Below are 576,716 nucleotides of genomic sequence, written 5' to 3' on the forward strand. Positions count from 1 at the left end.
AACCTTCAAACACTGGGACACACATCTGACAAAGGCCACTTGGTTAGTGAACACAAGAGGATCTGCCAATCGAGCTGGCCTGGCTCAGTCAAAATTTCCACATGTTGTGGATGGGGATAGAGTCCCTGTGGTGCGCATGAGGGACCTGCTGGGAAAAATGGTTAGTCCTGCGCTGGGCAAAGGCAAACCCATCCACGGCATTGTTTTTGCTCAAGGACCTGGGTGCACCTGGTGGGTGATGCAAAAGGATGGAGAGGTCCAATGCGTACCACAAGGGAACTTGATTGTGGGTGAAAACACACCGTGAGTTATACTGTGCTTTTGTTAATTTTTCTTTGTCAATGTTAATTGCTAAGTGGCAGCTGGATGTGACGCACGTGGTATAGAATAAAGGGGTGGATTATGTCCTGGTTTAACCAGGATAGGGTTAAGTTTCCCCAGCAGTGGGGGGAAAGCTCTAGTCAGGTTATTCAGATACCATGCGGACGTCACATCCTGGCGCGTCACATTTCCTGGCGCGGGAGCGTGGTGCACTCGTGGTTTTGTACATCTGCTCCTCTCACTGCTGTATTTGGTAGCTATTTTGCTCTGTTCATTGCTATCACTATTACTGTTATTGTTATTGTTGTTGTTTGTTGTGTTGCTATTGCACTGTTGTATTAAACCTTTCCTTATTTCAGTCTTGGGGCTTTGTATTTCATTCCCTTTGTGGGGGAGGGGCAGCAGCCGCATGGTCTCAGACCCCGGCAGGGGCTAAACCATTACAGGGAGATAACTTCCTGACACAGCTGGTGAGTGATCCGACCAGAGAAGGTGCCCTGCTGGACCTCCTCTTTGTGAACAGAGAAGGACTGGTGGATGATGTGGTGGTTGGAGGCCAACTAGGGCACAGCGATCATGAAAAATAGAGTTCTCTATTCTGAGAGAGGCCAGGAGAGGCAGCAGCAGAACTGCTAGCCTGGACTTCCAAAGGGCTGACTTTGACTTGTTTAGGCAACTGCTTGACAGAATCCCTTGGGAGACAGTCCTGAAAGATATAGGGGTACAGGAAGGCTGGGCACTCTTTAAGAAGGAATTGTTAATAGCACAGGAACTGGCTCTCCCCAGGTGCTGTAAGAGAAGCCAGCGGCAGAGAAGACCACCCTGGCTGAACAGGGAGCTTTGGCTGCAATTCAGGGAGAAAAGGAGACTTTACAGCCTTTGGAAGAAGGGGCTAGAGACTCATTATGATTACAAAGATGCTGTGAGGGTATGCAGGGTGGAAATCAGGGGGTCTAAAGCCCAGCTAGAAATTAATCTGGCTTCAGCAGTCAAAGATAACAAGAAATGTTTCTCTAAGTATGTCAACAGCAAAAGAAAGACCAGGGAGAGCCTCCATCCACTGCTAGACACAGGAGAAAACATGGCAATGAGTGCTGAGGAAAAGGCTGAAGTGCTTAATGCCTTCTTCACCTCAGTCTTTAATAACAAGACTAGTTGTACTGAGGGAATCCAGCCTCCTCAGCTAGAAGAAAGAGAACAACCTCCCAACAATCCAGGGGGAGATAGTCAGTGACGTACTGCATCACATAGACATACACAAGTCTATGGGACTGGATGGGATAACCCGAGGGTGCTGAAGGAGCTGGCTGGGGTGCTCACCAAGCCGCTTTCCATCATTTACCAGCAGTCCTGGCTGACCGGGGAGGTCCCGACAGATTGGAAATTGGCCAATGTGACGCCCATATATAAGAAGGGTCGGAAGGATGATCCGGGAAATTACAGGCCTGTCAGCTTGATGTTGGTGCCCAGGAAGCTGATGGAGCAGCTCATCCTGAGTGCCATCACACAACACGTGCAGGAGAACCAGATGATCAGGCCCAGTCAGCATGGGTTTATGAAAGACAGGTCCTGCTTGACAAACCTGTTCTCCTTCTGTGATAGGGCAACCTGCTTATTGGATGAGGGAAAGGCTGTGGATGTTGTCTACCTTGACCTTAGTAAGGCCTTTGACACCATTTCCCACAATATTCTCCTGGCAAAAATGGCTGCTCGGGACTTAGATGGGCACACGTTTTGCTGGGTAAAAAACTGTCTGGATGGCCAGTTGTGGTGTTGTGGTGAGTTGTGGTGAACAGAGTTAAATCCAGTTGGTGGCCGGTCACGAGTGGTGTCCCCCTCCCCAGGGCTCGGTTTTGGGGCCACTCCTGTTTAATATCTTTATTGATGATCTAGATGAGGGGATCGAGTGCACCCTCAGTAAGTTTGCAGATGACACCAAGTTGGGTGGGAGTGTTGATCTGCTCGAGGGTAGGGAGGCTCTGCAGAGAGATCTGGACAGGCTGGAGCAATGGGCTAAGGCCAACTGTATGAGCTTCAATAAGGCCAAATGCCGGGTGCTGCAATTCCTCCACAACAACCCCCAGCAGCGCTACAGGCTTGGGGAGGAGTGGTTGGAGAGCTGCCAGTCAGAGAGAGACCTGGGGGTGTTGATTGACAGCCGGCTGAACATGAGCCAGCAGTGTGCCCAGGTGGCCAAGAAGGCCAATGGTATCCTGGCCTGTATCAGAAATAGCGTGGCCAGCAGGGACAGGGAAGTGATCTTACCCCTGTACTTGGCACTGGTGAGGCTGCACCTCGATTACTGTGTTCAGTTTTGGGCCCCTCACTACAAAAAGGACATTGAATTACTTGAGCGTGTCCAAAGAAGGGCAATGAAGCTGGTGAAGGGTCTGGAGCACATGTCGTACAAGGAGCGGCTGAGGGAACTGGGGTTGTTTAGTCTGGAGAAGAGGAGGCTGAGGGGAGACCTCATCGCCCTCTACAACTACCTGAAAGGAGGTTGCAGAGAGGTGGGGATGAGTCTCTTTAACGAAGTAACAAGCGATAGGACAAGAGGGAATGGCCTCAAGTTGCGCCAGGGAATGTTTAGACTGGATATTAGGAAGTATTTCTTTACAGAACGGGTTGTTAGGCGTTGGAATGGGCTGCCCAGGGCAGTGGTGGAGTCCCCATCCCTGGAGGTGTTGGGTTGACATAGCACTCAGGGATCTGGTGTAGTTGAGAATGGTCATTGTAGGTTGATGGTTGGACTGGATGATCTTCAAGGTCTTTTCCAACCTAGATGATTCTGTGATTCTCTGACTCTGCTGGTCAGTAGAAGTTTCATTACAATTTTCTTCAAGATCTGGATTCAGCTCCCAAGTTTTAATTTGGTTGGTATTCAGCTCCCATCCTCACTGTATGTAGATAAAGTTTTATGCCCATTTGGCAAAGACAAGTATATGCATGATATCTTGACTAATTTTCTATGTAAAGGTGCAAATTTAAAGGAAACAAACTCAGTGTCTGCACCCACAGCTATAATGTTCTTTAAGCAATTAAGATATCTAGTTTGTACTGTCACGTCAGACGAGTTAGAAATATCTCCAAGGAAGGCACATGTTAGATTTCAGTGTGTACTTGCTACTGGGAATCTGAAGGGCTATGTAATTTTACACACCCATAGAATTAAGGTGGGTCTGGCTGACAAACCAGTTCATGAGTTATCAGTATTTATCTAAACATCTACAAGAAAAAGAAGCACAAAACCCCAAATCTGATTGGACAGTGCAAATGGCTTTATCCAAATAAAAGATACTCTCCATGTATATCTACATACTCTTTATTTTGCAATTAACTTTCCTTGTTTTCATCTTTGCCACTAGCCCTCCAGAATTTAAAAATTAGCTGCTCTTTCAGTAAGTATGCAATCTGTGCAGTCTATTTTCAAGTATTTTAAATATTCCAAATGTCCGTTAAAATAACTGTTACAAGATAAGTAATCAGTTACAAGTTTTTCAAAGCAAAATGGAAAACATAAAATAAATGAAATAACATCCCTAATTATTCTTCAGCTCAAGACTTGACGCCTCTATGAAAGATAAGTGTTAGGTAGAGCAGATATTCTTGAAAACCGGACAAGAATAAAGAGCTGTAATTCAAAGATGTGTGTCATGCAAGACATCTAATGGGGCCTTTTGGCCTTGAAAATATGATTCCATGAGTATAAATCTCTGAAACATAGAATGAAATGTTCTCAAGGTGTTAGAAAGCAAAATATTTTGTCACTTTTGCATAATGTCAGCTGCAGCATTTTTCTAGAATATAATTCGCAAAGGAGATACCACTTTATTTGTGGAAAAAAGGTTATAATTTTAGCTGGTTAATGAAGCGTTGTGTTTAGAAGTGTTTCTTTTTGAGTAAACTGTCAATTTGCTTTGCTTAAAGGGTTATAAAAACATTCATCCAGTGTGTGAATTCACGCTTCCAGGTATTTTCAAAATCTGTTTTGCTCATCACTATCTAGGATAAAAAAGAGGAAAGAGAGGGCCTTGGGGACATTGCAGGCATTCTGTGGTATGTTTATTTGAAGTGTGAATGGACCTTGGCATGTCCTGGCCATTCTCATGTATCTCATTTGCCTTTTTGACACTATGAGGCGGGCAAGAATGACAGAAATCTTTGCTGTCAATGTGCATTACTCAGGCAGCCTGAATTCATACTGGAACAATGTGGAGAGATGTAACTAGATTTTGGAAAGAGCTCAGGCTTAGACTGCAGCTGAAATTAAGCAATACACCTAAAAAAGGGATGTGGCCAATTAGGACACAGGTATGACAACAGTACATAAATTCAGGATATATGTAGCTCCAATTTAATGCCATAAGTATTGAGAAGCCCATGAACCCGGAAGTAAGATTTTACTGTAGTGCCTGCCCAAAATATCTTGTATTTCATGCCAGCATTTGTATTTCCAGACATATGTTCCTCTAGTTGAGCCCACTTGTCCTGATCCAATGCTGGGGGAGGTTTTGATATCATCCCAAGAGTGAGATTAAGACACAAATGAGGTCAAATGCTGTACACCCAAAACAGGTTTTATTATTAGAAGTGAAGAGGGGTAGCGATAGGACAGAATGGAAGAAAAAGACAGTAATCAAGCAAGCATACAGAATAGAGGTGCAAGAATAGTCACCACCATGGATCCAGCGGTGTCCTGTTGGTCCCCAATCTTCAGTTCTGATGTGGTGGGTGTACACACAACAAAGTTTTCTGTTGCCTTTTAAGTTCATTGTATCAGCTGATTAGCATATCTGCCCACCTTTAGTTTTTACTCTGTTCCCACAGGTTTTTGCTGACTTCATGCTTCTTGAGCAATCATCCTTCTTCTGGGGCAGAAATGCTCACATCTTATCAGTTCGTTAGCAATGATACATGGTGTCTGGTGAACACAGTAGAGTCACAAATGGCTACACGGTGGAGCCAGTGATAAACATTTGGTTTTGCTCAGTCCATGTCTCCCCCTTTGAGGTTTATCTAAGGAGTCTGACAATGCAACTGCAAGAGAGTGGGGGGTGCATCCTTTGATACACTCCTGCTTCCATGGGTGACGTTCCTTAGACTAATCCAAAGGCTGCAGCTTGTCCTTGAGTTTTGCACAGACACAAGCAAGCTTTGAGACAGTCATTTGACATTTCAGTCTCTCACACCACTTAACCAAGGTCTTTCCCTGGCCAGTGGATTCAGCATTACGATGTGTCAGTCATCCTTTTTTGTGCCCCTGAATCCTATCTGGAGTCTTGTATTTCTCTCTGCAGTGATAGAATTTCATATGGTGTAGGGGGTGACATCGAACCTTGCAGTTTGAAAGGCAAGCAGTGTCACCACCACCAGCTCCTCCTTGGACAGCTGTCTGAGAGAATGGAGCTGGTCATCCCTGCCTGACAAAAGGCTTGGACACATATGTTCAGAAACCTCAGTCAGATGGAAAGCCCAGTCCTTTATGTATGCAGAAGTCTGGGGGAAGGGCAGAATTTCATTGTTGATACTCTCTAAAATTTTTTTCTGACCACCTTAGTCCTCTGCTCTCCTCTTTGCACTGACTGTCACAGTCCTGTTCCCAGCTCGTGTTGCACCTCAGCCTTCATGGTGTCTGCTGTAGAGCTTCTGTGGGGTGACCAGAGCCACAAACCAAATGCAGCCATGGCAATACCCAAGGCCTTAGTCATTTTGTGACCCAAAGTCTTTCTGAGGTTAATCTGAGCACTGCTTGACAGGTATTTTAATGACAGTCAGTTTCGAGAGCACAAGTGTTAAAGGTCTCGGCTTACAATATAGCTGTTTTAAAATATACATTTATGTATTTGTAACATTTAGAGTATATCATACTTAAATTATCAAATACGATATATACCTTATTCTCTAGAAATACTGTCTTTTTAAGAAAATCTTAGTCATTAGAAAATATATTAATATTGTGGGGGGCAGAGTAGAGATAAATATGTATGTGTGCAAAATCCCCCCCACTAAAGCAAGAAGAGTCTGTTCTAGAAAACTACGTGAGAAAATCATGCCAATGTTTGAAACTATAGAGTTTTATTAAAGACAAAAGGAGGTTATACTTTCATCACTGTTAATAATATGCAGAGGTCTTCTAAATCAGAAAAAATAATGAAAATACAAGCCTGAGAATGGACCAGTGCCTTTCTTTTGTCTACCAACAACCTCTGATCTCCAGTATAGGAGGTGGCAGATGTTTCTTCTTAGTGACAAATTATTTAACACCTGTACCTTGTTAATAATAACACTGAGAACAATATTAAGAATAACAGTTCAGTTACCACTGGACAATGGATTTTCTTGTGGTTGAGTGATGGCTTGTAAAAGCCCCTAGGACCTGAAAGCAGGTATTTTTACCGTTTAAAGCAAAAAGGAGACACTAGATCATGTATTTTACCTCAATATGACAGATGGAGAGATACCACTCAGCGGGGCATGCTCTGGGCTGAATGAGGGGTGTTGCTGAACCATATCTTGTTTTTTGAGTCAAACTTGCCATCCAGAGACATCAACAGCTGCAGAATGCACCTTTTACCCTGGTAGTTTCCTTCATTGAATTATCACTGCCAATGTTAGAACACTGCTCATAATTTCTCATTTGAATTTACCTGGTTTCATTTTTTTGCCACTGGACTAGACACTCTTCAGTATATTTCTCCACAAGAACATTTTATACAATACATTCAAAGCCCCTTTCAGTCTACTTTTTTATAAAGTAAACAGGTGGACTTGTTACAGTCTCTCACAGTGAGGCATTTCCTTCCTTTAAATATCTTTATGGCTTGTTTTCTGGATGATTTGTCAATGTTATTTTTTAAAAATAGCGATAAGAAGATGTCATGCCATGTTTCAGTACTAGCCTCAACTGACTATGCAGTCTTATAAATATGCCTTTTTTTGTCATTGTCGAAGAATGTTATGCAAACCACTGAGAATGCATGTAAAATTGCTCATCAAGCACTACTCAGCTGAATCTCAGCTGTCCAGGATATAGTTCTTCATTCTGTAAGTATAGTCTGACTATTTCTAGATTTTTCACTTTTCATTTAGCAGTGTTTAAATGCATTCTGTGAATTTACCAAGCAATACAGGAATGTTTTATGTGATTGTCTTGGTCCACTAATTATCTGAGTTCTTTCTGAATGACTTGCAAAATACATTAGAATCAATACTGTGTTTAATTCTTGATCAATGACAGAAGTGCTGAATAGAGTACTGATCATCATTAAACTAGGATCCAATACTAATATTTATTTATAACCAATTCATAATCTGTTCAACATGCATCTTGCTGATATCATATAGAGCCGTTTAAAAAAAAAAAAAAAGTGTTATGCAGTACAACATTAAACCCCAATGCTCCTGACAGCTTATGTTATACAATTGAGAGGCAGATGGAAATAAAATACTGAATGGAAAAGATCTTTGTCGGGCACTTTGCCTCAAAATGAACAGCTGAGAAATCATGCTGGTTTGACAAGACATACTTTCCAAACAACCATTCTAACTGGCCTTAAGTAAATTCTTATCTTTCAGGGTTTTTTAGTTTATTCCCACACCAGCTTTTCTATTGCTCCTTCACAATATAATAAAATACCTTAAATTAGGTTTATGTGTCTTAAACTAGGATTAAATCCTTGTTAACTTTCTGGAATGTATGGTATACTTTTTGATCCCCATCAGTCACAAAGAAACATGAGATTATTGACAATTTCAGTCATACACCACTGATTTGAAATAGAAGTTTTTAAAAGAAACACTGGAAAAAAATTAGGATTTATATTAAAAGTTTTACTTCCCTTGTAAGAAAAGCTCTTCAGTGCTTTTCAGTTAACTTTTTAAAATTAAGGGGTTTTTTTTGTTGTTTTGTAGATTATTATCAAATGTGTACTGTGGGCTGTGGAAATTCAATTCCCATTGACTACAATGGCCAAAAATGTAGTATTATTGGAGATACTGAATCATTAATGTGGTACTGTATTGGTTTCAAATGGGAAAATACCATACGCTGCTCTCCTCAAGCTGTAGTTTCACAGTACGTCAGCTCAGTGACAATGACAGTTTAAAGCATTCCCAATCCCTTCATCCCTTCAGATGTGTTAACACAAGCTTTCATGAGATTGGGATTTTGGCTGAAACAATGAACCAATGCAGGTCCAAAATACCAGAAAGGAAAAAAAACCCTTATTTTCAAGCCAGGTAAATTCAGTGATCTAGGTGACAGTGCATCCCTACAAAGATTTGTGTCAGCTCAGCTGTGCCTGGAGGTGGTGTGAGAGCACACACACGAGCAGCTGGGACAGGGATGCACGCCGGGAACTTCTTGCTCTTCCAATCTGGGTACTACAAAACTGGTAACATTCAAGCAGTGTAAGTCTTAGTGAGTCAGTTATCAGCCAGCAACATGCCAAATGCCAGCAGGATTTGCCTTAATTTCTGGGAGGAGAATTTGTGTTTAAATTATTATCATAGATGGGCTGCCATGCCTGGGTGCAAAATGTAGAGGTTTGTGTTCAGCTGTGACAGAGCAAAGTAACAGCACATGTCTTTCCATTGACCTGTGTTATTTAAATCATTCAAGTCATATAAAACATCTCAGCCATTCTTCTAAGTTAGTGTCATGCAGTGTAAATTCTAAATTCAGTGGGAATTTGGAGCATTGAATAAATGTAGCTTAAAATGCATATATAAGGAATTTAAGGTCTGATTCCATATCTTTCTAAATTTCTATGTACCTATGAAAGTAAAAGCCCTTAGTTTACCCAAAGAAGTTATTCGTCTTAAAACTACCCCCAAATATATAATTTTTATATAGGCCAGTGTATGTGTATCATGTAATGCATCTCTGACTGTATTGTCTATTTTTGTTAGTTTGTAAGAAGATGGTATAGGTTTCAAAATGTTAAACTCCAGGATCGGAACTCATGTTGGATCATGTCCAAGATATCCACCCCTATTTTAAAGCATCCACATTTTATTTAATGTATTTTCCAATTAGGGAGCTTTTTGAATTCATTTTCAGATTGCAATGATGTAAAATCTTTGTGCAAAAGATGCTGTACTAATTCCACCTAATCAGATTACACATGTATGTGAGGCAAGATATGTTTTTATTCCCTATTGCCATCTAACCAAAGAGATAAAGGATTCATCTAGTAGGTGGCTTAACCTAAGAAGCCACTTTGTAGCTACTAGCTTACAATGCTCCAATTGCCCAATGAATTGCTATGTCAGACTTTTTCTTTTCACTTGCTCAAAACACTTCTATGTGAATTAGCATAAATATACATTTTCCTCTACTTTGCCAGGCTTCATCACATAATTCTTCAGAGTGATGTTAACTACAGTGTCAGAATGATTTATTATAACCAGTCTTCTGCCCCTCTGTTTTAATTTTTATATATTACTATTATGGTGTCCTTTTCCATAACAAAATAATTTTGTCTCACCTTATGTGAATTCAGCCACCTACCCTTCTTTCAATTATGCTGTAAATATTAAAAATAACATTGGAGGTTTGAAACAATTTTTAAGCCATGCATATTGCATTTTTTATGTATAAAATAGAGACACTTCAGTGATAACTGGCAGAGACGTCTAGCATTGAACAAACTTTAGCAACATAGTTTTTTCACTTCATTATGTGACTAGTTTTTCTTCGGTTCAGGTAATTTAATGTCCATTTTCTTCTTGTTGTTTGCCAACCTGTTTGCTTGTGTGAAACACTACAAATACTGTCTCAGCATGTTGCCATAGCAAATGTTTTGTTTTCATGCATGTAATAGAAGTATGATGAAATTATAAAACCTCTATATAAACACTGTTTGAAGGACAAGTGTCTGATATATATGATCAGAAACAAGTAAGGATTTGTGCTTCCTACACTTTCTATGTCGTTTTATTACACTACTGATCCTAATTTTAACCATCTTTAAGCTTAATAATAACTTAAAATCTGTCCATTAGAAGAAACAGAAAGCAGGCTTAATTTCATAATGGGCACTAATGACACATATAATGGTTTAGTTTCTGTTCCTACCCCTAATCAAACCTCTGGCTGAGAGTACAGAATCTGTGGGTTCAAAAATGCCATATGCAAATGACTGAATTCTTCTGCAGAAAGAGCTACATGGGATGGTTGCTGTTTAAAGGTCTGACTGACACTGTATGACTTATGCACATGACAGCTCTGCTGACTTCAAGGCCACTTGAAGTCAGTGGGAATACTCACAGTGTGTAAAGACAAAATGTAAATTCTTGCTCCATCACAAAGTAGTTCAACATGAAGAAAAGGCTGCACAGTCAAATGGAAAACACAAACACTAAAATACTAGTGTTGTGGAAAGAGAGTATCCAAAACCAGAAACTAATCACTTAGTGCAGCCGATCATTATTTTAATAATTTTTCCAAGTGAAAAGAATCTCAGCCAATGGTCAGTATGGAAATCCTAAGAAGGAATGTTAAACTGCCTGCATATTTATCACATGAAATATGTGTATATAATTTTTTTTCATAAAATCATAGAATACCAGGTTGGAAGGGACCTCAAAGACCATCTGGTCCAACTTTTGTCCCAATATGATGTTGGGGGAGTTTCGATATGATCCCAAGAGCGAGATTAAGACACAAATGAGGTCAAATGTTGTATACCCAAAACAGGTTTTTATTACTAAAAAAGTGAAGAGGGGTAGCGATAGGACAGAATGGAAGGAAAAGACAGAAATAAAGCAAGGATGCGGGATAGGGCTGCAAGAATAGTCACCACCATGGATCCAGTGGTGTCCCGTTGGTCCTCAGTCTTCGGTTTTTCAGTGGTGGGTGCACACAGATCCGGCTTCGATGGTAGATGCACACGGAGCAAAGTTTCTTTTGCCTTTTTAAGTTCATCATACCCGCTGATTAGCATATCTGCCCACTTTTTTTTTTTTTTTTCCTGGTCCCACAGGTTTTGTTGCATCCAGCTTCTGGACAGAAATGTTTGCCTCTTATCAGTTCATTAGCAATGCATGCATGGGGTCTGGCGTACACAATAGAGCCACAAATGGCTACACGATGGGGCCAGCTCAGTACAGGTCTGCCCCTTTGAGGCTTGTCTAAGGAGTCCGACAATGCAACCGCAAGGAAGTGGGGGGGTGAATCCTTCAATATACTCCCGCTTCTCTGGGCGACATCCCCCAGACCAATTCACAGGCTGCAGCAGCTTGTCTTGGAGGTTTGCACAGACACAAGCAAGCTTTGAGACACTCATATGACATTTCAGTCTCTTACACTCTAGTTCAGACTAGATGGCTCAGCACCCTGTGCAGCTGAATCTTAAAAGTGTCCAATGTTGGGGAATCCACCACTTCCCTGGGGAGATTATTCCAGTGGCTGATTGTTCTCATATTGAAAAATTTTCCTCTTGTGTCCAGTTGGAATCTCCCCAGGAGTAACTTGTACCCATTACTCCTTGTCTTTTCTGTGTGACTCTTCGTAAAAAGGGAGTCTCCATCCTCTTTGTAGCCACCCTTTAAATACTGGAAGATGGTGATAAGGTCTCCCCTAAGCCTTCTCTTCTCAAGGCTGAACAAACCCAATTCTCTCAGCCTTTCCTCATATGACAGGCTTCCCGGTCCTTTGGTCATCTTTGTGGCCCTTCTCTGGGCCCTCTCCAACCTGTATCCATCTTTTTTGTATAGCAGGTACAAAACCAGAACACAATATTCAAGGTGCAGCCTGACAGGGGCGGAGTAGACTGGAGTAATGACTTCTTCATCTCTGCTGGTGTCACATTCCACTCAGATGAGGAAGACAAGTGACTTAGGTTTGTAAATCCCCAGTGGAGTGGACAATGGTGAGACAAGTCTCAAAGTCCAGACATTTATTAACTTCTCACAATGTACTAACTGAATACATGATAATTGGTTAAGTATATAATGAGTTGCAGCAAGCAATACAGTATGCCTTACATTACTTAATGGTAGCAAAGGAAAAGGGGAAAAAGGAAAGGAGGGAGATGAAGAGAACAGAGAAATAGAGATCACCAGTCTGGGTTCCTGTGTCAATCCCACTAGCGAGGGTTCAAGGAGGCATCTGTTTTCTTCACTTCACTCTCTGAACCACGCCCCTCCTTGTCCCCCCTCAATTTATACACACATTCCTTGGGTCCATCTCCTAGGTTGACCCACATACCTACGTATCCCATGTATAGGGAGGGGTAAGGTGTTTCATGGGATGATGTAATTAGCATGATCTTGTTAATCTTTGTTAGCATATTCAGGGCTGTTAACTTTAATATGCATTTCGTGTATAATGAAGCAAAAGTCATTCACCGGACAGATGGCCCTTGAAATTTGACCAGGTGCACCAGAGCAGAACCGTCCTGTCTCCACAGGGTTCCCTCCTCCAGCTGCATCTTGTGTTATTTGGGCAGCCTTATCAGCTTCAACCTTCACACTATCCACCCCATGACTATAGTTTCATTACTTGTGAGTGTTTGAGACATTCCTTAGCTTGGAGGGCCTCCACTTCCCCTGCTATCCTTTATCTCTTTCTCAGTCTGTTTTTCTCAGTCTTTGTTTCTAGTAGGCCTGTTTCTTTCAGGACCTGTTTTTACAAGTCGTCTCTCACAGCTGGTGATGCCCATGTTGATGCAACCCATCATCCTGTTGGCTTTCTTTGCCACTGCAGCACACTGTTCACTCATATTGAGCTTGTTGTCCACCAGGACCCCCAGGTCCTTTTCCACAGAGCTGCTCCCCAGCCAGGTAGATCCCAGCCTGTGCTGCACTCCTGGATTATGTTTTTTCAAGACCTCACACTTGTCTTTATTGAACTTCATAAGGTTCTTGTTAGCCCACTCTTCCAGCTTATCCAGGTCTTCCTGCAGGGTGGCTCTTCCTTCTAAAGTGTCCACTTCCCCACTCAGTTTGGTATTGTCAGCAAAATTCACCAGGGTACACTTGATCCCATCATTCAGTTCACTAATGAAGATATTAAACAGCCTTGGGCCCAATATCGAACCCTGGTGGACTCCACCTGTGACAGGTTGGCAGTCTGAAAAAGAGCCATTTACCATCACCCTCCGGGTGTGGCCTGTCAGCCAGTTCCCCACCCATGGCACAGACACTTTTCTATATCATAACACATCAGTTTTTCTAGGATGAAGCTGTGGGGAACTGTATCAAAAGCCTTGAAGAAACCCAGGTAGACAATGTCCACCACTTGCCCCTCAGCAACTGAGCAGGTTACATTGTTGTAGAAGGCAATCAGGTTTGTGGAGCATGGTTTGCCCTTGGTGAATCTGTGCTGGTTTTTCCGATTCACGTGCTTCATCTGACTTGTGATAACCCCCAGGAGGATTCATTCCATGACTTTCTCATGGACTGAAGTAAGACTGATGGGCCTATAATTTCCTGGATCCTCCTTTAAGCCCTGTTTGTAGATGGGGGTGACATTAGCCTTCTTCCAGTCTTCTGGGACATCCCCTGATCTTCACGACTTCTCAAACATTATGGAGAGCAGCCAACAATGTCAGCCAGCTCTCTTAACACCCGGGGGTGGTTAATGTCAGGGCCCATCAATCTGTAAGGGTCAAGCTCCTGTAATATTTCACATACCAACCCTGCCTTCACTGACTGTGGGTCTGTGTTTGCACTGACCTGGATTTTTGTTCCTAAGGCCTGTGACCCAACAGTGCTGGTAAAGAAAATGTTGAGAATCTCTGCCTTTTCAGCATTGTGGGAGACTAATTCACCTTTCCTATTTAACAGCGGGCCAATATTTTCCTTCTGTTTCTGCTTATTGTTTACATACCTGAAGAACCTTTTCTTGTATTTTTTGACATCTCTGGCCAATTTCAATTTGAGCTGAGCTTTTACTTTTCTGACTGACTCTCTCCATGCCCTGGTAGTGCCCTTGTAGTTCTCAATAGGTATTAATCTGCTTTTCCATTTCTGGTACGCTTCTCTTTTGGTTTTGAGCACACTCAGAAGCTCACAGTTAAGCCAGGGGGGTCTCTTGCTCCACCTATGTTCCTTACCTTTAAAGGGAATGAACTGTTTTTGTGCTTCAAGGTGAGTGTTCTTGAAAAACTTCCAGCACTTGCTAGCTCCTTTATCCTCCATGGAAGCTTCCCACAGAATCCCTCCCATCTGAATTCTGAGTGAACTGAAGTTTGGTCTCCTAAAATCTAAAACCTTTGTCTTAGTACTAACATTCAACATGCTCAGCAGGATCCCAAACTCCACAATACTGTGATCACTGCAGCCAAAGCTATCACTGAGATTACAAAGCAGATTTTCTTGGTTTGTGTGTAGCAAGTACAGCAGTGCCTCATTCCTGGTTGGCACATCTAACATTTGTATGGGGAAGCAGTCCTCTATGCATTCCAGGAACTTGATGGATAACATGTGAGCTTCTGTATTGTTCTTCCAACAAATGTATGGGTAGTTGAAGTTACCCGTAAGAACCAGGTTCTGTTGACCCGAAGCTTAAGTGACCCAAATATTGCTTCGTTGGCCTTATCATCTTGGTTTGGAGGTTGGTAGCAGATGCCTACTGTAGAGACGACCCCTCTGAACTTGACCCAGAGGTATTCGATAGGGCTTCCACAGTTGCTGTAGTTGACTTCTATACTTTCAAGGTTCTCAACATAGAGCGTGATTTTTTAAATATTATTTTTTTCCTTTTTACATATACTTCATGTAAGTGTTTATGGACGTGGTCATCCTGTTTTCTTATGTAAAAGGAAGCACTAAAACTAAACTCATTTAATGTTTTACCTGTTTGAACATGACCTGTAAGCATTGCTTGACAAGTAATAACAGTGACAAGTAATAACTCCTCATTTTTGTCCCTTCTTTTGCCATCTGATCCCTTCTAAATAGTCGAAGCAGAGGTTTCTAACTTTTTAATTGTGCAAAGCTTCCCAGCAGGATTAAGTAGTATTATGTGAATTTACAGCAATGAGCGAGCAATTCTACTTTCTCTCCTGTTTATTATATTGGTGGTCAGGCAGCTAGAATGGTTGGGGGATTTTGTTTGTCTGCTTGTGTGTTTTTGAGGTTCCTGTCAATGAACCTAACATTTGGGTAAAATGGTAAGGTTAAGAAGCTGACTGTGCAGCAAAGTGGAGACCTGACTGATAGCAATGAGGGCACAGCAGCTAATGCGCTACGTGCTGGAGTTACTTAGCTTCCAGGGAGGCTGGACACATGCCAGAGCTGCTAGAGTTGCAAAATCTTCCTGAAGTTGTTACTGAAACTCAGTAATGCAAGCCAGCAAACACTCAATAGCATGTTTCAAGCAGTTCTTTGCTTTCCCTTGCAGACACATCTAAAGTCAGCCATGGGAGGGACAAGTTAACTTAATATACAGTATTTGGGTCAATGCATAGAAATGTGACAGCCATGAAATTGAGAAGTATGAAAAACAAGAGAAAAGAGATGAACAGCAGCATAGACGCCTGATTATCTCCAGGCATTTTGGTGATCATGCTCACGACAAATTTCAAGAATCTTTCCTCAGCAGTAAAAGCAGAAGCCTTGAGGGAATAACTCTCAAAAGACAGTTTCATAACAGTGAGGAATCGTACAGCAGGAGAGCTTTCTGAATATATGAACCTTGCTGAAAAATACCTCATTGTGAACTGGAAAAGGATGCTTAGGGTTTTTATTGTCTTTCGCTCACTAATGTGACATATCTATGTAAGACATTTACAGAATAAAATGTATTAAAAATCAGAAAACAGGAAATTAACCTCATTCTGCCATTACTTTGAAATGTTTTAAGCTCAGGAAGTGAATCTGGGAAGAAAAAAATGTTCTGATTAAAACTGTTGAGGCTTTGTCCTTTTACCTTTTAACTCTCCAACTTTGCTCAGAGGTCAGCATTTATCAGATTGTATGAAGGCAGCTTTTTATACCTGTTTCATGTAAAAATCAAATTACTTTCAAGATCACATAATAGAGAGTTTTTAACTGATCTCAGCTGTTTACAAAGTTATTGAAAGGGTTAAGTCGCATGCTCTCAGTCATGCATATGAAATTTGGAGTGAGAGGAAGCAAGTGGATTTGAGGTTGTTCTCCTTCAGTTCATTCAAGGTTCACTGAACAGGAAAGTGAATTTTTATTATCACTTCCTGTGAAAGGAGCAGTTGACAGGACCCATCAGGGAACTGCCAGAAACCTCAAGAGTTTTGAGTATGAAGCCCACAGTCCACTGCAAAGTTTCCATGACAACACGCTCATTAAAATAAAAGGAAATTGTGCCTGATATTTACAGCTTTTAGCATACAGTTGAAAGCCTTGCATCTCAGATTTCCCAAGTATTTACACCTGGGACCCAAGAATGCAGGCAGTCAAGAAATAAAGGGTAGTTGTAACATTTAGACTTGAAAGTGGAAAGGCTGTTCACAGGTTAGCTTTCAGCACCCTTCAATTTCTTGAATTGTAGTGAACATTTCTTCTGTCTCTTCCTGTGGTGTGCTAAAGGGTGAAAGGGACTTAATATTGGGTTGGAAACAGTCTTGAGGGAGGCTTTTAGTGAGAGCGGTTTTACTGAAGACAGAGATATTCTTCCAAGAAAAGGGGCTTAGGTCTCAAAATAATCAAATGAAATTTATTTAGTTACTACTATCTAAATTGCAAAAGGTAAATCATAACTGATGCTTCCTCAGGCTTGGTAGCAATCACCTACATTGTGGCGAAGAACTGCAGGCATGAAGAGAGACAGTAATAACAGGTTGTTTACTTGAGTTACTAAAATCCCACTGAGTTCTTTCTTTTAGCGTCCCCCACTCTTTACACTGCCCTTTCCCAGGGAGGTGAGAAGGCTCGAAAAGGGGATAAAATAGCTCAGTAGAAAAGAACAGGGATGCCAGGGTAAGTTCAATAACAGAACTTGAATATTTTGTCTGATCTGGGCCAAGAACGGTTCTTGTTGGCCCTGATTCTTCCATTTCTGCAATCATAAAAGAGGTGAGGCTATATAATTACTGTGGTTTGTTTTGGCCTTAAAATGGGTGAACCTCATACTGTTCAGTGAAAAAAGCTTCAGGTCACCATGTTACATGCCAGGGTAATTAAGTATGTTGCTCTTCATAGTTATCACAGAGTTAAATAAAAATACACCTTACAAAACTACATAAGCACATGTAAATATACTTCAAATTACATAATTGCCCAGCATATTTATTAATTATACGTTATACTGAATTCTTCACCTTCCTTGATTTTACAAGTATCTTTGGGCAGGCTGCTTGCCCAAACAAGTATCAAATTGCACTGCATGTATAATGTCTTAGATGAACAAAAGCATCAGTGAGGAATGTGTGTCAGCTGCTCAGGAGGATATGTTTATGGATGTGATTATGTCAGAATTAGGCTGTTTATAGGTTCTGATTTGGTAAATTGCCTGCGAGGTCAGACTCCTTTCTTTCCCCTGGTCTCAGTGCTTGGGCTTTGACTTCCTTTAGGATGGTCCCAGTACAGCAGCTTCTGTTGTTTCCTTTTTGCATCTGGTCAGATGTACTAAGACAGACCTCAGCAAGCAATCACTGTCCCTGACTCTGGAGTGTCATCAGTTATGTGCCCTCACGGAAAGGGACAACTTTTGATGTCTCCCCAGTTGATCAAATTTAATAATTCCCACAAGCAGTCCTTGAAGGAAGCTTGCAGTTTCTCACTTCCATGCCCACAGCTTGTAGTCTTCCCTTGCTACCTGTGGCTGATTTTGTTCATGTTATACGTGACTGCTTTAATTTCTGTGGTTTTCATATTCAGTCTTCTTTCCCTTGCATACTGCCACAACCTTCTGTCTCCCACAGCTTCCCAGAAATCATAGCTTTAGTGCTTTGGTCATTGGGTTGGTCAAGCTTTTGGAAAATCAGCACAAGTTGTTGTAGTTTAGTTAGAGCACTGTGTTACTTATTGGAAGAAGGTAGAAGTCCTTCTAGTCTCAGGATCACCTTTTTCTCACCTGCATACTGTCTCTGAATGAAATTACTCTGACAGGACCCCTGTACAGGCACAGGCCCCACACAAGCCCCCCACATAAGCCCACAGACTCTTCAGCCTTCCTTGTCAAAGTGAGCTCCAGCACTGTCTCTCTAGCAAGCTCCACAGTTATAGCGTGCTACCTTTCTGTGGGAGGAGGCTAAGCGGGATCAGTGCTCTCCTCCTGTTTTCAACGGGCACTTCATCAGCCTAAGAATACTTGTCCCTGGAGCTTGCACAGGTCTCTGCCTTGGTTTCCTCTGGAGAGAAGCACATTAAAGGTACCTGTAGGATTCAAACGAGTGTCCTTTCAGTTTCACTTCTTAGACAAGTTTTTGCTTGTCCTTGGCAAATGGTAAATCTGCAGTGTACCACCTTATCAGTGTCCTCCAATCTTGGCTGATTTGGAAAAGTAAAAAATGTATAAAGCTTCTTATTGTATGAAGACTGTGCCTTCATTTTCTTCTCTTCCCTAAAACTTGCTTTTACATTTTAAGCCCTTGTTTCACCCCTAAGTTCCTTGGTTTTTACTCTGGCAATTTGCTCTACCCTCTGTATATATATGTAATGTTGGTCAAACTAATTTTCTTGGATTCACCACCTTCTTACCGTTAGAGCACAAACCATATCCACTGTAGCAACCAGCATGTGTGTCACTCTTTCTTCCAGACATACAAGTGTGAATCTCTGGTTCCTCAGACAGGAAATATGAGGTAAGAATACACTAAAAGCTGTTGTGATTGAGAAGAGAGTCAACCAGTTCGTAAAATCCAATTGCAATCCTAAAGTGTCCCACAACTCAGATCTCAAAAATCAGCAAATAACCTTTTCTCAGAGTAGAGATTCTTGACAATGTTCTTCCACTTCTAGGCCCTGTACACAAGAGGTTGTATCTCCGGACTTTCCGTTTCATTTCTGGACTTAGCTGATCTCTAACAAGAGCTTCTGACAATAATTCTTATAGGAGCTAAAAGGACTGTCACCCTTTGCTTGGTGCTGGTTTTTTCCCTCCTGTATTTGAAAAGCAGCATCAACCTTTCCATCCTTCAGTCATAAGAAATATATCCTTGAGATATGCTAGAAAAGAACTGATCTTGGAAAGACTAAAAATGTGATGAAATGTAGAGCAGGAAATGTAGAGCAAGGGGATCTTAATAATTAGTATCCTTTTTATCATTCTGGTTTTATTAAGAATCAGAGGCATATTTAAAAGGAATTAACTGCAATATTTGGTAGGCTGTTTCAAACATTCAAATGGTGTTGAAAATATCAGAAATACTGACAATGTTTCCTTAAATGTTCTTTAAATGCTTTTCAACACAGAAGCCACTGACTGTGTTGAGGGGAGAATAAAACATACAAGAGAATTAGCCCTTATTTAGTGAGAGAAAGAGCACTTTGGTACACGAGGCCTTTCAATACAGTTCAGGCTTTTTAAAAACTATTATTGTCAGGTGAAACCATTAGGTATCCCTTGGAAACTATTTTTGCAAGTAACATCCAGCAGAGCTAGTACTAAAATACCAATATTTTCTTTTTACAGTGATTCCATTGTCTTGATGGTGTAACTCAGTGAAGATTGAGTTTACCCAGCATCATATGTCAGTCTCTTGAAAGCAGATCACACACTGGAAAAAAATTGTTAGAAACCTTTAAAAGATGACAACATAGTGAGGGGATTCACTGGCAGTACCACTGTTGAGTAGGAGAGATGTCAATAGCTCCTTGAGCTCCAGTGCTTAACGTTTGCCATGTACTCTTGACTAGCATCACTCACTCCATGGTGCTGGGGGGAAATTCAGGAATGCACATAGAGTGGTTTAACAGGTTTCTTACAGACTTGAAAGATTAAAAGCTTATAAAGATCTTGGATAAATTCTGTTCCAAGCACTCTCATGGTGCTGGGGAGGTGAATAACTACTGCAAATATTAGCTAATTTGTGGCTATGGACCTGTCATACTGGCTGCCAGCAGACTTATAGGATGAATGTAGTAAGTGTATGCAAAGTCAGGTACCTCTTTGCCAGTTCCTTTGGAAGATTCCCTGTTTTGTCACCCAATACAGTCACCTGAATCCTCTGGGATTTGAGCTTTCTTTTCATCACATGCGTCATGTGCCAACACATAGCCAGTCAGCAGCTTCTAGTTAGCCTCTTCACATACTAAAGACACCCAAATCTCAGAGAGCAACCACAGGCTGCACAGGTCCTGCTCTTGCCTTTGTGTATAGCAGGTTCTAATAAAAACATCTGCTCCTCTTATTCTTTTCTCCCTTCTCTAGCAGAAAGCTGTCCACAGAAGTCTGTGAAGTGATTTGAGTTTGGGATTTAGAATTTTTGGATGATAGAGTGAATAAAAGCATGTGGGGGATGAGATTCAGAGGGGGTCTCATTATGACTGAAGTGAGATGACACACACTTCATGTGCAGAAATCCATCCGTACTGTCTTCAGTTCTCTTCTAGGGTGTGGTGGATGGGTGTCAGCATATTTTCCTAGGATTTATTTTATAGAGTTGTGATTAGGCTGATGGACAAATTATCTTCTTCCTTGGTAAGACCTGCCCATTTTAAACTGTAAATGCATTAGGAATGCCATTCAGATTATGTGGTTAATGCATGATTATAAGATGTAAAAAAATCCTGATGTTACAGGGATATTAGTAAGGCAGACTTCTGCTGGGATTACCAGAGCCTCAGCCCCTTCCCAGGGCTGTCTGTCTGTTTAGGGAGTAGGAGGCTGTGAATGTAGGGAGATGTGTAAGTTCTAGAAATGCTGGGACAGCTTCTCTTTGCTGTCCTCTACCCATAACTAAGCTGTGCTACAGAAACCTTCCCGCTGCCCCCACAACTACACTGCAGTAATTGGTGTTTGATTCAAGTCACTGGAGCAGGAGCAGGTGACCTATCTCCTACATTGCTGAGTCTGAAATTGAGATGATGGTTGCAGGAGGCAGTGTGCTTAGCATCAGTGCCTTGGGAGGGAAATTTTTGGGGTAATATATTGTGTCTAAGTGTTTAACATAAACTTTAAGAACTCTATCTTTGCATGAACTTATTTTTGAGTATATAATGTTCTGGATATGTTTTCAAAAGAGATTTTTGGAACTTTTGATGAAAAAGTGACTGTGTAGAAGAACCTCACAGCACCAGCTGTGCAGTTCTGGCTCACACTGAATGTGGGTCAGTACATCTTGGAAAGAGCACTGTTCGAGGACTCAAAGAGATTGGGAGCTAGATATTAAATTCTAACACACTACTCCAGAAATTCCACCATTAACGTTTTGTATTAAAAATACTAAAGCTACCAATATTGTTTCCTGTTTCTCTGTGTTTTTAAATAAACCCATAGAGATCTGAGCTTTGTTTACTATTCATTTTTTCTTTCTCTATTTAATTTTTTTTGGGTTTTGTGCATGAACTTAACATCTAACTAAACATTTATTCACAGATGGGGACTTGTGCATGTCATTTTCAACACATACCATTGTGCAGGCACTGTGAAGAAAAGTAGTCCCTCTCCTTACATTATTTATGGCTTTCTCATGCAGAGAGGTGAGACACATTAAATGGTTCAATAACTTCTTCTGTTTAATTGTGTCAGCAAGAAGAGTCTATCCTTTCCTGTACTTTCCATACCCTAGTTCTCTGGTTTCCTTCTGGCTGTCTTTGATCTGTAAAGACACAGTCCTGTCTTACTGAAATTGTATCTTCAGCAGGGATAGTAGGTGAATTGGATCAGATAAAATAAAACCTGCTCTGTACACAACCCTAAAACTCAAGCTGAACCAGAATGCAATGGCTCCAGCTGTCACCAGTGGCTCTTTGACCTTCAAGATGAATGCAGTGAAGAAGTTATTAGGTACCTAAATTACAGGGTTGTCATTGTTACTTAAGTACATTTGAAAATATAAACATACACAAAGCAGTTTATTACATTTCCTGCATACTTGGAAGTTCAGAGTAAAACCAGCCATGAAAACGTACTGTGGATGAATCAGAATTCTCACAGGCTAGGGTAAGGTCAACAGGCACAGCAAAAGCATTAAAAATGTCCCATGGTACTTTTGCTACTAGGGCCACAATCCTTAAAAAAATATACAAGAGAAAACATTTCTTTGGTTTTTCCTTACTGAAAGAACCTGTTTCCTGGCCAGCATCTAACTGTAGTAAGTAGCTAACTCCCCACCCTCACCTTCATCATTCAGCAAAGTACTATAATCACTCATTATTATCTTTTATTTGAGACAAAATTATATTTTTCTATGAATAATTCCAGTGCTGTATCAGCTAGGGAAACCAGCTGTAAGCAGTGTGTAACTGCACCCGTTCTACTTTTTGCATCGTGAGGAGGTCCCTGGAGGTGGGTCTGGCAGGTGGTGTGGCCTTCTCTGCTGCCCCACTGATGGGATTCCTCCAGCAGTGTCCATCATAGATGTCCTCACAGCAGGACAAAAGGAGCAAGCTGACAGTGACTCAGTGACTCAGTGACTCAGGCTCCACAGCAGCTGATGTGACTGCAAAAGCTGCTCCAAGCACCAGACGTGCTGGCAGTCACCTGCCTGCTGAACCCCAGGGGTGGCTGGCTGACTCCACAGCCACCCTGGGGCGATGTGTCCAAGGTCTGGCCACTCCCCGGGTGCACTCAGGTATGTGGTCCCATGTGTCCCCAGGGCCTGCTCTGCTACACTGCAGCTGGCTTTACCTACATGCTAATTCACAGCAGGAAGACCAAGTCTACAGGCAGCCTGAGGGCTAATTTTGGCTGCCAGTTTTGTGATAGACTTCTTGTTTGCTTTTCGTAGGCTCGAGCTTAATGGCTGGTGAAAATCATCGTAGAGCCTTGCCATTCAGTAAATCTCCATTCTGCCTATCCTACTCTATTTAACTGTACATCTTGCTTTGTTTCACAAGAAGTGACATATGTACTGCTAAATGTCTCTTTCCAGAAGCCAAAAGCCAAGGCTTTAGCTAAATAAGCTCATCAGTGTGTAGGATGTCTTTTTTTAAATGGAGAATGAATAAGAATACAAGTAATAAAACATACAAATAGTTTGAATAGAAGAAAGTGTGATTTTATATTGCTTCATTTGACAAATATTTTTAAAAAAACATGTTTGTGTTTATAGAACCTGTTAACCAATCTGACACTCATAACAATAATTATAGTAATGATAATAACTATAATCATTGTAGTATGAAATGAACAGCAGGGAAAAAGGCTGTGCTAGCAATAATCACTGGTATAGACAACTACCAGAGCATGTAATCCAACAAATCACTAAAGAAATTACTGTAAAACTATGCTTGGATTAATAACAAATTGTTTGGTACTCACATAAATGAAAGGAATGAGAGCAATTAATGCCATTGTTTCAAATCATTGATCAGCTACTTAAAAGAGGTGTCAAATAATTTTAAAACCTAAAGTGTGCCTTTGTGTCATGGGTCCTTTGAACTTGTAATGAGTCATTAAAATTTGAGGTATATCTTCAGCTGGTTTAAAATAAATATCATTCCATTAAAGTCAATGGCATCATGCTATTTTAGATCTAGGTCTAATTACCTTCAGTTTTGATAGTGAAGTCTAGAAGACACCAAGTGGGTGTTTCATTTCATCTTTGCTGGCAACTGCTGTCTGGATATTGTTTGCCTTATTGGTTAACAGGGTGAGTTGGAAAATTCAGAAAAGCCTCAAATCAGGAAAAAATAGTGCCAAATGGTAGCAACAAAGTGAAAAATAATAGAAAAGAAGTAGCATAACTGAGAGAATGAGGAGGGCATGGGGAAGAGAGAAAGCGCTCACTTAGGGAAAGACTTTCAAAAGCATCTTGGTATATCTACTTACAATAAACAGCAGTGTAATTTTCAAACAGTGTACATCTTATGGGGTGGCCACATTAGTAAAAACACCTAGGTGTCTGAACTCCACACTTGGGCAATGTGTGATAGAGGTTAGGACTGGATGGGCCCTGACAAGTTACTACAAGCCCACTGGCAGGCAGTTTGGAGAGATGATGGTTCTCTTTTCTCACTTTTTGTGGGCAGGACAAAGTTTAATAGCACTTGGCCTGAGAATGTGTCTGGGACTCGGGCAGAATGGGAATGAGGCAGCACCTGGCATTTAAACAGCTGTGAAAATTAAATGCCTTCCAAGTTTCAGCAGCACCTGAGCAGTGGCCTGTGGATTTAAAATCTGGGGTTATGTTCTGAAGTGCTAGCTGGGTGCACAAAGTCCCTTTGTGGATTGTATCCCAAAGGTCTTTGAAAATCCTGCAAAGTGCCTAACTCAGTTCAGCAACATTGTACTTAGGTTTAGTTTGGAGCTTTGAGACCCATATAATAAAAAATAAATGCCTTAGGGGAAGATCATTTACTAACCAGTCCAATATGCTCATGTACATTCTTTGTGCAGGAGTGATATTCATCCAAAATAGTGAAGTGTTTCATTTTAAAGGAGCATGTGGGCTCAAACGTCTTCCACAACTTCAATATTTTCAGCTACTGGCTGTTATATATCTTTAATATAATAATTGATCAGGCCAAATAGGTGAAAAAGTTAAAGTTAAATGGCAAGGGATTCAAGACCACTGATCGGGACAACTGATTTTTAACAAATTTTCACAATGAATGCTCTTGCAAATTATAATCAGTAATATCAGCTACAAATCAGAACCTATTTTTTCCAGTAATTTCTATGATTTTTAGAGTTTCTTAGATCCCATACAAGTATAATCATGCAATGTTCAGTCCTGAATAGCTTTGTCAAGTGCAGCTCCTATTAGCCGGGTTCCCCTGCTATAAGAAATTTGTCACAGTGGGAGGTGGATTAGATCTAAAATGAAAGGGTCTTCCATCTTTGTAAAAAGACACCAAACTCTGTCACTGTTTTTCTGTAATATGGAAGACAGAAGAGGTAGAAGTCAATGGTAATTTTGTATCAGAAGGGACTTACCTATATATACATTACCAAAGTAACAAAATAAAACTGTAGGAGATTCTTTACAGTAATTGCATTAGTTGTGTAATAATAACAACAAAAAATCATTAACAGTATTACAACAGAGCCAAAAGCTTTATTCTTTCTTGCATATTTGGTCCAAATTTTTAGCAGGAGAATGTTTTTTTAGCAGCTTTCATAAACAAACAACATTGTCCAAGACTAGAATGGGAAACAAAGGTAAAATGAGTTGTTCATGATTACAAAACAAATCAGTGGCACAAGCCAGGAGTAAAGCAGCCAGTCTTCTGGCTCACAGACTTTTTTTTCATATTGTCCATCATAATAAAAGCATAAAATAAATAAAAAGAACTAGTAGAATGAAAATTAAGTTAGCATTTGCAGGATCACAATTAGCAAATTATGCATGTATTTTTGTCTAACATTAGCTACTTATTCTAAATGTAAAAAAATGCTTTTCGTCTATTTAATGTTAGAATCTTGATTCTGTGTTATTGGAAGCACTGAAAATAGGAAGACTATGCTAAGGGCAGTTCTCAGCTGGTTAGATCAAAAATCACATTCACAGAACCCTTAGGTATTTATTAAGTAGGATTCTGAACTCTGATGACCACCTCTCACTGCTTTATTAGTAGAATGCACCAGTAAATGAAGGAGAAAAGAAACAGCAGCAATGAAACATTAAGTGACTTGCTGATTTAGGGAGAAATAAATTGTTCTGTGAGCAGTCAACCTAAAGAAGTGTGGTTTCCTATTAATTTGTATCCTTTAAAGTTTCTGCACTGCTACTGAACTACTCCAAATGTTATCCTCTCTTCTTCCTCTTCCTTCCAGGCTCATGTAAAGCTATGCATTAGCTGATTAGGTAGCTGGTTGGTGACAAACAAAATATATGATAAGCAAGTTTCCTTTACCTTTTCCTCAGTGAGAGCTGAAATTGAAGTTTATTTCCTATACTTAGTCAACAATTTTCACAAAATTTGTTGAAGTGTGACTTTGTGACCTTTATCCCCCTGTCAAACTCAACTAAAATTGCCCAGTGGGTTTAAAGTCATTGTAGACAGTTGGACAGATGTCTGCCCAAACAACACAATCACATCAAAATTATTTCTTTAGGAAAACAGAGCAGAAAATAGATTTATCAGATCTTGGTTTATTTTGGCATTTTCACAATTTATTTCTTGCTCTGATTTTGCAAATGTGAATCACAAACGTGTGGTGATTATTATTCTCATGGAAGAGTTTGGTTTCATCTTATTCATGCACTGGGAGATCAATGTGGTTTTGGTTTTGCAAAGTAATATCCGGGGTGATTCAAATCCAGCTGTTATATTATATAAAACACTAAAGTCTATTTAACTCATGATTACTGTAAAAATTATGAAAGAACTAAATAACTTTATTTTCTAGAGACAATGGCTTAACAGTATCATGAACAGTTAAGTAACCAAGAATGAAAGAACAGTTTTTGAGTTCAGTTTTCTGCTTATTATTTAAAAATAAATGTGAAACTTTGCCCAAAATATGGATCAAATATTTTGTTCAGTTCCTTCATTTTCATTCTTTTTTGAAAGTCTGGAACTTATCTCAGGACCAAATGTGCTAAAATAATGAGGGGATGATATTTAACTGGTATTCAAGCCTGAGCCTTTACAAGAACATTGCATGACAGTTCCAGACCAAATTTGCCAAACCGACACAAATTGCTCTCAAGTTCTAAAAAATATATGCTGTTGGCTTCCTGGGGGGTGGAGGAGGAGCATTTAATAGAAGTGGCATTGTGAAATATAACTGCTTTTGGAAAAAAATGGGATTCCACAGAACACTGTAAAATGGGGACTGAGTACAATGTCATATTTACTATCAATAGACCTATTTGGCAAAGAAATACTCTGTCAAGAAGAGTGGTAAAATTAGGCCGGATGAAGCACTGAGGAAAGTATCAGAGGAAACAATACTGTATTAGCAGAAAGGACAAGATGATCTACCCAGTGGACATTTCTAATTGTTACAATTCAGATCAGAGTCTGCTGTAACTGAGAATGTCTGCAGTCATTGTGTTCCTTTAAACAAGACAGAGATGCTGCCAAATATGCCAATTATCCTTTTAAAGTACTATGTTCACTGAAAAATTGTGGGACTTTATTTGATATTCTTGAAGAGTAACACACATGTTTCTCCATGCAAGACTCCATTTATTTTTCAGGTAAAAAAAAGAAAAGAAACAGTGTGGAAAAGAAGCATTTATATTCATGTACACTGTCTCTCTCAAAGGTGGACAGGGCAGGTAGACCCAGGAGAACAAATTCAGAAATAAGGAGTGGAATCTGACATGTACGATCAGTAGCTGATCCTGAACCTTTGTTAAGAGGGTTTAATTCTTGACAAATGTTTTTTTATCATTTAAATGCTTTCACCATTGAAGAACTGAGCCAATCAGGCTCTTAAATGGGAAGTTCAAATAATGATCTAAGAGCTCAATCCCATCTAAAGCCCTGTGCAACTGGCCTTTCTTTTCCCTAATATTGCATTGCAACAAACCCACTGGCATCCCCCTGTCCCCAGCTCCCTAAGGCTTCTGTCCTTATGTTATCACTTGCAGAGCAGATCCTGGCAGGTGTGCGTAGCTTGCACGGTGTGATGGGTTCACAGAAGCTGCTTTCTCACACAACAGATTAACCCATGGTTTTGCTCTGTGATGACTATCCATGCACAAGATCTTGTGATGAGGTACCTGTCACCTAACTTTCTCTGTCCATATGTCAGACATCTGAAGTGAGTCATTCTGGCTGACACTATAATCCCTAGAGATACACATACCAGCAGGGGACAATAAATCTCCTTTGAAAGTAAGTGTTTAAATGGAGTGAACTGGCCTCAGGATGTGAACATCTCCACTCCACTGACTGTAGAAGAAATATCTATATCTGTCTGTCTCCATCTCCATCTCCACCTCTCCATCTCTCCATCTTTCCATCTCTCCAACTTTCCCATCTCTCTCTCCCCCATCTCCCTCCCCCCCCCCCCCAGTCTCCATCTCCATCTTTATTTATCTCTATCTTTACCTCTATCTTTATCATCTCTATAACTGAATTAGATGTTACAAAAAAATTTTGGAAAGGTAAAGCTACCCGAGCTAAATCTAAGCCTCATTCCCATATCCTGCCTTCCATGTAAGATAGTTTGAGATCACTATAACAAGAGATTGGTTAAAATGGGAAATTAGAAATCCTGGTACAGCAGTTTGGAAACCTTGCTTTATTTCTTCTCTGCACCATCTGGGAAAAGGGTTATATACTTTTTTGGTCATATAATATCAGAGGGAGTGGCATATTGGAGAAACTGGACCATTTCCACTGCTTCATGCAACATTCAGTTTTTAGGAACTGCATTGAAAAGACATTCTAACAGACAAAATGGTGGTGAAAAGCAGATTTGCTTTCCCATAATATTATATGGGAAAGAAAATAGGTACTAGCTCCTCTCCCAGAATGTCTCTGCAGGAGAACATGGAGCAGTCGACTGGGAAATGAAAAATGGGAGTACAGAAATTAAATTAGCAGGGTAAAGATATTCTGATCACAAAGGGATCTTTTACTTATAAAGTAAGGGCACTGCTGAAGTCTGAATCAAGGCTAAAGTAAATTTGACCAGTCTCTTGGCCACAGACACACTAATAAAAACCTAAAAGTCTCATGTTAGCAATCAAGAGACTGTAATTTGCAGTACAAAATAAATTCATGAAATCATTATGAAACTTCAAAACAAGATCTCATTCAGAGTCTCCAAATTGCCTTCAGTAACTTTATTTCCTTTACAAGGGATAGAAAACTGTAAGGCATTGAAACAGAATAAAAATGTTGAAGGTTTTTCAATGGACTCATTGTAGGAATAAAGAAAATAAACTATCAAACTGGCCTTTATTGTCAAGGTAAAGAGACATTTCTGTGCTGGACGTTTCTACACTGATTTGTGAGACACGCTGTCTCCATGTAAAGTTTACATCTATATCCTATTCACATTTTGGTCCTGAATGCAGTAAGAAAAAATAGGTTAAAATAACTGAGAATTATTCTCCAAAAAATTATGTCACCATTACCTCAGAGTAAATGTGTCTTTAGGTTTTTGTTGCTCCTTAAATAGCTTTTTTGTGCTGCTAGAGTTTAAGCACTGCTGGAACTCTGTCAATTCTTGACCTTATTTTTTTTTCTTGCCTAAGTAAGGAAAACTCCCAGCTGATTGTGAGAGTGCTCTGTTGCCATCACAAAAGACCCTCTTCTTTGGGAGAAAAGCTGAATTTCCGGTGTGAGATCATCAGGTTCAAGAAAAGGAGAAAAAAATGTTCTTAAAAAAATAACTGAAGCAGACAGCAGAGCAGGAATTGGTGATTATCTGGCACACAGTCAGATCGTCAGTCATGGCGAGGCATGAGGAACACTGGCTCTGCAGCTGCAGGCTGAAAAAAATTGGTGAGACTAAACAGTGAGCATTTATCAACAACTGGAAGCATTTAGACAAAGCAACTAATTTTTCATTGTCCTCCTTTATAATCAGTTTTTTGCTACATTTTTCTCCAGTCAGAAAGGCAATTAGCATAGAGTTCTCATCAGTCCTTCTGAGAGCTTTCTCTCCCTTCCTGGACTGACAAAGTAAAACTGATCACACACAAGCAGTTTTTGGCTTGATTAAAATATTTGGGGGCAAGGCAGATAGTCTGCGTATTTTATTTATTTTTAATGGGATAAAGCAAGCACTGTTCCAAAGGAGCTGGATCCTGGTGAGAATTGCCATTTATGCTCTGTACTCAAAGTACTCTGCCTGTAAAATACTTGAGCCTTCAGAATTTTAGGGCCTTGGCCAAATAGTACTTGGTCCCTTTCAGCTGCTGCAGGCTATACTGCTGCGACAGAGAGAAGCACTGTTCACAGACTGGTCTCTTTTCCATGGAAACTCAGTTTACTGTCATGAGAGACATTACAAATCTGAGAGAGGCAAAAACATGGGACAGATGAGCCCCAGGCTCACTCTTCCCTCTTACTGCTGTGGCTTTTCAGAAAGAGGTGTGCAATGGAGTTGGTAAAAATTGGGGCAGAAAGCAGCACTTAGTACTGAAAAGCAAGTTGTCAGTGGTGGGATGCTGATACTAACGACGAAATGTTTTGCTTTTGCTCTAATCAAGAGTATAAAGTCACAGAGAGGCTTGCACTGTTATCATGGGATATCCTTGTCTTACAAATTTAGGAATGGCTAATGATTTCCTTTGGCATGTGGACAATGCAAGGTACAATCTGTCCTCAGCATGCAATGGAGGGTTTTTTCCTTTCTTTTGTTCATGAATTCAGAGACTGTACATGTAACATGGAGGCAAAACGCTCTGAAAAGTGGTGTACCACTTGCTTACAATACAGAGGGAAAGCTCAACGTACATGTGAGTATATCTTAGGCAAGAAGGTATGTTGATTGGAGGGATAACCATCATTGGCAATATGCCTTCTGAGGCCTTTAAAAGAAGATTAGATAAACACACACAAAAATGTATGGCAGAAAGCAAGTTTTCCCTAAGGGAAAAGGGAATGGATCTCCTAACCATTTTTTTATTATCTCCTGTCAGATACATCAACTGAGGACTTGGCCCTTCATTTCTACAAATTGTATGTAATTCATTGCATGGAGAATTAACTAGGCAGCAGTAATCACTCAATGTACATCATAAACCTTACAGGTTTTCTTGTCAGATTAAAACTGGGGGAAGATGGACAAGTTTCAGCTCTTAAAAGAATATTTTGTCTTCACTACACTTTGCAGCAGCTTATATAGCAGATTTATGGCTAGCACAAAGAAATCATTCATGGATCCTGGTTCATCACTAACTTTGCATATGCACAGAGCTTTTAACTCTATGTGCTATGAAGAGGTGATGAATTTAGAGAATTTTATATTTAATTCCCAAACTGTTAATAGAAAATACATGCTGTGCAGAACATTATCCACTGTTGCTTCATCCTCACTGGTACATCAGTGTTCAGCTATTCTGTACATTATATGGTTCCCACATAGTAATGTATGGGAAGAGAAAACTAGGAAGAAAGATGGGGAGTTCTGATGGAACTGAGAAAGGATAATTAAAAAAAGGATACAAAGATACAGTGTAAACCTTCTGTATGTTGAAACAAGCCTATGTCTCCTAAAAAGCATTTATTATGAAATCACTATAGACATGAAATTTTGCTTCAACCTGTGTCAGTTACAGCAACTTGGAGGACATGAATAAAAATAACACATAAGCTATAAGAGCTTATGCAGTGTGCAGCTCCCAGGAAAGAGGCCCGAGTAGGAACATAACTCTGAAGATCTCACTTCAAAATCTTTTGGTGGAAAGGTAGTTGTTGTCTGATTGCAAAAAATCTAGGGTTTTTTTGTCCCTCAGTCCTAAGCTTCCTCATGAATTTTAGAAGATTGTCTGCAGTTACAGGCATATATGAAAAGGTCACTTGCTTTTAGTTGTATGATTTTTTTTTAGTTTTTCTGAATTTTGAACTCATGTGGTTCAGTCAATATCTGTCTAGTCTGGGACTAGATGTTTTCAAACTTCATGTGTGAGTTCATGCTACAAAGCTCTTACTAGTTCTATGGTGATGCTTAAGAATTTGTAACTTATTGGTATGAAAAAAAAAAAAAGAATACAGTTCACCAGACAGAAAGATGGGCAAACATTCATGTTCCTCTGAAGGAATGTGGAAAAAACTACACTGATATGAGGGCAATGCCTTATATTCATGACCACATATTATATGAATGGAAGGAACTACAAAATGCAGATCTCTGTAGGTCATTAATCATGAAAACTCTCTCTCAAGTAAGTTATGACCATATTATGGTACTGACTATACTCTCTCTGTAATATGAACCCATGAAATTCATTATTGTTTTTGGAAATAAGTGTACTTTTTCTCCGAGTTCAATAGTACAATTCATGATTGGTTGTATCTGTACTAAAGAGTAGGAAGTTGTGCCCAGTCTTGCTGGTAGTGGATTTGACCAAGTTATCTGTGGAATGAACCTCCTCAGAGTTTTGGCTCAGAAACAGAGAAAGAAGATGAAAGAAAATATGTTGACTCTTTGAGCTGGGGAAAAAAATCACTGGCATGCATTGAATGTGGAAGAGATATAACAACCATCAGTAGAAACAGAATACTCACACAATTTGCAGCATGTAAATGCTTTTGATTGATGCTATTAAAGAATCAACTGTGATATCTAAGTAAATACATATTAAAATTATTATTATTCTTGACTAAGGATCCTCTGTGAAATTCACAGTAAAACTCTGGAGTCAAAAGGAAAAGAATCAGAAGTAAAGGCATTTATGAAAGTTCTAAAAACTGAAGGGAAAGGAAATGAAATTGTTAATGTAGCAGATTCTTGAAATAGTGGGTGACTGGGTAGAAATACTTCTGGACTGAAATGTAACAGAGACTCCCACATTACTGTAATGTTGCTTTCCCCCTCTCACATTATACTTGGTTGAGTTCATATCTTTTTTTATTTTTGTCATAACAAGACAATCAGAGACTCTCTTTATTCAAAGATTTTTTTCCTTTTGTTCATACATGTTAGTCACCTATTTTCCTACGGATTATAAATGAAACACTGGTTGTGCTTCACTGATTTTACATGGTAATTAAAAGAACGATCTTTAGATTATTTACCAAGAAATAAAAAAATAAAAAAATAACAAATCTTACTAAATAAATATAAATGTTTAGTGCCAAAGCCTGTTTCACTTATTTATTCAAGGCTCCAAATTATGACAGAATTTAAAAGGATCAGCACAACACCATGGTGGTACAAAACTGGCAGGAAAGAAGTGAATCTCAGCCAGTGTTAAAGGGAAGGGGGAGTAGGACATGAGGGAAAAGTATGCCCCATTCCCTTTGGCATTGCTTTTCAGTTTATGCACCCTGATTTTAGTCCAGGGCTTATCTGTAAAGTATCAGGTGAAATTGGTTTTACCTGCTGTAGACATCAGCATCGTTTTACTGCACACAGTGTAAAGCAATGGAGAAGTTTGCTACAGTGTTTTATCGTATCCCAAATCCTTATCAGTGTGCTACAACGTGTGACATTTTAGGCACTGGTTTTACCACAGTGGAGATATAAAACATATATTTGGAGGACTGGTGACTTTGTTTTATTGCAGGTGTGAGAAGGTCTTGAAATTTGAAAAGATCTTTTGCTCCTTTTTTCTCTGGATTTTGTGTTGTGGTTTGTTTTTTTTTTGTTTTTTTGTTTGTTTTTTTTCTTTACAGCAATAGGTTCAGCATTTAGATTTGGAGTTCTAATTTTCTAAAATGTTGCAGTTTAAGTAATATACTTACCCAGTTGCTCAGTTTATTGTCACCACACAAATGTTTTATGTGCTTAAAGCGAAGCACTGTTCAAAGTATGTCACTGAACAAAAGCATACGTATTATCTCCAACCTTGGAAAAAATCGAATGCCCTTATATTTTTACCTTTGTCCTAATTTTGTTATGAATTTCATATATGCCCTTTAACATATGTTTTCATCTTCCCTTTTTCTTGAGAAATCTCTATGACAGCCTTCCTTCTCTTGTTTAGCAATTGACCGAGATAGTAGAAATGAAGCCAGTGTTTTCTTGTAGGATTTCTTCTTAATCAATCCATCTAATCTTTGTAAAATGGAGAGAATAATGTTGCTTTACTCACGGGGAGCTATATTGCTTAATTATGTTTGAAGTATTTTGAAATTCATAGATTGTCTATGTTGCATAAGTGTTAAGAATTTAAATTTTGATAGATTATTAGAGGGCTTTACCAATGATTGTCTAGTGAATATGGAAGATATCTACTACATTGCTAAAATCTTAAAATCATATTCTAAGTACTCAAAAACTAATCAATTCCTGTTTATATAAGTGCAGGTGTATGATATGTATAACATTATGAGTAATTTTATGTTAAGCTTGATACCTCTTATTTCAGAAAAGTAATAATGAGTTTTGTTAAAAGCATATTGGAACAATTAACTAGACCCTTACCAGAGAGGGAATTCAGGTAGTCTAAATGATCAGTGTAATAGCTGAAAGAATAGAAAGCCAGAAAATTACAAAGGCACCTTGTGATTTCCTTTCTCTCTTTTTTTTTTTTTTTTTTTAGATTATGCTAAATAAGTCTTGTTCATTCAGTCCTCCATTGTGGATCATGGGTTCATTGACTTCTGATCATTTTTGGTTCCCTCAGTTTGGTTCCCTCCTTACTAGTTCTCATGTTTGTAAGAGCAGCCAAGCAAATGCTGATATGGAAAAAAAATCTCCTCTAGATAAAATTACAAAATATATTTCAGTTGGCTAATTATTTCAGTCTCAAGTGGCCAGTGAATCAGTGAGATTGCTTCTGAACATATCTTTCTGCTTCAGTGCTCATGTTGAGGACTCTTCAGATTGTATGGTGCCTTTCACTACGAATAAAAGCACTATATATAACACAGATAAAAGAAATAAAAGAAAGTAACCATGATAGTCTTTCTGCATGATATGTTATTACAAACAAAAATTTTAATAAATATTAGAATTAACGTAGTAATTTGATATAATTTAAGTATTCCAAAATGTCTCTCATGTTACTCTATTACAGTGACAACCCTAAGATATTGCAATAAAAGATCTTATTTCTAGACCTTCCACTAATTGCTATTGTGTATTTTAAGAACATTAGTCAGTTTGTTTTTTTTTTTAATTCTTCAGACTCCCTGCAGAAAAGGATAGAAAATTGGACTAGATTCTGGAGTCACCTCTGTTAGACATTATTCTCTTCTAGATCTAATTTTTAGTATTTTGTTGCTATAGCATTCAGAGATCTCTAGAGGATCACCCGTTTCATATTATGGTCTCCATAACGTCTACAGAATTCTGATGCCAATTTTATTGTCAGGAAATCCTACTGGGGGAGAGAGACACAACAAAACTTAACTTTTCTTCTTGCTGTCTTCTTAATCTAAAATAAATGCTGTTCTGACTGAATGCTGAATACCTCTTGTTCTGGAAAAATATTGTTGAGATTCAAAGCTTCCCCTCTACACTCTATGGCTTACTGCAAGGGTGCAGTATTATGTGAGAAAGGGAATTTGCTGAATCTTGAATTTCAGCTTGCAATGATTTTATGCCTACATTTTCCTTTTTAAGAGCTATTGTTTGTTCATGAGTAACTGATGTTTTGCACTCTTAAGTGAAGTTTCCAAGTTGAAACAGGTAAACCAGTGAAAGCAAATGAAGAAATCACTCAAACCTTCCAACCTTAAAGTCATCCATTTTATGTTTATATCAGTTACTTTGGGGTTTGCTTTGTTTTTAATTCCTTATAATTTAGGACCTTATTACATGATCCTGTATCTTGGAATGGAAACATTTCTGTAAAATGGATTGACATCTTCAGGCCTGCATGGAACAAAATGTACCAGGAAGATTCTAGGATATACTGGATTGTTTTCTTTGGCAGTATTTCCAGATGAATTTTCCAGGCTGATAAAGACTATCACTAAAAAGATATCTAATAATAGATTAAGATATCTAATAATAGATTATTTTGTAGTTTCAGTTTAGCATGAATGGATCTGAAAACAAAGAACTCTTAAACTCAGCTTTCCAAGATACAGCCAACAGATTCATACTCTGCTAAAATTTCACCTGAGTGAATAACAATTTCAGATATATGTATATACAAAATTTTAATGCATTTCTTGAGTACTTATCAACACTTTTCAAGACAAAGAATTGTATGGTCATAAAGCACTCATTCTATTAGAGGTCCGGAAGTTATTCTTTGAAAGAAATAGCTGAATAAGTTAGTATTTATGATTTCTACGGGAGAAGTGATGTTTGAGGAGGGATTTAGAAGAAAAATGGATGAATGCCAGTGGCACTAATTTGGAAATGATTTGCAGTTTATTATTCTGATCTCTCTGAACCAAGATTGTAAATTAATAAGTTACTGAGATTCATATAAATTATATAGAAAATCTCCTAACAACTCCCGCCACATTAAAAAAACCATGAAAGTTAAAAAATGCAATTCTTGAAACAGAAGAATGTCACTACTTTAATTTTATTCCTGTGCAGTGTGTATTACAAAGCAACCTTAAATTATGTGACCAGTCAGTAGTATAGTCACAAGACTTTTAGATTATTTGGTCCAGTGGAGAAGGCTGATAATTTATGTTCTTTATTTTCTCTCTGTGTTGTCTAATCCAGCTTTTGCTCCATCTAATTTACTTATTTGGCTCCATACCACGCTCACCACCTGATTAACTGATTGCTTTCATGTCTCAGGTCACCATCAGTTTGGTTTGATTTCCTTCTGTGTTTACTACTCTTCTGATTTTAGAACCATCTGCAGAAGCAATAACCATTTACTCTACAAGTATTGTAGAGTACAAGACTTTTTACAAGGGCATGTAGCGATAGGACAGGGGATAATGGTTTTAAACTGAAAGAGGGTGGATGTAGATTAGAAGCAAGGAAGAAGTTCTTCGTTGTGAAGGTGGTGAGACACTGGAACAGATTGCCCAGAGAAGCTGTGGCTGCCCCCTCCCTGGGAACGTTCAAGGCCAGGTTGGATGGGGCTTTGAGCAACCTCGTTTGGTGGAAGGTGTCCCTGCCTATGGCAGTGGGGTTGATACTAAATGATCTTTAAGGTTCCTTCCAACCCAAATCATTCTATGATTCTATGATTCTAAGTATGTACACACAAGTCAGCTTTTGAGGTGGTGGTGTGGAAGGAGCCAGGTTTATCTTCATGACTATGTTCAAAAAGCCTAATTATGTCCCTTCTGAAAAATGCAAGCACTAGAAATTTGTCTTTCTTATTATTGATATATACATCATCGTGACCAGAGCCAGTCTGGGAACCAGAAGAGACTATATGAATGAACTGCGAATGGAGAACCATTATCTGGAACTCTTTGGATCAAAAAAACCCAGTCCTGTGTGAACTGTTTCATTAACGAGGAAAAGTTAAGAGAGAGCAAACTCCTTTCCTTAAGCAGCACTGTGTTCAAAAGAGGGCATGGAATGGTGATAGTTTATTGCAGGCATCCACACACCATAGGTGCAAGTCTCTGCTGTCTGTCCTTGAGGAGTGTGGTTTGCTCTCCAGCTGGTTAGCATTTATGCGGCAATCAGCAGGAAGAACTAAGTGGAGCTGAAAAGTGTTCTTGTGTAGCTCAGCAGAAAAATGTTCTCTGCTCTGCATTCCTTTGGGCTGCTCAGATAAATTCTAATCGACAAGCTTCAGCAGCACCGGGCATTACATGTGCACTTACCATTGCACCAGTCAGGAAAAGATTGAGCTGTATGTAATGTTAACAATGAAAAAGGCCAGAAGTGTCTTTGCAGAGAAGGATTATACCATTTCACCTATTTCCATGAGGTATTTAAACGATTTGTTTGTCAGAATAATCAGGAATGATCATAATGGGTTTTTTTGGGGGGGAAAATATAAGGAAATTGTATGGAAGCAACTCTATTAATTATCAAATGTCACATTACTGAATTCATAAAGGACAAGATAACATTACTTTGGGTTTTTTTTGTTTTTTGTTTTTGTTTTTTTTTTCTTGAAATAAAAAATATAATCCTGTTCTGTGATACTATATGAAGTCAACCAACAAGCAAACTTGACACAAGCATCAGGATGATGAAAAGGACAACCCCTTATGTCTTCTGATAAGAAGTGTTTTTAGAAGTAACCTAAACATTTCTAAAAAACTACACTTTCTATGTCCAAAGTTTATGTAGCAGAAACGTCTCTTTTAATGGATGACACAACAGGTTTAGATCAACTGTCTGTAAATCAAAGGTCTTCCAAGTATCTTCATGTGCCTGATGATAGAAATTAAGTAGCATGAAATGGTGCTTATATCTGCCTGTGGGCCACAGAGAAAAAATTAGGAAACCACACTTTGAAAATAAAATATGGAGGTTTTTCATAGACCATGGAATTATAATTGGAATAAATATAAGCTCAATGACAGAAAAAAAAAATGGAAATGTGCACAGCAAAGCAATAGCAGGATTTATAAAACAGAGAAATTAGTTGAAATATAAGCCACAAATTGGACATTTAGACAGAAATAACTACAGTATGAAATAACATTGGAGAGGTGAAGCAATGCATGATATGACGAATTTTCTTTTTGAAATAGAATTCTGCATTTAGGGTGTGTCCAAAACGAACTTTTATAACTCAACAGAACCGCATTGGTAATTGCATTGATTCCTACTTCCATAGCTTGTAAGATCTTTGACAGAGAGAGGTAAATAAGGCTGGGTCACTGACAGCAGCCTGTGGAAAGAGAATCCCTTTCATATATTATAGAATAAATATATCAGAAATGGGGAAAATTATGAGAAATTTTGTGCTGCATGACAGGTGAATAAAGTCCATTTTGTGCTGGGATCCATCACATTTCTTACAGCATTTGTTCTCATTGACCCTTATTTCTTGTGAAGCAAAAAAGAGGGTTTTTTGGGTCAATGGAAGGAATTAACATACATACCTTCTCCAATTCTTCCTAGATCTCACCTCTGCAATGTAAATGTCTGATACAATTCTTTCTTACATTGTGCTTTTTGTGTAGAATATTATATGCAACATTCATTGTCTTCCATATTTCCAATCACTAATTTCTTACTTTATAGTGGCACCGCTTTATTCATTGGATTAGCAGGAAGGAATGGTTTTTAAGCCTTAACATTACCTTGGCTCTCAAAATCTAAGCAGAACCTCACGATAAAAAGGACACACCTGTTACAGCACTAACACAGAAGACTTCCTGTTGACCCCCATAACATATAAAATGAACATACAAACTGCTGAGAAGGGGTGATAATATTCAGTAGCAGTGTGGGGTGGTGAAACACTTAAGGCAACAACACTTCATCCACCACAATGGCAGATGGAGGTGGGAGAGAGTTCATGCTCTCTGACCGTGCCCAGAGACGTAGCTGCATGAACCTCATGGCACCTGGCCTTCAACAGAACAAGTCAGTAACAGAAGAGAACAAGTTTGTAGCAGGATTGGGATCTACCCAGGAAGAATCCTTTGAGTGGTCATCACCACTGCATTGCCTTGTTACTTCAGTCTGTTCATCATGAGACCTTCTGCTCAGTTCTTCCAGAATGCAAAAGCATTTCTGTCTGGCCTACTTGTAACTTCTTAGAATAAATTCTGCATTGAGCATCAAATCATCCATGGTATATTTCTATCCAAATGCAGTGGGTTAATTTGAACTGGGTAATGTTTAGTTTCATGTAATCCCTAGATGATTTGAACTGAAATATTCTAGGGAATGATTACGAGTGGATTATCCAGAGTATCTGAGAGGAAGTAACTGTAATAGAAACCATGCACTTGACAGAATGAAATGCTTGTAAAATGCAGTGATTGTGTCTGTTACACTTGAATACAAGAGACATTTTATTTATTTCCTCTAAATGAAAAAGGAATCTCAATGAAAAATCTTCTTTTGATGTTAATTTGGTTTAGTTGCTAAAAGGCTGGTTTCTTACACTCCCCACTTAATATCTTCCACTCTGCCAAAATACTGTAAATTCTGAAGAATTAACCAGTATCCTGGCACAATAGACTATAAAATTCTTGCCTCACAGTTTCACTTGGCTAATTTTTTACATTTTTTTTTCCTAAGCACCTAAATGATGACATATTTACTCTCAATTTCAAAATAATTCATGCTGACAATTTTGTTTTCTTTCATTTTTTAATTGGTTTATTTTATTCTTGCTGCCAATATTTATTGACTACAGAAAGAAGCATTTATTATTATTGACATTTAAGCTACCTTAACAACGGTGAGAGTTCACAGGAGTTCAGAGTTCATAGATCTAATGGCTTTAAGTGGTTTTCAGTTAGAAGTCTTAAGTGCTAGCTACTCACATTTTTATAATGAGTCTGTAGCTTTGAAAAGGAAAGTAACTAATGATTACCCACACTGTATCAGAGAAGAAAGAGATTTCCCTCTGTGGGAAGAATATTATAGTTGCAGGAAAAAAAATTAAAGGTTTAATAATATTTCTTGTTGAAAGACTATTCTGGAAGCCTGCACTCTGGAATGTAAAAAAAGGCTGCTATAAATATTACAATGTTTGATCTCTAATATGTATAGAAGGGAAACTCTTTCATCCTGCTGTCTGGGCAATTAGACACACCTCCTCAATGTACTCCATAACAGAAATTTTTCGTATTCTCCATTGATTTCTCTGCTAATTCTTATTGTTTTGTACCCTGATAAAGGTCTGCAGTTTTCCCCTTTATTCTTTCAAGAACATATAGAAATTCAGTCTTGTAAACAAACCAAAATAAATTACTCTCACAATCCTATTATATGGAGATATTATATTGTAGAGGTATTTTGCCTGATAGACAAACATTTGCTAGATAGGCAAAATTCCCTTGATGTGTAGGCTAACAAAATCAGAAAGGATGAGGGGTTATTTTCCTATCACTTACTGTGATTTGATTGGTTTTAGATTTAATGTTACTTAAACAAAGACTGGTTTACGTTTAATTCCTAACACTGTTGCTGGCTGTAATTTTTATGATCATGACGCCGTTCAGAGCCCTAGGTACATTATGACCCTGTAGTGCTTTTAAGTGCAGAAACACAGAACAGATAGATTGTCTCTACAGCTCTGTCAGGATCCCTACCTTTACAGTCTACTGCCTGAAACAGAAAAAGAAAGGCAAATACAGGTTAACAGAGAAACAGGTAAACAGTGATTCGCTATTGCCCTTGGCTTATTGGGAGTTTAACAACTATGAGTGTTCTATATGTATTGCAGTTATAGAGAGCTTTTAAGAGAAGAAAAAAGAATATTTGTGGAGGCTTACAGGGAACATGGATAAAGCTCAAAAGTTTACAAATAAGATGGGCAGAATGAGACGGTTGCAGGATCCCACGAAATGAACGGATGGTAGCAAGGACAGGAGGCACTGCAAAGAGCTTTAAGAGCAGAAACAAATATCCCTTCTTCAATGCAACAGAGAATATGTGGAGAATTGGCAATAGGTATGCAGTCTAAGCTGAGGAAGAATATTTTTGATAGCTGCTTTATGGATGGCTATGTGCATGGTAAGATTGCATATATCAGTGACAGAGTAATCAAGATACAAAATAAGGAACAGAGTTTGACAAGTTTAGTTCCATGAAAGGATAGGAAAGAGCCTCCAATGTTCAGCCATAATGAGGAGATGATGACTAGAAAAAGATCTGAACGTAAATTTTTATTCTGCTTATGATCTTCAGTGGCAGTATGCAAAATGAAGTTCTTGCCAGTGATTAAGCAATGAGATAATTATGTTTAGCCATACTTTCTGTAGCAAACTTTTTTCTGTATTTCATTTTTTAAAATAAAAATGCTGGAGATTTATGTTGTTTTATTCTGTCTGACTCAGAAAGCTAGTAAGACAACACTTCAAGAGGTAGTTATGGCGTCCAAAACTACTTTCAGAATACAATTTCACTGCATGCACAAACTTTGTCATTAAAGGAATGGTAACTCAGAATGCATTACTGTGAGATATTAAAAAGGGTTGATATGAAGTACGTACGCTTCTCTCAAGGTTTCATGTGGGAAAATTTTTAACAGTAATAGAATCTCTATTCTACTGTATATTTGGTGTCACAGCTAAAGCTCATAGCCAGAAAAAGATGAATGTCCAGGTTAGGCCGTGCCAGCTTAGTAGCCAGAAAGAACTCAGAAAATATTAAAACTGAGAGTTAAGTCATTGTTTTCTGTTACATATTGAGCTTCACGTACAAGAGAAGAAATCAGAGTGTGAACATTTCTTCTGTTGGTTATTCTGGGATATCAGTGATAAAGAGAGGTTAACAGCTTTCCCTTTGCAAGACATTCGTCAGATGTGCTCTCTGTAGTTACTACCAGTGTCTGGGAGTTTCTTTGTGCTGGCAGGCCTTTCATTCCCAATTTCCACCCTGTTAGACAGTTGTGTAACATACTTCTACTCAAATTTCTTATCAAAAACTCTATAAAATGTAACATATTAAAATTCAACACAAGGGTATGCATGTAGACATTAGGCCTGGCCTGCTAATGTTTTGCTAGTATACCTCTGTAGACTGGAAGAATTGATCTGCTTGTACAGAAGCTGTATTTATGGGTCTTATCTTTTCTTCATGAGAAGGTAATGGGCTCAATTCTGTAAGGTAACAATAACTATTTCTGACTGAAACCCAAATCAATCACCGTAAATGGTGAAGAACTTCTGTGAAAAAAATCTCCTGAGATAAACAGTCAATAGAGAACTCTGAACAGGGTTTTAAGCAAATTCAAATATGTAAATACAAAACTTAGCATTTTGGAATAGTCCAAGAAGGTTGTGAGTTCAGAAATCAATGTATAGATTACACTGGTCTTCAGATGACAGTAATATTGATAACATTCTCCCTGTTACATAAACATTACAGAATATTTTCATGAAGTCAGCAACTTGTTTTCTACTGCATTTCTTAATTGGTAAATCCTCTTTAACAAAATAAACAATTAATCTAAATGAGCAACATCTAGGAGCCCTCAGGAAGGGCAACCATTAATTTTGCTCAAAAAACTGCTAACAGCAATATTTATAAAAGTAATAATGAAACAGAGTAACTTAATGAGTTACTCCGTGGAAGCTTCAGCTGAGCATACATGAACAAGTTATACCATATACAGTGGGGAGAAAAAAATGTGTGTAGCAACTTATCATTCTAACATGCAGCTGAATAAAGAACAACTATGAATGAGATTCACTTTATTTGTATTGCCATTCCTTCAGTCCAGATTTTTCTCTCCAAAAGGTGAAAATGCATATTTACTGCTGCAACCAGTTTATATAATTTCAAACTTTTAATATTCTATTTGTCACGATTAAATGGTGGCTTTCTACCATGGTTTGGGTCCTTTATACACATTATGTGCACATATACATCATAAGTGTGGGATAGAATATTGGGATCATCTATCAGGGACTCCTGGGTGATGTAGGGAATAGGGAAGTAGATTAATCTCTCCTAATTGAGATATTTAAAGAATTCTCTTTATGGTCCATGGAGAGAAATAAGGGCAACCAGTGAATGATTAATTTCTTCTTAAGTCTAAGCCAGATCAAACATACCACCTTCTATGGTGATATGGTGAGAGAAACAGCTTTCTCTCCATTGACTATCATGGGAGTCCAGGATGACTGACTGCTTCTTAAGCACCTAGCATGAGGTGAGAGAAACTCATACCTTGGGACTCGCCCCTACTCAAGCAAATTACCTGATTGGTAGGGTTGTCTTTTCATTTTTTGCCTGCTAAAGAAACTAATTTTCAACTCTGAAATTGGAACCAGCTCTGATCCTTAGACCCATCATTCCTTAAAATGTTTCTCTACAAATCTCAAGAAATTACAGATAGTCAGTGTTGTGCAAGAGAACTAGAATGAGAACTAGGAAGGTAGAGCCAAAAATCAAGTCAGGATGTTCCAGTCTGGATGTGTGGACAACCATATGGGTAAAAACCTGATACCATAACTGGGCTCAAAGGACAGTGGCTACTTGGAGGATGGTAATGAGTAGAATATCTCAAGAGTCTGTCCAGGGCCTGTCATGTTATAGTCTTTATAAGTGACCTGGAGGAAGCATCAGAGTGCACTCTCATCGAGTCTGTAGATGACTCCAGTGGAGATGCTCAAGGCAGGGCCACTCTCCAGAGAGACCTAGATAAGCTGGAGAAATGGACTAAGAGGAATCTTATGAAATTCATAGAGGACACATGCAGATTACTCCTTTGGGAGGAAGAAGCCCTTGCAATGATACAAGCTGAGGACTGAGAGCTGGGGAGAAGCTCTGTGGAAAGGGACCTTGGGGTCTGCTGGACAGCAAGCTGAGAATGAGCCAGTAGTGTCCTGGCAGCAAAAAAGCACAAAAGCTTCTTGGTCTGCATTAACAAGATCAAACCCAGTACACTGAAGGAAGGGATTATCCCCTCTACTTGTCTCTCATCAGATCACATCTAGAGTACTGTATCCAGTTTTAGTGTCCCCAGTACAAGACAGTCATCAGTATTTGGAGTGAATTCAGCAGATGACCACCATGATGGCTCAGGGCTGGAGCACTTGCCCTGTGAGGAGAGGCTGAGGGAGAGGGGTTGTCCACCCTGGAGAATAGATGACTTTGAGAGAACTGAATTGCAGCACCCAGTACCTATGGGGAGGCTATTAAGCAGGTGGAGCCAGGCTTTTCCAGAAGTGTATGGTAAGAGAATGACACAAGAAGGGCATAAATTGAAACAAGAGAGATCCAGATGGATGTAAAGAGAAACTTTTTCCCATGAGGACAGTCAAACATTGGAAGAAGTTACTCAGAGAGATGATTCAGTCTCTCTCCATGAGACCATAGGGTCTTCAAGACCTAACCGGAGGTTATAACCTGAATAAATCTATAAGCAATACCCTTTTCTGAATATATATGGTCAGAAAAAGAGCTATAGGTGGTGGTTAAATTTTTGGTTAGTTAATCCTTTCTTAGGCACATTGTGAATTTATCAAGCATTATAAGTTTAACAGGTTCTACCTGAAACAGTGCTAAAGCTCCTACTAAAAGGCTGCTCCACAACATCTCTACTTTATTAGTTAGAAATCTCTTTCTAATTTGTAGCCTAAATTTATTCATGATTTTGTGCTAATTTAGTGTTTAAGCTTAAGTGACTCTTGTCCCTCCTCCGTATTTACCTGCTTGGTGTATTTATAGGCAGCAGTCATGTTACTTTCAGCTTTCATTTTGTTAGGCTAGAGAAAACAGGCATTTACATAGTCTCCTCAGAAAAAGTGTTCTTCATTCCCTTCTTCATGCTAACTGCTTACTTTGGTACCTGCCCCATTCATTCTTCCTGAACAAGTGTCTGGGACTGGGTGCTCTCTGTTTCTGGGAAGCTTTCAGTGGTACAGCATGGCACATGCTACCTTCTCAGATGGCCAATCTCTCCCTGATTGAACTGTGGCTTACAATTTCATAGAGACATTGCATAGGTGCAACTAATCAGACTTTGGGTCTCCAGACTTGCCTCATCGCTTAGCCTTGTGTGCTGCATTAACAAGGGAGTGCTTGAAATTATATGTGCAGCCTTAGGGCCTATCTCACATCATGAATTTGGACTCACCAATATTTACATATTTCAGCATATGAGCTCACAAAAGAAATAAACCATCTTCTAAATGTGTCATCTCACAACAGAGGAGCAGTCGATACTTTTTATCTGTATTGAATATGTCAGACTTGCTCTAAAGCCAACAGTAGTTGGGAAAGAGAATTACTGATGGCACTCACAAATCAGCAGGCATCCAGATTTTCTGACCTCCTCAGTAAGTTTTGACAATCTGGCATACCTCTGAATAATGAAACACCTATTGTGCAAGCATGACAAGCCCAGTGACCAAAACACTTATGACACAAGTCCCAGTTAGCAATATTTTCTATTGCATTGGCAAAATGCTAACATATAGAGTCCCTTCTCTTAAAACTGTGTAAGAACAAGATGAATTATTCATGTAGAACTCATCTGAATTGCTTCTGATTCAGTTCTTTAAAGTCTGAAAAGCACATCTGGACATGCATCAGTAAATAAACAGGCTAGGCTTCCCTTGAAACAGCTTGTACTTTGGAAATAACCACATAATTTGAGATCAGGATGACCCTGTCATTTAGTTGAATAACATTAAAGCATCCCATCAACAGGAATTAAAAGATCCAAGCTGAGATCAATTTGCTGACCTGGTGAAAACTGGAATTTGCAATGCTGATTTGCTATAATGACAACAGCCTTATCCATTTAATTGCATAAATGAATTTATTGGTTATCCCCTTTAGGATTTCTGTTGGCCTTAAAAATTCTCAAAATTGGGGCATTTGAAAGCCATTCTGGAAAAAAAAATAGCTTGCAGTATTCAGGCAGGTCATCATACCTAGATGTGCATCAGTATGTCCAACAACCTAGGATACAAATGGAAACTGTAATCATTATAATCCTTCAGCACTCATATTAGATATGTTTCATATATGTAAAGCTTAGATTGTTTGCACAATTTTATATTTTATTAAGATAAAATAGAATACAGGTTTGAAGGAAGAAAAAAAAGAAACTGAGGTGACACTAAAAATAACAAGAACTTGCATCTACTTTGAGACATAATCTGAAATTTTCAACATTAACTTACCTAAATTCTTATTTATATGCAAAAGGAGGAAATTAGGAAGTCACCTTATTAATTTTTTCAGGAATAAATATTATCATCTCTTTTAAGAAATAGAGTGTTCTTCTGTGTGCCTTGTTTTTTTCCCCAAATTCTGTACTTTAAGACTATATTAATTTTAAATAAAAATAAAAACTAAAGGCTTAAATATAGTTTAGTTAGTACTGATGGCATTGTACATTAAAGGCCAGTACAGGCCTAAAGTGATGCAGAAACTGTGCATGGGTTGCTAAAATCAGAATCATGGTTCTAGAAGTTCTTGCTTAGTTGTCTTTTTGCTGTGATGATCCTCCTTCTCTAATTTCCTCAGCACTTAATATTGAATTTTCATAGAACAGAAGAGCCTAAATCCTGAAGTACTAGTTCATACCTGAGACTTGGTGGAAAGGATAGACAGGATCCATCCTCATATAACTCTAAAGTCAGTGTTCAGGTGCTGGCTCATGTGTGGCTGGTGTTATCTGAGGTGTTCTGAGATATCCAAGGCATCCATACAGTACTGGGGTCACATTTGTGCCTTTCTGGAACAGTATAGGGAAACTAAGTGGGATGTTGTAGGACATACGAAATGACACTACACACTTTTGTGTAGCATAATGTGTAGATACTAGGTCTTGCTCATATCTTATGGGTGATTTGCACTCTGAAGCAGCAGATGGAAGCCAGTTAGGAGACCTCACATTATCTAACATGGTCTTAAAACCATATGTTTAAACAACAGAATACTGCCCTAATTTCCAAAAGATGGGCATGTAGTGCTATTTACTGTGCCATAGGATGTCTTACCTGGCCTCTATCTGCCACTTGAGAAGTCCATTGAGTTTCCCTGAGTCCTGTGTCACAGTGTTGGGCCAATGAGGCTGTCTTGGACATCCTATTAAATCTCAAATAGCATTAGATGCTTATATTCAGGTAGCTATGTCAAGCCCAAAATATGGACACTGTATGGTTAATGTTCAGTCTGAGGTCAACACTGAACTATATGCTCTATAACTCTATAACCTCTATATGTTAGTGTCAGCCTGTGAGCTGGATGTCTGTTATTGGTCTATAATTGGTCAAAGGAAGTCTGAGTCAATGAGGAAATCTAAAGCATAGAGAGCTATTTGGCTGACCGCAGGTAAGGACTACTCAGCTGCTCATGTAAATGTCTAGAGCCTTTTGAAATGTCCTAGGATATAAGAGACATCTACATGGGGCTGGCAGATTTGACACAGTGTGTACAGGAGATCCACGCCTTTATAGGATAAGCTGAAAACCCCATGGGATATCTTAATGTATTTGGTGTTTCAGTTAGGAGCTGATTCCCATGCTTGAGGACAATGTCCAAGTTGGTGATTTTAAGCTCTTTGCACAGTCAGTGGGGAGAAAGAGAGACTTGTAGGGCCTGATCTGACTATTTTAGGTATCTCCTGAGGCAAGATAAGCTGCGTCCTAAAAGTGACAGTTGGTATGAAAGCACTTTAGACAATTATCTTACTTGTACATATCTGCATTATAGACACGTAAATTTCACCAGATGAATCTCGCAGGTGTTTGAAAAGCTCCATCTGATAGTTCTCAAGCTCTCCTGTGAACTTTTAAGATGGTGGTGGCTTTATCACTCCCACAGCTCCCTTGCCTTCCTCCAAAACCATTCCAGTCTGCTGGATAGAGCGAAGTTCTTAGCCAAGCTTGGCCTGAGGCAATTTGTACCCATAGCTCCTACACCCTGAGCAGATGCTTGCCTTAGCTGTTGAGACACAAGCAATGTAGGCTGGCATGCAGGACTCCTAGGTCCAGCAGAAAAACACATTAACACCACAAATTGTAATCAACTATGGTTCCAAGCACTATAGCCTGGATTGTTCATAGATTTTCTCTAGATTTTTTTTTTTTTGTTGCATAAAACCAGATACCATAGTCAATAAATTGAGGTTATTTCTGTTTGCTAGAATGAACTGATGTATTCATAACTCTATTTTGATACATTCTCTTTCAAACCAGTGAGAGTAAGAGATATTCTCAGAACATATACATCAAGAGCAAGGCAAAATATTTCAACACTGATTTAGAATCATTGAGCTGTGTTTGTGCAAGTTAAAGTGCAATTTTCTTTCTTGTCTCTATTTAGCAATTTATGAGGCTGCCTCAGGACACTAATCAATAGTGGAACAGGCAGTCTTCAGGACCAGCAGTTTAGCTCATTGTACTATGGTCCAGCATATATGTTATATATGTTGTTCAAAATTGAAGGAAGACATTTCGAGAGGGTTGCAAAATCTACAAGATCATAGTCAACTGTTTGATAGACAAATGAATCAATGTTTGCATGTGCTTTACATTTATTAAGTATATTTCCATCAAATCTTTTATTCTCTGAATAATTGCCAGGGTACAGTTAAGGGCAATGCAAGCTTTTGCCTCTCATAAAAGAGTTCTAATGTACATTTTTATGGTATAGTGCTACCATTTTGCAAGTATGCTACTCATTGTTCTTAAGTATTGTAGATATGGCTGTTATAAGATAGGTAGTAAACTATCTTACCTGTTGGAGCAAGGAGTAACACCTTTTAAAATCCTCTCATGTAGTTTTCTTTCATTGCTATTACACATAAATAGTGACTACACTGTTTATATTTTTGAAATGCTGGGAGTTTGTGAGTATTTATAACCAGATGTAATGGAGTGAGGGATTTACTGACCGATAAAGTAGCATTAGGATGCAAGTATTTGTGATATAACATTGCTAGCCCAACAGAATATTTAGCACCCTGTTTTCCTTTTAAATTTGTTTGCATTTCCCCTTTGTTACTACCTGGACTGGGAGCCCAGGGAGTCATAAAGGTTTCATGATCCCTTTGGGTTAAATTAAGGTGAAATGACACCAAATGACCAGTTAAAAATGTTTTACTTGTGGTAGAAACAACTTAAACTTGAAAAAGGATAGTAAGCAATGTGGTCTCTTGTTGATATATCTATAGGAAAGGGAAGGGGAAGGGGAAGGGGAAGGGGAAGGGGAAGGGGGGAAAGGAAAGGAAAGGAAAGGAAAGGAAAGGAAAGGAAAGGAAAGGAAAGGAAAGGAAAGGAAAGGAAAGGAAAGGAAAGGAAAGGAAAGGAAAGGAAAGGAAAGGAAAGGAAAGGAAAGGAAAGGAAAGGAAAGGAAAGGAAAGGAAAGGAAAGGAAAGGAAAGGAAAGGAAAGGAAAGGAAAGGAAAGGAAAGGAAAGGACGATTCAAAGAATCCAGATCACCATCCCAGGTTCCAGTGTTGTCTCAGGTTGGTAATCTCTGGTGGTGGGTGCACACCCAGCAAAGATTTCTGTCACCTTTTTAAGTTCTTCTTATCGGCTGATTTGCATACTAGGCAAGGAGAGGTGGGTTTTCCATGAATTCATTAGCATGAAAGATAAGGAAAGTAGAGCATGGGTTCTGTAGATTCGTTGAGGGGGGATAGGGTGCATTAACCCTTTTGTTGGTGGTCGTGATCTCCCTCTGCTGCCTTTACCTTTCCTCCAATTACTGTTGTTTTTTGCTGACTTCATGCTTCTCAGGCAACCATCCAGACTTTGGCTCCTTCTGGGGCAGATGTTGCCCTTTTATCAGTCTTTTAGCTCTTCTTCAAGGGCATAGCTGGTAGCAAGGCCTGCATCGTTTATACAAAGTATCAGGCGTACAAAATAAAGTCAATATTTAGAGATTGTCCTTAGAAGATCAGTGCAACAAAGTGTTCAATGAATGTTTGAGGCATTAACTCCTTCAGTTCCTCACACACTTCTCTTTTAAAAGCAAAGAGTCTCAACCAGTTGTAGCTATCAAAGACTAGAAGACAGTTTAACAAGTGTAACAGAGTGACTTCCCTCTGAGCTTTTAAGATTTGTCCTCATTCTCATCATCTCTTTACATGTCAGCATTAGACAGACCACCACTGAGCATAATGATTATCAGTGTCTGTAGTTCCTACATTGCTGGAATCCACCCTTAACATTATGTTGCTGTTTACCTTCTAATTAAAAAGAGGAATTATGTTAGAAATATTTGGAAGACATTTGCAAGTTCTCAGACTTTATAACTTGAGTATTCATGGTTCAATGTACACTGTGCTGGGTTGACATTGGCCAGCTGCCAGCTGCCCACCCAGCCACTCTCTCACTCCCCCTCCTTAATAGGCAAGGGGAAGAAAATACCGTTAAAAACCTCATGGGCTGAGATAAACACAGGGAGATCACTTACAAGTTACTGTCATGAGCAAAGCAGACTCAACTCGGGGAAAATTAATTTATTGTCATTTAAATTGATTTGGATAGTGAGAAACAGACAAAAATGAAAACACCTCACCCCCTGCTTCTTCCTAAGTTCAATTTTACTCCTCCACCTCCTTCTTGTCTCACCTTGATATCTGCAGGGCTGTTTCTCACACTTTTTTCCTCACTCCATTCTCAACCATTGTGCAGCATTTTTTACCTTTTCTTAAACACACTTTCCCACAGGTGCTGCCATCTTGGCTGATGGGCTCAGCTGTGTCCCGCAGTAGGTCTGCTGTGGAACTGGCTGGAACCATCTGGAACCAGCTGTGTCCAGCACAGAGCAGCCCCAGCCCCTCCTCACAGAGGTCGTGCTGCAGCTCCTGCGCCAGCGGCTGGGCATGGACACACAATTCATACACAGATAAATATTATGAATTAAAAACATGCTGAAAAAATCATCAGAGGCAGCCTCAGCATAGCTTGCAGCAGACAAAGGTTGGTCTTATTTATGCCACTTTAATCTATCCTCAAAAGATTAATGAAATCTGTTTTGCTCTAGGAAACATTTTTTTTTGCTGGCTGTGCAAGGCCTTTGAAGGAAAACATCTGTTGGCTCTTTACCTTGTGGATTTCCAAACTGGACATGTTCTCAGCAAGGTTTTAGAGGTGTTTGGACTATCATCTGCTTACATACTTCCAGATAGTCATACTGAGGTTCTGAAACCTCTTACCAAAACAAAGCAAGTAGAAGTGGGTGATAAACATTTGAACTGATTCTATTTCCTGTGGAGAGGAAATCAGGTGTGCTGTGCTCAACACACATTTTAAAATGTTTCCTTAAAAGAATCTCACATAATTTCAGCTCTAATCATAAGGAGAGAGTTGATACTTCAGTTCAATTTGCATATCTTAGCTATTATCTCCTAAGTTTTATCTTAATAGTCAAAGGGTTATAAAACCACTCAGAGGTGCTTGGACAGAAATTAGAAGTATCAGCATTCTGGGAAATCTAAATATTTAATCCCTTCAGTTTATAAAGGTCAAAATATAGCATAGTTTATTAAAAATTAATGAACAGTATACATTTGGAAAGCTAGATCTATGGAGCTTAAAACAAGAGAATGTTCAAACATTAAACTGTATCGATATTGCAACATGTTCACACAAATTTTTAGTAAATTGTATGTTCAGACCCTTGGAAAATGTTCTAATGAACTGCTGGATGACAAAAAAGAAGTTTCTGAGTTATATGCAATTTCTCATGACTTTAATATGCCATTAAGACTTATACATACATTTAGAACATTAACATCTGGGCTTTAAAATAATTGGAAACACATGCCATTCATAATACAATAATGATTTTTTTTCATAAGAGCATTTAATTTGATGAGCAAATGCAGTGTTACACAAATGCAAGTTTTGGGGTTGGATCAAACAGCAGCTGTAAACCTTTCCAAGTAGTTGCGGCTCCATTCAGAGCTTAATGGAACATGAGTCACAGCCTGCCATTTGAGCCTCTCCCACAGCAGAGAAGCAAAAGAATAGCCTGGCACTGAAGTCTGAGATAAAAGAAGCATTAAGATAGATATAGAGAGCAATTACACATGTCAGTGAAATTATCTTTTGTACTTCGGATACTTGGGTTCAAAAGTTACAGACAAAATCACTTTATTCTTCCAAACCTCTGCTGAATCTGTGTATAATTATATTTTTCTATATGCAATAGTGTACATATCTACTTAAAACAGGTTGAGGTTTGTTTCAGTGTCCTGCGTAGAGGACTGGCAGGCTCTCATCAACACTGATATGGTTCAAGACTAAGGGATACTGGAGGCATTTCTCAGCACATGCATGAACTACACCTGTTTCCTTAGCTCTGAGTTTATTTGTGTGTGTCTTACATACATTGCTGTTTGTGGCTTCCTACCAAAACTGATATAAAATTGCACAAAATTCTATCAATGTAGAAGTTTCTTCACAATAAATGTTTCTAACAAACATTTGCAAGGTTATCAGAGAACCTCATGGTAGTCATCTCCTAGGCCAGATCTACTCCTCCTAAATCCCACAGAAGCTTATAGTTCACAAAGTACCAGACAACAGTACAGACTGGCTTGATTTCAAGTTTGCCTAACTCTCTTAAGATTTTCCAACAATTTTCCTAAATGCTTAAATTTAGGTGCCCGTACATACTCAGAAACACTCTGTTGCAGGAAGCTAGTTTCCTATCTCCCATATACCTTTGCAATGATACAGATTGAAGTATAACATTGTCTGAAGTCTGCTCAATTATCTTAAAAAAAATGTACTATGTACCTGCTGCCTACCTTTTCTAGAATGTCCTTAATTAGGATACACACTGAGTATGGAAGAGATTATAGAGTCTTCACAGTTTCTTAATCCCTGTGGTATATTCTAGGTCAAAGTTTTCATTTCTTTTGAAGCTTTCTTAATGCTTTTGTTAAAACACTTTAAGGACCTCTCTGCATCTACTAACAGTTGGAGAAGTGGAAATGAGAAACCATGGCCAGACTGCAGTCAAATTACTCATCTTCAGGAAGATAATTTGTAGAACTTGGGGACCTTGGACAGAGGAAACGGGCAGTCCCTCGTTCTAGAAGTGTTTAATGGATGAATACATATACAGTTCAGTATATAAGCTGTGGTAGCATCTGGATTCCCATCTGACACCTTGTAGATAAAAGCCTGCTTCACTCAGAGCTCTTCAGTACCAGCTGCAGGGAGGCCAGCTTCAGTAGTGGGGGTGAAGAATCTCTCCTCTTCTGGAAATCCTTACATCTCTTTGATAGAAACAGTTAGACTGGTTAGGCTAGTATGCAGAAGGTATGTTGCTTCTACATAGAGTCACTGGGAACAGGCTATATCTACTTTAGTAAATAATATAAGCGATTGTGTCTGTAGAATGAAACAGGTGATGCTGAGGTCCCAGTGACCATCCCTGTGTGTTTCAGGATTTCTTACTTAGGCTTAACTCTACCCTATCTCCACCCTCTGGATGCTCATTAGTAGTTGGGTTGCATTAAATTCACTCCAGAATTGATTAAATTCCTCCACATGGAATCCAGGTAGCACTCTTGGTCTGCTCTGCCATGCAACCAGTGTACAGTAAATGTGGATGACCGAGAGATTTTCTGCAAACACTCACTCCTGGTGTAACTAAAATTCTAGTTAATGTAACATCTTAATCACTCCTGAAGAACTAGGATAGGTGGTTTCAGGCCATTGGCCTGGTGTGATTCAGTTGCTTAGGGATGGGCATCTAATGCCATTTAATTTGCCCTAGGATATCCTTTCTGTTTTCCAAATGACTGTCCATTATGGCACAGACCTCTCATAAATCCTGCATCATATTGGTCAGCCACACAGGGGTGTTTCAGATACCACACCGCATTTCAAATGCCAAGAGATATCTGTCCTTAGGCAACTGAATCAAGTCCTGAAACACTTTAAGGTGGCTTGATTGCTCCTCCCCTTTTGTTTTGCAGGCATGGAAGCCACAGTTATGGGCATAACAGCATATGTTAGTCATGATGTATCTCAGACCCTAGTTATAAAGATATTGACCTAAGTGCTGGAGGCTAAGTTCAACATCTTCCTCTGGCTGATTTAGGATATGTACAGGGACCTTGAGTTCACTTTCTTCTGAAAGTTTCCTAACAGATAGGCAATAGAGTCTGCTGTACTCAGGGTAAAGATGCATAGATAAGGTTAAAAAACATAGGAGCAACTGAAAATTTTTCCATCAAGATATGGAAAGATTAAGTTTTTAATCAGAAACAACAATTGCCTATCCTTTCCCACACCCCTCAGGAACTCTGTTAGTGAAATTTTGATTTGTCTGTGGATGAGCAGTAAATATTTTGAAACTTTCTTTTCACCTTGTATAACAACAACAAAAAAATCTTTGCAGTTGTTTTTAATGATGCTGCTGTCAGCCCTCTTCATGGAAAGGAAAGTTTCACACAGCCAAATTAACACAGCCAATGTCTCTTACAAAGCAAAAAAAAAAAAAAATAGTGTGTGTCAATGGCTGCGCCTGCATTTAAAAGAAAGGCATGCAACTTCAATATTTCTTTTCCCCTCAAATACCCAAATCATGCAGGTTTGCAATGATAGGCAATTAGTCCTGTTCTTCAGGCCACAAAAATGAAAGGTAAGAACTACTTACACAGAAATTAGAGCCATAAAATGTGAACATTTGTCATTTTGTCTGACAGTAGTCATGTGCCTTTGTGCTTGCAGCTGCGTTAGGGAATTTACATTCTTTTCAGAGATAATTCTGCTGGTGCCAGACTACAGCTATGGAGGGACAGATGGATTAGCAGAGTATACGCATAAAATATAAAAGCAGCATGGGAGCACACCATGCATTACAAAATCATAAACGTATGACTTTTCCTTTCATTGTTAGATTAGAGCAAAGTTTTGAACTCTTAGGTCATATTATTTCAAAACAGTAAGAGTTAGAAATGTATCCCTTTAGAATTATTTGGAAAACACTATTGTTTTTGTGTATTAGGGCAGGGGCTTTTGTTTTGTTTTGTTTTTTTAACAGAATGTGTAATATTCATTCTCATCACACAGTGAAATATCTCCATGAAAAAAAGATTTTTAAAAAACATGTTCAGGTTTAGCTGAAGTTTCCATTTGTTAGGTGATTATTCCTCTTCAGTGATTTACAGACTAGTTCTACTGAGGGAATCCAGCCTCCTCAGCTAGAAGACAGAGACTGGGAGAACGACCCCCCCGCATTCCAGGAGGAGATAGTCAGTGATGTACTGCATCACATAGATATACACAAGTCTATGGGACTGGATGGGATACACCCGAGGGTGCTGAAGGAGCTACCTGGGGTGCTCGCCAAGCCACTTTCCATCATTTACCAGCAGTCCTGGCTGACCGGGGAGGTCCCAACAGATTGGAAACTGACCAATGTGACGCCCGTATATAAGAAGGGTCGGAAGGATGATCCGGGAAATTACAGGCCTGTCAGCTTGACGTCGGTGCCCGAGAAGCTGATGGAGCAGCTCATCCTGAGTACCATCACACAACACATGCGGGGCAACCAGATGATCAGGTCCAGTCAACATGGGTTTGTGAAAGGCAGGTCCTGCTTGACAAACCTGATCTCCTTCTATGACAGGGTAACCTGCTTATTGGATGAGGGAAAGGCTGTGGATGTTGTCTACCTTGACTTTAGTAAGGCCTTTGACACCATTTCCCACAATATTCTCCTGGCAAAAATGGCTGCTCGGGACTTGGATGGGCACACACTTTGCTGGGTAAAAAACTGTCTGGATGGCCAGTTGTGGTGTTGTGGTGAGTTGTGGTGAACAGAGTTAAATCCAGTTGACGGCTGGTCACAAGTGGTGTCCCCCAGGGCTCAGTTTTGGGGCCACTCCTGTTTAATATCTTTATTGATGATCTAGACGAGGGGATCGAGTGCACCCTCAGTAAGTTTGCAGATGACACCAAGTTGGGTGGGAGTGTTGATCTGCTCGAGGGTAGGGAGGCTCTGCAGAGAGATCTGGACAGGCTGGAGCGATGGGCTAAGGCCAACTGTGTGAGTTTCAATAAGGCCAAATGCCGGGTGCTGCACTTCAGCCACAACCACCCCCAGCAGCGCTACAGGCTTGGGGAGGAGTGGCTGGAGAGCTGCCAGTCAGAGAGGGACCTGGGGGTGTTGATTGACAGCCGGCTGAACATGAGCCAGCAATGTGCCCAGGTGGCCAAGAAGGCCAATGGCATCGTGGCTTGCATCAGAAATAGTGTGGCCAGCAGGGACAGGGAAGTGATCTTACCCCTGTACTTGGCACTGGTGAGGCCGCACCTCGATTCCTGTGTTCAGTTTTGGGCCCCTCACTACAAAAAGGACATTGAATTACTCGAGCATGTCCAAAGAAGGGCAATGAAGCTGGTGAAGGGTCTGGAGCACATGTTGTACGAGGAGTGGCTGAGGGAACTGGGGTTGTTTAGTCTGGAGAAGAGGAGGCTGAGGGGACACCTCATCACCCTCTACAACTACCTGAAAGGAGGTTGCAGAGAGATGGGGATGAGTCTCTTTAACCAAGTAACAAGCGATAGGACAAGAGGGAATGGCCTCAAGTTGCACCAGGGAAGGTTTAGACTGGATATTAGGAAGCATGTCTTTACGGAACAGGTTGTTAGGCATTGGAATGGGCTGCCCAGGGCAGCAGTGGAGTCCCCATCCCTGGAGGTGTTTAAGAGTCGGGTTGACATAACGCTCAGGGATATGGTGTAGTTGAGAATGGTTATTGTAAGGTTGATGATTGGACTAGATGATCTTCAAGGTCTTTTCCAACCTACATGATTCTGTGATTTTGTGATTCTGTGATTATCTTTGAGGAGAAACGTAAAACCTGCATACACATAATATATTAGATCTAGGATAGATAGCTTTTGTGCATAGAGGGAAAACTTCCTTTGCACCTTATGAATTTTACCTTACATTGAACAGTCATGTTCAGTTTGCAAAATGAAGCAGAAAGGGTTGCATTTGCTAGTTCTGAGCTGCAGTGGTCACAACAGATCTTATTGTGAAAAGGTATAGCACACAATTCACGGTTAGAATGGGCAGAGCTGTGCAGAATCACGCTCTTTAAATAGATATATGGAAAGTTCATCTTTATGAATTAATTCAGTGAGGACTGAGCCAAGATAACAAAATTGCTGAGAGCTCTGTAACCCCCTATAATTCCAGGTGTTAATCTCTTTTAAGAGTGATGGTTCTGTCTGTCAAAAGGCCAGTAAATACCAATTTTAATGAAAACTTTTTTTCTCAGATGTGTTTCAGAGATTATAAAACATGTTTACTGCTGTTAAATTTCAAGCATGAAACTTTTTATGATCCTCTAGGAAGTAAATACAGATATTTATTATATTGAAGTTTACTCTTCTATGCAAAACAACACCTAAAACAAGAAAAAAGTTTGGAAAGAGAGGACCTTAATTGTCTAACTTTTTTACATTGTCAGTAGCAGAATGTGGAGTACTGAAAACTTAGAAATTCTTGCAAAAAATCCAGACCAAACCAGAAAAACTCACCCCACTTAATGACACCAGACTATTTACACACAAATTTGCTGTGTTATTTGAAAATAACTTGTCCTTGTGTTCTAGATTTTTATGATAAGTTACAGAGCTGAAAGGAATAGGCTAAAAATCTCCATGTTCATTCCTCAGGTTCCTATTTTTCATTGTAGGACTGTCTGATTGGCTTTCCTGAAGGCCCATAAATTAGCTGTATACCTAAAATAAAAATGCAATTTCTTTCTTTGTGGTGTCTTTGATTTTTTAATCACTTGATTATTGTTATTTTATTTATATAGGTCATTTTTATCTTCTCAGAGTTTAATAAGAACATCAAAGATTTTTCTTTTTACAGAGTGAACAATAAAACTCTTTGTTAAAATAATGTGTTATTTTAAATTTAAAGAGACCATTGTTTGTTTTTTTTTTTTACTGCCTGTTACTTGTAATGGATAGATAATTGTTTCCAGTAGCCTGATGTGAGACCAGAGATCCTTTTGTAGCCTCACATTTCTTTGGAATCCTTCTACAAACAATATATTGAAAGCACAAAATTATGGTTACCAGATGCTTTTGAAAGATTAATTTTTATTAGTGATGTTGTGGCATAGAGAAGTAAGACTTATTGGGTTTTTTTTTTTGTTTTTTGTTTTTTTTTTATTTATTTTTTTTTATTTTTGGGGAGAGTTAGTACATGATCATATTATCTGTCCAATTTTTCAAGAAATAAATAGAACATGGAAAGATTTTTCTGTTTTTCAGAAATAGTATGAATTAGAAACTTTTGTATTAACTAACTACATGTTCAGCCATAGTATTATGGAAATTTTCACTTGTATTAATTACAGTTTTTAGGATTGAGCTACTAATTGGTCATTAGAATCACCAATATGAAATAAAGTAACCAAGGAGGAAATCCTTCTAAATGAAAAATTTGGCTGCTTTTTGCCATGCACTACCTCTATTTTTCTTTGAGGAGCCAAATGGTTCTCCTTAATACTGATGGTGCTTAGGCACAATGCCTTTGCCAAGGGTTGGGATGCATATACTAGTAATCTGTTTTGTGGTCTCTAATATACTAAGAGGAAAATCAAGAACAGTACAAACAATTGTGAATGCTTCCTTACTCCTGCAAAACAGCACAGATCTAAAAGTGGGAAAGAAGGAACAGACAAATAAGTCAAAGACAAATGGGTGATTAATGAACCAAACTATATCAAACCCTAAAATGCTACATATATTAAATTTCAAGAGAGACAGCTTTTTGCTGTCACTTACATTCAGACTCATCAGAGTTTGCAACTGATTGTCTAAGCACTTCAATCAAGTTCTAGTGCCAGTTAGTCCTCTTCTGTGGCAAACACAGAAACCTATGTTCAGGAGAAGAAACAATCGAGAGCTTCTAGCACTACACAAGTATAAATAAACTTTCCAAGATCAGTGTTCTAGTCTAAAATCCTCACAGATTGGGGCTTGCTCAGCCACAGGTGAGGAGGACAATTTAATTTTGTGTTCCGCAGTGTTGTCTCCAGCAGGTGTTTTTTGGGAAGTGAGAAGGATACACTTGGATTTAGAACACAAGGGTAGATGAAAGACCTTCTACAAGGCACCCCACTTACATTATGGAGTGACTTACCATGTAAAATATAACCCACTTCTAAAACAGTTAAGAAAAAGAAGATGTTTGGTTTTGTTATTTACATTTTCCTAGATTTTGCTATCAAACCCAGCAAATTCTCTACTAAGTTTTGCATAATGTATAAGGGCAGATGTGTTCCTCATATACCTCAGTGACAGACATGTTGAAGAACTTAGTCTCAAAGCTCTCAGGAAACAGTGTTAGAGATAGTAGACTCAACAAAAAAGAACAGGGAATTACCAATATATTGGTTTATACTAGGCACCAAATGTCAGAAGGTCCAGCATTTGCAAATGCTGTGTTATTTACCCTAAATAGAGACAGTGAAATAGCAGGTGAGTTCCGTATTCTGAATGAATCCCCTATTAAATGCACTTAGTTTGCCAGTTAAGTTTCTTCCCTAATGCTGATAATAGGTATTCTGCAGGGTGGTTCAGACCTTTGCACTTCTACCATGCCCAGATTATTCCTTAAGAAAAAAAACCCAAGATAAAAGATGGATCTCAGATTGTCCTGTACTGGTGACATCCATGTGGTGGAAAAAACGTAGATGTTCTGTCAGCACTTGTGCTGAACCTGTGGGGTTTGTAGTTAAGGGAAGCTGAAGTATGGTAGAATTGCCTTTTAAGAGGTTGGTTATATTCTGTTTCTGCTATATATAAAAGATGCAAAGAAGCACAAACAAAAAGGAAGAAAGAAGGACAAATTTCCCCATAAAGTAGAGAACTACTCTTTCAGTATATTACAGATGTAAAGGCATTGCAAAACATCAAAGTAATTCACAATAAAATGGTTGTATTAATGTTTTGTTCTTAAATTGAGGGTTTTTTTTCCACTGCCTATGCATTTTAATATAGCCAGTTCAGTAGTAACTCTTATATTACACTGAATTTTCAGTGACGCTACCCAAAGAATATTTGTTTTATAAAAGCCATAAAGAATGATGGCAGATGGTAATCTAAATAGTCTTTAAGATTTTTATATCATTTGATAGTATCTGGAGATTCAATTTATAACTTTAGCAGTTACTTGGAGAATGGGTTTCTACAGGGTGCTGGACCAGGGCTTCATTTTGGTATATTACCTGATCTTTTCCAGTGGCTTTTGCTATAGCCCCAGAGGAAGACATAAGAAACTACCAAATCCACGTTTGAAGGATAATTTGCCATAGTGAAAAGCCCTTTTTCTTTTATTTCCAGTACTTAGGAAGACATGAGAGATATGCTCTTAATCAGAAGAAAGAATGTCCCATATTATTTTTTATCTCATTTAGATGTTCTTGAGACTCAATAAAGCTGACAAACTTGTTTTGAGTTGTATTAACCTCTTGATCTCAATGACTGCTTGTTCAGGAGAACTGTGCTGGCAAATTATGCAATTTGCAATGCAGAGAAATATATTGAGGACTTCTTTTTTTCTTTTTTTTTTTTTTTTTCCATAAAGACAAGTATGAAATAACTCTTTGAATCTCAAGTCTGATTTGACATCCTGGTTCATTAGATATTGCAGTGGTTGCTCATCAAAGTGAGTTGCACTATATTATTTTTAATGTGTTCTAAATTGGTACTTAAAACCTAGATGTTGCTATAATTTTGAACTGAATAAGTAGGGTGTGATTTTTACCTAACTGTTGTGAAATAGAAAACAAATTGGGTTTTATACCAAGAGAAAATGGGGATTGAAACAGCGGAGAAATTCCCTTTGTAATATTTCAGATAATTGGGATTTATGATTAGGAAGATTTAATGAACCAGTAGAAGGACATTTTTATGAAATACAGCTGTAACTTTGTATAGAAATAATAACATTAGCTTCAATATGAATGCCTGACAGCCTCTTGTAATATAAGGAATATCTTTGCAGCATACCCTGTATTTTTATAAATACATATTTGTCAGAGAGACAGGGCTATGAGTTAAGACAAAATAAAAACTTTCTTGAAATGCAAAGCTACACTGTCTTTGAGAATCTCAGTAACCTAGCAATTAAATAAAATTCATAATTCTCATTTTTATTTAGGACAGATGATACCAAGTAATGATCAAGTCTTTTTGGTTAAAACCAGTGGATTAGACAACTTTTTATACAGCCCAAGTTCAATGTTTTCTAAAAACAGAGAGATGGTCAACAAAATCAGATTCAAAGCTGAGACTTAGTGTAGGAGATCTAACTCATCCTTCGCATGAACTGACAGAATAATCCAGTTTGCTTATGCAACCATGATGTACCATGCCAGACTTTTGATGCCTTCAATATATAACTGTCTTTTTGTTAAAAAAATGGGACAATAGCATTTGCAAGTGAGCAAAAGCAAACAGTTTGCAATAGCTGACTGACTTTGTGAACTAAATCCTCTTATACAGTCAATTCAGAATAGCATGATTGGAAAAAAAAATCTATAAATGTACTGGATGAGTCAATAAAATCAAAATAATTGAGCTTTCAATAGATTTCTTCATCAGAGCAACAGGCCTGCAAAAACAATAGCTTCAAAAGGCCCACAAAAACAATATTAGGCTGGTGCTTCCAGTTACAGGTTTCCAAAAACAAGGCCTGATGCTGCTGGTCTCCTGATGGGTGCATTTGGCTTACTCACATGGCAGAAGCAAAGCTGGAGTGTGATTCACAGTACTTCAGGCTCCATGAATGAATCACTCTTGGCAGCTCCAGAGCTTTCCCACCTCCTGCCTCCCTCTCAATGCACCATCGCCACTCTCTGCTAATCTGCAGCCGTGGCTACAGCCATTTCTCTTCTGTCATGTATCGGTACCACAGTCAGGCATGCCTGATTGTGGGCTTGCCAGCAGTAATCCACACTTTCTGTTCTCCAGCTGCTAACAGCCACACTGTCAAAGAAACAGTTCAATAAGCCTATGATGGAAGAACTCCTTTTCAAAGCACTTAAGAGCTTTAATGCTACAAAGTCTATTTCTCACCAGTAATTTATGTCTTCTGACAGTCTTGAAGTTGGAGTTTGCAGTACTGTCATGAAACAGAGAAAAGACAAAATCACTGTGCCTGGAGGAAAGACTACTAAGGATATGCTTGCATAGCCTCTAGTAAAGAGTAAAACTGTGTTAATTAATCAGAAAAAAATGTAATTTACAGATAAAGAAGTATTTTTTCCTGGACACAAAGATTATTCTTTCACTTGAGAAGGTGTGTGTACATCCACATATGTATGAACTAGTCTGTGAGTCTGACCTCAATCTTTAAAGTACATGTCTTGTTGCCAAATGTCACTTAGGATGATGGAGTTTTTGCAAAAAGTTCTACATTTTGCTTCAGTTCTCCAGTGAGACTATATATTTACAGCTCTAATAGCAGAAAACTATAGAAACTCCAGGAAGATGACATGGTGTCCTAATGGTAAGGTCACGGAGAATTAATTTTCAACTTCCAGTATAAAACTGAATTTTCTCTGTGTCTTTTCTAGCTATGCCAATACAGGTGATTTTGATTCTTCCTTGATTGCTGGGAAGAAATGCGTAAGTTATGTATGTCCCCTCGGTGTTTTATTACCAAGAAGACAGTGTTCTTTGGTTTTGGTTTGGTTCTTTTTTTAATTTTTCATGAACAAGCAAAGATGGTGAGGAAGGACTGCCATTCAGGAAATAACACTTAGAAAAGACTTGAGGTTGTCTTCACCAGGAGGAACTATTTCATAGACAGGAAGGCACAAAACAAAACTAGGAAAAAGAATGTTTTCTATCATATACTTTTTCTACTCAGACTGTAGAATTCATTGTTCTTAATGCTTGCACTTTGGGAAGAAATAATTAAGCAGAAAGACCTTTGTATGGAAAAGAGAACCATCCAGAAAGTCAGAACTATTAACAATGGAATATTTTAGAGAGCTTTAAAAACAAGTCAACTATTAGCAACAACTGTCAGGATTCCGAGATAAATAATTGTTTTCTGTTATGAAATTATTTATCTTTTTTTAAACATGGAGCTTTTCTGTTTCCTATGAAGTAAAAATGTTAAATCACAATCATGTCTTGTTATACCTTTTCTATAACTTGAAAATATAAAATTTAAAGGAAATGTAATGAAAATAAATTCATTCCTACTTTAGACAGACCTAGGATACCAAGTTTCAGCCCACTAAAAATTTTTATGACATTGAAAATATAGGTTTATACTGGAATCATTGGCAAACCATTAATTCCAGTGAAGTGACAAAATAATACTCTGAGAAAAGCTAGCAGAGTATCAAACCACAAAAGGAATCAATTTATGAATCACAATGGACAAAATGTAAATATCATGTTTACTTTTCATGTTAAATTTGCAAGTTTTTATTTTCAGAAATATTACATATACATTCATCCATTATATATGAAATTAATATGTTTTTATATATCGTCAATCATCCAGCCAACAAAGGAAATATTTGCCTACAGTATCAGCCAGAAAATGTTTGCAACACTAAATAAGAGTAAATGCTTTTGTTGCTGAATGGGTGAGAAACTGGATGACGGGAGAGCATAATTCTGGTTGCTAAAATAAATTTACTCTTTATTGTTCAGTACCACAAGCCAAATAGCAGAAAAATCATTTGTGTTTGCATTATGTTCATAGAAATGTTAAGGACTTAGCAAGCTTCCTCAAAAGCCTAATTTAGCTCTCCTTTTCTTAACAACATGGAATGTATTAATGTTGAAAGGCCACCAAATATTCAGAAATAATAAGCTCTGAAGCTTCCAAAGTCATCTAACTGATACTCCGCTGAGTTTTAAAGATGGCTAACTAGGCCAATCTTTTTTTGGTAACATAGAGCTAGGGATAAAACTTGGCCAAGCCAGAAGGAAAATGAAAGAGAAGCTTTGTGTGCCCATTTGCACTCCCTCTGCACACCATCCACTAGATTGCTGTGCTGCTTCCAGGTCTACTGAGCCAGGTACTCTGAGACGTCCCTCCCTCCCTGTTCTGCGCCCATTCAATATATTTCCTGACCTCAGGTTGTCCATTTATGATTTCTTCCCAGAAACAGGATGTCACAGTCCAGCTTCTCTGGACTTCCTAATTAAGTCTGTCTGTTCCCTTTTTCTGCCACCTTAAACATACCTTTTCCCAAAACAGTTCTTCAGGGACTTGAGTTTAATGCAAAAATGCACCCATCTGACTGAACACACCAGTCCATATGAAGTGAAAAATGTAGCCAGATCAAATGCTAAACAGAGCTTCATGTGTTTGTGTTCTTCAGATAGACTCCCTGTTCTGGAGCTCTTTGTAGCTGGAGAAAGGTTGTTTCCAGATGTTTAGAAACTCCCCTCACTTTCCTATCCCTTTTTCATAGCTTTCAGCAGTAACATTCAGCTCTGTAAACCCTTGGTTTTTTTGAAGTGCTTTGCATCATGGGTATGAATTTATGCAAGTGCTCTTCACAGATTTCTGTCAGTACCTGTGTTGCAGACTACTAGAGCTTGCTCTGTGATGGCAACTGCCATTGCTATTGCCAGAATGTTTCTAGCATGTTTTAAGGTCTCCAAACTCCATCAAAAGCACAGTTTGACAGATAATGAACAAAGGGACTAGAGAGTCACTGGGGAAATAGATAGATTAGGTGTTGTAAACACCTTCTTTGCTACCTCAAGTCAGTATGATGTGTGTTGATGCATTTATTTATACAGACCAACAGTTGCCGTAACCCTTGTTTCAGCTGACTTTTAACACTGGTTGCAGTTCAAACAACAACCAATTAACTCCTTCCTACTTTCCATTGAAAAGAAGTAATTTGATTTTCTTACAGTTCTTTCAGGTTGCCTCCCCCCAACTATGAAAAAAATTAGTATAAAGAGTACTCATATGTTCCTTGGAAAACTCCAGGAGGTTTTAATGATGTTTGTTACTACACTAGTACCCATCATTATTAAATCAGTGTATAAGTTTCCTCGGGATAAATATTTAAAACACAGCATACGGTTTAGCTACTTAAGCCCTGTTTAAGTCAGTGGGAGTAAAATGTTTAAAGTCTCACATAGCTATTTGAAGATGTAACTGTTTTTGCTAGAATGGGGTGGTATCTTGATTGTTTCAATATCTTTAAAGGGAGAATTTTATGAACAGAAAATTACTGAAAGTATGTTTTCAGTCTTGATTAACTTGATGTTTGCAAAGGCTATCTGGAGATAAAAATATCTCTGTTAAGCGTTTTTGAACAAGTACAAGTCAAAATATATACATGCTATTAAGAGAAAAGTAATATGTGAAGACAGAAAACCATACAAGTACATTGGTTTAACTTTTAGATAACCTGCGTGAGTTCAAATGGAATTTATCTTAACTAAAAACTTGTTAACTAATGAATCCTCTAATCTGAACTCCTGTGAAGGTGTAACCCAACCTCTAGTGTATATGTAGTATGACTGTGAACTGGAAAGGAAACTTGGCAACTTCTAACTGGCGTGAAGTTGGCAATTTAACTCAGTTTGCTTTGTACTGAAGTGGAAAAGAATGGCCTGTACAATCAGAGATAACTGTACATTGGGTTAGGAAACTAACTCATAGTGAAATCCCACAGTGATATAAAACCAGACACTGTAATGTCTTGGACACTACCATAGGAGATGAAGGAAACATTCAATGTGATCATACTCAAAGATTTTTCTGGCTACCGCTGCAACATAGATATGCTGGTCACTCATCATCTAGATTTTAGTAGGTCTTAGTGATGTTAAGGGAGTTACTCCAGATTATTTCTCTTGCAACATAAATCATATTAAAGGGTATTACATAAAACTTTCCCAAAGAGATTTTTTTCCATCAAGCTCATTCGTCTCCACAGTGAACACTAATTCAACACTTTCAGTGTGGCTCACTGAGTGCACTGTGGTTTGCCTTGGAAATCAGTACAATGGTCCACAGTTTTAAAATCAATAAAGTGATTAGTCTTTTTCACTTTATAAAAATACTAATAACATTGTGAAGGTCATTATATGGTCATTCTCAAAGATATGTTTTACTGAGTCCCAAAGCATGATTTTCTGGCATTAACACAGAGGTTTGTCTAAGAAGCAATTTTAGACTAGCCTTACTGAGCAATATGTCCGGTATAACGAGTACAGATGTTATGACCTCAGATTTGGAATGCCAGCACATAATAAGTTTGTCTATACCTGTATCAACAGTGTCAGACATACAGCTGATATCCAAGTGTGACTTATAGAGGACTTTAATTTTAGCTGCCAAGTAATTTCCAGGTCCTTCTACCAGTCCTGCCAGGCTGTCTTTCTCTGCTGAGGTGAGTCAGCACAAGTCAATGCCAAAGCAAAAAGCAACTTCTCAGGAAGTATATTTTTTAGGACAACTGACCCAGTAAGAACAGAATAACAAACACAAGTCATAGTCAAGAGATGGATTTGAGTTAAAAAAAAAACCCAAACCCAAAAAACCCCACATTTTTTCGAAATAGCTAGAAAACAACTGAGGTTTGTTAATTTGCTTAACTATACTGCCATGATTTTGCATCATGGTTGAATGGTAATAACTTCTTTCTAACCAACTAGCAAATCTGAAAACAATTTATATGTTTCAAGCAATCTTCAGACACATATATTAGGAATGATATTGGCTATGTTTAACTTCCTGTTCTTTAGAAGCTTTCCAATATCTATTTTTATTGTTGCTTTTAAAGAAGACTAATATGGAACTATCTTAGCAACCACTCTTTTGTCATAAGATGTCTTTGGCTACCTCTCCTTAGGCAACTGTTCTGGACCAGAGACCCCATCCCAGACAACTAAAGCTCATGCTTGGAAGGATTGTCCCTGGCAGTGACATTTTATGCAGTGGCATCACATTTGATTTTGGAGCTATACTGTCATGGGTGACTGCTGGGCAGTCATCGACCTTGGTTGTGGAGGAACAGCTGGACCATCCAAAGCCAGCTGACCACCCCTTCCTAGGATCACCTGCAATGCTCAGGTCAGCCTTATCATCTTCTACTTCTGAATTACTCTTATTGCTCCTTCTGACCTTTACTGCCCAAGATACGTGGATCTTGGTTATGTGAATGTTACGATATCTGATTTGTACAGTCATTACTATTCTTACTCGTCAAGTCTCTGAATTCCCAGGGGTCAAGCACACCAAAAAAAATCCCACTACAGTCTTTTAGTTCTACACAGATAATGCCGCTCCTAGTCATAGAAAGACAGAATCATAGAATAATTTGGATCAGGAGGGACCTTTAAAAATCATCTAGTCCAACACCCCTGCCATGGGCATGGGCATCTTTCACTTGATCAGGTTGCTCAGAGCCCCATCCAACCTGGCCTTGAACACTTCCAGGGAGGGGACATCCACAACTTCTCTGGGTAACATGTTCCAGTGTCTTACTACCCTCACTGTAAAAAATTTCTTCCTTATATCCCATCTAAATCTAACTTCTTTCAGTTTAAAACCATTGTCCCTTGTCCCATCACTACAGGCCTTGGTAATAAGTCTTTCTCCACTTTTCTTATAAGCCTCCTTTGTATAGTGAAAGGCCACAGTAAAGTCTCCCTAGAGCTGCCTTCTCTTTCCAGGCTGAAAAACCACAACTCTTACAACTTTTCTTCACAGAAGAGGTGTTCCAGCCCCCTGATCATTTTCACGGCCCTCCTCTGGAGCTGCTCTAGCAAGTCCATGATTTTCTTGTACTGGGGACTCCAGAACTGGATGGAGTACTCCAGGTGGGGTCTCATGAGAGCACAGTAGAGGGGGAGAATCACCTCCATTGACCTGCTAACCATTCTTCTTTTTATGCAGCCTGGGATACAGTTGGCTTTCTGGGTTGCAAGTGCACATTGCTGGCTCGTGTCCAATTGTTCCTTCATCAGTATCCCCAAGTCCTTCCCCATAGGGCTGCTCTCAATCCATTCATCCCCCAGTCTGTATTGATATTGGGGATTACCCCAATCCAGGTGCAGGACTTTACACTTGACCTTGTTGAACTTCATGAAGTTCACATAGGCCCACCACTTGAGCCTGTCAAGGTCCCTCTGGATGACATTCCTTCCCTCAAGTGAATTGACTGAAACACTCAGCAGGTGTCATCTGCAAACTCACTGAAGGTGTACTCAGTCCCACTATGTCATTGATAAAGATATGAAGTGCTAAGGCTTGGACAACTGGCCCAAGCCAGAGTTGACCGATAGATGAATCCTGTATATTTTATAACTGATAACCATTGTGCTAGTAGGTATTGTACTAAGTTATAACAACCCACTTATGCTGGTGTAAAAAGTGCTAAAGCATTGAAATACTGAAGCCTGAAAAACAGGCCCCAAGCCAAAGCTGCTAACTTAGTATATAATCATTAACAAAGTATGTAAGCTCACTAGTGAAAGATGCAGCTTAGAATATAATCAGCAGTGAGGATGAAATGCTGAGAGAATGTATCCAACTTCCCTTGTTTAACCTTGTTCAAGGCTGAGAACCCACGTATTTGGCCTTGTTAGAAACTCCCTTGGTCTCCCCTCCCAACTCCTGGCCAGGCTTTGGGTGGAATCCAACGGGAGGATGGAACCAGAAATTTTCCGCTCAAAACAAAGGTGCCAGCTATTCTGGCTTGCTGATCTCTAGTATATAAGGCTGGACCTGCTCACAGCGACTTTGGATGCCTCACCTACGGGTGGATGCACCGCGTAGGATTTCCCACTTGCCGGGACAGGCTCTCCAAATCCTCGCTGTAACTGGGGCTCCCCAGCGACTGCGGATCTGGATGATGATGATATATGCAAGAGGTGATGTATTTCCCTTAATCACTATTCTCTCTCTCATGTAGTAATGATTTGATGCATTACCCTGTATTTTCCTATTTGTTGCTTTAGGTGCATTATTCTGCCTTTTCTTACTGCATGTTTTCTGTATTACTCTGTTACATTACTTGGTTATCACCAGTAAAATACGCCTACTCTTATCACTCTGGTGTCTGAGTTTAATTGGTATCCTTAATCAGTAAAACAAGATATTAAATAGCATTGGTCCCACTATGGTCCCTTGAGGGACATCATTCATTACTGGACACTTGGACATTGAGCCATTGACTGTAACTCTTTGGACATGCCATCCAGCCCATTCCTTACCCATCTAACAGTACATCCATCAAACCCGTATCTCAACAATTTAGAGGTAAGAATGTTGTGGAGGACCGTATCAAAGGCCTTACAGAAGTCTAAGTAGATGACATTTGTAGCTCTTCCCTGTCCAGTGATGCAGTCACTCCATTATAGAAGGCCACTAGATTAGTCAGGCATGGTTTGCCCTTGGTGAAGCCATCTCCATGTCTTCCATATATTTTGACATATCTTCCAGAGAATTCTGTTCCATGATCTTATCAGACATGGAGGTGATGCTGACTGGTTGGTAGTTCCCAGGGTCTTTTTTTATACCCTTTTTAAAGTCCAGTGGCATTGATCAAAGGAAGCTGCTGCTCATCAGTGAGGCCAGCTACAACCCAGGTGTTCAGTTTGTTTACCAGCTGGTTATTAAATAAGTTGAGCCCAGTATGAGTAAATAACTAATTAGGCTTAGACTGATGCTTCAAAGCACAAATATAAAAGCATAATATTTCGTCAATTAAATGATGAATTAAATTAACTCAATATGTACTTCAAATGAGAGAAACTAGTGCTATGTGAGATTTTACCAGACCTTAAGTTTCACTATAGAGGAGCCTGAAATTTGGTTGTTTCACAGGCCCCCAGGGGCAGTGCTTTAACACAGTCCTGTGCCTTGGCCAGGACCTTGTTTCTGTTGGTTCTTCCCCACTCAGAACTAATTTATTCCATTCAGTCAGGGGCTTTATAATACCTGCCATGGACAGTTGATCCGCACTTTGTATTTTCATCTATTTGTTAAAGCCTCAGTTGAGAATATCTCAATTTTGTTTCTTGGTACTGATTTAGTTACCAAAGCATCCTTTGCAAGTAATGCAGCCTTTGTTCCAAGTTAGTTTTTTTTTTTGTTTCTTCACTGGTAACTTCCTGGCCAGGTTGTTTTGGTCTTCCAACACTTTCTGCATAATGATGGCTCTCACTAATTATTTGAAGTATGTTGCAGCTTATGATGTGCTACAGAAGACATTTAGGAGTATGTAGTTACATTGCATCTCTTAATGTCCCTCTATTATCTCCACACCTCCTTTAGTGAAACCCAGCCAGAACCACCATATTTTCCCTCTTTTATTAAACTTTTCATTTCTAGAAATGCAGAAACATATCCTGTACATATCCTCTCTGAAGAAAGTTATGCATAAAACAGAGAAGAAAGGCTCCACAACAATCCAAACAAAAATACTCAAAAATCTTTGAACTGGGAAGCCATGTACTTGTTTTTTTGCTGTATATCTTATCCTGTTAAACTATAAATTTTCTGAAACTTCTTAGGGAAGGGATCTTGGTTTATTATTTTTCTTTTTAAAAAAGGAGTCAATTTAGATTCATAAAACAAACTGCAGGGTTAAGGAAATAATTGGAACAAACAGGATTCCTGCCTACTTTTCCACCTGGTCCCTCAGCAACTATCATCCATTCTATTTCCTTTTGTCCATTTGAAGCTCTTAGCTTCTGGGAATCTGCCATGTCAGGTATTTGGAAAATACCTGGAAAAGTTGACCGCTTCTACATTATCAGAAATAATTAATGATGTGTCTGCATGCTTTGGAACTGTATGAATGATATACAAGCAAATAAAAAAATACAAATGGGCACTACTTTAGCAAGGAATTGCACTCAGCACGTCTATGTTGTATAGTTTTAGTATGACAATACAAAATACCTCTAAAAAAAGGGTTATTAATATCTACTTATATGCTGGGAATGAATATTTCTCTCCCCATTATCAATCTCCTTCCTTCTACTTCATTAAACAGGTCTCTCACTGCTTTTTGTATCTGATCCACTGAAGCAATTTATTGTGTGAATTTGTGCTGGGACTTTAAACAGATTGCTGTGGTAGTGCTTTGAAAGAGAAACAGATGATCTGAACCATAAAAAAATCTATAAGGTCATCAGCCATCTATATAGATGCAGCATGTGACTCAGTTGCTGATTGATTAACTCTATTTGCATCATACTGTGTGCATCATATGTGTGCATCATGTTAATGTTAACTAGCTGTGTTTTTAGATGATACACAATAACTAACAGTCAGTTCTCTACCATGCCTTCTAATAGTTTCCTGAGTGACTATTACATATTTGACTCCATTACTTTGCTTACTGGTTTATTAATTGAGGTTATTCTACATGGAACTGTTATCCCTGGAGATTTCATTTGAAGTTGGATTTATAGCTTTGTTTTCTATAAGCCTTCATTTCTAAGAGCCTAGGGGTTAATTTTCTTGGGAGGATGTAGAGAATAGTTATTCACAGAAGTCTCTCACACACATTACTGTTGATTTTCTAACTCTGTTAGAAATGTTCTTTTTATTTATACGGGCTTTTCCTTATAAACAGTCACAACCTCTCCTGGTTCAGTCTATGCCTGTTGCTTCTTGTTCTCCCACCATGTATGTTTGTGAGAACTCTGGCTCTATCATCCTGATGCCCCCTTCATAGATGTTGGGGGGCAGCTGCTTGTTCTGCCCGAAGCCACCCCTGCTCCAGGCTGAACAAGCCCTTCTCCCTCAGTCTCTCCTCACAGGGTGAGTGCTCCAGCCTCCAGCCATCAAAGTGGCACTGTGCTGAACTTCTTCCAGTTTATCAATATCTTTTTTGTACTGGAGGACCCAAAACTGGGCACAGTGCTCTAGCAGTGGTCTAGGGAGTGCTGAGTAGAGGGGAATAATCATTTCCTTCAGTGTGCTGACTCTACTCCTGCTAACACAGACCAGGAGCCTGCATTAGAAGCTCTTTACTGCCAAGGCACTGCTGACTCATGTTCATCTCACTGCCCACCAGGGCCCCCCCTGCAGAGCTGCTCCCCAGCCAGTCAATCTCCAGCCTGTATCATTGCAAGAGACTCTTTACTCCATGTGCAGAGATTTGCTTTGGCCTTGTTTGAATTTCATTAGGTTCCTCTTGGCCCGTTCCTCTAGCAGATCTAGGTCCCTCTGGATGCCAGCCCTGTCCTCGAGCATATCAACTGCTCCTATCAGTTTAGTGTCATCTGCAAAGAGTGCATTCTAGTGCCTCCTCCAGGTCATGGGTAAGCACGTTAAACAGGACAGGTTGGGTGACAGACCCTTGAGATACTTCACTTGTTACCAGCCTCCAACTAGATTACCCAATTCATTAACAACTACATTTTGAGCCTGATTATCCAAGTGGTTTTTATACCAGCCTGGCTGTTCAAACATCCCATCTATAACCTCCTAACTGGGATCCAAGAATATTGTGGGAGACAGCATCAGAAGCCCTTCTTAAAGAACAGCTTTCCTCTCATCTATGAATGCTGTTGTTTCATTGTAGAAAGCATACAATGGGAAAAGAAAGTCTTTCAATTATTCGGTGATAAAGCTAGAACTGAATATGTGGAAGTTGTGTTTTTCAGACCTCTAAGTTCACTTTTGTTTGGCAAATGACTAGGGTTGCTTCAACATCCAAGAGTAGCTGTTAAGTCCCTAATTCTGTGGCATGTTTCTGTGGGCAGCTCTGTGAGTATGTAAAATCCCTTTGAAACTGGTGGTATTGCCTGCCTCTGCAGAGATCTGTTTGTGTAGAATGAACTCTTTGAACAAGGCCTAAATCTGCCACAGTTTCTGGTTGCTCTATGGGCAACTAATGTAATCTCCTTTCTTTTTCCTTCAGCATTGATTTATGTTTAGATTTGGGACACCTGTCCCCTTGATGATAAAGAGCATTTGCTCATGCTGGGAATAACATGAGTAGTATGACAGGAAGAGTAGCACACTTTTAAAATAAAATCAAGCCGTAACTTGTTACTCTCAAAACTGCTGGTGACACCAGATTTCTTAACCTGGAAATTGTACAGTTTAGTGCAGCCAGTCACTGCTCAATGTAGACATACATTTTAATAGAGCCAGAAAGACTTATTTCTTTGCCATCAGCTATTTTTGTCCAATCTGAGACAGTTGTTTAAACTCTGAGACAGTTGTTTAAACTGTTTCCACTTTCTGAGGTTGGGGTTTGTTTTTTGTTTGTGGTTGTTTTTTTTCTTTTCATTCCACTACATCATGGAAAGAGGAAGATTAATAACATCTAGCAGTCCTCAGAATACTTCACTAGCTTCATCTCTTCCCTTACAATGAATTCAAACTTCTCCACCTCACCTTTCAAGTTCAGCCTAGCCTTTCACTAAAGTATTGTTCTAACTTTTTTTTCTTTTGACCCTCTTTCTTCAGTTCATGATTCACAGATGAAACTTTCCTTTCATATACTTTTTTCACACTTGCCTCTCTGTGGGTTTTCCACCTCCTCTTATTTCTGCCCATGCTCAAAGTAATCTCTTCTTCTTTTAACAAGTTGTTCTTTTGACATAATACACCCAAACTCAGTTACTTATATCATAAGCCTCAGGCTCCAGTACTACAGAATAACTGTATCTCTAAAGCATCTTTATTGATAGAAGTAAAAAAATTTTCCCAGCCTTTAAGATATTTTTATTCAATGGCATTAATACATTCAAACTGCTAGTCAGAAGACCTGTGAAAAATGTACCAAAGAAACTGGAAAAACAAAAGAAATAATAATAATAAAACTGTTTATTAATTTCAATTGTGAAAATAGCCATATTTTAAAAGGTGAAAAGTAAACCACATGCTGGATATCTTATTTTAATAAATATTTCTGAAATCTGCAAAAATGGGTAAATACTAAGCCTTTCATATAGAAGTTTTCCTAAATCTAGTTTTTCTGAAGTTTGGCTTGCAAAATAGAAGTAATGCCCCAGAGAAACCATGAACTTAAGTAACAATTTATATACGAACTACTAACAAGTAAAAAGAGATGAAAAGCTTGAAAAAACTTTAGATGAATTTTGGCCTCTTGGAATTCAGCACATGAACCTGCACATCAAAACCTGAGCTAACATGGCCAAGTTTGGTACGCTGCTATATAACTCAACCATGAACAGCAGACACAACCTCATGGTGGAAGAACAAGTATGTTGTCTAATTAATACACCAACCCTTGGTGTAACACTGCAAGCCATTTCCAGTCCTATTTGTAAAATGTAATGAAATCCTTTCCGTTTTGAAGGAAACTGGATGCTGGTATCAGCAGGAAAGTATCTTCTTCATTGTATTAATTTTCTGTCTATTTTGAATTTGGAAAGAAAATGGTACTTTCAGATGCCCTATCTCTTTTCACCACTTCTGTTACTACACCTAAAACATTTTCCCTTGTACCTTTATTCCTGCATCTTAATTTTAGTTAATTGAAGATGTATGCACTCATACTTGTATCAGTTATTTATTTTGTCAGTGCAAGTGCATGCTAATGGAGGTCAAGCTTCAGGTTTTCTGCAAATATAAGCCAAATATTCTGTTGGAGAATAATATTTGAAACAGCAGCGGCTTTACCAAGCTTTACAGCTGCCTGTTGACAGCACTTACAAGTTATCTGATTCTTTTCCTCCCTTTTCTCCTCAGCTAACTGCAAGATGATTGTGTACAATAATGACAAAGGCATGCTTCTGTCACAGGGTCAGAAAATCTTGAGTCCAATGCATACCATAGGCTACCTTGGCCAAAAATATATCCTACTGGTAATAAGAGCCAGTGATCTGACAGCTTGTCTCCTGGGCCCTTGCAAGGCTACCTGGGCTCTAAGTGCATATACAAAGATGTTTTGTGATTTCACTTTGAAAATTCCCCAGAGAATTTCTTAGGATTTTTCTTGACAGGGTTTGCTTTGGAAATGTGCAAAGAGACACACAAACAGACAAAAAGAAATAATTACTGCAGAAATATGTGAAACATATATTCTGCTCAAAGTTGTTGTATTTCCTGTCCTCACTGGTCAGTATGCACTTTGCAACAAGGAGGATGAACAAACAAAAGAACTAAAATCCAAGGGAATCAAAACAAGGGTACAAACATTCAGGTTACATAAAAGAAGAGCTCATTTGGAGACAACTCACCTCCTGAATTTGATGGCAAAACATTTCAAACTTGGATACCTAATGAGAGACACTAAAGTAGCAGGTGCTAATGAAAAATCATGTGTAGTTGGAGGAGAATTTAAAACTCTGAATAAACAATATCGTTTGCTATAGCTCATTTATTATCATTTCCTTGAAGGGTTTGACTCCCTTGGTATTCAGAAGAATAATTGACAAGAAAAATCCTTCAAAGTACTTAAAAGAATGAATAATAAACTATCATATTTCCACTACACTCTTCAACATTCAGCATTCAGTGTTAGGCATTCTTCAAATGGCCTGGATACTACAGGTTACAGAGGCCTTTTTTGTTTTGCTCACTTTTTCTAATAGCTTTAGGCTCTGAAATCTGACAATACTAGTCACAGCAAGTTATTCCTTATTTTTGTGGGATGTTTAATGTTATTGTCTAAGGCTCTTGCATCTGCCTGCCTGAAAGGTAGGACAGAATTAGGTAAGGTCTGCATGCTGTCATCCACTTGAAGTTTCATTAACTTTTATCAGTTGGTATCAAAAAAAAAGTTTTCTGCATTGACTTTTTTTTTCTTTTTGAATGAGTGCTACATCAACAAAAAAAGGAAGAAGTTGAGGGAATATTTAAATAACCCACTTAAGTGCAAATTTATGTGAGTGGGTTCAGTTTTTTTAAGAAAATTGCAGATACTAGTGTTAGAAATAAGGACACATTTCCCTGAGTCACACCACTCATGTCACATCTTTCCACTTAGCCCATATATAAATAAATGAATTAGATTTATTGATTCTATAATTTCTGATTTAATATCACATTCCTCAACAGGTTTTAAGAAAAAGATCTGATCACATGCATGAATTGAAAATTCCTAAAGGTTTTCATAGTTACACTCCCATCAGATTTTATCTCTACATTTCATTTAGGAGAGGGCTCTCAGTTAGTAGATCCTATAGAAAATGTAAAAGCCGTCTTTCCTCATGCAGAAATCAGACTAGAAGTATAAGCACAATGCTGTCTTTCAGCAGACACATTGGTTAAATCCAGACAAGGATATTTGATTCTACTGGAACACCTCTCCAATAAAGAAAGGTCAAGAGAGTTTTTCAGTCTGAAGACAAGGAGGTGGCTTCCAGAAGACCTTATTGTGGCCTTTGTATATATAAAGGAAACTTACAAGAAAGATGGAGAGAGATTTTTACCAAGGTCTGTACTGACAGGACAAGACACAATGGTTTTAAACTGAAAGAGGATAGATTTAGATGGGATATAAGGTAGAAATGGTGACACACTGGAACAGGTTGCCCAGAGCAGCTGTTTATGCCCCCTCCCTGGATGTGTTCAAGGCTAGGTTGGACGAGGATTTGAGCAACCTGGTCAAGTGAAAGATGTCTGTGCCCATGACAGGGGCCAATGGACTAGATGATATTTAACTGTTCCTTCCAACACAAACCATTCTATGATTTTATGATTCTATATTTCAAAACCATTCTTTTATTTGTGAGGCAGTGTTGCCCTGTGTGATGGGTTGTGTGGTGGGGATTTTGGTAGTGGTGGAGGGGGCCACAATGGTGGTCCCCTGTTAGAAGTTTTTCGAAAGCTCCCCCGTCTCCAAGTTGAATGTTCTTCTGACCAAGGTCGAGCCAATTAGCAATGGTGGCTGTGCCTCTGTGATAACGTATTTAAGAAGGGAAAACTGAGTTGGGGGGAGTTTTTGAGGATGAGTCACAAGTTTTGAGGACACCTATATGAAGACCAAAGTCAGTGGAAGGAAAGGCAGAGGAAATGGGGGAAGTGCACCAGAGCAGAGACCCTCTCTGTATCCCATGGTGAGACAGCAGGGCTGCCCCCCTGACACCCATGGAGGTCACTGGGGGAGCAGAGATCCATCTGTGGCTTGTGGAGGACCCCCAGACCTCTATGGGAAGAGAAAGCCCCTGCTGTTTTAGTTCGGCACTTGGAGAACTACAACATGTGCAGGTGACCCACGCTGGAACATCTCAAGAAGAATGGATCCTGTGGGGAAGACCCACAACAGAGAGAGTTTGTGGAGGACTATCTGCCATGAGAGGGATGCCATGTGGAGCAAGGGAAAGAATGCAGAACAGTTTTCCCCCACCACCACCTTGGAGGAAGAAGCTGTGGACTGACTGCACTCACCATTCCCTGCCCCTGTGCCACTGGGAGAGGAGGTAGAAATATCAGGAACAAAACTGAGCCCAGGAAGAATGGAGGGGTGGGGGGAGGTGTTTTTTAAGATATGGTAATGCTTCTCACTGTCCCATTCTGTCTGTTAGTGTTTGGAATTAAAGTGACATCCTTTTTCTTCCCCTAACGAGCATGTTTTTTGCCTGTGACCAGCAACCCCTCTCTGTCCTTATCTCTATTCCTGAGCCTTTCGATTCATTTTTCTCCTTCCCAGCGCTGGAGAGGGGGAAGGGGTGAATGAAAGGCTGCATGGTGCTTAGTTGCCTTTAAGCTCAAACCACGACATCCTGGTAAAGTATGAAAGCTTTTTAAGCCCTGATGCTGCAATAAATATTAAATAATAATTTTCAGAATCTGGATCATAGCTGCTAAGAAACATTTCACAGTGTCTAATTCTTCCACGCATGTGTGCACACACACAAAAAACCCCAAACCTAAAGTAGCTGACTTGCCCCAAGAAGTGTGAAAGAAGTCTTTTACAACAAGCTACCTATAATACAATAGTTCTATAATTTTTGCATATGTGTCTGTATTTAAATACCCTTATTGTGTACTGGAATAGCTCTTCTTAGCACATCTGATCTTTCATGTAGCTATGCAATTAAGATGTTCTCTATACATAGAAAAAATATTTACAACATTTCTAGAAAAAAAATTGAAAATATAACTTATGTTTACAGTTGTTCCCAGAACTGCTTGGCTGTGGTTTTCAGTATCATTCAAATGGCTCATGAGAGAACTTTTTAATTCAAGAGACAGACAAAGGAACTACCATAATTATAGAAGGCACGAAGAAATATGAATGCTGAGACCATCTCAATGTGCCTTTCTTTCTGTTCTTCATAATACTCAGGAATATTACTGTTTAGGCTGAAAATATTAATGTTTCATTTCAGCCCAAATTCCTATTTTTGAAATTTTAAAGAGAATTCCTTCTTTTTAAGAGTCATGAAGGAGAAGCAGAAAAATAATTATGTCTTCATTCACCTCTGGCTCACTCCCTGTATTTAAATACCTCCATGCATATTTTTTCCTAGTCCACCTGCAAACAACTATTTATGTGTTTAACTCAATTGATGCGAGTTAGTCCACTGAGGCCCCACAGACAGGTAAAGTTTAGTGTGAAACACGTAAAAAGAGAAAACAGAGGGGTGTGTTAGGATCTCTAAGAAAACATGTCATCCTAACCGTGCTCAAAGGCAAGGCTGTGGATGTTGTTTACCTTGACTTCAGTAAGGCCTTTGACACCGTTTCCCACAGCATTCTCCTGGTGAAACTGGCTGCTTGTGGCTTGGATGGGCACACGTTTCACTGGATAAAAAACTGGCTGGATGGCCGGGCCCAAAGAGTTGTGGTGAATGGAGTCAAACCAAGTTGGTGACCAGTCATGAGTGGTGTCCCTCAGGGCTTGGTTTTGGGGCCACTCCTGTTTAACATCTTTATTGATGATCTAGACGAGGGGATCGAGTGCACCCTCAGTAAGTTTGCAGATGACACCAAGTTGGGTGGGAGTGTTGATCTGCTCAAAGGTAGGGAGGCTCTGCAGAGAGATCTGGACAGGCTGGAGCGATGGGCTAAGGCCAACTGTAGGAGTTTCAATAAGGCCAAATGCCGGGTGCTGCACTTTGGCCACAACAACCCCCAGCAGCGCTACAGGCTTGGGGAGGAGTGGCTGGAGAGCTGCCAGTCAGAGAGGGACCTGGGGGTGTTGATTGACAGCCGGCTGAACCTGAGCCAGCAGTGTGCCCAGGTGGCCAAGAAGGCCAACGGCATCGTGGCTTGCATCAGAAATAGTGTGGCCAGCAGGGACAGGGAAGTGATCTTACCCCTGTACTTGGCACTGGTGAGGCCGCACCTCGATTCCTGTGTTCAGTTTTGGGCCCCTCACTACAAAAAGGACATTGAATTACTCGAGCGTGTCCAGAGAAGGGCAACGAATCTGGTGAAGGGTCTGGAGCACATGTCGTACGAGGAGTGGCTGAGGGAACTGGGGTTGTTTAGTCTGGAGAAGAGGAGGCTGAGGGGAGACCTCATCGCCCTCTACAACTACCTGAAAGGAGGTTGCAGAGAGCTGGGGATGAGTCTCTTCAAAGAAGGAACAAATGACAGGACAAGAGGGAATGGCCTCAAGTTGCGCCAGAGAAGGTTCAGACTAGGTATTAGGAAGCATTTCTTTACAGAACAGGTTGCTAGGTGTTTGAATGGGCTGCCCAGGGCAGTGGTGGAGTCCCCATCCCTGGAGGTGTTTAAGAGTCGGGCTGACATAGCACTTAGGGATATGGTGTAGTTGGGAACTGTCAATGTTAGGTTAATGGTTGGACTAGATGATCTTCAAGGTCTTTTCCAACCTACACAATTCTGTGATTCTGTGATTCTGTACCTGAGCATCCTTTACATGCCTGTTTAACATATTCTGAAAAACCTCTAATGAAGTACATCATAAACATTTCAATAATTTATATTATTTTAGAAATCTATGTTGTTTTTTCCAACATTGAGGATGGTGTTACACAATTTTATTTGTTATTCTTGGAACCCAATCATGTCCCTTCATCAGAGTATCCATATTCAAACATCATGAGTCCCCACTGAAATCAAATGAGGTGTTACCTATCTTAAAAAGAAACATAGCAGAACCATGTTTAAATCCAACTATAAATACATTTAAACATTGCTCTGTGTTCTGTATTCGTGAAAGTCTATAGGGGAATCTTGATTGTAGGTCCATGAAAGAGAACTCAGGGAGGACAAAAAACCCACAAAAATCCCAAACTAAAACTGTTGGGAAATTCAAACATGCCATACAAAAGTCTGCATCTCTGGTGAAGTTTTATACTCATTGGTTTACATCTCCAAATAAGAAATGGAATCGAAAAGATTAAAATATAAGAAATATTAGCATATACTTCACTTTATGGAACTTTCTCCCAAAATTATGTATTAAAAATAGAGGTCACTCCATGAGAGTTTCTGAATGCATGCACAGGACAAAGCAATTTCTTTAGGGATGCCCTACCTGTGTGGATACAAAAGAACTGTTGCAAAGTAACCTGAGCCTCAAAGATAAAACACTGCATTCAGCATCTCTTTGTGCATGTAAATGATAACTATCTGTCTGGAGTCATATTTTCTTCAAGTATTCCAGTAGAACACCTTACAGAATGAAGACTTAAGATATTAGAAAAGTCTTGTGTCAGAGGAGAAAGTGAGCCCAAGACTCCTTTATATAGCTATATATTCCTTTGTATATTAAATATATATATCTCCCATCCTCCTGTCTTGCATAATGCCCTTTTTTGTGCCCAACACAAAAAATTACATGCTGACTCAGACTTTTCCTGAGACAGGTCTCACAAAGATTTGTTTGTTTCAATTAATTCAGCAGCTTTCCCTTTCCCTTTTTATTGCTAAAATCCACATACATATTAATTAGGTTTGCCTTGGGTTAGATATCTTGTCTGTCTTAGAAAGAGTGGGGGATGAGCTTGCTTGCCAGGCACAGTTTTTTAAGCTCTTACCGCTCTAATTATTTCTCAGAAATGTTTACCAAAGGGAGCAAAATTTAAAAAGAAAATCACACAGATGGTAAATGCATGGAAGAATGTTTCTAAAAATAGTGTGTGAAAATGATTACAAATTGTATCTTGTTAATCAGTACACAGAAAATTGGATAAATATGTGTGTTGCCATTTTCTCTGGTTAATTCAGTATTTTTCTTGTAGCAGATACTCTTGAATCCTTATGCAAGTTCCAAATATGAATGACCTCAATCCACCAAGGTAGTAATAATAAATACAACTGTGAAAGGATGTACTTATGTCTTTGTTTTATTTAATTGAAGATGCAATTCAGCTAAGCTGTAGCATGATACAAAATTAAGTGTAAATCTGTTTCCAGGATCCTTCATCATTACCACCTAAAGAAAATATTTTTCTAAGTTAATTTAACAATCTCTTTTTACTTAAAAGATACTGAACCCTAACTTCCCCTTGTCTTTCTCCTTTTCACCTTCTTGCTCATAGTACTACAGATAAAGTCAATTTTAAGACCACTGCAAATGGCTACAAATCTCATTAGGCCACTGAAATGTACCCATGCTAATATAAAAAAAAAAAAAAAAAGTTCCACCCATGTCAGTAAAACAAACAGTTGAAAACAGCAACTGGAACCTGATGAGTGCTAACCCAGTGATCTTCTCAGGAAGAGATTTGTTTGACTGCTCAGATTTCTACTGTGACTTCCTGTCAGATGCTCAAGGTGGGACTATTACTTCAGAGGTATTCAGAGGTCACTGGTTTTCCAGTCACATATCAATTAATAATAAACTAGGTAGTGCCATCAAAGAATTTCTTTAATTCATTGACATCCTTGTACTAAATAGCTGAGTGAATGTTTTTAGTTGCCTTTCAGTTCTTTTTCTGTTACATGCATCAGTGGAGTTGGAAAGTTGAATAGATGCTTTAGAAAGATTTCTAGATTAGAGACATGCCAAACTACGTACAAAGAAGTGGCAAAGACAGCAAATCAACACACCTATTGTTTTATGAAACTGCTTCTGGTATATTATTTCTAAAGAGCCAGGATATCTCTACAGAGACCATGCAGTGTAACAGCTGAAAGAGAAGGACTTCAATTCTTGTGCAATTCATCTGGCTCCTTGTGCATTTGTCAATCTAGTTTGCAACAGTGACTGAAAAAAGAGAAAAAAAGATACTGCATCTGAATATTTTTTTACACTTTAATGAGTTTTGCACATGCTTATGGGTGTATATTCTGACCGGGGCCTTTGAAAGGAAATCTGTTAGCACTCCTGTTGAAGACCTTCAGGAGTGAGTTAATCGTACCTCATTTTATATGTCCAAAAATTAGACATCTAAGTTGAAATGAATCATCCCATTACTTGGAAATTCATCTGTCCTATCTTAAACATCTACATTAAGACCAAGCTGCTTGTTCTTTAGACTCACATCTTTCTCTTCACTGATATAAAGAGTCTAGAATGGCAAGCTCAGGGTTTCGATGGTTTTAGTACCTAAATTGGAGCAGCTGGATACAACCTTGAAACTTCATTTCTCCTGAATCTCCTTATTTCACAGATGATTGCCTCAGCTGTAGCTTTTCATTTTCAACAGAACATAGGCAATAACATGTGTGTTTATACAGTCATGTACCTTTACAGGCATGGTGATGCATAGCTTCTGTTATTATAGATAACATATATACATGTATAAGATCTCAATCTTAAAAATAGTTATTGTCTTTCCCATCTTTAATCAGATTCTTATGCACTATAAAATCAGTGAACCTTAAAGAAGTGCTTCTATAGATTTAAGTGTTGACTACATTACGATAGACCTCACCATTTTCAGTGTAGGTGTTGTGACAATAAGGGGAAAAAAAGAAAAGTGGTCTTATCCTTATTTACAGATGAGGAACTGAATATTTTCATAATTCATAGATAATAACACTGATTGCAGACAGACTAAATAACTTGCCTAAGGTCACACAGGAAGTCTGTGGCGGATCTGGAGCAAAACCCAGGTCTTCTTCTGAGATCTATGTCCTGAATTCCAGACACAGGAAAAAATCCCATTGAGATGAGTAGATGATTTGTCTGAATAAGGACACAGGGTTTGCTTCCTAAGAAGGAGGGAAAAGTATTTTTTTAAAATGTTGTTTACTGTGATTAACCAACTGAGATTAGAACTATGGATATAGGCTCATGCTACTTTCTGCATATAAGAAAAAATATTCCTTAATATAGCACTATCATCGCACTGATTTATGGGGCTCATTACACCCCACACATCAGCAGGAACATCTGAATAAATGTGGTTTAAATTTAGCTGGTTTTTGTCTTTCCAATATGTGGCATTTGCTGTAGATTTAATTTTTAAAAGTTGCTACCCACAAATGTTTTAGATCAAAACTGGAAACTTTTAGGGTAATTACTGGGTCACATTACAGACATGAAATGGGTGGTTCTGCTAACCAAAGGCAGAAACATAAAATGCTTATTTCTTTCATTACGAAACTACTAAATGTTTCCATATTTCTGAGATTATCACCATTCAAGGAGAGGCTGGCAATTTCTTTTGTTTGTCACCAGTTATCTTTGCAATTGATTTTGAAAACAACAAATCCAGATCTCATATTTGTATTATCTGGGTACATGTGTTTGAGTATCTGTAGCATATGGGTAAAGGCCATACCTCAGGGAGGAATTCCATATATAATTATGGAAAAAGCAGCCAATCCCTTTAAAGAAAAAAGGGTCAACCAACAGATGTAAGTCTAGTAATAGGTATCACTATTGACACTTAGCACCTGTCTCTGATAAAGACTAAAACTGGAATGCAACCAGATGTACCTTTGAACATTTTCCTAGTACTGTGTAAAATTGCTTTCTTCTCACATTGGTATTGTGTTTAGGACTTTTCAGATGATAGAAAATACCTATTATGATGTTCTGATACTGCAGCTCAAGGACAATCTGATAAAATTTCTCACCTCATTTATTTCTTTTTAAAGTATATGCTGTGAAACCTTTTTTTTTTTTTTTTTTTTCTGTTCGCAAAATTCAGAATATACCTTGAAAGTTCAGGCTGACAATGTCTTTCTTTGAACGAGCTTGCTCCAGTGTCATAACAATCAATCTGTGGATGCACAGAGCTCCTCGGTGCCCTGGAAAACTTGGCCCAGAAGTCAAAAACAAATTTGGAAGTTAGCCTTTGTTGGAATACATTCTTCCATGACTACCTTGCATGCCATAATCAATCACAATGATTTAATCTTGCTTAGATAAGCCCAGGCAAGGTGCAGTTATGTTTTAGAATGGCAAGCAGCTGTATTTCTGTTAAACGTAGTCACAGTGAAACATAAAACATTAATGAATCAGGATATGCCAAAATTAATCTTTTTGAACTTGTTTCTTGAATTTCTAGTACAGGAATTTGTACACTTCAGTGCAATGTAGAACTACTCAGGGAACTACTTAGATCAAGTTCAAGCATCCTAGTCACAGTAAACAAGGAGCTCAGTTTGGGTTTTTCAGCATAGTAAAGAAGTCAGCATTGAACTGAACATCCACCTGGAAATCTTTTAACTGCATGAGTTAGTTCCAGGTTACCTGGAGCATATCTATGCTCCATACGTGTTTTCAGTGTCAATGTGATTATGTTTTATTTTCCCCACAAGTTTCCTGTTTCATGACTACATGTATTTGTTGGTGTAGGACAAGGAACACAGTTCTGTGGAGAAAAGGTTAGGGTAGAACTGATAGATCTGTTAGGAGGAGAGAGGTGTTAGTTTTCTGGCCTTTTCCATGTTCATTTTGCAGTCTTAGTATTTCTTCAAAACACTGAATATGGTAATATTTTTTTTTTTTTCCAAAGAAAAGTAGTAAAACACATCCTTGATATGATCCAGTTCACAGAATCATAGAATCATAGAATGGGTTGGGCTGGAAAGGACCTTAAAGGTCATCTAGTTCCAACCCCCCTGCCATGGGCAGGGACACCCTCCACTAGACCTGATTGTTCAAAGCTCCATCCAAACTGGCCTTGAACACTTCCAGGGAGGGGGCATCCAGAGCTTCTCTGGGCAGCCTGTTCCAGTACCTCGCCATCCTCACAGTGAAGAACTTCTTCCTTACGTCTAATCTAAATTTACCCTCTGTCAGTTTAAAACCATTACCCCTTGTCCTATCACTACAGTCCATGATAAACAGTGCCTCCCCATCTTTCTTGTAGGCCCCCTTTAAGTACTGGAAGGCTGCTATAAGGTCTCCCCTGAGTTTTCTCTCCTTTAGGCTGAACAATCCCAACTCTCTCAGCCTGTCCTCATAGGGGAGGTGCTCCAGTCCCCTGATCATCTTCATGGCTCTCCTCTGGACCTGCTCGAACAGGTCTATGTCCTTCTTATCTTGGGGGCCCCAGAGCTGAACACAGTACTCCAGGTGGGGTCTCACGAGAACAGAGGGGGAGAATCACCTCCCCTGACCTACTGGTCATGCTCCTTTTGATGTAGCCCAGAATAAGGTTGGCCTTCTGGGCTGCAAACTCATGTTTCTGGGTCATGTTGAGCTTCTCTTCAACCAACACCCCCAAGTCCTTCCCCTTGAGGCTTATTCTCCACCCTGCCTGTATTTGTGATTGGGATTGCCCCGACCCACGTGCAGGATCTCACACTTGGCCTTGTTGAACTTCATGAGGTTTGCATGGGCCCACCGCTCAAGCCTGTTAGATGTTGTGCTGCAGTAGAAGGCAGGCTCCATGTAGGAGCTAAATTGCATTCGTCCAGAAACATGGTAGCCAAGAAAAGTACAGCATCTAGAGGATGCCTGGCTTGGTTTGTCCCAGCACCACCAGTTCCAGTTGTAAAATGCATGCACAGGTCAATGAGTTGGTATCCTTTGTACTTAAGCCTTTGAAACGAAAAATCTGTCCAAAGTTACTTTGGAGTATTAACTCTGCTTCCATAAAAGTTTATTTGGAATTTTATTTCAATTTCAAGTCATCTTGCTATATTAGCGTAAGATACATTTTTTTAAAAAAAATCATTCTTATCCCTGGTAGTGAAAACCGGGTCTATTTTCTTTTTCTGCAACACTCTTTCAGCTCAGTGTCTGTAAACCTCATACAGGAGCCTTGGCTGCTCTGTAACACTGCTAAACCATAGGCAATAGCCCATATATTACCAAACCAGTTTCAGGCAGAATGTGTCTGTATAAACAACAAAAATTGTTGTAGTTAAACTGAATTAAATCTTGAAATAATTTTGAGAACCAAAAGACTTGGTTTCATGCTGTCTTCCTTTCCACTCTGGTAACGCAATTGTTCTGCAAGATTTGAACAAGTAACATTTTGGGTTGTTATTAAAAAAAAAAAAAATTAAATAGTAATTAAATCCATGCAATTTGATGATTTTTAAGTACTCAGACTGGCCAGAAAATGAATAGAGAAACCATTTAAAGAAGTTCCCTGAGGCTTAAGGGTGAAATTATAGTCTTTTAGTGAAGCTTCCAATAAATAGACTTGGTGATTGACATGCCCAGGGAAATAGAACCTCTTTGAGCCTGGTAAGTACCTCTTTTAACATGCAACTTTTTTAGATTCTCTATGGCTTAGCGAGCAAGACACAGAGGCATTCCTTATGTTCACTCTTTACATACACTCTTCTTTCTTTTTAAGGGAAAAAGCCTATGATAAGTTTACATATCTTTAAGTAAACTGTAATAATCCTATTGAAAAAGATTTTAATTATAACAGCACTAATCTTAGTTTTACACGATTTTTCTCAAAGCTTCTAGGTTCCTCTTTGCATACAAATTAGTACTCTTGTCCATCCATAGCTATTAAAAGCTGAGGTTTATTATATTTTTTAAGATAAGCTTGGATCAAATTTCTTTGAGATGTTTGTGTACTGTTTTGGAAAAGTCTTCACTCAGTCAGTGCCTAAGTCAATGCATATTTAATGGCTTTTCACATCATTTACTTAGTACTACAAGTCTTGTTTTGTATGTGACCAGCTGTCAAAATGAATTGGTCCTGAATTAGTAAAAAGAATGAATAAACTGAACATTGAATCCAAGCAAAGCCTTTTTCTCCTTTTTCTAACTCCAAGGCCATACAGTTTTAATGGAAAAGCTGAGCCAGTGAAGAAAGAGAATTATTATAGCAATTATTCTAACATATCCTGACTAAATTCTAATTAAATATACTAATAAAATAATTTAATTCCATTAGAAATTCAATGACAGAGTTGTTTTGGGTGGAAAACTGATAATTTGTTCCTCCGTTTAATTATTCATTTAAAAATTCGTTCACAGGTAACACTGCATATGGAAACAGAAGCTTTAACAGATGTTTTTTCCGAAATAAAAAATAAGAAATCCAGACTTTTACAGTTGATTTTATAATACTGTCTTATCTCACCCAAACCCAGGATGTCTTGCCCCAGCAAAAAATAAGTCTTCAAAAGTTTCCTTCCTTCTTTATATTTCATTTTTGTCCAAATAAGCCCAAATATGCTAGAAACTCTACATTTTTTCTAGAATGTTTCCAGAAGAAATGTTTATAATGGGAAATTAAAATGAGAATAAAACTCAGTAATATTCATTACATAAATTTCTATAATCACCTTTCTTAACTTTTTAAAGATGTTTTTTCAAAGACCAGTACATGTAATGTGCAATTTTAATCCTACAGCTAATACCTTTTAGACAGGAACTCTTCATAGTAGGTGCTGCTCTGGTAAAGCTAGAGGAGTTTTTAAATACCTGAAATCCTGCTGTGTACTTGTGGTTGCCTGTAACATATTCCATCTTTAATGGATGTCAGTCAAAACACTTTTGCAGTCATGCATGATCCTGCTTATATTCTTAACAGCTGCAGACTAAACATCTCAATTGACTTTAGTCAGTGTGCCAAATCATGTAAGCACTACTAAATCTGTGTGCACAGACATTTGTTTACAGGTTTTTGTTTGCAAAATCTTTGGCTCTTTCCTTCAAAGAAGTTTTCTCCTTCTGTGAGCCTGAAGCATGGTGTGTAAACGTCACCCCTGCCTTGCAGGAATAGCCCTGCTCAAGGGAACAAGGGTGTTGGCAGTGGCCAGGCATTTGAAGGTTCCTCCTCAGTAAAGAAATTAAGCAACAGATTTCTAGGGGTTGATTCCATTTTCTGAGCCACTCTGAAGGAGAAATCTCCCCTCCTTATCAGTACTTGATCCTTTAGTGATGAGTTTGTGTCAAGTCGTTTGAGCTGTTGGACCCGGTCAGGATAAGTCTTGGAAGAGTGACTTTGCCTCTGGAATGACAGAAGGGTCTCTGCTTCCTTTTTCAGGTTTTCAGAATTTAATGAGAAATTTTAATAAAATTCCATTTGCTTTGTGAAGTATATTTAGGATTTGCTTGCCAGAACTCTGTTTTTGAAAGACAAAAAATAATTCTTAAGACAGACTTCTTTAAAAGAGCTACAAGGGTTACAATAGTCTAAAAATGCTATATTGAATGGGATCTAGCAAACTTTAACTGAGAATCAATCTTTTTACAATAAGTAGCAAGAATCGCTCTTTAAACAGTGTCCAGTGTAAGATATTGATATAAACATGTATTTCATTTATTTGCAGAATGAACTGTCCAACTAAAGAGAAAAAATAGCCTAAAAATATTTCCAAATTACTTTTAAAGATAAATTAGAATGAAGTTTCCTTTCAGTCAAATCAGTGTAAAAGTATCTGCCTCTTCTGGATCTTAAATAAGAATATTGCAAGAAATCCTGGAAAGAACTACAAGTTACAATTCTTTGCTGAGACCTGCAAATTTGAGACTCAAAGATTTGGCTGAAGTAATAATGCTATGGTCTATTACTCTCTCCATAAACTGAAGGCAATTTGCCATTGCCTTACTCTTTTTTTTCAAAGAAGTGAATGGCAGTTTGAAAAAATACCAGCGTGTTCAGTAATACTAATGCTTTGATATGTGCAAATACTAATGTTTTAATATATTCAGTGTTTTGAACTTTAGGAAATGTTAATAACTTTGGCTCATATATTTCACGGTTCTCTTATAAACACATGTAGATAATTATTGTGTTAATAACCTAATTAAAGTATCCCAGTCTGCTGTTGGAATAAGGCAGTTTGTACCATGTCTGAATTGGACATGGCACATAGCCAGCTTTTCCTATCTGCATTGCTGGAATTGCTTCATAAATCCATATATTTTGGGAAATAAGTAATTTGGAGAATACATTTGGGAAACAAATAATTTGGAGAATACAATGATTTGTGTAAGAAGCTCACTAAAGGGAAAAATTCTTAATTCAGGACAGGAATCTACCTTTGTTGGTGGTAAAACCAGATATCCACAGATAGTCACAGCATAGGATCAACTTCAGAGATCCCAAAAGAATGTTGTTTACACAGCACGTTGCATACTAAAATTTAAGTTTGAGATCAACAGTTTATTCTTCATATCTGAAGGCATGGTACACTTCAGTTACACATCTCATTCTAGTCTGTCAGGTACTGAATTAGCTGTCACTTCAAATGCAGTGTACTACAAGCAATCATAAGGGCTCTTGAAGTTTATTTAAATATTTTAGATTTCACCTCTTTGTTGTATATATTCTGTTATTTCTCAAACATCTTTTAATGTACTAACACATCAGTTATTCACAAGAATGTTTCAGGAATAAACATTTTCCAGAAAATACAACATCAGCTACAAAGGTTTGCATTTTCAGAGACACTTGAAGGATTCAGGAACAATGTCCATTAGAATAAGTGGAAAATATGTTGCCTATTATCACCTTTAGAAAGATCACTACAGATGTTGAGAACATGGCTTTTTAATTACATGAGATGAAACCAGGGATATATGCATTAAACTGCTTGATAGACTTTTGGAATTATGTTTGGAAACATCATTGATTGTTGAGAAATACCACATAGCTTTAACAAAACCAAAATAATATCACATAAGAAACTCTTCAATAAACTCCAGTAAACATATGTCTGCCCAAGAAATTGGTGTAGATTAAAAATACAGTTAAGGAGAAACTGTGTTAATTTTTATGGTGCTTGATAGATCAAAAATACATCATCTTCTTTAGAACCATCAAAGGGATGTGATTTTTTTTGTGTGTGTTTGGACATTCTACCTGATGAAAAACACTCTCTTTTAATACACTGCTCATAAACTAATAGACTGGCAAACAATGAGATGGCATAGTCACATTTTTTGTCACCATATAAAAACATAATAGTGAATTAGATGTGCCAATTATGATCACTGCAGGAATAACTTTTTTCTTGGAAGGACTTAAATAGTACCCTTGTGTAATGTTATCAAGCCTTTACTATGCATTCCTCCTGCATGAGAAAAAGATGCATCTTGACTTAATTTTTAGCCATCCAGTATGTGCTAATTGCAACCATTGATAGTCTGTCTGAATTACATTATCTCTAGATGAGCTCAGTGATATTATGCAAAACTTGGCCAAAATTGTTTAAGTTTAAACATGCAGTAAGGAGAGAAGACCAAGAGCTTTGCTAGTGAAGCTGTAGGGTTTTGCTTTGCTTTCTTGTGCCTTTTTTTTTTTTTTTTCACATTTTGGCTTGGATTGCTACATTTTAGTCAAGCAGGCTGAAAGTTACAGCTGCTTTGTTGCATATTTAAAACCTTTCATGTAGCAAAGATTTACATGTGTTCTAAATTTCATACTGTGAATAAAGCCATTATTTCAATGAACCACAAGAACACACATGTAGACAACCATAAGTAAGCACATATATAAAACTTGTATAGAATCAGAACCCATATAAACCCACATTCTGTAAAATTCATGGTCCTCTGTCTAAAGTAACACCTTCATTAGTAGTGCATGATTTACATGATTTCTTTCTTGTAAAGCATGGCTTTTATTACACTTTTTAAACTCAGAGATAAATCATGTTATTGACATTCACCTGAATAAACCATGTTTTTCTTATTCCATTGTAAGGTCGTACAGAATTCTTTCACAGATCAGACAGTGTCTTCTTCTCTCTTCCTCTCTGTAAAAGACATTATAAATGCATTTTTCCTACTCTTTTTTTCTTCTCTTCTTTCTCCTCTACTTTTCCCCTCACTGCCTATTCTACTTCCCCAAACCTCTCTTTCCTATTAAAAGTTAGTTGAAACTCAGCTTCTCACATCGGTGTAAGAAGTCAAATAAGAATGAATCAAATTCACATTTGAAATGTTCTTGAAATTTTTGCTGTATTGATCTTGGCTTGACTGAGAAAAAGGTACTGGAAATGTGTATAAGACTTACATGATGGCTAAGGAATTAAAATGGAAATAAAAATAGGAAGAAAAACCCTTGGAAATTTATCCCAACTTGTTGAAGTAACTTATTTAGATGTATATCTCTTTCAAAAATTGCCCAGAGTTTCAGGCTCAATTGCATGTGATGTTATCCCTCACCCTCACAGTTTCTGGGAGAAACAATCTCTAAATTGTATTGCATCACCATCCGGGCCGCAGTTGATACCTAGAACTTGCACCATTGTTCTGTGTGATAAATACAGCCATTTTCTGCCTGGGGCTGCTCATGATGGAAATTTTCCACCCATAAACAATCTTGTTAGTTTCATAATTGCTTCCCCCTTCTAATGAATGCAGAACATAATGAATGCCAAGCCAATCTTTTGGGTTCAAATCCAGGGATCTTCATCAAGACAATGAATGTGCATTCATTAAGTAGAACCATGTTGAAAGTGCTTTTGCCATAAGTACAGTATAATACATTTTCCTTAATGGGAATGTAGTATTTTAGCACATTACTTAATTAGGGATGAGCAGACAAATGGAGTTAATTCCTTCAGCTTCAGTGAGTGCAGCAGAAGCAGTACATTTTCATTCATTGCTTAGGGAGCCATTCATTACATAGAATCAAAGGCTGAAAAAACCAAAGCATTTAAAATATTATATGTGGTAAAGTATAATTTAATAATTTTAATGCTTACTGAAAGCGTGATGCTGGAGGTGGCATTACAGATCATTCTCTTAAGTTCCATCTCTGGGGAACAAAGATCAAATTTAAGATTATTTTGATGCTCTTAATTCTCTGTTGATTCAAAGCACTAAACAACACTCAGTTTGGGAGAACAGAAATATCCGGAATTGTGCCATTCAGTAATTAAATGCATTTACAAACCTGTGTGGGAAAGTTTGAGCTGTACAAACCAAGACTATATCTGGCAGAGGCTGTTTGTAATAGGCCATCATGCTAGTTAATGTGAAATGTATTCCTAATTTAAAAAGTTAAAAAACTGTATTTAAAGTCAACATTTTAACTGACTGTAAGAAATCCCATGACTATTAAACACGTCCGTGTTAAATTTCTGGGATTCATTTATGCAAGTATCTTGGCCACTGAATATGAGAAACTGTAGCTGAGAGAGTCTCTACTGCTTCCTCTGAAAACAGGATGAGGTCTTACTGTAATAATTTGAATAAAGTGAGCCTTACATGAAGTATAACCTGTAGAAGAACTCTATGCTCTGTGCTCCACAGTACCTAAGGTTGTCCAGTATAATTGTTCCTATAATAGTGCCTTTGGATGTTCTACTATTTAGTCTAGGGGAAAAAGTACATTAAAATGATCTTTCAGGTAAGTTTCATCAAAGATATTGCATATGGTATAACATAATGTTTAACAAAAGTAAAATATTCTGAAAAACATGCTTTAGATTGTTTGACATTATTTTAAAATCAACCCTTACTTGCTAAATATTTTCATTTTGGAAGAAAGGGACTACTGTGGTGAGAGGGTCTGCATTTTGCTAAAAGGTCAGAGCATTTCTGTGCACTGAGAACTTTCCTGATCAAATCCTTCCTCAGGGGATTTGAAGCCATGGTTCCCCACCTCTCCAAGACTGCTCAATTTTCTCTAGGCTGTTGTGGAGAAGCAATGTATTCTACATTTCTCCTGTTGACATCTTCCTACAGCACACAAAGGCCTGAATATCCACTGGGGTCTAACCCTCATCTGCCACGTGCAGGTACAATAACGTCCATGGAGTTTTGCTGTCAATCTCAGTAATTGCTTAAAGTACTGCATTTCAAATGGGATAAATCAAGCTGGATGATTCAGAGTACTTTGTCTCAGAACACCCCATAACTGGCAGTAAGGGAATAGATGACCTTTGTTTAAACTCACAGTACAATCAAACAGAAGGAGCTTTAATTTGGAGCTGTGTCCGCTCTGAAGTGGTCTAGCCTTTAGGATAGAAGACACTCCAAGGAAAGTTTCCTTTCTAGAATGTTCCACTTTCTGTGAACTACTTGAATAATCACTGACATTTATGCCTGTCTCAACACTGGCCTATGTTTTCGGCAGAAAACATCTCAGATTCACCTAAAATTAGTGTGGGTTTGTTCCAGTATAATGAGGTGAATTTGGATTCTGACTTGCTTTAAACTATAGTGTGAATGGATTCCAATATCCGTTGCAGTGGTCACATAAAGTTGGGTGAAACAACATCAGTGGAAGAGACTGAAAACAGCACCCTAACTTACCACAGTGTAAGGCAGCGTAGCTTCAAAGGACTGAAATCAGATGAGAGTTTTGCTCTGTATTTGTTCTTGTTATCCAGATATAATCTGTCATTGTTTCTGCAAAATGGTTCTATGCCAGGTAATTTTTTTGAAAATAGCTTTATTTCTCAGCCAGTTGGATTAAATGCATTCAAGCGATCACACTGAATAAACGTCTCCTCCTGGGGCATAGGAGAGGGCTGCACCAGCTCATGCCACACTTCACTGGATGCTCAGCTATAATAATGTTATAAAATAGAGTAGTAAATCTCTGCACAAATAGAACTCTGAGTGAATTTGTGGTGATATACAAGGATACGATTATTCCTAGCATCACAATTGAGCAATACCTTACCGTGATAATTTATTATTTTTCTATCATTTTAATACCATGTTATTTGACATAAAGATCTGATAGGCAGTGCTGTCCCTCTTGTGTGATATCCTCATTCATAAAGAGGTCTCAATTCCTCCATAAAAGATTTAATATATAAGTATTCAATTAATTGGCTTCATGTCTGTATTGGACTTGTGATGTTTTTTTGTACAGATCATATTAAATTACAATGTTTCACTACTAATAAAAGCCTACTAATGGAAATGCCAGTTCTCTGAGTCATATTATTTTATTTGCAGGAAGAGACAATACAAAGTAGATTGTTTGCTTCCCACAGCTAAATAATACTCTTAACCAAATGAATAGCTCTAAGTAGGAGTTCTACTAACGGCTTTAAAGTTGCCAGGGACTTTGGTGGATAGTGAACCAAGCTGTGTCTCAAGGGGCTGCAACTTGGCTGTGGAAAAGTGTATAAGCAAGGAAAGTGAGAATTTTCTGGTTTGAAATTTACATTATGTATTTGAATTTACGTTCAAATATTTACAAGTTCATTCTGGAGGAATTTTCAATAAAAATGTTGATAATACAGAGATTACATAAGGTAAAATAAAATATAAGACTTGTTTTCCTGTCTTGCATTATGGTTCATCTTACCCTGGATGCTGTAGAATGTCACAGCTCTAACTACAGTTTCAATATTAGATAATGAAGATGCCATTTATCAGTATGAAATGAAATCACAACTGCAAGGGACTGAAAGTTCCCAGTGATAGATCACATTGGTTTACATTGCCATGCCTTTCTTGAATGCTTCACTGTGATATGTATGATAGTTCTGGATGATTAAATATTGAAAATAAACACAAATTGCATCAGCATCAAGATCTATTTAAATGCATGAAAAGAAATTCACTCAATTACTGCTCAGCAACTTAGCTAGTTGAGAAAAGAAATAATTGTTCATTGGGATCACAGAATAAACACTCATTTATCAAAGAGAAGGTTGGAAACTGAGCTTGAAAGACTTTTTTTTTTTTCCTGTTGAGGGTCAACAGACCTCAATGTAGGAATTCAAATATAAGGTGGAAGTGCTATGAAAACAACTATATATTCATTCTAAAAGTTAACTGGATGCAGGGTAGCCCAATACATGTGGAGAAGAGGCTGAATTTGTTTATTTAGACTACTATTTCTGGACTTTTCTAACTTTTAAATACTTGCTTTCTCAACTAGAATATCATTCCCTTCAGATGAAATGTATGTGATTTCACAGAATTGTGAAAACTGAAACTCTTGTTGACACTCACATGATCAGCTAACTGTGCTAAAACCTCTGGATTCACCACTCAGACTTTGCTCCCCAGCTGGTGGATAACTGATTGTCCTGCTGTTGGGGTTTGAACTTGGCCAGTAGCCAATCACCACGTGGCCAATCGTTTACTTCCCCCCCCCCGCCTTCCCGGTGAAATAGGGGAGGGACAAAAAAAAGAAATTCGTAGATTGAATTAAAAAAATTTAGTAATAGTAACAAAACAACAATAACAATAGTAGGTCCAAACGGGTAAAGTACAGCAGTGCCCGGTATGCAGCCCCCCCCAGCAGCGATCTCAACTGCACCGACTGGGAAACTGAAACCAAAACGGGCTGTGAGAGAGCATGCGTCCCCTTATATACTGAGCATGTCGTCACGTGATATGGAATACTCCAGTGATCGATCTGGACCCAGCCCTCTAGCTGTGCTCCCTCTCAGCCCAAGGAAAGTTAACTCTGTCCTGGCCGAAAACAGGACAGTCTCCACCCCTTATTCCATAACATTTACTCTATGCTCAGGTTCTAAATACATTCTAAGGAATCACCACCCCTTTTCCCGGGTCTCACAGATATCATTCTCTTAGTCTATGGGACATCCTTCCAAAATGTCTACTGAGTTCCTTTAGTCCACAACTTTGGGTTCCATCTGTCATGACTATTTAAGGCTGGAGGAATGAGGTGAAGTTGGCTCAGTTGGTGGGGCAGGAGGCTTTGGATGTGGCAGGAGGATGTTGTGAGGCACTAATTGCAATAACGGGGTTTTTTGACAGTTTGATTCATTGGCTATTTTCACCTAAAATCAAATCTCATTAAGGCACAAATCGGACTTCTCTGTCTTTCTGCATTACCCACCAAGTGCATCCAGGTCCTTGGGCAAAAGTAATCCTACACATGACTTTACATTTACCCAATGCAGGAATAACTCAGACTGTGTTCCCCAGCATATTTTTAATGCGTGCTATGGGGGCTTTATCCCCATCTGCACTATGTAGGACGTTTGATTGAGCAGGGCCAGCTTGCTTGGCAGATCCTCTGGTATTGACTAACCAGGTGGCTTTTGCTAAATGCACGTCCCAGTGTTTGAAAGTTCCACCACCCATTGCTCTCAGTGTAGTTTTTAGCAACCCATTGTATCACTCAATTTTCCCAGAGGCTGGTGCATGGTAGAGAATGTGGTATATCCACTCAATACCCTGTTCTTTGGCCCAAGCGTCTATGAGGTTTTTTCAGAAATGTGTCCCATTGTCTGACTCAATCCTTTCTGGCGTGCCATGCCTCCATAAGACTTTCTTCTCAAGACCTAAAATGGTGTTCTGGGCAGTGGTATGGGGCACGGCACAAGTTTCCAACCAACTGGTGGCTGCTTCCACCATTGTAAGCACATAGTGTTTGTCATGCCGAGTTTGAGGGAGCGTGATAAAATCAACCTGCCAGGCCTTCCTATATTTATATTTTAACCATCATCCTCCATGCCAAATAGGCTTTAACTGTTTGACTTGCTTAATTGTAGCACATGTCTCACATTCATGGATTACCTGTGCAATAGCATCCATGGTGAAGTCCACCCCTCGGTCACGAGCCCATCTATATGTTGCATCTCTTCCCTGATGGCCTGAGGAGTCATGGTCCCAGCAAACCATAAATTATTCACCCTTATGTTGCCAGTCTAGGTCTACTTGAGCCACTTTAAATCTTAGCAGCTTGATCTGTCTGTTGGTGGTTCTGATGTTCTTCAGTGGCCTGGCTCTTGGGTACATGAGCATCTACATGGTGTACTTTCACAACAATATTCTCTACCCAAGCAGCAATATCTTGCCATAATTGAGCAGCCCAGATGAGTTTGCCTCTGTGCTGCCAGTTTCTCTATTTCCACTGCTGTAACCACCCCCACAGCGCATTTGCCACCATCCATGAGTCAGTATAGAGGTAGAGCACTGGCCACCTTTCTCACTCAGCGATATCCAAGGCCAACTGGATGACTTTCACCTCTGTGAACGGACTCGATTCACCTTCTCCTTCAGCAGCTTCAGCGAACCGTTGCGTGGGGCTCCACACAGCTGCTTTCCACCTTCAATGTTTCCCCACAATGCGACAGGACCCATCAATAAACAGGGCATATTGCTTCTCATTATCTGGTAGTTTATTATATGGTGGGGCCTTTTCAGCACGTGCTACCTCTTCCTCTGGCGCCATTCCAAAATCTTTGCCTTCTGGCCAATTTGTGATCACTTCCAGTATTCCTGGATGTCTAGGGCTCCCTATTCAAGCCCATTGTGTGATGAATTTAATTAAACCCCATTTACTCCATGTGGCATCAGTTGCATGGTGTGTAGAGGGAACACTCCCTTTGAACATCCAGCCCAGCACTGGCAGTCGGGGTGCCAGGAGGAGCTGTGCTTCAGTCCCAATCACCTCTGAAGCAGCTCGGACCCCTTCATATGCTGCCAATATCTCCTTTTTGGTTGCAGTATTGCAGTCCTTGGATCCTCTGTATCCCTGACTCCAAAACCCCAGGGGTCGACCCCAGGTCTCCCTTGGTGCTCACTGCCAGACACTCCAGGTAGGGCCATTCTTCTCGACTGCAGTGTAGAGCACGTTTTTAACATCTTGCCCTGTCCGAACTGGCCCAAGGGCTACTGCATGAGCTATTTCCTGTTTAATTTGTTCAAAAGCTTGTCATTGCTCTGGGCCCCATATAAAATCATTCTTTTTCTAGGTCACTTGATAGAGAGGGTTGACAATCTGAGTGTAATTTGGAATGTGCCGTCTCCAGAAACCCACAACACCTAAGAAAGCTTGTGTTTCCTTTCTGTTGGTTGGTGGGGACATGGCTGTTATTTTATTAATCACCTGCATTGGAATCTGATGACATCCATCTTGCCATTTTACTCCTAAAACCTGAATCTCTTATGCAGGTCCCTTGACCCAACCACGCTTTATGGCAAAACCGTCTCTCAGAAGGATTTGGATTATTTTCTCCCCTTTCTCAAAAAATTCTTCTGCTTTATTAACCCATGTAATGATGTCATCAATGTACTGAAAGTGTTCTGGGGCTTCACCCTGTTCCAGTGCAGTCTGGATCAGTCCATGGCAAATGGTGGGGCTGTGTTTCCACCCCTGGGGCAGTCGATTCCAGGTGTACCGGACACCCCCTCCAGGTAAAAGCAAACTGTGGCCTGCATTCTGCTGCCAGAGGGATGGAGAAAAATGCATTGGCAATATCAGTCATGGCGTTCCACTTGGCTGCCTTCAACTCCTGTTCGTGTGATGGGCCTGGTTCATCATCACCCTGTACACTATGAGGGGATTTTCTTGTGTATTTCTTCTTCTGTATGGGAGCAACTGACACTGTCATGGATTGGTGCTCTGGTTCAGCTGCAGCGCCTGTCCTGGGGCTTGTAGTGGCTGCAGTTTCTGTTACTCTGTTACAAGATCCAGAGCCCTTCTCTTCTCTTGAGGGTGCTCAGTAAGCGTGGGTTAGTGTTGTGGTTTGAACTCAGCTGGTAGCCAATCGCCACCTGGCCCACACACGCCTCCCCCCCCCCGTGAAATACGGGAGAGACAAAAGAAGAAATTCATAGGTTGAATAAAAAAAAGAATTTAGTAATAGTGACAAAAACAACAGTAACAATAGTAAGTTCAAAATGGGTAAAATGCAGCAGTGACTCACTGAGCGGCGACTGGTACAGAGCCAGGCCCCCCCCAGCAGCGATCCGACCCCACCAGAAAATCCCACCACACCGACCCAGAAACTGAAATGGGGTGTGGGAGAGCCCGCCTCTGCCTATGTACTGAGCATGACGTCCCATGATATGGAATACTGCAATGATAGATCTGGACCCGGCCCTCTAGCTGTGCTCCCTCTCAGCCCAAAGAAATTTAACTCTGTCCTGCCTGAAACCAGGACAGCTATGCCCCAGCTTGTTGCAGTGAGCTGTGCCTCTCTGGAATTACCCAGGTGACAACATATTTTTTCCAAATATTTTACTAGTTCCTCAAGATTCTGCACCTGTGCAGGAATGAAGTTCCAATACACCGGAGGTGCCCACTGTTCTAGGTACTTGTCCATGCTACTCCACACGCCCAGCCACTCATAATTCTCCAACCTTGGGGTAGATTTCCAGGTGATACTCTTAAATAGTTGCTTAACCCTGAACAAAACCTGAACCACATGCAGGAACACACTAGCTCCTAGCAGTAAGACGACCATGTTAATGTCAACATTCCAAGGATATTTGAAATTCCTGAATTCCTCAAACACAATTGTAAATAGCCCCAGGGCTGATGACTGCATCCAGTCATAGATGAGCATCACATAGTAGAGCAAAACCAAAATCTTAACTCAACTCTCAGGGAGCGTGAGCAACAGCATGGGAAATACATATTGCAAATGAGGTGATAAAATCTTAAGAAGCCAAGCAATCAACATTATTATCTGTTCTGTTGTTATCTCAAACCTCAGGCCCCATGTTGGGTGCCACAAGACTGCTGTGGTTTGAACTCAGCTGGCAGCCAATCGCCACGTGGCCCGTCGTTTACTCCCCTCCTGCCCACTTCCTGGTGAATTAAGGGAGGGACAAAAAAAAGAAATTCATCAATTGAATAAAAAAATTTAGTAATAGTAACAAAACATCAGTAACAATAGTAGGTCCAAATGGGTAAAGTACAACAGTGGCTCACTGACCGGCAACCGGTACACATCCTGCACCCCCTGCAGTGATCCGACCGCACCAGAAAATCCCACCATGCCGACCCAGAAACTTAAACAGGGTGTGAGAGAGCCCGCGTCTGCCTATATACTGAGCATGATGTCACATGATAAGGAATACTCCAATGATTAATTTAATGGTTGGACTAGATGATCTTCAAGGTCCTTTCCAACCTAATTGATTCTGTGATTCTGTGATTGATCCAGACCTGGCCCTCTAGCTGTGCTCCCTCTCAGCCCAAGGAATGTTCATTCTATCCCGGTGGCAACCAGGACACCTGCATCAATGGAGCACTCTAACAAAACATCAGGTCCCTCAGGCAACCACTTTTGTACCCATATTATGGGTACCCAGATTATATGCCTAACAAACGCATGAAAAATTCGATGGTTGCAGTTCACTATTGGTAGGAATGAATGTAGGTAAGTGTGTGTGTTTGTAGCACTGGATTGCTCTAGAAGAGACTCCTTTGGTCTCAGGATATATACACATCTGCAGGTCTTAATACCATCTGCAAGTGTTGTGAGGCCACCACTGTGACATTTTGGCTACAGTCTTGGAAAGAGAAAAACTGACTTGTGATCCAAGGCTTATGTGTTGTATTTCAGTTCTGTCTATCACCTGTTGTTCAAGAACTGTGTAACAGAGCAAAAAACCCAAACAAGGAAGCATCTATGGTACTTTCTTAACCATTGAATGCTAGCAATTGCTGTCTGTGAGAATTTCATCCACATCTTCTAGGAGTTTATTTTATTCCTTATTCAGATATGTATTTACACTGAAGGGACTATATACAGAAAGCTGCAGCTAGAGGTAGCACTCCAACCACTCATTGACTCTCTAGTGCTTCTTCCATATTCTTTCATGACACTTCTGCTCCTCTTTCCAATAAGCTTGCAGTCTGTTAAGAAAATATTTCAAAAAAATTCTATTGTCTGGAAGAAACATGGCTTTAGGAAATACAAAATTACCCAGAATAAAAATCTAATTACTGCTGTTCTTCCCTCAGCCTTCTGCCTTAAAGTACTCACATAGAGTGATGTGATGAAATACTGCATACAAAATGATAAAAGTAATTCGTCTTAGTCCTGCCTTTTTAAAATATTATCACACAGTATCAAGTCCATAAAACTGTATATGTCTGAATCATGTTACTTGTTTAAAATTGAGTCTTTCAGATTGTGTATAATAAAACAACTTCTGAAAACTCCAAAGATCAGTGTAGTGCCAGTTCTTTTTTCTATAAATGAAACTCCAGAGCTACATATACACATACTGAGCTTTTAACTTGATGTAACTGAAAATGTATGCCTGGTAAACTGCAGAAGTGACAATATGGCTCTCCTCTTTTCTCTCACAGATTTGTTTTGCTGCATAGCTTATGCTGCCATGAAGGAGAACTGTACGTTACAAATACTATATGATTTTTTAAGTGTTTATTCCTTCACCATGAAATACTATATGATTTTTGAAGTGTTTATTCCTTCACCACGCACTCGATTTTGTCAAGAATTTAGGAACTAGAACTAGTGGAAGTTCTAGTTCATCCTGCTCAGAATCACAATATGTGGATTTTTTTGTGATAGGTGGGAATTTTACTCTGAGTAGCAAAATTAAAATTGATAAAAAAAAGCTATGTCTATTTTATATAAATGTTGTACAAGTCCCTGGATCTCTGCTTTTTATATGAATTTTCCCTTTCTCTTTCACTGATCTTTGTTAAGTAGCTTCCTTTAACAATGCTTTGGATTTTCCCTTGATGTGGACAAAAAGTATATGCATTTTTAATTGGAATTCAATTGAAAGACCTCTTTTACATCATTAATCAAAACCAATTTAGTTTTTAAAACATTATCATTGCATATGATTCCATTATAAAATTACAAAATAAACTTTTAAATATTATTACACTAATGCTTCTGTGTGCTGCTTGAATCTGTTGTATGACAGTGCTTGCTCAGTCAGTCTCTATAGCTTTAAGTTATGCCCTTCAAAATGAAGCACTTCTACAGAAAACGAAACATTCAAAAATAAAGCAAATTCCAACTAGTAGCAATGTTTTCACAGAGAAAATGTGCTTAGAGGTATTTCTGCTATAAAACAAAAACAATGTGGTACATGAATGACTTGTAACTAATAACATAAATGATATCATCTTCATGATGTGGAATGAGGCAATTGAATTTCACTTTAAGAATAACCAATGGCCAGACAATACTTAAGAACTAGACCTTGAAAGTAGTTCAGATTGACAAGAAATATAATTTGCTCTGGCATACCCTATTACAGATGTTCTGTAGTATTGGTATGTTAGATGTAGTAGTATTGAAAGTGCAGCATTATTCAGGGAGCAAAAACTTTTCTCTGTAGCAATGCAATGGTAATTTGTGTTCCATAGCAACTTGAGGATCCATAATCTTGGAACTATTTATAATGTTTCCAAGCCGTGTTATATCTAAATAGAAACATAAATTTTGTTATTGAAGTTTAAAACTCATAAATGCATTAAAATGCTTCAAGACTTAAAGAAACTTGTCAGATAAATTGCAAACGCACAAACATGGAATTACTACTGCATTCGATTACTTATTAATTACAATCAACAATCAATAGTTTTCAATATAATCCTTTTACATCAGGTTAAATCAACAGGTAGATAAAACTTCATTAAACTGTAAATTCAGTAATTAAGGTTTCTCTCTGTTAGTCAGTTACTTGAGAAAACAATCCTCAAAGAAAAAAGCAGAATATTTTTTAGAAATTTTGAATGTCCAGATCTTTAAAGTCAATATTTCTGGTCAGAAAAAAAAACCCAAACCTTCAAAATAATTCAATTACACACTTAAATTGACTTTACATCTCTGCCTTTATCCTACCATCATCTTTGACAGAAAGATGGAGTAATTTTGATCAACAAGACACAAAAACCAAATACAGAAGTAAACAGCTGACAATGAGGAATGTCTGCACAGCATTCCTGAGGGCTGAGACAAGAGGATTTTGTATGCATAAGTGTAGACTACATTAGTGTGATTCCCTGTCATGAGCTGCCTCTTCTATGCAATTTTGCTCTTATGGCTACTGAGTTTGTTGTAGCAGGTGGTGTGTCTATGTTATATCTCAGAGAGCTATCTTAGCTTTTATGTTTGAAGCTTTTAGGTAAATTTTCTAGAACACTTGGAGTAACATCCTGGTGGTTGTCAATTGGATTTTTATGATTGATGTCAGACTGAACAGAGAGAGGCTAGTTTTGAGGGATGACAAAAGTCCTCCTCACTAAAAATTGTCACAATTACTTTGATCAAGATGTGGACATGAGTTAAATGAAGACATAACGGTTTATTTCAACAAATCCAGAAACTCTTAGGTAGCCCATTGCTGTCGAATAATGAGATGTTCTTTTTTTATTTAAATGCTCTGGCATTCTGTAATATTTTTTTGGCATGGTGAATCCATGAAATCAAATAAGACAATGTTGCAAGAGGGAGCTGAGGTGAGTCAAATGCAAAGGGTGGATAAGCATGGGTGTATGACTCCCTTTTGACACAAAATTACTTGCATGCTTCTGTTGCATGTTCAGTTTACCAAGGTAACAACAGCTCATCTCATGCCTTCAGGCTAAAGACTATGGCGCTTTATTTCCTTAGCTTCATTTTGTGTCCAGGAACATGATCATTAGTAAATTGTACCCAAACAGGTGTTCCTTTGGTATGTCCTTGAAACACATCCGTTGTTAACAATGTTTCCTTTATTTCATGATATCCTTGGACTGACATTATTGTACCCCCGTCTCTCCATAAAGTAACTTGTGCTTGACATAAAGATGGCATGTAAAGTGCTTATGAACACATGATTTTCTATCTTCAGCCTTGTCTTTCTATAGCAGACTTCCATGGTTGCTTTGCAGCTGAAATGTAATATTCTGAATCTTGTCTAAATCACGTGATAGCTCATCCAGAATCTGGCATCACGCACTGCCAAAGATAATCTGACACCATTCAGGTCACAGGTACATAGTCAACATGTGTGTTTGGCAAGATTTCAGAAGCAGCTCCAATGAATTCTCTTTATTCATAGTATTGGTGACCACTAGATATATCAGATATTCAGAAACAGACTGAAATTGCCACTAGCATTCCGTATTTCATTTCAGTCCAACACGTGAGGTCAGACAGTGTCACCTGTTTCCATGTGTATGTTGAAGCCTTCTATGAAAACTTGCATTTAGAAATGAAATTAATGAGGACAATTTTTCTTCCCTTTAAACTTTGGCATTCAATGTATTTTATTCTCACAAAGTCGGTGCTATGAAGACAGGCTTTGTCTGCTGAAAACCCTTATTAACTTCACATTTAACCCTTATTCACTTCACTTTCCTTTTTTTCAGCTGTGTTCACATGAGAAATTACAGAAAGCTAAGATCTTGCCAACTGAAGGCTGCAACATCTGATGGAGCCTTCATCATGACCACAATTGCTGTTCTTAATGAAAATTGTTCCCTAATGCAAGAATAGATCAATACCTCACTTGTATATTCTGTTCCATAGAGTAACTATATCCCCTGAAAAAAAAGTATTTTATATTTACAGAAATCTGAGCCATTCAGAAATAAAGAAGTAAAACCAGAATCTTTCAGATATTTGAAAATGAACTTTCAGGACGTAAGAGAGAGGAAATTGGGACCCAAGAAAATTTTCATGCTCAGTCTTTTCACTACTAAAATTCAAAGGACAAGATACAGCTACACAGAGAAGGGAAAATTACATGATCTTGTTATTTCTTTAGTAGATAAGCCACAGAAAATGCTTCTCCAGACTAATCATAGAGCCATAATCTTTTAAAGTGCTTTTTCAGTTCCTCCCTTCATCAATACTGGAATTGTGAATTATACTCTGCAATGTGTGGAACAACGTACTTATAATAACATGTAGTCTATGAAACAGGCTTCCTTGGTATGCCGCCAAATCCACTGAGTCGGTAGTAAAAAACTACCAGAGAGAGAGGAACAAAGATTTCATAAAAATCCCTCTGCTGTTATCCCTCTGTAGAAGTTCTGAGATTGTTTTTTGTGTGTTTGTTTGTTTTTATCTCTTCCTCTGATACTGTTTTGTAGCTGGAGGTAGTAGTCTGAACTGTTTAGTTTCTTTTCACTGTGTCAGAAAAAGACTAACTGCTTTTCTTTCATCCTCCCAGAACCTATCCTGAAGTCAACTGTTTACCTTGGAATTGTTCCTACTCTCAGTTGCTATCTCCAATCGTCACTGACTCTCCATCTACAGTGACTGACCAGAAAAAAAGATAACCTTTGGAAAGATTACAATGTTTGCCATGAAATGCTGGTTTAGATATGCTTATTCTTCACATCTATTTCAGCCCTACCTAAAGAAGGACATAATACGAGGAAGGAAAAACCTGTGTAGAGCACTTAAAAACTCAGAAATTTTTTCACAGTTTAAGAGAAGGCTTTGTATTAGGATAAAGATTGATTTAAGATTTAGATAAAGTTCACATCCATTTTCTTTTATTTGACCACAACATTTGTATGTATGTTAGTTATAATTGTCACAGTCTGCCACTCCACAATGTCTTTTAACTCTTGTTTATCATTCTCCTTCGGCGAAAAGCACTTTGAAGTATTAAGCTTTCATATTAACCCTCTCTACAACTTCCTTTCTAAAGCTAAATATATTTAGATAAAAATGCTGGGTATATCTCATTTTGATGTAAGTCCTCTGAAATATTTGAATATTTGTTCTTTTCACTTCATTCTACTCTGTGTCTAAAGGCTCTTTATCACAAGTATTATATTAAGTCCTTTTTACTTTAAGCTGTAAGCATGACCTTTAGGTTAGTGTTCTTTCTGTCTGGTTAAACGGAACAAACATCACCATGAAAAATGGATTTTTTTGTCCTTTTTAAGAAATTAGCAAACAGCCAATATTCCTAGACACCAGCATAATTTCAACCTATGTGACTCCAACCACATTGTTTATCCCATCAAGACCTTCAAGCAAATTTCCAAAATGTGGCTTTATTTCAATCCATTCATTTATAGACTACACACTTTCTATGTCATCAACTGGCTAAATGTGGTGGAAAATATTACTGAATATGCAAGACCAGTTATGCAGTGTTACAGTGTATTTAGGCACAAGGCTTTCAAAACACCACAGATCCTTTGGGGCTGCAATACTTAGCCGAAATAAGATTTGCTATTCACCTTAGTGGCTAGCATTTATTTAACCAGACGATCCACAGTTAAATATGTTTGGAGTTTTACATCTCACCCATACTAATCATCACAAATCCAAGAATGATAATTTGAGACAGGTTGCTACAGTGTCTTTTAAGATAGGTATGTGGCAGTCTGAACAGACTTAATTTCTGATCCTAGAAAAGAGTAGGCCATCTAAGAAAGAGGTTCTGTTTACAAATTGCATGCCTGGCCTTTCACACTGCCCAATCAATAAACAAGGCCTGCATTTTTCTGCTCATTTAACATTTCTCTGCAAAATCTCTAACAAATCTCTACTCATTTAGCATTTACAAAGAGAGGGATTTTGCTTGAGAACTGTATGAAGGTTTTCTCTGACTTAATATTTATGTGTATAACTCTCATAAGTTGGCATCAAAAAAGGTAGGAAACATTATCTACGTAAAAGGTGAACCTGTTATGATAACATTAACATCAGACACAAACCATTTCCTAAACCATACACTTAGACATATGTCTCTGCAATACAATGTAGTGCTGTGTGAGATACTTCTGCTAACTCTGAAGGTATTTCCTTGTATACTGGAATTACTGTAGCCAATTACAACATCCCACCAGCTCAATTAGCACTGCCAAGAAGTAGGTCATCTGTTTTTCTGATAGCCTTTTTTTTCATTAAAAACAGTTTTTAAAGATTGTTTTTCGAAGTAAACATGTAAACTAGAAACAAACATGATGATGGCCTGTTTAACACCCCTTGAAGTCTATGTACATGTATGTGCACATATGTCTATGTGTACACACACATACACTTTGTGTATCACCTGTATCTGCATACATGTCTAACTAGAGTTTGATATTGTGCTACAAACTTATTTCAAAATGCTATAAGAACTTTGTGACTGGAGATCTAGAAGTAAAAACTGTCCAAGTAATGGATCGCACACAGTGGTTTTTTTATCCAGTGGCCTATATGTTGACCAGTTACTAGAAATTTTTAAAGTTCATTTACTCATAAGAGTGCTTGACCTCATAGAAATTCAGCTTTATATTTGTGTGTTGAAAGAGGGAACCATACTATACTGCTAGGACCTTTGATTTAGGTAAACAGAATCCACACCACTAATACTTTACATGCATTTTTTTATCCTTTTTTTTTTTTTTTTTTTAAATTTAGCTTTTATTGTTTGCAACTTACAGTTAAATCTTCATTTATTTTTCCCTTCTCTTATTCTGTTACTATTGAGCTAACACCATATCACAGCTCTACTCAAAATCAAAGGATTATTGCCTACTTTGAAACAGAAGCTAACATGAGCTCTCTACTTTCTTTCAGTCTTGCCTCAAAACACTTATCTCACTGGCACCAAACTCTTTAGGGGAATTGTTACACTATTATAATTCTTCAAATCATTAGGGAGATCTGCTTCAAAACCAATGACATAGGATTCTGAGAATGACGTGTGACATATCTGAATGCTTCTTGCTCTTCCTAAACTGGCATCACAACAGAGCTGTGTCTTGTGAAAGACTGATCAGCTGTGTTTACATGATGTTTTCAAACACTGGTGGCTGAAACTGTAATGATTCATCTCAGTTTTGCTACCACAGACTCTGATGGGGTACCTCACATTTGAGCTACAGTCTCTTAGCTCCTGTTACAAGTTATGGAGCCTTAGTCAATACTGTCAATAAGGCCTGGACATCTAATTGCCATGGAAACTTAGAGATCTAATTCATTTACAGACATACAAGTTTAAGTTTCTTTATTTGTCAGCTGAATCCCACTGTCAATGTTGGTCAAAATTCCTGGAGCAAGCACAGCGTGTTACTTCAGGATAAAATGTTGCCAAATGATCAGTACAGGATGGTGACTGCTGCTTCAGATTTTAGATTGCAGACATTTGATTACATAGTAATACTCTACATTTAGGGTCAGACCTTACTGTTTAATATTATTGTTAATAATAATTTTGCTGTGCATGTTGAGACATTTCTTCTGATTTCTACTTTAAATGTGATTTAAAACCATCTGCTTTTTACATTCTTCTACTTAAGATCATAGGCACTCATTATTGATCTTGATTTCCTGGAGTACATTCTAGAGTGAAGTAAGAAATACTTCTAGGTTCTTTGCATGAAATATGAGCCTTTATTAACTTTTCTTGATAACTCCAACTGAATGCTTTGATATTTTTATAATTAGTGTTGTTTTACTTTGGTTTTCTATATCAGCTGCTTTTTTTTCTTTTCTCTTAATTTTAATTGTTCTCATCCTGTACTTTGGCTATGGATGTGTGAGAATAAGGATCAGAAAAGCTGATTTCCATTGAGCCCATACATAGCAGGGACATAACAGTTCTTTCTTTACAATGCATGTTACACACTTGGCTGAATCAAAACTATTGTAGATCCTGACAGGTAATATGTTAGTGTGTGTGAAGAACAACATTGTTCATAGGATGCATTAGACAAAAAAAGTAATGGGTGTCTAACATATCCAGTGGTTTTGCTAGCAAGTTAATTTATACATAGGAACATGTAATAAAGTATTACATTTTCTATATAAATGGATTGCTTTCTAGGTTCTGGCTGATCATTCAAAAACTCATGGTTTCCCTTATAGTAGGTCTTTCCATACTCATGTACCTACATATCAATTAATTTTTAAATGTAAATGGGATTCCAGACTTCGCAGAAAGTAAAAATTAAGAAAATCAGAGGTTGAACTCTTGGAATTACAGAATACCCCACTGTTCTCTTTCTAAAAATATTCTGTTGACGGTTTTGATATTGGCTTGTTTTAATTTTTATTAAGGTATTACTATGCCAAAAAGCAACATGTTGAGAATCACGGAAGGAAAGAGAAGAAGAAACCATCGGGTTTTTTTCCAAATATGTCTCATTAGCTGTGCTGTTGATAGATTAAAATTATTATTTCATACCAGAATCTTAGTGATAATGTGATTGTATATCTGATTTTAGGTCCCAAATTATGCATTATATATAAATGATAGTTATAGAGAGATATATATATAAAAAGCAGAAAAATTAGTTTGTATCTTTAAATTAACACAGAAATTTTAGTCATGGATGTATGATTTGATCAGGATGCGCTGACAGTTTTTACCAGGTGCATTCTTGCTGCCTCAGGCTTGTTGACAGCAGATATTTATCTCGTTAAGAATGACACCACAATTGACCCTTCTTTTCGGAGACTAAGCAAAAGGTGAGGACTGAGTAAGGCATGCAACAGAAACCCTTTCCATCCAGGAACTGTCAAGCTGTATCTATGTATCTATGATTTTCAGATCAAATGCAATCTGGTTTCACTGAAGACTACAGGAATTTAGAATAGAGTCCAATGGGGTCAGAAATAATGTCTCAAGAACAGTGAACTTTTATTTTTGAAGAACTTATTAACCCAGAGACATTTTGGTAGAGTAGCACTGGTGAGCTCTGTTGTCTCTGTGTTATTTTGGTTAGTAAAATATCAACACAATGCAAATCAGGTAATAAAAATAGAAAGACTCTGAGATCCATCTTTTGGCACAGATTTCTCCTCCTTTATTTCATCCTACGTATGCTGCGACAGACATTTCTACAGAAGCAGAACGCCTATTATATCTTGAATTCAGAAAACAGAAAACATTTCTCTTTAGTCTTTCAAAATATTCAGATTTTTAAAACTTTGAATCTTCCATAATAGTGTTACAAAAAAGAAAATAATTATATAAAACAGGTAGTTCTTTTTAAAAATATTAGGCAAGTACACAAATAAATATTAAATTTCATTTTGCCTAGTCTCCAATTGTTACAAGTAAATACCATTATGAGGAATAAAAAAGATTAAGAGTGTTCAGGAACTGTAGATATAATTATTTTGTCTTCTTTCTAATTTACATATCTTTTCCTTGTTGTTAGGACTACAACTGTAGTATGATAGTTGGAAAATTTGATAATGGTATTAAAAGCTAGTTAAATGTTCTTTCCTTTCAAATGTTTACTACCCAACTATTTCTAACATAGGTCGATGGAAAAGATTTATACTTGAAGTATGACAACTACCATTATCAGTTCCCAGTCACCCAAGACTACAATGAACAAGCTCCCCAACATGGAGTACATAAATAGTCTTCTATAGCTTCAGAGAATCCTCTAGTTCAATCTGCAAGAATATTCTAAAATTAGTGTGTACTCACAAAGCACGTTCTCTTGGCATGTACATGCAAACCTGCATAATGAATCTGTCCCATCATCTGTTTGCTAGATGTCCTTAGTTTTCTTTATTTTTAATTTAGATACAAAGATGGCATCCTCCTCTTAGTGGTGTTTGCTGTGAAAAGTGTAAAACCTTTCAGTATGCAAATATTGAGCATACACTTCAATGAATATCTAAATCAATAATTGTAGTGTCAAGCTATTTTCAAAGCAAATGAAGACAATTATTCAATCATTGTTAAAAATTAATATAGAAAAGAGTACTAAAGTCTGTTAATTCCCAGACATTTGGATCTCTATATTTTTGTGGGATCTGTCTAGAAGATACTTGTAAATACTCTGGGCAAGTGGAAAAAATTTCAACAGGCAATCAGAAAAATCAAATTGACTTTCAGTCACCTTTCCCATAGGAAAAGAAATCCTTTACCCACAAAATTGATTCTATAATCCTATGCACCTTGAAATGCAACCAACACAGTCCTTGACACATATATGTGCAACATAAGAACAGTCTGGTGGGGCTAGTCTGCAAAGCAAAGCACATTTCTTACTGTAGTATCACATCCCAGTTATTCTACATATTTGATTTCCAGCAAGAAAAGCCTATGGTTGCACTACAACTGAGACTTCTTTTCATTTTTGTAGTGCGTGTTTTCTGAGGGTTTCTTTTGCTGGGCCACAGAAATGCACTCAGTAAAACCATAATAAAAGAAAATGAACAAATTCTACAGAGGTCACTACAGAGCGTCAGCTGGGGTATGAAGTGAGAAGTAGAAGCCAAACTCTCTGTTCTCTGAAGCATTGCCGTGGGGAAAAAATGGGTAAAATCTCTGCAAAAATGTTGGCTTGATAGCAGTACAGTGGAAGATTTTCCATAATTCTATTTTACATTCTGTGTATTTATATCTGCATTTCTTCCTTGAAAGAAAATCTGAGTTAATGAAATATTAAGGGTGGATTTCAGTTCACATGATGTTTTGATGTAAAGTTTAAGTAATCTATACCTCACCTAATCATTGTATAATCCCTCTATGGTCAGTAAAATTAAAGGAGTCCATCAATTTCTTAGGTATTTTCAGTTGTCTTTTTCTCTGGAATTGTCTAACTTTGTCCACTGATGAAGAGACCCTGCAGAAACTAGCCTAGAAACAGACGCCAAACATTTAGGTGCCTAAATTAAGACAGATGAAGTCTACCCTTAAGTACTAACAAACATTTCTGTTGTGTGAGGGCCCCCCATGATATGAAATGACCTTGATTCAATAGAAATAAAGCCAAATACATACATTATTTTTAAGCACTGTTTTGCCTTTTTTTTTTTTTTTTTTCCCTGTAGAAGTTCAGATTTTGCTTTAAGAGAAGATCAGCTTTCTGTATAAATTCTGGAATCTGCCAGTTTAGAATTAAGCATTCTTATGTTTTGAATTTTGGTTTTGTTTTTATAAAACTTAAAAAAAATAATTATTTTAAGCCAAGTTGTTGTTTCAAATGACTTTTATTTTTTTGAAGTTTTTCAACATGTCTCATAGAAATCCTGAAAGAATCTTACTCAGGAACTTTCAACTGAAATTTCACATCCTAAAAAAACAAATGTTCTAACTAGGTAGAAGTGCAACTTACCTGTTTTAACTGACCACTTAAGTTATGAAGTATCTGGGTGGAACTAGCATACAAACAAGGCATATTTTTCCTTAGTCACAATTTCTTTTTCTCTCTGTTCCTCATACTAATTTTATTTTGCTCTTTTAATTTGACATAATTTATTCTACCTCTCTTTTCTTCTATTCCTTCCTTGTCCAAGGTACCTCGGACAAACTTGTCCTAGGATACTTTTCAGTTGGAGGAAAGAGCAGGCAGACAGTATTGTTAGAGTGTGCAGATGTTACTGTGTGATGTGCTATTTCTTGATAAGTAAAGCTGATGTTGCATGCTATGTGGAGCATAAGTTGTCTGCTGTCTTTAAGAGGAAATGTCCATCCTCTACCTGGCACACAGGTACCTTCCTCCTGTCTTGCTTTCCCATATCCTTTCCTGTTTGCACAAAGTCCACCAAATATTTTCTGGATCTCTGGGAAAATATCTTGCTTTCTGTCACTTTTGAGGCTTGTTTTCTTGTTTGTCTCCTGCTTCAGATGAAATCCCAGCTCCTCTTAGGGATCTATGAGGATGAGCTGTTGCCACAGGCTCCCTCCTGTGGCTCTGCCACTGTGTCTCCCCACCCTCCTGACATTTCTGGCAGTCATGCGTGCTTAGCTGTCCTTTGAAAAGACACCATCTCCTTCTGCTTTCAGATGGTTCTCCTTGTTCCACAGGTCTGAAGCCAAGGCATACAGGCCTGCCTTTCTTGGCAGCAGCAGTTTTAACACAAGTCTGGGTGGTGCCCAGAGAGTACCTACAATTAAAAAAAATAAAAATATTGTACCATGCACCATATGCAGTATGAACTAGAGAAGCAGCCGCTGAAGAGCATTTTGTGTTTGGTAGGGTCAGTATGTTTCTGTCCTGTATAAAACCACAATGTTTTATTTGTTTTGTGTAACACTTATTATTGAGCCTTAACTGTTTCAAAATCACACACTCGGTTCTCATAAAAACAGAATTTCTTGTGGATTTTATGGCTTGTCGGGCCTCTGGTTCAAAGCTTGACAGCTAAGGTCTAATGTAGGAGCACATCCTTTCCTCCCTCTCTAGAGCAGGGTGTAGCCAAGGGAGGGGGTGTTCTGTTGACATCTGATGGAAACAATTGGAGAAGATAAATAAGAGGGATTTTTGTTAAAGAGCTTTTAGAATGATAAGGCTTGTAACAATATATGGAAATGTTGGCTAATTAACTCTATGAATATTCCTAAAGTTACTGTTTGCACTAAACTTTGGCAATTGCTTCCAACATCAGGATGCAAAGGCTAGCACCTAGGAAAAGGAAAAAAACAGGAGAGCAAGAGACTTTATGTAAATGTCTTCCACAGTGTGTGATGCCAGAAGCTGCTGAAGGATTTCCTGTGAGCTGAGAGACTCTTCCCCATTAGCAACGTTACATGCATTTTTTTCTAGGATCTGAAACAGAAGTGTTAGCAAAGCTGTGGGAGTTAGATGGAGAGGTAGGGAGTGAGGAGCAGCATGAGACAGAGCTGGTGGGATGAGACGCGGAGCGAGGCAGAGCCAGAGAGGGTGCAGAAGCAGCAGCAGAGGCGGCCTGTGCAACGCTGAGAGCCGAGTGAGCCACAGGTAGCAACTACAGCAGTGAGGCAGCCAGCAGGAACAACATGAACAGCAGGTCGGACTGGCTTAAATCAAACCTTGATGCCTAATGAAAGTTAAAAATGTTAATAAGTGAATGAAAATTACTTCAGTAGAGGCAAACCATTAGTCTCACACAGTAGTCAGAGGAAAAGTCTGTGAGGTTTTATCCTTTGAGCACTGTTTTTACCCTATTTGTTGGAGTTTTCCTTTAAAGTTTCTATTTTGTTGGAATTTTCTTCCTTTAATAAAAATATTACTTGTAAATAAGTTCAATCATGTTTATAAGTGGAGCAAATTAGTTATCTAAGCCCGAGAACATTCACTGTATTTTTCCCAGGTTTCTTCATATAGGTCTGACCTAGTGTTTTTGTTAATACCCCTTTACAATTCTTTTTCATTTTTATTAGTTATTTCATGTGTCTTCTACTGACTTCATAGCCTTTTCATCGTCTACAATTTAAATCTAAATAGATTGTGTTTTCTCTTCTTTATATGACAGGATAGTCCCTGTAAAGATATCTCCCTTCCAAATAAGCTCAGCAACTCAATCCTGGTTCTCTTAATCTTCCTCACTTCTGGAATGAATTCTACTCATTTGAAATCTGTCAGTAAAATTATTTAAGGTACATTTACTTACATTTCATATGACTGAGTTTTAACCGAGGTAATTTAAAATTCATTATTTAGCAGCAGTCTGAAGTCGTGTAAATAGTCCATTGTAATGCATGACTGATTGATTTAGTGATAAATATGGCTTCTTCAAGGAGGAATAGGGGTCAGTATATGTCATCCAAAAGCTATTAGATTGAACTTCACTGCCTCCTTAGGGTGCAGTTTGACAAAATAGGTTCCAGTGAGTTGATAGGTTGTGTAGTGTATCTGTATCTAGAGGCAGGGAACATTATCATCAGTGGAGTCTTTGAAAGTAACATCGGAATGAGTGTAATAAAACCTGAAAATAACAGTCAGCCATGCAGTGCTGGCAGATTACAAAATCTCCCACCATTTTAAATGTCTGTGCTGCAGTCCCCCGAAGAGAAAGAGTGTACCAAGACATGACAAGAATTTATTCTTTTATGGGCTTGGATAGAGACAATGTCCTGCATGTTAATCCAGGAAGGAAAGTGTTAAACACTTACTCTGTGTGTAGCAGTGCTTAGCAGTGAACCTTTACATCCAGTACAATTAATACCCCTTTATGTTTCTTTGATCCTAGTCCTTTTGATTTTAACTCCTCTGATACAGATGTCTAGACGAATCCAAATGCATTTACAATAAATATAATCTGGTTTGAATGACATATGGTTCAACTCTAAGAAGTACTAACAAGAACTGGTGTTTGTAATATAGTCTATCCATCACTTCTAGGTTGAAAAATGCAGAAAATAGCTAATCACCTGAAAATAAAAGTCTCTAAGGATATTTTTTTCTCTGCATCTGTAAGTACATAAAGCAGGTAGATACAAAGCTACTGAAGACTGATTTATACTTTTAATCTAGAGTTCATACTGACATATGTTCACATGACTTAAAACTACTCAGGCTTACAGCAGTGACACTTCTCAGGACCTTTAAACAGCTCCGGAGAACGTTGCTTGATCCTCAGAAGTTCATGGGAGCCTAGAGATCACCTAGGTTGCACAAGCAGTAATCCTCTTTAAAGAAAATATATAGTGCCTGACACATGATAGAGTCTTTGAAAAAGGCAGAATCAATGTGGGAAAATTTTAAGAACTGAAAAGGAATGGCAGAAAGATGCTATTTTGACTGAAAGTCTGGGATTACACTGAAGGACTAAATTGTTCTGGGTTTCTGGGCATCATAAAACCAAGCTAGGATGGTTCCCCCCCCCCAAAAAAAAAAAAAAGGTGTGAGTTGTTAGCAAGTTGGAGTGGTTAAACAGCCAAGTCCACTTCATAACAAGAAATATCCATGTATAAGTTTGGCCATCCTTATTTTTATGTTCAAATTCTTGTTATGGGCAAAAAGTAAATACATCTCTATACAACGCCAAGAGATCATTCTTACTGCAAATGAAATTTAAACCATGTTATCAAAGAAGTATTGTTCAGATCTGTTTGTTGCAGAAAAAGAAAGAAGGAAGAAAAAAGAAAATAAAAAATAGAAACTTGTAAAAAAAGAAAAAGGTGAAAAAAGAAAAAAGTTGAAAAAAGGAAGAAGGACGAGGGAAGAAGGCAGGAGGAAGGTAAAAAATCTGTCTAAATACCAGTTAAATTTATTACATGTGGTTTTACCAGCACCTATCCCTTTCTGTCTGGTGTTACGATCACCCTTCTACTGTCCTCCGGGGTCCGAAGGATCAGTTTCCAGTGATGAGGGTAAGAGCATGTCATCTGTCCCAGGCTCCTTTCAGGGTGGAAGATTATGGTGGTGGTGGTGGGGACCCACACTGGAGCAGACTGTTCCTGAAGGACTGCACCCCATGGAAGGAATCCATGCTGGAGCAGTTTTTGAAGACCTGCAGCACATGGGAAGGAGTCACATTGGAAAAGTTCATGGAGGACTGTCTCCCATGGGAGGGAGCCCATGCTGGAGCAGGGGAAGAGTGTGGGGAGTCCTTCCCCTGTGGAGGAAGGAGCAGCAGAAACAGCATGTGATGAACTGAATTCAAGCCCCATTCTTCATCTCCATGCACTGCTCAGGGGAAAGATGCAGAGAAATTGGGAGTGAAGTTGAGCCTGGGAAGAAGGGAGGGGTGGGGGGAAGGTGTTTTAAGATTTGGTTTTATTTGTGTCGGGGTTTAACCCCAGCTGGCAGCTAAGCACCACACAACCGCTTGCTCATTCCCCCTACATTGGGATGGGGAAGGGAATCGGAAGAGCAAAAGTGAGAAGACTCATGGATTGAGATAAAGACAGGTCAGTAGGTAAAGCAAAAGTTGCATGCACAAGCAAATCAAAACAAGGAATTCATTCACCACTTTGCATCAGCAAGCTGGTGTTCAGCCATCTCCAGGAAAACAGGGCTCCCGTCGCAAGTAACGGTTACCTGGGAAGACAAACACCATCACTCCGAATGTCCACCCTTCTTCCCCAGCTTTGTATGCTGAGCATGACGCTATATGGTAGAGAATATCCTTTTGGTCAGTTGGGGTCAGCTGTCCCAGCTGTGTCCCCTCCCAACTCCTTGTGCACCCCCAGCCTACTTGCTGGTGGAGTGGGGTGAGAGCCAGAAAAGGCCTTGACTCTGTGTAGGCACTGCCTGTGTTATCAACTCTGTTTTCAGCAAAAATCAAAAAAAACATAGCCCCATACTAGCTACTATGAAGAAAGTTAACTCTATCCCAGCCAAAACCAGCACAGTTTCTCATTATCCTACTCTGATTTTGGCTGGTAATAAATTAATTTCCCTGAGTCAAGTCTATTTTGCCTATGACAATAATTGCTGAGTGATCTCCCTGTCCTTATCTTGACCCACTAGCCTTTGTTATAATTTTGTCCAGCTGAGAAGGACACCTGGTATCTAGCCAAGGACAACCCACCACACCCTAAAATTGCATCAGCTGAGTTCCATAGTCCCTAATACTTTACCTAAAAACTAGTGAGTAGTCTATAGCCTTAGATCTCCAGTATCATCCTGTGCTCCTTTTCTGGTCATGCCATGTATGTTCTCCTATAAAGTATGTCTAATGTCCTTGCCTTTTCTCAGGCCAGGCTGATGCTCCTCTACAGCATATCTATCATTCACGAGTATGTGCATTGTTGGAGTCATATACAGGGTAACTACTTGCTACTCTTAAGAACTATGTTAAAACACACAGAGAGAGCAGTGCACATAAAACTCAGTAGGCAGAAATGACCTCCTGGTCATTGGAAAATTTGCTGCTACAGCTAAACAAAGTAAAAATAAGAAGGCCAAAACAAATTCATACATAGCAAGCTGAATAGTCTTCTGTGCTCAGGCACTAACCCAGTTATTTCAAAACTTCTGGCCACTAACTAGTAACAGCAATAGTGTATACACTGAACTACAGGGCTTCCTTATCTTATCCATTTTGGTGTCCTTCTACCTAGAAAACCCCCAATCTTCCTTAGTTTTCGAGTCTACCCCTACAAAGATATGCTAATTCTTCCCAGTTGCTTCACTCATAATTCTTCTCTTCGTGCTATGTCTATATTCTCCTGGCCTCTGCCTTGGCAGAAAGACAAGGCGGCACTTATTTTCCTGTTGTCAGACATAGTAGGAATACTATCTGGTAATATTCATCTCTTCTTGGAGAGGTTTCATTAAAAACTATAAAGATTAAAGACCTGTGGTGAACAACTTGTTGAGGTTAGCCAGTAACTTTGGTCTTACTTACAGCAGTAGAAAAAAAATTACTATTTTGGGTGAGGATTAATTTTTTTCTGCTGAAAAGATGAAACTGGAAATTACAGAGAAATAATGAAAAAAAGCTAGTGTCTTCAGCTGGTGGAAAAACAACATCAGACATTGCCTGTACATTGCCTGTAGTTGATCAGCTATGTTCTAGAGGTTTTATCCCCAGACTCTCATCCTGCCTTTATTCTACCATATCTTACTATTTCATCTGGCTGGAAAACAGGAACAGAACACTGGTCTTGTCTTTATAATCAGTCCTAGCTAAAGTGAACACCTAAATACTTCAGATGATGATGCCTGCATAATGACTGGAAGAACGTCAAGTATTAACGTACTGCCTCTGATGCTGCAAGGTCATCCTGGGCTGCGATGCTTTTCTCAGCACTACTTCCAAGAATAGCTTTTGAACCTTGATTGCAGCCTTGCTTTCCTGAAGTGTCGCCTGGCAACAAAACACAGACCCAGTGATTAGTTTTTTCAACTTAAGCATGTTTTGTGGCTGAGTTTTGCCAAACTTCTCCAAATTGAACATTTTCTGCTTGATTTAAAGGACAGCAAAAGCTTAATCACAATACGCTATTTAAAAAGTATTGAGCTTCGAAATGTCTGTAAAAAGGTACTGCTTTTGATGCATTCCTGCCATACATTTATATTTGCATTATTAGCAGTGAAGATTTCTATGGAAAGAGGTTTTATTTTTTATTCTTCTCTTCTAAGATTTTTGCACATGGAGTGCCTGTGTTTGATCCTTCTGGTAGAAAGAGAAAAGTTGTAAGTTGCACATTTGAATAGAGGCATACGGCTGAATATTAAATGAGTACACAGTTATAGGCAAGCTCAAAAAAGGTCATGTAGAAAATGAAACACTCCCTTTCTAATTGTAGAGCTGGTATACATGGAGTCTTTAGTGAATTAGCACCTTATCCACTCCTGTTGATGTATGCTTTTGTGGTGGCATAAGGACATATATATTCAGAGTGAAAAGGAAGGTTCAGCAGGAGCCAGTGCTATTAAGCTTCATCTTTTCATCTTGACTTTTATATCTTTAATACCTGTGGCAATAACTTTCACCCCACTCTTGTATTTGTAGCTACTCACAATATGTAACGGACAGTTTAACTAAATTCTTCTACTGTTTATACCAGTGTGACACTGGAGCTTTTCTTTTTACATACATCAATGAAAAAGGAAAAAAAAAAAAATCAAAGTACTTATGGTTCAAACGGAAAGAGAACTACTGGGATAAATACTTAGAACATGCCTGGAATTTAGTCCTGGTAGAGGGAGCTGTGGGAATGAGGGCTGGGATCAAGTTGGATTCTGCCCTAACAGGCAGGATGGGGTGGGAGCTGTACCAGGGGAAATACGCCTGCCTCTGAAACATTTGTTGCAGCCTCGCAGAGAAAGGTTATACAGGTAGCAGCATGAAATTGCTTTCTTTCCTCTTCTACACTGCTATTTCCCAGCATGGTTTTCAGGATCACTTCCTCAGCTGTTCCACCTGCTGCAGGTCGACAACTTAGAATCATAGAATCATAGAATCATTTAGGTTGGGAAAGACACATAAGATCATGGAGTCCAACTGCAAACCTAACACTACCAAGCCAACCGCTAAACCATGTCCCTAAGTGTCACATCTACATATCATTAAATACTTCCAGGGATGTTGACTCAGCCACTTCCCTGGGCAGCCTGTTCCAGTGCTTGACAACCCTTTCAGTGAATAAATTTTTCCTATTATACAAACTAAACCTCTCCTGGTGCAACTTGAGACCATTTTGTCTCATCCTAACTTGATAGACTTTTGAAGAAAAGGACAAAACAATGCAAAAGTATCTCTCTCTGGTGCAACTAAAAACATGAGATAGAGCAAGCAACTGATGCCAGCAACAGCAGTTGTGAAAAAGAAAAAGGCATAGATGTTTAATGGCAACAGATTGTGAAGGACGCAGCCTCAGCTTTAGCTTGTGAAGGACACAGCCTCAGCTTTCAGCAAGTAAGGAATAAATGCCACATTTGGCTCAATCTTTCCCATCTCATACAGGCTTTTCCTCTGCTTTTAACATGTGTGAGTAGAATTTGGCACAGTAAAAATGGCATCCTCCTCCTGTCAAGTGGGTTTGCTCCTACAGTGCCTGTGAATAGGCACCATCCAGGATGAATCAGAGTGGAGCCTCCTCCAGATAGACATCAATTGTGCTGCTTTGAATCAGATATGGTATGATTTTTACTTACTGCTGTAAATTGGCTTTGTTTGCATATCTATGTGTCAGTTTTGCCTACATACCAAAATGTTACCTGCCTCCAGATCCTTCAGAAAGGGGAGATGCATGTCTCAACACACAAGGACTATTTATCCAGGGAGCACTCAGGTCAGGGTCTGTTTCGAAGGCACCTCTCTCTACTGGGACTGTTGTAAATCCATATCCTTCAAAAGAGTATTATATGAAGATTGATGACTTCAGTGTGCCACAGCTGCTTAACACACATTAGTGAAAGAAAGTTTGTAGAGGCTTTATAGATGCTTCAAATTTCAGAAGGTGGTAGGAGAGACAAGACACAGGAAACAGTACCGTTTCTGGTCTGGTCAATCACAGGTGGAAGACTTGTGGTTTCAAAGAGTCTTCTTATGCCTTTTTCATCTATCTCACAACCCTCTGAACAGTCCAGTTACAATCTGACCCATGATCTTTGCCAGTATGGAAGGCCCAGTCTCTGATATTAGATGTATTTTTCTATGGATTTTCCTAATAATTTCTCTAAGCATTTAGAAAAGAGGAAAATATTTCCTTATGTATGTTGTGCGTTTGTGCACATCTGTCAGTCTGTTTGGGTGTTCAGGGCTGCCAGTAAAGACTCAGAACTCAGTCTGAAGGTCTCTTCTTGTATTGTCACACTTAAAAATCAGAATGGGAATGCTTTTCAGGCTGGATGTATTGTAGCTTTGAGAAATGTGAAGAGGAGATGAAACATCAAGGGCAACTGCATGCTGCATTTCTGTAATTATTTTATTATCATTTCCAATTTATAGCAGATGGTTGTGAAACAGTTATTAGAAATAATGTTATGTATGTATGTTTGTGAGTGAGAGAAAGAAGGAAAGAGAATACTTATTAGTAATACAGTGCTGCCTTCTGTTTTAAGTACTAGACATACTAAAATGATTGGCATGCCTGGTGACACCTTCCTTAACCTGTGTTCTCTTAAAAGAAGTTGTAGATGTTACTACGTAGAGGGTGTTAGGAGCATCATAAACCAAAATCAAATCAATCTTTAGAATGCATAGGGTACATTTAGAGGGAGACATAGAGGAAAATGATTTATCAGGAAACATCACCAGGCATACAGGACCATTTGTTAAAGATCACAATGTATGTGAATACTTTATCTTTATAGACCTGAGAGGGCTCAAGGGGCCAGTAAGGCATAAATTCAAGATAGGAAAAATGGTAGACTTTTAGTTTGAAGGGGAAAAATTTACCTTTTGGCTGATTTCATGAAAAAAGTTAAAAAGAGGAATCTACACAGCAATCTAGAGATCATGGGATTTTGTTTTTTTCTTTAGTCACTTTGAGTCATGGAAGGGAGATATATGTATTCTGATGTCATGGTATTTATGTTATAAAGCATCAGTGTGATTTTATAACAAAAACTTCTCAATAGAGCAGGACCCTGCTCTGTTTTCTACAGCTGTTTCCCAGTCCTAGATTCACCATTCCCTTCCTTAAACTGTTTTCTCTGTCTTCATTCATGAGAGAGAAACAGTGCTGCAGACACCAAGATCAGTGAAGAAGGAGTGGAAGGAGATGCTCCAGGTGCCAGAGCAGAGATTCCCCTGCAGTCTGCGGAGTCTGTGGTGACACAGGCTGTCCTTCTGCAGCCCATGGACCACCACACTGGAGCAGATATCCACATGCAGCCCATAGAGGACTCCATGCTGCAGCAGATAGAGATGCCCTGAAGGAAGCTGCAGCCTGTGGAAAGCCCACACTGGAGTAGACTCCTGGCAGGAGCTGTAGCCTCTGGAGAGGAGCCCATGCAGGAGCAGGTTTTCTGTCAGGAACTGTGGCTTACAGGGAACCCACGCTGAAGCAGACCGTTACTGAAGGACTGGATCAGTGCTGGAGCAGGTCTTGAAGAACCGCAGCCCATGGGAAGAACTAACGTTGGAGAAGTTTGTGAAAGACTGTATCCTGTGGAAGGGACCCCACGCTGGAGCAGGGGAAGAATGTGAGGAAGGAGTGGCAGAGATGAAGTGTTATGAACTGACCGCAACCCCTTTCCCCATCCCCCTGTTCCCCACTGTGGAACAAGGTAGAAGAGTTAAGAGTGAAGTTAAGCCTGGGAAGAATCCAGTGTAGGGAGAATGTGGTTTTAGTTTTGTTTTGATTTCTCACTGTCCTACTCTGTTATATACGTTAAAGTATTCACATTATTTTCCCCATGTTGAATGTTTTGGCCATGATGGTAATTGGTGAGTGATCTCCCCATTCTTAATTTGATCCATGAGCTTTTCCATTGTATTTTCTACCCCTGTCCTGTTGAGGAGGATGAGTGAGCGAGTGGCTTGGTGGGCACTTGGCAGCCAGACAATGTCAATCCAACAAAATATTTTATGAAGTCGATGTTGTTGATATTGATTAATTCATGACATTAATTTCCTAAATCATGTTTCTCTTACTTAGACTGGGTGAACAGTAGGTGAGAATATTACTGGCTATTCAGCTGTCTTGCCCCAGCTTGGGCTTGAGTTACATGTATACAATTTAGGAATATTGAGAAAGATATTTTAATTTTCCATATCAGAAAATATGTGAAATAAATAGAAAAGCATTTTTTTCAGCAGTTTTTTTCTCACAGTCTCCAAGTATGAGCAAAAATAAACAGTTGCAACCTAACAATGGTAATAATCTCTTCCTCTTCTATGATTGCTTTCTCTTATTTTTTTATTTTTATGTGTCTATATATATAATATCTATGCTCATCAGAATTATTTTTTTAATGTGAACTCTAAATATTTTGAATGGCACAAATGAAGTGCAAACCTAATATGTAAACTCTCTGGCATATACCTGTATGTATGCAACGTTTGATGCTGATAATTTTCATTAACAGTGTGGGAGGAGCATACAGATTTGTAGAATGATGATAATAATGTGAGGCAGGTCATTAAATCTTACTAACAATATTTGTGTTTTCGTATAATAGAATATTATCAGAAGCTTGATTTTTAAATCACTGCTCTTCATTTTAAGGACATTTTTTTTTTTTACTGAGGGTGTGATTAAGCTCCTACAGATGTCAGTAGAAGGAGGACTTGGCTTAAAATAAGCATGTAACTCACATTATCATTATGCTATAGTAATTACATGCATCATCAAAAGCAAATGTGCCCCTAGGTGAGTTCTAATGTAAACTCTAGTGCATACTGTACACACATTCTGTAGCTCATTTTAAAACCTGGGGATAATATTTTTTATGGGAAGACTGCAGATTTGGGAATGCGTTGTCTATCAGGAATGATTATTACCTGCTATAAGTGTGAGCTTCATTGTACTGCAAAAACTTGTGAATGTCCCTCTGAACCTTTATACCAGAGTGTAAAATTGCTGATAAAAGGCCAAAGCGAGCTCAGTTATTCCAGCAGAATGCCAGGTGTGTGGAATGTGTGGATCCTACCTCAGCTCGAAGGTTTAGGTGGTACACTGGGTGTAGTATTCAGGTTGACTTTTGTCTCCATGAATCTGCCTAACTTCTGATTAACCAGGTGTATCATATTGGGGCAATCAAGTTTTCCTTAATAAGATACTTTAAATCTCAGTTCAATATTGAGTTAATGCTTGGATATGGTGTTAGTTTTTTACATACATCATTGATGTATTTTTTTTTTTCACAGTAATGAACAAAGTTACTGCTTTCTGACCTCTCCAATGCTTCATGTAGTACATAAGTCCTTTGCTTTCCTGTAACAGTGTCAGAGATGGTATCACCTGAGTATTTTAGATAACTGTCTGGTTTATGTGATATTTTCTGTCTTGTTGCTTTTCCTCCTGTAATAACCTTCCAGCAGTTCAAAATTTTTGGGTCTGAATCTCTGACTTATCCATCTTCCAAGAGATATAATTTCATAAGATATATAAAAAAAAATATACTTATAATATGAAATCGCATATGTTAATTATGTTCATACTTGCTCAAGTGTCCCTCCAAATTAACAAAACCCAATTTAGCTGACTGACACCCTGACCACAGGTGATGTGCAGCAAGACTAAAAAGTGACTATATGTTATATATAGTCCTGTATCACAGTATTCAAAATAATAAGATGTCCAGCATGTTTTCTCTCCTTTTACTGATATTTCTAAGTGCCATTCCAGGTCAGCTCTCTCTCCACTAATTAAAAAGGATCAAGCGGGTCAAGAAGGTCCAGAGGAGGGCCACGAAGATGATCAGGTGGCTGGAGGACGTCCCCTATGAGGACAGGTGAGACAGTTGGGGTTTTTCAGTCCAGAGAAGAGAAGGCTCCAGGGAGACCTTATAGTCACCTTCCAGTACTTAAAGGGGGCCTACATGAAAGATGGGGAGAGACTCTTTATCAGGGAGTGATAGGATGAGGGGTAATGGTTTTAAATTGAAAGATGGTAGATTTAGATTAGCTATAAGGAAGAAATTATCTACTGAGAGGGTGGTGAGACACTGGAACAGGTTGCCCAGAGAAGTTGTGGATGCCCCCTCCCTGGAAGTGTTTAAGGCCAGGTTGGACGGGGCTTTGAGCAACCTGGTCTAGTGGAAGGTTTCCCTGCCCATGGCAGGGGGGCTGGAACTAGATGATCGTTAAGGTGCCTTCCAACTCAAATCATTCTATGAATCTGTGAAGCGGAGAAACTTAGATAAATAACAGGAAAAATATATAGGAAGGCTCAGTCTTAGTTAGGAACAGTTCTGATTGACTGAAGAAGTGAAGCACTTGACATGTATCTTCACAGGTGTTAATATGGATCTCAGCGTCAGTAACAGTTTGGCACTATGGCTGTCCTCTAAATGACTTCCCAGTGGCCAGTCAACTCAATAACTGCTCATGTCACACCACAAATGCTGAGACACCCAGTTCCTTATTCAGGCAGAAAGCTTCTCAAACCTGTACTCCTCTCTTTATTGCATGAGCATGGTTGGATCCTGTGAGATGCATTCTATATGCAGCATCTGCAAAAACCACGTGGGAAATAAGCAGCAAACCTACTGATGTGTAATACATGCCTAAGTGGAGCCTAACATATAGCTGTATTCAACATTGGTATATATTGAATACATGTAGTCAAATTAATGTTGTGTATTATATGTTGGAAGTAATGACTGTTACATGCCTTAATAGAATAAATATCCCATAAAATCTGAATGGATTAAAAAAGAAAAGAGAAAAGAAGAGAAAAAAAGAAGATAAAAGGAAGAGAAGAGAAAGAAGAGAAGAGAAGAGAAGAGAAGAGAAGAGAAGAGAAGAGAAGAGAAGAGAAGAGAAGAGAAGAGAAGAGAAGAGAAGAGAAGAGAAGAGAAAAGAAAAGAAAAGAAAAGAAAAGAAAAGAAAAGAAAAGAAAAGAAAAGAAAAGAAAAGAAAAGAAAAGAAAAGAAAAGAAAAGAAAAGAAAAGAAAAGAAAAGAAAAGAAAAGAAAAGAAAAGAAAAGAAAAGAAAAGAAAAGAAAAGAAAAGAAAAGAAAAGAAGAAAAAAGAAAAAATCCAGAGCAGATTAAAAGTTTCATTTGTACTTGGAATCAGTTCTATGATACAACTCAGAATGAAACATTTATTTGAAGTTATGGGCTAGATTAACCTCTGATGTAGATAGTTCAAAGTAACTTCAGCTAAAACCAGGATAAATTAAGCTGAATGTGCCATGGTAAATGTTCAGGCTCATCTCTGGAACACAGTTTTGAAGTATTTGGTGTGAATATAAATTTTGCCCTCCACAAAGTGAATACAAGCTCAGCATTCAATATATCATGTGTCTATTTAATGTCACATTGTGTAACTACTGCTAGTTTTAGTGTTATATTTTGCCTGTTTGTAGAGAATTGCTTAGAGGCTTCTTAATAAAATTCATTTGAAAAAATTTGAAGAGCAGAAAGACGGGGTTATGCTGTCCGTTTCTTGAACTCTGAAACACAAAATAGGGCACACAGGTGGTTACATAATTTTCTTTAGTTACAGTGCATAATATTTCAGTTAATGAACTTAATATATTTTGTAAAATCAAAAAAACAGGTAGTAAAACATTAAAAATAACCTTAAAAATGTATTTATTTTTTTTAATATACAAAGCAAATCCAAGAGGACACATAGGCTTAGCTCTCTTATTTCATTTTAATTTCTGTAAATGTCCTCAGAGACATATAGGATTTAATCTATGGTTCTGTGAATCCCACACAGGAAACTATGCTTTTAGGAAACCATTTATAAAGCAAGAACTACCTCAAAATTTTTCTGAACTCAGCATTCTTTTAAAATATATATTGGTGTATTCTCCTTACTAGAATTTTGTGCTTGCAAAATTCCCTGCATTAGTTTTACTGCTCTATTACTTTTAGAAGGTGAGAGAGAAAAAGTACTGCATTTTGAGTGACTAATTGTGTAATCATGTATCTGCAAAAATAAAAAATGAGTAGACCCTACTGAAAAACTAACTAAATGAAATGTCCTGAATTTAATTTAAATAGGTAAAGATCACATTTTATTAAACTAATCTAAAGGTGAAATTTTTCTCATTTAACTTGTAACCATCTAAAATTAGGTACCTAGACTAAATCAGTTGTCTAAGTGCCTTTTATATTCCATAAAGAGTTAGACATCACCAGAGACAGTGAGAATAAATCTGCCTTTGGAAACAGTTATCTTCCTTCACTTACTATGTAGAAGAAGCCTAAACTTAGAGTAGACATCCAATTTTTAGATTATTAAAACTAGATTAACTGAGTCCTATTAAATGCTTTCAAAAGGGGCTACTCATAGACTGAGGTAAGAGTCCCTGTAGGAAGGTTATTACAGTCCCCCTTCCTGTTAAATCCCTTACTTTTCACATCTGATGGACGCTTAGATGACTGAATATCTTCTACTGCAAGATCAGAACTGTTGATTAGCAATAATGTAATACATGGAGACCATAGTTCTTTCATAAGTGAATTCTGTAAGAACTTTACATAACAATTCATTAACAGTGGTAAAATGATCAGGCCTGTGTGTATGAAAAAGAAATGAGTGAAATGGCCATTTGTTGTGAAAACTGTCAAAACATCTCACAGCAAAATAAAGGAAAGTCACAAAACCTATTATAAATCTAATAAAAATAAAGCACAGAAAATAGCAACCAGAACTTTGTTTCTCATTTTCATTCTCTTATGCTGAAAAAAGTTTGGGAGATACAGGGAAACAGTCTGATAGTAAAGCAAAAACATGAGTAGAAAAATTACATCAAGGAATTGTGGAGGTGGAAAGTAGGAACACAACAGAGGTAGAATGATTTAATAAGCATGTAAAATATTAGTTGACAAGGAAAAAAGGCAATAAAATAATTCTTTAAAAAGAGAAGCTGAACTCAAGTGTATTAAGAATTATATTAACAATTATAAATTAAATTTTCATGGATGTTGTATCAGTAATTTATATGCCTACATAGACAGGGATGAGTCTGACCTATTCTGTTTTGTGGACTTATCGAAATTTGACTTCTCATTAATTTAATGAAGGTACAGGACAAGAAAGTTAGTTTCTTGAATATGCTTAAGGATTAAATGTCTTCTTTTCTAGCAAAACTGAACAATGGATAATGTGTTAAAAAGGAAAATATTGAAAAATTAAAAATTTAATTTCTCTTTTTGTATACTTCAGAAATATCCTGTTTGTATCTTGTCAAGGTTTAGAAAATAATTACTGAAAATTTTGCTTTAGCCAGTTTGCAAAACAAATACATTTCAGTTCGTACACTATTATGTTTTTGTAATGAGTGTTATTTTAAAAGACCAAGTTTTAAACATACATACAATTCAATATGGTTAGGGCTAAGCAGAATTTGATTTGCCTCCGATTTGAAATGGAATATATTCTGTTGTACAATATAATATCACATTAATTCCACCTCTCTGCTGGGCTGCCCTTATCTTTTATATCAAGAACAAATACTTGTTTTCACTGTCAAGGATATGTGTGACTGATCAGATCCCTGAATATTAGATCTTATTCATTACTGAAATGTTGACTTTCACATTTGACTAATCAATTATGTCAGATTTTATCTCTCAATTATTGAATTCTGAAAGAACTTTCACGCTTCCTTCCATGCAGCCTCATGTAGAGATGTGCTCCCCATAAACAATTGCCAACTAATATATGATGGAGATCCAAAATACTTCTCATTTCTTTTATGGCTAAAGAAGAGTCTTTAGAGTAATCAAGCTGTTGTAGCACTAAAAACACTGCGTACTGGTCTTTCTGCTGTTGCCTTTGTTTTTGTACGTGCCCATATTTTTTGGGTACAACTCTTTTCCCCCATGTAAACTCTTTGGGAAGAAGGTTGACTTTATTTATCTTTCTAGAGAATCTAAGAGAGTAGGTGTTAGTAGATGCTATTGATCTGATTGATCCTAGGCAGCATGGTAACAGCAGTGCATGAGGAAATCATTATTGAGCTTCTTCAAAGTATGGAGCTAGTTTCTTAACACTAGTATTGCTATGATAATATTACAGTATTTGACATCAGATGAGACACAAAAGGCATAGTTGCACTAGGGCAAGTCAAAGGTTCACCTAGCTCAACAGTCTTCAATGATGAGCAGAAGCAGATACTTAAGGGAAGGGCAGAATAAAAATTTATAAACTACAGTTATTCTGAGTACTCTGCCAGAAACTCTTGTTATTAGAGGCTCAGGAAGTCCCTGAATGAGCTGTTGTTTCTATGTATTTAAGAATCCTCCAAAGATTTCTATTCAATGAACTTGACCAATGTTCACTTGAGAGGATGTAAACTTTTAGTGCCACAAACCCTTTGGCAAGGCATTCCACAGATTAGCTAAATGAAATTATTACAATTAGTGTGATATCAGTCCTAGCAGATGTAATTAATTGGTAGAATTAAAATTAGATGTTTATCATTGTAATACACAGTTGTCAAAGTGTTGGATGATGTGCTTATTCACATACTTGTAGCTTGGCACATATTTCTGTTCCCTTTGATATGCCATCTTTTACACAACATTTCACATCAAGATTCCCTCTCTGTCCTTGGCACTTGCATTGCTGCTTTCAAAGCAAAATAAAAAATACAACTGACAGCATTCCGTGGCTATAATGGCTTAGCTGTAAACTACTTTATGGTACCTAGAATAAGAAAGAAGCAATAGAAAAAGTTTGTTCCCCTCCCAGAACAGATCCAAAGAGAATATCACAAGATCCATCATTTTGATGGAGATGTTAATTATGATATAGGAGCAGATGACTACAGGCTTTAAGGACCTGAATTAACATTTACCCACCATTCTTTCATATCCTAATGACATTGTAACAATGATATTAAAGGATTTACTCTCTTCCTGATATGGCTGTTTTGTCATCATTAAACACAATGGAAGTTTTGGACACATTGAAGTGGAAGATATACTCACCATGTCACAGAAAATCCACAAAAAAACATAATTAGCCACTAAACATGATGCCAAGAGTTCATGTTCAAATTGTCTTCAAGGTTCCAAGTATTTATTTTAAAGGAAAATTTAATGAGAATAAGGAACGGGACTTGCCCATGTTCAATTACCTCCTTGTTATCCTGAAAGGCATGATTTGCCCCTTTCTTTTAAAACTGACCAAGGATTTAAGCCACAGTCATCAAACCCATTCACAGAGGCTCACAAAATTTGTTCAGCTTTGCCACAGTTCTTGACATAAGAATTGCTTTGCAGTCAAGACAGTCCTTGTTCATACAGTCTTCAATGTGCATGGATCAGCTTTGAGGGGAAAAAAGTTTTCTTCTGCGAAATTATTATGAAAATAGTGGGTGATCATAACAGAGCCCAACTGACACGACTCCTAGTGGCTGCCTTTACCAAAAAGGTTCTTCTTTCAACATGGTCTTTGGATAGAGAAAATGGGCTCTCTGAACTTTAGGAAATGGAGGAGTTGTGACAGCAGAGGTGGATGACTCCTCCTTTCTCTATGTAGATGTGAATGTGGGTGGATGTGAAAGGCATGAGTAGGTCCTCAGTCTGTAGGTGTCCAGATTATTATCTTCTCTTTGGTATTGCTAAGTCTATTTAAATACGCTGAAAAATGTGTGTTGGTGGGAGTATTTCCTTCACTCCTCTCACTCATGAAGCAAGAAGAATTCCTGATGTAACTAAGTGTTCTCCCACGCGCACTGACAGCCACCCACTCACAGCAGATATTTAACTGAAAAGAATAAGGGAAAAAGCACAACAAAAATTTGAAAGCAGTCCTCCACAAAGGAGAGAAATACTGCATTCCTGAAAAGAGGGAGCACAAGTACTGTGACTGAAATATCTCCCGATATTCAGTAAGCTCTGGTATGTCTTTTTTCAGTGAGGGCTGAATCTTATCCATACATCAGGATAACCCTTTAAAACACATTAATTAAATTCTGGTCATACACCTGCATCCAGTCTGTCTACACCCTTCCTACTCCCATCCTACCTTTCTTGTTCCCAGTTTACACTCCATTCACACTTTCCACCACTTTGAATAATTATTGACAAAGATGCAGCTCTTTGTTTCTGGAACAGAAACTGCTGGTCTTTCTAGGATTTTAAGGCCAAACCAGAAGTTATCCTAAATGTCATGGTTTGAACTCAGCCAGTAGCCAATCACCACACAGCCAGTTGCTTACTTTCCCCCTGCCCTCCCTGGTGAAATAGGGAGGAACAAAAAAAGGAGAATTCCTTGGTTGAATAACAGTTCAGTAATAGTAACAAAACAACAGTACCAATAGGAAGTCTAAATGGGTAATACACAACGCAGTTGCTCACCACCTGGCGACTGGTATGCAGCCCACACCCAGGAGTGATCCCGACCACATCAAAGATCTTGCCATGCTGACTGGAAAACAGAAATAAGAGAGCACACGTCTCCTTTATATACCGAGCATGACGTCCCATGATATGGAATACTCCAATGACCAATCCGGGCCTGGCCCTCTAGCTGTTCTCCCTCTCAGCCCAAGAAAAGTTAACTCTATCCTGGCTGAAACCAGTATACTCAACTAGAAAAAAGCCTGTCCTGCAATCACTTACTGTTCTTTGTGTAGGACTGTGTAAAATTATGTGGCAGGCCTAGATATCTAACACTTTTGAACTAAAGGAATTAAAATGTGAAATGAAGACCAAATGAATGGAAGAGCCAATAAATATACAGAAACTTGTCTTTCACTTATTAAAATAACTCTTATGAATACCTAAACAAGACTTCTTTTTTTTCTCCTTTATTTACATCTCAAGGTATTATTTAGAGTATGCAAATGTGATGTGTTCCACAAATCAAACCTGGCAACTAATAATCACATCCTGCTGTATATGATTTAATATTCATAGATAATCATTGTCACTGACAAAAGTGTGTGTGTGGGAGAAATGTCTATCATTCTGCTATACAAATTAATCAATAAAAAAGTGTGCTTGAGGGTGCTATGAATAGAAGTGCGTATCAGTAGATTTTCCCTAAGGAAAACAGATAATTCCTTTTCCTTTTCTTTCTCCATGTCTCTAACTTGGACTGTTTCTTTAATGTGTATCTTAAACCTTTATTTGTTTAGTTTTTCTGCCCCTCCAGTTTTCTAAAACAGTATATTTAAATATGACAATATATACTAAATGCACAGTATTTTAGAATATCTTAATCTAATCATTTTCCAGCTGAGTTTCTAAAGGTATGTTGCTCAAATCAAGTAAAAGATCTACAGAGATTTCTAGAATATTTTTATTTTTCTGATAAGGTTTTCATTTGAAGATACTGGAATAAATAAATTTTACTTCTTGAAAGTTGTAATGATTTTCTGGTGTTATGGGGTCATTGTATCTTCTCCAAAGAGTATGGCATTACTTTCTCTTACCAGATTGGACTGTGTGCTTCATAAATCCTAGGAATGCTTTTGTTTCTCAAACAGAACAATTAATGGTGAACTACTTTTCAGATTTGCTCAGTGATCCCAAGGTTCAGTGAACTCAGTAATTTTTTTTTTTTCTTACTTGTCATATATTTGAGAGATCCACTTATCACATGATTCTTTAACTCTTTGTATTTTGTACAGGATTTCATGTGGTTTCAAACATTCTTCAGGTGATCTATCGGTAAATATGTCATATATCCATATGCTGACATACACTTTGGATAACATGCATAAGAACATTTTGCCAAATCTTTAAACACTGTGCAGAATGTAGACAGTGACCTGGGGGTGGGGGAAGAGGGGAAGGGAAGTATGGGAGAGCTTTCATGACAGTAATATTTTTAAGGAAGAAAGTGAGTCATTTACAATAAGCTGTGTGGAGAACTATGTCCTCCTCCTTGACAGAATCTTTCTATCCATCACTTTCTCATGTAAAACCTGTGCCCACCATTTTGATTATAAGGCTAAAGAGTGATGTTTGCTGAGGACATTCACTCACATGCTCAAAGGTCACTGTATAAGTGGAAGAGTAAGTGATCAGTTTACCTTCATAGATTCCTTTTCTGATACAGGAGACAGGTATTCACATTCTATTTATTCAGAGGTTTTCTTCTGTGCTGACAAACTAAGTAGAGTGCTTACTTTTATAAACTAGGTCATGGATAGTATTATGAAAGCCTGTCCTACTAGCCAGTGACTAGTATATTCTAGCCTATTCCATCCATCAACATTAATGGCCTTCAGCATTTGTTTCTGAATTAAGGCTACACTATAAGCTGTTCACCTATAGCTTCTGTCCTTTGTAAGTACTGCAGCTTTGTTTCCTTCAAAAAGAAATGAAATGATTTTTTTTCACGATATTTTAGAGAAGGAATAGTATAGAAATTAAAATACCTTTAAAAATTTGGCTATCAACCTGTTCCAATCTGCTGTTGTACCATGTTCAGATTTTAGTGTGAACACACAAAAAATTTCAGCTTCAGTTCTTCTGGTGATGCTATCCAGATTTGACAGTCATGTGTTTCTAATGAGGTAGTGTTTTGCAAGAACTTAGAATTTCTTGCTTTTGAGATTTTCTGAGGTAGATAGCTTTTTATTAGATGACCATAAATATCTGTTATCCATTCAGAAATAATTATGTGTTGTTCTTCTTTATGCCTAATTAACAAGGTTGTTATATTACCAATTATTTTTTTCTTGGCCTTTCTAGCTAGGAGCCTTCTGGCTGCATTACATAAACAAAAACATTATGAAAAGTGGACTTTAACATTAGTTCTGCATTACATGATTTTTGAAACACAGAACTTTTTGACTGAACTTCAAATCTTTTCTCATAATTCTGCTTGTTGTGTAATGTTTTAATTTCAGCACTGGAAGGACTTTGCACTATTCCACCTCAGGCTTTTTGATTTTGTGTTTATTTTTGTTGGGGGCTGTTGGTTTTTTACAATAATGTTTTCCTTCATCTTTGCAAGCTACTCATAAATGTTTCCCACCTGCATGGTCTTCACATTTTCTCTTTACTTTCTCTGAAATTATTTAATATTTCTTTAATCATCTCAGGATCATAATTTAGAACTCTCCTACATTTATTTATATTACCTACAGTTTTTTATTATGGGTACTTTAATAACATATGTACATTACTAACCAGTCAGAGCAAGTCAGCACTCTTCTGGATGCCGAAGAAATCTGATTTATTGAGGCGATGGAGTGATGGAAGTCATATCAACCTTAGAATACAAAAAAGCATCACAGAACATGACAAATGTGGGAAAGGCATTTCAAGGCATTTCACATTGGATCTGGCTGGGATGGAATTAATTTTCCGCATAGCAGCCCTCAGAGTGTTGTGTTTCGTATTGGTAGCTAGAAAGGTGTTGGCAACATGCCAGTATTTTGACTGCTGCATCAGGGCTGTCTCTCTAGTATTCCCCCGCTGACCAGTAGGCTGCCGGTGGGCAAGATCTTGGGAGGGGACATAGGCAGGACAGTTGATCCAAATTGACCAAAGGGATATTCCACACTATATGATGTCTTCTCAGCAATAAAAGCTAAGAGATAGGAGAAGGAGGTGGGGGGCATTTGTTATTACAGCTATTATCTTCCAGAGCAACCTCTTTACTGAAACCCTACTTCACAGAAAGTGGTTGGACATTGCCTGCTGATGGGAAGTAGAGAATAAATCTTTTGTTTTCCTTTGCTTCTGCAGGCAGCCTTTGCTTTTGCTTTATTAAACTGCCTTTATTTTGACCCACAAGTTTTTTCCATCTTGTTTTCTTCCCCTCCCTGTCTTGCTGAGGAGAGGAGTGATAGAGTGGCTTGCTGGGCCCCTGGTGTCCAGCCAAGGTCAAACCAGCACAACATGTTGTGCATTCTGATCCTCTTGTTCTGAAAGATTTGTCAGTGATTTAGATATCTTTTCTACATAAGTCCCAAGTATCAGGGTAAGTCCAAGAGCAAGTTTAGCTCATGACACATCTTTGTTTCCTGAAGATAACATTCTCCTTACAAATATATAATGAAACATGGAAAACTGCTTTGGTTGGGATCATCTCAAGCTGCCTTCTTAGATGTCTGTTTTCAGGTTTTCAAGATGCAATTGGACAGGGTGCTAGATAATCTCCTCTAGGCTCCCTTTCCCATGAAATGTTGGACCAGATGATCTTTCGAGGTCTCTTCCAAACTGTGTTGTTCTATGATTCTATGAAATTTCCCCATCTTTTATAACAGAAGATGAAATGAATATCCAGAAACCCTTTTAATCTTCACAGTGTGTCTCTGTTATTTAAATTTTCTCTTACATATTTTAACATGTAAATTTTCTTTACTAGTGTTTTCATTTTGAGTGTGTTCTCATCTTGCTCCTAGGCTGCTTATTGCAGTCTTTCTAGAACCTCAGACTATCCTTTTTATTATGGATTTTTTTTTTCTTATTTCTCAAAAATATGGAAAGACCAAACCCTTACATTTGGAGTGTTTTTTTAATTTTATTTTACACATACAGAAAAAACTCTCCCTTTCTGGAAAGTTCTTTCTGCTGTCCTCAGGGGATAGCACAATACTCCTCAGAGAAAGACGAATTAATCAGCAACATATTGTAAGCCTCTTTACTTCATACGCTACACCATATTGACTCCCTTCATTTTTCCCCTAATATTTATGAGGGGCTTTTTAGCTGTAAAATATGCTTATACACTTTGCTTTCTTTATGAATAGATTACCTGGAGAGACTCTGGAATGTCTGACATGCTAGAAAATAATTTGTCAGGAATGGTAGGGATATAATTGAGTCTATCTTGGTCAGAGAAATAAAGAATATGACATTCTGAGGTCTTTCTGTTCAACCCTGGATACTATTTCACTCCCTAATTACTAATTATACTCTTCCATCTCCCCATGAAGCTCTTCTCCCATTCTTTTTTTAATCTTTTGCATATTATTTTATTCATTCTGCATCAAGTCCTGCTGTGGACCCATGAACCAGAGAGTCTTCTTTTCACTATACCTTTCTTCTCATACAGACTTTCTTCCTTCTGAGATTAACCATTCCATTCTCTGTCATTTTGCTGATTATTCACCACTACATCAGACCAAGCCTGGGTTTTTGGCTTGTTTGCCACACAAGATTCTAAATATCTTTTGCAAAATGATCTTTAATTTCCAAAAGATGTTAATTGCTTACTTTAATTTTGGTTTTACGATGTGATGATGGTTTTTTTATATATTACTTGAAAGGAAAATAACCTCAGACTATGTTTTTTATTGTTGCCTAGGAAAGTTTCTAATTAATTTTATACATTCCTTTTCTGTATAGTAGTATGTGCATAGCCTGAGACACCTGAAACTTTATGTCCTCCCCAAGTAAGATCAGAAAACTCTTTAACATTCTTGAGAATCAGCTCCTTTTATGTTTTTTATTATTTCTTGCTTCATGAGTAGCAACTCATTCCTACTCCCAAATAATTTTTGATTTTGTTTTGTAGATCTATGTTTTATGAGAGTTTTTATCCTGATTGAATCTATTCAGTACCAATAATTTTTCAATCTCTTACTCATTTTTGACAGTTAATATTTAAGAAATCTGTCTTAGAGCACTAATTTACCAAAAACCTTTCTAGTATGTTTAATTTCCCACTACAGTGTTCCTGTAATTTAGGACTCTCCCAGACTTTTTTCCTCTGAGTAAAAGGTTGTCAGAAAGTCTCCTTCCATAAAGCATTCACTCCACAAACAAGGTGGAAACTAGAAAGTTAAGGGCATCATCAGTATTTACAGAACACATCTTGTCCTTGTAACTCCAGATACAGACATATGTTTGCTGTGATAACCTCATGTGTGGTCTCCTTTCTCTTTCGTCTAGGCTTTAAGACTGTTAAACATCACACAAAGACAGAAATATATAAGTTATGAGACTTATTTTGTATTTGGCCACTTCATTTCCCTGTCAAAAGCAGAGCCTAATGATTGGTATGATCTCAGTCTCTTCTGCATTTTGTTTTGGAGACAAAGCTTTATTTTTCAAGGCTCAAAGTGTTTTAGACTGATTAAGGTCTTTAGACTTGATATAGGCCAGCTGGGTGAAACTCAGTGGACTGTATTACATATGCCATAATAAATGATCTAACATGGATTTTTGGCTTTACATTTTATGAATGTCTCAAAATGTATTAAAAACTGAGTGCACATCTTGAATCTGAAGTGTTTAAATTTAGGAAAAATTATTCAGCTCCAAATTCTATGATTATATCTACAAAGATGTATAGTTCAACCAGTATGAACCAAGTCACCCATGTCTGAAAGTGATTGACAGTGAGGATTGGTTTATTGGTGACAAGATTTTGAAATGTGTGTGTTTATCTGACAGCAGGTACTCACAGGTCAGAACTCTTGTTTCCTTGGCCAGAACCTTGTGCCTGGACAAGTTGGAGACCAATCACTGCTCAGTGTCTCACTTCATTGCAATCAAGCTAATAATCTCAACTGATTTTTCATCCCAGAATACTCCTACCATACATATTGTACTCAGAGAAATTACCTGTAAACTATTCCATGGAGGGACATAAGTTCTAATGTGAAAAATAAATGGAGAAAATAATGTTGACATAAGGATCCAAATAATCAAGATATTGCTAGAAAAGAGGCAAAAGAAACATCACTGACTAGAATTTTAGATTTAGAGAAAACTAAAACATAATTGCTAATCAGATTATCTTGAGTATTAATGACCAATGAATGACATTGATAAACAATATAAGATTTGACCTTTTTTTTTTAATACATAATGAAGGTTCCACTTCAAATTGGAAATGTCTCCCACCATCTATTTTGTTATTTTATTTTTTTTTTTTTACATCAGCTTGTTAAGAAAAACATAAAGAGATTGAAGTTAGAAAAGGAATAAAAGACAATGAGACTTTAACAAGTTCTGGAAATTTTGTGTACTCTGCAAAATAGGTCTTAAAGATGTCAGCACTGGAAGAAAGATGTTGGCAGAATTAGACATACTTATATTGCATTGTATTTCAGCTGATAGAATTAATCTGTCTTTTCACCATTCAATGACTAAATACAGAAATTTAGAGAAATTAGATATTAGTTGAAGTAGTGGAAGGAAAGTTTCATCAGTATTACATTGTTTATAAGTCTAACTTGTGTGGTTTTTACAGACTGGTAAGAAACAGAAAAGCCCATGAAAATTATAAGATTAACAAAATGTACTTCCAGTTCAGATACTGTTTTAAAAAAGAAATAGGATTGGGCCAGCTTAGTTTATTTGTAGATCTAAACATAGTAGGAAATGCAATTCTTGTCGATATTTCTTCCTAAGTTTTCATATGTTTTATTCAAAAGCTTGACTTAGTAACTTTTGTGCTGTATCAGGGAATGTTACTCAGTAGCTCTGATGAGCCATTTCAGACAAACTCTTCCTAGATCTCTGGCCTTTAGGTTTCCCCATGGTTTTCTTTTTAATTCCTTGCATTAATTCTAGCTACTGGTCCTTACTTTACCTTAAGTATAATACTTCAGAGGGGAAAAAATTATGCAGCTAGCTATTGTTTAAAAGTTAAATGGAATTATTTTATTTTAGTATTATCACCATAATGACTATAACAGCCTCTTTTACATTTGGATTCAGGAAAGTGTCCATCTTCAAGAAAACTCCTAATCAATAATACATAAACACACAGATAATTCTATTCTAATTGAATTACTAAACTGACCATTCTGTTCAATGGGACAATTTATGTGAGCAAAAGCTGAAATACACTACAAAGAACATAATAAAACTACCCTCCTATTTTTTCTGGTCTAAAAATGTGGAGAGTAATGTGAGTTGCACTTTTTGAACACTAGATGAGCATTAAAAATGGCTGGTTTTGCAATAATCACTCTAGGGTCACCTGCTATAAATCTAGTAATTTATAAACTATGAAATGTGAGGCAATCCCTCATCAAAAAAGGGGAACACGTTTGGTATAAAATGGAGATAAAAGACATAAAATAAGTATTTCATGGCTGGATGCCACATTAATTGTCTAAAAAGTAGGGTTTCTTATACTATAAAAATTAATTCTGTTGGCTCGGAGACATGTAACATATGTAGAAAATCCAGGCTATTCCTGGTAAATTCAGCAAATTCTGAATTTCATACATCACAGTGCAACAATGCTCATTAGGTGTTAATAGGTTCTATGTAAATGTGTAAAGACAAAAAGTGGCTTAATGAAGATGAAGATCCTTGCTGTCACTTGTAAAGAGAAGTATTGATGGAGCACGGAGAACATCAGTGTTTTTATTTGGTTCTTTACCAAGTCAGAACTCATGTTAATGATTGATTACTTTTATAAGAATGAAAATCTGTGTCCCTGAATAGTCAGCGTACTGCTCAAGCAAACATAATGGGTCCTGTTAGTTTGTTTTTGTAAAGCAATGAATCCTTCAAAAACAAATGTGGTAGAGAGCGCAACATGCACAGTATACAGAAAACTCAAGGAAAATAAAATGTACTTTCTGTATAATATTAAAATGAGTGACAGGAATTTATTTTTTTTTTTAATGGAGCATGGATGTGATTCTGAAAAATACGAATTAGTTGGAGCAGTGTTAAATATGGAGTAATTCCAGTAACACTCCAATGCTGGTATAAGCTTCAGAGTAGAGCACAGTCAGTGAATTATAATAAAGAAAAGAAGAAAAGTTGACTGCTGTGAAAGTTATTTTAACAGGCTGTCAAAGTAAATTTTCTATTAAATTCTGGTTCTTATGCCACACCATTCTAATTATTGATTCAATCTATCAAAATGTTAGTGCTGACCTCTAGATACTCCTTCACAATTTAAATAACTAAAATTTCACCAAAAGTATCCACTTATTCAGGGACTCCTATATGGATGTTACATTTTTTGTTGTGGATGTGAATAAATAGCATGGAAAGAAATAAATGCCATGCAAACTGTAAACTACTAGAGTGAGTTCTGGTAAGGGAAAGAGACTGTCGAATTTATAAACAGCCAATAGGGATTGTTTTCTGTCTAGGCAAAACATGCATTGGCTGAGATAACATTTCCTAGTGGAGTTTCCTCCTAGTGGTGCTGTTGAGAGAGATTGGGACAAGAATTTGCTCCTTTTGAAATCAGTTAAATGTGATTTTTTCCACTTTAAAAGATATGTTCTATCTTATATATAAACAAGTAATGTTTTAAATTTTGGATATCAGAGATCCTGCACCAGTGCATTTCTCTTCAGTAAATTCAAGACTTAAATTCTCTTGTGAGTCTACTACAATGAAAGAAACAGATCAAGTTGCTTCCAGGGTCTGTGATGTCCATGTATCCCCCTGAATTAATTATGCCTTGCAAATTTGTATCATCACAGAACTGAATTATAACAGTTTCTTAGAAGAAGCAACTGTATTTCCAGGCACCTGGGGAAAAAAAAAAAAAAGCCAAGGTGATGTAAAATGATCAGATCTTCAATAAATATTTGAAAGTTTTATAATTTTAATTTCTAATACCTAGACTAACATTCTCAGATCATACTTAATAGTCCCAGAATTGTATGGAAGGGGAGAGAAAAGAGCAGAGTTTTGCTGCAACACCTATTTTTTTCAGAGCACAGCTTCGTGGTTTGGTGCAGACAACTGCACACATGCAGTTTTTGTGCACTGGTCTGGAACTGCATAATGTCATTAGTATACTATCCAGTGTAAACTGAGCTATCTGTCCTCTTAGTGAGGCTTATTAGCTCAAGCTGAACACTGTTCTGCTGTGGCAGTCCAGCTCACAGCTCAGTCACAGTGGACACATACCTTCTGCACCCAGACATGTAAATTTACCCTCAGGCAAAGTGCCCTAAACATTGGATTCCTAACACTGGGATTTCATATTTCTGTTCTTTGGAAGGAAATGAAATTTTTTTCTTCAGATAAGTTTCCTGTGACATTTATGTCTGGCCAAGCCAGACAAAATGTCTCCTCCATCACTGGAACTCAAGCATCTTCAGCTGCACACAGTCACTAAATTTCAACATCTCATTTTTAGTCTTAATATCCTAACATCTTTGCATGTTCATCAGAAAGAATACAACATCTTGATTCAGTACTTAGGCAGCCTACAATCTGAGGACTAGAAAGTAATGCTGAAACTGTTCTCATGAAAAGGAAAGAGATTATTTCTCCCTCACTAAAAAAATATGATCATTAAGATATGTGGGAAAATGTGCAATATAGGCAATTTACTTATGGTACTTGGCTAATTAAAAATGAAATTAAGATTTGACTAACTAAAGAGTGGTCTGACTTTGAACTTTTAACTCATGGCTTTAGCTGAATCTCAGTATAAAAGGCAATTCCCCTAGAAACAAGGTGCATTTTTCTGTGAGCATATGGCAGGTTCTAGGCACAAGGAAACCAGTACTTGATAAAATTCAGTGGGAACATCTGTTCAAAGAACCTAGTTGGAAAGTAGCCCAGACATTTAGACAAACCTCAGTTCAGAGTCCAGCTGCTGCAGTGCCGAGTAACATAGGAGAAAAAAGGCAGGAGACAGAAGCAAAGCTGGCTAATACATTTCACATCTCCATGGACTCTCAAGCCTATGAATAAGTGGAATTATTTACTAGGGAAGATAACAAACACTTTTAAATGCAGGGAACAGAACCAAGAATCTAACTTTAACTGGGTTGGTTTTCCATTTAGCTAAAAAGCTTTCTGACTCAGTAAAAATCGAGAGAAACGAGAACATAAAATATGATTATGTACTGTGACTTGTCCCAATTTAGATATACATAACTGAAAATGTCACCTTTTGTATCAATTGTCCAACTGTGTCAAAAGAAATTGAGGCCCTTATTTCAGACGAGAGTTAACAACTAAAGGAGAATTTTCGGTGTAGTACACATGGGAAGGATGTGTATGAAAATATTATGATGAACGTAGATTTTAATATTGCACAAAAATAATTTGCAGTGCAACTAAGAAGTTTTGCTTTCATTATGCAAATTACCAAAGCTTTCTTCACAAGTTAAGAGGGAGGAGGTGGTGATGGAGGAGTACATGAAATAAAAATCTCGATAGAGGATTGTTTAGTCACTAGGCTACTGTGTTATATTGTTGCTAAGGAGAAGACAGTTATACACAGAATGCTTTAATTAAAATCTGTTTTCATAGCAGGGCAGGATACTGATTTAGGTTAGGCTGGTATGAAGTGAATCACTGCTAAATTTTTATCATGCCTCAGATACATCTGCTGACTTTCTAAGGTGTTATCTGCCTGAAAGATCATGAGCTGGCCTTTTTTGTTAGAGTTGATTTGTTATAATGATTTGTGGTTTTTTGCACATGAAAACTGTGGTGTATGTGTTTTAGACAGTTCTCTTCTGCTCCCCATCAAGACCTAACATAAAAAGATTAAGTGAGAAAAAGGTAAACATAATTCCTCCACAAATCTGCATTATTGAAAACTCCTTCCTCTGTTTCTGTTCACTACACAGAAGTCCTTATCCACATCATCCCATTCACCCAGTGCCATTACTTTGAAGTCCCAGCCAAAACACCCCATGGAAATGCTGAACCCCTTTGGGCATTAGCCAAGGCGTATGACTGCCCTGCTGTCAGACCTCCAGAGCTATGAAAGGGTCTACCAGATGTGTCTTGACATTTTGTGGTCTTGGAATCAGGAGGATCCTAGTAGCAGGTAAGTGTCTACATTTTGGTTATTTGACTTGTCCTTAAGGAGGTTTTGCATTGTCCTCCCTCCTCATCTCCCACCTCTGGATGGTGGACGACCTCTTGGCTACTATGCTGCTTCCTGAGGCCCTTTCCCAATACTTTTGAGACTAGTTAACTATCTCTTGGACATCATGTATAGGAAAAGGCCTAACAATGAGAAGCATAGTTAAAACAGCTCAGTAGCCTTTAATTTATGTATGCTGTTATTTTGGGGTCCAGAGTTGATAACAGTCAAAATGCAACTCTTTTTTCTTTTCCTTTTCATGGGGCCAAAGAACAAAATTATAAACAGTTAGGTGTGCAAATAATATGTGCTTCTACTATAGCAGCACTTATAACTCCCATCTGTGATTAAGTCTCCCTTTTAGCAAGCCATACCAACACATACTCTGAATCACCCTGCAGAATCTAAAGTTAAAATAAGCTCATACACATGCAACAGACTGCTGGAACTGGTTTTAGCTAAGAAGTCAGGCAACTGAAGAGGAAACAGCAGTGGTTTAATGGTCAGTGGTTCAGGTAAAACTGCATTGATTCAGGTAAAACTGCATTATCCACAGCTGCATAATAAATATATTGGATTTTCTCAATCAGATCATCAGAAATAAATATTATGTTGTGGCCATTTGTTGACAGACCTTACCTTCCTGTGTTTCAAGCTGGCTGTCAAGCCACAGCATGACATCACTGGACCTGAACCAGCCAAAGTGCCCTTCTACAGGACACTTGGATCTGACTGTGTCTTTTGGAGGAGACATATCAAGACTAGTTCTTTGGTTCTTTGTACAGAGGTTACAGGAAACTAAGGTTTCAAATGACCCTTGGAAACACAAAGACTAACAGCCCAAAGTTATCTTATTTGGCCTGCTGTTGCCCAGATCTTATGAAACACATTGAAATTTCTCATGGCTTCCATCTGAAACCATTAAAAAACCCTCTTGAGCACGCAAAATTCAGCCAAGAATGTCCCAAAAACTGAAGAGACCTCAAGAAACACGTTTGCAAACCCACACAAACATCTGGATCATAACAAAAGATGAATCTAACAAATTTATCCAAATGCCAGCTTTTGTTAAAGACATTGGTTGGAACTGTAAACAGAGTTACTTGTTTGATAGACAGCATCTGTTACATTTTCATGAACTTTGAACATAAGTTCCCCACTTCCTGGATGGTTTCACAACTTGATGGCAACCTCCCTTTGGTTTTTATTCTCATTGTCTTGCCATATTTGTATACACAAGATCAGTCTGTTACAGATTCAGAAAAGCAATCTCCTGGGGCATCCAGCAGTAGTCAATTTTGCCATGTATTTGTTCTCCAATTAAGCCTGTAATCCTATGAGTGAATGATTCTAATATAATTAATCAGAATTGCATGCATTCAAATCATTGCTGTGGACAAACAGTAACACAGTTGTGCTAAAGATCATTCACAGAACAGCCAAGTCCAGCTACAGCTGCAGAACTTGTAAAATGTTAAAAATGGGGGGGAAAGGAGATCTGGTTTTTGAGAGGAAACTTTATAAAATCTAAAACTACAGATTGTCTGCTCATTATTAACAGTGTGCTGGGCTGGCACCCAAAACCAGAGAAATGTTTTCAATCACTGTCAGTGAATAGTAAGCAGCTGATAAAGGCCTTTTGATCTATTTCTGCCAAGCCTACTATGTCTTTTGTCCTTCAGCATATATAATTTGAATGTATAAATCCAATACATTTTAAAGATTAGTCATCCTAGAGACAAAGAAAAATTATTATAAAATATTTCTATTACTCTTCTAAAAAACAGTGGAAAAGTTGTATTAGAGGTTTTGCAGGCTGGGATAACGCTTTCTACTCTGCCAGTTGGATGAATGCAAGAGGAAAGGATTATTTTTGTGCTGTACAGGTTAAATGGGGAAAGACAAAGCTTTTAATAATCCAAAGCCTAATTAAAATGAAGCTGTACAATAAGACTTCTAATAGTGCACATAATACATACACCGTATCTCACCACCACAAGCCCCTACACAGAATACATTCTGGATGTTGGGAAGGAACAGACCTGTACCATGCACATACTGTGATATCTAAACTCTTTTTTCTTTGTTCACCAACATCTTTGAATCTCATTCTTCAAATCCAAACTGCATTTTCACAAACAATTTATTCTGAGTAGAAAAATGAACAAGTCTGTTTTCTGAAAGGAATGCATCACTGAGGTGATGGCAACAGCACTACTGGCAACTGATGCTTTGGTTTAGTGAAGCACTGCTGCAACTTAAATACTGCTTTTACTGCTTTGAATAAGGAAGGAGATATGCTAGGAAACACACTGACACTGTTTTCTTCTCATTTGTGTTCATGTGCATAATCTGGGATCATATATTATGTGTATTATGTGGAGACTGTGTTGCATTTCATAGCGTGCATCAACATAAGGAGGTAATTTAATTTATCAGAAACTCTTTGAAAGAGAGGAGAAAATACACCAGCAAAATGTGCAGGTTGGAAAGAGATTTGCTGTTTTACTTTTGTCCCTGTATTTACCCCAGGATTATTCAGTGCGCTTTCATTTTTCTGGATACTACCTTTACAATGACATTACATTATCTATTCCAGCTATCCTGTTTGTGTGACCTGAATTTGCACTTAATGCAAGTGAATTTCAAATCACACTGCAAGAATATGAACAACTGTCCAAGATGTTCAAAACTGCATAGTGATTATGAAAGTTAGTACTGACAGATTTTAAAGAGGTCCGACTCCTAAAGAGTGGACCCTTCCTAGTGTGGGATTGGTACTTTAGGTGCCTATAACTAACCCAAATTGCAAAGCAAGATGGAAAGATTCGAAATCTGCTCAAGAAAATGATGAAAAGAAACAACATTTTTCCTACTTTCTTCTATTAAAGGTAACTAGATTGTTAAAAATAGACCAAGTAGTCAGTTCTTGAAGAGATAGTTCACTGATATCAGTCACATTTCTAAAATCTGAGTCAAAAATGTTGACTTTAATGATGTTGTCTCTAATGTTCAGACTTAACAACTACTCTGGGCTAGGTACATGCCTGAGAACCAAGGCAAGCTGTTTGTTTAGCATTAGTAAGAGTTACTAGCACATTTGAATTATTGAGAGCTATCTGTTAGAAAGTGAGAGCAGCCACCTTTGGCAAGTAATAACTTTTAGTGACTGCCAAAATAGATTAAGGAGGTAAGAAATTGTGTCAGAATCTTTCCCAATGGACCTTATGGAAATACAGACAAATACCTTATTTACCAAAATGTATTTAATATCTAACAGTTTTCATTGAAAAATAACTTTTCTGTCTTTGTGTCTAGGAACCTACTGATAGCTGCTGTGTCCAAATACCATGATTAAGGTGCCTGAGCTGTTTTCAGTCTAGTAGCACATTTGGTCTGACTAGTGCATATATATGTGGATATTTACTTGTCATCCTGTTAAAGTCCACCCACAGACATAGAGTAAAGAGGTGGTTTAAATGACTCCTAGTGGATGACTTCTCTTGGATAGTACTCACATCCAAAATGCAGAATAAGAACATTTACATGGTAGATGGTAATATATTTGATAGGTTAAATTATTTATTTTTCTGTGTTTCTAACTGACTTAGACCTGCCAGAATGGAATTATTGAAGTTGATATAAGCATTTACATAAGAACTGTCATAAAAGATTCTGAGACTTGCTAAATTAATCTATAAGAACTTTAAAAATGTTACGATGTATGAATGTTGTATGCATGAACTTTGAAAATTTTGTGAATTGTATGTACTTTTTCTTGTGTAGAAAGGTCTAATAATAATAATAATAATAATTTGAACACACTTTATCTGTTTTTAAACAGAAGGCAATAAAAAGGCTTCATATATTTTGTTATTCCTAGTTAAAGAAGTTTATATTCAGAGCAAAATAAGAATCCAGATGACAAGCTTGCATGAGGACAGTCCTGCTTCTTAAAATTTTGTATACTGTTGTCTCAGTTTTACTATACACACATTAATTCCTGCATTGTTCTCAAGTGATACTGCCAAGAGAAAACACCATTTATACCTGTCACACCACTTGTCTCTTCATCAGTTTAGTCCTACCCACTTGTTGTGCATTGTTTTGCTGGTATAATGGTGGTGGGAGAGAAGGAAGTAATCAATGACAGTATTGAAACTGCTCATAGAGAGTGCTAGAAGCTTGTGCTGGTGGACAGTATGATCATGTAGCCAGCACCTGTGCTGTCTTTTGATTTAAAGCTTAAGTCATAACACAGAAGAGAAAGGAAACATATTTCTCTCACTGACTGTAAATGTAAAATGCCAGAGGGACTGTTTGATAAGCTGATATATACACAGTATGCAGGTTTTAAACAGCTTAGGAGGCTTTTAGGCGTTTTGTTGTGGTTTTTTTTTTTCTCCTAATTAAGTTTAGAGGTTTTAATATCCTCTAAAGCATATCTGTATAAAGCCTGTTAAGGTGTGTTTAGATTTTCAGGTTTTAAAATGTTTCAAAGAAATCTCTTGGAGTTACCAGTAATTTGAAAATACTATGCAGAAGCAAATTTTCCAGAAAGAAAGGAAAATTCCCAAATAAACACCAAGTTCATCTGATAATTAATTGGATATTCGTGTTCTGTCTGAATTTTCCCAGTTCTCTATTCCAACTCTAATTCGAGAGTAATGAAGAATATTATAAACATAGATTTTCTCTTCCTTTGAATAATATTTGGTCTAAAGCAGTATGAATAAAACAGAACAGAAGCCATAGAAGTCCTGCAATATGTGCAGGATTTTCAGATGGGTTAAAGCATGTTGAGCCTCCAGATTGTAAGTTAAACGCTTGGCAAAGAGTGTGTCTAGCATCTCCTACTCCTTTTCGGTTGCTAATATAGCTTACAGAAGCCAAACTCAAATAGCAGAAGTGACTTTACTCCATGAAGGGAGTAAATGAATAACATTCACAAGACATTTTGTTTATACTGTGGACCTCTGAATATCAAAATCTAAAGCTAAGAGGAGAGTTAGAAGTGAAATCATGCTGCACTTTGACACATGGTAAAACCAGTTATTCCATAGCATTATTATCTATGATGTTTACAATTTATATAGGCTTCTTGGTGTCTGATACTAGTGCTGTTGAAGATAATTGTTTAAGTGGGAGAATATACAATTCATTGTAAAACTGATTGCTGCCCCATTCACCATGGATGTTTTGGTTCAGTTAGAAAAAAAGTCCTTGTAGTGCGGTCTTCAACAATTCATATTCGATTCCAACAGTTACATGCAGGGGAACTACTTAGATGCTGTGAGGGGCCTTGTCAAAACAAATGACTCACATGGTATGTTTTTTACTCATGAACATTTAAGTCTATAGGAAAACCTAGCCTCACATCAGATGTTTTCTGCAATATAAATGCAGCTGTATATTAGGAAGACTAGATGGAAGTGAGAAAAGAAGCATGTATTTCTTTCTGACACCAGATGATTTGATTAAGTTAACTGCTGATCTGGTCAATAAGAGTTTTACTTTAACAATTTCAAGATCTAGTTTTTAGCAAAATCTACTTAATAAAGAGTATCTGGAATCAATCACTTCCTTTGTTTTCTACACACATACTAGGCAAGTCGAATGAGATACAAGCCTGAACAAAGAACTGAAGGATTTAGCTTAATTAAAATTAAACCTGAGGAAAGTTAATAAGAGTAATAGCAACATTTCTTTAATATTCCCCAATTTATCATATAACCCTGAAACTCTTAAAGCAATCCTTTTATATTCTCTTTCCTTCTGCTCATGTGATATATTTAACCTTCTTCATTTTCCCTTCAATATGTTATTTTCTTCCTCCTCATGTTTAGCTTCTAGACTGTATTCTCTCACTCCGCCTTTTCCCACCTTCTTCCCAGCTTTCATGCAGTGGATCCTGTTTTTCTTTCTGTGTTACCATGCTGTCTGCTACTCTTTCTTTTCTCATACAACTGTTGCCTCTTTTATTACCTTCACTCTAATGTGATGTTTTCTGACATGCCTCTCAGCAGCCTGGTAAAAGTCTGGTCACTGAGACTTGTCCTTATATCTTTGTGCTGTAGGTACAGTTTTTAAGGTCCTTTCCCTAAATGGAAAGTAAATGTAGAAAAGACAGGCAATTTTCCTCAGGACAAAATTATTTAGATAAATATTAAAATATTTAAAAATAAATTGGATACAGATTGTTAGTTTGGGGCTTCTTAGGCTGAATATGATTAGGTATTCAACTTTTTTTATTGTGTGATTTTCTGAGAAAAATATATTTTGCTCTCACTGTATTTGTATCTATTATATCATATCATAGCTGGTTTAATATTACTACACTGTATGATTCTGCAAGCTTATACCAATAAGGCTGGCAAATTATGTAGTATACATTATATTAGTAATGATTTGGTAAAAACTCTGGAGACAATTCAGTTATCCAAACACAAGCATGTAATACCAGTTTTGGATATGCCAAGGATTCTTGCCAACACCCTACCTGTTGATCCAGAAAGCTGCAGGTCTCATACCACCTAGAGTACCTCAGATAACATTATGAAACACATATGTCTAATTCAGACAGCTGAATTCTACTCTACATCTCAGTTATTAATCTGAATTAATGTTGTCTTAATTTGGAGCTGAATCCCATCCTTAGATTCACTATACATATTGTTCTAGTATTAGAGTTCTCTCTGGATCTGTGTTTCAGATGGGACATAAAATAGGGGTCCTAATAACATCTGGCTACCAGTGATTACCTGATGTTTACAATTTTAGCTACTTTAACTAGGGCTATGCGGAAATTCCAGATTTCCTGTTTAACATTTCCATTTATTATGGTTGAGTTGATAAAAGAATTCAAAGTCTCTGGAAGGTATATTATTATTACTACTTATTACATCTCAGCTACATGTATATGTGTGTGCATACAAGCATGCATGATCTATCTTTTTAATCAAAAGGAATTCATGAATTAATGTTGGAAAGCAGAATTGCTCTATATAATTGAATATTTTGTTCACAGTTGAGGGAATAATAATTTTGAGGTTTGTAGCTGCTACATGCATGTGAAAAGTCTCAAGAATAATATATGCCATAGCAGTATATGTATTTATTCCCTTCAATTCTTTACTCCCAGAAGACAGCAGAGATGTAAAAATGTTGGTAAATCAGGACAGTGGCAGTGTGGAGAACTGCAGCAAGATTACTGTGTTTAGATGTGGAGCATGATTTAGTACATGTAAGATAAAAATTGAGAGGTGACATCTGCAGTTACCTGTTGGTGCTATCTAGGGCATGTATTGGTTTCTGGTCCTCCACATAGCTGGATCTCAGAAGTGGTTGGTGGAGCTTACTGTAGTTCCTACATTATTGGTGTATCTAAGTTCCTTGTGTATGTAACCCCGTGTGTTCTGCCTGTATACAGAATAGAAATGCATTAAGGTGTGCTGCCAGACTGCATGAAAAAATATTTCTGTTTTCTGTGGTCTAGGTGTAGACAAAACAGCTTAAAACAAACAGTCTGAAAGTGTGTCCTATGACAAAATAATATATTTGGCATCTATCTTGATCTTATCTGAAGATTACCTCATGTTTCATGCTCTCCTTAGTCCGTGCCCAACATAGAAAGTGAATTTCCGACTGGCTCATGACATGATTTATTTATTTTTCCAGTGTTATTTCTAGGTTAAGCCTTATTTGTAAGTCACTTCAATGCATGGTGGTTCATGCCAAGGGTCAAACAGGCTGGTCAAATCAGTCCATTGCCCTGAAAATGTAGTTGCAAATAGTGAAGAATCAAATGCTGAAGATCTAATTAATGCCTGAATCCACAAGTAAAGAGTTAAAAAAAAAAAAAAAAAAAAAAAGAGAAAAAAGAAATTTATTGTAGAAAATAGAAAGCTGGCATTGATTCCTTCTGGCTCAGATGAGAGGATCAGCCTAACTTCTCTTTGCTAGTGGGACACTCACTCTCCTTTGATCATGCTGCTAGAGAGACTGTGCTCTGTGGTTTGCTGAAACTGGCTATTATTCAGTAGAACTGAGCTAAAACCCTTAAATTCCCTTTAAGTGCTCCTCAGTCAAAGCTTTACCTCAGATCACCAGCTATGGATTTAAAAAAAAAAAAAAAAAAGGAAAAGATAGGATAAAATCACCACCAAATCTGCTGTCAGATTATTTTAAGACACTCAGTTCCAGTCAGTTAACTGACTCAAAAACATGCTGATATAAAAACAGTATAGTGGAAATGAACTTAGTGAACTCAAAAGAAAAACAATAGCATCAGACAATGTAGACTGCTTCCCTGAGCTTCCTGTCATACAGTTAGTCCCTAAATCCCAACAGAGCCAGTGAAGACAAACAACATTTTATAAAGCAAACACAGAAGTCTGGGTCTTTCCTGTTTTTCATAATGAGGTCACCTGAAAAATGAGCTAGATATATCTCAGGTGTTTGTTTTCTGTTGTCTCCTGCAGCTGTTATGAAGAGAAAGGAAGAGTTTTCTTTCCTGTTATTTGTTTTTTTAACAGATCCTGTGAGTGTTAACACTGAAGAAAGAAAGAAAGCATGGACTATGCAAACAATTTCTCCTTATACAGGTCACTGATGCTATGAGTCAGAAGAGGAAAATGGAATTCAGGATGCTGGGCAAACATTAAAATTACTCACTAATGAGTTGTAAATTGCCTTGTTAAAAAGGTAACAACAAGTTTGTATGAGATGTTTGAATGGCACAATATTATTCAGGAACTGCTTACTGTTGAATGTTGTAACTACAATAACATAACCTCATGCATTGTTCAAAAGCAAAGGGAAGTCCCAACAAAGTACTTTATAATAGTTATTATGAAATAGTAAATTAAATAACAAATTCTGGAACCACATAAAACTTGTTTAGCATTGAACTTTTCCATTTCATCAGTGTCATTTATGGAAAGTTCTTACTCGGGCAAAATGTCCATTGGATCCATCTATATTTTCCAGGCACTAGAATTTGACAGTCTTCGACTGAGAAAAATTTCTTGCTGCTATCCATGTGAGTGATTATGTTGCACACGTAACACTGATCCAGGCATCAAATGGTCACCTGAAATAGGATACATTATCCAGAAGCAATTACAAAATGGTATGACTGTTAAAGTAGCCAAGGCAAAATGACTGAAAGCTGATCCATAAAAAAGGAGAAAACAAACAGCTAGAGACCTAACATAAAACTGTAACAGGGCAAAAAGGAAAACTAGTTTTTAACGTTTATCTTAACTGCACTGGTTTTGCATCAGCATAATCATTAACTTCAAAGTGGCTACTTCTTTTGTTCATCCATGGGAGCTGGGTCAGATTTGAGCCTACAGTACCCCTCTGAACGCATTAGCAGTCTGAGTATTAAAGATGACTTATTTTAATAGTTCCTAAATCTGGTCTTTAGGTATGTGAAACCCTCAGTGACTAAGTCCACCAATGGGTAGGTACATAGCAAATCAATGTTTACCTTTAAATGATGTGCATGACTTCACCTAGAACATAGTAAGAACTTCTTTCTGGGTAGAAGCTTCAACGTTGAAAAGCAAGTGGTGTGGGGTTTTTTTTCCATACTGTGAGCTTCTGAGGTGGGATTTGTGAGTGAAGACATTTCTTTATGTAACTGTTCGTGAAAGTGACATTTGGTAACAGTAAAATAATCTCACACAAATAATTTTTATGAAACTCCAAGAAAGACACTATCTTTCATTTCTGCAGCCTGAAAGGAGAAAAAATTGGAGTAATTTTTATTTAATTTCATATAGTTACTACGTCTTTTTACTGTACTAAAAAAAAAACAAGACCCCAAAACACATCAAAGGTGATCATGTTCATTAAATTTTAAATCACAGATATATGCAGACATTTACTGCCTGATTGGATTCTAAAAGATTAACTTAGTATAGGAGCCCCAAGTTCAGTTAGATGGCTCAAGTGGCTAACATGTGGCTGATTTATTGTTCTCTGGGGACAAAGGGAATTGAAATTTGACAGACAGGGTATGCTGTACCCATTTACTGGCAGAACATTAATTCCCAGCAGTCAGAATGTATGCATTACAAGCAATGCATCTTTTAATTTTGATTTGTTTTTCAAGCAGTATACATCTGAAAGTAGCACAGACAATGCCTGAATACCTAAGTAACTCCTACATAGTGAACCGGTGCACAGGAAAAGGAAGTGTGGCTGTCCAAGAAGCACTTCAAGGAAGCCTTGCAGGCATACTTGATTTAATGCAACATACTAGCCAAATCTTTTGAGCTCTTATGCAGCACAGGTCTCCTGAGCAGCAGAAGCAACAGCAGCATGCTTTTCTGGGAAGAAAGCATAGTTTTTCTTCTACATACATAGAATCACATCCTTTAAAATTAAATGTCTTTCTAAATCTGCTCCAAATGTTTTAGCTGAAAATTTTCTTGCCATAGAGTGCTGTAATGCCCAAAATAAAGCTTTTTATGGGACCAGATGCTTTTTTTGACAGTATGACACTAGTAATTCTAAACAAATTAGATTGACTTTATTATCATTGAGTAAAATCTAATAAGATCCATGTATTACGTAGCACCTTTGGAAAATAAAGTGTGCTTACATAGTTAAGTATACTCAATGTGCACACCCTCATGGAGAGTAGAGACCACAATGGATAACAATACAAATTTCAAAATCATTTGGAGGCTTTTCTGGTCACTATTACAACACTTTCTCAAAGTCAGGTGATTAAATGTTTTAGAATTAATTATACTTACAGGAAAGCTATTATCGACAGAATCAGAGCTCTTAGTTTTCTGTTCTCCACTCTTGCTCAGGTTAGTTATGAGTGCAACATCACACCTAGCACTCAGTGAACAAAACGAGGCACCCCAGTTGGGAGTTTTCACTGCTATGTCTTCAACCGCTTTTCCTGCAACTACTTCCTTTTTTTCTTCTCTCACAGGCTATTAATGCTTGCACAATACTTCATCTGTGTTTTGCCCTGAAGGTGGAGCGTTTGTCATAGGTATACTTATTTCTGGAGTTTTTCCATCTGTGGGGTGTTGGGTTTAGAGATCCATTTCAGCTACAAACACAGCTTACACTCTGTGAAAGCATAAAATGTTCTGACTAGATAGCTAATGATTTATTGTTGCCAACAGTGGTTTTCTAATTCCATTACCATAATTTCCACTGAAAATTCCATTTACAACACTCTATGTTTAGACTCCAGGTAAATGAAAGTTAGTAATTTAGTGCTGTGAATGTGCTTCACTATTCTAATTAGCATGTTACTCGGTACAAGCCGTCTTCCTTTCTTTCTAGAAAAAAAGATTCCATAGAAATAATTGCCCCACATTTTTATGAAGAAAACAGATGAGGGGACTTCAAGTGTTATACTAAATATATCACGTAACTTATCCTCTATTCTTAATGCAAACTGTGCACTGTAATTTAAAGCCAACATGCAGTTACCTATTTTCCATTGCTGCTGAACTGGATTACCACCTGCCTTGACTCCATCCTTTGGGAGGCTGCCAGCATTGTTACAATTTAATGCTATATCCCACTGTGTCAGGAAAGACATGCCTCCTCAGTCTCACTGTCAAATGAGTGCTTGTCAACATCCTTAATTATTGCTATTATTAGGAATGAAGGTTAAATATATGTGCTTTGTAAATGGCAATGTCTATTGTCTGTTTTAGTTTTGTTAGGTTCAGTTGTACTACCAGGAAATAAAATAAAGATTTAATTGAAAGATGATTTTAGTCAGGTCTCTGAGTTTATTTGTCATTGTTTGTAGCAAATTTTGTTCAAGTTGTGTTAGCAATTACATTCCAAAATGCTGGTAAAAGAAGAGAGAATGCATGTTCAGCAAACTAGGAAAAATATCACTCTCAGTAATTATAAAATAAAACTCAAGTTCCCAGGACACTATACAGACTCAGAAGAATACAAGCAACACTTTCCTCCTGGATAGGATGAGGACTATGAGAAAGTTGGAAAGTGGGCCCAGTTCCCATACCTGATGACTTGTTTTGTACCCAGGCGAATGGTTACTTCTACGAACTGTGGCCTTGCAACTGGCTGACAAAAGACGATAGGTCAGAGAGTTTTTTATGTTAGTGGAAATAAGTAAATTCTTGCAAAATTTTATAAGATATGGTCAAGTTGCCCTTCAAATTATTGCTCATGTCGTATTTGTTTCCAATATATATGTGGCCTATATATGCTGGTCTTTGAGGAAGACAAAATTTTTATTTTCATTGTCATGACATGCCCCTAAGAAGGTATTATAATTACCTCCGTATCAGGCAAGACACTGGCTCTTGGAGCAGGTATGTTACTGTTGCTGACATAGCAGCTCACTGCAGAACTTTTCAACTCCTTACTGTTTCCAGCCTCTCTTCTAGCAGTGTAGCTCCTCTTTATGTAGTTCCAACTTCTTTCTGGTTCTGGTGCTCATTAGACACATTTTTTTTCTGCTGCATTAGCTTTCTCCTCCATTCATGAGTTCAGCTGGCCCATGGAGGGAGCTGTAAGTGACAGCCAGTGCAGGAGAGAAAAGAAAGAGTTTAGTCAGGAACAAGGAGGGAAAAAACTCTGTTAAATTTGCTCAAGCTATCTTTCTAACAAACTGTCTGGCTAACTTCAGCCACATTCAGCATAAGCACAGTTTAGGTCAGAGTGAACTTCCCCCTCCACCCCTGGCTCTTCACCTTTCTCTGTTCATCTCATCATCACTACATCTTCCCTTGCATCATATTTTTAAGTCTGTAGTATATGTAAACTCAAGGTACTGATTGAACTGATTAATATCAGTACAAAATAATACTGCTTTCCAGTTGTACCAGGTTAAGTTGACTGTGTGATTACAGAACCTTCTGATCTGACAAGACAGGAGTAGAGGGTGTGTTGCAGTATCTTAATCAAAGATTGCTATGGGACCTGTCCCTACAACCACAGCCTGAAGCTGGCTGTGCCACCGATGGGTTACAACACCTGACAAATATGTGCTGCTCCGACCAGCGTGATCCACTGCCCTCCACATTCCTATGGCACAGTCAGTGGTGCCACCAACAACCTGACTTTTTGCATACATAAATTAGGATAAACTCAAGCATTCTATTTTAGCAGGGAGGCAAAAAGAAACAATGCTTTAAACTATGTCCCAGTGGATTAGAAGAGCTTCTTTCACCAGTCCAGACTGGAATACAGAAATAATAGAAGTATTTTAAGTAGCTGTTTTATTCTTGTCTTCAACTGGAGTTTACTGGACTATCTGGCTTATTCTCTTGCCTCTACGAGAGCTGTTGCAAGATCACTCTAGGGAGTTGGCCTTCGCATATTCAGAGTTTCTCAGCTTTTGCCAAGCAGGCTAGAAGGGACATCGAGTCAATGTTAGGATTTTTAGAAGTTTGTGTGGTTTACTGGTTAGAATAAAGCAAGGACATGACTACAAATATAGTTAGTTAGGTGCAAGTTATTTCTAAAAGACAATACAGTATATTGAGTGGGGATCTACTCATGCATACACAATAACTGATGACAGGCACAGGGGAATCATCTCAGCTTCTGCTTGCCTGAAGTTCATATGCCTGATTAAGAGCTGTACACTGGTCATTTCCATCTAACTTGAGTATCAGAAGCAACAATCATCTTGTGCGTTTAGTTTTTGACCTGAAAATAAGTTTGAACTTAAAATGCAGCCTGAGAAGGAATTGGAAATAGTGCCAAACTTTTCCATAGTAATCAGGTGTTCAATCTACTAATCCAGAAACAGGAAGATCTAAATTCAATGTCTTTCCCAATTAAGTGGTTCAAACTTCTATTTCTCTCTTCCTAGGATGGTAGCATGCATGTTTCTTAACAAACATACTTTGCAATCTTAAATTAAAGTTCTAGTTGAATACAGACATCTCACCATCCAGGCAGCATGTGAGAGGAGACTTCCTGTACTTAAAAGCTTAAATTCCTTCTAAATGCTTTCTTAGGTCCTAAAGCATATGGTCCTAATTTTTGCCCCCAAATATTTGCTTTGGTTTACAGGGAAGACCAGATCAGGGAAGTTAACCCTAGTTTCCCACATAGTTGTTTTCCTGCTTGACAAACCTGATCTCCTTCTACGACAGGGCGACCCACTTATTGGATGAGGGAAAGGCTGTGGATGTTGTCTACCTTGACTTCAGTAAGGCCTTTGACACCATTTCCCACAGCATTCTCCTGGCAAAAATGGCTGCTCGAGGCTTGGATGTTCGCACATTTTGCTGGGTAAAAAACTGGCTGGATGGCCGGGCCCAAAGAGTTGTGGTGAATGGAGTTAAATCCGGTTGGAGGCCGGTCACGAGTGGTGTCCCCCAGGGCTCGGTTTTGGGCCACTCCTGTTTAACATCTTTATTGATGATCTAGACGAGGGGATTGAGTGCACCCTCAGTAAATTTGCAGATGACACCGAGTTGGGTGGGAGTGTTGATCTGCTCGAGGGTAGGGAGGCTCTGCAGAGAGACCTGGACAGGCTGGAGCAATGGGCTAAGGCCAACTGTAAGAGTTTCAATAAGGCCAAATGCCGGGTGCTGCACTTGGGCCACAACAATCCCCAGCAGCGCTACAGGCTTGGGGAGGAGTGGCTGGAGAGCTGCCAGTCAGAGAGGGACCTGGGGGTGTTGATTGACAGCCGGCTGAACATGAGCCAGCAGTGTGCCCAGGTGGCCAAGAATGCCAATGGCATCCTGGCTTGTATCAGAAATAGCATGGCCAGCAGGGACAGGGAAGTGATCTTACCCCTGTACTCGGCACTGGTGAGGCTGCACCTCGATTCCTGTGTTCAGTTTTGGGCCCCTCACTACAAAAAGGACATTGAATTACTCGAGCGTGTCCAGAGAAGGGCAACGAATCTGGTGAAGGGTCTGGAGCACATGTCGTACAAGGAACAGCTGAGGGAACTGGGGTTGTTTAGTCTGGAGAAGAGGAGGCTGAGGGGAGACCTCATCGTCCTCTACAACTACCTGAAAGGAGGTTTCAGAGAACTGGGGATGAGTCTCTTTAACCAAGTAATAAGTGATAGGACAAGAGGGAATGGCCTCAAGTTGCACCAGGGAAGGTTTAGACTGGATATTAGGAAGCATTTCTTTACAGAACGAGTTGTTAGGCGTTGGAATGGGCTGCCCAGGGCAGTGGTGGAGTCCCCATCCCTGGAGGTGTTCAAGAGGCGGGTTGACATGGCGCTTGGGGATATGGTGTAGTTGGGATCTGTCAGTGCTAGGTTAACGGTTGGACTAGATGATCTTCAAGGTCCTTTCCAACTTTGATGATTCTGTGATTCTGTGATTCTGTTTTAGTGGCTATTGACTTCACTTTCTGTGTTGTTTCTCTACAGTAATATGGAAGGAAAATGGCAAATCCAAATCCATCCAAAACATTTCAGGAATTTAAAAAGAAAGTAACAAGTCTTTTACAGTAATTATCTTTAAGGTTTATCATGAAACAAGCCATAACATTATTATTATTATTTTTTAATCAGGAATGTGTAGCAGACTAGACAGGGGTTACTTTGAAGGATATAGTTTGAAGGTCATTTCATAGATTGTGAATACACAGCATGTAGAATAGATGAAGTAGGGAAAACAAACTGGAAGTATTCAGTATTTTGTTAGTTGGTGTCCCTGAAGAATGACACATGTATGCATGTTACCATATTTTGAAAACAGTACCTGCTTGTTCTGATAAACTACCCCTTACAAATCTGAACAGTAAAACATCTCTAGAATTTTGGGATTTTCTGTAAATATTAAAAAATATTTATCTTTGAATACTAATTAATTCAAGAATTATGGCTAATATTCTGAATCCTTTTTTATCTAGACAACATATTTTTCTCTTGCAGAAAACAAATATTTATTATTTTGATGTGTTAACTCCAGTAGCCTATTAGTACATTCTCTAAAATCAAGTTTAAAATATGAGTTTCAATTAAAAAGAAAGCTCTATCCTGGAAGCACTCATTTTCTTTCTTTCATTGAGGTGTAATCCAGCAGTTGATACTATTAATACCCCTTTCTTACTTACTCAATACCAGTGATGTTTCTTTCATCCCTTGTGCCACTAAGCCTACTGTGGTAATACAGAATATTTTCTTTTTAGTATGTATTAAATACAGAACCATCAGTAACTCACCCACACATTTGGTAAACCACTGAGAGTCATATGCATAGTGACTTTGAACATCACCAAGGTGAGAGATGGTTTACAGCTGCAGGTGTTGCAAGCTATTCACTTTAGCTTCTGCCTCTCACTCCTCACCGTCCCTTAAAAAAGAACTATGTTCCTTCTTTGAAATTTTTTTTTTAAACAGATGATGCTGAATTTGTCAAGGTGAGAAAGTATTTGTGCCTGGATTGGACCATTTGTTACCTTTCTTAGTAAGATTTCATCTATGCTCAGTTATTTCCCTGCCCTTTGAGAAACAAAGTTCCAGAACTCCTCTCCCATCTCAGCAGTTCTGTCTGGAATCCTGCTTAACTTCAAACACCCCACCTTCCTGGGCACAACTTTCACATGTCTGTTGAGACAGAGTTCTTAAATACCACCATGAAGCAAGCCTTTTAGGATGTTAAATGTACATTGTCTGGTCTTTTCTCTAAAAATACAATATTTACAATTTGTGATTGAAAGTAAACTGTTTATTGCTATGTTCTCTAAGCAAATGTCTCATTAAATTGTCTTTTCTTTCTCCACCTCCCACTTTTCTTGGCTTCTTTCTAATATTTGAAACTCTACTTGGCAGATTTTTTCCTGGGTTTCTGAGACCTGTAAGCAGATCACCTGCTTATTGAATACGGGCCAGAGATCACTCGTCCTTTCAATATTGAGGAAAAATAAAATTTTAATGAAAAATATCAAATTTTTTGTCCTGTAGGACATCTACTTTATTGCTTGATGTCACCGCCACTCATCTGTGCCATTTGTCTTTTAAGTTATTCTGTTGTTAAGGTTTTGTCTTCTGTTTAGATTTTCTAGGCAAGATTTCCATAAATCACTGAAGAAAGGGTCCTAAACCTCTTAATTGCAACTTATAAGTGTAAATTTAGGTATCCATTTTTAAAACTCCGCTCATTCAATTATAACACAGAGAATTAATACATTAATTCTACATTAATATATCATCTAATCTTAGAAGTAGATTCAAGTTTCACATTTTGGATAGGTAACAACTACCTAAAGCATTTAGATAAAAAAAATTTTGCTCTATTTTTAAATATAGCTACAAATCAAGATAATTTTTAAATTCAAAAGATAGTCTAATTCCTCTGTCTGAAGCATATGCATTTGTGCAGGAAGGAGAAAGAAAAGAGAGTGAAGAGGGTTTCATCACCAGGTCTTGATTTGAGTTGAACTACAGTGATGTCCTAACAGCGTTTTGAACTTCAAAAACACTAAACATACACTAGGGTGATAACCTGATTACGTTGGATTGAGTCCTGAGTAACCCTGATGTCTACTTTAGCACAAATAATGTAAGGAAATGAAGTAACTTAAAGAAAATGAAGACTTAGAGATACCGACAGCAGAGCTACAGGCAGCACTAGTATGGATGAAACATGTGCTTTTCTTGACCTGCTTCCCCCATTATATGACCCAGAGAACATGCAATGCCTGGGAGCACAGGCTACAGCCTCAATAACTCTTTAATAAACATACCTTTTCCATCTAGGGATTTTCTTATAGGGGTAAAGAGAATCCAGATAACATACAGAACTTTTAAAGAAAAGAAGACAAAAAAACCCCCACCCTCAGTACAGTATATATATAGTGTATAACAGACTATTTGTTAGATATTCTTCCTTCTTCTTGACCATACAGCTGTTACCATGTCATGGGATTCCATTGTCTTCAGAATAGGTAATTTGACCATCTCTCATAAGTATAGTTTTCTGAGTTACAAATTTTACCATCCACATCTGCTTAGAGGACTGTTTAATGCTCGATTATACTTCTGCTTGCATCTGTGGGGCTGGGCTCAGAAGGTGTTTTTTGTTATGATAAGAGTGACAGAAAGAATGTATGTGCTGGTATTTCTTATCAACCTTCTTTCATGTAGTTGTGTTTTGAAATACAATGTCCCCCACTGAAGTCCACCTAAAGCCAAATTAGCTGTGAACAGATCAGAGTAATTATAGTTTGCATTACTCAGGCCACTCCTAAATTTAAACCCACCGTACCTTTTCATTGGCAGCATTGTATTCTTCACTCATGGTCAGACCATCGCAGACTATAACCTACCATTCATCTGTTTCCAACTAGGTCAGTGATTTCCTCTATGTTCATTTATGGACTGATCCTGAGAGACACAAAGAACCTGCATCTGCAATGAAGTTCATTACACTTCCTGACAGGATCTGACACTTGATTATTTCTTCCTCCTTTACACATAGTGCATGTGTCTATGTTGGCTCTCATTTCATTCCAGTGGTTTTCTGTAATAATTATTGCCCCTGTTCCTGACTTCTATGTTTAGCATACTGTCTGATTTGTCATTTGCAGTTTAAAATGAAAATCTTGAATGAGACTGAATGTAAAATGGCCTCTAGTATCAAGACTTCCTTCTGATGATAACATCCTGGTTATGCTTTGTGATTAACTTTCTAGCCAAGTATCTTGTTAAATGTACAGTGTTCCTATTACACTTGCATCCACAGTGTAAATGGAAAATACATGATATGTGATATCTTTCCGTCTACTATCTTCACAGGACATTTCAAACTGTAGTTTTCCTAAAACCAATCCAGTCTTATTTTCAATGCCTTACACGCATTGCAATTTCTCAACATTCATATAAGTGATTAAGCCTAAGGCGTATCACTCTTTTGAAAATATTTTCCCTTAAAATTTTATATTACCATTCATCCAAATATTTATTTTCTCCTATATCTCCAAACATTTGGAACCATGCAGTGTTATGACTCTGCTTATTGAATATATGCCTGAATGGTGAAAGTGCAGAAATGACACTACACCAAGGAAGCTGTGTGAGCAGGATGCTCTGTGAGGGATGTGGAGCTGGGAGCCAAGGGTGACCCAGTCCCACGGGGGCTGGCCACAGCATGCAGAACTGGTCACAGGTATCAGGGTTCATTAACAGCCCCAGAAGAGGCAAGTGGCAAGCCAGGTCCAGGGGCCATCCAGGCAGCTGAGTTGGGAGCAAAGCAGATGGAGTCAGGGATAGGGCTGGAGACCAGCATCCTACAGCAACACCAGGGCAGGAACCAACAGCTCTGGGATGGGCTGAAGTGTAGTCCTGGCCAATCAGCAGGGATAGTAAAGCTTAATGGTGCTCCCAGGGCTCTAAGAGCAGCCTGGTGCTTAACGTTTACCTCATCTTTGTATTGCAATAGTCCCACTATGCAATATATAATACAAGTTATGTATGGGAATGATATGAAACTATGTGTTTCCACATTCTCTCTGATTTTATTTTTGTGGTAGGTATATGACACATTGAGCACAATTTTCATATGATTTTTTGTAGTCATATTTTTTTAATATTTATCTGCAATATCTTTCCTTTCTCTGCTACATTAGCGATGAATAGGAGACTATATGAAAATAGCATTTCTTGCTGACACTGTTTCAAGTTCATGGACCTTTATATCAAATGAGATGTTTAGAGAAACCATTGTGATTCGTGAGTTAAGCATTCAAATAACTGTAAACAAAATGTCAACTGCAAGCATGGTAGACATCTCTAGCAATGCAGCTGTTTGGGCCTCAAGTCCTCACATTTATTGTGCTACTAATTTGCACATTTTATTGTAAAGCATGATCAAATTTCACTAGTAACTAATTTTAAGTAGCTGAAATAGCTCTGCTTAGGTGTAAAATCTCAATGAATATGTCACCTTAAAACTTTAATATTTAGACATGAAAACCACTTTTTTGGTTCTCAGTATCATACAAATAAATTTCCACAATTTCTGTTTTTTGTTGAAAAAACAAGGGTTTTTTTGGGAATGGTAAGATTAACAAATTTGAGTGCTACATCCCCTTTGTGACAATTATCCAACTACACCACATCCTGCTGGGATACTGAGTGGAAGCTCTCTGCATCCCCTATGACGGTGCTGGAAGCTGTTCACTCTCTGATGCCTAGCCCTCACCTAACCTCAATGTCTTTTTCTTCATTGAAATATACTGTATTAGTGGAGCTCCTATGAAGGCTTTGTGGACAGGTGTGAGGTGACTGTCTGCACTGATGAGAACAAAGATCATAAAATGGTAATAGGTAGTCTTTTGGCTGCACCTCAGTAACTAATCACCCCATTTTAGCACACAGAATGGAAAGAACATCTTTTTTAAAAAAAAAATCACGGTTCATTTCTAATGAAACATGGAATTATCTGTGTATTTGTGGTTATCTTTCACTCTTTTCATTGTTACTTTTGCCCCCTTTTTATAAATACTTCATATTTAAACACCTCTTATAAAGAACAGCAAGCAAAAGTAGAAATTGATCTAAACTTGGGCTTTGAGGCAACTGCTGAGTGCTGTAGCACATTCTCTCCTATTACTATTTTCTTTCTTCAGAACTAGATCCAAATATCATTGGTGTGCTTGGTGTTCCTGTATCAGTCACTTCGCAATTCATACTAAATGAAAAAACAAAGTTTAAAAACATTTTCATTGTTTTATCTCTTTGTTTTATTGTGCAATCCATTTAGGTAGCTTAATTTAATTTTAATTTAAGTTTAATAACTAAGCTACCTTTTACATCCTTTTCTTACGTGTGTGGAAGACCTGAAGAAGACTTATGCAACTTAAGAATTTTTACAATGATTCAGCAGGTAGATTGATTTTAGAATGTGTAATGGTATTAAAAAATGATAAAATTCAAGTTCAGCAGGTCTTAATAGCATATTGGCTTGCACAGTATTGCATTCTGATGGTAGTATAATGGAATATAGGATGAACAGCAAATTTTGACATGTGGAAGTTTGTGATTTGATGCATTACAATTTAATACACATCTATGTTTTCCTCACAATTTTTTTCAAAATGTAAAAGACCATCACTATCCAGCTTTGAATATTAACTTTATTTGTGAATATATCCACCTCTCTAGCAGAATGTAGAAGCACCTGCTGGTGATACTGACTGCTCTTACATTAAAAAAATGTTTCAGGTAAGCACTGGGAAGACTTGATAAATTAGTGTCTTGGAATACTTTGTATGTTCAGGGTTTTCTCAGCATTTAAAACTACTTATTTATTCAATGTCTTAATCTACAAATCCGCAGCTCGTTTTTAAATTCAGGAAGTTCAAAGCTTAGTGTTTTTATTATGACAGCTTCTGTTTCATCATGAAGCTTGTTCTGTGACTTTGGTAAGCTGGGTACAGTATTTTACAGTTAAACTTGTAAATCTTTATTATTACTATTATTATTACAGATGGTCTAACTACCTAAGCTAAGACAAATGTTGGTGTTCTGCAGAGACAGAACCACAGACTCTGCTGTAATAAAGAGCATACAATTTCAGGCTCAGTCCCATTAACATTCATTGATATCTGCAGGCTCTAACTGAATTTGAGGATGGAGTCTAAATAGACTGACAAAGAAAATGCTGGAGAAAGGTGGTCTGATAGTCTACTGGACAATTACTTCCATTTAGTCAGCTGTGTCTGGAGAATCAGAAAACTCTGGATGTTGTAATAATCATTTCATACTTCAGTGGAATTCTGAATAAATGATTGTCTGCAAGACTCAAGAATTATCTCTTAACAGACATTTTGTATTTCTACAAATGTACTTGCTTTTCATTTAAAAGAAACAATGTCACTCTCATTTCTAAGGCCTATTTTTATCAGTGTTCTTACAAACGGAAGGAAAAAATATGAATGCCACTTAGCCTATGATTGAGACTATTAGACCCAAAGTAATCTGAATTCCTTTGGCATTAAAAAGACTGAAATTTTCTCATTCTTTGCAAGAGAGCAATTATATTTCTCTGCATGTGTCTTACACAACTAACACTGGATGAAATGGACATATGGCTGCCATGAACACAGTAAGAGTTGCTGTATCAGTCATTAAGATAACTAGTGGAGCTAAAAGTCAACTCAGGTATGATGCAGCATTGCTGTAGTTATTACAGGATGTGGTGATGGAGTATTTAATTTAGGTTTTTTATTTATTTATATAACCACCTACATGGGTAATTATGAATAGATTTTTTTTGTCTCCTCACAAGTGAGGTAAGCTCTTTTCCACTTTCAAAAGAATGATTTGCACAGAAAAATGCCCTTAATAGGGCAAAACTTTAAAACCTATAAGGGTCTGTGTCTCCAGTTTTATTACTTAATGCTTAGGATTTTCTTCACCGCTTTGAACACTTGGTGAGCATATCAGTTACTGGAACAAATTCTGCTCTCAATTACACCATCATTAGCAACACAGGTTGCTAACTCCTAATGATGTACTTGGTTCAGCACAATGAAAACTTGGGAACTTTTGTTCTAAAGTGAAGAATATTTTAGAGTCAGGGTGTATTTTATATTCTGCTGGTTCTAAAGTGAAGAATATTTTAGAGTCAGGGTGTATTTTATATCCTGCCCATAATGCACCCTATCCAAAGACTCTATATGTCTTTCTGTAACAAAGCCTTCATTCTGGGATAGGTTTTCTGTTCAAGGTGGTTGACATGACAGACGATACACACATACACTCTCTCAGCGTGAAGACTTCACTTTTTTTTCTCTTGCTGCTATTAAGACTACAGGAAGCTATACAGGCTGCAAATACATGGAGGTTCCCCAAACATGGAAACAGTGTAACTGGTCCTTCTCACTCTCGCTAGATGGTGCTGCAGAGTAGTTTTCTAAAAAATAAATAAATAACCATAAATACAAAGCAAACCGTCCCCAGAAATTTGTAGTTTACATTTCGCTTTTATATTTTGTAAAATAATGGAACAGGTATTTAGAGGGAAAAAAAATCGTAGGCAATGTAAATATAATGAAATTAGGATTCACAAATAGTCCAGATCTCTAAAGTCAAGTTCTTTACAGATTTTATATGTCAATTTGATTGTAAATTAGGGGATTAAAATACTAGGATTGTAATAAGAATGTTTCAGCACAAATTTTTCATTGTGTCTTACAGTGTTCTGCAGTAAGAAATTTTTCATTCTTTCTTTATATACCCAAGCTATTATCATTGTAGCAGAGCTCAACAGCATGGTATCTTCCCAAGTTAACTATTTGGGATTCTATTTGGGATTCACAGTTAGGCTTTCCTGTAAGTAGACTTTAAGATGTCTCTCTGAAATTCTCTGACAGGTCCCATCTAATGCTCAGTAACCACAAGAACACAAAACATTTTCATTCAGAAACACAGGAGGAGAATGTATCCTCTGTAACATAATAGCTAAAAGGCTGGGACAGATTTCCAGCAACTGGGAGGCTAAGATATCCGATCTTCAGCCTGATGGGGTGCAAGTGGGCACAGACCATCTCCATACAGGTGCTATAGGCTGTGGGAGGGAAAAGGGGAAGGGATGAGAGCACTCATCCCATTGCTGGGGTCACATCAGTGTACAGAGAAGAAAGGACTTGTGAGATGTGGAAGATTGGGCACAAAATACAGCTTCATGTTGTAGCTTATTGACGAGAGTATTCACTGGGAAGAAGTTTGAGGAAAATAAGAATAACTTTTGTTTCTGATCCAAACATTGCTTATGCCAATTTTTATGTCTTAGGTAAGATATAGAAGATGCTGAGGACAAGGTCAAAAGTTCAGGCTTTCTGGAGGATCATCTCGCCACTGATGTACAGACTCAGGCTCCTTCCTGTTCTCTCACTTGTGTTCTCTTCCTCACCTTGCAGTTGCATCCTAAGAGCAAATAGTTGATTTCTGCCTTTTCCAATAGGGATGTGAAAGGAAAGGAGGGCCTTTGGGCTTACATTTCAATTTCTATAGACCTATGTAATCTAGGGCTACAGGTAGATAGATGGGGGAAATCTGAGATACACATCTTTTTCTTTAGCATTTCTAATTACTACGTCCCCTGTTTAGTATGCTGTGCATGTGCATCCCATTCTGAAGCACCTGATATACTATATAGGGAATACAGGTATTTCACTCACATCCCATTCCAGTAACTGGAAACCTATCAAGAAAAATAACTGAACTGGTATGAAATGCTGATGAGGAAATTTTAGTTGAAACAACAGAAGAAATTCTGGCTGTAAATTATATTTATCTATAAATAATATTACAAAAAGAAAAAATCCTTCTACTGGATCTCCTTCCCAGACAACTTTTAAATGAAATGTGTCAAACCCATCAGACTAGTACTGTTTAATTTTTTTTCTGACTTTTGTTAACTCCTGACTATTCTGAGTACAACTCAGGTGTGACTCTTTTTTTGTGCTTGTGTTGTTAGGTTTTTTCCTTTAGAAACATAGGATTAAATATTAATAAGCTATATAGCTTATCTATTCAGTAGCAATCTGTCTATATTGAAATCAGGGTTAAAGTCAGTTTAAGAAAAATTGACAGTATGACCTAATATTTGTGGGAGGCTAAGTGTTAGGAAATATATTGCGTATTCTTGAATGGGCACAAGGGGAAAACGATACATCCTTGTACATACAGGACCAATACAAATGCACACACAATGCAGGCATATGTAAAGCAGACGCACATATGTCTGGTGTAAGAATGACTACACAGAAACTGATTTCACCCCATTGCCTGTCTTAAATCTGATTCCATTAATTGCCAGCTGGCTGTGAGCTGGAAGAAGGCTGTCAATGAAAATAGGAAAAACAGATTCATCCTTTGATTTAATAAGGATGGTTCAGTACACATCATCTGCACTATGCATTTATTCATGCCCTTTTCTAATTGGTCTGTTCAAATTTTAGAAGATTACATAATTTTAGTTAAATTATATGAGATGAAGAGAGAGACCAAATAAGAGAGAGAGAGAGGGAGAAAATTATTCATTTATATTTAATTTTAATTCACCTAAATGTAGTTAGGTATTTTGAAATGTTTAAAGTTAAAATGAAAGACAAAGGAGAAATGTTTTGATTTGTTTGTATCTTAATTCCAAACAGCTATCACCCACTGGAGTCTGGAGCATAAAGCAAGCTATTTCATGTGTAAACTAAGACAGACAAAGGGCATGCTGACATAAAAAGAATAAAAGGAACAGTATGTTAAAAATCTAAGGCTTACCAAAAAAAAAGATTAGAATTTCAACTGGCTCAGTGAAGGACTTGCACATTCACACAAAACTATAACACCAGTTGTATTTTATGTGAAACCAAAAAAGGTCATAAGTATTACGTCTTCCAGAATTCCACCCCAAAAAATCCACTCAGATATTAAAGTCTTGAGGACTGAGGTCATGCATCAGTGACTATATGTTTAAAGGCACATTTAATCCTACTGCAAAACTGTTTGGTGAGACTCTAAGTCTTGGGTCCTGAGCAGGACATCTGGATGATGTTTTATGTAAAAGATCCCTGACTTAAGCTGCAGACAGATCCTGATTCATGTGACGAAAGCTAAGTCAGACCTGCCTTGCTCAGCCCTCTAATATAGTTAAAAACATAACATACTTAACCTGCATATATGGAGGGAAAGAAGAACGTCATTAGGAGTGTCAGTTGTGCCCATGTGAGAAAACAAGGTACCAATGCCATGCCTGACCATAAAGGCTAACTTTTTTCACTTTGATCTGTTTCTTCATTTGTATATTTTTTCTCTTTCTTGTAAATTTTGAAGGTGTGTAGAAGTGAAGCTTTGTTTAGAATACATATATTGTACAGCTACTAGTTTGGAAAATTTTTCCCATGTGAGAAAAAACTTTCTGTTCCATGGTGTGTTACCACTTTATGCAAGATGTCCTTCCACATTAGTAGGAAGCAGTACTGTACTACAGCTGGTCTTCAAAATATGTGACAAAGTTAAAAATTTCCAAGATACTTTACAGCTAAAGTAAAAAACAAAATTAGTTAAATTCAAAATCTGAAGAACTGACCGCATTATGCAACTGTGAAGTGTTTATTCAAAGTGTATGTTTAACCTTCCCAGTGAACCACAGGGATTTAAAGTGCTGAAAGTATAACTTCAGAGGTAGTAAAGTCTTTGAGGAAATGCAGGAGATTTTCAACTACTTGTTAATAAAAAACCTATGATATTTAAGAATATTTAATAAACAGTTGAGATTTTAATATCCAGAAGACAAGGTTTTGCATATCATTTTTGGGTTTGGATGGCATTTTCCTTCACTTTTATAGGTGAAAAAGAAAAGTGATTTAAAATATCAGGTTTGAAATGCCTCATCCCCATATTCTTGGCATGCCTATAAAATTTTTCGCCTCTCTAGTATTTGGCTGTTGCTATGTTCAGAGATGATTAATAAATATAGCAGAGTAACATGTCTTCTAAAACGAAATGAAGAATTCTGACAATTTCATTGTCACCGATACATTTCAAACATACAGTTGCACCTTCTCTGAACCATTCACAGATCTATGCCTTGCCTCACTTTTATCTACACAAGCATAAGAGACATATTTTTTATTTTAAATGAAGTTTCACAATTACATGGCTACTTAAAAATGCCCATTTTTACAGCTACAAAATTGCAATACATAAAATACTCTGGTAATAGATTGATTAACTTAATGTAATTCCAATGTTAATATAGTTTTTATTTTATCTGAAAACATCACTCAAATAGTTCAGGCTTGGCAGAATGGAAAGCCAGAAATGAGAATTTTGCTTTGCTGTGCAGGATGCAGGCTTTGGTACAAACACTGTGGTTTTTTTACATATCCTTCTTGCACACAGCAGGGTTTGACACCACTGATGTGTATGGCTTGTTTCAACAGGTCTTGATGTCATCAGGAGCTTTTCCGTGTACTTAAATGGATATAGGAAGAGAGGACTGGTTACATGTTTACTGAATATATCCTGTTAAACGACCCAAAGAATGGTTTAACAGCTGTTTTTGCAGGATGTTGGCCCTTTTAATTAAATTATTTATTTTTCCTCAGTGTCACAGCTTAGGACAATTACCTAATAGAGTCTGCTGCAGTGCCTGCAGGCCATAGTACACTCTACAGGATTCCCCTATATACATTCTACACTACATAGTTGGGCTGTAGTGATGTCTTGCTACAACACATTACTCAGAGAAAGTGTTCAGCTTTCTATACCCACCTTTGAGAGTAAAATGTCTCTCAAGAGAGACCAAAAGACTGTGTAAAGGCACCAAGAACTTTTAATTTTATTTTCACAGTTGACTGTAAGAAACCAAAAATTCCAGCTCATGAGTTCACTACAGAACTTTTGCCAGAACAGGTATATTGACTTTAGAGAAGGTATTATGGGATTGAACTGCATCTAACCCCTGGGGAGGGCAGTCCTGCCAGGTCAGACCTAGTATGAGTTTGGATCTGTCTCCCTATACTTATCTGCATATAGATTTTAAAAAGGCTGCCTTCCATAGTTGTGAGAGTCCATTAAGTCAAAAAACCAGCATTTATTTGGGAAAAACACACTTGGGAAGGGAAACTGCAAGTAAATATTTGATGGCAAAGCGCAAATCTGAAAACCTTTGAAACCCTATTAAACTAGTGATGAACAGGAGTGGAAAGTCTAATAGTCCTAATGTGAGCAGGGTTTGTCACTCAAGTCTCTCTGTGACTCTTACAAAATAGCAATGCCTCATTTCTCATTGAAGTGTATCCTGTTGGTTCATGTGTCTCAAAATATCAATTTAATGATTCCAAAACTGCCATGGGCATTGACTACAGCTTTTGGAAGAGCTGTAGCAATCATGGTAGCTTGGGATAAAATGCATTAATTGCACTTCACCATTGCCTGATAATACTGCCATTTACACACGTCCAAAATGTAGTTTGGTCTTTCATCAGTGAAAGGAAGAAAGTAGAAAAAGAAACAGAGAAAAGCTTGATCAGTGGTATGAAGTGTCATTTTTCTTTCACATCCTTACTGCATTTATCCAAGAAGCAGCTCTCAACCCTGAAAACAATGTTTCCCGAACAAGCTGGTCATTGGTGTATGATTATGAATTAACACAAATTGCTAGTGTATCAGGAACTGAAATCCTTTTTCCTGTTTTTCAGAGTTTGTAAAGGACAAAATACTGGAGTCTGATGTTTTCCCAAGTGAGACACATATCATCCTTCCGGAAGCAGACAGACTTGTTTTCTGTCATTAAAATGGTCTGGAGAGAAAAAATTTAATTGTTCCTGTCTCTTCAGGTTTAAAATAGATATCTGAAGCTGTTGTCATAACCTGCTGCACCTCTGTATCTTTTACTGTCAAAAGAACTTTACTTTCTGGAGCAAAGTTCAAGTTAGAGAACATTATATTTAGAAAGAAAAAGGGTAAAAGTATAAACTTTTTCTCCCTTGTTATTGTATCTTGAACTGACTGGAATTTTACTGTGTTTTAACAGCTCCACAGATACTAGCTTGTTTATTATAACACCCTAGAAAAATGAGATACTAATGTCAGAAAAACATGGAAATCTTTGCTTTGTTGGTCTTCTGTTTTTGTTGACTTTTGGTGCCTTAGCTATTCTGTTTATTGTCTACTGTTCTGTTTGAAATAAATAGAGGAGTTGTTTTTTTTTTTTTTAATTGCACATGCATGCCTTTTAAATACTCCTTTTTATTTGTTGTTCAGTTATTTTTACAGTCCCCTGACAAGGAGAGGACTTGCCAGTCTCCTTGACTCCTACTAATGTGAAGGAGATCCCCAAAATGTCCACTCAGCCTCCTCACTGATGAAGAGGTGACAACTGCAGTCCCCTGATTATTAAGAGACCACTTAGAATGATGGGGATAGATGTGACATCAAAGAGGACAGACACCATAAGGATGTCACTGAGCCTTAGGACCCTCTTTGTAGTTACAGAGTAAGGTTAGCTGAGGTAGTGGCTAAGCAAAGATTCTGAGTTGACTTTTACCTGCTTTGGCCGCTTTTGAGTCAAAGCCATGGAAAGGTCAACTGTACTTAAGGAATTTGGTGCAAGAATTCTGCTCAAGAAATTGTATTTTATAGTTGAAAACCTACTATTTGATAACTGAGGTAAGAGGTCTGTGGCAGACAACTTTGTGAGGGTCCAGAACCCCTAATGTCTTATGACGCCTGTCCATCAGTATTCAGGAAGGTGTGAAATGGAAACTACATCATAGGTAATGCTAAAAATAAATTCTTGGTAGTGGATAAAGACAAAAAATCTGTCTCTTATTTACTCTAAAGCCCCCTTACTTGTCCTGGTAGTGTGTATATTTCTCAAAGTGAAATAAAACTGAGTTTGCTTTCATTTTATAACTGTTTAAATTACTACAACCTTGAAGGGAGGATGTGATGTAAACAAGAACTAGGTCCAAAAGGAGAGATCCATAGAAGATATGTAGGTTTAAGAACATTTCATTTCACTATATTTGACTTCCACATGATGACTTGCCAGAATTTATAACCTAGGATTGTAATTCATGTTCCCAGTGCACTACAGTCAAAGAGTGAAGTTGAGTGGGATCTGTTGAGACCAATATACCAAACAGAGCAGCTGCCTAACCTGTATCTCACATCTCTAGTGGGGTATGCCTGTAACATTCAGCAGGATATCTATATAACGTTGGGTTCAGTTCCTTCTCCTTTCATCTTAAGCATTTATGTTACATGTTTAAATTTAGATGATCAGCTCACTTAAATGTTTTCCTCATCCATCCTGTCCTCTATAAAACACAAATATCAGTCTGGCAGCTGAAGAACGTGATCAGGAAATTGAAGACCTTGGTTCCCTCTCTGCCTGAGCACTGATAAAATGCATGGACATTGTGTGATAAAATGCATGGACATTGTTCACAAGGGAACAGAATTTCCCCTTGCTAGATGAATGTTTCTGTCACTGACCCAGAAGACTGACACTGTCTCAAGTACATTCTCTTTCTTTGGATACCATTCATTTTAATATTCTTTCTTCATTGTAGTAGTATCAGCTAGAGAGAAGACAATAATGTTAAATAAGTCACTTCAAGCCTGATCTTTAGGATAATGGAAAGGCTGAGGATAGTCCAGACAGATCAGACTGAGGACTTGAATTACATATAACTTCACACTCCTTGAGTGAACTGATCAACTACTAATTTTATTTTATGAAACATGGACTGTCGTTCTCTAGATGTGCTTTTCAATGAAATTTTCTATGTATGTATACATAGTAGACAAATTCTGGAAATCCTGTCAAGCTAGGACTTTCATAGAACATAAATGAAGTAACATCTGGTTCAAAAGTGAGATTCATATCATGTAACTTTAGGTGCTACAATACAGGTCTTTATTAAGCTAGTTGTCTAGCATTGATGAAGATGGAGTCACTACAATCAGTGGAGAATACAGAGCAAGCTATTTAATCTTGAAATTTGACACAAGCATTTAAGGAATTGTGCTAGTGAAATCTTACCTTCTTCCGTGGCTGAGCAAAGCTCTTGTGGAATACTAATCTTTCACTTTGGAAGCTGAATATCACCTAGCAAATTTTAGAGGACTATCAGATTTCTAACCAGAGTGTGCAGTTGACATTTAGCAAACCAATCTTAGAATTCAAAAAGGTAAATGTCTACTTTGTGCTGGTTATTTGGACTCCTACTGTCAGTGGAAAACAGAAGGAGTTTACAGGATTACCTATCAACAGTTCAAACACACATCTGTTACAGTTTGGGTTCACAGGCATTCTGGAGTTTCTCCCTTTCCATTCCCTTTAGACATCATAGATAACTAGCTTGCAAAATACACATTTTTTATGGTAGAAATTGATTGCAATGAATCTTCTATCAGTGCCATCTTCAAACCAATAATCTGGGAGCTAAATCTAACCTGAAAGTCACATTGCAGTGGTTGCCATGCCAAAGTGCTCAAAATTTTAAATTCTGCTGAGTGGCAAAGTTTATTAGCTTGGACTTGGTGCCACACTGACACAAATATCTGGCCACCTCAGAAGGCAGGAAGGCAATGTCTGGATATGCCTTCAGAAGGCCTTACTGACATACTTTTATAAGTGTTAATGGGAAGGCATGGGTAACAGTGTCTTTAGTTCTACATCACTGGAGTTAAGGCTGTGGAAAAAAACATCCAAGTGATTGAAAGTGATTGGCCTTAGAGAAGTGGGAAATTGCTGACCTTCAGTTCATGACATAATGTAGACAACAGAAAGCTATTACTAGAATTAATGTATTGCATATTTCCTAATCCAAGATAGGTCACTATTGAGTGTGATCCTTTGCAATTTGGAGTGTTCATGGATGCCATAATCACTGTAGGAGTACTTTTCCATTTACTGCTGTCAGGGTACTGCATCTCTTTCGTACACAGTCCTTGCTATCAGTCACCCACATTTCTATTACTTTGAGATAACTTTAATGTACATAACTCTGTGTAGAACTGCCTCTTTCAAAATAAAGATGAGGCAGAAGGTGGATGATGTTTATTATTTGGTGCATGATTCAAGCATCCCATCTTTACTCTAGAGGTACAAAATACAATACATGATATATTATATGACAATATATATGCTATAATATAGCATGTCATGAAGAGAGGCATTTTAATTTTTGGAAATTTTTGGACCTGAATAAACATTATTTTACTGAAGATAGGTATTACAGGTTCTTATGAATGGCATACTACATTTTTTTGTCGTATGTAAATTGATAGGTATGTACAAATTGTTATCTTCTATGTCACCTATTTTAAAGTACTTCAGAATAGATGCTTAATAAATCAAATATAACAGTAAGTGCATTTTAAATATATGAATGTAGGGTTTGCATAAACCCCCACCATAAAGCAATATATAATATATCAAATTCCTTTTCAGGTATACTAGTAATTTATCAAAACCAAATTAAGTTGCTTTAATGCAGTCAATAAGTGCAACCGAATTGTGGAAGGAGTTTCTTAACAGTGCACTAAGGTCAAATAACTTCCAGGACAAGAACATTTAAATCTGTTTCATTAATTCCTAATCTTGAGTTTGTATCCCCAGCTATGGATTTAAACTTTGTTGTCAACGCACTTAACAACTTGAAAGCTAGTCACCTAGTGACTTTCAACTAGTCACAAATAAATGTTTATGAAAACCTATTCACTGTTATGTCTTTACCTGTCTATAAACCTTATCTATATCATCTCTTCAGTCATTTAATTTTTCTTAAGTTTTCATTTCTTTAAATTCCTTCTAATTCTACAAATTTAAAATGCAAATACAGAGGTCATATCAAAATCACTGTTTATCTCACATTAGTGGAAGGTACTTTTATTATATAAAATACAGATATTTATTCTGTATGCTTCATATGTGTCTGATATATTCCTGGGCTGACTTAGAGCTTCATCATTTATCGTGTGCAATCAATGAGAGAATCTGCAATTAATCTTAATTTTATTAGATTTTCACTGAATGTATTCAGTAAGTTTTTTTGATATGACTAATCTAAACTTGTGTCAGTATTTTATTTCTCAGTGCTTTTAGCAGAATATTATTCCATACAAAATAGTATAAAAAACACTTGTATAAAAACACTTTCAGTAATGAAATGAAGTCTGTTCAACCATATTGATAGGGAAAAAGGAAATCTCTTTACTGACTTGATGAAATCATAAGTAAACTGTGATACTTTAAAATCATAAGTACAGAGACATTTTCTGAAGGGTAAACTAAAGGTGGAAGGTTAAATTGCTTAAAGACACATATTCAGTAATAGGAGGAGTCAGAAATCTCAACTCAGGCTTCTGCTTGAACCACTAGACACAGTTCCACCTGAAGTTTAACTTTCTGTCAAGCCTCGTGTCTGTAATTAATCTTTTATTTAACACAAAAGAAACTCCCTATAGACACTTATGATTTATTTCTTGGAAACCCACCTTCTGACCCTTTCCTGGAGGTCCTCTGCAACTTGAAATAATTTCACTTCATACACCAAAGACATCATTGCATTCCTTACTGATGAGATGTCATATACTTACAGGCAGTAGTAATTTCCTACATGGCATGGCTCAATAGACCTAGCAACGTGAAAAAAAGTCAGGAAATCTATTTTCCAGTCTTCAGCAAGCTGGTAGACAAAGGCATCTCAGTATATAAAATCAACCTTATAAATATGCATAAACCTATAAAACTTGTAGTGTCTCCTTTGACATCATAGTGTTAACATTTTGCAAGGTAAAGCATGACTTTAATATTAACAGTATGTGCATATTTAAACCCGTGTTTGGTGCTGTGCACCTGCTTATGATCCTGAGTGAAAGCTGATGGCTAAATTGAGGAGTCTGGGGAGTATATGGGGTGTGTATTAGGAAATCTGAAAGCTTCAGACAGGTCATCCAAACTTGTATGAATGTCAGGCTGTTCATAGCAAAGGACCAGGTTCTGCTAATGCAGGGTCTAAAATGCTCATGCAGAGGTTAGTTTTTCCAAATCAGTCTTCAACTTGCTGGCAGGGCAATTATGGGGAACTCCTTTGCAGCTGCTAGTACCAGATTTGGACTGTAGTATATGGCTGAATAAAGGACTACAGTTTTCACTGCAGCTTTCAGAAACTTCACTAAGAAAGAATTATTTATAATGCACTAAAGACTATTTAGTTTATGTGGTGCTGTTCCTGATTCCAAAATCTTCATCACAAAAATGAATGCAACCATTCATAATAAAGTACACTGTAGAAAGTAGTAGTAATTTTCTACCAAGCATGAAATCTTAAAAATATCTTCTTATGTACAAGATAATCTAACAAAACCAGAACAAAACCAAACTTGCTTTAAACTGCTCTATATTTGTCTGAAGTGTAGCATAGTAACAGATCCACCTTACTGCTATGAAGTGTTTGATTAAATCTGAAGATCAGCGTTATCTTACATGTCAGATCAACAGAAGAATAGATAATTTCCATAATAATGAACATTTTTGTCAAATATAGTTCAAAGAAAATCAGAAGGGAGAAGGTTTTAACAGGGATCATTCCAGAGGATGCTGGCAACATGATCCATGATCCCAGAAACAAATTTATAAAACTTTAAAGTAAGGAATTAGTACAGTGAGATGAAGTTTTATTTTGCACAATTCCTAAAATCTATTTGTTGATGGCCTTATGCTCTCATTTTACTTCTTGTTGCTGAAGATACAAACTGAGTGATGGATTAGAGAGGATATACATTTCTCATTCTGTTTAAGAGTCAAAACCATTCACTATTCATGCATTCTCAATTCATTAACCTATCTGGATAGTGATTTGCATGCTTTGTTCAAGGGAGAAAATCTAGTTGGTGGTATGTCATTGTTTTTCTAAAGGTGCATGAATAATTTGTGGTGATTGAATTCCTTCAACAAATTAGATTTTTTTTTTGTCTGTTACTAAATGTCAAGACAAAGTCACAGTTTTAGATGCAATTCCCAATAAAAATATTAGCTTAATTATTTCTCCATCAGTAGTTCCTCTAATATTCAATAGTCAAATTTTGTTGGAGGTACTTGATCAAAGAAAAGGTCATAAAGTTCTGTTTTCTCTTCATAAATGAGCTTTCTTGAGAAACTGTATTCTGCCTGTCATGTCTCTTCCTCTTATGTGACAGATTTGTGGAGATGTAAGGTGTGTGCTGTCACGTTTTTGAAGACAATATTTTTGTTCTGATCCTATTGACTAAAAGAGGAAGAGCAGAAGCAGAAAACAAAGACCAGTTTCCAAGGATTCAAATGGTTTTCCCCATGCAAATAAAGACTACTCATTCCATAATACTGGATTTTCAGATCACGCTTATCCTGAACAGTCTTAAAACCCCTTGAAATGTAGACAGTTTATTTGAAGATTGTTGTAGAGATCATTCAGATTAATGAATATTTTCCTAGCAGTAATACCATGAATTTATTTTATAGGGGAAATTTGTGAGAGTAACACAAAATCTCCATCCCCAGAAAAACCACAACTACTTTCAAAAAGTCAGTTTTGCAATGAAAAATACTTTTCATGAAATAAACTGGTGCGTATTCCTGCCAGATCTTTTCAATGTAACTTTCAATACCACTTAAGTTGTGGCTCTGTTTTATCTCACTAAATAAATTTGCAAACCACGCAAAATGGGGGTGTGGGGGGTGTGTGTGTGGAGATGAAAAGGGAATTTAGGCTACCAGCACCTCTTTCCATATGGCTACTGGGATCTTTTGGAAGTTAAAAAAAAAAAAAAAAAAAAGTATAAGGAAAGATTTCTCAAAGACTAGCTAACTTTCTGGTAAAGTTTTGAGTTGTTAAGCAGCTAGTTAATTCAAGACTCGTGTAAATGAGTTTCTCAGAGTTTTATAGCTGATCATTCCCTAGAGACAAAGCTGGTCTTCTTAACCAAATACATGGATGTGATTTTGCAACTTTATTATGGAAATGGCTGTAGCTCCCACTGTAATTAGTGCTTGGTCTTTTATAGACATTGCTTCCAGAATGTTTTATAGTAAGCTGCTTCATCATGCACTGTGTAAGGAAATTACACTTTTCTTTATGTGTTCCCATGTTCTCAATTTGGCAATTACTTTCAGTTCATGGGGATTATAAGGTGTCAAACATGTTATTTTTTTACAAAAGAAAGAAAAAAAAGAAAAAGGCACAGATCTACTGATATACCCTTGTCATTAAATGCTCACATTACCTTTCATGGCCTCTTAGTGCATTGAGCTAAAACCAAATTTTTTTTGCTACTCTTTGTGAAACTCTCTTGGCCTTTTTAAATACCTGCTCCCTTAACTAGACTTCCCTATGATTCTAGGCTTCAAAGTTTAGTTTTATGAGGAAACCACACTGTCTCCCTGTCTTGGTGTGCAATCTTTCCTGTCACCCACTCTGGGGGCCTGCTAAGCATGGCTTGCTGCACACAGATTGTTTGTGAAGCTGCCAAGCGGAAGCCAGCAGCTCAGTTCAGCTGAAAGAGATAAAAACAACATTATTTCATAGCTATAAAAGAACACAATAGACTTGTAAATGGTGCCTTGTACAAACAGGGCTTTTCTTCAAGAAAAGAATAGCTCCTTCAAGGGAGATTGGGACATCTGTATTGTTCATTCACCTCTTGAGCAATGAGTTGCTATTAATAGCTCTGCATTAGAAAATCTTGCTATAAATAACATCTGAAATCTACTCCCATAATACCCTTTGTCCTTGATATGCCTTCATTAGGACATTTGTATATTTACCCTGAACAAGAGAACAAAACAACTTTGAATAAAAAAGGCTATGACTATATTCAGTGATTCAGTTCCTGGGATGGCTTTGATTTGGTGGGGGGAGGAGAAGGGAGAAGAAAGATATAAACAATAAACATCTCTCTGACTTTTCTCCAATATTCTAGCTAGACTAACAGGCAAACACACACAGCTTGACAGACAGATGATTGTCTTATCAACTGTAACCATCTTGGAAAGAGTATATCCAATTCTCCTAAAATAGCTAATTAATCAGGAACTAGTCCCTCTGTTCTCTTGATATGGGAACTTTTCACAGCAGATGGTCTGTTCCATGATACAAACTGTATATTAGATTTCACATCTTCCTGAAATGGAAGACATACTAACAAGCTCTTCCAAATGAATGGTTCCAGTAGGAAAAGGCTGATGGTTTATCTCAGCAGATAAAGATTTGACAAGGTGTTTTACAAATTTCACTTGAGTCTTTTAGTTTGCATAATGGGTTTGCAGTATATCTTTTGCTATTTGTTTTCATCCTTGACTATGAGGAATATACAATTTGCTCTTTGGTTTTATTGACAGTGATGGTTATTGCAACAGTGAATCTAAAGGGGCCAGATTTTAAACAAACATTTTCCTTAGTTGTGTCCATTAGTGTTGTTAATCAGAAAGCAAAAATGCTGTAAATAGCTGTCTGTCAATGAACTTCTTAAGTTTTCAGGCTCTTGTTTCTTGCTGAATTTTAACTTCATTGTACCTTCTCTACTGTATGTCTCAAAACAGGTTAGATTTTTTTTTTTAAATGTAGAATTAAAACTGAACACGCAAAGAGATATGACTACTGTTCTTCATGTCCTCAAAAGAAAGGACAAGAAGAAAACAGTTTAATGTGAAATAGGGAAGATTGTCTTCTGTCTTCTTAATTCAGTTTTTCCTTCATTCACACACAATGTTTAGTTCACCTTTCATTTCTGGATTAATCCTGCATTTACAGGCTTTAGTTGAAGTCTCTCTGAAGAGGCTCTCCACAGAATCAACACTAACTTGTGCTGCAGCTGTTTGTCACAGCTGTTTCATTTTCATGGAAGAAAATACTCTTCTCATTCTGCTTCCTTCCTTTCAGCTGGTTTCCTACTTCCAGGTTCATAAAATATTTTACCCTTTTTAATTACTCCAGTGGTTTGGTACCTCATCATGGTTCCCCCAGGTGTCTCTGCTGTGCACCTAGAGGAAGCATGTCATTGTACAAGAGTAAGAAATTTGAGAAAGATGATACTTCCTGAGCATGCCTCATTTTTTTCTTATATGTTTTGAAAAAGAAATCAGCTGGGTATCAAATCCCACAATGGTACAGCAATGCAATACTGCAGTTACATCCTAGGCTTTTATACCTGCTTTGTAAGAGGTCCCACTTGCAGAGGCATGATAGCAAGACAGTGTAGTAGGGACAATATATGTCATTTTATCTCTTCAAGTGATTCAGCCTGCAAGTGTCATATTTCTGTACAAGCATTTCTTTTCCAGATATTCTGTAGTGTGTGTGTGTGCATACAAGTGCTTGTGAAAATATGTTTTTTCAACGTCTCAGTCTGCACTACAACTCCATGGTACCAAGACCATCTACAACTCAAGTAGGTTAAGAAATCATGATTCCTTCTTTTCATATCTTCATCAGTCACCTAAGGCGTATGTAGCCAAAAATGGCAGTCTTTAATTTAGTAGTTCAATGTTATTTGTGCAACTGTTCAAATACGTAGTCATCTTTAGGCAATAGATACATCTGATGGGTTGAATATGAATAAGAAGTAGCTGCATGAAAAGAGAACCCACCAACAACATTTTGCCCAACAGAGACAATCAGTTGTTAAATGAAGGCATTCAGCTAAATCATGTGAGGTGTTACACAGACCTTCAGATATGAGTATATGCTAAATGGAAGCTTTGGTCCTTTAATTATTGGCTACTAGTGATGTGGAGTTTGGGTCTAAAAGCTACATTTGCTCTTGCTTAATTTAAAGTAGGCAACTGGCAATATTAAACAGCCTTTGGCCAGATCTACCATTAACAAAGATAATTCATAATTATTGTAATGATATACAAGAGTTTTCTAGCAATAGAATATAATTTGCCATGCTGTGCGTGACAGCAGACTGAGATGTTCAAATTTAAAGGGTATTTAGAAAATTTATTAATATCTCAATTCTTGAAATAATTACTAAATTATGAGAAATTTTGAACAGAAAGATACAAAAAAATGTATTTTTCCCCGTTATCCTAAGAAAGCCCTGCTCTGAAGGAAGAAAATTGTTTCATTTCAGATAAGTAATTTTCATCACAGTAATTTCTATGCTGAACAAACTGTTCACTTGAAACAGATACTGTTGCACTGCTATAAGTGATCTTCCTAATTTTTGTGAATCTACACCTGAATAATGCTGATTTCACATTATAAATTTGAATTGTGAATTGCAGTTTTCTTTAAACACTTGGATTGATGGAATCAAAGGTAATCAATTCAAAATTCATATTTTAGCAAATAATACCAACTCTGTGATAGGATCCTATGCCTGCTGACCTTGTGATAGACATTTACATTGGTAAAGCATGAAAACATGATTCTGGGCCACTAGAAATAGATGTTTGTGGATATTGTAAGTAGCTAGGATCAATAAAAGGATTTCCAAAGTAGACAGCTTGTCTCTGTTTGTTTAAACAGAATAGAAAAATATTTCCATAAGAAATCAAGCAGTGATGGTAAACTAATATTACAAAGTTTTATTTATTATCATCAGCCAAAATTCAGTAGAAATTTGTTTTCATGGGAACTAAAATCTATTAAAGACCTTGAAGAAGAACTCTTCAGTGAAGCATTCTGCTTTTTCCGAGACTGTGGGTGATACTAAACATTGAAATCAACATAAAAAATGAAAGTATATGGAATATAAATAGAAGGTTTTTTATTGCATGAGATAAATACTTACTGGAATGAGTTCAGGAGTATGTGTTATTCATGAATGGTAGTCCACATTAAGTAAATATTTGTAAACTTATTTCTGTTGCAAGTTGTAACTAAATAAAACGAAAAAGCTACTTTTGAAGAATATAAAGAATCACTTTTGAGGATTATTTTTACATCTCATATTGAGAGAATGGATGCATTTGTTGTCATGAATCCATACTTCTAGGGATCTGAAGAAACCATAACCTCCTAAATTGATATAAGGAAGGTTTATGCTGGATTTTAAATGTCACGTTTTAACATGCCTTAATGTTATGTAACTGCGATGTGTCCCTACAACATCCAAATCCTGAGACATGTTAGAAGATGCTGGAGCTCTTTTTAAATCTATGTGCCTAAATTTATTTCTTAGCAAAACCAGAGGAAATAAGAAGGATGATTGGTAAGAATCCAGCTCTTGCCTCTACATCATGTCCATGACTATGTAATCTGCACATGCTTCTCACAGTTCTGTGGTTCATATATTCCAGGAAAAGATCCTTTCCTCAAGTTTCAAATCTCTTGTTTCTCTTCCATGGCAATATATATATATATTTATTTATTTATTTTGAGCTTTGCTATTAGTGATCATGATAGATACAAAACCAGTCACTGTGTGAGATACTCTGGCAGGTGGTCCTCTACTAGAAATTCCCCAAAATTTCAGGAATGGCAAATTGGAAAAGTTACTGAGGGGGTGGAGAGGAGAAGTGAAATCTTATAAACCACCTGGAATACTCCAGGAATCAGAAAGCAAATAAAAAATAAAAGACCATTACAGTCTTGGAATTTTAAAGACAGTTTTGTGATTTGTCAGAGCCTTACTAATGACTTTTTGAACAATTGCGTTTGACAATACTTTCCCTCTCTCTGTTTGGCATAGCTTTTTGTATCTGAACCCACTTCCTGTAAAATATTTGGATAAACCAAAAGTGTATTAACTTCCAGGATATCTGAAATTATCAGTATACATATCTTGAAGCCTCATTTACTGTGCAGAGTATTTGTGCTGCAACGTAACAACTAGTAAGTGATGTGGAAAAAATGAGAAATTGAGATACTTCTGTTAGTATCTTTTGATCTTATGGCTCTGTGTTAAGGCCATGGATGAATAATGAAACGAAATCTAATGAAAAAGGTTATCTGTAGGTAGTGGTAACTATCTGATTTATAGAAGAAAGTTTTAGATACTAACCTGTTACAGTGTTAGTATCTAGCTTATCAGCTGAGGTAATGTTACCTTTTTACATAATCAAGTAATTGGAAGCACTGTGAAACCACATGAGAGATTTTATGTGTTTAAATCAAAACTAAACAATATGAAGAAAATAGTAAGATAATAGTGCTTATGTTGTGCATTAACTCTGAATGATAATGCTTAAATAAGGGCAGGATATTATTTCATTTTGTCATACCAATTCCTTTCTCTTTCAGTGAGGAAACTGTTAATCCTTGAAATACAGACTTTCATTTTGGTTTAGGACAATCTTTATGTCAACAGTAGTACAGTACAAAAGTATAAGAAAAAAAAAAGTTTGGAAATTGTAATTAAAGCTGTTTCACATTGATGTATGAAAGTAGTAATATGGAAATACCAAAACATAGTTTTTTCTTTGGATTTCTCCGCCTTCCCTTGAAGAAGTAAGATTAGTCAACTTGATGTCCTGTAAGTGTCTTGGTGGTTGAGAACATGATCGGCTAAATCAGAAACATAATATTACTTATGGATCTGCACTGTGTACACTATATTTTAAATCGTGTCTGTAAATGAATGAAATAAGACATTATACGATAATATCCTAAAATCTGTCCATAATTTTGAAACCAGCTAAATCTTGGATTAGTATCCCAAATTAAGCACTTAGATAACAGAAAGATTTTTAGGAATCAGTAGTCAAATGTTTTGAAATAAATGAAACCTAGAATGTTGAGTCTTTAAATAGTTGAATTGTTATTTAAATACTAAAATAAATGGACCCACTACAGAATATTTTGGAAAATGTTTGCTGTCATAACATTCCATTATTTAGTATAATATGGAAGAATAGAATGGCTTCATCTGTGTATAACAGACAGATTCTACACATTGAAAAAAAAAAAAAATTACTTGTAGATTTCTGCTTAAAATACGGAAGAGACTTTTCCTTTGGCTGTCTGCTCCAGATGTGCAGATGTGAACACTGCAAGGTGCCTGGGCCCATAGATCAATCTAAGATTTCACCTGATGTTCCACACTGGTGGAGTGGGATGAGGGCCATCCTCCGATAGCCCACTGGTTGGACTTGATACTGATCTCATATTCCAATCTGTCTGTCATAATATGGTTCTAATTACCTCCAGTGTCTCACTGATTAAGATATAAATTAAAAGTTAAGGAGAATGAAGGTTTTTTTCTTCTGTTTTCTGGTCTGTTTGAGGGAAGGAAGGCTCTACAGAGGGATCTGGACAGGCTGGATTAATGGACCAAAGACAATTGCATGATATTCAACAAGGGTAAGTGCCAGGCCCTGCATTTGGGTCATAACAACCCCATGCAATGCTACAGACTTGGGGATGAGTTTTTGGAAAGCTGCCTGATGAAAAAGGACCTGGGGGGTGTTGGTTGACAACCACCTGAATATGAGACAGCAGTGTGCCCAGGTGGCCAAGAAGGCCAATAACATCCTGGCTTGTATAAGAAATAATGTGGTCAGCAGGACTAAGGAAGTGATGGTCACCCTGTACTCACCACTGGTGAGGCCACACCTCGAATACTGTGTTCAGTTTTGGGTCCGTCACTACAAGAAAGACATTGAGGTGCTGGAGCATCTCCAAAGAAAGGCAATGAAGGGTCCAGAGCACAAGTCTTAGGAGTGGCTGAAGGAACCAGGTTGTTTAATCTAGAGAAAAGGAGGCTGATAGGAGACCTTATTGCTGTCTACATCTACATGAAAGGAGGTTGTAGTGAGGTGGGAGTGCTGGTCTCTTCTCCCAAGTAGCAAGTTATAGGACAAGAGGAAATGGCCTCAAGTAGCACCAGGGGAGGTTTATATTGGGTATCAGGAAATATTTCTTCACTGAAAGGGTTATCAAGTGTTGGAACAGGCTTCCCATGGAAGTGGTTGAGTCACCATCCCTGGAGGTGTTTAAAGATGCGTAGATGTGGTGCTTAGGGATATGGTTTAGTGGTGGACTTGGCAGTGTTAGGTTTATGGTTGAACTCGATGATCTTACGTGTCTTTCCCAACCTATGAATCTAATTACTAGTACTTATTTTGAGGCCAGATATGTGCAAAAATTATGTGCAGAATTCATAAAAAGGCCTGATGTAATGAGACACTAATTATACATTATGGGACACAATCCATGTTGTGCATCTCCACTGGTCTTTAGAAGAACAGTACTCTGCATATGCAGGAATTTGACACCCTCCTGAAATGTGAAGCTGGGCAAATTTGGTGCTGTTCTGAACTGGTTGGTGAACACAAGCTAGAAGTAGTACTTGGAGGCTTGGACTATGTTGCTACTGCTACTGTGATCTGATAATGTTTTAGAGAAAAAATGGAAGCAGCAGTGCCAGCAGCCTCAGCGTAGTGGTAGATAATGATAGGAAGAGGAAAGAAGGGAAGAGAAGTGAAGGAAGACAGGGAAGGCAGAGGAAGAAATTGTTATCTCAGATTTTTCTCTTTGTTTTTGTATCTCCTATTAACTTCTTTCCTAGTTCTCAACTGTTTGGTTTTTTTTTTTTTGTTTGGTTTTTTTTTTTTTTTTGCTTGCTGCAATTACCCCTGTCATTCCTCTTCACTTGCTCTGTTTCCCTATTTCCCACCTTCCTCAGTGCTTCATGTCCTAGCTCCTGAAGGCAGCTGCAGAGAAAAAGAGTGAGATTTTGAAAAGCTGGAAGGACTGTTACTCCAATTGCCTATTTTTTGTGTTGTTTTTTATAAAGCTTTTAGGATTTATGCCTCATCAGGATTTATTTATGCACATTTGCACATATTCTTTTATTTATGCACACACGTGAACATATGAATATCCCATTTATAAATATGGTTTCAGTTGGTTTTAGAATGCTCTATAATGTCACAAAATGGTAAGAAGCAAATATCTCATGAAATAAAATGTGGAATTTGTTCTCATTTTCTTCTTGAAGTAGTTTCCTTGCAACCTCCTGTATTTTTACAAATATTTGTTTACTCCTATAAGTGTTGTCTTCATATAACTTTGAGAATAATTTTTATTAGCAGTTTCAGTTCAATATCTAGGCAAGTTATATTGAAGATTGCTTTTTCAACTTATGTTTTGTTTCATTTTGTTTGTAAGGTTTTATACAACTCCAGTACAACAACATGTGCTATCACATATTCGTGTCCCAAAATTAATGATGTTTTTTGCACTTCCCAGGGTTGCCTTAAGTTTTGGAGATGCCTTGACACAGAACATGCTACATGTAAGAGCTACAGACAGAGCTACATATCAAACACACAGTGACTTCAGACAGCACAACCCAGTAATCCCAGCCATTTCATTAGATGTGTAGTCCCTGTGAAATCAAAGCTCTGAACTGTGCCAAATTTCTATGCTTTCTGATTTCTCTCAGTGCAAATCCTTGACAACCCTACTACCACCAAACTGCATTGATCATGTCTTACTTTCTTATTATTACAGAAGGCTCTGAAAACATTTGCACAGTAAAAAACAATAATTGTAAATTGAACTCTTATTGCTGAGAAAAAAAAAAGTTGTTTTATATAAAGGGTTATATTCATTTCAGCTTTTACAAGATTTATAAGCCCAACCCCCTCAAAATTCATCAGAAGAAAATGTAAGGGTGATGCTTAAACCAACTACTAATTTCTTTCTAATGAATTCACATATATTATGTGGGTGGGCCAAGATAAAGACCTTGTGTATATCTATGCGGTTGATCAATTCAATCTTAGGTTTATAAGTGCATGCTCTTATAAGTGTAGGCTTAAGAAATTTTTCACTCTGTGCTGGCCACCAACTACTATTGTAATGTGTTGCATGTTCTTGAAGATTCTTAGTCTGGTCAAAGAAAATGTGTGTGGGTTTTGTATTATTTTAGAGTTCTTTTCTAGACCACAAGATAGAAATGGCAGAAGACAGCACTTCTAGACACTCCTTGAAACTTTCTATTGAGTTTATAGCCCAGACTCTTGTTCATTCACTGCAGAGATGTACATTGGTGAATCACTGAATCGGTGCTCAATGGCATGAATAAGAATCCTATAATTTGACCCCTTATGTATCTGTATGGTTCCTGTTGATGATGACAGATGACAGATGTTTAACACAACAAAGAACGTCCAGTTGCAAGACAATTATAGTAGATAATTATTTAAACTCTTTTGAAATTCTCCAAAGACATATTCCTCACTGTAAAGGTAAGCAATTATCTTTCAAAGAATAAAGGGCATTATTTTGTACTGAAAATTTTATACAAAACTGGAAAGTAAATTTGTCCCTTAAGACAAAATTGATCTGTGATAAAGGCCTTCTCAGTTTAAAAGTATTTAAAAAACTTTAAGCATCTTTACATTGTTGTTCTTTCTTCTGCTTCCATTGCTCTACTTAGATACTAGTCTTGTGGCTCTGAAAAACAGTAAGGTCTATGTGGTGTCTTGGAAATCCAATGGAGGAGAAGCTAGAGACATAACTACTTAAATGTCTTTTATATGCATAAACATCAGAAAGGAACCGGTCAGCTCCTTCGTCCATAAATATTAGACCAATATCACTGCCCTAAGAAACAATTTGGCCTTATAAAGTGATTGTAATCAGACAAAATTCCCAGTCCTCTCTGCCCCAAGCCCTGATATAGCCAAAAACTAATACCAATTCCGGTACTTGTTCCAGCGCTGTAAACTTCCTTGAACATCAGGGGAAAAGGAATGAATGAGAATAGAAAGCAAAATGCACTTGTACTGTATGTCTGAGGCCCTCTTAATATGGTCTTGACTGGAATCTGGAGCCTGTTGTTCAAGGTGCTTAACAAATAGTAGGAGACAGTCCTTGTATTAGTTCAGAGGCATACAAGTAACCCATTAGCCTACACATGACACTTGACAATTTCACTGCCTCTTTTACAAAGAATATTCTTAATGAAATGAAGCATTAAGACCAGTGCATGAGTCTGAACTGTATATAGCACACTACCTAGCACTGCATTTTAGAGCATGAGAAATGTGAACATGTTCAGGCATCTGTGAACAGAAATTGCAAGTTGTGGAAAATAAACCCCTTTGTCCTAAAGAGCTTTCAAGCAATAATTCACTCTTATAGAAAGGTCTTTGCTAAGGTCATTCTACCTTTATTTCATAATCCCAGAACACAGCAAGGAAGTGCATCTGGACATGACCTCTTTCAACTCCTGTTCATCAGAGCAGATGATACAAACAACACAGGCCTATCACTGCAAGGCCTGTGAACAAGCTTGAAATCACAGCACAATCTAGCCAACAAGAGAAATCTATTGAAATGGAAGAAGCATAGTTTATTAACTTGCATTTTTGTTGAAGTTATCTTTATCCAGAATGAGCTACTGTATCATTTTGATCAAAAAACTGGAATCAGATAAAGCATACTCTAATTAACATGTTTCTCCACTTAATTGATAATTCACATTATAGGTCTTTTAGTTTAGTTGTCTGTTTCTACCTAGCTCCATTATTTCAGTGAGGCTAATCCTATTTCACAATGAATAGCATCGGAAGCAGGCCATGGAGCTCTAGGGAAGCCAAAATCTTCCTTTCTGTTTATATATAAACAGACTGAGTCAGTTCTTGTTTCAAAAAAGCAGAGAGTGTTTACAGGCAGACAACCAAGATAACCAAAAGAGATTTAGGTAACAACTAATGTGATCTCCAGGCAGGTAGAGCCTGTAGTGTATTCAGGCACACTTTGTGTTAATTCAGTGTCTGTTTTCTGTGTATGGTAAACCAATGAACATCTTTCAGACTACTGCATTAGATTCCATACACTGTAAGAAGGGTCAGCTCAAGTCAATAGTTTGACTTTTTAGATGGCAAGTGTCCATCTTTCACTGTAAATCACTGCGATGAGAAGGTGGCTGAAGGGCAGAGCAAAACTAGAAAGCAGGTAAGATTACTTTCAGTTTATTCCTGAAAAGTGGTGATAGAAATATGAAGCACTTTTAGGTAAACTTAAGAAGTGATCTTATGTATGAAAGAATGAATTTCTTACCTGTTTCAATTTGCTGTAGTTTAGAACCACTGTTATGGTAAAACACACAGGACGTATTGATTTCTACAGTGTAAAATTATAGAAAATTCCTGAATACAGAAAGCACGCCAGAGTAAAGTTTGCACTGGTACAGGTCAGATACCACTTCTTTTTTTCTTCTTGGAAAATGCCACAATGATCCTGTGCATCATGCAGCGATTCTCAAAGTCTTCTCACACTCTGTGGGAAAACATGTAAGCTGCTGGTTTACCCCAGCTGCATTAAGGAGCATAGTGCCAACTGCTGTGGTTTAGCACCAGTCTGAGCTAGCACAGTCATTCAATGCACTGCAATGCCAGGAGAAGGTACTAGATCACTCACCATAGCATTGCTTTGGACTAAACCTTAGAGAGTCTCTCTGGGAAACTTATCTGGGCCACACTGTATCTTTAATCTCAAGGTAAGGCAAGCTCTGCTCGTTTGACCATTTCTGAACTCTGTGTTATCACACTGAATGGATAGGACAGGACAGGACAGGACAGGACAGGACAGGATAGGACAGGATGACAGTTCGCTCTCCTTCACCTTGAACTGCCTAAAGAGACAAAGACCTGGCAGATCTTCTGATATATCTTTTGAGCATTTGCAATATTTTCTATATACAGTTTTTGAAATATGGTGTATGAAATTCTAGAAGATATGGCCTAGGGAGAAGATTGACTTTTCATTTGAAGACAGGCATCATTAGAACCCAGCCTAACAAAACTTTCAGTATGTTCTTTTTCCTGTTTGTATAGTAAATTATTGCTAAATGCAGATGCAGCTATATTACTGGTTACTAGATAGATTTTGGGGGGGTTTGTGTTGGGTTTTGTTGTTGTTGTTGGGGTTTTTTTCAGATACTTAAACACAGGCATCTAGTGTAATATAAGCTCTAGTTCTGTGCAATATATGTCAACCCCACACAGATGTCTAGGACACTCTAGAGAATTGCAAATGAGCTTGTTACCCTTGTTTAAATACTTTCTACTCATTAGGTAGATTCACTGACTGTAAGGATGGAAAGCATGCTTCCTTTCTCCTTGTAATCTGATCTTTACTCAGACCTTTAATCTGTTGTTTAACATAAAGTACTTCCCCTGGAGGGAAATGTTTGAGTTAAGATTTAAGTCAAGGAGAATGCTTGATTCCAGAAAACTTCATGGAGAGATCCCCAAAATTTTACTAACTGCAAGACACCTCTGTGAATTTTGCTTCTCCATCTGTTCTGCAGCGTATCTGGTGGACTTTTTTACACGTGCAAAATGGATAATCAGCTTTTTCCATTAGTCTGAGCAATTAATTACCCCTTTATGTACAGATTTCATGCATCCATAATGTAGATGACAGGTTATAATGTAAGTATTCTATTAATTATTCGCATTCAATCAGATGCATGTTTCAATCACAATTCTGTGAATAAGAAGCTACACATAATGTCTGCCCCATGCTCTCAGATTCTAGGAGTAGAATCATTTTGCCACCCTCTGCCTCCAGGGAATGTCAAAAATATCAGGAAAAAATAAACAAAAATGCTAACTCATTTTATTGTAGTTTTGTTGCATTATTCATATTTAAGTACAGATTATTAAAGAAAAAATGGAGATTAACTGTATAAATGGTGTGTTTTTCTTAAAAAAGAGTTCTGCTTTAAAATGTGAAGAGAATGCGCATGTCTAAACACTCAAATAATGGTGTTTAAAACAGGAAAATTGGTCTTACTTCTCACTATTTTTTCCTTTAAATATTTTAGGTTTATATAATACTTATTCATAGCAAAGATGTATTTGCAATGATGGATTTATCTGTTCTTTAAAGCAGACAGTGGATCTGTTTTAGGCCAGACGTCCCTTAAGTCAATTAAGTTTCACCTTATTCTAAAGACAGAAATTATTTAAATGAGTAGAAAATTACCTACCCAACAAAAATGCACTGGCATTATTTTCTAATTGCTGCAGTCATGTTGCACATGCTTACTGGCACCAGAGCTGATAGCTCAAATTGAAGAAGAGATTAGTTTCATTGCACTGTCGAGAACAGTGATAATGGTGCTCTGAGACATATGTAAGCAATGTCATAGCATTATAGGGTGTTACACCAATGAAATGGAGAAAGTGCTGGAACATATCAGCAAGTAGCTGTGATGAACAACTAGTGCAAAATTGAAGGATTTCATCATGTGGATGACTTTTCGCCCATGTTCCAGTGAGAGATTGCTGAGTTGTATAAAATGGCCTTCATCATGTAGGTGGGAAAACTAATTGATGGAGCCGCCAGCAACTTACTGTTAGATTGGCAATTCTGTAATTATCCATCTATCAATTTTTCAGTTTGTAGAAAAGTGGTAGGTTCTGTTAACAAGGCAGAGGAACTGGAATTTCTTTCTTCTGAGAAGAAACCCAGTTGGTAAAATTAGAGATAACTCACATGATTGAAATGTCTTCTTACAATCAGTGTGGAAAAAAGTTAAAGGAATTCTGCAGCAATGGATAAAATTCTCTAATAAACACATTATTACACATGCACCTGTATTGTGGCAAATAACTGTAAGTGAACTAATTAATTTGTGTAAAAATTAAAAATGGGCAAATGTATCTATTTAGTTTTTCGAGTTGCCAGCAGAAGGAGGTAAAGCTCTGTGCCTAAATTTGTACTGAACTCCCTTAATCTGCATTTATTCTTATCCACACACTTCTACATCTGTAAAGCTGTTGCTAGAGACAGAAAAGGGATGGAGAGAATTAACACCATGGACAAACCACAGAATCATAGAATGTTTTGGGTTGGAAAGGATCTTTAAAGGTCAACTAGTCCAACCCTTCTGCGATGACCAGGGACATCTTCAACTAAATCAGGTTGCTCAGAGCCCCGTCCAATCTGACCTTGAACGTTTCCAGGGATGGGGCATCTACCACCTCTCCGGGTAACCTGTTCCAGCATTTCACCACCCTTATCATAAAAAAATTATTTCTTATATCTAGTTTAAATCTACCTTCTTTTAGTTTAAAGCCATTACGTCCTAAAAAGCCTATCCCTATCTTTCTCATAAGCCCCCTTTAAGTATTGAAAGGAAAATGGGGGTAGTCAGTTTGGGGTTAAGAGTGATGTAAGTATTGGAATAAAATGCATTTTTTTTCTCACAGATTGACAGAAATGCAGGTAAATTATACTTAATATAGGTAAACTATATTTAATAAGATCCAGTCAGAAGGCATTTTAATCTCACCTCAGACTTGAATCACAATGTATTGAGATGAAAACTGCAAGATAATGTGAAAAGTCTATTTTGGTTTTTGTCCATCTGGTTTTCACTGACACATTCTACACACTTCTATGCAACCAGTTCATTGTTAGTGTTGCAGACTTTAAGAGCAGAGCAGCATTTATTTAATGGATATAATGTGTGTGGGGGTGGTCCTATCACCACCCAGTAACCACCAAAGCTGCAGTTCAAAAGAGATGTGTGAGGGTGACAAATCTACAGAGATGATACTGTAGCAAAAATTAAAGAAATGGACAAACATAGATTCAGGTCTCCAGTTTCACTGCTGGGTTGAACTGAATTTGGACTACTTTGTCACCAAAAAGAGTGGTTATTTTCCCAGTTCATTCTTGAAGATCATTCCCCATGACACATTTCTTTCCTTTGACACACCAAGGAGTTGTTGGAGTCTGTGGTGGACTGGATTAGCTTGCTGATTTTGCTGGAAACTAACCTGCCAAAATATAATTAGTTTTATGATGAATGCATGGGCAGATTCCACTCAGCATGGAGAACAGGAACCCATGGCTATGGGTAAATGGTAGGAATTGCACTAGCTCAGCTTAATCCAGCCATGAAACCATCTTTGCTGCAGATGGGGGTCAGGGTGTTGAGCAACAGTGTAATGATAACATTATCATTTAACATGGGGTGCTTTCCACCAGATTAGAAAGAACAGAGAGGAACCAAAACCTCACATTTTCTTTCTAACTATATAAACAAACAAACAAACATTGCCCCCCCCCCCAAACAATTTACAAAAGTATATTGTATATATTCATTTATTTACTTACTTATTTTTCTGCATGAGGGAACTCTCAGCCTGAAAAACACGTGAGTTTCCTGGGTAAGAAGTTTTCACGTTGTCATGGGTCTGAAGACCACATAGCAATGACAGACAGTGAGGTAGCATCAGTGAGGAAGGTGCTGCAGATGTCAGAGGGCACCTGAACTTGTGAGTGTGATGTTGCGTGAAGATCAATGAACAAGCAAAAGAACAAAGAGGGAAGGGTTTTTTTCTCAGTTTTCTTCCAGCCCCTCCTAATTCTTCTGAGAACCTTGTGTTCTGGGACTGCATGAGCCTCCAACAATAAATTTTGAGGAGAATATAGGAGAGAGGTGTTTGTTGTGGCTGTATCATGACAACTTATTGATATGTTCTCTCCCTTTTTAATAAAACTTCATTTGTTTCAAACAGAAAAAGGGATTGCATTGCCTGAGACAGGTTGATGCCAGTATAAGATTTTTGGTCTTGCATAGGCCAACTTTGTGTTGCAACAGTGAGAGGTACTGCTGTTAAAACTCAGTCTTTTTTGTGTTTAATAATGCATGACATATAAATAATTTTTTGATTTGTTTTGGGATTTTAAAAGTTAGATTCCTGAAAACAAGTCTCAGAAAGGGACTCTGGTAGAATCCACTAGGTAGTATCTAGTTAATTATTGAAGATGTTCTGGCTCTCTAGTTGTTGAGGCACAGTGTGAACCTGGACGTAATGCAGCTGTTGGTGGAGGTAAGTGTCCAATGTTATTTTTTTAAGGTAACCAACTTTTGGTGAAGTTGGTACTTGACAAATTCCTGCCATGAAGAATGAGATTCAGATGACTGCTTGAATTTGGGAATGTGTTTCCTCTAAAATAAACATAGCTTTGCAAGACATTAAAATTAAAGAGGAAAGTACAGAAAGAACTCCTAAACACCTTTTCTGTTTATAAAACCAGGTCATTTAGTCACAGGAGACTGTAGCTGGGGCAATAGTTAGGTTGCAAAAATTAAGTCAATTTCTAAAAATAAATTTTTACTGCTCTAAAATAAAAGGTACTACTACTCTTGCCATATTGTAGCTTTACAGGACATAATTATTTTCAGAACAAATCTTGACAGATAAAATGAAATAACCACCTACTGGACTAAATTTGACTATTTCCTAGGTACTAGTGTATATGACCTGATTACTGAGGACTTTCCATCTGTAATAATGCTAGATCTCTGAGAGCACTTCTATACAACATACACTAAAAGGGAAAGTCCAGTCAAATGAAAATGTTTTATATTAACAAGGGGAATTATTTGAAAAAACAGCTAAAAATGTCAAGACCTCATAATCATGAAAAAGAACAAACTGTTGCAAACTCATCTGAACCAGGAGCAAGGAGAAGGAATCAATTAGATACAAGAAAGCAATTTACTGCTAACAGAAAGAAAAGGAAATAACAGTGGAGATAAATGAGAAATTCAAATGTGTGGAATTAAAATGGGAAGGTATCAGAGAAGTTAATGATACAACAGTAAAAATAATAAAATCTGTGGCGGCTAAGAAACATCAAGTTGTTTTTAGTGGTATGGACTCCTTCACTGCAATCCTGGTAAACAGTATTAGACAGCAAAATTGTAAAAAATTAACCTAAAAAGGCAGTGTTGTTCAACAGACACATATTTAATTTGGGAAAATGCAAGCATAACAGTGTATTTTGTAACAGAGCGCTAGATGCACTAGTCTATAAATGATGACTATTAAGCAACAGCTTCTAGTGATTAATATATTTTTATGAATACAACTACATAATATATCCCTATGAATCTTGGATGATCTGAACAAAAGGATCTTTTAGCCTGTTGATAGTTTTTACCACATTTAACAGTGTTGCAGAAGTACTAAAGGAACAGGAAAATGTAAATATTATGACAAAATTTAAAAGGATGAATATAACCTGAACAGGTGTAGGTGGAAGGCTGGTTCCAACACAGGGCACTACTATTAACAGGCTCTTAAAAAAATCCAGTTTCAATAAAATTATATTAAACCTCAGCCAAAGAGAACATTTTACATCTCAACTCTATTCTAAAGACACAGATAAAGGATGTGGGACTTATAGTTCATTGGTTTTCTAATGATTTTCATGTTCATTCCAGCTACAGAAAATCTGAACCCTTTGGTCTTCTCTGTCTGAAGGGATTTAAATTCATGTCCCACTTTCAGGAAGAGTGCTGTATCTTTGTTATCCTGTGGCTCCACAGAAAATGCAAATGTAAGCTTGGGGACAAAATTCATGGTTCCCCAATCAGCTAAGTGCCCCCAACATTAAGCTAGAGCACTGTGCTCCCTCTTACATTTTCTTGACCTAACAGTTCTTGAATTCTTGCAGGATGGCATCACTACTTCAACATGAGGTCAGAGTATTAAGGTCAAGTTTAAAGGCTGCTGGTAAACCACAGGTCAGATCAAATGAAGGTGTGATTCCTTCTGGCTGTAAGCATTCTTTGCCTCTTAAATCTGGATGTCATTACTGAGGCAAAGCTTATCTCTAGTTTACTTGGTAAATTTTCCACCAACCTCACACAGATATTGATAAAACAGGTGATAAGACTGTCCCATAGAACAGATTTATCAGGACAAGGAAGGCCATTTCCTGAAAGTATGCTCTAGCATATCTCAAAGAAGAGTAGTACCAATGAGACATCCAGTCCAATTCTGTGAGTCAACACCAGCAAGTCACACAGATCTGTCCATATAAAAGCAGGACAGAGATTCATAGGGTTAATATATCATATTAATCTACTCCAGAAGGTAGCCGATCAACACTATCCTTTCACTTTCTTCACCATATGTTCAAATTGGGTTAATGATGCTAAAGAAATACTCAACTACATGTATTGATAAGCATAAGAATTTGTATTGTTTTTGGGGAATGGTGAGTCCTGTGTTGTGGCAAGGAATTTAAACTCTCAGATGTCAGGAGACACAGAGTATGAATTGAAAATCAAATTTATCTCTTTCTGCATTTATACGTTAATATGTGTTCCCCATTATTCTCTTTCAAAGCTGACTGAAGCTAAGGAAAAGTCCTTAAATAAGCATTGGATCAATGTTTTGCTGATTAAGAATACCAATTAAACTCGGACACTAGAGTGAAAAGAGTAGGCGTATTTTACTGGTGATAACCAAATAATGTAACAGAATACAGAAAACATGCAGTAAGAAAAAAGCAGAATAGTGCACTTAAAGCAGCAAAGAGGAAAATACAGGGTAATTCATCAAATCATTACTACATGAGAGGAAGAATAGTGATTAAGAGAGATACATCACCACTTGCATATATCATCATCATCATCCAGATCCGCAGTCGCTGGGGAGCCCCGGTTACAGCGAGGATTTGGAGAGCCTGTCCCAGCAAGTGGGAAATCCTACGTGGTGCGTCCACCCATAGGTGAGGCATCCAAAGTCGCTGCAAACGGGCCCAGCCTTGTATACCAGAGATCGACAAGCCAGAATAGCTGGCACCTTTGTTTTGAGCAGAAAATTTCTGGTTTCATTCTCCTGTTGGATTCCACCCAAAGCCTGGCCAGGGCCCGGGAGGGGAACCAAGGGAGTTTCTAACAAGGCCAAACACTTGGGTTCTCAGACTTGAACAAGGCTAAACAAGGGAAGTTGAATACATTCTCTCCTCACTACAGATTATATTTTGTCTTTCACTAGTGAGTTTACATATTTTATTAGTGACTACATGCTAAGTTAGCAGCTTCAGCTTGTGGCCTGTTTTTCAGGCTGCAGTATTACAATGTTTTAGCACTTTTTACATCGGCATAAGTGGGTTGTTATAACTTAGTACAATACCTACTAGCACAATGGTTATCAGTTATAAAATATACAGCATTCATCTATAGGTCAACTCTGGCTTGGGCCTGTTGTCCAAGCCTTAGCACTTCAATCAACTAATATTAAGACCAATGATACTGATTAAGCAATTAATATAAGGATTTATCAGTGATACAATATCTAGAGTAGTGTATACACTATTGTCTTTCATATTAAAAATAAATATATATTGTATACTAACAGACTGATGGCAAGTTACACAGAATTCTGGGAAAAAGCCTGTTTTGTTCCAGTTCAGGTTTAGTTCATGATGAAGTTTCATTAAAAACTATGCTTCCTGTAGCTGCACGCTCTAGAGAAAACCTTGAAAAACTCAGAAATCTAATTTGAAGTTTATACAATTTGAAATCTATTGAAAGCTTGAAGTTGGTTTGGATGCTTTTAGCCATTTTTCATCACACTTCCATTCTGCTTACATAGCTACAAATAACATCAAAAAAGTAAATATATATAATTAAATAACAATGAGATAGAGGCTTTGAGTTTTCCTCACAGCTAATGCATTATAACTTTGGAGTTGTATAGAAATTCATAGAATTTTGCTAGCAGGAATTTATTGTGAGATGAGAAACAAAACTTGACTGTACTACAGTATTTATCCATGGCTCATTTACAAAAAAATGGCTGATGACCTTCAGATTATAAATTAAAATAAAATTTCGTAATAATTATTCACAGATATCTTAAAATTCTTACTTTTTGGATGAGTATAACATTTGTGTCTTACAACTACCATGGTGATCTCTCACCAACATGAATATCAGATTATATGCATAAAGATAAAAAATCATTACAATTATTGCTAGAGATATTTTCAGACTGAAAAAAACCCCAGTAAATAAATTTTTGTGTTCTGCAAAATTTTTGACAACATTGTTTGTATATCAAGCAGAAGTCACTGTAACTATTCTACAGATATCCAATAGTTATCAAACTGAAAAAGGAAATCTGCACCTGTGATTCTTTTGATTTAAACATTTCTAACTGTCAGCACTGTAAATGTGGTAACTTCTCAGTAAATTTTCTTTATTTCTGTGCTTAGTGAATGGAGTTCTGAAACATGGTGATCTGCTGTTAATGTAAGTATTGCTCAGTTCTGATGAAAAAGTAAAATACTCATGCCCACACCTCTCCTTTGAATGATGTAATTAATTTGATTCTTAAAATAATTTCTCGTGCCACGTGTTGTGTGTCTCTTCACTGCAGAAAAAATTATCTGCATCAAAAGAAAGAATCCCACAACATTTCAATTTTTCTACTTGAACATATTTTCACTATGTGTCCTTTGGGTCATTGTCACACACTACATTTTCAGACCCTTGCATATTCAGAGAGATGCACAGACTTACTTATTACATGATGTGATTTCACAATATGCATTCTAGAAAGTATCAAATACAGATAACTGGCTATCAAGTTGTGGGCAATTATTTCTTTTTTGGGTCTTTTTGCTTTTGTTATGAAGTCTATTTTCCTGAGATGAAAAATGTTAAGATTATATTTCCTTTTCTTTCTATGCATAAAAATGTCCCTCCCTTTTTTTAGCTCTTCGAAACCTATGATTTGATAAGTACTCTTTACAAGGTGCAGTAAAATTAGTACCATTAGCTGCAGTCTACACAATATCTGACCTTTCAGAAAGAGACTGGAGCCCTTTTTTAATTGCCAGCCTCCCTAATTACCCTTCTTTTCACAAGGGTTGTTGCAGTTAGGAAGCATTTCAGCCTGCTAGCCTCTCCAGGCTATTTGCTTCAATAAACTTAATGTCCTTTTTCTATAAACTGGGAGACAGATAATCATGTTGGCAAGTCACATTATATAGTTGTTAAACATACAATCCCTTTTTTATCTCAGCTTAAAATACATCTCACTCTAACAGTAAGAATGCAGTATTTTTAACAGGTACAAGTATACATCATAGGCAATCGCAAAAGGAAGAAAAAGCTGTTCCTTGAACAAACATTCCTGGACGATTTCCTTTACTGGAATACTGTGTTTGAGGAGTTATATGGCTTCTTATATACAAAAGACACTTGATTATTAAATTCACATTATGAAATGAAATTAAAAGATTAAAATCTCAATAACCCTTTTTATGGACAATGTCTTGATGTCTCACTAGTTGAACAATCTGGGGTTTTTCTGTATATTCTCATGCTGTTTCATGCAGCTATTCAGAACTAAAAGACTCTTGTCATAGAAGGAAGTGACACAGGGATAAAATGCATAATGACTACTTGTCCATTATGGCAAGTAGAAAAAAAGGGGGAAAAAAAGGAGTCTGAATAGAGACACAAGTGAAATATTTAATGAAACTCCTCATCTATTCTGAACCTGTACCTTACCCATCCACAGCTCTTCCACCTAGTCCCACATCTAAGAAAGTCTTTGTGCTGGTTCTTTGTCGGACTAATGAGGACAGGCACAGGGCGTGGGAAGGCAGAATCACTTCTCTTCAGAGCCAGGACTGAAATGTCAGTTCATCTGTCCATGTACCCCACATTCTGGGGGCAATGACTGGGATCTGCATGCTAAAGAATACACCAAGCACAACTTTTGTCTTCTGTGTCCATGCTAACTTCACAGTTTCCCCGATATCACCTTTTACTGACTTGGTGATATTACCCTCAAGCCATAGACAGAGAAATCCTGTGTCCTGAGGGGATGAGAGCAGAATTTGGCTTTTTTACACACTGTAGGGGAAAGAGCACTGCTAATAATTATGCTAAAAAATAAAATACATTTGTGTATTTTATTAATTTCCCATAATTTAATGCTACCTCACAAAATTCTGTTCAGTCAGGCAAGCAATTTTTTCTTTTGACAGGCCAGTAAGATATCATTAATTTTTCATTCTCATCAATCACCATGGTAAAGGCCGTCTGAGAAGGTTTTGTGCTTTGGCTGGTAATTTGTCATGACAATTTTGCAAGGCTGTTTTAATGCCTTCTCTTAGCTGATTGAAAATGTCTTATTTACTTCAATTAGTTTTGCCAGTGAGACACTGTGGTTTTATACAAAATGAATTGTTAATTGCTCCCCAAAGCCTAGGTAGACACCTGCTTTGCTATTAAAACACAGATCAAACTGCATATGTGGTAAGGGCTAAAATTAACTCAATTGTACAGGCAAGGCAGAGGGATTTAGGGCCTTCTAATCTGTAATACAATTAATGCTATTTGTAACATAAAATAATTTCTGATTTTCAGTTAAGTTTTATTTTTGCAATATATGAAAAATAAAACAAGTAGGACCTTGCTGTTTTTACTTTCTTGGTAGATACTACTATATTAAATATAAAATTATGTATATATCTGTATTGCCCTAAGTGGTAGGTGCTTCATAAATTCTTTGTAAAGCTGGTGAAATAAACAACCTTTCAATGACAATCTTTTAAGCTTAACTACTCAACTCTTTATAACCTATTTAATACTGACAGATGATAGAGAAAGCAGTAAAGAAGATTTAAACATCTACATTAAACATCTTCAAGGCACCATGGTCCAGTGTCTAATCATGCAGCAGTATTTGTTTTCTGTACATACTGTATGCAATTCTCATAATGACATTAATATTTCCACATGGCGAGGTCGTACCACCATAGTATGGAAAAGAATTGTCCACAGCTGATTTCACTAGGTCACCAACACATTCTGCAGCTGGTATGAGACCATAATTAGTGAAATTAATTAGCCTTAGGAAACTAAGCCATGTGACATATACTTTAATACACATACTCGTTGCTATGGTAGCCCAAATAAGAGTATCTCTCAAGCTGTTAGGGCCCCAGGTTTCCTTTCATAATGAACAGCTACAGGGTGTGGAGCTGTAAATAAAGTAGATCCATTTGTTGGACATGGTGAACTGCAACAAATAATAAATGAAGTGACACTGGTACCTGAAGGCATCATTTGATAGAAATTGCATTTAAGCTTTGCGGTGAAAAGCTTGACTATTTCTAAACTTCAGACATTGTCAAAATTTTATGGCACTGGTCAGAAAGAGTGGAGGCAAAGTATGTCATGGTGATTTTTTTTCTTCACTGTATTGATTTCTTTGCTTATATTCTAAATCCTTCTAAATCCAAACAAATGAAAGCTTTGGGCACATTTAGCAGAAAGACCTTTTTAATTTTGGATTTATACTTTTTAAAATTTCCTGCCATTTTCAGACCATTCCCATATACTCTTCTCCTTATCTCCTTTCATTTCTCTACAAAATCATATTTACGTACTGATCTCCAAAATCTCTGTTACAAAAACTTGTTAAATCAATGATAAAATGTCAGCAGGAGATGCATTCTCATATTCTAAATAATTTAATAATTTTTTCAATAATATGACATGGCAGCATTTTTCCAGATGCATGTTCAAAGACATATTTATTTGGAAAAATTAAAAAGAAAAAACCTAGGGACATAAGGCATTCATGTAACATCTTTGACTTTAGGAAGACTTCATTTTAAAATAAAATCCCAAGAGAATTTTGCATTCTTTTTATGTTTTGTGCAAAGTTTGTGTTGGCTGACACAGAATTTCCTGATGTTGGGATTTAGAGCATTATTTTCTGCATTATTTTGACAACTGTGACCCTAAACTTTATTAGTCAACTTCAGTAGTTTAAGAATCTTTTAAAGAAGACATAGATGAAAGAAATTTTTGTTATAATAATTATAGTGATGCATGGGCTGAGAAGATGAAAATAATTCTGGGAGATAGCTTGAGGTCTCATGAATCACAATTGTTGGAATACTCTTTATATACTTAGTCAAATTTAACTGTGGGCTATATTTGGGTCCTGTGGTATAGAGCAGAGTAGTTCCTCAAAGACTCACTGAGGCAGATAGTTCAGTTTCTATCAATAGCTTACATAATGTCTACATTTCAATGAAGGGGTTTATCTGCTTTCTGAAAGGAAAGGTGGCTCAGGTACCCACCCTCCTCATGGAGGTTTAATGTCAATACTGTAAAAAAAAAAAAAAGAAAAAGAAGATTGTAAATAAATTGTTCCTGAGTACTGCAAATAACTGCATGGGAAGAAGTTCTTTAATGGTTCATGAAGAATTTTGAATAACTGGAAAATGATTGGAAATTAAGAAAACACACCCATAATTTTACACATTCCTTACACAAATGTAAATTCGATTGAATTTATGAAAAATATATCCAAACTTAAACTTTGGTGATAGTGAAATGGGAAGGATTAATTTCTAATCCAGAACAGCACAATGGATCTTGACCATCTGTACTGGGTCCAGGTGCCCAGTGCCCAGGTGCTGGCAGCGGGGCTGCTGGGGGGCCTCTGTGAGGAGAGGCCAGGGCTGCCCCGTGCCGGACACAGCCAGTTCCATCCAGCTCCAACCGACCCACCGCAGGGCACAACTGAGTCCCTTGGCCATGACGGTGCTGAAAATGTATTTAAGAAATGGCAAAAGAAATACCACAAAGACAGAGGAAGAGGAAAAAAGTGTGAAAAATGGCCCTGCAGACACCAAGGTCAGAGAAGAAGGAGGGGTATGAGGTGCTCCAGGTGCCAGAGCAGAGATCCTTCTGCAGCCCCTGGAGGAGACCATGGTGGAGAAGGTAGATATTTCCTGAAGGAACTGAGGCCTATGGAGAGACCACACTAGAGCAGGATTATCTTAAAGCACTGTAGTCCATGGAAGGGTCCATGCTAGAGCAGGGAAAAAGCATCAGCAGAGATGAAGTATTATGGACTGACCACAACCCCCACTCCCCACTCCCCTGCATTGCTCAGCGTGTACAGAGGAGTCAGGAGTGAAAGAGTGAAGCTGAGCTTGGGAGATGGGAGAAAGGTGTTGTTTTGATGTTTGCCTTTGTTTCTTACTACCCAGATCTATTTCAATAAATTAAGCTGATTTTCCCTAAGTCAAGTCTGTTTTGCTTGTGGTGGTAATTGGTAGGTACTGTCCCTGTCTTTATCCTGATCCATGAGCTTTGACATCCTGTGTCTTCCCTCCGCTCCTCTGAGGAGGGGGAGTGAATGAGCAGCTGAGTGGTGGTTTGGCTGTTGGACAAGGCTAACCTACTATAGTATCTTAAAGACTTGGGATGGTGTTCCAACTTGAAGCAACTCTGATGCAAACTATTATCCAAATAGTATGTATCTCCCTCACATAGAATCATAGAATCATAGAATGGTTTGGGTTGGAAGTGACCTTAAGGATCATCCAGTTCCAACCCCCTTGTCATGGGTCGATACCTTCCACTAGACCAGATTGCTCAAAGCCCCATCCAACCTGGCCTTGAACACTTCCAAGGAAGGGACATCCACATCTTCTCTGGGCAACCTGTTCCAGTGTCTCACCACCCTCACAGTAAAGAATTTATTCCTTACATCTAATTTAAATCTACCCTCTTTCAGTTTAAAACCATTATCCCTTGTCTTATCACTACACGCCCTTATAAAAACATGTAAGAACCTATTACAGATGCCAAAGAATCTTCTTTCTAGTGATAGCAGTTCTCATTTACATGACAATATATAAATTCAAACTCAGTCTATAAATAGTATTATATTATAAAACTATGATATTTAATTTTGTGAATGTGTGTGCTTGAGGGAAGGTTCTTCTGCATCTTATAGCAGTGAAATTAGATCTGAAGTTTTGCCTTCAGGTACAACAAAGATGCAACAAAACTAGCTAACATACCAGGCCTGACACTGATTTCACACTGATCTGTACCAGGAGTAAATCCAACTCATCTTATACACGTAGTGAGAGGTCAGAATATCAGAAATTTTATTTATTTCTTTTTGACAGGGTAGGTAAATTAAATCATTGGCAAAACTTGCTAATCATGGCCAGGTTTTCACCCTCTATGTTTATCACATCACAGTTGCTAAGGATAAAACAATGAAGAACAAAATAGAATACAGCCCATCACTGGTTTTCTGAAGGAAAATGTGAATTTTAAAAAAGTTTAAAAGACAGGGCATTGAAATCTAATCATGCAGAAGATTATCCTGTGTAAACATGAGTTTAATGTTTAAGGAATTAAAGAATAATAATTTCTGAAACACTTTTTGGAAGATGCGTTTTGATAAACATTAAGAAGATAAAAGAAGACTGTGATGAATGAGAAACTGAAGAGCATATAGGGGGCAAAAGGAAGCTCAGAAAGAGAAGGAAAGGAAAATAAAGGAATTAAAAGAAGTGAGCTTTTTGAGTTGAAAAAGAAGAGAAGGCAAAAGTGGGAGATGCATAGGAGAAGTATTATGATGATGAGTATGTCAGATGAAATTGATGGGAAAAGCTGTCACTACAAGTCAAACAAAAAAGACGAAGTTTTGTTTTAAACTTCAATAAATCTAGCTATAAATGGATTCAAAGTTCTACAAAATTAAGTAGATATCATTCATTCTCTATGGATCAGTAAACTATGCTCAGACATTGCCTTTATCTACAATATTGTGAAAAAATAATATCCTATATACAAATGGTTAAAAACAGAGGATGGGATATATCTGTCTTGCACCCAGAATTAAATATACTGAAAAAAAAATAGTAAACATGTCATAAAAATGAGCTCTATTGCAAATTTCTATTGATAAAAACTTACAGTATTCTTTCAAAAACATAACAATACTCTAATGAAATAGTAATGCAGCAGACTTAAAATAATTAACCAAATACAACTGGTACCATTAAAAAAATAATAACATAAAAGACAATACCCACCTTTAATAATTCTGAAAAAAAAGATACTTATCTAACAGTATTATCTGAAGTTATTCTTGGGTCATCTGACTTCCTTTTTCTGCTTTCATAAGACACTTCAGTATCCTTAATCACATCACTTGAACTTCCAGAGACTTCCAGAGACTCAGCCTGTCTTTTTAAAAAATATGGTCTAAAAAATATGGTCTAATATGAGACCATATTTTTTAAAATATGCTAAGCATAAACTTGCTAAACAAGTCTATGCCTCTGTTTCCCATCTGACTCATTCTCTTATCTGATGAGATAAATTCTCTAGGGTGGGGATTTTCCTTCACTGTGTGTAAGTACACCAGTTATGTCACTGCTAGGCAGTGACACAAATAGTAATGAACATATTATAATAATATTGATGTTGTGGTTTTAATTTGTTGGTGATTGTTGTCCGCAGTGCACGTTGTTATACAAGATTAATGTTTCCACTTTCCAGAAAGAGAAGGAGAAAACAAGACACAGGCGAGAAAGAAGACTATTGATCTGGCAAACTCTACATAAGAAGTTTATGACAGAGCAGAGAGCAGTATAAAGAAGTGTCTTGGCTTCCCAAACTGAGTCTTAATTATGAAAGCATCATTTCTACTCTTTACGAATGAAGGTGTGTAATAACATCAATAGCTTTAGTATTTAAAAAATGAATAATTGATTTAGTGTAAACAATGCCATTAAGGAAGGGTGACAATACTGAGATAATTCCTACTTTTTGTCTGTAGTAAGTGTTTTCTGGAAAACTTGTTAAAAGAAAGAGATCAAGATTTACTTCAAATGATTTTAGTTAGTAGAAGAGTGTGGTATTGTGGCAGATGAAACATCACCATTAGCTTCTTCCTTGACCTTATTGCATATATCATGTCCACATACAGAGAGAGGTAATCTTTTTTTAATTTGATTTGAAAGGTGCTTTTTGAACTTTATTTAAATTGTCTTTAGAATTTTTAGTTAACACCTCAGGAACAAAATTATATGTTTAAGTCAAAATACTCAGAAATGTTATATTACAATTCTTGTTAATCTTACAATGAAAATTTAAATGACATTAAAATGAAATTTAAACTCTAAATAAAATTCATTGAATACATGGTTGTACTAACAGAATTCAATACATAAAGGAGACTGAAAGACATTGCAAGATGTTATTTTGTACATCCACTTCCACCAAGACAGATTCACACTACTCTGTGCCATTTTTCAGAGGTACTTTTTTAGCGTATTATTTAAAAATCTCAAATGGCATTTTACATTTTTCCTCGAGTATTTATTTCAATGTTGATATATCTTCACCATCAGATGTCTGACCTACTCCTTCCTTGCCTCTCCAGGCCCTAAAAGGTGAGTACTAGCAATCTGAAGCATGTACATTATTTTGAACTAGTAACTAGAGAAACTAATTAATAAGTAAGTTTGTAAAAACTGATCCATCTTCCTTCCTCTTCCTCTCAGGAATGTAGAGAATCATCTCTATCCCCACCGGAAATCTTTCTGTTGGGTTGTTTGATTAAAGGCTCATCTCCATGAACACAAAGGAGCCCAGAGGAACAACGACACATGGGGGAAACCCAAGAACCTTATCATGAGCCCCCAACCTGGCTCCTCCCTGAGAGGGTGATCAGTCCCATGGCCCAGGGGTGACACTTGCCAGTTCAAGTCAAAGGGAGAGGCTTTCCCTAGGGAAAATCTTACAGACTAGAAATGGGGCTACTACATACAAGGGTATGGGCCTTATTATGGGATGCAGTGGAAGAGCATTTTGCATAAGACATGGCATATTTGGAGAAGCAATCCAGCTATGGAGAGACTCATTTACATGTGTTTGTCTGTGCAAGAGGCTATAGGGAAATCCAAGGGCCAGGGACTGGATAGTCTGGGTGTCCACCCAGGCAAGTTACTGGAGAGATTGATCATGTGTCTGTCTGTGTGCTGCACAACAGAGGCTCTCAGTATCAGCAACTGGATTAGGGCTGTGGCCTCAGGGGTTCATATGTCCAGGTGTCAGCAATGGGGAGACCTGGGATGCAGTGGCAGCTGCTACAAAGACTGAGTTTCTGAGCCCAGCTACTGGAGGGATCCAAGCAGTGTACACATGTCTATATAGGTATACCTGTTCTACTAATTGGCCTTCATCCTAACTAGTCAGAGATGGGAACAGGGTAAGGATGTTGACTCTGTTTGTGTGAGTGCATTTTCTGTCCATGCTGTGCTCAGTGTGACCAACTGTGTGTAAATATATATATACACACATTTGGCATATGTATATATGCATGTGTGTGCCTATTGGGAAATCAAGACTTGGCCTCACTACTGGTTGGATCTGCAAATGTGGAGCCATGGCAGTCTTTTCTCCATTTGGTTAGTGGATTAGGCAACTCCTAACACTTTTTCCTACAAATAATTATCTACTTTTCTTTCAGTATGACTCCTTTTCCAAATAATGATTATGATACTGTCATAGTCAGTGTGAAAAGATCTTAAACAGGAAAAGAAGCAGCTAACCATTTGCTCTTGTATGTCTCTACAATTTGTAATTGTATATATATGTTTAATGTATATATTGTTTAATTCAGGAATAATACTAAAAAGGTCTACAGGGGTTAGATGCTGAAGTAACAACTTACTGAAAAAGGGAGAGAAGGTAAGAATTTTTGCCATGCACTTCTATTGCTAACCCTGAATATTACTTCATGCAGCAATGTTATTTCACTGTGTTTTGACAAAATTAAAACCAAATCTTGGCTTGTCTAACCATATAAAAACACTTACCTGCATCTCAATGCTAACATTGCACTATCACAATCCTGTCAATATATTTGAAGAAAATTAGTTTTTCATCTGAGGTACATTTTTTAGATAAACCACCCTGACATACGGCTGAATAAAAATGCACCTGCAAAAACTACTATTTTTAGAATAAAGACAAAAGTGTTCCTAAAAATGCATCAGCCACTAACCCTCAGCCTCAAGGCTTCAAAAATATAGCTAGGAATATTTTCACTTTAAGGAAATTCCATTGCTTTGAATAGCAACTTTGCCTGTATAAGGAATATGGAGATAGTACTTAAAGCGCAGTGAGGTTGTCATGCTCAACAATCATTTTGTCCTGCAGGGCCAAGGTTTAGACTGTTGTTTCTCTTTTGAAGTCAATAGCTGGTTTTAATGTCTAGTTTTCTCTTGCCAAATCACAAGCTGCTTTAAACTATTCAAGACCCATCTTCCACTTCTCATCTCATATGTACAAGTGAAAGAAGAGGAATGGGTGAACAGAGGTCAAGTGATTAGCAGGGGCAAATCAAGCATTTCAAAGTTAGCAGGTCAGTGTAAATGCTTGACTAGAAGAGTGTCACCAAGTTTTATTAAAGTAAATGTGACTACATGGGTGCTTAAATGCTGATAACTAGGGATGTGTATTATGGTCATTTGTTGAGCTCACAGGATCAAATGATTAATAATTCTAGCATCAATAGAGTTCTCTTCATATCTGAAATGTTTCCCAAACACTGTCTAATTAGAGAAACCTAATGTCAATTTAATTAGTCAGTCCACCCTGTGTGATTAATAAGTGTTTTATAAATAATTCTTGTGCTGAAAAAAGGCACAGGGACATCAATATTGGGACTAGAACTCAAGATAAGACTCAGCAGCCTCCCTCCCTGTCCTGCATCCCTTCTATGAGTATAACAAGAAGTTAAATGCAACCCATTTAGAAATTAAACTGAGCTGCTTCTGAGCCTGGAATAGTCCAACATAACCATCAGGCACTTCTTGGCAACTCTCCAATATGTCCTATCAACCACCCCTAAAATCTGTTATTGGATTAAACTGATGTGTCTGGCTCCACATTTAGAGCTCTTCAGTAGCTTCCTAAAGACATCTGTCATGATTGTAACTGGCTATACTTGCCTGTAACCTACCTCTAGCTGCATCTTCACCTCTTTATCCTTGTCAAGCATTTTACCTACTACCATTACTTAATAACATATGGGACTTCAGCAGTAGTCTGGCATCGCATTGCATGAGCCATTCCATAGGTTTGTGCTAGGCTACTCTCTGCAATAAACAGAATAGAAAAAATTAAAATTCTTTGTCAGCATATGTGCAGACCCTGATATAGTGATTCCTAGTTCTATTCAGAATGTTATTACCACATTCTAAAAGATTAATAACAAGGAAAAAAAGTGTCTATTAAGTAAAAAAAAAAAAAAAAAAAAAGATACTACACCAAAAAACCCAACCCCAAATCCCAAAAGCAAATAGGCACAAAGTGTTGCCAAGCTATCGAGAAAAAAATCCCTGTGTATTATCATCTAGATTTATGAGAAAGCTAGCAAAAAGAAAATGGCATCTGTTTCAACATGTGCAGAGGAGAAGAAGAGGTACACACTGTTTTTTTAATACCCTGAGATTGTACTAAAATGGTTAAATCGAGAGAACACTGAGTGCTTGCAGGGACAGCCATTGGGGCAACAGGTGCTACAGGTGATGTTCTTAGTTCTTGGCCCTCCATTCACAGAAACCACTGTAAAGCAAAATTTTTTAGTATTTTGTATAACATGAACTAAGCTTCAGGTCAGCTTCCCATTTGGGCTCTAGAGGAAGTAAGATTTGAAATAGGCTTTGGAACATTGCTGTGCCTTTCAAAGCTCAACTGGCACTGCAAGCTGGCTCATTTGAAGTAAATCTTGAAGGCAAGGTAAAAAAAGTGTTACAGTTAGGGTATACTTTGAAATTTGCAGGTATTAGGAAGGCTTATACAAATAGACACATGGAAATTAATCTGCAAATTTTTCCTCTCTGAAGGGTAAGAGGATGCAGAGTGACAGAGATGTGCTGGAAATGGCTAAGTCAATTGTTCAGTATTTTGTGGCCTACAAAGAAGGAATAGCTTCTTTGACAGCATCTGGGTAGAAAAGCTATGGCTCCTAATTGATGAACATTATGCTGCTTCAGACCCCACATCAGAGGTATAAGATGGTGTTAATGAGAGATGACATTAAATATTAGACTTTATGTCCACAAATATATGGTACTTCAAACATAGCTAGGGCAGCTTTCATATTTTCTTGCTACATTTACAGAATACAATGTCCAGACAAGTTGTATATACTTAGATTGAATGAAACAACTCATTGTACATGAACCAGCACAGCTCTGGGAGAAGCAGAGCAGTACTATGACACTCTGCCCTAGCAGGCTCATCCCACACTTACAAAGCTATACTGATTCTGATTTGAGAAACAGTCTGCTATTTCTTCAGCAAGATCAAGTTTATACAGTAGAGTTACCAAAGCAAACCAAAAGCTGACCTGAACTGAGATATAAGCAAATAATACTAAAACTGTCTGGATTTCTTTTCTCTTTTTTAATTTAAAAGGTGAAGACAGGACAGGATGCAGCTATTCTCATTAAGCTTCTCTAAAACAATAGCTATTGCTAAGAGCCTCTAACTCTAATTTTTCTTCGCTCAGGCTTGAACCATAGATTGGGAAATCTTATGTATTCAGTGGGAGCAAATTCCTGTCTTCCTATGGGTTTCCCTGTAAAGTACTCAGTTAATTGGGTTATTTATGATGGGTAAAAGTGCATATTTCTTGGAAACACTTTGCTTTGTTTCCAAATGTATTGTGACATTCTAGATTGAATAAGGTCTGAGTTATTTTATCTGGGGCTCATTATAAAATTCAGCACATGTTTGTCATCACCCAGGACCAAAATAGAAAATGGCTTGGAAAATAATTTCTTATTCCTAAGAAATATTAAGATGTTAGGTGTGATATTTATTAAGTTTCCTGATGTAGAGGAAATAATAACAATGATGTTTTTGTTGGGGGGCGGAGAATGGCAGGAATGATGAAGCTGTACAAAAAACATAATCTCTTACTGGAATGTAGCTTTGGACGGTGCTAGGAATTGCTTACTCATGCTGAGCTGCCCCTGGGAGTCATACAAGACTTTTGTTGTGGTCACATGCTTGCAATCACCATGGTGTAGTACCTTTATCAAAGTCACTAGGGAAATAAAAGCACTGTGCTTTTTAAAGAAGGCTTGTGGTATGAAATATGGTTGCTTCATTTTCTGCAGAATAATGAGCTCACAGAAACTATTATCAATATTCATTTGAATATGGTCATCACCTTCCTTACAGTGCCTTATTTTGTACTTTAAAAGGCCCAATTACAATGTGACTATGCTTACTAAATAAAATATTTAAAGCCACCTTTAAAAATATAGATGTCTTATCTATCTAGTTTTTTATTTTCTTTGGAGGTTAAAATTGAGAATACATTTATTGCATCATATTGTACAATATATGAAAAATTACTCAGATGAGTCTAACATGAGGACAGGGACTCTTTCCTTATGGAAATAAATTTCACCCTATATATTAAATTATTCTGTGTGCCAAAAGCTCATAGCAAGATATTTACATCCACCAAAACAGAGTTGAGCCTAATGTCACTTCTGAGGGTGCAATCAGGACTTTTGGTAAAAAGTAGAGAATCCTAGAGATAAATTTTCAGTGACTACATCATTTCAGAATGCTTGTGGAGGTGAAGACAAATCTTTCTCTGTCAGTTACAAATTGCTTGTATAAACTTAGACACAATTACACCTCATGCTGTGTACAGAGACCTGAATGAAAATCCTACATGTAAACATTCCTGAATCCTTTTGCTACAAGAAGCCTCATGTTAGAATTAACTTAACAAAAATTGGTAGATATTCAGCAGCAGCAAAGTTTGACCTGGTACTGTGTGACCTCATTTAAAAGATGTGAAATACTGTGTTGCATCCTGTAAAATCTTTTCTCACTTGAATAACTCATCAATTTTACAATGTAGTTCTTAACCCTAAGGAGGCATTGGAAAGGTAGTTCATACTGAAGACTGGCGAATGGACCAGTGCAGGACTAGCTATGTGTTATCCCAGTTGGATTGTTACTAATATTTAATAGCTTGAATATCTCTACATGGAATTACTCCATTACAGACATATTCTGAAACCAAAACAGTAGTATGAGAAGAGTCAACCAACTGCCAATGTAACACTTTCTTATGTGAATAAAGATATGAAGAAAATCTGATAAATGCTCATGGATCTCTCTGCAATATTTCTGGAACACAGAAATAGAGGTGAGTGTTTACAGATGTTTGTGTAAATTCAAAAATAAGAAGTGAAAGAGTGTATTATCAAATTAGACCCCCAATGCCAGAGCTGTAACTAGGGAGTCATCTTTCTGGTTCAGAACTCTCTGCAGCTGTTTTGTCAGACACCCATACATGTCCTTTTAGCACAATCAGTGTGCAAGAGATTTAAAGTGATGAAATTTGTTATCAGTATTGAGAAGAAGGTGTAAGAAAAGGAAATTAAAATAGATCTCATCCTACTTTAGCTTACCTCCTTTTACTCCTTGACACAGCATTTTCTCAAATTCTAGCTCTTACAGATCTGTAGATAGACTGCAAGTAGACCTAAAAAAGAGAGATTTTTCAGCATCACTTTAAAGGTGGCTCAGGATAAATATTAGTATCAAAAGGCATAGAATAACTGCAACATTTCTAATCATATATTTCAAAGACATAAGTATTAGTTCCTGAAAAGAAATATACTCACTAATAAAGGAATGATGATTAAGATAAAACCATACCTTTCTTATTGATTAGAGACTGCTCTCAATGTTAGAATAATAGGATGAATTAGTGCTGCAACATCATAAAGTCAGAGCTTGCCAAATGCAAGTGGGTGTACTTCTGGCGCCATCTCTGATAGCCATGTCTGCCTGAAGGCTATCAGATAAATACGTAATTAAATAAATATGGTTCCTGACTGATCTGACTTTTTTTTGTTAAAGAATGAAAAATATGGAATGAGTATAGCTCTTAGATCAAAGAGAAAGGTTTCTGCCTGAAGCAGAATTTATGTTTTATGGACTGATTGTTCACAGTTGTTTCAAACAGTCTGAATTTTGTTCCATCTCAATCCATGTGCAGCTGGATTAAGTATTCTTTGGTGCAGGACATGCAATTAAAATGATAAAAGAAAGTAGTCACTGGGTATTGTGATTGGTTGCTAGAAATTTCAAACCATAGCATGTTCCTGGCATAAGATCAAGTGTCACATATTGGATGCTCATCACATGTAAACTACCAGGATGCCAACTGCTTTTCATTTAACCAAGCAATGCATTGGCCCTCTCCCAGCAGCTGGCTGGTACCCATTCAAAATTCACAGGTTGGTGGGACTGTGATCTCAGCAATCTTTTCTTCCTCATTTTGCTTCATTTTTTGCTCATGGCTTTCCCCCCTTTCCCTTCTTGTATCACTGATGATAACTAGTTTTCTTTTTTCTTTTGTGTGTGTGTGCCTTCTACCCTCCTGTACTCCAAAATCCCCTCTTTCTTCCTTTTTTCTTTCCTTTTCTTTTTTCCCTCTCTTTTCCTTTTTAAATTTATTATGTTTTTTTCTTCCTTGTTCCTTTCCCTCTCTTTCAATTTCTCTTAAATTTTTCTGTCTCATTCCTTCAATTTCTCTTCCTTTGAAAATCAATCCAATCCAATAAACACAAAATATATTAAACATATATTGTCATATATTGTCAATACATGTACAACATACATGTAATCTGGATAGAGTGCTGTGATATGTTGTGGTTTAAAATGAACTACTTTAAACATCTTTCACTTTGGGGGTTTAATCTTTCTAGCCATTGGTCTTTGTTCTTCTCGTAAGAGTGAACTGCCAAATTGTAGAGTGCAATCACTGATGACTTGTCCCTATTCCGTAGGGTTATGTGCTAGTTTTCTAAAATTCTTTCTTAAAGAAAAATCTTATACTACTTATATATACTTATACATCTCAACATTGATGAATTTGATATAATTTCACATAAAGTTCAATTCAAAGCTAATCCACATTCACATGGAATCTGTTTTCAACACAGATGGGAGTTATGCAATAATTTATGCCAGCAGATTTATTCAAAAATCCAATTTAAAAAATTTATACTGTGTATAAATAATTTTTAATATAATAGATAAAAATATAGAATGTATAAATATAAAATGTTTATATATAAATATAACATAAATACTATAATAAAAATGTTAACATTATATTAAAAGATATTATATGAAATATGTAATTGTATATAAAATCTATAGTGTTCTATATAACTTGACTTCTTGTATTATTTCCATAGGAAAACCCCCCTCAAACCCAATCAAATACATGTGAATACCATACTTCAGTATGTCTTTCCCACTTTAAGCTCCTAGGAGAAGTCCAGAAGTGCTTCAAGTTTCACATACTCTGTTTCAATTGGTGTAGCTGCAGTTTTGTTACCTGCCTACAGGAAAAAACTCCTGTCTTCTCCAGTCCTAGGAGGTCATAAAATGACTGTACTGCCCCTATTATGCAATTACACACACCATTTTAACAGTATAGTTATGAGATACCTACCATATTCCTCACAGGATTTGCTTTTAGACCATTATATTATAAATATTCTCAGTAAGTTCTCTTTGCATTATTCAATAAATATTGACTGCTTGAAGCTGTGTGATTAATGAGTGAAGCAATGCTATATTAGGAATGGGGCTGATCACTGAGGTGTCATATCTCATAATTTCCTGCCTGAAGTTGAACAAATCCATTGGGGGTTCTTAGTAAAATCTTATTCATATGAGCTTTATAGAACTAATGCTGTGAAACCTAAATTTTCTGAGGGCCATTATCCACTATTCTTGCAATCATGAGAAGCCATAATTAGTCAGTTAAGAAATATCATCATTGAGCTCTCAACAGTAATCAAGTTTCTGGAAGCCTGAGAATTAACAAGCTACAAGCGAGATGAGATGTTTGCTTCAGAGAATGGATGGTATTTGAGAGAGTACATTTCTAGAATTCTCCTGAATTTGGAAACAGCTCTATTTAGGTGAAGGAGACTGGGCCAACAGGCCCTCCTTGGACTCATATAGAACACGAACCTTTTATTATTACTTTTTTAACAAAGACTGTCATCCATTTTTGTGAGTGCCCTCTTGAGTAGCCATGATTTACCTTACAATGTAGTTTAACATGAGGTCATTTCTACCCTGGACCTTCTGTGTATTTAGTGGCAGTATGTTTTACCAGCTGATACACTCTGAACAGCTAAGTACATCTGCACATTGCCTGTGTTGTATTGTAAGGAGAAAGTTATAGCAAATTGGCTGTTCAGAGCCCATTTCATTCTACTTCTCAAAGCCTGAATATTGTATGGAAATATCCAAGGTAATGAGATTTTCAAAATAATAACATTAATAGTCTTCAAACTAAGGTCTTTGGAGAAGTTCTTGGAGAAACAGAGATAAAAAATTTTGACCTAAATTACATCTTTCTTTCCTATGGCATTATCCTTTGGTCATAGCCAATGTGGTAACAAATTGGGGATAATAAACATCAACAATTACCCCACACCTCAGAAAAACATTAATCTCATCTACTGTTACCATCAAAGCCTTCAGGAAGGCCAGTCTGGATGAGCATTTTGTTCAGAAGTAATCTGTAAATCTACTGTTGCCTCCTGCTATTGCCTCTTACCTGATGATTGCCTTTCAGCCCTAACAAATTAAATGAGGGATTAAATATGGAGTAAAATTTCTCAAAAGACCTTTTCTCCTGCTTCTACTTCACCTGCAAGTGATTCATGTGTGTTCAAAATTGTCCTGACCTCAAGTAGAATGTCTTCTAAACCTCCTTGATATAATCTGTGACTGAAGCAAATAACTTCTACTTAATCATGAAGGTTTTAAAAAAGAGAAGGTGGTATCTGTGAAAGAGTTGACTCCACTATTCCTCTCCTGTATGAACAGTGGGAGAAATAAGAGGGGAAAAAAAAGAAAGTAGTAAATGTTGTAAAGGATTGTCTTAAAAATGCTTCATATATGAATAAGCAGAAGGAGTACAAGATCAGTAGTATAAAAAAGTCAGTAGAAAAAAAATAAAAGTATGTTAACCACTTATTTTTAACATCTACAAAGTAGATGGCTGTATCTGAATTAGTCATCTTTGTCTCCCTTTATAGTCACTCACTGGAGAAAAATAGGAACTTCTAAATTGTGATTCATGTGATCTATTTTTAGGTCTCTGCATAAGGATGACAGAAAATCCCTATTTTTATCTTTCAACTATAAAGGAAGTCCTGACAGCCACATTTCAGATGATTATGTCTATACTATAAATGTCTAATATCATGTGGTATCAGTACATAATAGTGGAAGAGGTGGAACAGTACATAAATGGCAACTTTCTTGGAATAAGAGGATAATTAAGGTAAGGGGGGGCGGGGGGGATATAAAAAAATACTGAAAAAACATTCCTGCAGACACAGACATACAGAAGCACTTGAGCAGATGGTGGTGGAAGATCTGACAGAACTCCATGTACCTACATTGCCAAACAAATGTGCAGATCAATCCTCCTTCCTTTTCCTGAACCAAAGTATTGAATTGGAGCAGAACTATCATTCAGTTAATGAATTAATAGATCTACTGTTAAAAAAAAAAGAAACCAAAACAAACCCCAAAAAACTATTGTCAGACTTTCTCATCCCTTTACTGATCACAGGTCATAAAAAAATTCTGATTCTTCTAGCTCAAGGACTGCAAGTAAAGATCTGTAAGGAGTTGAATGCATTGTCTTGCAAGGAATTATATACTAATCAAATTAAAGCCTGTAGTATTCCCAGCATATTGAACTTGCAGTTATTTGAATTTAAGCAAAATGCTTGCCAGCAAGAAATTGTGCATCTGATACTGAAATAGTCACAGAAATAAAGAACACTAATGCAACAATTACAGGAACAGAAAAAGAATCAAACCATTTTCTGCTCTAAGAAATGTTTTGGTAGTTAATATGGCAGTCCTACGCAGACATCTTTTCTTGCTAGATTCAAGCAAAACTATTCATAAATTGCAAAACTGCAACCCACTAAAATGTGCCAAATTTTGTACAGTATACCAATATTTTCTTGCTATTTTCACAGCAAATTTTAATTTGTAAACCAAAGTACTCTACCCTGCTGCAGCTGAACCCTTATGTATTTGTGTGGCTAAATATTAATTCATTAAAATTTTTAAAGTTGTATATTTTCCTATGAATGATGTTAATGAGGTCAGGTGAGGCTGCTTCCTCAATATCCATAATTAACATTATTTCCTTAAACCAAGAAGAAATGGACAAAAGCAAGTGTAATGAGGACACAACTGAGGAAGAGAATACTGGAAGGGGAGTAGAGTGAAAGAGGAAAGGGTGATGCAAGACAGAGTCGGGTAGATGAAGACAAATACCTTATTCATTCTTACACTCAAGGCAGACAGAATCATAGAATCATAGAATGATTTGTGTTGGAAGGGACCTTAAAGATCACCTAGTTCCAACCCCCTGCCATGGGCAGAGACACCTTCCATTAGACCAGGTTGTTCAAAGCCCCATCCAACCTGGTCTTGAACACTTCTAGGGAGGGGACTTGAAGATCTTAACCAAAGGTATCATTATATTTTAAAGATCTCTCTAGTTTTCAGGATAACACATCGTCTGGTTACGCACCCAAGTCCCATTGTTTCACAGTGTTTTGTTGTGAACACTACTGGTGCTCTATCCCTGCAGATAAGAAAATGTCATCCAATCTACTTACCAGAACGGCCTACTTTAATTTATGAAATCTCAGTATTATTAAGTCTATTCTTGCTTTGTTGCTGGCTTTTATGTGGTATGCTCTTTCACTTACCCCAAAGGGTTGTTTATCTTCCATAAGTAGTGACAAGAATGACAAAAGTAATATGAAAGTGTCATTGAAAGAGAAGTACAGAAATGCTGATTTGGACTATAAATACACTGAGTTCAGCTCCCAAATATCTAAAATCCTGTTAAAGCATGTTATTTCAAAATAGAGAAATACATGAGCTAGAGGTAAGATTAGCTATCTTCTCACCTTGAAGGTCAATTATTGCAACTATTCTAGACCCAGTTTCCCTTTCTAAAGAAAAATTCACCATCTGAAATCCAATCTCATTCTCTTTTAGCAGAGCATATATAATTCATATGCTCAGTGTACTATATGTGATCATTGACTGTGTTAAATGGATGAAGGAATACGTGAATAACTTATGCACTCAATAAAAAGGTAGTGCATAATATACAATGCAATGACAAATCATTTATTTCAGAAAACAAGCAGACAGAAATAGTATAAAAACTATTAAACTCACAAAAAGCATAAACATATGGTTTTTGGGGTAGATATGATATTTGTGTAGAGTGTTTACTGGAAAATATAAGCTCTTATATTTAAAGTCTTAGAGTTACATTTCAGTTCATATCAGAACAGGGATAAAACTTGAGGATGGTTATAAATTCTGCAAATAAATCTTTGTCCAGTTTCTTCCGGACATGGATATGTACTTTACTACACATTTTCAAAATTACTTCAGAATGTCTTTTTTTCTTGATTTCCTTCTTTCTCTTATTTAAAGGAAATCAGCTATTGTATTACATTCTTTTCCATAGATAGTTCTTAGCCATCTAAATCTGCTGATCTGTCTTTTCTGTAGTATTTTCTTGACACTACTTACAATATGGGTTCTGAGGAATTTTCTGGTATACAGCATACACTAATTACTTTTTCCAGAAACTCAAATGCACTTTCTACCAGCTTTAATGTTCTCTGTCAAATAAAACTGATGGTTTCTAATTGGAATGCATTCACAAATTATCACTGTGTTTGGCACTAATTGACACTTCTGTTCACATCATCAGCTGAGAGGTTAAGGACAGTTTGAAGACTGAAACAATCCTTTCTTTTCTGTAAGATGTTTACCTACATGTCAGAGTTCAAGTGCATGAGTAGAGTAAGACAGGGATTTAGCTGATAAATAGAGAACTTAAGACTCTGAGTTTTTCAAGTAATTTTGCAAAAATTATTTGGTAACCCCTCCTTTCCCCCAGAAAGAAAACCCTTTTGTCCCCCCACAAACTCTTAAATGTTCTAGTTTTCTGCAGGAGGTGAAGATATGTCATGGAAAATTAAATGATGTAAGGTTCACTTTATTTCTATTAAATTACCTTTTTTAAAAAAATATTTTTATAATATACCCACTGATGGCTATCTTCTGGTTTTGAGCTGCTTGAACCCTGAGAATCATACATGCAGTGGCCAAAATATTTTATTCTGGCCAAGAAAAAATCAAAACTTCCAATGTGAAGTATGACATATATACAGAAGTTAAAATACAGAGGTCTTTTTTCTTTTAAAATTATCTTCTTCCATCCATGGAGATCTTATTTTTAAATAATTGAGCTGTTGTAAGATGTTATGAAAAACATGAATTTGCAATTTAACAATGCAGTATAAATCTCCGTTTGAGTCCTGTGGGGTTTCATCTAATGATCCACAATTCATGAGCCATTTGTTTCAGTAAATCTCCTTGATATATCAGTTCATAACTACCAAGATGTGCCATTGTAAAACATTGTCAAAGGTTTGTGGAAACACCCATACAAATGGCAAAGAATCCGGTTATCCTTAAGGGTTCAAAGACCCCTACTTGTGCTCTTGCCCTGTATACTTTTCATTAGTTTTTCACAGTCCAATGTTCTATTACATACAACACTGTATTTCATTGGGTGGCTATTTTTCAAGGAAGGATGCAGATATTGCCATTATATAGTATTTTTTTTCCACAGTAAAAGTAATTAACACAGAATTATGTGTGAGAATATAGAGCTAGATGATACTAGAAAAGGTGACAAAACAGATGAAGAATGTTCAACTCAAGCAGGAGAAAATACAAGTTTCATATTCAAAATCACATATACCCAAAAGAAGACCACATATCTCCCATGCAAAGGAGAAGCAGAAGGCATAAACAAACACTAGAAAGATGATGTTGAATTTGTCACTACTGATGTTTGTTTTTGTAATGGAGACAAAGAGAGAATTAGGAATAAATGAATTATAAAAGACATTCTCCAAGGAAATTACCAGGTCTATAAAGAAGGAATAACTCTGGAAATTTAAAATGGCCACATGATATGAAAGACATCATGGTTTAAAAGTAACAATGATTGATAAATTTCATAAGAAGAAAAAACAACCTTACTACATGCCAGGAGAGTTCAATCTACCTATTTCTTTTTCTAGTTTACTAGACTCTTTACGTTTGTTGTGTTATTTTGTGGCTGCTTTACATTTTTCTTATGTTTCATTTGCATTAGATTTCTTTTAAAGAAAGTGTCAGATGTGGCAGTTTAGGTTTTACAGGCCTTTTTATATATGATAAGAGTAAACTCATATCTTGCTGTCGGTTGTGTACTCACTGACAAATCAGCTGACCCAAGTTTATTTGTTATCATCCACCATGATGTAAGACCAGAAAGTTTAGATTTACTGTGTAGTAGGTAAGTTGAAGTTCCTTTAGTTTAACTGTCCCAAGATATGCTCCAGAATGCTTCTTTCCTGATTCAAAAGTAAGCCTGTTGTCAGAAAAGCCATAAACTAGATCTGGTTTTGGTTGTTGGCAGCAGCAGTAATTTCATGATGGATATCCATACTTAAAATTGCATCTTTTATATTGCATTGTCTCCCTTAACATCCCCATTGACAAACAGATAAATGGCCAGTGAGGTGGATTGAAAACTGGCTGAATTGCCAGGCCCAAAGAGCTGTGATAGGAGGCATGAAGTCCAGTTGGAAGCCCATCACCAGTGACATACCCCAGGAATCAATAATGGGGCCAGTATTGATTAAAAACTTCATTAATGACCTCAATAATTTGGCAGAGAGCACCCTCAGGAAGTTTGCAGAAGATACAAAACTGTGAGAAATGGTTGGTACACCACAGGGCTGTGCTGCCATTCAGAGGGTCCTTGAAAGGCTGGAGAAATGGACCAACAGGTATCTCATGACATTCAGCAAATAGGAAACGCCAAGTCCTGTACCTGGGGAGGAACAACCCCTTGAACTGGTACAGGGTAGGGACTGACTGTGTTTGTAGAAGAGGACTGGGGGTTCTGGTGGATAGCAAGTTGCAAATGAGCCAGCAATGTGCCACTGCAACACAGAAGGCTAGTGGTATCCTGTGCTGCATTAAGACAAACGTTGCCAGCAGGTCAATGTTGATGAGACATATCTGGAGTATTGTGTCCAGAACAAAGGACTTGTTGGGTGATGTGATGATTGGAGGCAGTCTTGGGCATAGATATCACAAAATGATAGAGTTTTTGATTCTTGGAGAAGTAAAGACGGGGGTCAGCAGAACTGTTACCTTGGACTTCCAGACTTTGGCCTGTTTAGGAGTCTGGTTGACAGAGTCCCTTGTGAGTCAGTCCTGAAGGGCAAAGGAGTCCAGAAAGGCTGGACATTCTTCAAGAAGAAAATCTTAAAGATACAGGAGCAGGCTGTCTCCATGTGCCAAAAGATGAGCTGGCAGGGAAGAGACCAGCCTGACTGAACAGAGAGCTTTGGCTGGAAGTGAGGAAAAAATGAAAGTTTATGACCTTTGGAAGAAGGAGCAGGGAATTCAGGAGAACTGCAAGGTTGTTGTAAGGTTATGCAGGGAGAAAATTAGAAGGTCCAAAGCCCTGCTAGGACTTAATCTCGATACTGTCATCAACAACAATAAAAAAATGTTTCTATAAATACATTAGCAACAAGAGGAGGGCAAAGGAAAATCTCTACCCTTTATGGGATGTGGAGGGAAACATAGTGACAAAGGATGAGGAAAAGGCTGACATACTTAATGCCTTCTTTGCTTCAGTCTTTAATAGTAAGACCAGTTGTTCTTGGGGTACTCTGTCCCCTGAGCTGAAGACAGTGACAGGGAATAAAATGAAGACCCCAAAATCCAAGGGGAAATAGCTAGTGACCTGCTACACCACTTAAACAGACACAAGTCTATGGGGCCAGATGGGATCCACCCAAGGGTACTGAGGGAGATGGTGAAAGTGCTCACCAAACCACTTTCAATCATTTATTAGCAGTCTTCTCTTCCATTGAGAAAGTCTTAATTGACTGGAGGTTAGCAAATGTGATGCCCATCTACAAGAAGGGCCAGCAGGAGGACCCAGGGAACTACAGGCCTGTCAGTCTGACCTCAGTGCCAGGGGAGGTTATGGAGCAGATAATCCTGAATGTCATCACAAGGCATGTGCAGGACAACAAGGTGATCAGACCCAGTCAGCATGGGTTTATGAAAGGCAGGTCCTGCTTGATTAACTTGATTTCTTTCTATGACAAGGTGACCCACATAGTGGATGAGGGAAAGGCTGTGGGTGGTGTTAACCTGGATTTTAATAAAGTCTTTGACACCATTTTCCACAACATTTTCCTGGAGAAACTGGTTGCTCATGGCTTGGAAATAAGTACTCTTCGTTGAATGAAAAACTGGCTGGATGACCGGACCCAGAGTGGTGGTGAATGGAGTTGAATCCAGTTTGTGGCCAGCCACAAGTGCTGGGCCAGGTCTTTTCATATATGTATCAATGATAAAGATATCACTGACCACCCTCAGTAAGTTTGCAGATGACACCAAGTTGGGCAAGACTATTGATCTGCTTGGAAGTAGGAAGGCTCCACAGAGGGATCTGGACAGGCTGGATCTATGGGCCAAGGAAAATTGTATGATTTAACAAGTTTAAGTGCCAGGCCCTGCATTTGGGTCACAAGAACCCCATGCAATGCTACAGACTTGGGGAGGAGTGGCTGGAAAGATGCCCAGTGGAAAGGACCTGAGGGTGTTGGTTGACAGCCACCTGAATATGAGACAGCAGTGTGCCCAGGTGGCTACGAAGACAAATAGCATCCTGGCTTTATCAAAAATAATGTGGCCAGCATGACTATGGAAGTGATGGTCACCCTGTACTCACCACTGGTGAGGCCACACCTCAAATACTGTGTTCAATTTGGGTCCCTCACTACAAGAAAGACATTGAGGTGCTGGACCATCTCAAAAGAAGGGCAATGAAGCTGGTGAAGGGTCCAGAGCACAAGTCTTAGGAGTGGCTGAAGGAACCAGGTTGTTTAATCTAGAGAAAAGGAGGCTGATAGGAGACCTTATTGCTGTCTATATCTACCTGAAAGGAGGTTGTAGTGAGGTGGGAGTGCTGGTCTCTTCTCCCAAGTAGCAAGTTATAGGACAAGAGGAAATGGCCTTAAGTAGCATCAGGGGAGGTTTAGATTGGATATTAGGAAAAATTTCTCCACCAAAAGGGTTGTCAAGCATTGGAACAGGCTGCCCAGGAAAGTGATTAAGTCACCATACTGGAGGTATTTAAAAGATGTGTAGATGTGGCACTTCAGAACATGGTTTAGTGTGGGCTTGGCAGTGCTAAGTTAATGGTTGGTCTCAAAGATCTTAAAGGTATTTTCCAACCTAAACAATTCTATGATTCTATGAAAGGGCCACTAAGATTTTTAAAAGACAGGAGCATCTCTCCCATGCAGGAAGTCTGAGAGAGCTGGGACTGTTTAGACTAGAGAAGAGAAGGCTGGAGGCAGAGTGGGATCTCAACGATGTTTTGAGTGTACAGTAAAGAAGATGAAGCCAGGTTTTTGGGTTTTTTTTTTAATTGGTGTCTGGTGACAGGGCAAGAGGCAATGAGCACCAGTTGAAATACAAAAAACTCCATTTAAACAGAAAGATCATACTTGCAATGTGTTTAGTCTAGGGGGAAGATTCTGTGCATGGATGGCAATGCTGTTGGGACTAAGTACTACATAGGGGCTGTAATGAGTTGACCTTGGCTGAACACCAGATGCCCACGAAGCCACTCTCCCATTCGCCTTAGCAGGACAGAGGGAGAAAATACAATGGAAAACTTGTGGTTCAAGATAAGGACAGGGAGATCTTTCACCAATTTCTGTGATGGGTAAAACAGACTCAACTTGGGGAAAATTAGTTTAATTTATTGCCTATTAATAGCAGAGTAGGGTGGTGAGAAATAAAAAAAACAAAACCTTAAAACCACCATCCCCTCACCCGCCTTTCTTCTCAGGCTCAACTTCACTCCTGACTCTTCTACCTCCTCCTCCCTGAGCAGTGCAGGACAGTGGGGAATGGGGGTTGCAGTCAGTACATAACTGTTGGTCTCTTGTCACTCCTTCCCCCTCAGACTTTTCCCATGCTCCATCGTGGGGTCCCTCCCATGGGATACAGTCCTTACTGAACTGTTTCAATGTGGGTCCTTCCCACAGGTGGCAGTTCTTCACGACCTGCTCCAGCATGTGTCCTTTCTGTGAGTTAAAACTCATCAGGAATGGACAGCTCCAGCAGGCCACAGTTCCCCACAGGCCATATTTCCTACTAGAAAACCTGCTCTAGTGTGGACTCTCCACAGGCTGCAGCTTCCTTCAGGGCATCTCCACCTGCTCTGGCATGCGGTCTTCCTTGGGCTGTAGTGTGGGTATCTGCTTTGATGTGGTCCTCTGTGGGCTGCAGGGCTTCAACCTGTGTCACCATGATCTTCTCCATGGGCTGCAGGAGAATCTCTGCTCTGGTGCTTGGAACATGTCCTCCCACTCCTTCTCTGACCTTGGTGTCTGCACAGTAGTTTCACTCTCATTTTCTCACTCTCCTCTCGCAGCTGTCGTACAGTGGTTTTCATCCTTTCTTAAACATCGTATCACAGAGGAGCAACCAACATCACTGATGGGATCAGCTTTGGCCAGCAGTGGATTCGTCTTGGAACTGGCTGGAAGTGGATCTGTTGGACATGGGGGCAGCTCCTGGTGTCTTCTCACAGAAGCCACCCCTGCAGCCCTCCCACTACCAAAGCCTTGTCATGTAAATGCAATACAGGGGCACTGACAATTCTTTAGTGACAACATGCTCTAATATTGATCTGCCCATATCAGAAGAGAGGGTTGGCCCATGAAACCTTCTGTTTAGCAACATCAAGCCATACCACAGCACTGCATCTGCAATTCAACAGCTCCTTCCTTCTTCATTTCAACTCTCAATACATGTAAGCCATTTCAAGAGTCATATCATATTTGTTTGTACATTCCTTATTCTATGGCAAACAAAAGTTTTTGTTGGGACACTTAGGCTGACTGGCTCTCTGGCTCCCCCAGACCAGTGAGTCTCCCACTTGCCCAGACAGTATGTCCAGTCTGACTGGCTACCAGATGGTATGTGTTCACAAAATGAACTGATGCATTTTTTACACCATCAAGACACTGCTATCTTGTGCAGATCTGCACTAATTTACTTTATTAACACACATCCTATTTCAAGTGTCTTATCTCTCTTGTCCAGCAATGTACTTAAACATGTATAACTTTAAGACCAGGAATAACTGAGTTCCCTAAATAGGACTATTCATATTTTAAAACATACACATATGCTTGAATCAGGGTCCAAATGTTTCAGCTATTCCTCCTTAGATTGTTTTTGGATTGGATCAAATTATGTTCTCATGAGCCTCATGAGTAATCAGATAATCATGAATCATGCATTCAACAAAACAGGACAAATCATCAGCCTTATTTGTTACGCAGAGAGATCATCTGACTAGCTCTAGACGTTTCTGAATGAATAATTGATTCTTGCCCACTAGCTGGTGTTGTTACCTCGTCCACTTTTTTTGCCTCTATAGTCCTCTTTTAACTGGACTATAAAGGCCATTCTACCTGATCAGGTCTTATGGATAAAACTATATCTTTTAAAATAACCAGAGACTTTATGCTCCTTGCATTTAAACCACTGGAAAAAAAAAATTACAGAAAATAGCAATGACACATGAGTTTTGGCAGATGGGGACATTATAGAAGGATGCCTCCTTTTCTGAGACTTCACAGAATTTCTCTCTCACTTTTTACAGTGAGTCAAAGCTCTGCTTCTGTGGGAGAAACTGTTGCATATAGTATTCTGATTTAAAAATGTCACAGATGTCAGCAAAGAAATCAATACAGCTTTGTGCAGCTTTTTCTCTGGCTCTGCATTTGCACCAACCCTGTGCTTACTCCTCAGAGAGCTGGTAACTCCCAGACTCAATTTGATTTGTGATCTTGTGAGTCCAGCAATAGTACCTTTTACTTTTATAAACATATTTCCTCAAATCTGTCCTCCTTGGGTTTCTTATCAGAGTTTTCAGGTCACCGCTTTACATTTTGAGCTTGAAGGGCATCCTTTGGCCCAGGTGTTGTTTTCCACATCCTCAGATGTATCATCCTCAATGGATGGGTTGAGGGTTCCTTTGTAAACTGCATTATTTCCTCTAATAATTTGAAAGCTTGTTTAAAATGATCATTTTTTATTTATAGATATATCTTTATTCTAGATTTTACCCATCTTCAAAAGCCATAGCAACAATTCCACACAAAAGAATAACCAAAAGAGGCCATGCTGTATGCAGAGCAACCCTTTTTTCTGTTCAGTGCTATGTGAACAGCTAAACCAGTATGAAACACTGACTACTGAGAGAACACTGTAGAAAAGGTCAGTGCTTTTTTTTTTCCTCAGTGCTTCTTTTTTTTCCTTCATGTTCCATTTACCTTTGACCAGCAGAGTCTGACAGTTTGGATTTATCAGAGGCACTCAGAGTAGCATAGTTCTGTGTCACTGTGTCTTCCTGCTATCAAAGGAGCTGGGCGTAGAAGAAAACACAGTTTCCAGGGCATTGTGACCATATTTGAGGCTGGCAGAGTGCCAGCAGAGAGCAAAACTAACAGGTATTTTATTACAAATGCTGTATAACAGTGAAGAGCTATCCTTCTTTATGAAACAGCATATCTGCTGATATACTGTGCCACTGCTGCATAAATAATTTAAAATCATAAAAATTAAATATGAAATTGTCCCAACAAATCCTTTCTTTCTGTATAGCTGTTAATTATTGATTGTCAGTTGCCCTCATTTATAAAGAAATAAAATGAATAATTTGACCCACTTGCAGGTGTTTCACCTTCAGCCTCAGAAAAAATATGCATACTGTCATCTCCTCTTACCCTGTCCATGACAAAGGTTGCTCTTGTGGTAAATGTCTCTCCAGTGTGACTGGCTGTACTTTGCTAATTTACAGTGAATCAGTTTATTACACTTTCAATTGTATAAGCTCTGAGGCACTGTCAGACTACAGCAGTCAGTAGGTACAAGTTAAGCAGAAACGGTGTCTCATAGCATGTAGGGGGAGCGCTTAGGCTTAAGATACTAATTTTTTTGAAATGTTAGCTGCTGACTCAGAGGCTAACAGCACCAACACAGTTTCATTTTTCACAGCTTTACAATTCCCTCTCTGGCACACGTGCATTTTTTTAAAGAGCAAAATTATTTTTTCATCAAGTGTATTGCTCACAATAATATGCTTATGCTTCACTACCACTTCTTAAGACAGTAATTTTTTATTAAACTGTTAATCAAAATATTAATACATGGAAAATTTATGCAATTCAGCTGCTCAGAAGGATGCTGTGATGGATTGTGAAATAATAAATATGTAGGTGAAAATAGTGATGAATGACAAATACTGTATTTAACTTTGGTGTGTCACCTATACTGAGTATTGCAAATAATTCATAGATTATCAAGTATCTCGTATACCTGGAGTGTTATTTTTCATGCATGGTGTATTTAACTTTGAACTACACTGTGTCAGTCAGCCTAATGCAGATATAACAAGGAGGAGGACACCCCTGAGAACATGTGGCTTTGTTCATTTTGACACTGCAGGGGAGGGAGCAGGGTCTGGGTACAGTGTCGATCAGTGCCTACCAGGCAAAGAAGCATCATGTCAGCCAAAGAACTGCAGAACTGTGGAATGGTTTGGATTATAATGGACCTCTGATGGTTATCTGGTCCAACCTGAAGCTTAAGCCAAGACCAGCACAGATCAAGTTACTCAGGGACTTGTCCAGATGAGTGTTAGACCTCTCCAAGGACAGAGGTTTAGAAATTTCACAGCCTCCCCTATTTGACTACTCTCATGGGGAAAACTTTTTCCTAATATCTAATTGAAATTTCCTGTGTTACAGCTTGTGACTACTGCCTTTCATCCTAACACCATGCACCTCTGAGAAGAGTCTGGCTCCATCTTCTCTATAGACTCTCAACAGGCTGTTGAAGACAGCAATGAGATCATGTTAATCTTTTCTTTTTAGGATTCCCCTTAGCCTCATACTTTGTGAACAAATCCAATTTTCCTAACCTCTCCCAAGTTTGCTATGTGGTGCAGCCCCTGACTATATTGATGGCCCTGCGCTAGACTCACTCCAATGTGTCCATATCTTTCTTGTACTGGGGATCCCAAAGTGGACACACCAGTCCAGGGTTCAAAGGCTGAATATGGAAACATCATTGATTTTAGCTCAAGATATGCAGTCAGAGACAATGATCCATATTGTCAAGCCTGCAGAAGGTAAAAATGGTAAACAGCAATATCCACAGTACTTTTTAAGTTTCATATTGCACACTAAAGCTAGTTATCTGACTTTGCTGATAATTCTGTAGGCAAAGATGGCTACCACTGGATATTTTTTTCACCTATGGTATGTCAAATGGTCCTAAAGAATCTTAAGGATGCAGATAGTGTGTATTGACACTTACAGTCTCTTCCTCTAACTCCTCACATCTCAAGTCAGAACATATTTACATGAGTGGACACACTATGGGAACCACAATCAGATTAGAACAAATAATAAAGTTTTGATATCTCTGATTACTTAGCTGGAGGTAAGAAAGGAAACTTTTTAAAATAAATCCATGTTTAGAGTTGTAAGAGACTGATTTCTGAAAAACTGAAATTCTGGCATTACATGGCCAAATTAATGATTTTACTCATGCAATAGCAATTAAAAATCCAGTTTAATAATACAATGTCTGCAAAGAATTTGTGCAACACAAGCAATTTTGGCTGGAAAAGGGCCAATAGTAGAAACTGTATTTCAACTGGGTCAAGTGCAAGTGACTTTGGAGATTGCTAGAAAGTATTTCTGTATGCAGTTAGTTGTTTCTACTGGAAGATGTTCAAAGACTGCATTGTAGGACTTTATCTCAACAGGAAGGAAGGAACTGTAGTACTATTCAAAAAGGACTAAGGCTCAGGAAACTATGGTTAGTGACTGTTAGCAGCATAAAGTTTGTTTGGTGGCGAGAGTCCTTTGTGGTCATTTACAAAAAAAGGATTTTCTAGTAGCCTTCCTCATCTCTTCATAACAAAACCATAGCAACCCCCACGCAAAGTATGTGAATGAATGTGCTACTGAATGCCTGTTTTGTAGGGGAATGGCTGGCAGTTTTGGAGCTGTGGCCCTGGCAACAATGATGCCTGGGTGTTTTTCTGTAAATACTGGAGTTGTCTCATAGACTCTTGGGATTGAAGAAACAGAAAGGACTGTTCTAATAATTTACCCTGACTGCCAGCATATCCCAGACCATAGAACTTCGCTCATTCCTTGCCTGGTTTAAGCCTTTAAATTGTGTTTGATCTAGAAAGCTGATGCTTTTTGGTATTTATGGTACTGCTGTGAAAACATGTTTGAGAGAAATAGAGACTCATCTTGAGAATTCCGTATCAGTTAGAAAAGCCTGTGACCAAGCTATTAAGACACTTGACTACCTTCTGTTAAAAGACAACCAAGCAACAAATAAACAAAATAAAAATAAAGCTAAGAAAAATTCTGTAGGAAATAATGGGACAAATACACCTACCACCTATTAGAAATATACCCACACCTACAGAATACTAAAAAAGGTAGAGTTGTAAGATATTAATGGTTGCTGTTGTCATAGATTAAAAAACTGAACATGAAGTTGTGAACCAGAATCCTTAAACAACAAACAAGAGAGCTAATAACTCAGTGGGATCTAAAAAGGAGCATAAGATTAAGAACATGGGATTTCTCAGGTTTTTCCACTTATCTGGATCAGAAATTAAATTGTTGAATGGAGTTAGCTGAAATAGGTGAAAAATCCTTAAATAATTTGTGAAACGAGTATCTGTTACTTTGTAAGATATACCTGTGTGACTCTATGTCTGCACATGAAGGTGATTGACTGTGACTAATTATTGACATGATCATTTCTTACTCTCTGGGCAGATAATTTTTTTCTTAAGACACAAGGGACTTGTTTTATAACTAATGGCACTGTCAATATATAGGTATCATTTTTTACAAAACCAACCAACCAAATAAATGCCCTTAGTGTCTCTAGTCTTCATGCAGAAGATTTGGAAAGAAATTTTGCTGAATTCCAAAGGAGGACAGGACTACAATGCAAGACTGAAAGAAGGAGTTATTTTTATCCTCAGCTTCTTCTAAACTTTGAACTAGAGAATGTTTTGAACTAGCATGACATGACTTTCAGAGGCTAGATGCTTACAGTGACCACCATCTTAGTGGATCTGGGATGATTTAAGGTGTTTAAGAGTAGGGTTGAGATAGCGCTTAGGGATATGGTGTAGTTGGGAACTGTCAGTGTTAGGTTAATGGTTGGACTGGATGGTCTTTTCCAACCTTGATGATTCTGTGATTTTGTGATTCTTTTTTAAATAATCCTTTGTACTGTTCAGATGTCAATTTTTGAAATTTCCTTATGCCTGGACACTTCACCAAAGTCAACTCCCTTAGGGAATAGAAGTTGTAGCATGGATTCTATATACCTTTTGAGGATTTATCTTTAAATGAGCATGAAACAAGATGGTCTTTTCTACATAGGAAGCAGTAATAGCTGTGAACTTAACTCCCCAAAGATTTTATTTCTCCTTCATGTATCTCAATACATGATGACTATGTACATGGCCTATGCAGGTGCCTATATACCCATCACTTGAAATGTGAAATGGATTACAGTGCATGGCATTTGTCCAGAATAGAATTTAGTGTGATTTTTTTCCTCTTTGCTCCTGGGAACACCTCTAGGCAGTTATACCCTTTATCACATGACTATGGTTATGATTGTCTCTCACTTTTTGACATTATGGGGATGCCTTTTTTCACTTGGATTAGGACAAACACAAATGACATAAATCAGTTTGGCTTGCTCACCATCTTGGTCTGACTCCACAGTCTCCTTTGGCTGTGTTTCATTTGTGGTGATGTGCTGATTTTCTCATTCTGCTCTCTATATGATTGGATCCATGTAAATATATTATACTTTTCAATAAAAATAAAAAAAGATATGAAACTTAAACTAATATTGGTTTATGTGAGATGCTACACGTAAAGTTCAAAGGTCTGGTAAGTACAGATGGCTCTTCTGCCTTTAATGCCTATGGCTTTGATGTTCATCAGCCACTGAGAGCCATTTATTGCCTTGTAAACTTGGAGGCAATTACCTTCCTGCTATTATAGCAATTGTCACATATAACGGTTCTCCTTGACTCTTTCTTTCTCTCTGTGTCTCTTCTCAGGGTTATAATAATTTGACAGAAATGTCTTTCACTCTTGGGATGTCTACATTTCCAATGTTGCTGTGTGGAATATCTTCTTTTAGCAAAGCAATTAGAAAATAAATTAGAATTAGAGACAGAAAACAAAATCAGAATTTCTGGACAAAAAGAATCACTAGTTAGTTAAGATTTTTGTTTATGGAAAAATGCCAATAATGTTCACTTAGAAAGGCATTTAGTTAACCTAATAGAATTAAACACAGTGACATTCATTCTCAGCAACAGATCAGTCAAGCTCTCCTGTAACAGATAGGTTATTTTGACTAAAACTAAATAGTATCAAAAGGGAAAAGTGGAGTAAATATGCAGATTATGTGATGAAATCAAGTAGGACAGATCCTCTGCTTGTATCTGGTTGTAACTAACATGTTTTACCCATGCTGAGGATGCCTTGACGGGTCTGTTTGGGTTACAAGAACATCAATGAAGGGAGAATTCAGTCCACTAACGAGAACTATGCTTCCTAAATGTATAGTCAGTGAGCATTTTTTCAAATTGCTCCTTTGGAGTGCACTCAAGGGTTTATAAAAGAACAAAGTAGTGACAAATGTGTTCTCTTGTCACTTGCTTGGAAAATTGAGTTTTGTTCAGTGTTGTGAAGACAGAACAGAAAGAACACAGTGTGAACAAGAACATCAAGACCTGAAAATCTGACTTTGATCTCTTTCTTAAGAACTAACCGGGAGCACTGTGACATTCTGTAAGGAGGCTAGATATTTTAAAAGCTGTAGTTGTATATGATGATGGCTTTTACTAACAATAGGAAAGTAATCTCATTTGAAGCTCACAGCACTTTTTTTCCTCTGTTACTATACAGTGTGCATCCCCTTTTCTTTGCCAAGATGCTGCTGGGCCTCATAAACTAGGTCTACTGACAAGATCCTTTTACTTCTCTTTTCTTTTCAAACACTAACTATGTGAATTAAGCTCTGAATATATCTCTAGTAATCTACAAGCTGTGTGTCAGGCCCTCTTCTAACCCCAAATTTTATTTCTATTATCTAACCCCTTCATGCTGAGTCTGTCCTGTTCAATGGTGGTCACCCTCTGCAATCTGCAGGAAGGAGAGTGAAAAAGGTTAGAAAAAACAGTGGAGGCTCTCATATGTGGGAGCCAGTAGATAATATATATCCTGACACTGTAAGAATGGAGCACGGTAGGGAAAATGGGTGACATGAACAGTTCTGTCTGTAAAGACGAACAAAGTCAGTAGACTTTAAATTATACCAGCTGGATTATATACCACAGTATATTTCTAAATGCTTGAGCCCAGAAAAGGAAATAAATTGTGAATTGGAGTTATTTTTAAGAACCACTAATTTATGGTATTTCTTAAAGTCTTAGAAAATATTTTGAAGTGTTTTTTCCTTCAATCATTTTTTCTCCATGTCTATTTTAAATATCCTTTTGATCTCTGAATTGTTCTCTATCTAAAAGGAATTTCTGTGGTAGATTATTTGCATAATATTTTCATAAATGTATTGTAAGTTAAGTTTTTTTAAAGGATTTGCACTTAAACCAAAGATAAAAGTGAGCTATACTGAAATTACATCAAACAAAGCAAGCTAGGCTTATCTTGGGAAACAATCTGTCATTATGGGCAGATTTAATTTGAATTATTGAAGTAGAATTGTTAGATATTAAAAGGACTCAAAGTGAACGAGTCTTGCTCATTATCCTTTAACTGGATTTTCCAGATGTTACTCTATTTTCACATGACATAAAGGTCTAGTTCCAATATTTTATTGCTAACTTGGATTTATCCACTCTGCAAGAAATTACATTTCAGATTAGCTTGAACTTTATTATGCTTTTTATCATATTTTTTCCAAATGTGTAATACAAAGTGAAGCATTAGGTCTGCTTAGTCAAGGATATTAGACAGCTTTCCTGGAAAATTCCTGCATAACTAAATTCCATTAAACATTTTACTTTATGTGGGCTTTGAAATACCCTATAGAACTTCACTATAGAGTGTAGAATTGCATGAATAATTATATAAAACTTTACAAAAAGTATTATTGTCTGTTAAGTTCCTTGAGTCTTGGTCCTTACAATCTGGCAAGGCATCATCAAAGTCTGAAAGACTCAGTTCTGACTGCAGGAGAATTCACTCTTCTTAGGTAGACAACTTGATATGAATCAAGTAGATGGGTAGTCTATGCCGTCTTCCAAAATCCTCTGTGAATAGAGTGTGACAAAATTATCCTGCCATCTAGGGAGTGGGACAATCAAGATGAATACATCTGGAATAATGCCACACTAAACAGATTCTCTAAGAATACTATCAGTAGGCTAGTCATAATTTGAATATGCTTCAGGTTTTGCAAATTAAAGAAGGACATACCTCGGCTTCCAGGCAACCAATACTGTATATTGAAGCCACAGTGCACAGTCAAACTTGCAGTAACTTTCTCAGTTCCTCATTGTACCTCTTCTTGGTGAGGACCATAATAATGTCTTGCACACTTTTAGTATAATTGTAACAGAACTTTTGCAAATTGTCTCTTTAGGTGCTTTCTGTAGTACATATAAAGAATTCAAAATGAATGAATTTTAATTATGATCCATGTATCTTTTTAAAAATATCTGTGCTGTCAATTGCTCACTGTTCAAAGAGAAGTTAAACTAGAAAGCAATTGATAGAGTTTATATCAAAATTCTGTTGACAGCTACTATTAAAAAAAACCCAAAACAATTACAATTCCTCCCCTGCCTCAAATATGCCCTAGTACTTGGTCTATCCAAGGAGCCCCAGTTCTTTAAAGAAAAGAATGCATGTCTCGACTTTTAATTATTTGTGCTTTTGTCATTGTGAAATTGGGTTATTAAATTGAATTGTTCATAATCTGCTTCTTGAAAACGTTTTGGACTTTGAAAAAGTACTGAATGTGCCTGCCAAATTAATGAACGGAGACTCCTAAAGGAGCATATTATTTCTGTGGCTGGTGTTCTGTGTTTGGAGACAAAACACTTTCAGAAGTTGAAGGTTTGCTTTTGCCTTTTAAAGCATTAAATCTTTTGGATTCTGTTCATACCAAGAAAACATCTATCCTGCCCATCCCCTGCCATGATACAGCAACAGCTTCTATTACATGTGGGGCTTATGATGACAGCATTTGGGAGGAGACATCCTTACTGAAGTTTTTGGAAGGAGGCATTAATGTGAACAGGATATGTAACATGTATGGCCAAATTACAAGGCAGCCCATGCAGTGATACAGGACATTAGAAGGGAAGAAGTAAACATGTTAAAAGGCAGATGAGGACAGAGTAGAATGATCCTGGCAAACTTGGTTCCACTCTTCCACTTCTTTGCCATAACACATCTGTAGTGCAATTTGTAGTGGAATTAATTTCAGAGCCATTTACTCCCACTTCACATACAGGGTGATTAAGAAATTATATATAACACACTGAGACAATTAATTGTTACTATTTTAAATCGTATGATTATTTGACTTAATTTTTAGATAAGAGAGAGTCTACAAGAAAAATGAACCAAATTAAACCCTTTTTCTTTTCTCAATAATTATTCAAATACCTTGAACAAATACATTCAAAGCTAATAAAAAATCACACTGGCACAGCAAGGGAGTGTCCAGAGCATGACTTACTATGACTTAGAATACTATTTTTCTGCTTCTTAGTGAATGACCCTTCCAAATTTCAGAAACATTTTGTCAATTGAAATGACAAAAAAAACCTGACTCGGGAATGAGCTTCTACCTGGTTTAAGAAAATACAAATGCCTCATTTTTTTCTCATTCTTTTTCTCATTCCAAACTGGTTTAGGTAGTTGCAAGGTCTTATAAGACAAAGTACAACACAGAATCACAGAACCATCTAGGTTGGAAAAGACCTTGAAGATCATCTAGTCCAACCATTAACCATCTAGTCCAACCAGCACCTAGAATTAATTAGAAATATTATCTTCTCAGGAAGTTTAGCATTTCAGTTCTGATACATTAGAACCCTCTGTTTTCAATGACTTCACATTGATTTACATTGTCTAAAGATCTAGCCCAGACTCCAGAAGCAGTCAAGACTTAGGTAGCAATATAGGAATACTAGTCCAACTTAGTAGTGACACTAAATCCATATACTGGGCCTATATAAATTAGTAAGCCTTGTCTATTTTTCAAAGATATGCACATTTCTATTACCTGTATTAGTGATAGCATAAAAATTTTGAATTACAGTAACATCCAGGGGTGAGGCCTCTTTATGCTGAAAACTACAAAAGGCGTAAGAGAACAAGTGGGCTTATATTAAGGAAGAAGAAAAGCTAGATTCCAATGCAGCCTTTAATTAAAAGCTACTTGTATATAATCTCAAAAAATCTGTTGCATTTGTAACATAAACTAATAATACTGATTAATGCATTTATGTTATTATTATTTTGCCAATTGTACTGCTTTGATAGATGTACTATGAAAGTACTATGTACTATTGAAAGTAATATGTACTGTTGAAGTAGCATAGATATTCAGCTCTTCACCAACCTGACTTTAGTTTGGACTTTCATACTGCGATAACAGTTCTAATTTATATTATCCTGTATTCCATTTCTCTCGGTAAACAGTACCGTTCAGAATTAATACCTCTTGCTCTGTCTCCTTCCATGGGAGAAGGGGATGCCAGCTTCCACAGTCGACCTTGTGCGTGTTTCTAAAAAGACATCTAGCCAGATTCCTATCAGCTTTGAGCACAGACACAGTGGCAGGGGTCTTTATGAGGGAGAGGAAAAAACATTGGGGATGTTTCCTTTGCTTTTATCTTCTCACTATCTCTAAGCTGCTGCTTTTCTTTATCATTCTATGTCTTTCTGAATGCAGGAGGGATAATCATAATCATGTTCACTTAATGAAAGCAGTGTATGGTTCACTTAGAACTATAGTTCACTTAGAATATCCTTTTCTATTATATGGAAACCTGAAAGAGTTGACTTAGGGACTCATCTCTGGAAATAATCTAGAAACCCTTAGAAGAGGTGTGAAAAAACAAACATATTAGGAGATGAGACAATGAAAGTGTTCTTGAATTTAAAGTGTTCCCTACTGGATGGATTGAGAGTGATGTTAAGTTTTCACTGATCTTAGTGAAACCCACTTTTTGTAATAAGAGCTCATGCTAGGCTGATTTCTGCAAAGTGTTGAGAACCTTTAACTCCCACTGAAGCAAATTTGATCTTAGAGCTTTTGGAGATTTGCAGAATCATTAAGAAAAGTCAATGACCCAAATACTTAGAGGTTCTTAGCAACTTTAGGTGTCTAAATTAAGGAAAATTCCATTATGAAGCATTTATTTATTTATCATTATGAAACATTATAAGTTAAGAGTATATGCGTTAAACTGGCACTGCGTTCCACAAAAACTCAGTAAAGAATATTCTCTGTTCTGAAAGGTTTAGCTTCAGTAGCTGAAAAAGAGTTACAAGGAGTGTTTTCTTTTAACTGAATCCACTATAGTGGGTACTGATGTCTTTTGTAAAACATTTTTTGGAAAAATCCCACATGTATCTCCAGCTGTATGTTCCAAACACTATAGTGGGTATGGCAAAGAGGCACTGTTCATGAATTTCAAATAATTTTATGTATTTTTTCCAGCATTTTTTTCTTATTGGAACTATTGGAAAGAAATGCAGATTATTTATTACTTAAACTGCAACAGTTTATGATGGAATTATTTTACCATTATCTGAATCCATTACATTTAACCAAGAAAGAAAACTCTTCAAAACTCTTGTTTTCAAAATTATCAATACATTTCTTGTCATACTAATAATAGGAATTATTGACTAATAGTAAACTACTTTTCAATCATGAACATCTGTTTAAAAAGCTAAGAAATCATGCACAAGTAATCTATACATTTCTTAATCACAGAATTTTCAGCACTGCTTTCCTGTGCCTTTTATATACATGTGTACATAGTCATGATTAGTTTTTGGCTGCCTTGCTTCTGTTTCTAGTATGCAAAACATTAAGTTGGAGTCAGTTGGCATTTCTCATTTCAGTTTCTCCAGAAGTAACTTGTTTTCTCCCAGCAATTCCGAAGAACTTCGTGATTGTTCTTAGCAACTGACAAATGGATGAGGATTTGTGAAAGAGTGCCAAGGGATGTTAGACACCAATTGTCATTTTTGAGAAACAGTTCAGCAGAAAGTTTAGATGATCTACAAAATATGGAAAAAGTGTGAATTGTCCACTTAATCCTAATCTTAGAACATTGACAATATTCAGATGTAATAGAATGAGCAAACAGACCTTGGAGGTAAGTAACATCTTCTGCAAACCATTATATTTCTGGTATATTAGTAGTACACTGCCAGTGAAATCTAAAGGCAAAGTTGTTGTAAATCCTGGTCAACAAGTGAGAGACATTTTTTTGGAAAGACAGTAAAAATTGTAATCAAGTAGCATGATCCACTCTTCTATAAAATAATACTCTTAGTAGTCCTAGAGTCACTTCTATCTGTGGTGTGGACCATTGCACAGTGATATTCCTTGTAACACTGCAAGAAATGCAAAACTTCTCTGAGGTCATAAGTCATTAAATGTATTGTCTGTGAAATTTTTTGAAGGCTATTAACGGTGAAGCTGTAGCTCACAACACTGATGTTATGTTTCAAATAGAAAATTGCTTTTTGAAAGAGAAGTTTTCTATTCTGAAAATTTTTAGCACACTCATAGCATCATTTTCTAGTGATCCCCGTAAATAGCCTGTACTATAATATTTCCAATACCAAGTCCTCCTATTTTCAAGACATATATTATGGATATCAGGATATGCAACAGAAATTTTCAAGCTGCACTCAGCATAATGAGTAGTAACAATAAATCATGTTCCCACTACTACTGGCACTTGTATAGTCTGTAGCAGCAGAACTGGTAATGAGACATAAATTACAAACATGATCTACACATAAAGATACCATTCTAGCTGACCTTATGCATGTATTTTCATTTATCCTGATTGACACTTAGATTGGTAGATATTAAACAAGCTATATGTCTGTTTCAGTGATATGTGGACTTAAAAATGTATGAGTTACATCTAAAACTGAAAATAAATTGAGGTATTGTACTTGTAATTCTAGACACCATAGTTATAATGCAGTCTCATTCTAATCGTATGGCTTAAACAGACATATTTATTACATAAATGTTGCATACAAGTCACCAGAAGTAGAGATATCACAACTGAAGATCGCTGTGTGTACATATCTTTGGACTGAAATTCCCTGAGATAACAAGAGAAATTTTGAATTATAATGATGTTTTCTATTTTAATGTTTAAAGATATTAACATTCATTTTTCTGGGTATCATGTGGGGAAGGGAACAAAAGATTTTCAAAGATGTTTTACACCTTTTTTCAGAGGCACATCAGTTGTAATTCATATTCAACCTTAATGAAGTTCCAGATAACCTAATACAGTCAGTGTGGATACCCTGAATTTTCAGTGATCAAAAGATCTTTAATGAATGTTGGTCATTCAATTGCAATTCATAACCCAGAACATCAGTTGGTTCTTGGCAGATTCATATTCCTCACAGGCATTGGAAAATACACTGAAGATTTTGAACTTAACTCTCACTATCACTTAAGTCTATAGACTTACCATGTGGTAGTTTGAAGATGTTTTTTGAGAGCAATATTTTTAATTGAAAAAAGAGTCAGAAGTTCCTGAAAAATTATGATTACATTTTACCAATTCTTTGAGTTCTAGAATGTCAAAGACTGGCCATTCTAAAAGTTTTAAAAGAATTTGCAAATATATTCTACAATGTCAAGTCCACGTTCTTTAAATTATGGAAACACATTTTGCAAATGTTTCAGAATTAATTTTTAGCTTCTGTTTTGGTTTTGTTGTTTGTTTGTTTGTTTTTTTGTTTTTTTTTTTTTTTTTCCCCCCAGTTGACTGCAGTCATTTGATGATGTCATGATAGTGTTTTTCAACAGAAAATAAATCTATTTTCCAAACCTGGAAAGACTATGTTAGTGAAAAAAAAAAGAGGTAAGATTACCCAGATTTTTCACTACAATTTTTTGTTGGTTCATTTCAACTTTTTTCTTTGTTTTGCTTGACATGGACTCTTTTGTCATGATGTGTGATAATCTTCATTCTAATGCAAATCTTTTTATGGGTGACAAATTAATGAAATACAATATATCATAAAAATTTGTACTATTAAAACTTATAATGATAGTAAATGTGCATAATTCTTTCATGTTGTTTTGCCATTTATTGTGGATATTTTGCTTTCTCTTCTGGGTGATTGCATGAGACCATATTAGTGCTTCAAATGTTGGGATGACAGAGCTATGCCTTTTCACTTTAATTAAAGGATTTTTGTGTTATAATTACTGCTTCTTAACTCATGATATGTAATTCCTTGAAACTGGTGGACATAGGTCTACTGACTTCATTGAGCTGTGTGTGGCCTAAGGGCCAGGTTCTGATATACTTGCTCATCATCAGTAGTATGTCAGCGTGTAAGCCAATTCTTTTAATTAACGTCTCTAACAATTAAAATCAATTTTATTATCGATATAATAAGGAGTCAGATTTTCACATTCAATCTTCAGTTATGAAAAGTTGTGAAAAAAACACTTCCTTTATAGAGTAATTTAGAATCAGCAATTTTCATGTGTTTTCTGTTATAAAAAAACAAATCCACAAATAAACAAACAAACAAACAAACCCCACAAAAAACAGATTAGGGAAGCTGAAACCTGAGTTAAAGCTTTGCAGAAGGATTAAACAGTGAATATGGTTCCTAATTTTCATTTCCATAGAAACACAGAAATGGCACTCCAATTGTTCAGAAATAGAACTTCTAACTTACACATTTCAAGTGTTGAACCATCCCTTTGACATCTTTAATACTAATGTACATTATGCAAAAAGAAACAATGAAAACCTTGCTTTTGTCCACCAGTTCTTAAATAGGCAGAGGATGATGAATACACTAAATATTTTGTCTGGCCCATCTTACATAGAGGGAAGTTCAAAACAGACAAGATTAACTGGTGTGAGCTCTGTGTTTGTCACAGAAGAAAGAAGAATAAGAATAGCAAAAAGAAATGCACAATTGTAATATTGGGCTGAACAATATTTTTTTAAAGCAAATGTATTTAATTCTCATATCATTCAGGCAGTTTATGAAAACAGTAAAAATTAAAAATGTCATTGTTTTATAAATATTCAAACTTGTATAACTGGAAAAATTCCATCTACACCTAATGAAAACTCTGTCCTACGTTGCTCATTCAGCCACTGCTTTTTCATATGTGGGGGAAATTTTTCCTGAGTAAGAACAAGAGGTCTGGACACAAATGTAGTATTTAAGCTGGAAAGTTTAAATACAATCTGACCCTGTGTGCTTCACAAGAATAAAATGGATCAGACAAAAGAATGTTATGTGTATTCAGGTTCAAACACCCAATCAATCATTTCAAATGACATAAATTGATTACAGACAATCTAAAGGCACAAGTCTCCCTGAACTACTGGATTTGATTGTCCCACTTATTTAAAGCCTAGCTAAGTGCCTAGTAGTATGTCTGAAGGTGTCTGCCGCTTTCAATAGTAAATGGAAATCATAGATACTCTTCCCTGAGATACCATTCCACATTTACTATTACTGACAGCAATTGCCTTTGTCAGGATTTGATTTGAAGACTAGGAGATTCTCCTTTAGCTGTAAAAAATCAAAGCAGAGAGCACTGAATTTAATGGGCCTGTGAATGGTGAATAGTGAAAAATGTCCAGTTTTGAGTTAATAAATTCACCCATACAAAAACTGAAACACAAATTACACTAGACAGCACATACCCAGGAAAATCTGTTATTCATAGCATACACCATAACTTGGAAACAAGAATTAGGGGGGAAAAGACTCTTCATACTAAAAAACTTGGGGTTGTTTTGTATATCCTGGGACTTGTGGAGGTACTACAAAAATGTGACTTCTTTACAGACTAGCAGATGGCTGATTCCCAGCTCTGGACACCAAAAGATGGGGAAGTAAGGATTTATTCTACTTCTGAAAATCCAGGCTTCCTTGTTCAAAAGTATCACAAACTTCTCTGGGAACTGTGCCTGTGGGACATGGGCCGATGGTCACAGAACATAGCCTGAATGTTATCTGCCCAGATAGTTAGACACTGGTAATCAGAAACAGTTATGTAGAAACAATAGGATAGCCACACTCCCCCCATTCCCTTCCGTGACCCACACATCATACATTTGTTGTGCATTTTCTCTCATTCCCTTGGCAGAAGAACAAACTACAGCTTTGGAGTGGTTCTTTTAGTTTCTGTTGATCAGCTGCCATATGGAGCTCAGAAGTGGGTCTATCAACCTATAAGTTCATGGTATTATTTTCCTTCTGGCTGGAAACAGGAAAAGATCTGTAGATATTGTTTTGGGGTCCCCAATGAAAGTCTGTGAAGCTGACTCTGGGGATAAAACTTTGGCTGCAATTATATTGCCGCAGTATTACATTTCCAACTCCCAATCCCTGTTATACCATGCTTGTTCTTCATAAGAGAGCCACAGAGGAAAAGAAGATATAAATCTAGTGAGAAGAGACTGCATATTATCTTTTTGAAGATATGACATGAACAGTTTTACATGAATTCTTGAGAAAACTGTAAAATGGGGAAGTCACTTTAAATAAATATATATGCTAATTACAGTAAGTAATAAAAATATTAATAACATTATATTAAAAAGAGGGGGAAAGGAAATGATTTAATCCCTTTTGTTACCTTCTGATGACTCAGTGCCCAACTGTATGAAATGAGAGGTAGGTAAACATTAGCAGAGAGGAAGGATAAGGTCATCCTAGGCAGGGTTAGACAAAAGGCAGGACACCCAGGGCAGCCACTTTGGATGCTGCAGATAGTTATCTTCAACAATAGGAAAAGAATGAAGTAGCCAGAAGAACTCTCAAGGGCCAAGTGTGCATTGTATGGGCTAATTACCCAGCAGTGACAAACTAGATAAATGCTGGAACACCCAAACAAAATCCTTATTGTTAAATATAACCTTAATACTGAGTTTTTGTCCTATCTTTTCATGACATCTATCTCAAATCATAGTTTAAGTAAACACCATTCTATCCTTAAATTTAACTTTGAGATAAGATTACTCATGGGTAATCTGACAAATGAAGGAACATTGTATCCTTGTGGGTGTGCCAGTCGTTAAAAGCAGGACACAGTACAGAACTCCTCATCAATACTGGTGTATTTATTCAGGATATCTGAAGAATATCAAGGCACATCCTTACTGCAATTTAGACTTTCTGAAGAAGAAATCTGTGATCAACCTCTGACAATCTTCTGACACTTTTTAGGATCGTCTAAGGAAGATTCTTGGAAGACCTCAGGATACTGGAGAAAATATATGAACAGAAAGGTCTCAGGGAAGTTTTATCAGATACCAACACTAACAAATCATTGATGAGTCTTACAGTATCTACTATCACTTTCACAAGATCTATCCAATGTGAAATCATCTATAACGAAGCACTGACTTAGTCCTTTAGAAACACATCATACCTTTCTTTACATATAAAATGCTTCTGCTTTACGTATTTGTGTTTGTGGGTCGAAGAGTCTTGTAGTAAAAGTATATGATGCCGAAATCTTTGTAAGGCAAGAGATGAAGGAAAGGGTGAATGAAAAGATGAACAGAAAAAAAAAAAAAATATTGAAGGGGTAGAGATAAGTTCAGCAGAGATTTTTAGAGTTGAGTACTAATATCAAGAAAGATGCTTCTAGCTGGAGTGAGTGGATAAGTAATGTGGCTGTGAAGTGCATGTAACCTATACAGAAACTCGAACTTTTCAGAGTGGTGAGAAAAAAAGATTGGAAGAAAGGAGAAAAAATGTAACCTAGACCCATTTGGTCTGAATCTTTGAAAATGAAAATCAACCATAAACACTAGAAGATGCAACTTTCTAGCAAGTATCCCTATATATTAAAGACACATTAATTTAAAGTATATATGCTATAAACACATATAACAATTCCATTTTACATTTATGGACATCTAGTTACCAATAAAGACACACTTGTAAGTTACTCAACTATTTGTTTATTAAAAACCCAGGAGAATTTGTTTCATTTACTTAACTAGCCCTATCTCTTAGATTATATGGTAGTTTGCCATTTCACTGTTTGCTCGTCCAGTGCTATTAAAGAGAAAGTGCTGTACAAAAGCAGAGTTCTGTTTGCAAAGAACAGAATCCTCTTGTGTTAATTTAGATAAGGCAGACTGTGGGGGAGCACATAACCATATTGCAACAAATGAGAGATCGTAAGATTAGGTGGCACATTAAAAAGTTTCCATTGTTTATTCAGAACTGTTGTAGCAAGGTGCAAGTGCTTGGTTGTTGTTTAATATGTTATTAAAAATAGAGCTAAGAAAGTATAAATATTGTTAAGAAAACTCCAATCAGGTTCCAAAATACTGGAAAAGCATGTTGGAGTGAAAGGGTCAGGAATCTGAGAACAAGTCTTTCCAGTTCTACTATGACTGACTCATGGTATGGGTTTTTTGCAGATTTTTCTTTTCCTGGACAGGATGCTCTGCTTGTTGAGGTCTTTAAATTAAAAGCATATATATTTGTGAAAATGAGCCATGGGTTCAGAGAGAAGGTAACCTTGACGTGAAATTTCTTGGATAGAGCAAAGAAACAGAAAGTGGCATTGCTTTGAGGCCAGGCCATGTGAACAAGGAGGTAAATAATTATGTGTTTTGTACCATGCCGCTACCTACCTTGCCATTGGACAACCACATTCATAACAAACAACATTCTTCCGTCATGTCCAAAGAAGAACGAGGCTTTAGACACTCTGCTTTTTTACATAGGTTATTTCCCATTTTGTGTCTTTGCAGAATCTGCTGTTAAGACAAAGTAACAAGTTTCAATGAAACAAAGAGGTGAGAATTTTGCAAATATGAGAACAATAGTATCTAAGCAGAAATTTGAGGATATGGTGGCACTGACCGACTGATACTGCTTTTAATGCCCATTAGTTTGAATGTGGATCCTTATCCTACCTAGGTCTAGGAGACCTAGACTCAACTCTTGTGTGGATAGTTCTGTGTGATGGAGATATAGGTGTAGGATTTCTCTCTACTAACCTATACTTTTATGTTTGCTATATTTGCCAAGCTCCCTTTATAGCCTAAGCAGAAAAATAAGCATTAGCAGAAAATTATCTATTCCACCTGCTTTCTTAACTACCTTCCAGTGGGATGACTTGCTTTCTGAAAGGTACCAGTTTCTTTCACTGGAGTGCATGAAGTTAGCTTTGATTTAGAACAATATTGTCAATGTAGTTATGGCTTGCTGAGGTGACACACACTAGGACATGTGTGATGGAGGGACCGGTAGAGGGTATATTCCTGGGACTCTGTGAGAGTCTGTCCTGCTACCGTAATGACAAAGCACACAAATAAGACAAATACATTCTGGGAAGCTGCAGTTTTAGGATACTGCAGGTCTGGGGTAAACCATTTGTGAAGTAAAATTTGCATGTTTTGCAGTAATGGACACTGCATGGTTTGCTGTAGCAAAACCTCTAAGGGAAGCCTTATTCATCAAATTGACTCCTTATGTAGATCATGTGGCCAGAAATCAAAAAACAGATGTATCGCATGAATTTTTCCCACAACCATGCCTGCAAAGTGCCAGAACATGCATTAGAAGTGTTGAAGATATGCTGACTAGTTAGGGGTACAAAGCAGAGCTTCTGATTTGCAGGAAGTGTCAAGGTTTTATGTTTGGATTTGGACTATTCCAAACCACTTAATAATGTTAAAAAACCAAAATGTTAAAAAATAATAGAAAAAATGAGAGCTGAACAGCCTCTGCAGCTGCTCTTTGAAACTGACTTTCATGTTAGCCTGTGTATATGAGGAGCAAAATGGACAAGAATATTAATTACATCAAGCAGTGACTAGGACGCCTTGGGCACCTGGCTGTTGGGCAGCAACCAGGCCAGGGGAAGGCAATCTGCAGTTCCCAGACTCTGCAGCCTCAGGGCAGCCTTTCTGGAGTTCAGGCCTCAGATTTGATGAAAGTTAATCAAATCTGCAGTGTTTCAGACAAAACATTTGGGGCTCATATATCAGTGTTTTTCAATGAAAATACATTTCATAATAATATATCAGATCAATGGTATTGCCAAGAGCAGTTCTCTTTTTCTTCCTTTGCTTCCCCTTTGCTTTTACTCTCCTTGAACTCCTTGTCCTCTTCTATTTTATTACATCTTTTCTAGCCTTCCCTTCTTCCTGTGTTTTTTTAATCTACTTAAAGCATTCTTTATATCTCCCCAATCTCAAACCCTATCTAATTCTGGTCATTTTGCCCTCAAACCCTGTATCTCCTCAGTGAGACTAAGCAGTCTCCTACTTGTCAAGCAATCTCTCGTTTTTGTAACACAGAGGGAAAACATGGGTCAATTCCATGAATTCATTCAATTTTATTGTTGATTCTGCAGCTAAAATAGTAACAATTTCCATGTGAAAATGTCTCCCTTATTTATTGTGTAACCAAAGTTCTGATTGATGAAAATTTTTGAAGGAATTTGTCTCAAGAGAAAATAGCAGTAATTTAATCTTACAGTCCAAATATGCAAAAGGTATTTAAGGAGAATGCCAGTAGTTTTGAGATCAGTTCCCTAACAGTAAGAAGCTTAATGTTATAAGGTCAGCGAAGAAGGAATAGGAGCAATAATATATTCCGGGTGCTTCAACCTTCCTAGATCTTTAGAAACAAAGAAAGATCTAAGAGAAAGATAATTTTTTTCCTAACATCAACGACTTCTTTGCATGTTGTGTAATCGATAAGTGATAATACAGGACCTTGAAGTTACATTGCTTCAGAAATAATTTTGTCACTGAAGTACATCAGATATCTGGAACATTTACTAAAAAAGATTTTGTATTGTATTACTCTCCAAGAACAGAGTAAAAACAAACTGAAATTTACATCAGGAAACTGGAGCCCTTTTGTGCAGAATGTTTCCCACAAAACTTTTTAGATTTTTGATATTATTTTCAAGTTTAAAAATGCTTCATTCAGCCACTTTAAAGTATTGACTTGCTTTTGGCTTCTTCCCATTTAGTTTAGGACATTACTTTTGTTACAGCTGTGGTTACCTGTAACAAGACAGAAATAGTTAGCTGTAACAAAACAGTGTGACAGTGAGCCACAGTGGTGGGTATGTGAGGTACCTTTCTCCTAGGTACCACATTCTTTATCAACCACAGAATAGGAGGATCTGGGGTGTGCAGCCAGCTGTAATTGCAGTATGTTGAAACTGAGTAATATACAAGTGGGACTTTTCTAATTGGCAATATGCCTTGCCACTGTACACACTGTAACAGAAAGTAGTGGATGACTAGTGTCCTTACAGAGCTGAATTAGAAAACTGGAAGACTAATTTGTAGTAAATTGCGATGTCTTTCTTGCACTGAGTTCTTCATGATAATGTGTATAATAGTTTTCCAATATCTCAGAATACCTGATAGTATATTGGGGTAAAAGCAGGAGAAGGGAGGAAGGTTTAAAACAAGATGGCAGTAAAATGAAGATGAAGGTTTGTTTATCAAAGTAATCCTTTATAACCTTCAGAATTATGAAAGCTTTTTATGTTTAAAATTTACCAATCACTAAACCAGTAAATTACCCACCTTAATGACATGAAGTCAAGAATTTTTAATAGTCATTTAACTCCTTTGTAATTTATTGTACATGAATGAAAAAGACTATCAATAAATGTGGAGCATAATCTTCATTACTAGTTTACCTTGTAAAACTGTTCAGTTATTTAGGTGAAATCAGATCATAGTTTCATTTCATGTTTTAGTGAATAAATGTCCACATAGAAGACAATCATAGTGAAAATGGTTGGGAAACTAAGAATGTTGTCATCCAGGTCTATAAAAATGTCTAGACAGAGGTTTCCATGCTCAGAGAAGATTTTGGCATCTTACATGGAAGCATCAGGAAGTAGAAACTCAGTTTCCAGCACTTTTATGACGATATCAGCAAAATTCCGGAAGTAGGTTCATAAAAGCTACTTTATAGTTATAGCTATAAAGCCTGTTCATAAGAGAATAAACATGACTAAACCCAAGAAATTCAAATTGATAAAAAGGAACCTTCAGAAATAGCAGCTGTAGTAGTATACAGCTGTGTTTCATTTTAAAATATATTTTTTGACAGCATTGGGTTGTTTGCATCATATATCAATACTGTAAAGGCAGCATGCAATGTTTCAAGTCTAGTGAAATAATATGCTCATGGTTCACTCCACTCCACATTTGCACACACAACCTTTCTACTACAAGTTACAGTATAATAATCGTCTTTTGCAAACAATGAGAATATAAATGCTGGCAAATTTCTAGTAACTATAATACAAATAAAAATAAATGTTAATTTGAATGCAAATGGTTAATATTTCACCTAAAAGTGTATTTGAAAAGAAATAGCTGTACAAAACTAAAGTTGAATTCCTTTCTTCTTGGCGTAGTAGATAATTTTTATTCTTTTCTCACATTAGCCATTATGAATTTTATTTCATAAATTCAATAAACTAGTTCAATATTTATTCTGGTCCAACAAAAAGAAGCTCAGAGTTAAAAAACAGACACAGATCTGCAACATCAATTAGCAGTGTTTTATTTAGTAACAGTACTGGGACTGTGCAAGAGCCAGGATCTGTTCAAGAAAGCAATACCTGCATAACAGAACAGGATATAGTAAGAGACATGTTGTTTTAAATCAATTGGCAGTTCTACAAAGATGAAACGTGAGAACCTCAGATTTTCCACCTTCAGCTCACATACTGATGAACTTATTACAGTGGATCTAGAGCCCAGAACTGACAAAGGATGTACAGGCAATTGCCCTGTGCCTTCTTCCGAAGTACATTGAGCAAGGTGGTGTCTGGCTAGGGAAGCATGGAACAAATCTGACAGAACTCTCGCCACAGTGAAAGGAACTGCCAGAAATTAGTTACAGTAAAGATTTGTTTCATTAATCCCATCCCACCTGTGTTTATCTTGCTACCCTTCTGAAAGAGACACCACTGAACATGTCACAAGGAGTGACAGAGACACAGTCACCTGAAAATTTGTTCATTTACTAGCCTCGCTGAAGGCAGGGTGCATCGAGATTCTCCTGTGACATTAGAGAAGTCTGTTTCTCCGTATGTGTTAGATGAATCACAACCTTTGCTAGGGTATTTTAAGACTTTTCCAACATTTTGTTACTAGTAGCCCCTTTTCTTTCATGCTCTAGAAGGTTTGATAAAACTTGTCTATGGCATCTATAGTTAGATGCTTTGGGACAACAGACAGATGTCATGGCTGCACAACTCTAAATTAAATTTTACATAACTTGTTGGTTGTCCAGAACAAAACAACCCACAGCAGAGATTTTCTGCAACTTTTCAAACTTCTCAGCAGTTTTGAAGACTTCTCCAAACCTGCAGGCTCTTAATCCCTTTCAGGGCTTTACTTACTGGGCCTATTCCCCTAGTTGAAATATTAATATATATACCTTTGCAGGAATAGTAGGAATTAGTTGTATGGAAAGTGATGTGATTTGTTGTTTAATGGGTTTTAGTATACTGCAGCTTTTAGAAAACTATTGGCTAGCCACTCAGCTGGTGTCAAAAAAAGTAAATGATGTTATACCAATTTGCATTAAGTGTCTGTATTTTGATTGGTTTCCCATAATTTATTGTCTGTGTATTGATTGTTGATAAAAATGTGATTGTTTCTGAGTTGTTTTGACATCTTTCAATACATTGTTTAACATAACATGCTGGCACAGCTTGGCTGGGCAGCATCCCAACAATACGTCATTCTCAGAAAACGACAGAGAAAATGTCAATAGTACTGCAAGACAGGGTTTTTAAAAATACACTTATTGAGAGTAATATCATTAGAAAGCAGTAAGTAATTGTCAAACTAAAAGATCACAAATCCTGTATAACATGAAAAAAAACCCAGTTTTCTGAACTTCACAAAATAATAAAGGAAAAATATTATCACCTAAAGAGTGAGGGGAGGGGCTTTTTTGAGAGAGGTCTATACAAGGATCTACTACTGCAGCCACACTATTAAAGAAGTAAGCTACAGTGTGTACAAAGAGAATGATGAAGATGCTGCACATTGTGTTAGCACTTGCAGAAGCTTCTCTATTGCCTCTGTTTTAAATTAAATATAGTAACTTGACAGATACTGTAGATTAGAATTTTCTAAAAATACATCTGAAACCCCAGAGGGGTTGTCTGACAGATTTTGGCATGTATAAAAACAATTGAGATTGTAACTCCTCATGTATTTGTGTTGTATAAGCAGCCTTATCATTGGCTGGCAGAGCAGACAACTACTTAAAACCACTCCTTAACTGCCTTGATGAACTTAGTGAAGAAGTGTAAAAGGAGATCTGGCCTTTACTAACTTTCTGACTTGTGATCAGTCCACCAGCTATGGTTATACTATCATTGCTCATAAATATAGCCATATAGTAGTGTCATTCATCATTTATGTCTGAATGAGACTTTGTGTTCTGAAGTTGTGAAATCAGTTCAAACCAAGTGACACTGGGAGTGCCAAAGCTCCAGACTGAGACTAAAAGCAATGATAAAGATGTTGTGAAAGCAACCAGAAAGTGTGTTTCTTTAATATTAAGAAATAACTTTAGTTTATATTTAGTTTAATGATTTCAAAAGGGATTGTCCAGAAAATTCTCTGGTTATGGACAGAGTTGGTGCAGCAGAAGCTGTGACAGAGTAAGATTTCTCACAGTTTTGGTTCTACAAGTACCTGGAATAGATGTGAGACCTATCTTATTGCAATTGTCTTTTTACAGAAACCTATCCTTCTATCTATTTGCAATGACTAAACTGATGTATATATTTTTCCTTTATCATTTAGGATATGCTATCAAAAACTTGAGTGAAATCAGTTCATTCCACATGGGCCACTTTAAGGGCACTATGACCTTCACTGCTAAACCAGAGTAGATATAAATCATGATGGAAAGTGAAGAGATTTCTTCCATTTTGTTGAAAAATATCAGGCCACACATGTTATTATTTTGTGCTTTTTTAATACAGAAACTTATAGCGACAGTGGTGGCTTAACCAAAATTTCAAATATTCTTTAGACTGAGAAGATGTAAACATATGGGGAAAAAAGGAGGTACTCCTCCTTGAACAGCCTCCCAGAGCAAATTGTTGCAGGATATTCTCATCCTGTGGTATTAAAATATTAAACTTAGGGCTCTCAAGGGATTTTATTTTATATTGCTATTGTTATTTTATTTTATTTTATTTATTTTATTTTATTATTTACTTTTTGTCTGTAACAACCAGTCTACTGTCCTTTCAAGTCTTTGACTATGGTGGGGTTTTTTTCATATTTCATAACATATTTTGCCCATCACTGATTTTTTCTTCTTTTGTATTTTAATTGTAATGTTGTTGAAATGGTGATGATCTAAGGATTTGGACTAGGTAAGATTGTTAGGAAGACGTGATAGCTTCTGTTAGACTGAATCATTTGACTGGAAAAAAGACAAGTCTGGGGGCATGTAAGCACTTTTAAGGTCTTAAATATAAAAACTTTTATTTTTCTCAAGATATCTGGACTTTCTCGTATCATCACAGCTAAAATATTACTGTCACAAGAGCCAACATATGAGAAAGTCAAGCTGTTTTACTCTCAAGGTGTTTTATGTATAATGTATAACTTGAGGGAAGATCCAAAACGAGACTTAAATGTGTTGTTGATACTTCAGTTCCAAAATTACAATTCAGTTTCATACGTATACGACATATATATACACAGCTAGAAATGCCTAAATTTAATGAATAACCTGCTTTCTTGATCTGACAATTCACTGGGTGCCTATGAAAACTATCTTAACCTGAGCAACTGCTTTCCACTCTTACATTTTTAAGAAAAAACACTCTCCTGACATGTTTACCCTGTAATTTATTACATAAGGGAGAGCAAGCACACAGCAGTAGATCTTTTAACTGACTCTTAAGTCTAAATGACTATAAGGGACTTATGGTGCTATTGAATCTAATCCATGGAGTTACAATTATAAAGACAGCTTTTCTGTGTTGTTGTTTAGTGTTTTTTTTGTAAATAAAAACATATTGCAACTGGAGAAGACTTCTCAAGATCAGTGAATATTAGAATCTTATTTTGTATGATAGTTGTGACTGACATAGGAGTGATAATAGGCAAAAAATTAAGACATTCCTGCCAAACTCAACATGGAGAATTGTTGTTCTGTTCTCAAGTCCAATGCTCTTACAAAAAATGTCTTATAATAGCACTTGCTCTGCTCATTAATCAGGATGTAAATATATTGGAGTATTTATTGTGCAGGAAATGGGAACAGTGATGGCTTTTGTTGGTAACGAAATGGTGTCCAGACTGACTATATTTCAACAAATTAAGTCAACTGCACTAACATCAATTTTGCACAAAATACAAGGTTACACTTTTGGAAGGTGCTTCAATGATAACACAAATCTAAATAAATGTATACTATGAGGAACTAGCTAATTATATTTTCATATAAATTATTATATATCAGAACATAGACTGTTACACTATTGTAGGTAAAAAGTGGCTAACCAGCTTTTTTGGTGTTTCACGTTTTTACTTTTAGCTAAGGTATGTTCATGCCATTTATCAAAATAATTCCTCAATTAGCAAAACAAGTGTTAATTCATCCACAGCAGTGCTGTTTTCTCTTGGGAAAGATATTGCTCCCTCCATGAAATCAAATAACATATTTCATCCTATCAAATGAAGACATAATGCAGTCTAAGCTATGGGCCCATTTAGAGATTGTGATATCTATTTTTATTGCATCATTTTTATTGCAATAGCAGCAACAAGTGTTTATGAAGGCATCACAAACAGTGATAGAAATCTCAGTGCTGATGTGACTGCTATTAATTACAAGCGAAATGTTACACTGTTGCACACCCTATCTTTGCCTGTTCCTGTCTTCCCTTTTCTCTTTATTATTCCCATGTTCACTGCTCTCATTTATCTCTCAAGGTAAGAATGATGTTTAAAAGCATGACTATACTGGAACAGATTGGATGCCTATCTATCCTGTACCTTGGCTCCAACAATATCTAGTAGCAAACACTGTATTTATTCCTGCTTCCAAGAATCTATGGCTCACATACTTTTGGAGCCAGAGGTGGCTTGTGTTTAGGAGTCCCAATGGATTTTCTCTCTGATTAACTTATCTAATCACCTTCTAGATCCATGTAAGCTTCTCCCATCTATAACTTCCCCAAAGAAGGAGTTCCACAACTGAATTCTTTGTCAGGCAAAAGGAAAAAAATAATTTTTTATTTTGGCCCTGCCAGCTGATGTCTCCTGTTCTATATACAAGGTATGTAATTTGCTTTGTGATCTCTAAGCTATTTCGTATCCCACTAGAGCAAAACAAAGTGAGACTTCAATGAAAGAAATACGAACACAAGACAAAATGAACCTTCCACTACACTGTAATGGGGAAGTAACAACCAGGTGTCTTCCCTCACTTAGGTTATTGACAAAGCATTATTTATCCAGAAGCTAGTGTTTAAGAACCACTACAGCTAACCGTTTACTAAATTAACTTGTTGTACATTTCTTTTTTTTGCCTAAAGAATTTTCATATTTTTTCACATTACTTTTGATAGAATACCATTTGATATCCAGACATGTTTGGAAAGAAAAATCACAGAATATTCATGAAAATGTACAAGAATCCTCTAAGCTTACCTAATTTAGGAACAAGTGATTAGTATTTGAAAACATGCAGTCAAACTAAGCTATTTGTCGTTCATTATTCCTGACTGATCTCCATTATTCCTTATTCCAAACTTTTCAGTCAGTCAGAAAAAAAGAAACAACACCTGACTCAGGTTCTCAGCTAAGTAATATGAATATTAAATCATTAAAAGCAAATAATAAAAAGTTTGGTAAACAAAAACTGTCACAGCAAAACTATGCAATAGACATGATAGAATGTTCAAAAATCTGACTTATCACTTTGTGGCAAAAAATCAAATAATAAATTACTATCTTTTTTTTTTTTTTTTCAAAGTTACTTGTTATGTTTCACATTTTTTGCTTATTACTTTGCTCCAATTCTTATTTAGTTAAAACATGCTTGACACTTATAATCTCTTTTAATAAATCAAATTGCTATTTTTTCTTTAGGGGCCTGTATGTATTATTGTACTGAACCACCTATCTTGTTTTCTTTTTTGGAAAATAGATAGATAGATAGATAGATAGATAGATAGATAGATAGATAGATAGATAGATAGGTTTTTTACCTAATCATAAACTCTGTTTTTTAGAAATACAACAAAATGTAACTTACAAGAGGTTGAACATAGAAAATCACCTGTCATAACTTCATCATTACTAGACCCCAGAGAATTAATGCCTTAAAGTCAATAACAGAGTCTTCTAATTAAAAGCATAAAGCACCATCATGACAGTGTATGGGGGAACGTTTGTAAAGAGCTCTCCATTCTCTGGTGTGATCCTGATATGGCTAATTGCATTGTGACTTGCCTTTATGTGCTTATGTAAATAGCACTGGCTTCTGAAGCAGAGCTTTCAGGCTGCTTTTGTCAGTAGGAGAGTCGTTTCCCCAAGGACTTTTTCTTTGTGAAACACCAGCTGGTGGGAGTTTTGCATTGTTAACCCTTATCGCCAGTGGCAAAGAGGGGGAAAAAATAATCAGGAAAAAGAAAAACTGCCTGATTTTATCTTTTTTATTTTAATAGAGCCTTTTTCCTTGTGCCCTTCTTTCCCCAAACTGAAGCTTTAGGGGCCTACAGCAGACTCCATTTATCTTTTATTAGTATACATAAAGATAAGGTTCTAGCTCTGAGTCTTTCTGCAGCATGTAGTGCTCTATTTGCTGGCACTTTGTAAATGTATTCAATTGAAAATTTTACATTTAAACATTGCTCTTTACACTTTTACCTCTTTTTAAACCCCAGCACTTAATCCAAGCACTTTCTGTTTTCTGCTAGTTACAATGCAAAGGAAAAACTGATAAAAAGAAAACATTTAAATAAATTCAGGAAATTCCTCTGCTTCAGAAGCACACGAGCAAACGTTAATATGGCGTGAAAAGTACACTTATGAAATGTTAAGATTACTGTTAATAAGCTAGACAAGAAAATGTAATTACATATGATAACATCCTGGTTATTGTGAAATAAAAAAATCATTCAACTTGATTCTTTGTAAGATTACAGATATTCCTTATGGTCTCTGTATTGGACAGTCATAGAAAAAAAGACTGCTAAAAAGGGATCACAGATATATATATTTTCTTCAAAATCTCATTGATTATATTTCTGCTATACCATTCTCCATATGCTTCAAGCCCAAAGTGGCAAACCCATACTATGCAGTTGTCAATGTGGATTTCCTCCTTACAAGACTTTTAGTCACGTTGCACCAAGACCTGAGCTATTTAAGCCATACTATGAAAGAGAACTACTTCAAATGAACACAGTTATTATTTTTAAAAGTTCCTTGATTTAAGGTTATTTTGTTAAAGCCAGTGATGAAAATAACAATGAAAGGACAAAGGTTATACATTAAGACTCAACTGCTCATGCACTGGAAGAATGACAAAACCAGTATTTGTTGAAATACCAAATAGAATAAAAAAGCAAGATGGGGAAAAAAGATTGTTAATTTTTCTACCATAAATATTTTTATTTTTTTCTGTCCAGATGTCTTCTGCATTCTGTGTTGTGCACAGGGATTTACATGGTCACATTCTGTAGAACTGTTTATTGTAGCACAGAAGAATCTGGCTGTTCACATGTCATTATTTTCACACTTTACTCTGGTCTCTGTAAACCTACTTCAGAATTAACCTCAAAAAAGTAATTTTGCTAAGAAAAGAGAAAGATAGCAAAATTAATTCCAGGAGAACAGAGCCAAGTATTTACATGAGGTAAACTGGCATCACTTCATCAAAATGGCAATATGCCAGATGCACCATTTCAATGATTGACCTAGGAATAATAGTTCCACAATATGAACCTGCATATATTTACTACAGAAATATTTGCATTTGCTACTCTAATTATTCAGTGACAGACTTTAAATGGTTTGTCAAAAAGAGAAAAGTGTGTATGCAGTTTGTTCTCAATTTAAATGAGTAGCCTTGGGAAGATTTTTGAAGATGATAATGGTATCCATGATCCACAAGGTATCCATGATTCTACTGTGATTTTTATTTTTCATTTATATTTGTTCTTCAGCTTCTCTGTATTTTAGTTTATAACAGGGATCTATAACCTTTGAGACTGAGACATACAGGTCACCTTACTTTCATACTGTTAAGCACAGAAGAGCAACAAGACTCAGTGTGACATGACATCATATTTCTACTTAAATTTTTTCATTTTGCAGTTCAGATGGACTTTTTCAACTATTCAAAATGTTCATGCTTAAGCAATAAAATTAAATACATAAACCAGAACTGTTTTTCACTCTATAAGGGACAGGTTCCTGAGTAAGACTCTTTTCAGGAGCATTACATGTAAAAAACAATGAATCAGAAGAAAACATTGTGATTTGTTATTGCTTTGTTTAATAGAGAAATAAGCCTGAAAAACCTCTCCAAATGAACTGCAAAACCTGTAGTCACTTTTCAGAAAGTGTTGTCCACATTTTGTTTCCTTTCTTTAGCAATCCAGTAGCTGATACCCAAACAAACACACTGGTTAATTATGCCCTATCCTGTAGCTGGAAAAAGAAAATACAATATTTTTAAGGGTTTTCAAAAAAGTCTGTATTTGTTTCTCCAGACACTTGAGCATTCTTAGTGAAATTTTTTTAAAAAGAGATCATGGAACTGGAGACGAATAAAAACAAATATTAGGCCATTCTTATTTGTTTTCTAGGTTTTGAATCTTCAAAATTAATGTTTTCTACCTTTGCCCTACAATCACAAGATTTACTTTATAAATAAATGCTGAACCTTTTTTACAAGTCACCAATCTGCAGTGATTAAATAACACACTGATTCTTTAATCAATGTCAGTTAATAAGGGATTTAAACTCTGCAAAATTATTGGTACTTATTTTATTCAGAAAAGGATAAGCACACAGCACTATTTCTGTCCAAGTTCAAGCAGAGAGCAGAATATGGTAACAGTGGAGTTTTTTGCTGGTTTTGCACTGTCTTCAAGAGAACAGATCATATCTAAAAGATTAACTGGTTATAAAGTTTGTCAGGAAAGTTATCCTCCAGATTTTATTTTTTTTTTAATAATTACACTTTAAAGTATGTTTGCACAACTCAGTGGGCTTCATTGCGTAACAATAGCATTTTTTATAAGGTGACATGTACTTCAAAAATGCACTTTGCACCTTATAAAACCATGGTTAGAATCTCTTTGTTTTACTTAACTGTTAACATGTTCCAATAATGAAATTCAATTCAACAGCTAAATATGGAAAAATAGCTTGCTGGCTTCCTAATGTTGAAACACCATATTTAGTAAGCAGTCCACCAGAACCCAAATTGTTGGTGATACTAGATCACACTTATTAGGGCCCAATTAGTGATATGCAACTTCAGAGAATTCAACCAACCAATAGGGTATTTTCTTGATCTTTTCTTTTTGTGTTTGCTTTCTGTTGTGGGGAGTTATGAAATGGAAAATGCAGTAAAATATTATATAACTTATGGGAGAGACAAATAATAGACTTTTCTATGGTAGTGGGTGATAAAAGTGTATTGGTCACTAAAGTTATAATTTAATCATTCTTTTCATAGTACAAGGCAATAATCCTGTCGTTGGATGAAAACCAAAGTGCAGGTATTTATACAAGAAAGCTCCTAAATCAAAGGTCTTGAAATTTATTAGACTCAATGTTAGTTCACAACAATCCTGAATTAGAAATAATAATCCCCTTGTCAGTATTTTTATACTGAGATTTTTAATTAAACAGTCACATTTCATTATGATGAAAAATGTTGAAATATTATGCAGACTGTTAATAACTTCAAAGTGAATTGTTTACAACATATATTTAAATAACCTTGACCTTCTTTGCTCTTATTCACACTGCTCATCTTTCTGCAGTCTGACCTTGGACTATTCTGACTTTTCCTTTAGGAGAATATTTGGCTCTTTCCTTCCGAATAAATGTGTCTTTGTAATGTCTCTTTGAGAATCAAAGAAAGGAGTAGAATTTGGCCCAGTTAAGCAAACTGTGCAAATATAAATAAAGAGCAAAGAACAAAAGTTTTATTGTAGAAAATGCAGGAAAAATAATCCTGGATTCTCTCTGACCGATTATAGCTGTCAACCACTCAAAAGAGTTTGAATGTATATGTAGTGAAAAATAAACATATATAAGACTATTTTTCAATCATGGGTACCTAACACACACATTCAGTCTTATTTAGTAAATAACCTCATTTTCAAAGTTCTTGATAACTGTATCATGTACTTGCATCCCTATCTTTAGCTGGAGAGACATGGCTTTTGTCACTTACATTTGAAAGCTGGATACAGATATCCATAGTCAGCAAAAATTACTGAAAAGAATGAGAAATATCTAGTTATAAATCAATAACAATGCAGTGTCCCAGAACACTAATTGGATCAGATATTCCATTGTGCTATAACTTGAATAATTGTTTGACATACTGCCCTCACAGGTAGAAATGTGTGATATGGATATTTAATTATTAATCATTAAACATGAAAATTATCACTCTCTAGAAAAAAGAACTAATTTAATACAAATTAAATTCTGAAATCCTGTGAATATCTTCTGGGCACAATTTTCTTGACTTGAAAGTTCCTTCTAGCACATACTGTAATTTTCAGTTCTCCCATCATAGATACATAAGGATAATGCTCACAGGGCTTTGTGCAGTCACAATTGGAACAAGCTTGTTTTCCATGTCTGTTTTTAGGGACATGTCAGGTGATAATATTGGAAGGGAGGTAGGCAGGAAAGAAGCTGTAGTCCTACAATGTGATCTGGAATTAGTGCTCTATACTGAGTGATAGCAGAGGAGGGAACTCAGCAATTTAGTTGTCCCAAACTGTTTTTTCACAAACAAATTTTAGACTGAATGTACCCACCATACTTATCTGTGATTTTTGCTTAAACCTTTCTCTATTTTTAAAAACAACATTTTTACAAGATCTACTTGTGTTGGGTTTGTGTGTGTGGTAGGGTTTTTGGTAACAGGGGAGGGGGCTACAGTGGTGGTCCCCTGTAAGAAGCTTCTTGAAGCTCCCCTGGCTCCAAGTCAGCCCCATCTCTGGCCAAGGCAGAGCCAATTAGCATTGCTGGCCACACTTCTGTGATAATGCATTTAAGAAGGGGAACCTGGGAGAAGGAGTGGGAGTTGTGAGGAGAAGTTGCAAAGAGGACACCAATGCATACATTGTCAGTGGAAGGTCAGTGGAAGACAGAAGGAGGAGAAGGGGGTGATGGTGCGCCAGAGCAGAGATTCCCCTACAGCCTGTGGTGAGAGGGCAGGCTGTTCCCCTGCAGCCCATGGAAGTCCACGGTGGAGCAGATGCCCACTTGCAGTCCATGAAGGACCCCAAATGGGAGCGGGTGGCTGCACATGAAAAAGGCCTGGACTCTGTGGGAAGCCTCCGTTGTTGTAGTTCAGTGCTGGGAGGACTGCAACAGCAGGAGGGACCCATGCTGGAGAAGCTTGGGAAGGGCTGTGGCCCCTGGGAAGGACTCACGTCAGAGAAAGTTCAAGAAGACTGTCTCTTGTGACAGGGCCCCCATGCTGGAACAGGGAAAGAGTGTGAGGAGTCCTCCACCTGAGGAAGAAGGAGCTGCAGAGACAATGGGTGAGAGACTGACCATAATCCCCATTCCCTCCCCCCACCCTTCCCCCCGGCTGGGTGGGGAGGAGGTAGAGAAATTGAGAGCAAATCTGAGCCTGGGAAGAAGGGACAGCTGAGGAGAAGGTGTTTTTTTTAAATGTGGTAATGCTTCCTGCTGTCCTACTCTGTTTGTTAAGTGGTGGTGGTGTTTGAATTAAATTGATGTTCTTTTTCTTCCCCTAAGGAGTTCATCTTTTGCCCATGACCATAATGGGTAAGATACCCCTATCTGTTCTTATCTCGATTCCTGAGCATTTTGTTTTATTTTCACCTTCCCATTCTTGAGGGGGAAGGGGTGAGTGAGTGGCTATGTGGTGCTCAGTTTCCCTCTGGACTCAAACCATGACAGTCTTTACAAAGCTATTGTTCCAAACCATGATTGTAACATCTGTCTCCCCAGCACTGAAGTATTTGTCTTCACAAGGCTGTGAAATTATAGATGTACATGTACAAAAAGACTCACATTTTTCATACTAAGTATAAAACCCAACATCCAAACTCCCTGGGAGACTAAGCACCTAAATGCAGTGGCTGCAACCCTCAAAAACACATCTCAGCTACTGGGAAGCAATGAGGACAGTACGCAGTTTTCTTCAAGTTTGATCTCCCTTGATATGAAAATTTCTACCAGTGAGGTTTTATATAATGTTAAACTACTAGTATTGTAGAACTGCACAGAGACTGAGTGCAGTTTTCTTCACATATGTAATTGACAAAGGATAATTTAAAAGGTACCTATTGAATATATGTTATTAACATGTTTAAAGAGCAAAACAGGCAAAAATTATTATTAAAAAACCTGCTTATGATACTCACATGTTCACCTGAGATAACACTTGTCATTTATATTTGCTCTTGACCAAATAACAAGATTTGCAGCAAGCTTGCTGTCTAAATCTGATATGGAAGCATATGTCTCTCCCTGTGGGAACAGCTGTATGGATTCCACCACATCAGAATTCTTGTAAGTTATGGGTTGCAACAACATACCTAGAGCTCATGTGTAGGTGTAGCCCTAAGTCACTTGCTCAAAGTCATGCCAAATTTGTAGCAGAGCAAGAAAACCAATCCATATTGCAATGCCCTAAATACTCTGTCCACGAATAGTCCATATAGTCTTCCTGCTAACTTCTTCCCCAAACAAGCAGTAAGATAAAACAAAAATCCCAAGTCTATTTCTCACAACTTTATCTAAAATTAGGGTCGTGATGGTGGATAGCATTTACATGTTCAGGCATAGAACCTCAATTTGTGTCATTTTCATCTCTAGTAAATTAAATACTCCACACACACAAAAAGCACACAATATAAACATCTCAAAGTCTATGTCTTCTAAGCAGCAAGACTAAGTGTCCTAGCAGCTCTGACAAACCCATAACTATGCTTTTATTCTCAGTATGGCCATGTAACTCAAGCTTCTATCTATAAAGTGAAGCTGAATAAACTAATCTTTAGAGATACTCAGTTCTTTTATTTTAATGAAGTATTAGTTGACTTAATTTAGCTAATATCAATACCTTAAAATATGAATCTTCTTTTCCCTTCATGTCATACTAATCAGAGCTTTTCAGGGGCTCGCACAATCACAAATCAAAGGATCATTTGGGCTTCTATATTTGAAATTTTAAAAGTCAGTTAGATTATGGAAGTCAGAAAGTATAGTTTTGGGGGTGAAATAGCATCTTGCGGACCAGTAAGCATCCTAGGGGAGCTGCACTGGTAATTTATAGCTGTCAAGGAAAAAAAGCTCCTGAGTAGTGTGAAATTTTAGCTATTTTGTTAACGCATGATTTTAACTTTAGGGACTATTGGCAAGAAGCCCAGACACTGGACTGCTTCTGGCAAGCCCTGTCAAATGCTCTCCTGTTTATTTTCTTTGTCCTATAGACAGTTTTGTTACAGAAAAGGAATTACCTCTTTTTTGAGAACTTTGCTATTCAGAGCCTTTGATTTTATTTTCACTAATATTGGGAGAAGTAGAAAGTAGGGGCTTTTAAATGGGCTTTGCTGAAGTAAAAAGGGAAATGCTTTGTGCTGAGGATGTGTGAATTGTTGAATTATCAAATAATAAAATTACAGGCAACAGAATTATCACAAAGACATATTTAGGCTGTTGATTTGCCTCCAATTTTTATTGGTTTTCTCTATGTATTTTTATGCCTGTCAGGAAAGAGGTTCTTTACTAACTGTAATTCAAAGAATAATTGCACTGGAGAGGCATTATAGCAGAGATGTTGGACAAGTCCAGTAGTGTGTGCAATACTCAATTTAGCATTTGGCAGTAGTGTCAGCTATATTAAAATTAATGAAAGCCTTGCCTGTTGATTTACTTCTTGAGGGATTGACCTTGCAAATTGTAGCTATTTGTGAGAAGAACTCCAAGAAGTATTTCATTATTTGTTCTCATTACCAGGTAAGAATCACAGGAATTTAATCCCACCTACATCTGTAACTTCCTAGGGAGTGAGTTAGTCCTGTTTACATAGATCAATGTTACAGTCTTAATCTCTTTTCTTCCACAATAAACTTCAAAGGAGAAAAAGTCATGATATAATACAGAGAAATTATATTAATTCTATAATTTACTTATCAAACTATTCTGAAGTACTCCCTTAAATTTACCTCAGCCTACACAAACAAATATAGAGATGGAGATATGTATACAACAACTTTGCGATTGTCAACAAGGAAACAGAAATGTCTTGATGTGAAGCCTACACATCTGGTCCTAGGTTTATAGAAGTGCCATGTTTAACATGCTTTTTTCCATCCCTGCATATATAAACAATTTTAAATGGTTCTTTTTTTCTGGGGTTTTTTGCTGTCTTAACCAGCTATTTTGCTCTGGGTTTGCATGGTTTTTTCAGTTCTAGATTTAAAGAAAACCAGCCATATTTTAATGTTTGTGATGGGTGTGCTTCTGTATATGTGTGTTTGATGGCAGGAATCTGATTTGCACTTGGTTCTCTTGGAAATATGCCGTGTTGGGAACTTGCTTGGATCCTGTTTTTCCCATTTAATGCTTATGAAGTCTTTACAGAATGCATAGCTATGCACTTTCTACAAACCTACTTTCTTCTTTTTTTTTTTTTCATGAATGAATGTGTTTTCAGTAAAATATCTATTCATCCACTACCGGGATTTCAGTAAAATATCTTCCACCTATTCATATGGGCTGAGATTTCTCTCCAGAGAATACAAACTGTATTCCCAAGAGTAGTTTTGCTTTGAGGGTATGAGAAGATCCGACAAGGATCTTTCAGTTGTAAGTGCAGGGTTTTTGCACCACATTTCTCAAAACTGAGTTAGAGGACAATCTCTCCAAACCTTTTATAACCATTAGTGTTTAATTACCATCATGTTTACTCTTGACCGAGAACTAATGTTAGCTCCATACAGCAACAGTATGCATATGGCCCTATAAAACATGCTCATCAATTTGCATGCTTGTGTGAAATATAAAAATTAATATATGAAAGAAAAAGTCACAATCTATTTTAAACAATATCTAAACTGATAAAAAAGGGTGTGTTTTTCATCATATTGGATAAAAAATTTTTTTATAATTTAGTTGAGTCTCAAGTTGTTAAATGATTTATCACAAGGAAATAGGAAAACTCTTCCCTTATTAAGGAAACCACATTTCCACAGAGGTGTAAGCTATTAACAGTCCATAGGCAGGGTGACATAACAGCTTTCTAAATGGCTTAATGATTGAGAATTCTTGAGGAAAGGTTTGAGTGTAAAGGAATGCACTAGAGGACTGGATATAAAAGGAAATCTTTATCTTTTTAAAAATTATGTACAGTACACTGTACTCTCACAGCAACTAAGTTCCTAATCTCATGGCTTTCAGCTCTGATATTTGGATAATAAAATATGATCAACATCTCTTACATTTTGTTGAAAATATAGTTAGATAAATTATTATATTTTAGTCATGGTTATGTGCCTTTCTAATCTTTGTAAGTGGATTGTTTCTATTTAGAGTTAGCAAAGATATATTCTTCTTTTTTTACTTTTCACTTGTTTGTATTAAAGTAGTTTGTAAGGACAACTGACAAACAGCAACGCATTCTAGCCCTTTAGAAGCAACAATTTTATTTTAATGGACATCACCCCAATACAATTCTCTAGAGTATACAGGGTATAATAGGATGCCACTCCAATTCATTGCCTACAACATTCTAGGCATTAGTATTAGGTAGAGCTGCACAGAAGAATCATAGAATTACAGAATCATTGGATAATTCAGATTATAAATCTATGGGACTGGATGGGATACACCCAAGAGTGCTGAAGGAGCTACCTGGGGTGCTCGCCAAGCCGCTTTCCATCATTTACCAGCAGTCCTGGCTGTCCGGGGAGGTCCCGACAGATTGGAAACTGGCCAATGTGACGCCCATATATAAGAAGGGTCGGAAGGATGATCCAGGAAATTACAGGCCTGTCAGCTTGACTTCGGTACCCGGGAAATTGATGGAGCAGCTCATCCAGAGTACCCATCTTACAACACATGCAGGACAACCAGGGGATCAGGCCCAGTCAACATGGGTTTATGAAAGGCAGGTCATGCTTGACAAACCTGATCTCCTTCTACGACAGAGTTACCTGCTTATTGGATGAGGGAAAGGCTGTGGATGTAGTTTACCTTGACTTTAGCAAGGCCTTTGACACCGTTTCCCACAGCATTCTCCTGGCAAAAATGGCTGCTCGAGGCTTAGATGATCGCACGCTTTGCTGGGTAAAAAACTGTCTGGATGGCCGGGCCCAAAGAGTTGTGGTGAACGGAGTTAAATCCAGTTGGAGGCCGGTCACGAGTGGTGTCCCCCAGGGCTCAGTTTTGGGGCCTCTCTTGTTTAACATCTTTATTGATGATCTAGACGAGGGGATCGAGTGCACCCTCAGTAAGTTTGCAGATGACACCAAGTTGGGTGGGAGTGTTGATCTGCTCGAGGGTAGGGAGGCTCTGCAGAGAGATCTGGACAGGCTGGAGCGATGGGCTAAAGCCAACTGTATGAGCTTCAATAAGGCCAAATGCCGGGTGCTGCACTTGGGTCACAACAACCCCCAGCAGCGCTACAGGCTTGGGGAGGAGTGGCTGGAGAGCTGCCAGTCAGAGAGGGACCTGGGGGTGTTGATTGACAGCCGGCTGAACATGAGCCAGCAGTGTGCCCAGGTGGCCAAGAAGGCCAATGGCATCCTGGCTTGTATCAGAAATAGCGTGGCCAGCAGGGATGGGGAAGTGATCTTACCCCTGTACTCGGCACTGGTGAGGCTGCACCTCGATTACTGTGTTCAGTTTTGGGCCCCTCACTACAAAAAGGACATTGAATTACTTGAGCGTGTCCAGAAAAGGGCAATGAAGCTGGTGAAGGGTCTGGAGCACATGTTGTACGAGGAGCGAGCGGCTGAGGGAACTGGGGTTGTTTAGTCTGGAGAAGAGGAGGCTGAGGGGAGACCTCATTGCCCTCTACAGCTGTCTGAAAGGAGGTTGCAGAGAGCTGGGGATGAGTCTCTTCAACCAGGTAATAAGCGATAGGACAAGAGGGAATGGCCTCAAGTTGCACCAGGGAAGGTTTAGACTAGATATCAGGAAGTATTTCTTTACAGAACGGGTTATTAGGCAGTGGAATGGATTGCCCAGGGAGGTGGTGGAGTCCCCATCCCTGGAGGTGTTTAAGAGTAGGGTCGACATAGCGCTGAGGGATATGGTGTAGATGGGAACTGGCAGTGTTAGGTTAATGTTTGGACTAGATGATCTTCAAGGTCCTTTCCAACCTAGTTGATTCTGTGATTCTGTAACTGAACTCAGAAAGTTACCTGGTCCAACCCTTTGTTCAAAGCAGGTCCAACTGTTCCAGGTTGCTCAGGGCCTTGCCCAGGTGAGTTTTGGGTGTCTGCAAGGACAAATATTCCACAGTCTACCTGGGCCCAAGTTCCTAACCTTGATCACCCTCATGTTGAAAGGATTATTCTTCATCTTTAGTTAGAATTTCCTGTGTTCCAAATCGTGTCCATTGCATCTTGTCCTATCACCGTGTACCTCTGAGAAGAGTCTGTCTCTGCCTTCTCTATCAAGTAAAAAGATTAGATATTAGGATTAGAAAGATTAGACACCATTAGTTAATTGAAAACAACAATAAACTCTTACCATTGCCTTTTCAAAACTTAATGAACCTAATTCCTTTAGCCTCTTTTTGGACCTCATGTCCTGCAGCCTCCTGACCAACCTGGTGGCCATCTGCTGGAGTTGCTACATTTTGTCACTCTTTTTCTTGTACTGGGAATACAAAAACAGGATGCAGTGCTCCGAATGAGGTCTCACAAGTGCTGAATAGAAGGGGATAATCACTTCCCTCAACCTGATGACTGCATGTATTAAGTGTGGCCCAAGATGCGGATAGCTTTCTACGCTACAAAGGCAAACTGTAGTCATATGTTCAGCTTGTTTTCCACCTTTCTGCAGAGCTGTTTCTAACCAATTGGAGCCCAGCCTTTATTGTTACTTGAGGATATTACACCACAGATTCAGGAGTTTGCATTACCTTTTCTTGAACTTTCATAAAATTCCTGTTGGCCTATTCCTCAATCCTCTTCAGACCTCTCTGAAAAACAGTCCCACCCTCCATCTTACTGACTGCTTCACACAGTTTCTTGTCATCCTCAGTCTTGTGGGGAGTATACCTTACTCCATTGTCCAGGTTGTTAATAAACATATTAAATGGTGTTGGCCCCAATTTGGACCCCTGAGTGACACCATTAATAACCAGCAGCCAGCTGGACTTTGTTTCACTAACCACCACCCTTTTAGGTTGATGGTCCAGAAAACTTTCCAGCCACCAACATAGACCATATCTTACCAGTTTGACCAGAAGGATTCTATAGGTAATCATGAAGAAGACCCTGGTAAACAGATAAACAACATCCGTTATTTTCCCCTCATCCTCAGAGACAGTCATCTCTTCATAAAAGACAACCTAGTGATAAGGCATGATTTGGTCTTTAGCTGGCTGTTCCAAGTCATCTTCTTGCCCTTCTTGTGTTTGTAAATGGCTTTGAAGAGTCATTATGGTCCATAATTGTTCCAGAGACTGAGGTTAACCTGAGCAGTCTGTGAGTTGCCAGATTCTCCTTTTCTCCTCTTTGCCCTCCCAGGCAGTCTCCCACAGTACCCTGCCAAGCAGATCCTTGAACAAGACAAAATATGTTTCCTTGAAGCCTAGGGTTGTGATTCTTGTAGTTGTCTTACTTCTCTCAGGATTCTAAACTCCACAAACTCATGATTGCTTCAGTGAAGGATCCACATCCCTGATTGATTAGTCCTTGTTTGTGAGAAACAAGTCCAGATGAGTATCTCTCCTGGTTAGATCATCAGTCACCTGTATCAGGAAATTGTTATCAATGCACTCTAGAAATCTCCTAGTTTCCTTGTGCCAGTATAATTTCCAGATGTCAGGATAGTTAAAGTTTCTAAAGTACCAGGCTCTGTGAACATGGGGTTATCTCCAATTGCTTAAAAATCACCATGTCTATTTTCTCTTCTTGATTATTCAGTTTGTAGTTAGACTTCTCTTGTCTTGGTATGTTCTCTTATCCTCACCCAAAAGTTTTCTCCTGGCTCATAACCCATTTCAAGACAAAACTCCATGCATCCAGGTTCCTCCTTTGTATGGACTGCAACTGCTTCCCCATTTCAATATCTAGAAGTAGACAGGAAAGTTGCTTGTCATGCTCAGGACACTGGGGAGAGTGCCAACAGTTTCAAGAAATTTTTAAACAAGTGTCTTTAGTTTTCTGATCCCAAGAAACTTCAGGTTTTGTCTGCTTTTCTCTTGCAAATGTTCTACCACTGTCTATTTCTGTTCCTGTTGAGAAAACACTAACCATGATTGCAATACCAGCCCAAATCACATTCAGCACTGAATCACCTTCAAATTTTTTAAATGATTACAGAGTGTCTCTTCAAAATACTTTTTGGACAGACATTCTGACACATTTTTATAATAGATTCTTATCAACCTAAATATTTCAGTCCCCTAAATGTTCTCTGACTAAAAATGAATTAGTCTATTGAATTGGAATTGGTTTATGGCATGCTCTGAAGACATTACTGTAAGTGAGGGGCAAACATTTGTTCATATAACACATGGACATTTACAGAATCACCAGCTTTTAGGAAAAAAAAATCACACTTATCCTTTCATACTAAGGCTCCAAGAAACATGATGCTCCTGTACTGCCTCTTATTGGAGAAGAGAAAGGCGAGGGGCAATCTCATCACAGTCTACAACTTCCTCAAGGGGGGCACTGGAGGGGGAGGTGATGCTCTCCTCTGGGGACCAGTGACAGGACACAAGGAAATGGAATGAAGCTGTGTCAAGGGAAGTTCAGTTTAGACATTAAGAACAGGCTTTCCAGGGAAGTAGTCACAGCACTAAGCCTGTCAGAGTTCAAGGAGCATTCAGATGACGTTCTTAGTCAAATAGTTTAGTTTTAGGTAGTCCTGCAAGGAGCTGGGATTTGGACTCTTCTAACTTGAGATATTCTATGCTTCTATGATTATTAATGTAATTATGTAAGGAATGGACACTACAGCTTTTTTCATTCAACTTTTTGTAACAAGTTTATTGCTAGCATTTTCAAATTCTTTTTCTAATAAAAATGTAAAAATACAACAGTTCTATTCTCTAGAGTAGTCTAGAACTTAGGTGAGTTATAAGTTTTGGGCACCTCCACAGACCTTCCAAAGTCATGTGGCATAACTTGCCTGCTTTGCAGGCAAGGGAGCAGCTCACAGAACCAAGTTTCTGGTGCATTAGGAAATCACATCCTAATGTACAGGTGCATTAGGAAATCACATCCTAATGTACAGATGCATTAGGAAATCACACCCAAGATAGCCCTTCAAAACCCAGTTTGTACCTTCTCCACTCTGTGCACATGAAGTCCTAGAAAGGATGATTGTTCTCTCAGGTATTGTCTTCTGGGTTACTGCCTAAGTCTTCAACAGTATAACCATAATTTTTCACCTGTATATCTAACCCAAACTTACACAGCTTACTTCTTTTCTGTTCAAACAGTATTTAGGGTAGGAAAATGTACCTGTTAAGAATTCTGTACACTTAGTATTGAGAAGCTTATCCTACGTTATGAAGATGTCACATGAGCATCAAATAAAAATCACTAACAAATCTGGTCTAAAAGACACTAATTTGTTCATTTCCTCTAAAAAAGAACCTACATAGCGTAACACAGGAATCATCACCTTCTGCCACGGAATAGTTCACAGATGTGAATAGTTTTCTACTAATGCCATTTAAATCTCATAGTTAAATGTAAAAAAAATATCCCTTTCTAACACTCATAACTGACTTTTATATTAACGTTCCTCAAATTGTTGTGTAGCTACTCTTCTTAGAGTTTTGGAAACACTGTGTTATGGTTGTTTTTATTATCTCTGGTTATAGAATTACTGAAAGCTATTTAAATATAAAACCCTACTGACAAAAGACATCCTTAGCATCCAGAGTAATCTCATGATCTCCACCTGTTTCTACACTTCCTTTTCTGCCTCTTAAGTTTTATCTCTAATCATTTCCACCGTTCAGTCATGTTATCACCTCTTATTTTTTCCTGAGGTTGATGAGACACACTGGAGCAACATAAAATAATAAAATAGGAGAAAAAAAATCCTATTTCAATATAGTTAATTTTTAACACTACTTTTAAAGTGGCTTGTTTGCAAAAGCCTAGGTACAGCATTTATTAGAATTCTTCCAGCATGCTGACTTGTGTATATCCATACATACACATATTCATATGCAGATCTTCTGAATTACTGGTTTTAGTTTTCCTTTAGGTGTTGGTTTTTTTTTTTTTTTTAAATTGTCTTTTAATCCAAGAAACAATATAGCATTATTTACATAGAGAGTAGCAATAGCTTGTGGACATGGAGTTTCTCAATCTTTCATATTAGCCAGTGTTATGAAGGCAACTTGCTAATTTTTTTCCTTCATAAATGAATGAATAAATAAGGGTGAACATTAATAATGAAGAAAAAAAAATCCCTGTGGCAACTCTGGAGCCAAAGTTGGCACATGTCTATTCAGGCACCATTGTTAAACACTGCATCTATGCCAATGTGCTGTAGCTTGCCAATCTGAGAAAAACAGTGATACTGTTGAAACACACCAAGGGCCCATTGTCTTATTTCCCTCTTTTCCTCCCATTCCTTTAATGACTGAATAGTTCAAAGACCACAGGCCACTGCAGAACAAGTATACATTATCAGAAAGTGACATAATCTGTGCCCATATAATTCTAATTCAAACAATTTAATACCTATCCATGGGAATCCCGTTATCCCATCCTCTGCTCAGTCAGAGGATGAAGAGCATCACAACTGGCTCAAACTCATACCAAAATGGATGGATTGATTGGTTCAGATAAAATAAGAAATTTACCTTTTCCTGCTGTTCCAAAGTTATCACCTATGTCTATAGCAGCAATCATGTAGTTCTCTGGTCCCACTTTGTATACATGAGAAACATAGGTAGTTTAGATGGACTATTTAGGTAAAAACAGCAGCTACCAGTAATTATAGCTAGTGTGAACAGACAACTGAATTTTCTCTCATAAGGTATTAGGGTTGGTATTTGTTAATTGAGAATATAGCTGCAATGGTCATTTCAGAACACTGATAGAAAGAGAATAACCTTTGTGTGCTGTAGTATCAGAATATTGGTTGTATAGGAATGGCAAATAGCTTACACTAGTGAAAGATGACATTACATTTTACAGAGAACATAAACTAAGATATGGCAAATAAATAACTGCATCTGAAAGTATGTAGCTTTTTTTTCTATGAACTGAAGACTTACAGATGCTAGAAGGGTCAAAGGAGGAGCTTGGGTTGATAAGAGCATAGCTTAAGCCTTACATGAATTATTTGCATTGGGATTCACTATGGAAATGACAATTTCTAAAAATTCAACTTATCTTTATGGCCCTGAGGGTATCTTTTAAAGTGTCAAAGAAGGTATTGTAAACAAATTTGTAAAATGAAGTGTAAAATCTTACTATGACTAGCTAGTGTTCATTTAAAATTTCCAAGCTCAGATATGATATTATGGACATATTGACTTAATATATGAAACATCACTTACTGTTGTCTCAGTGCCAGAAGTACAGAAGAAAACAGGTATTTAATAATTAAATTATTATTTCTCAAAAAAATGTCTTTTTAGGAGAACCTGGAAAACTGCAGACTGTAGACTTTGATTTCCATACTGTGACAATAGAAAAAAAAAAAAAAAAGAGTTAAGGGGCACAGGTAAATTATATATTGGGGAAGACTGAGTGCGGCTTTTTTAGAAAAAATGGTTATAGCTATTACAAAAGGAGTTTTTTGATTCTGTAATTCAGTGTAAAAGACACATACAGCAGGATTAATTTGCATAAACATGGTCATCTGGTCTAATTTTTGGTACAGTGGGACATTTCACTTAGGCTCTTGTTGCTACTTCTGGGCTTCTCACAAATTCTGTCTCATACTTGCTAGCCTTATACAGTTATCTGGGATACCTTAAGAAATCTCTAATGGCCTTGGCTGCATTTATACAGTTGCATCCAGCCTTTACTGCTCAGAGGAACTTAAAGTGGAATAAGACATACATTCAATATAAGGTAGGGAAGGCAGTGTAGCACACAATCCATTCCCTTCAAAATATTCTTTTGCCTTATTGACACTGTACGCCTTCCACATAATTTTTAAAGTGTGTAACCTGGTGCTTTTTAAGAAACATTTTTGAGGAGTGATTAGTGTAATTGTACCTACCTGTATCTCCAGCATTGTTATGGTGACACAAGGTAAAGCAAGGATGATTTAGAAGAGGAGAAGCATAAAACCTTAGTCACAAATCCTGTGAATGTTATTTGGTCCACCTGATGGGCAAGCAAAGGAATCTATTAACATTACTTTTATAGATATGAAGACTGCTGATCAAATAGTTGATTGCAAATCATCCTCTTTTGAAAGCTATATTCATTCTAGCTTTAAAAATTGGGAGATTAAAAAGATTGTTTACACCATATTTTAGAGACAAAATAGAAACCATATATTCATATGACAAAAAGGTAGAGGATATTTATGGACTGTTAGCCCTGCAGACTGTTAGTCTGAAATAAGCTTTCAGACAGACCTTCACATCTTAACAACATTCTATTTTCTTTGTTTAAATTGGTGAAATCAACAAACTCTTGTTAAATAAAATTAAAATTCAGCTTTTTTCTCAGAGAAACATTTAGGACATGCTAACTGGTTATTCTAGAAAGTCAGGTTTCAAGCATATACACCTGCCCATGTGTTAGTGACAACCATTGTTTAAACCTGTCATTTTTACTTGGTCAAAGAAGAGAAAACTAAATCCAAAGGAGACTGAGGACTTTTGTCTCCAGTTATATATGTTATATAATCGTTTGTAACTGTGCAAGGTTAAAGGAGATTCTGATGGTGTTTTAAATTCATTTTGCATTCATCTAGCTTTTGTGTATATGAATACAAAAGAGACTCAGCCCTCAGCATCCTTGTGGTTTTCCTCTCCCTTCTGCTGCTCTGACTTCCTTTTCCATTTTTTTTAGTAATGTGTAGAATTTGAAAGGGTTTTGTGAAAATTTTACTTGTTTTTATTGCAGCAAAGTGGTAATGAAAACAACCCCATATGCAAGCTAATGGAACAATTTGGGGGAAAATTTCTTCAGGTGTGGAGTGTCTGACCTCAGGAGCCTGACAGATATCGCTACAGCATTATTAGCAGTCACTCAGGCCTCCAGGTGGAATTCAGGAGGCAGTGATGGCCACGCATTTCAATCTGTGCAGTTAACCTACTTAGATTAGAATCTATTATTTATGGTGATTATCAGCTACTGCAGCTCTTGTAAATGGCAGTAGGTTAGTGCTTTGATAATAATTAAGGTATTCATTATAGGATAAAAATGGAGGTCAGCTTCACTGCCCTCTTTTGAAACAGAATTGAACATAAGGAATTGCACGACTGAAGAAATTACTGCTAGAAAGAAATGACATAGATTTGTTTTTCATCTTCTTTATTCTGAAGCTGTGTTTTCACAGCCTTCTATATTCATTGTAGCACTAAAACTAAAAGGTCCCTAATGCCTTCTTTTAAGGAGTTCATTAGAAAACCATTAGTGAAGTTTTGTGTTTTTTTATTACTACTGCACTCCAGAATGAGACACAAAATACCTACAGGAGTCTGAAATATGGGAGAAAATCATACATGCAAAGCATATAAACTTTGTATGGTTTGCTGTCTTTTTTTATTGCATTGCATGATAAAGCCCCTGTTGTTTGAGCATATGCACTACTTTATTCTTTAATAATGCAACTTAAATGTCATGGATGTCTTACAAAGCTTGTGTTTATAAAATTTATTAGACAGAGATATGTTAAATGACTCCCAGGGGATTTGGATATTGCTGAACATTAGAAAACCAATGAAACATAGGTAAGACTAGCAGATTTCCTGCTATTTACCCACTGAACTAAATCTGCCTGTAGGTGTACCATATTTAGAGATTAAAAAGAAGAAGAAGCAATGTTTGTTCTTTACTGCATAAAATGCCTGTTACGAATTAAAAATTTTGTTAAAGTTGTTAGGAAACTGTCAGATTTTAATGGAATTAATTTTAGTCAGTGCCAGTGTCTTTCCATCATAATATCTAGCCATCAAACAATACTCAAGCACATAGATCAGAGAAGTATCAAAACCTACCAGTACAGTAACAGTAGGTAACATTAATATATATTAATATTATGAAAGAATAAGTAAAAAAAAGTTGTATCATGTACCTATGTTTCATTCTTTCTTTATTCTTTGGTACTATAATCATACTGGTTTATGAGAGGTAAGTTTTAATTTGGACAAAATTTGTGAGTATGAGAGGCACAGCTCAGTTTAACCCATATGCAAAAAAATTATCTAACTCTCCCTATCTATCCATAACATCCTTCCTAGACTTCTAGTGGTAAGGAAATGTGGAAAATATATGCTAACTTCTTGCATTTCCTTACAAACCTACAGCAATGGAGCCTGAGTAGAGAAGAATGGGAAATAGAGAAAAAAGCAGCAAGCTCGCCACAGTCTTGCACATAACCCTGGGAAGGTGAAATTGGTACTGATCAAGGTTATTGGCCAGAATCAAATTATTCCAATTTTAGAAAAGCATTCTTTTCATGGGATGTAAGATGGTCTCACCCATCTGTGCTGCACGTTAATGTCCTTTAAAGACCGGATGTAGGCCTTTGGTTACGATCTGGGTGTGAAGCATTCTGTGTGAAGGCAAGAACTTACTGATTGTATAACAACCTCTAAAAAATAAGTCATCTGGGAAATATCTTGGAAATTAATACAAATATATTGTATTTCTATTTGATTTCTAGAACTTTCACAATTCTTTTGGATAAAATTCCTGCCTTAACCCCATTCTAAAACTCAGAAAACATGAAAACCCAACATATTTTGGAAGCAGATGGCTTTAGGACTGAGCTAGAATTTAGGGGTAAAAAAAGAAAAAGAGATAAGCTGGTAGATTTCTTGATTTGAAAATGTGGACAGAAAATGTAGAGGGAGGGAGGGAGGGAGGGAAGCAAAAAAGTGTGTCACCATTACAAACCTTAATCAAAAGACAGTCCACAGAAGTGTTTGAATAATATAAGCAATGAAATCTCTTTGCACAAGTCAGAGTTTCCTACATGTTAGTAATAATTTATCAAGTTGATGTTGAGGTAGTGTTTTCCGGTAATGCTGCATGACTTCTAAATGAATTCTCTACTGATTCTGATTTGCCATTACCAGAAAACACTGATTCACTGTCAGTGTAGCATCAGACTCTGAAAATGACTAAAACAAATAGTTTGGCATGATGAATAAGAATAGACAAGAGTTAATGATATGTTCAATTTAAATGAAGTTCCTAGGAAACTGTGTGTAGTCTGAGATCACCATTCATTTTAAATGGAGTTGCTATTATTATTTTTTTCAAAAAAAATAGTATTTGAGAAAGGTAAGCTTAAAAAACAACCCATCACAGAAAGTGCACTCCTAGTCAATACCATCATGGACAGGTTTCCTTATCCCTTCTCTTTTGAAAGCTTAAAATGATTCTCATTTGAGTCATTAATCAGTCAACATTTGTCTTCAATCTTCCATTTGTTCATAGTTAGATTTAAAAATCAGTTATTTGGTTCAAAAAACTATTCTATAAAGCCTTTAACACTCTATATGTAATAAATAGAAGGAATGGGCATGGTTCACTGTCTGTCTTTCCCAAAACGTTCTATCTCATTACAGTCTCTTTCCATCTCACTTTTACTGTTTTTGAACTAGGTTAAAGTTTCCTAAAGAGTCAGAATAGAAGACAAAATATTATGAAGCCTATATACTGATTTTATGTTTTATTAATCTTGTTTGACTTTGGCTATAAGCTCTCTGAAATGGCAAAATTGGCTTCAAATATTCCCAAACTTTTAAAGTAACACAAACACTGGGGACTAGTTAAAGAGGAAAATAAATTCTAAAAGAGAATTTGACAAGCTTCTATTCAAACACTCTCTTTGTACTGTATGCTTACTTCTACTCCTTGATGTTAATTTCCGTAATGTTAAGAGGAGCAAGTGGAACATTGTATTTCTGTTGAAAGGGTTCCCAAAAACCCATTCTGGTTGTTCCCCATGTCACAAAACTACAAGAGTAGATTTTTTTTTTTTTTTTTTTTTTTTTCATAGCAACATGATTCCCACCTGGAGACTGGGATACAGGGCTAAATTTCCTATTCAGTTTTACTTGTATTTGAGGTTCATGCAAAAGAATCTGAAGGAATTTATAAACCTTCAAAAATTCAGTTAGATTCAGATCCCAGCTTTGGATTATCACAGAATTGCTGAGGTTGGCAGGGACCAGTGAAGATCATCTAGTCAATCCCCTGCTTAAACAGAGTCAGCTAGAGCAGGTTGCTCAGAGCATGTCTAGTCATATTTTGAACATCTCCAACACTGGAGACTCCACAAACATTCTGGGAAAGCTACTCCAGTGTTCAACCTCCCTTGCGAAGAAAGTTATTTCTTCTGTTTAAATGGAATTTCCCGTATGTCAGTTTGTGCTCATTGCCTCTTTTCCTGTTACTAGATACCACCAAGAAGAGTCTGGCTCCATCTTTACTCCCTCCCATTGAGTATTTTTTCATAAGATCCTCCCTGAGACTTCTCCAGTCTGTACGGTCACAACTCTCTCAGCCTCTCCATGTAGCTCAAATGCTCCAATCCCTTAATCTTCTTCACAACCCTTCACTGAACTTGCTCCAGTATGTCCGTGTCTCTCTTGTATGTGAGAGTCCAGCACTGGACACAGAACCCCAGATATATCTTGTCAGTGCTGAGTCAAGGAGAAGACTCATGCCCTTGACATGTTTGGCAGAGCCCAGGAGGCTGGTGACGTTCTGTTATTTGATCTGTTTGATCCCCTTCCCTAAGCTGTCTTCAGTGTTTCACCAAGACACCCTCCCATTCTGTTGCTTCACTTCCCTGTATCTACCTTTTCCTCTGCTGTCTTTCTACTGCGTCACTCCTCCTGCTTTTGTATTTCTATGAAGTGTAACATGGAACACCCACTGTAAGGACAGACGGACAAAGTACATTTTTCTATTGATTATGGCTCAGGCATTGTATTCAAGAACCACATGGTGTTACTCCATCAGCCCTGTCTCCCTGTGCTCTGCCTGGGCTGGGACCTGGGAAGAGACCCACTTGGAGCTGTATATGACAACCCAATGCAATGCCTACAGGAGAGGAATTCTTTGCCAAGCTCAGCCTGCCTCACATCCAAGTTTAAGGACATGGGAATCATTATACTTTTACATTTATGCCAAAATGAATCAGTCAATTAGTCACATTTTATATAGAGTGGAATTCAAGTAAATCTTCCCAAAAGTCAGCAGAATAGAGTTGTGCTGCAACTACCAGTATGCAATGTCATGTTATAAATATTATGAAATAAGCTAAAACTATGAGATTTAAAAACAATACATGTAGAGATTTATTCAGTTTTGTTTGGTTTTTTTAATTGATTTTCCCTACTACTCCTAAAAATTCATTTTTGTGTTTTTTTAAATTTACCTCTGAGGACTAGAAACAGGCTATTTTTATTTTTAAAGTATAGACTCTGTTATATTCAAGTAACTGCAGTGTCCAGTCTTTCAAAAGGACTCTGAATATCATGAGGTTTGGCAATTTTGCCCCAAGACTTCATTCCTTTGGGTATCCTGACAGGCTGAAAGTAAAGCATAAAACCAATACTTATTAAATCTCTAGTAGCCCGTATTTCTTTTTCTATATTGTCTCCCTGAACTGCTATTTTGCTGTCCTTAACTTTGACCACGTTACCATAAGAGTACAATAGTGGCATGCCTTTTTTTGTCCACCCCCAAAGCTGATCCAACATGAATAATGGGAACGAAAACCACTCGCTTTTGTTAACGAGCCAGGCTAGCAGCAGGGGAATATTTTAGAAATGTTCACAAATGTCAGTTGCTTCATTTGATCCTAATTCTAACAAGAATTCCATATGAAAATACGAACCTCTAGTGGATATATCTAATTTTGTAGAATGAATGATTTGTTGGTCTCCTGACAGTATCAGTGTTCCACAAAGTTATTTGTTACCTAATGGTCATCTACTTCATTGACAGTTAGGTGCCCAAATATTTTTTTAAAATCTGTTTCTGTGTTTTCTCCCACTGTGTTTGTACCTGCACTGGTGAAGTACAAACTCTCAACTACTTTTACAATTTTTAAGATAGCTCTTGTTGAAAATGACATGCCACTGTCCTGTAACTAATAATGACCCTAATGTTTTCAAGGCATTTAATCTCAGATGCTTGGAAAAGGTTAAGAAAATTTAACTTTATAAACCCTGGAAAATCATTCTTCTGTATGTTTTCAAACCAATACGGACTCTGATCATGTTATCCTGGTTCCTAGGACTTGTATTGAACACTGAAGAGGAAATAAAGGTGAATAAAACAACACTCCTACACGAACAAAATAGAAAGAGAAGATTCTTTTGTCGCTTGGCAAATTGAACACTGAAGTGTGGTCTCTGGGTCAAAGTCAGCTCTTGAGAAAAATCAATACCATTTACTTCCCAGGGTTTTCTCTTCTTTACTAGGCCCTAGTCTCCAATGGCAGCCAAAATCCAAGTCTGTGCTGGCTCTTCACTATGAGGAATACCCTGATACAAAAGAAAATGTTGACATTTCTTCTGTTTAACCTGACAAATCATCATTCAAACTGTGTCGTTAAACAATGAAAATCAGAGAAGGACAAGTGAAAGCTTTAGTCAGTGCATGATCTCACCTATACAATTAAAAGGAAAAACAGTCTCCTGCCTTTTTTGGTTTTTTTTGGGTTTGTTTTTTTTTTTTTTTTAACTCTAAAGCAAATATTCTACAGATTTTCTAAGAAATTAGCCAGTAGCTGTTTCATTTAGATTTTGGCCTTTATAAGGACTTATATTGTCTTTTCACATCTTGCTGGGAAAATTTTAAAAAGGGAAATTCAGGAAAACATATAAAATCCAATGTACAATAAAAAGTATATAATGTCCTGAATTTAAAGCATTCTGAGGAATCTCTATACCCTTAGATTCTCCTTGTAGTAATTTATATCTGCTGTTGATCACAAGATTTTCACAATAATTCTAAAGCTACCTGGAGGTAGGCTGTGGGAATGTGTACTTCCCTATGCAGAAAGATAAAGGAAGTATCTTCTGCATAGGTTACTTGAACATTGAGGCTATGCACTCGCAATAAAGATGACTGTAATATATGTTTATTCCCCCACTCCACCCCCCACTGCATAAGAAACAGAAAGTAAAAGAGAAGAAAATCATCAGAACTAACAGTCCACCCTATAAAACATTAGTCATCAGCTTTGAAATGGTACATGAGAACTGGTAATTTGCAGTGGTTTAAAATATCTGGAGCAAGTGAGGTGGCATGCTATGAGCCAGATACTTTTTCCTGGCCAATACAGACACTGATTTGTGATTTGATCTGTATGAATAATTGCATAATATACTCACAGCAGAATGTATTTTTGACTCAGTCGGGTTCCAAATCCTCTCTTTCCCAAAGTTATACCCATATAACAATCATATTAGAATTCAATTATTATTAAAGTTTACTAGAATTAGTTTAAGAATTTAAAGTAGACCAGAAAAATATAATGCATAACTGATTTGAACTAAAGGACATGTCACTCCATTGTGTTTTAATTTTCAGTCTCCATTTATACAGACTGATTAATGGCTGCTGTGATGTCACAGAACAGCCAATATTATTCACAGGAGGCAGCCTGTGCACATCCATGAAAACAGAACATTTCTCCAGTATCCTATATGCTCTAGTGTGCACAGAGAAAATGCAGTAATATGTATCATATGCTTATAAAAAATGATATTTCCTAGCAAATCTAGAAAGACAGTATATTTTAAAAGCTTACTGTTTTATTATGTTGTATCTTCATAGAGATTATAAAAATGTAAAAAAGGAAAATAAATTTATGGAGTTGGGCTTGGAGTTGTATCTGCCTTTATTTTTTTATTATTTCCTTGGTGACCTATTAAAAGAAGTTGGATCTATTTCTTTCTTTTATATTCACAACTGCCTTTATTCACAAAGTGGAAAGCAAGAATGATGGAAGTGTAGTACTTGTGATCAAAAGCTGTATTCAAATTGATATCCCTGTATTGCTAACTATGGAGATCAGTTTTGTCTGTAAAACTGAAAAGGTTGAACGAGGAATGGGGTCGTGTACACACATTCCAAAAAATATCACTGAAGGAGTAATTTCTCCTTGGACTCATCTACAGTGAAGAAAGAAACCTCAGAACTGCCTGGGAAAAAGCAAACCCTTCAGTGTCCTGAATTTCATTTTTATTAGAAAGAACATTTCTAAACTTGTGGGACCAAAAAAAAAAAAAAAAAAAAAAAAAAGAGAAAAGAAAAAGAAGGAAAACAAACCCCTTACATTTTCAGAGTGAGGCCTAAATATCTCTAATGTAAAATGCAATGGACGTGAATTACAAAGAAGACCTCATAATCTTGTGATTATAATTTTTGGGGGAAGTGGGAAAGGCATGACATTAATGCCCAATTTTTTGAGTTATTTGATTTGGCAATACTGAACACTGACATAAAAGGCCAAAATGTTCATTAGAAAAGTATCATACGGTAAGAATGTATGAAGGAGAAGCATACTACTTTAGGAAAGACATAAAGAAAGTAGTATGTCTTTTGTACAGGAGGATGAAATTTAACAATAGGAATTAGGTTAAATTGGTGCAGGTTTTCTGCATACACAGGCAAGTTACAGACATGGACTTTTCTTTGGATTTAAAAATACTCTGCTGATTAAAGAACAAATTCTTGTGTTTGGAAATTCTTTACTGATATTCTAACAATATCATTATAGGTAAATTATGCCTAAAAATCAACTGCAGCAACAATGGAAACTAATCTTCATGAAACTGTTTTGTCCAAGAGTAAAACCATAAATCAGAAGGTCAAGGATAGATGTTAAGATTTAGTTAGCTGGCACATGAAAGAATGGATTTATCTCTTACTGAATATCTGTAATTACTTGTAGCTTTATTCAATGGCTGTTTTGATCATATGAACAGTTCTTGTTCTCAGAGGCTCTGCTGTGAAGTTGTCTCTTCAGCTGCTAAAATGAATATGCCACTTTCAAATTCTGGCAGATCTTACTAATGTCTGTGTAAAAGCAGTTAAAATTGGACTTTGTTATAGAAAAAAAGAAGAAAAAAGTTTGTTAAAATCCTTTTTGGACTTGGTTAAATTTTCTGCATTCCTTTAAGATTATGCCATGTCATCTTAGCTTACATCACAAGACCTATTTTCTCACTGGTTGCAGTCATTTGGGTAAGAGATTCATTTGATTAATTTTAAGTGTCTCTGGTGTAGACATCTGTGGGGAGATATTCACCTTAGCTGTTCTCTATAGTCAGAGAAGATTACACAAATACAGTCAATGGAGTCTTGGTCACAAGCCTTTTTTTTATTAGAACATAAACCTCAAATAAACAAAAATCCTATTTCTTTCCAATCTCTATAAAGAGATCTGAGGATGGCTATCTCAGATGTAGACATCTACCAGTTGCCATCTAAGAATCTGATGAGATACATACTATATTTTTATTAGTAATACTCATAACTATCTGTAATAATTGTAAAAACAATTAAAATAGTAATTTTGACATTCTTTCTCATAATATCTTAGGTTTTCCTAGTATATTGCTTATGTACAACAAATTCAGTGTTAACTTGTTTTTCTCAGATTTGTTAGATATTTATATATAAGTTTCATTCACAGCTTCCTATAGTATGTTCTTATATGTGTTTGGAGGTATGCAATGTTTTCTCAGGATAATAATATATGAAGAAGGAAGTCATGCTTTGTATTTCTGTTCTACAGCAAAAGACTGTACTACAACAGATTGGATGTGGTGGGAACTGAGACATCCAATAGAAGAACTATTGGTTTGTGATAGTACATGGGAAGAACTGTTTGTCCAACAGGGAGGAGCTTGAAAGGAGGAGCTATATGAGTAGAAATGGAAAAGTAATAACTATAGAAATTATACTCCAGAAAGCAGAGGACTGAGTGAGAAGAGCAGGTCAAAGGTAGTAGGTAATGTTTATGAAGAGACTTGGAGACAAACCAGAATTGGAAGTGAATGGCACATGTATGAACAGGCAGAAGTTTATTTGAGTATTGTAAATGACCTATGACAAAAGAATCAAGTTACACTCAGAAAAGTATGTATCTTACTTCATTTGTAGTTTTAGGTTGCTTTTTTGGTGAGGTCACATAAAGTGTTATTGTCACACAGATAGTTTTGTATTTCTGTGAAAGACACTATTACAAGAGTACTTGGAAAGTTACATGTTGTTCCTTATTAAAAGAGGTATTTCACTGTAATGAGAAAGATGCTTTTCTTATAAGGCCTCTGTGGGAAATTTTAACAAGCATTAGCTAATGTTCAATAAAAACAGGGATTGTAAAAGGAAATACATATAACAGATATGTACCTTGTAGATCAGCAAATGTGGAGTTGCCGTTGCTCATAGCAGATCACTGGCTGTGTGCCAAGCTAACAGCACAAACATCAAGACCCGTCAGGCTTTGTCAGGACTGCTCTTGGACTGTCAAGAAATTTGTTTTAGCTTGTAACAGCAACTATGTAATGACCAGATAACTCTTACTTATGCTGTACTAGCTTTTTGTTTTCTTTGCACAATGGTGCATGTAACACTTCTTGTTATATGTATGTATATTTCTAAGGGATACTAATATCAAGAGGTCTTTCTGTGCAGAATGAACTGTCTTTGACCCTAAATTAAAATGCAGCTGTGGTAGGCTGAGGAGGAAGGGTGTGGGGTGATGTCAAAGACACTGAAGCACAGGCACAGGTTGATACTGGAGGCCCAAGGTTGTAAACAATTCACCAGTGGTCATTTACTGGTCATCAAAAGCATGAACCTAGGGACCAGATATAAGCAGCTTTAGAGATAACAAAGAACAAATTACAGATAAACAAGACATTTTAAACACATCTTATAAAGTAAAGTTGAATGTAAAATTAATTTACAGACAAATAAAAAAAAGGAACAAGGTGTAGAGCAAGTCAGCTGACAGATGAAAGTGACTCCAAACAGATCCTAGAGAGAAGAAAACTACCAACATCAGCACCATACTCCTCCAGGCAAAGATGCTGACAACTAAATATGTGGCATGTCCCCTGGCTGAAGCCATTGGCCTTACAAGAGCGAATATAAAATCAGAGAAATGGGTAGACCCTAGAAAGTGTGTGTATGCATCATTTTAACTATGTACAATCTGAACTATCTTAGTATCATTGCAGCTGGACTAATGACAATTATTTGATTAGACTGTTAATACTTCAGTTAGACTAACAGTAAATGATTGGCTTTGTATACATGTAGTGTGTTTCTTTTGGCCATAACGTTTTGAGTACAAAAAACTGATGTGAATACAAACAGTAAGTTCTGTAACTTGGGTACAACAAATTTGTAGCAGATATTAATCATATTGTCAGTAGTTCACCTTTGTAAAACTGTAAATGCCATACAGTTCATGGTGTTATTCATTTGAAAAAAATCTAATCTTTTCTGATTTTAAGTAAATCTCAAATTTCAGTTGATGTTATAGCTGTGAATCATTCACTTAGTCATTATTTTAAAACATTGCATTTGGCCAAGAAAACATAAATACAGACAGATATTTTCCATCAGTCTTTAGGAGAATTTTATTTCTAAATAATTTTTACAATTAATACTTCTTAGAACATGTCTATAGTAGTTAGAAAACTTGCATTCCAATGACACTCAGCAAGAAGAAACTTTTACACTACATGGACAAGTTAGTTTAACAGCAAGAGACTTTTTCACTTTCCATGCTCTTGTACTGACACTATCCCTTCATAAAAGGTATGCAATAGAGTATGACCTAGAGGTTTATAAAATAACAAACACCATAGAAGAGGTGAATAGGAAGTCATTATTTGCTATTTCTCACAATAGAGAATCTAGGGACCCTCATCAAATATCATGTCTCAGTGTATAATTAAATCGTGGTACTTATTTGCACATAACCTTAAACCAAAAGTACAAAATTTTGCATCAGTTCTAAAAGCTATTGGATTAATTAATTGAAAAAAAATCTGTCAAGGACTCTCAAATTCTAAAATACCATTTCTGACTCATGAAAGTACTTGTAATATGTATTAACAGCAGAAGCTACTGGAGTATATTTTCAAAACAGAGTGACAAAATCATTGTGTATTTGCTCAGTTCTTGGGTTTGGCCATGGATGCTATCAGATGCAGCTACTTTGCTAAATAGTTCTTCCATTTAAATCTTCTTATGCTATATTATAAGATAAGGTTTACTTTGAAAACGTCAAGTGTTGTTCTGGCATTCCCCAACACATTCTGATTTTCACACACAGATTTGAAATAATTTTGTTATACATAATTTGTTACATTAATTATTGTATGTAATTATTACTAAAATTATTACTGCAAAGCACCATGGACCAAATAGTCTCAGATATTATTTTAATTATTTATTTTTAATAGATTGGGGTCTGAGATCTGTATTATTTTGATTTTAAAATTTAATATATTTTTATTTGGTTCTGTTGCATGTGTGTTGTACAACTTTTGAACCTGCTCACTGATTATACCAAATCTTGACAGATGGACAGAGGTCTGAATAATGTTAAGTTCTTAGATAAAGTTAAGTAACTCTATTAGTACCTCCAATTAAGAAGTCGCTCTCGGAACTCTTTATTAGACACTTGAGAATATACAAGGCAGCATGAGGTACTCAATTTTTCAAATGCTGGAAAAACTTTGATCAGAATTCCTGATTTATTTACAGGAGAATGCAGCCAAGCAGTATAAATTCATAGGAAGTCAGGCTTTATCAGTTCCATTGTTTCCAGATGAGCCTTTCCTTGCTTCAGCTGAGTCACCCCAAACTGGATTGTCTCTTTTCTACCATTTCCTGCTCACCAGTCTTCCACGGTACAGATTCAAGTTTTCATGGGGTTTTGTTAGTGGCTTTTTCCCCCACTTAATAACTTCAGCATTGCAAACTTCATAAAAGCTCCATTTTCAGTCACTGAAGAAGCAAGCAAAGGAATAATTACCAAGAAAAATATTTTCTTCTTCCTTTCTGGAAAACAAAGCAAAATAACATATTGCAGCAGCAAACTACACAGTTTTCTTGGGCAGTGTGCTGGTTCTTACTACCCCAAATATTTTAGTGCCACAGTGGGTTTTTAGTCATCATTTTGCAAAGTTATTTTCTTCATTCTGTTTTTAATTAAATGATTTTACCAATGTAGGGTAAGCATAACTCATGACAACATTTATGTCTACATTCATTCAAGTTGTTCAGATACCTGCTTCTAACACTATGGGATTATTTTCTGAACAGTATACTAGGTAAAACCTTTTCATACTTACAGACTATATTTTTGTTTATATTTGAAAGAAAATACATGTCTCCCCAGTTTATGCTAGTGGAACATCTGATGAGGCCAAATACTTTTGCTTACACCTTGAGCAGCTGGTTCTTCTGATGTGATGGGAAAGACTCAGAATGATCCATGTGACTTCCAGGGCTGTGAGTCCCTCAAGTCTAAGTATCTTCCTCCAACTCAAGATGGAAATCTTTCAATTTAATTAGTTATCCTATAGATATTTCTCTATAAACCCTCCTCTGCTAAATCCCTCCTGACATCTGCAAACAAAACCTCACTGCCTTGGAATGAACCAAAACCGATTGCCTGTGACTGATCTCACCAATAAGCTTGTTGTTAACAAAGGCCTTTAGATCTGACAGCGGGTCTGTGCCATGGGGCCTGAGGGTAAGTGCAGTTCCCAGGTCAGGGTCCTCTGCAGTGTGCAGATGCTTCAACTAGCACTGTCTGTTTAATTAATTTCAGTCTGCTTCACCTATTTAAGCTTTTCACTTGCCTGCTGTTTTCCCTATCAATAAATATAAGTAACAGATTATAAAAAGAGAAATTCTGTGTAGAGCAGGATGAATCATTTATGCTAACATGATTAATCTCTTTCTGTCATTACACTTACAGGTTTTGTATGTAACCCGTCAAAAAAATATTTGAGTACATTGTATTCCTCATATAGATGAGGTTTTCATATATAAGCAATACGTATGTTTGTAAATATAAAATGTTAGCATATACCCATCTATATACACACAGCTCATAACTAGATAGTTATAATTTTTCCTGATTTTATTTAAGCATGTTACAAAATTCAGCTTTATTAGAATTTGTTAGAATTTGTTTGTATTAGTTGTATTTCTAGTTTCAGGCAGACCTGGAACTCCATTGGATAAAATGCTACACAAACAAGTAAGTCTATTAAGCTGTATTGGTGGAGCTATACTGACTTAACTGTGTCAGCAAAGCATTTGAGTGCAAACCTTGACCTTATATAAACTATGTTTTTCTAGGACAGTTGAGCTACCCTTTCCAAATCCATATCAGTATTAGGACTTTAGCTGTTCAGCATAAATAGTCTTGTCTGTATAACTGTCCTGTAAGTGAAGGTATGGTTTTATAAGATGGGGAGAACAGGCAGTTAGCAACTCACCGTCACTGGTAGAGAAGGTCTTGATCTCATCTGCTCCCTGATATTGGATGATCTTCCCAGTCATCTGGGAAAACAGTTCTTGTTGGACCTCCCAAAGAACTGGTGTAACTCATTGACCAGAAGAAACTGTTTAGTTTTCTGCCTGGTTAGTTGAATAGTCCCACACGAGACTGGGAAGAGCACTAGAGCTGACACAAGGGATAAGGGAAAACTGTAAGACCACAAGTACACGCAGAAGGGGAGAGGCCAAGGCAAGGAGGAACAAGAAATGATGACATCAGCGCAGCTGCATGTGGAAGCATAGCTCAGGTATTTTGTATGATCACAACCCAGCAAGTGGGTACAGGAGACATAGCAGGACATTGAAGAGTGACAGTGTCCAGAAGACATGGTGACAATAATTAGGTGAAGGAATGTTGGCAATTTTTGAATCAGCCCTTTTCAGTTTACTTTTTGTCTGACTTCAAAAATGCAAATATATCAATAATAGTCACAATAGCCTATCACCCCTTTTTGAGGCAATAATGCTGCTTTCTTTGTTGTGGAACTTATAACCACTAAATTTTCACCAACAGTCTTGTGAATGTGATGAAATAGTTTCAAAAAATGACAACAGGAAAAGCATTTGTGCTACTAAAATATCAAAGTGTGGGAAGTTGTAAGAAAGCTACTTTTCATTACTTCGTCACAGTGTTGCAAGATGTGAGAAAGCAATGCAGCTTTCTGTGAATATCTGTGAATATCAGATTTCTATGTTAGAAAAATGATGTTCCTCAAGTATGAAGTGGGACACAGCTCTTGAAAATGACACCCAAGGCTAAAGACAGGAAGAAAGTGAGTAAATGGACCTGTGACTAAGGGAGTTTAAGAGTCTTTTTTTCCACTCAAGACATCAAACTTTCAGGAAAGGGACACTTTTTATAACTCAGAGTGTAAGAGAATAATACTTTTTTTTTTTTTTATCTACAAAAGATAGCAAATTAAAACATTCCTTTAGTAAGTATGATGAATTTTGGTCTTCCAAATGGAGGAAAACATTTATAAATAATTGTACATCTGTCTTCTTTTGTCTCTGAATATCAGACTGTTAATTCCTCCTTTCAGTTTTTATCTGCAATATGGAGGAAATTTACTTTAAGGTCCAGATATAAAAAAATGTAGTTTCTAAATATTGATAACACCTTTTAAAAAGAAATGGCTCCACAGTGAAAATGTGACATGTTAGGTATCTCAGTAACAAAAAAATAAGGTTTAAAAATGAGCACTGACACTTAGCTCTAAACCAGTTTTCCTCAAACAATAGTGAGTTAAAATGATCAAATTTAATTGTCATTTAATAGTTTTTATTTAATAAAATTTTGGCAGACAAACCATATTTTAATTAACTTTCTTGTTAATATTTACCAACATTTTTAGCATACATGGTTCATCACGTTCTTATCACTTTTCACTGTTTGTAAGCCCAAAGCAGCTGACCTCGCTCTGCAGAAAAAGCTACTCATAGCAAGCAAGCTGCTCTTTGGGAGTCTAATACTTTTTTTCAGCTGTTGGCTATATAAGCACAATTTTACTCTAATTTGTCAGAGCTAATTTGGAAGAATCCCAATTATCCAAGTGATTGAAGGAATATGCAATAAACTACTTTGTTATTTGCATATTCTAAATATGCTGCCATATTTCTGTGAAAGGTTTTTTCAAATTAATAAAACATTGTAGCATGACAGGTACATTCATCTACAGTTGATGGATAGTGATGAGATGACAAGCAGCAGTGAAATAGTTAAAAATGTTGGCATTTAAATTAATCTTCAAAGTTAACTCCTCCAATTAAGATGAGTGGAGGATGTCTAGAATTATATGAGTGCTATTGTTTCAACCGTTCTATACTCATGAAGACAAAAGAACATGCATTTATGATATTAAGGCTATCTTTTAATCCAAATGTAATTAAAATGAATAAAGAAACATTGGATCTTGGAATACTGGATGAGGAAAGGTTTAAGACTTTTTTCCAGTAATAGATTTTTGCAGTCCAGTAAAATATTTTGCCATGACAACTTTCCAGCTCTTCACCACTTATATGTAACTCTTAAAAGGTTTATATTTGGATAAATACCCACAACTTTTCAGCTGGAGAAAATGATCTATAATTTTAAAATTAACTATACCTTACCTAGTATAATAGATAAAGAGAATTGTTTCAGTCCCATTGCATGAAGTTTCTGCAATGCAGCCTGTATGTGACTCTCTTAAGTCTTAGAAATTCACACAGCTAGTGCGGAATTTGGAAGCTTGGTAGCTGGATGGTACGTGTTTCTGGGAATGTCTGGCATTTCTCACTGCCTCCTGAATTAATATGGGATGCTACATAAGGTCCTGACTTTTAAAGGCCTGCAGTGCCCTGGCACGGACTGGTATGAGAGGCTGCTTGTCACCCAGACGGCCAGGGAGGTTTCTCAGCTGGTGTCCAGCTTGCACAAAGGGAAGGTCTACCTGGGTCTCTGCTCTGCTCATCCTTCTCCTACATTAAGAAGCTGGCAATGTGTTTTTGTTCTGGTTTTGTTTTTTTCTGAGGTGAGTGCTAGACTGATAGGAAGCCAAAAGAATTAGATATGATCTGAATTCTGTATTTATTCATCATGTGCTCTCTAAGGGTGCGTCTTTCCTGGATTCAGGGACTGGGACCCAGCTTGTATTTCTCTACAGTCGCACCAGAGACAGATTTAGCTCACTCTGGAGAGGAACTTAGATCTAAATTAACACATACACAGTTGTAGGACTCTAACACTAAATGAGTGTTAATAACAATGTGACAGTACAGACAAACTGCAAGAACTTTATTTATCTTGCAGATCCCAGTATCTCCATTGTGCTGGGTGAAGCACAGTACAAAAGAGAAACAATTCAAATTTGTATAGCAATTCCCGGATGAAGGCCTCATAGAAGCACTAAAATCAGAGGAAGCACTAGTGACCACCTAGAGCAAGGAATATTTTCTTTCATAATAAATGTATATGAATGCAAAGTAAAGAACCCTGAAAAAAAATTACTCTTGGGGTAACTGAAATATGCTCTCAAAACAAACACTTAACATTAAGCCTACTCAGTAAAAGATTCCACCTCTTGCCTTAGAGGTGTCTGCGCTTTATCCCACCTTGACCACCTAAGCGGGATTTGCTGTATGCTAGACGTTGAAAACTGTTCAGATTGTCAATGGAGCAAGATAGCCACCTCAACTTGGGCATGCTCTCCTCAGAGGAGATATATCTCCTTTGGGAGGTATAATCCCTCACTGTACAAAGCAAGGAGCCTGTATAGCTAGCTTACCTCAGTAGCTTATCAGCTAGATAGCTGGATCTAGCTGAGTTGAGTCCCACCCTAAACTGGTGTGCAACTCCTCTTCCTTGGCCCTACACGTTTCGGGAGAAGCTGCAGCTGTGCATTTATTTATTCTTTCTTCAGTCTTGGTGGGATCTTGACTCCATACAATCTTCCAGCAGGTCTACTGAACACAGCTGAGTCAAGGGGGAAAGGAAGGGAGGAGGTTGTAATTTCTTCTGCTATTGGACCAAAGTAAGTCTGCTATCTCCTCTTTCCACAGCAATGAATTTGGAGGTATATATGTGCATCACATCACCTTTGTGGATGACTCAGGACTCAGCCTAAAATCACAACATATGCCTTACGCAGAAACCATTTCTAAAAATATTTTTACACTTTTTTCTTATTCCTCAGTTTTCCGTGGTGAAGGATATTTTTATCTTAATTCTTCTTTGTCTGCACTTTATTTGAGAGGTAGTCTGCAAAGCTTTCGGCCTTTCTCCATGCTGCTGAACCAGGAACAAATTTTTCATGTTGGCTGTACTCATTGTTCCATTTCTCCTAGTAAGAAGAAAATACCTCCTCACAAAAGCAAACTGTTGTTTTGTCATCTAATTGTCTCTGTTTCTCTTATTAAAATAAGAATTTATTTATACTATATTTAATTATGATCTCTGTATGACTCTTCAGTGTTTCACAAGGCTCAGAAGATTAAAAATTTTATTGCATTTCTGTTTGTCTATTTTCCATCTGCTACTCCAATTAGTTAGTATCCTCAAGTTTAAAACAAAATATTGTATTTACTTCAATTACTATCAGAGAATTTTTTAGTCACCATTTTCTAATCTTTCTGTGATGTTCCATCAATGACTTAGATATCTTCATCACAGAAACAATATTTCATCATCATTATTTCTTCTGTTAGATTTCCTTCCACTGTATTGGGAACTTTTTTCTCTGCCAACGATTATTAGCTGTAGCAGAAGACTTTGCTCTTTCCTGTGGTTTGACATTGTAACAACTTGTTTCCCCACTAACTTATTTTTCCCTTTCATTTTGTGGATTGGAGGAAAATAGGAGGGTTAAAGTTTTATTCTTTCTCTTTAAGGATGTAATGTCAGAGTGCAGTGCCATGATTATTTCATGCCTTTCTTCTACTCCATTTAAAATTGTTAAGAGAAGGAGCCATATCCAGTTGTTAAGCAGCAGGAATTATGGGTGAGGCAATGGGTATTCAATGCCTCTCTCTGGCATGAAGTTTCTAAGTAGGCACAAGCAGGCTGCAACAGCACTTACATGAATGATGAACTAGTAGAGACATGTTTGAGAGGTAGATGTAAAACAAAAAATATATCAGTTTGGTTCAAGCACAGTTGCCCATTATAATTATATTTCCATATAACATCATAAAAAGTGTCCATGACTCAGTAATACAAAATGACATGGAATTATTTGCAAGAATTTTATTTCTTCTTTCTATAAAATCTACATGTTTCTTAAAAGACTTTTCTCCCCAAGGAATACATGAAATAGAGATAGACATTTTTGACAGTGATAGTTGCTATGCATAGAAGTGAACTTTTTCACCTTTTTCCCTTAATTCCTGGAGAATAAAAAAAAAGATTTACTTCTGTTATCAGTCTGAAGTGGTTGCTGCCAAGTAAAGCTAATTTCATAAGTGCTTCTGTTGAGGACATTTTATGCTCTCAACTAGAGGAAAAAAATCAAAGCATTTTAGTATAAAAGGTGTATTATTTTATTTTCCCTCTTCTCCTTGTTCTCTTCATAGACATTAACAGTATAAGGTCAGTAGGGATCATTAGATCATCTCATCTGACCTCTACATTTACTAGTCAACCCTTGGGTTCCTCCCAGCAGCAGTATCGACTAAAGTACATCTTGACAAATTTACTCCATGCCTCATTCACAATCATCACTTTGTTCTCATCATAGCACACAGTTTCTGGAGGAAGAGTTTCTTTATCTCTCAAATTTTTTCAGTAATTCATCCAATTTTATAACATTCTTTTAAAATGTGGACACTATATCTACCCCTCCTACCATATAGCTATCACAGGGACAAAGGAAGCTCTGTGAAAGGTTTCATTGACACCTGCAACTCAGATGGTCAGGATCCCTTTACAGACAACTGAAACAGGCACTTTCAGAGCATGATTCATTTATCCTATTTTAAATGCCTATGTTAGGACAATATGAATCATATCTCAATAATGTAAAGAGAGCCTGCAGAAGTTTTTCAAATGTTGGGTGTTTTCTACTCATTACTTCCCTGTTTATGCATTCCAACTGTATTATGGTTTTTTTGACCACTAGTACTAATGAGGGCTCTTGTTGAGTTACTTAACTAAAGTGCATCCTAAATGCTTACAGAAACCCTAATTTCCAAGAAATTATTTCCATTTCTGTAGCTATGGCTAAGTTCCTTGTACCAAAATGCATTCAGTGACGGTTCCTCTTTGACTGATATTTGTTTATACTACAATAGAACCTTGAAAGCTTAAACTCCTGTTTGACTAGGTCAAATCTAAGCAGGAAGAATTATAACCTCTGTCCTGACTGGGTAACAGCTTAAATGTATTAGGAAAGGAGAGTAAAAAGGAAAGGAAGACTAATTTTAGGGGAAAAAACATTATCCCCATGAAGTACCTAGTAGCTTATCAACAATGTGAACCATATTTTCTAGACTTCATTTGTTTTATATCTTTTTTACAAAATAATAATTTCATAGAACAAGTTAAAGCACAGCTAAATGTTGGAAATTTCAGAATAAAAATTATTAGAAATATTCCTGATTTTTCATTTTTCAGCAGAAATATGCTTGCAACATTCTTCTCTAACACAAATCAATCCTATTTTTAAAAAGTTTTTGGCACATACATTCCAAAGTATGTACGAGATGGCATCGAAAGTTATCTAGCTTGTCCCTTTAACACCATCTGTTGTGCATCAGTATAAAAAAGGATAATATTATAAACAGAAATTTAATCAAAATTATAAGATATTTAACAAAACTTAATTTTAGAGTATTCAATAGTGACAAAAAATACTCTAATTTCTGGGATATCATTCAAGATTCCATACTAATACCTGTTAGAGAAATTGAGTAACACTTAGAAGACAGCAAAGAGCTTTGAATGGAAAAAAAAAAAATGTTTAAAGGACAGAAAAGGATTGATTGTAGGTTAGCCATTTTCCACAATGAAGGAAGGTCACCCCTGCAGTACATCAGAGATCTCTACTGGGACCAATGTTGTTTAACATATTCATAAATAATCTACATGAATGAATTTAAAATATTTGTTAATTGTCTTAGTTTGTGCAAGCAGTATGAAGAAGAGAGCTGCCTGAAAGAATTGCAGGCAAATTTGGTAACTGGGTTTGACCAGTTAGAATTTACTCCAAGTGAACATGAAATGAAACTCAGGAAAAAATAACCTTAACCTGATGACCTGGAACAGGGTCTTGAATCTGCAGTAGACTATTTTAGGAAAAAGTCAGATCAGTCCTATATGAAGACCAATAAAGCAAGTAGCAGGCTACTGAGACAGGATAAAGGACTAAATGGGAAAGGTCATTATACCTCCATACATTGACCCATTGGAGGACTGATTAAATAAACAAAGACTTCTAGTTGGAAAGGGGCAGATCTGTCATGTGTCTGAGAAACTGTAGGTGACAATGATAAGTTTAATAAAGCTCATCTGTTCTCTCTCTCTTCTATTAGAACAACTAGGAGATGAAGATCACAAGGAGGTTTTCTAAAGAAAAGAGAAAGATACTTCATCTCAAGCTATGTATTGATCATGCAAAACTCCCCAGTGAAGAAAACTGTGGATGTTAAAAGCTTGCATGTTTTCAAGAGTAGACTGGACAAATTAATGGAAGAGAAATAAGTCAAGGGCTTTACAATGACTTTGTCTTATAGTATCAATAAATTATCACCAGAAACAGGGAAAGTAGTCAGAAAAATATTACTATTTGTTCTGCCTGTTCTCATATTTTCTCCTAGGCCTCCAGGTACAGCCACAACCAGGTGCTGTGTTTGATAGAACTTGTTCTGATCCCTCAGTCCTCAGGAAATGGATATAAACCCTCAGAATTCTATAAAAATATTCTTAAAAACATATGGCATTTTATAATATGATTAAATCATTGCATTTTTAAAGAGACATTTTAAGAAATTATGAAAGAATAAGTAGAAAAAGTACCATAAATATTTTAATAGCAAAAAGAGGAATCTAGTTATATTGTATCTCATTGAAACTGAGGTGGTTTTTAACATCCTTAGCACAAGGACTGTGTTGTAATCTACCGACTGTAGTTCCATATAGTCCATAATATAAATAAATTACAATAGTTAAAATAGTGTACAACAGAAATAAAAATAATAGGAAAATGAAACATATAGTAGAAAGCTCTGTAGAAACATTTGATGTACAATGTAAATGACTGCTGGAGTTGTTAACATTCAAATTGGAAAAGCATGTAAAGCCAATGTCTATATATAAAATGTGAATCAACAATGAAGTTTAATTATAATTATATATGTACATTGAAATCCCCTGCACTAGATAAACTAGTGTGTTTGTTATAATTCAAGTAATTTAAATAGTAGAGACAGCAAAGATGACATAGGGAAAAAAATGGTGCTGTGTTTGATGCCGAGATCCTGCGCTGTTTCTTCATACATAATATGGTAGTAAAAAGGTCCATATGTAGATGATGAGGGTGGGTGGGTCAGCCTATGGAAATGCAGCAGCACAATGGGACATAAATGCAGATTCAGAACAAAAATAGTCTGAGGACAAGAACAGCTAATTAACATAGCATTCTTCTCCTGAGTGAGTGTCTGTTATGTGTCATGACTGTTTTGCTGATATTTTGTAGTCAGGAGACCTCTCATAGTTAATTTGACATCTCTGCATTCTGAGATTGCTACCCAAAGACTGTTTGACGTGTCGTAATGAATAAGTGTTTGCTTTCTGTTCCAAGTATTATGAAAGGAAACCACTGCTCCATTCTGTCTCTACTGGAAGTTCTTCATACCTGTTACTTTGTTGTCTAATGATAATTTTCACAGTTACTTACTTGTGGCAACTCTGAATATTCTAGGTGTAATTAAACAGTTTAAGAATCTTTTTGTTCAGAGAGAAAAATATACTTTAATTTCTAATCCTTATTAAAATATGCACAAATAAAAATATCATTATGATTACAAATATAGAGAGAGGTTAAATACATAGAAGATATGGGGAAATTAGATAACCATCTTTCACTGGCATTCAGTGAGAACTGTGTGCTTAACTTTGGTTTATGTCACCTCACCAAGCCTATGTTAAGGCTAGTCATGAGGAAAAGCTTTCTAATGATACAGACAGTGAAACACTGCAAAAGGCTGCAGGACAGCTGGAGTAGACTGCTGACCTTTATTGTTGGCAATTGCACAAACATCTGTCTCCATGACCTAAGATGATCCTGTACTGAGGCAGAAGGATAGATTAAATGAACTTCCACTGTCCCTGCCAACTGTACAAATGTGTAATTTTATTTGTTGAATTATTTTTGTTTAACTCAAGATTTTAAGGTTCATGGGCTGGGGAAGAAACTCATATTGAAGAAAGTAAAGGTAACACATTGCAGAGTTGATAAACAAGAATGATTTTACAACATAAAGTACAGAAGAAAAGAATACTGACAGTGAAATTTGTTGAGATAGTCAGTTCAACATGTGTCCTGGTTTTGGCTGGCATAAAGTTAATTTTCTTCCTAGTAGCTGGTATAGTGCTGTGTTTTGGATTCAGTATGAGAATAATGTTAATAACACTCTGATGGGTTTCGTGTTTTCTAGGAAGCGTTTATATTAAGTCAAGGAGTTTTCAGCTTCTCATGCCCTGCCAGCAAGAAGGCTGGAGGGGCATAAGATGTTGGAAGGGAACACAGCCAGGACAGGTGACCTGAACTGGTCAGAGGAATATTCCATACCGTATGATGTCATGCCCAGTATATAAACTGGGGGAAATTGGCCGGTGAGGGTGGGTGGCTGCTGGGGGACTGGCTGAGCATTGGTCAGTGGGCAGTGAGCAATTGTATTGTGCATCACTTGTCTTTCTTGGATTTTGTTTCACTCTCTTTTTGTTATCTTCCTTTTCATTACTATTGTTGTTGTTATTATATTTTACTTTTTATTACAATTATTAAACTGTTCTTATCTCAACCCATGTGTTTTACTTGATTTTGGTTCTCACCCCCATCCAACCAGGAAGTGGGGAGGAGGAAGCTAGCAGCTGTGTGGTGTTTAGTTGCTGGCTGGGGTTAAACGATGACAGCATGTTAATTTTTGATCAGTAGGATTATTCTAGATTTCGATAAAATAGCAGAATGCTACCCTAGCTAGTTGCTACATCAGCTTATGCCAGTGAAAAACATGGGGTGATATCTCTCCAGATATTCAGTTCTCCCAAATGAATGAATGAATGAATGAAATCTGAATGAGGCCCCAGAAGTCTTTTAACTGAAGGTGAAGAGGTTGAGAGAAATACTTAAAACAATCATACTGAAGAAATAAACATCTGTATTTAGGTTTTCTTTTGTCTTTGTTTAGAATCAGGACTTCAGAGTATAAAAATGACATCATTGTTGAACTTAATGATGTTTTCATTCCACATTTTACCTAGAAAATGCCACCTGATGAATATTTCCTGGTACATTTCCTTTGGTGAAAGCTGTGAAAATCAGAGACTGTTATCTCATATCTTTCTTCGCTAGAGAAGATGGATGGTTAAGAAAGTATCTTCACAGCTATCTTCCATTACTGAAATAGCTAAAAACAGCCACATATATATGAGTGCTAAATGAATTATGTTTATCTGACATTAACATTTGAATGGATCTGGACAATGAGAATGATAATAATGCCTGGATGATTCATAATCAATGTCCTTTCCCCTTTTAAATTTATAGAGAATTAGTGGAACACTCAGCAAAGAGAGATTCAAAAAAGCAGGTACGTCAAGAAGGCCAAAAAATATAATAAAAGCAAACTATCAATGGAAAAAGTAATCTGTGTGATTCATGGTAAGAAAATCTTAGTATAAAACACTTTATGACAGTGTTTCAATGCATTCACTTCAAAAACATTTTCAGGAATGCTCGAGAATATTTACTGAAGTTAAAATAACTTTTTCGCAGCTCCTTAGATATGGTTTCACATGGAAAATATGAACATCTGAAAATTGATAGACTCAGATTACATCTATTTAGGGGTAATAATGGAATCCAGTAATAGTGAGTTACTGCCAAATACTCTTTAAAAATAAAGGACACACATCCGTTGCAGGCAGGCAAGAAAGAGAGAGAGAGGGGAAAGAAAAGAGAGAGACAGAGAACATAAAGAAAGGAAGGAAGATTGGGGGGGTGGAGAGAGAGCGAGAGAGAGGGAAAAAGAGAAAACATAACAAGGGAGAAAGTAAAAACTTGTAAAATCACAGATATTGTGAAGTACTGATCAGAATCTGGTGAGCACTAGTTTCTGAAAAAAATACCCCTTTAATACTGAAACTGTATTTAGATTTCATATTAACTTGTATCAACAATATAAAGAAAAGAGACTAGATATTGAAGTATAATAATAATAAGAAATATGAAATTGCTTAGTAGAGTTTCATAGTTTTAACATTTATTGTTACTTAGAATGAAGCTACATTGTCTGTTCTTCACAGACTTCCAGATTTAACTCTATTCCCTTTATTCCTAGAAGTCATTACAGTTAAGAATGCTTTATACCTTTTACCTCCCAGAGTTTGTTGATAGATCACAGGCTGGATTTGTTTTGTTAGCCATTTATACTTTCCAGAAAACAAATAGTTTTGTGAGAAGTGCTCCTGTTGGTGACTCCTTGCAGTCTTCAGACCCCTGGGACACAGGCTGTCACATCTGCAATAATTATATGTAATTTTATAAAAAGTGCCTAACCTCTTGACTCCTCTTTTTCTTTTCTTTTTTTTTTTTTTTTTTTTTTTTATTGCAATGGAAATAACCTAAGTAAAGTCATGTAAAGCACTTATAACAACTGAAGAAGAGCATTTCAGAGGTAATGTGAAACTTCAGTAATTAATTGTTTGTAACAGGTCTAATCAGAAGGTCCTGATGAAAGCTATTGTTTTTTCCACTTATTCTTAGTAGGGTTATTTAATAGTATAGCTAATGCATTCATGGGGAAATGCTCCAGAAACATAAGCCATTCTTGTATTACTGTGTCCAACAACAGTAGAATTAGAGTCCTGAACTCTGGAAGTCTAGCAGTCTGTAATCATCTTCAGAAGAGTCAAAATCAATGTAAATCACCTCTGAAACTTTTAAGAAAGCCAAGGACGAGATGCTCTGATGACTCTCTTACAGCTTGGAACTGAGAAATTCTTGGCTCAGAAAGCTGACTTTTAGCCAAGGTACTGTACAGTAGGTTTACTTTTTGGCATGTTATAATCACCTCAGAGAAAGTACAAGGTGATCATAGAGAAAAGGTTAAGGTAAAACAAGGGCAGTAAAAATAAACAGTTATGACTGAGAAAAAAATCTCTAGCGTTCTAGCTGTAGCGAACATTTTATTCTTAGATGAAGGTACTTTATGCTAGAAAAACCTTTCTTCTATCAACATTACAGATTGTTCTTTGTGACAGACCTCAGTTCTATGTTTTGCAGCTGTCTGAGTAAGAATAGACATAGTTGCCAGGATTTGTATTAAAATGATGTTGGTTTTTGGAACTATACTTCAGCAAGTTTTAGTTCTTTGATGCCACAACGCCAGTGGACATCAATGGACATCTACTCTGCTCTCATGAGACCCCACCTGGAGTGCTGTCCAGTTCTAGAGCCCTCAGCACAGGAAAGACACGGGCTTGTTGGAATTGGTTCAGAGGAGAGCCACAAAAATGATCAGAGGGAAGGAACACCTCTCTTATGTAGAAAGGCTGAGAGAGCTGGGGTTGTTCAGCCTGGAGAAGAGAAGGCTCTGGAAGACATTATTCCAGCCTTTCAGTACTTAAAGCGGGCTCATAAGAAAGATGGGGACAGACTTTTTTGTAGGTCCTGTAACGATAGCACAAGAGGTAATGGATTTAAACTAAAAGATTTAGACTAGATATAAGGAAGACATTTTTTACAATGAGGGTGGTGAAACACTGGAACAGGTTGTCCAGAGAGGTAGTAGATGCCCCATCCTTGGAAGCGTTCAAGGTCAGGTTGGACAGGGCTCTGAGTTACCTGGTCTAGCGGAAGATGAGCTGGAGATGCTCATTGCAGGGAAACTTGGATTAGATGTCCTTTAAAGGTCCCTTCCAACCCAAGCTATTCTATTATTCTATGACTAACCCCTAAAATATAAATATATATATATATGATGAGATAGAGATGTGATCATTATTTCTTTTTTTGTTATTTTTCAGTGGGTTTCCATTTGACACTCACAAGTATCATTAATAAAGGACAGCATAGTACTAACACTGCCAAAGTGGACATATAATCTTATCTAAAACTGGCTTTAATTACAACAGTAATTGATTAAAAGACTGGCCTTACTGCATACAGCATGCTTGTTAAAAACAGGCAGGTTATTGGCCTGACTTGTTCAAACATGCATCTACAGATAACCTCATCAGTGTTCTCTCCTCATCTTTCACAATGTGCCTGATGTGTACACAAATGTAGAGAGCTGGCTAAAATATGAGAAGGAGAAGCCTCTCCTGTTAGCTTGGATGGAGGAAGCTGCATTCCAGCAGATGTTTAAAAGCAATGGTACTACGTTCTTTGCATGTCATCACAAAAGTGTTGTCAAACATAAACAGAAAGGCAGGGACTATGAATTTCATAGTCTGTGTTGCACCTCCCCCAGGCAACAGGAGAACAAGGGTTCAGTTGAGCTTTGGGAAGGTAATTATAACCTTTGATACATCAGAGGCAATGCAGCTTGCCTCCTTTTCTTGGCCCATCGCAGAAGACCTGAGTTGTTTGCTGTGTTCTCTGAGTTAGTTGAATGAATTGTTTTCTCTAATGTTTGCCCAAGGTTAGTGTGTATCTTCACTGGTATGACTGGGCCATGCCACTGTGCCTCAGACTAGTGGAGATGAACAAAATTAAGATCTGTTTCCAAGTCTTCTGTGTGGATGTTGAAATGAGACAAAGTTGTTCAAGGAAAGAAGAAAGAACATACTTTATGTAGTATGCAGAACAATGAACAAATATAGTTCAGCACTGGATGACTGTCTTGTACCGTGTTTGTATCTCCCAAAATTTTTTGGTCTATATACCATAGTCCCTGTGACATGTTAAGAAGATACACATAATAAATATGGATCACATCAGCAGACAAACTCTTAATGACCTAGGATTAAATTATTACTTATGCATTTCTTCTATTTCTTCTCCAACTCAATGAGTGTTGGTTCTGGGTGCTGAAATTAAATAGAATTATGGGAAGAGAATTATGTCTTTTGTCTGAAATATACAAACTGGTGTATCCGACATCTAGACTCAACCTTTCTTTTCAGCAGACACTGAAGAAATATTGTTATTTATCTCTTCCATTATGCACAAATTTCTTACTAAAATCAAAGCAAAGACTTAAAAACCTACTATGCAGATCAGAGAGAGTGACAGAATTTAGCCCCACGTTTGTAAATACGTGTGATTTTTTATAGGCAGAAGTTAACAAAATTTACTGTTTTAATCAGTCATTTGACAACACAGGGCTCAGAAAAGCAATTAACAACATATGAAGCATAGAAAAAGCACACACAATTAGGAAGACAACAGAATAAAGACTATCTCCTCTGGAGAAAAGTAAGCTGTAATTTCCCTGACACCTGAATTTGGCTCATTACTGAAGAGAGTGCTAAAGATCTCCCTAATGACAGAAAATCATCAGACCATAAGGAAAATATATAATACTACATCTGCTCCATTAAGAATGGCAGATATAATTCTTTTAAACATAAAGATTTAGCTTGAATCAAATAACTTACTTTCAGTCTATCTAGAAGTCATAATCCTATGACTTCTTAAATGTCTGTGTGATCTTTAGCAGCCTAAACCCACTTTAGTTCAGTAATGCTTTAGAAAGACCAAATCAAAGTTAAAAGAGGGAATTCAAAATCATAGGATGAAAGTAATTTCTTAAATTATGTTTTCTAAAATTTATTCCATCACAAGTTGGAGTCTAATCCAGATTGCTTTGTAGAGAGTTCCTATTCAGTTCAGTAAAATTTGGATCAGATCCTTCTGACATAACACTACCGCAGTATCAATATGTTTAGGTGTGCACCTCTACTTATCATTTCGTCTGATTATACCAATTCTGTATATTCTAATGGAGCAAAACATTTTTTACAGTGTACAAATCCCAGATCTGTGGCCAACAGACTGTCTTTAAGACTGGTAGATTCTGTGATAGATTCTGCAAACATTGCTCTTTCTTTTTAAGCATTGCTTGTGAGGAGCAACACCTCTGATATTTGCTACAGGTCTCCTAATAGACTATGAAGTATTGACTGAGTTCCTATTCCTGACCAAATAATTTAGACCCGAAGTATTACTCTCCTGCTCACTTCCTCTGCTGCCTGACACCATGAACTAACTCATTAAAGTTAGCAAGGTTACTTGTACAATGAAGAAAACAATATAATCTTCAGTAGTAATGAGCTGATCCTACAACAGTTTTCAGATAAGGAAATTCCACTTGAATTAGGAATGAAGGTTCCTTGTGCTAAGTTTCAGTACAGGTCACATTCATACCAGCACTAGAAATGTCTCTTATAAAAATGGAATTTTAAAACAAGTTCTTGTACTATGAATATGCTGTAACAATAACATGACCTACATTTTTATAATCTTTAAAATATTTTCTCATTACTCAACCAGTTAAAAACTTTCTTAAAATGTTTATAGAAGAGGATTGTTTTATTTTGTTGTCCTTTTTTTTTTTTTTCCCTAAAGAATAGATCCATCTTGAAAGTTCATCTCAGATGTTGGGTTTTATCCTTTTTAATTAGAGGACCTAAACAATCGCCTTTGTAGTCTAGTAGCTCTTTGAACTGCCTTTGAATCAAGATCAGAGACTACAATAAAAGAACTTCCTACTGTACAGTTTTATACCATTCTATATGAGATGCTTAACATGTTGAAAAACTTAATATTATTTAATATTTGCAGCACTCTAAAAAGAGACAAATGTGGGGTTTTGGCTGTCATTTCTCCTCATGTACTTTGCTGGCGAAAAAATATAATTTCAGTAGCAAACTTCATTTACTAAAAATAATGTTTTGCAGAAGGGAAACTATTTATTTTAATTTTTCTTGCCATTGTTCAAAGCAAATAATATATCTTTATTAAAAAAAAAAAAAAAAAAAAAGGAAAACATGTATCTGAAGATATCCCCAGTCCCCAAATAATCAGAAAAATAGTAAAATTAAAGACAAATGAAATTTTTTACTACCAGTCAATGTTTAGGACACCACTACTTTTGCAGATGGTCATTTTCCTTCTCAGCAGCCTAAATATTTTGAGCTCTCAGGACTGTTCATCCTTTGCATATTTTTTCCTTGTGGTTTTAATTTGCAGGGAGCTGGGCTGCTAATGCAATTGCAAGCGAGCCCAGGCTGGTGTGGGCAGGAGATGAAAGACGCAGCCGTGCCTCCCATGGGGTGCTTGCTGTGACCCACTTCCAGGGCAGCCAGACATAACACGGGAACCACGTGCTCCCACCCCGCCGTCAAAACAAACCATTAAAAGCAGCAGCTTAAGACTGATTTAGGACCCTCTGCTCTTTAAGTGGTGTCTGACTTTTTTGATCTACTAACTGATCACAGGTGGATGAAAGGGGATCTCTGAGACAATTAACTGTGAATTTGACAGGTTCACTGTTACAGAGGGGGACAGCTAGAGTTTCACCTAGGAGAGCATAAAAAAAAGAAGCATTCGATGATTGCCATGGCAAAGACATGAATGAAAAACAGAGGATGAAAACACATTCTGTTTAATACCCCTGCAAATATTCTGCCCTAAGTGTCACATCCTCCTGATTAAATTCTCAGTTCTACCCTCAGTAATGTTGCATTTCAACATCATCAAATATTCTATGACAAATGCAGGCACAGCTAAAAATGTCTGGGAAAAACACCATGCATAAAAAACCCTAGAAATAGCTGGGAACATCATCATTTTCAGTAAATGTCTATATCTTGCTCAATAAGCTTATTGTTTTTACAAAAAGTATTCCAAACTGGCTAGGTTATTATTTAAGGTTATTACTTCTTTCATGACTTCCACCTGATTTGACCATACTTAGTGAAGGCTGAGTAGAGACACTGAGGCAGTGTACCTATGGCTTTCAGATGTAGCTAGCTGAAGTTTCTTGCAATGGAATTACAAAATAACTTATTTATTATCCATCTATTATTATTTTGATAAATGTTATTGTTAATTTTGAATAACATAATTTCAGCCCAACAGCCACAAAGATACACAAATTCCTTATTCCACATGAAAAAATGGATGAGAATCACATTTTTTTTTTTCATTGACTGTATTTTTGCTTTCTTGAAATGGAAAGTTGGTACATGAAGTCATCAGACTATAAAAATCCATCCTTATTGTATGCTTACCCACTGAACAATATGTCTTTTTAAAACTCCTTCATATGAGTCTTGATAGGTTTGGGTGAATAGATGACTGTTGCTACCTGCGGTGGGCAGTAATATATTGGCAATTTGTGAGAAATTGTAAAGAAATGTTGTAAAACATTTCATTTCATGCTTTTTTTTTTTTTAATATATATATAGCTAAACTAACAAGAAAAAAAACCTATTTTCTGGTTTTAAGAATTAAGAATGCATAACAGTGCACTAAAAATAATAGGGAAAAAAGTACATCAGACACCACAAACCCTCACCTTTTCCATAGAAACAGAAAATCCCTCCCTCTTCCCTGTCTTAAAATCCAGTCCTTAGAGATGTAATTAAGTGTGGCATTGAAGGGGCCACATGTCAGCTGATGTTCTACAATTGCTGACATATTTGCACCAGTCCCCTGACACACCTAAGTATATGCTATTTTGGCTCGTTGTAGGAGAAGTGATTCTCAAAGACAAGGTAAAGAGAGATGGATAAACTAGCAATTGAACCCGATCACAAACCTAGGCAGCTCCACCAGGTATCACCTGGCTTGGCAAATTGCAGCTCAGTAGCAAGAGGAGCCCATCACTATGGTGCAGTTGGCCCTACAGTGTCTTGTTCCACACTGGGCTGTTTCTGAGTGTGTGTCTGCTTTTTTTAGTCTTTCCAACATGTCATGAACTCTAGACCTCCCATGATGCAATATCATGTCTTTGGGCATGGTAAACTCTCAGAATAAAGAAATAGCAGAGCTAGTAGGATACCTTTAATTTTCTAAATATCTGTATTTACACCAGTTTCACTTCTTAGGATGCACCACAGATGTAGCCTGATGTCATGGTGTGAACTCGACTGGCAGCCAATCACCACGCAACTGGTTGCTCACCATTTTCCCCACCTGCTAAAATAGGGGAGGGTCAAAAAGGCGAAACTTGTAGGTTGAAATAAAAAAGTTTAGTGATGGTAACAAAACAATAATAATAACAATAGGAAGCCCAAACGGGTAATGCACAATGTGTTTGCTCACCACCCGCCAACTGATACCCACCCCACCCCTGGCCAACGATCGTGACAGAACAAAGGTCCCGCCGCTGACCGGAAGTGAGAGAAAACTGCCTCCTTTATATCCTGACCATAACGTCGCATGATATGGAATACTCCAATGGCCAGCTCTGGCCCGGCGCTCCAGCTGTGCCCCCTCCCAGCTCAAGGAAAGTTAACTCTATTCTGGCCAAAATCTGGGTTGGGTGCTCTGGCTGTGCTCTCTCCCAGCTCAAGAAATTTAACTCTATCCCAGCTGAAATCAGGACATCTGAGCACATCTGGGACCTCCTGCTCACATGTTAATTGCAGCAGGGAACAACCCAGAATCTTCCACTTTGGGCAGTATTCATCTTTTTCATATTAGAATCCTAGAAATTAAGCTTTTAGTCTAACTCTTCTTACTGTCAACAGAGAGAGACAGTGACTTTCATAAAACAAATATAGCTGTCTAAGAGATGCTTAGGAGGTAGAACACCTTCTAGAAATATGCATCCTTCTCTGCAAAGGACATCACTTACTTGCAAATTTTCCTCCACTGACAACAGGAAAAAACAAAAGCAGAAACTGCTATCCATCAATCTTACAAGAAAAATAATCTCTTGTTTCTTCTCACCTTTCTGGGCAAGGACCCCAAACTAATTTTAAGAGTAAAATTAACTCTTTAATGGGTTTGGGCATTGCTATTTCATCTGAAATTCTCCATGTCACCTTTGTTAGAAGTTGTCCTTCTACAACTTAAAAATCCTGATATAGCTTACATATTTTGTAAGGACATTTCAAAACCAAACCCCCATTATTTTCTTTTGTGATAACTTTTTTTTTTTTTTTTTTTACAGTGTCCCTCAATTTTTATTGAAAGAGAAGAACAAACCTTGACTTCTTGATACTTATTTTGGTTTTTGAATTATATTTTCTTTAAGTTGAATTAAGATTTATTTCTTAATTTTTCAAAGTTCCAATGAATAATTCTATTTCTTTAAACACCTGCATTTATATAGTTACATAAATATGTTACATATAAAAATCTGAAGCTAACTGGGACCATATGCTCAAAAACTTTGAATTTTGAGAAGATTTAGGTCTTTTAAACTGCAAAATGATTGAGGGAGGTGAGGGGGGTAATGTTAATAGATTCCTCCACTGCAGAGCTGAGGTATTTCCCTGATCTGTGCTTGTCTTGTTTGGGTTCGGGTTTAGGGTTCTTTTTTTTAATATTACCATCACTTTCAAGTCTTATATTTGATACAATCTTAGTAATATAGGAGAGTAATTACAACATATATATTCTTTAAGAAGGCCCAGAACATTTTTAAAATACAAATGAAGACATAAATTATCAAAATCTATTGAACCAGTGGATTTTTTTGAATACACCTTCCCCACAGAATAAGGGAGGGAATGAGGGAATTTCTGTGCTGTTGGAGGTAACCATTGCTTGTAAAACACTCTTTCAGTCTTCTTAATCTGTGCCAGTCCTTCATATTATTGATTGGATTAAAAATGGTAAATCTCCCCAAAACTTTTTTGTTATTTCAGTTAACTAAATGCTAAGCTGTTTTCATATGGTCTCTGCTTAAGTTGCTTTCACCCCTGTCCCTGTATTTTGCCAAACCTCACAGCAACGTCCTTTTCTGCATTTACGTTTCCTTCAGAAGAAGATCAGGGATGCACCAGTAGAGCCCTGGTGCTTTCTGAGAGTCCCTCCAATCTGGATAGACTGAATCAAGCACTGGACTGCCTCTACCTTGAAAAACAGCCATGGTCAAATTGCCCTCTAATGTAGGACCAGTGAAGACACTGATTCCCTCTTTTGATATTGACATCGGTTTTGACTGTTGATTGCTCCTTTCTTTCAGAAGATTCTATTCATAAAATGTTGAACCTGGAATGGCCCCTAAGCCATTAACCTTTCCTTATTTCAGTGCCTTCTCCAGAGCTGCTTCTGCCACAATTCATTCAAGAGAATGATAATGTTTAATGGCTAAGAACTAGGAAAACAGAGGAAATGTCATGCTTCTTTAATTTATGGAATGTAAAAGATCAGACAAAAATACAAATATGATTCATATTTACCAGTACGAGAAGCTAATGATCATTTTAACAGATACATTTTTGCAGTATGCAGCTTACCCTTGAATAACCAGTTTACATAGCAACCTCTTCTATTTGAGGCACAGTGACCTCTAAAATTGTTTGTTCATGTGAAATGGTTCCCAGTTGAGATTACTCTACTTGTGCTTTGCTGAAACATACTTATTACTACAAGAATAAAAAATATTATTTTATTCACTGTGATTATCATACGCTATAACATTATTGTTCTAAAATCTATGTTCTTTTAGTATTTTGAGTTGATCACTTGTACTTTCAAGTTGTCTTTTAAAAAACATGTTGGCATTAAAAAGAAGCATTTATTGCATTTGCTCTTCTAAATTCTTTTTTCTAAGATGATTGTACCACATAGAAGACTTTGAAATGTTGTCAATTTTCTCAGAGTGAAAAAAAACCCAAGCTTGCAGCTTGTCATTTTAATTTCTTAGCAGTCTTTTTGCTACTTAACAGAAAGCGAGATTTATTTCAGCTTTTTGCTTGGTTTGATTTTTTAAAATTTAATATTGTATAATTATTTTTCTTTCATTTGCCTATATAATGTAATAGATGTTATAAAGAGTAATTCAGTTACATTCATTATAGAGAAAGCCTTGAACGGTTTCTTAGTCCCTGTTTGTTTTGGGAAATGGATATCTATTTATTAACGTTATTTATCCAGTTGGTCTGTTAACATATAAAATTTCTACAAGAATGTTCTCTTGGTGATGCATGTACAATAACTGAAAGAAAAAAAAGCCTAATAAAATCAGATTAAATAAAAGTAGTGAAAATTGCACCATTGGTCTTTCATACTGATCTCTTCAAGTTTTTCTTTTCTTATAAACATCTCTTGGACTACTCTCTTTTTTACTTCTGGGACTCTTTTCAAGTCCAAGTATAGTTCCAAGGAAAATAACTAAAGGAGTCAGTTAAGTTTCCATCATACCTGGCAAGTGAAAATTCTGCAGAACTGGAGGCCTGAACCAGAACAACAGCTGACTCACTCTGTTTTCTCTTTTCCTTAGAATATAATTTATATTTCAATGACATAAACAGAAAACTCAAGAAATTAAGTGCAGTAGCTGTTGGTTTTGTTTCTTTTCTTTGTATTTTTAAGAAACAGCTTCATGATGAGATATTAATGAATATTTCCATAAGATTTCACTACTTCTCAAAGAAAGGTAAGGTCATGGACCAGTAAAACTATGAAACTAGCTAAGGTCTCTTGAAGTCTTTAAACAAGTGGCAGCCCTGCACAAAATGGGGTGTCTCACAGGACTACTGAGAAATATTCTTGTTTCCTCTTTTTTCCCCCATGTACTTTTATATATATATACACATAAAAAACTGTGAGTAGCTTAAATGTTAATAATAATGAAGATACATGCTTTTAGTAAGAAATATTAAGCATAATGAGAAGAGTTATAAATGAGATACACAGATTGATTTTGCTATGCTGGTCACTGTTAAGATTAATTTTCAAAACATTTATCTTTCTTGCACTGTGACTAATCAGACATGATTTCTGGATAAATTGAGAGAAATGGTGATTTAACAATCTAAGTATGTTTTGAATGAACTCAATAATTTTATTGTAATTGCTGTTAAGTGTGTGTTAATAAATTGTTTAGACTGCATCTCACTTTCTGTGAAGCTGTATTCCAACACAGTGAACACAACAAAAAAACCTCAACAGCCCTTAAGTATATTTATGGCATGTGGAAGACCTTAGAGATGTGAGCTTTTATCTTTTATTGTCATATTTTGTAGCAGAGTCCTCGATTGCCTTATGTCTTGACTATGCCAACCACCCTGCCCCTCATCTGACTTTCCTCATGTTATTATGATGGAATGTGAACCCAGACTTCCTTGTTTTACTGCTTTTAAGTACCAGTCTCAGACACTAATATCTGCCTCTGTTGTTCTAGCCTTTAATTTAGTCTACTGTCCAGGAAGTGGCCTATTTAATGCCCTCTCCCTTTTAGTTAACTAAACCTAGCTTGAAATTTCTAAAAGGAAACAGCTGCACTTTGGTAAAACACCAAAATCACTGGATACACTTCTCTCTCTTTCCTGGGACTGAGGGGGAGGATAGATTGCTAAAAAGAAACAGACATTTTGTGTGCTAGCAGGTGGCTATGTAACCTTTCTTCCACACAATATCCAGATTTCACCTTCACCAAAGATTTGGTCTTATTCATGAAAGACAAAACCCCGGCACAATGAACCCCACAAGTTGAAGTCCTTTAAGTTTCTGAAAAAGGAGTTTAAAATTGAACTGAAAGGCCATAAAATGTAGTCCAGATTTTGATTCTCCAGTAGGCTTCTCCCTGGCTTGCCCAGAACACATAATATACTATCCAGAAAAATTTGTTCTCATCTTCCTTGACAGCCAAGCTGAGTAACAAAAAACTGTGGCAGTGTAAAAGCAAGCTAACAGGCCCGGTACCTCTAATGTTTATTGAGAGAGTAGAACATTTGGCAGCACCTACTGACCTCTCTTATATTATTTCTTAACTTTGTTATTGGGAATGCCAACTGCAGTCAGGTCAGGTATTCTTAGACATTTTGTTGATGATTTTATTCAATACCATCACAACTCTCCAGTGTAATTATCAGAATAGTGAGCAGTTCTTGCCACTGAGGATTCAGGGAGGGTGAAAGTTCCCTCTTGGCTCCAGCAACATGACCCAATGCAGAAAGTGTTTTTGAGAGACCATGTTACAGGGACGAAAAGACTTCCTGTGCTGCCCCTTCATCTATGGTTTGCGACTGCGTTGGGTAGTACTTACAGCCAAGTCTTTCTTTGCATTGAGCTGTGCATTCATTAAGATTTCTTTTAAAGGCTGGACTCGTATTACACCAGCATTTATAACTCTGGTTTGTTAAAATAGTTCTAGTTCTATATCTAGAATATCCTTCTGAGGCTTTTACAAAATGTGGCCGTGTTTCTGTCAAACAATATTAGCTGAAATAAAAGGTATTAGTTTTCTAGGAAGTATGTTGGCGTCTTGCCTATCCATTATCACCAACAAAGCATGCCACAGTTTGTTTCTTGGCTATCTGAGACCTTCTCTCTCCCAGCAAGTGTTGCTGTGGCAGCTAAAATGAGTCAGTATTTCAGTACCTAGATACAATATCTGAGACTGGTAGCAAGATGCTTCTTATTAATGAAATTGCATATCTAGGGTATTTTCAACTTTGATCATATTTTGACAAATGATAATAATATCCTCATATGCAGGATGAATTTTTTCATTTCAAACCTAACATCAGCATCAAATTTCATACAAGCTAGAATCCAGGGAAGTAAGTTCTCTCTACCTATTACTGTAATTCTCAGTCAGCTGTTGAAAATTCACTAAGAAGGATAATAAGAAAAGTTTACTATGTAAATCCAGAGATATGCATTGAATGATCATATCCGATTGTACTTTACTCTTGGATTGTATGTTAATACCTGCTTCCTTGCTTGGCATGTTGATGGTGTGGTCTGCTGGGCAGTGAGTAGGAAGGAGACCATATCCCTTATCACTCCACAGCTTTCTCTAGCACTTCTGCCACTGGCCTGCAGAGTTGAAGAGATGTGTTGCAATGGCAAGGCAGGAGTTCCCTACACTCCTTTAAGTAGGTGGAAAATGGGATATCGGTGAGGTAAATTCCCCTGGACCCTGCAGTAAATCTCAAACTCTGGATGAATAAGTACCAGCTTCTCTTCTATCACTGTCTTTTTCCCAAACAGGCCATCACAATTCACTAAAAGACCTTTAGCTCTTGCCTTTTACTGTCTTACTAAAGAAATGGAAAGTCACTTTCTTAGCAGTGGTTGGTGAAAATGTATGACTTTTTATTTTAAACCTTGAACAGGTTAAAGGTTTTTTTTCATTATTGTTGAAATTAGATCATCAGTGAGACTGCAACACGTAGATATTTAGAGGAACACTTGGAATAAATTCATTCCAGGGAACAGAAATGATAAAAGGTAAACATAGCAGGCAATATGGAAATTTTACAGAGAATATCACTAGATACTTCATAACTGCCCGGCTACTGAGGTTTTGCTTGTGCTTTTCAGTATGAAGTAACTTTTCCCAAGGTAGGTTTACCTTGGTATAGGTCCTTGTGTACAACTACAATACGTTGAATGCCATTGAAATTTTGTGCTGGATTATTATTAACTATAATTTTCCAATGGTGACATTTTTGGTACTGGATTCTTGGACCTTTCTATGATGAATTATTAATACAGATGAAATATCTATCCACTATACATAGCATGTCTATCTTGTTTGGATGTTTTGGACACTTCAGAAATGTTGATAACTGGTAGCAACCTCTCACCAAAGACAGAGCAGAGTATTTAGTCATTAAACATTTAAAAAAAAAGAGTAACAGAAAGATATGGGGAGCATTCATAATGCTCAACTTCAGAGATCTTATTCAGCCAGATCAACTTGCCAGAAGTCTACACCTACTGTAGGAAACGAAATAGGGAGAAAGAAAAGACTCAACATAAAGATTCATAAAACTCCATTGTTTAATTCTTAGTTCATGCCTGGTATGGTTTAGACCCATTATCCCAGGTGACAGAGCAGAAACCATTCCTGTAGGCATTCTCATTATAGCTTCAGGCTATAATGTCCCACTCTGATAGGCTTCAACATAGCCTTCTTAGTATTGCAGGCTTATTAAAGTGAGAAAAATACTCACAAACAACAATTATTTTATAGTAATATCTATTTTAATTATATCTATTAATGATGGTAATAACTGTCCTCCAAGGGACCATTTGCTGCCCAGACAAGGCCCAGGGCCAAACATTATTTAGTGTGGATGTAAGCAGCCGTGACAGCTTAGTCTCTGAACCATCTATCAGTTCCCAGCCTTGTTTTGTTTAGCTGTTTAGGTGTATCCATAGTCTTCCTTTATTTCTTTTAATGTCTGTGTAGACACATAGGGTCCTCCAGAGAGTGACTCAGGTGACTTAAAATAGACTCACTTTCAACTGTCCAATTGAGAAGGCTTGTTTCTGTTGGCTGAGAAAACTAACCAAGGAAGATATTGCAGTAAATAAGTAGCTTTAGACTGGGAGGTCTCACTGCTCACTGTGGATGCAGAAGCTTGTCGGCAAATCTAGTCGTTTTGCTAGTTTTAGCTAGTTTTGACAAACATAAAAGCAGGATGTTTTAACTTGATTTTTGGGCTTATTTACTTTTCTGCTTACTTTAAAAAAATGGAAGTGAAATTGGAGGAACTCACAATTTTTATATTTCTCTTTGAGATACACATTTTTTTTTTTTTAATCAAATTAATTTGTCATTTATGGCTTCACTGTAACTTTGGACTGGAAAGGTGCCATAGGTAATCAGAAAAATGAAAACTAATTTAATATAGTTTCTTTTCCTTCTTACCTGCGAAAGTTCAATAGACAAATTTTGCACTATGCAAAGTATCTAATAACAGGCAATTACAAGGACTTTAGGGATATCTATATACTTTGGTGTGTTTGTGTAAAACAGAAAAAAAGTGCTTACAGGCAGCCCAAGTCAATAGCCAAAACTTTAAAGTGAAATTATGAATAACCATAGCTATAATACAATTAAAAACAGGGTTGTCAGATAATTTCTTGTTGCTTGAATGTTTTCTCACTAGTAATCATGTAAGGACTCCTGAGCTTCTTACTGACAAAGGACACAGGAAGGATGCTTTGCATGGCTGAAAGAAAGGTGTGCAAATCTTGTGCCATAATCTTACTGCAGATATGGAGGGAAGTTACACCCTGAGGTATTAATTAATTGGTTGTTAGAAAACCTTATTCACAGCTTTATCAAAGCATTGTTTCCAGCAATTTTAGATCAGGCCTGCACTGATTTTAGTACACGAATTTTATCCCTTATTTTGGTCTCTGTATACAGTATTGACCTAATACTCCGAGTGCATTTGATACAAAATAATTTTGTAATAAAACTATTGCTAGATGCTTTCACAGGCAGTCCAGGTATTAGAAAGAACATTTTCTTCTTCTTAACGATTCATTCCTAGTAGTGTTTCAGCAAGAATATATTCAGGCAGCTATACAATGTGAGAGATAATACACACCAACAGATAATTACTTCAGATAGTTCCATGTTTCAAATATATTTTTCCACTCAAATTGTGGGAATAAAGTATTTACATACTTATTTTGAATATCAATATGAAGTTTTCAGAGGTTCTGCTCTCCTTCTTTCCCTCACCACCAAGACACAGTATATCTGACCTTAAAAGACTACAAATTTATTCTATATACATGTTAGAATTCACATGGGGATCCTTACTGTGATTGGCAATACATGAACTGGAAATCTAACTTTCATGTTACCTAGAACCCAAACAATTTAAAACTACTCATTTGATCAACAAAAATACCTGTTATCAGAAGCAACCTGTGTGAGTGACATACGTACAACATAGCACCTATTATTTTTATTTTTGTTGCTGTTTTGGAGTTCATTTCTCAACAAATATTGCATCATGCCTCCAAAGTAGAGTTTAAGTGTTTGCTGAACCATTTGTGAATATGATATCAAAATGTAATCTTGATCTTAGAGGAAAATTTAATGAGCTGTATTTACACACAGCAGTTTGGAGCTGCTGAAACAAATAACAAGATGTTAATCAGTTCAGTTGGGTGGGCATTCCAACATGATAGTGTGTAGGGCAGTCTTAAAAAGAACTGAAGTTCAAATTGAACCAAACTGTTTATGCTCTAACTTAAAGCTATTATGAAAAAATATTCTTCCCCCACATGTAAATAACCAACATTGTATTCAGTGGTTCTCAAAGCTGATCAAGGAATACATCACCACTAACACAATAGCCGAAACACAATTGTTTGTCTTCAGGGTGGGCAGAAAGTTGTGCACAGCAGCTGGAGCTTTAGAGAAACTGACAAGTTACATTTTTATGACTTGCTTAAAACAATCTGTTTCGACATTTCAGGAATTACCACAGCTTCTGGGAAAAGCCAAGCATGCAGTCTGAGCCCAACAAGCCAGTACTCTGCGTTGAAGTTTAATTAAGCCACCTACTGAGAAAACTACCATAGGGGAAGCTCTTCTCTGAGCATAGGATTTTCAAACCAATGGAGAGCATCCAGGGAAACAGAAGTTTTGACACCCAATATATATGCCCTAGTTCTTATGAATTACACGCCCTACTTCTTATGAATTATGCATATTGAAAGATCAGTTAGGACTAATGTTCACAAATTTGTTGATTATAAAGCTGCAATAGTGAGTGTACCTATCCATAAATAAAGTATGTGTTTCACCCACCCTACTATTTCAGTTTTGTAATTGAGTGATATAGTTAGACTTTAATTAGTTTACAGATTGTTCTCACCACAATATATTCACTTTTTAAGCTTCTTCTGATTAAGTTTTAATCCATCAATATCAATGAATTTTCAGAAAGCTTGGCGACATGCTGCAGTACGTCATTTGTAGCCTTAGATAGCATGACAGAGGAATTAAAACAAGCACCATGTCAGAGAAAAATGGCCATTAGATGGAATTAAAGAATTTGCATGTAATAGTTGTCAGTTTGTGCTAAATTAGAAAATGAGCTACTCTTAACCATAATTTATTTTCAAACTTTTCAGTTATATTTTCGAAGAATTGTTCTTTACATTTTTGATATAATACATAATGAAGAAATTGCCAATGATTTTTTGAATAAACATTGCATTGATGTCAGTGAGAGAGTTCCTGAAAGTTAAACTTCCTAAAGCTGGGGGCGAGATATGAAGTTTATCTGAGGTTTTTTAAGTGTAAGTACAGCTCGATGCTCATTGGAGTTTGCTAAGATTAGATTTTAGATCATGAAAAGAAGAGAAACAGGACTACGTTCCTCTCTCTTCTTGCCTCTTCATCTTTCTCCCCACATATTACTGTCTTCAGAATTGGTCCACGTTCTACCTGGCACATGGAAACTGTTGGGGTTTTTTTTAAATTTTGAATGGCAATCCAGTAATATTAGTATTTTTGAGACACCTCTTTAAAAATGTCTTCCCCAACACATTTCTGTTTTATTGTTTCATCTACTTTGTTCTATGCAGCACTTTAAAAGGTACATTGGGTATCTATTTGTTACAGACAGTGCCTTATTTTATGTGAAAAGGAAATAAGTGTTTTATTCAGGAAAGCATGCAATTGCAGATATTTGGATTAGTGTCAAACTGTAACATTTTAGTCTTGCTTTTACTAATCAACCATTTTCTAAAAGGGAGGAAAAGATGGGATTTCTATATTGATCTTGGGCTTAATCTTATCCTAACAAACATCCCAGAGATGTTAGAGAACTATATTTTCACACAGAGATTAAATAAATACTTAGAGGCCATCTTTCACTAACCTATGTAGTTCACCCTTATCATCTGTCTACTGGGGAAGATGGAATTTTTGAAAAACTGAAATGTCATATATGGAAGGTATAAAACAGATATGCTTTCCATAGATGAGTTCTGCTACTTGCCAGTCAAAAGTAATGACATATTCAGCTTTGAAAATTTATCAATTTGTGCAGAATACATGAAGAGGGGTTGTGGGATTGTTCAGTTTACTGGAAATACACTGGTAGGAAGTTTTAAGTATGAAGAAATTCAATGGCCTGGGAGCTGTTTTCTCTGACAGCTTCACTGCTTTGAAGATTGTAATGATATTTCTCTATTTTTTCACTTCAAAAGCTAGATTTAACCTCCACTAAAATCACAGGGAAAAATTCTACTGGCTTCCTTGAAATTTAAAATTACCTTTTGCTTGTTTGTCTGCCACTGAAATATTCCAGTATTCTCTAGCTCTTCTAAACCACAACTTCAGAGAATCTTTATTTAAGCCATTGAGTACTTCCCAGAAGTGTCTCCATTAAAAAAAAAAAAAAAAGCAAAAAAATTCAGCAAGCACAGCAGAAGGATTAAAACCCTTGAAAATTACTTTCATAGAATCATAGAATGGTTTGGGTTGGAAGGGACCTTAAAGATCATCTGATTCCAACCCCCCTGCCATGGGCAGGGACACCTTCCACTAGGCCAGGTTCCTCAAAGCCCCATCCAACTTGCCCGTGGAAGGGGGATTGGAACTAGATGGTCTTTAATGTCCCTTTCAACCCAAACCATCCTATGATTCTATGATTTATAAATCTAGATTTATAAATATGATGAAGAAAATACTTGTTCTTCATAGTCAAATTTTAAAAGCATTTAGTAAAAAGACATGAAATAAATGCACAAATGATACATACAGTATGTGCAAATGGTAGATTTTAAAATGACGTGATTATAATTCACTTGTAATTTGGAGATGTTAGGAGAGTATTAGAATGAGATATCAGCTTTATAAATGTAAACAAACACTTTTATCATTAAAGGCTTTCTTGTATTTAAAATTTCATGGTTTCATAAAAAAAATGTTTATACATACACAAAATGCTCCCACTGTACATATATGTATATATGTCAAAATAGTTAAAAAAATAACTAGAACTAATAAGATTAAGATCCTGAAGAACAGAGTATATGAGCAAAAGATTCCCAGATTAGTTTGGTCAGGCACGCAGAGGTTCTTAAAAGAAGCTGCCTATAAGCTTAGAAGCCTGAGCATCTGAGAGTTAGAACAGGGAAAACAACATAAGACATGAGATTGCTGGTCTCTAAGTCACATGCAAACACCCAGATGAGGCAGACTGCAGGGATCAGAGCAGGGCAAAGGGAGCAGCTATGGCACAGTTGATGTTCAAAGGGCGTTCTTCCTGGTTGCACAGTGTGTTGTGGCTTGTTGCCACAAAAAAATGAAACAAATAAACTAGGTGAGGAATGACAATGGAAGCTCCACTGTAGAATGTGAATTCCAGTCTGGAAGCGCTGCAGCCTCCCAGGAGGAACATTTCAAACAACAGCAAAGGGATGGGCTTCACCAAAGAGGGAACCTACTGAGTCAGCATCTGAGTCTGACCAATACTGCTTCTGCTACTTTGAGCTGAGCAGAAATAGTGAATCACAGTATCCATATACAATAACAGGAAGTAAATCAGTGACCCAGTTTTAGTTGTTGTTTTGATTTAGCGTATAGATGCTTCTTTAGAGGGCTGCTAGAACAAGATGAGTTCCAGTCACCTGACTATGATCATCTGTATGAGAACATTGATTGGATTAATTACTTCAAGATTTCTTACACATAAACCTGGCAAACTTTAAGAAATACTCTTTATCCAGTTATAGATTTTGTTACCAATAATACTAATAACTAGGAATATTCTCTTCAAATTTTACGAATTTATGCTGAAGGTGCTATAAATGTAATTTATGATCATGTTAAAAATTAAAATCATAATAGCTACTTACATTTCAGTTGAATTAGAGGAGAAAGCATGCTCAGGCTTTTTGGTTTTGTTTTTGCCATGTACAATATTAGGGCAGACTCTTAGGTAACTTGGATTAGTGTCCTTGTGTAGTCTGCAAATAGGATATCTATAAATAACCTTAAATCTTGGTTTAGTTTGTATTTTCATCTGTTCCAGGATTATGAGAACAGGACCAGAGTGAGAGTATGAGGAGAGCATGAGGTAAACTTGTATATGAGGCAAGAAGAATCACCTGGGGTTGTTTCAGTTGACTTCAGTTCAAGGCTACCTTTTATTCCATAGTTTTGCTCAGGTATTTTTATTCCAGTTGACCAGTATCTTATTCCTGGAGCACACTCTGTCTGAATTTAGAAAATGAAAATATAGATAAATTCACATATCAAAGAAGAGAAGGTATAATGACAACTGACAGGTATATCAGATTACTCATTTGTCATAACATCAAAAGAGCTTCAGCTGAGAGTACAGAAGAGTGGGAAGGTTAAGGAGCGTGCACTGTAGGGACTGTTTTGAGATGACAGCATGAATGTTTGCATGTTCAATGAGTTATGACCTTTAAAATGCTATAGGAATAAAGAAATAAAAATGTTAAGATAAAGCCTTTCCTCAGAAGACTATCAATACCAAGAATGGTTACCGTTGATTGAATTCTAGTGGAGAAAGGAGGAGGACAGGTGTCATCTAGATGATCTGACTTTCCTGATTTTATTGAAATATTTTCTTTTTTAAATCAAAATTTAATATTTCTTGAAAAAAGTTTTCTTCATACAGAAGGAATTGCCTCAGTAATCTGTAAATCTGATTTTGGATTCCAGAACTCTCTCTCTCCACCTCAGAAAAGTGCAGTAGGAAAACACCATGAAATCGTAACTACAGATGTGCTCACTGGGACATGCAGCACTTCAGTCTGTGAACTACTGATGTGAAATATCTGAGTATCAAACTTTTAACTAGTCCTGTATACATTTTATATTTTATAAAATTTACTGGTTAATATGCTTTCAAATGAAAAGTTCAATACTTTTCAGTACTATGCAAAAACATAAAACTATTATTTCTGTCAGTTATAAATAATAAAAATAAATAAATATGTTTTAGCTAAAAGTAAATGCATTTTTGTCTCTGATTTTCCACTGGTTAACTTTTCACTTGTTAATTCTTTAGAGATGGATGGCGTTTATTGACAGTCTCACAGAAGAAAGCTGAAGGAAGAAGAGTAGAAGTCAAATGTTAAAAATGGTAGGGGGAGGGAAAGTGAAGAAGAGGAAGAACAAAGTCTGAAAGTTATACAGAAATCTCTTTACTGTATTACAACTAACTTTGAAAAGCTCTGATCTCAGCTCTTCACACTGCTTTATTTTTCAGTCCCAAGCAAGTGACTAATCTTTTTGTGCTCTATTTCCAGAACCAAAATGCTGTTCAGAAATTGTAGATAGTGAGGGACGATTTGGATGCTGTGGATAAAACTGTACTGGTGATGTGTGCACAGTGTGGGACTAGGCACCCAGTGACAGTGTTGCAGGACAAACATGCAAATTAATTTCTCTGTAGCAAAGGTGGTAAGACTGCAGCCTATATGTAATATACATACAATATGTAATATTTCTCTAACAGCTTATATGAGTGGTAACAAAAGTAGACCTGAAGTGACAGTTCAAGGCCTTATCTCATGGGAAATTGTCCTGGGCACTATTTCCTACGAACTAGTCTCTGCAATGAAAATTTCCAGGGGGATTTAGCAACATCAGAAGAAATACTCTTAATCTGAGGGTACAAGGATGCAAATACTGACTTGATCATAGTGTTTGTTAAATGGAAAATATGGGGGGGGGGAAATAACTGCAGTTAAATCAGGCAAGGACTGAGAGAAGATCTAGCCAAAAACCACTTTTACTGTGTGATAAAATGTTTTTTGTCTGTGCTGGCTTTTAATTTTGAAAAATGCACTTGAAGAAGACAAGCTGATATTCAAATTATAGTATATGATTCCAAGAACCGGCATAGCTTTGTTCATTTGTAGTGTTTAGAGATGCCATGAAGATAATAAATCTGCTTTAGTGAAGTATTGGCTTTTATGTATACTCTCTTCCTGATTTGCTAAAAAGTTTTGCTTCTCACCCTGCTTCTTGTTGTTGTTTGAGTTACTCAAGGTTATTTGAAGTCTCATGTTGCAAGCAGTTTCATAAAGCTACAAGGTCTGAATAAATAGGTCACTTAAATTCAGGGTCAGTATACGTTCATTTGTACATTCCCGAATCCAGCTGTCACTAAATGAGAGCTCATAGGCAGTAACTTACAAAGGAAAAAAATAATTTCTGGCAACTCTCTGTGGCTTAGTGAGTTAGCAAACAGGATTGAGTAAAAATAGGACAGTTAATCATCTGTAGTACAGACAGCAAAGCTGTTTGTGGGTGGGACTAGGTCACTTGGTGCTCTATCATTTCTCAGTTACTGTTTGTTGTGTCCATCTCAGAGCAACAATGAAGCTATGGCACCACTGGTAAAGCCAGGCAAGCGTTCCTCTTCTGCATGACAAACCCTCCAGACTCTCCTGTCCCTGACAAATCAAGAACTGCTTCATCCTTTCTCCCTGAAGCAGCATGTACAAATGCAGAATTGGTGTGTGTATATCCAAAACCAAACAGTGTGGCTAATCAGAAGTGCAATTTAGATGAAATGTCTGTAAAGATACAAACAGACTTTTATGGACACAGCCATTATCTTAGTCACCTCTCTCTCAGCCCCCAAGACAGGTACAGAGAGAGAAAGACAAGGAAGCAGCTACAAAGTTTGGGGATTCTTTACCTTTGAAAAAAGATGATCAGAATCATAAGTTTCTGCAAAGTAGAAAAGATGCCCAGCATTTTAGATGCTGTGAGTTATCTTCTTGAACTAGTTTGTTTTCAGCTGTTTGTTTAGGGCCTTATTCTGCCTTGCCTGCCTTACACTGAGCAGCATTTTAGGGAGAATGCTGTGTGCAGGATGGGACATAGGGAATTTATTTTGAGATGAACATTGCACTGTGGACACAGCCCTGTGCTAAAGCCTCAGTGCAACTAATGAGTCTCAGAGACATGAAGTATAGTTCTCTCTCCAGAAAGCGGGGCGTTAACATTGTATAGTAGTTACCTGCCTTTCAACCATGCAACAGATAGTTTCACAGATTTCTGTATGTACTTTGGTAAATGCAGGCAAACGTTAGATGTGCCTCCCTCGGGGTACAGGAGGTGCACTTTATCAAGATGATGGAAGAACTGTAATCTTGAAACTATCTTACTCTTGTTTGTGTCAGAGGGGGCCTTTGAAGCAAGGATCATGCTTGTGCACCATCCCCCACCATCATCTTCCATGGAGTAGTCTGTGTTTTCTTTCTTTCCCTATATCACTGGCTGCATGGATCATACCACAGATCCCATTTTACTGCTCCTTCCAAGTCAGTGGTGTCTCTGTCTATCTTTAGGAGGCTTAGCTTGCTAAGGCTCAGTTCACTTCACTGAATGCTCATTCAGCAAACGCAGGTCACTTGTGAAAATGAAAACAAGACATTGCTCAAATCCAACCGTAAATGTTAAAAATTAACAAATATTAACAAAAATATATATCCTAATTTCAAAACATCTCCTCTGACTTCTGATGACATTCAGTAGGATGCAGTTTTTGTGTTTTTTGTAAGCAAGAACAGTCTTTATAACGCAAGAGGATTATAACCAGTATGGTACCCAAATATGACTGCAAATGTTGCAATTTCACTATTTGTTCTCCAGAGCTTATGCTTCCATCATTTAGAAGCCCAGAACAATAACCTTCACTCCCTAAAATCAGCATTAAAAAGTGCAGTAAACTGTACTATAACAAATATTAAAGATGTTTCCATTTCCACTGACTGTGAGACCTCACATGTTTACTATGGTCACTGGTACATTCTTTCCTTCCTGTGAGATAATCCATTTCATGTTTTGAAGTGGATATTTACTACATCACTTCTAGGCCTTGGTCAAGCAGGTTTTTTTTATTTTTCCTTCCTGTCACAATAAAAACTACAGTGAAAAATGCAGAGGTACTAAATTATAACTATTATGTGTCTTAGTCATTTTCATCATTGTCACTTGGCCTATTCTTCAGTAGAAGATATTTTATCCTCCAGTAAATTTTCAAAGATTTTGGATACTAAACAAGGAATAAAAAATGATTGTGATTTTTTTTGTTTTTTGTCAATATGAAGAATAGTCCTGGGAACTGCAGGAGAAATCCATGTATGCAAATCCTAGCCAATAATTGCAGATCAAGGAGGTCTTGCAGGCCCATTTTTGAAAAATGTTCAAAAGCTTTTTTAAGAGACCCACACGTTTCTGTATATAACCAACAGAAATAAAGCTTTGCAATGTCTGCAGCGTATTTATGTGTTAGCTATTAAACAGATTGCTTTAATAGCAATTTTCTTTGTGATAGTCCCACTATGGTAGACTTATTAAAAATAAGTCTATTAGACTTATTAAATTTATTAGAATCTGAGTTTCTAATGGTTCTACATCTTTTACAATCCACTGTCTTGATTCTAAAGCAAAATTCTGGGTCTTTACCTTGTAGTTTTGGGATAGGACCACATGTACAGCTCAGATCCTTCCAAAATCCAAAATCTCAGCTATATTTTAAATACAAGATGACTGTGAGCTTGGTCACAATCTTTTGGAATGATTGCTATTCAGATCTTCAAGAGGCCCATAAACTGAAGCTGAATGGATAGTCAGTCAGTATAGAAATAGTCTGTATTGAGAAAGTGTAGTAGATCTAATTCATGCATGAAAGTGACCTGATGGCTCATAAAAGATGAGCTATGGTTGGGCTAATTTTCTTTCAAGTACATTACAAATGAGACCTTATAAATGTCTAGTTAATAAATCCTTGTTAAAATTATTAACCTGATTAATTTCTCAAGTGAGGTAGATAATTCCAATTAAGAATCTGCAAATATGTTACAGGAAAAATTAATATCACAACTTGTAAAAACAGCATTCATTTATTGAGTTATTCCTTAACAACCCAGAGTTCATAAAGAAGCAGTAATTGTTGTGGGAGAATATTGGACTTGTACAACTCTATGAGAGTTATATCAAGCAAAGCCGTTTATTTTTCAAATAGTACATACTTATGCTCTTGCAAAGCTCTTACTTCATAATTAGCAAATCAGCAATTAGAGAGTTATCAACCTTTTCGCCTTTCAGCATAAGACTACTCTAACACGCGCTGTGCAGACCAATCAACTTCTCCTTCACGCGCTGTTCATGCGGCGGTAACTTCTCACAGTTCAGTACTTTTCCACAGTTCAGTGTTGCAGCTGTCCGTTGTTTTTCCCTGCCACCTTGGCACAACTCAGCAGTTTCTTATCTTTCTTCCAAGGCCTGTTTCTCATCAAAGCCTAGCTGCTTCTCAGAGGCTGTGCAGGGCTGACAGGCCAATGTCTCCCACATCTCCCCCTTCTTTGTTTTACAGCTGCACCTGCAAGACTTGTTTCAGAGCTTTACCAATTAAGGTTTGGACAAACTTCAAAAAAAACCCCACAGTATACATAAAAAAATTCTACAAAAGCCTAAAAATAATACAGCAGTTACAGTTACTAGTTGAAAAGAGTAGGAGAGTCTTTTTCACCATCACATTTCCAGGACATTGGGATACACTGGGTTGACTGAGGACCACAGCTGATTTCATTTACCCAGCATGTTCTTATATGTCACAGTTCAGCACTTTCATCAGACCCATCCTCGCAGTCTGGATCCCCATCACAATGCCATCTGTTAGGCACACACTGACCACTGATGCACACAAAATCAGATTCAGCACGCGTCTTCTTCACACAAACACTCTCATCACTGCCATAAAGCATATGACTAAGTGTTACAAAATAAGGAAGATACAGAATAGTACACTTACATAATGGGGTACTAACATTCAGATCTGCAATTGCTGGGGAACCCTGGATGCAGTGAGGATTTAGAGTACCCTTCCTCGCAAACCGGAAGTCCTACACGATGCATCCATCTGTAGTTGAGGCATCCAAAATCACTGCAATCAGGTCCAACCTCTAAATCAACAGGCCAAAATAACTGGCAATTTTCTTTGAGTGGAAACATCTGATTTCATCCTCCTGTTGGGTTCTACACAGAGCCTGGCCACCGTTCAAGGGGGAAAACCAAGGAAGTTTCTAATAAGGTTAAACACTTGAGTTCTTAATTCTTAATATTGTTAAACAAAGAAAGTTGAATACACACATTCTTATAGCATTTCATCCTTGTTAATAACTACATTTCGTCTAAGCTACATCTTTGACTAGTGACTAGTAAGCCTATATGTTTCATTAAGGAGTTGCAACTACTGTTAGCATTTTCTCTTAAAAGAGCTGGCAACTGTAGTGTGATTAAGGACAGAGATAGTGTATTTTGTCCTATTGCAGTAGCAAGCATTACCCGTACATTCTGCTTAAATGATCACTCAAAGAGACTGCAAACTGTCGGCACAGGGACACCCACAGCACCCACAGCTGGCTCCTGAGTGTCCACCGAAAGCTGCTTCTCACGCCTCAGGTGTGGTCGCACACACCTTGCCGGTAACCACTGGGGACTGTGACCTGTGGAAACACAAGCATAACCTCTTCCCCAGGTTATTAAAGGATATGGTCCTTTCCAGTTACCACTTTCCAGATTTTTTGCTAACACTTGAGCCTTGCCCTGGACTTCTTGTTGATCTGGTATCTGCGACAAGAAGTGACGCAATATTGGTGGCACCTGTGAGACAGGGGAAATGTTTAAAAAGTTCATGACATATAATGCCTTATTTAGCCTTTTGTGAGGTGTAGATAGATATCCTCCATCTCCCCCTTTTTGTTGTTGTAATAGATGCTTTAGCGTGCCAAGCGTATGCTCCACAATGGCCTGTCCGGTCGGTGAGTGGGGAATGCCGGTCAGATGCTTGATTCCCAACTGTATGGCAGGACGCAAACACTGCTCCAGAAAAGGTATCAACAGACACATGTACATATTTTAACATTCCAAATGCAGCGAAGTGAGTGACGTCAGATTGCCAAATTCTAAGGAAGTGAGTCCCCGAGGATTGACACCACTAGCTGTTGAAGAGAGGGAGTCCTTCTGGCATTCAGGGCAAGTTGCAATGATGTCTTTGGCCTGATGCCTTGATAAAGAAAACTGTTTTTGTATTGCCCTGGTGTTTTGGTGGAAAAAATGCATGTGAAAGCCGTGCTTGCTCAAAGACATTAGGTACCACCTGAGCCGCCAGAGTCAATGCATCTGCTTGTTGATTGCCTTCAACCAGAGGTCCAGGTAGTGCAGTAAGCGCTCAGATATGTACAATAAAATAAGAAGTCTTGCAATTATTTAATAATCGTAAAAGGGTGTACATTAATAACAGTGGATTATTAATGTCCTTCAAACATGAATTCTCCATATGCTGTACAAGATTGGCAACATAAGCAGAATCAGTAACAATGTTAATTGAGGTGTCCCAGCGTTGATATACACGCACTACTGCAGCTAGCTCAATGATTTGTGGTGATCCCGGGGATTGGGTAATGTCTGATTGCCAAATTTGAGTAGGCGGGTCTTGCCATACTGTGACTGACTTTCGTTTTTTTCCAGATCCCTCAGTAAACACAGTTAAGGCTTACAATGGTACATCACTGTGCTTTAGCATGGCATATAATAAAAAATTTTGCTGTAATAATTTATGTGACGGGCTGTGTACTAAAAGCTGTCTGGGGTAGTCACAGGTCACTGTCTGGAATTCTAAAGACATTTGTATTAGCCACTGTAACATGTGCATAGTAACCGGAACAATGATACACACAGGTTCCTGATCAGCAAGTAATAGTAGGTGCTGCCTACCTTTCATGATCAGTTTGGCAAACATTTCTGGACGAGTAGTGACCATCTTGTGCATTTGATGTGACAAAAAAAGCCATTCAATAATAACAAGAGGGTCACTAAGTGTTTCATCCCATTGAAACAGCAGAGCATATGGCTGCCCTGGAGGATTAAATAATACCAGTTGATATGGAATGCCAAGCGCACATTGCGATGTTTGTCTTTCTGAGATGGTGTTAGCTACATGGTGGAGATCTTGTTTTGCTTTTTCTGTAAGTACTCTGGGTGATGTCAGTGAAGGATCTCCTCGCAAAATATCAAACAAGCTATGCAGATCATCATTAGTTAGGCCCAACAAGGGCCGTATCCAATTTATGGCTCCCAACAGTTTCTGTAAATCATTTAAAGTTTTAACATGAGTTTTAAGTTTAACCTGTTGCGGGACAATGGTTTGTTCACAAATTCTCCACCCTAGGTACTGCCACGGTGATGATCGCTGTACCTTTTCAGGTGCTATTTGCAACCCCATTTGAGATACTGAGTCTCTGGTTAAAGCAAGAGCCTTTTCCATGATCTCCTGTGTTTCTGCTGCTATAAGGATGTCAACCATATAATGATATATAACAGCCTGGGAGACCTGCATTGTAATAGGGCTCAAAGCATTTGGAACAAACCGCTGACACATCGTGGGACTTTTTCATGCCTTGTGGCAAAACAATCCAGTGGTACCGTCTTGCAGGTTCACTAATATTAATACTGGGAACAGAAAAGGCAAATTTAGGTGCATCATCCAGATGCAAGGGAATGGTAATTCCCCAATATTTTAGATCAATTTTTACAAGATGCCAGTTTCGGGGAATCATTGTTGGGGAGGGCATTCCTGGCTGTAACGTACTCATATCCTCCATGGCATCATTAATGTATTGGAGATCATGTAAAAGTCACCATTTACCACTTTTCTTTAAAATAACAAACAGCGAGGAGTTCCGAGGACTGGTGGTAGGTATGATACGTCCTGCACTTAACTGTTCCTGAACTAAATCAATAAGGTGTTGCAACTTTTCCATTGGCAAGGACCACTGATCCACCCACACAGGTGATTCTGTTTTCCAGGTTAGTTTCAGGGTGGGTTTAGGGGTGGGTTGCGCTGCAGTGGCCCTTAAGACAAATTTGATCAAATTTGAGTTCCCCATTGAGCTATACAGTCACAACCCCATAATGTAATAGGGGTTTCCAATATAAATGGACGAATATTTGATACCCGTTTTTTTGGGCCCCTTACATGAATGAGATCTTTGATTTGAAATGTTACAGCATGACCACCAACCCCGAAAAGCGCTTGAGTTACCCGAGCTAACGGCCAATCTGCTCGCAGATATTACGATCACATCCACGCCAGTATCTAAAATGCCTGTCAGTTCAACAGATTCTTCTGCTTTAGTGAGGGCACATTTTACCAGAGGTCGACCTTGTGTCACTGTCTGAGCCCAAAATATTTGAGGAGTACCTGTTGATCCAAATCCTGAGTCACCCCGGCTTCTCAGCATACTATTAGGGGGAGTCACAGTAAGATAAACAAGCTGAGCAATTTTTGACCCTTTTGTTACTGAACACGGGGGGCCAGGGGTCCAGGCCATAATTCTGATTTCCCATTCATAATCAGCATCTGTGACCCCTGGTAAAATGAACAACCCCTCTAAGGTTGTAGATGATCTTCCCAGTAATAATGCACTTCTTCCATTTCCCAACGGTCCATATACTCCTGTTGGTATCAAGGATACTGTGGTATCTAATAATGTTACTGACTCGGAGGCTGCCAGGTCCACACCTGATCGATATTGACTAAATTATTATAAACCACAACTGATTGCAATATTTTATTAATGTCTTTTTATTCACACTTGCACCTGGAGGTCCCCCTATCTTCTTCCAGCATTTTAAAATACAGCCTAGGGGATTCTTTTTGACTATTCCCCCACTCTGGCTGCTTCCCATCTCATCTACTTTACCTTAAAACACTACCCAAGTAAGCTGACAATTTCCCCCTCAGGCAGATGGTACAAAGGTGCACTCTCCCCACAGAGTATGCACCTAAATTCAAGACAACAATTAACACAGAATTACTGCCTCCCGCTAGAGGAGATATTTCATCTGTGACACTTAAGACACTTAGCCCGAACAAACAGGCAGCACCAGTGACCCAGCGGGTGGGCACTAGGGCGCTCTGTACTAAGGAATGTTAACTGGTCCTGCACTACCCCGCCACTGGTACAGAGTCTGCCCTCCACTTTGTTCCTCTCCAGCCTCTTCCCTCGCGGGATAATGGAACTGCGGGTCAGAGAACTCCATACTCTGCAGCTGCAGCCGGGCTGCGTCTCACACACGCAAAACAATCACACAACCACACAAAGAGGCCTCTTACACTTATTACTCACACAACATAAAATGACAAATACTACAAACATCAAAACACCATTAACAATATATAAAGTCATTGCTTGTTGATTATGTGGTGTATCCAGAAAATTCCCCCTTCTTTGTTTTAGAATCAGGGCCTTTAGAGTACTGACCATCAGAAAGATTTAAAGTGTCTTTTTAGAATGAACAAGGGATGCCGCATCACAGTGTCAGCACCTTCTGTAAAATCTGCTGCTTTTGGTGTTCGGGGGAGGTGGGACAGACGATCGCGTGCCGGGGGCGCGGTGCCAGACTGGGCTGCAGGCTGTTGCTCCACGGTGGGGCGGGGCTCGGGGAGGCCCAGGGCCGCTGACGCCAACTCCGCGCTTCCAGGTGGGCGGGGTGCGAATGCTGAGTACAGCCATGAGCGATTGCCTCCAGTATACTGTTGTAAATGAGTTTTTAAGTCTGTCCTCATTAATGCTTTTCTGTAGTTCTTTAATAACAGAAAAATGCAGTCCTTCCCAATGTGACTGATGTCCCGGTAATTGGCCACCTATTTCAGCCCATTTTGCTGGTTCAAAGGCTGTGGGGGCATTGGCAGGATAGCCGTAGTTTCTGTACCATTTAAGTAACCTCCCTACAGAAGTTTCGTTATAACTTATCCCTCTCTTAGAGAGTATATGCAGCAGGAGTCTGACAATGGCCGTATCTTCTGCAGACATGTTCTGCCCCATGCTGCCCCTGATTGCTCACCTCTCAGGGTGTTTTTCCGTCGATCGACTTTTTTCCATCTTCCCTGTCACAGTCCCGCTGTAGACAGTACCTCCGATCGGGGATCCTCCCACGGTGTCTTCTGCTCTCTGTCCTGGGACATTGGGATCACCATTTGTTGCAGAACAATATTGGACTTGTACAACTCTATGAGAGTTATATCAAGCAAAGCCATTTATTTTTCAAATAGTACATACTTATGCTCTCGCCAAAGCTCTTACTTCATAATTAGCAAATCAGCAATTAGACAGCTATCAACCTTTTCTCCTATCAGCATAAGACCATTCTAACACGTGCTGTACAGACCAATCAACTTCTCGTTCACGCGCTGTTCACGTGACGGCAGCTTCTCACAGTTCAATACTTTTCCACAGTTCAGTGTTGCCGCTGCCCGTTGTTTTTCCCTGCCACCTTGGCACAACTCAGCAGTTTCTTATCTTTCTTCCAAGGCCTGTTTCTCATCAAAGCCTAGCTGCTTCTCAGAGGCTGTGCAGGGCTGACAGGCTGATGTCTCCCACAAGTAATTATATATTTTGCCTTTAAATATACTTATGCAGATTTGTGAGGCATTCATCCCGCAGATTAAAGGGTCCACCCTGTTACATTTATATGGTCATAGGAAAAACTAACAGTGAGAGTGTGCACCTTCCTAACAGTCGTGGTTTGAACTTGACTGGCAGCCACACACCACGCAGTTGGTCACTTACCCTTCTCCACGCCCAGTGAATGAGGGAGTAAACTGAAGGAACATAAGGGAAAAAACTCATGGGTTGAGATGAAAAAACAGTTTAGTGATTATAATAAACCAAAACAATAAGGATAATGGAAAGTACAAACAGGTAATACACAATGCGATTGCTCACCACCCGCCGACCGATACGCAGCCCACTCCCGGTCAGTGATCCCAACAGAACAAAGATCTCACCGTTGCAGACTGGAAGCAAGAGAGAACCTGCCTCCTTTATATCCTGAGCATAACATCATATGATATGGAATACTCCAATGGACAATCCGGGCCTGGCGCTCTGGGTGTGCTCCCTCTCAGCTCAAAAAAATTAATTCTATCCCAGCTGAAACCAGGACACTACGCAAGATCAGGAACTGACACTTCTTGCTGTTAAAGGTAAATCACATCTTTTAATCTTTTCTACTTTTTTGGTAGTTTATGTTTAACTCTTCAAGGAATGCCATGTTTTGAAAAAAGAAAGTTGTTGACACTAGATTGCTCTCCAAGGAAAGAGTAAATTTATGCTCTTGGCAATTAGCGGTATTCCATGTTCCCACCCTACCAAGACCAATTACAGGAGAAGAATAAAAAAGCTTTAATTAGCTATGGTGTGGTAGGTGCTCCGTCCCTGGATCTGTCTCAAGATAAGGTCAACGCTGAAGGATGCATTTTCTTTATGTTATTAATTACATACTAGGACTCTTATAAACACAAGCTGGACTGTATTCACAATACCATCTGAAAAAATATTCACTATTTGTAGTCGCTCTTGGTAGAGAAGGTTGTGGTAGACTGATTATATTCATGCAGTAAATTCCCTGAAAAACAGCTTCAAAGAGAATTCATGTTATTTCAGAGGCAGTTGATTACTTGAATGCATGACTATCCTTCCTCTCTATGATTTACAAGGTCCTTCCACTGAAATCACTGGAATTACATGCAGAAAAATGAGGAAAGGCTGAAAGAATTGGGTTTGTTCAGCCTTGAGAAGATTTAGGGGAGACCTTTGAAGGGTGGCTACAAAGAAAATAGACACTCCTTCTTTACGAGGAGTCACATGAAAAAGACAAGGGGTAATGGGTACAACTTACTCCTGGGGAGATTCCAACTGGACAAAAGAGGAAAATTTTTCACAATGAGAACAATCAGCCACTGGAATAATCTCCCCAGGGAAGTGGTGGATTCCCCAACACTCGACACTTTTAAGATTCAGCTGGACAGCGTGTTGGGCCACCTTGTCCTGATCATGTTTTTGCCAAGAAAGGTTGGACCAGGTGATCCTTGAAGTCCCTTCCAACCTGGTATTCTATGATTCTATGCTTGAAAATCAGTGTGAAATAATCAGGTTTGTAGACTGTATTTGCACTTCAAATACTGAGATGCTGGGGCCTTTTGGCCATTTTACCATCTTGGTACCTGTTCTACCTGCAAATTGGTCATACTAATAATTTCCTTGCCCTTGCAGTTTATATGCTTGACTTTTTATTTTTTTTTCTTGATTGAATGAAATGCAGCATTCCTAGATATTATGAAAAAGATCTGAATATCAGAGAAGAAGGTTTATTTTTGTTCTCTGACACAGCCCCTTAATAAAAGGTCCCATTGCAGTTCTCTTATTCAGACTAACTAGTTCTTCTTTCCTCAAGAAAAGTAATGCTTTCATTATGATGGTACTATTCAAGGTACTATTTAACATAATGATATCACTATTTATCTAGCCTATGTATGCTGTTCATTTGCAGTTCTTTGTGTAAAAAATCTGTATTAATCTGTTGTAAATATAATTTAAAAGAGTTAGAAATTATGCAAAATCAAGGGTAAAAATACAACATTTTATGGCTCCGATTCCCCTGTTAATAACTTTACACTAGTAAATGGAGTAAATCCTTATTTACATGGGCCTAGTTTGAATATAAATGAGTTGTTCTCGGTGTCGGAAAAGGTGACCACACTTCTGCTCCCATTTTCCTCTGAATATCTTTATTCAGATGAATTGTGATGAGTTTAATGCCAGAATTGTATGAGAAACAAACAGAATATCAGACATGCAGCTATCTAGAGCAGTCGTGACAGTCATTTGTGTGAATTATTCAAGCCACCGATGGTGTGTCACAGTGCCTGTTGCTACTGAAGTGGAAACAAAATCAATTGTGTACAATATGTATAGTAATATGTACAGTGTGAAGGGAAAGCAGATGGCAGGGATGCATAAAACTTTAATGTCCTCCAATCTGTTTACTTATTTTAATCAGCTATCATAATCATCACCCACTGTGTGCTTTGTTTACATGGGGAAGTGCTGGTGTGATCAAGCAGAAGAAAATCCCAAGAAATGTGCTAGTTCCAAAACCTGCTAATTAGAATTAGAAAGCTACTGTATGTTACAAAGGATTAGGACAGACTAGAAGATACCATCAAGAGTTGCCTTCCATTTAGGACTGCATTCACTCACAACAATACTGAGGTGAAATCTGTGCCAGCACAGATTTAGCAGATGACATGTATGGAGAGATGCTATATAAGCACTGGCCTATATGGCTCACATTTGCACATCCCTTGAAGTGATAACAGCATCTTCTTTTCTAGATGGAGCACATGTTTTCCTCAGTTCTTATCTCCTTCATAAAGTACTTGGAGATTTTTACCTAAAAAATGCAAGATGTTGTCCGCGATATTATTTCTACGGTGAAAATGTGACTTGGATTGAGAATGTGGGTTTTTTTCCACGTTCTTTTGACATACACAAGATGGAATGAGCAACTCATATTTCAGATGAAAACTTCTGTCTTCCAATGCTGAAGGACAAAGAAAAATCCTAAATATTAAGCCCTTCTGAGATTTAAAATATTCATTTTTGCACAAGCTTTTAAAACTCCAGTATGGACTTCAGGAGTGCGTTTACAAATGTCTTACCCTGGAGGAATGCTCATGATGACTAGGATGGAGGAAGCCTGCAAATAGATTATAGAACATAACAACTGAATGAATTTGTGAATGGCACACTCATTTTAAATTGTGCTCTGATTCTAAACTCTTTGTTATGTTGCTGTAAGGATTTCTACTATCTCAGACTTGCTGTAGAAGACTTTGCCCAAACAAACAAATTACAGTGGAGGTGGGAAAGAGAATTATTGTTCAATAAATAATAATGTTTTTGTGACAGATGTAATTTTGTATCCAGTTTAAAAAAAAAAGGAAGGGAGGATGACAGAGATTAGTTGTTAATATTTTAATATGTGGCACAGAAATTGTTTTTATATATTAAACATATGTTACAAACTGAACCTATGACACCTAATAATAGGCATGCATAGAAAAACTCTCCCTCTAAGGGGAAGGAAGTGGTGTAAGGGAAAAAATTGGTGTCGATCAAGTTAATCATGGCCCCACAAATTCAATTCCATGTCCAAAGTCAATGGAAGATTCTTCTTCTTCAGTAAGTGGAAGGAAATGTCTCTGCTAGGTACTTTGACCCAGATTTTCTCATTCTTGAGTTAGGGAGATCCTAGTCTGTAATTAAAGTGAAGCAGCTAATAAGCTACAAAGGGTATAATCTCACTATAGGAAGGATCACTTATGGAGATATGACTGCTGACCTGCAATCTACTGTTCTGTGGGCTGCAAAAATCCTGATGGGAATGAGGATATACACCCAGGGAAGAACCCAGTGGCAAAACTAATCTTTAAAAGTCATTCTGGGAGGGATATTCCAATTTTCCTCCTACACAGATTCTTTCAGGAACCATGTCTATGTCATTATGTCCTCCTCTGTAAAGCAGGCAAAACAATAATAACCTTTGAAAACTAATTCCTATTAGTAATAATGTTGACAATACCTGCAAGGTACCTACGTAATAAAGATATTTATTCAAGAAATGAATATTAATGCCTTGAACTTACTTGAACAAGGGACTAAAAGTCTGTGGAGTAACAAAAAAGTCAATGACTGTGGCTGGATCCTAGCTCTCAATGTGGAGTTTTGATCCAAGCTGGGGCACAGTTCTGCCTGACAGAAACTCTCAGCAGCAAAAGGGCAGTGAATAAAAGACCTGGAATTATTTTCCTCGGTTGTCCTGTGTTCATTGTCTAGAATGACTGACCTCACCTAAAATGCATCAAATTGTTCCTCTTCCCTGAAACTGTAGATTGGAGATAGGGAATGACGACAGTGGCTCACTAGGCTGCTTCTGTGATGGAATAGTTCTGTGCCTCTTTTTAATGAAGTCCTTTTTATTTTTTTTTAATTTTTTTGATTGTCTGAAGGATAGTATTATAATTTTGTGTAGTCTTTATAAAGAATTCCATGGAGGAAAGAGATTAACGCCTCCAGTATGTGAAGGTATCTTCTCATCCTCAGATGACTAATGTCGAAGAGCCAGGTAGAAAATGTCGGTTGGAAAGACAAAAAGTCTTTTAATCTTTGATAGCATTACAACAAATTCAGTTATACTACCATTCAGATACAACTCCTATAAATAAGGTATTTCACTTTCCTCTAATTGCCAGGTATCTACGTGTTCTTTTATGTTTCAGTTATGGCTCTCCACATTAACACTGACACTTATGACAAATTATATTTGAAAGGCTTTTTGTTTATCATTAACTTAGAGGCTCATTCTGGATCCAACAGAGTGTACCTAAGTTGCAGGTCAGTTGAGGTAACTGCCATGGGTCTTATCTTAGCAAACATAGTTGAAGAATGAAACAGAGGACTTGAAAGCCAACCATAGACCCTTAGGACCGGAGTGATTAGTTCAGATCATGTATGCTGTGACATGCATGCAAACAGATGGAAAGAACCTTCTCAGATGAACATCAACTAATATGATGGAGTAGGAGAAATACAAAACCTGACCTGCCCAGTGTCAGCTCAGTAATGGCTACCAGGTTTGATACAGTCCTCTATAAAGCACAGATAAGGCTTACAAATTCCTCACTCAAAATGAAAGAAAAAAATCTTAATGTTTGGGTTACACCAACTGACCTGTCCTGACACTCAACAAACCAAACAAGCCTTAGGAAGTGACTGAAGAACATCAGTTTGTTTAAATGAAGCTTCCTTGATTAACAGAATTTTATTCTATCCTTACTTGACTTCTTACTTAAGTATCAAGCTGCATCTCTTCACTTCTGTCAACTTTATATGTTTAGAAATTTTTCAAAGATTGAATCACAAAGCATTTTAATCACATACACTCAAATAAAAACCTAATACTGACCTGCCATGACAGTCATGCATAGTTTAAAATCAACTTACAGGGAGACAAGGTTATGTTTAGTTTGGGGAGTTTTTACATATACTTTATATAAACTAACAAAGCTGTTAAGTGTGAATGGAAATTACATGAGAGGAAAGTAAGAGGTCATGTCAGGCAAAGCTGATGTTTTTTTCTCTTTTCTTTCTTTTTTAATTAAAACAAAGGCATTTAACTATTTAAATACAAGTCTGTGGATGTAGACATAATTATATCCATCTCAGTTGAGTAGAAGGTTTAACTTAGACAGAAAAATCTTGTTTTCTTTGATTTCTCCTCCTTAAGTTTGATTGGGACCTCTGCCCAGTGCCTTGGTACTAACCACATGACCAAAAGTAAGATATTTAAAATCTTGTAATACTATATCTTGACACAACAAAATAAAGAATAAATTCAGAAATACCTGTGTTAGAACTATGAGTTGATACAGCTCCCACATATAGTACAACACTGCTATATTCCAGAGGCAAAATAAGACATGTAAAACAATGACATGAAAAGACTTATAATGTATTCAAGAACTTGTTTTATAATGATAATGAATGCCATGTGTCAGTCTGTTTTGAAAAAAAAAAGTCTGTTGAAACTGAAATAAGTAGGTTATTACACAGGCATTTTATAAGAAATTTGATCACCACTGCTACGTACAGTTGAAGTACATGATGCAAACTTTAAAGCAGGAAAAATATGTGCATAAAACAATACGCTTTTGCTGTGTTCAGCAGGAATGTGATGGATTTATGTGAAGCTGCAGCAGTCACCCTTTGCTTCATTCCCCCCGTGACGTCAATTTTATGGTACAGATGGAAGAGAGGTCACAAATACACTTATCCCCAAATCCCAGCCTTCAGTTTCTATTTTCCACCAAAGTAGAGTAAAATTGTTAAAAGAGACAGAACAAGAAAAGAAGAAGTGAGCTCAGATTTTGTAGAAAATCAAACTGACAGAAAAGACAGGGACTGAAACCTCATCAGATGGGTATTTCTTTGTATTTAACAATCTATTTATCTATCAACTGTTGTTTACACATAATGCACAAATATACAGAAACTCTTAGGCAACACATGGAAAAGCCCAGTGTTACATTATTTATATTAAAACAGTAAAATCATGCATTTGAAGACTAGGAAATGCTGGAGGAGGGTTACCGGTGTACTATCAGTTCAGCAGTCTTTTCTGAAGGCTTCTGATTTGTATGAATTACAGTGCAATTTTAATGATTTTTTTTTTTTTCTTTTTTCAGGGGACCTCTGTTTCATTCAGAATACAGAGTGGATGATGTTTACTTAATGAGCAGCTGCTCAATACTTTGTTTTTGTTTCATTGTTCAGCATGTGTGGTCCCATTTGTTATTTACTGGACACTAACAATCCAAATTTCTATTGAGAACTATTCATTTCCTCACAGACTTTTTTTTTCTGATTTCACTATCATATAAGAATACATCACAGAAGCCTTCTCATGTGATACCAGGGATGATGTTAATTCCCATCAGAGATGGAGATTTGATATGTGAAGGGATTCAAGTCCAATATCTCTATTGCATGACCAGCTTCAGACAACTGTGAATTCTTTATTTGTAGACTAAATTTAGCTTTGTATGTTAGCTCTATCTGTTCAAATATATCTCCCACCAACTTCTACTAAAACTGAAATAGTCAACAGAGTAAAGCACAGGAAATCTGGTTAGGCAACCAGAAAATGAAGGGCTGACCTAAGTTTGGTTTAAGCGTCTTGAAAAACATCACACAGCAACTTTTTGACTGTGATAGAATATGCATTCCTCTGGGGCAGCGTTCAACTCCCATAAATATGAGACAGCTTTTCTTTTCTAGCACTCCCTTACACCATTGTCTGCCCTCTGCTTAACCTCTGTAGGACTTTCGTGATGAGCAGCTTCCATTGCCTCTATGGTCTATGGTGATTCAAATACTTGTACTGTGCAAAAAAATACGGAGACATGTCATGAACAGTTAACATAATATACACTGACAGTGGGGAGGGTAAATTCAGATTGCATCAACAATATTAATTCTGATGTGTTGACATCTACCTCCTCAATTTTATAACCCTCATGAAATTCCTTTACCATACCTTTCATATATGGCTAAAAAGGCAGAAATCTTAAAGCAGAATCTTTCTGACTCCTTATCATGTCTGCATCTGTGCATTGTAATAAATCTTTGCCCCTTTAAGAGTGACAGATAACAAAAACTCTTATCCTTTTTGTGGTTTTTTTCTTTTAGTTCCCAATTCAAGCCTCCTTGCCCAGCTGTTGAGGGTGAGTCAGAGTAAATGACAACCCATAGTTGAGCTGGGTACTGGGATTTATTTAAGAACCATCAAGAATAGCGCTTTTACCCTATTTGAGTATCTTACTCACTTGCTTCCCCACAGTGCTATGCTCACTTGGTCTCCACTTCTTTGCTGGGAGGTCCCTGCTGGCCCTGGAAGTTTGTGCAGAAAGCTGAGCTGTTTCATGCTGTGCAGGCTGCTTGCAGCTACCCATCCCAGATGCTACCTTACAAAGTCCCTGGATATTTCCCAGCATTGTCTCAGGTCTCAGTTTTCCAGAATCCTCCATGACTTGTATGATATTTCCTCCAGTCAGGATCATCACCTTTTCCTTTCCAGGCCTCCTTTTTCTTTCTGGAACTGTTTCTCAGGAACCCTTCTATTTAGCATCCATCTCTTCTTTCAAGAACTTAGTTTTCCCACCTAAATAATGTATGTACAAAAGCACAACATCTTCATCCACTTCTTAATTGGTGGATCCATCTTGGTTTTTTATTAATTGGAGGATTCAGAATGTGCCACTTTTGTTTAGTCCAGGTGTTACCAAAATTTTCAGCCAGCTGGTAGTAGTTGCATCCAACAGGTAGCAGATTTCTACTTTAGAGTCCAGAAGTTCAGTTTCAGGCATTCACCCCCTCACACACAGATGTATTCAATTGTGTGCCACCTGTTAGCATTCACAGTTTAAGCTATTTTTGCCTACAATACTAGTCTGTACTAGTTTTGTTCCTTTTTCTAGTTTCTGGTACCATCAAGCTCCCTGTTTCAAGCTACTTTTTCTTTTGTTTCAGGACTCTTGCTCAAAAAAGATTACTTTCTATTTCTCATTCTCCAAAGCCAGACAGAGGCTGCTGAAGAAAAGGAGACCTCAGTCTGGAAAATCTGAGATCAGCCACCATGGGGAAGGTCTGTCCTAACATGAATTATTCTGAGTACATGGCATATTTGAAACTAGGTGATACTGGAAACTGTGAGAAACTTGTCCATATTCAGTGATGATGAAGTCAGACATGATTTTCCTAAGACATAAAAGTTTCTGACTTGCACTTATGGACCACAGTTTTTCACATGATTTTAATTTGACTTCATAGGGAGTAATTTCTGCAAGTGATGTCAAGTCACATTCCCAACATGGAAGACATTCTTTTCCTTTACTGAGGCCCTTATTTTACCTTTTTACAGAAAAGACCATTCATCAGTTTTGGGGTATGATGGATTATTTTTTTCTCCCCACTGGCCAAACTAAATGTTTTCCTTCAGCTTCATTTCCTTAAACATTTGAATCAAATTGTCTTGTGATGATAATAATTGTCCTTGACATTCCCACTTGTATATGTCTTCAGTTCAAATTTAAATTTTAAGATGTTAGATGCAAGTTTTCTTGCTGAAAAAATATGAATTATTGTCCATGCATCAGGCTAGCAGATGTTCCCATTATTATTTTAAAGCACAGACTATAGACTCTATGTGCTGTGCTAGGGATTGAACATTTTGCTTAAAGAAGATGAACTCAGTCACAGATTTTTAGTGGTTTTCTAGGGGAAGAAAAACTTAGCCAAATAATTGTTTCAGTTCAGTTTTGTCATTCAGTCATAGTGTTAGATATTTCTATTTTATTTCTAAATTACACCATGACACCATTTTTGGAATGAGTGCAGCTCAGCGTGCATGGTATTGAGCCTGTATATAATTAATAGAATATGTTATGTACTGCATTCTCTTCTTATTCTAAACAGTACATTTGAATGTCCAGCCATTATCTGGTTCCTAAATACCATACTGCAAGCAAAAGAAATTATGCATTTTATGGAACTGGGAGGGAAGATTGTACCACCTTGATATGTTCTGATTCAGTTGCATGCTCAGAGTTTTATAGGGGTGATTGAGGACCTGAAGTGTACATAACACAGTAAACCTGTAAATTTATGTATCATTGACCTCAGTATAGTGTCTCTATATCCAAAATAATTTAAAAAACCAAATTTGGATCTGATTATAAGGAAGTGAAAGAACATTATATTAATGACTAGCATGGCAATACTGAATTCTTATATATGCTAACATGTTCTCATTAAGAATTCAAAAAATTGCTTGGCTTAAATGGTCAAAAATTTAAGACAGAATCTCTACAAGCAATGAGATGAGCTGCTGAGGTTCATTTTGTAGTAGAGGGCTATGTGCAGATGTTTGTTTATTGTTCACTGAAAGCATAAGCTAGAGGTTTCCCATTTGTACCTGCAGTGTCTCCAGCAAATCAAAAAGTGAAGGGACTGAAACATGGAAATCCACCTTAAAAATGTTACAGACATGCCCATGTTAATTACAAATTGCTCACTAGGAAAAAAAAAAAAAAAAAAAAAAAAGCAAGGTCTCTAAATATGACTACCTGACTACTGACTATTCCAGCACTATTTTTTAACTGATTAGAGGATCACATAGGTGAAAGGGAAGCCACTCCTAAGCCAGGCTCCATTAATATTATTTTCAAGGGTAATACACTTCTTGTGTTCTGTCCTGTAATGTTGAGACATGCAAGGGGAACAAAGAGAGTGTCTTATCCTCTCTTTAATGCTATATGCTGACTGGGCAAATTGTTAGAAAGAGAAAAAAAAGATGTATCAGGGAGAGAGAAAGAAAAAAATTCTGTTTCCTAGCAACAATGCAGGCAAAATGGCAGCCCAGATGTTTTCCTTCAGGGTCTCAAATTTAAACATCTAATCCCCTAAATTTACCCATTCCCTATTGATAAGTCAGCCAGCAGAAACAGGGTGTGAGTAAGATATCATTTGCCTCTGCCAGTACTATGATGTGCTTTTGTCCTGTTCTTTCCTGAATGGACATCATAGGCTCTGGTTGGACTACTGGGATCAAGAAATGCAAAGAAAGGACATCTGGTTGCTTTGTGTATGAACCAATGTATTTTAACGTTGCATTTCAACTATTGTCTCTGATCTGGCCTAGTAGTAGACTTCAGACTTCAGAATAAATTAAATCAATTTAAATAGGGTAATTCTGTGATAACTTAATTAAATAAATTGGCATAGATACCTGGAAACCTTATCACTGGTTTTTAGCAGATTAACTTCAGTGTTAAATAAGGGTCACATGAGAGAAGTACCAGTGAAAGCTAGGTTTACTATGCTAGTATTGGCTACTGAGATGTAACTAATGTAGTTCAGCTGAGGTAAGAGGCAGAAGCACTGACCTAGAGAATCCCTTAAATATTTCAACACATACATACACAAAAGAACAGAAAGAAAAGAGCAAACTTAGCATTGCTAAAGCTTTTATTTAGGCAGAAGATTGTGAGATTGTGTTTAAAACATATCACATCTTTATAGATGCAATAAATATTTTATTTTCAAATATTTTTAAAACACGAAATCTAGCTGCCACTAAAATGATGTTTGCCAACCATAAGAATGCAGCCACCATATGGACTTTTATATCAACTGTGGTTATGATAATATTGCATATCACAGTTTATGAAAGAATCAAATATTGACTTCTTAATGGTTATCAGTTAAAAATATTTAAAAGATATGAAAAGTAGACATTTGTCATCTTCACTTTTTGCATTTTATACTTCTTATTTAAATAACAGAAGATAAAAACTGTAAAAAATTTTAAAACACAAAGAGAACTACTTTTACTTTTAACCTATGAAACACACAAACAAAAATAAAAGAAACAAAACCATGAAAATGCAAAAAATAAAAATGGAATAAATTTAAACAAAATAATAAGTTTTGTTCTGCAATGTGTGTGTATTGTTCCTATATTTCTGTCTAGGAAATACAGCTACAAATTGCTAATTTGTGGAAAAATATTTATAAAAATGCATTGTAGAAGTAATGAATACATCTTCATTAAAAACTTCATGCACTAGAAAGCTTCTTGGTGCAATTTTGCCTTACATTTAAACTTGGAACCTTGCAGTATATATTAAGCACACCAGTGTTGCTCTCCCTGAAGGTTCCCTCCCGGTTGAAGTAGCCATCTAGAGTGTCCCATTTGCAGTACAGACACAAGGTATCTTTCTCAGTAGAAAAACACATCTTATCCATGTTTGTCCACCAGCTTGCTCTCTATCCATGAGCTGATTTCTGTTTGTAATGACAAGGCTATTCATACAGAAATGTGATTTCCATTGCCTAGGTACAGAACTGTGGTACATCCTTAGGTACAACTCATGTGAACTTTATTGACGGTCAAGACAGAATGCAGAGATATGATACTAAACCATAACAAATTCTAGTCCTTCCCTCCTTGGACTTCATCAGCTGCTAGTGTAGAAGTACCAAACTGATCCAAAATTTTGAGCAGGTTGTGGACACCCTGAATGATTGACACAAATTTACAGTGAATTCTCAATATGTCTGTGAGTTCTGGATGAATTAGATCTTCTACATGTGTTCATATTGAAAGTAAATCTGATTTCTGGCATGCGTATAACCCTCTACTGTGTGCTTACATAGTAGATGTGATGCATCCAGAACAAATCAGTGACCCTTCATATTGCACCAACATATGTAACAACACACATATAGGAAATTAATTCTTAGTGATCATTTACCAAGGTACTTTGGTGTCTAACAGTCTCGTGTAACTTGGTTATCAGCTGTTCAAGACACTAACTAGAAACACTTTGGATGTTGGTTGCTGATGCTCTGAACTTTCTGCCTGTTCCTCTGTTTTCCCTGCTTTGCACCTATCAGGGAACTGTACCACAAGTTGAACAGGAATTACACACTAATAACAGCCCAAATGCTTACTGTACAACTTTGGACTAGTTACTTTTAGGTCAAGCTCTATAAAAAGATTGGAATTACTTTGCTTGTCCACAATCAGGTATAAGTCTGTACTAATTGTTTTGTAGACTGTTCCACTAGTTCTTCTAGTCAATGATGAACTCTTTTCATACAGGTTTTCTTTCTTTTTCCCAAGAGTAGATCCTTTTCTACAAAAGATCTGGTTGGTTGGTTGGTTGGGGGGTTTGGGAGATGTTTGTTTTACTTAGTTTTTCCTGTTCTAAACCTGGTAGTTCACTGTCAGTTACTGAAATACACAATCACAAATTATGAACCCTGGCTTCTTACACGATGTACATTGCAACCTAAGAAAGATTTTGTTTTCAGGGGAAAAAAAAAAAAAACACCTGGAGAAAGAGGTGTGTCTTTTACCCAACAATCCATTGATTAAAATCCATAATAAAGGTGAGGGTAAGTATTACATGAAGTTGTGACATTGCCCAACAGTGAGAGATTAACAAAGAATGTAATAAGAGGTCAAGCATACAGTGACATTGTCCTAGAAGACTTCATCATTCAGGGACTTTGTAATATATATATCTATCTGATTAATAGTCCTTGTCAGATTTTGTTTTCTTGACCATATATCAGATAAAAGTATTCTTGTTCAGGGAAGGATTTGAAATTACATCGCACAACTGTGTCTTAACAGGAAGGCTCAGGGTAGTTAGTGTCCATCAGATGTTCTTAGTTTTTCTTTGAAGGATTGATATGTATTTTGCAGTAATTTTTCATCAGATGAAGTACAGCAACAGTCCAGGGAGAAGATGTAGGAATTCAGGATGCTTTTCACTAAGGTGAAAGTTCAGCTAGACAACCTAGGTTCTCTTTGGTGCTCTCCTTCTAGTGTCCAGAATCTTTAATTAGTTTCTTGACAGTAGTCCAGCTTCACAGGAAGAACAGGAAATGCTTTCTCTACCCATTACAAAGCTATATTATAGTGCAGTTAAGATATATGGTGTTTGAACCTGTCAGGCTGAGTGCTTTGAACCTGTGACTTCACCAGTGTGAATTAATGTTTTGACAAGTGTCTGTGTATATACATACATACATATATATAAAACATGGTTACACCATAGGGTCAGATCTCTATAAACTGGAATAAGATCAAGCACCCTCCCTAAATCTTACTATACATTCTTTTTCTTACTCTATTTCCCAGTTCAAAAGCAGGGCAGTTTCTCACTTCTTCATGGTATGTCTCAGTTTCATAGCCAGTCATTTAACAGTATATAAGTTTGACAACTGCCAGATCTGTCAGTTTGGATCTAAGTTAGAAAGAAACATAGAGCCAGTAGCAACAAACCGAGTGATTTCAGTTATTGCTTTTGAGTATTTTTAACTCATTATGAAGATTTATCAAAGTGGAGTGGAGACCATTCAGTTCATGCAAAATAAATACAATTCAGTATTGGTAATATTTTAAATTCAGTATTGGTACTATTCTAACACACTGTTGGCATTCTAATATTTGCTATCATATATTGAAATGAAGTGTGTTTGAAATGATGGTGTAATTCATTTATGACAAACAAAAAGAAAAAAGTATCTCTTCTGATATACTGTAGGTGTTGTCGCAATCCCTTAAGCCTTTCATTGCCTTCAAACCCACTTACAAAGAAAATAAACTTTCTAGGAAATAGAAGCATTAGTAAAGTGTTAATCTATTTTAAGCCTCAAGCTGTTTGAAAAATCACAGATTTGCCATGTGTCTACAGAGCTAAGAATGAAACTAGAACAGTGCTGAAAATCCCATTTTGTGCACTGCTGGCAAAAAGAGCAGAAAACACGACTGTGCAGATTTGCTATAAAACATAACAGTGTGCTGTTTTCTTACCTCCAGCCCAATTTTTTTCATAAATACTTATTTTGTCAGCAGGAAATTGTTAAACTTTTTTATAAATAATAGTTATAGGAAAAAACATAGGTCATGACAGTTTATAAATATAAATTCAACAGATACATATGCATAGGAACATATGTGCATGCGCATATAAAGAAATGTTCAGGTGACATATTACTGTAAGAGCTATTGCAACATTAAAAATTCCAATTAATGTCAGACTGATGGTGGTCAACATAGAAACAGCTTGTCCAGAAAGTCTGTGAAGTCTCCATCTTTGGATATATTCAGATCTTGCCTGGACAAGATTATAACCAAACTGATCTAGCTGGTTTTGAGTGGGGAGTAGGAGTGGATTATCTCCAGGGGTAAATTACAGCCTAAATATTCTATGGTTCTACTGTTCATTAAAATTATCACCAAAATGAGTAGCTGCTAATATCCCCCAAGATAAATTAGAAAATACATTTTACAGAATTTTATTCTTACAGAAGTGATAGAAACCTCCCCTTAGAAGGATGTTTCATGTTTTCAGTCAACTGTCAAGCCATAACACTGCTGGGTGAAAGTATAAATTTAATATAAAGTATAAATTTAATCTCTTACATTCTTCTTTTACAGGCTGGAGCGATGGGCTAAGGTCAACTGTATGAGGTTCAATAAGGCCAAATGCCGGGTGCTGCACTTGGGTCACAACAACCCCCAGGAGCGCTACAGGCTTGGGGAGGAGTGGCTGGAGAGCTGCCAGTCAGAGAGGGACCTGGGGGTGTTGATTGACAGCTGGCTGAACATGAGCCAGCAGTGTGCCCAGGTGGCCAAGAAGGCCAATGGTATTCTGGCTTGTATCAGAAATAGCGTGGCCAGCAGGGACAGGGAAGTGATCTTACCCCTGTACTCGGCACTGGTGAGGCCGCACCTCGATTACTGTGTTCAGTTTTGGGCCCCTCACTACAAAAAGGACATTGAATTACTCGAGAGTGTCCAGAGAAGGGCAACGAAGCTGGTGAAGGGTCTGGAGCACATGGCGGCTGAGGGAACTGGGGTTGTTTAGTCTGGAGAAGAGGAGGCTGAGGGGAGACCTCATCGCCCTCTACAGCTGTCTGAAAGGAGGTTGTAGAGAGCTAAGCGATAGGACAAGAGGGAATGGCCTCAAGTTGCGCCAGGGAAGGTTTAGACTAGATGTCAGGAAGTATTTCTTTACAGAACGGGTTATTAGGCAGTGGAATGGATTGCCCAGGGAGGTGGTGGAGTCCCCATCCCTGGAGGTGTTTAAGAGTAGGGTCGACATAGCGCTGAGGGATATGGTGTAGATGGGAACTGGCAGTGTTAGGTTAATGTTTGGACTAGATGATCTTCAAGGTCCTTTTCAACCTAGTTGATTCTGTGATTCTGTGATTCATGTTCTATTTTATTTACTGCATGACAATTTTTCTGTTTTGAAAGGTGAGGCCAAACAGCCACATGGCTAGAAGGCCTCTTCAGAAATGAACCTCTTGGGTAAGACTGGCTGAGAGGAAAGACAGAATGAGGAGACACTACCAGTGAGGTACTGCTAACTGATAATGCAGAAATGAAGTACTGCTTTCTTTTTTTTCCACCTCCACCCTAAGAAAGTGTCAATTTTCAGCTGAAAAAAATTTTTTTTAATTGATACAAAATTCAGCTTCTCAGGTAATGAAAACCACTGTTTAAACCCTCAGAGAGTTAAAACTATTTTTCTCTTTTATGAGAATTTTTGGTCAGTCTTATGTTAATGTCATTGAGTGTTCTTTAAAACATTCACTTATATTACATCAAAAGGGAGAATCTACTGAAGCATACATTTTTTCATAAAATGATGTTACTAGTCTATTGCCCCACAGCTCTATACATGTCCTTTTCTCCTTTCTTTTCTAGTTCTTCTTCTGTCAAGGGACTATTTTTCCTTTGGTTGATAATTAACAGTAAATTCTTTCATGTCTTTCTTCTTCTAGCTTTTTTTTGGTTATTAACGAGGTGCAACTTCACAGGATTGTCTTCCAAAAGCAAACTAGCTGGCCTGTCATTTAATACATTTTTCTCAAATTGTGACATTTTCACAACAATTTTAACACATTTCTGATATTGATCTTAAAGATTTCTTGCTGCCTTGATGGCTCATCTCTTGTGGCAGTATTAACTGAAGTTTCTCATTTTGGAGGTGGAATGAATGAAGATGTGATCTAAAAATAGCCAAGAAAAAGACTAATTTTGTAGCAGCCTTAATGTACCACTTCAGCCCATTTTGTCACTGTGATTATTTTTTTCTCACGTTCATGGAGAATTATGGCATAATCAGTTAATATAGTTTTTACTCTAGTGTTTCTATGCAAGGTAGTGTGTAGCAGTGAGCCAGTCCAATACACTTTTAAACTTTCAAAAGAAATTAGATGAAAAATGAATCTTTGGCTCTTGGCCAAAGGCAGTGATTTGGGCACATAAATATTTTTTAATTATGTCAGTGATTTTGGGCTACAGATAACCCAAATTCTGTATGGCAAAACAGTTTTAGTTGAAAGGAAAAACAATGTTTAATTATTTTTAAAATATTTTTTAATTCTAACTGAAAACCATACTGTCAGAATATTTTCTTGTGAAATAACATTATTTAGGAAAAAAAGGAATAATTGTCAGGGAGTACACCTATGTATGAAGCATCAGATATAGAGCTAAACAAAGCTGTAAGTCATCCTATTTTTCACCATGTCTGAAACCTGACTACCATTTTTTTAACAAAGCCTGAATGCAGCAAACTGGAAACGGACAAGTTCAGGTCAGAATAATTCTGCACTAAAACTTGTCAAACTATACATTATATCTGATGGGACATGGGAAGGGCAACAAGTGTGGAACCATGCAAAAATAGTAGCTTTGTGCCTTTTTTTCCCCTTTTGAACTATTCAAGCACTAATCCCTGTTGCCATCAGAAAGTGTTTCTGGGTACTTAATGTTAGAATTGATTTGACACATAAATAGACTCCACCTCAGTCTTGCACAGTTGTCCAGGTCCTGCTATGACAGCAGCAAATCCTCCCTTGTTGAAGACACTTGGAAGCATTTGTATTGTTGCAATGAGTTTAGGATGATATGTTGAAGTAAGCAGATATAAATACTAATGACAATCAACACTACAAGAAATGAGTTCTCCATTGAACATAGACTCAGTCAAAACATTTCAGCCTTCACGTTGCAGACTCTTGTAACAGAGATCTAGTCTTGTTTGCCTTAAATTGTTAACTCAACAGTATAAGAGATATCAAAAAAGGGTTAGTAAAATAAATGTCCACACCAACATTTTTCAGGGATTAAAAAACCCCCAAACTTCTCTAAATATGTATCGTTAAATCTGTCCTCAGACTGCTCTTAGGCAAAGCTAAGGAAAATCCCATTTGTAACAGAGTTACTGTGTTTCTATCACCAAGCCAAACTGTTAATTTATACCATGATTTTTCTCTAAGGGACAAGTACATGAACCTAAAATATTTCATTTCACTTTCTATAAAATTTGTGTTAAGGAAGTAAAAAAACCTATGAATCAATGTCTTATTTGTCTTATTTTTAGATTCTGAAAAGATCTTTGTTAATGCCTGGAAAGCAATTACATCTGAAATACAATGAACATCTTTGACTTCTGTTGTTGTATTCTAAGCAATTGTTGTATTTTTTTGTAAGCTGGAGGAGCTTCAAAAGTTTGGGAAATTTAGGTCAGTTGAATACATAAATAGGAATGATTTTCCCTGATCTTAATCAAAATGTTTTGATCTGTAAAACTAGGTTGAACTATCACAAGAACTGCTTACGGGGGAATTTATGTTGCCTCTGTTTCTGTTTAGCTGTAAAAATTACAACCGCAGGCTACAGAGAGCAAGTACAGCACTTCTGGCTTGTCAGTAGAGAGGAAATAGAGAACTGTCATGCCCAGAACTAGTGTTTCATTTATTATTCTGTCTCTGTTTCTTTCATTGAATTTACTTTCCTTTATATTCCTATCACAAAGTCTTCAACTAAAATCAGACATTTTAAAGGATAATATAGTTACGTTGCCATATAAATCTTTATCGATCCCATACAGTTGTGGAGAAGGCCAAGGCATAGGGTATACCATATTAATGGACCATGCCCAGGAAATGATGGTGCTAATTGTCATGACAGGTACCTCACTAAAATACTAACTTTTAGCACAGTTCTGGAAGAGAATCTGCTGCAGGAAGAGCTAGAAAGCCTTATCCTTATTTGGTTCTAATATAACATTAATCTTTTCTCCCATGTTGTGAACAAGGCTAAGTATCCAGAAGACAACAAGATTCCCAATGCAATGCATCATTTTCTCTGCTGTTCTTCTGGGGTGCAAAACTCTTAATTCTAGAAATTGATTTCAATGGGATTATTTAGCCCAGAGTCCTCTGATTACAGGGGAAAAAACAGAGCAGCTGTCAGTCATGGAAAAACTTTTGGTTTTGCAAATCACATTGTCAGTTTTGTACATTAAAAGGTAACTGATCTGGGTGAAATGCTTTAAGTGAGGATTGCAGTGATTTTCCAGAAATAATGAAAATAATATTGTCTCTATTATATAGCACTATTCACTCCAATAGCTTCCACACAGTTTTAGAGCTAAATGTACACAGTACTACCGAAATGCCATTACCAATGAACTGGAAAGCTCAACCATCCAATATGTAACACAACAGTGAAAACTCAGAATGTTCCAGCCAAAGGATTTTACTGAGTTCTGGGAAAATTTTTAAGGAAAAGTCACAGAGCAAACCAGACCCTGTTTTTAGAAACTGTTCTGAAAGATCTGCTTATAACAAGTGCATTCTGTTCAGAAGAACAGAAGGACCTGTCCTGAGTCATGTGTTTAACTCTTGTAATTTGGGACTCCTGATATTTTGAACACTAAACAACATCGTGAGAAATCACTAACTGGCAGAGCAGAGTATTATGAACAGTGTTCAGCCAATGAGCCAGCTCTTTATGTTTATTGTACAAAACATATGCACTTCTGAAGGTAATAGTTGCAATGATCCGCAATTAGCTTGCAGTGTCCAACTCCTGGTTACTTTTGGCCCATCACACAGAAACATTCTTTCTGTGAACAAAATTAAAGCAGAAATTTGTTAAAAATGAAGGTTCTTTGTGGGACATCTGAGGAAACCATGCAGCAAAACATGCAGCACACCCTTGAATGCCAAGTCTTTTTTACCAATAAGTGTACCTTATTGGCAGATAGATAATTCCATTAATACAATGAGACAGTGTAGCTTGCCCTGTGAAAGCTAGCTTGGGTTTGGTACAGTTGTTAATATATTATTAAACAACTTCAGTCAAATAAAGCTAATTTTACTATATTATGTAGTTGTAATCATATCAGACTCAACCCAGTTTAATAACCTGTGTTCACTAGAAATTGGCTCCACATACAAAGGATGGCTCTTCATGTTTCCAGAAATGCTGGACCTCAAACATAGATACCTGGGAAATGAAGTCAGAGTTCAAAAAATTATTTGTCCTTGAAGCAGATTTGCCAGAAACCTTAATGACCAAGCCACACCAGGAAAAATAGCACAGTGTTGCAGCAAGGGCTGGTGTCCTGCTTGGAGCCTAGCAGGACCCTGTTGTAGTGATATTTGCATTAATTGTACAAACTGTTCTCTATTTCCCCAGAAAACAGAGAGCTGATTATAATCTACTAAACAGAATTTATAATGTTTCTATCTCAAATCTTTAAAGCCCTTATGCTTTCAGACAATGAGAAAGTACATCTTAAAGCATTATTCACCACTTCCTCCTACATGTTCAATTGTTCCGTGCTGCAAACTATTAAACGTTTCAGAAACAAACCACACAATTAGAAATGAATGAGTATTTCAGAATTACAGCAGCGCATATTCTGTTATCCTAAATTAGCACTTTAAAATGTTTGATTTTACCCTACTGACATTAATTAAGCCTACCATGTGCTCATATATGACAAATTAAGGGAATTATTTTTTTTAAAAAGAGCTCATCTAGCTTTAATTACAACATACTGTACATTACACAGAAAATACTGCTCCAAACTACTGCTTTCAATTCACATCTGATATATTCAAATTAATTAATGGCTATAATTTAAAATGATTAACAAAGAAACAAAGATAGTTAAATCAGATAGTTTAAATTACTGTATGTCCAGCTACTTGAAATTGAGATAATTATTGTCTCACAACACTCATGGGAGACAGAAAAAATCATTGACTAAATTAATGTGGCATAAGCTAATTTTATATTTCCACACTGTCTGAATAATTCTTTTTCAAATCTGACAAAGTCTTGCGTGGTATATCCGGTCCTATCATCTTAATTCATGTAGAGTATGTAACTGTTTGCTTAATAGAATGGGAAACTGCATTCCTTTTTTCCTTTCATTTGTATACCTTGTTCTCTTTAAATTAGTTGAAAATAATTTAAACATGAACTTCAATCCCATTTACTTCAGAGCTTTCATTCTGAAAGGCAGTTAAGTAAGACTACTTTCCTGAATCAGGGCCCATTTCACTCTAATCTTTCATTCAGAGTCAGTGAGGACTTTATTTCTTCTATAGACAGTGTTTAACAAAAACCGGTGCAAAGACTAGTTAGGCCTTCTTGGATACCTTAATTACTAAAGCTCAACTAGTCTGGTGGTCCATACAGTTAATAAATTACAGTCATGGGAACTAGTTTAGGATCTCTACCCAGCCCTGCATTTGCCATTCACATGTGAGGAAGAAGTTTTGTGGATCACTTATTTGTTAGATAACTAATAACTGTGACCTTACTGTATTCTCCTGATGAAAACAAAAAAAACCGAAAGCAAACCTAAAACATTTTCTGAAGTATACCTTGAAAATTTTGCATTTTGAGGAAAGTAATTATTTTTTGAGACTAATTCCATTGTATCCATTTCTAACTGGTAAATATCCAATCAAAAATAACTGAAATTCAGAAGAATGAAAAAGACAACCTTCCCTTCCCCCTCAAAAAACCCCAAACAGCCTAACCACAAAACAACAAACAAAGAAACAAAAAAATAAGAAAGAATTGAGGTACGTGACTTAAGTTGTCCAGGATTTCCCTTCAGAGACCAAGTGCCTGATATCTCGGTTTCACAGAATTAACTTAAATATGTCAAGCAAGCAACCTGGATCTTGCTCAGAGTCAATATACAGAGAAATCACTATATAAAGTCAATAAATACAGTCTCTTATTTGATGATGAAGAATAGAGAACAACTCAGATAAATATCAAATCAGAAGAGAAGATAAAAATATAAAGGAAGATACATAAAAATGTAAACAAAAAGATTTATCATAAAGCATTTCATGAATTAGCTAGGTTAGGGAAGAGACTGAACATGCTGATGAGGGTTGAAACCTCAAAACGTAGTATGCATGCAAAGCAGACATTTCATTAATAAGACAGCAATAATAAAATAGTGACTTTTAAGCTAAGGGAAGTCAAATAGGCCATATTATCCCACCAATTAAATGCAGTAAACTTGGCATGCAAATAAGAAGCCTTACTTCTTGTACTTACCTCAAAACACTTCAATACTTCAGATATTCCATGCTCTGAAGTTCTTAAAAAAAAATCTCTAGAAATGACAGGCTGTTCCCAGGCTGTTTTTCAGATAAAGAAATAATAACAGATAAAGAAATGTAAGCACCAATAGCAAGTCTGAAACAAAGGTAAATCTCCAGGACCTGTGGATATCTCCTGTGAATTTTATTGGATATTTAAGGAGGTCCCTTGGAGGAACCTTTAATTCTGTTATAATCTTCTTTTCTGTAAAGATCTGATCTTATGATTTTACAGGTCCAATCACCTGTGAATCATAAGAAAAAAATTAGAAATATAATAGCAGCCCAAATAAATTACACATTTTCTTTTCACTTAAACACAGTTCATAGTAGATTCATAAAGTACAAAACACACTGTAAGTCATACAAGAATTGTTTATGGTGCCAGATCAAAAGTAAATCAATTTCTACTGTTTTTGCTGAGTTTAAACACACCTGTAAAAGAATAGGACAGAAATTCCTATTTAAAATCCCATCCCATAAAGACACTTCCTTTCCTGCTTCCTGGTACCTAGATGGGTTGTTTATTTAAGGCTGAAACCAGCTGCCTAAATCAATGGGGTTAAATCACTCTTGTTTGAATTGCAGAGAGGAGTGAGGCACAACCATTGTCTCTTTTGCTGTTGGCACTGACCACAGAACATTTTACAAAGAGTGTAGGACCCCATGAATCCATCATAGGGATCCTACTTGGAAGAACATAGCAGAAGATGACCTTATATGGTGATGATGTCATGTTATTTTTATCTAACCTGAACAGCTGCTTAAAATAAATACATAAAGCAATCTGTGATTTCAGGAAAGTGTCTGGCTATAAAATAAAAAATGCCTAATATAAAGTGCCAACTAAATCTGCCACAAAAGAATTTATTTCATCTGAAAACACTTGGATTCTATAACTTAATCAGAAATTAAAATTTAATGAAAACAAGAAGATTTCAGTAAAAATTAAATGCCAAAACACTGATCTATCAAACAAACAAACAACATCTGAAGTGCTGCAGAGAAACACTATTCCTTAGTCTGTGGTTTTGTGTGTGGGAGAACCAATCATAGTTAAGTGAAGTTTTGTCCAAGTTATCCTTATTTCAATTTTACCTAATAATTCACCCAGATAAAGCTTTAATAGTTCCAGAGAAATTTATGTAGAATCCAAAAAGATTGGGAAGAGCAAAGTTTGTATAAGAAACAAGGCAATTATTTGTCCTAATGTTACATACTGCTATCAAGGGAGTAAGTTCAATGTGTAAGAGGAATCTACATTTGAAGAAGAGAAACCTGTATTTGAAAAGAACATCACTTAGTCTTTGTTAGCAAGAAATGCTGCAAGAGACAGAATTTACCTCAGATTTTCTTTTCATCTTCAGTTTTGCCCCACTTTTAGGAACAAAACAAATTCATGAATGGTTAGACATCATTACAATCTTTATTTCACTCTCTTCTTTAACACAGGATAACACAGAGCTTTCTGAAGTAATTTTAATTTGAACTAGATTGCATATTGAACAAGCAAACCAGATGGACCTTAAAACCATCAGTGAATCCATTAAAAGTCTGGATAAGTTATTCACATGACTAATTGTCCTGTTAAATATGTACACGTCACTCTTAGCCTGAACTTATCTGTCATCCTCCTCCAGTCACTGGGCATAAAACTTCAGCAGCATCCCACACTGGGAAAATGGAGAGGAAATAAAGGTTCACCTGATATTCTTCAGTTTATATATCTGAAGATCACATCTGACACCTTAATCTTTACTACTCTACTCCTTATGCTAGCCATTCTCATGTTTGTAGTACATTTGTAGAACATTTCTTCTTATGGAAACACATTAGATAAATGGTAGGTCAGTGGTTCCTATGTTACTATCATCACCCACTCTGCACTGAGGAAGCAGTTGGCAACATCACACTTTAACCTGGATGAGTGCCTAAATGTGTTTTTTCTACTTCCTGTGGCAGTGAACAATATCAGAATATCAAACATTTTGCCTGTAGCCATGAGTAGAAGACCTCTGTTTTAATGCTTATGTGTCCATGTTTGTCTATTTGCAGAATTCAAACACTGCTTTTGAGAATTAGTGTATCCAGAGCAACGTATAGGAGGACTGTGTTAGCATGTCAACATGTTCAGCATAAGAATCTATTTTTCTGCAAAGACCTTCACTTCACAGTTTGTTTTTCGGAAATAAATATATTTTAGATTATTGTGGGACTCATAACATTAGGAAATTGAAGAATTCTTTAAGAGACTTCCTTATTCTTCAGAGAAAGAACTATCATCTTTTCATTTCAGATTATTCTTTTTTTTTAAAGTGCGAGTCATGCCATGCAAAACTGCTCTTAATAAAATAAAATATTTAGGGAATTAAATTCCATCTTAAAACTATTTAATAAAATTTTTAAATATAGACAATGATACTTATAATAGGGAAATCAGAGAAAATCAAAGAAATACTTTTCTTTAAGTGGGACCATTTTCTGCTCCTGACTTTTTATATTCTCTTTCAACCTTTTGAATCTTTAATAGAATCTTGAATTAAATGAAAAGAAGATACTTCAAGATCTCCCACTTTCTAGGCATCCTCCTTTTATTTCCCTTTCAGGTGGGCAATAGGGGGGATTCTCACAACTTTTCTTCAAATGTGTCTGTGCTTCTGATTAGTGAGAAATTCATATTAAATGGGCACATCTTCTCTTCAGATCATACTTCTTCCTGAAAAGAAAGGTATGTTTAAAAAAAATTTTGCTAGTACTTTAGCAGGCTTTTCACTGTCATCTTTCCCCACCCAAGAGATTCATTTCATGAAGAACAAGGTTTATGCTTTTAGTAAACATTTACTAGACCTTCTCTATTCTAATCTTCCATCATAACCTTATAAAGCCCTCGTCTCTGGGGTTTTTTTTAATAAAGAAAATTTTAATGAACTATTAGCTGCAACATTTTGATTCCACTATAAATAATAAAATTTGTTATGACTCAGACTGCATCTGACTTTGAAGAGTTTAAATTGCATGTACTTTGGCTGTTATTTTTTGCCTTGTTTAACTAAATAATAGTCATTAGCACTTTTTACAACTTGGTTTCTACCCAGAATGATCTGTCACTGCTGAGATTACCAAGGTTGTTCTACAATACAACCTCAACATTTCTTCATAAGTTCCAAAAGTGTTCTGGTCAGCACAATTAAATATTATCTAGCACATATAAATTTTTAGTAACTTGTAAGATTTGTGTCTCTTGCTATTTCCTTGAATGTGAAATTCTGCTATTATCATGGTCTATTATCCTTTGATAATAAGGTATTAGTAGCATTAATCAAACATGAAGGTATTTCTTATTTTATGTACGGAGTTCTATACATGCTTCACTTCCTATACGGTGTCATTAATTTTTCTCCTTTTAAAAAAGATTATGTATTATATATCTATTCCAGTGACGGTCTTTTCTAGGCCTTTTCCTTTAGCTTGCTTTTGTCTTTCTTTGATATGTCTGTACAGTCCATTCCTCCAGTGCGCCACAGAAGTTATACAATAATTTATCACTTTCTTTTTTCTGGGCATGCTTTCAATATATTTAATAAGATCATAAACCTTAAAGTGTTATAATTTCATTATAGTGCCATGCTTTTTTTCCTTCTCTAATTTCTGGGATACAATAATATAAAACTAAGCTTTTATTTCCCACTTTCATAATGATGCATTCATTATCATTCATACCATTTTTTTTCTCCTAATTTGCACAGGTTGCTTCGTTCTATTTCTGTAAACCTTGTTTCTCCTTAAAAAATTTTTTTTGCCATTCTGTTTCTTTTAAACCATTTGTTAAATCGATTCACTTTTTTTTTTTTTTTTTTTCCATTTCAAAATACTCAGTTATATCTAAATTTTTGTCTATTAAGTTATAGGGTAAAATGTGAATAACTTTCAACTTCTCTCACTTTCATAGCTGAAATGTATAGCTTGAAATTAAAAAAAAAAAAAAAAAAAAAATATTAGGCACCGTAAAAGAAACAAACAACTGAATAAACAGTGCCATCTCCTCAATAACTCTATATCGCTTGTTTCCTGTTTCCTTTTACCAATACTCCTGAAATGAGTGCAAAATATGAAAATTTATTTCTCACATCTTCTTTTGTTATCTATACAGTGAGCTAAAAAGAAATTCAAACTTTTTACACTTCATGGTTTTTACCGGATTTTGGGCAATTTGACAATAGGAAGCTTAGAAGTCATTCATAGAATCATAGAATATCCTGATTTGGAAGGGATTCAAGAGAATCATCGAGTCCAACTCCTGTCTCCACGTAATGCAACCTAAAAGTTAAACCATATGTCGAAGAGCGTTGTCCAAACTCTTCTTGAACACCAACAGGCTTGAGGCCGTGACCACATCCTTGGGGAGCGTGAACCAGTGTTTGACAACCCTCTCAGTAAATAACTTTTTCATAATATCCCATCTGAACTTCCGCTGATGCAGCTTTTTAATCCATTCCCTTACATCCTTTCAATAGACAATAGAAAGAAGAGATCAGCACCTCCTTCTCTGCTTCCCCTCATGAGGAAGTTGCAGGCAGCAATGAGGTCACCCATCAGTCTCTTTTTCTCCAAGCTGAACAAACCTAGTATCCTTAGATGCACCTCATAAGTCTTGCCCTCTAGTCTTTCCACCATCTTCATTGCCCTCCTTTGGACACATTCTAGCATTATAATATCCTTCTTATGTTATTATATGTGTGTCTATATATGCTGTATGCATATTGTTCATATATATGTTTTATATGTATTATTTTTTCAAGTCAGGATATGAAAATGTGGTTTTTGAATCACAGTGTTCCTAGAAAGAAACTTCAGTCCATCTCCTCATCAGTTCTTTACATTTTTATAATTTTTGTATGTACAGCCAAACCTGCAATGAAAATCAGTGTCTACAAGCAAACACAAAATAGCTGTTTTGACTTTTAATAATAAATGAAGTAAAATTTTAGTTTCTGGCACTAACAATTGTTCAACTAAACTTATTTTTCTTATAGAATAAAATCAAGTAAAATGTACATGACCTAATTTTAAATTACCAAGGTTATTAATCTTACAATGAGACCTCTTCTCTTTGCTCCATATATATGAAACAATGTAACATTTTTGGTTAATAACTAAATTAACCAGTTCAGTGGTAACTGAATTTTATTCCTGTATCTGGCAATTCTATGTATCTGGTGCTGTGGTTTGAACTCAGCCGGTAGCCAATCGTCATGTTGCCAGTTGTTTACTTTTCCACCCCCCCTCCATGGTGAAATAGGGGAGGGACAAAAGAAGAAATTCATAGGCTGAATAAAAAAATTTAGTAATAGTAACAAAAACAACAGGAACAATAGTAAGTCCAAAATGGATAAAACACAGCAGAGGCTTACTGAGCGCAGTGACAGGTACACAGCCCACTCCCCTGCAGCAGTGATCCGACTGCACCAGAAAATCCCACCACGCTGACCTGGAAACTGAAACGGGGCGTGAGAGAGCACGTGTCTGCCTATGTACTGAGCATGACGTCATGTGATATGGAATACTCCACTGATCGATCCAGACCCGGCCCTCTAGCTGTGCTCCCTCTCAGCCCAAGGAAAGTTAACTCTATCCTGGTCGAAACCAGGACAGTCTCCACCCCTTATTCCATAACATTTACTCTATGCTCAGGTTCTAAATACATTCTGAGGAATCACCACCCCTTTTCCCGGGTCTCACAGATATCATTCCCTTAGTCTATGGGCCATCCTTCCAAAATGTCTATTGAGTTTCTTTAGTCCATAACTTTGGGTTCCATCTGTCATGACAGTCTTAAGGCTGGAAGAATGAGGTGGAGTTGGCTCGGTCGGTGGAGCAGGAGGCTTTGGATGTGGCAGGAGGATGTTGTGAGGCACTAACTGCAATAACAGGGTTATTTGACAGTTCAGTTCATTGGCTATTTTCACCTAAAATCAAATCTCATTGAGGCATGCATCAGACTTCTCCATCCTTCTGCATTACCCACCAAGTGCACCCAGGTCCTTGGGCAAAAGTAATCCCATGCATGGGTTTACCTTTACCCAATGCAGGAGTAACCCAGACGATCCTCCCCAGCATATTTTTAATGTGCACTATGGGGGCTTTATCCCCATCTACAGTATGTGGTAAGTTTGATTGAGCAGGGCCAGCTTGCTTGGCAGATCCTCTGGTATTGACTAACCAGGTGGCTTTTGCTAAATGCATGTCCCAGTGTTTGAAAGTTCCACCACCCATTGCTCTCAGTGTAGTTTTTAGCAATCCATTGTATCGCTCAATTTTCCCAGAGGCTGGTGCACGGTAGGGAATGTGGTATATCCACTCAATGCCATGTTGTTTGGCCCAGGCGTCTATGAGGTTTTTTCGGAAATGCGTCCCATTGTCTGACTCAATCCTTTCTGGCATGCCATGCCTCCATAAGACTTTCTCCTCAAGACCTAAAATGGTGTTCTGGGCAGTGGCATGGGGCACGGCATAAGTTTCCAACCAACTGGTGGCTGCTTCCACCATTGTAAGCACATAGTGTTTGCCATGCCGAGTTTGTGGCAGCGTGATATAATCAATCTGCTAGGCCTCCCCATATTTATTTTTTGACCATCATCCTCCATACCAAATGAGCTTTAACTGTTTGACTTGCATGACTGTAGCACATGTCTCACATGCATGGATTACCTGTGCAATAGCATCCATGGTGAAGTCCACCCCTCGGTCACAAGCCCATCTATATGTTGCATCTCTTCCCTGATGGCCTGAGGAGTCATGGGCCCAGTGAGCCATAAATTGTTCACCCTTATGTTGCCAGTCCAGATCTACTTGAGCCACCTTAAATCTTAGCAGCTTGATCCACCTGTTAGTTGTTCTGATGTTCTTCAGTAGCCTGGCTCTTGGGTAAGCGTCTACATGGTGTACTTTCACAACCAGATTCTCTACCCAAGCAGCAATATCTTGCCATAATTCAGCAGCCCAGATGAGTTTGCCTCTGTGCTACCAGTTGCTCCGTTTCCACTGCTGTAACCACCCCCACAGCGCATTTGCCACCATCCATGAGTCAGTATAGAGGTAGAGCACCAGCCACTTTTCTCGCTCAGCGATATCCAAGGCCAGCTGGATGGCTTTCACCTCTGTGAACTGACTTGATTCACCTTCTCCTTCAGAAGCTTCAGCGACCCGTGGTGTGAGGCTTTACACAGCTGCCTTCCACCTTTGATGTTTCCCTACAATGCGACAGGACCCGTCGGTAAACAGGGCACCTCGCTTCTCATTATCTGGTAGTTTATTATATGGTGGGGCCTTTTCAGCACGTGCTACCTCTTCCTCTGGTGTCATTCCAAAATCTTTGCCTTCTGGCCAATTTGTGATCAGTTCCAGTATTCCTGGATGTCTGGGGTTCCCTATTCGAGCCCATTGTGTGATTAATGCAATCCATTTACTCCATGTGGCATCGGTTGCATGGTGTGTAGAGAGGACACTCCCTTTGAACATCCAGCCCAGCACTGACAGTCGGGGTGCCAGGAGGAGCTGTGCTTCAGTCCCAATCACCTCTGAAACAGCTCAGACCCCTTCATATGCTGTCAGTATCTCCTTTTTGGGCGGAGTATAGCGGTCCTCGGATCCTCTGTATCCCCGACTTCAAAACCCCAGGGGTCGACCCCAGATCTCCCCTGGTGCTCTCTGCCAGACACTCCAGGTAGGGCCATTCTTCTCGACTGCAGTGTAGAGCACATTTTTAACATCTTGTCCTGTACGAACTGGCCCAAGGGGTACTGCATGAACTGTTTCCTGCTTAATTTGTTCAAAAGCTTGTCGTTGCTGCGGGCCCCACATAAAATCATTCTTTTTCTAGGTCACTTGATAGAAAGGGCTGACAATCTGACTGTAATTTGGAATGTGCCGTCTCCAGAAAACCACAACACCCAAGAAAGCTTGTGTCTCTTTTCTATTAGTCAGTGGGAATACGGCTGTTATTTTATTAATCACCTCCATTGGAATCTGATGACATCCATCTTGCCATTTTACTCCTAAAAACTGAATCTCTTGTGCAGGTCCCTTGACCCTACCATGCTTTATGGCAAAACCAGCTCTCAGAAGGATTTGGATTATTCTCAAAAACTTCTGCTGCTGTATTACCCCATACAATGATGTCATCAATGTACTGTAAGTGTTCCGGGGCTTCACCCTGTTCCAGTGCAGTCTGGATCAGTCCGTGGCAAATGGTGGGGCTGTGTTTCCACCCCTGGGGCAGTCGATTCCAGGTGTATTGGACACCCCTCTAGGTAAAAGCAAACTGTGGCCTGCATTCTGCTGCCAGAGGGACGGAGAAAAATTGGCAATGTCAAGCGTGGCATACAACTTGGCTGCCTTCAACTCTAGTTCATACTGAAGTTCTCACATGTCTGGCACGGCAGCACTCAGCGGTGGTATGACTTCCTTCAGGCCACAATAGTCCATCTCCACTCTCCCATTAGACTTTCGCACTGGCCATATGGGGCTCTTAAAGGGGGACCGCTTCTTGGTAATGACTCCTTGACTTCTAGCCAATGAATCAGTTTATGGATAGGGATTACAGAGTCTTGACTGGTGCGATATTGCCGTCAGTGCACTGTTGTGGTGGCAGTTGGCACCTGTTGTTCTTCGACCCTCAACAATCCCACAACAGAAGGATCCTCTCAGAGACCAGGTAACACAGAGAGCTTTTAATTTCTTCTGTTGCCAAGGCAGCTATACCAAAAGCCCACCGATACCCTTTTGGGTCCTTAAAATACCCTCTCCTAAGATAATCTATACCAAGAATACATGGATCTTCTGGGCCAGTCAAAATGGGGTGTTTTTACCACTCTTTTCCAGTTAGGCTCACCTCGGCCTCCAATAGAGTCAACTCTTAAGACCCCCCTGTCGCTCCTGAAATACAAATGCATTCTGCCCCTTTAAAATTTGACGACATTAGAGTGCATTGAGCACCAGTGTTCACTAAAGCCTTATACTGCTGGGGCTCAGATGTGCCAGGCCATCGAATCCACATGGGCCAATAAATTCGATTGTCCTCATCCTCTGCCTGGCTGGAGGCAGGGCCCCTCTAATGTTGGTCATAATACCCCCTAATGACAAATGGGTTTGTGTGGTGTGCACGGGTTTCAGTCTCGTCTTGATCACTCACTTCTCATAAATACAAATCAGAAGTTCTTCTCATAGGATCAGGAAAAAAGCTGACCTTTCTGCTCCATTTGGGCACTTGATTACTGGAAAGTGGAGCAGCATTTCTCCTAAAAGAACCCAGTTTTGTAGCTGTTCTTCCTTTCAACTCATATACCCGCTCTTCTAGGAGGTAGGTAGGTTTTCCAGCCCATTTCTTCATGTCTTCTCCATAGTCACGCAGGAGATGCCACAGCTTCCCTCATGGTGTGTACCAGTTCTCTTGAGTAGAGAAACAACTGCTCCTAATAGCTGAGATTCTAGTCCATGAAGGTGGGGAGTAGGACATGTCCTCTTTAAATTGCTGGAATTCTTGAGACAATTTCTCCACAACCGCGATGAGGGGTGAAGAGAGACTTTCTTCATATTGCTGGAGTTGGTGAGCCAATTCATCCACTGTTGGTCCGTCTTCGCCTCTCCAGTCCATTAGTGCTAATGCATTGGCATATGATGATGGTGTGCTCTGTACAAACTCCTGCCACATGGGCCAGGTGCATTGGACTTCATCTGGATCTGTGGGTAGCTGTGCATTATCTGGGTCATAGTAAACCATCTCCCGCACAGCTAGCTCCCTCAAGTATTGAATACCTCCCTCCATAGTGGTCCACTTACTTGGATGACATACAAAATCTTCCTTGAAGGGATACCTCTCCCTCACCCTTGACAGAAGTCGCCTCCAGAGACTGAGATTTTGTGTCTTCTTTCCAATGGCTTTGCTGATGCCCCCTTCCCTAGACAGGGATCCTAGCTCCCTGGCCTCCCTACCCTCTAGTTCCATGCTACTGGCCCCGCTATCCCAGCATTGGAGCAGCCAGGTAACGAGTTGCTCACCTGGATGGTGGCTGAAATCTTTTTGCATGTCTCGCAACACACTCAGGGATAAGGATCGGGTGACTATCACTGGCTCTGCCTCCTCCTCCTGTTCTTGTGATGGGCCTGGTTCATCATCACCCTGTACACTGCAAGGGGATTTTCTTGTGTATTTCTTCTTATGTATGGGAGCAACTGACACCCGTCATGGGTTGGTGCTCTGGTTCAGCTGCAGCACCTGTCCTCGGGGTTGTATTGGCTGCAGTTTCTGTTACTTAGTTACCAGATCCAGAGCCCTTCTCTTCCTCTTGAGGGTGTTGAACAGTGTTTAATAGCACTTGGTATGCGTGGGCTATGTCCCAGCATGTTGCAGTGAGCTGTGCCTCTCTGGAATTACCTGGGTGACAACATACTTTTCCAAATATTTTACTAGTTCCTCAGGATTCTGCACCTGTGCAAGAGTGAAGTTCCAATACACCGGAGGTGCCCACTGTTCTAGGTACTTGCCCATGCTACTCCACATGCTCAGCCACTCATAATTGTCCAACCTTGGGGTAGATTAACAGGTGATACTCTTAAATAGTTGCTTAACCCTGAACAAAACCTGAACCACATGCAGGAACACACTAGCTCCTAGCAGTAAGACGACCATGTTAATGTCAACATTCCAAGGATATTTGAAATTCCTGAATTTCTCGAACACAATTGTAAATAGCCCCAGGGCCAATGACTGCACCCTATCATAAATGTGTGATGCTCATTTTGTGTAAGCAAAACCAAAATCTTAACCCAGCTCTCAGGGAGGGTGAGCAACAGCATGGGAAACACATTGCAAATGAGGTGATAAAATCTTAAGGAGCCAAGCAATCAACATTATTACCCATTTTGTCGTTATCTCAAAACCTCAGGCCCCACGTTGGGCGCCAAAAACTGTTGGGGTTTGAACTCAGCCGGTAGTCAATCGTCACGTGGGCAGTTGTTTACTTCCCCCCACCCCGCCACCACCACCCTCCCCGGGGAAATAGGGGAGGGATAAAAGAAGAAATTCATAGGTTGAATAAAAAAATTTAGTAACAGTAACAAAACCAACAGTAACAATAGTAAGTCCAAACCAGGTAAAACACAGCAGTGGTTTACCAAGTGCAGCAACAGGTACACAGCCTGAAACTGAAATGGGGTGTGAGAGAGCACGTGTCTGCCTATATAAGCATGACGTCATGTGATATGGAATACTCCAATGATGGATCCAGATCCTGCCCTCTAGCTGTGCTCCCTCTCAGCCCAAGGAAAGTTAACTCTATCCTGGCCAAAACCAGGACATCTGGCAATAGCAAGATGTCAATGGATGAATTCTGGACTTATATATACTCATGTAAATGAAAGCAGAAGGGATATATTATTACAAATTACCACTGCCAACATGCACTTAACAACTCTAAATATTTTTTTTCTTGCATCCCTGATATTGCCTTTGAGAAATTCTTGGGTAGTGGCTTTTTGTAGAATGAAAAGTTGCTGTAGAATCTATTCTCCGTCTAGACTAAAGAACCCTTAATGTCAATCATATCAGTAAAGCTCCTTCAAGACAGTTCAACTTTTTCAAAAGAGTAGTTAACTTTCAAAAGCTTTAGGCAGTCTTACAACCAAAGAAATGTTTACGTTTTCAAAATCAGATGTTACAGATCATTAGTTCATGATGTGAATTCTTGCCTTTCGGGTATTTTGAGAAAATCTGTTATTTCATTAAAGTTATGAAAGAGTTCTACTGTTCATGCTCTGTAACTTCCTATCATCAAGAAGTCATAAGGGATTTCAATACAAAGAGTCAATGTCTGTGTATTGCTGCTGTTTGTGCTTAAAACGCCTAATGGGCTTAAGAGACTTTGAGCTATAGACTAAAAAAATCCTGCAGCAGATACTGACATAATAGGCCTTAATGGCTTTCATTGACTCAGCTAACTACATGAACTAGCAAGGAGTGTCTATATAGATTTTCGTGCTGAGACATTCATAAAGAAATTTTCATTATTATCCAGGCCAGCAATTCAGTCTTGCAATGTCTCTAGGTACAGTGGATACTCTGAACAACAAAAGAGCCACTTTAGTCCATTCAGTCAAATTTCATGCACTTCTTTGAGGATTTAAGTAGAATACTCTATTTCTAATTAGGTAAAATTCTCTATCTACATACACAACTCAAAAAAAAAAAAAAAAAAAAAAAAAAAGCTAGCCTTCCAAATTACTTTTGCATCTGGGCAAAATGAATTGAAAAAAACAGAAATTATCTGTGAAGAGTTTACTGAAGAACTTTTTAAAGCAAGGATAGAATATGCCAGGACAGATAGGAAGGAATATCAGAAAAAAAAGAAAAAAAAAAATTGATAGGAGTTCCTGAGAATAAGCTTGCTTGTATTTTTTGTTGGTTGTCCTATATATTATAATATCTATTATACTTGCAATCATTTAATTTTTAGCATCTCTGTCTCATGCATCTCTAAAATAAATCTGTCAGGAATCGCAAAAACTGAATCTTGGTCTAAGATAACTGATAAATAATATTTTGTAGGAAATGGAACCCATATTTAACCTTGATCTTCTTATTTGTGGCATGATGCACCTTTGCATAATGGATTAGAGAAAGTACACACAAAGTAAAAACCTGACAAAATCTTGAATTTACAAAATCTTCTAGGAACAAATAGATGTAAATGTCTAGTAAATACCCACACCCCCACAAACTGTAAAACAAATCATTACCAGAAGAAGGGGGAGGAAACCCAGAAATGTCACTGAAGATTCTGCAAAGTTTCTCTTACATTAGTCTACAGATTTCTTTTCAAAAATTTTTTTTAAATAATTTACGACATACTGTCTGTAATACTTCTGAAAGACCTGAGAAATACCAACAAGCAAGAAAAAGACACTAAAGCATGAACGTTTGCTAAAAGTGTCATGCACTTACCACAGTTATTTGTATTCTAAGCAACTGAGAATTAAAGTACCCTAAAGATTCTTGATTATCCTCTTTTAATAGTTGATTTCAAAGTTCTTTGTATTAGACTGTGAAGTGCTATTTTATGAAAAGTGTATCAAACTCTATCTTTTAAGTTATTAATTGAGTAACTACTGTTAAGAATGAGTTACAGGTCATGGAGGAAGTCTGATATACCTAACACTGTCCATGGATGCACCTTGAATTTGGCAAATTCTTTTTAAATGCTACTCTATAGTGTGGAGTGCTAGATGTTGGTAATGTATGAATGATACGTTTTCAAAGGATTTTCAAAACTGCATTTCCATTCTCTTGGAAATTCAAACATGTTTTAATTCTAAGACATTTCATACATTGAAAAACATAAATGTTGAGAAATAGATATCAAGATATGGTTCATAGGGCTGTCAGGCTCCTAGTTGTGCACAGGGGAATTAGGAGACCTAGAATCAGTAGCTTTCAGGATTTATAAGTTCTGTTCCCCTAGCATGTTGCCTAAACTTTCAAATCTTCTGATGTGGAGTCCTTGGTGCATGCAGCATAATGGGACTAGTCTTGGACACTCCAGTTCCTCAGCAGCTACTGAGGAAAAAAGGGGGAATTCAGCAATAATCTGACAGAAACAGGTATGTGCTTTGGCACAAGTTACCTGAAACAAAGTCATTCCTGAAATATCTGGGTTTGGCAACATGGATATTTTTGCTTCTCCTACCCCTTCCAAGGTGGAAAATTCCTCACCAGTGCATCAGTGTTCCTCTAATTAATTAGAAATCTCTCCTCAGAACAGCAGCATGTTTTAGTCCCACATGTCTTGGGTTGGCACAAAATAAGCACATAGATATTTTCCAATTTACTACTAAATTGGTTTCTACTAAGAACTCTGATTTCAGGTAAAAACAAACACCATACCACACTGTGGTGGTTTGACCTCGGCTAAATGCCAGGTACCCACCAAGTCGCTCTATCACTTCCCCCCCCTTCCCCTTTTTTTCTCAATAGGGCAAAGAAGGGAAAGAAAATAAGATAGGAAAACAAAACAACCCTTGTGGGTAAAACAACAGCAGTTTTAATATAAGCAAAGCGAAGCAAAGGTCCGCGCGCGGAAGCAAAAAAAAGAAAACAGATTTATTCTCTACTTCCCATTAACAGGCGATGTCGGGCCTTCTCAGGAAGCAGGGCTCTGATATGCGTAGCGGTTGCCTCGGAGGACCAAGGGTGACCCCACCCCCTTCCTCCTTTCTCCCAGCTTTATACTGAGCAGACGTCATATGGTATGGAATATCCCTTTGGTCAGTTCGGGTCAGCTGTCCTGGTTGTGTCCCCTCCCAAGATCTTGCCCACCCCGTCCCACTGTGGGGAGGAAATGTCAGAAAGAGCCTTGGTGCTGTATAAGCACTACTCAGCAGTAGCCACAACACCAGTGTGCTATCAACACCCTGCCAGCTCCCAGCATAAAACACAGCACCATGAGGGCTGCTACAGGGGAAAACCAATTCTGGCTCAGCCAGACCCGATACAGTCTCCACCCCTTATTCCATACCATTTACGTCATGCCCAGGTCCCACATAACACTCATTTATTCATTCCGTAAGCTTTCTTCACTCCTCTAGATGTTCAGTGACTTGGCTGCCATCTGTCAAGGTGGATGTTCAGGACAGGAGCAGTATGTTTGACTGTTGGACTCCAGCACCGGCTAGGTTTGGGTCATCATCGCATGTATCTGGTTCACTCTTCGTCGTTCCTACTTCCTCCATCACTTCCTGCAACATACAACTCAGCTCACAGATTATTTCCCCCCCAAGGTTAAATCTCCTTGAGGCACACACTGAGTAGCCCCATTCTCCCGCATTACCCACCAAGTACATCCAGGTCCCTGAGCAAAAACAATCCCACGAGTGGGCTTGCCTTTTCCCAAGGGAGGAGCAATCCATACTGCCTTCCCCAGCCATTTCCCTGTGTGTACTACAGGGACCTTATCTCCTCCCACAGTATGAAGGGGTTTTGTTTGGGCAGGACCAGGACGGTTAACAGATCCTCTGGTATTAATTAGCCAAGTGGCTTCTGCTAAATTTATATCCCAGTGTTTCCATCCCCCATTGTCCAATGCTCTCAACATAGTCTTCAACAGTCCATTGTATCTTTCAATCTTTCCAGACGCTTGTGGGTAATAAGGGATGTGATACACCCACTCAATGCCATGTTTCTTTGCCCAGGAGTTTATGAGATTATTTCGAAAATGGGTTCCATTGTCTGATTCGATTCTTTCAGGAGTACCATGTCGCCATAAAATTTGCCTTTCAAGACCTAAGATGGTATTTCGGGCAGTGGCATGATTTACAGGGTACGTCTCAAGCCAACCAGTAGTTGCTTCCACCATAGTGAGTATGTAGCGCTTACCTTGGCGTGTTCGTGGCAATGGTCCAATATAGTCAATTTGCCAGGCCTCACCATATCGAAAACTCAGCCATCGCCCTCTGTTCCAGGGAGACTTTACTCGTGTGGCTCGCTTGATTGCAGCACATGTTTCGCATTCATGAGTGACCTGTGAGATGGCCTCCATGGTCAGGTCCACCCCTCGATCACGAGCCCATCTGTACGTTGCATCTCTCCCGAGATGCCCGGATGTTTCATGGGCCCATCGAGCTACAAATAGCTCACCCTTGCGCTCCCAGTCCAGGTCCAGCTGAGCTACTTCAATTTTAGCAGCCTTGTCTACTTGCTCATTGTTTTGATGTTCTTCGGTGGCACGGCTTTTGGGCACGTGGGCATCTACATGACGTACCTTTAGAGCCACGTTTTCCACTCGGGCAGCGATGTCCTGCCACAGTGCAGCAGCCCAGATGGGTTTACCTCTGCGCTGCCAATTGGTCTTCTTCCACTCCTGTAGCCACCCCCACAGGGCATTAGCCACCATCCAGGAGTCAGTGTAGAGATACAGTACTGGCCACTTTTCTCGTTCAGCAATCTTTAGGGCTAGTTGGATCGCTTTTACTTCTGCAAACTGACTTGACTCGCCCTCTCCTTCAGTGGCCTCAACGACTTGTCTTGTGGGGCTCCACACAGCAGCTTTCCACTTTCGATGGTTTCCTACCACACGACAGGATCCATCAGTAAACAAAGCATACCGCCTTTCATCTTCTGGTAATTCGTTATATGGTGGTGCTTCTTGGGCACGAGCCACCTCCTCAGGCAGTGCTCCAAAATCTCTACCTTCTGGCCAGTCCATGATCTCTTCCAGGATTCCTGGACGGTTGGGTTTTCCCAGTCGAGCTCGTTGCGTGATTAACGCTACCCATTTACTCCAGGTAGCACTGGTTGCATGGTGTGTAGAAGGGATGTTTCCTTTGAACATCCAATGTAGTACAGGCAATCGCGGTGCCAAGAGGAGCTGTGCTTCTGTACCAACAACTTTGGAAGCGGCTCGAATCCCCTCATATGCTGCCAGAATCTCCTTTTCAGTTGGAGTGTAGTGGGCTTCTGATCCTCGATATCCCCGGCTCCAAAATCCTAGTGGTCGACCCCGAGTTTCACCTGCTACCTTCTGCCAGAGGCTCCATGTGAGGCCATGCTCCCCAGTTGATGTGTAAAGTACATTTTGCACATCTGGTCCTGTCCGAACAGGCCCAAGAGCTACCGCCCGAGCTATCTCCTGTTTGATGTGCTCAAAGGCTTGTTGTTGCTCAAGACCCCACTCAAAATTGTTCTTCTTTCGGGTTACTTGATAGAGAGGGCTCACCAGCTGACTGTAACCTGGAATGTGCATCCTCCAAAATCCCACAAGTCCTAAGAAAGCTTGTGTTTCCTTCTTGTTGGTCGGTGGAGACATAGCTGCTATCTTGTTGACAACCTCCATAGGCACATGGCGGCGTCCATCTTGCCATTTTATTCCCAAGAACTGAATCTCCTGTGCTGGTCCCTTGACCTTGCTTTTCTTTATGGCAAACCCAGCTCTCAGAAGAATCTCAATTACTTTTTGTCCTTTCTTGAACACTTCTTCTGCCTTGTTGCCCCACACAATGATGTCATCGATGTACTGTAGATGTTCAGGGGCATCACCCTTTTCCAGTGCAGTTTGAATTAGTCCATGACAAATAGTGGGGCTGTGCTTCCACCCCTGGGGTAGTCGATTCCAGGTATATTGGACACCCCTCCACGTGAAAGCAAACTGTGGCCTGCACTCTTCTGCCAAAGGAATTGAAAAGAATGCATTGGCGATGTCGATTGTGGCGTACCACTTGGCTGCCTTTGACTCTAGCTCATACTGGAGCTCTAACATATCTGGTACAGCAGCACTCAGTGGTGGCGTCACTTCGTTCAGGCCACGATAGTCTACTGTCAACCTCCACCCTCCGTCAGACTTTCGCACTGGCCATATTGGGCTATTAAAAGGCGAATGTGTCTTACTGATGACACCTTGGGTCTCCAGTTGACGGATCAGTTCTTGGATGGGAGCCAGAGAGTCTCGGTTCGTGCGATACTGCCGTCGGTGCACGGTCCTCATGGCAATTGGCACCTGTTGTTCTTTAACTCGCAACAGTCCTACAACAAAAGGATCTCCTGAGAGGCCAGGCAGATTAGACAACTGTTTGACCTTCTCTGTGTTCACACTGGCCACACCAAAAGCCCATCGGTATCCTTTTGGGTCTTTGAAATACCCCCTCTTGAGGTAGTCAATGCCCAAGATACAAGGGGCTTCTGGGCCAGTTACAATGGGATGTTTTTCCCACTTATCCCCGGTCAAGCTAACCTCGGCCTCCAGTACTGACAGTTCTTGACATCCGCCTGTCACTCCTGAGATCCAGATAGGTTCTGCCCCTCTATAACTTGATGGCATTAATGTACACTGTGCCCCGGTATCGATTAAAGCCTGGTACTTCTGTGGATTTGATGTGCCAGGCCATCGAATCCACACTGTCCAATACACCCGATCATCCCTTTCCTCCTCCTGGCTGGAGGCAGGGGCCCTCTATTCCTGTTCTTGGTCAGAGTATTCACTGTCTGACCCTTGCTGTGCCAGGCCGGAAACTCCTTCATCAGGGCCAAGGGAGGTGATCTCATTCTTCCTGTATCTGGGAGATCGCTGATTACTTTCTTGTGGTTTCACGCCAGCTACATTAACAACCTTCTTGGATGTTGTCTTCTTGGCAGGGGTCTTTCCTCGCAATTCATGTACACGAGCTTCCAATTTGAAGGTGGGTTGACCATCCCACTTCCTCATGTCCTCCCCCTGGTCACGCAGGAAGAACCAAAGTTCGCCACGTGTCATGCGCCTAGGTTTCCCTTTCCCTCTGACTGGGGTGGAAGAGAACCGATTTCTTGGGGTGCTCCTGACATCTAAGGCACTCGCCCGTAGAGATGAGGAGGTTCCAAGACTCTCTTCAAAGTTCTGAAGCCAGGAAGAGACTGCCTCCACAGTTGGCGTACATCTTAATCCTTCTCCCATATCCATTTCTGGATAGTACATCGCAGCCAAGCCCGCAGAATACGAGGATGGTGCACCTTTAATCACCTTCCTCCACATGGCCCGTGTGCACAGGACATCCTCTGGATTTTTAGGGGCTTCATCATTATTTGGATCACTATAGATGACTTCCAGCACTGCTAGTTCTCTCAGGTACTGGACACCTTCATCCGCAGTAGCCCACTTCCCTGGGGAGTTATCCGTAAGATCTTCCTTGAAAGGATATCTTGCTTTAACACTTGAAAGGAGCCGTCTCCACAGACTGCAAATTCCTGTTTCTTTTCCAATTCCCCTTTCAATTCCTCGATCTCTAGCAAGGGAACCCAGCTGTTGGGCTTCCTTACCTTCCAGCTGCTGAGCATCAGCCCCATTATCCCAGCATCGAAGCAGCCAGGCAGCAATCCGCTCACCCGGCTGGCGGCTATAGTCTTTCCGCAGATCTCGCAGTTCTGATGATGTCAGGGACCGGGTAGTTTCTGCCTCCTGTTTGAGTTCTGTTATTCCCTCTTCTGACCCCTTTGCTGAAGGACCCGCTTCTTCCTCCTCTTTTTCGTCCCTTATTAATCGAGGGTATGGACCTGTTGTTCTCCTTGTCCACTGTTTCTTTTTTACTACTGGGGCAATCTCTGCTGTTATTGTTTTTGTTTGAGTTCCCGTTTCCACCACAGTCCTTTGAGAGCACTGAACTGCAGCTCGATAAGCATAGGCCAGGCCCCAGTACAGCGCTAGGAGTTGCTGATTTTCATCGGGATAGACAAGGCACCCTTCTATCAGGTGTTGTGTCAGTTTTGCGGGGTTGCTTGCCTGTTCAGGGGTAAGATCCCAGGCTACAGGAGGTGATAACCGTCCTAGGAATCTGCCCAAATCCTTCCACTCCCCCTGCCACCCAGGGACAGGCCGCCTCAGGGCACATTTTGGTATTCTCTCACCCAAAATTTGCTTTCTCTTACACCAAAAACCTAACGAGCTCCACACAGCCCACAATAGGCGAATAGCATTAATGAACAGTATCAAAGAGCTAACATAAGGATTAATAAGTACTTCGGGAGCTTGCAGAATAAAACCACTCATGATGTTCCCAATTTCTTCCAGCATGTTCCCGAGCTTAGCAAAATAAAGATAAGCAGAGCAATAAACAAACCCGTGACCAGCACAAGAGCTTGTCGCTTACTAACTGCTATAGCTATAGCACAATTAATATAAAACTGCCGTTGTCCCGCCCCACGTTGGGCGCCAAAATAGACTGTGGTGGTTTGACCTTGGCTAAATGCCAGGTACCCACCAAGTCGCTCTATCACTTCCCCCCCCTTCCCCTTTTTTTCTCAATAGGGCAAAGAAGGGAAAGAAAATAAGATAGGAAAACAAAACAACCCTTGTGGGTAAAACAACAGCAGTTTTAATATAAGCAAAGCGAAGCAAAGGTCCGCGCGCGGAAGCAAAAAAAAGAAAACAGATTTATTCTCTACTTCCCATTAACAGGCGATGTCGGGCCTTCTCAGGAAGCAGGGCTCTGATATGCGTAGCGGTTGCCTCGGAGGACCAAGGGTGACCCCACCCCCTTCCTCCTTTCTCCCAGCTTTATACTGAGCAGACGTCATATGGTATGGAATATCCCTTTGGTCAGTTCGGGTCAGCTGTCCTGGTTGTGTCCCCTCCCAAGATCTTGCCCACCCCGTCCCACTGTGGGGAGGAAATGTCAGAAAGAGCCTTGGTGCTGTATAAGCACTACTCAGCAGTAGCCACAACACCAGTGTGCTATCAACACCCTGCCAGCTCCCAGCATAAAACACAGCACCATGAGGGCTGCTACAGGGGAAAACCAATTCTGGCTCAGCCAGACCCGATACACACACACACCCCCAATCCATTTTGATGAGTAGGATTAATGGTTTTCTTTATCTTTCTGGTAAAGATTCTTCACAGTATCTCCTAAAATATCCTTTAAATTGTCTATGGGGTTTCTTTACTGAAGCACTAGCCCACAGTTGAATCTGATGTTGTTATATTTTACTAAGAAAAAAACCCATAGTTAGAAAAAATTGTAATATATTGCTGAAGCTATAGCAAATATTCTGGTAGTCATAGTAAGTATTTCAAGTGCCTGTATCTAATGAAAATACATAGCAGTTTGATAAATATTTGTGTTATTAAAATAGGAAGGTACAGCCAACAATAAAGATGTTGATAAGAAACTCCTTGAAATTTGAGAATTTGAAACTTACTTCATTTTCTTCAAATGTAATTGCTTACTGTGAAACTAGGGAAAGAAACGTGCATCCATTTGTTGCAATTTTGAATGCTATTTTTTTCCACAGTTCTGTCTCTAGACTTTGCTTTATATTATTAGAATTAGTTTTAAAAGCTGTCTCTGTATTTTCACTAGCAGAAATGAAAATAAATTTGCTTTTTCAGATTTACATGAAGGATTACTGCTTTGCTGATTTTTCTATTTCTTCAAATATACCAGAACAGATGTGATTCCAATTTTAAAAGCTGTAATGTTATGTTCCCATCTCCACCGCATTTTTTTTTTTTTTTAAAAAAGAAACATATAATTTGAGTAAATGAAACTACATACTTACACCCCTTGGGAAGTAGAAAAATATTACTTGCCACTATTACTCATTAGTTGGGTTAGGAGGTAATTTTGCATAAATACTTGCTTCTATCTTCCATTTGGATCAACAAAATATGGATTTTATTATCTTACTGCTAGATCTTCAACTATTTGAATGTGTTTACTTTTAGTAACTTCTAGAATCTCAAAGTATTTAAGCAGGAGGTGAAATTAGAAAAGAGAAAAGATATTTAGGAAAGAAACAATATTTTTTAACTTAGTAAGTATCTCTTATTTCTGAAATCAGTAGAATATATACACAGAGGAAGACACCAATTATCAGACCTAAGTTTCTAGCTTGATGAGAGTTCTTGCTAAATTTTTTTATTATTATTATTTAGAACAGTTACACAGATTAACAACTTCCTAAATAAAACCAATTTTTGTAAGCCTTTCTTGGCACTCATAATAGACGCCAACATGGGTTGTTTTCAAGACGGCTCATTACGCACACTTTTTCCAGGATTTTGAGTGTGCTGGAATTGCTAATTGTTGCTGAATTTTAGAGTACTTCTTTATAAAAGATTATGAACCAGATCTCAAAAACATTATAGGCTGAAAATGGACAGGGTTTAAGTTCATGACTTTGGTTTAATAGCCTATGGGAGCATGGTACAAAGTGAGGAAATGTGAGAGTGGGACTGGAGTTAGATCACACTCATCCCATTATTCTTTTTAAGCTTCGAGAGTTAACAGTTGAAAAGGAACTTTGATGCTTGTTTTAGATGTTCCCTTTCACACTGTGCCCTGAGAACATGATCCAGGCCACAAGCCTGAGACATTTCCCAGTTGAATGGTAGTCATGAAAAAGAGCTGATAAAGCAAAATATATCATAGAGTGAAACTGATTTAGGGTTTTATTAGTAAAATGAATACTTACCCATAATCTACATCTACTTTTAGGCAGTCTTTAATTATTCAATATTAGCTTAAACCAAAAGCTAAAGCACTAAATATTATTAGCCAAAGTTATACTCTGAAGAGTATATAGACAAATTATAATAATAAAAAAACCTCATCAAAAAATCTATTAATGCTCAGATTTGAAATACTAAAAATCAAGAAAAACAAGATGTGAAGAGCTGAAACTATCAGTACAATTCAAGCAACACCATCAAAGCATTGCACTCATGGTTTATTTTCCTGGAGGTTACATACTCAAAATAATACATTTTATGATTTCCTAATAAAGATTTTTGGCATTTATTTTAACATTGATTTCTTCATATTCTATCAGTAAAGCAAATCATTTCCTGAAGCTCATGCAAAGAATTAATTAATTCCTCTACCATTAGCTCTTAAAAACAACATTCGTTATACAGAACTAGAAAAGAACCATTAAGAATTATCTGTCATTTTCATATGTTACATAATATTCTGAAAAAGACAAACCCCAAAATGTATAGCACCACAAAAAGAGGAAAGCCAAAACCCCATCTATTTAATATAGTCTTTGACTAGGTAGGATACCTACACTCTGTTCTCCATGCAAATTAACATTTAAACTTTCTGTGGACCCCACCTACTGCCAAAAATACTTCAACCCCAGATTAATTTTATGTATCTACAATGACTAAGCTAGGCGCACAATAGAAATAAGATTTTTTTTCCATATAGTACATGTCTAAAGTTGGACTTGAAGTAACTGTACTTCCATGAACCCACTGCTAATAGCGATTTCAGATACCAACCACCATTTGCATTGCACTGGATACAGAGTAATTCACAGATGAGAGGCATTTAAAGAAACTATAACCTTTCGCCTATGATATACCATTTTCTGGCTGAGAAACTAGCAGCTGATCATATAAGAACTTTTCTATTTTTAAAGAGTGATCTGGGCAGCAAGAATAGGAGAGGAATTCTTCACCACAGTATGAGTACTGCCCAGCTTTTAACAGTCAGAGGCAAAATTATCAGAGATAAGCACCAAATAGTGCAGATTTTAAAACAAGCAATTACCATGTTAGTCCATTGAAACCTGTTTCCCTGAAGGCAAAGAAAGAAACTTCAAGCGAGTTTTTTGTACTGTACTTCAAGCACATTGTACAGCTCTCTCAGCTCAGGTGGAGGGAAGCTCACAAAGGCTGTCTCTGGTCTCCTAGTCCTTCTGGGCTGGTTAGTGGCCCAGAATAGCTCTGTCTGAAATTCTGTTGGTTAATTCATGTCTCAGTCCAATCTTTTCAATTGAAGACCCAGGAGCCTGAGCTCCATATTCAGGTTAGCAAACACTGACATCCAGTTTTTTGACTTTGTAAGTTCCCCTCTGTCTAAACTTCGGGCTTTTAGATGGTTTTATGGCACTCAAATTTTCTTACTAAGAGTTACAGGGACTGCAGAAAGCATGTAAACTTCATGTCCTCACTGTAAATCAAATGATAGTAGGACATACCAGACATTGCAAAATAGTAAGTGAATGCTTGTGAGTCAGGGAAGACAATAATGCAAGGTTGCTTAAGGTATTGCTCTGTCATGTTAGTGTGACAAACCAGTTGTAACGTCTTTCTACTCGAACTACACAAGAGTATGATACTATATTTTTCACAGAACAGTCAGTATACAGTCATATGTGGCCATCACATTGTGCCCCCACACTTGAATAAATCTTAATCTTTTTTACTGTAAGTACTCCTGTTTTGATAGTTCAGATGGAGATATTGGGGGTGGAAAATATCTTTCAGAATACTACACATGACAGCATTTTGTATTGTTTGATTTCACAGTGTTTAGAATCAATATTCACTTGATTTGGTATTGACAAACATGGCAGTTAATTAATCGTTCCTTGATGTCCTTATACAAGAGATGTGGTTTAACAAGTTTCTTTTAAAAAACCTCCTAACCAAGATGCTAGACTTTATACAGTTAGAATTACAATACATGTTTCAGGGTTAATCTTGTCACAAAGAAACATCCATTGATTTCACCAACAATTGAAATGGCAGACTAAATTTTCTGTGCATAATTTTCAGTCTTTTAATCACTAAGTACATTATATCTGTCTTCTTATTTTAATATTTAAAATTTGTAAACATATTTGTAACTTTGAAGAGTATTATAACCTGATACCATGACAGCTGCTCCTAGAAACAACAAATATTTCTGGCAAATGAAATCCATTTAGAATTAAATGCATTCAGTAGACTAGTGAACCAAGAAGTATGTCTGCAGCTTCTATCAGGGTAAGTCTCTCCACATCTGAACTTAGCCCAGCAGCTTGATAGTCTTTGAATTGTAGCCACTGTGTGATGAAGTTATGATTCCAGAATACCTACATAAAATGAATGTAAGTAATTAGCTGAAACCTAACTAGATCGTTGGCAAAGGACAGTAAACAAGAGTGATCTTGTTAAATGAGTCATTTCCGGTGGAAGTAGACAGCATGTCTGTACTTAAGAAAGATGAGGCAGGAAAGGAAGCCACATCAACCATTATGCAGGTTGCTACTAATCACAGTTTAAGACTAACAAGCATTTTATATCAAGTGTACTGTTGTACTTCTCTGACTAACATCAAGTCAAAGTGCAATTTCTCACTGCTTGCTGGAATATTAGATTTTTTCTATTTTTTCAGCATTTGGAGAGAAACACCAAGAGGATCTAACTCTGTTACACTGATGCAACAGACTTTGAGTTGTCATGTTGTATAAAGCCATTGCCAGGACAGTGCTACTTCAGGCTTTACTGAGAGCCATTCTCATGGGTTCTCTAGTCCTCCACAGAGGAGTTCTATATTTTCAAGGAAAATTTATGTAAATTAATACTTTAAATTATGTCAAAAGATATGACATATAAATTAAAAACAAACGAAGGATATGTTTTTCAGAAGAGGCAACCTTGTTCCAACTCCTATGAACTGCTGTAGGGACTGGATCAAGCTTCTTGGATGGTTTTGCTGAAATAATGGTGCGTTTTAATTAGAGTCAAGGAAAAACTGCATTAATACTTTGATTATTTAATACATTAAAACTTTGATGATCTTGTCATTCTGAGTGATATTTATTTCTATAAAAATGAATGCAATGTTGTTAAAAAAATAAGGTATTATCAGGCATCAGGAAGATTCCACATTTGTGGAAGATGAATTATTGATGACTACTGTGTTCCATTGTATTTATGGTGAAATATTCCAAGCTGGCCTAAGAACAGGAAAACAGAAAAGCTTTGACACAAGCACAGTTACAAGGCAGACACCAACACTGGTGATTTCTCTGGAAAAGCCCAGGGTCAGAAATTACAGGAAGGTTATTCTAGTTTGTAGCCAACTTAGGTATATGGTGCTTTTGTTCTGGTACTAAACACAGACACATTAAAGCTAGTGCTCTGAAGATACCACACAAAGTACAATCAAAATGTCAGTGGAATAAGAGACATTCAAACTAAGTTAATTCCTGTGCAATGGAAGAGTCAGTTTTGAACTGATTATGAAAGAATTAAAATATTCTCAGAGAAAGATTTGAATTTCCAAGAACAAGCATCCCAATTCTTCATCAACAAATTATAGGTTGTTATCATTGAAATAAAAGCATTTGTCAGTATCTATCAGCTGATCAGAAGGAAAAGGAGAAATTTTTTTGTCTCCCAATTCTTTCTATGCCATGAGAAAACAAGTCTGAGGCATCTGTATGGCATCACAGTCTCAAATATGCTGACAAAACTGATCTGCAGCACGTACTTAAAAAGTAAAGGGAGGTCCTTGAAGTAGATAATCTGAAGGTTCTAACTTCACATCTTCTTTTAAGGAAATAGTATGACCTAGAAAGTAGAATGTGGTAGAGAGAACCAAAAAAATACATTTTGGTTAGGTTTTACTAGTGGTAGTGTAATTTTGCCTTCCTTCTATTTGTTTCTATTTCACATGGGAATTGTATAGGTGTTCATTATATGATGCTTTGTGATTTTAGCATAAACATAGGTGTGTTAAAACTAGGAACTACTACTTCCCTAATTTAAAGATACTTCTCTTGTAATTTGTTTTCCCACATTTCTAGCTAATTTGTTTTCCCCATATTTCTAGCTATTTCAGATAGTTAAAAATGTTCATGATTTGATTTCCAGCTTACACCACAATATTTCACTTCACACTTGTTTTATCTTCAGTCTAGAACTTCTTTCAGTCTTTAATTTCCTGGTAGCTTTCATATTAATGGTTTCACATATGAAGAAATTGAATTTAGTCCAGATTGGATTTTCCATCAGTGTATGATTTTTACAAATATTGTTACCTGCCACTATGTGCAATAATGCCCTTGAGAGGTGCTTGGAGCCAAGCTGATGCCCTGAAAAGGTGCTAAATAGGGGTAATGCGGAAGAAGGAAAGAAAGTAGACAGAACATTTTCCTTCTCTATTCCTACCACAAGGGTGCTGAAACAATGGGTGTAGTGATACCATGATAATGTCTATTTTTGGAATTGTTCATATTTCTGACGCAATTTGAAAAAAGAAAACAGGGTTGGGTGTTGTTTTCCTCAGTTGTTACTATTAAAGGTCATACTCTTCATGGAAAGAGTTCATAATGACTTTTAAAATTTGAGGAGATAGTGGAAATAAATTATCTATACAGTCAACACTGTTTGCAGTCTCAGAAATAGGTCTAACACTTTGTCATTCAAAAATGATCTTCTGCACAGATTCACAGCCATTGCATCAACAGACAAAAAGACTAAGATACTTGCAGAAAGAAATTTTCAGCCTAAAGGAAAACAAATATAAATATGAAAAGAGGCAATCTTAAAGCTACTGGTCCTACTGCCTCCCAAAGTGAACAAAAATCTCTTATCATCTGGTCATAGAACAAAGCAAATGAACGAGTTACTGAATCAAAATGGTTTGAGATATAGTGTCTACTGTGAAAAACTGGGCAGACTCAGTTCCTGTGTAAAATTAATGAAACAATGAAAAAAAAGTAGACATGTTTTTATATTTTAAAGAATAAAAGAACAGACTACATAGAATTTAGTCTTTGGAGTTCACTGAAGTTGTTGAGATGAGTTCCAACTACCTTACAGACTTTGGAAGAGATGCAGTCAGTGCAGAAGTCTTGTTGCTGTATCAAAAAACATTCTCGGATTAGTAATAGTAATGGTAATAGTAATAATTCTGACACAGTTTTTTACTGAGAAGCCAAAAACAAAATACAGGTTGTTGTCATGTAATTCATTTACTCTGGCCTGATCTGATTGCAACAACTAAAGAAATAAAATCAATGAAGATGTGGGGGTGGGAGTGTTGGGGGGGTGTCTAAGCCACAAACAAGATTCCTCGAACAGCCACAATTGGACCTGCTGGCAGCTGTTTACCTTCCCGTCCGAAGCTCTCACCTTTACTATAGAGACTAACTGAACACAGGGCAAGAGCTGAACATTGTATTTTGAAGCCTGTGTCCTGGTTTAGCTAGGATAAAGTTAAGTTTCCCCAGCAGTGTGGGGTAAGCTCTAGCCGGGTTATTCAATACCATACTGATGTCACCTCCTGGCGCCCAAGCGTGGGAGTGCAGGAGAATCGGTGAACGGGTGAACGCGTGTGTTATATGATTTCTCTGCTCTCACTGCTGTATTGATATATATCTTGCCTGTTCATTTTTATTACTTGTTGTTGTTATTGTTATTGTTGTTTGTTTTGTTGCTGTTGCACTGTTGTATTAAACCTTTCCTTATCTCAGCCCCGGGGCATTGTATTTCACTCCCTTTGTGGGGGAGGGGCAGTGGCCGCGTGGTCTTAGACCCCGGCAGGGACTAAACCACCACAGCCTGGTATAGTAACCTGAACTGGACCTCATTGCCCTCTACAACTACCTGAAAGGAGGTTGTTGAGAGCTGGGGATGAGTCTCTTTAAACAACTAACAAGCGATAGGACAAGAGGGAATGGCCTCAAGTTGCACCAGGGAAGGTTTAGACTGGATATTAGGAAACATTTCTTTACAGAACGGGTTGTTAGGCATTGGAATGGGCTGCCCAGGGAGGTGGTGGAGTCCCCATCCCTGGAGGTGTTTAAGAGTAAAGATGACTTAGCGCTGAGGGATATGGTGTAGTTGGGAACTGTCAGTGTTAGGTCAATAGTTGGACTAGATGATCTTCAAGGTCTTTTCCAACCTAGACGATTCTGTGATACTGTGATTCCGTGATTCTGTGGTATTTGGTTTGATTTTCCTTATTATGCTAGGTTAAATAGCTGTTACATGAGCAGCAAGACTCCCCTGAAAGAGAGGCATAGTTGGCACTAGGTAGCAGGAACTTCTACAGCTGTCTCCAGGCTGACTATCTTCATTACTCAAAACCAAACTGGATTGACTTTACATCTCAGTGATGCAGAGTGATTAATAACAGTGGTGGTGATTCTCCCAACACTGGTCCTCTGATCTAAAAGCAGATGAGTTTCATTGGTTAATAAAGTCATAAAAGCTGATGACCCCACTCTGTTTATAAGAATTCAGATATAAAAACTAACTTTTTTGTGGTAGAGGAGAAATTATCCACTCAGGTTTTGATAAAGTTTAGCTGCTTCCCTCTTATGTTAAGCAAGCTCATCTTTTGTCTTGATAAGGCTCACCAATCCTTATACTGATTTCTCTCTTACTAAGATTTAGGAGATTATTCTTAATCACTAATTGCCAAATAAAGTACAATTGCAACATAAATCAAAAAGACATTTCTGTTCTGTAATATATTTCCAAGTTGGGAGTTTATCAGAACCTCTCTCTCTAAAAAAAAGAACCTCTCAGCGTGCCTGGAATAAACTCTAACTCAAACCCAAAAAGTCTGACCCAGATGTTGACATTATTCATACCAAATATTTCACCGGCATAATCTAAAAAGACTTTAACGTCTTGTTTCAAGTATTATTGAATGCAAATACTGCAGGCCAAGCTCTTTCTTTCAAAATAAACCAGCAGTTGCAGAACAATAAAACAGTTGAGGCGTTTATACTAAGACATGAAAAGCGGGATGCCAAGGCGGGTTTCTAAACCACATTCCAAGCATTTTAAATGCCTTTTGATTGTTACCACAAATCCACCGATTGTTGTGAAAAGGGTATGTGTCATCAAGCCACAGGCAAGGCCTTCAATACATCTGGCTCAGAGTTTGTGACATTGATGTTAAAACACTGCACAGTCACTGTTATGCAGCAACTATTGCCAGTCCCGCATCACCACCCTTTTGCAGGACCATGTCTGCCTCTCTGTTAATGGCATAAATTTATTCAGAAGATCAGGATGGGCTATATATATATTGCATTCTTCTCTACATGAAACACATTTATAATTTTAAAGCTACACCACACAGTGAAACTGCATTCTTTCATCAGCCACTACTTTCTCTGTTCTCTTAAGCTCCAAATCCCCCTAGAATTTTTCTGTCTATTCCTTTCTCTTTGATACAGCATGGAGGTATGCTGTTTCCCCATATTTTAAGATGCTGTTATGCCACTCGAAGTACCAAAATAAGATTGCAAGTAGCTTAAACTGAAACACTTCCTGTATAAATTGCTGTCACTCTCCAAACTAGTAATGGTGACAATAGCAGGCTTACTGGGGGGGGTGGGGTGGGTGGTGAATCTCATAGGTAGGACTTCTTTAATCTATTTTTCCCCAGATATGTTTTTTTTCTCCACCACAAAATTTTATTTGGGTGGGAAGTGTAAAATTTTTCTAGGGTTTTGGTCAAGCACAAGTCTGTTTGAAGAAAATTCTCAGTAAATAGCTGCTGCACACACACATTGTGCATTTGATCTTTAGTATACAAGAGTAGAGGATCTGATACCTCCTGTGTTCAATGGCCTCATGGTCTGGAGAGTCTATCAGTGTATATGTTTAGAAACACATATCACTGGTCCACTGCATCGTCAGTTCATCAAGACTAGTATAGCCTTAAATCTCTTCAGAATTTTCTGGATCAAAATATACAGGAAATCAAAGAAATCATGGTGTTTAAGTTAATCATTGTAGATCTGAACCAGGAGAAAAGCAGCAGAATGAGAAGGCATTTGCTGCTTTAGAAATAACATTAAATTATGCAGTAAAGCAGCAAAAGATCATAACATATTTTGTTTTCCCATATGAGTGCAAAAGATGGGGAAACTGAATGCCAGCTGCAGGCATTCACCTCTAGATAACAATACTTCTGTGATGCAGATACTGCCTTTATCTTGCAGAAAGGCTTTCTCAACATTACATGACAGAGATGAGATTAGACTTCAGGCAGTTGATTCTCTGTCGTCTCTACAGACATCACTTGGCTTTAAGAAGTAATAGAAGAAAATCTTTAATTTAAAATAGTATTGGATGGGCTTCAAATGATCCAGTGAGCCTTGATATTTATCTGTTACTGTTTGATGAAATGTCTGGAGGAATTTCCTGCTTCTGCTGTGATTGAAAATACTGAGACACTATCCAGAGTGGTTTCATAACTTTTCACTTCTGATGCTGCTTATAACAAGGAAGAACACTCTTTGAAAATCAGGGGAACTCCCTCATTAAAAATTCCAGGAATTTTTGGAGCTTCCTGGAAATTCAATATTTGGCTCAGTCAGCATTAACAAGGTCTTGAGTCATATCTTTTTTTTTTTTTTTTCTGACGTGTCAGATCTTGCCTGTGTTTTCTTCACAAATAATGAAAGGGCAGAGGGAGAAATTAAGAGACTAGAAACAAGACAGATGTCTCATCGTGGGCTTAGAAGTTCAACTTTAGTCTTCTTTCAGTAGCCTCACTTGACAAGATAGAACAAGTGTGTGCTATCCAACAAGTAGAGAAAAGGGGATGGAAGTGTAAGGGGTGGGGGGTGGGGGGTGGGGATATTATTTATAAATCTGTTTAATAATATGCCCATGTTGTTTAGGGGAATTATTTTCCTTTAAAGTAATCGTTTCTGCTTAATAAAAATATACTTCTATGGAATGTGCAAATGTGGAATTCAAATGGACATGGAGCTTTTGTTTTCCATAGAACACCTGCTTTTGTTCTAAACTCTATGCACTTCAGTGAGACCAGACACGTAATGTCGTGACCATAAATCATTCTTGTGTTTTCAAAACCACTGCTTTTAAATTAGTATTATTCTTATTATCATTTATTGAAATATCACATACTAGGTTTAATAGACTCAACCTGATGTATCCATTAGGGTAAGGACAAGGTCTAGAATTATATCGACAATATTAATGACAGAATCACAGAATCACAGCATCATCGAGGCTGGAAAGGACCTTGAAAATCATCCAGTCCAACCATCAACCTAACATCGACAGTTCCCAACTACATCATATCCCTAAGCACCATGTCAACCCGACTCTTAAATACCTCCAGGGATGGGGACTCCACCACCTCCCTGGGCAGCCCATTCCAACGCCTAACAACCCGTTCCGTAAAAAAATGCTTCCTAATACCTAGTCTAAACCTTCCCTGGTGCAACTTGAGGCCATTCCCTCTTGTCCTATCGCTTGTTGCTTGGTTAAAGAGACTCATCCCCAGCTCTCTGCAACCTCCTTTCAGGTAGTTGTAGAGGGCGATGAGGTCTCCCCTCAGCCTCCTCTTCTCCAGACTAAACAACCCCAGTTCCCTCAGCTGCTCCTCGTGTGACATGTGCTCCAGACCCTTCACCAGCTTCGTTGCCCTTCTTTGGACATGCTCAAGTAATTCAATGTCCTTTTTGTAGTGAGGGGCCCAAAACTGAACACAGGAATCGAGGTGTGGCCTCACCAGTGCCGAGTACAGGGGTAAGATCACTTCCCTGTCCCTGCTGGCCATGCTATTTCTGACACAAGCCAGGATGCCATTGACCTGCTTGGCCACCTGGGCACACTGCTGGCTCATGTTCAGCTGGCTGTCAATCAACACGCCCAGGTCCCTCTCTGACTGGCAGCTCTCCAGCCACTCCTCCCCAAGCCTGTAGCACTGCTAGGGGTTGTGGCCGAAGTGCAGCACCTGGCATTTGGCCTTATTGAAACTCCTACAGTTGGCCTTAGCTGGATTTAGCTCCATTGACCACCACTCTCTGGGACCGTCCATCCAGCCAGTGCTTGATCCAGCAGACTGTTTGCTCATCCAGGCCATGGGCAGCCAGTTTTTCTGTGAGAATCCTATGGGGAATTTTGTTGAATGCTTTTTGAAAATCCAGGTAGATAATATCAACAGCTTTTCCTTCATCCAATAGTCAGGTCAGCTTGTCATAGAAGGAGAGCAGGTTTGTCAGGCAGGACCTGCCTTTCATAAACCCATGCTGACTAGGCTTGATCCCCTGGTTGTCCATTATAGGACTTTTAATGGCACCCGAGATGACCTGCTCCATGACCTTCCCTGGCACTGAGGTCAGACTGACAGGTCTATAGTTTCCTGGATCCTCCTTCCTGCCTTTCTTGTAGATGGGTGTCACATTTGCCACCCTCCAGTCCAATGGGACCTCCCCAGTTAGCCATAATTTCAGGTAAATCATGGACAGCGGCTTGGCGAGCACATCTGCCAACTCTTTCAGCACCCTTGGGTGTAACCCATCCGGTCCCACAGACTTGTATACATCCAAGTGGTGTAGCAGGTCTCTGACCACCTCCTCTTCAACTGTGCTGACCTCAATCTGCTTCCCCTCCCCATCTCCCAGCTGATGAGGCTGGGTGTCCAGGGAGCAGCCAGTTCCACTGCTAAAGACTGAGGCAAAGTAGGTGTTGAGCACCTCAGCCTTTTCCTCATCCTTAGTTACCATGTTTCCCTCTCCATCCAGTAAAGGAGGGAGATTTTTCCCTAATCCTCCTTTTGCTGTTAACAAATTTATAGAAACATTTTTTATTATCCTTAACAGCTCTAGCCAAGTTGAGCTCTAGCTGTGCTTTGGCTCTCCTGATGCTCTCCCTGCATAACTTCACTACATCTTTATAGTCTTCATGAGAGACTTGGCCCCTCTTCCAAAGGCAATAGATTCTCCTTTTGTTCTTGAGATCCAGCCAAAGGTCCCTGTTTAGCCAGGCCAGTCTCCTTCCCTGCCGCTTGTTTTTCGGCACACAGGAACAGCCTGTTCCTGTGCCTTTAATGTTTCTGTTCTCAAATCCTTTGCAGGAAGTTTGTAAACCGGAGCAGGTAAAAGCTGCTATTGAATGCTTCAACACATGCAAGCAATTAATAAGCCAAGAAAAGTGCTACCAGAACTGGAATTTGATTTCTTACCCAGGCAGTGTAAATGCTATCTATATGACAGCAACAGAATGAAGGGAGGAATGTTAACTGTAGAGAAAACAAAAGAAATCTACGGAACAAATAAAGTTTTAAAAACTACTTTTGCAGGCAAGGTGAATAAAGATACCACTGCATATCACTGAGACTATACGATACAAGAGAAAATAGAAAACATGCCAATTTTTTTTGGTCTGAATTAATACGTTAGCAGCTTAATTGGAGTTTTGGAACTCCTAGTATTTTTACTTATTGAGGAGTTCACACTCAATGTGTGGCTGGAAAAGATAGTAAGACTGAAGAAAAAAAAAAAAGAAAACTGTATAATAGAATAGTCTGGAAAGAACAGGACAGAGGGGTCAAACTCAGAATGTCTGGGCCAAGGAACGGAAGCCAACAGGACAGTTTTTCCTGAACCTTCTGTTTGCAGCAAACATTCTTACAGAGGATGACCAGTTACTATTGTTATCAGAGATTAGTCCATATGCTAGCAGTTGGATTCGCAAATTTAATGAATTCACCCATACAAAGGACAAAAGAGGCCGTCAATATTTTGTCACCGAGTAGATTTTTTGTTGGACAGAAACTACTTTGGGGATTGGCATATCTGTGTTTTTTTCTAACCTGCAATATTAGACAGCTATTTTAAAACATAGCCAAGTATAATTATGCTATTTCAAAAGACTGTAAACTAAGATTAAGAAACACTAAAATTATGTTTTTATGAGCAATCTGAATTAATCTATTTTGTGTGTATGCACTTGTTGACAGTCTTTAATTATATCAGTCTTTGACCTCATTCAATGTTCAGGTTGGCTATAGAGGTGAACCAGGGCTGAAGGGTGAGCAGTGAAAGGACCTGCAACCTTCTTCATTGAAGAAACTTCTTTGTTCATTGCTTGCTAAATAAAACACAATATGAGTGGAAGATCTGGGACTGTCTTCAATTAAATTAGGAGAATCTTGGGGACTCCAAGCCTGCAACAAATCTGATGTTGTACAAGCCTCTAACAGACCTGACTAATTTGATACTTTCCATTTTTCAGGTACCTGCCATAACATCCCTGTGCCAGATTTGTAGAAATACTGAGCATTAACACCTCCCTCCTGAGTTACATTGAGCTGTATGTTGACATTTTAAGTGTTTAACAATGCTAATTTATCTGGAAAAAAACAAGTCCTAGACTCTTTAATGAGGAACCCTAAATTAGTGAAGATGTTTGACCCATATTTAACCTTGTGATATGCAGACCAATGAATTTATGCAATAGAAATATCATCCTCCTCTCTTTGTTGAAACAGTTCCAAGATTATTTCCTCAATTTGTGAAACATTCATATATAATAGTGATAAATATGGTTGAACTCATGAGAAAATTAATATTCTGGTTTTGGAGCAATGTTTGAATAATGTGCATGAAGTAGTACACTGGGCCACCCACTGAACAATAAAACAAAATATGAAATAGTTTCTCATTTAGAAAAAACAATTTATCCTTTGCACTTATTGAGTCAGACTCCCCATGAGGGGAAAAATTTATATAATCATGTAATTGAAAACTGCTAAAACCAGTTCTTTAGTGTACCAGGAAATGCAATAAGATTTCAATCTTAATCCTCCACTTTTCTAAACACTTGAATGCTTCTCTCTTAATAGTATTTCTCCTTTTTAGTTCTTTTTATATATGATTTTGTATTTTGGTCAAAGAAATTTTCCTGGAACCACTTTTAAATGTAAATTCTGCCCTTGTTAAACACTTTTTCTCTTCCTGGTGTCACAACTTGTATTGACATAAATAGCTATGTCAAAATGACTTGTCAATATGTTTTTCTGTTGTTCACTCTCAGATTATTGCAATCTTCTGTTTATGTCACCAAATCACTCACATTGCATAAGACTGCAAAGTCTTTAGAGGATTATGGTTTTTTAGTTTACACAAGCTAGGGTTAGTAAAGGAGAGAACGAGATGAGCTATAGGAGTATTAATTAATTTGCCCATTTCTCTGCACAGAGGAAAAGGTTGGATGCACGCTTCTGTCTTGATGCAATAAGGACATGACAGGCACTTATGAAGTAGTTGCTTCAAGCTGCTTTGTCAGGGTCTGTAGGGGTATATTCACTTCAGTGCTTCCTTGCCACTTGAAGGAAAACCAGCTTCTTGGAAGCACATGGACTCAGTAACCCAAAAGTTAATATGGTAGAAAACTGTCTGATATTTTGCAGAGCCTTCCCAGTAAAGTGCTTGGTGATCCTGTCTGGAAAATTCCTCTTGAATAGACATATGTAACGAAGCCATGGACAGCCATTGTGTGACCCCTCTTCAAACCAGCAACACAACATGGGTTCCATGTGTGCAAGCATAAAAAGTAAGTGAAAAATAAAAGTCAGCACTTTGACACAATTAGTAAACTGAAACACCTGGAACGTGAAGGGCATTTAAACCTTCCTGCAAAAGGTCAGGGCCAGACTGAGAATAGGGTCACGAAATATGTAGCTGAGCCAGCTACATACCCCTTAACTCACTCTTCATTCACTCTTTCTAAGCCCTTAAGAGATATTTACAAGCTTAGTATGGGGCAATATCAACTGACAGGGTTCCTACCAGTGAGGCAAATTCAACAAGCAAACTGCTCCATTTATTTTTAATGGTAATGAATTTTCATAGAAAGACAGCTGTTTGTGAACTGCACGACTGGCAATTTAAGCCTCTTCTCCTATATGTCGGCCAGGTTTCATACCAGTATAGGATATCAGCAAAGCAGAATAGCAAGTAGCCATTTCTCAGATGCACAGTAGGGTCAAGAGCCAAAGCTGTGTGCATTTGTAATTCTAATGACCACTAAAGATCAGAGTGCTATGCACATTGCATTGCATTTACCTTTGCAATTTACAGCAAGCTAATCAGATAACAATTTTAAAGTTCAAACAGAGAAGGAAATGTTTCCAGTAGATAACATTTTTATAGCTATTCTCAGAGCAAAACAATGCAAGCTCTGGAATGTTTCCAGCTCAGAGGAATGTGAATGACTTCTGAAGATATCTCCAGCAATTATGATGACTATCATAAAAGCATTAGAAGCATTGTGATAAGTTATATATTGACAAAAGTGACTACAGCAGCAAATAAAATTCACCCATGACAAAACAAACAAAAGACTGAACTGTGTCATGCTTTGGAAATGGAGCAAGGTTTGACAAGTGGGTTCCTATTTAATTTTGTACATCTTTGTTTCTCTCTAATGGTGGTTGCACGATGTAAGACAGACCAGGACATGGTAGCTAGAAGTTTACACTCGACACTGACAGACTCTTCAGACAACCCACTCTAATTTCAGTCTGAGGATTGCACCAGGTACCCTTTCCTAATGTTATCCATTTATTCCTCTGACAATAAAGCTGCATTCCAAATTAGACTTTAAATACTATCAGAACAGAAAGTATATAGCAATATGTTTGTGGCATGCTCTGTATTCACATTGTAAGTGCTACTACTGTATCAAAAGTAATCAAAGTATTATTTTCCCCAGTTGTTACCCATACCTGTTGATTTTCAGTTCAAAACTTCATGGTCAGAGGAAATAAAAAATCTGTAAATCCAAGAAGCCACGTTTGGCTTCTCCTCTGGTTTATATCATATAAAAAGGCTGATGTAAGGTATATGTGTGTGAAAAATTGTGAATAGTAACAATAGTTTGTTACATAACTTAGAGAGCAAATCTATACTGTCTTAGCTTTCAAAAGAATTCTGTGTAATTCAACATTATCTCAATGTTTTTTGAAAGATACGGATGTCAGTCAGAGCTATCTTAACACCATTAAACTGCCGTCTGATAGCAAGGAGGTTGCTAGAGGGCACTTGAGGCCATTAAAGGAAGCAAGTTTTGCTTTCACATTCCAGACAATTCTGCAGAACTGTTAAAACCTACTGAGGCTACTTTGACAATACCACTCAAACACTCCATAGCTCTCAGCATTCGAACTGTGCACTAGTTTAGGATTTTTCATTATATTGCAAAAAAGTAATCACACACAGAGAAGTATTATAGTTATTATTTATCATCAGTTAGATGAGGCGTGTACCTATGAGTGTGTTTAAAAACAAAAATAATATTATAATTCCACACAGTGGGAATACTCCAGAAGGGAAAGTTTGAATTGTTTTTCTCCCCTAAAAATTCATATTATCAAACACTCTGTAAAACAGCTGTATGTATGTAAACCCTTTTTTCTGTTGTTTCCAGATTGCCTTAGATCATATTCTGCACTCCTATCCTGCTCACAGTACTTCTGGCACACACAGGAAACAATTTAAAACTGTTAAGGGACCTATTCCTGGAAGGAACCCTTGTGTACAGCCTTAACATTGTTCAGACTGCTTCCACTGAAATCATGCAACTGTGTAGGTATGAGGCAGAGGCAGATGCCTTTGCAGGAAAGGAGTAGTTTATCATTTATTTGCTAAAAGCAAAAGAATAAATGCTTCCCACAAAGAACTAATACAAGTATGTTTGCCAAGAGACATCTCCTCACTCCCTGCTTATGGTTCTGAGGAAGTGTTTTGTTTAAATAAGAAAACAAATGATCGTATTTTCATGTTCTAAGAAAGGTTATCATGCTTGAAGTAAAAATGAGGTTTGTGGAAGGCCTTGGTTAAAGTATTTCCTACATGTCTCTCAGGCATACAGGTGTGAGGGAACATCAAGGTAAACTCTCAATTAACTCAATGTTAAATCACTGTCATACAGAAAGTGGGACATCCCTTCCTCAGAGCTCTTCCAGAAATCAGAAGAAACAAGACAAATTTTTCAAACGATTTCTGGAAGCTTTTGATCAGGCCTTTAATCTTTGCAAATTTCAGCTCATGCTCTGTAGATTTTATCTTGGAAGTAGACTTTCCCCACTTTTTCACTCTGCAATCTTCACTCCCATCCCTCACAGGTTGTCTTGCTCTCTTTGCGGTGTTTACTTTTGAAAGCCAAACTTTTAGCACATTTTCTCTGTCCAGGATGTATTGCAATGTCTCCACCTCCCTCTTTCCCCAGGAACCGAGCTGACAAAGCCCAGGGAGTGACAAGCTTGGATACACAAGCAGAAACAAGTAACTACCAACAGAAGGTGGGGAAGGACAGGAAATGAAATTATTTAGGAGTGCCTTAAGAAGATATTGTTGCCTAATAACAAGCTTCATCCCAATTATCTTTGTACTGATATGCTTGAGGTGAGTTCAAGTTAGTTGAGTATGTGAATAAAACCTCTGCCCCATTTTTAAAAAGAATATCTGCATCTGTGACTGAGGAAACTCTGGGACACAGAAGGAGTTGAATTGGTAGTCATTTACACTTGAAAGTTAAGTTCGATTTGGCTTTTCACAAAATTTAGCCTGAGTTCAGAACTGACTCATGGAGACAAAGCATAAGTGTTTACATCCTAGTGCTTGGGTATTCTTGACAGCAAATGCGGCACCCTATGTTTTTTTGTAAACACTTAAATTTGCTAGTTCTTGTTTCACTGCTTAGTCAGGTAAATTATGCACTTGGGTAAGCAAAATGACATAAGATGACCTAAGTAAATAATCAATAGACTCAAATGGGTAAATTTCAAAGATCATGTATCACCTGTTCACTGACTATTAGCAGCCCAGTTATTTTCTGAAAACACCTAAAAATAATGCCGTATAACAACGTTGAATTTCATAATCTCTCCATAGAGCACTGGTAGATATATTTTTTTAGTGATAAAAAGGTTTTGAAGTATGTTCTTATTAATCAAATAGACATATTCCAATTAAGGCTGCATGATTACTTTATTTCAAAATACAGACTAGAATTTACATAGATTATGTACTATGCATACCATGCTTTATGCATTATGACTGTCAAAACCAAAGTACACCACATTCAAGGCTAAATCACTTCCAGGTTAATTTTATATAATGTTCCTAGCAGATACTTTGAATTTTAGGTTATATCAGTAGCACAATATCAGATTACATCAGTATACATTATATTTACATCATGAACAAACTATTAAACTACATTGGACAGTGACCATAATCTGTTCTTATCCATGTCTGGTTAGTCTTGGCTAATGAGCCCTAAATTAATGAGCAAATACAGCTCTCACCAGCATAGTTCTGAGTAATCCCATTGAGAACAAAATTTGCATGCTGACAGGCACTGAGGTGAAACACTGTAGAAAATAAGGCTGAACATTCATTCAGCAGAAATCATTTGCATACATCTGTACTGGGAAAATATGGGGAATTTTGCGGGGGGGGGCTGTATGGTAGAACAGGTTACTCGTAAGAACAAATATGAAATGTTAGCAAAAGGAAGCACATTTTCAAGAAAACTTACAACCTTGTTCAGCTTGACATCAATAAAATCATGGTATTTTAGCAGCACATAGTCTACTATACAATGCTCAACTAAGGCATTTTATTTTGTTTAAGTCAATACAATGATCTGCACTGTGGCTAAATAATCAAATAGGAATCTTCATCAAGAATTTTCTGAGCATATCTATACTTCTTTAGTTTCTCCAGTTGTTGATCAGCCAAATGGAAAGCAAGGTTTTCTCCCACCTATCAAGAAGATCATCCTGTCTCATTTATTTAAAAGAGAAACTCACCCAGAATAAAGCTCCCATGTCATGATTATACATAAGAAAAGAGAGAGATTCAGAGGTGTTCTGTATTTTTGCATGCAGCTCATTGCTGTGGAAAGGATTAGAAGTGAGTGAGGAGAAGAAGGATTATGTGGAATTCAGAGGTTTCATGTCTACTGTTCCCAAAACATCACTACTTCTTCATATAGTGACATAAATTCTCCCTATGATATACAATTATCCTGTGCACCATAGTAATGCTAAACCAGTTTGGCTTCAGTAAATCTTGTTACTTTCTGCTATGCTTCAATGAGAGGAACAGAATAGTGCAATTATATGATTATTACTGGACACTAACATTGCAGTAATTATATCTGTTAAAAAAGACAATATGTTAAAAATTTATACTGACATAATATTGTTAATGGAACCACTTGTCTAGGTATTTTAGCACCCATGATGTCTTATGTTTATGACCTAGTAAATGCCTAATGCTCACTTTTTTCCCTAAGGGCAGAAGTTTGCATGTGTGTGTGTGTGTAGATAGTTTAAAAATAACTATTAATTTTGACAGTCCATTCCTTTCCAAGCTGACAGGAATTCCATAAATCTCAGGAAAGGATGTTCAAATATCCACTATTATGTGCCTGCGACTTCAGGCAGGCTAGGGTTTACTTCCATTGCCTAAACATAACCTCTGAAGTGCACGCTGAGATGCCCAAAGGTTTGTGAAACATTCATGTGAACTTTCATGTGAAACATTCATTATGACAAAGGACCTTCAGGTGACTCATGGTCTTCTGTAGTGGCAGCTGTAGGCCAGACAGGGTACCCTAGAGAATCTCAGAAGAACTAGACAACACTGTCTTGGCAATGGTATCTAATCTCATATACAGTCAATGGAGTCTAGTTGATACAGTGGCATCCATAGAGGTATTCAAAGTACTCTATAATAAACATATATTTGGTCAACTGATGTTTAAATTAACTGATTAATTATGTAGGTTTCAATAACTGTATAAATTTCATAAATTTCTGTTGGCTATAAAGAAAGTCTAGACTATAAGGACACTATAATGTCTATAAAGTAGACATATACATTTAAGCACCCTAATCTGTGAGCTGAATCCCATTCTATAGTCTCCAGAAGGGTTTGAGTGTCCTGTGTGTCCCATGTCTTATCTTGAAACCTCAAGTGAACTTGCTGGAACTCCTGGGACGTCATAGGGCTCAGAGGGCCACTACTGTCTCTGTGGACAAATTAATCAAACCCTGGATGTCTAAAGTCATGTGAGGTAGATCCCTTCCTCATCCTCTAAAACATATCAGAAATGTTTACCTGGGACTTGTCCTCATACTTTGGTATTAGTAAGGAGTCAGAGACATTTTATTTAAAAAATTTTATACAGTCAGATCAAGTAGTATGTAATCAATAGGAAAAAGGCAGACTAAACCTTCCAGGATGCCAAAACAAAACTTAAATTCTAATTCTAGTTTTGGACACATCTTTTAGTGGCTGTTTTGCCCAATAGAATTAACTGATACAATAGAGATTTGAATAACTATCTGATTGTTTAAATCGTTAAGGTTTTAACTGAATTTGTCAAATGTCAATTTAAAGAACATTTGGGTATCTTGTAAGAAGCTATAGCTGTCTTAGATGACTTATTCTACCTTAGACTATGAATAATAATATGCATCCTAGAAATAAAACCAGCTTTTTGACACAAGAATGTGTTTTTGGAGGCTTATTCAGTCATTCAAGTGATCTTTTCTAAGAGATATATTCTGTTAAAAAGTCCTGAAGTTGAAGGAACAATTAAGTGAAAAATAGCATCAATATTCTAATGACTTATCTGACTTGGATGACTTAAAAGCAAACATATAATATGACCCCTCTAATTGTTATCTGCAGAGGGCAAAAAAAAGCTTTTCAAAGAGGTTTCATAAAAAATACATCTACAGGGTAGCCTACAGAGTGTTGTCTGTTGGAAAGTGTGCGTATTAAGATCAATAATTTAAAATTAATGTACAGAACTTTATCTAAATAACTAAATTTGTAAGTTAATTACATAGCACTTTATATCACAGGTCTCACGCTTTATAGAGTTTTGGTGTGATTTCCCTCTCTGTCAGGTAGGTACACTTAAGTACAAAATGGAGAAATGACATGTTCAAGGCTTTTAGTGTCTTGTGGTACACCTAATTGTCTCAAAACCAAACCTAAGACCTATCCACTACATAATACAGTAGCATTTTATTTAAAGAAACTGTTATATTCCAGTTAGAATGACATAAATGATAGTTAAGTTATAACTGTCAAATAACATATTAGCCCAATGATATTAAAGATAATGAACAAGCTAAAAAAAAAAAATCCCCAAACCATTATCTGACTGATACAGTGGTGTTTTTATACACAAGGTTCCTCTGAAAGTTGCATCAAGGAAACTCAAATATGAAAGCAAATTTTAAAAGTACGTTCTAAAACAAAGATGACGTTGGAAGCACATAGGCATGTGATTCCATGCATGTGTGTAGCCCTACTGAAAATAATGAAACTGCTAAATGGTCTCATAAAAATCCTGTTCAAAAACCTTGAAATGCTTCCATAGACTTAAATGGATCTTATCAGGTCCCATCCATGTGTATTTTCAGGGTCAGAGCCTGTGTTCTCATGACCATGTTTTGGAGCTGTACCAACCTGTCCGTCTGTGTAGCTGTGATTACAAATTTTTTTCTAATCTAAATTCCCTGTGCTCACTATGACAGAATTTATTACTCATTACTTAAAATATCCATATATGGACTTTAAATTCTTCTATGCGTATTGTAGCTATTTCATTCATTTTCACATACCACTATGTGGCTGAACATATTGAAAGTTATTTTAGATCTAAAACATATTAGTGAATCCCTAGATTATATACCCTATTGGCACTGGACAGTTTATTTTTAATAACATGGATTAGAACAAGAGTGTTGTCTTACCAGCTCTAAGGCATAAATGGCTGGCTGAAGATTCCCTTTAGGTAGAAGACTATTGGGTTTTAGATACCTGAATTACAACATTTGAAATGAAAAGGCTTGGAATGGACTCTTATCCTAAAATGATAAAGGAAAACATAATTGTATTTGTGTTTACATTGTGCCATACCGCCACATAGTGTGCCTCCTTCTGCCCCTTAACACTTTTACTGAGACTGTAAATTCCGCAGGGCAGAGGTTTTCTTTTCGTTCTTTGTTTCAACATTACCTGACAAGTGGGTTTCTAAGCAGAAATAACAAATAAAAATACATACACACTGAGAGCCTAATATAACTTTTTTACTGCTTATTTACTTTTATTTTTATTTTACCTTATTTACTGCTAACATGAAGTAAAATCAAAGCTAGCATACAGGTCTCTGCACCAAGCTCCACACAATGTGACATACAGATACAAGCTTAATTCTTTTTTTAGTGAGATGGAAGCCTAAATTTAGGCACTTAGTTGCTTAAATCTCCTCAAGTAGTCAGCAGAAAGGGAGACATTCCTCCAGAGAGATCTTAAGCAGGGTCTCCACTGAGTGTGTAAGGAAGCCCAGGCATGCTAACCTCCTAATGGAGGTACCTAAAATAAGATGCCAGCTTAACTTCCCACAGTCCACATAAAATGTAGTGTATAACCCTTTATTCATTACTCCTTACTGCAAATTTAACCCTAATGATCACTGCAGAGATGAACAGCAGGGGTGTGTTGCCCTCTCCTGTGCGCCTTGTAAGCTTAGATGTAAAAGATCTGAGAGTTATTGTCCTCATAGGCCAAGGCAAAAAGATATGAGGAACATTTCTTGGATAACTTTACTCCACTAAGCAGGCATGTGAAGGATCTTGCTATGAACAAAGGCAGTCAAGGGCATCATGATCCAGACTGAAACATATAATATAGTAATACTAAAAAAGACACAGAGATTTTAAACTCAACCGTCTGATGAAAGCCCGTGCAACATATGTATGTTTAGAGACTTATATTTCCAATGACATCTGTTCTGTTTAGCACTCTTGTCTCCATGTGTAGACCACAGATGGACTGGCAGGCAACTAAACATCATCTGCACATAGAGGATTTATTTTTGATATATTGTAATGATATATAGGGATGATGCACACATTTCTGGAAAACATCAATTGCCAATAAAAATGGTGTTTTAACGTATTTCAGCTAACTCTCTCCCTGTCAATCTGCACCAAGGAGGAAGACTAGCATGTTTTTGGTAGAGGTGTTGAAAGGAAGGACAGACAAAGCATTGGAGTGGAACTTAAAAGAAGAGGACACCTGGCTCTGGCACAGGCTTCCTGCATGATTTTGACCGTGATGCCCATTAAGCCTCAGGAATCCATCAGCAAAATGTGGTAACATGTCTTGCACAGCAAAGTTGCAAGGAACAACAGCATGAGATTATGAAGTTTGAAGAGACTTGTATGGAAAACAGTCTTGTCCCCTGTCTCCATGCTATTGACAAGCTTGGAATTATACAGTGTGTGCAGCAGTCAACCTTCTTCCTACCCAACATTAAGTTTGAATCATTAATATTTTTTAAGTTTTCAGATGCTTTCCTGATGACTGATGAAGGAAATACTTGTATAAAGAAAATACATAATCCTTTAACACTAATGGGACTTAACACTATTTCTGGACTAGTACATACTATGAATTAGAATCAGTGCTCTAGATCTGCAGCCAGCTGAAAAAGCATAGTTCATAGTGATAATGTCTAATCTTGCTTACTTTCCAAACTCTTTTAAATGATCCCTGGTCTGTGCAAAATCTACTGCTGTACCTAGGAATTGCTGTGAATTAACAAGAATCATTAACAAGCAGGGGTCCTAGCAACTTAGTGCCCTGATCCTTAAGCTGCCTTCCAGCTTGGTAGGACTGTGAAAAAAACCTGACTGAGGATAAAAGACACTACTTGTAACACAAGAAAGGAAATTATGGAATAACTGCATTTTCAGAAGCCCCTCCAAAAGAATTTTGACACAAACTCCTTTCCCCTGTAATGTCAAGCTTCACTGTTTCCAGTGGTTGGCTTGGGCTTTACCCATTAGAAAGAGTCAGCTTGAAACTGTCAAGTATGCCAAAGGAAGTGCTCTTGATCAGAAGAGTTGGTGTTAGCTAATCCATGGCATAACCTGCTTTAAGAACAGAGCTTTTAAACAGCCATTTTATCCATCTTAATGATTCTCCCACCTTACAAATAAATGACAGCAATTTGCTTTTACCTGTAAAATTTTGCTCATAAAGTGTTTTGTTTCATCAAAATACATTAAGGAGCTATGGGGGAGGAACAAAGCTTTGTTTTCTTTGTTTTTTCTTAAACAAGCAAAAGCTTCCAGTAGTTATTTTAATATAATTTGTGTGCATAATTTTTGGTAAGTAAAGTCTTTTGACTAATTAACTTTATTGACCACTCATTTTAATCAACAAAGGAGTAAAAGTGAATGTCTGTGTGCTCTCACTTCAGAAAGGTCGATTTTTTCTTCCTATTCTCTTTTTCTCTCTCTCCCTCTGGATGTGAATATATGCCACATCATCACTGGCTGGATGACAAACATCAGTCTCTGGGGCTGTGGCTGCCTGATTCATTGCTCCAGCATGACTCCTCTTGTTCTATGCATTTAGTTGGATGCAGTAGCTCTTAGGCACTGTATTTACATTCCTCAGCATTTTCCAAGCCATTTTATTTGAGACAGTAAATATTAATTAATAGTCTTGGAATTTGTCCAATAAGTTGCCAGTGAGATATCTCAGGTGCTCAGTATTACTGTAACACATAGACTGTGCAGTATGTGACATTTTGAACTCCACTATCATGCAAATATATATATATCTTAAAAAGCTAAAACCCATATTCAGAGAACAGTATGTGGTGTGCTATTACTTTCCAAGTCTTTCTCCTTTTTACTCCTTTCCTAGTAATTATCCCTATAGAAAATTCATCAACAATTTTTACTTGATATTTTTAAGGATATTCACATTTCAGACATTTCAGTCAGCTACCATTTAGAGATATCTATCAACCAAATTCTAATTAAACAATGGACCTGTATACCAAAAATACATTGATACTTGGTAGGAAAAAATCATGGTACAGACACGCTTAAAGTTTAATCAGTAACTTTCCAGAAGTCAGACTGACAGTATAATACAATGTGAAACCTGACACAGGTTGTGTTACCACATACTTCCATGAACAAGACAAAGGCAAGTGTTAAACCACCAGTAACCGTACCTCCAGGAACCTTCTCCAGTTGTCATAAAAGACCCATCATGTTGATTTTCTGTACACAGATATGTTAACAATCTTTTGAGAACTACTATATGTACTTAGTAAATTGACATGGAAGCCAGCATGTCAGTGGATCTCAAATTTCTAAAAACATTGTCTTAAGAGCCAAGGATGTATTTTAGATACTTATAGTAATTATAAAATCTGTTTTAAAACTTGTAGACCATTACTTTTTTCCCAGAAAAGAATAACATCACTATTTGTATCTTCTGACGTTTACCCTGTGTCATTACAGTTTAGGGGACTAAACAAATGTTTGTTCAAAACATCTCACTTCTCTAATGATGCTGACAAGGCACCTATACTCTACAGAAATTCAGTCTCCTCCTTTAATAGTCATGATATACAGTTCTGACGGTAAAGCATGGCTCCTGAAACACATTTTCTAGAGTAGTCTGATTTCCATTGACATAGTTTAGCAATATTTGCTTCACTTTTCTAGAAACAGACATAATATATTTTTTTAAGAAATGTTACCAGTAGTACTTTACTTCTTATAATATGATTAGCATTAGATTTTGATTCTGTTTTCTTACTTGCCTGCATCACAAAGCAACACAGTTCTTCAAGTTCGACATTTTCTTTACTTACTGTATTCTAATCAAGATTGGAACTGCCTATACAACTTTTAACTAGTATCTCTTTTGTCACACATTTTTAATCTAGTGTTTCACTGAAAACTGCCACAATCATTACAGAGAATTGCTTATCCTTTACAATGAAATTAATTAGGAGAGGAGTTTCTGTGATTCATTACCAGTTTAGTCCATTTCCCATCCATTTGACTTGAGACCAGAGGCTGGTGGTGCCTTTGCATTTACAGTAGAAAATATTCAATTTTTTTCATACCCATTTCAGTGAGCTGGCACCAGGTGTTTCTCCTTGCTCACCTTAATCCGTGTGAGATTGGTAGTGCATAGAGATTCAAGAAAGTTATCTTTCCAGATAAACTCAGGAGTATTACATTAATCTCTGCAGTTTTACCAAATTTGACCTGTATTAAAGTGCAACTTTTCCTTATAAAATACCTTGTATTAGTTCTCTGTCTGGCTAGTCTGATGTAGATGAAATCATTCCTAATTCCTACTTTTACATGAACTAATGTTTCCACATAGGCATAATCCATATTCTATTGACGCATCATGATACCATCTGAGCACCTCACACTCACTAATGAACCTTAGCATCACAATAGTCCTGTTTCTAAAGATGATACACTGATGTACAATAAAAGATTAGTCCAAGGTCATCATGGGAATGTCTGCACTACATACTGCAGTACAGAATAGAAACACTCAGGGTAGCCCTACCATTCTCAGCAGGATAAACATCCTGCATTATTTGCCTCTGGCCTTATCTGTATTGTTTAAATATTTAGGTGAGGTAATTTGGATATCTCTAGGCTTTTCTGCAAACTTATTTTTAGATTCAGTCTCATATAGAGTTATTCAGAAATAGCTGCTGCAAAAAAAGCTACTCCTTAGTAATCTGTTTGGATTCTACCCAGGAGCAAAAGAAGCTTCAAAAAATGTTAAAATTAAGTTTTAAAATCCAGCTTATTTTACAAGTGCATGTAAATCTTTAAAAGAATGCAGAAAGGCAAGCAATAAAATAAAATAAATTTTAATAAAGGAAGAAAAGCATCTTCAAATCCTGAAAGGCCTGATGTCTTACCTCCTTTTAAAATATACTTACTCCACATACTTTAAAGGTGTATGTGCTGTTAATGCGTGAAATGATTATCACGTAGGGTATGAAGACAGGTAAATGCTGACAGCTTGAGGCTATATATAGCTCTGTTTGTAATAGAATTTCAAATTTCTGGGTACAAATAGTAATATGTAGAGGGAAGCTTCACGACACATAGGATCAAAGTCTTGACTTAAAAAGTAAAAATCTGTTTCGCCTCTATGGCAAAATTTATTGAACAAACCAGAATAGTTGTTGGATGCTCTGATGATCAGATGTTCTCTTCCTGCCCTCTGATGACCTGGACAAGGATACTCAGTCTTTTTAGAATTTTGCCACTCTCTATACATGTGTCTCAGATGTTTCTTCCAAATCTAATTAAAATATATCCATTCAATCACAGAGACTTTTCAGAATACAATATCTGGGATTCTATTGCAGAAGAAACAGCTTTGCTCTGGGAATCCAAATTTGAATATCAATGTTACCTGAGACTTACAGATGCCCTTTGACACATCAGTCTGAACATGAATTGCAAAACCGGTTATTACTTCCCAAAGTTCAAATTTACAATTTCAAAAATTTACAATTTTGGTGTTTACTGTTAAGCTCTAGAAAGATGTTTCTAAACAGTTAAGGGGCTGTACTTCAAATGGAAGAAGTGGGTTGGAATGGGTTGGTTAGTTTTAAGTAATGCTAGAGATTAAGTTACCTTCTCTTTCCTGTTATTCATTTTTCTATTCTTTTTCCTATTATTTTCCTCTGTCTTCCATTTACTTCTTCCAATCAACAGTCTTTATAATTTTAAATTCTAATAAGAATTCAAATGGCAGATGGAGTTGCTCAGAACCTCTGAAAATCCAGCACTTGGTACTCTGTGTTGGGACAAAAGCTCTTGGAAGTTTTGGTCTTTGATCACTTTGCCTGCCCTTTAAGTCCAGTATGAAACAAATATATATGGCTTGATCCTCAGCAGGAGCAGTGCCATGTGACAAAACTAGAGAAAAGAGGAAGATTTGATGTTTAGAAGAGATATGGCTCACTCAGTGCGTCCCATAGTATGATACTTGGAAAGACTGAAAATTTTAATACTGTTTGTAATGTTTTGAGAGAAAAGGAACCTCTTCCTTGTTTGTAATGTTTTGAGAGAAAAGGAACCTGTTCCTTCCTTTTTTTTCATGAAGATGCCGTGTGCATGCTTGTTTGCATATAATTGGTACATGGTGAATATAACACAGCTGCTGTAAATAACACAGCTCCACTGACTTCAGGATATACAATCTGTGGATCACTCCATGATGTCTACTATCTACATCATTGTGCTGTGAGTTTGAAATGAGGACAGATACTAAAGTCCTTTGTAATTTTTGCATGAAAGAGTTTAAAACACTTCTCCCTCTCCACACTGCACCCTGATGCTAAATAAACTCAGCAAAGTGACTAAAGGAAAAAACCCCTCACCTTGCAATCAAGTTGTTTATCTGCTTCGGTGGAAAGAAATGTGTACATTAAATGTGTATGCATTTATGCATATTATATAAATATACACACATATTAAGTAGCATCTTCTTTCCTCATTAACACTTATGTGTTTTGGCAGGCACTACAAAACAAACAGGTGGTCTGTTATGAACTGATAGTGTTGTCAACGTCTGAAGAGCTGAGGGAAAAAAGTCACGGCTTGCATTGAGCCAAACTCAGCATAATTGTTATTGGCACTTATTGCAATGAAACCTGTCAGGAATGTAAAGAAAGATATGTCACTGTGTCTGGCCAAACACAGGAGGGAAGAGAACAGAAATGTTTATAACTCATTTGTATTTAAAGTTCTTCCTGGTGGAAAGCCCATCTCCTTATTCTTCCATGTTTGTTTTGTAAGGCATTCATACTTTATGAATTTTAATAGAACCTAGCCTTACAATAATGTATGAACATCTGATGAAAAACTCTAACTGCCAGACACCACATGTTGTGTCTGGATGCTTTCTCTAGTCCTGTAACCTCCTAATATTAAATCCCAGATGCTTCCAGGAAAGATGTGATCCTTGAAATGTGCCTACTGGAATACTTCTATATACGGGAGAAATTTCCATCCTGATTCAACTTGTTCAAGCTGTGCCCTGAAACATCTAGATAAGTAGTACCTGTAGCAGCCACTATTTTCCCATTTCTCATTATGATACATTTAAATGCATTTTTTTGTGAATAAGAATTGAAGTCTCGGAGGGGAAATATTAGTCTTCGCAGTAACTTATCACAGACTTCATGTGTTAATTATATGGTGAGTAAACTAATGACTCCCTTTATAATACTTTATAATTTCATTGAACACACAAAGACTTACACCTTCTTAAGACATCACACCACAGTGCAGTGAGTGTGCCAACTACTAACATCACAGGAGGCAGCGTATCACAGACAGTCTGTGCACAGTCTTGATCATGCCAGTGAAAAGGAGGGGACAGAATGGAGTCAGTACTTGGAAAAATCTGATTTACATTTTCTCAGCATGACAAATGATGGATCTCAACCAATAACCTCAGAAAAAATAAACTGCAAAGACTTTAGACTGAATGTCGTATATCCCCTTTCCTTTGCAGTGGGCAGGCCTCAGGATTGAATCTGAGAGCTATACTTTTCCTAGAAAACACCATTCACACAGTCTTGTTAGCTGATAAATTGGTAAGATTTGAACATATCCCTTCATGTGTCATTCTGCCACAGAGTAGTCCACAAAGAGTGCATTTTTTACTCTTTCCATAAATTAACATGTTCTTATTCACAGAGTATCAGGATCATGGTTGGAGCTTGACTTTCCTTTCTATACCGTGCAGACATTTGTCAAGAAATTAAGAGCTGCATATTTTCACTTTGGACTCCGTACTGACATTTTTTAACATATGTTTATGTCTAGCGTATCTAGTGTTAGTCTGCAAAACAGCATGATGAGTGCTAAATTGCCAAGAACTCCTGCTTCAGTTACATATGTATACATGCAACTCCCATGTACATATAAGAACTCCACTCAATCCAGCCCTCTAGGAAAACAAGACAAGAACCTCAGATAATTAATTGTTTCAGTTAAAATTTCATATATGTGTATACCACCAAAGCAGGGTGTTTCAATCTTTGAGCACAGGGACAGGCCTTGTTATGAATTTCCTGACAGAGAGATCCCACAGCAATAAATATACAAGAAATCTTCTCAAATAGAATCATGAATGCTGTTACATAGATGTTTTCACACTTAATCTGACCAACTTTAATGTAATACTAGTTTATTAGTACAGTGGAAAATAAATTACAAACTTTAAAAAATGTGCAGATACTGCACTATTAAACATTTCATCTCACTAAATCTGTTATTCTTTGTACCCACCCTTCCTTTTGTTCTCTTCTAAAAATATGTCAGGAAAAAAATCAAAATACAACATGTCTGGTGGACTAAAACTGTGTCGAATTTTCAAGTAAATAAGTGCAGAATGGGTAAAACTAGTGCTGCAAAATGTTGGAAAAAAAATATTGACATATTTTGTTTACAGAAAACCTGTGTTTGGGAGATGTTTGAAAGTGACAACCTTTTAAGGGGGAAAAGAAACAGAAACAAACCTCCACAGCTTTACATGGAGTATTTCCAGGTTATATTTCTACCTTGCTGGTTTGGCTAGCTTTTCTTGTGGGTGATGATACAGGTGAATCTAGTGCGTAATGCTGTTTATGTGCTTCTATCCAGCCAAGAGCTTTCCCAGACTTTGATCCTGTCCCTCTCCTCCAGTAAGAGACCCATAAAAGACTTAGAAGAAAGGAAGAAGAGAAAAAGGATAAATGATGAAGGTTTTAATTTGTAGAGGATTGCAATTTATGGTCTATCTTTTTAGGAGTTAAGGTACAAATACTGTAACTGCTGAAGTGCCTTTGAGCTGTCACTGATTCTTGTGTGAGCAAAAAAAGGTTCTGTTATGAACGCAGGAGATAGCCTAGCACAGGCATCTTTACAGAGGTACTCTGCTGCTTGTAATGCAGTTCAGAAACAGAGTGCTATCCCTGGCCCTCTGAACCCCATGAGAGACAGAAAAGTTAGTGTTCACAAATACACTGGCTGGTTTATAAAATACTCTGTGCAAACATAAACAGTAATTTTGTTCTAACTTAGGGAATGTGCACAAGGTAGCAATCTCTGGCACATTTTTGTGCAATGAAAACTGAATAATCATGAAAAGGAAAAGTTCTCCATGCAAAAACTATGTACATATAATTCCAAAACATGATTATGGACAAGGCCAGTCTTGAGCCTCAGCTGAAGTTCAGAGTAGCGTGTCCTGCTTTTATCAAAAGGGAATCGTACATTCATGGGGATGCAAGGCCCATTTGTTAACCAAATGCCAGTTGCATAGAAACGCTTGGGGAAAAGGAATTCTGGTGAACTGGGAAGAAATTGGAGAATCTGCATCAGTGAACTAAATTTCAATGAATTAACAAGCTAGAAAATGGATACTGGATGGTATGTTTTTTATAAATGTTAATTTAAAATCCAGTATGAGCCTCTCAAACCCAGCTGCTCTAATCACTAAGATATAGAAGTTACACCCACCTTAGCTTTGTAGTTGAGGTCAGGGGCATGCTCTTGAAGTGAACCTCCCAATCATCCTCACCCTACTTTTGTGCACATTGTGAAACTCTCTCAAAGTACACAATCTGGATTCTTTCAGATGAAACTAGACTGTACGTAAAGCGCCAGGAGCATACCCATAACATTGCTGCCACTAATGAGCACTCAGCACCCAGGGCCAGGCACCAGTCAGGCCAAAGTAAACCCCTGAAACATGTTTAACATAGTTGCAAGGGCTTCGGCAACAGCTGTTTCCCCATCCAGATCCACTGCAATGTACTAGTTGCTCATGTTGACACAGTCTGAGTGAACCTCTTCTTTGTCTGACCAAGTACGGTGAGAAAGGGCTGGCTTTGGTTCCTAACTCAGGCAAAAAAAATTAAAAATCTGTGAATGTTGAGTGGAGAGAGGCATTTCCCTGCACTTCAGGCTTAGAGGTATCTTTGTGGCTAGAGGATTAAGATGCTCCCTTCACCGTAGGTTAGGCAGCTGTCTTAATGTCCTGAATTTTATGGCTCCCATTTTGAAGTAATGAATTGACCATACACATGATATAAATAGCTGAAGTACTTGATTCAGCACTGGGGATGCCACAAAATGCTAAGTATCTAAAACTTGTTATTTTAGCTAGAATTTAGTACTTCTGAGTACCAACAACAGAACAAGGTACACTCTAGTGTTTTCAGATGGCACTCACGAAGTTTTCTTCTAAGAAGACTAGGCAGATCCTGGGACTTTATTTAAAGTACTTAAAGAAATTAGATGACATCACTTGTACTACCTTGCATTTGCCAGAGAGTAAGAGCTTATTTATAAACATTGACTGTAAGTCAGCTGATACTCTTGTTACCTTATGTTTACTTGCTTGTATGTCTGTATGTTTACAGAGGTATTCATATTAGACAGCTGTGGTTACAATGTTTTGCTGCCCCTTATCACTGGTTGTTTTGCTGCAGGAGACATTTGTAAAACAATAACAGATGAGACAAAAGCCACAAAAGCTAAAGACTAACACAAGCTCATGCTTTTGCTACTGGACTAGTACACACTAGCTAACTGATTTTTAAGTATATGGAGCAGTCAGTCTGGTCTGAATTCAAAGCCATCATCCCATAAACACTCAGAGATGCAGCAGGTTTTCAGTGCTAAACTTGATGTAGATTCCCCTGGGCTACAGCAGTCCATGAAATAACCACGTAGTTTCTCCTTCCACAGAGAGAAGATAGTTTAAAACCAAGATATATTTTCTCTACTTTAAATTAAGAAGTTGAAGTAGGAAAATCATCACCCAGCTGAATGACAAAATGGGATCAATTTGTTTCCTTCTGTGTCTGAGTCCTGAGAAGCAGACCATGTGCAGGATAGGAAGGATAGGGATTTAGATTCAGTGAGATTGGGGTAGAAGGACGAGTTGGGGCAAAAATCCTCTTCTGGCCTGAAAGCCCTCTCAAAGCTGGAATCCTCTAATTTGCTGGCAGAAGTGCTCCGATGATATCTCAGCTGGCTTTGGAGAATCTGAGAGCTGCTACCTCGAACACTTCTCCTTTTCTAAGGCAGTCACATAGCACTCAAACACCCTAGAATATGCCTAGCACCCAGGTATATGCCTTGCAGCACGGACAAGGTGGACACTGATACAGGTAATAATGACCCCATTCTCAGAGCTTGAGTTCTCTTCCCTTCCTCTGTGATACTCATTTAAAAATCACTGTTTTTATTTTCTACAAAAAGCAGCAGTGGGAAAAGTGATCACACAAATCCATCTTAATCTTCACAAATGCTATTGACTCCTTCACTGAACATTTCTGAGCCACCATCTTCCTAGACAGGAGTTAGGTTGCCTTCCATCAGTGTTCACAGTCTGCTCTTCATCAACAAAACTCTAAACACCAAATATGAAATTGCAGCATCTCTTTCTACTGTTGAGAATTATGCTAGAACATGTAGAGCTATCCCACAGAGCATTGACTTACTGTTAGGTCATCTATTGCTCTGACAAGATGATTTAGGGGTGATTACAGACAGACAGAGGAAGGGTGATTTAGAGGTCAGAGTGTGCTGTCAGCAAGAGAGGCCAGAACTGAAATTTGATGGGCTGAATGCATGTTCAGAAATGCCGTGCTTTACTGCTTTTATTAATTTGTAGACATAGTTGTTCAAATCTATAATGTAGAGACTGGTAGGTGAACCTCAAATCAAATGATTGCAGCATCTTCCTTTATAATGTGACTTGGCTTTTTGCTCATTTTTTGTATGCTGAATTTAAGAAGCCACATAAACCCTGATTTTTCTTCTTTGGTTTCTTTTACTGTGTCCTGCTTTTGAAGTCAGATACTCAAAATCAACATCAGTTCTATAAAGATACACACACACACGCAGAAAAGAAAAAGAGAGAAAAGAACTAGGCAGTGGAGTCTGGAATGTCTTCAACCAAGCTATAAATTTACATTGTTAAGAAGAGCCAAACCACAGTCACTGCTGATTTAAAGGAACTCTTGTACTTAGTGATCATCTTCATGAAGCAGAATGCATGGAAAACAAACATTAAGGTTTATAAACAGAAAGTAAATAAATGGTGCCCAGTGTTGGTCACCACCAATTCATTTATAGACTGCTTCACTCAAACCATCTGCCATTAGAACAAAAAAGCATAGAAGTCCTTTGAAACTGTAACTTTTATTACAGAGTATGAAAATATCCCAGACAAGCTGAAATTGAGACCCCTTGTATTTATGTGTATGTGTGTGCATGCATATGTGCTTTCTTGTTGACATGTATTATTATAGAGGTGAGCTTTCTGCAGACATTGGACTACTCCTTTACACCAGCTATTTTGAGATCTAGAGTAAACCAAACAACAGTTTGCAAAAATTGTCTCATTCTTACACAGAACGTCAGCATGAACATCCAGTCCTCTAAAGAGCACTTGAATTTAAGTGGTGCATATGACTTGTGCCTGACCTTAACAGTTCACTCTTACTCCTGTAGGTGCTCTTCAGTTCTAAAAAAAATTCTCTGAAGACTGGAAAACAATGAAAATAGTAATCACATCAGGGTGTCTGTGATCCTGGTGAGAGGACGTTATTGCAAGGTGTCACTGGGTAGAGTTAACATCTGTCACTAATTCTATACACTTGCCTTTATAGAGTAGAATAGGGCATGATTTTGCAATAAAATGTATTATCAGTCCTATTGAAAATGTAGCATAATGTATTTAATTGTTGGTTTACTATATTTTAGTGAACAACATGAAGAAAAAAAGTGTAAGTATTAAAGATAAAATCAGAAAATGTATATACCAAGTATCTTTGAATTTATTTGAGTCTCCTGCAGCAGGTTTTCAGTCAGAAATGATAACAAAAAATATCTATTGACTTCAGAATAGCATTATGAAAGCTCCTGTACCTAGTAGATTTGGCCAAAATATGAATTCTGGGAGAATTCTTAAAATGTATATTTAAAATTTCTCTTATTGTTTTAAGTTAATAATAATTACTCTCTGAATAACTAAAATGTGTGTTATTCCTCATGTAATACCTCTTCAGCTAAAAATAATTTCTATTATTTTCCCTTTTTCTCCTATGATTTACCAGCTCCAATAATAATGTGGCTTTTCTTGTAACTTCCTGTCCTTTATTTACATCCTAAACAAGGATGGTATTGATTTAAAATGTTATGTGATAAAAATAGGTCCTGTTCATTTATAAAGAGATGCATTTGTTTGGTGCAATTTGGGGAAAAGGGGGCACCTATCTGCGATAATGTTTAATTGAAGCAGAAACGTAATGTGAGACTCTCGCAAGAGCACATAGAGCAGTTCAGAAGTTTGATGGTTAACCGTCACCCAATTTATCCCTTCCTATAGGGACGTTCTTAGCAGAAAGAACTGTGATTCTCCCAAGGGGTTTCTTCAGTGCTGTTCACTTGGATAAAGGATTTCTTTTCCCCCCAAAACATGGTTCTTAAACTCCACAGGGGCTGTAATATCAGCTACAGCCCTGGAGAATGTGAATGCATGAGCAGTTCACTAAAGATGCTGTGCCATAATATTGTAAACTGAGGGTGTCCACCTTCTCATACAGAAAATTCAGAGTTGTCTCTTCTAGGTTAGAGGAGGATTTCCCCTAGAACAAAATTATGCATAAGGAAAGCAACAAACCACTTTTTTCTGTGGAAGAAGGAAAACACCTGCTAATAGCGGTGAAGTTAATAATAATAGACCATGGCAAGATACAACCCACTGAGTAAACAGCAACTTGATAACACAGCAAAAGTTCATAGAAAAAAACCACAGTGACTCATTCCAACATTAATTTATCTGTTGATTGTCATTTAAGATGTAGAGAAGGAAGAAAATCTGGTCTCACAGTGTACAGTGTCCTCTGATAATGAGGGGCTAGAAGAGCATACTATATGCACAGTGAAAAATATTAACACTACACAATGAAAAATACCTAGGAACCTCTTCAGATAAAAATAGCAATATTTTTCTAAAAAGACACTTTGTCACAATTTAAAACCTAAGAATTATTCTTTGAAATTATCTAATAAATATTGTATAAGACATACACATATGAGGAGCATGCTGTTCGTGATCAACTGAAAATCAAAAAGGGAAGGACCTTAACAAATTCGTTATTGCTGCAAATTATTTCAGATACAGTTTTGATGTTATAATTTTTTAAGACCTTTTAACTAAATCAAAATCTCTTCACTGTTCTTTTGGTTTAAATTGTATTCAAATTAGTTTAAGGACAAATTTTTAAAAAAATCTGTTAAAGATCATCAGCAATGTAAAAACTGAATATATATAGAAACATAATTTCTTTCATAAGATCTCCCTCTTAAACCTTAGCTAGATTTTTGCAGAGTATTGTGGCATAACTTCAATAGTCTAGAAAAATCTTTGAAAAGTCAAAGCCCAAGGAAACGTTATACTGTAATATTGTCTGTTGAGTAGCTAAATAGCAAGGTACAGAGAAAACATCTACTTCTCTTTGGCTAGGTATTCAGCTGAATATATCTCTATTTACTCTTCTTTCTCCTTTGAAAGGTGTTGCATTGCAGAAAAAAAACCGTAAATGTCAGCAAAGCGAAATCCTACAGGCTAATCTGCAAAGACCACTTTATATTTTGAAAACTGAGCTCTAATAAGCAATGTTAGTGGTCTACTAAAAAACCCCAAACCCTCAAGAACTCACTTTAAGAAAAAAACCCCACAGTGTTGGATGATTCTTGTACATCTCCAACAAACCACAACATAGCTCATGAAAATCAACCAAAAGGTTTTAATTTGCTATCCTGGGCTCAGATAGAGTCCTTCATCCTTAATAGATTGTGATGAAAAATAAAAGAAAATAAAGAAGAGGGGAAATGATTTCTGACTTCATATTAATTTAAACTCTCCAATAAGCCCTCTCCATTGGAAGGGGTATGCAATAAGGCTGTCAGCAACTGTCTGCTGAGTTCCTGCACTTCAGGCTCATGAAGAATCTATCATGAGAATGAGGCTTTCTCTGTTACTATAAATACTGATCATATTGTTCTCTCTCCCTGACTCTGTACCCAGATGAGAGTCAGGCTCCCATGAGAGTACTACTTGTTAAAGAGACAACCTGACCAAGAGCACAGGAGACCTGTGTGTGAAATGGAGAGCAGAAGTTCCCTCTATTTCCATAGCTACTCAGGAGTTAAGACACAGAGGATTTTAACCCCTGATCATTTTGTTCAGCAGGGCAAACCACAGCCACCAGGCAATGCTGCAGTGAAAGACACAGGCCCATCTGCTCCAAGTCAGTTCTGCTTTTGGGGAGCTTGGCCCCTTGAGTTAAGTGAATAATGAATTGTAAACAGAATATTTGTGTCTGTGGGTGTTTCCACAAATAACTAGAGACACTATAAAAATTTATTAGGTGCCAATGGAAAAGGCAGGTGATTAAATTATACTGCTGCAGCAGTAACTCTAAGAGTTACTGTTTGTTTCCAGCATGTACCTGAACTTATTCCAAGTACTTTTATGCTAACTGTATACAGTTCAAATATTTAGAAGCAAAGATTGGTTTTAGTCAGTAATAATATGATTCTGGGGTGGTAAAATGGTGTCCTAGGGAGGATTTTTCTCAGAAAAAATAATCTTATGACTGAGCTAGTACTCCACAGCTTTTAATGACACAGCCTATGATTTTGGGCTCTGTGTTTGTGTCTAAACTGTAGCTTGATTCCCTGCAGGAATGGGCTGGGGGACCCACTGGAATGCACTAGAGTTTTCTTCCTGACCACACTCCAGATCTCTAAAGAAAGGCGGGGCACACAGGAGAATGGGGCATACCCTTACCTCAACCCTGAATGACACTGGGACTTCACAGGGGTTGGTACCTAGTCCTGGGCATCTGGAAAGTCTTCACAATTGATCTATTTAGGAAGGGTCAGTCTTGTAGCTGTGAATGTTTGGGGAGTTGACATTTCGGTTTTATGACAGTAGTCACTTCAGCTTGTACTAGAAAGCCAAGTGCTGCTGTCCCACAGAACCTGAGGCATGGAATAACCCCACCAGTTTGGGGCCTGTACCAAAATAGAGAACACCTGCTACATTCACCTGGAAAAAGTAATCATTCAGAATTTGTGAAATTTTATACACCAATCAGTTAGGACTTCATAAAGTAAAAAAATCACACAGAATTCTACTCTAATTTGGGCCTCCAGTGAGGCCCAGTCTTTGCCTGATAGGTGAAAAACCACAGGAATGTTTGGCTGCATATTTCAACCTGTGATAGCTAGTTGCAGCCTATTAGGGGAATGTTGAAGATTGCTGACTTGCTGGAACAAGTGAGATCCACCCTGCGTATAAGGGATATGAAAGCAGCCATAGGGAAGACAAAGTTAGTGTCTGGAACAAATACTGTGGGAAAAAGCCTGTTGAGTAAGTTTTCAGTACAGTCACAGTATTTTGAATTATGCTTCTTCATGGTAAAGCCAAATTCCAAACATGGTGACTTATTACCTCATTACAATGAGTGTCAGGGTGGAGATTCCTTTGGCTAACCCTATTCTGTTAACATTACCATATTCAGTTGGGAATGGAAGAAGAAATATAAGCTTGTAAGAAAAAAAAAGGAAAAAAATAAAAAGAAGAAAAAATACTATGTTTGTAGAATTTACAGCATAGACTTAAGCCAGAAAACACTGGAAGATTCATAGGAACTGTTGTTTGCATGAGGTCTCTAGCATGATTTCCATGACTCTGGCTGAGTTTATTTGAATACTAATCCAAATCAGGTCTGCAAACCTTTTGTTAAATGCCTCTGTGATTATAAATCTGATCAGAATGCTATATCTATCACTTAAATATTCGTTGCTAGCATTCAGTAATTGTATGCTACATGAAAGAAGATGGACAGTGGCCAAAATGGTGAGTGGCTGGATTCCTATCCAGTCATCAGCAGAAGCCTAATAAGATGCGGATTTTTCTGCAAAACCTGACACCAGCTTAAGAGTTGAAATCTGTTCCAGAAGTGGAGTTCTGAAAACATTCATTTTCAAATCAGGTTTTCCTTCTTGTTCCTTAGAAACTTTGTCCCTCACCCTGTAATTATCTCACCACTAAAAATCTCTTAAGAGAAAATGGATTGATATCTTCTCTCCTGTGATACTGAAGCATTGTTCCAGAGCAACAATATGAAGTCTTAATAAACAAACACTATTATTCATGTCATTGCCTTGAGCTGGTCACAAGCCATGGAAAGAGGAGTTCAATTTATTGGTCTGTGAAATAGCTTGGTGAAAGGAATGTATGCATTTAGAGCCTATCCCAGAAAAAAACACTGCTGTTAAATACCTCCTAGGGTGGGAACAAAATCCAATGAAGTTCCATTAATCTGTCCCAGGGCCGGAGATAGCATCATCCCAAATCCTAAATCACTTCTGCAAGCCGTCAGCACAAGAATTCCTTCTGTGTTGAAACTGCTAGATAGTCTGGGGACTTCCAAATGTCATTTTGCCCCAAATGTCATCCATTATACATCTGTTGTATCAGGAGAACTGAATTATAGATAGCCCAACACAAAACATACAGAAAATCACATAACTTTTTCATCGTTGTTTTAGGTGAGTTTTTGGATAGAACCCAGAGTCCTACATCAGGACACAGATTGTTATTCTTGTACAAGTATACTATGCACTACTCAGAAGTGGTCTATTCTTAAACCCATTATGCTTATTTTACTCTAATGTAAATAGCAACAGATACAAGAGTTTACAAAGGAGACTTTGCTCCCATGTCCCTGTCAATGTCTTGCCAACTTCCTGGAGGGAAACTCAGTGATGCAGGCTTTTATTCACTGGAAGTCCTGTGTATTTATTTGCAAACAAAACATTTGCATGTGATCCAAAGCCTATGATTTGCCTACAGTATGTTGTCATCCCAACCATGTTTGTTAACACCAGAATGAACAAATCGGAGGGAGTACAATTGTCAAAAGTTCAATGGCAGATTGAAAGCCTGGGTGTGTCTAAAGCATTCACTATTGTTTATCAACAAAGTCACATATAATAGCATGACATCCTTTGTGCCTATACAGCAAATGAAGATGGAGGATAAATGATAATTGCTCTACTTATATATGGTGAGCTTATTAAGAGTCTAGGGCAAATCATTGCTTTATTTTCCTCTGTAATAAGAGAAGCTCTTGAAATAGATTTTCTGATTTATTTGAATGCTTGTGTTCTACTAAAACTTTATATTGTGAACTTGCTCCTTTTCCAGGATTTAAGATTTTCTTCTCTTTCAACCTATGAAGAACTGGCAGAATCACATTGCCCAAAGGGTCTTACGGATAAAAGCTTTAGTTTGCTAAGCCACTTTACCTGCTTTCTTCTTTCATTTTGGGGCCCTGAAGACTACTGTCAGTTAAGTTGTTCTAATTCAGGGTCAGTAGACTAGATCAAGGCACTAACGATGCTCTGGCAGGGATCATGTGTGGAACATGTAACTATGGTTAACACCTAACTAGGTCTCCAGGTTTCTTGGATGAAGGACTTCATCGATGAGCCAACAGAAGACATTGACTACAGTTGGATTTCAGGCAGGATTTGTGAAGCACCACTCTTGGAATTAGTTTAACCCACAACTGGAAATAATACAGCTGTATCAAGTAAGCACTCAGCCTAAAATAATCTTCCCAGCTATTTAGCTGTTGTAAGAAAATTCATGCAGCACAGCACTACACTAACATAGCTATATTGTTCCTGGGACCCTCTGCAGAGAGCTGTACTGTGTCATAAAGACATGACAACTACTTTAAAGTAGCTCATGTATCTCATGCGCTTATGCCTTCTGAGGCATAGAGATTCCCAGACTGAAGACTCTGTGGATGATCCATGCCACAGTGGGATTTCTGGAAGTAAGGAGATAAAGATAGTTAGAGCTCTATAGTGAAGAAAACAACTTCAAAACCATCTTTTAAGTCTGAAATGTCTTAGCAGCTTCAGCTCAGTAGCACACAGATATATTGTGATTGCAGAAACACCCTGTTTCTGTTCCTACATTTAGGTCAGAGTACTGATAAGCAAAGTAACAGCTATGTTCAGAACCCCACATATTCTGTAGACTTTGAATTTTGAATTTTCTTCCTTTACCAATCTTTTGCTGAAGCATCACACTGCAGTATAGAAACCTGTAACTCATCAGTAAGAGCCATTCAAGAAGAGAAAATAGGAAGAAAAGATGAACCTGAGAGGAGCATGTCTTCCCAAACCTCCTGTTCTGTACCATCCTTCTTATCAGATCTAACCTAACTAAACCTAACGAAAGGAGCAGGTTTTAAAGGTGGGTTCCACAAGGAGTGAAGTTTTTCTATCTGTGCTGTTGCATTACTTAAACTTACATTTTGCATTGCAACATTACCCAACAGAGGATGGAGGGCATTGAGTTTCTGTTGTATTTATACACAGTAAAACAAAGGTTTTGACTGTGTCTTTAGACACAGCTGAGTAACAAGTGAGAATTTCAGAAGCCTGCAGTAAAAGTAATTACAAGGATAAATACAAAAAGGAACAAAACCTAGTGAAACAGGAACATGTAATCACCTGTATCTTAGGCTAAGATTTTCATTACACAGCTAATCTAAAGAAAAGGGATTGCCAGGGTATCACCCTACCACCTTCTCTAGCCAGAAGAATCCAGATGCTACAACTGCATGTTCGGTATTACTTTGACTGTTGAGATGTTACTGTTCTAGCAATAGATGTGTCTGATCTGGCCCTACTTGATCTGAACTCTTTACCACAGAAATACTATCATATTTTGGTGCAAAGCAGGAGCTAAACTTAGTTTTGTCCTTGCCAGTAGCATTGTCATAATAGCTTGGCCCTTTACATTTAAAAAATATGTAAGATATTTATGGAGTTTAGGTACACGTGGTGAGCTAGAAAATTAATAAGGAATTTCAGGACTGCCATTTGAATTTGAGAGACTATTTCACTATTCTGCCCTTGAAGCTTTTAGCTTACTCTCCTTATATTGGACCTGGACTCACATCTTTGGATTTCTCTTCAACTTGTTTCTGCTAATATGTTTTTATATTGTTTCTTGCTCCCTGTTTCCTGATCACCGTTTCTCTCCCTCCTCCTTTATTAAGTTTTCCACTGACAGAATAATTTTCAGGCCTTGCAGCCTGGAAGAGGTTTCTGAGGACTTGAAAAGATTCACCTTCAATTTTGCTAGGCAATGAAACTATAGAGACACCCGTGGAAAAGTGTTAGAGCCTCTTTTATCCTCTTGCCAAGAAGTCAATTTGTATAGGTCGGTTAGATCCTTTAGTAAATTATTGCTATACTACGTGTCCAAATAGAAGTAAATTTCATCCTGTATATTCAGACAGGTTCTTCTGACAGGACATCCTTTTATCTAGGCTGCCTATTTTAAAACAATTATAATTGCCTGGAAATTAATGTACCTTTCTTATGAAGTTATTATTCTTAATATTTCCAGAATGAAAAACATATCTACTCTAAGTTCTACTGCTGTACTTGGCACATTTCAGATTCAGATCAAATCAAAGGCAAGTCTAAGAATGAATTGAAAAACCTCTACATGTGTTTTTTGTTTGGATGAAATATGTAATAAATTCTCATGAAGTCTACTTTAGCTTCTACTGTTAGATCCATTGAGTGAAAAAAGAAAAGGGGAGAAAAACAGGCGCATAGTTTTGATTTTTCAGTTTATGTATCTAATTTCACTAAAGATAGAGATAAAATTAAATCATAAATGCTATAAACATTTGGCAAGCTTGGGAAATCTGTAGTCTGAAGAAAAAAATCATGTATTAATAGAGATCTAGCAAAGCAAGCAAGCTACTAATCTCTTGTCAGCATTGGGCTACTGCAGCTGTCCAACATCAGTAGTGCGACAGTCTTTAGATCATGCAGAGATTGTATCCGGAGAACATCAGCTGGTGTCGCTCTCATCATTTTTTCCTACCTGAAATAGAACAAACATGAAGGGAAAGGGAAATGAAGAACACTTGTAGGTAGACACTGAGTTTAAGCTACTAAACCAGGAATGTCTCCACATTCCTGCGGGTAGGTCGTTGGCCAGACTATATTCTTATTCTCTACCAAGAAAGGCACAGCTATGTACCATACTCGTTTTCTTATTCCTATTCAAGAGGGATTCATGCAGCAGACACTGGAAATGCCAGCCTACTCTAATAGTTCCTTCTTTGGAATTGTAAGGGGAAGGCAATGTGATACATGTAATATTTGCCTTTAGAGCTATCTGTTTAATGTCTTGTAACTGGTATTGCAATACAAATGATGTAATGCAAATAAATGAAAATCAAGGGGAAATCTAAAATAAAGTTTTTATTTGCCATGAAACCATAAAGTTAACCAGCAGCTGACTCACAAGGTATGCGTACATTACTGAGTCATGTAGTACAAACAGGGAAGAAGTGGGGTTCCATTCATTGCAATCTGTTGCAGTTCTAGGACCATTATGTCCACTTCATGTCTTTGCTGGCATTGAAGTTTCTGCCAGTTGGTGGTACTAGGTTCTCACCTTCCATGCAAAGAACTGCAAAAGACCTTGCATCCATAGCAAGGGTGGTACTCACTCTAAATGCTATCCTACTCTGTCTCTGAAACACTGGATCCAAAATGGAGTAAAGTACTTTAAGCATGACAATGGTGTTCTCAGGGACACATCTCAAGATCTGATGTACAGACATAAAGCAAATATGGACCAAAAAGAAGAACCCCTCCTGTGCACTGAGCAGCTAATAAATGTACATCCACTATATCCATCACCTACAACAGGCACTGTTTGCTCTGCACATGCAGAGAGACTACAGTCTAGTGTTGGATGGAGATGCTGTCAGAAGGTATATTCACCGTACTGTGGGCATGACCTAGAGATGTTATATGTGGTGGGCGTTGAGTGTTACAGAAAAAAATGTTTAGGTCTTTCTAGAGACTACAACTTCTAACTTATTTGTGGTTTTAAGAGGTCAGAAAGAAAAAGCTGTTGGGTTGGTCTAAATATAGTTGCAGATTAAGGGGTTTGGACTTGCTGATGTCTTGAGACTCAGTGATAGATCTAGCATCAATTCTCTGAAAACCTCAACTGCAGTATGAATACATTCTGTCAGTCTCTATGTCCCCCAGTGAAAATTAGACATCAAACTGTTCCTGTAGTTGTCCTTCACTGAAATTTCTCTCACAGAGTTCTTTTGAGGCTTGGTGTAATAAGATGCTCATTAGAATCAATTCTCCTTCCCTCCTGGCTGACCAATTTTCAATCATACCAGAGCTATCCTTCCTGTATTTTCTGTGCCAGTTTTATCTCATCATTCTATAAATTAAACTCTTTTTTTAACCAATATCAAATGTTCTTCTACCCCCCAAACACAAAAGTCTTTCTTGACATTTTTCTGCTCCCAGGAAGCTCCAAGTTATTCTCAGCACTTTTGCAGGGTGATGAAATTTGAAGCCTGTAGAAAACAAACTGCCACGGGGCTCACACCATAACTGCATCTTTTGGTCCTCAGAAACCAAGATCATCTCAGACCTTATACATTTCACTGCAATATGTAACAAATTTCATTTTTCATTTTGTTAACATTTAAACTATATCTGGGTGCAAAGGAATCAATAATTCCCTAATTAACTTATCTGATGAAAGTTGGCACAGCCTAATTGAGACTTCTCAGATTCATTGCTGTTTTTTTCTTTTTTTTCTTTATTTTTTTTCCCTATGTCATTGGGATTACTTGTTGAATGCAGTAATATGTTCTGTGAATAACGGTGATGTGATCAGGCCGTCGTGGATGGAATATTTATGTCAGAGACCTATGATGATGCCAAATGTCACATAGATTTGTCTTTTAATCTGCTACAACACCAATGACATCAGAAGGACCACACCTGCACAAGCACAAAGGAAGGGTTCCATCCTAAATTCTTATGGTTGAAGTAAATTATATTTTTATGATTTTACTCTTGATAAGAAAAAGACTACAGGGGACTAAGTTTTTGGTGTACATTGAACAACAAAATTAAAGTCTAATGAAGAACAATTAACCCATTTCATAGTATAAAGTAGCTCTTTAACTCTGAATTTGGCAATGTTAGCTCACAGAGGTGGCAGACACCAACAGTGTAAAGGGAAACATAACCTCCCATATGATTGAAAAGTTTAATATCTCATGTTCATTCTTTATATATCAAAATGAACTCCACTTAGAAAGGGGATTTGTAACAAAACACCGCCATAAGTCTGGGTTACACAAATAAACAGTTGCAGAAAGCAATTTTTGCAGAGAGATCAGTTATACTGATCTTGGTAGTGAACCCACCTAGTGAAAAATTAAATAAAAAATAAACTACTGTGACGTATGAACTATACAAACATTTCTTTAAATTGAAAAATCCACACTTCAGGTGTCTAAACATGCTTTGCTCAGAGCAATTTTTCACTTATCTGGAACTCAATCTTTTTCCTACATTTCTTGTGCATCACACATGAACATGGAAAATCCCTATTATTATTCTCATTTCTCCTTTAACAAGAGCATCTTCCATTGGAAATCTGACACTTGGAGCAGTAGAGAGAGTTAATTAACAAGTGAGAGTAATTACAGGAGGAGAAAATGTTATTACACATACTACTAAATGTAGAGACACCACTATAAGACATCCTTGTAACAATGCAGAGGTTAATGCATCTTGAAAATAGCCACCCAAATACTTCTCACTCTTTGACCCAGTTTAATTACCCTGAAAATGAGTACAGAATAAAGAATTTTGATACTCAGTTTTCAGAGGCATTCATGAAAACCTATATTCTCCCTTCCAATTGAAGTTCCATTTCCTGCCAGATGAACCATGAAGTGGTAACAGCTTGGGGCAACATTTTTGATATGAGAGCTCTCCTAGAAACAAGGCTTTGAGAGAGAGTGAGAACCAGAGAGACCAAAAGAGAGGAGTATACAATAAGAATTGATAAAATAAAGGACATATTTTGTTAGAAGATTTAAAAAAATATTTAAAAGGAGTTAATATATTACACAAATAAAGCTGATTGATTGCATTTGCAGTGCAGTTAAGCAATTTGAAGAGTGCCAGATCAGTATTCTCATTCTATAATGGCCATGATAACTCATCATATTTGCTTTCGTACTTGTAATCATATTTTATTTTCTTTACCAGAATTCTACAAGTAATTGCTGGTGGCATATAGACTAAGTCACAGATGTTAGAACAAAAGATAAAACAAGTACACTGAATGTACATTTCATATTTACACCCAACAAAGGTTGTCAGCTGTTCCTTCCTTGCAGCTGCTTAAAGGTCTTGCTGTCCTCTCCCACTGGAACAACTATCTGTTGAGAGACTGAAATGCAACAATGCTCTTGTTAATTATTTCATTCTGTTTAATTGTAGTTAACATCAAGCATAACAATCAGAAAATATGTGATATTAACTGTATGAAGTATTTTTTCCAAGTGCAGTTTTCATGAGGCTGGCAAAAGACTTCTACATTGAAAAACTAGTCTGACAAATGTCTGTCACATCAACCCATCAGAATCTACAGGAGGATGACTAGTTTATCCAAGTGGTCATAAAGGCTAAGTGGAGCCTTTCCTTCCCATCTGTACCAAAAATGGATCAAAGAGGCAATTTCTAATGCTATTTTAATGTTTTGAAATGTCACTAAGCAGATATATTTAAACATAAATTACTTCATTGATAGTCAGGAAACAATCCAGAATAGATGTTCCCAGGACATTCACTGCCAGTCATTAATCATCAAAACATCGTCTTTTACTTAATAGGCACTGAGTTCAACAGAAACGCTTCAATGCATCTCCCTGTCACTTTCTACAGCAGTTGTCCCTCCCAGCAGAGCTCCCACTGACTGCACCCAAGCCAGTATTTCTGTCCCAGTGGATCAGCTGTGGAGAAGGCCCTGTGTAAAGACGTTCAAGCAGCATGAGAGAGTTGTCTCCAAACCTACATGACAGGTCCATATCCTTGCTGTTCTGGCCTGGCTGAAGTCATCCAAGAAACACCATAGCCAACAGCTAAGCATCTCTGGCAAATAAGATACCGATGTGATGTGTGGAGACAAGATTGTGGCTGTGTTAGTAACTTCACCATCTCATTCATGGTATATACACACTGGTTCAATCAGGATTCTGTCTTGCAGGTGAATTCAGATTTCCACAATTCAGAGGTAGCTCTGGACTCCCCAGCAGTGCTTCAGCATGCCAGGCACATCTGGTTGCCTTGTCTAGTACAATTTTCCTCTGGGATTAGTAATTAGCAAAGCACCTTCTAGAAAAAGAAGTATATTCAGTGGTGAATCATGCCTCACTTTGCATTCGGGAATGAAGTGACAACTAGAATTGTGTCTTCAGTCGTGGCACTGCAGAATTCCATTTAAAATAAGTCAACAGGAGATTTAACTATGGCAGAACCTCAGGGCTGGACCCATAAAGTATATGACAAGCAATTTAGAAATCAATCTTAGTTTACCCCTGAAACTGCCACTTTAAAATCAACAGTCTTGAGTGAAGCATAGGTTTTTAAATCCAAAGTTTTTATTAAAATTTCATAATAAAACATTAGACAGCTAGGCAGCAATGGACATTGATTTACAGTTTAATGTGTCATTATGCATCATAATCAGAATACTGAACTAAACCCCCTTATACAATAGTCAATAATTTAACTGAGAATAGACCAGCAGTAGAAAAGAGCTGACCTGATTATGTGAGGTCCAAGATTGTTTCTACTGTGACAGAAAGCCTGTAAATACATTTGCAGAGCCCTAAACTAGGAAATTCAAGGTTTCCCTGATCCTTGATACGAACTTCAATAGTAGCAAGTTCCCAAGCTCTTTTTCAGTTACTCATTGACTCCTGCTGCAATATGAAGTACATACTGATTGATGAGGTTTGCAGTGAAATCATATGGTGTCAAAAGAGGGAAAAAACACATCTACACTAGAATGGAATACTGAATAACTGATTTTCAGCCGGATACTGATAGTGTGACACAAATTACATTAACTTTTTTCATTCATAGATAAGGTATGAAGAAGACTGCAGGACTTTAGATATCCAATCCTTCTTAAAAGAACATTAGAGTTGCACGATTAGTGCCTCATTCTGAGTCATCATTTTCTTTGGGGGTTTTCTTTGCATTTCAGGGTTTTTTTAGCCCTACAGAATTTCAGTAACTTCCAGATTATATGTGCATATTAATTTGTATGATGTTGTAAATTCTTTTCATACGGTATTTGCCAGAATGTATGAAGGGAAAAAATAGTTATCCATTTTAAAAGTCTCTAGAGTGATTTTATATTTTGTCAGGCACTTTCCACCCATTTTTCCACTGGCATATTCTTCATGCACATATTTAGAAATTCAGTGTGTTGCTGTTGTTGCTGTTGTTTTTCATTGTTTGACAAATATGTTGCTTGAACACATTTCAGCATTTTGGTATTCAGAAATTATTTTCAGCTCACATGTTTGTCAGCTACTGTATGTGCAACATGTTAAATGCATTAATAAGACATTTAATATGAATGAGAAACACTGGTTTAAGACACATATATGCTTAATTGTCAGGTAAATTCAAGTGAATACAGTATATCTGGCTATAAATAGTTGGCAGACAGGCTGTGGCCTAACTACCTTGGAATTTCAGTCTGTGTAAAATACATAACCTATCTAAAATATTTTGTTCCTAAAAATATGGGGTGAGTTAACCTGGCCCAGCTGCCAGACACCAACCTAGCTGCTCACTCACTCCCCCTGCTCAACAGGACAGGGGAAGAAAAAGCTTGTGGTTTGGGGTGAAGACAGAAAGATCACTCATCAACTACCATGATGGTCAAAACAGACTAGACTTGGGGAAAACTTAATTTAATTTATCGCCAATTAATAACAGAGTTGGATAGTGAGAAAACAAAGACAAAAACTAAACCACATTCCTCCCCACATTCCCCTTCTTCCCAAGATCAAGTTCACTCCTTCATTCCCAACTCGTCTACCTCCTCCCCCTTGAGTGGTGGAGGGCAGATGAGGAATGGGGGTTTGTAGTCAATCTATAACAGGTCCTCTCTGCTGCTCCTTCCTTCTCACACTTTCCCCCTGCTCCAGTACAGGTCTTCTCCCTGCACAGAATATCTGCCTGCTCTGATGTGGGGTCCTCCATGGGCTACAGGGAAATATCTAGTCCACAATGGTATCTCCACAGGCTGCAGGGGAATGTCTGCTCCAGGACTTCGAGCACTTCTTTCCCCTCCTTTTCTGACCTTGGTGCTTGCAGGGCTGTTTCTCACACTCTTCTTCCTCACTTCTCTCTGCTGTGCAGAGGTTGGAACTGACTGTGTCCAGCATGGGGCAACCCTGGTCTCTCCTCATAAAGGCCACCCCTGCAGCTCCACGCTACCAAAACTTTGCCATGGACATCCAATAAAAAATAATACTCGTGTTCAGGATGAACTCACCCAATATTTAGTCTGAGGATCTGGAGAATAGAGTCTGTAGAGTCTTTGTAGTGCTAGTCTTCCTCAGGAGAACAGAAGGGCATGCTAAAAGATGTCAGGGAAAACTAGCACTATGTGAGGTTAAGATGTTGTTACATGTTCCCTATAAAGTCAATAGGATAAGATACTTTGGAAAACAACTGATGTAACCTAGATCTTCATGGCTGGTATAATAATGAACTCTGCCACATTTTTATTCTTACAAAGGGTAACAGTCACACCATAAGAAGCCAGGCTAACAGAGGAAGGGAAAAAAACCCTTAAGTGACTAAAAGCCTTGTACCCTTCAGACCATTTGTCCAAAAGAAGTGTCTCTTTTTTTTTTTTCATTTGTCCAAAATAACTTGTCTCTTTATCGACTCATCTAAAATGTACATATGGAACAGAGCAGGTTTTGATACAATTCATAGCTCTTTGCTGGATTTGTTTGCTTTTCTACCTGACTACTGTGTTCCTCTTAAAATACATTTTCTAGTAGACTACTTGAATTCTAGGAAGTTTCATCTTCTCTTACAAGTTAGACTCAGAGACATGGTTGGCTAGTCTGCATAAAAGACCACAAACTATTTAAGTGAACACTAGCTGAAACTGTCTCATTCTTGCATGTGGCCATCCCAGTCTCCAGGCACTCTGACCAAGATCCTTCTGGGTGCTTGGGAAGGTACTCAGAGATAATTTAGACCACCTGTGAAGTCTCCACAGGGCTGAGGTGGCAGATGATAGACAAATGACGGTAGACTATGTGCCATAGCTTATCTATTCCTGTCTTGTCTACAAATCAAGTAGAAGCAGACTGGGCTCTGGACTAAAGGGCAAAGTAACACCAAACTTTCTTTTCCTGAGATTAGATTTATATCAAGTCAGCTGAATGCCAAAACTTAAAATGCAGCATAAGTGTAGCTAGGAAACTATTTAGACACTGGTTTGGATGCTTTAGTAAAGGGTGCAGACTGAAGAGATGTCTCCCACTAACCGTGTTGTTTACAGGGCTGATGAACACCTGGCTGATGCTTGATGACCGTGAACAAGAACTCACTTCAGAGGATGAAGGCAACTGTGAGAATGATGATTTAGATGCATGGCTGCTTCTTTTTTAATTTTTCACTGCCTGATCAGATAACTGTAACTCCAGTAAGGAAGTGGTTGTTATCAAGTCAAGAAAAAGATGGAACCACTGCATGACATTGGGAAGGATTTGTCCATCTGAAAATGCTAGAACAATTTTAACTTCTTCCTTTCCAAGACAGTTGAGGCAGATATTCCTGAAGCAACACTATCAGAGAGGAAAAAAAAAAAAAAAAAATATTGTAATAAACTGAGCTACATTATGTACATTAGAGCCTGGTCTCTAGACTGAGAATTTGGGGAACATATTCTACCACTGCAATGATGGTTATGCTGGTGCATAACAGAAGGAACATCAGTACAGACACAGGACAACTTGAGTCTGCTGTGTGCTTAAGCCAGAGTAGATTTCAGGAGCAATCCAAACATGTTCATTGTTTGCCAAACCTAGTTGTACAAATTTGTTGTTACTGCTGCTGGTAGAACATAATAAACTGCATTACCTATATTTTTTGAAATGCTGCTTTATTCACTTCAAGTGCATTTCTGTTAATCATGAAAACATTTATTCTAGTCTGGAAACCCATATCCATGAGCAATATTAATAAAAAGAAACAAAGAAAATAATTTCCACAGAAAACTCATGTTAAGGAAATTAAAATAATGTTATTGAAACAAATCAAAGTTTTTTAACATGCAACTATTTTTTTCACTTTATTCTCAGTTGTACACTGTGTCAAAATTATTTTGCATTAAACTGCTCTGTTTAGATTTGTTTCTCACACAGTTTCTCCTCACTCCTCACTGCCATGCAGCGTTTTGCCCTTTCCTAAATATGCTTTCTCAGAGCTGCCACCACCATGGCCGAGGGGCTCAGCCGTGCCCTGTGGTGGGTCAGCTGGAGCCGGCTGGAACTGGCCATGTCTGGCAGGGGGCAGCCCCGGCCTCTCCTCACAGAGGTTGCCGGGCAGCCCCCGCTGCCAGCGCCTGGGCATGGACACCCAGCACAGCAATGCAGGGACACCAAAGCACCAGAAGGCAACTACTGCCTGGCTGGTGGCTTCCCTGGTGATTTCTGCAGTTGTGAGAGAAAGCTCACTTGTGGAGACTGGGCAGTGCCGCCCCAGTTATGATGAATTTCTGAACATGCTGGTCCAGCACCAGATACCCATACTACAACTAGGGCTCACATTTATTGCAGTCTCACCACCAAAGCAGGATGCCTCTATTTTACTGATTTATCTTTGGGTAGGATGTTGCACATATATGGTGGGGTATTTATTACTTTTTATCCCACCAAGTGCTTTCTTCTGTCAGAAGAGGGTAGTACTGATGAGAAGCTCATATCAACTCCAGACATGTGAAAGCACCTTTTCTGATGATGATATATTAATCAGATGATTTAATATGACAGAACGGGGGCATCTTATCTGACTGATAAAAGACTGATTATATCTGCTTCAGACTCTTCCTACTGAAAAATTGGAAGATGAGATTTTAGATAAACCTATATATGAAAAATCATTTACTTGTCTGTTTTAATGGAAAGTGAGCATGAGGCATTAATTACTCCTGGTAATACAGAAATGTGTTACTCTTTGAAGAATCTGCATTGACCCTCCCTTTCCCCTCTTCTAATTAATTAATAGTGTAATTTCTTAGTATTTATATTACTATCAAGTCACACTTTTTTCCAGTAGCATCTCAATATTTAGAAATAAGTGTCATAACAGAATAAAGGCTTGAAGGTTGTTTAAAAGGTGAATATTTTATTTCCTTTTTCATGCTCATAGTTATTACAGAAAACAACCAAAACAATTCTTGTTGTTTAACACAAAGCATGATAGCCCTGAATAAATAAACTAGATAAAATATAGCACTCAAAACATGAGGAGGTAATGTTTGTGTTAAATTGCCAGGACCTTCTTTAAAACTGAGGAAAAAAAATTATCTTGGAACTCTTGGGTCCTCAATTTTCTTACTTCTCAGACCCTCACAAGCTTTGTCTTGGGCCTCCATTTGGGAAAACATTTAAACACTTCCTTTGCACTTAATATTTTTATCATTTTTAACCCACAAAAGACAACAGATCTAAAGCAAATACTACGAGGTGAGAGAGTACCTAGCTATTCTCTGGAGTACCTGATCAGCAACATTCATAAAAGAAAAGGCAAAAGTAAAGAGAATCTGGACTTTCTGCTCATTAAGCCTAGACACCATCAGTTTCAGATACCATTGAATGACAGTCCCTGTCATACGTGTGTCAATCTCCATTTTACAAGCAGCAAGGCTATGTAACTCAATGACTGCACCTGAGAACTGCTTTGGGAATTCTCTGTTCTCCAACATCTAGGATTGTTTCCTTAATTTCCACCACTAAAAAGGGCAGAGAGAGAAAGCACTCAGGAATTATTTTGTATGGTTAGTAAATATACAAAGAAGGTATTTATTTTAGTTGCTCTCTAAATGACAGCTGAATTACAAAAACAAGCCCACTAAATATATATATATTAGAAAGACAATTTCCTCACCAGTCTCTTTCTCCTCTGACCATCATTTTCTGTCTCGTTTATTTGAATTCTTTTATAAATGACAGAGAGTCATGAGAAATCTCAGAAATAAAAATTTATTTGTCTCCAAAAGGAAGGAATTCTCTTTGTCACTCCCTGCGTCATACCACTCTTCCCCAATCCCCAAGAAGATATCCGTCTTTTCCACTCAATCAAAATTAAGACATCAACTTGTCTATTAGGAGAAAGAGATAATTTTCTTGGATATCTTTATTACAGAGCTCACGACTGGGTATTTAGTCAAGTTACAAAGACACCACTAGTGAAAAATGGCAGGGAGAATACAAATAATCATCTGGAGAAAGCACAATTACAGAGTCCAAAATCAGTGGGGAAATATGTATATATGTATCACAACACATATCATGGAAATATATATCCCAAAGCAATAATAGAAAAACTTTGGAGGATGGGAAGTTCTTCCTACTTATTCTAGACAACTGTAATGTTTTCTGGCTTTCTGTCCTCTTCACAGATGACTGTGAAAGGGAAGGCAGATTTGCCCCAAACTCAGACTGTTTGGATAGACCTGTATTGATCGGAAAGCTCAGTCTCCAAACTAAGCATACATGGCAAGCACTGTACCTTGCTCCCCCAAGCTGTCAGAGATCCTGCAGACTGTCTGCTGGCAATCTGCTAGGGTGTGACCCATGGCATGCCAACTGCTCTCCACATCCTACCAGTCTCGCTTTTAGGGTAGCCTTGGGGTCACTGTCAGCAAGCAATTTGTACATTTCCTAGGCAAGCTATGAAACGTCTTTTGAGGAACCAGATGAAAAAACATTGAAACACAAGTGGTAATTAATAAGGGCACAGGGACCTGGGTAAACCTTCAATTTCAGACAATTTCAAAACAGTTGTATCTCCAAGCCTAAGTGTTCAGGAGGAAGCTGTAGCCAAATACATAGTTCATCACTAAGGAAAGAGGGAGGCACTCCTCCCATTTCCTCCCTCTCTGCAAGCTTCTGCTCCTTACACTAAACTCATCTGATCACACTATAAGCTAATTCAACTATAGTTAACAGGCAGGGCAGGGACATGAACTGACTCATGTGCAACCACATGAGAGTCTGAGCTGGCATGAAGGAAGGAATATGTGGCTGAAAGCAGAGGCAGTAGAAAGGAAGTACAGTGGAGGATGAGGGCAGGGGAAAACGGAGGACTATATGGGAGAAGAGCGCCTGCTAAGTGTTCAAATAGTTCAGCTGTCTCATAAAAACATGTCTATACAGTGATTCTTATAGTATGTTTCACTGCATCTTGGGTATGTTACTTTCAGACCTGTGGTAGTTTTAGACCACAGGTATGTTTTAAAGCCCAGACATTTATCAGTATTTAGCAACATTTCTTTATTCTTTTGTTTTGTAAATGAAACCTAGAAGGTGAAGAGCATTACTTTTACATTGCTTCACAATTTTGTCTAAACATTTTTTCTTCCAAGCCTGATGGATTTTGTTGCAGTACCCAGTGGCAAAGAGCCATATGCCATGTAAATTTAATCTGGTGTTTACTTGCTTGATAGCATCCTGTTACTTCCTCCCTGAGCTACCAGGCACTTTGACTTGAAACACCAGCAGAGGTCAGGGCCATAAGTTTCTACCCTCTTGAACTGTAGTGTCTTCAAACCTGCCTTTCCTATGATCCTGATGTCTGCAAAGAACCCAGAAAAAGTAAATCTTTGGGGCTGGCAAAAAGAATACAAACTGAACATTTCCCATTTTCCTTCTCCCTAACTTAGATTTGCATTGCTTCTTTTTCTTCACTTTCCTCCTGATTTGTCCCGTTCTTTATGTTTATTTGCATTCCATGTATGAAAACACTGGCATAGAAAAAAGCTTACTTGGTTCCAGCATTTTCTTCAACCTATCTTCAACCTACATTAATACAGATGTAAACATGATTTTTCCCTGTTGGACCATTGGGAATCTGGATGGATGATTTTGTTGTTTGTAGGAGATGGAATTCTTTCCCTATACAGAAAAGCTAATGAAAACATAAAATATTCATATTGCATCCCTAATTGTATAATAAAGCGAAATGTGCAGTTATAGTTGAAAACCTCCAGTCTAATTAGCAGTAGCCTAATAAATGCTTAAGTGAAACATAGAATGTTTAGTGCTACCCAGCTAAATCTTTGTTTCCTCATTCACTTGTATTAATAATGACACTAATAAGATAATGTTAAAAAAGTACAAAACATACATGCAAATATATATTCTTATTGTAAATACCTAATATCAGCTAAGGGGTACCTTCGGGGCTTGGTAACAAAGATTGGCTTCTTACATTATTATTTCTACTATGCATTCTTTCATGGTGGTGTTTACTTGTGGCTTTGTTTTTTGGGCTTTGTTTTTTTCTTGCTTTTAAGTGCTGCTGTTTAATTTATCATCAGCCAGTACTGTTTTCTGTATTATGGAAACATGGTAAAGAATACAGTTAGAAAAGTCTATTTCAGCTTTTAATTTACTCTGTAGCCCCAGAAAAATAATCCCAAATTTATCCTGTGATTCTAATCAAATAATCTTTAAACAAAGAAATCACAAACATCATGAAGTTTTTTTCCTTTTCTTTTTCAAAAATGTCTGCTGAAACATCAGTATCTGGTTTCCGGGAAAGACTTCTGTGAGAGCTAGGAAGGCAAGGAACAAAGTGACTCTCTGTTAGCAACAGCTTCTGTGGAAGAACCAGCAGTGTAAAACTAAAAACATGCTTATCCATTTTCTCTAAGTTTACACATGGTTTCAGATTAAGAAAAAAATCTAGTAGCAACAATGCAAAGAGACTCATACCTTTTAAATATGATAAATATGAAAGAATGTGTTTGAATAACCAAAACACCCCCAAACTAAATAAACAAAATAGATACACATTTTTTTGGTTCTTTTTTTTTTCCATTGACTATTTTAACCACTGTTGGAGCAAAGATAGCATAAAAAATTGCCCTTTGGCCAGGGTTTTCTACAAGTGCTTGTTACAGTGATTTCTTTCTCTTTCTCAAAAGTTGCTGATATCAACCCCTGAGATGTGATTCCAAACAAAATGGATCTGATGTAATAGACAATAATATTACTTCTTTTCCTTGTAATGTTTCAATGTATATGCTTCATAAATATACAACCTAATTGCCTCCATTGCTTATCATTAAAACTAAAAATAATACTGACAATATGATGTTGTAGAGGTAGTATTTTCTTTTCTGTCATTCTGGGACACTTTTTTGGTTCATTTTGAATGTTTTATGTACAATTGTAACAAGTCAAATGTTAGCACACTTTGGAACTGTTGACATTTCCCTTCCCTTTCTGCTCTCATACAAACTGCAAACTTTAATTATGCAATCAGAGTAAGTTGATTGAAATTTAATATTGTCAATTTATTGACATTCCTTTCCAATATGTTTCCCTTTTTCATGCACTGTGGACAACTGTATCTCAGTGTTGAATTATTTATTTGTAATCAGTAGTTGTTTGACATGGAAACGGTGTTTCACTTTATCTAAATGTACAAAGAACAGATTGATGAGGAAGTACATTTACGTAATGAACATTTAATCTTTACCTCTGAGAAATATTTTAGGATTTTTGTACCTAAAAATCACAGTGAGCATGACAGTCACTTTTTTTTTTTTTTTTTTTTTTTTCCATTGCTCTAAAGTCTGGGTTAAATTGTGCATCAGTTGCACACTAAATTGAAAAGAAAATATTGACTTTTCTCTCTCTAGAATTTCCAAAGGTGCTTTCCTACCTCTTCATCAGACAAAACCTACATGTATATTAGATTTGGAGCTTTATATACCGTAGATAAACACTGAATTCCACTCTACAGGATAAAGTACTGAATTCAATACACATAAAATCCTCTGCAGGACAACTGTTTTATGACAGGTTGTTAACAAAGGTCATATTTCATTGAAGTGCCTTTTCAGTTAGTTTCAGAATGAATAACAATGTTCGGGGATTGTTAGTCTGTTTAGTCTTAATTTTTTGCACATTTATTCAATGATGATATCCCATAACAAAGAAAAAAAGATGATAAAAAGAAGCTACCACACAATAATCAAGTTGAAGCTACTAGGAGTGTTCTACTGAAAGCCAAAGATAATATTCCTGTTATAATCCAAATTCATACCAACTTCAGTGGCAGTTTTACCTCTGAGGTTTAATCAGATTAGAAGGTCATGAATGAGCCATATGACAAAGGGCCCTTAGACATTTAATTGTTTAAAGGATCCCTACTCTATTTGAAGATAATGTTCATTGCAGATGAACAGGAAGAAGAAAGTTATAAGACAGGCACTATAAAAATGTGTTTAAAATGTAGCTGGGGATTTACTGTATGCTTCACTGAGTCCTCCACTGGTCCCTGCAGACCAGTCTATGGGACTCTCAGAGGCCAGGAAAACCTCAGTAAGAAGCAGCTACCCTCATCTGTGACTGCTCTGCACCATGGTGACAGCAGTACTGGACAGGGAAACAAGAGAGGATTCTCTAAAAGGAGCATTAGCAGGACGTTTAGAACACCAATCTGGTATGTGGCTGAGCCAAGGTGATGCCTGCCTCAGTCAGGTGTAAAGGGTATTAAGACTGTGAGAGACATGTTCTAGGTAAAACCAGTGGTCAAGGTCTCTCTGTTCCTTTCTGTGGGGCTCAACTCTTTCTAAATACAGATCTAAAATAGGGCAAATCTATTTCGTGGTCAAAGTGACTATCTTCCTCTACTGGCTATAAAATTGCCCTAATGTGATGACCTCAGGTTCAGGTGTAGACATTGTAGACTTCTACACATGGTATTATAAAACCCACAGAAGGTCTTAATAAATCTGAATCTTCCCAAGGGGAAAAAAATATGAAAGAATATTGAACAGTTACTGTGTAGTTCAAGTCAGTCAGGGTTGTTCCTTATGTTCTTCATATCTTCATGACTGTGAAGAGCAGTCACTCCACTTCTGGTAGTGGAACTATTTTAATCTCACAAGGAAATATCTCACCTCATGAATCCAAAAGTCACAGCTGCCTACAATATCTTTAATCTAACTTTCTATCACCTACTATCATGACTGGGCCCCTCTTTTTCACCATTTCCAGATGATAGGACCCAAAATGATCATAAAAATATTACTGATAGCTATTGTTAACTGTAATCTCAATACTGCTTTTCTAGCCCTAAAGTTCATCTATTTTTTAAGCTGCTCTCAGATTTATGTCATCAATAGCACAGTCTTACTTGTGAGCTGAAGAATTGACAGCTGCAATCACATGGCACTCTTCATCTATGTGCATGAAGGCACATATACCCCAAACCTATTATCAAACCATATGTGTTTGGAAAAAAGACATATCTAGAAAATAATTCCTTCAGAAGGCTGTCTCCTTTACACTACTCACTGTAGGAAAACATATGCTTTTCTCTTCAGTCTAACTGTCTTTGCTTTATCCAAGAGGATCCAGTCAGATTGCAACTCACAGTTTCAGTTAATGGGTACATATTAATTCCTTGACTTCTCAGTTCTTACAATAAGTTTTACAATTAGTCTAGCAAATGCCTAAAGAAGCACTTAAGGAGAAAATAACCACTACCAGTTCTTCTACCTAGTAATGTTCTACTTTGAACAACAAATTTTACAGCAAAATGAAGCACATATACTTCAAAAGTTAATTATAGCATCATATGTTAATCCCACATAAATTCATTTTTCTATGCAAGAAACAGTAAAATATGAGTAATACTGTGTATTTTCACATGATGTTTGTCCAGCTGCTAACTGGGCATAAACATTATTTTAAATATAAATTTTTAAATAAGTGATAAACATCTAATATGTACTTACACATGTTAATAAATTACTATTTTAGACGACTGAAGAATTTGACAGGTAACTATCATTTGTAGCCATAGACAGCAAGTGAATAGAATACATTTTACTGAGGTGTTTATAATCATCCATGGCACATACCATATACACCTGTAACACACTTGAAATTTTTATTAATAATTAAGGAACCCTAAATAAATTATGTATAAATTTACCTTTAGTGTGAAGTACAACCCTGAGGCTGATGATAACCATGAAGAATCAAGTTTAAATCCTGCAACAGAGGTTCCTCTGTTAATCCAAATTTCCTATTAAGAAAATGGCTATTTTAATTGCAAGTTAGGTATAACAATTGTAAGCCTTTATTATTTCGACAATGTCTCCTTCAGGACTTGAAGATAATGATGAGATTCTCATTTGCAACCAGCTGCTTCCCTGAGATTGCTGTAGTAGAAAATTTGCTTCTTTATGCAGGTGAGCATTTGTAAGCAACAATAACAGTCTGTAGGTGCCATACTGAGCTCAAACAATTCTGAACATCAATGTTTAGGAATCAGAGCTTCATATTTTTATCATTTATCCAGTAAAAGAATAGCAAAGCAGATTGTTGTGATTGACACTACTTCATTGAAAAAGGCTGTTCAAGGTTCTTTATCAAAGTTTTCTGTTTCATGTCAAAAAATAAATCATGGGTACCTTAAATAGTGCTTTATTTACTCCCTTCAATGACTGTTATCACTTGTCTTGAGGACCTGACTGTCCTCCGGACTCAGTTTCTGATGTTTGGCTTTACAGGCCCACCTGGTACCCCACACCTCATCCATTTTAAGAAATGAGACACCTTGGTGGTACCTACATCTTCATATTAAACCAGGGTTCAGGCCAATTTAGAACTCTTTTTCCCTAATATTCTTGTGTACCTAAATTACAAAAGGTTTCTCAGGTTCTCCCTACACAGTCCTAAACCACAGAAGAATAATGGTATTCATCTAGAATCACCCTCGAGGCTTTTACCATGGTGATGGAAACCAGCTGTTCGACTCCGGAGTCTCTAGAGGCAAGCATACTTATTTATTTAAAAGGTATCTTGATTGCAGAAGAGTCAGAAAGGCTGTTATAGCTGATCAAATAAAGCAAAAATGATTTGCTGAATAATTTATTTGACAAATATGGGCAAAATCTGGCAAATACATTGTTCATCAAATAGTGCTTGCACAACTGAATTGAAAAAAAATCTTAACAGTCATATGCCAACATATATAAAAATCTGTTTCTGGGTCAAATTGAAAAGGACTTAAAGGAATTTCCTTGAAGAGACCAAGGGACAGGTTCACATGATTTAAGCATTTAAGTTTATCAGTGTTATCCTCAAATTTTTTCTCAAAACCTCTAGATAGGGAAAGTCCATAAATATCCTAGCTTTCGTCAGTATATTCCCTAAACAACTAACCTTCTTCTTCTACATTTGTCCAGAACTAATTCACTTTTATCAGATTTAAACAGCTTTGTATATATTTCACATCTAGGAACCACAGACCATGTTTTCCATGCTTATTCATGTTGAGGAGCCTGCTCTTAGGACATACTTATGAATCCCTGTACGGACAGAGTCCAAATATCTTGAGGGCCTCCACTTTTATTCAAAGCTCAAGGGAACAAAAGGTGACCCCTTTTACACAATAACCTCATAGTTTAAGGGTACAGGAGAGAGAACCTCAGTTCTTTCTTTCTGGGGAGTTAAAGCACTTATATCTTACTTCCTAGTAAAGGGTCTTTAACTACTCTTGACTTTGCCACATTGGCAATGAAATAAATGACAATAAATGTGTACAATAATTAAAATCACTCCTTAGTCTTAGCTTCCCTCATTGTGAATAGGCTGAAAAACTACCCTATAAATGTTCAGACAGCGCCAGGTGCTGCTGTGATCTGAGAAAGGGGCAGAAAGCAGTGTGACATGACTGTGACGTAGAAACTCAAGCAGTAGCCACTTTGCTTACATTTGTCTCTCCCTCTTTCCTTCCACACTGTTCTCCTCCCTCCCAAGTAAATCTATGACTGTTTAAGGTGGCTTCTTTGCCAGAACAGGTAAAACCAGTCTAGCTTTTCACTTGTGGTGAAATTACATACTTTCTGCTGACAATTCATCTTGAAAGTTGAAATATATAGCTGAAAAACCTGTGTGTTTGTTAGGACAATGTTTGTTAGCACTGGACTGGGTGTCTCGGGTGTCTGATGGGGGGACATTAAAAGCTATGAGTTTTTTTCATCCAAAAGTCAATAAAATGATAACCCTGTTCTTACAGTTCATTGCTTCAGATAGGGAAGGCCATTGTCTTCTGGCTTGGCCATGAGGGGCACTTCAAATATTACAGGGAAAGAAGGACTGGGTTTCCTTTTGTGGTTCATGTGCTTTTTTCTGGGAACCATTTTGTGGAACATAATCTTGCCTCAGGTTACTTCTGGTGATATATATGGGAGTGTCAGGCAGCACTGCACTTTTCTGTGTTTGCTGACTCCTTGATCTTAAAGAAGTAAAAGTTCTTTTGTAGCTGTGGTACATAGCTATGTAATTAAGACCAGGACAACAAAATGAGTCCATAAAATAGTCTGTCTGATGCATCAGTCTTATTTGAAAGGGAGATTGACTTTTGTTTCAAGCAGCATGCCAGCAGTAAAGTTCTCCCTTTTTGCCATCAGTTCAGATACATGTGTTACAACTCCACAGGGCTGAGTTTCAAGACCTATGTAGTGTAAATTGCTGTATGTAACTGGGATTAATATCTCAGATTATTTAAAGGAATAAATGACACAATAGTTTACATTCAGCACAGGACTTTTTTACCATAAGCAGTGTAAGAAAGGGAGCAAGGAGACTTGGAGCTACCTACCTCAGAGCAAACATCTGTACAGTCATCAGGAGGGAGAGTTTTCCATACTTATGGATGCATCTGGTAGCAGATTTTCTTATAAAGGAATATATATCAGGCAATGACAGATCACTTGCTGAAAGTAACCTCCTGAGCAACGTTTGGCTTTTCGAAACCTGTGTTTAGATGAGGAGTCCAGCCGAAGATAGTTACATCTGCAGTCACTAGAGGCTGAAAACTGGGATTAAATGATTAATAGCTTTCTTTTATTACTCAACTAGGTTATTCATATTAATTGAACTAATGCATATTTGCATACAGTCCAAGTTTACATAATCATTTGATAAAGGTATAGCGAGTATTTTCTTTAAGGGAGGATTGCAGCAAGTGTAGCTGTGTATTCTCTCCTTTCTTTCCTTCTTCCTATTATATTCTTCTCTCCATCCTTCCACACACATGCTGTATTTTTCTACTTCCTATCTTTGTAAGCTTGTATGAATGCTTAGAAAATATACACTTCCAAAACAGGATCCCAGAATCTCCAGCATCTGCTGCATTACTATTAACTATTCACTTCAATACCTAATGAGACATGGACCAAGGTCAGGAGAAAGGGAAGAGAGTGAATAGTATTGGCAGAGACAGTCAATTATTCATTGTGAATAATTAATCCAATGAATTTGTTCAAATAAATTATTTGCATTTTTTCATTATGCCACAAACTCCTAGCACCACGCATGAAATATTAAAACATGGCAGGAAATCTACCATATAAAGCTATAAAAAGCAAAACCATAGATAAACACTTAAAGAGATCCCATAGCCCAGTCCAAAAAAAGGAAAACATTTCTTAGGAAACACCAGAAGAAAAATCATCAGCTTACTCTCCCTTTAACCAAACAGAGCTTTCTGCCCTGGCCTCAGGATTGAAGATAACTCTGTTTATACTATTTTGAGCACTGGTAAAAGCAGTAATTTCTGCTAGGTCTAGTGAAAAGAGTCATATGCTTAATTGTTATTCATATTTGAAGTTCTTTTTAGTCAGAATCAGGAATTTTGCCTACAGAGGTCACAAATGCATTTCAAATACTTGATCACACCAGTTAGTCTGTATGCATCTCTTCACCTAACAGTCTTCCTGTATACCTTTCGATGTGAGACCATTACTCTGATGTACCAAAACTGAGGACCAGATTCAAGTTCTCCTACGGTTTTCCTTTGTCTGATCTCTTACCTTAGAAAAAAATATGTCCAACTAGCCTTTATCTGTGTCTGTGTAGTAGATTGCAGATAGTTGAAAACAGTAAATGTGACAAGAGCCATAGCAGCATCAGTGTATTGCTTATCCTGAAATAATATACCCTGAGAAGATCCAGAGATATGTGCTTATGCTGCTGCAGTAAAATGGCTACATGATTTTTGGATTGATGTCACACTGCCCAGGTCCTGCTGGCTCAGAGCCTGCATAAAATGAGATTCTGTCCCATGCAGATATGCCCTTTGACTGACTTTTTCCCTAGACTAACTTCAGTGTAATTTCCTCTATTACAGACTTCAGTGGGCTGGAGTTTTCAGAGTATCTGTTACCCTTTGTTCCTAGATCCTCTAAAATCTGATTATGGTGTCAGCTATTCTGACATACCAGAGACTTGTCTACTCCTGGTTTACCACTTTTAATTCCTATACAAATATTATTAAAAGAAAGTAAATTTTAGTCATGGCACTCCTTATGTGACATATGTAGCCTCCATATGTATCCTAAAAATGGATTGTTTTGATTAAAGTATGTGTGTTCACACAACTATCACATGCCATTTTTACCTACAAAGCATAGCTCTTATAGCATGTCATACATCTTTCCATCTTTCCTGAGTAATCAGTGCAAACTGTGGAAGTGATTCAGGACATGGGATGGGAATCTGTGCTCATTCAGGCTGCTCATGCCTATCAAGAGAGCTTACAATGGAGTTCTCTTTTTTCAGTAACTGAAGCACTCCAGCATTATTAACTTCCTTGATATTTAGGCTGTTTTCAGGCTTCCAAAGTTCTCTTGTTTCCTGAATCGTTACCATCTCTCTTACCTTCAGCAGACACATACATGAGGGGCATTGAATAAAACTGAATTTCTCTCTCAGTGAGGATACCTCACATGTCTGTTTCAGTCTGTTTCATTTTATGGCCATGCAGCAGAGGGAAAAAAAAGGAACCATCTATTATCAAATATCTTACCTACGAATATCAACACTGCCAAGTGCTTTCTGTAAGCTTATGCAATGTGATCTAGTTTCTAATGTTTTGGGTTTGGTTTTTTTTTCTGGTATTATTTAGTTTTGCCTAATTTATGAAAACTGTACCAGAAAAAAAAAAAAGCATCAAGAGATTTTAAAATATTCAAACTAGTAATATCAACCCAAGTGGCAAAAACTAATTCATAACAGGTTAGAGATTTTACTTGTGTTAATATGCTGAGTTCTTTATTTCAATCTATTTCACATTTTTGGGACATAAAAGTTACCCAATCCCATAATATCTCATGGAAACAGGAGATAAATGTAAAGTCACTAATTTTATAATTCATTTAAACATAGAGCATGAACAGCTATCTGCCAGATGAAGCTACCTGATAAAACAAAGTATGCTGTGTTTACTCAGGACATTAATTTTTCAGATCCTGCCATAGAAGAAAGTTCAAAAAGTCATATTTGCATCAAGGACTTCAATACCTTTATACAAAGCTATAGAGAAGAGTGTGATGACCTATTGGGTTCCAGATTGTGTTAGTCCTGTGTACATAATTCTGAGTCCCTCTGGCTGTCACAAAATCTACAGTTGGGATGTGTTGTTTGCCCTGCGGTTCCTTTCTGTGGAAACCAAGAAATTGGTATGGGAATTGCTTAATTTCCAGATCTTCCCCTGACATGAAACTGACATGTTTTTGCTGTTGCAACATACATATCATCTGTTTGCATTTCCTTCCTACCATTTTGTGTATGAGTTTGGGGTTCATCTTCATTATGCGTTTCTTACCACAGACACTGATTACTATCACTTTATTTTAAATATTTGTACAGGGACACTTACAATGGAATTTTTTATATTAGAAATTAAAACACTAACAGATTTTATTGCTGGAGTTACATCTGTGGACTGGAGTCTGTTTCCAGAAAATTGACGATATATTGATAGGTCAACACTATTGTTATGACTAAAGACTATTAGTTTAGGAGACACTCAGGAATAAATTAAGTATATATAACTGGAGACAACATTACAGATGAATAATTGTTCTTGAAAATGGTACTAAAATATTTTCATCTCTCACACTTTATTCATAGATTTTTAAAAAACTCTCAGTTTCTGTGCAAGGACCTTATTAAAGTAGTCATCTATTCCAAAGTGCTCAGCATCCCACAGCTTGCAAAGAGAATACTTCTGAAATCTTCACACTTCATTTAGATGCCTAAATGGAATCTGAGCACTTAGGAAAATCTAGATACTATTCAGGTGTTTAAACAGTTTATAGACGATAAACATTTTGGAAAAACTAGATGTTAAGTGTACCAGTGATAGATTATCCAACAATTCTTACCATGTAATCTTGAACTACTATAATAATATTTGTCCAAAACGCATAATAGACTTTTTTACAGCTCATTTACTATCTGTATTACATACTGAAAGACCCTGAAAACATCCTTGGAAATACTATGATGTAACAGTGGAAGTTTGATCCTCTCAAGCTTGCACTTCTGGTTTATAAAAGTTGACAACACAAATACAAACCATTGTAGCTTTTCACAGGCTTTGTAAACATTTCAATCAGAGTAATATTATTTATGTTTCAGTAAAACAGTGAGTTTCATCCCTCATTTCTTTGTATTCTGCTTTTCCAGGTTATCAAACACTACAGAGAAGTGTTATTTTAGATCAGAGATGCTTAATTAGGAGGATCAAACTCCCCTTGTGAACACCACAAACAAATCCATTTGTTTTTTTTTTTTCCAAATGCTTAGCAAAGAGAAGAGTATGCACAGGACCCTGGTGAAGGATAGTGGTTGTCCTGGTGGGATAAAGGAGGAAGGATCAGTAGGATCAGTCCCTAAAAGCAGTTGATAATTACAGAAAAATATCTTAAACCACACGGTAGAATGGTGGGGTTTTGTTTGTATGTGTAAGAAAGGACACTTGTTTCGGAGGAAAGACAAGTCTAAAAGACAAAACCAGCATAACTACTCTTTTTCTGCAGGCCAAATAATATCAGAAGGCTTTCCTGAATTGTTTTCTCTGAGTTAGGTGATACAGAAATAGTTGGTCATTACAGTGAACTTATGTGAGTGCATAAAGGAATGACATCCACAAAGATCTTTTAAAATATTCCTTTCTGACAAAGGGGAATACTGTCAAAGTGAAGGAATGCTGCAAAAAGAAGGAATGTGCAAAGGAACACCACTAAAGTGAAGGAGTCTTTTTGCAAAAATTTAGCATACCAGTGGACATTGGAGTACTTACTGAGGTAGGTAGGTTCATTCAGGACAGTTTGACGGTGTTTATTTTCTCAGGTGTACTTCCTGGCATACTTATGCAATCAATTTCTTCACTGGTAAAGTCCCTCCCTGCCCTCCCTGACAGCAGGACAGTCTTGCACAGAACAAGTTTGACACAAATCAACTTGTGTTACTCTGAGCATTTATGGGCCAAAATCATTAACTTACTCTTGACTCTAAAACACCTCTAAAAAATCCCAGAAACCAAGTAAATAAATCAGCTCACGTCATCCAGGTCAGTATAGAACTGTGTAGAGTTGTCTCTGGTAGAATAGAATGATTTCTTAAAATAGCCTTGCCAAGGATGGAAACACTTTCTATAAATAATTCCTAAGGGTGAAATTACACAAGACAGATAAGTCAATCGCTACCAAAAGAAAAGGTTCTGTTCCTCCTCTCTTGTCATCTTCTTTCTGGTCTTTTTTTTTTTTTTTTTTTTGTTTAGCCAATTCAACTCAATAATACAGCAGCGATATGCTTTTTTCAGGGACTAAGAAGAGGGATTTTTTTTTTCACTGTTTTCATGACAAATCCACTCATCATTGAGCTCAGGAGACCACATAAGTGAAGAGGAATAGTAGACTGCTTAAAGCAGAGGTGAAGATACCTGCCCTACATTTCATATAACTGCACCCTAGGTATCTCTGTGGATATCACAGGCATCTCTTTGCAGTACTGTATGGACTTGACTCCTTATATGCAATAGACCTTTGAATCCACTTCCCTGAACAACCAATTACAAACACCTCTACTCTTCACCACATCACACTTCTAGAACACCTGAATGTCACCAGTGTCATCCTTCTGTATTTTCCTTTTAGTGAGAAAAAGAGTCTGATCCCCTCATTATATCGTTTGCTTTGATCAAAGATATGAAAATATATCCTTCATTATGATCTCAGCCTGTGTTAGTCACAGGCATCTTCTTGACTCCTCCTTAAGGATATACACCACTTAAACAATTAGTCATGCTAGGGAAGGGAAAAAGGATGGTGCTTTGGTTGAAGATTACTAATATGCCAGACAAGTGCAGTTCTTTAATGGTAAGATAGAGCAGAATGAAGAGCTCTGGCGCTCTCTCAAAAGGTTTTACACACATTTTCTCTGAAATTACAGTAATATGCTTTTGAAATTCATTTGTGTAAAATAATGTTGCTTTTTTCCATAGGTTGATAAAACCACCTAAAGCTTGACCTGACTCTCATGCAAAACCATGATTAACTTTAATTGGTGATGGAAACTGATTATAGATTTTACCTCAGTGTTGACACATTCAATTGTTTTTAGAAGCGACAGGCTTTATAGATCCCTGAGTCTGAATTTTGTTTACAGCTGATGGGAAACAGAAGTCTGAGAGAGTCCTATTCTTACAAGGGGTTGAAGAGTTAAAACTGGCAAGGATGTACGGGCAGCCACAGCCATTTCAAGAAGATGGGAGAGAGGAAAGAAAATATACTCCCAGGGTGTGGTTTAATAATTGAATTAAGTAGTTATAAAACTGGACTGCTGCCACAAATAATGTTCCTTCTCCCTTATTGAGCTCTCGCACTTGTACAGCTACCAAGTCAGATCAGCTCTCTGACTCAGGTAAAATCCCTGAAGGGATTTATTTATCTGCAGTCAGCTCTCTGACACTTTGACTCACTGAGAAGCCACACAAACCCAGTGACGATTGTGAAAACTACCCTAAGGGAATATGATCGAGTTTCAGAGGTCAGAAACTCTTGATATTATTGTCCAATGCAAAGAAGTAGCTTGGTCCCTCCTCTCAGGAAAGTACTGGTTTGTTTCTCTAAGGAGGTTTATAGCCTCATCTAACTCATTATAGCGATTTGAATTTATTTGCACCGTTTTGAAAAATCTGGATTGTGGTATGTTTTAATAACAAGTTTATATATCATAATTATGATTCTTAAGGATTTTGTTGTTTCCCACCTGCTGTGCATAGTATAACAATTCTGGATAATCCAGAAGCCACTAAATTAGCAATCTGAGATATTTATTTAGCCCCATACCTTCCTTTATTGAGCTCTGGATTCTGTGATGTACTGTACCACATTTGTATCAGTTGGTAAGTGTCATTCAGCAGGACATGGAGTAATTTTCCCAGCCTAGAGGAACCATGTGCAGGAGAAAGATACCATACATATTGTTTTACTACTGACCTTCACAGTGCCAGGACAACACTTTTGAGAACCTTTGAGACTTCCCAATGTATCAATGCCCAGGAACTGTAACAACATGGAAATTCCTTAATGGCCAGATTAAATAAAAAATAACCTTATAATTACATTAATTACCAATTGTGCCCAGGCTTCTGGCAGCTTTAATTAATTATGCATGCCAATAAGTTCCATGAGCTATTATGGATGTCAATGGCTAGCCTAGTTGAAGAATGGGCCTGTGAATGTTTGCCTATTTTTTCTTTTTTAATTTGGCCACCATCTTCATTCTGTCCTCCACAAAGAATTTGTGATGAAAAGGTTTTGATAAAAGCATTTACCATTAGCTATAGGCTCCTGCTTAGATACTAGCTTACATATGCAAGGAAATGGAATGATTCAGTGCTAATGCCACAGGGTAATGATAGAGAAAGTAAACTGAATAAATTTCCCAGTTAACTAGTCATGGAAGATGATGGCTCAAAGCTACCTTCACATCAATGGAGAAAGCTCACTCAACCCAGAGTCTGTCAAGCTACTATCTTGAAGGCTCTTTATTGACTAAGATAGCCTTAATATCATTAACATTACAAATACTGCTATTGCTTTTCTCTATGTAATATGCTGTTAGCCTTTCAAATTTGTTTCTTACTACAGCTTTACTTACTTTTCCCTCATATGTTTTTATTCAAGAAATTCTTCAGCTTCCTTCTGTCTATCTGAGATTATGAAGAGGTTTAAAGTCTGGCTAGAACTTTTGGGTTAACATAAATTAATAGTTATGTTTCACTGCTGTTGTGATTTGGAAAACCAAGAGGATCAGACTCCAAAGGTGCACTCACAGTTCGGTTTTGTTGATAATTCATTTGTCTGAAGTTTTCTCATCTCTGAACTCTTTTTGATCTGGTAGTGTCTTAAATCTTGAGGCAGTCACATAAGTATGGATACTTCAAGTCCTACTGTGCCTATATAGGCACAGTCACTTCTGCTATTCCCAACTTGCCTTAGTCTTGGCCTTAGTATCCAATAGAAAATCACACTGATCTAGACACTTAGAGGCAATTCCTTGCCACTGTGCCCCTAGGCCTTCTACTGCTATTTTGTTTTCCCCTCTAAGTGTGTCTCAGTGTATTTTCTCCCAGTCCCAACTAATTTGTGATCTGGAAAGACTACAGGAAATTTATTTTTTAATATGAGAATGAGTTTACAAAGTAGATTTTATTTGTCACTATAGAAACAAGCAGTTCTTTAACAGAGGCTGTGAAGCAGTTGTTATTTCATAGTTGATTAGTTGTGAACTATTCGAAACAGAAGAACAAGAAGCTCCAGTACAGCTTAAGAATATACTATCTCATTCCATTTATTAGCACAGAGTGATGCCAAAAAACTGGCATCTCAAGGTAGTGTTACCCTTCCAAGTGCATAGCTGCAGAACAACAGTATGCAAATAATAATGGAAAAATAGGTTGGTTTTAATTAGCACAACATGGGCTGCAAATATCATTAATGAACTATGTTTAATTTCCTAATTCAAACTTCCAGCATGACAGGAACTTATTTCAAATTCTTAACTGAATTCCCAAGCACCTACCACTAGGCCAGAGAGAAAAAGAAAAGTTTTTCTCTGCTTCTAGTGCAGCCATTTCAGGATAAAATCAGTGGACAATCTGAGTGTTTTGTCCCCTTGATTCACCCCTTCCATTTCAACTCATTGAAGGCCTATGCTGAGGAATTGCCTTGCCTCAACATGTAACTATCCCAATGGAAGGTTTCTAAGGAAAATGTAATGATATGAGGCAACTGATATAGATAAACCCTGAATGACCACACAATGTAACATCATGTAGACATATTTTAGGTCATTCCAGATGACCAGGCATGGTTCTTTGGCACAGGGTAGTGCCATGAAAAGGTAGGTCCAAAAGCAGTAGAAACTTATCATTGTGATGCTGTAGCTGAGCTAAATAGCATGGACCTTCATTTGTCTCTGCCTAGAAGTCCTCATGCAACCATAAGAAGACCTTCAAAAGAGAAGGAAAATAAATTAGATTTGTCCAGTTGGAGAAGATAAAACTATAAGAAAAATAAGTTGTTCTGAGTACACCAAAATGAATAAAAACTAGTTTCCTACCGATTTGTGTCTCACAGTTTGCAGTGATCTGATTGGAGATCTTTTCCCATGGGTGGGAAAAATCTGAGTCTCTCTCACACCCTGATGTTCAGTCATATGTTACAAATGGAGAGCTGTAGGAAAAAATCTACAGACTGTCTTTCCTTTACTCAGCTATTTAGTCGATATTTGCAAGCACAGAGTTGTCTTCCAAGACTCCTACCATTCTGTCAGATTTATTTAAATCTGTTATCCTTTAAAGGGGTTTTGTCTGAATTTTTGCTTTTTCTGGTCATGGGGAGAAGAAAGATAGACAGACATTTGCTTACAGAGGGTATTTCCATAAGCTGCATTTTCTTAGGACTTAGGACATAGCTTCATTTTCTGAAAAATGTGCCTTCTGCTCTGAATGTTCATGACAGTTTTAAGGTACTGAGCATGTCATTGGTGCATGCAAGCAACTGAGAAGTCAGAAAGTCACATCTAAACATTAAGACACATCTGAAATGCATAGTTATTACAATAATAAGTTCAAATGGATCAGTATAGGCAAATAAACATAAGCAGACATGATAGTATGAGCTTAAGCTGAGCTGTTCAAAGATTATGGATCTGTAACACCAGAGGAAAGATGTTACAGACTGGCATTCACACCAGAACCAAGGAAAAACAGAAAATTTATGTCAATCAGTGTGGTGGTTTGACCTTGGCTAAATGCCAGGTACCCACCAAGTCGCTCTATCACTGCCCCCCCCTTCCCCTTTTTTTTCTCAACAGGGCAAAGAGGAGAAAGAAAATAAGATAGGAAAAAAAAAACAACCAACCCTTGTGGGTAAAACAACAGCAGTTTTAATATAAGCAAAGCGAAGCGCGGAAGCAAAAAAAAAGAAAACAGATTTATTCTCTACTTCCCATGAACAGGCGATGTCGGGCCTTCTCAGGAAGCAGGGCTCTGATACCCGTAGTGGTTGCCTCGGAGGACCAAGGGTGACCCCACCCCCTTCCTCCTTTCTCCCAGCTTTATACTGAGCAGACGTCATATGGTATGGAATATCCCTTTGGTCAGTTCGGGTCAGCTGTCCTGGTTGTGTCCCCTCCCAAGATCTTGCCCACCCTGTCCCACTGGGGGGGAAATGTCAGAAAGAGCCTTGGTGCTGTGTAAGCACTACTCAGCAGTAGCCACAACACCAGTGTGCCATCAACACCCTGCCAGCTCCGAACATAAAACACAGCACCATGAGGGCTGCTACAGGGGAAAACCAATTCTGGCTCAGCCAGATCTGGTACAATCAGAAAACTAATCAGAACTGAAGCAGGCAAAAACTTGATAAAATTTGAGTTAAATTCTGGTCTCATTTAATGTAGGAGACCCACTTAGTTTGATACTGCAATACCAGTGCAGTCCTTTGATAATCCTTAGAAGTTTTATTTATGGGTATGAAATGTATAAACAATAATAACTGTCTATGATGTTCAGTCATCTTAATGAAGCAGATAATTCAGTCCACCTACTTTTTGTTGGTTTTTTTTTTTTTTTTTCCTTCTGCTTGTGCCCTGAGATAAAACCAGAAAAACATTTGAGAAAATCTTCATTCAGAGGTCTGGTCTTAGTCCCTCTGACAGTAGGTCCCTGAGACTTTTTAAGCAAATAAAGCAATTCCCAAAGGCTGTATCTTATTTTCAGGGTATCTAGAGCCCTTAAGCATCTTAGGTTTATGAATGTGTTTAAGGACTCTCCAGAGTCTTATGGATCCTCAGACATTAGAGATTCCTGAGTTGTGAGACGCAACACTTAAACACCTTTGTGTGTCTTGCAGTTCTTTTAGGACTTTAATCTACACCACTGAAAATAATGGGAAATTCACAGATTTTATTGTCTGTTTATATTTATTAATGCACACTGGTGGGTTTTATTTATGTTACAGTAGAATTTCTCTTCAGATACTTATAGTATTAAATACTGCAGCCAAGACAGACTGTTAGGCTAAAATTGGAAACTGGATGAAGAAACAATTTGTGTGGAACCAATACGGAAAATCTTTTGCATCTTCTGGCAAAATACAAAACTAAAATGTTCTTGCAAAATAATTTATTTGACGTGAACCTGACAATTAAATCTCATTTGTATATTCCATTTATTAAATTAATTTATGTTAATTACAAGGCCAAAAAAAATCCCAAAAAGCATTTGGTATAAACATATGATAAACTTTCAAAATTAAGTGCTTAGTTTAAAAATATGGAAATTAAATTTCTAGTCTTATATGGAAATATAGGCACTCACTTTCTTAAAGTAACTGGTCAGGAGTCTTTCACAAAGATTACACATTGTACATTAAAAAGACAAGGCTGCAAGATCCTTGTCAGAAAAAAAGGGAGATTTCCTGGACCTTCCTGACAGAATAATCTAGAGATGTTTTGCAGATAGACCAAACCTCAATTCACCCATGAATCTTAAAAACATAAGGAAGATATATAGGACTAGGTATCATCTAGCAAAGGTCCTTTCCACCATTCACTTCAGTCTGTACTAAAATCTATCAGTTATTGCAGGTATTTTACCTTCCTTTTAACCACACTTTTTTATGTGTTTGTGTGTGATAAGGTAGAACTTTGCTCTCCACAAAAAACTGCTGCAAAGTATAAGCTCTGCCAAGACAAATAACTGATTGTCTTCTAGCATAGAAGGCAAAGTGGTAAAAGTAGTGGCCAAAGATCTGCTTCATTATCTTAGTGTCACCTCTGTAGCCTTGGGCATGCTGATGACCACTAAATAAAATTAATTATTTAAAATGTATTGTTAACAAACTGTATATTTGTTTAAGGAGCTCACCGATGATAGTAGAATGAGAGTTAAATTAAATCTATGCTAAGACAACTGTTACACCAAAAGAAAAATGCATTAAGTTTATTAATATAGAACCTAGGACCATGGCAACCTGATGTGGGCAAGGCCTCAGAAGACAATTGCAAAACAAATAACAACTGCCATAATTATCAAGTCATTTATCTGGGATTCCTGAAAACAATTAATGGATTCCATACCCACAAAAGGCAATTTAGCACTTACATATAAGATCAGTTTATGTGACTGGTTACATCATGATATTCTTGCTTCATTCCACAGTTAAACTTGTCACAAACATTCTTACTTTCCCACTATACATCCTGATTGGAACTATGGCAGCGTTTCAGTTATTACTAATGATGAGTAATAAACTACAGCTTATTTTCCTGGGTAATTTACCTCTTTTGATGAAGAACTTTAATTTTGTCATTGTCATTACCAAGATTTCAACAACAACAACAAAAGCACAGTAAGAAACTTGCCTGTATAATCAATCTGATATTTTAATATGCCTTGGTTGGCACATTTGACTCAAACATATAACCCTGAAATAAAAACAAAGCTGTATTGTATAGGCTTGAAATATCCCAGTCTAATGAAGGCTGAAGATCTGAGATTTTTTTATATTCCTGAAAGTGTATAACAGATATCCTAAAACTAAACATCATAAATTATTTTTAAGAGTAACAAATTTATTTAAGAAATGTTTTAATGGCTAGTAAAAATAAGCAAAATCTGCAACACTGTTTAGGTGGCTAGCCCTAACATAAGCATTTAAGACCAGGCTATGGGGCCTGATGGGATTCATCCCAGGGTACTGAGAGAGTTGGCCAATGTTACTGCAATACCTCTCTCAGTTGTTTACCAAAGGTATTGGGAATTTGGAGAGGTCCCAGTCAACAGGAAGCTAGCATATGTTATTCCAAATTTCAAGAAGGGCAAGAAAGAAGACCCTAGTAATTACAGGCCTGTCAGTCTTACTTTGGTGCCTGGTAAAATTATAGTGAAGATTATTCTGGGAGTTCCTGAAAAACACTTGAAAGACAAGGAAGTCATCAGTCAAAGCCAACATGGGTTCATGAAGGGAAAGTCATACCTTACTAACTGAGTATCCTTTTATGATAAGGTTACCCACCAAGTGGATGGAGGAAAGGCAGCAGATGTGGGGTTTTGGGGATTTTAGAAAAGCTTTTGATACTGGCTTTCACGGTATCCTCCTGGACAAAATGTCCAATATACAGCTAAACATGTACACATTACATTGGGTGAACAATTGGTTGAAGGGTTGGGCTTAAAGAGATTTTAGCAAATAGAGTAATATCTGACTGGTGGCCAGTCACTAGTGGGATTGCACAGAGCTCAATTTTAGGGCCCTTTAGTTCTCTTAAATGTTTTTATCAATGACCTGGATGTAGGACTTGAGTGTACACTATGTAAGTTTGCCAACAATACTAAATTAGGAGGAGCTGTTGATTCCCTTGAAGGTAGAGGCCTTACAGAGAGATCTTGATGGATTAGAGCACTGGGCAATCACCAGCTATATGAAATTTAACAAGGACATGTTCTGGATTCTGCACCTGAAACAGTGTAATCCTGAATGTATGTATAGAATGGGCAGCAAGAGGCTAGAGTGCAGCCTTACAGAAAGGGATATGGGGTTTTTGGTTGATGGTAAACTCAATATGAGTCAACAATGTGCCCTGGCAGCCAAAAGGGCCAACCGTATCCTGGAGTTCATTAAGTACAGTATAGCTAGCTAGTGTAAAGACATGATTGTCCCATGATACTCAACATTGGGGCAGCTTCAATTCAAGTACTGTGTGCAGTTTTGGGATCCACAATGTAAGAAAGATATAGAAGTTAGAATGTGTCCAAAGGAGGGCAGCAAAAATGGTGAAAGGACTAGAGGGCAAGACTTATGAGGCTGAGGATACTTAGTTTGTTCAGCTTAGAAAAGTGGAGACTGAAGTATGACCTCATTGCTGTCTACAACTTCATAACAAGTGGGAGTAGAGAGGGAGGTGCTAATCTTTTATCTCTCGTGTCCATTGATAGGACACAAGGGAATGGCTTAAAAAACTGCATCACAAGAAGTTCAGATTGGATATTCAGATAAAGTTCTTCACTGAGAGGGTGGTCAATCATTGGAATGATGTCCCCAGGGAAGAGTGTGTGGCCCAAAGCCTGTTGGTGTTCAAGGCACATTTGTACAATTCTCTTAGATATATGGTTTAACTTTTAGGTTGCCCTGTGTGGAATCAGGACTTGGACTTAATGGTCTTCTTGGATCCCTTTCAAATCAGGACATTCTATGATTTTAATTGGAGTCCACACATTTCAGGGGTTTGAAGCCAGCAATATTTAACTCTGACTTTTCTTCTCAAATTTTGTTTTCTGGGATGCTGTTGATGTGGGAAAGACTCGATAGATTTTCTGACTCTTCTAGGGAAGAAAATCTTCCTGTAAATATGCCGTCCTAATGAAAGGAGAATTGTGACACAGGAAGAAATGCAAAAGACCAAGATCTTGATCTGGAAAGGGGATGTGTTTTCTTTCTACCAGGCAGATAGAGAACAACTTCTTTGTCTGGTGAAGGCAGCATCAAACATATGGAAATAGGAAAGAGCTGAATCTAGTTTGCAACTCCTTCTGGCAGGTGATTTGGATTTCTCCTGTTTCATTTACAGGATTATCAGGTACCTAGAGGGATTAAACTCTTCCCACATGATGAACAAGCTTTTAATGGAACAAGGAAAGTTTATTGATGTATCACTAAGAACTGATATTTTTTTATGTTCTGTTCCAGAGTCACAGATTATTCAGTCAGTAACCACAGGAATCTGGAAAACTCTTGCTCAGCTTCTGGTAATGGACATTCAAAAACCACCAGATTTATCTAGTCCAGGTAGTCAGCAGTATGGTATATTAAATACTCCAGTAATTTGTTCAGTCAACATTTAAATGTAAGAGAGACACAAAATGTCCCCGACTTCTCTCTCAAGGGACAGTTTCACACTCTGATAGGTAACAGGTACTTGGAAGACACATTTTAAAACAGAAGACTTCTGATATGTACGCAACTCCATACTGTAGCTCTCCAGAATTTTGCTTGTAATTTTTACTTTAGTTCAGGCCCATTTATCATTGTTATAAAGCCTTCTTTATGTTAAATAATCTGTATTTTGTTATGGTGTTTGCATCATTTAAATATTAGCAAACTCCTTCCATGTTCTGTCTTGATTATGATTTAAACATGCTAAATATATTATTTACTTCTTTAAATCTTTTCCTTCTAGCTTTTTTATCACTTGTGTAACTTTTTTTGAGTTTCCTTCCAATTTGTCAATATTCCTCATCAATGGAGAGCCAGAATCAATTGTGGCTTAGGTCTGTGTTCTAAACAGTTACATATTGAATTATTAACTCATTGATCTAGCTGCAATGATGTTTGTCAGGAAAGGATGACGCAGTGGTTCACATGCTAGCCTGGGCCTCAAAAGATTTGGACTCATTTATTCAAAAAAACAGAGATATCCTCTGTAATTTTAGGCAAATCCTTTAGGGCTAAGTGCAAACGAGGTCCTTAAGGCAGACCTGCACTGTGCATTGCTGGGCAGGGCAGTGAACACTGAGCAGCCCATAGGGCTACAGGTCCCTCTCCACAGCAGCATGCAGAGTCCCGTGTTTGGGTCCTAGATTGGGATAAATTTTGTATTAAGCCTACTTAACTATGTTTCTATGTTTCTAACTCCCCTAACTATGTTTCTACATTTCTAACTCGCCTACATCAGGTGAATTAGCACAGCCACTGCACTGTACTAAGACAGCTATTTGCTTGGTTGGTTCTTCACCAGAAGGTCCAAGGCCATACTCAGTTAGCATGTTACTCATGTATTTTAGAGTTATTGCAGTCTCATTACACCTGCGTTAATCTAATGGCTCAGTGTTCATGTGGTTTCAGAAATTAAGATGGGAATCTGATCTCCAATTAGATGCAAAGGTAATGGTCTATTTCTGGCACCAGCTCTGGGATCTCTACAACACAGTGCTGTGAATAACACAAACATGATCCGTCTTAAAAGGTTGCTGCTACAAGGTTCAGGTACTTAATGAATATCACTCTTGGGCCTTGGTCCCCTATTCTCTGGGCATGCAGTTTACCACGATCAATTCCCTGTTGGATGTGCATCAGGGGGATACGCTGCCATTCAAGAGGAAATACAAAGCATAATGCATATCTGAAATCATGTTCCTCTCTCGGACTGACATTGATTTCAGGAAATACCACCTCATTCTACCTAGAATCCACAGTCCTGAATGCTTCTTCTTTTTGTAGATATCTACAAAAATTCTTTTAAAGAAATGTCTTTTCATAATAACAGCCAAGTAGTTATACCACTTAGGAAAAGAGAAACACAAGAAATGGACCGTAACAGCATTCAACTTTAGGCATTTAAGTATGACTAAGATATAAGGCCAGTCACCTTAAGCTTCCTCTATAATTATTGCAAAAAGACAGGCTCCTCCAGGGGATTATTCAGAGCAGGAATTTAACTTTGAGAGACAAGTAAATTATATGCCTAAAGTTAGGAGGATTGAATAACCCTGATTAACCTTGAATAGTGGATGCAATTGCTTGGTTTGAAGAATTCCTAGTCAACAGTCAGGCAAATGTTTAATGTGAGCCCAAGACCTCCTTCAGCCCCTTAAATAAACACTATTCAATTCAGTCATAAGTGAAAGAGTACTGGTGGAGGTCATAAAACTATGTGACATGAAAACAGAGTCCAAGACTTAGACTCATACAGGAGAGCAGAAATTAAGGCAATGTGGTACATAAGCATCTCAGCTAAATTCTGAATCCATTTTTCACACTGTAACATAGTTCTGAACTCTCTTTGACACTGAATCTGATGTGGATAATGGTCTCCCATTATTAAAGATGGACAAATGTATTATGACGTTTAACTTTGTAACATCACCTATGTGATGATGAGAGTGTTAACACTGATCTCCATAAAATAGTTGAGATTAGGACCTTTCCTCTTGTGCAGAAGCAGTCTTGTACTGGAGATATCTATAAGGTATTAGATCAGTTCTCTTTTTTTTTTTCCTGCAGATTTCTGTCAATATTTACAGCAGAATGAGTATTCTTCTTCAAAACATAAGTGCTAGAGCAAGTAAGCACATCAGTACCAAAGGTTATAACATTTTGGATCTCAGACCACAGTTGATTTCATTTATGGATACCTCTAAAGACTGTCAGCAGAAATCATGAGTTTTATAGAATGTATGTATAACTAATAGAAAGAAATAAGGAAATAGCTATGAATGTGAAGGAACAAGCTTAATAGGAACAAAAGATAAAGATCCTTTAAGCTCACATAATTTCTGTTCTCCAGGAAAATCCATCACAGGTATGAACTTCCTTCTTGAAGGAAGAAAAAAGAAGGAGGAAAGGATTATTAATCTCAAAGAATTCGTATCCAGAGAGAGCCACTGATGGCATTAATATATGCAGACTAAAAAAACTTCAAGAGTATATGAGGCCATGCTTCTACAATCAGTAATGGACAAACATTACTAGATCAGAAAAGAATATGAATCTGATCTGGATTTGGTCTCAGTGACCAGACTATAATTCTGTAAAAATGAAAAAGAGTGCACTATACAGAGTTCATACTTTTATACCAGCTCAAGGAGGACAACATTACATCAATGTTACAGTGTCACAGACAGACGACTTTCTGATCTGGCCTAAAACCTGCTTATCCAAACAAAGGTATGTGACTTTTCTAAACAAGTTGGAAACAGCAAAGTGAGTCTACACTGAAACAGTTTTGCATCACATATTAAAAGAATTTGAAGTCTAGGAGCCTTAGAAATGGATGAACAGTGTAGTTAAAGGCAGAGTTCTGGTAGGTGAAGGAGGGAGGTCACCAAGACCTCGGGAACTTTAAAACTAATCGTGAAAGTAACACATTTTTAGGTCCGTGCTGCTACGTTTACAGTTTTGGGAGATGATTCCATTCTTAGAGATTCTTGATTAAAGCAGTTAAGCAGTTGTAAATGTAGCTGGCTGTTAAGTTTATTTAGAATTATATTTTATTTCAATACTCAATGTAATGGAGAATGTTTGTTTCTGGAATCAAATACATTTTACATGTTGTACTCCCTATATTCAATCCCACAATCTTTCTTTGTTCTCTTTCTCCTCTATCTTTTTTTTGGCCAGTAAGTTTGAACTCCCTCCAGTAGCTGTGGCAAAGACTAGATTTTAGTACTAGTTAAAGCACTCAGTTAGGAAGTTCTGTCTACACAGAGGTGATTGAAACATGGTTTCCTTGCCAGTGAAAATGTTCCCACAATTAAGTTAGTGCACCCTAGAAGAGAGACAGGGTAGGAAGCAGAGCTGATGCCTTGCATTAATTCCTTATAATCACTTCAGGTTAAGTGAGTATCTTTTTTAACATAGTTACTACTAGGAAAGTCCTCTATTGGTTCTAGTTACTAATCTTCTTGTATCTGATTTCCTATCTATAAGATAAAAATACTAGTATCTTCAAATAATTGTCTTAAAAAGATTTTCCTTGCAGAGCTATCACATGGTCAAATGTTCTGATTTTGAGACGTCCGCGTATTATGGCATGACGGACAATTGAGACCCCTCAAGAGAAGGGTTCCTTCAAGGAAGCCTAAACCTCCATGGTTTTCTGTGTTGCTCTCTCTTAGACCTGAGGTAATTTACTTTCCCTTATTGGTTTTCAATATTACTCCTTCACATTCCTCTCTCATTTTATGTATATGCATAATATATATGTGTGTACATGTACAAACTCACTTTTATCTCTCTGTGAGGAAGCATAATTTCCTTAATGGCTTTTTGTCTTTCTAGCTTACATTTCCATGTTATCCCATCCCATTATTTTATATATGCATATATCTCTCTCTCTGAAACAGCTCAACAGATATTCATTTGTGATTTTCATTAACATGCCATTAACCTCCTTTCCAGATCATTAACAAAGATGTTAACTACTGCAGGACTTAACATTGATTCCTTTCCATACTATTATTTGCTTCCTCCCATTCAATACAATGCCAGTTACCACTAATATCCATTAACAGACCTTCGAACCTCTTCTTTAACCCACATTTTTAATATAGGCTGTTTAGAATTAAATTTAGAATAAGGAGCTTGTACTTGTTTGCTTCTTCCTTATGAGATACTGAACACTTGCCTAACATCAAAGCCTATCTCACACATTACATTTGCTCTATCTCATATTTGTCCCCCTTAGGGTCAATGGTACAAAAGATGGCTATAGCAGATCACAGAATCACAGCATAGTTGAGGTTGGGAGGGACCTCTGAAGGTCATCGTGTCCAATCCCGCTGCCACCTACAGCAGTTGCCCAGGACCATGTCCAGATGGATTTTTAATATCTCCAAGGATAGAGACTCTACAACTTCTCTGGGAAGTCTGTGCCAGTGCTTGATCACCCTCACAGCAAAAATGTGTTTCCTTATGTTCAGACAGAATCTCTTATGTCTCAATTTGTGCCCATTGCCTCTTGTCCTATCACTGGACACCACTGAAAAGATCCTGGCTCCATCTTCTTTACCTCCGTTCAGGTATTTATATACACTGGTAAGATCTCCCTGAGCCTTCTGTTCTTCAGGCTGAACAGTCCCAGTTCCCTCAGCCTTTCCTCATATGAGAGATGCTCCAGTCTCTTCATCATCTTAATGGCCCTCCACTGGACTCTCTCTGGTATCTCCATGTCTCTCTTGCACTGGGTGGCCCAGAACTGAACACAGTACTCCAGTTGTGGCCTGACCAGAGCTGAATAAAGGGTAAGGAACATGCTCCTCAACTTGCTGGCAACACTCCTCCTAATGTAGCCAAGGATACTGTTACCCTTCTCTGTGTCAAGGACACATTGCTGGCTTATGTTCAACTTGGTGTCCACCAGGACACCCAGGTCCTTTTCTGTAAAGCTGCTTCCTATACTGTTGGCCCCGGTATGTACTTCTCCAGTCTGTTGAGGTCCCTCTGGATGGCAACACAACCTTCTGGCTGTATCTGCCACTCCTCCCAGCAAACTTGCTGAAGGCACACTGCCCCATGATCCGTATTATTAATGATGTTGTTGAACAGTGTTGGTACAAGTATTGACCTCTGGATTACACCACTAATTATTGGCCTCCAAGTAGACTTTGTGCCACCAGTCATCACACTCTGGGCCCAGTTATTCACTCACTTTTCAATACACCTCACTGCCTGCTCATCCATCCCCCAATTCTCTTGTTCTTTCTATGAGGATGTTATGGAAGACAGTGTCAAAAGCCTTTCTGAAGTCTAGCTAGGCAATGCCCACTGACCTCCCCTCATCTACCAAGCCAATCAGTTCATCATAGAAGGTTATCTTGTTGATCAAGCATGACTTTTCCTTTTTAAACCCATGCTGACTACTCCAAATCACCTGTTGTTCCTCATGTGCCTGGAAATCGTTTCCAGGCATTAGTTGCTCCATCATCTTCACAGGGATTGAGGTAGGCTGACTGGACTGTAGTTCTGTGGATCCTCCTTCTTGCTTTTTTTGAAGATAGAAGTGACATTTGCTTTCCTCCAGTCCTCAGGCACCTCCCATAATTACCATGATTGTTCAAAGATTATTGAGAGTGGCCTAAAAATTACATCATCCAGTTCCCTCAGCACTCATGGGTAAAATCCCATCAGGGCCTATGGATTTAAGTATGTCTAGTTTGCTTAAATATTCTTAACCTGATGGTCTTCCACCAAAAGTCTTTGTTACTCCAGACTATCCCCCTGGTCTCTGGGGCCTGGGATTCCTAAAGGCTGATCTTGCTAGAAAAGACTGAGGTGAAGAAGGCGTTCAGTACCCCAGTCATCTTCATGTCTCCAGGTCCCCTGCCCCCTTCAGCAGTGAGCCCACATTTTTCCTAGTCTTGTTTTTGCCATTTATGCACTTACAGAAACCCTTCTTGTTGCCTTTGATGTCCCTTGCCAGATTCAGTGTCAGGTGGACTTTGGCTTTCCTAAACACATCTCTGCATGCTCAGACAGGGTCTCTATATTCCTCCCAAGTTACTGCTCCCACTTTCTCTATACATCCTGCTCATTTTGAGTTTTGCCAGAAGCAGCTTGATCATGATATATAGCAATATCTTATAACTAAAAAATAATTATTTTTAAAAATCTGTTTGATATAAATAGAGACTAGTTTCTGTTGACACATTTCCCTTTTGAAGTTTTTAAAGGTTTGGGTAATATTTCTGTAAGAGAAACTAGCCATTATAATGAATTTCCAGTAGATGTTGATCCATATCCTGATTTCAAGTGTAGGCTTACCATTGTTCTGTAATACATGTTTGATAACTGCTACATGATGTATCTAATAGAGAGTGAACAAGTGAAATGATATAGCCTACATTCTACCACAGATTGGTGCATGACAACCCTCGATTCCAGCTGAAGAATTGTTCTTAAACGAGTCTGTTTAGATTTAATATTTAAATTCTGAGAACAAATTTAGACCTACCTTGTGTTAAGAAAAATATCAGTAGTAGTAAATCTTTTTCACTGTCTTTCATTACCGTTTTTCACGTTTTGAGCAATCTTTAACATAATACAGTGACACTGTTTGATTTATGCAGCCCTCACAGCTGAGTGAACAGCTAACTACTGCTTCTAGCAAAGCATTATAACTAAAATAGGTGATGTCTTTGATGAAGTCTCACAAAACAACATTTTTATTACATGTAGAACTAATCTTTTGTACTAAATTGTTTTACAGAATTTTGTGAACTACTCAGATTATTCTGTGTGCTTCTGGTAAGCTTTAATTTACCTGACACTTGAAGGAAATATGCAAAAAAGGGAATATTATTTGTGTTTAGTTTTGTGTGTATGCACATATAAATTGTGTGGAAAGTAAAGCATAAAAGGTGACAATCAAAGTGGACTAATACTTTAACACAATTGTATACAGCAAAAAGAAACAGGAGAATAAATAGAAAAAAATTTAAAGCTGAAAAAAACTCTTTTTTTACAAGCTCCTATACACAGTGGAGCTTGTAAATAGGCTTACTTCCTCTGTCAAGTCTCTTTCAGCATTACTGTAGTTTCAAAGGTCTGTGGTGTCATGGTGTAGAGCTTCTCTAAAGGCACGTTTCTGCTATAGCCATTTCATCAGCTGGCAGTTTGTGTCACCACCTCAAGCTTGCTTTAAATAAATGAAACCTTAGTGCCATGGAGCTACACTGTTACCAGTGCTGAGCTAACCAGCTTGGCCATGGGTACCCATGTTGTAGTTACAATGGAGCTTGCATTTTGGGTATTTCCCCACAATGGGAGATCCAGTAACTTTGAAGGGCTGGATATGGTTCCTCTTGCTCAGCCAATTGGCTGCAGCTCGTGACTTTATTACAGCATAAACTTACCCTCAGGAGATGAACATACTGGGTAAAAGCAAAAACAGCTCCCCCATCTAGTATTGGAAGACTGGAAGCTGAAACCAAGCAAATTTGATTTCAAATTAAAGCATGTGTGTAAACAGTGATGGATGGTGATCAGTTACTGCAGCAGAGTACCAAGGATGCATAGTCCACATCTGGGTATGTCAATACCTAATGGTAGTGGATGCCTGTCTACAAAGTATGCGGTATCCAGAAGTAAATGAGTGACACCGAAGACAGAAAATATATTAGGATTGAAACAAGATGCTCTGATGGCTTCTCATGATATGAATGCAAGCAAGAGTCTGCTAGAACTCAAAGCTCTGTATTAGCTGTTCTGACTGAATAATCTCTGAGTAATTTGAAATAGTTGCTTATAAATGTTACAGCAGTTAGATTTCCAGAAGAATGTCAGTCTACTCCTGCAAAGATGCAGGGAGCTATTCTTCTGCATAAAAGACAGTCCACTTTTAAATGCAATCTCACCTCCCTGCTGTGTCATGCTATACCCGACAGTGACTCTCTTTTCATAAAGATGTCTAGACAACTGCTAATGTTCATTGCTTTGATGACAACTTATTCCATATGTGTCCTGTCTCAAAGAAATTACACTGCCTGAAACTCTGGCATTTGTTCAGGTTTCTATCTTTCAGATTGTGTATGGTTTTATTTTGAACCTAAGTATCCCACTCCTTACTCCTGACCTGTGAACAGTATGAAATTCAGAAGACCAATTGTGCATAAACTTGCCCATTATAATGCTTTAATTCCATTTTCACCTGCACCTCTCTCACACCTGTTTCAGCTAGAGGACATTGCAGCTAGAGGTAGATTTTTGACAACCCTTTCCTTCTGTCTCTGATGCCTTTCTCTGTTGCCCTCCCACATTACTGCCTTATTTCCTGCCCTTCCGGCTCTCTTTCCTTTACTCGTCGTCTCTGTGTACCAGACCTCTCCCCACCATTTTTGGTTTACTCCCTGCTTTGAAATGGGAGGGGAGGCTGACAAGGTGGGTGTTTCAGAGCAGGGTATCTGTGAGGCTGCAAATCCTCCTCTCACGTGCTGAGCAGCAGATGCTGCCTCCAGAGGAGCTGCTTGGATGTGACAGTGAGAGGACCTGATCCTCTTGCCACTTGCACTTGTTTTACTCTGGTGCCCTGAATGTCTGTGAAAGAACAGCTAGGGCCAAGAGGGAGAAATATCCAGGAGATGTAGCCCTTGGTTTGCTAGGGTACATTGGGGCAGCCTGAAAACAGCAGCATGTTTCCAGATTACACCTCCACCCTCATCTGCAGCTTTCTCTGTTGACTCTATTTTCAAACAGTGCAGGCCAGGAGTTACTAAACTTCAACTCTCCCCTTCCCTCCACCACAACAAGTCAAACAAGCTTGCCTACTGAGTTTATTTATAAGTCAACCATTTTATAGAGGGATCTGTGTTTGTGCAGTGACAGCAAAGATGTAAAGTGAACAACTGCTCCAAAAAGGTTTCAGTGGAAGCTTCTCAGCATTGTTTGATGCCCTGGAGAGGTTTCTAGTGCTAACGTGACTCCAGCTTTCTGAGTAATTCTTTCCTTAACAATATTGCCAAGTGTTAATTAAAAAAGAAACAAGAGGTAGCTCTTTGACCTGGTTGTAGATCTGCATTAGGATTGTGTTTGCCAAGTCATTTTGAATTTTAAAGAAAAATAAGAGCAAGAAGGGGAAAAACTCTTGTGTTTTAAAAGCACACTGTAATTTTATACATTATGTATCATGCCCTGAAAATGTCTTGAAAAGAGAAAAAGAGATAAAAGGATGGGTATAATGGCTGTGTCAATTAATACTTTTCACTGCATATTAATTTGTGGACATTAGCCCCTTTTCATTGGCCTTTAGACATATGATTAGACAGACAGTAAGCTCTGCTGACCAGTGCATATATAATTAGCAAATAGCAAGGTGAAGTAGAACTGTTTAATCTCATTTCATCCCTGAGACTTTATCACCATTTGGCCTAGTTCCCTTTATCCATCCAGAGATAACAACAGCTTTATTTGGCAGTGAGTTAAAGAACCAAGTAGCTTTGCATTGTAATATAGGTCAAACAAAACCAGCACATTTGGTGTTGGGCTGCTTGACAAGCTAATGCCTGGAGATTGTTGCTGGATGGGGGTGAAGCAGTTGCAAAGGACTCAAGAAGATTTTCAGTCTGTAAAAAGTGCAAAAGATTGGAAAGATTTTAATTGGAGACAGCCAAATAGTCTATGACAGTTCATTCTACCATCGATCAGGAGATCAAAGTTTAAATTCCAAACCAGTGGGCAAGGAGTTGGAGCAATGTGAAGACAGGATGTTTGGGCACTGTCTGGGAGGTTTCCCCTCATGATAATTTTAAATAATGCCTCCAATTTGACTCAGGAACAAAAAACTGGATAAGAAAGAAAGTGAACCTTGTTTCACCTCCTTCTGTTTCCACATGAGAAGTAGCACTGGTGACAGTCATGTGACCAAAATAGATTATATCAGAGATCCTCTCCCCCTCCTCAAATGATCTTTTCAACAGAAACAGCCTGTTTTCTCACCTTCTAAAAGTATCTAAGCATTAAGTTATTAGATACTTACTGGTCACCCTGATTTGCCAGCAAATTTATTCAGTAAGCAGCCCAGAATTGTTTGAATAACTTCCATGATTTTCAAGATTCATAAAGTCATCTCTCCCTGTGGGCTACAACTGTACTAACTCATATGATGTTGCACTTTTTTAGGACATACTCCATCACATGAAACTAAAAATGTCCCAGTGCTTCATAAAGCATTTAGCAGGTTTTATTAGAATTTTGAGGTATATGATTTCTTTAAAAGTAGGTGGGTGCAAGTATGATTCATGAGTAGCAGATAAGGGACAGTCCCACTAATATAAACTCTTGCAGTCTGCCTTTCACTAGTGACTGTACTCCGCTGTCTTCCCCAGACAAGAGTGCTGCAAGTGACATTTGGGCTTTCTAAATATGACATGCTGTTTACATGCTGATCTGCAAAAGTGTGTCAGAAAAATAGGGAAGGAGTGACTGTGGATAAAGTAGATTTGGAGGTCTTTTTCTTTTAATTTGATTGTTAGCATAAATAAAAATAGATTTCTTTCTGGGATGGGAAGGCAAGGAAAGGGAAATAACAGTATATTATCTTTGATCTATTGCTGGGACAATCTTATTAGTGAGACTTGTATCAATGATGGTTAAAGAGAACTCTCTCTTACTCAATGAGAAAACACTCTTTGCCTCTCCTTTTCTCAAAGAACTTCTTGGAAAGAAATCTTCAACTTCATAGATAAGGGGCTGATCGCTGACCCAGAGCTTTGCTAGGGAGATATTGCATCTTGGACATATGGCTCTTTGGAGATTAGTCCTTTACTGACTGACAGCCAGAAAATTACCTTGTGACCTTAGCTGGAGGGGATGCACTGAGCCCTTCACAGTCTCAAATGCTGTCTGGCACTCAGTGCTTCATGTGTGTATATGGATACAAAGCATAAACGTAGGCTGAAATTAAAAGCACTAGCCATAATGGTGATTCTGAGATCATGTGGGGAAAACACTGACTTTCTGCACATCCACATGCCCTAAAGGAAGTGATACCAACTTCCTAAATTACACCTGAACAGCTAAATACTCACACCTGTGCTATGTCTGCACAAGCACAATTGATTATATAGATGGAAATTAGTGGGGCTGGAGGCTCTGTCTGTAACACTGTTGAAGGAACTGTGTAATGGAGTAGATAGACAACTTTCTTTAGATACACCATGCATTATAAGGAGGCAGCTTGCTGATAAATTGAAATCCATTTAGACCAATTTGGCAGAAAAAAAAAAAAAGAGGGGAGTAATTAAATCTGCCTTCATGCATCTATGCATGCTTTTAATAGAGAACTAGGCTACAAAAAGCTAACAGCAAAGGAACAACAGAAACAATTTTAGGATAGAACTTTAATTTGTAATCATACTACTGAGATTGCAAAACAAAAAAAAAAAAAAAGAAAATATAGACAGCTATGAGATGAACTCTAGTCAGACAGGAGTAGTAATGCCATTTTTGGAATTCACGGAAAGTCAGTTATTTTGATTGATTTTCCTATTTCAATAAATTATGATGTTTAATTTGGACAAGTCTGATATCTTGACAACCTCTGATATTTTAGTGTAATCTTTGCTCCCATATATATTAAACAAAAACCTTTTTGGAATATATGGAGAAAGATTTTTAAAATTATTTTGTCAGGAATCTAAATCTACAATAATGCCAATAAAGCACCTGTTCTTTCAGATTTTACTTCTACTGATGTTTCTGAGAACTGGAGAGCAAAGGAGTGTGTATAAGGAGTTTAGTACCTGTTAGCGTCTGAGAAGTTGTTAATCATTGTACCACTAGATTTCAGAATTAGGTTCTTCAAGCAGATAGATTTATGCTGATGATTTTGATACCACACACACATTATGCAAGGAGTTTATGGAGCTTCTTACATTGCTGTGTGCAAATACAGTACAAATAGCACTCAGCAAACAGCACATGTTTAGAAAGATGACACATGCACATGGTAGTAATAGATCCTAATGTTCTTCTCCAACAAAGTGGTACATTTCTGGTTTATATGAAAATGTCATATGTAGATAAATTTAGGATATTGAAATCCTCAGCGACTAAAGAGAATCAAAACAAATTACAGTACCATCAAACTTGTCTTAAAAAACTAAGTGTGTCCAATAATCTGAATTTCTGGGTTCTTTCTCTTGGACTGTATCAGATAACATGAATGGAAGTGCTGTATCAACTCACAAAAAAAGTAGAATTTGAAATATGATTCTAAGAAGAAAAGTAAACAGAAAGAGATTAATTACACAAATATGTAGTCATTAGGGAAAGAAATAATTGATGCTTCCAAACATATCTCCAATTTTTAATTTAAAATCACTTTGGACAAATTTTTATCACTCCCTTTTGTTAACATTCAAGTAAACTAATGACATTTCCATGAATGTTTCCAGGAAAATAATATTGGGCCTGTAGATTTTAATCATAGAACAAAATATATTTCAGAATATGAGAATTGTCTAACTTTAGGGACAGGGCCCAACTTCCGGATTAAGAGACATAGAACATAGCAATAGACATCTTAGATCTTTTGAGATGCCTTACAGTCTCACACTACACTTCCAGGTTCTAGTTCTGTAAGTCCTACAAGAAATAGATGATGAAGCTAGTTCTTGAAGTTCATTTACAAGATGACATTGCTTTTAAAATGCACCAGTTTTAAAGATTACTTCCACAGGAAAAGTTGGCTACTTCTGTTTATCCTCTCTTTATATGATTGGTAAGTGTATGTTTTAGCCTCTATATATATGATTTAGCCTCTTGTTATTGTACAGCATGGGATGTAGCACATCTATCCTTCTGAATCCAGCTTTTGGTCCTGTAAATCTGCTCACAGTGTGGGTCTGTAGCTTCACACTCTAGTCCACATAGTCAGCCACCCTGCAGGGACACACAGCCCCAGTCCAGTGAGACACTCTGTTGTCCATGGTCTGCCTCCTGGCTTAGCTCCTCACTCCTAAAACTGAAGCTCTGAACTGTCAGCAAATAAGGTTGGGTCTCAGTAGTGCAATTTAGACCTACATTTTTTTCCCAAAAATTGTCCATACAGATCTATTTGTTATGAATCTGTCTCAAAACAAAATAAGTTTCTACATAATTGTTCATATGACTCAATAGAAAGCTTATTTTATTAGGAAACAGACGTGCATGTTTAACTGGACATGTTAAGGTGGTTAAAGCCTAGAATTTTAGAAATGGCTGGTAATTTTGCATGTCGTCTTTTTGGTGTTCAGCTACTAAATCTTAAACTGGGCTCTGGAAAATCCTCAGTATTTTCAAAACTATATGCAAAAGAGTATTCTCAATATTTCTTTAGCCCATGCAATGCCCCAAATTGTCCCTATATGTGCTCTACACTAGCACTTCACAGATGGTCAAAATGTGTCTACTCTACTCATGTATTTTCATTGCAGGATGAATGTGTGTCATTGTAGGATTTCTAGATTCTACATCCATTTCTGCAAATGCTTAATTCAAATCTTGTTAGGTACAAAATACAAATGAAAAAAAAAAGTTTTTTTTTGTTTTCTAAGCAATCTCAGAAAAACATCACCAAAAACAAAAAAAAAAAAGAGGAGCTGAGAGTTTTGAATTTGCAGTCTCAGAGGAAGGAAAATTGGTTTAGGTGTATGGTCATGTCAAATCTGTGATGTACTCTCATTGTTGAGTGGCTCTTCCCACTAGCATTAAGTTGATTAAGACCTGTGAATGGCATTATTGTTCATGCTACTCATACATATATTAAAAAAAAAAAAAAGGAAAAAATAAAGAAAGCAAAAGGTTAAACAATAATATAATGCATAAATAGAACAGTCAGCTTTGTAGAAAAGAAGATAATCATTGACCTGAGTAGTCAATGTTGCTTATTTTTTCCAGGTAAGCCTCTGCCATGTGCCATCTTTTTGATTATAAAGTTCACTGATTCCAACAACCACTCTTGGAGCCAGTGCTGCACTCTGAAATATGTCACATCATTTGAAGATGTTCAGCATAGATAATTAGCAGATGACCTTTAAAGTTATCTCTAAAACTGTTCTAATTTATTTTAAAAGGAAAAAGTAATACCGCATGGGTAAGTCATCCATGCATCAAAACCAATCATCTAAAGTAAATTCCAGTTCACCTTTAAGTATCAAAAGATTTAAGCCTATTTACAGCTTGGATTTACTAATATTTAGAGAAAAAATATAGTTTAGCAAATCCTGTCTGAAGTTACAAATCACATAATAGAATGTTTGCCTTCTAAATGTCATATTGAAGGAAGCTTCTCCAGCAGAGCAGAGCGTAGTACGGTGGCTGAATCCAATTTCTTAAGAATCCTTGGGAACCAAGATAGAGAAAGAGGTGCAGCACATTCATTCCCATGTTTAAAGCACACATTTCTGTAAATGCATGTTTGCCTTCCCTTTAACCACAACTTTTTACATGACTAAATGCCCTGAAGGATTATTTATTTGGATTGCACTGCACATGTCCTCTTCATTATTTGAGATCCACAACATGCTGAGGAAATTTGCTTTGATTACGTGTTTTTCAATCAGTGTTTTAATTATATATATTTTCCACTTCAGTAAACTCTACTAAAAGTACAAAAGTGAATGTAATAACCAGGTAGTTCCTTTTAAAAAACAAAAATTAAAAAAATCATTGCATCAGGCTGTTCCTTCTCTTTTCCTCTCATACATACTGAAACAGTCACCATACAGATATGAATAGTCAAAGACATGGGCTCCTTTTTATAAACCCTAAACAGCTCAGCAAACAGTTCCATTTATTATGCCTGCTTCTGAATTATTAAAGACGCAAAGTGAGCTTGAATGTTTTAGGCTGGAAGACATACTTTTTCATGTAAGACAGTTTACATACTTTAAAACTAGAGAAGATATGAGATGTTGTAAATCAACATGTGTTTGCTGATAAAGGTGTTTTATGAAGGTGGTTCCTGTGCCAGAGAACAACAAAGAAAATTAAATTGTCCATGCCCCTTGTTAATGTCACCTGAATCTAACATCTTCTGTTTCCTTCACACTACCTGGATCTCAGGTAAGAAGCTGAAGCAGTTCTGTACAGTTGTGGTACAAAAAGTAGATGGCAGAAAAAAACATAGCTTAGTGAGACTGTGTAATTTTATAATCTATTAATTTTTTCTAGTTCATATCATATTCAGCTATGATATATACTGGGATGCATAAGAGAGTAAGAGTCAAGTTAGTAATTTGTATTGTATAGCTATTAACATTCTTCAAGCATTTTTAATTTTAAGTGATTAAAAATGCATGGAAAACTATTAAATATAAGACTAAACTGTAGCATGCATGACATACATACACTCAATTGAATATGGCATGGGGATGGATTGGTTAACACTTAGAATGTATGCACCTATTGTTAATATGATTCTATGCAGTCCTGATCAAAAGCCCTAAGGAATGAACTGTTGACTCTGGGAGATGGGATCAGTCCTTACAGTGACCATGGTGGGTCCTGAGCATTCTCAGGCACTGCTCTGCAAAGGGCATCCCCTCAGGGCTGGAAATTAGTGCTTTGCATAACCTGCACTGTACAGCCTGGGCTGGGCATTTCACACATGCTTAACTTTGATCTGAACAGCAACAGGATTACTCATTTGCTCTGAAGGTAAGCAGACTCAAAGCTCTTTGCTTGGATCTCCCCTGTGGCTGCATACCGGAAGGTCAGTTTAAATTTAGTCAGGATCTCCTTGTTTATCCACTTTTGCTTGATTTCCTGTGTGAATACGGAGAATTCTTGAGCTTGGAGGAAGTGATCTTCCAGTTGTCCTGGAGCCCATGTATCCCACAGGATTCTTCCACACAGATCCATGAACAGGCAAATGTCTGCTCTCCTAAAGTCACATATCAAAGAGAGTCATTGCAGTGGATAACAAACTTTCTTTTTAAAAAATTATACACTGTCATTTCTATGAGGATGGACCCATAACTGAAGCTTGTATAGACTCAAAACTACTTTAAGCTGTTCTGGCTGCTAATGGAGACACAATGGCTTGTGTTATTTGGGCAAAAGCAGCAAGTTCCTAGGTTACAGGGAAGGCCTCTTTTCCATAGTAAACACCTGTTTTGGTTTTTGATTTCTTCAACCCTCTTCATTCTGAAAGGCAGCTGATGACACGGTTAAAATATGATCTGTGTATGATGCGAAGCACTTGCTTCACAAGCACTGGAAGTCCTGATGATTTGGGGAAAATATGAGCATATGGTAACTTATGAGAACAGCTATACTGTCAGAGTACATGTGTAGAGCTGTTTTTCTACAGTTTTCTCACAAAATGTAGAGAATGAAGATAATTCTTTCTGTATTATTATTATTAGTGATATCTTGAGATATATATATACCATAGATAAAATTACATATCACTATTATTTTTTATCATAGTTATCATCATGCCTTATTGACCTGTTTGATAGGAGACATCCAGAAAAAAGACATTTCCTGGTCCTACTAGCAACTAATAATGTGCTAGTTGAACATGCAATATTCCTAAACACTAACAAGGTGTCTGCTGTTACGTCTTGAACTGCTGTGCTTACTTTACACACTGGGCTTTACTAAATACTTAGGAAAAAGTATGTGTTGTACTTAGAGCTGATGTTTGAATGTTTAGTATTCACTAAATTATACATATCACTTCAGTATCTTAGCCTTTCAGTATGCCACAGATGCAGTATAAACTTGTGCAAAATAAGAAAAAATATTTCAACACGGTGCTCTAAGATTTAGGTAAAGTATATTCAAATGTTTCTTCCTTAGACCTTTCCTCCCACTACCCCAGTGATGCCAGCTTTAATTTCCTTTGAGAGAACCAACATTTCTGGTTCATGAAGTGTCAAACACATTTTCAGTCCTAAACAAGGTCTAAAATGCATGACACCAATGTAAGCAGTAAGAATAATACCCGTAAAAACAAATGAGAAGGATTTTAATGAAACCTCTGCATACATTTCAGCATCTAAGAGCCTTCTTAGGAATTAAATTTGCAAAACAAATTCTCTAGTCTCAGCTTTCAGAAGAGGTAATTATCAACTAGCAGACCAATGTCTCACCATATGCAAAATGCTAGGGAAAGTTAGAAAACAACTTTTATGATTTAGATTAAATATCATAGATCATGATAATATGGTTATATTCTGTAGAAGTAACAATTTACAATGCTCTTTTTTGGCTATATAAATATCAGCTGCATTTTTGGGTTTGGGTGTTTCTCTGTTTATCAAAAAGAACAAAATTTATCACAGCAATTCAGAAAGATATTTGTATTTTACTCCATGCTGTATATTTTCAACGTAAGACCTCAAGAACAGTTGGACCAGCTAAAACCAGAGGGCTGTTAAGTATAGGATCTTCTATCTCTAAGGTAGGCTAATAATGGGTACTCAAAAGAAACATATACACAACAGCCCAAGTACAAAGAAAGAGTCTATTCTTTTTATATTCCAGTCGACAATGGTTTAAGGGCTTCCTGAGCTGGTGATTGCTTGCAGACCATCATCTTCAACTGAAACCAGTGAATCTGTTACCATGAATTTGTCTAATTTTTTCTGAATCCCTTGCATTTTTCACCCTATAAACATTCTGTGGCAAGAAAACTTATAATTTCATTATGAATTGGATGAAGAAAATCTTTTCAATGTATTAAAATTTTCACCCTGATGATATTATTAGATGCACTTAAAACAAAAATGGTAAATGCTTATTTCCTATTCATTCTTTAATTTTATAGTCTCAGTCACCTTTCTCCAAGTTGAAAAACTCTAGTTTATTTGTCCTTCATAAGGAAGATTCTCATGTATTTGAAAAAGAGGTTGGTTGTTTTTAGTTCACCAAGTTGCTAGTCAAAATAATTTCAGCCTGACTTCCTAATATATTACATCTAATTTGCCAATGTTTCTTCTTCTTTCATTACTTTTTAAATACTGACGCAATTTATAATTTCTAAACAGTGTCCTTGTTTTTAGTAGTATCTGTTTGTTTCCTGTTAAACTCCACTGATTTTTGTGTCTGTTTCTTTATATTTTGGTGTTTTAATTTTTTTCAGTCCGGGATATGCATGAATGCTGAACCACTGATGTGTTAACTGTAAGCAGTCTAAGTTTCACTCTTTTAGATGCTACTTTTAATGCTTTTGTAATTAGCAGTCTTGTTTTAGTATAACTCACTTTTTTTGAAGATAAACAATACTATGTGCATTTTTATATGGCTCTTTCATGCAACTAAGATGATGAATTTTACACTATGACAGAACGGTTCTTTAATGGCTGCATCTAGAACTGTGCCCCTGCACTGCCTGGAATAAAATCAGGGATTACTTCTGTTCTTATAAATTTTCTCCAAGTAAAGACTGGTATTTTCTCTAAGTAGCAACTGGTTTTTGTTATTCAAAAACATAGTCTCTGTACTATGCCTCTAAATGACATTTATCTTGTTTACTTGGGTAAATGACCAACCTAAAGGACCAAATTTACTATTGCTGTTCCTTTACACCTTTGCTAATCCCCCTTCACAGTTTGCAGTCATAACTGCTATCTGAGTCAGACTGCCAGTTTAATTCTCTGAACACTTCCTACTTGGGCATGGAAGTTCAATTAATTTAAAATGGATGGTAAACTTTGACACCATTAACCTATTTACTTTAATTACATTATCCTTTTTTGACTATATATTATTCTCTAGAATTATATAAACAAGATTTAGATATATGTTCATTTCACCTGTAAGGGGCAATCCCAGCCTGGATTGCAGCATGCATAGTTACCTCAGAGACCATCCTTCTAATGCCTCTCCAGACAGAGCTACCTTCTGGTGCTTAAGGAACCTGGAAAGGGTAAGTCTTATGCTTCACTTCCCCACCTAATGAACTTCCCATAGGAGATTGTTCAAAGGCCAGTACAAGTAGAATTAGTTCTTCAGCTGTGATGTCTGGGAGACAACATGCAGATTGTTGGGTCTCTAAAGCACCAGCCATGACACACTGAGTATGCATCTGGTATTACAAGGGGTTTGGGTCTTCTGTCTTTATTTAATATATTGCAAAATAGCAAAATTAGGACATGAAAAGATCAAACATACACTTTTGATATTCCACACAGTCATTTGGAGTACATTTATAAACAGAGGGTCCAGACATGTTTTCTCCTCTGTGCATACAGAAAAGCACACTTCATCCTGTCTTACAATCTACATTAAAAGTTTACAAAATGCAGAAGCTCGTTGCTTTATGGGAAACAGAAACAGGAATTGTTTGGTCATAGGGCAAAACAGAAACTAAATATTGTGTCTAGTATATTTCATTTCTTCCTTTGTAATTTTTCAGACCCGTGGAGTAATTTCTAGCATTTTTTTTCTTTTTTTTCTTCCCCTCTTTCTTTAAAGAATTTGACCTACAGTGCTGTAATGGAAGAAAAGGAAAAGAGTAATGTGTCACCAAAACAAATCTGGTGGTCAATAATATGTTACAGCAAAAACATATTCTAAGACAATGAAGCCAAAGCAATCTGCTTTCTGAATGTTCTTCCTTCTCCATAACCCAACATTTGGAATTATGTTGAAAAACCTGGACCTTCCCAACTCATGGATGCCAGTTTTCAGACACATCCATGGGTTTCTAAAGTCTCATTTGTATGCTAGTCAAATTACCTGATTTAAGCTAATCATGTGCAACTTTCGATGTTGTTCAGGGTGCCAGACTGAATCTGGAGTCACCCAAAGCTAAATCATTGTAAATGACTCAAGAAGAGGATCAAGTGATTCTCACTTAAATGAAGCGAGAACACATAATCTCTAATTCATCTGTAATGTGCATAATTATAAGCATTTTGGAAGACCAGGTTTTTTTCTATTTGCATTTTAATGTAGAGAAAAAATGGAATGCAGTTCTATATATTGTTTGCAATTGCATGCAATAATTTTAATAGTATCCATATATATATTTCAGCAGGATTTTTCATTATTATCATTTGGTTTACTTCTTTTACTGTCTCTTTTTGTGAGGTTCTGCATCACTCCTGGCTAGGCTAAAGCATACAAATTAGATTGCACACTTGGTTTTCAGACTCATTTTTTAAATTGTTTGTATAGTTTCTGTTCCTCACTGACTAAGTTTTGCTCATACTTTCGAAAACCAGCAGCTGCCCAGTATTGCAAAGGCCTAATTTCAAAGTAGAGGCATGCGGGCTGAGCACTGGAATGCTGGCGTGGCCGGTTGGTGCTCCAGCCAGAATTCTAACTATTTACTGACAGCTGAGGTGACTACGAGTCCGCCCCACATGAAAGGGGTCTTCTCATATTTCTTAGAGAAGAGAATTTAGCACGTATGTGCACATCTTTAGTGATTCTGTTCTGGAAAAAAAAAAAAAAAGAGAGCTTATGTTGGGTCAGACGACAGTGTGCAGACTACACAAATGTATTATTTATGAGCAGAGCTCAGGACAGCCTTTGAGAAACACACAGGCAAACATGTTCCAGGCCCTTAGGAGCTTACATGCCTAATAGCAGACCTGACAAAGCCAGCAGGAACTGCAAACAATAGATGGAGAAATGAGAAGACAGACAGATGTAGTTTTCAAGATCAAAGGTAAATTAGGTAGTTTGTCATATGTGTCCTTCCAAAATATTTTCTCACTCTGCTAAGTAATCCACTCCAAGCCAGTGGAATTTTCTCACATGGCAAAACCCCTCTGAACTACTTTCACAAACATCTTGTCCTTTTTAGTCTCCAACTTGTACCATGTCTAAGCCCTCCCATACATGCCTTTCCCCACTCCCCACCCCACCTTGAATTTCACATCCCATGAACCAAACGCTCCATGGCTTCCTAGTTCTCCCTATGGCTAACATCCTATGAGTAAAAGAAAAGATACCACTCTGAAGAATGTCCATATCTGATCACAGTGAATTTGGATGTCTGAATTCCTCCTTCTATATTAAGATATGTCAAGAGACCCAATGACTTCAACTGAAGAGTAACGAGGTTATAGCACTTTGTTGCCATGTTGAAAGTTTGGGATGGCTGAACATTCAAGGCTCTTATTCTTGCTAGAATTAGTTCAAGGCTCTTATTCTTACTAGAATTAATAATACTTACAACTTAACCTAAACCTGATCATTCAATGGCAAAATTGTATAGATGTTTAATACACTTTTAAAATGTGTAGACATGGGCTAGATACAGTAGAATACAGAATTCTTACTATTGTTTCCATAGTGAAGAGGTAATATTTTATGGAAAATTATATCTAATATTAACCCTAATGATAAATCTTCAGATGTCAGTGACCAATCAGAAGGCTTATAATATCATTTGTATTATTATTATTTTTTTATTATTATTATTTATTTGTATTATTATTATTAGTAGTAGTAGTAGTATTTGTATTATTGTGTCCATTTTGGGGCATCTCAGTATGAGAGAGATATCGAGGTGCTGGAGCGAGTGCAGAGGAGGGCCTGGAGAACAAATCCTGTGAGGAGAGATTGAAGGAGCTGGGACTGTTCAGTTTGAGGAAGAGAAGGCTGAGGGGAGGCCTCATCACTCTCTACAACTACCTGAATGGACATTGTAGAGAGGTTGGTGCTGGTCTCTTCTCACAGGTGATTAGTGACAGAACAAGGGGGAACGGTTTTAAACTCCAACAGGGGAGATTTAGACTGGGCATTAGGAAAAAATTTTTCCCAGAAAGAGTGGTTAGACAGTGGAATAGGCTGCCCAGGGAGGTGGTGGAGTCACCATCCCTGGATGTGTTTAAGGGTCATTTAGATGAGATGCTGGGGGATATGGTGTAGGGGAGAACTTTGTAGAGTAGGGCTGATGGTTGGACTCGATGATCCCAAGGGTCTTTTCCAACCGGAATGATTCTATGATTCTATGATCATTGAAGCCCTGTTAATAAATCTGCGGTAAAAATGCAATGACTGTTAAGCTCCACAGAACATCTGGAAGACAAGGACGCTTCCCTTAATAGTTTATCCACAGCTGCAAGAATAGACATTAGGCACTAGAATTCAGCTACTGATTTCTATTAAAGTAACTAAACAGCAACATCCAAAAACTGTTCTTCATCTTACTCTCACTTTTGGTGCAACACAAATTATTTGTGTTTTTAAAATTTAGGCCTCAATAAGACTTCTATAGACATTCCACAGAAAACAATGCACAAAACACAGCTGTCTCTGCTGTGTCTTCTGAGCAATACTGTGATGGAGAAAATGGCTATTGGTTTTGTGCTGACAGATTATTGATCATACCTGTCTTCTGAATCACTTGATACTATAGATTTTTGCTGAGACCATTAAGGGACCAGCCTCAAGCCCTCTGTGCCCTGTATATATTGACAACATTCTCACATTCCAATTTATGTGCATGTCAATAATGGCCACGAGGAGAAAACAAAAGTGTAAAAAGACATTTTTGAAGCAGGTGGTTTAAACACAGGAAATTAGAGAAGGATAAAAAGTGCTTATAAATATGCAAATGTGTAGCTAGTCATTCAAACAGAGAGCATGAAATGAGTGCCCAGAATGTACAGAGTATTTTCAAGCAGATAACTTATGATTTAGGCCAAGTGAAAAACAAAGCAGTGCTACTAACATATCTTTTTATTTCATTGGAAAGATGTTAATTTTCAAACTCTTCTTCTTTATGGACAGAAATAGTTTGCAGCTGTGTCAACACTAAAGCATTGGACAGGTGGATTCTTAATCACCCTCTCCTAAGGCTCAGGTCAGAAAAAACAGAGAACCAATTCTAATTTTTGTTCTTGTCCCACTGCGATCCCTGGACTGCCAGTCAGCACAGAAAGAAAGTAATTGGCTGTACCACAGGTTCTTCTACCCCTAAGGTTCTTAAGATAAAACCACTGATATTCTGATTGCTGTCTGAGCAGGTATATGAGAGAGGGACTCTCTTCACTTTCTCCTTCAATTTCCCAGTCGAACAATAGCTGCTAAAATTTAGCTTATGGTTCATAAAATAGAACAATACCATGTTTTGAACTGTCATCTTGTATAAATGTTGAGTGTGAGTCTTCCTATTATGAAGCCCCATTTTCAGTTGCTTATAACCTTGCCAAATTTTGACTGTTTATGCTGAACGTTTCAGTGATGGGAAATTTTACCAAAAATATGCCAGTTATTTCTCACAGTAACATTCAAGAAAGAAAGTGCTGCCAGTTTCTCCTAGAGAGTAAAGCAAGATCTGAGGCTTAGCTGAGGAGAGGCAGCTGTGGGATTCAGGTAGAAGGAAGCCAATGTAAAATAAATTTTGTTGCTACCCTGTTTATTGCCTGCTAAGCAGTTATCAATGTTTATTTATTTCCAGAGAGAAACAATCACTTAACATGTGAGAGACAGACACTTTGCACTTTTGACCTCTGTGCAAGAATATACTCAAATGTACCCAACTTTGCATCTTTTGAAAGTCTCAGTTCATACAAACTCAATATCTTCTTGCTCGTAAAACTCTCAGAACAGTCTGTCTTTGTGAACTTGAAGGACTAAAATGAATGGGGAGAACACCATCAGCAACTAACCTATGGGAAACTCTTGGTTCTGCTTCCAAGACCTCATTTCTTCTCTCCCTTCAGTGTTCTGCCCTGCCGATCTAGAAAATCACCACAAAAACATTTGACTAAAATAAAATACAATCAAAAGAAAGGGAGGATTTTCAGGTACAGGGAGGGATGTTGGAGACTGACCTGGAGATAGGATGAGTGAGTTAAATGCATTGTGCAGAAAGTTGAGTGATGGGAACAGGAAAAGAACAATATGTGGGAGGGTCAAAAGAAGATGTTAGAATGGAAATGGCATGACGTACAGAAGCTGGGGTCACAGCAGAAACAGAAAGGAAAAGGTCAGGAGTAGAGGGGACTAGGAACCTACCACAAGTGAATCCTGTTCTATAGCATCTGTAGGAGTTTGATATCCTTCTCCAGCAAATCACCTAGCTAACAGGAGAGAGGAGGTGCACAGCAGAGACCTCATGATGGATGACAGTTTGTGGAATTGGAGAGTAACAGAATTAAGTTCACCAGAAATCTTATTTGGTTATATGAGTATATTTGTTATGACTCAAAGTTCAAAAATTGTATATTTTCTGCAAGATTTTTGCCTTATTTAGTCTTCTGTTTGCCTTTTTTCTTTTCAATTCTTTACTGTGTTATGTTAATTTTATTTTTTTGAGAAGAGTATAACGTATTCTTCGTTTTCTTCTGTCATGTGCCCTCCCTTCTTTGAAGAGTTCTTTTCATTAACTGCTTATGATGAGATCTCAAATGGTTAAAACTGGCTAAAACGGTTTAACATGGATATGATTAAAGCTTTTTGTAAACCTACCCTGTTTACAAAGTTTCTTGGAGACTTGCACATTGCTGTTGAAATTTGGTGAGTATTGAGAGTTATTTTGGGTAAAATTTTACTCTCTCATGATATTATTAAATTAGGAATTGACTTCAAAATCAATGAAATGATATTGCATGTACAAGATGACAAGCCTTGAGTAGAAATAGTTGTGTAAGAGGTTCTTTTTTAAATGTGAATGTGCTAGTCTCACCCCACCGAAACTACAGAGTACTGGATAATTCTTTGTTAAATTATGCAACACCCTTTCAAAATACAGACATTTGGGAATCAGTTCTCATACAGAAGTCTTAAGCAAATACTTGTGACATCATCCTGCAAAAGGAAAATATAAAAAATACTTAAAATCCATATACTGTATAAGGAAACTGGGCATATTCTTCTATCTTTTACTAAAATGTAGGATATATAAATGTGGTGTTAAGGTGCATGTGCCCTTCACATACTGGAAGCTTTAAGAAGGTCTGAAGGTATTTACAATTTCTAACTTTGGGGCCCTATTTTAATGCCAGTTCCTTTAGCTTTTGTTCTGATTCCCAGGTTTTATAGACTTTCAGAAAGAGAGCAGACTACCTACGTGTTAGAGATTTTAGATAAGGCCGCAACTGTCTTCATTCTTTGCATTTTTTTGTCTGTATTTCCTGCTAATGTGATTTGAATAAGTCAATTACATTGAAATCTGATCCATCATCATGCAAATAAGTTCATGAGTGTGGATGTCTCTGTATTCTGTGAAATTGCATGGGGAGTAAAACTGGTCTACAATTTGGTTGTACAAGGGGTCTGCTTTGTGTGCATTTCTGAGGTTCCATTTGCACTACATTGGAGGAAGATTTCAGGCAGATAGAACATTTAAAGAAAATAAAGTCCTTTAAAAGTACTGAAATGCTAAAAATATAGGCTGAATTTTGTTTTCTAGGTGCAGGCTGCAAACATGCAGTTTAAGCATGTAGTTTAAATATGAGATCATCTAAAAAATAAAGCCTGGGAAAATATCACTTGAAACTTGATGAAAATATCCCCAAATGTCCATTGTGTACTGTTTAAAACTGATTAAAAGTGCTATTATAAGAAGTGTTTTATTTAAGTGTTAAATCTCTTTATCAATGAGAGCATATGCACAATTAAACTTGATTCACACTAACCAGGAACTCAAGAAAAAATTACTTATTTTTCAAAGTCATGGGAGACTTTGATGCTCTTTAAGTGCTAGTGGCCTTAAGAGAGGATAATTTTTTCAGCTGCCACTTCTTTACACACTGGCATTGATGACAGTTTAACTTCCTGGCCTCCAATTTCTTCACTGCTCTGTAGGGATACCATATCAGGTCTAACAATTGGGATTTCTTCAGGAAACTATAGGCCAGGCAAAGAACAGCAATTCCTGTTCTACTTGAAGGAGACATTCCTGAGACAGCAACTCCATAGGGCTCTTTGTGCAGGGTGACTCTCACAACTGCTGAATTCCACAATTAGTCTGTAAACGATGGAGATGTGGGTTAAATGGAGAGACTTGCCAAATTTGCTGAGGTAAGGGTTGCTGGAAGCAAACAGGAGTAAATATAAATGCCTTGGTATGTGAACACCTACAACAATTATCCACTCCCTCACAAGTTTAGCAGGTTGAGTTCCCACATTATAATGCTCTTAGTTTTGGGAGAAAGCCAGGTATCAAATTCTGTTCTAGGGAGGAAAGAAAAAGACCAAACCACTTAGTGTCTGAGATCCTGCATCAAAAAAGGTCCAATGTCATTTTATCTAAAGATACGCAAGCAAATCCTACACGGCACAAACTTGATCTCAGCTTCCTTTTCTTTTAAAGGTAAAGCATACAACTGCAACTGCCTACATAGACATGCAAGCTGTTGGAATGAACAGCTTTGGGAGTGAAATCATGGCCACATTGAAGCAAATATGAATTTTATTTTAAAAAAATCTCTTGAAGATAATACAAATCATCATTATACTATAAAATTTTAGAAATAATATATATACCAGGAAAATACTTTTTTAAAAGTACAGTTACTTGACATTCAGTTATTTTATCAGATCTAAATGGCCATAATAATACACCCAAAATAAGAATGACTGTAAAATGACCTTTATGGCACTGTCACAAAACCAATTCTTCCCCCATACACTGTAATATTAAGAAATCAGAGGGAAACAAGCATAAATAAACTTGCAGTACTCAATTGTAATCCTTTACAAATATGAATGTCATTTTCCTTTATTTCTAAATTAAAACAGACTCTTTCTAAGATTCCAACCTTGATGCAGGTTCTTTTCAAATTTCTTTTTTGGTAGTTATGAAGCACTCTAGAAAATCTGTGATTACCAAACAAGCCTCTTTTACACAGGAGGTGTTCTGACACCATAGTGACAGCAATAACACAAAACCTCAAGATAAGTAGATCATTGTTTGCTTTCTCCCTCAGCTTCCTATCCGTGTTCCTTGTGGGAATTTTATGTCATTAAAAGCAGAGCAAAGCATAACAAGCATAAGAACACTAGTGGGAATTTTTATTTCATATCCTTATCAATAAATCTGAAAATTATTTTTGCCTAAAGAGTTTTTTCCCTAAATATCTACTTTATATTTCTCTTCTGTCCAGTGCCTCTTTTTTCTGAATGCTTAATTTTCAGTCTCTTGCACACATGTTTTGTGATAGCAAAATGTCAAGTTTTCCAAGAGATCCAAACCCAGTGTCTGAACCATTGCACACAGAGCCTGAGACTCCTGGTGTGTGTTCACAGTGATCATATATGAATGCATGTCAGGAGTCCTTCCAGCAAAATTTGTGTGCATCCAAAAGATAACTGTGACAAACAACACTAGCCTTTGAATCAGGACTCCACTTTCAGTTAAGTATATTTTAGTGTGGTAGGAACAGTGGCTCTGTATGGTCTCAAGATCTTAGAAAAAAAATGGTACTGTACATGGATCTCACAAGGAGATCAAGACCAAAGACAATGACATTTGATATTACACATACTTTTCCCAAAGTTTCCATTGTCTTCTGCTGCAGGAAATACTCATATTCACATCAACAGGACTTCACACATGCTTGAAGACAAGCATGTGCACAATGGCTTTCTGAGCTTGAGGTCATCCTTTAAATTTTTATTAAATAAGAGAAGCTTGTAATCCGATGCTAAAAAGCAGGACAGACCTTAAGAACTACTCAGCTTTTACTCAGTCAATGCAACTCTGTTTGATTGATGACCTCAGGGTTTAGCAAGCCTGATTTTTGTGAAAAAAACTTCCTGTACAGTATGTCAAAGCTCGTATGTCCACTAGTTCTGCTAAGAACACAGATGATGGCCCTGCAGGCAAGAGCAGTAAATCAGTTGCAGATTAGAGCCAGGTTCACTTATGTGGCACACAAAACCTGTTCCTAATATAAATGGCTGGGAAAAATGTATACAAGTACGACAGAACTAAATAACAAAAGTTCTTCCTCAGTGACAATGGCTACAACACAGTTTATCAGTAATGCAGGGTAGTCAATACACTCACCGGATTACAATTCAACTTTAAACATTCTTACATTATAACTTGTAAAATGACTACACATGATATTAATTTCTTTTCTTTCTTTTTCTGATTAATGCAATGTTTTTGGTTTGGTTTTTTTTTAAATGGTGATAAATTTTTTTCCAATAAGCAACTTGTTACTCATGTTTATGAATTGAAGACATGCTTAATTAAAGTCAATGTCAAGAATAACTGATGTTCATTAGTAATATAAGTCTATCAAGATATGAAATATACAATTATTTGTGTAAATATTTTATAAGCCAGTTTGTGCTCCCACCCACCTTTTTACCTCTCTGCTGCTGATAGTTTCAAAATCAATTTAAAGTACTTTTTGCATGAGAATAAATTGCCTCAGAACTGTCACTTGAATAATGTATAAATTCCTACTGAAACTAAAAATATTTAATTAAATCATGTAATGAAAAAAATAATTTAAAGTGGGTAGGGGCTGTCCTGCAAATTGCTGGAACAAATTTCTTGCCCTGTCTATGTTTCGATACTTTGGTCAATACCTTAATCTGGCAGCACCATATGAACATCTCAGCCCTCCCAGGCCCCTACTTCTTGCAGCCTCTCTGGAATGGGGACACTTGCTCTGCTCAGGCATACTCCAGGTTCAATTTGTTCTCCAGCTCACTTCCATACGAACAAATGAGACTCTATTTTACAACACTCCTTACAACCCACGTGCACTTTGGGTGCCTGTCTCATTCACTGAAGCAAACAGATAATGACAGCACGTAACAACACACTTCATTTGGACATAGTCATTCCAAAACCTTAGGCTGGCCAGGCTGTGAGAAGGGGAAGTAGTAGAGAAAGGAAATGAGTATTGCATTTGTTCAGGTTAAATTTCTGGACTCTGACAGGAGTGTGAGGGCAAGTGGAAACCAAAAGAAACAGGCTTCTATTGAGGAGTGTTTCTTCTTGCTCACATACAGAAAACTGCAGCTCTGTGTTAGGGCAGCAGAGAGATACCACAGCATGGACGTTCAAATCAAGAGCTTAGAAAAGAAATCTCAATTTCTTGTGCTAAAAAAACCAACCAGCCAAACCTCCCCCACCTTTGTCCAAACCTTGCTACATATCATTCATTACTAGATCCAACCCCTTGGATATCCCCTTTTCATCCCTTTTCTCCCTGCTCCCCATGGGGACTCAGTGCCTGGGGACCTCTCACTTCTGCAGCTGATCTGGCAGGCTTACATGGGGAAAGTAATAGGATACAGGAACACCAGAAACAGGTGCTTTCTCTGAAAATTTGAATAGACCCTGTGAGTCTTATTTCCCCATGAGCAAATTGCAATCAGATCTGTGTTTTATAATCCAAATAACAGCTTACATAACAACCATGCAGTCCGTGGTCGTTGACTGAGATCTTACAGTAAGGGGACATATAACATGTTATCTCATCAAGAGATTAGCACAGAGATTTCTTCCCCTGCCCCCACCCTTTATTTGCAGTAAAGCCTCCAACTATCAAAACCTTTCCATTTTTATAACTTCAAGCAACACAATCACTTCACATTTCTTAATTAACAAACTGCACCCACCTCTTTACTTTTCTCTCCCCCTTCTTGGACGTACAATGACATCAGGAGATTATGTTTAGTTTAAACAGCTCAGGGAGATACAAACATACCTGAAAATATATTCATTCCTTCCTGCTCAACAGATTAATAGCATTCGATTTGACATGACTGTAAGTTTAGACACTTTAGAGTGTTTCAAGGGATACCTTCTAAAAAAGGAAAGAATAAAAAAAATGTTCTTGTATATTCTGCATGACTAAGTGATGCACTGTTTTTTTCAGTACTCAAATCTGTTTTCATGCCTTGGTGCTAACAGTTGTGAACAAAAATCAACTCTAGTATCGTGGCATTAATGTGGAACAGTCTGGCCTCCACCTAACCCTGAAGATAATTATGCTAAAACAATAGTGATGAACATTCAGCTAACTAGCTCTAACAAGGAAAGACTGCTGCTGCCATTCATCAAAAAAGCCATTTGGATAATGAGGAGAGATGGCTACTGACATATTTCAGCAGGAGAGGCCATCCTGCTGGGAGCTTCTTTCAAAATGCCAACTTCTATCAATTTAAAAAGCAAACATCACACTGTCTTTGGTTTGTCTGGTGATCTGGGGAGCAGACGCATAAGTCGTATAGTACTGCCCAAGTTGGAATAAAGAGCTGGAAGAGATACCTAAGGATAAAAAAATGCTGTACCGTACATATCATTGTAATCTTCAGTCTCCTGAAATGACTAATCTTAATTATGAGCTACATGACTGCTGTCAGTCAGGGAGAGCAAATCCCTTGCTTTTTGTAAGAAGCTACTAATCTGATTATTGATTTACAGTTCTGGTGATTAGTTAAAGGGTGTGCATCTCAAGGAATCTGCACATCCCAACTAGACAAACAAAAACCCAGTCATTTAGAAGAAAAGCTTTGCTTCAAATAAATGTACAGTTTCAAAGCACATTTGGACTAGAAAATATTGTGTGCTAGAATAAAATGAAAGAAATGTTACCAATATCTTCTGCTTTTGTAGGTAGTGTCTAATATGACAGCCACTTTATCACAACAGACATCACATCAGAGCTGATAACAGTAATACGGAAATTGTCATGATGGTGAGGAAATGTATTTTAATTCTTCTGTGGAAAATATGTTAAAGAAGATGTCTTTTCATAGGAAAAGGAGACAAAGGAAGTAGATGTAGCAGTTTCCAGTGACTTGCTATTGCAAGCAGCAAAGTTGCAGATGCCTCCTATGCTGTAAACAGTCTTGACTGGTAAGACTACCGTAGGTTTTCACATATTTATCTTTGTCACCAACAAGTATGCTTTTACTGATTATAGAAAAAATGCCATTGTGAACAGAGGTGTTTTCCACACTAACTAGCAAGAACTGCATTCAAGATTTCTCCAACAACACCCATTGTCAGCTGCTGAAGACAGTGGAAATCACAAGCAGCACAGCTTCAGCTCCTCTGCTACCAGGAACTCAGGGGCTTCTCTCTCTTCTGACTTACAACACAAGAGGGAATATGTGGACTGTCTTAAAAAAACTCACTAACAAATCCAGGACAAAGAAGATGATAAGATAATAGGTGAAACAGAAAAACACCTGGAAGAGCAGGAAATTCAGTGGGACATTTATAAAAGCAAACATGAACTCAGTGATACTAATCTCCATAGGTTTCTTCTACAGTCCACAGAGGGTGTGAAGTTCCTTCATGAAGTTATTCAGAGCAGGAGCTTGGGAACTGTTCCTGGAAGAACCTATCTTTCTCCACAGACTCTATAAGAGACCTACAGAAATTAGCTTCAGTAGGCTAAAATTAATCTCTTAGCATACTCTGTACAATGAGCCCACACACAAATGGCTATGTTAAGAAGGCAGCTATTCTCTTCTATATCCAAAGGGTCAATTTCAGAGAAGTATTTTGGGATGCTAGAACTTATAGCTGATAATTGGAAAACCTTCTGAGGACAAAAAATCTGTTTGCATTGTGCTGGTGTCAAAAAGGGTGCTGGTGCTAATATCAAAACAGGTGTGTATTCCTCACCTAGAATTCAAATAAGTACATGTTTTTTCAGTACTGATTTTAAAGCAAGTCTGTGAGGCTTTTAAGGTTTCAGTCATTACACTGTCTAGAAATAGAGTATAACATGTAAACTTAAGGAGCTGTTAATGATTTTAAAATCTAAAAACTTATCATGCATGTACCTATTTTTAGTTACATTAATTGGACTCTACCACAGAACTGTGTATTTCTACTGAACCTTCTCTGCTCGTGCTGAAGTCATTGGAAGAGGCTGATAATAATGTATTTGGTTTCCTTGACATGTTTGAAGGCAGGAGAGAACTCCCCAGCTTACTGAGTGCCATTAGGCAGCAGATAACTAATGTTATACCTCGCGTAAAAACTGTTAATTGAAACCAGTTACAAACTCAGTGAATTCTTTTGGCTCAACATGGTTTTTGCTATGTGCATTTCTAAGTTGATGATCTCTGTGAAAGATAAGCTGTTAACAGTGTTTATATTGTATATTCCTAGTAGTGATCTTTCTTAGTGCTATGTGAAAAATGAAGAAATAGAAAAAGAAAGATTATTTGCCTTTACCTTGTGTCATGTGTGATCATGACTAATTTGGTACTAGAATCGGAATCAAAGGAGCCTAGTAAAAGGTCCATATCTAATGCTTTCCCACGTTCAGTCTTACCTTAATCTCTGAAATTCTTTAATTCTCTCCTTAGGGCATGAATACTTGGTATTACAAAATTTACATGTCTGTATTCTTGTAGGAAAGGCAAATTAAGCCAAAAATTCACAACAAACTTCCATAGTGAAGATAGATTATTTCATATTTCTAGCCATGTTGAATTATGGGGAAATCAAACTCACTGCAGCTATGTATAAATGGCCACAGAAATACATCTTGGCACAAAACCCAGGCATGCAGAGTAGTTTTACCTTAATAAAGATAACTGTCTCTAATATTTGGAGCCAGTAACAAAAACTTTTACTGAAAGCATGGCCTTTTGGACTATATAACATTCAAAACCAAAACAAACAAAACCCTCACATTTCTCTCTATGCTAATGATAAAACAAAAGAACAGGGTAGTGCCATGTTGGCAGCACCTCCAGATTGCACCAATCATTTCTGGCAAATAATGAATCAACTTGGCCCCTCTAAAGACTTCATGTGAGGTTGGAGATATGCTATTATTGTAGAGCTAAAAAATACTGCTGTGGTGTTTACAGAAAGCACTCGCTCAGATTATTCTATTTGAAGTCAATTAGAAGGATCCTCTGATCTTACTGGCATAGGTTCTCACAGCAAACAGTAGACAGTTATCGCTAACCCAGGAGAATGCAGCTATCCCAGGAGAATGCAAAGGCCAGTTTAAAGAGCTATTCACTATCTGTGTTGATACTTATGGCTTATATGTCTGTTTTGCAAAGTCAGATCGAAATGATTGCCTCTAACCACTATGCAGACAAGAAAACGTTGTCAAGTACCTGCCAGTTTTCACAGTACGATTCACCTATCTTCTGGGCTTTGTGGTTCCACACAGTGTTATTCATTTCCAGTTTATTTTCTGAAACATTACCAGTATCCAACACACTGCTGCTTTGAAGAAAGCAGCAACTCAAACACAGAAGGAGAATGTGGGTCAATATGATATTTTCTCATTAATTTTTAACTTGGTTTTTTTTGCTTGTTTTCATTGCTCAACAAACTCAGTTATGAACTGCTTCCTGTCCACTTTGGTGATATTGAAAACCAATTATCTTTAAAACTTTCACTTATACTAGTCTTCCACATCAAAACCAGGTTGCATGCATGTGTCTGTATTTCTCTATGTCACTTATGTGAACACAGTAAAATATAATACACAAAGTCACCACATCTGCCACATGCTTGATAGACAGAAAAGGACAGTCTTAAGATCGCCTATACTAGGTTGAAAGCACTAAAATATGTGTGCAAGGGAAATCTGAAAATATTCTGAAGGGCCCAAAGAGTTGTGGTGAATGGAGTTAAATCCAGTTCATCACGGGTGGTGTCCCCCAGGGCTCGGTTTTGGGCCACTCCTGTTTAACATCTTTATTGATGATCTCAATGAGGGGATCGAGTGCACCCTCAGTAAGTTTGCAGATGACACCAAGTTGGGTGGGAGTGTTGATCTTCTCGAGGGTAGGGAGGCTCTGCAGAGAGATCTGGACAGGCTGGAGCGATGGGCTAAGGCCAACTGTGTGAGCTTCAATAAGGCCAAATGCCAGGTGCTGCACTTCAGCCACAACAACCCCCAGCAGCGCTACAGGCTTGGGGAGGAGTGGCTGGAGAGCTGCCAGTCAGAGAGGGACCTGGGGGTGTTGATTGACAGCCGGCTGAACATGAGCCAGCAGTGTGGCCAGGTGGCCAAGAAGGCCAATGGCATCCTGGCTTGCGTCAGAAATAGCGTGGCCAGCAGGGACAGGGAAGGGATCTTACCCCTGTACTTGGCACTGGTGAGGCCGCACCTCGATTACTGTGTTCAGTTTTGGGCCCCTCACTACAAAAAGGACATTGAATTACTCGAGCGTGTCCAGAGAAGGGCAACGAAGCTGGTGAAGGGTCTGGAGCACATGTCGTACGAGGAGTGGCTGAGGGAACTGGGGTTGTTTAGTCTGGAGAAGAGGAGGCTGAGGGGAAACCTCATCGCCCTCTACAACTACCTGAAAGGACGTTGCAGAGAGCTGGGGATGAGTCTCTTTAACCAAGTAACAAGTGATAGGACAAGAGGGAATGGCCTCAAGTTGCGCCTGGGCAGGTTTAGTCTAGATATTAGGAAGTATTTCTTTACAGAAACGGGTTGTTAGGCATTGGAATGGGCTGCCCAGGGCAGTGGTGGAGTCCCCATCCCTGGAGGTGTTTAAGAGTCACGTTGACATAGCGCTGAGGGATATGGTGTAGTTGGGAACTGTCAGTGTTAGGTTAATGGTTGGACTGGATGATCTTCAAGGTCTTTTCCAACCTAGATGATTCTGTGATCCTGTGACTCTGTGAAAGGTGATGTCCTTTGTTTTGATCCTTCTACATAATTTGTTATGTGAGTTTTCTTAGTCATGCTGCTTCTTTTCAAAGTATTTCTCATCAAATGCTAAAGCCCACCTTGCCTGCTCAAGGGAATGTCTCTAGCTACAAGGCATCAACAGGAGATGGCACATCTGCTGTCACCTCTGTTACTTCTGAAAACATATCTAACGTCAGATCAGGTTTGTATTCATTTTCTCATGTGCACGGACATTAATCTAAGCACATCATTATCCATCTCAGACATCCTTATTACCTTAAATTACAAAAGGAATAATATTGGCAAGAAACTTTCAATATGGTAAGATTAATACTGCTTTAATGTTGTCATGCAACAATAAGAAATAAAAGTTTTTTAAAGACAAAAATTAAATAAAGAGGGAAATATTTTAGGGGGAGAAAGAAGTTAACCTTAAGGCTGAAAGGGCATTTAAGGGGCCACTGACAGACTTTAGCAATCTTGTAAATTACAGCATCTTCCTTGTACATTTATTATGTTGCTTTGCTTTTCATATCAGGAGCTCTGTTGAATACGACCCTTTCTGTCTGCAGTTCTGCCTACTGTTCACAAACTCAGGAGAGACTTCAGAGGGCAGCTTCATCCTTATGTGTTGGCGTCCCTGCTTTGAAGGCATTTTGCAAAATATAAAGGTCAAGATCAGAGGGAGAGGAGAGAAGGATTTTCAGGTTTCATAAGCTAGATATTGGACTCTTACAGCTGCCAAGTTTGCAGCATATGCATTCTGATTTTGGACCCACACGAAAAACACAAGTTGATTTCAGTCTTAATTTGATATTTCCTTTTCTAAGCCTAAGATTTATATTCATGCTGTTTTCTTTCTCTGACTTTTTAAGAACATGTTATTATGCTTCTGATACAGAAAACCTCTTTCCTAAGTCACTGTGTTCTGAGAGCTCTAATAGTGCACCATCATGTACAGTTCTTTCTACACACCAACAGACATCTCTGAGGAATAACACTGAGACATCCGCCTGGAGTTTGAATGTAAACACAGAAGCAATAAAGTTAGTAATAAATCCTGTTAGGTATAGTACAGTACAATTTTGCAGAGCCAACACTTTTTCATTGATTTTTTACAAGCCAACAAACACGTACAATTCAATGTGTCTCAGCTACACATGCACACACACGTGCAGACATCTAGCATACAATTTATTATTTCAGATAAAGCATTTATAAAATAAAATTTTATCTACTATGAGGTCAAAGTCTCAACATCCAGTGTGATTACTGACAGACAAATGACTTGCTTCATTGGTCCCCCGTTGGATATACTGAGCTGACTTTTTTTAATTCCAGAAAATGTTGTGTGTCTGCTTTCTGAAATGATCTCTCAGCCCAAGTTTCCAATATCACTGGTGATTTCTGGGAATTTACGTCAGTATTATCATATGTATTATGAAGCCAGGATAGACATTTTGAAACTGATCTAACATTTTCTTATTTAGCAAATATGAATCATAGTTTTAAACATCTTGCTATTAACAATGAAAAACTTTTCACTTGTAGACTACATGATCTACTTGCTAAAGTATTATGTTCAGACAGACATCTGTTCACCTGGCTCTGGAGATTTGAATAAGCAGTGAGATACTTATACAGACTTGTTTAGTTGGAGCATTAATTCACCAGGAAAAAAAATCTTTTTATCTTGCAGTGGATTATTTTAACTGTTGACTAAAAATTTAAAGCACTGATGTTTTTAAGATTAATGATGGGTTTGCTTTCCCATGTATTTATGCTTCTGATTGCTGTTAAACTTACTATATAATTAACCTAAAATAATCACCAATAAAAAACAAATATTGACTTTATACTTCTATTCATCATTATAAAGGAAGTAGAGTATGGGTACAACATACCACAAGCTTCAGAAATTTATATCAACACAATTGGATAAAACTTCTCCTCCTATCCAGAGCACATAACTTATTTGATAAATAAGAATATGTTAAACTTTACAAGACAATCTTGTGAATTCATAAGGCAATCTGTTCAATGCTCCTGACCAGACTGTGTATAACAAATAAATACTGTATTCCCAAAATTTGAATTGAAAATACTCACTTACTTTTACCCTCAGCTACCATCTCTTCTGTTCTTGCTGAAAAAAGAATATGTCCTTTGATTTCAAGTCTACGAAAAATGTTTCTTCACCTATTACTCCTTTTGCAGATATTTCATATATTTGGGAACATGAGGATTTAAAAAAAATCTTTCTTTTAAACTAAAATCCTAACTGAACAAACCAAATTTAGTCAGACCACTGACTGCAAGCAGACTGAAATGAAGTTCTGGGGAACTTTGGTCACTGAATTAACTTTGGAGCTTAGTAATGGTGATTTAAATGCCTCTACTGATAATTATTTCACTAATTATTCTAGCAGAAAGAAAAAGAAGGAAAAAAAAGACAATTAATGTGCTTATTCTACAATTCCCAACTACTTGTATTGCTTTCTTTGTTGACAGAAGCCAAAAAACTTCTTTCCTGATGGCTAATTTCAAAGCATTTATCAAGTCATAATGTCATAGCTAACACATATTTCTGTGGCTGCACTGATGCTCCCAGGTCTGCATAGACCTTATGCATCCATCTATGAAGCTGAAAAAGTGAGACCAACCCTTGTGGGGGTTTTGGAAGTCTTTCCTTTTCACTAATTACACTAGGATTTACATCGGGCAGGATGCGCATGTTTATTTGGGGACAGTCTACAGTCTGGCGTGCTGTAAACTGAACATACCATCAGAGAATATGTTCTCCTTTTCTCTGGACATCACATTAAACAACTTGAAGATCCTGCTGATTTGAACTTTTTGGTTGGTGCTTTGCTTTTCTCTTTTTATTCAATTCAGTAAAAACAGAGAACTTTGTCACAGAAACCAAGGCAGCATTTTGACTGTGGAATGCACAGGGTCCCTCACACCCCACTGAGATGCCTGCCTGCTCAATATTTGCACTGATTTGTATTCAGCAAGACATATAACCAACTTAACTAGTTAGTTCCTCTGCTGAGACTGTTTGTCAGGGAAGACAGAAGTAAATCATAAGAGACAGTAAGAAAAATATTACAAATAAATAAAAGAATTAGGTATGGTTATAGAGAATATAAAAGAGAGTAGTTAAAGCCAAGTTGAAAAACAACTTATAGAATGGCATCCTTTCTAATTGCTTAAATATTTTTAATCTTTAAATTGGTGTGGATTCCACCGAGGAGTGAAAGAAATCTTAGTTTAACTCCTCCATTGCTGTATAAATATATGAAACCAACCACAAAATAACTGGAATTTGTTCTTTATTTGATGTGATTCTTTCAAATTCCCATCATATTCCTAAGGACAGCATTTATTATTTATACACAGATAAAGAATGTCATAAGGTTCCTATTAATAATGGGGAAAATGGGTACAAAACAAGTGACTCATTAATCTTCAAACTATTCTTCTAAAACAGATAATATTTGTTATATATTATTATATATATTATGTGGTTATTATTACACTTATTAAAATATAAATGTACTATTAAACTATTGCAAAACTGGCATTAATTGCTAATTCTGTGTCTGTGATCTGTCAAGAGTTGAGCTGTTTCAGGATACAAAATCAAACATTTCTTTGCCAGTCCTACGTGCAAAACTCCATGTTGGGAGTATTGGTGGGGCAAACTTTCCAGATTAAGCTGTGGCAAAGATGCTAGGGATGCTGCTGCTGGCAAACTCCCTTCAGTTTAGCAGAACAGAGTATAGTGTGTAGGAAATCATATCCCATTCATCCCCTTGCCAAAGGGGATTCGAATTCCTATCCTACATGAATTGTATGAGATTGATGTTTTGGCTTTGGGAAGCCACTTCATTGACATTTGAAAACTGAAGTATTGCATATACACAAGGATAATAATAACTTAGTATTACCTTATATATGTCTTTATACTCAGTAGTTCAAAAAGTTCTTTTTAAAGATGTTACTTTCACATATTGTTGGACTAAGGAACACAGCTATGCCGAGGACACTTTTCTAGCCAGTATCAGGTTCAGAAGTAACATCCCACTTTCCTGTCCTCAACCAGTATAAGGAAGTTAGACACACAGCCCTGTGAGAAACAGACCTCTCTGAACTGTGTGATGTGAACCCCAGCATTGCCTTTATTGCCTATGAATAAGGACCACTCTATTAGCAGGTTGTAGGGAGTCATCCCTCAATGCTCTAAGGACACCTCTCCCTATCAGCTTGTGCAAGGTCTCTGTGGTGCTCTGTTGGTGATTTCACTGTGCCCTACACTTTCTGGACTTGTGGTTTCCGAAAGAAGAGGCTATGGAAAGAAAAATTTGAAATAGCACACAGAAGGGACTGAACAAGTTGCTTTTGTCCTGCTGTTTCCCATGTCATTTACCCTGCTACTTGCCTAGACTGTCTATGAAGAGCTGACTACCATCTTAGAGTCTACATCACTAAATGGGTGAAAAATAGATCCTATTCTGTATAAAAATCATAGAATCATAGAATGGTTTGGGTTGGAAAGGACCTTAAATATCATCTAGTTCCAATCACTGCCATGATCAGGGACAATTTCCACTAGACCAAATTGCTCAAAGCCCCGTCCAACCTGGCCTTGAACATTTCCAGGGAGGGGGCATCCACAGCTTCTCTGGGCAACCTGTTCCAGTGTCTCACCACCCTCACAGTAAAAACTTTCTTCCTTATATCTACTCTGAGTCTATCCTCTTTCAGTTTAAAACCATTACCCCTCGTCCTATCACTACACTCCCTGATAAAGAGTCCCTCCCCATCTTTCCTGTAGCCCCCTTTAAGTACTGGAAGGCCACTATAAGGTCTCCCTGGAGCCTTCTCTTCCCTAGGCTGAACAACTCCAACTCTCTCAGCCTGTCCTCATAGGAGAGATGCTCCAACCCCCTGATCATCTTCATGGCCCTCCTCTGGACCTGCTGAAGCAGATCCATGTCCTTCTTATGTTGGGGGCCCCACAGCTGGACAGTCTGTTTATAATGTGTTAAGAAATTACAAATAACTTATTTCAGAGGCTACAGTGTAGAGAGCTGAAGACATTAGATAACGAGTAATCAAAAGTTTTTAATGAGAGTAGTGAAGACTGGAAATTCTGGTTTACGTTAGACTTCTGAGTTTCAACATTTGTTTTCAAAATCTCTATTTTGAGTCTTTCAAAATATTTCATTTTACTAATGTTTAACATTTTCTTTTGATTTTGAGAATTTTAAAGTATATTGTTGCTGTTGTGCAATGTTTTCTTAATAGAAACCTGTAGTTTCCTTAAATAGAGAAAATAAATCTTTGTTTGAAGAAGCTTGAAATGGAAATAATTTTATAGCCTGTGCTTGTCCACTTCTAGTTCTCAACTGAGCTACAAAAAAAGACAATGCCTTATTAAAATTCAGTTTATAGTGCTAAATTTTTGCCATTGCAAACACAAGCAGGAATCCTATTGTAGACAATAAGTGAGATTTGCAAAGCCATCTGAGGGATGTAGCTCTCCAAATTTCATTAAATTTAATAGAACTCATGTAGCAAAATAGTTATAGAGAGGTTTGAGCATTTCAAGCAATGTGTGTATTTTTAAAAGCCAGAATTTGCCCCACTGAGTTTAACTAAGGAATGGGCAGGTGACCCTGGGTACTGAATGATACTGATAAAGCAAAGAGACAGAGTTGTCAAGGGTGACAGACAGTAGGAAGGCTACTTCAGATCCTATTTTAAAATAGGTCTACAATGATCTGATTCTTCAGATCTTCTTCAATGATCCAAAGAAGAACTTAAAGAAACCTTTCTAATCTCTCTTGACAGTCAGAAAATGAACAAAACAAAAACTCTCCTCCTCAACCTCCAATAAATACATTAGCAATGACCTTTTAAGATCAAATGGTAAAAGTGAAAAAGTATGAGATGCTCTTGAGAAAAATGATTATATAATCAAAACATCACAGAGTGCCACTCCTTTTTCCTTCTGGAAGAATTGAGTTAACAATCTTCTCTGACCTTGTTTGTGTGTTTTTCTCTAGAGTTATGCCAAATTATCTGAAGGTCTTTTATACAGTCAGAGAGCCTGAATAGTTGTTAGTTCAGAGATGCTGCAGATCTGGCTCAATATTCACTGCTACAAACAGATCTTGTCAAGCTGCATCACACCACCCTGGATCCTCCATCTCCAGCAGTGTATGAAAAGCACATGAAATGAGAAACTCTGCTTTCCACACTATAATAGACCATTTTTTATCATGTCTACATTCATGCCTTTAGTTCTGTCCAATGTAAATTTTGCAAAGTCATCATGTACAATAGGACCAAGTGTTTTTTACTGTCTAAATAATGTCCTTTTGGAGGTAAAATTTTGTTCATTATTATAAAGGCAGAGCCATAACATTACTGGTTGTTCATAAATCTCATTAGAGTTCTAAGCAGACAAATGCTCTGACAAATACCTCTACCAGGTATGATGGTCTGTATGCTATTCTCTCCCAAGTATCTCTGCAGGTACATTACTGAGTCAGTAAACTGAACAAGAGGAAAAGATTTTTAAATGGTTCCTATCTACACAAAAGTCTAATACATCTTAAAGAGCCACACAAAACAGCAACTGGTAAACAAAAGCTCTCTTCAAAGGCTAGTGTTTGCATAGCAGGTCATTGCATTTAAGTAGAATTCTCACATCTCTGACGTGCATGCAGTCAGTGAAAGAAGTTCCCATAACAGATTATGGCAGGAAAAATCTCATTCATGTATGCAATTGTTTGTTATCAATAGACACCATGTACTCTAATTTATTTTGACTTGTTGGATTTGATTCATTGCTTTTGCATTTTTTTTTTTTTTAAACTGGATAATCAAACCTGGCTGTGTATGAGCCAAACTTCCTGCCTCCATAAAAATATGTATTGAGCATTCAGTGGCACTTCTCCAAAGGGAAGTGCACAGCCTTTCTCAGCAATGTGACCCTTCCACTTACTTTCCCTTTCTCAGAATAACAGACAGAAATTTTCTTTGGAAGGCTCAGAAAGTAAGACACCCTTCTCTAGTCAGACTAGAGAAAACAATAAAGTATTTATTAACATTTTTTCCTCTTTGCCTAAGGAAACAAAGTGTATGTAATCACATTCAGTGTGTATCTCTCCCTATCTAGAAGGAAGATAAAGTTAGTGATACAGTTTAATAGGTAAAAGTCTGAAGGACAATGAATTTCTTCCAACAATGAAGATAAATGGGTAGGGGAGACTAAATGTATCGGAACTTCCCATAAATAACCATGCTTGAGGAAAATGCTGAGGTGCATGACTAATACTATATACAGTAAAATCTTCGTAAACATCCTAATTGAGGTGTCTGTCCCAGCTGTCAAAGCTGGTAGTCAGCAAGTCAGACTTTTGTAAGAAACCAAGTTTCATTGCTGCCAGTCCTCACAGAATCATCAGGAGCTACTGGTTTGGTAACAGTCGTAGAAGTACAGTCTTATTTGTGGATTGCAAAAAACTGGTCCCTAGGAGGGTGCTCAGCATCCTACTGGTAATAGTGTAACAAACTTCTCCTTTTGGCATCCCAATGCAGGAAAAGTGGTCGCAGAGGACAAGGTCTGGTCTCTACAAATTGACTGATTCAAAATATGCCTTCTTGAAGGCTATTTATCTTCTGACGCTTTTTCAGGAGACATTGAGAAAATATCCTGCCTGCATTCTTTCTGGGGTTCTAGCTGAAGGGTAACAAGCAAACATAGTCTCTATAAAGGCAAACTTAGTATTTAGGATGGAGTTAGCAGCAAAACCCTCTAAGCTGGTTCTGTAATCACGTTACAGGAACTGTACGGCAGTGACTCAACCTGCTGCGTTGGGGGCAGAGACTTCCTACCTGTTTCTGTGGGCCAGCTTTATATTTGCCTTGCCCTGTCACGGTGTGAAGTGCACAGATTAAACAAACGACCAGCTGCGGGCCCAGGTGTCACTCAGGGGGTCTCTGATGTGAGACTGTCACAAGGCACAGGGCATGCAACCTAGGCATTAAGCTTCCCAGAGGGGCAGCACTGGCTGGTTAACTGCAAACATGCAGAGAGGCTATCGTGCTGGCTGTGCTACTGGTTCACGCTCACTTTAGCAAGACACCTTGTCTCACTTTCCCTTCTCTGTAAAACAGGAATATTGGTAAAGGCTCCTATATACCTCACAGGACTATCATTAGAACTAGTTAAATTCAGATACCAAAGTGCACTGCAGATTTAACGAATGGGGTATAATTTTAAACCTATTTTTGTGTTTTAAGTTACATACATACATGGCACCATTACTGAGTATGTACATCTGCTTACTAACAAATCAGATCTAGTAAACATGTATTAATATACTCTGGACAATACAACAGTGCTCATAAGCCCCATGGAGATAGCAGCTGCAGAAATTCCATCAGAAGATGCTTCTATGTTTTGAAATATCAACTTCATCTTCTAAAGCTGGAAAAAATATATGAAATGTAGAATTCCATTATTTTCTGTTACTACACATTCACTGAAATAAGAATATTTAGAATTCCGTTCCTGGAATAAATGTATATGCTACAAATAAATGCTTCTTTATTATCCTTTATTATTCTTGCTTATCTTTTGCAACAAGTCTTAAGGATTTTGTTGCTGTTGTTTTATTATTTTTTAACTAGTTTGATTAATTAAGGAACATATTAGTTGGGTTTTCTTTCTGACAGACAGTCCTCATTATGAAAGTAAGTAGGTGAACTATGGATAATTAATACCTTCTATTTAGAAAGTACTTTTCATCAATAGTGTGGTGGTTTGACCTTGGCTAAATGCCAGGTACCCACCAAGTCGCTCTATCACTTCCCCCCCCCTTCCCCTTTTTTTTCTCAACAGGGCAAAGAGGGGAAAGAAACTAAGATAGGAAAAAAACCCCAACCCTTGTGGGTAAAACAAAAGCAGTTTTAATATAAGCAAAGTGAAGCAAAGGTCCGCGCGTGGAAGCAAAAAAAAAGAAAACAGATTTATTCTCTACTTCCCATGAACAGGCGATGTCGGGCCTTCTCAGGAAGCAGGGCTCTGATACCCGTAGTGGTTGCCTTGGAGGACCAAGGGTGACCCCACCCACTTCCTCCTTTCTCCCAGCTTTATACTGAGCAGACGTCATATGGTATGGAATATCCCTTTGGTCAGTTCGGGTCAGCTGTCCTGGTTGTGTCCCTTCCCAAGATCTTGCCCACCCCGTCCCACTGGGCGGGGGGGGGGGGGAAATGTTGGAAAGAGCCTTGGTGCTGTGTAAGCACTACTCAGCAGTAGCCACAACACCAGTGTGCTATCAACACCCTGCCAGCTCCCAACATAAAACACAGCACCATGAGGGCTGCTACAGGGGAAAACCAATTCTGGCTCAGCCAGACCCAGTACAGTCTCCACCCCTTATTCCATACCGTTTACGTCATGCCCAGGTCCCACATAACACTCATTTATTCATTCCGTAAACTTTCTTCACTCCTCCAGATATTCAGTGACTTGGCTGCCATCTGTCAAGATGGATGTTCAGGACAGGAGCAGTATGTTTGACTGTTGGACTCCAGCACCGGCTAGGTTTGGGTCATCATCGCACGTATCTGGTTCACTCTTCGTCGTTCCTACTTCCTCCATCACTTCCTGCAACATACAACTCAGCCCACAGATTATTTTCCCCCCAAGGTTAAATCTCCTTGAGGCACACACTGAGTAGCCCCATTCTCCCGCATTACCCACCAAGTACATCCAGGTCCCTGAGCAAAAACAATCCCACGAGTGGGCTTGCCTTTTCCCAAGGGAGGAGCAATCCACACTGCCTTCCCCAGCCATTTCCCTGTGTGTACTACAGGGACCTTATCTCCTCCCACAGTATGAAGGGGTTTTGTTTGGGCAGGACCAGGACGGTTAACAGATCCTCTGGTGTTAATTAGCCAAGTGGCTTCTGCTAATTTTATATCCCAGTGCTTCCATCCCCCATTGTCCAATGCTCTTAACATAGTCTTCAACAGTCCATTGTATCTTTCTATCTTTCCAGACGCTTGTGGGTAATAAGGGATGTGATACACCCACTCAATGCCGTGTTTCTTTGCCCAGGAGTTTATAAGATTATTTCGAAAATGGGTCCCATTGTCTGATTCGATTCTTTCAGGAGTACCATGTCGCCATAAAATTTGCCTTTCAAGACCTAAGATGGTATATCGGGCAGTGACATGATTTACAGGGTACGTTTCAAGCCAACCAGTAGTTGCTTCCACCATGGTGAGTATGTAGCGCTTGCCTTGGCGTGTTCGTGGCAATGGTCCAATATAGTCAATTTGCCAGGCCTCACCATATTGAAAACTCAGCCATCGCCCTCTGTTCCAGGGAGACTTTACTCGTGTGGCTCGCTTGATTGCAGCACATGTTTCACATTCGTGAGTGACCTGTGAGATGGCCTCCATGGTCAGGTCCACCCCTCGATCACGAGCCCATCTGTACGTTGCATCTCTCCCAAGGTGCCCAGATGTTTCATGGGCCCATCGAGCTACAAATAGCTCACCATTGCGCTCCCAGTCCAGGTCCAGCCAAGCTACTTCAATTTTGGCAGCCTTGTCTACTTGTTCATTGTTTTGATGTTCTTTGGTGGCACGGCTTTTGGGCACATGAGCATCTACATGATGTACCTTTAGAGCCACGTTTTCCACTCGGGCAGCGATGTCCTGCCACAATGTAGCAGCCCAGATGGGTTTACCTCTGCGCTGTCAATTGATCTTCTTCCACTCCTGTAGTCACCCCCACAGGGCATTAGCCACCATCCAGGAGTCAGTGTAGAGATACAGTACTGGCCACTTTTCTCATTCAGCAATCTTTAGGGCTAGTTGGATTGCTTTTACTTCTGCAAACTGACTTGACTCGCCCTCTCCTTCAGTGGCCTCAATGACTTGTCTAGTGGGACTCCACACAGCAGCTTTCCACTTTCGATGGTTTCCTACCACACGACAAGATCCATCAGTAAACAGAGCATACCGCCTTTCATCTTCTGGCAACTCGTTATATGGCGGTGCCTCTTGGGCACGAGCCACCTCCTCAGGCAGTGCTCCGAAATCCCTACCTTCTGGCCAGTCCATGATCTCTTCCAGAATTCCTGGACGGTTGGGTTTTCCCAGTCGAGCTCATTGCGTGATTAACGCTACCCGTTTACTCCAGGTAGCACTGGTTGCATGGTGTGTAGAAGGGATGTTTCCTTTGAACATCCAATGTAGTACAGGCAATCGCGGTGCCAAGAGGAGCTGTGCTTCTGTACCAACAACTTCTGAAGTGGCTCGAATCTCCTCATATGCTGCTAGTATCTCCTTTTCAGTTGGAGTGTAGTGGGCTTCTGATCCTCGATATCCCCGGCTCCAAAATCCTAATGGTCGACCTCGAGTTTCACCTGGTATCTTCTGCCAGAGGCTCCATGTGAGGCCATGCTCCCCAGTTGACGTGTAAAGTACATTTTGCACAGTTGGTCCTGTCTGAACAGGCCCAAGAGCTACCGCCCGAGCTATCTCCTGTTTGATGTGCTCAAAGGCTTGTTGTTGCTCAAGACCCCACTCAAAATTGTTCTTCTTTCGGGTTACTTGATAGAGAGGACTCACCAGCTGACAGTAACCTGGAATGTGCATCCTCCAAAATCCCACAAGTCCTAAGAAAGCTTGCATTTCCTTCTTGTTGGTTGGTGGAGACATTGTTGCTATCTTGTTGACAACATCCATAGGCACATGACAGCGTGCATCTTGCCATTTTATTCCCAAGAACTGAATCTCCTGTGCTGGTCCCTTAACCTTGCTTTTCTTTATGGCAAACCCAGCTTTCAGAAGAATCTCAATTACTTTTTGTCCCTTCTTGAACACTTCTTCTGCCTTGTTGCCCCACAAAATGATGTCATCAATGTACTGTAGATGTTTAGGGGCAACACCCTTTTCCAGGGCAGTTTGAATTTGTTCATGACAAATAGTGGGGCTGTGCTTCCACCCCTGGGGCAGTCGATTCCAGGTATACTGGACACCCCTCCACGTGAAAGCAAACTGTGGCCTGCACTCTTCTGCCAAAGGAATTGAAAAGAATGCATTGGTAATGTCGATTGTGGCGTACCACTTGGCTGCCTTTGACTCCAGTTCATACTGGAGCTCTAACATATCTGGTACAGCAGCACTCAGTGGTGGCGTCACTTCATTCAGGCCACGATAGTCTACTGTTAACCTCCACCCTCCGTCAGACTTTCGCACTGGCCTTATTGGGCTATTAAAAGGTGAATGTGTCTTACTGATGACACCTTGGGTCTCCAGTTGATGGATCAGTTCTTGGATGGGAGCCAGAGAGTCTCGGTTCATGCGATACTGCCGTCGGTGCACAGTCCTCGTAGCAATTGGCACCTGTTGTTCTTCAACTCGCAACAGTCCTACAACAAAAGGAACTTCCGAGAGGCCAGGCAGATTAGACAACTGCTTGACCTTCTCTGTGTTCACACTGGCCACACCATCGGTATCCTTTTGGGTCTTTGAAATACTCCCTCTTGAGGTAGTCAATGCCCAAGATACAAGGGGCTTCTGGGCCAGTTACAATGGGATGTTTTTCCCATTTGTCCCCGGTCAAGCTAACCTCGGCCTCCAGTACTGACAGTTCTTGACATCCCCCTGTCACTCCTGAGATCCAGATAGGTTCTGCCCCTCTATAACTTGATGGCATTAATGTACACTGTGCCCCGGTGTCAATTAAAGCCTGGTACTTCTGTGGATTTGATGTGCCAGGCCATCGAATCCACACTGTCCAATACACCTGATCATCCCTTTCCTCCTCCTGGCTGGAGGCAGGGGCCCTCTATTCCTGTTCTTGGTCAGAGTATTCACTGTCTGACCCTTGCTGTGCCAGGCTGGAGACTCCTTCATCAGGGCCAAGGGAGGTGATCTCAGTCTTCCTGTATCTGGGAGATCGTTGATTACTTTCTTGTGGTTTCACACCAGCTACATTAACAACCTTCTTGGATGTCTTCTTCTTGGCAGGGGTCTTTCCTTGCAATTCATGTACACGAGCTTCCAACTTGAAGGTGGGTTGACCATCCCACTTCCTCATGTCCTCCCCCTGGTCACGCGGGAAGAACCAAAGTTCGCCATGTGTCATGCACCTAGGTTTCCCTTTCCCTCTGACTGGGGTGGAAGAGAACTGATTTCTTGGGGTGCGCCTGACATCTAAGGCACTCACCCGTAGAGATGAGGAGGTACCAAGGCTCTCTTCAAAGTTCTGAAGCCAGGAAGAGACTGCCTCCACAGTTGGTGTACATCTTGGTCCTTCTCCCACATCCATTTCTGGATAGTACATCGCAGCCAAGCCAGCAGAATACGAGGATGGTGCACCTTTAATCACCTTCCTCCACATGGCCCGTGTGCACAGGACATCCTCTGGATTTTTAGGGGCTTCATCATTGTCTGGATCACTATAGATGACTTCCAGCACTGCTAATTCTCTCAGGTACTGGACACCTTCATCTGCAGTAGTCCACTTCCCTGAGGAGTTGTCCGTAAGATCTTCCTTGAAAGGATATCTTGCTTTAACACTTGAAAGGAGCCGTCTCCACAGACTGCAAATTCCTGTTTCTTTTCCAATTCCCCTTTCAATTCCTTGATCTCTAGCAAGGGAACCCAGCTGTTGGGCTTCCTTACCTTCCAGCTGCTGAGCATCAGCCCCATTATCCCAGCATCGAAGCAGTCAGGCAGCAATCCGCTCACCTGGCTGGCGGCTATAGTCTTTCCGCAGATCTCGCAGTTCTGATGATGTCAGGGACCGGGTAGTTTCTGCCTCCTGATTGAGTTCTGTTATTCCCTCTTCTGACCCCTTTGCTGAAGGACGTGCTTCTTCCTCTTCTTTCTCCTCCCTTATTAATCAAGGGTATGGACCTGTTGTTCTCCTTGTCCACTGTTTCTTTTTTACTACTGGGGCAATCTCTGCTGTTGTTGTTTTTGTTTGAGTTCCCATCTCCACCACAGTCCTTTGAGAGCACTGAACTGCAGCTCGATAAGCATAGGCCAGGCCCCAGTACAGCGCTAGGAGTTGCTGATTTTCATTGGGATAGGCAAGGCACCCTTCTATCAGGTGTTCTGTCAATTTTGCGGGGTTCCTTGCCTGTTCAGGGGTAAGATCCCAGGCTACAGGAGGTGATAACCGTCCTAGGAATCTGCCCAAATCCTTCCACTCCCCCCCTGCCAATTCTCTCACCCCAAATTTGCCTTCTCTTACACCGAGCTCCACACAGCCCACAATAGGCGAATAGCATTAATGAACAGTATCAAAGAGCTAACATAAGGATTAATAAGTACTTCGGGAGCCTGCAGAATAAAACCACTCATGATGTTCCCAATTCCTTCCAGCATGTTCCCGAGCTTAGCAAAATAAAGATAAGCAGAGCAATAAACAAACCCATGACCAGCACAAGAGCTTGTCGCTTAATAACTGCTATAGCTATAGCACAATTAATATAAAACTGCCGTTGTCTCACCCCACGTTGGGCACCAAAAAGACTGTGGTGGTTTGACCTTGGCTAAATGCCAGGTACCCACCAAGTCGCTCTATCACTTCCCCCCCTTCCCCTTTTTTTTCTCAACAGGGCAAAGAGGAGAAAGAAAATAAGACAGGAAAAAAAACCCAACCCTTGTGGGTAAAACAAAAGCAGTTTTAATATAAGCAAAGTGAAGCAAAGGTCCGCGCGTGGAAGCAAAAAAAAAGAAAACAGATTTATTCTCTACTTCCCATGAACAGGCGATGTCGGGCCTTCTCAGGAAGCAGGGCTCTGATACCCGTAGTGGTTGCCTTGGAGGACCAAGGGTGACCCCACCCACTTCCTCCTTTCTCCCAGCTTTATACTGAGCAGACGTCATATGGTATGGAATATCCCTTTGGTCAGTTCGGGTCAGCTGTCCTGGTTGTGTCCCTTCCCAAGATCTTGCCCACCCCGTCCCACTGGGCGGGGGGGGGGGGGAAATGTTGGAAAGAGCCTTGGTGCTGTGTAAGCACTACTCAGCAGTAGCCACAACACCAGTGTGCTATCAACACCCTGCCAGCTCCCAACATAAAACACAGCACCATGAGGGCTGCTACAGGGGAAAACCAATTCTGGCTCAGCCAGACCCAGTACAAATAGATATTCTGGTTCTTTCCAGACAAATTCTCCATGGTCTCCATTTTACAGATGAAATAACTGAAATATTTCTGAAGGCTAAATGTAGGAAGATGAATAAATACTCTGTATCTTAAGTGTCCTGCAGAAGTGTAAGCAAATGAAGAAAAAAAACAGTCAAGAAACCACACTATAGTTATTGTTCACTATTTCATTGACTGTCTCATGTATGTTCCTCTGCAAGGGCTCCCTGCTGGCTGTCTACACCGTCACTTACGCAACAGGAACACCCATTTTTCAGTTTCATGCATTTCTTTAGACAACATGGTCTTGTCAGGTGGCAGTGGGGTTTGGCTCCTGTGTATACAGCTCTTTTTACTATGCAGAGTAGTTGAATGCTTACTCCACCCATTTGTTTAATGAAACCTGTAATCAGCTTCAATTCAAATAGGTTATTAACACCTCTTCCACAGCAATACGAAGCCAAAATTGGGCAGGTTTGTTATGTCTGTTACAGCACGCAGTGGAGATACTTTCTGCAGGTTTTAAAATGTCTTTATTATAATTCATGTTCATAATAACTACAGTGAGCCATCCTCCTTGCTACAGCAGCAAGAAAAATGAATAGCTCCTCTTGTCTTTTTTTCTGTATGATTATGCCTTGAAATGTATATCATTCTCCTAACCTCTGAATTTAATTTCATAAATATATCAACCAAATAAAAGCACTACTGTGAATGGTTCCTAATTTTTTGTTTCCTCACAAAAGAAAGATGCCAAGGACTAATAAATATATAGGAACTACATCTAGCTTAGAATGTCTCCACTTAGTAACTGGTGGAATAAAAGGTGTTGTAAGTGTTTATTCTTGTAATCATCTGCCAATATCTGCTTTTGTCCTTTTTCAGGACAAAATACTGGACTGTATGGCTCTTGTATGTCCTTTCTCCTGTTCTTAAAAGATGGGAAATAGTTGTTACTTCAACACCTGAATTCTACCTGCTAAATGCACCTTGCTACAGCATGTAACACCAGGGAGCTAGTGTTTTCAAAGAAGAGAGTTGATATGTGAATGACACACACCTTTCATTTTTTGTTATGGTTTTTTTTTTTTTTCCTTTCTGGGAATGAACGTGAGACTATTAGCATGATATCTGACTATGCCTGAGACAAAAGAGGAGGAGCATGATAGATACAAGAGGGCAGGATGTGGAGGAAGAGAAAGTATATATTCCATAAGGGGATCTGTTCAGTAAACTGGGCAATGACTGCTTCTTTACACTGTAGAGACCCTGATGCAGAAAAGTAACATTTAGTTTTAGAATATTTTCATTAACTTCAGCATGTCTAAGTGTTTGTCTGTGAACTGTTGCTGTAGTATAGAGGGTTGTACAGATAGAGTCTATAAGCAAGGGTGAGTATTAGCAAGTGCTTTGAATTTAGCAATGGGCAGAGAAACAGTACTGTATGCTCAAAACCCAGCCCCCTGCCCAGGACTCCTCTCTTCCCCGTATGTTGCACCTCTGTATTTTACTGGTATGGTTATACAATATCTGTATGCATCTATTCTCTGAAAGTGAATAAGATCTATAAATAAAGGATAAGAATGGTCTCTCTTTCAGTGGATTTTCATCCTGATTTGATACCTATACATTTGCACAATCTGGAATTGGAGCTGAGAGAGCTGGACCCCACCAGAAAAGTGAGCTGATTTTCAGCCACTGAATATCTGGCTCTTTTCCCTTAAGAAAAAAAAAAAAAAGAAAAAAAAAAAAAGAAAGAAAAAAAAAAAAAGCAAGTAAATATTAATATGACATAGGTGTTTTAAAAAGAGGGATAACAGAAGACATCATTATGCAAAATTTTTCTAATTTTGTTGGGTTTTAGGGTGCAGAACAAGAATGCAAATGTTCAGTCCAATTATGGTTTGGGAATTGCCAATATGACAAAATTTAGCATTAAGTTTGTTCCTTATTTCAGATACCTTACTGAAAAGGTCAAGAACAGAAAGTACATGAAGATGGAGCTCCACCTCTTAGTCCAGAAATCTCCCCTCTGTCACACCTTAGCTAGTCTTCTGGGAATGTACAGCACACATGGAATTCTCTGGCTAAGTCTGTAATACCTAGGATTTCAGTTTCCATTGCTCTCATCCTAACTCCTTTCCCAAGCTCTACACTTATTTTAAAGCATGGACAAAGAATTCTGCCTGAAAGTATAAAGAGAAAAGTAGGTCAAGATATAGACTTACCTTGATGCTCTCTCTTTAGCACTATTGTGTAGTTGTAATTGAAGTGTCCTTTTTAAAAGTATGTCTTGTATTTTTTTTGCCACAGGTCAGCTTGGAAATAAAATGTAGTAACCCATTGCATATTTCTGTAGCTTTGCAACTGTAATTATTTTATTGCACTTTAGGTTCTTTAAATCCCATAATGTAAGGTATATGGGGCATTCACGGGTATCTGATGTGGAAGTATATTGGGTAGAGTTCACATAAATTCTGTTATATACATTGGAAAGACCTATATAGACTTCAAGGCAATCATATAGCTAATTTTCACTTATAAACATAAAATTGCTTCCCCAGTGGTAGCAGGTAGTCTTTTGTATGGTCCTCATATACAAAAGCAAGCAGCTAAATTGATAAAAATTATGGATTTGGAAAAACTGTAAGCTAACAGGGGCTGAGAAGTCTTTCATGATGTTTGCATCTGCAGATTCTAGAACAATGGTTTATAATTTTGGCTGAGGCTTATAGACATTGTCACAATCAGTAAATATAATAAAAAAATGTCATCAGTAGAGTATCCATATCACCTGTAACATTCTTTGCTTCCTTCTTGTAGACCTAGGTCTGTTTCATGGAATGCTTTTAATTAGGGAAAAAAGTTATTTAGCAAATTAATTTGTTAATGCCAGAATTAGATAAAAAGAGAACATTGTGTTTGTATTTTCATCATGGGATGTTGGACACAATTTGTTGTTTCACAATGCTAGCTCTTCCCTCAAGGTTGGAGACAGTACTTCAGACAGAAAAGTCTGAGCCTTGAGTTTGATACTTCAGCTGCCACAAGAATAAGTGTAGGTTATGTGACTCAAAAAGAAGATGTACTTTTGAAACAATGCAGATGCTTGTTACACGGTTTAAAATATCTTATTGGCAGGACTATACCCGTTTAACCATACAGAGTGGCAAAGGCCTAAAAATACTAATCAGCAAAGGCAGAAAATTTACTTGTTGGGTGTAGATGGCTTGGGTTTACATGATGCTGCCAAGCTATTTTTATCTTTGTAGTCCAGGCCTTGGCCAAAAGTTAGGAACAAAATCTAAGCACTTCAAAGATCTTTTACATTTGAGCTAAACCCAAACTCTGTTGACATTTCCATGTTTGAGTTCAGAAGCTATCAATTTTATGGCATTTTAAAACCTTTGCATAAGTTTGTCTGTAAATAGCACAAGAAACAAAAGAATAAACAAGGCAGAAGCCCAAAGTGACGCACTAGGCTTTAGGGTAGTTCTAAGGGCAATCTTAAGAGATTTTTTTCTGTTGTTATATTTCCAATAACAGAAAAAGTATAACCATATAGTTAGTTTATACCATTATTAATAAATAACAAGGATCTTGTCCTAATTTCAGTGGAATAAATATAAAATTTATATGAAATGAAGATCTCTTTTATTTTAAAACTGCACTTAGAAATACACTGGTGGTTAGCAGGGAAGCATTGTCTTGGTTTATAACAATGTGATATTGAAAGTAATCTATCCATTCACAACTGATAATTCTGTTTGACTGCTAACTTACATTATGTCTGTATGAATTGGTATCAGGCTATAAATTGCATTTGAATATTGGGTTTGCTTGTTTGATGTGATATCAATTTAACTTCATCTTGAACTGAAAATATGAAGGATTGGGGACAGGGCTAATGAGAAAACTTAAATTTTTGTGGTCCTCTATGACACAGAAGTCCCTGAAAAAAGAGTGGTCAACTGGTCATGACCTGTGCTTTGTTTCAAGGCTGAACTGTGGTGGGGAGGAAGCTAAGCCATAGAACACTGACACTGATACCTCAGTAGGGCTGGTCAGGGACTATGCCCTGACAGAACTGTATGCAGTTTTTAACAGAGAAGGCTGTTTTGTGAGAGAGAGAAGAAATGCAGTGCAAGAAATAGTGCTTCTGTACAAGCTCTTTGTAAATGCCCAATTAAAAGCAGTTGGACTAGATGATCATTGTATGCCCCTTCCAACTGAAATATTCTATTAAGCAACCAAAATCTGATTGTGACCCATTGTGTACATTCATTCTAACTGTCAACACATGAACATATGTTTCTTCTATATACATGCAATTTAGTGAATGAGTAAAGTGAAAATATGAACAGATTTCTGGACATATAATAGCAAACATGGTTTATAAAAGCAAGAAATAGAAAGCTGAAAACTTTTCCTTCATATGCATAAGTTAGAGAGTCTTGTGTGATGCTTATGAATATACAGTATGCATAAATTATAGGTTAAGATCCAGATTCTACTAAAGAATTCGGCAATTTATTCAGACTACTTTTTATCTCCTAACAGCACCTTATTACATGAATAGGTGCTGGAATCACTAGGATTACTCTAGTCTTTAATGATTTTATACTATATGATAATGAAACTACTAGCATGTTTCGCAGTAGTATTTTCATCACATGTTTATTAACTGTATAGCATAGAATCATGGAATCATAGAATGGTTTGAGTTGGAAGGGACCTTTAAGTATCAGCTAGTTCCAATCACTCTGCCATGATCAGAGACAACTTCCATTAGATCAAATTGCTCAAAGCCCCATCCGACCTGGCCTTGAACACTTCCAGGGAGGGGGCATCCACAACTTCTCTGAGCAACCTGTTCCAGTGTCTCACCACCCTCACAGTAAAAAATTTCTTCCTTGCATCTAATATAATAAATATAATAAATATAATAAATATAATAAATATAATATAACATAACATAACATAACATAACATAACATAGCATAACATAACATAACATAACATAATAATAATATAATATAATATAATATAATATAATATAATATAATATAATATAATGTAATGTAATATAATATAATATAATATAATATAATATAATATAATATAATATAATATAATATAATATAATATAATATAATATAATATAATATAAATCTACCCTCTTTCAGTTTAAAACCATTACCCCTCGTCCTATCACTACACTCCCTGATAAAGAGTCCCTCCCCATCTTTCCTGTAGGCTCCCTTTAAGTACTGAAAGGACACTATAAGGTCTCCTTGGAGCCTTCTCTTCCTTAGGCTGAACAACCCCAACTCTCTCAGCCCGTCCTCATAAGGGAGGTGCTCCAACCCCCTGACCATCTTCATGACCCTCCTTGGGACCCACTCCAACACATCCATGTCCTTCTTAAATTGGGGACCCTAGAGCTGGACACAGTACTCCAGGTGGAGTCTCATGAGAGTGGACTAGAGGAGGAGAATCACCTCCCTCGACCTGCTGGCCACACTTCTCTTGATGTAGCCCAGGATATGGTTGGCTTTCTGGTCCGCGAGCGCACGTTGCTGGCTTATATTCAGTTTTCCATCCACTACTATTCCCAAGTCCTTCTTCTTGGGGCTGCTCTCAAGCCACTCATTGCCCGGCCTATATTTGTGTTTGGGATTGCCTCAACCCATGTGCAGGACCTTGCACTTGGCCTTGTTGAACTTCATGAGGTTTGCACGGGCCCACCTCTCCAGACTGCCAATGTCCTTCTGGATGGCATCCCTTCCCTCCAGCGTGTCATCTGCACCACACAGTTTGGTGTCATCAGCAAACTTGCTGAGGGTGCACTCAATCCCACTGTCCATGTTGCCAATGAAGATGTTAAACAGCGCTGGCACCAACATCGACCCCTGAGAAATGTCACTTGTCACTAGTCTCCAGCTGGACATCAGACCGTTGACGGCAACCCTTTGAGTGCACCCACCCCGCCAATTCCTTATCCACTGAGTGGTCTATCCATCAAAAACATGTCTCTCCAATTTAGAGACAAGAGTACAAGAGTGTCGTGTGGGACAGTGTCAAATGCTTTGCACAAGTCCATGCAGACAATGTCAGTTGCTCTTCCCTTATCCACCAATACGGTAGCCTCATCATAGAAGGCCACCAAATTTGTCAGGCACACTTTGCCCTTAGTGAAGCCATGTTGGCTGTCACCAATCACCTCCTTATTTTCCGTGTGCCTTAGCATAGTTTCCAGGAGGATCCACTCCATGATTTTGCCAGGCACAGAGGTGAGACTGACTGGCCTGTAGTTCCCTAGATCTTCTTTTTTTCCCCTTTTTCAAAATGGGCATTATGTTTTCCCTTTTTCAGTCAGCAGGAACTTCACCAGACTGCCATGACTTCTCAAATGTGAAGGATAGTGGCTTAGTCACTTCATCCACCAGTTCCCTCAGGACCCACGGATGCATCTCACCATGTCCCATGGACTTGTGCAGCTTCAGGTTCCTTAGATGGTGTCAAACCTAATCCCCTACAGTGGGCATTTCTTCATTCTCCCAGTCTCTCCTTTTGCTTTCTGCAACTTGGGTGGTGTGGCTGCACCACTTGCTGGTGAAGACTGACTCAAGAAAGTCATTGAGTACCTCAGTCTTCTCCATATCCCACATAAGCAGGTCTCCCGTATCCTTCTAGAGAGGGCTCACATTTTCCCTAGTCTTCCTTTTATCACTGATGTACCTATAGAAGCTTTTCTTGTTGCCCTTGACATCCTTGGCCAGATTTATTATATGTTTTTGCCCAGTACAAAGATATCAAGTTTTGCCCTTTTGGAGTACTCTTTTTAAACTGATGAGACATTTACAGAGGAAAAAGACAACTCACTTTGAATTAAGATAATAGAATGTGACTCTCTTTATAGGAATAACCTCTTTAATCCTTCTTGTGATCTCCCCAAGGGTACAGTGTTTATGATAGGGGAGGGAACGCATAAAGATTTCACTCATGTGGGAGAAACACAGCACAAAATGTCGAAAGACCATCTCTAAATAGTGCTTCAGTATCCCTATAGAGAAAGAACAGCTCATTCAAAATGCAAATCTAACAGACATAAAGCTCAGTACAGCCACTTGTGTGAGAATGGAGCATAAGTGTTTATTTTTTTTTTCTCTACTCTGAGGAGTAATTTATAACAACAATATTCATTCTGTCTAAGCAGTCTCTGGCACCAGAGTATGCATATCAGCAATTGTAATACAGTCATTCACTATTGGCACTTCAGGCCAATAAAGTTTATTTCACTTGGAGTGCTGACATGGCTGTCTGCAAACAAGACTCTGAGAACTAAGACAGCTGGAACGTCATTAAAGAATATTGACTTTCTCTCTTCTTTTTTATCTTTTCCCTTTGGTGGAACTTTAGTGCATTTAAGAATGCTAGTCACCTCCCAAAACATGAAAGCAAAACTGGCAAAATCTATTTTTATATTTTCCTCCATGTATATCCCAAGTAACATAAAACAGTGTAGAAGATCAAACCATGCAACAGATTTGGGGAAGAGAAAAAAGGTTTTGTACCTTGTCCAGATGGTTATATCAGGGATTTCATAAAGGCTTTTTGTAAGTTTAAAGCTGGCTGTGTAGGGAGAGGTTGATTATTAATAATTTAGTACCTTTGGCAGGATCAATATGACTAATTTGTTATGTCTGCAGAGCTAATTCCTATTCCATTGTGAACTGAAGACTTGAAAAATTGAATTAACAATTTAAAAGGAAAAGCGTTTATAGGGATTAAGGGGAATTGATTGATTCTGTTTTAAATTTAAGAAGAATTGATAATCTAAGAATAAATTTAGGCAGTTCTTTTACAGTTGTAGCATGTGCAACTTGAAGACCTTTCTACTTCACTTTTTTACTACTAGACATGGTTTCTGAAAATTGGACTTCACAACTGATGCATATTTGAGTTATTTTAAAAAAATACCCTTGTAGTAAAAGTACCCCTCTAGTCTGATTCTGTGACACCCTGTAGGAGTCCTAAGCTGTCCCTGCTGTGAAGTTACATGACTTAATACAGACTAGAGGAACGTGGGAAACTGAGTTTCAGCCAAAGGTGAGGGAGTTTGAAAGAAACCAGTCTTCCTCTCCCTTTCTTTTCTGAACTATTCAAGTCACTGAGCAACGTTTATCCCAGAGTAATAATGTATGTCCTTCTTAGAGGTTTCTGCACTGGCTCAGACTCAATAGGAAGACCCCTGAAGAGCAAATGTCAGAGATAAAGATTTGCAAGTGTAGAAAGCAGCCACACCCTCTCATTTAGTGAAAGGTGAAGGACCAAGTACAAATATATGGCATGGAAATACCAGGCACTGCTATCAGTAGTATTCTTATCCATCTGCTCCATCCACCACCTAAAGCACCCTCATATGCTCAGCTCACTATCTCTGGTGTGAACCTTCCCCAGATGACAGACCCTTCCATCAGCAGTCCTCTCTCTTTCTCTGATGGCAGTCATCACTGTTACAGGGCAGGACTGGTTTCCTGGTCTTTCTCATTGATCTGCATTTTCATGATCTTTACATTAGCATTTCATGCCTTCAGGTCATTCCTTGTGGGACAGAATGCATGTCTCTGCTGTTGTGGACACATTGTCTGCTATGTAATGATGGGAAAGCACCTCTCTGCAGCATGGATTAAAAGGAAAGACAGAAATAGCATGTTTTATGCAGAAGGAGAACAAAACCCCCAAAAATCACATAGAACAATTGGATCACACTCAAGAGGAAGTTTCCAATAGAAATTGATGGTGAAATTGTTCTCTTGTAATGTTTACTGCTATTAAATAAAGAACATAATCTTACATTTCACTATAGCAAATACAAAAAGCATTATTATCTTAATGTCAGCTTGTAGAGTGTCCTAGAGTGGGTTCCATTTCATACAAAGGGGAAACAAAGCTGAAGAATTTTTGCAAAATGTTTAAATAATTCAGTTTAAATAACTATACTGTACAATGCAGGGGAATTTCAAATTGCAGAACACAGCTTGAAGAAATGTCAACATGGGCTGGCAGTACTTGGTGCAAAGAAATGTATTATGCTGTAATTACAATACACATGTAAGATTTTAGTCCTCAGTCACTGACAAAGGGCTGTGAAGCACAAATTATTTCAATGTTCTATTAACACCTGAATCCTGGAAAGAAAGTTACACTAAGAGTAGTCCCTATTAACATATTCAACCAGTTTCTCAAATTTTTTTTACAGAAAGTTGGTTGCTGGGTTTTTTTGGTTGTTTGTTGTTTTGTTTTAATAATTGGCAGATTTGTAGGGAGGAGTGGGCATTCAGACTCTTTTCTAAATCTTTATACACTTTATTTGCTTGCAAGTACATAACTAGCACAAACATTTGTATATACATGTCCTTAAAAACAGTAAAGTCTGTTGTAGCTCAACATCTGGTTGTTTTGTCTTGTAAAGTGCGTAGAATAGCACTTGAGATTGGGACAGTTATGTTCTTTTTCATGCAAAAGAAGTAAGTAAATAATTTATTAGAAGAACTGGAATAGCCACTGCAAAATAAAGCTATTTTCATTGTTTATGAAGCAATTTCATTTCTAATTACAGTGATATTGTGTTTAATAGATTTCCTAAATAAAAGAAACTCAATGAAAAGAATTCTTTATAATGGTGCAAAAAGATCTGGTTTTATACAAGGATAACTATGATCCTTGGAACATTAACAACAAGTAATCTTCATGAACATGTACTTACTTAATTTACTCCTTTGTATATAGGTGTAAGATGTGCAAGCATTCTGCTTTTCACATATACCTTGAAATTATATAAACAATAACACTGTGCAAGACAACAGAGAATCTAGGCCCCATATGAACAGTGAGGAACAATGATTTCTAGTTTAGGATAAGGCTAAATGTGAAGCCTTTCTTCAACAGAAGTAATGGAAAGAATGCTGATGGAGAATCCTGCCCAATGTAATCTGCTAATGAATAAATGGCAACTATCAGAAATACTAATTATAATGGAACTATCTTTTTGTCGACATTACTTTGTGGTTTTTATTTTATACTCCCAGAATATTCCTGTGCCAATCACTGGTGACTTCACGTATTTTGGGCGTTATATTGCATTATTTTTGTTAAAAAACATTAAATGATTTATTAAATGATTAAAGAGATTTCCAGGAAAACTGGCAGCCTCTTAGTCAGGGTTAAAATTCAGAACTAATTTTACACAAACCACTTATGCTACAGTATTGCTCTTATATTTCAGAGAGTTAATGTAATTCCAAAGTTGCAACACACTTCCACAGTGTTCCTACACTTTCTTCTGTACTCCATGGCAAAACACTAATGTATAATATCTTCAATCTTCAAAACATTTGCCTAACATTATTCTTAGGTCTTGAAGAAACAAATTAGGACTATGACTGCCAGGCTAACTAAAAAGACAAATTCCATGCTGGGTTCTTCTTCTCAACAGTACTCTGTTAACAATTTTTTGTTAATTAAAGGGCCTCAGCTAACCTAGTACTTCAGCAACTACACTATGGAGATTTTTAAACTTTTAGAAAACTGAATTACAGCTTGATTATGAACAGAAGATACCACCATCCCAAAGTCCTTGTGTTCCAAATAGAGAAAAATAAAAGGCTGAAATAAACCTTCTGGTGAAAATATTTCTGGCTACATCTCAAATAAAATGCAACTTTCAGAGTGGTGACAAGGTTGTAACAAAATCCTGTTCAAGATTTTCTTATGGCTGCTGTTTGTCAATAGCAAAAAAACCCCAACTGCAAGTTGTCTTAAATCCCTAGTCAATCCAGAAAATGTTGACTTTTATATTACTCTGGCTTTTGTTTGTTTGCTGCATTAAATATAATGGCAAAACCTCTGGATTGCGGTATTTCTAGAAACTTTGTTTTAACTGATGCAGACTACAGATATTATTATGAAAATCAAGGTGAGTCAGTGTTATTTTTATCCAGTATATTGAAAATGGTCGTAATCAAATTACAAAAACTGCTGAAAAATTTGTATGTGCCTCAACACTCACAAAGGGACCTGTTGAAAATAATTATTTTCTTCCTGGAAAATATATTACTATTTTAGATGGTTCAGGATTTTTTTCAATGTTCCTTCCAAGGAAAATTACTGGACAAAGAGGAGGTATGATGGCTTGAAAATGAGCCATGAAACGCACATTTTATAAGTGCAAGTTCAGTATGACTTCATCATATTGTGGTTCTCTTTTGGCATGTTGTTCATATCCTTTAAATACCAAGCAGTATATCCCAAGTCTGTATATAACTTGAGGACAGACAAAGTGCTTCCCTCATGCTTATACCACACAATGTGACAGAGACAGGTGCAGGTGGTGGTGGGTGGTCTGAAAGAAACAGGAGAGGCAGGACTCTACCGCCTGGACATTGAGCAACAAGGACGTTGCAGAACTGGCATATTCTCTTACCTATGAACTATTTCTGGGGGTCCCCCTTCTCTTTGTTGTGTGTGGATATACCTCATGTGTCTCAGCCATGTGAAGATTTTCCTGTGTAGCTCACAGGGCAAGTAAAGTTGCATAATCCTCCTTGAAAGAATCTCCTTGTAACCCCAAATTGTTTTTAAGTTATGATTCATTTCACCTCTTAGGAAAGGCCAACAGTAGCCTGTTAGCCAATTTTGCTTTGTACTATGCTGTGTGAGTAATTATGCTGAGGCACATTGTATTTATCCTGGTAGAGAAAAGAAATTACTAATTACCAGAAAGATTTAATTGCACTTCTTTTTAATCAATATAAAATATTTAAACTATTTCTATTATCTCTACCTCACAGAATTCTTTAACTTTCAGTCTGTTTTCTTAGCTTTTTCAATTAGTTTAGCAGAGCTAATCAATAGATCAGTTTCCATATATAGAATCAGCAAAGCAGGGCCTTCTAAATTACACTACTAACTGAAGTACAGCCCTTTTCAGCTCATTAGACTCATTATAGAAAATTGTACGTGATTCACAGGCTTTATAAAATTTTTCTCAGATGACAGAATTTTCTGCTCTATCAAATTTAACTTAATAGTAGGTTATTTAGAGATAAGTAAGGAAACCACCTCCAGCTTTCCACCAGAGACTGATAAGCTAATTTGTTTCACTTAGCTCTGAGTGTGCTGAGAATGGCTTCACACTTTCTAAGGACATGGACTGTGCCATGTAAGCATAGTCCTATGCTGAGCAAAACTCCAGCACTGAGCCGTGAGGGAGCACAGAAAATACACTACATGCAACTGTAAAGAGAGATATGGAGCAGTTCCTCTAATCATTGACCCTTCTTTCTGTTTCTAGATTCATTGTCTCCTGATAAGGAAGGAAGCTAATTACTTTTTTCAGGAATACTGGGCAGTCTTTGTCCATTCATTCCTTGTCCTGTACATCTGGGTAAGGAGTAAGAAGATGCTAGTCTTACACACTACAGTTATTTTTGCTTTTTCTCCATTGTAGTTTTATTGCCTTAGTAACCTGCAAATCATTTCATGTCCTACAGCTATCCCACACGGTATGGTATGTACACATTCACGAGGCAAGAACATTTTTCACTATAAAATGATTGTTCCTGATAAAAATCTCCATTTGTAAAAATACCAAGCTCAGGGAGGATACATAATTTGCCAAAGAAGGAAGACTTTTTCAGTAATAGAACCTCAGAAAATGGCTCTAATTCTCTTGAAGGCAGGTCATTTCATTTAACTGTTACTGCAGAGCTGTAGAAAAGCAAGTATTTCTGGGTAACTTGACCAGAAGGAAAACAATTACGCTACATTACTGAGCTGTAGTAATATGTTTTCTTGGCAGCAGACATGCTTCTGTGGTTACCACCACGTATAATCTACCCTCTTTAAAGACTAGAGGCTGGAAAAACAAACAGTTCAGAGGTGTACAGTACTGAGTCCCACGCATTGGGTATGTGTTAGAAAACTGTATTTCAGTTGTGGGTTCATAAACTTGTTTTACTTCATTTCACACATACTCAGACCTGCTGGTTCAGATACTCTATTTTAGATTAAGAGAGAATATGGTTCATTTTTCAAAGACCAGTTAAATCATTACTGAATTCATTGGCAAAATAATAGAAAGAGAAGCAGCAAGGAAGCATGACAAAAAGACTAGTGAAGAAAACAGGTATGAATATACAAGGCACACACTCTCATAGCTTATAAAACCTCTTCTATGCCTAAATGCACATGCAATGCTGTTAGAACTTTATTAAGACTGAAACATCCATTGCTCAAAGTTTAGAAAAAACACCTTGAAGATTACCTATGCAACTCTAATTCAGCTTTCTTGTATATTTACATTAGGACATTAATGTTAACTACATGACTATGTATTCTTGTTTTTAAAGGCCCTTTATTGATTAATGAAAATGATAGAAGATGATTACTCATTTGAGAAACTGTTTAAAATTGTCAGTGAAATTATCAGTGAAAAAGCCCAGTGTCCCAGGCTTTATCTATGTCCAAGAATCCCTACTCTACACATAGGCAGAATATTAATTTTAAGGTGAATACTTCTTAAGCTGTTTGATACTAGAGATTAATACTTGATCTCATCACAAACATTCCTGAATTTGTTTCTGCAACACCCTTATTAATCAAGGGCATTGTAATCTCCAATTCGCAAAGAGGACAGCAGGGTAGAAGAGAAGGGTTAGATGTTCAAAGGTCAGAGTATCAGGGTATTTTAAGGTGCTGCTTGGGATATTTATTTAATTTTCCTGAGAAGCTGATGTTATACAGTTATTCATGTTTTTCAAGTTCAGGTTACAGTAAGGTCAGTTGCAGTTCTGAGAGGAGAGAGTTTGTCATACGTCCTTATGTCTCATGCTGGACATGTAGGACATGAGCACATGCAATTAGCGATGACCTCAGAAAAGTCTGGTTTGCATGACTTGCTTAGCATCACACAGATGGGAAGATGGAGGGAAGAAATTAAATACCTCAGAACCAGATTCAAAGATCTCAACAAGGAAATCCTCCCTTTTCTTTCTGATGTCTTATTTTAGTTACAAACAACCTTTTAATAATAAGACCAATGCACTCTTTGACTATGCCTCTTATGCACTGAATGCACAAAGATTCTTGTGGAAATGATCTCATCACTAAAGACTATATCATAATGCATATGTATAAGGAGGCTGAATTAATACCACCATAATATTTTTATCCTGGAGTTTTGTAAGTTCTGAGTTTTGCATTTGTTTTCTTTCTTATATATAGGTATGCATCTATGTACATGTTTTGTGTGTAGAATCATGCAATCATAGAATGGTTTGAGTTGGAAGGGACCTTTAAGTATCAGCTAGTTCCAATCACTCTGCCATGATCAGAGACACCTTCCACTAGATCAGGTTGCTCAAAGCCCCGTCCAACCTGGCCTTGAACACTTCCAGGGAGGGGGCATCCACAACTTCTCTGGGCAACCTGTTCTACTGTCTCACCACCCTCACAGTAAAAAATTTCTTCCTTGCATCTAATATAATCTAAATCTACCCTCTTTCAGTTTAAAACCATTACCCCTCGTCCTATCACTACACCCCCTGATAAAGAGTCCCTCCCCATCTTTTCTGTAGGCTCCCTTTAAGTACTGGAAGGACACTATAAGGTCTCCTTGGAGCCTTCTCTTCCTTAGGCTGAACAACCCCAACTCTCTCAGCCCGTCCTCATAAGGGAGGTGCTCCAACCCGCTGACCATCTTCATGACCCTCCTTGGGACCCACTCCAACACATCCATGTCCTTCTTAAATTGGGGACCCTAGAGCTGGACACAGTACTCCAGGTGGAGTCTCATGAGAGTGGACTAGAGGAGGAGAATCACCTCCCTTGACCTGCTGGCCACACTTCTCTTGATGTAGCCCAGGATATGGTTGGCTTTCTGGTCCGCGAGCGCACATTGCTGGCTTATATTCAGTTTTCCATCCACTACTATTCCCAAGTCCTTCTTCTTGGGGCTGCTCTCAAGCCACTCATTGCCCGGCCTATATTTGTGTTTGGGATTGCCTCAACCCATATGCAGGACCTTGCACTTGGCCTTGTTGAACTTCATGAGGTTTGCACGGGCCCACCTCTCCAGACTGCCAATGTCCTTCTGGATGGCATCCCTTCCCTCCAGTGTGTCATCTGCACCACACAACTTGCTGAGGGTGCACTCAATCCCACTGTCCATGTTGCCAACAAAGATGTTAAAGGGATGTTAAATTTCCTTTCAGCTACAACCTGAAAGTAGAGACACTCCATCTCAGAGCATCACAGTGCCCTCCTCATGCATCCTGAGCAGGGGTCAGGGTCTTGACCTAAAGGAGGAACTAAGAGATAACAGTTGCAGGTTTTTATGCTCTGTGAACAAGAAAGAAATGTAAATGTTTCCCACATAAACTATTTCTATCAGCAGATAGAAGAAGAAATTTGCCAATACAAGAGATTTGGAATTAAAAAAACCCAGGGTCCATCCTGGATTCTAGCAGGAGCTTCTGTTCACCCCAACCTTGAGTCATTTTTCATGGCCCTCTCCAATCATCCTATTGCAATTTTACCATCCTGGGCTGTTTTTCCCTTCTATTTTCCTCTTTACTCAGCCTTAGTCCCAACATGGGTGGTTTGGTACCTCTCTGAGATTTTTGAAACTACTAAAACAACAACCAAAAAATCCCTCTTATGTTTTACTGTTCCTACCATCTCCTTTTCACAAGCTGGTTTTATAGTCAGTTCCCACAATTCTTGGTTTGTTCCATTCTACCTAAGTTTTCCAAACGATCCTACTTCCAGCCTGCTGTATTATGTCCCAGTTTTACTCTCTGCCTCAGAAAGCTATCTAATCTCAGTGGCCATGCTTTTCCAGCAAACCGTACGCCATTTCCTCCACTGCTTCCTTGATTCATGTTACTTTTCTTGTCAGACCAATCTATATGTTGTTTCTTCACTAGCTCATGGGTGCAATCACCCACACACCAGACTCCAGTCTCATTCTCTACAGCAAACCTCATGCAGCTTTCTTTCCCTCAGGCATCCAGTCTTATGCTTAATTAGCCCAATTTTCTGTTTTCCAACTGTTGATCTTATTTCTCCTCCTCCCCAAACCTTGTCAGTTGTATTTATTTGTTAATACAATCTTATTCCTCCCTCACTGTCTTGCCTTGTGTTTCTCTTTATACTGTTTGGGGAAGAGCCTGAGAGAGGGCCAGGGGCAGATTATTCAGACTACAGGATGGGCAGGTTCACTGCCTGTGGTTGTGATGGTAGGTTCGGTATTCCAGCTAGGACATTCACATAGGTATGATCATGTACAGGTTTTCTAGAGAATTAGTCAAAGCAGGACCACAGAAGATAGATGCAGCAAGCAGATGTACCATCCACACAAGAATGTGCTTACAAGGTAAACAGTCTGGTACAAGGTGAACAGTCTTGCTAAACAACAGAGGTAAAAGAAAGGGAACAAAAGAAGACCTATTTATGGATCATGAGCTCTTCCTTTGCTGTATGATAGATAAGGTATGTAAAAATACAGATCAGGATGGAAGTACAATGTAAGTATCTTGACCTCTATAAAAAAATAAGGGTAAAAAACTTGCAAGGTTTTATTGGTCTCAGAATCCTTCGTGATGTTGTGCCAATACATGGCAAGAGCATACATGAGTTAGCATGTGTTTGTTGGAGTGTGAGCATGTTAGCGCTCTACCCTAAATGCTAGATTTAGTCCATGGTCATTCTCTGAAAGAAAATAGTGCTGGAGTCCCTGGACAGAAAATTTTCCAGCCCCAAGGTCTCTAAAATTACAACAGTGGCAAAAAAACTGAACTAGGAAATGTTAAACAAACAGGTCCAAGCTCAGATAAAAGCAACTATTGCGTTTAATGGCTTTTTTGAGTTTTCACATTTGACCTCCCCCAGACACACTTAAAACCCAGAAAAATCTGTGCAGCCCTTCCTGAGGGTGGCAAAAGGCACATCCCTGATAGAAAGGCTTTTTCCTTTTCCTTTAGATAACTTTTACTTTCTTTCAAAGGAAAGATTTCTCTTGTTTAATATGAACAAAGCAGTATATTTTTCTCAAGATTCTTTTTCAGAAATATCCAAATAATTCTGAAATAAATTAAAATATATATAAAAATAATGTAATTCTGCCTAAGAAAGGCAACCAGCTTTTGAAATGTCAGCTCAATTATTTAAAATACAACAAAATTATAGGTGGCGGAATACAGCATCTTATAATGGGAAGCTTAATAAAAGACACAGTTACCACTTCCATATCTAACACTGAAACTAATTGAGAGTGCTCTTTTCCTAGAGGGTGTTTTACCTGTTTTGGAATTGTTTCCACCTTTGCTTTTTACTTCTCATCACCACTGAAGAAAAAAAAACAACAAACAAACAGAAGACAACTCACTGCTTAAATTCAGATTGCAAGGGAGAAAATGTATTGTAAACCAGACCACAATTAGTGAAAGCTGATCTGAAGAAATATTCAACAGCAACAGCTCCCTGTCTACACAGCTACAGAAGTGATTAGTATTAGGACTATTTTCTAGTGAATCTAACCACCCAAAAAATTCAACAGTAGCAAGAATCTCCAGCATCAGTAAATTCACACTTTTTTTTTTTTTTTGTTCTGGATTTTCAACCAAAACCTTTCAATTTTGAGTTTAAAATATGCAAACATTTCCAGGTCCCAGCCCATATAGGAAATATTTGGGGATGGAAGGAGTAGACAATGTTTCAATTTCTTTGTTTTCTCTTCTAAAATATTTAAAGATAATTCTAAAAATTCTTCTGGAATCTCATTCAATAATCTGCTTTCTTATATCTTGTCTACAATGGGATTTACTGAATGGCATATCTCTATCCCTTTCATAGACTCACATAGAAGTTTCCTTATTGTGCCTCACTCCGGTGCAGTTTGTATTCCATCAAAACCAGAGCTGTAAATTTGTAAAACTTCTCAAAACAGTGTCTTGCTAGCATGCTGTTTCCATTATCATGCTCCTGTTCAAACCTTGATATGGCCTGGGTTATGGGACCTGGTCAAACTGTAGCAGCTGGATGTAAAACAGCTCAGCAGAGAGTGGAAAATCAAACAGTAGGAAAGATCTGAGGAATGCTGGGAAGCTACAGGTGGCAGAACTCTCACAAGTCGATAACCTTGGAAGGATCCTTACACTCTATCTGTCTAAAAACTCTTTTATCAGTTTTACTCAGGGATTAAATTGTTTTTGAAAAACAAAATCAAAATGAGATGGAAAACAAACCGATGTCATTTGGAAGATTAGGACACATTTAAATGCTAGACTTTTTGTCTGCCTAATTTAAATACCTGCTTTCCCTCTCAAAATACATATGTGTGTATACACATGAACATATATACATATATGTGTATGCATGTACTATTTTGTTTACATAAACCCTGATTTGCACACTGATAGCATAGTCAATTATTTTCACTGAAAAGTGTTTGAATTCTTTCTCTCAATTGTAAGTATTTGCATGTGATCTCAAACCTCACAACATTTAATCTAGTTACCCTCAAAACACTCCTTAAAGGGTGGGACAGCTCCTGTGGCTGGAGAACTACAGCACAGAGAACCACAGTCTAAGTGATTTACAAGAGTAATATCTCAGATGAAATAGGAACAGAAATAGGGTGAGCAAGGGCTTCAAACACTTCCTGTCTTTTGATATTAAAATAAAGGCACAATGAAATGTATCTTTTAACTTAAATATGAGTATATTTAACATCAAAATGGATATTCTAGATATTAAAAATCCTATGATTCAAAGTGATTCTTAAGCCTTCACTTTTTTAAGACTTAAATCATAATAAATGAGTAGCTATGTTTGCAAAAGCCTCTGAAAAGTATATGAATCTTTTAAAGAATCTTTTTGCTCTTTTGAAGACAGAATTTGGATGGATTTTTTCCCAGTTTTATCCACAGACTGTCAAGCTCCTTCCAAATTCTGTTCCTCATCAGTGATGTGGAAGTTCATTATTTTAAAACCTGGTCTCATTGTCTCTTTGCAAATCCATACCAATTACACCGTTCAAATTGTATTTCACTGACACTGAGAACATCAGATAAAGAAATTAAACCTGGGTATGGCTGAAAAGGGCAACACCCATAGAAAAAGCAGAAATAAAAAGGAAATGAGGGTGATAGGGAGTTTAAAAATAAGTTCCCAGATGTACATCTGATTTATATGTTCTTTCCTGTAATGCCTGAAAGTTTCAATCACCTCACATCAGAGGTTATAGATATTGTCCATTGTCACCCTTTTAAAAGCTCCAGAGGCTTATATATCTCTGCTTAGTTCTGGACAGACATGTGTGTTTTGTATTACTAGCAGGCACCTAGGGGCATCCTTCTATTCTGTCATAAGGGACTATGGTCTAAACTGCTGTATGTGACATTTCCAATACTGTTTCAGTGGCTGCCTGAAAGCTCTTTACACAGACTTCAGGCTTTTCACCTTGCTTTTTCACCAGAGGGGAACTCAAGAACAAAGGGTCAAAGAAAACCACAGCATTCTTAGAGACTGGGACCTAAATGTCCCTAGAGAGAGACCAGCCTGAAAATTAAATAATCTTATGTTGACAGATGGTCTTTCATATGATAGATGAAATATATGGATAAAAGAAGATGGAGAAGTTTAAAAAGCTGCTGTCTCTGTTGAATTATTTCTGAGGTACATCGAACATTTCACTTTATATTTCTCTCAAAAATATTAAAAAAACTTATGAAAATTAAAAAAAAAAAAAAAGAGAGAAAGAAAAATGTTACTGCACATTTGTTTTGCTTTTCTTTGACCTGTTTTTCTGTCACAATTCAATTTACCTGCACCTTTAATCTGCTACAAAAGTACATTGTTATGTTCTCTGCATATTTTTAACACTTTTTTCCCAGTGTAAGATCTTTACAGAGTTTTTTTGGATACTTTATATTTATTGTATTCTGAATGAGTCAGCTCAGGAAGTCCTGTTCTTTCATTTTACATAGATCAGACTGGTTAGTCTCAGCCAACTGCTCAAAAACCCAAAGGCCCAAAGTGAGGTTATCCATTTTATGTGAAGTTATGCAGATATGTCTTCTGTCACCTGTCTTGTTCAGCATGTACATGAGGTTGCCTGGGTAATTAGAATGAAAATCTGTGCTGCACTGACATGGCACACAGATCAATGTTTCTTTCTCAGCAAACCAGCAAACCCAGATGGTACAATGTCTTTGCCTTCACAGTGTCTGAGTGCGACTGAAACTTGGCACTCAGTTCAGACAAAAGAGGGATTATCAAGAGAGACAGGAGGGGGAGGAGGTGGGCAGCAAACACGAATGGCAGGAATTGGTTTTGCTCCTATAACCATAACTCATCCTTATCAAAGAAGTTCATAGTGTAGAGCTGTGTCATGTAACTAATTGTTCTTGGTTCTTCCAGAATCATCTTGGGTCAAAACCACTCCTTTATATAGCATAGCTTTTTACAAGATAGAAAAAAAAAAAAAAAAAAAAAACACAACAAAACAGTGCTTCAGCATGCAGCTCAACATGCTGATTCAAATCTGTACATATTTGGGTTGTAGCTACATGAGAGACAACCCTTTCCTGCGTGTGTTAGGGCAGCAGTTTATTTTAAACTTATCACTCGCAAGAGTGATGTCCAGATACCAGACAAGCAAGCGTTTGGTTTGGAAGCCATGGTAGGTGCTACCCACATGTCCTGTCAGATCTCAAGGGCTGAGGTGATGGATTGACAGTATAGTAATCAGCAGACAATGTGTGTTGCTCCTTTAATATAGTTCAGTACAAATTTCATAGTGGTTAAGGCTTTATACAGTGTAAGCAAATCCTCTTGATTTTGAACAGAAAATAGCCCATGTAGACATATTCTTATCTCATATGAAGTGATTTTGGAGAAACATACTATCTAAGAAAAAGTGAGCTCATTCCTCTGGCCATTCTGAAGTGACTAAAACCAGGGAAACTGCAGTTATCATGTCAAAGCATTTGAACTACTAATCTTTCTTCCCAGCAGCACTTACTCATTCAGACTTGTCACTGTTGTAATGCCATCACATGGCTTGTATCCTGCTATCTTGGGACTGTCATAAGCAGACAGGCTCCTGTCTGCTCATATTGTAGTGTTTAGAAGTATCCTGAGTGAACCATTAGCCTGTGACATAGCTCATATCGCTCTCATGCCTATGGATCAGTGAACAGTTTTCTTATGTAGCTCAAAGAAAAAAGTCCTCAGGGAATGGAGTCTGAAACTAGACTTCAGTTGACTTTACTGAAATACTTTCTCCTGCACAAATTATGAACCAATTTTGAATCTCATCAATTTGAATTCAATGTCATTAGTCATCAGACAAAATCTATGCAGCTGATATTTATAGAGAAGAATAACAGTAAAAATATGAGAAATATGTTGATCCTATCAATCTGCACTTGAACTAGTTAAAAGAACTCTGTGGAATAACCCAAGATGGAGCAGCAAAATTAAAATATCAGTATAAAATACTTCTTATAACTCCATACTCCTCTGCTAGTTTCTTTGACACTACTTCTCAGGTTAATTATCTCTCTCCTATACCATTAATAAACAAAAAGGGATAAACATCTACATCAGCAATAATTTTTTTTTGCTTTCTATGACTTTTAGCTAAAAATATGTTTATTATGTAGGAGCACTAGAGCATGTTAATTTCTCTTGGAAAAAATGACATTCAGCAAACAAGAAAAAGACATGGATAATGAGATATATATATATATATGCTTATTGATGCTCTGCACACAAGCATGCACAAGCAGTAATTCTGGTAGCCCTGTGTGATAGTTACAGTTGGTGCACACAAATCTGAGGTACAGAGCACTTCCAATTTCAATAATTGACTACAAGGTCTACTTCTCCAGTCTCTCATGGGAGTTCATGAGGACATGTATCTGGCACAATGTTAATCATATTTGTTCTGACACACAGCAGTACACCAACTATTTCCCTTGGCAGATTACTTTCTATTACCCTATAGAAAAACAGCTGACATCTTGAAAATGCTAATGAGGGATATATCAATTTTTATAAGAGCTTGGACGGCTTCCAAATATTTTTAAATGTACTCAACAGATTGTGAAATATACTCAGTATATGGTTATAAATGCAATATGTTAACTTTCTTTTGTTGCATGCCTTGTAATCTACACTGACAGAGATTAAATATGAGTGGATGAACAAATGTTGCTAAAATATTAGTTTATTTTTACTTTTTTTGCCTAATTACTTGTTTTTCTTCAGTCATTTCTTCCACCCTAATTGAACAAAAATATAATATCTTTACAGTTGCTACATCAGTTTGCACCACTGAAAAGTCTGGCCCATTGTATTTTGAGCCAGAAAATGAAATTATGATTGGATTACAAAAATAAAACTCCAAACCAACTGGAGTGCGGAAATACTTTATTATTAAACTGTGATGAAAATGCTCTAAAATTATGCCTCTACCTATTTTCTTTTAAATGTTTTCCTAACAGAATAGCTTCCAATTTAAGGGTAATCTGATTTTATCGCAAGATTTATCATAACTGAAACACCAATGTTCTCAGCCAAGTATAATGAGACACACACTCATGAACAGATTTGCCTTCCAAGATGTAGTCTCTGGATTAGAGCTGTGGTATACTATTCTTTGAACAAAATTACCTACAGGCACAAAAACATCACAACTGGAGATTTTTTTATTCATTCTAATCTGACTGATATTAAAAAAAAAAAAAAAAAAAAAAAGAGGAAAATGAGCAAAGTAAACCAAAGTGAAGAGGGAGGGAGGGAGGGAGGAAGGGAAGGAAAGAGGAAAGGAAGAAGGGAAAGAAGGAGTGAAGGAAGAAGGAAATGAAGGGAGAACGTACGAAAGAAAGGCAGGGAGGGGTGAAGGTGGGCAGGCAACAGGGAAGGAAGACCAAGCAGAGGGCAGGTAGAAGCATGAATCAGGTGAGCTGCTGAAGGTTCTGGCAGTTACTTTTGAATCATGACCAATGAATAAAAAAGCTGATCTATTTAATCCTACAGTTAGCTAATAGAATTGATATCTCTAAGTATTTCTGTTATTTATAAACCAAAGCCCTTAATGATTGATTACAAGTGGGAACAAATTAATTGAATAAATCCAATTCTACTATTAAAAAAATATAGAACTAAGTATATTCTTCCTCCAAAATATTGGACATATAGCTGCTCCAAGGTGAGATCCAAAATTCATGAAAGTAAATGGAAAAATCCTTTCTGGTTTCAGGCAGTCAAGCTTATATTTTCAACAGTTTCACCTCTCTTATTTTTTCCTTGGTTATATGAAGGAAATAGAGATGCTGGGAGCATCCATCTAGCCAGTGGAGAACACTGTAAACAGATCAAAACATTATGTTTTACATTGTTTTGCAGAGGATCTGCAAGACATACTGATTTTGCAGCATCACCAAAAATGCAATGGGATATTGTTTGTTGTGACATTAGTTCTAGTGAGAAGTGGAATACTCTGCAGCAAACTTAATCCTAAGAGCTGCAACATTGTCTTTTTGGAGTCTGATGTTATGAACAAAATATAATAAATCAGCAAAAATAGCTTTCTGATAGAAGGAGGTACTTGCAAGATTTGCAAGACAGTGAATATACTTGGAAAGTCTGTACTGTACTGAATAAGCTTTAATTATTATATACAACTCCAGGAAGTGTTTTATATTCTTTATTCTTTGTAATAAGCCACAATAGTAGTGTTGAAAGTGTCAAAAACTGTAGAGTACAGTGCATACATGGCAGATGATAGCATATTACTTTAAGCATAACAAATGAAAAATAAATTCCAAAAGCACAAAATGTTTAGCCAAGGTAATAATTTTGAACAACATCAATGAAATGTTCACAAAAGTATGCAGTAAACTAAAGAATTTAGCTCCTGAAAGCATTCTGTTTGTGACAAGAAATAATTATTAGATAAATTGGTTTCTTATTGTATCCATAGTGGAATGACAATAATTAGATTACTGTAAATGAAAACTCTTTCATTTCATTTCTTTGATTTTATGCATGCATTCTGAAAAAGACTAGTTATAGGCAAAACTATTCTGCTTTATTTCTAAAGGCTCAGCTGTAAATCTAAGGACCCTGACATACAAACATTGCTGGATATAGGTACAGAGTTGTGATATTTCTACTCTCGGCCTTTTGTACTGGCCTTCCAGAGGCTTCTGTGTCAGTAACATTCTCAGGAAAAGAAATGGACATCGGCATCTTAGCCATCATAGTTTATAACCCAGCACATTAGCTCAAACTCACCTTCAGTAATGGCTTCAGCTATAGCTTTAGGCTGTGCTCTGACATTGTTGTGGTGTGGGTGTGTTTTATTGACTCTGTTATGGAAACAGGAAGTTAGGAGTGATTAAAACTGCACTCATGTTGGTAGGAGTCATCAAAACTCCTCTGTCAGTACAACAGCCTTGCAAATCTGTTGATCGGTGTAGACAAAAGCAACAGTTCTGTGAAGCAGTCATTTCCTAGCACAGTTACAGACACTTCAGCAATTTTATGAGGTTATAATTTAATAAATGAAACACTGAGATGTTCTTCCAATGCTGAGGAGATGAGGAAGGGCATCTGGTTTGGTTTGGAAGGTCTCATAGGCAAAAGACCGATGACTTCTCACAAGTGAAACTGTGTGGCTGCCATCCTGGGAACATTCCCCTTGCACCTGTGCTGTTGGGACACAGAAGTCACTGAGCAGACTGTGGGCCATGGCATGAATAGAAATACTACAAATGTCATATAAATAGATATTAATAACTAATAAAGAGTGGATTGAGAACAGAAAACATGCAAGATGACTAGAATCTGTAAAGAAAAGAGCAGGATTATGGGGACACCTACCAAAATGATAGACTTGTCTTGGAAATGCATGAAGTTTCTGGTATGCCAACCGGAAAGGTACTATGAATTGGTCAGGGATGTTCCCAATACTTTGCTATTATCCTCAGTCTTGATTTGTAGTTTAGAGAACTTGAATCTGAATCCAGACACTAATGGGCTATTTCATTCCCAGAAACAAAAATAGAGCATGTCCATATTTGAGAAAGACTGATAAAAATGCATTGATTTACAGCAGAAGAAGAGAAAGCCTGCTATAAAGAATTATTGATGTGCTCACATGAAGGGTGAATAACCATAGAAATAATCTGAGATTCCAGATCACTGAGAAGTCCTATGAAACAGATTTTGCTCTTCCTTCCAATAATCTCTAGATTTCAGGCAAAAATTCATATCTAGCCACTAAAGCAATTTTAAAATATCATTCAGAACACCAAGTTTATGAAAAGTCTGAGGTTAAATCAAACAGCAAGTCCTAGAAAAAGTGTTTACATTATGCTTTATAAAGTATGAGTGTGATTCTGATAAGCATCTTGGTGCTACTGTGATATAAGTAGTAAATAACAATAGTAATAATGAGCTATTATGTTATATAACATTACAAAACTAATTGGGTTTAGTAATGGGATTATAGTTGATTTTATGTATTAATTTTTGTTAATACAGAGCTGGTGCTTACTGTGCGATTAACTTCTTTAATCAGCTTTTTTCTTTTTTTTCTGGATAAGTTAGGCCAGACACACAAACCATTAAAAAACCTTCATGATAAATATCACTTTGGCATTGCATTGCACAGCTGTAGCCATTGAAGCTGTAACACACTTGGTAGAACTATGCAAGGAGATGAGCAAATATAAACTGTTGGAAAAGTAAAAATAAACTGTTGACCCTCATGCTAAGTTCAACTTATTTACTGATAACTTGTTCTTAAACTCTGTACCTGCTGAATATAAACCATTGCCTTATTACAGCTGCGAGATAGACAAATTGCTGCAAAAAACAAACGAAGTCTGATAAGGGAACTCAGCTGAATCAATGGCCAGCTAATTACCTGTGATAGGACCTGTTCCAGTTCATAGCAGTATTGGCATGTGGATGAAGTACTGAAGCATGAGAAATAGCTATCATGAGGGCTGGATGGACATTTTTTGCACTAGATATATTATTTAGTGAAGTCTTCTCTGCATTGAATAAATTATTCAAAATAATGTGCTTAATATGCAAATGTATACCTGATTAAATGCTGTTCATTAAGTAATGTATTTGAAGAGTAGTAACAAACATTAATTGGACATTGCTGAGAATCATTTTTGCAAATATTTAAGCAGTTTTGGCTCTGGTCTTGCAGAAACTGCTCTCTACTGATGACACTTATATTTATGTGGATTCCTACTGACATAAATGAGACTCTGAGATTATATCTATGCTACTGTACTAAAATAAAATTACAACTGTTCTCTTGCACCAAGGCAATTAGGCATTAAGTAGTCAATTTTCATACTACCAAACACACTTAGGCTCCATGACAGGGAAGCCACATGCAAACTACCATAGTCCTGGACTATGCCACTTCATGTACCATGTCCAAGAAAGATTTGGATAAGGAAGAACTGCAATATTGTATACATGGTCTATATAGTGTATATATGAATGACAGTGAATACCATGTGTGGGTCTACTGAAAACAGAATGTACTCCAAGAAGTATTTTTACTATATTTTGGAAACACCATTAGTGTACAGGTTTTTCAGCTGTCATTTGAAATATGTGCTGATGGAGACAAGTAGAGATACCAAAACAGTGTCTTTAGTCCTTTGAGTGCAGTGTAGACATCTTATTCTTGTGGGGTTTAGATCATTCCTTACTGTGTCATTTATCAAGGCCTCCAATAAGAAGGAAACCATGGCAGAATGCCTATAATCATGTGGATGAATATGTGACATGATGGCAAATGAACCAGTGGAATAAACCATGAGGAATCTGTGCTTTTTGAATGGGCTTTACTCATGTTTTTGTGCCTCATGCCCATTCTGGACAACACTGAATAAATAGCTAGAATACAAAGTTTAAGCAAAAGCTTAAACTAGGAGGCTGGACAGATGGAGGAGTTTATTTACGTCGGTTTTTTCTTTTCCTCAGTTTCAAAGATCTGGTATTTTGTGGGGGAAATATATGATCATTAGACAGTGGTGTGGCAGGCTAACAGAATTTACATGAAAATAGTTTAGGTGTAGGACACCTACAAATAATATATCAGGGTTGATTAATTCAGCAGAAATACAATGTGTTTAAAAAAAAATCAACAAACTGGAGTATTCATCCAGTGATCTCAACAAACTCTGCAAAGGAGGCTGACATTATTATCTCAGTTTTACAAACTGAGAAATTAACACTCAATTATGTGAGTTCATTTAACAGTCTGATGCTGCTAGTTGTCATTCTAATATCAGAGCTAAGATTCAAATTTAGGATTCTTAACCCATGATTTTATCTGAATTGTTATCAATATTTGTCAATGGGTGTGTAGAACTCTTACTTTGGAGAGCAAAGTTCAAATCCCATCTTTGCTTGACACTTTGTTTGAGAGAAATTAAAATCTCACTTTGTAAAGAGAGTGACCAAATGAAAAAATTACAGGTTATTCTGGTTTGTGGAATTTCTCCTATCCAAGTTGTTCCACTCCCCATAAATAATTGAATTATTCAGGAAAATCTTCTGATCACTTTTGGTTCACTGAAATTTCTGTGCCCACAGGAAGAGTTTAGAGAAAGTTCATGTCAAAACTTTTTTGACACAGCTAGTTACAATACATTTCAGACAGGAACTTCTGGTTCAGTGTCTGCTCCAGACCAAACAGACTCTATATTTGAATCTGAATCTCTCATCTGTTAAGTACATACAAACTTTAATCACTCTGCTTTTTAGAAAGTGTAGTGTTCTTACACTGTATAGAAACTTTTAAGAAGACCAGAGAAGAATGATTTCAATATTCTTGTTTTAAACAGGAAAGGAAGTTGGGTTTTCCTGCTAAAATCAGAAAATGCCGAGTGCCACAAAGCTAAAAAAATATTTCAGAATAAAGAGAAAATATCTGAATTCTTCAAATCATATAGGGAAAATGTTAAAAGTCATTAGAGGTCTGTTCCTATTGCAACAACCATGAAAACCTCTACTGACATAATAAAAGATTTTTCAGCAATACTGACTGCCTACCCAATGCCTATAGATTTTTTTAGATGTATCTACATTCGCAAGTGAAAAATAGGGACACCTATTATCCTGAGCTGTGGTAAAAGCCACAGAAGAAAACAAATAAAACCAAATTCTGTGAATAATCTTCATTGAAATTCACTTCTTCATTGCTTAAAATTATTTACTTTGTTCTCACCTATTTAGATTAAGTCATTAAAATCACCACCAAATTTAGATAATCCTTGAGAAGGAATAAAATGATTACAATGATTACAAAGACGCTGTGAGGCTATGCAGGGCGAAAATCAGGAGGTCTAAAGCCCAGCTAGAAATTAATCTGGCTTCGGGAATCAAGGATAACAAGAAATGGTTCTATAAGTATGTCAACAGCAAAAGAAAGACCAGGGAGAGCCTCCATCCCCTGCTAGATGCAGGAGGAAACATGGTAACAAGTGATGAGGAAAAGGCTGAGGTGCTTAATGCATTCTTTGCCTCAGTCTTTAATAACAAGACTAGTTGTACTGAGGGAATCCAGCCTCCACATCCAGAAGACAGAGACTGGGAGAACGACCCCCCCGCAATCCAGGAGGAGATAGTCAGTGACCTACTGCATCACATAGACATACACAAGTCTATGGAACCAGATGGGATACACCCGAGGGTGCTGAAGGAGCTGGCTGGGGTGCTCGCCAAGCCGCTTTCCATCATCTACCAGCAGTCCTGGCTGACCGGGGAGGTCCTGACAGATTGGAAATTGGCCAATGTGACGCCCATATATAAGAAGGGTCGGAAGGATGATCCAGGAAATTACAGGCCTGTCAGCTTGACTTCGGTGCCCGGGAAGCTGATGGAGCAGCTCATCCTGAGTACCATCATACAACACATGCGGGGCAACCAGATGATCAGGCCCAATCAGCATGGGTTTATGAAAGGCAGGTCCTGCTTGACAAACCTGATCTCCTTCTACGACAAGGTGACCTGCTTATTGGATGAGGGAAAAGCTGTGGATGTTGTCTACCTTGACTTTAGTAAGGCCTTTGACACCATTTCCCACAGCATTCTCCTGGTAAAACTGGCTGCTCATGGCTAGGATGGGCACACGCTTCACTGGATAAAAAACTGTCTGGATGGCTGGGCCCAAAGAGTTGTGGTGAATGGAGTTAAATCTGGTTGGAGGCCGGTCACGAGTGGTGTCCCCCAGGGCTCGGTTTTGGGGCCACTCCTGTTTAACATCTTTATTGATGACCTAGATGAGGGGATCGAGTGCACCCTCTCTAAGTTTGCAGCTGACACCAAGTTGGTTGGGAATGTTGATCTGCTCGAGGGTAGGGAGGCTCTGCAGAGAGATCTGGACAGGCTGGAGCGATGGGCTAAGGCCAACTATGTGAGCTTCAATAAGGCCAAATGCCGGGTGCTGCACTTCAGCCACAACAACCCCCAGCAGCGCTACAGGCTTGGGGAGGAGTGGCTGGAGAGCTGCCAGTCAGAGAGGGACCTGGGGGTGTTGATTGACAGCCGGCTGAACATGAGCCAGCAGTGTGCCCAGGTGGCCAAGAAGGCCAATGGTATCCCAGCTTGCATCAGAAATAGCGTGGCCAGCAGGGACAGGGAAGTGATCTTACCCCTGTACTCGGCACTGGTGAGGTTGCACCTCGATTACTGTGTTCAGTTTTGGGCCCCTCACTACAAAAAGGACATTGAATTACTCGAGTGTGTCCAGAGAAGGGCAACGAAGCTGGTGAAGGGTCTGGAGCACATGTCGTACGAGGAGCGGCTGAGGGAACTGGGGTTGTTTAGTTTGGAGAAGAGGAGGTTGACGGGAGACCTCATCGTCCTCTACAGCTACCTGAAAGGAGGTTGCAGAGAACTGGGGATGAGTCTCTTTAACCAAGTAACAAGTGATAGGACAAGAGGGATTGGCCTCAAGTTGCACCTGGGCAAGTTTAGACTGGATATTAGGAAACGTTTCTTTACAGAACGGGTTGTTAAGCGTTGGAATGGGCTGCCCAGGGCAGTGGTGGAGTCCCCATCCCTGGAGGTGTTTAAGTTGCATTGACATAGAACTTAGGTATATGGTATATTTTGGAATTGTCTGTGTTAGGTTAATGGTTGAACTAGATGATCTTCAAGGTCTTTTCCAACCTTGATGATTAGGTGAAATAGAGCTATCTCAAACTTCTCAACTGTCCTGCAGAAGCCTTTGCTGCTATCCCACAATGTCTTTGTTAGTGTGACTCAGTGGGAGCCATGACTGATCACTCAATTAACATTTCTTGTTCTTGCTGCTGCACTAGACATACAATCCCAGATGTTCCATGAATAAAATAATTGTAGTGAGTCTGAGAGTGCCAATTTTTATTTGTCACTTCTCTTCCTAAATCTGCTAGGGCTCATCCCAACTTTTTGAAAGCTGGTCTGTCACTTTTTTGTCTAAGTGGTTTCTGTCTTGTAGGGACGTATGAACTGAGATTATAACCTTTCAGAGTGCCATGAAGATGAAGGGAGATCATCCCTAAACAGAATTGCAGTCAAGAAACTATTTGCTATTTGCATTTTAATAGTGTCCAAAGCCTAAGAATTGTTAAGCACTTGATTCCATTAGTTACTGCCTCATCTGTTTTAGTATTTAAACCCCTGTACCTGAAGAATGCAGGGCAGGCCAAATGGCAAATGTGCAAACTATCCTCAAAGGTCCTGAGACTGAGCTGTAGATTTTGTTTCTGTTCTTTTGTACTTTCCCTTTTGTAACAGGTAAACTGAAAATAAATGCAATGCAAGCTCAGCTACAGCATCCTGAAGAAGACTGTCACTAAGTCATAAACTAAAGATTGCTCCAAATAAAACATTCTCATCAGAACAGATTCATGTTGTGCCATTAACAAACATAACTTTGTTCATGAGAATTTTTTCTCAGATTTCTGTGTCTGACTTGCTGTGAATTCTGTAGAGGACTGTAATATCATATTATATAGACATTCTCAATATGATGCCATAGATTTTAGTTGGCATGTTATTTTCTCTGTTCCAAAGAATTTAAGAGAATCATAAACAAGGTAAGACAGCAATAGCTAGGCAATCACATTACTGAATAATAAAAAGGTCTAAGTGGGACAGAACTCAGAGATTCAAAGTATATGAGATGTTAATAGTCAGAAAATTTGATTCTTAAGGATGAACATGAGAAGGAAAGAAAATAGAAGAACTGACACCACAATGAAAATAGAAAGCTATTGAATGGAGTTTGCTTTAACAGAGTTTTAGAAGAAATTTTAATGTGGTCATTTACATAAGGAGGACCTGCTAGTGGTGTAGAGATCTAAGTGGAAAAAAATAAAGTGCCTATATGATAAACCTATAAGATAAGCTTTTCTGTTGTATTTGCGGAGGGGTGGGAAGTGTTAGAAAAAGCTTTCCACTTACAGAACTGTTTATTCTCAACTTAGGTTCACTAATTTAAATGTCACAGTTGAAGGTTTATCTCTAGCTGTGTGAAAAGTGCAGGCACATACCTCAGGCAGGCATTTCACTTAATCTTCAACTTGTTTCTATGTAATGATTAACCTGGGTAAAACTTTAAATAGTTATTGATCATTCCATTACCTAAGCAGCTGATAGAGCAGAGGTTAAGTTTATGGAAAAGTAACAAAGTTTTGCCTGGTTTTATCCTTTAGATTCTGTGCTCTGAATACTTGCGCCCAAATCTACAAAGCATGTGTGAACTTGTTTAAGAGTGTAAATAGTGTCCCTGAAGTCAAGGATATTAATTGCTTACTTAAAATCAAACATATATTTAAGAGTTGTGACAGATGAAGGTCATACCTGATGCAGCACAATCAAGCTTCAATTAAGTTAATGTTAATCTTTATGTATAGTTCCTACACTAAGAGGAATTTTACTTTCACAAGACAATATTTAGAGAAGTAATTTTTTTTAATTATTCTTTTTAGATTGTCTGCTTTTAGTTTTTCAGTTTTGATCAGATATATGTTTTAGTGAGGCAGATGATGATTGAAGAGCAAAAAGTATACAGGCAACATAAACCAAAAAAACTTAAAGACTTTTCTGTATCCTGAAGCTGTGAGGTTCACTGACATTGTGTGAAGATATTCCCATTGCTGCAATAACATTTATTATTACTAAGTATGCTACTGGGAACTCCTAGTCTCCCTTATGTTTAGTGAATAAGTCTAGATTTTATTTACTCAGAAAATTTTCCGTTGTCTTTTTCACACGAGCAGGGTGAAAAAGAGTCATAGTAGATGAGATGTATCTCAACCTACATTCAGACATCACCAAAAAAAGATTCATCATAAAGCAGACATCTAAGAATGTCTGCAAAATACCAGTTCCTTTCCACTTGTTAGAACAGGAGAGATAATGACTTGCTCACATTTAAATATCTATATCACAGGCATGTAAAGCTATACAGGTATGAGCTCCATTCAGAACATCCTATAACCTTTCTACAGTGATTATTTGTTTAATTACAGGTAACAGTGAAGGGGATAAAGCACTTCACAGAATCACAGAATCACAGAATCATCAAGGTTGGAAAAGACCTTGAAGATCATCTAGTCCAACCATTAACCTAACACTGACAGTTCCCAACTACACCATATCCCTCAGCGTTATGTCAGCGCGACTCTTAAACACCTCCAGGGATGGGGACTCCACCACTGCCCTGGGCAGCCCATTCCAACGCCTAACAACCCGTTCTGTAAAGAAACGTTTCCTAATATCCAGTCTAAACTTGCCCAGGTGCAACTTGAGGCCATTCCCTCTTGTCCTATCACTTGTTACTTGGTTAAAGAGACTCATCCCCAGCTCTCTGCAACCTCCTTTCAGGTAGTTGTAGAGGACGTTGAGGTCTCCCGTCAGCCTCCTCTTCTCCAGACTAAACAACCCCAGTTCCCTCAGCCGCTCCTCGTACGACATGTGCTCCAGACCCTTCACCAGCTTCGTTGCCCTTCTCTGGACACGCTCGAGTAATTCAATGTCCTTTTTGTAGTGAGGGGCCCAAAACTGAACACAGTAATCGAGGTGCGGCCTCACCAGTGCCGAGTACAGGGGTAAGATCCCTTCCCTGTCCCTGCTGGCCACGCTATTTCTGACGCAAGCCAGGATGCCATTGGCCTTCTTGGCCACCTGGGCACACTGCTGGCTCATGTTCAGCCGGCTGTCAATCAACACCCCCAGGTTCCTCTCTGACTGGCAGCTCTCCAGCCACTCCTCCCCAAGCCTGTAGCGCTGCTGGGGGTTGTTGTGGCTGAAGTGCAGCACCCGGCATTTGGCCTTATTGAAAGTCCTACAGTTGGCCTTAGCCCATCGCTCCAGCCTGTCCAGATCTCTCTGTAGATCACTTCTCAGTGCTCTTGCTGTTAGATTTCAACCAATATAATTCAGTACTTCTACTAGCTGAAATAACCAATGGGTCCCTCCATTGCTGAAGAAGAGAACTAGAACATATTAAGATTTAATGTATGATATGTGTTTCTCTGAAAACAAGATTGGTAACATGCTGTCCTTGTTCAGGGAAAGCTGTGAAATGACAATCTAGTTAAAATGGAAATACGATATATTTCAATAACTCCTTTTTATAATCAGTGTATTCAAAGCACTTTCTAAGCTAATCTTAATGTTGGTGTGCTGTGATCATGCCTTACATAGGAATAGATACAACTGTAGCTATTAAGGTCCTCTACCTCTCTGAAATTCCTATCCAGTAAAACCTGCTTCACTGAGTAAAGATAAAACAGTGGGATACTGGGTTCACTTTCTAATTTTAGTAATGACCTTCTATACTACAGAAATAACATCTACAGAACACAAAACAGCAGTATGAATAGGCAGATTTCAATTTAATGCCTCTTCTTACAGACTGAACTTGGGAACATCTTAAAAAAAAGTTGTATGTATCAATATTAATGTTCAGCATTTTGCCCTATTGTCATTAACCCCCTACATTTTACTTAGGTGTAAGAATGGGAGAATTGATTTAAAGAGATTCAATCCATGTTCCATCCAAGAACTTTAATAAAGTTTAAACAATACAAAAAATATGCACATAGAATTGCTTCTACTTTCTACTATTTAATCTCTCCGCGTGCTTTAAGTCAAGCCAGGACAGCACTGCAAGTACAGAATTGGTAAGAGCGATTGCTGTCTGTGATCCAGCCCAAAAAGGATTAGCAATAATTTAGATTTAAAATAAAATGAAAAAATTTTCTGACAAGATTTCTGTAATTGGTACTGATAATTCAGATATGTTCAAATCAGCATTCGTATTATCTGCTGTATTGGGAAGGCTTGTGTGGAAGGAGAGAAGAAAAGACTCCTGACACTACAGCAGTATTCTCAAATATGAAATGTGTAGTATTCCAACCTGCAGAATATCTGACATTATGTTTGCTCTACAGGGACATTGAATTAAATTTCAGCCGTTACTGCAGTCATTGTAATCAATGGACATTCTATCTGCATTACAATTTAGATTAATCCATTTTTCATTGCTTAATTGACTTGCAGGTTTTGAAAAACACTGCAAAGAAATTCTAACTCCACTTTGTTAAGCGCAATGTGAGTCATGCCAGCATGTAGATATAGCAATTGCCAGTTCTACTTTTAGAGGTGGAGACTTCAGTGATAACACACTGCAAATATATATCCTTTTTGATTCTAACTTGATATGATAAAGACTAATTGTCTAAATATACCTTTTTTACTAAGGATGAATTATGAAAAAAAAAAAAAAGAAAGCTGTTGTCTGTTGTTGGTGTTTCTTTGGGTTTTTTTTCCCCTCAGTTTAAACCACTTCTAAATCTTACAATGTTTACACTAAATATAAGAAAAATTTTATAGAAAATTCAAACAGCTCATCTATACTGAAAACCTGTGTTTACTTTCTCCTTCCTACTGCTTGTTGGTTGCATGTACCAGTTATATCTTGTCTTTGAGGCAGTAAACTCTATGGAGCAGGAACTGTCTTGTATTCTGCTTTATGGGGCCTAACAAAATGCAACGTCTACTTGATTTAACCTCCACCTGCTCCTGTAATATAAGTTGTTTATAGTAATGTTCAGGTGTAAGAAATAGTTGACTAAGGTAATTTTTATTTTACACATGGCTTTGGCAAAGATGTGCAATTATCCAATTTGTGACAACACAGCACAGTCTTCAGGTGGCACTTATTTCTCATTTTGAGAAAGACATCGATACATAAATTGTTAGGGATTTTTGAAAGGATCAAGTGAAATATGTGTGCCAGATAGTCTGGCTACTGATCAAATATATTTCATGAAGCTGTTCCAGATATAGGATGACAAGAACATGTTGTAATGCTGTCATCACCTTGGGAGCCCCAGCTCCAATATTTGCCCTTGTAAGCACTAGCCTAGCCCTGGATCTCTTAGAGCCATCTGACCTTGGTCTTCCTTGCACTACACACTTCTTAGCTTCTAAAAATCTCCTTTTGTGATATAGGAAATAGATTTAGATTTTCCCTCTCTTTATGGCCCTGCATACTAACAAGACAATTTTGTTTCTTCCACTGGGATGTTTGGAAATGGTCTTTTTTTCTCAATTCTCATCACTATATCAAACCTTTATCAATGAAGCATGTTCCACACTTCAGTAGGATAACTCATATGCCTGAAATACTAAAATGTTTTGCAGAATGAAGAGACTGATTGTGAATTTACATTTTTTTCCTTCTTTTTTTTGAACTACAGAAGTTGTTCTAGTATGGGACATGTATTCTTTCAGTTATCAGATCAGAAAATATCTTAAGTTTTCTTCTATGAACCATTTCCAGATACATGTTTCACCTGAAAGCACTAAAACTTTTGGCACATGTCACACATTCACAATAAATTTGCAAAAGATGTGCCATATTTGCATAGTTTTAAAGACAGTAGTAACATTTTCAACCCTGTGAATTCAGTCAAGAATTAACTCCATGTGCACGAGTGACGTTACTAACTGTATACTGGTATAGTAGGTGTTTATGATCAGATTTCTCTAGAATACTGATATGCTACAGCCTGTCCTAATGGAAATGATAATAATTACCATGAGTGTTCATGAATTTTGGATGCATAGATAAGTTACTTAGAAATTAAAACAAACAGCATGATTTGCATTTCTTTATCTGGTCACACCCACAAAAGCAGAAATTTATTCTTTAAAGATATTAACAGAATTCCCAAATCAAGGCAAAACAATGGTACCACACTTGACATTAGCTGCCTGTTTTTGGAAAGTAAGCACCAGACTACTCAATTTGCTCAGAACAAAGTCTAGGACAGGCATGATGTTTGGCTTAAGGAAAACAGCAAAAGTATATGGCTCAATCAGTTGAATATATATGCAAAGGTAATGATGTGATGCGTGAAACAACAAATAATCTTGATTATGTGGCTACTAGATGCAAAGAAGCCATGTTGAACACCTTGATCGTTCTTTTATTTTCTCAAAGTGATGCCAGACTACTTCTTGTCCATGGTGAGTCTCTGAAAGGCAGCGAAAATGGGTCAAAGTATAGCCTCTATTTACATATGACATTTTACTGCCGGCTGCCAATACAACTATTTTCCATCATCAACCTGTATGGATGCTTGTGACAACTGAACAGAAGAAATAAGAAAGCTGGACATGTTCTCCCTCTGTCTCATTCTTTCACACAACACCTACCAAATCACCTGATCAGAGGGATGAATTGGATGGAGTGTACTCCTGTCAGGTTTGCAGATGCCATCAAATTGATGGGAACTGCCAATATGCTTGAGGGCACGGCTGACATCCACAGGGGCCTAGGCCTGGTGGAGGAATGGGCTCAGAGTAGCCTTCTGGAATCCAAGGACAAATGCAAATCCTCCACACTTTTTGCAAGGAAGACCCCCTTGCAATAATATAGACTGGGACAGGGAACAGCTCTGCAGAAGAGCTCCTGGAGGTCCTGGCAGACACAAGAACACAAGACAGCAGAGTGCCCTGGCAGCAAAGGCAGCCAACAACATCCCAGACTTTAGTGACATGGCCTGTCAATTAGGGAAGTGATTAACTCCCTGTACTCAGCACTTACTGGGCTCTGTCCTGAGTACTGAGTACCTGCCCAGTTTGGGGATTCCAGCAGGGAAGACATCAATAAACTGGACTGAGTTCAGCACAGGGCCACCATGTTGGTTGACAGCTGAAACATTTGCCTTGTCGGAAGAGACTGAGGGAGCTGGGCTTGTTCATCCTGGAGCAGAACAGTTTAGCTGTTTTTTACAGGTAAAGCTAATCTAGTAAACTACGCTATGCTATTTGTGTACAACATAGGCACACAAGCTTAAAGCAAGTGCATTTATTATGTAAGTTTGATTACATGAGCAATTTAATATCTATCACTTCTGCACAGTGAATTGTTTGGTTTACAGGATTGGCAGGACAGATTTACAATAAGTGAAGCTGTTGTTTATTAATGATGACTGTGTATCTACCTGAAACATACAAAGCAAATTTCTGGAAAGTTGAAAGGGAAGACTATTGGTTTTTGCAAATGCAGCAGCACTGAATTACAAAGAGAAACTGTCTTGCATGTATAGAGAAGGTAATCAGATGGGTGTATCCTCGGATGCCATCAACATTGGGTTGTGCATCATACATGGGATAACTAAATGATGCCTGTAAGTAAATTAAGCAATACAGAATAAGTTAGCAGAGACAATGTAATGTCTGATTTAAAATATTGACGTAGACATGAAGGTAAGTCAGAATGCGTTTAGAGGTGGCATGCCACGTGATGGTGTTAGTAACAGTCATTTACAGGCTTTATTAGACTTCTTTCCAGAAGCTAATCTTGAACTTAAACAAAAAATTGAGTCTGATGCAGAAATTTCTGGGTAAATGTATCATCTGTATTACACAAGTTATCGGATTATTTGGTTAGGATGGTCCCTTCTGGTCTGAAAATCTACAACTTTTCAAATGCATTGTAATTAACGTAATGACTTCCTTGATGTGTGTATCATAGTACAAAGCCAGGCTACGTGTGAGGATGCAGATAGTTGTCAACCATAATGGTGTATTACCTTCACAAATTGCTGGGTGTGGAGGTCACTGTGTTGTGGCATAATAACAAATGACAATTTGTGAGCTGTGAGACAAGTGTTTCTAATCCACTCAGGTTCTTATAATTTAAACCTGCAGATGCGGTGGGCACCTACAGATTCTAATGAAGTCAGTAAGAGGCAGAGATACTTAGTAGATATGAAAATCATGTTCATAAAAGTTGGTAGGTATCTATTTCCAGAGATAAAGTTGAATGACAATCCCATAATTTAATTAAGAATCCCATCCAGAGTAGGTCTGTTTTATGGTACATATAAAATTTAATGGAACACTAAGCAATAGGCCTATTTTATTTAGTGTTGCTGAGTATCTTATATGAAGAATTTGTGATTTTGAAGGCATTTATGGCTAAACAAATTACTAACACGCTGTAGACAGCATGAAGACTTTAGCCACTAGTTTGTTCTAATTTATTCTTGTAATGGTCTCATGCAGTGGGTTAAAAAGACAAGCTTATATTTCATTGCAGGTTGTCCACAGGTGATCAGATGTACTTTTTCTTCTGCTCAGATAGGAATACTCCATCTGTTAGATATAATTACTGAAGTAAACTGTACTAAGAGCTAATCAGATGAGAGTGGTATAGGCAAACTGAATGTTCATTCCCTAGGCCTTATTTTTGAAAACATCTGATATCTAGTGAAATATTTAAGCAGATTAATTAAATTAAACACATGTTTAACTTTGTCCAAATTGGAGCATCCTTTCTTTAAGGAGCCATTTTCAGTGGCTATGTTAGAATCATCATTGTTATTTTATTTTAATATTTGAAATAGGTACTTTTGAAACATGATTTCTCATTTTTTACAGTTTGACCAGAGTATTAAAAACTGTTGTTTGCCTCAGAACTTATCTGAAGTAAACATGGCTCAACAAGCAATGAACTCATTTATTTATGGCAGTTTACAGTGTTCTCATTGCACTGAAACTTAAATAATCCCTAATGGGTTTTACAGCCTGACCATAATTTCTATTATTTATTGCAGTTAGTAATTGCACTTTCTTCTTCATATCACCACGTTCTTCAAATTGACATGTAGACTAAAGATTTCTCAGCTGTATCACAGGGTAATACTTGTGTGATGCTTTTCAGGCAGTTGTGTGCATGGGGGTGGAAGGGAAGACTCGAAGGAAAAGGTTCTGACTAAGCAGAACATTTAAGTAGTTGCTTAAAATTAATTCCCCTTTTAAGTGGCTTATTCAGAAGTTATCAGCGTAAGTACATGATTCAGGATAAGTTTTTCATGTGTGCTGAGCTGAATCAGTTCTTTGAGGACTTAGAACTGCATTTGTCAATACATCATATATGCATAGCTTGATGTATTCTTGCAATATACACTTACTCAGTAAATGAGATCAGCTGAACTGTAAGTAAATGGTATCCTATATTGACAGGCCACATAGGAAAAGATAGAACCATAAATAAGTCACAGAACAATATTATCTTCCTGAAAGAGACCTGAATTTTATAATGTGCTTCTTGTACTCTCCATTTTGGAAAGCAACTCAGTTTCCTGTCACAAAGTAGTTAATTCTCCAGGTAAATGGAGGACAAGTTATCATTCCTAAAGGAAATTTTAAGCACAAAATTATAATCTGATATATAACTATGAAGTCCCTAGGACATTAACATTTTGGGAACTGAAAGACAGTTCTGAAAGGCCACAGTTCAGTACCAGAGATTAAAATCTTATTTGTTTTTTAATAGATAGGTATAATGCAAAACAAGGGGTAGTCATATCCTTTAGACTCGATTCTCATACTATAACACATTCATGTGGTGTTGCTCTAATGAAGTCAGAGGATTTATTTTTCATTTACACAACAGAAGGAGAGAAGAATTAAATCCTGCAGTGTAACACATACCCCTGGAACCTTAAATTTTATTTATTTATTTATTTTTACTTTTGAATGCTTAAGTGTATTACCACTTCATTCTTTTTCCTCTTCAGCATATAGTTCATGTGAGCACAACAGAAACTTTCTTCCTCCAGACTCTATCACAGAGACCATCATAGCAGGAGACTGAGGAGTTTTGCAAGCATAGAGAATATGACTGAGTTGATAAACATTACATACTTCCAAGTAAGATTAAATGGGTACCCCATTGTTTCACAGATTGCTAATATCATGCTACAGTCTTGATCAGAAAGGCATGAGAGACACTTATTGATTTTTCCTGCAGGACTGTAATTACTGAAAGTCTGGTTTTTGTATCCCGCAGGATGTTGTGGTAATGATTTTATTGCACACAGCCCATTCATTTCTAATGACTTCTTCATTTGAGGTTTGAATGTTTTCAACTATATTCTTTCTTTTTTGCATGATCTTAAAATAATATGCAACATAAAACAAACAGCATATATATATTAAAACTTAAATGACACTTTCTAAATAAACTTTGAGATATCTGCTGGATCACCCCATTATTTTTCAGTTTTCCCAACCTTGTTAAGTGCAAGCAATCACATAATATTTTCTCACCAAAGAAATAGGTCAGCACTCACCTCTGCAAACTGGATACAACCTTATATTTATTTCAGACTGTGATTTTACATGGGGTGCTAATCTTCTGCTGCCTAATAGTATGTGAAAACATGCTCCAGACTGTGAACTTTTGTCTCCCTTAACAGGTGTCCCACTGAATTCTGTCACATTTAGTATCTCAAGGACATATTCTCAGCTTTGCTCAGGGAAAATAATATCCTGCCTTGTGAGCTGTCTCCTTCATGTCTGTAGAACTGCTATTGAATAAGGTATTACTGAACAGGAGTGAAGGTGACAGAAGCTAAATATATCGGTAAGAACCCTTTATGTCCAATGATTATCATTTATTTCTCCATTAAGAATTTTAAAAATAACACAAGATGTCTTTATTTTCTAGGTATTAGTGCATGCAGGTTCCAAACGAAATAGTAAGTGGCAACATAACTATTACAAAATGCTGATTGATAAGAGCTTTCACTGTATCTGGGCAAATCACTGCACAGGGTGCCCCATAGCACATCTGTAATAGGAAAATAAAAGTTATAATTCCATAACCCAATTAATTCTTCATATCACAGACAATAAAATGAGTAGATTTATCTCAACTTGGCTGCTTGGCCTGAAGACTGGAGATAAAATGATGAAAAGAGCAATGTTCAGCTTGACTAGCAAAATCAAAGACTACAGTTTGTCCTTTCTATGCCAAGAGTGACTTTTCACTCCTGTCCCAATTTACATACACCAAGCAAAAAGGATAAAGTGAGATGAAGAATCCTCAAGTCCTTGATTTCAGCCAGGACTATGCTGGGCATAATTTTTCACAGGGTTTGTGTAGCATGAATAGCTACTCCAAAGGTTACTTCAGAGAAATCTGGTCAGCCTTCTGGTCCAGTTTATCCTTGGTGGAGTTGTCTGTCTTTCCACAGGTGACCTGCTGGCTAACTTAGGCCTCTAAGCTAAAGGCATAAAGTTATACAACATAAATATTTCCTCACGACACTTCATCCCCTTATACAATCCATAAATTCACCTGAACATATAGAGATGGAATAGAAATCTGATGCAGTGATAGCTACCATGTCATAAAACCTGCACCTTTTTATTCATCACACCTTTCTGTTCTAATTTTGTCTAGTCTATTCTACTCCATTATATTCTGTTTATTATATATAGTATACATATAATATATAACATACATAATTTATATACTATTTCATACACCTTTGTATACTGAGCATGATGTCATACGGTATGGAATATCCCCTTGGTCAGTTGAGGTCTGCTGTCCCAGCTGTGTCCCCTCCCAACTCCTTGTGCACCCCCAGCCTACTCACTGATGGGGTGGGGTGTAAGAGTCGGTCAGAAGATCAGCATTGTCTCAACATTGTCATTGGGGACATGGACAGTGAGGTACCCGACAACGGCCTGTTTGGAGCGCAGTTGCCGATCCCTGGAGTGGAATGTGGTGCAAAGGCTCCTGAATGCAGAACTGTGTGGCACAGCCAGTGCTGTGCTGTTCTCCTAAGTACTGAACCTTGTGGTGCAGGCAGTGCAGTGCTGTTTTTCGGTGCCTGAGCCATGTAGTACAGAGAGTGTTGTGCTATTGTTCAGTACCTGGGCCTATCCGGAGGTGTTAGAGATAATTGCATAGCCACTGTCAAAAAGATGGATCGCAACTGTTGCCATAACATCGATGAAGAAATCATGAACCTTAGATGAACTTTGCTTCATTATAATACCAAAACACACCTGCTGGTTGAAGGTTACCCTCCTCCAAGACTGACCACACCTCAGACACTCCCCCCTGCGCACGCGCTCGAGAAGGGCGGAGATATGATAATTGAATTCTGAGAAGGGCGGCGATCCCTGAGGCAGAGGTGGAGCAAGGTGTGTTACTAAGCATAAAAGATGACTTCTGGACAACGAAAATTGGAAGCTTCCCCACCAAGGGCCACGACGATTGACGAAGCAGCATCAGCCGGACCTGGGACCGTTAGGACATCGTGAGATCAGCGGTGGTAGCTATAACCTCTCTGCCTCCTCTTTCTAAACTTAACTTTATTTTCTCCTTTCTTTCACCCATCTCTAACTATCGCGTGCCGCTTAACGGACAACACAATAAAGTTTTACTGTTTGATTACTGCTATCCCCTTTGGTGTTGGTCGCCTTAATTTTGCACTTTCGAGATCGTAGCAAATGAACCATCACGAGTCCACCGAGTGGACCATGACAGTGGGGTGAGAAACAGAAAAGGCCTTGACTCTGTGCAAGCACTGCTCAGCAATAATTAAAACATCCCTGTGCTATCAACACTGTTTTCAGCACAAATGCAAAACATAGCTCCATACTAGCTACTGTGAAGAAAATTAACTGTATCCCAGCCAGAACCAGCACATGAAGACATCTATAGAATTAGATTTCAGTTCTCAAATTTCACCCCTCCTTTCATTGAGAAGAGATGTTACAGCAGAATGAATATGTAGAAAAACACTGTGACTTCAAAATGAAAAGAATCTTATTCAGCTCATTATCACCTCTTATAATATACAGATAGCTATATCTACAGAAAAGATTTACCAAAAATTCCCTTAAAGGAGGTTACTTGTTTGGAGGGTAAAGGGGAGAAACATGAACAGGGGAAAATAAATTATATCATATGCATGCAATGCATGATTCCTTTTAAACTGCATGTGTTAAGGCTGGATGAGAAAGTTGAAAACATTATCCAACTGAGAGATGAAGCTAGGAATGGCAAAGTGAAATGAATATTTGATGATAAAGAACAGAGGGAACAAGTGAATGAAGCATCAATGAAAATAATGCTAAGGCAAATGAAGGCCCCATTAGTGATGATGTTTACAGATGTAATCTCTCAAGATGACATTCTCCACAGAAGTCTTTCCTCCAGTCGAAACAGCCACGCTGTTCTTAGCAGAAGTGTTTGGATTAAAACATCCTTCTTTGCCAAGGTCTTAGATTTTCCTGAGCTTTCTTTATGTGGTAAAGCAGTTGTGGAAAGGACATGTGATGACCCCTTTTTATTTCCAAGACATAAAGTATTGAAGAGCTCTGTGTGTTTTGTGGCTGAGATGCACGAAGGGGAGGTATCTAAAATTGTAACGATGACATTACTCTTGAATATTCAAGCAGTGCAAGTGTCCCTTGTGCCAGTGTGAGAAGAGCAATAGACCAGGCCAAGAAAATGGGAAAAGTTATGCCAAATTTTTGGCTGGCTAGAGAGATGGCTGTTAAATACGTGAATGAGAGCAAATGACCAAGAAAACTACTTCTTAGCCAGAGCGCAGATGCTTTGCCTGACATTTCTGAAGAGTGTATTAACCTGAATGCTAATTGTGAACAACCTGTTTCACTGAAATGGTCTTATATGTGCTTTGTAAACAAATAACACTCCCCTGAAAAGTGAGTCTTGGCAACACAATAGGTGATATATCAAGAAAAAAATTCTTAACATCTTTTGGACACAGGACTGAAGGTGGTGAGAAAATGTATCTATTCCTAACTGTAGACTGCCAGATTGTCTCCCAATGAGAAAATCTTATAAACGTTCTCAGAAAGAATCAAAACCAAAAAACCCACCAAAACCTATCAATGTAAATGAAGACCAGTTTGCGCTAACATAGTTTTTGAAATGTTTCTGTTTTATCCCTTACATATGGCACAGGCTGGAAAGCATGTCCTAGATACTCAATTACCTTCATTTTTTTAAAATACAGGGATTAAACAGAAGGGCTACAAAAGGAGATAAATGATTTTAAAAGGAAGTAAACCTCAAAACCTCATAAACTCCAATGAGTGGATACTATCTCTAACCCAAATTTAATTTCTACAGTTCCCATTATTCCTCAGGAAAACTACCAGAGAATTTCTTAATTGTTTAATTAAGAAATATAGTGAAGAGGCACATGACACAGTATGGCTTATTCATTTACAGACTGTTTTAAAAATATTTCTATTTCGAAAGTTCTATGGTGCAAGAAGAGAAAAAGCAGCATGCCTCAGTTTTTTAAAATGACAACCAGTGTGTCCAGACTTCCATTTATATTTTATAGGTCAGTCTCAAAGCTAAGCTATACTAACCACATTCTACTTCAAGGAAATGTGGATTTTGTGCAAATGATGTGACCTTCTTCAGCTCCAGACTTACAAACTGTGATCTAACAACAATAATGATCTCTGGAAAGCAGAAAGTTGTTGATGCTGGCTTCTTCAAAATTTCATATGCCCTCAGGCTTTGCCTTGAGGTAAGCCCTTGGGTGAGTTATCATCACTAACAATCACTTCCTTCTCTTCCTACCTTCTTGGTCAAACCCATGTTTCACTCTTGCATTTGTCAATTTGTACATCTGATTGACAGGCCACAGATCCATATTTTTAATGAGATTCAAAATTTATTCTGCTTTCAGAAGTGAACTTTGAACTCTCATTATGAACTTCAATCCTGCAAATACTCACACATATGAATAGTCTTCACACATGAGTGTCCCATGGAATTGAAAAGGGAACATTCAAATGAATGAAGCTAATCACATGCATAAATGTTTGTAGAACTGAGCTAATGTGATCTACTGCTTCTAAGAGCAAGTATCCCTTGGTACACCTTCCACACACAAAACCAGAGATTCCAACATTCCCTTATATTGTAAAGATATTAACAAGGCAACTCGGAAAGATGCTTACTTCAGTCACATACCATATTGAAGCAGAACTTTACTTTGCATTACAGTGCCTAGCGCTCCTGGGACTACTTGTAAATATTTACCTGGCATATTACAGGCACAATGAGGCATACCAACCATCCTCTGAGCAGAAATGAACCCACACCTTGTGAGTTTCATGCAAACTGAAATCTACATAACTGCTGACAGTGCAATGCTACACTTGCTAATGAACCTTCTGAGAGACAGCACTCAGGACTGGTGCTGTATGAATGCACTCACACAGCTTTTGAATCAGGGCCAGCCTGAGTCCAGCTGCTTTGGAGACCAAGCACAAACACACATCATAGGTATAGCCCTAAAGGTACTATCGGCACTTCTAGGCATTCTGTCAACGCTCTACACCAGTGGCAAGCGCAACAGACCACCATGACTTTCTTTAACCTTCCTGACCCGCTGTGCCTACTCCCCACCTTTTCCTAGGTATGCTCTAGGTAGGAATGCAGAGGCAAAGATTTAAATGACATACGTATGAAGGGAATTCCCCTTAACCAGGAAAATTTGTTTCACTCAGTACCTCTCTATGACAGGCACTCTACACTGAAGGTTAAACTGAAGTTTCACATATACTTCAGAGACTGGCTGAATTCAAACATTTTGTCTTACTTCCTCCACAGCACAGGAGGGATCAGATAGGGATTATCAGATTGAATTCAAGAAGTTTGTTAATATGGAATAATCAAAATAGAAAAATAATACTCCCAGTCATCTGGAGGTTTTCTTATTGCTTTATCTATAAAAAGATATTTTTTATTTTACAGGCTAATACCAATAAACCCAAAGAACCTGATTGCTTTTAATCCTGAATAGAAGAACAGGGAAGAAGGACTTTAACCAAACCCTCCCATTTCACTGGCTGGCTGCCTCACTCCTTGAATTTTACACACACACAAGGCCCAAAGAATTTTAATTCTGAAAGGCAACCTCTCTTACACATCTATCTTTTGCACTGGCCAGTGAAGATGAGTAAGTACAGAGCAGTCCTCTAACAGAGCACATGTACACTTCCCTTAGAAATTATGCTGAAACCCAGAAAAATCCCTAATCTAGTTTTATGCAGTCCCCTTACAGGATATCATTCACTCACCTCTGATATAAACAGTGTGAAAAAGAGGTAAAGGCTTTCAGCCTTAAGCCTTCTGGAACAGACCTTCTCAGCTGAGATGTTTGCATGGTGTCAGCCCCGCTACAACATGACAAAGGTCGGTACAAGGTCACAGTAAAGTGGCAGCCTGACACTGGTAACCTGCGGGGTGGTATATGTTTTAGTCTGTGCAAAGGGATGTAGGAACCTATAATTTTTTCCTTGGTGTGCTCTTGACTTCATGACAGGCTTGCATCAAAATAGTGAAGATGTGAAGAAAGTCTGGGTTTGAATCTGGGTTTCAGCCTTCTCCATATAGATTTATGTGGAGTGGCTAAGGCTGTCTGTATTCCCATACATCATTTCAGATGCTCTCTTTTTCTAAATGTGAAACATTTAGCAGCTGCTGTCACTGTTGATGACCTCCTCAAAACAATGCTAAGCAACAATATTAGCAAAGCGTTTAGTTTTCTTATTTTTTTTACCTCTTAATTCTACAGGTATTTTCAGAAACACTTCCAGATGGGCAGTTCTAAAAGGTAGCTCTGATCTGTAGATATAGTTGTCTACAGGATTCTGCACAAATATTTGAAAATCCTGCTTTGACAAAAATGTCAGTGTCCATGGTTGGTCAGACACAAGCATATATTGCCAAAAAGTGTGCTGGTCAGCACAACGCCTTGTGTTAGCTGTTTTGTCCCATGAATGTGTTTCTCCATGAGTCTCTGCTGTGACTACCAGCTTTTTCCAGCAGGATCAGCTGATGTCCAGAAACAGGGACTTTGGGGCCCTTTGCTATATTTTAAAGACTGTCTCTGTTTATCACACATTTCCATTGTTATTTTACATCCATACTTTCAGGACTTGCTTTTTCATTGCTGCTTCTAAGCAGAAATTTGACCCTTATTTGATGGTTCTCAGCAGGACCCCATTTGTCTGTGATATATATAAAAAAAAGGCCTCAGGTGGGTATTTTGCCAACTGCAAATTACTATTCTAGGACACTGCTTCTGTCACATAGGATAAGAATGGAGATTAATCTTTTTTTTTTTTTAAATATAAGGCAATATGAGAAATTATTATTTCAGAGTAAAATTTCACTGTTTTCTAATAAACACACATTTTTTCATTTTTAATGTTAACTTCCCAGCTACGGGTTTATTCATCTCTACGGGTTTTTTTAATTAATTTCATGGTTGATATCATGTAACAAATATTTATCTTCTTTTATCCACTACGGGCTGTGTCCTTGACAAGATGAGGCATTTCAACAACAATCTTGACCCCCTTGTGAAACAAGGTTTCTCTCAGTATGATGCAAATCTTAGCCTCTTCATCAGCACTTGTAAAACAGTTGACTCATACACCTGACTCTTCCCATACTTGTTCCTCCTAAGATCACAAGTTTCATTCTCCCAAATAAAGATCAAGGTAAAATAAAACAAAACAAAAGCCCTAATGCTCCAGTAAGAAGACAGCTTGCAAAGAGCAGTGTGCAGCCTGGAGCTTCTCTGGTTTCTCTGAACTGCTGATATGCTCCATTTTCATTCAGTTTACTTTAAGATTTTTCAGACTGGTTGCTTTGTGGAAGTATTACTAGCACTCAAACTAATTTCAAGAATTCCTAATTTTTGCTGAAAATGTTTCTGACATCAATACTTGGCCCTCTTGCAAGTGTATAGCATGGTCTGGAATGCATTCAGGTTGCCCACATGGTGCCAAGCCTGTGACCATTTAGTAGCCTTCCTCATAAAGAGTAAAAAGATAATGTCAGAAAGTGAGATCACTTTCCAAGGGGACCTGGGGGAATCCACCTACATGCAAGGTAATTCCTTCTTTTGTTCCCATTTGTTTTCACTGTTCAGGCTAATAGAATTCCCTCATGTAACCTCAGGTTGATTTCAGTATTTTATTTTCAGGGTGGAGCACTACCATGACTATTTTCTGTAAACTGCTGTAGAATGGGATTATGAAATAGAGGGTGAGAGAGCTCAGCTGTGTAATTCTGGCACAATGAGCAGTTTCAAGGGATCAGAATCTTTGTTATGATTTAGGGTGAGTCACTTTGAAAACTATCCCAATTTACATAGAATCCCCCCCCCCCCCCACCCCACCCTTATTAATTTTCTGTTCACTGGGTACTGCATGTTGAAGTTCAGGGACTTACCTATAAGTGACATGGAAGACAGCTCAAGGAGCCTGTAACCCCTTCTCCTTGGGAACAGGAAAAATTAATTTCTCCTTATTTCCAGAATATTTGAAATGGTATAAGTTAATAAACTGATTTCCTAAAGATCTGGAACTCACTTTGAAGTCTAAACTAATCCAGTATAACCACGAAGTACTGCTACTGCACATAGTGGATATTGTGCTGTGGAGTATGCCTTAATACATATCTACAAACACTTATCCAGGAAAAATTGTTTCACAAGTATGTTTTTGTAATTGTTTTCACTTTTTATTTCACTCAGTGAAAAATCATATGAATTAACACTACTCACAGGTTGGATCAGCTACATACCACCCCAGTAACCTACTCTGGATTGTGAGATACTGCCAAAATAAAAATCTGACATGTGAACTGATTGCCTGCAGTAGAAAGCAAGCAGAAGATGTTAAAGGAAGAATTGCACATCTCTAGGAAAAAAAAAAATAAATCAAAACAGAAAAACAGAGAAAAGCACAGAAAGGGTTTATAGAACAATCATAAAAAAGTTCAAATTGTTACTGGCTGGTATATTGATCATCATTTTTGAGAAGCCAAACCACTGTACTACAAAGAAAACTATGGGGCACATATGCATATTACCGAGAATAATGGAAATATTCAAATAGCCATTGAATCTAGTAGCTCTTTAAGGGGAAAAAAAAAAAAAAAAGAAACTGCATTGGGAAGGAGTGTGCTGTCCCAATACACACCTGTGAGTAGCTGCTCATTAGTTACACCAACTTCAATGCTATTATTTATGGTACTAGTGCAGTCAGGTACTTAATCTGCTGTGTAACTTTAATACTAGGAGACATGAGTGTGGACATCCTCAGCATTGTGAATTACACAATCTTTATTTCAAGTATGTTATTAAACAGTATTTCATATTCTTAATATTCTCTTGCCAGTTACAGTCACTTTCCTTCTTGACTCTTTTTGCAAACAAAATACACTTCATTTTAAAGGAAGTCTTGTCAAAAAGGGTTCTTACACAAAAGTCACTGTAATTAAGATAAATAAATGTCAGTTTTCCCTAACAGAGAAAAAGTTCCGCTCTAGGCAGCCCCTTTCTATTTTTGCTTAGAATCACAACCTAATCAAGAGTGCCAGTAGTGCAGCACTTCAACTGATTGCATTCTCAGTATTTAAAACCAGATCTTCCACCTGCCAGCTCATTTAGCTGAATGATTTGTTCATATTATTGCACTGCTTGTACTTACTCTTTTGTGGGGAGTTTGCTGTTGACCAACACAACCTTCATATTATCATATATCACTGTCATCTTCAGAAGCAATTTAAAGAAATGTATGTAGCCATGGGGAGGACTGCATTGTGCACCCAGTCTGGTTACAGAACAATTAAACTCACTCTGGAAGAAAACCAGTAATGATTTGATTAATTTACAGCAGCAGATGTCCAACTGTATTTCAGTTTGAAGGAGAGAAAATAGCTGGATTCCATTTAAAAGACCAAAACCACAGTCTCCCACCCCAGCAAACTGCAGTTAAAAAATATATAAACAAGTGTTTTCTAGTTACTGAAGTAAGACATTTTCAGAATAGTTAAAATGGCCTGGGATTTATATTATTTTATTGTAAATATCTCTTTTTTTTTTCAAAAACATTTTGATTTGTACAAGACAGTTATATTAAAGGATTGTGTTTATGTTGTTGACAGTGCATTTTCTTTACTTTGACAAGTGAAAATTTTTTTGCAAAAAATTGTAAAGTTCCACTTTGTGGTGAAGTAAACTTTCTCCATACAAAAGTATGTAAAATCACTTTCTCTTTCAGAAAACCCTACAGTTTTTGCTGTGGGCTCCATGTCTGGGTCCTGCAGGAGAAGATCTTTCTTCCTTACAGAGATTTGAAGCCTGGATCTTTCTTACAGTAAGTAATCTTGATTACTTTCCACATGATTCTCTTGGCTCTCATGTTCTGTAGATGTATTGCTACAAAGAAGAGGAACTATGAACTTTATTCAGGCAATCTGATTTAGAAGTAACTATGATGAAAAGAACATGAAATTTAAAAGAAACAAGAAAGAACAATGAGCAATTCAGACTGCTTACTTTACAGGGCTGCCAGTATTTGGCATCTTAAGCAGTAGCTGAAAAGAGGGTGCCATGATGTCTATTAGACCTGCCCACTGTAGACAGTCAATTAGCCAGACAGTTAATTAGCCATTACAGTGTTTGTATACCTCCTACTTTCATTCTGTTCCATGTTCCAGATTTCTTAGAGAGATATTTCCAATTATTTTGCTCAGAGAGGGGCATCTATGGTCCTTTGCAGCAATTCAATAAGAGGTTATCATGAAAAGCCAGGCCATAAAGGCAATTGAGAAGAAAGGGGGTATTAAGCCTTTAACTGCAACTTGCACAAGTCACCATGGAAAACAAAATCCTCTGTTCCCAGTAGAAGGCTTTGGAGTTTGGTATTTTTTCATATATTTGCACGTATAGGAATAAAGTCTGAATTTATAAACTGTCCTACTGAGACTTGGAAAGAGTGAGAGAGGAAAAGAATTGAGATACTTCCATGGTTTTTGCATAGAGGGAGTTCAGGCTAGAAAGGAAGTAGTCACAATCTTCCTTATCTCCAGAAGGCTCAATGCTACAGAAAAAAAGAGAGAAAAAAGGTTGCAGACTACCAGGAAAAAAAAAAAAAAAGAAAAAAAAATGCAGCATTTGTATAAAAATAACTGCAATATACTGTCATCTTTCAACAATTTTCTCTCATGTGGCACATTTCATAAACATTGATTTTTTTTTTACATTTCACTAGTAGAATTGTATTTCCTTCTTCCTTACCTGTCTCACATGTCCACGTATACATATATACACATGCACACAAATCTGTATTGAAATATAAGAAACTAGCATTGAATCCAATAAAAGTTAGATGAAGTTAGATAATACAAAAATAGTAGTTGCTGAGGTAGACTTTACCTGTGTTCACTAACAGGACATTTAAAAACTAAACATGTGCTGAGTATTTCTGCAATAACTACAATCCATTCCTACTCAGAAAAAAATCAGAAGGTTCTTATTCATGTGCTGTAATGCTTTACTGAAATAGTCATGTGCCTGGCTTTTAATATTTTCATAGACCTGTGTAAGAATGCCTCATGCCCCACTTCATATTGCAGGTTGTGTGGTCACAGTTCTTTATAGCCTCTTATGTTGCTGACTGAAATCATACAGATTTGTACATCTGAAAACCTCTGACAGGCAAATCAGTTCACAGGCCAGTTATATCATAGAATTACAGAATCATTCAGGTTGGAAAAGACCCTTGGGATCATCAAGTCTAACCATCAGCCCTACTCTACAAAGTTCTCCCCTACACCATATCCCCCAGCATCTCATCCAAATGACCCACCCTTAAACACATCCAGGGATGGTGACTCCACCACCTCCCTGGGCAGCCTATTCCACTGTCTGACCACTCTTTCTGGGAAAAATTTTTTCCTAATGGCCAGTCTAAACCTCCCCTGTTGGAGTTTAAAGCCGTTCCCCCTTGTTCTGTCACTAATCACCTGTGAGAAGAGACCAGCACCACCTTTCTACAATGTCCTTTCAGGTAGTTGTAGAGAGTGATGAGGTCTCCCCTCAGCCTTCTCTTCCTCAAACTGAACAGTCCCAGCTCCTTCAATCTCTCCTCATAGGATTTGTTCTCCAGGCCCTTCACCAGCTTCATTGCCCTCCTCTGCACTCGCTCCAGCACCTCGATATCTCTCTTGTATTGAGGTGCCCAAAACTGGACACAATACTCAATCTGTGGCCTCACCAGTGCAGAGTACAGGGGGACTATCACCTCCCTACTTCTGCTGGTCACACTATTTCTAATACAAGCCAGGATGCCGTTGGCTTTCTTGGACACCTGGGCACACTGCTGGCTCATGTTCATCTGCTTGTCAATTATAACCCCCAGATCCTTCTCTTCCAGACAGCTCTCCAGCCACACCTCCCCAAGCCTGTAGCGATGCATGGGGTTGTTGTGGCCCAAGCGCAGGACCTGGCACTTGGCCTTGTTGAAGCTCATCCCGTTAATGTTGTCCCACCGATCCAACCTATCCAAGTCTCTCTGCAGTGTCTCCCTATCTTCATGCAGATCGACACTCCCACTTAACTTGGTGTCAGCTGTGAATTTACTGATAATACACTCTATGTCCTTATCAAGATCATCAATAAAGATGTTGAACAGAAATGGTCCCAACACCAAGCCCTGAGGAACACCACTTGTGACTGGCCTCCAGCTGGATTTAGCTCCATTGACCACCACTCTCTGGGACCGTCCATCCAGCCAGTGCTTGACCCAGCAGACCATACACTCATCCAGGCCATGGGCAGCCAGTTTTTCTATGAGAATCCTATGGGGAACTGTGTCGAATGCTTTTCGAAAATCCAGGTAGATAATATCCACAGCTTTTCCCTCGTCCAACAGTCGGGTCATTTTGTCATAGAAGGAGATCAGTTTTGTCACCAGTGTAATCGGTGTTGCATAAAACATAGTATAAATGTTTTCAAATATGCAGAGTTTTAGTCCACTTAAAAGTTAACCCAATGGAAAGCATCAAAAGAAGGCATCCACTACAGAGAAGGATGAGTGATATTCTACATTGAGGTGATCAATCCAAAAAGACCAGTAAGTGTAGAGCTGCAAGAAATCTAAATGACTAAATGACCAAGGGGGTTGCAGAGATTCCCAGAAGTTGTCTTGCAGGCCTACACTGACTGCATCATCTAATATAAGATGACAAATTAACACATATGTTATATCTGTGCTGTCCACACCGAAGGGCCCATGATTTTCAGATGAATTATATCATTTACATCTTCATGCTAAAGGTTTGCACATACTGTACCCAGTTTCATTTATTCTGACCTGGGAAATTCTGTGAACTGAGAGGAGAACAATTAAAGCATTAATTACCAAATCACTTTAAGCTATCACTTAACGCTGTTGCAGAAGTCAGGTCTACCAGCATGGTCTGGCAGCAGTGGAGGTTAACAGCATACCAGGCTGTATCAACAGGAGTGTAGCCAAGAGATGAAGGAAAGTGATTATCCCACTTTACTTGGCACTTGTTAGACCACATCTGGATTCTTGTATCCAGTTTTATGCTCATGGGACAACAAAGGTGCTGATAAACTGGAGTGAGTTCAGCATTTGGCCACCGTGATGGCTGGGGCTGGAGCACTTGGCCTGTGAAGGGAGGCTGAGGGAGCTGGGCTTGTTCAGCCTGGGACAGGGCTGGCTTCGGTGGGACTGTCAAGCTTCTCCCAGTGCCCACGGGCATCAAGGAGATGAAGCCAGACCCTGCACAGTGAGGCATGGATGAGAGACAATGGTCACAGACCAAACCAAGAGAGGTTCCAGCTGGATATAAGGAAAGGATTTCCACTGTGAGAATAACTAAGGATTGAATCAGGTTGTGCAGAAAGGCCAAGGAATCTCCACCTTTGGTCGAGCCAGTAAAGTCCTGAGCATCCTGATCTACATTCAGTGTTGACCCTGTCTGAAGCAAGAACGCTCCAAGGTCCCTTCCGGTCTGAATGACTCTGTCATTTGGCAGTCCAAATCAGACAGAGAATACAGTGGGTTATGTAAGAATGACAGTGCATAGAGCAAATGAGAGTTGGATGAACAGAAATCGGCAGTTCAGAATACGCTATTGCTGTGCACTGTATTTTCATAGTCCTTTATTTATCATCATTTTTATTAATTATGAATGAATGACCATAGCAAATACTTCAGTGCTAGTGCTAAGAAGTAAAGGTCAGTTATTCTCTTCTTCAAGAGAGGTTTTGGGAGTTGAGGAAAGGGGATTGTCTGTAGTAGGAGCTTAATATTAATTTACCAAGATAACTTGGATTTAAAGCTGTTCAAGAAAGCTGATGGAGCTATAGGGTAATATAGAACGAATTCCCTTGGTTTTGTTCCAAATGGATTAACAAAGACAGGAGTAAAACCAGCAGAGAGTAAAGATGGAAGAGGTGTAGTCATCTGTTATTTTACCTTTCAAGCAAAAGTTTTGATGATACTCGATACAGTCCAAGTTTTAAATTAACATGCAGTATTACACTCTCTGTCCTTCTTCTGCATGACTATAAGATGCATTTTTTCTATTATTTACTTTTCCCTGGTCTATTTTTCACTAACTCATTCCTTCCAGGTTTAGGCTTCCTAGTTCATAGTTCTCAAGTCATCTGTGCTTACAGAAGACTATTATTTTAAGCATTATATCCTCTGGTCTTCAAGCTGTCAGATTCCTTACCCCTCAGCCCCAAAAGAAAAAAAAAAAAAAAAAGAGGATTTGTTAATTTGTTCCAGAAATAATAGTCAGTGACTATGAATGTGATGGGTAGGATGACTCGAGGGCTTCAGTGACATTGAATTAGCTTAAAAGCGACTGAAAAGTCCACCTTGTCTGGAAGAGGTGGTAAAATTCATCAGTTTAACTCAGGTAGGATCCATGCAAATATGAGGTAAACAAAACATGCTTGTACTGCACTTTTAGAACAAGTTATTTCACATCTGTTTGTTAGTTTTTTGATGCTAGTTGGATGAAGCCATAATGGGTATTTAGTACCAAATACAAAAACTATTTTAATTACAGTCCAAATCCTCTGGCCAGATCATGAAGCAACTAACATAGTACTAATTGACAACTAGGGTATATGTACACATCAAACCAAAGTTGCAATAAGCATTGCCACTTTAGATGCAATGGCCAAATAAGATAAAAATAGAACTGACAGCACCATGGAATAAATACCTGCATGGGATACGAATTTGAGCGTATGACTATGAAATTCCAGTGTATGGTTTCATATGCTAAAATTCTGCACCTTCAGCCTGATCAGAAAGCTATGACAACACCTCTCAGCTGCTATTGTTATATTATTCCAGCTATATTCAAGAAAGCAGTCAGACTTTGGCCTGGATATAATAGCCATACCCTGTTTCAGTTTCAACAGAGAAACAGAGTACTGACTTTGCACAGTGGAAACTATTCTCACCTGCTGAGATTAGATTAGAGGAACACTTGCCAGCAGAACTAGAGGAGGGAAGCACTTGCACAATACTAAAAGCAGAGGAGGTGGGAACCTCATAGGACATTTCTGGCTTAAAATTTTCATAGTAGGATAAGTATGATATATGCTACAACCCAGTTATGGCTAGACCATCTGGTAGACAAACCAACAGGTTTTGTGAATACTGTATTCAAAGAAAAGAGAGGTCACATCTTTGTAAGGCTCTTTTTTTCTTACACATAATGAAACAACAGAAATTACAAAGTATTTAATTATAAAGGAAAACACACCCATGAGTCATTTTTAAAAGAGCAAATAATATTTTGAGAAAGAAAGACCTCATGGTTTTACATATCAGGGTTGCACAGAATATTCACTTGCAACAGCTACTTTTGCTACTCTGATTTGAGACCTGTGCAGAAGGAAGAGAATTTTAAAACCTGACAAATTTTCTTGCTGTTGTTTTTTTTTTTTTTCCTTCTTCCCTGCAGTGAGTTTTATTGCCAGGTGAGCTCTTCCGTCAGGATGTCTCAGCCCATTTAACAGGCTTCTACATGTTCCAGAACTTGAAAGACGCACCCAACATATCATCAGTGTTCCCATCATTGGTCACGTTGACACTGGCTTCCTCCCAAATCAAACATGAATGTCTTTTATTACTCTTCTCTTTTTTTTAAGTTTCCGTAAAAGAGACTAGTCAGTAGTGTATAAAAAAAAATAATAATAATTTCCCCACTAAAAAACAAAACAAAACCCCACAAAAAAACCACAAACAAAACCCCCAGTTTAAAATAGTATGTAACATACATTATTCCCATCTTAAGTATTCAAAGTGCCCAAAGGAATAAAAATCTAAAAGGAGCAAGTAGGACACTCATCAGAAATAGTGCAATGTGTTTTTTAGGATAACAGTTTAAACCAAATAAAGGCATGTAGTTCAGATCACTGATACTGATTACATGTATTGGGGTTACTCAACAATGTCTTCTTATTGGCCCCAATTCAGAAAAGTTCTACACATGACTAATCATGAATACAAGCATGGAAACAATATTTAAGCTTTAGAACAACCATATGGGTACTTACAGCATCTTACTAAATAAGGGCTTGAAGCCTTAGTTAGCAACTTCATTTGTGTATGATTTTACACTCGTTTTGCTAGAGATGTCATCCCATCAATGTCGTGACTTTTTTTCTCTTGTAGTCTTGTATTCCACATGGCAGAGTTTCCATTTCCCTCTGTATGGGGGGAAAATTTGAGGGAAGAAGCCAGTCAAGATGTATTTGGTTCATTTCTATGCTTACATTTGACACATACAGAAATAGTCTACTCCTTTGTTTATATAATTCAGTTATACCTCATGGAGTTTGGTATCCCAGTGAAGTAAAGTGCTGTGAACGTCTGCACTTTTTGTGAGTGTCTCGGTACCAGATTTGAGGGCTAGAAATGAGAGAAACAGTGTTGTACAACAATAGTCTTCTGAGAAAAAAATACTCTGCATTAAAATGGCATCATATAGTTGTTTATTGTTTCTAAACAATTTCCAGATGAAATGTGCAAACAGGGAGATAGTTTTCCTAAGTGCCAACTCTGCAAACTCAATGGGGGAGAGTCAAGCAAGAGTTATATAACTAATTAAAACCAAATTAATTTAATCAAAACCATTAGGCATTCGTTAACCATGCAGCTGCATTATCTTTTCAGTTTTACCTTTATCCTCTCCCCATTCTCTGTTGGTTACACCCACCTCTTATTTCTTGTCTGAAAAATAAACAGTTCTTTTGGGAAAGGAAATGTAAATTTGCATGTGCCAACACATTACCTGTCTTGGGCACAACTGTAATGCAAGTAAAAACATCAGTGGAAAAAGACAAATATAAACAAATTACATAGGTAACATGCTATTTTTGTACATTATTCAAGGCAACTAATTTGAATATTTTCAGTCACTCATTCAGTAGACAAATACTTTCCCAGCACTTGTGATCAGTCATAGCTTCTCTCTGTGCAAAAACCTCAGCTTTTAGGATGACATAAGTTTAAAACTTGAACAGGTGAGTAAAGATATTCTATTCAGCCAAGTAATCAGCTTCTGAAATCGGACACCTTCGAAACTGGGTGAGGTTTTTTAAGGAGCATTGGGAAACTTCATATTGCTACAGAACTTTGAAGATTAGTTTTATTGCAATGAAAGCCAGAGGGTTTACAAGTGAACATTAAAACCAGACAACGTTTAATATAAAGAATAAATCTTGCAGACGCTGTACATAATTTCTACTTTGGATTATTATTTAATGACATGATGGAATGAAAGACTTTGCTTTTATTTGTATGATATTCTCTCTTAGAACAGATGCTCAAGGCAAAATCCTGGCTTGCAATGCAAGGTGTGCCAAGTAGGGAAAAGAACACAGGCAGGCTTTTCCTTTTCCTTATGCACCTGTACAGGTCTGGGGCAGGATGGCGCCACGTGTACAGTGAGACTTCAGGAGTGAAGGAGTGACCCACAGTGCCTAAATGAAATTAAAGATGTGGTTTACCATACCGGTTTGCAGAAAAGGTCCCCTCCCTCCCTCTGCAGATGCCTGTGGGACTCTGCCTAAGGCCATGTCTACACCCCACAATAGAGTGCCATGATGGAAACCTCAAGCTGAGAGACCTCAACTAAATGCACAGCAGGCCACGCCAGGTTTTGTGGGACTGGAGACACTACAGGTACAATAGTTTATGCTGTATACAGAGCATTAAGTATTACCAGAAGACCTTCCCCAAAGAAATTACTAAGACCTAATTTCTGGCATCACAAAGAAATGTCCATGCTAAATCTAGAACTGGAAGCAGGGGGAGAAGCAGGGAGAAAGGATGCCCAATTTGGCTGCAAATTGGAAAGAGAAGAGCCAATGGCTGACATCTGAGAAGGTCAGATTCTCCTCGTGGCTATGACACTTCCAGATCCAAGCTTGCCTTCAGGCAGCCAGCTCAGAAGTGTTTGTATGATATTCCCCAAAAACTTCAGGAAACTTTGGAAAGGATGGAGTCTGTGTCTGTGCCATCACCAGTGCTATAGTATATAAAGTTGCTGAAATCTAAGGCAACCCCAAAACTAAACTCCATTAAAACAGGCATCTGATGCTGGTTTAGGCACTTCAGAGCCTCTTGCCGTGCCTTGGCTTAGGCACTGTAGCACATCCATGTGAAGTTGGCTAAAATGATATGAAATATTTAGGAGATCTGAGGCCCTCTAGAGTAGTAACTTACACTGCTCTTACAGTGGGGCTTACACTGGCTACCTGCAGTGGCCTGTGTTAAGGTGACTGAATCCTTCGTTAACTATCTAGAGGTTGGGTGTACAGCCTCTAGTTAAGGGAGAGAGACAAGAATGTCCGTAAAGTGGTTCACCTTACTGAAAGGTAAATTTCTAAAATGGATGAGAAAATAATTTTTGAGGTACCTATCTCTCTCCCTAGATAAAAAAGGAAGCCCACGTGACCCCATGTACAAAAATTTTAGATGACTGAATTGAATGGAGATGAATTTCACAATACTAATTTGTAAATACCTGCTTTTCTTGATAAACCAGAATAAGAACCTCAGCATTTCACCTTATTTCATTCTTGTTTTTGTTTTTATTCTCTTTCATGAATGTAAAGGTATGAAAAGATTTTAAAAAATAATTTAGAACTAATTTCAATTATCAATTTAATGGTACCCATAATAGTGAACTAGCATTGGTTTCATTAGAAAACTAATCCTTACAAGAGAATTAAAAGAAAAAATTCTAAGAAAAGGAAAGCAAAATTATTTAATATGTAAAGAACACCTTGACCATTATTGTGAGTACTTACCTCAGTGAACATAAAACTTAAAGTCTGGATTAATTATAAACAAAAAAATAGGCCTCTATGTGAAGAACAAACACAATTATTTGACAGAAAGAGCAGCTTGAACTTCTGCTTTATTTACTTATTTTTTTCCGCAATACTTTTCTGCACTGTTTGATAGACACAAATATTAACCCTAATGTGATCACAACTACTCAAAAGATTGTTGTATCTGAGATATAGCACAATTCCTGCTCCACCTAATCAGAAGAACTCCAATTCACAAAACTTTCATATCAAGGTCTGAAAAATTATAAAAAAGTGATTAAGTGAAAGCTGAGGCTTATCTGTATAATGAAGTGCACAAAGCCATCAGGGATATTCTGACAAGGTACAGAATCAGTAAAGAAACATCAGTACCAGGACATCCTTACTCACCTCATTGTCTGTAAGGAATGAGGGGAGATAAGGTTTATATTTGCCAACAGATTTTGTAACTGAAATGTCAGTGAAAAGCCTCACTGGGTTGTTGGAGCAAGGCTGCTATAAAAGCAGTCATACCTTTCTTTGGAAAGGAATTCCGGAAAGAGGAAATAGTTTCCCAGGCATGTAATCCACATTCACTTCAATTTTCATGTTTATGGAAAATATAGGGGATACACAGAAAGGAGCACAAGGTCTTCGAGCTGTTGTGAACCAGGCTGCTAATAATTACTGAAATACGGCCCAAATCATCATATTCAAGAGAAGCGCACTGAAAATCATTACACCCCCACCTACAAAGCATATGCTTACGGATATTTGTATGTTTCATGTGAAATTAATGCACCGTTTTCAAATTTTATTATATTCTATCATTTACAACTATCATCTACTTCAGAGAATCACCATGTATCACAAATGAGGAACTACCTTATCTGTTCTTAATATCTTCATCACAAAATGTCATAAGTCTGCTCTTGTAATCAAATTTATTAAAAAAAAAAAAAAAAGAGAAAGGGGGAAAAAGCATAAGAGTACTCATAGTTCTTCCTTTTCTTTCTTTTCATTGGGAGGAGAGGAAATCATTCATTTCACAGGAATAAATCACTCTATGTTAATATGGCTATACAGCGTACAACTGGTACGAGCAAAAAGACATTCAGGCCCTGTAAATCAAGCTAAGAAGATTATTTATTAACCGTGTTTGATTGGAACATTTCTCTTCCAGAGTTCAAAGCTTTCTTAGCACTTAAGGCACTCTAGAAAAATGAGCTTGTCTGTGAGAAGTAAACTGAAAATTAGTCTAAAAGTGATGTTTGAGCAAGAACAAAATGTCCAAATGGAAAGTTTGAACTTATGGTGTGTTTACCCAGATTTTATTTGACAATTTGTATGCTAGTGAGTAGTAGCAAAATACCAAAGATAGAAAACCGATGTGGTGGTATTCCCTGGGCGGTTCAGAGGAGAGACAAGCAGTAACCACAAGTATTGTTGCCGGCACAAATGATGGATCTCTAGTTAATGTAACTCACTAAACTAAATCACAGCTGAAAATTGGGCCATACTACTGCTTGTGCAAAAAATACTGTTCCCTTTTTTCATTTTCTTTTTTTTCATGGAAACCTTGTAAACATCACAATGGACCAAGCAGAGACATGGACTGGATGTTTATTATTCTCAAAATCCAATCTCAGCATAAGAGGGAGTATAACTGGTCAGTGATGTTTCGCTGATTATTGATATGCCACCACACATACACAATGTTTTATACTTCCCATAGGCTTTACTAAGTCTACATTGTAATAATGGTGTGATGTCTTTTTCTAGAGAGACCAAAAGAGAATATGGGAAAATAAATCTTGTGCAGGAGCAGTGAAAGCAACAGATGGAAATGCCATCAGAGCCTACGACTTACTTCATGGATCCCTCCTCTGAATACATAACCTTCTTATGGAAACAGGAAAAATGGAATACAGCAGAAAATTCTCTGCACTCATGGAACTGAACTTCCTGATTTCAGCTATTAGTTTATCTTCAGGATCTGCAAACCAAATAAAGTCACCCAAGATCAGGCTCATGGAATGATATTCATATATGGCCCACAGAAATATAATTGATACTGTTTGTGATGGGTATGAAATGCAATAGTTTACTAATTTCTTCCCCTTCTTCTACCCCACACCCTCTATTTACTCTACTGCTGCCCTACTGTATCACATGTATTATACAATACATAGAAAAGATAACTAGAAAATAAACAGGAACAAAGAGTGTTTCTGCACATGCTATGTTGGCTGACACTATGGAGCATTCTCTAGTATAACTGAAAAAGTGTAATCTTATTAAATTCTTTGGCTTCTAGAGGTTTGAAAATGACAAGTCTGTTAGAGCTCCATAATCACCTTCATGCATGTAAATTGCAGCTGTTCCTTGCATATTTTTACCTGTATCAAATATCACAAACTTTCAAAGCCAAACTGTTGGTATCTCTCCCCACTACTAATTATTCCAGGAAACCACAAGTAGAGTTTTACAGCTTTCATTTGTTGGTATGAAAATTAAACATGAAAAAAAAAAATTACATGCTTTTGCTGCACTAACTCATGTCAACTCTGCCCCTATTTAAATTTTTTATTATCTGATGGAACTGTTTATTTTATCCCAAGTCTTTTGAAGGCCCTAAGCCAGAGTTTAAAATGTCAGTGAGAACATTCCCCCTGACAGTGGGTGAGAATATAGTTCTCCATATTGTCGTTGCCTCTTTTAACCTCTTAACATGTCTCTACTTTTTAATTATCATAGAAGAAAAAGAAAACCCAAAAATAAATCAGGTTGCATACAATTAAGCCATAGGGAGGAACTTTCATTTAAGCTTAAGGGATAGCAATGGTTTTCCTCAATACTTTAAAAACAATCATTGTCCAAACATCAACATATGGACCGCCTAACTTATAAAATCTCTCATTTTTCATCTTATTAAAACTACTACAGAGACTCTCTTTCCTCAGAATGTAATTGCCTAACACCTGTTTTTGACAGATCATGTTTAATATATGAGTATTTTTTTTTCATATATAGCAGAAGAAAACTTGGAGATAAATACAATGTTCAACAACTAATGATATAGAATATATTTATATTATGGAAGAATATTAGAATATATATACAGACCTTTATGCATATCACTTTAGGTGTATACATAGATGCATATATTGGCCTGAGTCTTTAAAACCAAAGCTGAGCTGGATGCATGTTGACACCTCCTGTCAGGAAAATTACCATGGCAAAGCAAGTCTCCTAGGACAGGACAAGGACAGAAGCTATATGGAGCAGATCGAATACTTATTTTGAAATCATGATGTGGAAATGGACTTGAAGCACTTTTCGATGAATACATCTTCTGAAGAGCTGCAGTGTTCTGCCTTTATTTAAATGCAGGGTAGTGAGGGAACAGACGGAGCTGTGCTCTGCCAAAGGCTGTGTTAAAGCGCCTGCCCGTTTACCCCTGCCTGATTTGTCACCAGTCCTCTACTCACCTCTGATCTGCTGGTGGAGATGTTCCATGAGCACTTCCTGTGTTACTGCAGTCCAAACAGTCTGGGCTTGCAAACATCTCATTTAGTATGAGAGTGACAGATCACACTTGCCTTGACCAAAGACTACTGCAGCCAACTCTCTTTAGCACGAGCTACTGATACATAAGAAACTGAGCGTGACTGGAGGGATTTTTTCTGAGACAGCCTCATGGTTTCTAGCTGCCTGTGCTTCTCAGGCTTCCTGCACTGGTTATTGTAACCAAACCATGTTGTTTAATATTAACCCATCCACCATAGTAACCACTTTTCAAAATGTTTATACCTCTGGCTTATACAACATGCTGCAATAGAGAGTATCATCATTTAATCAGGCACTGTGTGGGGGAAAAAGTTTTCATTTTTGTTTTGTTTTTGAGGCTTCTTGCTCGCTAAATCCTGGTTATAAGGGACTATAATTCAGCTCATGAAACTGTTGGTAAATGGGAGGCCTGTAACTTCTCTGAGAAAGGGAGAACTGAAGATGGTTGCCATCACAAGCACAGCAAGATTTCAGAAGGTCTATTAGTGTTCTCACATTTGTTTGAATCCAGCTTTAGGCACTTAATTATAGCAGAAAGAATCTGATAGCCTATCCATACTGAAAACCTGTACCAGCAAACTTTGGGAGTTTTCCATTTATACCAATTTCCATTTTGGAAATTACTTTCCATTTATACCAGCTTCACAATTTGTCAGAGTTTGTACCTGAATGAAATAAACTATACGGTAAAGGACATTTTTGTTGGTATATCTGTGCTACCATTATTCAACCAGGATAGCGATGTTGCTTAGTGCTGTGATTTTTAATGTGCCTAATTTACTTAGCTATGTTGGCAGAAATTTAGCATACAGACTAGGCTTTAATTTCATTTCTTTCTTTTGTTTTGCTTCATTTAGCTCAAATTTCCTCTTAATTTGCCTAAACCAAACTAAAATAAGCCTTATGTACTCTGAAAAAAAAAAAAAAGAAGTATTTCTGCTGGTTTAATTAACCTGTTTCAAAAACAAATGCTATTAAACAAGGATATGTCTTTCTAAAGTACACAGTAGCACATAAAAAAAAAAAAATACAATAGGGATAAGTTTGTAAAATGTGCCATGAACATGATATAGAAGAAACACTGTAACATTGAGCTTTGAAGAAACATGGAGACTGAATTTTATAGGAGACTGTTTGTTCTCATTATAAGCTAAGCACATGAAAGAAATCTAAAAATTGTAGCAGTATGGTGAGTCAGGTCCGGAGAGATGCTGACATTAGATGTCAGGACTGCAGGCCATATAGCCAACACACTGCTCACAGAAAGGATCAGGGGAACAGGACATGCCAGGGGGAAGGGCTGATGCTTGACAAACAGAATGTTCCTCTTGCATATATATTGGTGGTACCTCTTTGAACTAATTTTTGCTGAGTTTACAAAGATATACTCTGTCAGTCCTTAGCACACATACCAGTATCTCTTTTAAAGACTCGTCTCCACTCCCAGTGTTTCCTTCTTCAATGCTGGATTTGCTGCTGTAATTACTGTAACAACTGTCTCTGTCACAGGCTGTTTCTGTAAGTTTGCATAGCATTTAACCAAAATGGCTTTTTGATACTTCTTGTGGTCATTAATATAATACAGGCAAAGAACTTAATTAAATATTTATGTGACTCTTCCTTGCCATGTTTCATAAATTTTATTTTACTTTTTAATGAGATCTTTGAGCCTCAGTTTATGGCTTTAGTAAGATCACTCCAACATCTTCCTGGAGGGTAACAGCCTTTTGACCTCTTGTGAAAGGTAGCTGGGGAGAAAACAGTATTTCACCCAGAGAGCTCCTACTATGACTGTAGACCAGAGGAGTATGTAAAGAACTGGTTGACTGTAAGTATTGACAGAATTAGACAGAAATATCTTTAGGGTTGTGTTTTCCACAGTACACATTATTACACCATGAGAAAACAAAGCTCAGCAGTATTGTAGAGTTTTCTAATAATAAGCAGCTTGTTCTTGTTTCTTGTTCTTCAAGAACAGTGGTTCAGATCTCTATCACAGACTGCTCCTTTCACATCTGTTCAGTGAAAACACAGGGCTTTTCAGGAGCATCAGAGATTTGGGAAGTTTCTATGAACATTAGGGATTATATTTCTATAGTAAAATTGACTACCTTTTCAATTAACCAAACCCATTAAAACCAAATATGTCCACTTTTGCTTTGCAAAATAAAGTACTTCTATTGTTATTTCTTTACTCTGCAAGTTAGCTGAGATCTTTCCATGAGTTAATGACTTACTTTTGCTATTACAACAACTGAATTGCTTGCCCTTGAACTACCTTGAAGTATACAAATAGCTATTAGCTTCTGTTAGTCATTAGCAACTCATTGGTTTAGGCCTTTTGTGCTGCACTGAAATAGATATATATTGGGAAATTATTATGAGCTTTGAATACTTCTAATTTATGCCATTCTACAGAAATTGGAGATTACTTGTCATATCTCAGTCACCATGTATATTTTGTAACTCTTCACTTTCACAACTTAATAAAAAAGAAAAGAAAAGCCAATTTGTATTTCCAAACATATGAAATCTGTGCTGTGTGCCCACAATATTATGTAGGATATATGTAGCATGTAACATATTTGTACCATAATTTATTTACGACCTTCAGAAATGCTGATATAACAGCATATATTCAGTGTCGAGTACAAAACCACTCAACTTCTGTTGGATTCCTTTGACCAGAGAACTATAAACATAATGACTGTGTACACACTTGATAAGGACGCAATTATATCATTTATACTAATATATGATTATATCAGTATAAAAGTGCTTTTGACATATACAGAGCACAAGCCATGTCTGCAAAAATCTTACACATAGGACTTCTGTCAGTGAACAGCTGCCAGCACTGTAGGGTTTGTAGGGTACGTGTGCTTTGTTACTCCCTGTCCTTCCTTGTCCCTTGTCCTCGAGTCAAGAGGTAGTGAGGCACACAGTGTGTCATAGGTCAGTACCTGTATGTTAAACACCTATGTTTAAGTACACTGTGGGTTCTCAGGCTGATTCTCAGAGCTTATAGGAATTATAGAGAAGGGGATTTCACTTCCCACAGTTTCCTTTCTTCTACCTCTGAAGTTTTAAAGTACTTTTTCAATAGCTATAGCTCATTTTGCCAGTTTGCAGGATCTCTGCTGTGCTTTTATTGTCACAACCATGGAACTGTGTGATTAATACTGTTCTTTTATCCCTTTTAGAGTTGGAGTGCATGATTCTTCTATATTTGCAGAATATCAATACCCATCCTATTGATCTGCAATACCAAAATAAAGACGAATAAACTAAAGAAAACAATGAAAATCAGCATATGCTATAGGCATTCACAAACCAGTTACACATAGCAGTCCTGTTATCCCTCATCCAGGAGATGAGGAAATGTGTTTATACCATGGTGTGCATCTGAATGAAACACCTGGTACTGCAATATTTTTTTTTCTTGAAAACCACATTGCTCATTTACTTGGTTTATATACAGCTTTCAAATTATTTTTTTAATTTTAGTTTAGGGATGTAGAATGAAAGAAATCTCTCAACTCACTGAATCCTCTACTCTTGTAAACCATTTGATATGATTCCTGTTATAAATTAACCAAATTCTATAATTTCTTTGATTTCCAACCTCAGTTACATTATACTTACTGTATATTTTTTCTATTACTTTTCTCTTTTTTCATATAATTATTTTGATGAAATATTGACCACATTGTTCACATGTGTAGGGGGGGCTAGTTTTGCTTTTGTTTTGGTTTGCTCATTTGTTTGTTTTTTCACTCCCTAAGGTTTATTTCACTTGTATTTCAAGAGATCAGTAGTCTTCCTATTTCAAGGTTAGTTTGGTCCAGTTAAGCAACTGACAATCTTTATTTTTTACTTTATGATAGACACAAAATCCCTTAATAATTCTGGTAGCTAGCTCTAATATGATTAATTCATTCTTGAATATGTATAAAAAAAGAAGCGTACAACTCACTGGTGCCTTATATAATTCCTGTCTCAAATGTAATTATTTGTCTGCAGTTTTCAAAGTCAGTTGCAGTTGCTTTTTCAGTCTCTAAATAGTCTGAGGGATAGTTTCTTCTTTGACTATGGCCTCATTGAGATTCCTGTAACACTTGCACTTTTTTTTTTAACATTGTGGACCTTCCAGTGACTATTATTTCACCATATACTAGCTTTATAATATATTTCACTGACTAATGTTCTATTCAAGACTTTTATTGTCTTAAACAACTGTAAATATTTATTAGTAGTTTTGTAGTGTGTGTGTGCCAATTAGTTCCATTATAATTTATTTTATTTTGCTAGATGCAATAAATGTATCACAAATTCATAACACTCTTTTATTGGATAGCAAAACAATGAGCAACTATATTAAAACTAATGCATTTTGACATGTATCAGCATTTACAAAAAGTTGTTATTGAACCTCAATTATGTTCATTAAAAAGGCATAGCAACAACTTCTAGCACTGATTATATGCCATTATGTTTATAGTCATAGCACTTGTGCTTCTCTGCAGCCATGCTTAACGTGGTAGGCATAAGAATACAGGTGATACTGGCATCTCATCAGGGGAAGCAAGGTGCTGTTCAGTCACATGTACTTATGTATACTGATGTGCTCATAGGATGAAAAGCATCTCAGAGTTTTACACAGTACTATTCTGAAAGATCCATTTGCATAACCTCATGATGCCTTTCTGGGCATAGTCTTTCACTTCCTTTGTCTTCAGTTCCCTCTTATCCCCTTTCTCATTGCCAGCAGCTTCTTCAGACTGGAAAATCTATGAAAACTTATTTTTCTTTGCCTGTCCTAATGACCACCTTTGGCAATCATGTATTTGTGAAGAACACTTAAAGCCATTTATTTATTTATTTATTTATTCATTTATTAACCATTTTCAGTGATTGTAAGAAAATAAAAGATGGTTCCGAACTGTCTAAATCCTCTCTAATAGACCTTGCAGCCTGTTAAGATGCTTCAGATCCTGAGCTGGCTTAAGTTAACCAAAAGTTAGCTTTGGAGCGTCTAGTCTAGAGAGTAACACTGAACTACTGAAAGCCTTCAGATGTAAACAGAGAGAACTGGCCTCCTATAGGATAAAACTAATAAACATTGTTAAACAGATTGGAAGTAATAGTAGTTATAGATGATACACCTGCTCAGCTCAGTGACTAAACTCAGAAGGACAGGAGACAGAGGTGTTTGACTACCCTTAAGCTTTTATGTTACCATTCACCATAGGTTGCTATGAGTAAATACACTTCCCAAGGGGAAGAAAAATAGTCATCCCTTCCTAAAAAGATATCAGAAAAGCATGAGGAACATCTTCTATAAATTTTTATCAATAATGTTCCCAAGGACAAGCAAGATGATTGCTCTATTACGAGAGGAAAAAAATAAAAAATAAAAGGAAAAAAACTTAGCAAGAAAGATCTGTTACCAAATCCTGATTCTGAAAGTTGAAGAAAAGTGCAATAACCTAATCAAATACCTATTTTTAGTTCTGTCTAAGCTTAGCAGGCATGCTGTATTTTAGACTGTCTTGATCAACCATGATAACTAGAGTAAGCATTTTTTATAATTTTTGCAACACATGGAGATAAATGTGTGCAGAAGGAGGGAATATTTTTGCTAATATCATTCCGGTCAATACAGGTAAAGAAATTGGAAAAGCTCTTGGACTCTAGGGTCCTTTTATGATTTCTGAAGGTTTTCTGACCCAAAAGTTTGTATGGTTTTGAAGTTATATCCATTAGCCTAACACATTATCTTTTCATAAAAGATATGCTTGGTGGTAACTTCAAAACAACACGGCTGCAATCCTTCTGTTATAACTTGTCTATGAAGATACTCTTGAAAATCTAGTAACTTCAGTCTCAGTGGTTCACTGTAAGATAATACTTTAAACGTCCTATTTTTATGCTTAAACATTGGACTTAATATTTCTCCATTAATTCTTACCATGAATTGATTTTTGTTTTACTATGCTGCTGTTTTAAGTTAGTAGGAAAAATCAGTCTGGCTACCAAGAAAAGATGGAAACTAAATTGTTCTAATATCCTCTTATTTTGCCATCAGAAGAGATTTTTAAAATATATCACCTTAATTAGAAATGAATGTTTGGACAGAATCTTGAAATGAAGTTGGAGAAGCAAGAAAAGATTGGAGGATTTCAATAGATTAAAATAGCTCGGATTGTTCAGTTTGGGAAAACTGTGGGTGCTACTGCTCTATATAAATACAGTGGGGTAAATTTTGAGTGGAAAGAACTTTTTGACCTAAAAGGTAATGTTACTACAAAAAGAAAAGTGATAAATGTGAAAAGATATTCAAGACCCTGAGGGACTTGAGACAAAGTTCCTACCTTTCCATCAGAGATTCTTGAACAGTTTCCCAGTAGTTTGTTTTTTTACTGCAGATCTCCTAGAGCCATTAAAATAGAGCATGATTTTCTTCTTACAGAATTTATAACACTTAGCTGTCTGAGGTATCAGGAAACTATATTCAATGACTCCAAAAGGGATCTTCCAGCCATGGAATTATTAATTCCACCATGGAATTAATCTCATTTTTCTGCAGTATAACAAAACATATCTAGTTTAACTCAAATTATCTAGACTCTACCTAAATTTAATGTAAAAAGGTCTGAGATTCATCCCATCCTAAACTGTGTATCTATTACAGGAAAGACTTTTCTCTAGGGGTGTTTATGATTTCCCATTACCTGTAGAGAGCACCTAGATTTTAGTTTAAATCAGCAAGCTTTAAATGGCTAAAGTTACATGAGGTGAATACTGTCATCTTTTCCATCACATCAGGATATCAGTAAAGGTTTCACCAAGTCAAAATTTTGTAGTCAGTTCTCACATTTGAATCTCACTTATTATTGATATTATCTTTAAATATATCTTACAAACTGTCCTTGTAATATGTTGATAACTGAGTGAGGAAGAAAAAAAAAGGAAATATCTGTTTTTATAAAACAGTTTGTTCTCTGTATGAGAAGACACTAATTTAAATACAGTTAGTAATTTTAGATGATATTACTCTGGGAAAATGAAACAAAGTAGATGAAAAAGTAAACATGAAGTACAGACAGTCCTGTAAATTGGCACAACTCCATAGAAATCAGTATAGATCAACATCCTTGTATCAGCCATTAATTCAAGGCTGGGCCTTCAGCATCCATTTAAGATAGAGAAAGTATGTTAAGCATACCTCTGTTTACTACAGTGCGAGGGGATAAGTAAATTCAGTGAAAGCACTGCTTTCTGCCCACAGGCAGAAGAGGACGAAAGAGGCAGGAGGAATACTTTCAGCATGTCAGCTGGTTCAGAATGTCAACCGAAATGTGTGTAGATCCTGAAGGTTTTATGCTACCTCGCAAGAAATAATGAGAGAGTCAGTTGCTTTTAGCCTCCCTCTATGTCTGCTACAAAGTCATACAACAATAGAATCATTTCAGTTGGAGGAGTCCTCTGAAGGCCACTTAGTCCAACCTCTTGTTAAAAGCAGGTTTAGTTGGAGTGGGTTGTTCAGAGCCTTGTTCAACCAAATTTTAAATATCTCCAAGGGTGGAGCAACCTTCTCCAGTGTTTGACCATTATTATGGTGAAAAATTTTAGCCTTATGTTTAACGAGCACTTGCCACATTCCAATCTGTGTTGCCTGTTTCTTGTGCTATCACCTCTCTCTTACAAACCCAGTTCTCTGAATGTGTTTGTCATGTGTCCCTCGTCATCCTGGTGGCCTTTCACTATATTCACTCCAGTATGTCCTTCTTCATGCCTTGTACTGGGGGTTCCCAAACACAGTCCAGTACTCTGGATGTGGTCTCACTGACGTCACATGGTGCAGGATAACTACTTCCCTGGACCTGTTGGCTACATTCCTGTTAATGTAGGCCAATATGCAGCCAGCCACCTTCTTTGCAAGAAGAAAACACTTTTTAATCAAGTTCAGCTTCTTGTCTACCTTGCCAACAGCCATCACGGATGAACAGAGGACTTCTGACTGAATTCAAATGCAAAAGAAGCATAAAGGGAGTAGAAGCAGGGATGGTCTACCATGAAATTGTCTGGCTTGTTTGATATCTTTAGGCAAACTGTTAAACCAACTCTCACTTGTGTATTTCTCTTACCATGAATGAAGAATTTCAAGTTTGTTGTTGCTCTGGTTCTTCAAAGTATTTTAGTGTTGATTAGTAGCTGTAAAATGCAACCTGTTCTGCACATTGATCATCCACCATTTCTTTCAATGTTTATTTTTGCTGCCACTTTCTTGCCACATGTTCCTGAAACATTTGACTGGGAATACCACGAGAACATCTGTGTTGATAATATTAGGAAGAGGAAGTTATTCTCTTTTTCATATATGAACCACAAGGCCTGCACATTTCTGGAGAGATGTGGAAAAATAAATTTAGCAGCTGAAAAGCTCCAGACAATATTATTTGTAGTCTACTTGTTTCAGTTTATTTTTTAGTGTCTTATAATTCTGAAAAGGGATAGACTGGCAGTGAATAGAACAGATCCATGGAGGTAGTGTAATTACACTCTTCAAAGAGAGTAAATCCAGCCAACTTCAGTCCAAAGGAATCATCTCTTGTAGCAAAGAAAGTGTATTTTCCTGTCATATTCAGAATTATTAGTTCTGGGACTGAATATTTTGTCTCTATGAGCTTCTGGATACAGCCATTTGAAACAACTTTTTTCAGTCCATCAAACTAAAAGTTCTGAGAAAGCTGGAACAAGAAAATATTTGGAGTCTCTTTTTTTTTTTTTTAAGTTTCAGTGAATTAAAACAGATAAATGAATGAATAAATGTTTTTTTGAACTGTTTGTTTTAAGAACATTTTTTAAGTGCATTTGAAAGCAAATGATTGTTTCAAATTACTGAAATCAAGTATACTGAATTATCTATTTTTTGTTGCTTCCTGAAAAATTACCAAAAAATTACATGCTGGTTTTGGTCAACCACCATGTGCCCCTTTGAGTGAAAAAAAAAAAAAAAGTCAAAAAAAAATTACTAAACTACACATTTTGCAGAAAAACTACCAGAATCTCTGAGCTTCCAAGAAAGCAAAAAACTTGTTGCAGATATTCATCTGTTAAGTAAAGATGTTGGGCATCAGGAGTGACAACTGACTGGATACTCTTCCTATTCTCTTGATCGGTTCCCAATAGAAAAGAAGTGTCTCACACTATTTGTTCTTAAAATATAGAAAGAATGCAAAGTAATACAAGACTTTTGTCAGTGTAGTTTAAAGATCACATTTATCTGGAACTATGAAATTATAGTGATATCAACTTCAATAAATGTGAATTGTGATAGGATGAGGATTTGAATGTCTTTCTTCCTTGTCATCTATAGGTACCTAAGTATCTCTGTGATTTTGGAAGAAATGATGTACTACATCCCTCTCTCACTGAATGCATAGGAGAAATCTTCATCATGTGGAAAACATCCCCATAGCATCTGAAAGGAAATTCTCACAGAAAATGCCACCCAGTTCCACATGTTTCCTCACAAGAAAGAGTGATTAGTCTCAATGTTTACTAAATCTTTTTTCATGTATTTGTAAAACCAATGTGTGAGTAATATTTCACTGCATCTAGGACATATGTAGGGCAAAGTTCATAAGTAGACCAACAAGTGTTATACTTCATTAGATTAACAAGTACAGATGAAAAATTTTACAAGGTTTCAGATACAATTCATACTTCAAACTCAGAAAGAAGAAGGACTTGTGTAACCAGCTTTGCCTTTTTCTCTTCTATTATGCTAAGTATTCTTATACAAGATATTATATCTATTTACAAATCTTTTTGTGTTTTGTCTTTGAGCAAGACAACTTCTGTAAGTACTTCAGAATGAAAATCTACTCTTAATCAGTTAATTCATGGAGAAAATAATAATAATTCATATCATATATTGCTGCTGCAAAGTTAAATACAGTTTAGAGAAATTAATCTTAGCCATTTTGTCAATAAAGTTTTCTTTATGCACTGAATCCAAAAGCTCTGTGGCAGCCACAATTCTTTGAGATGAGCAAGGTTCCTTTCTAGTCTGCAATGGACGTGACTAGTGAACAGAAAATTAAGGACAAAATAGGTATAGTAATTTTGAGAAAGTGTGGAAAGATCCAACAGGCTGCAGCTTATTAGTATTCTCTTCTGGCAACCAAAGGTCAGCTGAACATTGAGCATAACCAGGTACACATCATAACCTGGGCTACGGGATTCAGATCTTCCCCAAAATGAACAAAAACTTTCATAACTCTCTTGAAGAAGTTCTGCAAGTGGGGCCCAAAGTACACTCACTAAATCCAGTTCCTAAATATCATGGTGGGAAACAAAGCTGAGGCAATGCTCTTTGTGTCCTACAGGACTTACTTCAGAAAGCATGATGTCCTCCCTCAGGTGAGCATTTCCTCTACAATGTAAGGGAACTCATAGCTTGCCCTTCTAGCAAACATTTCTAGAAATTGTCCACAAGGAAAACATCCTCTGTCTCTGACAATTAGTATCACATCACTGAAATAATTGGAACTACACAAATCTGCAACACTTCAAGGTTTTGCTACTTATGCCTGATATAAAATACTGCATATATGTGTGCTGCTCTCTTATTGACTTATGAAGTGCATACTTTCACATTTTGCATTCACACAGCCAAAGAAAATTTTGTTAATTGCTTCTATTTTAATCAGGCTGTCTCACTGAGGCATACCAAGGGACTGGTTTCTTTCCACAGCAGAAATCTCAGCAGTAACATTCTCACTGATTTCATAACCACGTGAATGTGGAAGGTGTGTTGCTGCTCAACAGTTGTAAACGTTTAACGTCGGTCCACACAATGAACTTCTGCTAGCATGAAACTGATGGTGCACAAAGAAGAATGACATAAACCTGCTGATGTGTAAATAATAACAGATCTAAAGGACAAATACTAGAAATCTAAAAAATCAGACAAGGGTCTGTTGTCTTGACCCTGCAACTAGAGCTGCAGAAGGGAGTTGTGTTTGGTCATAGCTACTTCAGGTGTGAGGGTCCTGCATGTATAGACCCTTCATCAGTACTCACAGAGCTCAAAACCACCCATCTGAAACACTAGTATTCACATGACTGAATGAATAATTTTGTGTCAGTCAGTTGGGAAAACAGAAAAAATGAACCTGTTGCAGAATTTCTGTTCTCTGCTTTGGAAATAAGTGTCTTGGTTTCACCTCTGTCTGTTCCAAGAGACAAGCGGCCTTGGCTAGCACACATCTATTTCCATGCTGACTGGGTACTCATACAACTCCCTTAATAACATTCAGAGAATTTAAGTTGCTGATAAACATGTTACCTAATGCCATATTTTTTATCATAGCTTCTGAGAAAGTCCTTTATATGATGAAGATAAACAATTAACAGTGATTCTCTGAAATATCAGGATATCTTCATGTTTTTAGAAAGTTACACAAATAAATACCTTAGATTTCTTCAGGGACTTTTTCATTTCCCTATACAGGATGTGGTATAAAGTTCGGCATATTTTTGTTGGCCAGGACTGTAGCATCTTAACCCTTTTTAATATTTAAAAAGCAGCATTGTTTTTCTGTTGTGTTTTTTTTTTTTCTTTCTATGGATCTTCAGTTCTCTTTCTAGACATTTTTATGGTTATTGTATTCTCTATACTTTACTATTATTTGTCCAATGTGGAAGGTGATCATCACATTAGGCAGTGATTTGAATTTTTAATTAGGAAGAAAAATGGAAGCCAACTGGGCTTTGATAAAACACGGCTAATTTAATTAGTTTATTTTTATCTTGTTCATTCTGTTATAGCAATCATTAAGAATAAGGATATTGAGACTAAAGAAATCTATATCTTTTGCTGTGAGGACTAAGGTTAACATTTTTTACCTGACTTTTTTGTACATTTTTAAATTTTTTATGTTAAATTGTGTACATTTGATGACATCATAAAATGACCTGAATTGAACAGAGATCATGAAGGAGTCATGCAGGTTACTGAGTTCAGAGCACTATCATACAGCAGTATTTTAACCTAGATAGATTTTAATTGTGGGATGAAGAAACACTTCCACATCTCAGGTCAAAGTGAGCTTTCTCCTTACCTCACAGTGGGAAAAGACTTTGGGAATCTACCTTTCTTCCTACTCAAAAATGTGTTGGTCTCTAGGGGAAGAGACGGATAAAAGAGCTAGAGGGAAACTTGAACATGCATTTTCTCTACTCTGGATCATGGGAGGTCCAGAACACTGGGTTTCTTATGGAGAAACACATGCTCTGCAATTTAGACTCGATCAGTGTGTCTACCCCAAGTTACAATGCATCTGCAAGACTTATAACTAAAAGCCCACACTAAAATTAATCACAAAAAGGCAAGGACTGCTTATGATTTATATTGTGATTTGAAAATAAAATCAGTGAGTGACATATGAAAATTTTTTTCATCTTTTTTCTTTGTAAGTTGGTCTTCATAAGGAACAGTGAAGAAAGGATTAAACTATTACCTTGCTATTAACATCACTCAGTGTAGCATAAATAGTTTTCTCACATGATACAGTAAAAGTTCAGGGCTAGGCAGGATCTCTTCGTCCTCTCTCCTAGTATGACAGATGCCATAAACTAATTGTCATCCAAGTCTTATCAAACACCAGTTATTTGCTCTTTCTTTGACTGGTTATCTTTAGATAGAACTTGGTTTTGTTTTTATCATTTTTTTGTGATAAAAGAATGGAAACCTGTAGAGAATTAAATATAAAAATATTTCCAAGGGACTGTAAATAGAAAATCCTTTAGACATATCTTCAAGCTGTGGAGTTCATTTTCTGCTGTGAAATCTCACTGGTTTTGGAAAATACCTTTGTTATTTCAAAAGAATAAATATATTTGCAGCTTGTGACATTGTAACACTCAAAATCACTTAAATGTAAGTATATAAGATAATTTTCATCATGCAGACACTTGTAATTTTCCTGGAGAGTTAGTATCTTGTAATTTTGTACAATACTAAGGAGAAGTGGAGAAAGAAGAGGATGAGCTAGATTCAAGTTCCAAAAGCACACAGAAAGAAGATGTAGATCAACTTATTATCATTTTATATACATAGCTGTCATGTTATTCACCACACTTTAAAGTAATAAATCACCAAAGCGTATTATGTTAGAACTTGAAAACTATAATACATTGCTGTTGATACACTAAACCCTTAAAACAATATCGCAATCTGCATTTTCTAGCACAGATATTTGTTCTGCAATAAAGCAGGAATAGCGAAAGCTCACAAGGCCTTGTGCTCTTTGGCTTCCTGGAGTTTGGCAGGCTGTTCATCCACCTGACATAATTAATCCCAACAATTAGACAATATAGTAACAGAAACATATGAACTTTTTCTGAGAACCACTTTATCATACATTGCATAAAAATATTTGAGGGCTGGGGAATGGTTGGACTGAAAGTTCAGTTCATGATTATTTACAATACAGCATACATTAGTCTAAATGGAGTCTATGAACAGCATTGCCATCTGTTGTTTAAAAAAACAGAAAGAAGGAAGAGAAAAATGAGCTCCATTTGTTTCAGACAGCTATGGGGTGGTCAAGCTAGAATACTTGGCACAGAAGATGTTTAGAATTGAAAAAAGTTTACATCTGGGTTCTGCTCACAGCTTATTTAACTCAACTGTAGCTGCCTTCATTATCCCTAGCACTAATATATCTTTCTTCAGTACTCCTATGGGCTCACTGCAGCTAATCCTGATGACCAAGAGAAAGGCTGAGGCTGCCCTGGACCCTCCATGGCTGTGACAGGCAGTCCAGGGCAGGAGTTTCTGTAAGCAAGGCTTCCCCTGCAGACACAGTCTGTTGGAGCTAACCCAGCTGCCAAGAAGACAGTCATTTCTCCCAGCAAAAACAACAGCAGGGAGCAGGACTCCTGCATGCTAAGTAGTAACCAAATTCTCAAGTCAAAGTCTCTTTTCTACCTCTCAGAGCTACAATCTGGCAAGCTAGGATGGTGTTTGGATTTTCAACAGAAGCAATTTTTGGGACGAATGCACTAGTAGAAGGTGAGCTATAGTTGCTGCCATCATCAGAAGTGTTATCTTGGCTGTGTCCACAGATGGCGGACCCAACTGACACCACAGCTGGGAGGTTTCAGTGGTGGCAGAGCCCTCCACACCAATGTCAAAAGGTGATTTGGCCTTAGCAGTGCTGATAAGACATCATTTGTATTTGTACTGGAAGAAAATCCAAGACTGGAAGACATAGTAGAATCAAGATGGATATTTTAGACTTGTGAATTAGCTTCTCATGGACTCCTGTCTGAAGTAAACGGTTTTGAAATCTCCATGTGAAAGGCCTTTTACAACTATGGATTTTCATGGATTTTTCAGAAATTTTTGTGTTGGTGAGGCATATCCTACACCTGAGGAAAGCTAATGATGCATGTCTTCCTCTGTACTTTATTATAATTATGCTATCAAGAGAATATGGTGAGAATTCAATATCTTATATAAATTAACTAGAATACACAATACAAAGTTAATTAAATTAACTTCTTGCAAAGTTGATAAAAAGCTCTTAACTTCTTGCAAAGTTAATAAAAATCTCTCTGACTACCTTTAAATTTACCTACCTTTCACCTAACTTAGCAGTGTAAAAAAATTGAACATTCAGTGATATAAAATGTGTTTGAGACAATTCCTGAATACTTTGCTCATATAAATCATCACACTCTTCCTAAGAGACATTTTTCCTCAGGTGATAGGACAGTGAAGACAATAGTCTTCATTTATCAAATAATTCAAGTGTAATGTAATAAAAGAACTACTACAAGTTTAAACTCATATTATTTTACAGACCTAAGAAATCAGGATACTGATAAAAAATAGCAAATTATTTGAATCTTTGCCCAGATATTGAACTGTTGCCATACAGAAATTTTTAGAGATGAGAACTAAGTTTAATAACTTCCTACCATGAACCTTTTCCCTTCCTCCCCCACTCTTTTTTTATTCACTTACTGACCTGCTTGGCTATAGTCTGGACTGAAAATAAAGTCAAATGATACACGGAGATACAGGCCAACATTTCTAGCTCAATTTTTACAGAAGAATTCTTATATTTAATTCAGATAAGATTTGGCAAAGTCTCTCTGTATCTAGGCTGAAATGAACTGTCAAACTTACCAAGGTTTGACTGACACTAATAATCCTGGGCGACAAATGTGGAAGAGCTTGAGGGCACTTCAGAACCCTACAGTGCTGTGTTTGCACTGCTATTCACCCTGGAAGTTAGCTCATGTTAGTGTAGCTCCTTCCCCCCTATGTCTGTATTAAGGTACATCCATACATTCTGTGTGGATAGTAAAGGTATGCATTTGTGTGAAAACTGCATAAATGTGGTGCAAACCATGCCTGGCTAAAAGAAAAACAGCTTAGTGTAATTCTATTATAATCATTGAACATTGACATGAATGGAGCTATACTTATTTACACTGTTAAATGATCTTAGTTTACAATATTTTGTTCTTGACCATTCCACAGAAGAGCTAAACAGAAACCCTGCGAGAGATTGCCAGTGCAAACAACAAAGTGCCACTGGCTTTCCAGGGATGTTCAGGCTCTGGAATAAGGCTGTGAGGCAAGAAAGCAGAGGTATTGTCTCATTTCCCTTCTGCCCCTCTAAGGCATAAACAGGGATTTTAGTCTCAAACAGGACCTTCAAGTGAAATCAACCCTCATATAAGACAAGAAATATGAAGGCAATGAGACATTTTTTATATGCAGACTGAACCCATAAATTAAACCTGACTTGTATTTTTATATTGCATTAATATAACACATTATTGTGCAATTATTGACTTACAACATTCTTATCCAACATTCATCATTGCTCGAACCTGGAACAAAAATTATGTCTCAAACCCAGCTGGTCCAGGGAATTTCTCATTGCACCTGTATGCTGGATAAGATCTATACCTATGTAAGGTGTTCCACACATTTTTAAAGTCCTCTTTATTTTGAACATTCCATTCTTCTTTTCATAGATCATTTCTAGACCATTTAGGCCTTTTCATCCCATTTTGACGGCTTAAGTAGGAATTGAGGGAGGTATTAACCTCAAATGGGAAACCTTTGCTGAAAAATCTCTTGAATAATTAGGAGATATACAGCACTTTGTTTTTCGACTGGTGTTAGAAGGCATGACTCCTTTACAGTCATTTCAGATATCTGGTGTTAAGAGTGAATTGAAATGTCTGCCCTAACTTCAAAAAAATTAATTTTGTGTGGCTTTCTTTTAAAACATGGTGTTCTTCTGAAGTTGTTATATATGCCTCTACCAAAAAGATAAAAATTTAAACATCTGGCATTTTATTCCTATTTTGTTGTGTCTTGTCTAGGAAGATGAATTCCTCAAATCATTGTGTAACCTATGTAACATCTATTACACATAATCATTACCCGCAACAATGCTTTGGTTGCAACACAT

This window comes from Strix aluco, chromosome 5, assembly GCF_031877795.1.
Source record: "Strix aluco isolate bStrAlu1 chromosome 5, bStrAlu1.hap1, whole genome shotgun sequence".
Taxonomy (NCBI): Eukaryota; Metazoa; Chordata; class Aves; order Strigiformes; family Strigidae; genus Strix; species Strix aluco.